A 467,757-nucleotide genomic window follows, 5' to 3' on the forward strand; every position below is an offset into this window, starting at 1 on the left:
TACCTGCCCTCGGCCCCCAGCTTGTCACAATGGGCCAACACGCGCTTATCTTGCACGGGTAATTTGCTTCGCTAATGGAGGGGGGTTAGATGCTTGTGCGCAAGCGGTTATCCTTTGGTGGGGAGAATCGTGTGCCTTCGGCTTTCACTGGAACGATTGCGTTAGTTGCCGGGCCCACGAAGGTCACTTTGCTTGCTGCACAAGCCCCGTTTGCAAAATGAGTGCGCTTTTCATACACAGCGAAGTGAAGTATATAACAACTGGGACACTTGTTAGTTTGCACTCATCTGTACTTGTGATTACGTTTTGTGTCTTGTTTTTGTTTAAACAGCACGTTAAGAGTTGGGCGGTAAACATTGTTAGTTCGCTTTCGTCCTGTGTATGTTGTTTTCGTGCACCATTTGTGCGTGAATACCGTGCTGCATGTTTCAATCTTCTTGCCTTATTCAGCATTACATTCTAAGTCCTTGGTATGCATTCATTGCTTCACCCTAGCAGCAAAACTGTGACTTTTTTTCATCACATGACTGGGAATGCATCTGTTTGTTGAAATTAGCTTTAATCAATGTATGGGTGCAGCACTGTCTAGGCAGTTTAGTTTTTTCCACGCATGTACACATATACTGATGCGATACACTTACAGACAAAATAACAGGGCCAGACATAAGCCGCTGTGAAGTTATACTGCTAATAACACGAGCTACAAAAGGGCTCACATGTGAGCAAAATATAGTAAAAAAAAGTTACTACTCTGTTTTCTGCATTCAGTATGCAAGGAGAAACAGAAGCAAAGAAAACTGAAAGGTGTGTTTGAAAGCACAAGTGGAGATATGACAGCACTTTTTTTCGCACTCAGTGGCAATACAGCATCAAGAACAATAGGAAACACCTCTGCAATTCTAAAACAGAGCAATCAGTCACAGGTGTCAATAATGCACTCGAAAAAGAGTTTCTGAGCATAAACACCTCAGTTGACTTAGAGGCACACTTTGGATCTAGGCAGACATTATCACAGTCAAAGTTTCCACCACCACCTCACTGTCAAGAGGCCACGTCACAATTCATCCTTCTGCTTCTTCTGTAAAGTGTCCAGGAGTTGTGACACAGAGTGAAGCAGTCCCTCATAGTAGTCAGCTGCTTGGTCTGTATCCTCTGTTGAGTGTTCTCGGTGTGCTTGCCTCTGATAGTTACTGAGTAGTTCTTGCAGTGCCGGCCCGTGTTTCTGGAACTCTTCTAGACACACCTCTGCAAGGGCTGCCATGGCCTGCACCACCTTCTCCTGGGCATCAACATCTGAGCTATGTAAAAGCTGCGGCACCAAACTGCAAAACCCATGTAGTTGGATGCTCTGCGTCAGCCTGCAAGTAAATGTACAAAGGCTCAGCAGGAGAATGCCACTACGGCAGATTTTTCAACTACATGAGAACACTGGACACTGTGTCTTCCAAGTTATCCTTAATGCTATGTTGGGGTATATTATATCTTCGTCTAAACAGGGGCAAGACCAGCAGGCAGCACACAGTGGTTAAGTGCAACACATGTTTATTCGGTCACACAACCAACTGTCTAACACCCCGGAAGGAAAAGGGGCGATTGCTTATATACATGCTCGAGCCACTATCACACCGAGCATTGACGTCACTAAGCCCAACAGTCCGAGTCCGGGTCACCGCTGATATCGAAGCACGTCTGCGTCAGCGCCACGATGCACAAACACGATAACACAACAGGGTAGATAAAATGCTCTTTAACTCGAGAATTAGCCATCTAAATTTTGACTTCAGTAGAGTATAGCAAGATATGTTACATCACTCATCAGAAGAAAATAAATCTAGAGCAAAAGTATTCGTGAGTTTTATCACGAAAACTGACCAGACGACTAGGTTAACTGGAAAATAACTGGACTGTCTTCTGCCTTGCACCGAGGATGGGGTAAGAGGACACAGATAGGTAAGCTGACGAAAATCCTACCAACAACCACATAATTCTCGGATGTTTTATGAAATAAGGTTCAAACTTATCAGCAGCAATAAGTTCTCAGAAGACTGATTGTGGTTTGCAAAGCATATGGCAAGTGTTATAAAATGTGAGCTAGGCTGGAACAGATCATAAACTTCTTGCCATAGTTGTCACAATTAATGAAGACAAAGAAAGTGATCAGCAGGGCAGAATACTTGGACCTAAAAAAACTGGTATCTATGTAGTTCAATGCATAGCTTCGAGCACAATGCGATGTGTAGTGTAGAGATTCTGGGAAAAAGAAGGAAAGTCTGCTTTTCACTCTAGTAAATACAGAAAGCGGTGTAGTTGACACGAGATACCTAAAGGCTGGTTTTAGTCACAAGATTCCCAGTAAATGAACATGCCTCTCTCGTTGATTGCCTCCATTTCTGAAACTGTGCAAGCAAAAAGTTGTTGATGAAGAAACTTCCACAAAAGTACATCGTTACTCTATTAAATAATGTTGCCCAGCTTGAAAACAAACATTGTCCAAGTGCTCACTTCCACCTGCCTTCCATAAACAGATGCATGCCATGGTAACAGTTATGTGTAAAGCGCACCAATAATTTGCAATGGCGGTGGTACCACTACTACAGTTTGTCCTGCAAGCAATGTCACATAAAAATGAGGTAGATTTCTCAGCATGTGAAACTAGTATGCATTTGCACAAAACTGATTTGCTCAATCAATGCTTCTGCAGTTATTCACTACCATCTGCTGCGAGATCGAGTGAAGTTACTGCCAGGTGGCTGTGCCTGAACCTCACTGAACCTACTAGCTGAACCTCAAATGTTTTTGGCTCAAAAGGTGATTTTCTAGAGGCCCAAGGTTGCCAAAGCATTTTTCTGTGAGGCATTCCATGCTGTACGAAAACATAACCATGGAACAAACTCTATACTTCCGAATCAGCATCCTAACTCTAAATTCCCTTTAGAAATAATCCATATATGAGATACTGGAATAACAAGAGCTTTCTTCAAATCAAATGGCAACATTAGTGAATTTCTATTCAAACTTGCTCCCCCTCCACCCCTCGCTGCCAGCTGCTTCCCTGTCCTGTACCATGTGGGTGAAATTTTGTGACTGCGGCACACAAGCTGAGGCGAGTTTAAGACCCCTGGCTTAAATTAATGATACTGTATGCAATCAATCTTAGAATAGCAGGAGTTCCACTTGGAACATAAACTTTTATGTGATAGCAATAATATCAACACTCTTGACACGTTTTTGCCGCCATCATTGCTTTGCCACTGCCATCACCTTCTGTATAACATCCTAATCGAGAAGATTGATAGCATGTTCTACCAGCTAGTAAAAAGCAAACGAGTGCTGGTGACAAACATGACTGAAACAGTGGTTAAACAAGCTGTCCATCGCACAGAGGACCCATGAGATAACATCACCCGTATGCTAAGCCTGCCGTTGATGGCTCCTGAAGCAGAATAAAAAGGCTCTGCACTAGTCTTTCATTGGGTACAGTAGCAAGAGTGGACGACAGAGGGAAGGCTGCATCGCTCAAGCAGTGACTGCATACTTTGGTCATGAAGACACAGTAACTAGCGCCACCTCGGCAGACGCCAGTGAATGGTCGCTTACTTTGTGTTGAGGTGACAGACAGAAAGAAACCTGTTTCGCTTCGTGGAGCAGTTGTATTTCCTTACACCACTATTTTGTAGGATTATGCAAAATCGGATCCAAAATAGTTAGCTGCTAGCCTTACTTCATGTAACATTACAATTTGTTGCTATAAGATTCACTGATTATTCCTTGCAACGAAACTGTCACTTTTTATTGTGGAACTTTGTGATAATAATGAGAAAACTTACTCTGAGTCAGTTGGCTGGCCAGATTCATGTCTCAAGTGCTGGAAAAGATTAAAAAAGAAAGACAGCAACAAAACATGTCAGCTAAAATAACAAGGGTCAACAAACCTTCCTTTTTTTTTCCCTCATAAACAAAACTTTCTTAGCTAAATAAAACAAAACTATAGTCACAAACAGACTCTGCCTACTCAAGAGGTTTGGGAATGGTTTGGTAACTGCAAACAAACAAGCATAGCACATCGATCACATATTGTTGATCATGTGTGCAAAGTATAAAATGTCTATGGCTACTTGGAATGAAAACGTTTGAAATTTTAATAGAAAGCAGTGCACCCATTCTCTCGAGAAAGTTATAATCCAAGTGAGCCAAGTCTGCACACACTAATGCCTCTGTTCAAATAAAAAAGAGAATGAAAAAAAAGCCGTGAGGCTCATTATGTGAACACAATGTGAACCATCAGTTTCAGTGTGATAGAGAACGCAGGAATAAAACACCACTGCAGACACTAGCCAAGATAAATAGGGTAAGAGTCTGTATTCACAGTGAAACTCAACTTCAGATTGCCCTTATAGTTCAATTTTTCTAAGTCATTCATTAATAGGCCAATTTGAAAAAATGTCGTCTAAAGTGTTTTCTAGATGGTGCCTTGCAACTTTAACATACAGCCGAAACTCATCATGGGGCCTGGTGACGAGAAAGAATGCTTTGTCTATCTGCACTTGTGTACATAGCATTGCCCTAGAGTATTTTTACAGTCATCCACCATTTACGGATTAAGCATTAGCCTTGTGTTGCAATGACAGTGACTCTGTTTATGAGAATTATATACTGCATTTTTAACAGCTCTTTGCCACATGCTTTCTGCATAGAGATGTTTTATGAAACTTATGACTAATGAGCAACCATGCACAATGTATCAGTTTCATGTCATTAATGTGATGGAAAATTTATGGCACATGGAGCTTTGAATGCTCATTCGTACTTGCATGCTCTTTCTAATTTTTCCCACCAAGAGAGTAGTCTCCTTTGTAAATGATGTTTTGCTCTCCAAAGGCCCTCCATATTAACTCCTAAATTTGGCACAACACCTTTAAGTGCCTAAAATTTGCTAAAACCTGGTTTGTGGTGAAAGTTTTTTACATTTCAGAGCAGCCATTAATGGCAATGCTGAAAAAGGCAGGAAAAAAGAAAGATAGATATTGCTGTCGAATGTGATCCACAAACACGAAGCTGTCAATGGCATTTGAGATGGAGGCCACTGCGTGAGCTGTCATGTTGGCTGAGAAGTGTGGCATCATTCATGGACAAACACTCGTGAAGATATGTTCATATTCACAACACTTCATTCTACTAGCAGTGGGCAGATCACGGTCTAAAACCGGCAACATTCGTTGGCAATGCCAAGTACAATGCCTTGAAGCGAAAGCACAGCAGAATCACGATCACTCAGAATGTCTTAACTGAAACCGATGAATAATTTAAACGGTTTCGCTTGGCTGAGCAATGCTATATATTATGTAGTACTTGAACAAGAGAAAACTCCTTTGAGTATGAATGGAGTATGAATTATAAAAACTGAAACTTTGGAAAAAAAAATTGGTACATTTTTGGTGCATTTTTGATGTTAAGACATTCATAAACTGTGTGAAATGACCAGGACATGAGTAAGAAAACACACAGAACAGCACGAGCACAGACTTCGATATCTTGACTATCCTTCTGACGTGGCCCAAATATGGAACCAGACGGCCAAAGAGTACTTGAACTTGTGGAGAAACTATCCTGCCCTAGTCATTTTATTCAGTTTAATAAGGACTTTTAACAGCAATAAACCAATTAACCCACCAAAATGTTTTACTGCCTTTTCAGAAAAAAAGATAAAGCTGCATCACGTTGCTTCTTGCACTGCTGTATCTCTGAGACTATGAAATAATTCAACTTCTTACACTACAAACGCAGGCAGTCAGTGCACAGACAGCTATCAGACAGTTCGGCTAGCCTGACTTTTGTACCAACTGTGCATTTCTCTCTGTCCTCCTTGTTGTTAAGGTCGACGTTTGAGCCAAGCAGAAGGGGGTGTTTGAGGTTCTCCAAGGAAGTTGCCCAAAGGATGCGGGCCTACTGATAGCCATTCAAATTTGGGTAATGTCCTTTTAGCAGGGAAGCCAGGTGCATGCAGTCACGCCACAAAGTGTACAACAAGATGGCTGAAATGATTTCAGTCGCAACAGCATTCTTGAAGAAATGGCGGCATCAGCATGGATGACGATGATCCCCATGAAATCAGTATGGCGAGCGCAGGTCCTTTGATGCTCCCAGTGGTACGGCGGTAGTACGAGCGAGGGACCCAGCACCCAGCAGTATTCTCACCACAAGGAAGAGACAACTTGGCGCAGGAGGGAAAGTGTGATGGCCACGTCCCCGTGAAATACGTAGACCAAGACGGGTGTAGGCGGCACCATCGAAAGTGGTGTCACTGATGTGTGTCCGGAGGTTGGACAGAGAAGTTTAAAGCCATTCGGCCATTTAAGGGGGAATGAAAAAAGGACTCTTGATAACCAGCCGCAGTAGGCTCCTGAGAGAGCCTTCGACGAGATTGTCACGATTTAGGACGACATCTTCGTCTAGATGTTCGTCATGTGGCAAGAAATGCTCGCTTGTAAATAATGTAAAATAAACCTCTGTACAGTTTTCCTCATCAGTCTCTTCAAGCTCAGTGTCTTCACCCCGAGCCCCCAGTGCTGGTAATGGCAGAATTCCAACAACTCAACAACGAATAGCAGCGTTGGGATCCTGACAACCCCCAACTCAACAACTGGATGGCAGCGGTGGGATGCTGCTGACAATCGGGACTAACAAATGGTGATCAGGAGCTGGATTGAACCTGGCGATATGACACTGCAGTTGCGGGTGACCATTTGGTTATTGCATTGAGATTTGCCAGGCTTTTCAAATTTCGGGTTAACAATTTGAATTCCTTGGAAGTAAGAAATGTTTTGATGCAAAGTTCAGTTTTTTTTTAGCATCATTTAGAGGACAAAGCCAAAATTAAAAGCAGTAACCATGGACCTAATGAAGTTTTGGAAGGCAGAATTTTTTCTGTTTTGTGAGGAATTGGAACTGGAGTGCGAGAAAAAATTGAAAAAGCGTGATCTAACGGAAAATGAAATTGAAGTGGTAGTAGTGCAAAAGGCATTGCAATTGCCTGGCAACTTGTTCAGAAGACTGCGAAAGAAGAGAAAAGTAAGTGAGTTTACGAAAAAGAGAAAGAGTAAATGGAAATCAAGACGTTAGAGCTCGAAATTGAGCAACTGCGTATAGCAGTTCAAGGGGGAGTAAATGGCACTCATGATGACAGTGAGATACCTGTAAAATTTCCTCTAGAAACAAAGGAGCAATAGGCTGCGAGTTATGAGAACTTGTTAGAAAAAGAAGCATGTCTCTACAAGCAGATTAATACAGTCAAACACGGATATATCGAACTCGAAGGGGATCCCGAATTAGTTCGATATATGAAAAATTCGATATAAAAAAAAGTTGAGGCCCCGAGAGCTTACCTGTAGCGGATCATCATCTACAATAGGCGCATTCAAGAATGACAACTGATTCCGCACACACACCGTAACAGAATGATTTATTTGCGTGAAAACAATTGCTAATCTTGGCCTGCTTCTTCGTTTTTTAAATGTTGAAGACTCTAGTCTCGATCTAATCACGGCTGTCCAGGTGTGACAGCCCGGTTTCCTCTAGGGGGACGATACAACGGCGATTGATGCCGAACGCTACCGCCACTTCAGCAGACAAGTATGTGCGTGTAACCCGCACCTCGTCCGGACGATCCTCCTCATTACATGAGATGTCAGCCTCTGTCGACCGCTGTTGTCGGTGAAGTTGTTTCACAGAGTGCAGCGGCAAACCATTTGGCCTTGGCAATCAGCATCGGTCTATCCACCGGAATATACTTCGCGTGCCGTTCTAAAACCAGGTAAGAGTGCCTTTTCTACATTTCCATGGGCAGAAGCGCGCACATGACAGGCTCTCAACATTCGCTGCTCCGCCTCCTTTGGCTTGATATCTGCCTTGCTTTTTAACAAGAGACTCGGAGTGCTCCGTGGTATTCCGAAGTCGCCCGCGACGGTCGAACATTTGTCATTCGTATCAACATGCTGAATAGCCTTTAACTTCGACGCAAAGTTGATCGATTGATATGTGGGGTTTAACGTCCCAAAACCACTAATGATTATTAAAGTCAAGGGTTTTGCGCTTCTTGACGCTCGCCATGGCTACACGAGACGTTGACAATTCAAGGAGTCTGCAGCGGCTTTGCACACTACCCATGCAAAAGAGAAATGCTGCACATGCGGTGGTACGTAGGCGACGCGACATCGTTACAGAAGCAACAAAGCACTCGCAAAGCAATGGCTACCTGCGAGTGCAACAGCAAAAAACGCTAGCCAAGCTGTGGTTGGCGGATCAAATCTCGTAAAACAAAAGAAAAGGCAAAAAGAGGAGGATGTCGGCTTCTTTGTTCCTGCTCTCCGAGTCAACGGGTACACAGAGAAAGCATGAAAGAGAGAAAAATTTTTAAAAAGCCGTTCCGTAAGTCGGAGATTGTGCAGTCTGAGCCCACTAGCCCTTACCTTTTTTAGAGCGTTTCGGGTTTTGGCGGAGGCATGGTGCCACGCGGAGGTCGCTGGGCGCTACGAGTGGCAAAGCGCGCCTTCCAACGCGAGCCACAGAGATGGTGGGGGGGGGGGGGGCGAGGGTCGAAGCACACCTTCCAGCTTTCGCGGCGTTCGATAGATCCGAAGGTGGGTAAAAATACCATTCGATATAAACGTGCGAATTTCTATACATTTACAAAGAAATTTTAAAGGGATAACTTCCGAATTTGATATATGTGGGTTCAATATAACCATGTTCGACTGTATAGAGCATGTTGATTGATTGATTGATTTGTGGGGTTTAACGTCCCAAAACTACCATATGATTATGAGAGACGCCGTAGTGGAGGGCTCCGGAAATTTTGACCACCTGGGGTTCTTTAACGTGCACTCAAATCTGAGCACACGGGCCTACGACACTTCCGCCTCCATTGGAAATGCAGCCGCCGCAGTCGGGATTTGAACCCTGTATAGAGCATGTACAGGATGAGGCCGTCACCAGTCTAGAGCCAGAGACATTTCAGTAGAGTGTTTCTTGCGGGGCCGAGGCTTGTTTCAGCAACTCGAAAAGGGTTAATGTGGAGCTCAAAATATTCCTCGTGCCTGAGCACTAAAACTATTGTCAGAAAGTGGAGAGAAAAGGCAAAGTTTCCCTTGAGGATAACGAGAATGTGAGGCTTCAAAAGTTGAGCTATACCATCGAGGAGCACCCACTTTTGGATGACAGCAGTCTTAGTGCAGATAAGGGGGTCCGACAGTACAAAAAAGCAGAGAGAGTTGAGAAAGGACTAGTGCTGGCTAGGAGTTCGTGTGCTTGTGAGAGGCTTTTGCGAGTGAACAGATTCACATAGTGAGCAAAAGAAAGACACCAGCCTGGTGCATTTGCCAAATGCAACCGAGGAAGTAGTGGCTAGATGCAACGTCACTGTGCACGAAGAATGTTCAGAGAAAAGCCCAGAGCGGGGTCTTTGCGAAGGCGGAGACGAGGCCGTTTCCAGCAGTCATAAAGAGGTCAGAAGCGAGGCGGAAGTGCCTCGAAAATTGACCAGCTCACTGGTATCCCCTACAGATGCAAATGGGATGGAATCCAAGCCTGATAAGTGCCTGTTGAGCAATAGATCAGAGCTTACTATCGCAAAACTTGCAACTAAGAAGGATGGTGGCAGAAACCTCAGAAAAAAAGAAGAGTATGATGCAGTCGGCGCAGCAGAGACTTGCAAAAAATTTCTCCCCGCAGCCAATAGGACCAAGAAATAGGACAGCTACAGGGCGTAGCTTGAGAGAACATCCATTGATGCGTACGATCAGGTGCAAGCGGCAGAAGAGGTACAGAGTTGAGAAAGAATCATCTCGATGACGAAAAGACAGAGAACAGAGGAGCAGCGCGCATGCAAGTAAAGAGAGAGGGGTAAGACTCATTCTTGCCCCATGTTTCTGGCTTTCTTTTCGTGGAACAAAGAGAACATGGCCTAACCGGCGAACAAAGCGTGGCAATGATGAGCGAGCAAGGTTGAGCCTCATCTGTAGCTGCGAGTGAACTCGAAAGTAGCCTGGACCAAGACCCCATCGGGTGCGATTCAAAAGCATTAGCAAGTTAAGAAGTCGGGCAGGGTCCAGCAGCTTGTTTAGCACAAGTGCGTAAAGGAACCTTTGTACGATTAGATTGAGCTCAAATTCAGCAAGTTTGTTGTTTTCTTTAAATGTGGAGCGTGGTTTTAAGAACAGAAGCCGCATGACACTTAAGTCTGATGAGAGCATTGCAGTCGTGCTAATCACTAAGATTAGTTTTTTCAGAAAGTTTGATAGCGCAAACCCTGTGTGTTTTTCTGGTACGTTAAGTGCTCATCAAAAGCTCAATTTAATAGGGTTGTGTTGTCACTGGCACGTCAATGCGATGTAATGAGCATTTCGAGGAAAGTTTCAGAATAAAACCAATTGGTGCGAAATGAGTAACAGCCGTAATCTTTTGAAATATGGTTGCCACTGGACTTCTTTGTTCTATGTTAAAGATTTGATTATTTTAGTTTTAGAATGCTTTCTTTCGGTATCTCGGCTACCGGATATGGCTTGGGTAAACTGTTTTAGGTTTTGTTCATTTTTTAAGCGTTATGTATGCTTTTTCTTTAAAGATAAGCATTGTGCATTTTCAAGGTGACATACACCAGGGTGTGCATCAGAGTATGTCCTACAAGTAGGTTGATAAAGACGACGTTAGTTGGTTTTGAGTGAGTGTAAAGAAGCAAGGGTATTGCTTGTGAGTTTTCTTCTTGTACATTCGGAAGTTTTTTTAGTAGTTTTTTCACATGTGTCCTTTGTGAATGTGAGTAGTTTAAAAATTAAAAGTTAAAGCACCCAGAAGATCATTGTGCATGTGTTATTAAGAGCGGTAGGTTATAAGATTAACGAGACGGGCATGTACGCAGGCAGATTAATCCCTTTTGTTTTCGTATCGATGTTTGACGATTATGTGATTACATAAGCTGGGAACTCCAACAACCCAACATGTGGCAGTTCATGGAGGTGGAGTTACGTACAAAGAACGTTACTGGCAATGGTATCATTTTCTTTATCAGTCTGTGTTTGTCACTGTACTCCTATAGATAGCCTGAATGTAATGGCTTTCTGAGAAAAAAGAACGCTTGCTCCAAGGGTGTCTTGTCCTCCAAAGGTACAACTTTTTCATCCGGAACAAGAAAGGAAAAAAACCTTCTCAGCCTTTTCCGTGATAGGTGGACTAAATAGCTCCCAAGTGTTGTTGACCTATTGTTGTGTGTCATTATAATTGCTGTCTTGCGTAGAGCTTTACTGGGGTAGATGGTCACTAGTTTTGTTTGGAGTGCCTCTTAGGCGTCAAAATTTAAAGGGGTTCTAAATTTTGAGTTGTATTATGAACATCCTCTTTTGACAGTCCTGGCAAGTTGAAGGCAGATTCTGAACACTTGTGCGCGGTGTAGTGTTGTGGCACCTATATTGTTCTGTCTGCTGTTTCCCTTTGTTTGTGTGAGGTTCTATTGGCATGACTACCACCATCGTAGACTCCGAGACCCCTCGTCTTCAGTATGAGGCCTGGTAGACTCGCAGCAGATTCCTGGCGCTTGAACAGGGGAAGAAATGAACGACGAGCGAGCTGGAATGATTTCCTTGGGAGTCATCAGCAGTGACCTGGAGGACTCCCACAAACACAGATGCTTCAGGCGACCTGTGCAGCTGGCCACCCTCAGGTCGGGTCTCCCGCCAGCGGACGAACTGTTAAGATTGGTGCTTGAGCCAAGCAGAAAGGGATGTTCGCGGTTCTGCGAACAAGTTGCTGAAAGTATGCGAGCCTACTGACAGCTGTTTAAACTTAGGTATAGTCCTCCCAGCCGGGAAGCTGCAAAGTGTACAAAGACACTGCAAAGTGTACGAAGAAATGGCTGAAATGGTTTTGGTCGCGATAGCATTCTTGAAGAAATGACGGCGTCAGCATGAATGACGATTAGCCCTGTAAAATCAGCATGTCTGGTGCGGGTCCTTTGATGCTCCCGGTGGTGCGGCGGTAGTACGAGCGCGGAATGCAGCACTCAGCAGGATTCTCATCATCATCATCATCATCAGCCTGACTACGTCCACTGCACGACAAAGGTCTCTCCCATGTTTCGCCAGTTAACCCGGTCCTGTGCTCGCTGCTGCCAATTTATACCCGCAAACTTCTTAATCTCACCTGCCCACCTAACCTTCGGTCTCCCTCTAACCCGCTTGCCTTCTCTGGGAATCCAGTTAGTTACCCTTAATGACCAGCGGTTATCCTGTCTATGCGCTACACTGCCCGACCCATGTCCATTTCCTCATCTTGATTTCAACTATGACATCCTTAGCCCCTGTTTGTTCCCTAATCCACTCTGCTCTCTTCTTGTCTCTTAAGGTTAAACCTACCATTTTTTTTTCCATTGCTCGCTGCGTCGTCCTCAATTTAAGTGAACCCTCTTTGTAAGTCTCCAGGTTTCTGCCGGCAAGATACAGCTGATATACCTTCCTCTTGAGGGATAGTGGCAATCTACCTGTCATAATTTGAAAGTGCTTGCCAAATGTGCTCCACCGCATTCTCATTCTACTTACTTCAATCTCTTGGTTCGGCTCCGCGGTTATTATCTGCCCTAAGTAGACATAGTCTTTTACAATTTGAAGTGCACTATTACCTACCTCGAAGCGCTGGTCTTTCAAGGTTGTTGTACATTACTTTCGTTTTCTGCAGATTAATTTTAAGACCCACCTTTCTGCTCTCCTTGTCTAACTCCGTAATCATGAGTTGCAGTTCGTCCCCTGACTTACTCAGCAATGCAATGTCACCTGCAAAGCGCAAGTTACTCTTATCCCCAACTGTTCCCATTCTAGGCTTCTGAAAACCTCCTGTAAACATGCGGTGAATAGCATTGGGGAGATTGTGTCCCCCTGCCTTACACCCTTCTTTATTGGTATTCTGTTGCTTTCTTTATGAAGCACTATGGTAGCAGTTGATCTCCTGTAGATTTCTTGCAGGATCTTTATATATACTTCATCGATGCCCTGATTCCGCAGTGTCTGCATGACGGCTGCTATTTCTACTAAATCAAACACCTTCTCGTAATCTATGAAGGCTATGTATAGTGGTTAGTTATATTCTGAGCATTTCTCTATTACCTGATTGACAGTATGAATCTGGTCGATTGTTGAGTAGCTTGTTCGAAATCCTGCTTGTTCCTTTGGTTGATTAAATTGTAATGTTTTCTTTACTCTGTTAGCAATTACCTTTGTAAATAGCTTGTATACTACAGAGAGCAAGCTGATCGGCTTGTAATTCTTCAATTCCTTGTCATCTCCTTTCTTTTGTATTAAGATGATGTTAGCATTCTTCCAAGAATCTGGTACTTTTCCCGTCAGGAGACACCTCGTAAACAGGGTGGCTCGTTTTTCTAACACAATCTGTCCTCCATCTTTCAGCAGACCTGTTGTTACCTGATCCTCAGCAGCAGCTTTGCCTTTATGCATGCTCTCCAAGGCTTTTCTGACTTCTATCATTACTGGTGGGGTGTCATCTGGGTTACTGCTAGTTCTTAGATTATTAAGGCCGTGGTTGTCCCGGCTACTGTACAGATCTCTGTAAAACTCCTGTGCTATTTTAACAATCCTATTCATATTAGTAGTTATTTCGCCTTCTTTGTCCCTTAGCGCAAACATCCGATTTTTCCCTATCTCAAGTTTCCTCTTCACTGCTTTGATGCTTCCTCCGTTTTTCAGAGCGTGTTCAATTCTCTCCATGTTATACCTTCTTACATCGCATACCATACGCCCATTAATCAACTTCGAAAGCTCTGCAAGTTCTATTTTGTCTGTTGTACTTGAGATTTTCACTATTTTACGCTTCTTAATGAGATTCTTCGTTTCCTGGGAAAGCTTGCCAGTGTCCTGTCTAAATACTCTGCCTCCAACTTCCACTGAACACTCGGTAATGAAACTCGTCAGATTATCATTCATTGTATCTACGCTGAGGTTGGTTTCCTCACTAAGAGCCGAGTACCTGTTTTGAAGCGAAACTCTGAATTTCTGTACTTTCCCTCTCAGTGCTAGCTCATTGATTGGCTTCTTGCGTATCAGTTTCTGTCGTTCCTTCTTCAGGTCTAGAATTCGAGACCGTACCATCTTATGGTCACTGCATCGTACCTTGCCAACCACTTCCACATCCTGCACGATGCCTGGGTGTGCACTCATTATAAAGTCTATTTCGTTCTTATTTTCTCCATTAGGGCTCCTCCATGTCCACTTGCAGTTTCCTCATTTTCGGTAGAAGGTATTCAAAATACATAAATTATTGCGTTCTGCGAATTCTAATAGTAGCTCTCCTCTGGCGTTTCTAGTACCGATGCCATAATCTCCTACTGCCTGGTCTCCAGCCTGCTTCTTCCCTACCTTTGCATCAAAGTCTCCCATCAGTATAGTATACTGTGTTTTCACCTTACTCATTGCCGATTCTACATCTTCATACAAGCTTTCAACTGAAGAGTCATCATGGCTGGATGTAGGCGCGTAAGCCTGTAACACCTTCATCTTGTATCTTTTATTCAGTTTAATTACAATACCTACCACCCTTTCATTAATGCTATAGTATTCCTCTATGTTGCCAGCTATGTTTCTGTGAATTAGGAACCCCACTCCCAGTTCTCTTCTATCAGCCAAGCCCCAATAGCAAAGGACGTGCCCATTCTGTAGCACCGTATAGGCCTTATCTGTCCTCCTAACCTCCCTGAGCCCTATTATATCCCAGTTAACACCCTCGGCATTCTCACCTCAAGGAAAAGACAACTTGGCACAAGAGGGAGAGTATGATGGCCACGTCCTGGTCAATGACGTAGACCAGGGTGGGTGTGGATCGCACCGCCGAAAGTGATGTCACTGATGTGTGTCCGGTGGTTTGACAGAGAAGTTTAAAGTGATTCCCCCATCTAAGGGTGAGTGGAAAAAGAACTCTTGATAACCAGCCGCAGTGGGCTCCTGAGAGAGCCTTCGACAAGATTGTCACGGTGTAGGACGACATCTTCGTCTAGATGTTCGTCATGTGGCGAGAAAGGCTCCTTGTAAATAATGTAAAATAAACCTCTGTACAGTATTCCTCATCAGTTTCTTCATTCTCGGCATCTTCCTCTCGAGTCCCCGTTGCCGGTAACGGCAAAGTCCCAACAACTTAACAACGATTAGAAGCAGTGGGATCCTGACAACCCCCAACTTAACAACTGAATGGCAGAGGTAGCATGCTAGTGACCATTGCAACTGAACAATGTGCATGCCCTCCCCCAATTTCTATGCCCCTTTCGTGATAGCACATCCTACTATGGCTGGGAAATGGATCAAGAAAGTGCCATGGCAGTTATCAAAAGAGGACACGGCATTCACCACTTGGTTTACAAAGATCACACTACAACCCCAACCCCCCCAGTTTCGCTGTCATGGGGCTCAGCTGTACACTCATCCGAACAAAAGCACCAACGTAGCGTAACCAACAAACGGGCACGGAGGGATGAGACTGTTCCTCTCAGTTTATATTAAGTGCTTTTGGGACTACATACCAAGCTGACCATACCATAGTCTTGGTCACTGATAAGAAACTCGAGCATTGAAGCATCAACACACACAAACACCTAAGAGTCATAGCCACACATATATGGACTAACATGCAATGAATGCTCCATCTGAGTGCATATAAAATAATGGCGTAAGAAAAAAGTTCCCAAATCTCTCACCTGCTCAACAACCAGGTCATGCAAGAGCGTAAGTGCTTTCAGCTGCAACTTGATCGAACTGTCTGGCACAGTGAAGAGGCCTGCAAGCACTGTCAGCCCACCATGGTGAAGCAGTGCTTCTTGAGCCTCTGGGAGTTGGCGCACCAGGCATGACAGTGCAAAAAGGCAACGCAGCCTCACTCGTTCTGATGAGTCTAGAACAATGAGGCGCAGCAGCTGTGGCAAAAGCCCTTGGCTCAGCACGTTCCTTTGCACTGTTGGATTCCTATGTGACGTGAAAATACAGGAAAATTACAATCAACCAAAACACTGGCGAATACATAGCATAGGGATTCACAGTTACACTCACAGTGAATGCCTAATATGAGCACTGTTTGATCAACAAAACAAAATTTGCAAGAACATATTGAGAGCATTCCACTTTAGACATCAAGTGAAAATTGAAGCAAAAAAAAACTACAGCACAGCAGCACAACAGTCACCCACAAAGAAAGTGAGATGGATGACAAGCTTTGCCAATGTTCATGCCTAGAAAAAGCACACAACGTTTTTGGTGGTAGGTGACAGGACAACCTCCAAAGCAGTTTCAAAGGACCAATGTGGTTAAGTGCTTCAGGTTTGTTGATGACTATCTCGTGAGCTTAGACCAACCAAAGACAAATTCAGCATCGACAAAAATAGTCAAAGCATTTGAGAATGCACACAAGGGTTTGCATTTAACCCACAAAGTTCCCGCCAAAAACGAAAACACTCTGCAATACTTAGACCTTGACATAAACCAAAAAAGAAGTCACATGAGCTACAAATATCAAACGAGAGGAGAAAAGGGCCTACTTCACTTTGATTCTGCAAACACAGATAAGTGAATAATGAGATAGTAACACATGCATGACAAAAGCAATCAGACAGATCTTGTGCGCACAGATGCACTGAAAGCTTTAACCTGCAGATATGGCACCTACAAAAAAGTGGCTACCTAGACAGCGTGGTGGTATCAGTTGAATAAAATATGCTAAAAGAGATGAAACAAAATGAAAGCACAGAATCCACAAAGCATAACAAAAAGTCAGTAGTGGTCTCATATTTTCAGAAAGCATGCCATAAATTGAAGAAGATAGGAGCCAGGCATAGGCGTGCGCAGTGTTCCCCTTCCTATCAAGTCAAAGTATATGCCAGACATTGCCTCCAACCTTGTCTCTTTAGGTCAATGTATGAGGCAGAAACTACGCCCCCCCACCTCTGAGGTGGCTTTGGGGGGTGGTAGCTCTCTTGCCCCCCTTGTGTGCATGCTTATGGAAATATAACTTAGCAGCGTTGCTTGTTGGGCGAGTTCGAACAAGTCAATCAAAATATAATGCAGAGCAAAAAACAGACAACAAATGAGCGAGAGAACGAGAACACAGTGCATTTTTCCAACTAAAGTTGATTAGATTAAAATGCATGTATATATAGACAGGCAAAGCAAGAAAAGATAAAAAACAGGAAGAAAAATCAAAAGGTGAAAACTGAAGAAGTGCCAATAAGTCACAGACGAGCACTAATACGGCCCTTTCCATGACTCGCCAAAAAAAAAAGCTTTTTGTCAGAAAGGTGCAAGCAAGGCATGCTTACGCAGGCATCTCCAGACCGTTTAATTTCCTTGGCCTCAATGATTTCCCTCACCCTTTGGTCCCGACTGCGTGTAAGGGCCGCGGTTTTTTCAAAGGCAGGGCTACACTTGTAGTCTTACACATGGATGCCGAGGTGCCTTAATACTGTGGTGTAAACGCTATAATAGTGTTCACGAAGTCTCTCTATCAGATAGCGTCCCGTCTAACTCATGTACTTTCTACTACACATCAGAGCAATGACGTACACGATGCCTTGAATGCATAGAACAAACTTTCACTTATGGTCTGTGGTGCAGACTCTTTTCTCTCTTATTGAAGAGGTTGAGCTGCACAGGCCAGAAAGCTTCCCAGGGTCTGAGAAAACCACACGCACCCCTGCGCCCACTCCAATTTTTTTAAGCCTGTGTGAAACATCATGCATGTAGGGTACTACAGCTGTCTTCTTATCCTGCACCCTCGATCTCACGTTGCACTCTTCTTTTCTCCTGGAATCCCTGACGTCTCTAAGCAAGCCTTCAGTCACAAACAATACCACATCCGACGTGAACCCTGCGACTTTAAGGCGAGTCACCTGCTCCAAAAAGGCATCATCCACCTTGGGGTGACACGACTTGTACAGGGCTGTCAAGAATGACAAAATGAAGAAAAGAGGAAGAGAAAGAAGTTACCTTGAATAGGTAATTTAAAATGCTGGAATGAGGGGGAAGAAAACGAAAAAGAAGAGGGAGCGGGGCGAGGGAGGAACGTGAGGGCCGGGACGTGGCGTTCGAGGGGCCAAGAGCTGCGGAAGTTCGGACTGGGTCTAGCCCCAAGCTCCCGCCCGAGCATTTGACTCGGCGAGCAGCGCAAGGAAGTACCGCAGCCCCTGGACGGCAATGGTTCCCGCCCGAGCACCTGACTCGGCGAGCAGCTCACAGAGCAACCGCTGATCCTGGGCTGCAGTTTCCCGCCCGATCACCTGACTCGGCGAGCAGCTCACAGAGCAACCGCGGATCCTAGGCTGCAGTTTCCCACCCGAGCACCGATCTCGGCGAGCAGCCCCGGAACCACCGCCGATCCTGGGCTGCAGTTTCTCACACGAGCACCGACCTCGGCGAGCAGCCCCGGAACCACCGCCGACCCTGATCTGCAGTGTATCCCACCCGAGCACCTGCCTCGGCGAGAAACCACTGAAGCTACCGCTGTAGTGGTTCTTCAACATCGTCGCCACCGTTGAGCATCGTTATAATGTGTCATCACGCCTGAGAGGGACTCCCAGCGGACCGGAGGCCACGCCACAACTGTAAGCGAGAGAACTCTCTAGAACGCAAACGGAATTGGACGGTGAAACGCGCGTCATTAGGACATCTTCTTTTCTTTGTTTTTCAACGTGTGCGTGTTTTTGTTGTTGTTTCGTTTTGTGATTTTTATGATAATGAAGTGGGAGTTTTCCTTTGGTACCGTCAGCCTCGATGATTCATTTCGCAATGCCTGACGAGCGAACCAGGCCTCAGCATATACGCGTGACAATGGCGAGCCTGCCAGGATCCATGTAACTTTGTCACATGCCTAGGTCTGTCGGGGGCCGTGAAATGGATCTGGAACGCTTGATGGCAGCCGGTAGTGCTGCGGGATTATCGGCTGAGGCTATAATGACGCCCTATCATGAGGAACAGAAAAGATTACGTGAAGAGCGTGAGGAGGCACGAGAGGCCGCGAAAGAAGATGAAGAGCGAGCGAAAGCCGCTGAAGAGCGAGCGAAAGCCACTGAAGAGAGAGCGAGAGCCGCAGACGAACGAACTTATAAAAACTTAATGCTGGAAAAAGAGCTCACTGAAAAAAAATTGCAGTTGCGCGAAACACTTGTGTGGAAGTACCAGATAGGTCAGAGATGGTACCCCAGCCACCAAAAGTGAGCCCGCGTAAGTTAATCGCACCTTTTGACGAAAGATGAGATGACCTCCAAGCTTATATACTGCGGTTCGAGAGAATTGCGATAGGACAAAGCTGGCAGAGGAGTGATTAGGCGACTGAATTGAGCATGTGCCTTGCGGGAGAGGCATTGGCTGTTTTTAGCCGGATGCCAGCAGCGGATGCACTAGATTACGACAAGGTCAAAAGGGCTCAGCTCCAACGCTTCAGATTAAGTGCCGAGGGTTTACGAAAGAAATTCCGGAGCTTGAAACCACAGGAAAATGAGACAGGCCAGCAGTTCGCTGCTCGAATCACCAACTACTTCGACCGGTGGTTGGAGATGACTAACGTAGAGAGATCATTCGAGGATCTAAGAGATAACATGATTGCGGAACAATTCCTGGCATTATGTCACAAGGGAGTGGCAATATTCCTGATGAAGCGGAACTTGAAGACGGTGGCTGAGCTGTCCGAACACGCCGACCGTTATTTGGAAGCTCAAGGTCAAAGGAAGCTAGGGAAAGCCCAAGATGAGAAAGGTTTGGAGAAGAAAGAGCAAACCCAGAGTGCAATCAAATGCTACCTCTGTGACAAGATTGGGCATAGAGCAGCAAATTGTGCTGCAGGTCGCACTCACAGTTCATCGTCGAAATGCGATCGGTGCGGAAAGCGTGGGCACACAACATAAACCTGTCGTGATCGGTCAGGAAATAAAACGGCTTGCATGGTTGCAGATAAAAGCTCTGCTGATGCTGACAGGGAAAAGCAACGTGACCAGGAGGACAAGGATAAGACAAGTGCTGTTACGACTTCTGTCAATGCGGGAGAAGCCGAAGATACTATGCCAGTGGTCGTGGGGATGTTGCACGGACGTAAAGTGTCGGTACTTCGAGACACGGGCTCCAACATTGTACTTGTAAGAGAATCCATGGTACCAGAAACACATATCACGGGTACAGAAAAGCCGGTTCGGTTGGCTGATGGAACGGTACGGCGGATGCCAGTTGCTAGGGTACTGATTTTGTCGCCGTATTACTGCAGTTGGATTGAAGCCCGATGTGTCAAAGACCCTCTATATGACGTAATTCTCGGTAATATGCCATGGGTCAGAGGAGTTGACGATCCGGATCCCCTCTGGAGATTGCCTACTGCAACGCGCGCTGAGGGTACGGAGTTCCAACCTCATAAGGTTATGGATAAACGTGACATGTGTTGATCAGCATACGAGGGAAGATTCCGCCTATGCCGTGGAGAAAGCTACGAGGAACAAGAGTGAAAAGGAAAAGGAGGGCATCAAGGAGAACAACTCAGGAGCAGCCATAGACATAACTGCAGCAGAAATGGGGAGAATGCAGGAAGCGGACAGTACGCTGCGAGGGTGTTTTGAGATTCAGGGCAAATGGATCTATTGTAAGAAGAGTCAGGTCGTGCATAAGTTTGAGAAGCTTTCAGGGCTGCTGTACAGAATAGTCAAGACCCATGAGGGAGGGGAAAAGACACAGTTAGCAGTGCCGGTGAGTTTACGAAGGGCTGTTCTAGACTTCGCACATGACACTATTATGGCTGGCCATCAGGGATTAAGAAAGACAACTAGCAGGGTCGCTGAAGAGTTTTTTTGCCATGCATGCAAAGCGACACTAAAAGGTTTGTGCAATCTTGTGACACATGTCAGAGAACCACACCAAAAGATTTGGTCTCGAAGGTACCTTTGAGGACTACGCCTATTATTGAGCAACATTTTCAAAGAGTCGCAGTGGACATTGTAGGACCTATAAAACCAGTGTCCCACAGAGGAAACTCCGTGCGGACACATACCTAGTATCATTGTTTCATTGCTGATGTAGGGTGACAGTGAAATGTGACTGTGACTCACAAAGATGGATGTGCGTGTTAGTGTAGGCAAGTCTAGTGGTGCCACTGTGGATTTAAGTATGCCGTGCAGTGACGTGATGTGCCGTGAAGTGAAGTGTTGTGCAGTGAAGGGAAGTGCCGAGATGTGCCATGAAGTGAAGTGTTGTGTGGTACAGGGAAGTGTATGGTGCTAGTGGGGACGACAGTTTTCGTGGAGCGAAAACTAAAAAAATTGGGGGCCATTGTCAAGAATGACAAGATGAAGAAAAGAGGAAGAGAAAGAAGTTGTCTTGAATAGGTAATTTAAAATGCTGGAATGAGGGGGAAGAAAAGGAAAAAGTAGAGGGCGCAGGGCGAGGGAGGAACGTGAGGGCCGAGACGCGGCGTTCGAAGGGCCAAGGGCTGCGGAAGTTCGGACTGGGTCTCGCCCAAAGCTCCCGGCCGAGCACCTGACTCGGCGAGCAGCGCAAGGGAGTACCGCTGCCCCTGGACGGCAATGGTTCCCGCCCGAGCACCTGACTCTGCGAGCAGCTCACAGAGCAACCGCTGATCCTGGGCTGCAGTTTCCCACCCGAGCACCTGACTCGGCGAGCAGCTCACAGAGCAACCGTGAATCCTGGGCTGCAGTTTTCCGCCCGAGCACCGACCTCGGCGAGCAGCCCCGGAACCACCGCCAATCCTGGGCTGCAGTTTCCCGCCCGAGCACCGACCTCGATGAGCAGCCCCGGAATTACCGCCGACCCTGGTCTGCAGTGTAGCCCGCCCGAGCACCTGCCTCGGCGAGAAATCACTGGAGCTACCGCTGTAGTGGTTCTTCAACATCGTCGCCACCGTTGAGCATCGATATGGTGTGTCATCACGCCTGAGAGAGACTCCCAGCGGACCGGAGGCCACGCCACAACTGTAAGCGAGAGAACTAGAGAACGAAAACGGAATCGGACGGTGAAATGCGCGTCATTAGGACATCTCCTTTTCTTTGTTTTTCAATGTGTGCATGTTTTTGTTGTTTCGTTTTGTGATTTTTATGGTAATGAAGTGGGAGTTTTCGTTTGGTACCATCAGCCTCCATGGTTCATTTCGCAACGCCCGACGAGCGAACCAAGCCTCAGCACATATGCACATCACAAGGGCCTTATGCAAGGCCGAGTGTGCGATTGCCTTCTCACTAGCTTGAAGTGCTACATCGAGAAAGGCAGCAACAGCTTCTGCGCTCGGGGCTCATACTGCCAACAGGTGTGCTGTCTCGAAAAAAAACAGCCTCAAGTCTTGAAACTTGATGGAGTCACCTTCAGGGAGCTCGTATGTAGCCTCAAGAGGTTAAAGCTCATCGTGGAAGATCTATAAGATTGACATAGCATCTTGTTTGTGACCTGCCGAATCTACCATGTAACATACAAAAAAGACGCCCACCGACAGAAAAACTTTCACACTTTTACACCCTTGTAACTGGTGATCTAGTTTTCTATCAATGTGGGACAAGTACAGATCACTGAAAATTGGGGCAGTACAAGAACCCATGCAAATGCCCTGACGTTGCAGAAACTTATCACCACCCCAGGCGGAAAAGGATTATTTAAGGGACAAAGTATAGAGATCCAAAAAAAACATCACAAAAATGCCCAGCTTTCCGAAAAAAGAAACGGCACCAAATTCATCTATGGCATCTTTGACACAATGTAACAGATCACTGTGAGGAATTGAATAAAACAAATCCTTGACATCAATAGAAAACATAGCAAGGGGCATTCTGAGATGAGCTTTCAAAATTCAATGACATCATCAGAATTTTTCACCTAGAAAGGATCACACATTTCCAGAAAATGCAGCTCTTCTCTAGAAAAAAATGATGCTACATGGTGAAGGAGGGGGTGGTCGTAAATTAACACAAAATGCAATATGAAACAGGTGCCTTTTGTTTCTCCCTAGAAAAGAATGATCAAACTAATGTCATGCTCATTCGATCGCAACTACTTGGCAATAACTTGTGCAGTCTGTAGCCACATTCAAGAAATTCTGATGTTTTTTCTTCAAGTATGCAAGCCTGAAAAAAGCATGGTCACGTGCATACATTGTAACGAAGGTGTTACCACAAGCGCATAAAAAAAGAATTGTAAGTCAGCTCTGCCGCAATGCGAAAGCATTATGCAGTGAAGCATAAAAAAAACCAGAAGGAACTGCAGTTTTAGGACATAGCGAGCCTTCTAAAATGCGCATTCTTTGTATGTTCTCGCACCCCCCCAAAATTGCTTCGTAGACCCCTGTGTTCGACGACACCCCATTTGAGAACCACTGGTATATACACCATCCCACTGACATGTGGCAAGGCATATGTAGGGCATTCGGGAAGGTGCTTCCATGAACAGATCAAAGAGCATTGTTATTTATGCCAGAAAATGGCAATTTCAGACAATCTTTCTATGCACTGCAGGAATTGTATGTGTAGCCCATTGTTTAAAAAACACATCACTATTCTGGCAAACTGAATGAATAGGACTACAGGCAATATGCGGGAAGCCTTCCACATATGAAACCAGCTAAGCGCATGTGTAAGTTCAAGTTACATTCTGCTAACCCCGACAGAAATTAAATTTATCAGAAGCAACATGTAGCAAATAAGCCAGCCGATTCGGGAAAAGAACTTCGAGCCATCACTGTATTCTATCATCACTTCACGTGCATAGCAACAGAAGACAGTTTGGCTAGACTGCTGTCACCCTCCCATTGTAAACTATTCGTTCGCATTTCTCGAGTTTTTTTTACAGTGAAAGATGTTATGAGATCAAAACTAGGGCCAATTCTGGTGCCGTAATTGTCTACTGCCACCACCGGTGTCCGTAACTACAAGTGCAAAATAAAAAAACTAAATAAACAGAAATACCGAGGACAGAATCTGAAACGAACCCGATCCTTCTGCATGGCAGCCAATTATTCTACCACTGAGCTACGTCGGTGCTTGGAACTCTGTTGCAAACTGACCCAACGTAGGCTTTATGTCAAGTTAAGAATCTCATTAACATGTGAAATAAAATGTTTTAGTACAATAAAGTAACAACCAGGTGTCACACAATGCGAAATGTATTACAAGTGGGTCACTGAATGCTCCAACCCATTACAAAAGCCTCAGGCATAATTCTTCACCATCGTCAGCCACAGCGTCTACAGTATGCACATAATGCCTTACGAGTGTATATGGGCTACCATGCTTTTCAGAAGAATGACAAATAATAGAATAGTTGGCGCTTCCCCATTACACGAAAATTATTACGACTTATGGCGTAGAGGGTACCATGAAAGTGTGCTTGTAGAAGTGGGCCCAAGAATGTTTAAAAAGGCTCTAGAAAGGCCATTTTTCTATTTATCGTTGTGACTGTACTGCACATTCTGTGCAGCAGGTTTTTTTTTTTAATGTTTTTTCAATAAACTCCACTGATAGTTTGCATTTTTCTTGTACACTTCGTAACACGTGGCCTCTCTAACTTATTTTGTTCTAGTAGCACAGTATTTTAATCATGCAAAACCAACTACCCCAATGCTTCCTTTTGCTAACAAGAGACATAGTGCTGAGCGATAAAGTGCTGCATCTGTTATTTCTCTTGTATTTCTGATGCTTGTCTACTGTGCTGGTATCAAGATTTGGCCATCAGTAATCATTGATAAATGCATTTGCACAAGCACTTTACTGCACATTTCTGTGCTTTGTGATTGATTGACTCTATATCATATTTATTTAAACACAGCTCATCTCACAACTGAAGCGTGTGCTTCAGTATGATTATTCATCGCACAGAAAACCTGGCTGCACACACAAAGAAGTCTAGTACCTTTCAACTATTCTAGAAAGCATTCCAACGTATGCCATGCCAGGCTCCACTTGTCTTTTCCATTATTTTCAAATACAGACAACACATAGTTTGCCGCGCTTTCAGATGAAATACACATTTTAAGAAGACCATCATAGCTGTAAATGGTGCTGGCCACCACTCCTGGGGCCACATCAAGCTGGAGCAAGTATACATATACAAAAAAATCAAGACAATGCATTGTAAAAGGGCTGTTTCAGTAGCTTAAATGACAGAGCTTTGCACATTCAGTACAGATTATTTGGACTCAGCTCCCATTTATAGAAAATAGCCTTTTTTTTTGTCTACATCCTGCTCCACTTCAATTAAAAGTACAGTTCTTTCCACATCGCTCCACTTATTGTCAACCTGGTCTAATTGGTTGTAAGCTGTACCTACCCAATATCTGACCAATCATATTTGTACCACAAGGGCACAAGAAATTACATTCAGTTGTTAAGGACTTAAGTTCGTAAACGCACTTTTTTTTTTTCAGTAGCCTCGTCCTTGACAGCAGTGACTTCTAAAGTGAGCAATTTTTGCGTAATGTTAAAAATTAACACCCATTTAAACAGGCTGAATCTGCTTTCAAGGCTACCAAAATGTGAAAATTGGCATACTATGGTGCCATCAGCTTGAGTTTGTAGCTGCATTATATTGTTGCAACTACTCCTACCAACTGCGGCCATTGTGTGTTGAATGAAGCCCAGAAGCCAAACGGCACCCATCAGGTCGAAGCCGCTAAATTGTGAATAGAATTTCACTATAGGAATAACAGAGCGGGCTAGGGAGTAATGTCAGAATTGATAAATGTCATATATCAAATATATTTGTGAGATAAATGCCATTCCAAATGTTTTATGTATACTGAACTGTGCAAGCTGCACTCAGTAAGTGCATACTATATATACTGGACTGGCATTGAGAATACATATTCTACAGTCAAATGAATGGAGACAAAGCATTAAGTGACAAACGGCCCATGTGAATTCTGCAGTCACTCAAGAAAAGTCTTGTTCCTGGACCATGGCTTCCAACACCTGTCCCCAGCGTGCGTACTGGCTGCCGACAGTCTTCATCCGAGTTGTGAAGGTGTCGCTCTGATCGCCAGCCACATTCGTGAACTTACTGCAAACGCAACAACAAAGTGTCACTGTGGTGTGAATTCGCACCGTGTTACCCTTCACATGGTGCTACGCAGACTTCTCCAAGGGTGTGCTACCCTCAACCCTCCCCAGACGCCGAAATCAACTCTCCAGTTCTGAGCCGCCAGAACTTTAGTGAGGAAAGTGCACAGACCACTCCGTTCTTGGGCCGCCGCTACCCTTCCCGGAAGAACCCCGCTCGCGACAACGCTACCAAATGACTGCCAGTTCCTGGTAAATCTGTTATGCATGTGCCTTCTAGAACATTTCTGAAAGCTAGGAAGATTGCCAAGAAAAGCATTCGTTCAGAGCTGCATGTCACTACATTGTCGGCATACTTGAGTGCTTCTAAAGTTCCTAAATATTTACAGCTAAGATTGCAACCGGCCACTTATGATCTATCTTCTTTGCACAAAGCCAAGTGGCAACAAGTATTGAGTGACGCCTCACTAGAACTACTACGTATAGTTATTGATCACTACAAATCGCGTGCGCTTAGCCTCCATAGCGAAGAAGCCTGCCTTACTGCTCAATTAGGGTTTCGTGAGTCGGAGTCTTTAGAAGCCTATAAAGATAAGAAAAATAATAACTTAATTACGCTTAAATGCAATAAATTAATTCGCGACGGCATAGACCCGTCTGTATATACCACTAATACGAATAATGCTCCTGTTAGATCGTCGGTCAGAAGCATGCCCACTGAACCCAGCGATAATGTCGTAAACCTATCGGCCATCACTCTCTCTTGTGCTCAAATAGCTGCATTGTCGAAAGGTCTTACTTTTTGCCCAGCCTCAGGTGGATTTAGTGAATTCCAGCTTTTAAAAGATTTGTATAACTTTGTGCGTAACATGCGTCTTAGAGAATACTTTCATGACTGTGAAAATTTTAATAACAATACAATACCAGTGCAGTCGCACAAGAGGTGGACACCACCACCACAACGCAATCAATGCTTCGATATGTACATCAGTGCTGTACAGCATGACGTCCTTGAGGCGTACAAGACCCGTGTTCATTACTGATAAAATTTAACAAAGACGAAAAAAGCAGCGCTCAAAGAACTATCCAATAACCCTGACATTGTCATCAAACCTGCCGATAAGGGAGGAGCAATCGTCATTCTTGATAGGAAGGATTACATAGCGGAAGCTACCCGACAACTCTCCGACGACAGTTTTTATAGAGCCCTCCCAACCGACCCAACAGATAGTTTTAAGTCCATCTTGCAAGATAAACTAATGACTTTATCAAGAGGAAAAAAAACTAGAGGAAATAATTGTTCGGTCACTTATTCCACTCAGCCCTGTAGCTGGCAGATTTTACATACTCCCGAAGATTCATAAACAATGTAATGTAATGATCTCCGGTATAAACACTACAACCGAGAACTTGTCGCGCTATGTTGATTCCGTTATTAAACATATTCCCGAGACATTTCCATCATTCGTCAAGGACACCAATAATTTTCTTCAAGACATATTAAGTCTTAACATTCCCCAAAATGCAATACTTGTAACAATGCATGTCGCTCCACTCTATCCTAACATACCGGATGCTGATAGAATTGCTGCAGTGCTTAATGCATACAAGGATTCTAGCCTCGATAAACCAATCGATAAAGAAGCCCTACAATTGCTATTGAAGCTTATCCTTGAACTCAATAACTTTGAATTTAATAATTGTCATTACGTTCAGATCAGTGGCACGTCAATGGGAACCCGAATAGGCCCTATTTATGCTAACATTTTCATGGGCATTCTAGAGAATAATTATCTGCCCAGCACTGACCTACAGCCTTTGTTTTATGGACGGTTTATAGATGATATATTCTTAATTTGGACACATGGGGAGGACACGCTCTTAAAGTTTATAGATGGATTTAATAATTTCCATCCGTCAATCAAGCTTTCACACAGCTGTTCGACAAATTCTGTCAACTTTATGGATGTCACCGTTGCGCTTTCCGAAGGAAAATTGCTCACAAAATTATACCGCAAACCAACTGATAGAAACCAGCTTCTCCATTTTCAGAGCAGTCATGTGCGACATTGTAAGACAGGTATACCTTATAGTCAGACTCACCGTTTTAAGCGATTGTGTTCCGATCGTGAAGACTTCCTACCTAACTGCAAGCAATTTAAAAGCGCTCTCATTAAACGACGGTATCCAGCGGACTTGGTCGATGACGCTATAGACCAAGCAGACCAATTGAATAGAGCCGACATTCTTAGCGCAATCAGTTTGCCTGAACGACGTGCTGGCACTAATCTCGTATTAACTTACTCGGCATCAGTGCCAAAGGTTCTTTCTATACTCAAACGCCACCACAACATCCTTACCCAAAGTGAGCATCTGAAAAATATATTTCCTGAACCACCTTGCGTAGTTTACCGGCGCTCTAAGAATCTCTGCGATATGCTAACATCGTCAAAATTAAACGAACCCACAACATATGGCTGTGCACCTTGCAACAAACCACGCTGCAAGGTTTGCCTACTTATGCAAATCACCCAGGAAGCCGTTAGTATGTCGTCTAATTTCACCCTTAAAATTCGCCGCCTCTTTAATTGCGATAGCTCTAACATCATATACATGCTCGAGTGCGCCGTCTGCCAAGAACAGTATATTGGCCATACAGAAACATCGTTCCGAATACGCTTCAACAACCATAAATCGCATACCAATACGCAACCTAACCTCCCGCTCTCAAAACATATTCGCTTACCAGGGCACTCGATCGAAAAAAATTAGGGTCACTATACTTGAATCGGGCTTTCATTCTCACCACGATCGGGAAATCCGCGAATCGTACCTCATCTACAAATTCAACACTGTGTCATCAGGCATAAACGAAAGTACAGGCACGCTTTCTAGTGTGCCCACCAAGCATTATCAGCCTTAACCCATGGCCCGTAGCGTGGTCGGTTAAGCTTGTTGGATACCGTCTTTAATGCTTCTGTTATTGTGTATATTTGTGTATCCAATGTTTACAGTCACTTGAGTTTATTAATCGCCGCCGCTATCACGAATGTGGATGCAAGACTGTATTTGAACGCGCACGTGCAATAAAAGCATCAACTACTCATCTTATTCATATCACAATGACTGAGCTGTGTATATGACATGCAATCTGACTGTAATATCATGCGGTTTTTTTTTTATATTTTGATATCCATGCTTTCATTCTTGTTTTACCATTATCTATCTCAGGTTCTTACACAGTTATGCTGTGTGCACGAAGAAGTGATTTCTGTTCTTTGGTGTTCTACATTTTTATATATGTATATATATTTATTTATATTTTTGCATGATATCTAACTGTACCGTCATGAACACTTCACGCTATGAATTGTCTAATCGCTGATATATGTTGCCGATCTTTATTATCCCATGTGAATCATATAAGCAAGCGCGTTGACATGTACTTGTTACTTTGACAAAGACTGGTCCACCAGCCGAAACGTCAGTCAGAATATACCGTGCAAAACCAACGAGCGTCGTACTCTATTTTTCCTTATATATATATATATATATATATATATATATATATATATATATATAGGTTGCTTGTCAATTGCAATTCTTTATGTTACGGGGTTGTGATGTGGATGAAAGGAGCAGACTGCAGGTCGAATAATGAATAATTTATTTGAACCAAACTTGTGGCCCCGTAAAAGGAATGTAAGATTACAGCAAAGACACTGCCACTGATAACGACGAGCAGAGCGTCGGCTGTTGATCAACTGACTCACAGTGAAGCGCGTCGGCATTTATATACATGCTGTCCAATATTCTAGCATTATCGCTAGCAGCCACATAGGTTCCACAGCAATCTCTAATGTTCGCAAAGTGAGCGTAATCTTAACAAAATGACTTACAACAGCCTCGAAGCTTCCCGAACACCGTAGGCGCGGTTTGTGCAGAACATAGTGTAACGGGGCGATAACAAAACTTGAGTAAAGAAACATGGCACTGCCCCGCTCTAAAAAAAGCCATCGCCCCAAAGTCTGTTAACAGAACTGAAAGTACAAAAATAATGCAAGAAAATACAAGTGTAAGGAGGAAGAAGAGCAATATGCCGTAGTGGGCCACAATTTTAGCCTGATGAGCCGAGCGCGGGCTGTTGTGATCAATGCTATGATTCTTGTGCTGGTTGTAGCCGCTGCACTCAGCGTTTGTAAGCTTCCTGTTCAAGTCCTGTACTTGAACCAATAAACCCCCTTTCAGAGTGGTGGATGTGTGGGTATACAACCTGGAACTCCGTAACAGGAGACTGCCCGCTCCCCAACAAATGGCCAACGAAAACACTCAGCAAGAAGGCACGACCCAGGCTCAGCCTCCGGCGGTCATCGTGCCCACCACGTTACACATGGGCGACCCACCTTTCTTCAACGGCACAGATGAACAAGAAGTCGAAGATTGGCTGTCCAGCTTTGAAAAGGTGGGCGCCAGCAACACGTGGGACAACCCTTCGAAGCTGCAATAAGTTACCTTCTATCTGAAAGAGGTCGTCAGCCTCTGGTTCAACAATCACCAGTACAAATTTGGCACTTAGAGTGCTTTTAAGCAACGAATTGTCGATGTCTTCGGTCACCTCGAGTACGCAAGCTCTGTGCTGAACAGCGCCTGCAGGGGCGTGCGCAGCTGCAGGGAGAAGGCTTCACGAGCTACATCGAAGACGTGCTCGACTTGTGCAAGCGCATTAACCCTTCAATGGCCGAGGCAGACAAAATTCGAAACATCTTGAAGGGCATAGACGATGACGCCTTCCAGATGGTGCTGGCCAAGCACCCACGAACTGTGTCTGAACTATCCACTCTGCCAGAGCTTCAAGGAGCTGCGAGAACAACAAGTCTTGACAGGGCGGCCAGTGGCTACAGATAAAAATCTCACGGCGTTGACCCTCGGTGGTGAGCAAAAAACAATGGTAGTGTCAGAAATAAAGCGATTTGTTCGCGAGGAAGTGGCTCGACAGCTTTCACGCCTGTCATATTTATCGACAGCGAATTCCACTACTTCTGCTTGATTCAATATGTGTATCGTACATCATAAGAAACAATGTATTTAGTCTTATTATTATCGCATGCGAACTTAAATGCGGGTTGAGGACGCCATAGCAGTCATCACGTAGACAAACTTTCATGCGCCACCCTAGACACTCGTCAAGAAGCGGTGCACCACATTGCTCAGATTTCTCGAACGTACACATCAAGCTAGCCGTGCCCCTCTGTATATGTTGGGAGAAAACGCGTGCCATTGTGCCTAATGTACCGAAACCTGCTTGGCCAGCAGCGTACACTGATGGAAAAAGTACGAGAAAGGAGGGTGTTCGTGTCGTGTCGCATGTTTGTACGCTGAGCCAGTCTCCGAGGCTCCAAGCAACAGAAGGCAGATTTTTTTTTCAAGTGCGCCCATGTGGACATTAACAGCAACATGTGAAGTTATGAAGGATGAATTTTCTACAAGAAACACCCTAACGTGGCACGAGCGCACTACTGTTTTCAGCAGAGATTACCGCGGCAAGCAGCAGCAACCCCGCTCACTCGCACGGCACAGATAAGGCCACGTGTTACATATCTGTTCTTTACGTCTCATACAGGACATTTATCTATTGTTATCACGAGTTAACTATTGTCCAGAATTTATATAGTCCTTGCTAATACGTGGCATGCTTCCAGTTCTTCATTTGCTCGAATATTCCTTGCTAACTGGTTTAAGACGAGCATGTGGTCAGTGCCTGTGCACCATCTTTGGAAGCATGTGCAGCACGCATTAGTTTTTCTCTTAGCTGTGCTTGTCTGTATGTACATGTTGTAGTTACTAGAATAACATTGCCATAAACACGCGCAAGTTGGGTTTGTTGCTAACAATTTAATAAACCCGCAAAGAAGCAATTGCTGCTGCCTAAGAAGTCATTGCACTTGAAGGGGGAGGGCATTAAACACTGAAATCTTCTAAGACTACGTACGCACTTTTACAATCGCATCTGCAGACAGTGAGTTATGCGCTTCTAAGCCTTGATAGATATTGATAATAAATGTTCAATTGTTCTTGCAAGCCCGCCTGGACTTCTTTTTTTTTTTAGAATTCATTTGCAGCAGAAAAGCTCCCAAAGAAAAAAGACTGGCTTCCGAGAAGGTTGTGTGGGTACGTTGTTCACATGAAAGGTTTTTTTTTTTAGTGAATATAGATTGTGACAGAGCGAGATATAGGTGTATAGTGTAGCGCCAACAAGTACAGAATTGGTAGCCGAACAAGATGGCTGAATTGCCTCAGCCGAAAAGAGGTGGGTGTCAAATGGTAACGCAGGATGTCGGCTAAATAGCAAATAAAACGGTGAATAACTACCAGTGTCATGCCGTGAAGATTTGTACGCAAAGGTGACAAAGGGGAGTGCTTTGTCCCTGTCACGGTGATCTGGTGAAGCATACATTGACAGCATTTGCATTAACGTTCAGGTCAGATGCTCGGTCAATCCATTCGTCTGTGGATGATAAGCGGTGGTAAGCTTGTGCTCAGTGGAGCAGGCACGGCGGATGTCATCCACAACACGTGAAAGGAAGTACCTTCCTCAATCAGTTAGCAGCTGCTGCTGTTATGCCTGAGAGACAAGACCGAACATCATTGCCTCTGCAAAGGCAATCTGTGTCAAGGCCCGTGAGTGAGCCCACCTGACGCCATCATCTTAACGACGTCACCTAACCCGACACGCCGGTGTGTCTTACGCAATGCACAATAAGCTCCCTCAACCCACGCGCCTGATAGCAGCCCGATGATGCAAGCGGCATTATTCAGTCTAGCGAGTCTTACGCAATGCGTGACATCACTCGTCCTTGGGTGCAACCCAGCGCAGTGGCTCCGGATTCGAGGATCATGACGTCACCTAGCGGCGGGTACCGATTTGAGGAAGCTGACCCTACGAGTGGCGGCACCGATTGGACGTTGGTGACGCAGTGGATAACCAGGAGCCTATAAAAAAACCAAGCGGCGTGTCGACAAGCAGTTTACCTGTGCGTAAGAGAGAAGCCGACCTATGCGTCAGAGAGAAGACATCTCGGCTCTTCGAGTCCCTAAGCTGTCGGCCCCAGTGCCGAATATGTAATGCCTCTATTTCTATGCTGTACATAAACCTTGCCTCAACTCCCCGTTGTCTTGTCCGCTCGTCTATCAGCTCTGCGCAGAAGCAGTCGCGAGCTGAGAAACATACGCTACCAAACGGTTGGTGACCTTGGCGGCCCGTGACCTCGGCGCACTTCGCAACAGTGTCGACGACGGTGCGAGTCGTAACACCGCAGAGCGCCATGATGAAGAATGACTTCATGCAAGAGAAAGTCAGCGACGTCGGTAGAACAGCTTGTTGGCAGTACGCGAGTGATGGCAAAGCGTGTGGGGTAATCTGTGGCAATTGCAACCCATTTATTTCCAGAGGTGGACGTAGGAAACGGGCCCAACAAGTCAAGGCTAACACGAAAGAATGGTTACGTCAGTATGTCGATGGGTTGTAAAAGGCCAGACGGTGGCACAGAGGGGCGCTTGCAGCGTTGACAGCGTTCACAAGCAGTGACAAAGGGAACCACAAAACGATACAGGCCGGGCCAGAAAAAGCAATGTTGCACACGATCGTAGGTACGAGAGACGCCTAGGTGACCGGCTGTAGGTACATCGTAGAGTTGTTCAAGAACGCTAGCACGCAGATAATGGGGAAGCACAAGTAGTAACTGTGGGCCATCGGCGTTGAAGCTGCGATGGTTCAGAATGTTGTCATGCAGTTCGAACAGGCGAATGGAAGAGTCTGTTGAAGCAGAGGTCAGACGCTCGATAATGGAGAGTAACGATGAGTCATGTCGTTGTTCGGTGGAGATATCACCCAAAGCGTGGATGTAGAGCACGCAGGGGTCTGAATCAAGGTCTGTCAAGTCTGGCGTTTCCACCGGATGACGTGACAAACAGTCTGCGTCTGTGTGCAGGCGTCCCGACTTGTAGTGGACCACGAACAAGTATTCTTGCAGATGCAGCGTTCAGCGACCGAGACGTCCGGATGGGTCCTTTAGCGATGAGAGCCATCAGAGAGCGTGATGGTCAGTAACAACGGAAAAAGCACGGACATACAGGTAAGGCCTGAATTTTGTGACTGCCCACACTAAAGCTAGACATTTATCTTCAGTGATAGAGAACTTCCTTTCAACAGGTGAAAGAAGACGATTGGTGAGAGCAATTAAGCGGTCCTTTCCATGCTATCGTTGGCCGAGGACCGCCCCAATTCCATAGCCACTAGCATTGGTCATAAGATTTGTAGGTGAGGCAGGGTCGAAATGGGCCAGTATTGGTGGTGTAGTCAGCAGAAGGATAAGAGTCGAAAAGGCGTCCGCTTGCTCAACGCCTCATGCGAAGGGAACGTCCTTCTTAAGGAGATCAGTAAACAGTCGGGGGATGTCGGCGAAGTTGCAGACAAATCGATGAAAATAAAAACATAGCCCTACAAAACTTCGGATGTCCTTGGTTGAACATGGTGCAGGAAATTCTTGTACAGCTTGCACCTTGTCGGGATCTGGTTGAACACCAGCGGCACTGACAAGGTGGCCGAGTATCGTGATTTAGAGACGTCCAAAATGGAATTTTGCAGAATTGAGCTAGAGGGCACCTCTTCGAAAAACATCCAAAACGGCCGACAGACATGTGAGATGGCTGTCAAAGGTAGGTGATAATACGATCATATCGTCTAAGTAGCATAAGCAGATGGACCACTTATATCCTCAGAAAAGGGAGACCATCATGCGCTCAAAAATTGCCAGTGCATTACATAGTCTGAACGGCATGACAGGCTGTCGGACAACACAAAAGTGTTTTTTTTTTTTGTTTTTTTTCCCCACGGTTCATAGGGTTGACGAAAATTCGCCAATAGCAAGACCGAAGGCCGATAGAAGAAAAGTATTGAGCACCATGGAGGCGATCGAGGGCGTCATCAATCCGAGGCAAAGGGTAGACATCTTTATGAGTGACTTTGTTTAAATAGCGATAGGCCACGCAAAATTGCCAGCTGCCATCCTTCTTCTCAACGAGCATGACTGGGGAGGGAGGCCCAGGGGCTAGATGATGGTTCTATGACATCTTTAGTAATCATTTTGTCCACTTCATTCTGAATTACTTGGCGTTCCTTGTGAGATACGCTATATGAACACCACCGTTTAGGACTGGCATCACCAGTGTTGACCTGATGAGTTACGGCAGTTGTTTGGTTGAGAGGGCAGTGATCAAAGTAAAAAATGTCTCGATAAGATGTTAGCAGACAACGGAGGCCGGTAGCTTACACTTGGGTGAGATCGCGAGCAATCACCTTGCTAATATCATCGGCAGGCAAAGTGTAATTGCAGCTGGGACAGGGGGATGTAGCATTGGTGTTCAAACCAGTAACATTGCAGCTGTCAAGCACAGATAGGGTGGCCAAAGACGTATCTTGTGGAATAACTTGAGTCAAGAGACTGACGTTGAGTAGGGGTATGACCACTGTATTATCAGCAACCGAGACAACAGTGTGAGCAAGGGCAACGTCTCGGGCCATCAGTGTGTCGACAATAGTGACGAGGTAGTCACCATCGGACACATCACGTGAGGATGACAAAGTGACGTGACGTATGTAGCAGCTGGCAGAGGCAAGCGAGCATGGTGGTGAGAGCATATATGTGGATAATGGTCAGCTGGAAAATCGGCAAACTGCGGCAGCTCAAGCTGAAGAGCATTAGTGGCACAATCAATGAGCGCAGAATGACGTGACAGAAAGTCCAAGCCAAATTTTACGTCGTGAGGACACATTTCAATGACGGCAAACTGAACTGATGTAGGACGACCGGTAATGCATGGACACACGGGCCGCGCACATCCGTTGAACGGCAGGGGTCCTCCCATCAGCAACTCGGAGCGTGCGGGAAGCGCCAGGCGTGAGTACTTTATGTAGGCATCGGCGAAGGTTCACGCTCATTATAGAAACGTGCGCTCCGGTATTAATAAGGGCAGAAATAGTCACACCATCAACTTCAACGTCTAACGAACTATGTTTTGTCGGAAGCGTCAAGAGAGGATTTGTGGAGAAAGTCGACAATGCAGCGTTACCTCCAGGCGCTGCACCGTTTAGTTTTCCAGATAGGCAGGAGCGGGGTGGAATGGGGACGACAGCCTGCGAGTCTGCGGTGAGCGAAACGACTGGCGACGTCCTGGAGCAGATTGCAACTGGCGACCATTCAGCGAGAAAGATCGGCTGTTGAACCTTCTGTAGTTGTTTAGCAAAGAAGACTGCGTGGTAGATGCAAAGCGGGTGCTGTCCTGTCGGTAGTAAGGTTTAGACGACACCCGAGGTGGCGAAGACCAGCAGAAATTGCAGTAACAGACGACATGACTGATACGGTGGCAATGAAAACAAATTGGTCTATTGTCGGCGGTTCTCCACACAGCAGGGTCGCGACATCAGGCCATAAACTGCTGCTCGTGATAGGAAGAGGGTGGACGCAATGGAGCTCGCTGCGGACTGGGCACAGTGCACACCGAGGGAATACCTACACTGGCGAGTTCTTGGCGGATGATAGCTTGAACCATGTTAGCAGTGAGTGGGGTCGTCTCACTTTCAGCAGTGCGAGCCGGAGTAGGGACGACGGCTTCAAGTTTGCACTATACAATTCGGGTCACCTGATTCGATGAAACTGGAGGTGGCAACGGTGGTCTTGCACGGTCTTCACAAGATAATGCTGCAGCCATATTTGGAAGGCGGGCAAACACGCTGTCAATCCGCTGGCTCTTCCCTTGCTAAAGGAGCCAGCATTCCTTGATAATGACGTCCACTGTAGAATAATTTTTGCAGACGAGATCGAATGCGTCGTCTGCAATCCCCTTAAATAATATGTTCGACCTTGTCAGCCTCTGGCATCTCAGCATTGACTTTGCGACACAATGCTAACACATCTTCTATATAGGAGACGTACGACTCCGTCGAGGTCTGTGCCCTAGATGTGAGCATTTTTTTCGCGGCCATCTTTCTTCCAACGGGCTTCCTGAACAAGTCCAACGTTTTCTCCTTGCACGTTGCCCAACTCCCAAGTTCTGCTTAATGGTTCTCATACCACACTTTGGCGGTTTCCCTAAGATAGAACAACAGGTTGGCCAGCATAAGAGTTGGGCCCCATCGGTATCGAGTATTCATACCTTCGTACTCTTCGAGCCAGTCCTCAACGTCCATTTCGCCGCTAAACGTGCCAAAGTCACGCGGGGGTTCAAGCACGAAGGTTGCAGTCGCAGGAGCAGATGTAGTCACCGCATCATCTTTAGCCGCAGGAGCACCGGGAACTGATGCAGATGCCGTATTTTCTATCATCATTGCAGAATGACCTTTCAAACGACAGCTCCTGTGAAGTTCTGTTGCGAGGCAGTTACCCAGCCCCTCCACAAAATATGTGACGGGGCGAGATATAAGTGTATAGTGTAGCGTCAACACAGAATTGGCAGCCGAACAAGATGGCTGAGTTGCCTCTCGCACAAGCACTTAACGAATAGGCGTCTTCATCATCTTCGTCAAGTACCACGCTTGCTTATATCGATCATGCAGCATAATACACACACACATATATATATATATATCCTCTGAACGGCCTGTCAATGTCTATGTTAGCTGTCCTAGAGGTATGTCGAGTGAACGTGCAATTTTGTTACCTTTACACATCCGATGTATGACCATCGGACGTACTACAGTGTACATTCGTGGACATTTGATGAATGTCCGGAATACCCAAAATGTATGTCCCGTCGTATGCCTATCAGATATCTGTGGTTACTTGGGCTCTTATCTGGCACAGTAACAAGACGCTTGGCCACGTCCAGCCTGTCATTGAAAACGCCATTGTGCCAATTCAATCCAGCAAGACTGGTCCGAAATTCCAGGTGAATGCTGTGGCTCCTTGTTTTACTACGTATGATGACTACTCATAGCTATTCGATCGCTTCATCAACAGCGCGCTTCCTGAGGATCAACGGGCAGAGCTGATTGCGCTTTTTTTCAAAGGTTTCGACATTCATTCGACTTTCCGCAAAAGTCACTGAGCCAAATGAACACATTTGCTCATAGTATGACACTGGAAGTCGCACTCTCTTGCGACAACACCCCTACCGCGTCTCGGCAGCGGAACGTGACATTAGTGCAACGCAAGTGAATGACATGCTTCAGCATGGTGTCATCATGCCTTGATTAATATGTGGGGTTTAACGTCCCAAAACCACCATATGATTATGAGAGATGCCGTAGTAAAGGACTCCTGAAATTTCGGCCACCTGGGGTTCTTTAACGTGCACCCAAATCTGAGCACACAGGCCTACAGCATTTCCGCCTCCATTGGAAATGCAGCCGCCACAGCCCGGATTCTATTCTGTGACCTGCGAGTGAGCAGTTGAGTACCTTAGCCACTAGACCACCGCCGCGGGGCAGTCATCACGCCTTTCTCGAGTCCGTGGTCTTCACCTGCCGAGCTCGTGAGGAAAAAAAAAGACGGTTCCATTAGATCTTGCGTGAATTACTGGCGTCTCCACAAAATGACACGAAAAGACGTCTACCTTCTTCCCCGAATCGATGACGCCATGGACTGCCTGAAAGGAGCTGAATACTTTTCATCATTGGGCTTGTGTTCAGGTTATTGGTAGGTGCCCATGGCAGAATGTGACCGTCCTAAAACAGCGTTCATTACGCCAGATGGCTTATACGGATTCACAGTAATGCCATTTGGTCTGTGCAATGCACCTGCAACATTCGAGCGAATGATGAACAGCATTTTACTTGGCTTAAAAGTGGTACATATGTTTGTGTTACCTTAATGACGTCTTCGTCTTCTCCCCAGACTTTCCCACCCACGTCGACCATTTGCACAAGATTCTTCAGTGCCTTACCAAGGCAAACCTTCAGCTTAACCTGAAGAAGTGTCGCTTCGGAGCTCGCCAACTCGCTATACTTGGCCATGTGGTATCAAAGGATGGAATACTTTCAGACCCAGACAAACTTCGTGTGGTCACTGAGTTTCCCAAACTGACAACACTCAAAGAACTGAGGAGCTTTGTGGGCTTGTGCTCTTATTTTCGTCGCTTCAGCATAACTTTGCATCAATAATAGCACCACTTACGAAACTACTTTCTGGCTCTGCTAACCTTTCCAAATGGACCCAAGTATGTGATGACGCCTTCAACACACTGGACCGCCTGCTTGTGTCACCACCAATTTCGCACCACTACGACCCATCTGCTCTGACTGAAGTTCACACTAACGCTAGCGCACAGTACTCCCGCAGCATAAGCCCGGGATTTCGGAATAGGCTATTGCATATGCTAGCTGCGCCCTCACAAAAGCAGAAACTAATTACTCAGTCAACGAGAAAGAGTGCCTCACCATTGTTTTGGCATTAAGCAAGTTTCGTCCTTACTTGTACAGACAAATTTTCGACGTGGTAACCGACCATTATGCCCTACGTTGGTTAGCATCTCTGAAAAATTCTACCGGTCGCTTTAGACGTTGGGCTCTACACCTTCAAGAATTTGACATTCGCGTCATCTACCGATCTGGCCGAAAACATGCCGACGCAGACATGCTCTCTCGATCACCAGTGCCGTCTAATGAAGACTCCCAGTCAGAAGCAGACTTCCCTATCACTGCCCCTTCCGTCGCAAGCATGTCATCCAAGCAGCGAAAGGACCCGTGGATTGCCTCTCTCTTAGACCTCCTTTCTGACACTTCAACGCTTGCGTACCCACGTGCTCTTCGTTGCCAAGCAGCAGATTTTGTGATAAGAGAAGATGTGTTATTATACAGAAGAAACTATCCCGCAGATGGTCGCAAATGGCTCTTGGTGATACCAAAACGCATGCGATCTGACATATGTGCGTATTTTCATGCTGATCCGTAATATGCTTACGCTGGAGTGTTGAAGACTCGCCAACGGCTCCGCCAAAGCTACTGCTGATGTGGCATGTACACCTTCGTACAGAAATATATTCAATCCTGTCCGTTTTGCCAACAACACAAGTCATTTGCCCATTCACCTGGATTGCTTCAGCCTCTACCATGCCCTGCACGCCCTTTTGACCGTGTTGGCATCGATCTATATGAACCACTCCCTTACAACACAGCTGGTAATCAATGGGTAATCGTCACCGTGGACCATTGTACAAGATACACAGAAACAGCTTCGCTACCTTCTGCTGGTGCTCAAGACGTCGCCAATTTCATGTTACGACGATTCGTACTGCGTCATGGTGCACCACGCAAACTACTCAGCGATAGAAGGCCTGTGTTTCTATTTGAAGTTCTTCAAGAAATCCTCCGCGCGTGCCGCAAAGTTCACCGCACCTCTACAGCCTAGCACGCGCAGACCAACAGTCTAACTGTGCGCTTCAACCGAACCCTGGGGGACATGCTCGCGATCTACGTTGATTCTGACCAGTCAAACTGGTATGTGGTGCTCCCGTTTGTAACTAATGCGTATAATACTATGATCCAGTCAACAACTGGCTTTTCACCTTTCTTTCTTCTATATGGCTGCGAACCATGCGCCACCGTTGACTCCATTTTGCCGTCTTGGCCGGACGCTTCCGAATTCAGCCCTATTTCAGAAATTGTACGATACACTGAAGAGTGCCGTCAGTTGGCCCGTGTATTCACCTTGAACAAACATGCCCTCGAAAAAAAACCACCAGGCCTGCGCGGAAAGCGCAGCACAGTTACAGCGAAAGCTAGAAGAACGGCCTTTCAGAGCCTTAAAAAACACCCATTAAGTAACTACTGCCGGCACACTTGCTTGATGCCCACTAGGGCATTAATAATAAAATTTTTTGGGTAGTGGGCCGGCATTCGCTATGCCATTTTTCATCATTCTTCTGAGAAGTGTCATATCCCCTAAACACTTGTAAGGAATTTTGCACCAATCGTTCAAGCAGTGACTGACGACGATGAGGAATTATGGTTGAAGTGGGTATGCGCCACAGTTAAAGGGGCCCTGAAACACATTTTTGAGTAACCATGGAATCAATTCACTGGAAAAGCTTATTATCTCACAAATTGAACGCCGCAAAAATTTTAAGAATCCGTCCAGTACGAGCGGAGTTACAAAGATTTGTCACACGCTGCAATCACAATCTCTCTTCTCTCGTCCCGACAAAAGCACTGGAAGCTGAGCAGGGAGGGATGGGAGGGGCAAACAAAAAACGTCACTCGCGACTCCTGACTTTGAGCATTTTTTTTTCTTTGAATATGCGGCTTTTTCAGTGCAATCGTACGCGCATGCGAGAACAAGTGGCGGCCTCTCGCGGCGACCTCTGTAACAACCGAGCGCGCTATGTTCAAATCAGCCAATGGTTGATAGATGGACTTACTGGGCTTAATTCCGTGATCTGCTGAGAGAAGAGAAAGGTATTTTTCGCTGATTTTGATGATTTATTGTGAATTACAGGCGGTGTGCTGCACTATAATATTTGGCTCGCGTGTTGTCGAGAGCCTCTACTACCGATCAGCAGCGTTTTCTGACCATGCTCAAAAAGTGTTACAGGGCCCCTTTGATAGGAGAACAAGAACAAGCTTTTGTAATGGGTTGGAGCATTGGACGACCCACTTATTATGCTATGCGCATTGTGAGACGACTGGTTGTTCTTTCACTGTTTTAAAACGCTTGTTGCTTTTGCATTAACGCGATTCTTTCCCAACATCAAGCCTGCCTATGGCAAGTTTGCCAACAAGTCCCAAGCACCAATGTGGCTCAGTGGTAGAATACTGGGCTGGCACCCAGCGGACCAGGGTTCGAGCCCCACTGTGTCACTGGTGCTAGGTTTTTTTTTTTCTAATTTCGCACGAGATGTGGTTACGGACACCGACGGCGGCGGAAGACAACTGCGCGTGACCCGAGTTGTGATCTCATAACAGCTTTTGCTGTAAAAGAACGCCGCGACCAGCAAGTCCCAACTTTCGCCGTGGGTTCGCTGGTCTTGCTCCAGGTGCCCTTCCACTCTCCTGGCCTGTCGTCTAAGTTTGCTTTAAAGTATCACGGTCCTTACCATGTCGTGAAACGCCACTCACTCATAATATATGTTAATGAGCCCGTTAAGCCATCAACACACAGGCGCTGCATTGGTCACGAGACAGCGCAAGTCAGCCGCTTCAAGCCGTATCATGACCAATTTCTTCTCTCGTCACCATGACTAGCCAGAATGGCTCTCCTTTGTCACCGGGTATTGTAAGGAGGAAGAAGAGCGATATGCCATAGTGGGCGACGACCTTAGCCTGAAGAGCCCAGCGCGAGCTGTTGTGATCAACGCTGTGATTCGTGTGCCGGTTGTCGCCGCCACTCTCAGCGTCTGTAAGCTTCCTGTTCAAGTGCTGTACTTGAACCAATAAAACCCATTTTACAAGCAATAAATTAGGCTACAGCAATAACAACAACAATAAAATACACTGTTTGAGTCCGTTGTAATCTGACATTCTTTTTACGTGGCCACAAGTTCGGTCCAAATAAACCGTTTATTATTCGACCTGCAGTCTACCCAGCACGTCCACCAGATGTCACTGGGTTGTGACGTGAATGGAGGAAGCATAGTGCAGATCGAATAATAAACGGTTTATTCGGACCAAACTTGTGGCCTTGTAGAGGGAACGTCAGATTACAGCAAGACACTGGCACTGATAGCGGCGAGCAGAGCGTCGGCCGTCGATCAACTGACTAGTGATGAAACGCGCCGGCATTTATACATGTGCCATCGAATACTCTAGCGCTATCGCTAGCAGCCACGTAGGTTCCAGAGTGATCTCTAATACTTGCGAAGTGGGCGTAATCTCAACAAAATGATCTACTACAGCCTCGAAGGTTCTCGAACACCATAGGCGCCGTTCGTACAGAACACGGTGTAACGGGGGGATAACAAAACTTGAATAAAGGAAGGAATGTGGCAATATGTGTGTGTGTGTGTGTGTGTGTGTGTGTGTGTGTGTGTGTGTGTGTGTGTGTGTGTGTGTGTGTGCGTGCGTGCGTGCGTGTGTGTGTGTGTGTGTGTGTGTGTGTGATGATTTTCCAATGGGTCAAACATACTTGGGAAGAGAAGAAACACAACTTAGCGGTTGTCTTAATTTTATTACCAACGGCTTTGACCAGTCGATACCGTTGGTAATAAAATTAGGTAAGTTATGTTTCTTCTCATATATATTTTTCAATCCATTTATTTCACGTTTTCTGTCCTGTTTTATCTCTCTTTCAGTATTTGTCGCTTTTATTCCTTTCTATTGCTTTTTTTTATTCCCTTCTTCTTTTTCATTCTCTTTTCAATTCTTTCTATATCTCTCTTTCTCCTTCTTACTGCACTGTGCTTTACTCTCTCCCCTCCTACCATTACTTCCCCTTCCTACCCTTTTGCTATACTCTATATCTCTTTCTACAACATTTTTTTCTTTCTTTACTTGTTGTCTCACCCATCAGAGTTATTACATCTCATACTGGAGCAGTCAACGCATGCATTATGATAGCAAAGCAGAAGACGACGAAGAAGAGACTGAAGAGAGCACATGTGTCAGGGAGCAGGCAGGTGCTGCACAGCTTGGGCTTTGGTGGTTGCTAGTCACTCCGAGAAATTTTTTGTATGTGCCAAAGTTTTTAAAGCCAGCTCTAGCTTTGCTTTTTTAAAAAAAATGCTAAAGATACCTGGGCACTGAAACTTTACATTGAGGATTTTTCCTTAGAGGGCTGATTTTTTTTTTCATGAAATGCTTCCAAAAACGTACACTTTTTTATCACTGAACTGAATTCTTAGACTAATCTGTTACAGAAAAAAAATTATCTAAATTTTTTTGGGGGTGACCGTAAAGTGATTAAAAATCATTTGCGTTGTTACATACACATGGATTCTTTGTGAGTACCACCAAGATCAATTCTAAAGAAGAAAAAAAAAGCCCTATACAACTTTTAAAAAACTATGGCTCAGATAAATGTCTCTGTAGTTCAGACATACAAAAAGTGCACGAAGTGGCATTAAGTGGAAACATAAAGTAAGAAAAGCCATTTTTGATCCTATCAGCATCGTCTCGGCGGGCACAATTTTCAGGCCTAACTCCTCATTTGACGCACTGACACTTTCCGAGTCAAATGCTGATTCAGTGGTCAAGCAGTAATTTAGAGGAATCGCCCCTTCACTCACTTGAGGCAAGGAATTGAACAAGCATGCCCTTCCTTAGCTAAACCAAACTGTGCAGGTGATCGCATTGAAGAAAACTGTGTAGTTGTGAGCATGTCCAGAAACCAAAATTAATCCTGAAACATTGAATAAGCAATTGTATTATCACCAACAAGAAAGAACTGGATTTTGTGAGTACCCGAAACAGGGAACCCTGCCGCAGTACCATTGTTTGTGCCAGTCAGCGCCTGCATGGAAACAGTAGTAATCGCAAATCCGGAGAACGATAAGTGAGAAAGAAACAAATCGGTCACCTTTCAAAAAAAAAAAACTAAACTGAAAAACAATTACTTTTGTTGGCACAACAAGCGGAAAGCGGCCCAAAAACTAAACCGAAACTAGCCGGCACACCACTGCAGTAAAGCAATAAAAAAAGAGAGAGAGAGACATCGATGCAACAAAAAATTTTCACGCATTTCCACCGTGTGGCAGCGCATGCCAAGCAAAAGAAATGATCGAAAAAGGCGCTCAATCTAAACACTCAGGCAATGGCATACATGTACATCTTTTACTGTCTCGTGACTGTTAGGAGATGATTTAACATGTAAGTCTTTCACACTCAAAGGATTGATCATACAATAGACCGACTCAATTATTGAATGTAAAAGAGAAATTACACCTTATAGTTAGTACTTTATTTTGCCACATTACAGTTGGATGTCACACATTCAACTTTCAAAGAGAAAAAAACACTTACCCCTGTAATGCTGAGCCAAGCGTGTGCGCAACCAGTTCGCGAATGGCGTCAGATGTGGAGTTCAGATCAGGTGAAATAGCAAGCAGGCCACCCATTGCCACAAAGTCCACGGCTGTGTCATACTAAATAAAGGAGAAATATATTGTGTCATATAATTAGAAATATAAAGTTCGAATTTCATGGTATTATTATTATTATTATTATTATTATTATTATTATTATTATTATTATTATTATTATTATTATTATTATTATTATTATTATAAATTCACATTACAATATATTGGCTAATGTAAATGCCAGAAATTAGCGATCTTGGAAGATTTAAATTCATATTTTTTGTGCCTTTTTTATACCAGCATAATTTCCTCAATTTTTTTACTGTGTCATTGCCAACAGCTTTTGTTAAACTTTGAATCACTGACTCATAGTGCCACCACATCTGATTGAGACTCTCTGATTTTTAAAACTCTTTTCAAGGAATTCTTTGCCTCCTCATAAACACCAGTTGCCACAAGGCTGCAGTGAAACATAAATGAATCAATAGTGGCTGGGTCTGGCATCCACATAGAGCTATTTTTTTTTCTTCCTGGGATGAGTGACACACATTCTTTCCACATGTGGGGGTGCGAGGTGTTTATTGAAAATCTTCTCTGCATCTGTGCCTGCTGATGCCCAATGCCTGGTACTGCATCAGATCAGTTGTATTCAAGAACATTCATGGAGACGAGAGTACTTGAAGCATAGACACATGCTTTAAAAGCCCGAAAACGTATGCATTACTGTAGCCACAGAAATTGACTGACTTTTGTGAGTAAGTTCTGGACAAAGCAAAATCCACAGTGTTCTCTCTCTGTCATTTCTTGTTCATCTCCTCAGCCCCTTTCAACAAGATCAGATAGAAAACCGTACATTCATGTGTTGACCCTCTTTTCTTTCCTTCACATCTATTTGGTGCATGTTTTGAGCTATTCACACTCGAAAGAAGTATAGTTTACGACTTATTGCATATTTGAAGAATCCAGGCTTCATACCATAATTACAGAGTCAGCAGCAATTTGAGAAAGCAAACAAGCAAAGAAGGGACAATCTTGAGGTAGCACTTTTTAAAAATCAAGGCTTCATCTCCTCTTCTTTTATAGCTCGCCCATGCAACACTATTCTCTCTCCTATCAGTTCAAACCAGCATGACCCGCACAAAGCTGCAAGCCCACATAGACTGGAAAGCAACTTAACTTTACTTATGAACCTAATTTTTGGAAGCAGCTTCTAGGGGCCCAGAAACACTTTTTTGAGTAACCATGTAATTCATTCACTCGAAGAGCTCAATTCCTCACAAATTCAACACCACAAAAATTTTAAGAATTCGTCCAGTACGAGCGGAGTTACAAAGATTTGTCACATGCTGCAATCGCATTTTCTCTTCTCTCATCCCGCAAAAGCGCTGGAAGCTGAGCAGAGGGATGGGAGGGGCAAACAAAAAACGTCACATGCGCCTCGAAACTTTGAGCACTTTTTCTTTCTTTTTTTTTTCTTCGAATATGCGACTTTTTCAGTGTAATTGCGTGCGCACGCGTGCACAAGTGATGGCCTCTTGCGGCAATCTCTGCAACGATCGAGCACGCCATGTTCAAATCAGCCCATGGCTGATTAATGGGCATTCTACAAGTGATTTTCGAGCGTCTTCTGTGATTTGTTGAGAGAAGAGAAAGCAGTTTTTAGCTGGCTTTGATATATTATTGTGAATTCCAGGCCGCGTACTGCGCTATAACATTTGGCTAGCGTGTTCTCTGGAGCCTCTACTACCGATCAGCAGCGTTTTCTGACCATACTCAAAAAGTGTTGCAAGGCCCTTTTCAGATTTGCAAAAAAACTTCTCTTGCATGCAATAACCGTCATCACACGCAAGCATATCAATAACAAACACATGACAGGGATCAAAGTGTGTGAAACGTAACCGTGTAAGACAAATATGCAATGCCATGCTTGCAAACCACCATATACACAGGTCCTTTTGGTAACACAGAACTTGACCAACCTGGTGAACAAGAAACTCCATATCTCTCAACAGAGCTTCCTTCCCAGCTTCAGTGGCATTGCGGTAGTTCTCCAACAGGTAATAAAGAATTTGTGACTCTGATTTAGCTTCCTTCTTTAAGCTCGACATCTTTTTCTTAAGCTCATCCATGTTCCATGGCAGATCCTTCTTTTCCTGTGGAAAGATAACATGTTGAATTTAGTTTTCAATACTACATACTACATTATTCCCATATAAAAGGTAACACAAAACACTTGATAGCAGACTTTATTTCCTGGAGAGTCAACCATTCTCTAACTACTTGAAACCCGAATGCAGAATATCATGTAGATAGTGCACAACACCGCATTGCTTGTAGAAAGCTGTAGTGCTAAGAATCAGCTGTTTTCCTTTATCGTATTTACTCAATTGTAATGCAAATATGGTTGTAACACAAGAGGTGACTTTTCATTGCATTCAGGAAGAAAAAATATAACTTTGGTATTTGAGCGTGGTGCGAGAGTTGACTTTAGATAGCCCAAATCTGGAAAACTCAGTTAGATTTGGGTAAATACAGCATTTCCTCTCATCGCTGTTATTGTCACTGTGCTGGAAGTCATGACAGTACGGAGCAACACTCACAGAACGGCACTCGAATATGTTAAGTCTAGATTTTGTATCCACACAACTGCAGTCCCTCATCAATAAACGGCACTGCAGACACACATGACAAACTTTCTCCTTCTTATTTTATTGCACTGCCACAGTTGGTGATGCGTTTCAGGAGACACTGAATGAGGCACACGACCACTACTGCTAAATTTTGCTAAAACCGCATTCTCAATCATGCGCCTAGTTTACTTGAGTTCCAAGCAAAAATACAATGATGTACACATTCCAAGTAACACATCAGTCCAACCTATGTGGTACCATGGTGCTGTCCCAGCATTAAACAATCAAAAGTTTACAAAGCATACACACATGCAAGATACACAGAAAGCAAAGTTATGGTGGTGACATTTTGCTACAGATAAGGTCTTTACCTCGGTCATGGAAAAAAAACAACTGGCAGCAATTTATTATAACGAGAATTTTTTGTGGGCCTTTTTCTTTAAAGTATAGCATACAAAAATACAAAACATTCATACCAAAAAATGACAATATGCCGAGAGCAAATTTTGCATGACTGAAGTTTATATGTTTAAGGAGAGATGCGAGTGGAAAAAAAACAGTTTTGTTTCAAAATTAGATATATTTTAGGTTTACTTGCTTTCACGTGTTTAGTTTTTAAACTTTCACAACAACAAAAAATTGAAGATTGTAAATAAACTCGAAGTATGTTAAGATTGGTTTTAAAGAGCACAAGGTGCCTACTAAAACTAAATAGATTTCATTGTCTTGAGTACCCTGGAAATTGTCACCTGGCTGCTAGCCAAAGCATTTCGCATGAGGACTTCGCAAAAGCCACATACTTAAAATAGCAACGACTGCCAAGCTCTCATGATTGAAAAAATCATTTAAAAAACATACCTTTGTCGCATAGATGAACTTTGACTTGCACCTTTAAAATGAGTTTTTCTCAAGACCCATTTTTTGGTGACTTCTTGAGTTTAGACTTCATTTTGTTAGTACTTCTTATAGCCAAATTAGAAGGAAATTGTGCCTACATATTTCTTCGCATGTGAAGGGTGCAAGTATCTTCTTTAAAATTTTATATTGCCTGCATAATTAATATAAACCTAAAGCAAGCAATCAGTGTTGGCTGAGGATTCTAAGACTTCTCACATTGAAATTTTTCTTGTCCATTAAAATGTCTTATGTGAACTTTCTTGACAGTTATTTACATTATACAGTTATTGTGGAGCAATATGACCCATTAATAGCTCATAACCATAAAAGTTTAGTAGCATAAAAGACCTGTAAAAAAACTATACATGTCTTCTTGAAACAAAACAAAAGCTGTTGACATATTGGCAATCAGCATAAAAACCTGTATATACAGCAAAATTTTCAGTACCTTGGGCTACAGATCAACTGAATTTTTTATCATATCTCCATTTCATATGAAACTCAGTTCACATAAACATAAAACAAACCAACCAGTGAGCCAATAGCCAGCTGAGCCTAATATCACAGCCCAGGTTTTTGGGGTCCAGCACAAACAACAGTGTTCATTCATTTCACTCGCCCTAACTTTCACTCACTCACTCACTGGCCCTAACTGCCAAGTGACGTGACAGGCTCCAAAAGTGGGTGACCCTCGTAGAGAAGCATGATTTGCTCTCGGATTTACATCAGAAACACCAGAAAAAAAATTAAGGTAAAGGCACATCATTGGCTGCAGCTTTGCTATGAAAATACTGTCATAAAGGAGAAATTTAGTCACGTGTAGTCATGGCACTGCCCGTTGACAAAAGACTGTGGTTGCGCAGGTACCAAACCTAGACATGACATGTTAGGGTGCCATATCGTGAACGTTGCTTTGACATGTAATTTCTTCTCAAGTAGTAAGGATGAGAAGAATGGTATGAAATAAACGCATACAGAGAAACAGTTGGTTCTTAATTCTATAGATTTATGCAAGCAATGTGCTGTTATGCACTATCTGCACTATCTGCTCCATGCACTTGCACGTAGCAATATACTACATTCTGGTTCGGAGTTGTCAGTGAATGGACAACTCCCGACTTAAAACCTGCTTTCAAGCACATCTACAAACAGATGATTCAAAATAAAAAGAACTACTCAGTCTGGGAATATTGTACAATATAAATCTGAGCATGATAATTAAAAATGTTTCAGTTATCAAATCTGTGCAAGAGAATCCATTTATCGCAAGCATATTGTCTAGAGGTGTGCTTGAGTTAGATGTGCAGATTTATAAAATACAGAAAAATTGGAGTGTGCCACACTGTGGATAGTCAAACCACCAGCCAGCACCAAAGGGAAAATAATGGCTGTACCAGCGAAAAACGAGAAAAGTGACAGCTCTGGCTATAGACAATCTTGCACAATTCAAGCAGATGAATGTATCCCTTTATTGTACTTTTCAAATTTATTTACCGCAAAGTGACAAAAAACCATACTAGTACTACTGAGGACATTTCTAGTCTTGTTACAAACACTCGACTGAATAAACACCTTAAAGGGGTATTGACAGCAATATTCAAAGCTGACTTTACTCTGCCATACAAATCTCCTGTATACAGCGATGGCCCTGAGCAAGCATGAAGCTCAGGAAATGCTGATAAGATATTTTACTTTGGCATATAAAGTGAATTTTTGCATGGCACACCAACTGACATCGACACTCATGACTTTTAGATACAGTATTAATTCTTTTGACTTCAAGCACGTGGTATGGCTAGTTGTTATGACGTCAGGTGCTAAAAAAGCACAATATGAATGCTTGTTCACCATTACAGCGTGACAGGGCAGAGCAGCCGTGGAAACATCATGATGTTCTGTGTGAGCACATGACAAGAGGCTCACACCATTTTTGGCCAGTAGAACCTCTCACGTAGTCGATGCAGCGTACGTGTGAAACCGAGATGACCGGATGTTATGTCATCGTGCGCAGAACGAAGGACGACCTGGCACAGGCTTTCCGGCACCACTAGAAGCAACGGGAGGCCATCGGCTGAATAGTTTCTTCTTTACAGCAAGCCATTTGAAATTTTAAAGTGCTTGTCGACGGAGTTATGTGCAGCTTCGAGCAAAGGTTTCAGAGTAGGGTCGCGCTGCTGCTCACGTTTGAAGCTGCTGGTATCTGGGAAGTCGGACGAGACAGAAACTAAATAGTCATCAATGTCATTGTCGTCAGCATTGGTGTGTACTGAAGGAAGGTGGGATAAGCAGTCGGCATCTGTGTGACATCGTCCGCTCTTATAGGTAACAGAAAAGCTGTACTCTTGGAGGCGCAACGCCCAACGAGCCAGCCGGCCAGACGGGTCTAGAAGTCCCACAAGCCAGCATAGTGAGTGGTGATCGGTCACTATTGTGAACTCGCGGCCATGTAGATACGGTCGGAACTTCTGAATGGCGGAGACGACTGCTAAGCACTCGAGCTCGGTGACGGTGTAGTTCGTCTCTGCTCTGGTCAGTGTCCGACTGGCATATGCTACGACGTGCTGGCGACTGTTGCAGAGTTGGACCAGCAGAGCACCAACACCTAGCCCACTAGCATCAGTATGAAGTTCAGTCAAAGCATCAGGATCAAAATGCTTTAGGATGGGTCCTGAAGTCAATAAAAACTTCAGCTGTTGAAATGCAGCCTCACATTTATCATCCCACAAGTACGGTGTGTCTTTATGAAGAAGGGACGTCGGTGGGGAGGCAAGTTGTGCGAAGTTCTTAATAAATCGGCGGAAATATTAGCACAGACCCAGAAAGCTTCGCAGGTCCTTCACTGTTCGTGGTGGTTCAAAGTTGCGAACCACTGCAGTCTTCTGTGGGTATGGTCGCACGCCTTCTTTATCCACGAGAAAGCCTAATACGAGGGCTTGACGTTCTCCAAAATGACACTTCTTTGAGTTTAAAACAAGGCCAGCTTCGTGTAACCATTCAAACACAAGCGACAAGCGGTGGTTATGCTCTTGAAAAGTTTTGCCGTAGATAATCACGTCATCTAGATAGCACATGCAAATTTCCCATTTTAATCCACGGAGTACTGTATCCATAAATCTCTCGAATGTCGCTGGAGCATTGCACAAACCAAAGGGCATAACGTTAAACTCAAAGAGACCGTCTGGTGTTACGAAGGCTGTCTTCTCTTTATCTGAGGGATGCATAGAAACTTGCCAATACCTAGAACGCAAGTCAACAGAAAAAAAATAGGAGGCAGAGTGCAGGCAGTCCACGGCGTCATCTATACGTGGCAAAGGATAGACGTCTTTTTTTGTGATGGCATTTAGGCGACGATAGTCTATGCAGAATCTCCATGAATTATCCTTTTTCCTGACTAGAATGACAGGAGCTGCCCATGGACTACACGATTCTTGTATGACGCCCTTCTTTAGCATGTTTTCAACTTGCTCAGCGATGACTTTCCTTTCGGAAGGCGATACACGATAGGGCTTCTGGCGTATTGGTGGTGCTTGGCCTGTATAGATGCGGTGTTGCGTACGTGAAGACGGTGGCGTAACAGTAGACGTCTCGTCTTGGGCAAAGTCAAAGACTGAGGCGTAGCGTGCGATCATCCCCGGCTGCAGCGACCGTTCAGTTGATGGAAGTGACTTGTTAATCATACGGTTAATGCTGGCAGAATAGTCGGGGTACGAGTTGGCGTGGGGTTTCTTTACATCCACCGAGAGTTGGAGTGACCGTATGGTAACAGTACTTTGCTCTTGAAAGCTTGCCAATTTAAGTCCAGCAGGCAGATATATGGGCTGCGCGGAAACGTTCACAGTCCACAAATCGGCACAACCATCGACGGTGAGCACGAGGCACAATAACGTTTTTCTTAAGTGCGTTTTTGAAGTTCGGCTCGGCTAAACCGCAGTAAGAACCCGCACAAGAACGCGAAGAGTTTACACGCACAAACATTGCGGTATGCAGGGCCAAGCAGACGTCTTCAGACACGGAAAACACTTCCAAGCAGTCATCAACGGTATCTTTCGTCAATGGAAACGCAACACGGGACGAAAAATAATCCCACCACTACGACAATCTAGAGTTGCACCACATTCCCGCGAAAAATCTATATCTAGAATGATATAGATTTTGATATAGAATGAATGACGTCGTGGGTCGCTCGTGCAAGCACCGTTAGTTCTGCTTGAAACGTTTGATTTCCTACAGAAAGTAAAACAGAACAAACTCCAACCAGGCTCAACGTTTCTCCCCCTGTGCCGCGGAACGTAGCACTCCGATTCCAAGCAAACATTACTTTTCTCCAAGGCGATTTTTAAAAGACATGCTCATTATGGAAACGGCAGCACCGGTATCAACTAGTGCAACAGTACTCACATTGTCTACAAAAACACTCACTTTGTCCTCAACCATTACAACACAAGGGGGTCTTGCAGAAAATGATTTTGCGGCCTCGCCCCCATTGGTAGCACCAGTTAGTTTCCCAGAGGTGGTGGCGTCCCCGAGCGGCGACGCGGAAACGGGGATCGCTGTTGGCGTGCGGGTGGTGGGGTAACGCTGCGGTCGGAGCAAGGCGAGTCAGCACGTGCTGTGTGTTGCCGTTGGAAAGAGCTTTGAAATGGTCGAGACTCGCCAGCAGGTACATAGGGCGTGTACACGTTGAATCGTGGAGCTCGCTGCTGGCGACGGTAGCAGTACCTAGCGATGTGTCCAGGTAGCCTGCAGTTGTAGCAAGTACGGTGTCGGGTCTAGTCATCCCCGGCGAAGTAGACCTCGTCGGTTGATAAAAGCCGGGCGATGGTGGCCGAGGAGTAAATCGCTGTGATGCAGCTTGCCTGCGTTCCTGGTTTTCGAGTGGTCGTTCACTCCTTCGTTCGAACTGATCGGTATAATTCGGGCGAGGCTGAAAGTAGCTCTGTCGTATCCGAGGTACCAGTGGTTTACGGGGCCGTTGGTCGAATGCACACTGATGGCAGACACCAGTGGTGTCCACGGCTTGCAGTTGAGCAAGTTCTTCCTTAACCACACGTTTTATAAGAGAAGATATGTCGTCCTGCGGTGGAAGGTTGACACTTGCAATCGTGGGCACATTCTCAAGACGTCCAAATTTCGGTAGGACTCTCCTCCTTTTTAGCGCTTCAAATGCTCAGCAGTGCCTCCTTAGGTCGGAAGGTGTGTGTAAGTCTTCCTTAGTTACAAGAAAATTGTACACGTCTTCCGCGATTCCCTTGAGCAGATGACCTACCTTATCTTCGTCACACATGGTCGCATTCACGATTCCGCAAAGCTTCAAGACGGCCTCGATGTAGGTGGTGCATGTTTCGCCAGGTAACTGAGCTCTGCGTGAAAGCGTTTGCTCCGCCTGCTTGACCTTAGCTGTTGAGTCACCAAAACACCTCTTCAGCTCGTCCACGAAAATGTCCCATGTGGTCAATGCACTTTCATGATTGTCGAACCAAAGAGACGCGGTGCCGACGAGAAAAAACACCACGTTCTCGAGCTGCTTAGCAGTGCTCCAGCGGTTGCTGCGACTCACTCTTTGGTAGTGCTTGAGCCAGTCATCAACATCGTCATCCGGCTGCCCCGAAAAGGTCCTCGGCTGACGTTCCGGCATGCCGCAGCGAGCTTGTCCTGGCAGGTGAGCGTGTTGCTCACCAGCAACGAGGTTTTTATGACCTGCTCCCGCGTCCTCCATGTTTGGTAGCTGCGGTGGCAAGCCTGCCAAGCGTCTGCTCCGTCGCGAAATCGGTAGAGCTGGGTCATCCAGATCGATGTACCCGGCACCTTCCACCAAACTGTTAGGAGTGTTGCCACCGTTGCCAAACTGTCACAAGTGTTGAGTTATGAGGCTTGCCACCGCAGCTACCAAACATGGAGGACGCGGGAGCAGGCCATAACAACCTCGTTGCTGATGAGCAACACGCTTGATTGATTGATATGTGGGGTTTAACGTCCCAAAACCACCATATGATTATGAGAGATGAGAGACGCCGTAGTGGAGGGCTCCGGAAATTTCGACCACCTGGGGTTCTTTAACGTGCACCCAAATCTGAGCACACGGGCCTACACCATTTCCACCTCCATCGGAAATGCAGCCGCCGCAGCCGGGATTCGAACCCGCGACCTGCGGGTCAGCAGCCGAGTAGCAGCCTAGCCACTAGACCACCGCGGCGGGGCTGAGGAGCAACACGCTCACCCGCCAGGACAAGCTCGCTGCGGCATGCCGGAACGTCACCCGAGGATCTTTTCAGGGCAGCCGGATGACGATGTTGACGACTTCTTCAGTGATTTGCGTGCCCGAATCACCATTTCCAGGAATTTCCAGTGCCGCCATCTCAAGAGCACACATCCCAAACGAGTATATGTCAGCGGCAGGTGTTACGACAGACGCAGTTCCGTACTCGGGTGCCACGAAATGAACATTCTTGATGTTTTCCCGAAATGTTTTGACATGGTGGTTGATGGCATCGGGTGCCAGTGATCCAATCTTTACAAGGCCATTGTGCTGGATGAAAATGGTGTCGCACGTCATGTTTCCGTGCAGGATGGGTGGCAGACACGAGTGGAGGTAACTTAGTGCTGAGAGAATCTGGTTGCACCATCTCTTCCAGGCCTGCAGGGGAAGCTTGATGACATTGCGTTTAGTTTTCTTTAGGAACTGCTTTATTATCAAATGGACGTCCATATAAATAAGGCCGAAATTTTCCGATTGCCCAAATAATGGCGAGGCACTCCTTTTCAGTTACACTGTAATTCTTCTCGGCTTTACTGAGGGTGCGGCTGGCATAGGAAACGACGTACTTGTCAAAGCCATCCTTGCGTTGGGCTAGTATGGCCCCTAGCTCGACACCACTAGCGTCCGTATAAAGCTCCGTTGGAGCAGACGGATCGAAATGTCGGAGTATGGGAGGCGTAGTGAGGAGCCGTCAGAAATCCTGAAATGCATCATCACACGCCTGCGACCACGCTGACAAATCAGAACTCCCGGCAAGAAGATTGGTCAAGGGGGCAATAATGGAGGCGAAATTGCGGACGTAGCGCCGAAAGTACGAACATAGGCCGATGAAGCTTCGAAGCTCTTTGATGGTGGTTGGCTTTGGGAACGCTGCGACTGCCTTAAGTTTTGTAGGGTCCGGGAGAATGCCGTCCTTATAAACCACATGGCCAAGAATTACAAGCTTGCGAGCGCCGAAGTGGCATTTCTGTAAGTTAAGTTGAAGTCCCGCCGTGGAAAGGCACGTAAGAACTTGCTCGAGGCGGCTGAGGTGGGTTGCAAAGTCGCTTGAAAATACCACAATGTCGTCCAAATAACAGAGGCACGTTTTCCATTTCAGACCTCGCAAGATGTTATCCATCATCCTTTCGAAAGTGGCAGGCACATTGCAGAGGCTAAAGTGCATAACGGTGAATTCATATGGTCCATCCGGTGTTACAAAGGCTGTCTTCGGGCGATCACCCTCTGCCATGGGCTACTGCCAGTATCCGGAGCGTAAGTCTAACGAAGAAAAGAACTCTGCTCCTTGTAGGCAGTCCAAAGCATCATCGATGCGCGGCAGAGGGTATACGTCTTCGCACCTTATCTTGTTGAGTCGGCGGTAGTCAACGCAGAACGGGATGAATCCAACAACCGGTGAAGCCCAGGGACTGTTGAAGGGTTCGATGATGCCACGTTTCAACATGTCGTCCACTTGTTCAACGATGACACGGCGTTCAGCAGATGACACACGGTACGGACGCTGTATTAGCGGGGCTTGTTGACCGGTGTCAATACGGTGAACGACCGCAGAGGTTCGGCCTAAGCATGACTGGTCACGATCGAATGAAGAGCGAAAGCGGAGTAGAAGATTTATAATCTCTTCGCACTGAGTTGGTGCGAGCTCAGAGTCGATGGCATCCGAGAAGACGTCCAGAACATCATTAGGCGCGTTAGTAGGAGTGACAGCACAAATTGGGTGCGAAACCGTAGAATCGGGTATAGTAGCCGGAAGAATGCACTCGTAAGGTTCGTAGCTTCCCAGGCATTCTCCACGTAGTAGGGATGACGGGCTGTCCGAGAGATTGCACACATAAATGGCAGCGTGACCGTTGGGAAAAACAACGACGGCAAACGGAAGCATGATATTTCGACGGCACGCAGATGTGACCGATGGCGTAAACAACACAGGCGATTTCGGAAGGGAGGCACACGACACCGAGACAACAACAGCTGAGAAAGGCGCAATCTCAACGTCAGAAGCAGCAAACACTCTACACGAAGCGCCATCGCCGGGGTCATAGCACGACACAGATAACGCGAGTTCGGAACGAGCACAGTCGACCAAAGCAGAATTTGACAAAAGAAAGTCCCACCCAAGGATTGCGTGATGCGAAGAACGGAATGAAACTACAAATGCGACGACGTACGTCGCACCTTGAATGACGACTCATGCAGTGCACAAAGCTGAAGGCTGACTATGATGGGACGTAGCTGTCTGCAAAGATAGGACAGTAAGTTGCGTGGTCCCTTTCTTCAAATTTCAGCACAGTTTCTTGCTAATTACAGATACGGTAGGTCCAGTGTCAACAAGTTTGTGCACCTTAATGCCATCAATATAGAGTTCGATTTCGTTCGGGGGACAGCCGATAGGTCTTGAAATTTTCGCTGCCAACGCAGTTCTTGCCTCCAGAACTGCGCCCGTCAGTTTTCTCCTCGCAGTGGGCTGTTGCGACGTAACATTGGAGAAATTGATCTACGGCGAAGAGAAGGTGAATGGCTTGAGCCAGATGGTCAGCGACCGGGACGTACGTCTAGAGGTGGATCGGCAGGAACGGGATATCGCGGCTGAGTGGGCATGGTGGACAAGTAATGTGAGGCCCCTGCAATGTTATGAGAAGGGAAGCTGCGACGACGGCAGTGACGAGCTACGTGGCCTGAGATGCCACATGAAAAACATATCGGCTGATTATCCGGAGTGCGCCATTGGCTGACGGTAGGGGCACTGTTCGCTGAATAAAGTACCGTAAATGGTCGTGCAGGCGGCGGCGTCATATAAACAAACGTTCTGACCTGTTTCGTATGCAGCCGGAGGCGGGACGGTCAGCGAGCGGGAAGGTGGCGTCGACGAATAAACGTGGCGAGTAGCTTTGTAGATGGCCGGAGACGCTGGCGCACGTGGCCGAGCAACTGCGGCTGCATACGTTAGTGGTGCGGTAACAGTTGGTGGAGCCTGAGCTAGCGGCAATGCTTCGGCAACTTGCGATTGAATGACCTCGTGAAGCGAAGGCGACAAGGGTGCCATCAGCTCGGTAGTTCTTATGATTATAGATAGCTGCCGGGCGACCTCCTCGCGTATGAATTGCTTTATGAGTGGCATCAACGCAGAGTGGTCGGCGGTGTCATGGTGATAGTCGAGGGATGAGATGTCCGCGGTGTCTTGAGCAGCACAACGTGTAGAAGCTCGCTGCCTACGCAGCTCATCATAGTTTTGGCAGAGCTGAATCACCTCGGCGACCGTCTGGGGACTCTTCGCAGCAAGCATTTGGAATGCACCGTCGTCGATTCCTTTCATGATGTTCTTGATCTTGCCTGCCTCGTCCAGAGTCGAGTCGACGAGCTTGCAAAGAAAGAGCACATCTTCAATATAGCTCGTGAAAGTTTCATCTGCTCTCTGTACTCTGCCCCGCAAGCGCTGTTCAGCACGAAGGTGGCGGACAGCAGGACGGCCAAAGACTTCCGAGAGGGTTTTTGCCAATTCCGACCAGGTACTGTAATCACTTTGATGATTCCTGTACCATAGTTTTGCCACGTCGGTCAGGTAAAAACTCACATTTGTGAGCTTATCGGCTGCGTTCCACTTATTGTATGCGCTCACCAGTTCATACTTGGCAATCCAGTTGTCCACATCTTGGTCCTCTGTGCCACCAAATATGGGGGGGTCGCGCTGCCGGAGAGCGCCAGCGCAGAAGACCGCCAAAGGTGCGAGATCTGGAGTAACAGCCTAAGATGGCCCCGGATCAGTCATTGTAGACGGTCGTTGGAGTGTGCAGCTGCGAAGTTCCAGGGTGAGGACTAGATGTACCCAGCATTTCCACCACTTGAAACGGGTTGTTGAACAAGCAGTAGTTGACTCGGCGAACGAGAGCTTTATTTAGCGCAAGGACTAATTGAACGCAAGCCTGTGGTCACAGCAAGTCTTCTTCCTTTTCTATACTCGAGCTTCATGCCCACTACCCTCATTACAATTTATTTGTTTATTTATAAAATACTGCAGGGCCATTCAGGGCCCAAGCCAGAGTGGATACATACATAGGTAATAATAATAAACCTCATGCATTGGAACGAGAAAATGTACATGCATGCATATATACATATGCTTAATTGTCAACCACTGTAATAGCAACAAAAACAAAGAAAACAAAAACAAAGAACAAAAAAGGAAAAAACAAAAAGTTAAACGACTGATTTATTTATAAAATACTGTAGGGCCATTCAGGGCCCAAGCCAGAGTGGATACATACATAGGTAATAATAATAAACCTCATGCATTGGAACAACGAGAAAATGTACATGCATGCATATATATATGCTTAATTGTCAACCACTGTAATAGCAACAAAAACAAAGAACAAAAAAGGAAAAAACAAAAAGTTAAACGACTGATAGGTAGAACAACTACAACAATATGCTCTGTGCCTATCAGCAATAAAGTAAGTGCCGACAGAAAATACTGCAGTTCTCAGTATACCACAAAAAAAGAAGATTGATTGCCTATGCACAACAAGGTGCGCCACAAATTATGAAAATAAAAAAAGAGGATACTTTTATGTCTTATTTAACCATTTGTTTTATGAGTTCAGTGCTATGTAGCCATGTCGATGATTCCACTCATCCATCGAGCGTGGAAAAAATGAAAATTTGAAAACATTAGCTTTAGTGCTTACGGGGTTAGGCATTCAGCATAATAGTGCCTAGTTTGTCCAGCTGAAAGGGGCGATACGTAATTTTCTGGTTTTAACACTAGTTTTCTATGCTTAAGCTGAAAAAGAAACTTTAATCTCTGTATCTTTCGAAGTTGCAATGTATGATTACCGTGTCGACTCATTAAGGTGGTAGGGGAGTCAGTATGCCGATACATTGAATAGATAAATCATATAGCTTTCCGCTCAATCTTTTCGAGTGCACCGATGTTTTTTTTTTCTTTTTTTTTTCATGTGTGGATCCCAAATAATAGCAGCGTATTCAAGCTTCGGTCTAATAAGTGATTAATATGTTAATTGCTTTGCCTCAGTTGGTGCTTGCTTTAACTCATGTCTGAGAAAACATGAGTTTTCTGAAGGAGGATGCACAAATATTCGATATGTGTGAGTTCCATTTCAGTGTATATGTCATAGTTATCCCTAGATGTTTGCAGTCTGTAACTTCGAGTGAAATGGGTTGAAGCGAGTACGGAAAGATAAGACACTGGCTTTTTTAGATTACTTTCATGAACACAGTTTTCTGGGCGTTAAAAACCGTGTCCCATCGCTCACACCATTTATGAATTTTTTGCAAGATTAAGGAGTACTTGGTCCTCGGAACACTTCACTTCATTAAAGAGCACACAATCATCAGCAAAAAGTCGAATACTAAATGGTTCACAAATTTCATCAACAATATCATTTACGTATATAGAAAACAACAAGGAACCAAGCACACTTCCTCGTGGTACACCCAATGTCACTAGTAACTGCCATGAGCAATGGCCATCGATACTTACAAATTGTACTTTGTCACTTAAATATGCTACAATCCAAGAAACTAAAATCTGGTAAGCCTAGAGCCTGAAGTTTTAAAATTACTTTTACATGGCATACAAGATCAAAAACCTTTTTAATGTCAAAGAAAACAATGTCAACCTGTCCTGACTTGTCTGGACATGAGGCGAAGCTATGTATGATTGTGGTCAACTGGGTCACTGTAGACAGCCCCTTTCTAAAACCATGCTGAAACGGGATTACTGTATTATTGTCAGTCAAGTGTTTATGCAATTAGCAATGATATGCTCCAGCAGTTTGCAACTCGACGATGTCGGTGATATTGGTCGATAGTTTTTAATAACATGCCATCTCCTTTAACCCTTTTAGACGCTATCTATGAAGAACTGTTTGTACATGTGTCAAATCGCTTCTGCGTTACTTCAAGGCATTCAGTATTCTATTGTAACAAGAATAATGGGATCATTCTTGAATTTATGAGTTTTATAGCAACTCACCGCAATTAAATTGAAATTAAATACCCCTCTACCCTGAAGTCATAGATGCCCACTTTTTTCATAGATAGAATAATATCTCAGGCTAGGAATACAGTGCAAACTCATTTTCGGTGATGTTCATGTTGAGGAAAGAAAAATTCTTCTTTTCACATTGCTCGTACGAAGCGGCACGTCACCCCACTCATCAAGCGGGGTAGTGTCTTCAAAAAAGTGACCATATGTACCAGTACACTGCAAAATGAGATTGAATTAAAACAAATTTATTATGAAAGAGGTTCCGTAGTAGGATATACTTTGCTCTTTCATTGCCTATACTTGATGAAAATTGGAAAAACGAGTGTTGTACACAATTGTGCACTTTACGTCTCAAAGGGTTAAGACAGGAATGATTCGAGCTGTTTTCCAATCAATAAGAATCTTAGCTGATGACAGGGCAACAGGGAAAATAACAACTAGGAATTTTGCAAGCACTTCAGCATACCGACGAAGAAAGGGGTTCCGTATATTATTAGGCCCAGGCCCAGCCTCTGAAATAGCGGTGGAATTTCCATGCTCATGGTTATGGCTGTGACGTAACTGTTCAGTTTGACTGGAAAAAACGCTATGAAAGTAATCATTGAACCTTTTAGCTATGCTACCTTATCATCGATTGGTACGCCATCGCACATGATACAATCAACTGCCTTTTTTTGTGAAGAAAGATATCGCCAAAACTTCTCAGGAGAGTTTTTAATAAAATTGAGAAGCCTGTAACTGAAATAATGTTGCTTAGTATTATAGATTGCCTTGTTCAACCTTGATAGGTTTACTTGCACTGCATATTTCCTTTGACTCCCTTTAATCTTTTGTACTTTCGTTTGAGATGTAAAATATCTCTTGTTATCCAAGGGAGGTCTAATTGTTTTTTGTACCTTGAAGGAACACGTAAGACACACCATGTCAGAGATACCTTACCTTTTACAGATATATTGTAATTTTCAACCAATATATTGTAATATATCTGCTGCTTCGTGTCGGCCTCGAGGAAATCTATCCTAAGTATATAACAAGAAGGCTTGTTTCCTGGGAACCTTCAACCCCATTTTTCTCAATCTTTGCAATGTGGCACACAGAAATATGTTGGCCTTGCCGTTTCTATCAGCCGCCACCCGCTTCGATGTGCATCGCATCGCACTTAGCCTTACACGCGGACTTAGCCTTACACACCTTACATCGCACTTAGCCTTACATTGCACTTAGCCTTACACTTAGCTCAACACGCGGATTTTTTTTTAATCCGATTGGGAACTGCGCGGCACCGGGATTTGAGCCTCGGACCTCTTGCATGCGAGGCGGATGCTCTAACCACTATGCCATCGCCGCACCACCAGTGGATTAGGGGACAAACGGGGGTTAAGGATATCATAGTTGAAATAAAGAAGAGGAAATGGACATGGGCCGGGCATGTAGCGCATAGACAGGATAACCGATGGTCATTAAGGGTAACTAACTGGATTCCCAGAGAAGGGAAGTGGGTTAGGGGGAGACAGAAGGTTAGGTGGGCAGATGAGATTAAGAAGTTTGCGGGTATAAATTGGCAGCAGCAAGCACAGGACCGGGTTAACTGGCGGAACATGGGAGAGGCCTTTGTCCTGCAGTGGACGTAGTCAGGATGATGATGATGATGATTATGATGATGATGATGATGGTGGTGGTGGTGATGATGATGATGATGATGTGCACGTTGAGAAAAAGTGGCCATTGTAGTTATGTTGCACCAAAGCTGTGAAAGTGGCACACTTGAAAACAGGTCTGCGTCGACGTAAATCAAATACATAAAGCCTGACAGTGCACCAAAGTGCTCACCCGAAAAAATTCAAAACTGCGACATGTATGATTGGGATGATGAACAGGGATCAAGTCCCAATCTCTTTAACCTGCCTTCTGAAATCAAGAAGATATTGAGGCAAACGAACTTTGGGACCATTAGCAAGACTCTCATAGTGTGCCACTACCTGAACAATACAGTGTCTGAGTTTGTGCGGCTGCGGTGTTCCATGCAAGAGCACCTCCTGGCTATCAAGGCACAGATGCCTCGATGGCAGTCAAGGCGCCACACTCACCCGCTCTCAATATCATCGAAAACATGCAACTGACTATGCTGAAGATGACTTTGGGGAAACATATAAAGTGAAACTACTGCTGTTTCTTTCCAGAGGAGATCTTGGACGAAGTGCACCGCATCCTGTGACGCCTAAGATAAGCCCTGCCAACAAAGTGACAGATGAGCTCTTTGACCTGATGTCCTTGGCCATGGAGTATTTCAAGGAACACATTCCGCCTACGCTGCCCGAGGTCGACTACTGCATGGTCGACTACCTCGACCACACTTCTTACCTTCATTGCTTGAAACACGAGATATCGCTGACGGGGGCCCCGCCATGTACAAGTACAAGCACACAGGGCTTATTGTCCAGAGCACCCCGGTCTTCTCAGCCGCCCCAGTCTTCCCTCCTTTCTTCAGTCAATGCAATAGTGAACATACGAAATCTCAACGCACGCATGAAGAAGAACCATGGGGCGCTGCGTCGAAATCTGAAGCTGGCTCTCCGGCGGTTCACCAACCAGCAGCGACAAATGGTAGAAATAAAGGCACGCCAGGACCACTGCGAGCAGAAGCTGCAGACGATGTCGTGCGAGCTAGACGTAGTGCTGAAGAAGCTGAAGTACTGGCACTCCAAGTCGTCCACCATGCCGGCCTGCACTTACAGCAAGACCACTCTGCGTCTTGCCCAGGAGCTCATGACACAGTTACTTTAAAAACCAAGCAGGTTTTAGTACCATGTTTTACATTCGAAATGCTTCACTGTGCACCCTTTTTAGTTAGCACATTTGGAGATTCATATCTTCCATTTTTTCTTTATTTCTCAATGCTCACCCAAATTGTGTGGAATTAAGGAAGGCAAGCTGCCAAAGTTGACTGAAGCAAAGCTTCATAAATAAAGTTTTTTTATTGTCTGGTGATGCTCCTTTCAAGGCACTCTCTGGTCTACATACAACATTATGGCTGACCAACAGATAAGGCAGGTTGGTTCTGTTACTGTCCCAGGTCCAAAGATCTATGTGATCAGGGGCAGCACCAGGATTTTCTTTTTTTCTTTTTTTTTTTTCTTGTGGAGCACCGGTGACAAGTCTGTTTCTGTTCTTCCAGGGGGGCATGGAGGCATATTGAGCTCACGGGTAGTGCTTCGACTATGCTTGCTCTTGGGGGGGGGGGGGGGGGGGGGGGCAGGCAAGAATTTTTGGGGGCTCCAGATCACCCGTGCCAACCCCTGGTGCTGCCCCTGCATGTAATGGGCAGTCATGTGCCAGACCCATGGATTTCATTTCTAGGGACAACGAGATACGTACCTTGATCATATGTTGTGATAGTCAGCTAATGCGACATCGGCTTTCCTAGGCACATGTAGCAGAACATAGCTGGGCTTCTTTGACTCACGAATGTGGCACAGAAAACTGAAGGTACTCAAAAGTAAAATTTCAACCAAGCTTACTCACCTTGATACACACACACACAAAGCATCACAACACAACATATTCATAACTGTTGAAGGTCTCACCAGGCTGTTATGAACAACTTGAGACATCTGAAGAAGGCTGACTGAGCACAGCTTCAATAACCATAAAAAGTAATGGGAGTGAAGTTCAGCAGCAAACCCAACAATTTCCTTTATAGCACCACATCACAGGTGGACGTGAACTTTAACTGTTACGAAATCTTTTTCTGCCTCACAGCTTTCCACAGTACTATTCAGACAGGGCAACTTGAAGGCAGCACCGGTCTTTGCAGTACAGAATTCTAAAGATGACAATATACTTACAGAAAGTATTATTGAAGGTCGACTTTTAGCTTGCTCCAGCAGCAAATGGCTATCATGGCTGCCAGGCCTGTCGGATTGTTGAGCATTGTTTGTGTCATCGTCATCCATCAATTTAGCTTCAGTGTGGCCTGTCGCTAAATTCATTCGCACATGTAGGCCAGCCGGTATGGCTTCTCCTAAAAAAACAGGCAACTTTACTCAGAGGGAACAAGACGCACATAAGCATGTTGTGAAACCATTGCCTGTTATGCAGTACAGACAACAAAACACCTAACACAGTGGTACACACATGTCTCAGCATTTATCTCTAAAATATTTAAAGAATGAGGTGGTATCAATAAATATTAGAGGTCAATTGCTATGATGTCTGACATCTTAACTTTGTAATGGTGTAAGCCAAGCAAGGCATTTTGATGGCAGCAGTATGTTGTTGAATGATATCCCTCAATTTCTCTAAACAACATGTAGCCTGAGAGACAAAATGGGGAGCTGAATATTAGTAATTACATAATTCTTTTAGTGAGCATCCAAGTGTTTTACCCAGTCAATATGTGACTAATAATGGCCAGGGAAAAGGTTTGTCACCTTGTGCTCCCTAGTGAATGACCATGCTGAGCAACCATCTGCTGTACTGTCACAATGAAAAGACTAATGTCACAGCACAAGCCCTATTGACACAAAATAGGTGGTCTCAGCAGTTGCATACATTTACCTGGCTTAACGTTTTTCCATTCCTTTTGGGCTTGAAAATGTTTTGTAGGGTTTTCTTCAGGTTTGCTATTTTCTTCCTCACTCTTCTTCTGAGATGCTTTCTGTTCAACAACTACAGAGACTGCCTGTTGTTGGCAGTGTGCACTCACTGCCAAGACAACTATAGCTGCAGCAAAACATAGTGGTCTTCCATGGAGCATACTGGTTCTCTCTTGGTGCCTCCGTTGTAGTAGTGCTGTCCCTGAAGAAACATTTATGTAAATGACGTCATGAGCACAATGTTCTTCTCAGTTGGCATATTTCAGGGCTCAAATGGGCCATTCAATGCTTAACGTGGCCAATCGGTAGCCAAGGATTCAAAGAACATGTGAGCCAAATATTACAGGGCAGCACACAGCCTCGAATTTGCAATTCTCAAAGTCAGCTAGAAATTGCTCTTCCTTCTTTTGACAAATGATGCCATCAACCCAAATGACTGCATCAAAAACCCAAATCGCACGGCCATTGTCTGATTTGAGCATTGTGCACTGCATAGTTACCGCAACCATTGCAAGATGGCACGACATGTCCAAGCATGTGCTCGCAATCACACTGAAAATAACTCATGTATTCAAAAGAAAAAAGAGAGAGAAATGGAAGCACTCAAGGTCGTGACATATGCGTGACGACTCTTTTTTTCTTTGTGCCATCCCACCCTGCTTAGCTTCCAGCACGCTTATCAGGACAAAAGACGAGAGAAAGCGCTTGCAGCGTGGCGACAAATCTTTCACTCCGTTCATACTTGACGGATTCGAAAAATTTTCACAGCAGTCAATTGACAAGGCATAAAACTTCTTTAATGAAATAATTTGATAAATACTTGGAAAAGTGTTGCAGGGTACCTATGAAGTTGGTAGGGTGTAATTGTCATGTAAAATAGTCGCATGTGCTACAAGTAGTGCAGCCAGTAATTTCTTGTCAGTGGGGCATGCTCTTGGTGCAGCTGAGGGGGCTGAGCAGACAAATTTTTCTGATTGTTGATCTATCTAAGGAGTGTAAATATAGACTGAAATTTGCAAAGGGGTATATGCCATCCCCTGGCTAGGCCACCAACTACCATGATTATGTGCTATAGAGATAAGTATAAACATTAAAGTTCAAGGAACATGAAGAACACTTGAATTTGAATCAAACTAAATCTACAGATTTACTTGCAGAAGCCCCACAGCCAAAATAATGTGAAGAATCACAGCATAAGATGCACAGGACATAATATGAAACCACAACATATGTTTGATATTTCATTTTATCAGTGGAGAAGAGCTCACACACTTCAGGATAAGAGTTTTATGTTTTGTGATTTAAACATACTATATAACAATTAAAATCATTTGGACTTAATACAGAAAACGGCCTTAAATTCTAGCAGGGCTCGAAGTGTGCCCAATAAAACTACTCACTTCCTATTTTTGTCAAAAGTATCGACTCTCTTTGGTTGGAGACAAGTTCACAGATAATAAGTTGGATTTGCAGTACTGACGCAAGCAATGAAGCAGGTAAATAATTAAGCAAATATATGGATGGCCATTGAACACTAATTAAGATTAACTATAATCTAAAATACTATTACTTGTAGCAAACAATATATAGAAATGTTAAAGCTGAGCTCCAAAATCTATTCTGAGCTCCAAAATCTATTTCTAACCATAATCACATATAACTGTTGCCAAAGCAGCAGTTTACAATTGGTACGAGATAAAGCAATTTATCATTTTCATATTATACCAAAATAGCCTGCATAGAAAAAAAAAGTAAAGCACAGCTAAATGAGTTATCAACTTAAAATGCCAGTCTTGTAGCATAAGAAGTCAAAGCTGAAAAAGCAAGAAATGTAATCCGTCACACACCCCAGCAGTAGCTAACAATTAGTAAGCATTGAACTACAAATTAATCTCTCACACATTTCTCAAAAATAATCGGCTTATCAGGTATAAATATACAGCTAAATTGGGTGTTTCTTATGCAAGTGTAATTGTAGGGGTTTAATGTGCCAAAAGCATCATATGATTATGAGATGCTGTAGTGGAGGGCTCGGGCAATTCCGACCACCTGAGGTTCTTTAACATGCACCTAAGTCTAAGCACATGAGCCTCAAGCATTTTCACCTCACCAAAAGTGGTCGCAGCGGCCAGTATTGGATCCCGCAACCTGCGGGCCAGCAGCCGAGTGCCTTAGCCACTAGACCACCACGGCAGGTTTTTCATGCAAGTACTTGTGTCATAGTCAATATGCTATTATACAGCTATTATACAAATTATACTATCATCCTAGTATACTAGGATGATAGTACACAGCTTGTTTTTGTTTTCACTGCGGCTCACTGTATGTTCACACTGTTAAAGATCATTGTTCCCAGTTTCCCAGAGCACCTTCAGAGCAGTTACTAACAAATATTACACTTTGGAGCAGCATTTCTCTTTTGGAGCAGTTTGAAGCAATTGGAGCAGCAGTTCCATCACTGGGCCCACCGTACTGGAACTTCAGCGTGGTGGCTAAAGAATGTTATAAAATTGTATTCAATGCCTCGGAATACTCCTGGCATGTGTAAGAAACCATTTACCAAAACCACCATGCATGGCCACAAGTCTCACAACAGATGTAACTTTTGTGTGACTTTTGGTCCTCCAAAAAGGTGGCTAAGATGATGTCAGTGCAAACCACATACCTTTGTCAAGTGACAAGCCCTACATAGGAAAAACCAGCCGTGGCATTAATGACTGCGCATGGAACATGTCAGGAACACAGGAATAAAAAAGGTGGACCCTTGCAAACACATTACAGTTCCATCAGGTCTGACCCAGACTTCTCATATATATAAATCATAGAAAAAAAATAATACCATATCTTGGGCAAAGCGTTTGGAGGGCTTCTACATCAACAAATATGGTGCCAGTTGAAGCAGTGACACAATTTTAGGCCAGTACACATAAGAAGCCTGTTGGTGAAGCTAGTCGCATCAAATTCAAAACCATAATGTTTTGTTTTTTATTTATGGCAGTGGTTCTGCACACGTCCTTTTTGTGATGTGATGCACATAGGCAAAAGTGTGATGGCTTAACAAGAGAGTTGGTAGAGGCCATAGGTCAACAACAACGAAAAAAAAGACGAACACTAACTCATTAGATATATCTTGGGCTTTGGCCTCACTCGGATTCAGACCTACCAAAATAATTTTCCTCAGCCAGACTCGTACGCATGGAAATTTTTTTCAAGCACACTCACTCTGACTCAAACTCACCAAAACATTACTTACCCAGACTCTCTCAGACTCATGACTTGATCTGAATGAGTCAACTCATGAATCTGTTAGCCTAAAATTAGCTTTTCCGACCAAAATGTCAATGCTCTTTAACCCCAATATATCACATAATCAGTGTTCTAAGCGCCTTTTGATATATTTCCTCCAAGTATTTGTTATGTGTGGTTTCAAACCAGTAAGGTCCTTTTTGTTGAAAGAGATGACAACACAAGATATATTTATCAAGAACTTCCCTGGAAGAGTTGGCAGTGGGGAGGTCAAGGCACCTCCCTACGTGTTTCTCGCCTTTGATCAGTACACATTGAAATCGTGTGCGAACGATACTGCTTTGGAATACGCGTCAGTACAGCTGACTATAAAGGTAAATTCAGGTAAGGCTGACAGTAATGCTGAAGATGAGTTGATAGGAGAGGCACGTCACCCGTATTTTTTGTTATGTATCCCGCCTTATTTCGCGCCCCTCAGTTTAGTGTCCTAGCATGTGTTCACAAACCTCATCATGCATGTATTGCCTGACAATATTTACGAATTTTTCACGTCGGCTTTTAAAAAAATATAAAAATATATCGAAATGTGTTGTACCGTTTCAAATGCACTAGGCAACTAAAACCGCGACCTCGTACTGATACATATAACGCAGGATTTCTAAATCTTGAGCTGGAGAGCGACATTGGGCTCGCTTTTTAACCTAGCACGAACACATTTCAGATCCCGTAATATTATATATATATATATATATATATATATATATATATATATATATATATATATATATATATATATATATATATATATAATGCAACAACAAGGCACTCATTATGTCGAAGGCCCCAACACCTTTTCGATATTCTATTCCCCTGAACGTTAGAAACGATGACACAAAGCTATTATTTTTAACGTCTGCTTTATGGCGTGTCACAATCGCGCACGAAATAATGCATTACACACAACTGGCACTTTTCGCGCTGATGCGAAGCCGGCGACACAACTCGGTAGCTACACGTGTCAGCCATGTGATGTCTACATAGTTTAGATGGGTGAACTACTGGCTTATACGCCCCACGACTCCAAAACGTGTGAAGACTTTACTGCAAAACTTACACAGCAGGCACGGCCACAGCTTTATCAAACAGTCTTCTCGAATTTAGACGGCAGAAACTACAGTGTACCATAGGTGTTCTGTGAGTGTACTGCAGGAGAAACTATCAAAACACAGAACCGACGTCCACAACGTGACGTCACAGAACACCTACATGTGACGTACTGCACCAGAACACCTCGATATGCATGCCCCCGCTAGAGTGGTGTAAGCTTTTGAAAGGGTGCAGGTGCCTTGGAAGCAGCTTGGTCGCCATTTTGACTCCTCAAACCGACTACTCGTGCGTGGTTTTTTTTTTTTTTTTTTGTCAGTGCTCGTGTTTTTTGCCATCACCATGGCCGGGCGTTGCATGCTGCAGTGCAGCAATTATTCTAAAAGTGGCTGGAAGTTGTACCGATTTCTAAGAGGTCCTAAACGACGACTTCTTTGGACGGTACAAGTCAAGCGTGACAAGTGGCATCTGACAAACGCATCATACATTTGCATCGTAAGTAAACACTTGCTGCTGTTTTTTTTTTTATGTAAGAATGCATAATAATTTGATGAGCCAATATTATATGGCGCTGTAATATTTCTTTGTTGGGAGCGTAGGCAAACGTCGGGTAGCTAAACATTGCGCAGCGTACTGTTAATCCACGGCATTCTGAGAGTACACGAATCATTCGGTTGAGTGACTCCGCTCTAAGAAAAGAAAAAGGCGTCGGATAGAAGGCTGGTGTTCTTATGGAATATAAAAGCACCGGCATCTGCATTTCATATTGGTCAAAGAGCTTCAAGTAGACTTATACATTCCGAAATATTGCTACGTGTCGTTTGGTGGAGAAGTTTTACCTTGACTGCTGCGCTTATTTATTTGTGCACATGTTCCCCCGAATCGACCGACATTTGAGAGTCTCTACTGAGATCAATGCGTTTGAATACAAAATATACGCCGTTTCTGCAAAAAATGAGATGCGCGTAATGTTGTGAGACCGTTACCGCACACGCTTTTATTGTAGTGCTGGCTGCTGGCTAACAAAGAAAGTGCTATGTTGTATTATATTCTTACACGAGAAAGAAACTCTATCGCATTAGGAATTTGGAGCCTCGGGTACGAAGCTTTTGATGGAAAAATTTGCAACTACCACCTTATAATCGTCTTTCATAAACCCAGTCCTTCGTCCGATATCTTTTTATTTACACGAATTTTCATTGCAAAACTTCGAAGCGTTACCATAGCATCAGGCTATATAGGTTAATGACTTCGTGAAAGCATACGTGAGCCAAGCCCACAAACTGGAAGGAGGGGAGAGGGAGGTGCTAAAAGCCCTGGTCCTTTGTCCCCTGCCGATATTTTGATGGAGGGGGCGGTTTACCGAAAATGAACAACAAGAATGGCCTGACGTGAACTTAGCTCTTTTCAATTCTTTTGTCCAAGTCACTGCTGTAGCTTTTGCCATGAACCACACTGCATACATGCCCTAGTACAGGTTAAGTCACAATGACAGGCAGCCGTTTTCATCGAACCAGACTGTCAACATATCCATTCAAATTTTCTTTGCGCGCTCCTTTCAAACCGGACAACTACGAGAAAAAATGCGTAGATTACTGAAAAAATTTGAAACCGAATGCAGTCCCAACTTTGTTCACGTTCAAACGCAAGTCAAAGCTCAAGACGCAAGTGAAGTTAGGTTTTGGGTGATATAAAGCAGTATTCATTGCAGTCATTGTATGAATCTGGCACTTCTATAAGGTTGAAACCAGTGCAACTTTAGGGTGTGCACAAATTAATTCAGACATCTAAAATGTACAGGCTTACACCTACAACACTCGACTTCACTGCTCGGAGCGAGTCGGTCATTTTTATGAGCCATGGTCAGGCCTTGTTCAGCCGCCCCTCGTCGGACATACGAGTTTCTTCCTTCGCAATGGTTATACGTGCAGTTGTAGGCTGCTCTAATCGTAGCGACAGCTGCGGAAGAAAGAAGCCGCCCACTAATACGAGCTTCTTTCGAATACCGACGAAGGTTATTGTAGACCAGTGCGAGCGGACGAACATGTTGATTGATATGTGGGGTTTAACGTCCCAAAGCCACCATATGATTATGAGAGACGCCGTATAGGGGTCCGGAAATTTCTACCCCCTGGGGTTCTTTAACGTGCACCCAAATCTGAACACAGGGGCCTACAACATTTCCGCCTCCATCGGAAATGCAGCCGCCGCATCAGGGATTTGATCCCACGACTTGCGGGTCAGCAGCCGAGTACCTTAGCCACTAGACCACCACGGCGGGGCCGTACGAAAATGTTCTGCGCGAACCGTCGGAGGACCTGGCTGGCAGTGGCTTAGCCGGGGGGGGGGGGGGTCAAATTTTTCCCGAAAATTTTTGTCCAACGCACCCCCCTTGCCACTTACCCAACTCATTTTTTTCTTTACTTCGCGCTGACATGATTTAGAAACTAAGCACTGCTACTATCACAATATCATTCCTGGGCGCTTTAACAATGAATAATGGCTGCATACGGAAAAACGTGTCGCGGTGTATCTGTGAGATTTTGGGCAGGAATCTCGGCCACGAGTTTTAAAGTTGGCTCGGCAATGGGACTAATGCTTAAGCGGTGGTCGTACTTGTACCCGCTGGAACATATCTCGCCATAGTCGATCACTACGATAATTGTCAATTAGCAGAGGTTCGTTATAATTGAACAAGCCAGACACAGTTCCAAGGTTTGGTAAACCACGTTACAGAATATTACTAACTATTCGTACGTGTGCTAAGATAAACTCAGGCCAGAGAATAACATTTCTATTGAACTTTCGCACGTTCTGCTAACATCTAAACACACACACACATGCGTGCGACAATATATTTGGCTCATACACCTAACTTGGCTTGTATGCGCATGTACAATATATTTATACATATCTTTACTCTGCCCTAACGGCTAAAGGCACTCCGAAGTGTTGTATAGTGACGAAGGTGCGTGCAGGCCAATCACAGCCTTAGAAAGGCCTATTTAAATACTCATCATGTAATTTAGGCTGATAATTAAAAATATGGTCGTCATAAACCTAAAGCAGCGTAATAAGAAATGCAGTGTGGGCAGCTGTAGTGAGCACAAGCTTTATTGTTAAGAACTGTGGCAAACAGCGCAAGAATAAGGAACATAAAGCTGAAATAATATACGAAAATATAAATATATATATATTGATTCACTTTATCTGTTCGTCCCTTCATATTGACATGACTAGGAGGACACATCGAGCAATTTCTGCAAAAAGCCACATATCGCTCAACAATCGCGTTCGATAACGATAGTCGTAGGTTCGATTCCTGCTTACGGCAAGTTATTTTTTCACCCACGTCTCTTCCTTTTTATTTACTTTACATTGGTTCTAATAACTTCCCCTATACATTCCTTGGCATTATTGTCTGATATATATATATATATATATATATATATATATATATATATATATATATATATATATATATATATATATATATATATATATATATATATATATATATATAAGGGCTTGTGGGTCCGGTTCAATATTCACGGAAAAGTCGGAACAGACGCCCGTGCGAAGCAGTTTTATTGACGTTTCGCTCGGGGTCCGAGCTTCATCAGAAATTCTTCAGAAAAAAAAACAAGTTATACAAAAATGTTTATGTTCAGAACACCTTGGCTTCTTCCAAGTTTGGCACCTCGTCTTCTTCTTTTATCCCGCGCAGCTCGCTCGTGCCTGAGATTTCAGCGTCGATCCTGGCAGTACTGTACTGGTAGTCCCCACTGGTGCTTCGCTTGTTCTGTTTCGCATGCACACCACAGGCAAGATTGAGAGCGTAGCAAACAACTGACACGTGAACCTTAAATGTATCTTGCGTCAATATAAATATGACTCGGAGAAAACATACTATGAGTCATAAAATTATTGAAAAAAAAGCTCAAAATGCCTCTATTACACAGAAGAACCATAACCACTCTTGGGTAGCTTCACCGCACAAAAACTATACACATATACCGCTGCTGCTGACATATAAATAACTCTTGGCGTGTGTAGACTGCAGAATTCACGAATAAAAAAAACTAAACGTTTCGGTTTATCGAAACCCTCGTTTGCGGCCGAAGGAAGAAGATTCGTTTTAAATACAAGGCATAACCAGAGGCATAACCGTTAGTTTAATTAGAAGTATATCGTTCTCTAACAAGAATTGAGGCAACATCAGCACTAGGGTCTGTCCAAGCTACAAAAAAAAATAGAAAAGCACACTTGCGCACACTTAGCTAACGCAAGCGCGTTCTGTGGTACGCTTTGCATGCTACCCAACAGCGGCGGGAGGCAAAATGGCAACCGTCATAGCAGACGACTCCGCGCGACGCGCCTGTCCTCACCCTGAGCGTAGCGCACGGGCATCGGGGCACCTACACACTACAGCAGCGCCAACAGTCGGGGCAGATGTGGAGAAGAAAGAGAGTAAATACAAAGAGGGCGAGGCGCAGAATTTTTTACAAAGGCGGAAAGCATGCGGCAAGCGCGTGACGCGGCGGACACACGGTGGCGAGGGAGCTGGCTGTACTGAGGCCGGCCGCGTTGGCTGCTGAGTGAGTCGTCGCACTGCGCCGCCACCTCTTGGAGTGCGTCAGAAGCGCAGTGCACGAGTAGTACGGGGTGTAGAGTTCTGTGTTCCCGTCAAAGGCGAAAGCACGTGCTTCAACCTCTCCAAATTTTTCCTAATGCCAAAATCCCGAAGCTGACGCCGACTTTGCCAAAATGTGAGTACCACAGTGCGGCGCGTTTTTCCTACTGGCCGATATCATTTTTTTGTGTACTATGCTGTAGCCCTGCGTTTCGTTTTTATTCTGCCGGAACACGTGTAACGCTTTAGGCTTATTCGGTACTTTCATCTCTTGAAATACGAATGAGTCATTTAACTTTTCTCCGTTGCCGAAGATAGCAACGATAGCTAGAATCACTGGTTGATGCAGGTGTGTATATCTCAAAGGAGTGTGCGAATCGCGACGTGTTCACACGTGGAGCCGGTCCGCCTGATGCCATATTGTTGATTAGGAAGCAGATTTGTAATAGCCCCAAAAGCCATGGCAGCTCGGCATCGCGTAGCTTGGTAGTTCAAGATCATCATTTTATTGTTTGAAAGATGTTCATGATGCTGTTAACGCTTTAATTCTTGAGTCATCGCCGAGTGCGCCAACTATGCATGGCACTCTCGGGAATTGCCGCGTGCGCAGCAGTCATGCCGGCATACCGGTATCCCGGCAGCCACGTGGATGTCCTCAATTGCAGGAATCGGTGGACGGTAGTCTCAAGTGGGCCGGCTGTTTGCTGACGTTGTGACGAAAGTCTTGTGAAAATAGTTCGCGTGCAGTTCAATCTACGCGTGCGGTCGCTATCGCCCCCCTTCTCTCTTTCCCCCCTTGGTGGCGTTCCCGCAGCATGAGGCGGAGGAGCTGACACTCGCACGCGCGTCGACATGTTCGTTATCATAGTCGGAGAAAGTCAGTTGGTGCGTTAATCTTTGAATAACTTGCATTATTTTGTGCTGTTTGGTACTTTGCTGCTCTTTTATACAGCTAGCTGTCCCTGCTTCTTTCTCTTTTCAGAAGCCGGCGTCAAATGTATTCAGTGGAGATGAACAACTTTATCGACTGTAGAAATATGGAGCATGTCTATTTCGACCTACTATCAGGACCCCTTCTAGAAGATGATGATAAGGATATGATTGAGGCAGACTTGCCATTTGAACTCCCAGACTTATCTGATGATTTTGGATCTGAAGATTCGTGCTGGGTGCAGCAGAGTCCCATTTGGGGCAAAAATGTGCCTGATAATAATTCAGTAGAGGAAGAGGATGAAAGAAACATAAACTGGGTAAGTGATGTGCCTGGTTGGATCAAAGAAGTGCCAAAGATACTAGAGTCTTCGGAGGAAGATGAGGTGGATGTTGTGTCTGTTGACGACGACACAAAGTCTTTTCGAAGTGCGGAGCCCAGCACACCTGTCAAGCCGAACACTCAACCATTGCCAGACAAGAGCCCTAAGAATGCAACAGAAGGAGCACTTGTTGGTAGGTGCATTACAAAATGCTTCATGTTCGTAGAGATGGCTGCACTGACGTGTTGGAGCATCAGCATATGGGTATGCGACCTTTGTGATGTCGCATTAATGCTATCAAAACATCCTGTGTACGTTCTTTATTTATTCATGCTCAGGGATGATCCTGCCACATCGTTTATCACATTGATGCAACTTGTCATCAAAACCACCATCGGGGAGTGCCAGTACATCCTGAAGTTGCGTCCATAATGTCGTGCAGGCTAGATATTCTACGCTGTGTACCTGAATGTCATTCCCCTTTAACAGGTCCAGAAGACACTCAACATAATGTGACAAACTTGTTATTTCAGCACCGATGCCAAATTATGTATTGGCTCTCAATGGTTTATATTACAATCCCCCGCCCCCTTATTTTCAAAATAAAGTGCAGTTGCACACACGGAAACAGTAATAAAATTCAATTTATGCAGCTAGGGACCGATTGAAACCTATACTAAACATAATTTTTTTGTATGTATGTTTAATATATTTGTATAAGCATGCACACCATGCTCCCCTTGAAACTGGAATTCTAGCTAAGCTTGCCCTGTCTGTACATCTGTACATTAGGTTAAACTTTTTTTGTTACATGTAAATTACAATTAATTTCAACAGCAGTTTGGTTGTGAAAAGTTCTTTGTTTTGAAACACTGCTCAGCAGTTATTTTCAGTGCGTTCATCCTTACTGGAGCATGCGCATTGCTAAGCAATATTATTATTGGTTTAGTTTGAAAACTAACTTGTCATCGGCAATACATTTTGTAGATCACTATGTGAGTGCTTGCCAGATGCTGTTAAGTGCTGATAGTGCAGGGCAGTAGTCATGGTTAAAAAGGATGCTTTATTTAATTTTTCAACATTCAGGATGCTGAGGGTTCTGGTCAAAAAGCTTCTAAATAGGCTTGACTGGGATCACGACCCCGTACAAATAGGGGGCGTAGATAACATTTTTATTATAATAAAATGTACAAACTTATGGAGACTTTATACATTCAATAAAGCCTAAATATAGAAAATAATGAACTCAAAAAGTGATACTGAAAAAAAAGTTACTATTGATTGTAATTTCTTTATACATACAAAATCAAAAATAGTGTGTAACAATGCAAGAAATACAAGATTAGTACTAAAGTCGGATCCACTAGCAATCGGAACATGCACAGGCAAATGGAAAGGAGAAAAATAAATGCTTGCAAAAGAAATAAAACTTGTAAACAAATTAAGCCTAAATATAGAAAATAATGAACTCAAAAAGTGATACTGAAAAAAAAGTTACTATTGATTGTAATTTCTTTATACATACAAAATCAAAAATAGTGTGTAACAATGCAAGAAATACAAGATTAGTACTAAAGTCGGATCCACTAGCAATCGGAACATGCACAGGCAAATGGAAAGGAGAAAAATAAATGCTTGCAAAAGAAATAAAACTTGTAAACAAATTAAAGTTATGAGTCGAAGTAACAGCACAATTAAGTATAGTCGAGCAGTAAAAAAAAAAAAAAAGGAGAGAGATACCATATAGCAGCTGAAATGGCATTCAAGTGATACGGCATGAGAAAGCGCTGCATTTCTTTGCTATAGTTGGTGCGTGTGTGTGCATGGAATAAACTGTGTGAATGAAACGAGTGTTATAAAGAACTTAGGTCGGCAATAGTTCCTAAAGTTGTCACCTTTCGATCCTGCTAGGTAGCGTTAGAATTCCGATAGATTCATGTCACTAAGAATGGGGGTGGTGGAACTGTGATAATCATACATTCCTTCTTTTTTTTCTCTCAGTTTCCACTTCCCTGCTGGACAGTATGAAAGCAGCCACTGTGAAAAAGCGGAGCCCCATCTTAATCCAGCCTCCTGAACGAGGCCGCCCATCAAAGAATGATGCAGCTACCAACACCACACCATGTCCTGCCGCTACTCCTGATCATGATTATTGCACAGTGGCCAAGGGGGGCTCCAGGGCTGAAAACAATGCAGGAAAACAAAATCGTGCTGTGGTGCAACCTGTGTCCAGATCACCGTCTGTATCTAGGAGCTACCGCCTACAGAAATCCAGAGTGTCAAGACGGCCTTCACGATCGCCTAGGCGGCGGCGTTCTCGTTCCAGTTCCATTTCTTCTGGAAGTTCTTGTGAATCGTCCGATGATTCAGTGCGGCGGCGCTCTAAGTCATCTCGCCGTTCTCGTGACTGCCATACTACCTGGCCATCACAGCACTGCCAGAAGACTCCACGAAGGTTCATGCCTACCCCACCGCGTCGACGAATTCCAGATCACAAGGTGCATGGTTTATCTACAAGTTGTATCACATCATGTTTACAAAACAGATAAAGTTTAAGCACAAACATTTTGGTTAGCATTCTGGATCTATTCAATAGCAACTTAATGTTTATTTAAATGTACTGCAGCACTGTAGGAGCACTAATCCACGAGTCAGTTAAGTAGTGAATGAGATAACAAAAATAACAGCAATATTCATACTGAGTATAGGTAATAGAAAAGAATAATTAGCTGTTGAACACTGAAGCAGTGGAAAAGAATAAATAGCACTGAAACACTGGAGTAATACAGTATTCAAAGAGTGATTCTGAGCACTTTAAAGGGTCCCTGAATCATTTTTTTTACATTCCATTTTTGATTAGACCACTACTAGTGCCGTGTTATACAGTTTAGTTGATGTGTCTTCATTGTTTTTTCCTTCATTGTTTTGTGTTACACTGCCAACTACTAAGCTCCTCATCAGCTGAAGTGTCTCTCCCTCATTCATGCCCTTATTCTGTTTTTCTCTCGCTGTCACATGGGTGACTTTAGTCATTTTGATGAGTGTAGCAAAAAAAAATTGGCCCGTATCTGCAAATGCCGTCGAAAGAAGATAGTCTTGCGTATGGAGAGAGTGCACAAGACATTTACTTGATGTTCTGCGCAAGAAAATCTGTGTATGGTATTCTGGAGGCGCTGCATTAGAGTGCCTTGAGCGTGCAGCAGAGGCGAACAAGCGCATCAAGTCACGTCGCACGTAAGACATGAACGCCATCTAGCAGTTTTCTAAGAAAACAAAGTGCATGGCTCTGAGACTGGTGTACACGCCCATCTCAGAGGTGATAAGGTGTAGAACGCAAGGCGACGGGTAGGTGCCACCACCGTCTCGTCTTAGCACAGCATTGGAAACACTCGCTTTTCCGTGCAAGCGTTGCATGGTCAGCGCAGCGTGATAAGCGCTACGGTATGCCTATGTATGCCTTTTGTAGTAAAAGACGCACATGCAGAATATATACATGTTATGGTGCCCTAGACATGTGCAATAAGTGATTTTTAATTGACAATTTCACAAGCATGAACGCTCAACCTTGAGCAACATTGGTGGCCACTGCGGATGGGGTTAGCCGTTTCAAGTACCAGATGCTGTTAAAAGTGGACAAACAGACAAATGTACAGACAGACAAAAATTTTTGCGTAGAAGGCCCCAAGAAAAACTATCATCTTGAAAAAACTGTGCTATTACAGCAATTCAGCAGTTTATATGTGGTAAAATGACCTCTGTAATAGCCGTTAACTAAAGCCTCACATTTCATGCATTTCAAGCACAAATGCGGAAATATTGTATTTTCTTATATTATTGCTCGGAATCACGATTAGCAGCACCTCCTATACTGCATTCAATGTTTTACTCGTTCAGCCAGAAGTGGTTTTCATATGCAGCCAGTAATTGTACCTTGAGTCGTTGAATTAGAGTACTGGGAAGTGGCAGGAGAGCAAAGGAGCATGGTGTTGTTTGTTATTGTGGCAGATATCGTGGCCACAAGGCATGAGCATAGTCGCATTATGAAATTATTGCAGAGGTCATGTTGATAAGCCTTGTCACCTAGCTAAAACACCACAGTGTATTGCAGGAAACGTGGAACAGTATCACATTTTGTTTAACGCAGCTTTAGTTTGCTTTGGTAACTGTCCACGACTTCATTCAACAGTGCTTCACCACGTGATGTGGAGACAGGGGGTTATTGTTTAGAGGAACATTATGGAACCTGGCCAATATTCAGTAATTATTTTTGTTCAGGGTATGGTTGCAGTATCAATGAAAAAAAAAAAATTGCCTGATGATGTGAGAGCAGATGTCATTGGCAAAGGCTTGTGAAAAGGCTGCAGGTAGGCACTACAGTAGAAGTGTTCTATTGAGATTACAACATTTGTAAGATGTAATAAACTTCTTGTTGCAGCTTGCTTTAGTGAGAGTAAGTGGATGTGTTCTCCATTAAGAGAGTTACACAGATGATTGTCTTTTACGCTATATGAATTATTGTGGGAGAACAACCCACCTTGTTCTATTATCCATGCTGAACATAGAGGAAGCAACAAATGCACACAGTGATGAAAGTGGTGCTCCAAACTGCTCTAAGGGAGAAATGTTGCTCCGAACAGTAATTTTTGCTGGTAATTGCTCCAAACCTGCTCCGAAATGACAGCGAGAGAAAGAGAATGACTAACTTTTACTCTTTGACTGACTCATAAGTCCTAGAGAAACTGAAAAGTCTGTGTACTGTCATGCTAGTGTACAACTAGTGTGCAGCATTATTGGTTCTGATCTCATTTGTGTTACAAAAACTGGCATATTAAGCATATAGCTCATTTCCTTATTTTTTTTTTCTCAGCTAAACATACAGGCTGGTGTGGTGAAAATGTGCAAATAAACAGGATTGCTTTCATGTCATACCGACGATTTACTGCTTATGTGGTAACAGTTATATGGGACTGTGGTTACTTCTAAAATGTGGCGCTCAGCCTTTCCGGTTTGATTTGATTTCTCCCACAAGTACTAGTATTTTAAAAGAGCACAGATATCAAATTTCAAAATATAGATGTGCCCTTCATTCGATTGCTTGGTGTGCGTAGGTCCTCTTGGCCAAACTTGAATCACATCCGTCACGTGGAAGTTATTGTATTTCAACGGCAAACAGCGAACGAGAGCTTAATGGAAAATGGAGTGCCCCTGCGACATCGACACTAGCGCTACATGTTCGGTGTGATACATTGCACACATGCCATCTTGAGTGACTATGTGCTACTAACGATGACATCAAAATTCACGTGTTCTTATTGTGGCACCCACTGGCGCCGTAGCCTGGAAGCGCTCACTCTCGTCAATCCTGATCTTTGCTGCACTGCATTGAATAATTTCATGAAGTTACCAAGATACAAACCACCCATAAAAGATTGGTGAAAGAAGAGAGCGCGATTCAACATGTGCTCATCAGTCAACATGTCGAGGAATCGTTGAGTTGCAGTCGACCGGTTAGAAGCGTGGAAAAAGCGCAATGGGGGTATCTTTTCATTACATGTATGTTACACGCCAACACGACCACAAGCTATCAAAGTGGAGTAGCTTATAGATAGACATTATCACTAACAAGTAACACAAAGGTATCCTAAATAGTGAATTTAAGTTTGTCCGTAGACTTTCTTGCATCCGTGTAATACCGGATTGCTGCCGCTGGATAGGCGAGGTCAGATAGGTAGGGCCATCTGGAGATGCCAAGAATAATCTGGCAAACAGGGAACGGTATTCTATTTCTCCGCTGGTGCGTATTCTTTATACCTATACAGTCGAGCCCACATATAACGGCCCCACTTAAAATGAACTTTCGCCTAAAATGAAGATCTGCATGACCGTGAAAATATACGTTATTTCAATGACACAAAATCGCATTTACAACGAACGTCTCCGAGCGCCGCCGATCGGTTACAGCGAACAAAGTCGGCACTCTGCCGACTTCCAGGGAAACCACTTTCAACCACGGATGAGGCATCGGCAAGGTGCCCATAGATTCTTATTGTTAAACGCCGACCCTGCCTCCGCGCCTCTGTAGTTGCCGCTCTCCCCACATCGCCAAGCGCCGCCCGTGCTTTCACACTGCCACCCATCTTTCGAAGATCAGTCGGCAGTCTCCCCTGGTTTTGATAGCTGGTACTGTCGTTCACGTCGCCAGCCTGGAGTGACCAGACCATTTGCCAGCATCCTCTGTATCTGATCGTCTGCGTCTTATCGTATCGTTCTAGTGCACACGCGTACGCTACCCCACCCGCTCTGATAATTCGCGATTCTTTTCGTGTTTAGGACCTGTTCTCGCTCACTTCGCACTCGGCTCAGCATGCCCTCCGCACACGCGCGGAAGCGTAAAAACGTCTGTTAATTTGCGCGGAACGAATCGCGAAATATCGAAGTCGGTGAGGCCACACCAACTAGCCGGCGCAACACAACGATTCTTTGACGGCGGCTGCCAATTTTTTTAATACTACCGCGTGCGCCGATCCAGGCGGTCGTGCTGAGACCTCTGCATGCGCAAACACTTTTTGAATTTTTTCTACGCGCGAGTTGTGCGTGGACCTTTCAAGCAAGCTGCCTGACCTGCCTCCTCCCGTTTGTTTTGGTTTTCAAGGTCGCCTTCCCGCCGTATTCTTCCCTCCCTTCACTCTATCGCAACTCCTTGTACTCTCGCAAATCGGCTCTTCTCTCTCGACACAACTCCTTTGCCCGTCTCCACCGCTCCGCGACGCCAGCCACGCTGACTCGAATTCAGAAGTTTTTTTTTCTGACTAGAAACGGGTCCAGAGCTGTACCACGCGTTCTGGCATGTGTGTTGCATGTGCGCGTCTTGCTCGCTCTCGGTGTGCGTGTGTGGTCAGGATCGCGGACGGGAGGCCTTGGATGCTTTTTCCTGCCGCTCAACAAAATGTCGAAAGTGTGACCGCTTGGCTTTGGCGAAATCTGCGTATTAGGTGCCGCATTGCGGAGCGCTTGCTCATAGCTGTTGACCACCTGGCAGCCAACTTGCCGCTTCGGGTGTCCCGGTGTTCAGCTGTGGAGATGGTGAATATTGCGTGGGCGGCGGTGACGGCTACATACGCGTGAAATTGTTTTCGCGAGGGTGACTTCGTCGACGTCGGGCACGATGCCGAGTGTGAAGCTTCCGAACAGGACGACTGCGGCGGCAATTTATGGCAAGGCGTCGTCGACTCCGACGTGGCAGTGCGGGTGGGACATCTTTTGCGATGCTTTAATTACGGCCAATGCTAATGCCGACACCACAGAACCGTGCACGAATTAGGGCATTGTGAATTAAGTATGCGGCAAGAGCAATTTGGAGGAATCCGATTGCGAGAACAACGAAACTTTGGAGCCAGTGCCTCATGCAGCTTATGCCACGGGCCTCGGCGAAGAGCACGCTGCTGTTTGAAATAAACTGAAGACCGCCCTTATCGCTTCTGCTCTTCGAAACACTAGCATCACGGACTTTTTTGGGCAAAAAATTTTGTGTTCTCACTCACAAGTTTTTTAAAAGCTGTGTTTCATTTACTACGAACTTTGGGATACAGCGAACGGATGCCGCCTCAGGATCAGGTTCGTTATAAGTGGGCTCGACTGTATTTTATTGACGCCCTTGCATATACCTGAATGCTGTACACGTCAAAACATACGAATATAGTTAATTGAGACACACGAGGGAGCATGGTTGAAGCATGCATCTTCGGGCACCTCCTCATTGCTGCTTGGAACTTGGAACGACGTCCATTTTAGAATGGCTATTCTGCAAGGGGTCAATCGAAGCAAACATTATTCACGACTTCGCGAATCACGGCAATTCCAAGCTCCAGACTGTTGTATTCAACCTTAGTTGGCACTTTGTACGGCGAAGACGACAATGCGGGTGACAAGGCATGACTGAATGTGTGGACCCAGCAGACGAAATGTTTGCGGAGCAGCTGATCCTCATGTCATTCTTTTCTGTGGAGAAGTAGTAAGCTGTGGCGCAATTAAAAGTGACCGCGAGGTAGTGCCACTGGTAGCGCTCCCATGACACATACCAGTGATACCACGATAAATACCAGTAATATAAATCAATAAAAGTGATAGTTATTCGTCCCTGAGTTGCATTATAGGTCGCAAATCGCTACTAGGGGGTTGATAGCTACTCGATGCAAAAATCATGACATAAGTAAATTTGATGTCAGTGCTCCTTTAAATTGCAGGTCATTTAGTAGCACATTTTTGGCAACCTGCCATTGTTTGCTTCATGAAGTTTACATTGTTGTATGTTACATATATTTCATGATAAATATTGATTATGTGATGCTTTGACAATGCTCTGAACTACAGTTAATGTATAGCAAATTTAGTGTATGCTCCTGAAACACCGGTAGCTGCTCTAAACTAGCATTTTTTCTTGCTCCGAAAACATTTATGGCTGCTCCAAAGTAGTACGTTTCCTGCTCAAAGTATGCTCAAAGAAGTAAAAAGTCACTTCCATCACTGTGCACATTCTAGCAGCTTTCTTTTGGAACTTTCAGGTATACTGCATGGCAAATTGCACTCCTGTGTGTGCTAGCGCGTGGTCTTGTATGGGATCCTTTGACACACAGTGGTGATATTGCTCTCTACCAGTGCAGCGTAAATGGAGACAGTGAAGGCTGTGTGCTTATTATTATATGTCGTCCTTCAACTCGTCCTTAGTGGTGTGCACCGAATTGGGACAATATCTGTATATAGAATAGGCATTGTAGAAGCAGTAAAAGTTTTGGTATGCAACTACTCTCGCAAAAAAAACTGATGTCTACCATCTGTCCTTTTCTTTCAGGAAGAGAGACGTGTGATATATGTTGGAAACATCCCAGAAGGGACTACTCGACTTGCACTGCGAGAAAGATTTGCTCGATTTGGTCACATAGAGGAAGTCAGTGTGCACTTCCGAGACCATGGGTTAGTTTTAGTTTTTTGATTGCTTGCTGCCTTCTGTTGTGCAAGGATATTTCTAAGCACAAAGTTTGTCTGTTTTGAATGCAGGGATAACTACGGGTTTGTAACATTTCTGCGAGGCTCTGATGCTTATGAGGCTGTTGAACGTAAGTCTTCTTTTGAGTGGTTATCTTGTGCAGTTAACTAAATGCACATGTATTCACCACAGACGGCAACGATGATCCCAAGCTTCCTCGCTTTGACCTCTGCTTTGGTGGGCGCCGACAGTTCTGTCGAACCAACTGGGCCGACCTAGGTCAGTTACAGCCATTCCTTATGCCGTGCATTCTTGTCTAGCATGATGTACCTGTTTAATTGAGTTGATAAATCTTTTTGAAAGGTAGGACAGCCTTTGGGTAGTTGTGGATTGATGATGGGCTGGCTTGATGGCGGGAGTACAAGGCGATCTTGAAAAACAGGCACAGACAAGCTATACAGCGACGTGACGAAAGAGTAGCGAGGTTAGCACAAATTTGGTCACACTTGACTGATATAAATAATCCCAGAAGATGAATCTTGTTGCCTGGCTTTGCACTGTTTCATGTGTTTTAGTATTGTTACTCTGGTGCTTACACTGATGTATGTTAACAGCCACATATGTTTCACATAAGCAGTTGTTAACAGTTGAGTAACATGCAATGCCAGGAGCGGTAAGCTGATATGAAGTGCTCGTGAGGATGGTATTCCTGGACACTGCTACATAAATCAAATTCAGCAGATGGTGGCTGTATCATAGGGGCACATATGTAATCTTTATAAAGTTCGCCAGCACTGTAACCGCAATTGACGTTTCATTAGCATTAGGGCCTATTCGTTACAAAACGTGGCGTGGCTTTGTGGTAGAACACCTGAATGCCACACAAAATGCTGGGGTACGATTCTTGCTGGGACCCTGATATTTATTCTTAGCATTCGTAGGGTCTACACTGCTGTGCCAGTGCTTTTTTTTTTTTAATGCTCACGCGTTAAAATTACCCTTGTCTCTTTTCACCGTTCCTGGGTAGATATAAACTGTCAATTACCTGTGGAACATACCCGTGCCACGTTTGGTGGAAAGGGTTTGATGACGTACGCAACAGAATTGTGACATTATGCAGCGAGTCATATTTGTGAAACCATCTTTTTTTCCCCTTCCCTACTAATTTTGGTTTAATTACCTGTGGAACATACCCGTGCCACGTTTGGTGGAAAGGGTTTGATGACGTAAGCAACAGAATTGGGACATTATGCAGCGAGTCATATTTGTGAAACCATCTTTTTTCCCCTTCCCTACTAATTTTGGTTTAATTACCTGTGGAACATACCCGTGCCACGTTTGGTGGAAAGGGTTTGATGACGTATGCAACAGAATTGTGACATTATGCAGCGAGTCATATTTGTGAAACCATCTTTTTTCCCCTTCCCTACTAATTTTGGTTTAATTACCTGTGGAACATACCCGTGCCACGTTTGGTGGAAAGGGCTTGATGACGTATGCAACAGAATTGTGACATTATGCAGCGAGTCATATTTGTGAAACCATCTTTTTTCCCCTTCCCTACTAATTTTGGTTTAATTACCTGTGGAACATACCCGTGCCACGTTTGGTGGAAAGGGTTTGATGACGTATGCAACAGAATTGTGACATTATGCAGCGAGTCATATTTGTGAAACCATCTTTTTTCCCCTTCCCTACAAATTTTGGTTTACCCAAAGTTGAGGGGGTGATCACGAGAGCATGCAGGCATAGGCAGCTAGAAAGATAGATAGATAGGCATATAAATAGACGCTCATAGTGCCTGCAATATGAAAAAAAAATTTCGCATTTGAAGACTTTTTGCTTAACGGTACTCTGCTAAAGCAAAGCCCCTAGCTCCATTGCACCGCAGTGATTCCTGATGGGCAGTAAAGCGAGTAAATGGCAAGCATGGCTATATCAGAAAGCCATTTTGAGAGGTGACCGGTTTGATTTGCGACAACCGTATGCCAACCACGTAAGCGTGATTTTTCTTTAAACTGGTTTCCTTGGCGGGAAGGAAACAAGCAATACAAGTTTTCTGGGAAGGTTCATAATCAATCCATGTGAGCTTATTATGTGTTGCCTTTAGTATCCTTTTTTAAGAGACAAAAATTGGAGCTGGGCAGGTTACAGAATTTATACCAAGGAACGGGAAATGCTGCTAAGAGCAGCAGAGAGTGAGTTGGGGTTATCAAATTTAGTTTGCATATGTAATTCTAGTCCTGATGAGTGCGTAATCTTAAACAGGAAAAAAAAAAACTTTCCATTCATTAATAGCCTGAACTTTTTATGCAGACTCACAGTACGAGAGGTATTACTACATTCAGCGAGAGCCACACCATAGCAACCTCGACTTCGACAGCTTGCTGCAAGCAGCAAAGTCCAAAGTTCAAGGTTCCCAACGCTACTGACATCTGTGGACCTTATGGTGTTTTTCTTTTAATGGCACCATACCCTTAGAGGTTTGGTTTGTGCCTGGACTGCTATTAACTTATTCTTCGGACGTGAGGTGCTATATAGGAATGATATTTAATGTGTACAGAATCCTAAGTGGGCTAGGAAAGTGTAGATATGTGCAAGGTTCCATTTTAATTATTTGTGATCTTCGTATATTGAATTGTGCTGAAGATGATGGTCAAGCTTGGAAATCCTTTCATATCCTTGCTAGTTACTATTTCTATGCTTTGTTATTTCATGCAACACATGTTTCCTTCTTGTTTAGCGCTGTAGCATATTTGTGGCCATCGTTGAGAGATTGGAGTGTTATGTTTTACAACTTGTGTAAAGTGCAGTGTTTTTGCTTACTTGTGTTTTATTGTTTCACCGTGCAAACATGGAACATTGTACCTTTACAATGTGGGGCAGGCTTAAGTGGGCAGTTTTTTGTTCATGTACATATCCATGTATTATAACGCGAATGACTGATTTTATGTTAAAACCTTTTAGCATGCAGGATGACTGTGTTTTAGCTAGTAGATATTCGTTTTATTTGAACATTTATGTACACCACTGCATGTCCCTTCGTGTTCAACACGAGCTGTTTAAATTGGTCTTGATAATTAACCATTCAACATCTGCTCAGGTAAACTCTGGCGATTTTTCATGTTCACTGGATTTCGGTGAAGTTCAAAAAGTACAGTACCCTGCACACTTCCCTCATTTTGTTTGAAACAGGCATGAGAGTTGCACAGATTTTTACAAATGACTTTTATCAATCGCATTGAACAACACCCTTGATTCCTCCGTGTTAATGGCTGCGCTTTGCTGTGATACATGGTGAACTCTCTTCAACTCATTGCTGTTCTAAGCTGTCGCCTCCATTTTTGCCATTCAGGTCGGAAAATATTTTGCCACTGCAAAATATTTGTGCTGCAGGAAAAAAATGACTTTGCAATGTAAGCACGGATGATATCTTTGCTTTTCAAGCCCAAGTCGGTCATTGATATTTGGGCAACGTGTGTAAGAGCTCAAAACACTCTCCTGGATGCAGGGTTGGATTTTGGTCTGCAAGTTTGGCAGACGAGCGCTTTTTTTTTCTTTGCTGCTTTGGTTGGGGGGCTTGTCAATAAAGTGAGGCTTCTCATCCAGCCTATCTTCACAATCCAAGCATGCAAGTGGGCGAGCAGTCTCGTCCACCAGCCGCTTGATCAGATTCCTACTGTATGTACTGCAGGTGTTGCTGCTCTTTATGTCCCTGCTTCAGCTGTTGCATTTATAGCTCAAAAAGGCAAAGTCTCTTGATTAATCCATGTAGGTTCTCCTGTTCATAGCATATGGTCGCATGTTGTTGCTTTGTGTGTCACCAGAGATGCTGTCTTCACCATCATCATAATCTTTGTGACTTTAGTGGAATCACCATCTCTGTCATGCCGTGTTGGAATTACTGTGCCAAGACCTGCTGCCTCAAAATTTTCTTTTTTTTCCTTCTCTAATTGCTTCATATCTGCCCTAAAAACACCACCAGTGAAAAAAAAGCAAGTGAAGGCAACTTATCCTGTTAACAATGAGGAAGTGGTGTTTAGCATTGCCGATATTTAATTTGCTGTATAGGGAACTACGAGCACGAAGACATTCACCTGCAGCCATTTTCTAGATTCTAAGACCAGAAGTTTACTGGTTCGAAAGTGGTCTCTACAACTGTAAGCCCGCACAGTGGCTGAAATGTCATCTAAACTGAACAATCGCAAGTTTTTTAGTGTGTTTTTTGTCTCTAGTGGCAACAGTACACATACTGTCATAATTTTAAATAACTCAGTATTGTGTCTGCTTCGAAGTTTATGAGGGAATTGACTGTGTGCATACACTAGCATGTTGGGAATGAATAACAGCCGGCAGCATCGAAGAGTCTACATTCGTGTTCAGTGCAGTGTGTTGCTAAGAATGGTGTTTGACAACCACCTGTTTGTAGCTGGAAGCCACAAGGAAACTCATACATACAAATTCTTTAGAAGTATAGCTTCTTAGTTGCTAAAGAATTGTCATAGGTTACGGATAAACTTTGGGAGCACCTTTCTGGTAGCTCTACCAATCGAGCTAATTAGAGAGCTTGCAGTTAGCAGTGTTGAGGCAGAGTAATCAAGAACGCAAAGTACATACGTAGATTTCTGTAGAAATTTAGCTCAATTGTAGCTTGTATTATGATTTTTAAGGGACACTATAAGGAAATAACAAATTATGTTAAGGTGAAAGATCTGTGTTTGAGAATGTCTAATATGTCAATATTATCAACAGCAGTTCTCTACTAATCAAGAAATTCAGGTAAATATACGACATTATATGCGCCACGAGTGCGACAGTTTGAAATGATGCCAATGACGTCAAGAGTCCCGTGATTAAACAGGTTGCAATAAAAATAAAAGCACATTTCGTGCATTACAATAAGTAATACAATTCGGCTCGTTGATTCATGAAAAGAAAGGACTGCTTGGTCTTACCATGGAGAACACCACGAGTAGTTCAAAAGTTCTGTTTACACAAAACTGCACTTCACTCATGCACCTCAGTGGTTATCGCATACTGCTGAGTGCTTTTCGCGATTGTGAAAATCACTGACTGAAATTTCAACAAAATACTACAGTCATGCGATGTTTCTGGATGCCCAAACGGTGTAGTTGCTTGTGCTGTGCTTAAGAAACAGACGTGACTTTCTACAGGGTGCTGCAAAACAAACCCCTACGCTGGAACCGGCTTAGTACCATGCCTCTGTGCCAGTATACAAAATGGTAAAAAAAAAAAAAAAACTGCGTGTGTGCTTGCCACACCCACAACTTGGGCAACGCTCGCAATGTGCCCTTGCAACCAGTGCTACACTGCTACTAGTGTTGGTGGTCATGCAGTGAAGGCTGGCAACATTAGGCATTCAGGGGGCGATTTGAAGTTCTGTGTGGACCACAAGTAATCTTATTTCATAATAAGCATTTTTTGGCATAAAAGTAGTGCTATGTGGTTTCTGGGTCGTCATTTCAATAACCAACATTGACTTAATATTTGCCTTTAGTGTTCCTTTAAGCAAATCATGACCATTTGCTGTATGTGTTGACACGAACAAATGTGCGGGTTGGCCTGAACTGTCGCTATTCAGGGTAAATTTTGCAATGGGTAACAAAGTAAAAAACTGCATAACGCAGGACAGCGACAGAGACAGACAAAGTGCTGATGTCAGTCACTGTCCTGTGTTACGCGCTATTTTTTCACTTCGTTGATCATGTACCAACCGGCCCAAATAAGGACTTTATTGCAATGGGTAGAAAGCAGCACTGAGAGATGTTACTGTGAGTATACCGTGGTTAGGGTTATTCTTGGTCTTCATTTAAAACGTGATGTTTTGCGTTGGCTTACTGGTGTTCTCAGCACCTGGCTTACACTGCGGCAGATTGAATGCTAGTGGCAGTTATTGCCTCTTGAATTATCGAAATCACTGCTACTACATTGCTCAAACAGTTGCATACACATGGTCCCCTTATTTGTCATATGCACAAATAGCCTAAGCATCTGCTAGCTCTTCACATCGGCCGCGTCACATTTGTTCTTCATAATGGTGGAACTGGCATGCCTGACCAGTTTTTAAACTCGCAAATGTGTCACACAAATGGAGTATTGCTCATTAAGGTGTTGGTTTCATTTATCTTGCTTCTCTTGAGTATTTTACATTACTTTGGGACTGAGCATTTCCACACATGGCGGGAGCATCGCAGGAATTATGGTGACATGGTGAAAAAATCGCTAGAGTTACTTTTGGTAGGGTAGCTGTGGTAATATTTTCAGTTTAGTCATTGCATCTTGAAATTTTTGTTCCATGCAGTGCATAAACATTTAAAACTCAATGTGGTTGAAATTGTTTCAATATGTTGCTTGTAGCACTGATGTTGCCATTGCAGTGTACTCTCTGGGCTTCGTCTTGTTCTAGTTTTAATTAGTTGTTTTCTCCTTAGTTGAAGAATATATTGTCAATCCTCGACATATCGTATTCATTATGCAACAAGTTTCATTATCTGTTCTACAGACAGCCATGCTTTTTGCTTGTGTATGTGTGATTAACCTTCTGCAATTCCGATTTAATGAAATTTTTATACATCTGTGTGCACTGGGTCAGTCTGTGACAACGAAAGATGGGTAAACATCATGTGAGCCAGAATAAATTTTTTGCGGTTCTTTCGCACGGGAACATTTGCCTGCGAACATCAATAAACACCACCAGGCAAATAGAACGAAACACATCTATGCTATGAATGGAACACATCTCTGCATTAAACCTTCGAGGTGCAAAATTTTCTCACAAAGTGTATCCCCAGTGACAATATATTTTTATTTCATATTTATATCTTGAGAGTGACCTTTTTTCTAATACTTTCACAAATATCTTTAGTGGCTATAATCCAACATAAGTGTTTTCCTTGGGTATGGATACATTGTTTATTAATGAATAAAAATAAAGAAACTTTATTGTTTACACAATGTATGCTACTAGAATAAATCTTTCACAGGCACAGGAAATGTGGATATCAGGGAAAAAAATGTGCTGACGTGGTAGCATTATCCATATATGCTGGTGTCATTTCTATACAACAGCATCTGCAGGAAAACAGTTAAAACTGCACCCCTTTGGCCACCAGCAAATGAGCTAGTATCAAACAGTTACCCTTTGAGAGGTTAGAAGTCAGATAGATATCAGTTTTTATAAGTGCAACAATTAGAAACTACCTTCAAGACAAAAAAAAATCGCAGCATATCCACGAAATGAATGATGGTGAGTGGGCAAAGCTCCCGAGTTCGTTAACCCCCTATGTTCTTTCACAACTAAGTGCACTTCATGACCATAAGAGAGAGAGAGAAAGCCGGAAGCCAGCGTGTTCTATAGCTTTTGGGCCACTGCAGCGAAAGAAACGGCATGCCACGCTCGCGGCTGGCGCTCCCAGTGCGTACAAGCCAGGACAATGGACATAGTGTGTCACGCCGACGAAGAGATAAGGCTCGACCCTAAGGAGCTTCGCTCTTAAAATGAGTTTACTGCTGTGCACATGTAAATGTTCGTGCGACGGTCAACGTACCAGCTTAAGCGAGCCTTGGAGTGCAAACAATCTGCAGCAACGAAAGCGGTGCAGCATTGTGTGCATACTAGACATACCACACCTGTTCATGGCCAGGAGTGATGCAGGCATGACAAAAACGTGTCCCTTTCTTTCTCTTGCAGATATGTGTATGGTGCTGCAAGTTTATTATGAACGAGCGTGATAAGCAATGACGATGCCATCAGTTGGTTGGTTGGTTGCAAAACTTTATTGAGGTCCTGCTAGGCGCGCGCAGCGGGCGACTCCCCCGTCGGGACCGTTAGGTCATCAGTGACACCACATTATTTGTCATGTCATAAAATTAGGTGTGATATGTAGCATCATGACTTTTTGCATCACTAGTGTTGATGCCAAGGGTCCCTTCTCACATTCGATAAGACATCTGAGGCCTGTGTCTTGATGAAGTGGCGCCTGATTTCGCTCAGTGGCAGATCTCTGTAAATATGCTGCCATGCATATGGGAAAGGTGGGTGAATCATCTGGTCTACTGGCATGTTTGCTTTAATAGTTTAAAAGCACTCCTTAGTATTGCCACTGTGCCTTATCCTACAATTGTACAACTGGCTTGCTGTGTGTCCCATGGGAAGCAGTCTCTACTCTTTGAAATGCAACCCTTCAGTGCACTTACTGATGAGATGTACATCAAAATTGTTTGGGTAATTTGAGAATATATTTGCTGTTTAAACATAGGAACCTTGACTTCATGAAATTTGTGATATAGTGGTTATGCTGCAAGTATGACTTCGTTATATCGAGGGGGAAATTTCATGTGCGTTACCAAACTTGCGAACCCACTGGTCTTAGGTTTGATTCCTGGGCCAAGACAAACTTTTCTTTACTGTGAAGCTTTGTTTTTTGAAAACTTCTAGGGATTTTGTTTGCTTTGAGCTGATAACAGTTGTCTTTTGAAATTCTCTCACGTGGTGGTCTTTTTCTATATGTGGTTACAAAGAATAACTAGAGTTGCCCTTCGATGTTTGCAGAGTTCATTTGGATTAACCCATGTGTCGGTGTGAAAAGCAAACCTTGCTATTTTAGCGTATAAAACATCTTGCTACTTGGGCTGCTGTGTGAGCTGCTAACACTTAGTGCCATTTTCATCTGGTTTGCTTGGGCAACTGCTTATGCCGCCTGTTAAAGTAAATTTGCAACATATGTTATAGTCACTGTTTAAGCAATAAATTACTTTATATACCTCGCTACCTGCATGGTGCTCGTCATTCCTATATTCTGCAAAGTAGTTATTGCAATAAAGATGGACATTGAGTCTCACCCACTTTATACGCCATCTCTGGTTTTTGGTAAATGTCACATTCTTAGCACCATTTGCTGCACCACTGTTGATCTAACGAGACAGCATATTTCAGTCAAACATGAGGTGGTATTTCATGGTCTCCAAGTGTGACCCATAGCGACAGTGTGAACAGTGCTACACAATCTGTATTACTCTCATGCGACTAGTCCATACCTGGAGGTTACAGTAGGAAGGACAACCGAAATTTTAAATGCACATCTTTATACGCCAAGGCTGCACTGTGCAGCAGATTCCCCACCTGCAAGGACGGCAGTTGAAGGGCCACTCACCAGGCCCCATACTGAATTTTAGTTGGACAGTGGAAGTTGTTGGGTGTCCGATGAAGAACCTTTTGCCACAAAAATTTTTCGAATCGGTTCCTCACGAGCGGAAAAAACAGATTTTTTGAAGCGGCGCGAAATGATGATGAAAGGAGGCGAGCTCGATACCCTTGCCGCTCCTCCACGTAGCCTTCGCAAGCCAAATCTCTTCCCCACCCTCTCCGGCATCCGACAATGAGGTGACGTGCGTATTACGTGACCAAGCAAGTCTAACCCCCGAGCACGCGAGCTGTGTTGCTTTGTTGACCAGCGTTTTGTGGTCTTCTGTCTGTTTCTGCGAGATGGTTTGGAAACGCTGTCTTAGACGCGGTGGGATAGATGAGCACAATGAGTGCGCGAACGCATAGGAGTGTTCCACGGCGGTCGTCTGCTCAATGCGCTGACCGGGGGGACACGAACGCATGCGAAACGCTGTCACATTAGCTGTGCTTCTCGTAGCATTTCACAGGCAAAAATGAAAGAAAAACGCGCACAATTTTTTATTGCATCTCATTATTGATTTCAAGTTTTATTAATTGCTTAAAGCAACAAATACATAAACTATGCATGTTGTGTTAAATAATTTTTGCCATGTCACGTGGTATACTGTTGACGTCAGAGCAGAGTCGTCTACGTAGAGGGCCTACGCCATTGCATTGCCGTGTACGTAGGCATTCATACGTCCACGTCATGCCCTCATTCTCTAGGCGTGCGCCGGCAGAGGGGAGGGGCAGCAGCGTTCATCTTGAAATTTGACCTGTTTCTGCGGTGCGTAGTGTTGCAAATTTTGGCAGACGGGGCCATGGACGTTTTGTCTACACATTGTGCTTGTCAGCTCAAAATTGTCAAACCTGGTGAGTGGCCCTTTAAGAAGCATTCAAAACATTAATTGCGTCGGTGCATTGCTAGATGTTATCTAGAAGATATAAGTTAAGACTTGTGAAGAATCATTATTCCTGCAGGCAAGGACTAAAGCACTAGATGGGTTTAAACAGAACCCTTGACCAATACAAGTGAAGGTTCTATGGTCAGCCACTAAGGAAATTCTCATGCATGATTAGGACGGAGGTCAAAAAAAGAGGTTACGAGAGGACTGCGCTGAGTTGCAGATTCCATTTTGAAAAAAACCAAGTATAAATTCATACGGTGCGATCTGGCAGACAAAACAAATGTCTGCCGTGGCGTGCTAAACTGGTAGCGTAGCCATGGGTGCGCTCCCCCTCCGGGAAGATTTCTGGCAACGCACCACCTCTATATATAATTGTTATTGACACGTCTTCACATTTATGCCTTCGGAAGGCTGCAGTGAATGTGTGTGTGGGGGGGGGGGGGGGTACAGGAATACAGGAAGACGCAAGCATCGCATTTTGTGCTCTAAATAATGGTGACATTTACCCACGGACTAAGATAAGAGAGGCGCACCGACTCCGCTCATCTGGAAGGTACACATCTTGCAACGCCGCTTCATGTTTCGCAGTTGGTCTGCCAGGTGCCGCTACGAATGGAGGAAAGCAGTGGAACCATCTAAACTGCCTAAGAAATGAGACAAGCCTAGAGAAGAGGTTTATAACTCGAGCTCAAGGAGTTAGGCTAGAAGGGGATGAAGATATTGAATATATAAGAACAAACGTGACAGAAACATTTCAACAAAAAAGTGCCCTATACACCTTAGTAGACAAGGATAGATTAAGTGGCGCAGAGGCTCCATTTTCACAATGAGAGGGGGAAAGGGCTGAGAAGAGGGTTCCTAGTAGTACATCAACAGACTTGGATGGCATCCCAATTAAGCTGATAAAGGCACTGGGATCCAAGTCTAAGCAGACTTTGAGAGAGGCAGCGATCAAAACAATAATCGATGGTGAAGTCACAGAGGGATGGAAACTTAGCAGGATGAGCATGATCTATAAAGGAAAGGGGTAGAAAGCTGGCATAAACAACTACTGTCCTATAACAGGGACATCAGTGGTCTACAGGCTGGCGATGCAGATTATAAAGAAAAGACAACAGGCATGGATTGAGGATGAAAGGATGCTGGAGGAACTCCAGAATGGATTTCGGAAACACAGGAGGTTAAAAGACAATCTGTTTTCTCTGACGCAGTGCATCGAAATAGCAGAAAAGAAACACGGGCCCCTGTGGCTAGCATTTTTGGATATCATGGGAGCGTACGATAGCGTGGTTCAAGAGGACTTGTGGGGAATACTGAACACACTAAGTGTGGAAGATGGAGTAACTAATCTTTCAAAGGATATCTATAAAAAAAAAAAAGGTAGTTATAAAATGGGAAAAACAGGTATCCAAGTCAACAGAGATAAAATGGGTGCTTAGGCAGGGGTGTCCTCTATTACCCTTGTTAATTATTATGTACCTACAAGGATTAGAGGCCAAGTTAGAGGGGGAGTAGACTTGGCTTCAACCTCTCTTTTATCAAACAAGGAAAACTCATTGAACAGGCACACCAGCATTGATGTACACAGATGATATACTAGTGCTAATGTACGACAACAAGGAAGATTTGCAGAGATTGGACATCTGCGGTAATGAGAGAGATAGGTTAGATTTCAGATTCAGTAAGAAAAAATCAGCAGTCACGATTTTTAGTGATAATGAAGATAGTGAGCTTAGGATACAGGAGGTCACGCTAGAAATAACAGATAAATACAAGTATCTGGGTGTATAGATAAGCAATGAACCCGAGTACCTAAGGGAACATGAAATATACGTAACGACTAAAGGTAACAGGAATGCAGCGGTGATGAAAAATAGGGCACTGTGGAATTACAATAGGTATGATGTTGCGAGAGGAATATGGAAAGGGGTCATGGTTCCTGGTCCGACTTTCGGCAATGCGGTCTTGTGCATGAGATCAGAGGTTCAAGCAAGATTAAAAATTAAGCAACGTAGAATAGATAGGCTTGCCTTGGGAGCTGTTGGGAATACACCAAATCAGGGAGTATAAGGTGATATAGGATGGACATCATTTGAGGGCAGGGAAGCTAGTAGCATGATAAAATTTTAGAAGCAATGGAGAGAAATAGGGGAGGAGCGTTGGGCTAGGAAGGTTTCCAGCTACTTGTACATGAGGAATGTCGATACAAAATGGAGGAACCGAACCAGAAAATTGACGGGTAAGTACTTAGAAATGAGCAGGGGGCCAAACCAAAAAGAACTATCTGTTAAGCAAGGTGAAGGAAACGGAGATCGATATGTGAAAAATTGGCATGATTAAAAAGTCCACAATAGAGATCTATCGAACTTTTAAGTAGGAAATTGCCAAGGAAAGGATCTATGATAATACTCGGGGTAGATCTCCACTGTTTGAGGCTAGGATGGGAATATTGTGAACCAAGACTTATCGGGCCAAATACAAAGGGGTAGACACAGTATGCAGTGCGTGTGGAGAGGAGGAAACTGCAAACACCTGATAATGTTATGTAAAGGGCTTTACCCTATATAGTTCAGGATGATGGCGCAGAGTTTTTCAAAGCACTGGGATTTAAGGACAGCGAGGGCAAAATAGACTTTAAGTGGGTAGAAATAACTAGAAGGAGGTTATCTGATTGGTGGCTGAAATCAAGGCACGAGTGAAAATTAAATCCTTCACTGCAAAGTACCAGTCCTCAACTTCACCATTTAAAGGAAAAAAAAGATAAATCTGGTTGTTGGTTCACTAAGCAATACAGATAGGTGGCGTTAGCCGCCGCCCAATCTAAAGGGTACAGCCATATCAATCCATCCATCCAGCACTGGAGGAGAGCTGCTGCCATGGAGGAAGGAAGGAAAGTTGTTTCCTTCCTCCATGGTTCAGCGAGTTCAGTGACCATGGGAATGATGGGTAGTACACGAGGAGATGATTTAGACTCCAACCAAAAGTTTTCAAGAAACGTGATGTTTTGAAACTTGCTTCCTTCCTCAGGGTTGATTGTGAGGACTACGTAGCAGCGGCGTCTTCAAAGCACTCGCGGGGCGGATAATGACCCCCCTCTTTCTCTTGTTTTGCTGTGGAGCGCAGTTCATGTGTATACACCGGGGGAAGGGTTCCGAGAGAACAGTTGATATTATGGGCTGTCCTCTGTATAGGCCACGACTCGAGTAATAACCTTCTCCAGTTCGGCTCGCTTTCAAGGATGGCCGTCGTTTCAAAATTTATTCGGTAATCCAACGTTTCAGCATGTTCAGCGACTGCGCTGCACTCTTTGTAGAGCTTCCACACATCGTTGGTGTGTTGCTTCAGTCGTTCCGGTAGGTTTTTTGTCTCCCCGATATACGAAGGGGGGCACTCGGCGCACGGAATTTTGTAAACAGGAGTCCTGTGCCCGTTGCACAGGACCAGGGGTCCTGTCGATTGTTGGACTGTCTTTCGGGTGGGGGAGGAGGCGGCCCAGCGTACACAAAGGCATGTGCGCGATGCGAACCCCTTCCTTCTTCAAGATCCGCACCAACATCTCACTGGTTCCCTGAACATATGAAACTGGTACGCGTTTCGGGGGGCTGCCTATTAAGGTTGGTTGGGGTTTTCGTATCTTCTGTCGGTCTGCGCGGCGACTCAAATGAAGTTTTTTGGGTATCCGTTTTTTCTGAGGTACGCAATTACGCGGGCCTCTTCTTTCTTTCGCTTCGTGTCATTGAAGCGTAAGTTCTTAGCTCTTTGGAGTAGCGTGGTCACAACTGAGGCCTTGTGGCAGGCAGGGTGGGAAGAATCAAATTGAAGGTAGCGGCCAGTGTGCGTTGGCTTCCTGTGAACGGAGAACTCCAGGCCATTGCTGTTTCTTGCCACCTGGACGTCAAGAAAGGGCAGACAGTGGTCTCTTTCACACTCGGTCATGAATTGTATGGCTGGGTGCACAGAATTTAGGTGCCGTATGATGTTTTCAACTTCAGACGTCTTCATGACGCAAAAGCAATCGTCCAGATAACGAAGAAAAAGCTTGGGTCGCGGCGAGAAGGAGCTGATTGCTTTCTCTTTTATGTACTCTATGGTCAAGTTTGCCATCGTGACGGAGATGGAAGCTCCTATCGCGGTTCCACTGTTCTGTCTGAAAATGGTTTTTTTGTAGGAGAAGTACGTACTGGACAGGCAGAACTCCAGTAGATGGTAGAGCTCGTCAACCGCCAAAGAAGTCCTTTCACTTAGGCTTGCGTCCCCATTAAGCACAGAACGGGCAGAGGAGACAGCTAAGGGAACTGGCACATTGGTGAACAATGAAACGACGTCAAATGAGACCAGGCCCTCGTCATCGTCAATGCTCACATCTGACGCTAGCTGCACGAAGTGGCTGGAGTCATGGACATAAGTTGGTGTCTTCCGGGTTAGGGGGGCGAAGATTCGGTATAGAAAATTTGAAAGGGCTCTGCATGGGGAGGAAGTGAAGTGTACAATCGGTCGGAGGGGGACGTCAGGCTTGTGAATTTTTGGTAGTCCATAGAAACTCGGTGCGGATCCATTACGGCAGATTAGTCGCAAGTAAAGTGTTTTGAGATCTGGGTAATGCTTCAAGATTTCCGCGAGTAGCTTGTTTAGCTGTATCTGTGTTCGCTTCGTTGGGTCCTTTACTAGCTGCGTGTATGCGTCCCCTTCTATAAGAGCTGAAACCTTCCGATTGTAGTCCCCGCTGTCCAACACCACCGTCGAATCGCCCTTGTCGGCGGCCAAGATTACAAAGCTCCGATCCCGTCGGAGTAGCCGAAATGCCTGGTTCTCCTCTGTGGTCAAGCTCTTTTCTTTTGTAACGGTAATTTCGAAAGGATCCCAATTGATTTCAGCCTAATTTCTTCTCTGGCACCCGGCCTCACGCTCTGGACGGCTTCCTCTACAGCCACGACAAGTTTCGGTAGACGGGGCGTCGTTGACATGTTATAGCCGTGCCCCTTTGCCAGAACAGAAGTTTCCCGATCAGTGAGTGGACGAGATGAAAGATTGGTGACAAACCTGGAATTTCGGATGCTTTGGGTGGAACTCCGGTCCAACAGGTAGGAGAGTTTCTTATCCTGAGAGGTCCGATGCTTTTTTGCCGTCGATGCCACAACGGAGTCAGCGAACGCGTCAACCGCATACATCAACTCGGGGATGCGTTGCTCAAGTATACGCTTGGCGAAGAACAGGACCAATTCTTTTTTCCATAGAGGCGTTAATTTCATGAAGGCGGGCGCTGATCAGTCGCTGTTCGGCTCTCGTGACGACTTCGAAGCCTTCAGGGGCCGAAACAGGTCGTTTTAGGCGCAGACTTTGAGGAACGACTTTCTTTGCAGGTGCGGCTGAAGTCGAGATGAGTCTTGCAAGACTAAGATGCCTTCCTTGACGAGCTGCATAATATCGTGTCCGAAGTCTTGGCTGATTGACTTGAATGTAAACATTCGACAGAAGTATGTATGGTTGGGTATGAAACTGGGAGATGATTTAGACTCCAACCAAAAGTTTTGAAGAAACCCGACGTTTCGAAACCAACTCGATTCCTTCCATTTGCCTGGTCTTCGTACTTGCGGGCGGCGAATCGTACTTGCGGCTTTGTTTATTGCAGTGTTTCGGTTTTCTTTTAAAAAAAATTGAACACTTTTGAATTTTGTGGCCCAATTTAAAAAGATGAGTATAAAAAAATAAGGTGTTAAATTGTAACCGCTGAACATTTGCTGATTTTTGTTTCGTGAGAAAACAGCTCCAAGCCCCACGAACACACACGGAGCCAAAAGCAGGCCAGAAGTACGAAAATTAGACAAATGTGTGTACTACTATAGTGCCTAGAATATATTCTAGGCACTATAGTACTACCCTGGCTAGTGGCTACCACGGTCGTGGTACTACCTCAACGCCTCCTGGTAGTGTATAGGTGTGCTGTGGAAAAACTATGCCTGGAACGTGGCTAGGGTGGCTAGAATGGGGAGGTGTGATGAGCGGGGCGCCTTTCGCTTGGCGGAGAGGGTCCTTCGGCGCGCCGATGCCGCTAGGGGCGCTGATGGCAGCGGCGCGGGTAGTGAGCGGCGCACTTCGCTGGGTTTGCTTCAGTCGCGCCATAATTTTTTTCGTTAGCAGTCGCACTGTCTTACAAGTATGTCGTCGATCGGTGATTGCGTTGAGTCTCTCTGAAATGTCCGAAGATGTCAACGACAAAAAAGAAGACGCAACGTTGGTGCTTTGTGCCTGGCTGCAACACTGGATATTATAATTCTTCAGGAGAGAAAGTTTCCCTTTTCCGAGCTCCCACGTGTAGTGTGCTGTTCGACAAATGGATTCGTGCTATTCCAAGAGCGGACAAACAGCTTGACGAGAACTCCGCAGTGTGCGAGAAGCACTTCGACCCAAGGTATGTACAAAAAATAGAAGGCACGGTGTTCGCACACCCGAGCAAGAGACCAATTTTGCTTACTTGCGTTCCACGTGTCACATGCTGCATTGCAACATAACCAATTGGCTGTCCTTTTCTCTTTTCTTTTTCACAGATTTGTCGTGCGTACGTTCAAACATAGGATTAATGGTGAAGATGTATACATGCCGCGCGCTGTGCCGACCTTAACAAATGACGCCGTGCCGACGATTTTTCCTAATTTGCCTAAATACTTGACGAAAGCTCTGCCCAAGGAGAGAAAGAGACGGAAAAGCGTGGCTGAAAGTGCTGTTTCGAGTAAAAGAATTAGTGTGAACCACGACAATGTCGAAGAAGGCTCAGCGATTGACCATGACGTGATCGTTTCAGAACAGAACGTCATGTTGACCGAACAGCTGCATTCCTTAAGTGCTATGCTTCACCGTCCTAGCGAGTTGTGGTCGATGCAGAAGTTCGAGCAAACGAATGCATTATGCTACCAGACCGCTAAATTGGACAGAGATTTAACACCTCCTGTTATTCACAACAAGATAGTGTTGTTTGAAGCTGAGGAAGGAGCAGCTGCTCAGTGCAGCATCTTTCTGAACGGGTTCCTATTCAAAAAAAGTGGCTGTCAGACAGTGAGCCAAGCACAGGATCTTCTCAAGTATGCAGACACATTGACACCCTGCGTAGGAATTGGGACAATGGAAGAGTTCCAACCACTGAATTTGGAAAGCAAGGCGAAGCTATCTCAAAATCGTGTCTTCTCCCTTTCTTGCGATGGTTCCTCATCGATTTCGCTACAAGGTATTATGAGATATCGCAGTTGCGCAAACCCTGCCTAAAATATTTTATTTGAGCCTGTAGATACCTGTCCCTGCTTTGGTTAGACTTATCCACCGATTATGGTACACTTTACAGATGGCTCATCTGGACGTTGTACTGCCTGCAGAAAATGCAGAAACCTTCTGAAGGCTCGTCTGCTCCGTCTAAAAAAAAAAAAGACTAAGCGGCCACTTGCAAGAACAGCTGCACAACGACTGAAATGGGCTGTTCGTACGTTGAAGAAAAAGAAAATGAAGCTGCTTACCTTGCAGGATGCCCTGAAGAAGATGCGAGAAAAGACTTCACAAATCATTGCATCTGTGTTAGAGGAAAAGGTACACTGTCCCATTAAGTTGTTATAGATTCATTACTAATAGCTTCTTAATTATTTCAGCTGAAACTTCTTCCAAAAAAGCAACGGGCTGCGGTGCAGGCTTGTTTTGACGCTGCCAAACGAAGGTCCTTGCGCGGATATAACTACAATAAAGAATGGCTCCTTGAGTGCATCATCCTCAGAATGAAAAGTGCACGACTGTATGAGCATCTTAGAGCACACAGAATTCTTGTCCTGCCAAGCCGTGCTTGCCTTCAAAAATACATCAAGGTATGTGATTGCATATGGTGTGCAGTATAGAGATGGTTCCTAATGTTTTTATCTACAGGGATTCGCTGCTGCTTATGGGTTTAATACCAAACTCCTGAGCTGTCTGAAGAAAAAAGTTAAAGACATGGATGAAATGGAGAGGCATGGGGGCATAGTAGTGGATGAAATGAAACTCTCTGCTCATCTGGACTTGCAGTCGTCCAGCAATATTGAAGGCTTTGTCGACCTCGGCAAGTTTACCGATGCCAATGAAAGACACCGCAAAGCTGACCATGGGCTTGTCATAATGTTCCAACCATTTGTGGGGAAATGGACACAAATCATTGGTAATATATTTTTTGCACTGTTAAGGCACATATGCCGAAGCGTTTTGTAATGCTCTATTTCTCTTCAGGTGTGTTTTCATCCAGCGGGAACGTAAAAGCCAGGCTGTTGACAAAACTTTTGGTAGAAGCTACAATTTTGTGTGAGCAAGCCGGCCTCTACGTGGATTACATTTGCTGTGATGGTGCGCCCTGGAACAGATCTATGTGGAACATCCTGGGGATACGCGCCACCCTCAATGACATTCAGTGCAGAGTTGTTCATCCGTGCAACAAACACCGATTTTTGTACTTTATATCGGACTTCCCTCACCTCATGAAGTGCGTGAGAAACACAATGATGAAGCAGGGCTTCAACACCCACAACGGAAGGGCAAGTTGGCTCTAATATTTCTGTGGAATTTTTATGCATAATGCGTACTTCTCAATGCTAATTTGAATCCTTAACAGTTCCTGATGCAATGTGGAAATTTTACAGGCCCACTGGGATCATGTGTCAACCATGTGGAAACTTGACAGCAGTGCCATCACCTTGAAAGTGGCACCAAAGCTGACTCGATCACATATCTTTCCAAATGGATTCGAGAAAATGCGTGTGGACTTAACATTTCATGTTTTCAGTGCCCAAGTGACTCGGTGCTTAGATTTTTACAAAGATCAGATCGAGGAGCAATACACAAATGTTGAGCCAACAAGACTCGTTATTGGTCTCATGGCGGAACTAATCGAGGTGATGACATCCAGGTTTCCAGCAGAAGCTTTACGGTAAGAGTGAAATATTTACCCTGTCGATAATTAGTCCAGACAAAGTTTCTACGCTTCATACATAAACATTATTTCAGGCTTCACAGCCGAAAGGAAGCTGTGCTTGACCAGGCACTAAAGTTCCTCGATTTGTGGGAAGCTCACGCAAGAGGACTTGGCTTTCTAAGCAAAAGTACCGCAGTGGGTTTGCGTGTGACGTTGAAAAGTACGAAGCACCTCCTGGAGTACCTGTGTGAGGAAGTACATTTCAAGTATCTCATGACGGCTCGCCTAAGCCAAGACTGCCTTGAGCGCTGTTTCGGAATCGTGCGGCAGGCAGGTGGTGGCAATGATCACCCAACCCCTGCACAGTTTGTTGTTATCACGAGGTATTTTATTATCAAATTTTACGCCTTATGTTGCATGTCGTATAAACTTGTTACGCATCTGATTATGTTTGACTGCTGTTGTGAGTAAAATATGCATTGTTTATTTATAGATGCCTCAGCTTCTATAGCCTGGCAAAGAGTCCGAAGGGTGGCAATGTAGCTGACGGAGTGGTGGAATCTCTTCTCTCTCTGGAAGAAATGCTGCACGAGGTGGAAGATCACAACGAAGACAACGAAAGACTTTCATCTGACGTGCTAGAAGTGTCTGTAGATCATGCGTCATACACTGTTGAGCGAAGTGACGCCCGCCTTGTGTATTATGTCGCAGGTTATGTCGCAAGAAAGCGTGTACTTCGTAGTAATTGTGATGATTGCAAGAACGCCTGCCTTGCTTCTAAAGAAAATGTGCCAGGAAATCTCCCAGCCCAGGCAAGCAAGCTGTGGGATCTCGGAGGACTTTTGTATCCGTCGAATTCCTTCTATAACCTGATATTATCCCTTGAGAACAAAATCACTCGCTTCTTGAGCACATCACGTCTTCATGCCAAATCGGCCGTTGAGATGATGAAGGGGATAGGCGAGACGCAACAAATTGGTTGCGCAAAGCATGCTGCTTTTTTGACGAAAAGTGTGGTGCGATTTTATTGCCTCACTCGTGTCCACTTTTTTTTGAAAGGGATGAACCAAAAGGAAGACGAAAAGAAAGGGCGGAGAGTAAAGCCATGCGTACTCTAGTGGCAGTGCATGAATGGCATGCGTGGAAATAAAGTTGTGTTTTTGTGAAAAAGTGTCTGCTAAATTTATGCTGCTGGGAACAATTCTCAAGTCACACGCTTAGCGGTATAGGTAAATTTTGGCGCTCTTAATGCGTGACTCATCTGAGTTAATGTATACATTAACTCAGATGAGTTTTAGCTGCCTATAGGCAGCTAAAACTGCTTCGTTTTTCTGCGGCGAGCAGCGCGCTGCGGCGAGCAGCGCGCGCTCATTCGTACATCGCCTGCGAAAGGCTACCCGCGCCGGTGCGTGCAGCGCCCCAAGCGGCATCGGCGCGCCTTGGGGACCGGTTTCTGCGGCCGCTTTTCACACCTCATATTCTAGCCACCCTAACGTGGCTCTCTTTTGATTTGATTGATATGTAGGGTTTAACGTCCCAAAACCACTATATGATTATGAGAGACGCCGTAGTGGAGGGCTCCGGAAATTTAGACCACCTGGGGTTCTTTAACGTGCACCCAAATCTGAGCACACGGGCCTACAACATTTCCGCCTCCATCGGAAATGCAGCCGCCGCAGCCGGGATTCGAACCCGCGCCCTGCGGGTCAGCAGCCGAGTACCTTAGCCACTAGACCACCGCGGCGGGGCAGTGGCTCTTTTTTTCAATTGAGAGCGATGAAGATTGTAAAGGAAAGACTGCAGGCATGGATAGAGAATGATGGGGTGCTGGGGGAACTGCAGAATGGGTTTCGGAAACACAGGATGTTGGAAGACAATCTGTTCTCACTGACGCAGTGCAATGAAATAGCAGAAAAGAAACACAGGCCCCTGTGGCTGGCATTTTTGGATATCAAGGGAGCGTACGATAGCGTGGTTAAAGAGGACTTGTGGGGAATACTGGACACACTAGGTGTGGAAGATGGAGTCAGTAATCTTTTAAAGGATATCTATAAAGGTAACAAGGCAGTTATAAAGTGGGAAAAACCGGTATCGAGGACTGCAGAGGTAAAACGGGGGCTTAGGCAGGAGTGTCATCTGTCACCCCTGTTATTCATGATGTACCTGCAAGGATTAGAGGCCGAATTAGAGGGAAGCGGACTGGGCTTCAACCTCTCTTTCGCCAAACAAGGGAAACTCATTGAGCAGGCACTACCAGCATTGATGTACGCAGATGACATAGTGCTAATGTACGACAACAAGGAAGATTTGCAGAGATTGATGGAGATCTGCGCTAATGAGGGAGATAGGTTAGATTCCAGATTTAGTAAGGAAAAATCAGCAGTCATGATTTTTAATGATAATGAAGGTAGTGAGCTTAATTAGAATACAGGAGCTCATGCTAGAGATAACAGGTAAATACAATTAAATATCTGGGCTTATTGATAAGCAATGAGACCGAGTACCTAAGGGAACACGAAATATACGTGACGACTAATTGTAACTAATGCAGCGGCGATGAAAAGCAGGGCACTGTGGAATTACAATAGGTATGATGTTGTGAAGTTGGTGAACAATAGGTGAAGTTGTAAAAGACTATGTCTACTTTGTTGGGTTAGTCACACGTTGTTGGGTTAGTCCGGCGCCGAGTCACGGAAAAAGCGGTGACCCCTTTTCTCTTCCTCCTAATACAAGGAACAGGTCGCCGGAGGGCTGTGCACCTGCTGATGGCTGTCCAAATATGTGCTCTCGACATGGGATGTGGGGCACCATGCAGCCCTACGAGGCAAGGAATTGAACGAAAACTAATGCAATGGTTCCCGGCTTTCTGGTCACAACGCCCTGCTTGACGAGAGCGGTGTCACGGCGGATGACAACCAGCCTCGATAATTGATTGTGGCGAGCGGTGGTCCTTTTTTTTTGCTCCATTGCACGCCTTCTCACATCAAGAAAGGGACACGTTAAAATGTGGTGACAATGCCTATTTAAAAGTGTCGACCTGCAGGCGGGAGTGGGCGCGAGACGATAAATGCAGGAGAACGATCCTCAGGTCATGTGGGCATAAATTCATGTGATCAAAGCGATAGCTCATCTAAGTACTTCTTCACCTAGGAGCAGAGAGTGTGTCTAGGGATGGTAAAGTTGCTAGTAAGCTAGTAAAGTTGCGTTAATTTGTTACCACTTAAAGCGTGGGAGGCTGTTTCAACCACACGTCCTCATTAGCACTGAAACCGACTCTTGGGAAAAGAAATACAGGCAAGTGAGATATGAAAACGCAATGTGAAGTGCTAATTGCTGAGAAAGCACCTATGAACCAAATGCACTGGCAACAGCTAGGTTGAGGCATTTTAATTGGTCTCTCTATTGATGTGTGTCATGTGGGCTGACTCTACATAGTTTCCGTGAATGGTTTGAGTAGTGTTTTGCATTTTTTTCTCTTCATGTATTGCATGCAGCTGCATATATTTTAAGTGTCCCGTAGAAATACTTGCACGCAAGAAGAGTAGCTTGGGCTTGTTCGTGTACATACATAACGCAAGCGGGATAGCTCACACCGAGGCAGGGAAGGTGTAAGCAAGTTGACGCGAGAGCATGTGGTGTTTCGCTTGCTCCGTCGCTGTCTCAGTATGTGCTATTCCGCTTGCTTGTGCTAGGTCTAAGTTATTGGCAGATGCGAACATGTACGGTATATGTATTTTGCAGACATGAGTACCAGTAGCGCTGTGCAGTAGAAAATGTCCAAGGTAGTGCATCTGGTGATGCACAGACATAACAAGTGCTTCATGACCAGCTTACTTTGAAGGACTTCATACGTTACGCCTTGCTTCCGATACAGTTTAACCGGTCGTTTACTGAGAAGCTTTATATGGGCACTTAATTAAATGCTTACAATAAGCGACACTGCAAATCCAAAGCATACAATAAAAAATGTCACTTGAGTTGGTACAATCAGCGAGTGCAATGCTTCCAAGCAGTAAATAATCCATGTGGAATGTCAGTAGTATACTTTCAAAATCCCACTCTCTTTCACAGTGTAGTAATTAATGGAGCATGGGGTAAAAAAATCTTGATTATTATAAAGCTTCGAAAAACTAATGGTGCAAAGAATGGGCTGATTTTGGGCTAATGCGGGTCGACGTGCCATAGCATTCCCCGAACTTTCATAATTAATGTTGGCTTTGCAACGCTGATTGGCCTTTTCTATGCTGAGAATTGTAAAAATTTGAAAAACTAATGGTGCAAAGAATGGGTTGATTTAGAGCTAATGCTGGTCAGCGTGCCATATAGAATTCTTTCATAATCAATGCTGGCCTCGCAACACATCTTGGCCTTTTTGCGTTGAGAAGTGCCAATGAACCAAATGTACTGGCAACAGCTAGGTTGAGGCATTTTTATTGGTCTCTCTATTGATGTGTGCCAGCAGTGTCATGTGTGCTGAGTACAGCAACAGCTCATTTTTGCAAACCTAAGGCGTGTATATTCTCCTGTTGCTGTTTTTGTTGCAATCTGAGATACAGATGCATATTGTGCTGGTTAGCGCACATGTTGAGAAGCGTATGAATTGCACAGGTGGTGAAATGAACCTCATAGCTCAGCCCAACTAGTGCTTATGTGAGTTAGGCTCCAGCCAACAAGGCCACTCTTGCTTAGAATCATAGGTGTCCGGAAAAAGATGCAAGGGGCGAAGGGTGCATGCACCCTTTCTGAAATTTTATATATATATACTTTTGTAAAGTAGCTAAACTACACAGCTTTATTAGTGCACTCAGGTCTTGGCCTTCATGATTTCTATTCAATTTCGCACTATCGACTAATCTTGCCTATCATGTGTCTGCAGTGAAAGAAATGCTGCAGTGCTGGATGCCCCTCCCCTTGTGGATGCACCACCCTAATTAAGTTCCGCAGATGCCCCTACTTAGAATGGAAGAAAGAAACTTGAGCTAATTGGTAGGTATTTGTCACAAAAGAAAGTGGGGGCAGAAAAGCATGAGACCTCACAAGTGGTGTTTGTGTAGTGTAGTTCTTTCACTGTGTCCGTGTTTGCATGCCAACCGCTATTAGTAAAGCACTCTGGCTTTTCTATTGATTGTAGCCTTCCCTCTGTCAAAAAATGTGCATATATATATATATATATATATATATATATATATATATATATATATATATATATATATATATATATATATATATATATATATATACATATATATATATATATATATATATATATATATATATATATATATATATATACATACATATATACATATATATATATATATATATATATATATATATATATATATATATATATATATATATATATATATATATATATATATATATATATATATGTGTGTGTGTGTGTGTGTGTTAGCAGTGTTTTGTAATGTAATTAATTTAATGCAGTGTGATTAAACTACTGTTAGGGCAGTTCGATTTCCTGTTATATACACATGAAGATAATATACATTTACACTGATGAGGCTAATGAATAAAGTGGCATTTTAACCAGTTCCATGGTGCTCAACAGTATCTAATCGAGGCTTAGCTCTAAGGATAGGTCCCAAAAGTAATGTCAACAAGTTGATTAAAAAATATATATTCATTATATCATATAACACAAAGGTTCTCTTGTGCCAATACATGGGTTCCAGGGAGATTTCCAGGCACCGAAGGCATCACGGCAGGCCTCCTACAGAATGTCCATGAGAGCCTTGGTGCAAGCCTCTGATTTTATCAACTGTCCCAAAATTATGCCGTTTCATTGGAGTTTTCAAGGGTGAAATAAATAGAAGGCAGGGTGAAGTCATGCCAGAACTGTTGGACGCTTGTGAACCTTTGGCACCTTTGAATAGACCAGGAAGTGGGTGACGACATGGGTGGTGCGGGCCAAAACGTTTTTGTTGCCGATGGTTGTTGACGGCTGTCCACCGTGGGCTCATCGCTGAGTTTTTTGTGTTCTTAAAAAGGCCTTGTGCTACTGGTGCACTTGACGCTCTAACAATTATCACTAAATGCTGTCTTTATTGCTGGACATGTTTACACTTTCGACTTGCCTAGTTTCACACTACTTTGTCAATCCTTTCTCCCACTGAAAGGATTATCCATTTTTGATGCTCATCTTTTCTCCAAATGAGTGCTTCATTGTGGTTTGCTTGAGAAATGAAAAAGCGTTTCAGGTAAAAGTCTGTACTCATTTTCTATATGGTAGCAGACAACAGTGTGACCATGACTGCTGTGGTGGAGCAGTGCTTATAATGCCTAACTGCTGACCCGAAGGTTGTGTGCTCAATCCGGGCCGCAGTGGTTGCGTTTCGGTGGCAGCAAAACGGTAGTGGTCTCTGTACTGTGTGATGTGAGTGCACGTTAAAGAACCCGAGATGGTCGAAATTTCCGGAGCCCTCCTCTACGGCTTCTCTCCTCATCATATCATGTTTTAGGGACATAAAACTACAGTTATGTATGTCAACAGGTTTTGTGCGTTGTGAGGTATAGACAGACACTTTACAACATAATAATTGACATTAATTTTTAAACAGTCCCTGTATAACAACTATCATCATGGTTATAATGGTAGCTCATCATACAACGGCCCCTAAACCACCTCCGATTTTTTTTTTACCATTTTAGGTGAACATGTACATCTTCAGAATGATGTCGCAATCAACAGTGCCAAGCATGGCATTGCTGTTAGCCCTAGGCGCACCGCCTAAACTAAACAGTCCTGTGCTTTTCTTTGGAACCAGCAACTTTATTGAGTAAAAGAGTGCATACAGTAATGTCATGGTATGCAAGATAAGTGAAGTGCTCAGTTTTATTTGGCAATTATAGTATCATAGATAAATAATTTAAGGACACGGTAGATTAAAATTGTTAATAATCTAAATTTGTTTTTATGTTTGTTTGGAATAAGACATTCTCTAACAATATCCAGTGCCCCACTTATTTTTGTGCACTTTGATTCAGCCATAAGGATCAGGTTTTCGAGACCAACTGACGGGCAGCCAAGCCCCCTTATCTCAGACCATGCACAACCAGAGCTTTCTGCCTCAAGTAAACATTTGAAAATCGAAACCAGTAGTTTATCTGAGCTTAGCAGGTTTATATGAAAGCATTCTGGCTACCTAAAGGCACATGGTGGAGTTTTTTTTTAACATGTGTGGCCTTTACAGAGTCCACTTGCTTTGTGTGTGAGACGCACATGGGGACAGGGTTCTGTGCATTTATTTTGAGTTTAGTTGTGCCTTTCTTGAATTGGTTGTGGCCACAATATGTATTCTTTTGTTCCTAAATCAATGAAACTGTTTAGAAAGTACACTATGATCAGAAATCGATACGCTTCAGCTACTAACAAATACGAGACAGGGAGGACTTGTGTGAATACTTCAGCAAATAAAGTTTGTCATCCCTCATTCTGTGTTGTTGCCAGGACAAAACGTTACCTGTAGAGGAATTTAAATGCTTGCATTGATGTGGATCTTCTACAAACCATGATTATGGGAAATTGTGTCTGCACAGTATATGGAGGAACTGTGGGACTTGTAGAGAACACAATAGATAATGTTCCTTGGAATGTAAACCCTCAGAACTGCCACCTTTGAACTCGTTCTAAATTTTAAAAAGGCATGCATGGCTTGAGTGCACTTTCTCGATGCCATTAGGCATATCACTGAGGGTCAACACTGCGCTATGGTTGGGTGAGATCAACAGCATTTAGCTAACAAAGACACACAAGATATGACAAAACGAGCCAATAAAGTAAGAGAACAGAAAAGCATCATCTGACATAAATGCCTGGCACTGCATGACACCAACCTTTTTTTCGAATGGCTTCAAAAAATGTTGCCATAGTTTCTGTGTTCACCCTCTTAGATATGAGGCAAGCACATGGGATTCCAGATCCATCTTCAGCTATGGTGATCAAGGTTGTTAATTGAAAGTGATATCTGTTTGTTCCATGTGTGGAATTAATGCACAGTTTTTGTGTGCCTAGCTTGCGCAGGAGTTGCATCTGTAGGAAGGTCATTAAAGCAAGCTCTAAGTTTCTGTCATTCACCCTTGGGTCACCTACCTTCTTGTAGTAAAAAAGAGGACAGTGTCTATCTTCCTGACTGGCTTCATCTAAGTCTACTAAGTCATTATTTGCCCCCTTTGCCCCAATATTTTCAGTCATTTCAGCTATCCACATTTCAACACTTATAAGGTCATCTGGATGTCGCTGCTCTTGCTTTGTGTTCTTGAATTTTTCGCTGATGTTCCGGAGGTCCTCTCTTGTGACTAGATTCATCCAGTCACTGTTTGTGGATGAAGACGCCTGGATTTTCTGCAGAATGATTTTGGGAGGCACTCCTTGTCCAAGTTTTCCTGTGAATTTGAAAAAAGTTTGAATAACCTCATGAGAAACCATGTGTGCTTCAAGTTTATTTGGATTTAGCCATATGTGCTTTATGAAGGGTCATTGCAAAATGAAAGTGATCATGAAAGCAGACATGCCATGCATTTCAAATGATTCCATCTATAAAATGCTTTAAAAGTGCATATTATTGCACGTGTGATAAGAGCAAGTTGTCATACAAATTTGAACATTCATGCTAAGATATTTTGATTATTTGGAATGTGAAAGCAGTAAAATCTTGTTTTATAAAGATGAGAAATAACTTTTGTTCTATCCGAATGGCCACTTTAATTGTAACTATAGTAATCTATTTTTCCCTCTAGGTCAAATTTTCCTAAATGCAAGTGTCCTTTTTTTTTATTTACATAAGCTCAAAGAAGTCCAGGCATTATTTTCTTCTGTGTCTGTCGGAACATTTTGAAAGCAGGCGAATTCTTTGTAGTGATCTTTTCTCCCATTAGTGCACTAGTAGTTAAGTGAAGTTGAGCCATCACATGACGAACTGGTATTTGGGACAAAATATTTCTCTTTCCACATTCTACATTCTCTATAAATGAATAACTGAAAATTGCAATTAAGAATTCTACACTTTTGTCGGTGCATTGCAAATATGAGCATAAACAATTATGATATAACGCAATGGAGTACTACAAAAACTGCAAAGAGAGTGTGCATAGTGCCCATAAGCCAAGTTCCGCTAAAGGAGCTTGCTCCTTGTGCTCATGGCAATATTCCCAACATGACCCCAATTTTTTCTTTTTGCTGGACTTCACAGATTGTCACACGACACTCAGTCCTAGTTCCTTTTTCTCATCCTCCCTGATAGACATACAGTTCATACAAACATTTTCATTGAGCTATGAATCATAGATCATGCCAGGTCAAGACAAGCTTTTGACCATATGCAGGGCCATTCAAAACATTTGAGAGAAGCCAGCCGAAGAAGTTCCTGATATCGTAAAATATTCAAAAAATTAATAAATATCAAAAAATAAAGTCAAAACCTCTGGACTAGCTTTGTGCCTTCAGCAAAGGCAACTGTAAAGTTACACGGAGTTTATTTTTAAAGGGACACTAAGAGATGTTGACTTTGGCTAAATCCACAGACAAATGCTCAACAGCTTCAACGATCAAGATCACTGAAAACAGTGCTCTGATAAGTGATAAAGTAAGGTGAACATAAGCGAAAAATGAGCCCTTACCAGTAAATTTCACCACCATGCACAATGTGCTACGCTATCCTTGTTCAAATAGTCATTGGTAGTCAACCACTGGTAGTCAATGGAGGAGCTGCTATCTCATCATCTAAAAGCATATCACTTGTGGCACACTTTAAAATTTCACCACTTTCGCAGTGGTACATGGTACAGACTAGATGGTACATGGACTGTGTTAATATGATTCTCCTTTTGGTCTCGAAGACATTTCTACTAATTTCAGGAGGTGCAACACAATATTTTCTGTAAATACTGCTTAGCTGAACTTGAAGCATATGCCTTGTCAGTGAAGACAATGAGATAGCCCTGGAGAGTCTCTGTGCCCTCTCATGTCCTTTTCCTTCTGACACATTGGTACTCTTCAAATACTTTCAATAGCCCATTGATGCCATTTTCCGATGTCATGATTCTCTGTGGGGCAAACCAAATGCTTGCTACTAACCAACCGACGTACCCTATGACTTTGTGCCATGGTGTCTTGATTGCAAACACTGAGTGTGTGCATACCATTTTTTTTGCAGAGCCTCGTGGCAGTAGTGGTTCCAAGATGGGCGGCCTAGTTACCAGTCCAACCTTGGCCACTCTCCCAATTCCTGCACTTAGTTTAGCCATTAGTGTCCCACCTATGTTAACTGAATACGACCGGCTTCTCAGACTTCTCTAAAAGTGCATATCAGCTTCTATTTGACTGGTTGCAATAATTTTCAGGACTGACTACACACACATCAATTGTGTGTGTGTGGTGATTTTTATTAAAGCACACACTCTTATTCTAAAAGCAGCATTAGTTGCTGTCTGCTTTAGGTGTAGCTAATTACTCCTATTATGAGGTCACCTTAGCCAATGTATATCTGTCGCAGGTCCCCTTCACGTGGGCTAGGCATAATTGTACAGCAGCTAGCTGTGCAGCAAATGCCAAGTTCATCTTGCATTGAATGCTTGAAACAATCTAAATGTAAACAGCCTCCTTGAATTAAAAAATAATTTTCATGGACATTAAGTTTTTCATTTGACTATGCCCGAGAACAACAGTACAGATTCGTACTGCTTTTCATGCCCGCAAATAAAGACAGTGGTATGTACCACTTCTTTCTCAGGATCTATTCTGCTGAGTTTCTTGAGAATAATGTAAAACATTTTCTTAATTCATTCTAGATGTGGTTCTGCAGATTTTAAGAAAAAACTCAACTTGAAGGTAGAGCCTCATAAAGAGTTAATCAAGCATTGTCGTTTGCACTTTGAAATAACTGCGCCTCTCCAAACACACTTTTTAGCTTCTACTTTTGTCACCAAAGGCTTTTAAAAGCATTTCCGGTATATCAGGTACTGTTTTCCCCCAACTGCTTCATTTATGCTGTTCAAAAAATTTCAAACCAGTCAATGCTTTGTTTATTCAGTGACTGTAGCTTTTTTATTAGCAGTGATTAGTGATGCAGCTAGAAGCATTGTGCGACTGAATTTTACTATTGTTTACTGCCTCAACTCTCATTGTGTTCCACTCAGGTTTAGGCACTGCTTGTTTTCAGTGTGTTTTTGATCATGCTTCATAATATGCAGTGGAATGCTCAAGCCCCCTTCCCACTTCAGCCTCTGGGCCACCCCAAATCGTGAAGAAAAATGGTGCATTATCTGCAAGCACTGTAGTTTCAGCAACGGAGAGCCTCTGGTGTGAGACATACATCAAATGGCTGTAGTGCTGCCTCTGAAATTCTGCGAAGACTTGGTTGCCTTTATCTGTGACATCAAGTGTTACAAAACAATGCTTGTCTATGTTGCAGCTGCCATGCTGTTTCTTTTGCCGTTGACGCTTTTCTGTTGGAACTTCTGCATATATCCCTGAACGATGACATCGGAGGTAGTGCTTAAAGACGCCGGGTGAATTTTTTTTCGTTCCTGTGGAGGCAACAAAATGGCTGCAAGTTTCTCTTTCCATTTATTCCTTCCAGGATAGGAACTCTGAAAATAAAAGGTCAAAGAAATATCATGTTATTGTGCCTTCAATTTCATCTTGCAGGTTTCTTTGCTAAATGATTACAATCTTTGTCTGTTTACATGTAGAACGCTTGCTGTCCAAGATCAGCAGTTTCGTTTTTTTAATTGAAATAAAAAATAAACGAAGGAGTTGTTGTCACCGAGACTTGGTGATGGCTACCCCTTTACACTTGATTTACAAATAAAGAATTAAAAACAAAATACCATATATGCATATAAACAGTCCCATATAGGTGAGTCCAAAACTTCGCATTCGGGCGGTACAAACACGTAGCCGCCACGCTCACTTTTAACGTAGCCTGCGCGGTAGTAATCACAAATTCTTGTCTTCAAGAAAAAAAAAAAAACGTTGCAGCACCTTCATTGCTTTGTGATTTGTTCTAGATGGTTACGGGCCTAGTATTTTTTCCAATGTAAACGTTCCCTGCGAATGTAGAGTATGGAATTCCTGTTCGAGTCGCCGTCGGTGTGTGTCGTGTTTCGGACAGTCGAGCAATATGCGATAGATATCGTCGTAGCCGCACAAACGTGCTAACAATGTTGCACGCTGAATCCGAAGTAGAAAGTGCTTTGTGTAAGCAGTTCAGAGTCTCGGGCGATGTAAGAGAGTGTGGATACACCTTGGGAGATGAAGATCTAATTGGCCCTCAAAATTAGGATCAACAGCATATAGGATTGATTCCTTTGTTTTGTTTGTGAACCAGGTAGACAAGCAGAGTTCACGTTTCACTGTTCTTAAAGTTCTGTTTATATAACACTGAGATACAGGAATGAAGTGGCCCCACCGTGGTGCGCTAGTGGCTAAGGTACTCTGCTCCTGACCCGCAGGTCGGGGGATCGAATCCCGGCTGCGGCGGCTGCATTTCTGATCAAGGCAGAAATTTTGTAGGCCCGTGTGCTCAGATTTGAGTGCACGTTAAAGAACTCCAGGTGGTCGAAATTTCCGGAGCCCTCCACTGCGGCATCTCTCATAATCATTTGGTGGTTTGGGGATGTTAAACCCCACATATCAATCAAGGAATGAGGCAAATTTGCATATGATGAGCAGTTTTTTCCAACTTGGCTACCATTTCATTTGCCTTGATGACTGGGGACTCACTGATATGCCACTCCATGATTCGACTTTGTAGCTCTAAAAGCTTTTTTAATATCACGTATACTGTATGCACATTGTAGCGATCGGGCTATGCCTTGACCCAGCGAGTCATTTGCCACGCCGGATTAGTGCAAAAAGGACAGTCTCGCCACGTCTGGACGGAGGAAGCAACAGAGGCCGGCCCCACGACACGTCGCCTGCTGATTGACAGCGGCGCCAACGGGATGGAATGTCGCCAAAGAGGGTTTTGGAGCCGCCACTCTATCTCCGGCCTGGGCCAGTCACGCATCGTTAGCGCGTTAACCGGCAGACGACGACGGCGCTGGTCAAAGGGCTCTACCCAGAGAATTCCACGAACCTGGCACCTCTCAAAAGGCCGCTCTAAGATCTCCTCGTGGGAACGCAGCCCGCGGCCGGCATCAAAGGGGTCGAGGCGCCCGTGCGTCTTCCGCCCTCCCCCTCCCTGTTCTACGGCAGCGCTGCGACTAGTGGCAAGAGTGTGTGTGTATGTGCAAGCCTGTGTTGTGCCTCTATGAACAGACATGATGGGCGGTACTTCAATGAGAGGAACTGCCACATCACCATTGGTCCGCATTGTTTTATATAGTGATCCCCAACCTAAGGACCTAGGGAACGGGGGTCAACAAAAAGGGCGTGGAGTGCCTCGCCCAACGTTCTTCTCTTCTCTTCTGTCATCTCGACAACTCCCTGTAAAGATGTAAATAAATCCGTTAAGTTTGCTCAAAGCTCTCCCCTAGTCCTTGGCTCGACGGAGCGACGGCGATCGGCCCCGCTACCCGCAGACTGCGGTCGCCGCGACTCGCAACAACTGGATGGCAAGCGGTTGGATATCTGGAGGACGGAGAATGAACAACACGCCGAGATCATGGAGACTGGCAGCTGTGGACTGGTGAGTGCTGGCTTTGGTTTTTTGGTTGCCAGGCTGATAAGATAGAAGTGCAATCTTTTCGCTGGTAGATGCTACCACAGAAGCAGTTGTTTACGGAACTTCTGGGTAGAGAGTGAGCTGCACCACACTAGTTCTCTGTCATGGATTTGAAGCGTTTGTTGAAGAATCAGCTCCTGATTCTGGGGGAGGAGCTGGGAGCAGAAGTAAATGCGGGGATGAAGAAAGACGCAATTGTTAGCGCTATCGATGGCTTGAATCTGAGCAGTGAAGATATTAAAGAAATGTGGAGCGAGATTCAAAAGCGTGAGGAACAGGAACGCCAAGAAAGGCGTGAGGAACAGGAGCGTCAGCTAAGGCAAAAAGAAATGGAGATAGAACAGTTGCGACTCGAAGTGGAAATGAGGAAGATGGCAGGGGTCCAAGGAGTGGAGGTAGAAGGCAGACAAAATCTTTGTGATTTATCTAAACAAATGCAACCCTTCAAAATAGGGCAAGATGTGGGCCTCTTTCTTGTGAACTTTGAGAGAACCTGTGAAAAATCGAAGCTTGGTCGTAGCACATGGGCTCGACATTTGTTAAGTTTGCTGCCATGTGAAGCAGCGGATGTAATCGCGCGGCTTCCGGTGGAGGATGCGGACAACTATGACAAAGTGAAGGATAGCATTCTAAAGAGGTTCCGACTTTCGCCAGACGCGTTCCGCCAGCGGTTTCGCAATCTGACAAAGAAGCAGGGCAGCACGTATTCTGAGTTTGCCTACGAGTTGAAGGTCAACTTAATAGAATGGATGCAAGGAGCCAACGCTTTTGGGAACTTCGAAATGGCTCTTGAAGTAGTGGCTCTCGAACAGTTTTTTTTCAAAACTTTCCGAGCCAATGAAGCTCTGGATCCAAGATAGAACCGGCGTAAAAACAATACAGGCAGCGGCCGACTTTGCTGACGAGTACGCGTCACGCCGGGGAGAAAGAGACGAGGTTCCTCCAACAAAAGCGGGAGATAAAGGGAAACCTTGGACGGCGAAGCAGGGAGCTGGCGCAGGTACGACTGCACAGAAAAAGACAGACTTCGCTGCAAGTGGTCAAGGATCACAAAACAAACAGGAGTGAAAGGTTTCGGGGGATTCTTCCAAAAAGAGTCCTTTTGAGGCTCGGAAACCACCTACTTGCTACAAATGTATGGAGGAAGGGCATATTGCCGTAGGCTGTCGTAGGCCCAGGACAGCCCTTTCGTACACTTCTGACTCAGCCACTAGCGAGGAGCTTCTTAGTCCGTACCTTTTTAACCTAACAGTGAACGGAAAGCCGTGCCGCGTCTTACGAGACAGTGGGGCAACCATGGATCTGGTGCACCCGGACTATGTGGCACAAGCAGACTACAATGGCAAGTGCGCATGGATTAAACCAGTTTTGGAAGATGGAAGCATTTGTCTTCCGGTAGCTCGAGTAATTCTGACAGGGCCGTTCGGAGAAGTGGAGACGGAAGCGGCGGTGTCAGACAAGCTGCAGAAGCGTACGCATTTGGGCTGGTTGGTTCATGTTCACAGAAGTTAAAAAACAGCGCTAAAAAGACATCGCCCCCATTCTGAGTGACCTTTTATTGGCTAGCTTTGACCGCAATCTAGAGAGCAAGCTAGATCAGACGAGCACGGTAAAAGTGATGCGCTACGTGGATGATTTTTTAATTTTTTACCGCACTAACCCACCTGACGCGCAGCCTGCTGCTTCTAAAATAATTGACGTGTTCCGCGCAGAATTAAGTTCTTTTGAATTGAAGACTGAGCATCCTTCAAATAACAAACTACGCTTTTTAGACTTAGAACTGTCGTTCTCAAACAGCCACGTGTGTTGGGGTTACGCACCCAGGTCAAAAAAGGCCCTTCTTCCCTTTTCTTCGGCGCACTCAAAAATTGTTAAACGTGGCATTGCAAGAGCTTGCATGAAGGCGGCGCTCTACAGGTCCTGTGACCACCAAGTTGAAAAGTGTTTCTTTTCGCAAGTTGACCGCCTGAAGCTTGCAGGTTTTCCTGCAACGCTTTTGACTAGTATTGCTGAAAGCCTAGTAGCAGTCTGTAAGGACAAGCGCCTGGCCACTGTGCAGTCTGAAAATAGCCGGCTAAAAAGCGTAGCAGTTATCCCCTATGTGCACAAGGTAGCGCACAATTTAAAAAAAGTTGTCGCCAGGGCAGGCATTAAGCTGCTATTTTCTGCCCAAAATAAGCTAGGCAGCTTATGCCAGCATGTTAATCGTGAGGCACCGTACAAAAAAGGATGTACTAAGAAGCACAGGCACAAGTTTGTGAAATGTCGTCATGGCGTTGTCTACAAGATTCCTCTTTCCTGTGGTCGGTGTTATATAGGGCAAACGGGCCGTTGTGCTAATGACCGCTTGCGCGAGCATTCAAACAAAGTTCATAATCGCGCTACAGATAGTCAGCTTTCCCTTCACTGTAACAACTGCGGTTGCCACCCATCTTTTAAAGATACCATTTTCTTATCATACTACCACGATGAACGTGCACGTCTCATTTCGGAAGCTTTTCACATTCATAACAGTGGTGAGGCATGTGTTAGCCTCCCTTCCATTTCCCTCCTTCCGAAGGAAATCAATTTTCTGTCAAACTAATTTTTTGGAATGCCTCTGCGCAGGCTCACTTGCCGCTGCGTAGGCTGTTTTTTGCGATAGTGCGGTGGTATATATGTATGCTGACTGAAGAAATAAACATATTTGGTTGCTAGTCAGCGCCCTGTCCTGTTGTCCTTTCTTTTCTTGTCCCGTCTTTTTAGCGCTGTTTTTTAACTTCTGTGAGACAAGCTGCCCCCGCAGTACCCCTATTTGTTCTCGAATCGGACCGACCGTCTGCTGAGAGAACAAGGGAAAAGTTTTCACGAGGGAACAGTACAAGCCTTGACACGAGCTAAAGCACGATCGTTAGCAGCCGAACTAGAGCGGCAAGAACCGAGTTTTACCGAAAGTCCCGCAACACCAGCTAGAGTCAGCGCAGTTGAGCCTGTTATCCCGTCGCCTACTGAAAAAGAAAGAGAGGGGCCAGAGAAGCAGACTAGCACTGATACAACGGAAAGGGAATCGAAGGAGGGGCTGCTCGCGTTGCCGGTATCAAAAGCACTAAGCAATGTACTGGGGAAAGTGACAAGAGACGAGCTCATCGAGCAGCAAAAAAGCGATCCCAGCCTTAAAGAAATTTGGAACATCGTCAGGGAAGGGGTGGCGAGGAAGAATGTCAGTTTTCCTGTAAAAAATGGCATCTTGTACCGCCACTACCGGACTGCAAAAGGTCGCACGTTTGACCAGATTGTAGTGCCGGCTAAGTATCGGTCTGACATTTTGGATCTCTGTCACGGAGTTGGTTTGTCGGGGCATTTAGGAGCTCGGAAGACCAAAAATAGGCTCCTCACGGAGTTTTATTGGCCAGGATGCTTCAAAGAAGTTGAGAACCACGTAAGAGCGTGTGACACCTGCCAGAGAGTGGGAAAACCGCACGAGAAGGAAAAGGCACCACATAAGCTTGTTCCGCTCATTTCGGAGCCATTTCGCCGGCTGGTAATAGACGTTGTGGGACCACTCCCAGTGACAAAGTCAGGATACCGGTATTCGCTTACCGCCGTTTGTCCAGCAACCAAATTTCCTGAGACAATCCCAATGAAGGAGCAAAGCTCCGTAGAGGTAGTCAACGCACTACTGTCTATTTTTTGAGAGTGGGCTTTCCTCAGGAGATACAGTGAGACCAGGGCTCAGTATTCACCAGCGTTCTCACTACGGGATTCCTGGAAAAGTGTGAAATGAAAATAATCCACAGTTCCGTGTACCACCCGCAGTCCAATAGTGTAGAGCGGTGTCATTCCGTGATGAAACGAGTTCTGCGAGCCCTTATATTTGAAAGGAAGTGCCAGTGGGATGCTTGTTTTCCGGCAATGCTGTTTGCGCTGAGATCGATCACTCATGAAGTGACGGGTTTCAGCCTCGCGGAGCTGGTTTACGGACGGACGCTCAGGTCTCCATTGCGACTTTTGCGCGAAACCTGGGAGTCGAAGAGTACCGACCCTACGGTGGTCGAGTACATTCTGGAATTACTGGAAAGGCTGTGGTGTGCTCGCGACATTGCTGAGGCGAACATGGGAGAGGCGCAAAGTAGAGCCAAGAGCTACTGCGATGGAAACACGAAACTGAGAGCTAATCAGGAAGGCGATCAGGTAATGGTCTTGCACCCCTCGCGAGCAAATAAGCTGGAGATTCAATGGGAGGGGCCCTTTCGGGTTGTGAAAAAGCTCTCGGACACAAATTACGCACTGGAACGTAAAGGAAGACGCCGAGAGGTTGTCATTTACCACCACAATTTAATGAAGAGTTATGTGGGAGAAGTGCAGAAAGTGAACTTGGCTCTTAACAGCACGGAGGAGCTTGCACCTGAAATTCCAGGCTTGGTGGGGGTTGAAAGATCAATGGATGTTACCGATGTCATGAAAGCCGTAGCACCGGCCGAGGGCTTGACTGAGAGGCAGAAAGTCGACTTACGCAACTTATTGTCAGAACACATCACTGTTTTCTCGGAAAGGCCAGGGCGAACTGAGGTTATCACTCATGACATTGAGCTAACTTCTGACACCACTGTGAAGTCGAGGCCGTATAGACTAGCCCCGCGACAGCAGGAGATCTTGAAAAAAGAAGTAGATCGAATGCTCGAGCTTAAGCTTATCGAACCTTGCGAAAGCACCTGCACGTCCCCTATGATTCTCGTTGAGGTTCCGGGAAAGGATCCACGGCCTTGCGTGGATTACCGCAAACTTAACGCGATCACGAAGGACCAAACCTATCCTATACCCAACGTAGAGGAGCTGGTGGAAAAAGTGAGCGCCGCTAAATACGTCTCGACTTTGAACTTAGTAAGAGGCTATTGGCAAGTTCCAATGACTAAACGAGCTAGTGAATATGCGGCCTTTGTGGCGCCGACGGGCACATTTAGGCCCCTAGTTCTGAGCTTTGGCCTTAAGAACGCCCCCTTTTGCTTTTCAAGGCTAATGAACCGAGTTCTGCAGGGGGCTGAAGGCTACGCTGATCCCTACTTAGACGACATCGCTATTTATTCCAATACATGGGAAGATCACCTGTACCATCTTAGCGATGTCCTTAGACGTTTGACGCACGCTGGACTGACAGTGAAGCCTGCTAAGTGCCAGCTAGCTCGCGCCGAAGTACGGTACCTAGGGCACGTGGTAGGGCAGGGCAGGAGGCGACCTGATGAGTTGAAAGTAGAGGCGGTTAGCGAGTTCCCGCAACCAGAAAGCAAGACGGCTATCCGCTCCTTTTTAGGCCTCACAGGGTATTATCAGCGCTACATCCCTCAGTACTCGGAGGTAGCCGCTCCGTTAACGGATGCACTGCGCAAGAATGCTCCAGAAAAGGTAGTTTGGAGTGCGGAAATGGAGGGCGCCTTCCAGGGGCTCAAAGCGGCTCTTGTTAGCTCACCCGTACTGCATGCACCGAACTATGATCGTCCCTTTATTGTGCAGTGCGATGCCAGCAACAGAGGCTTAGGAGTAATACTGTGCCAGGAGGATGAGAACGGGAACGAGCACCCTGTGTTGTACGCCAGCAGGAAACTCTCTGTTCGTGAGGAGGCCTACAGTGCTTCGGAAAAAGAATGTGCCTGCATTGTGTGGGCTACCCAAAAATTAGCCTGCTACCTCTACGGAACTTCTTTTGTATTCGTCACTGACCACTGCCCACTGACATGGCTATCGCAAATGTCGGGAAAGAATCCACGACTACTACGTTGGAGCCTTGCGCTTCAGGAGCTTAACTTCACTGTGAAGTATAAGAAGGGTTTCGCAAACGCCAATGTTGACACATTAAGCAGAGCTTTTTAGCTTTTCTTTTGCTTTTGCTTTCTTTTGTGTTCAGTTGAGGGGCGTTTTTCCGTAATGAATTAAGGGGTAATTGGAGTAATCGAAATTTTTTAGCTATGGGCAAGAGTATTAGTGTGGTTGCCATTAAAAAAAAAGCGTAGGTGCATTGTGGCACATTTGAAAGACCGGCCTGGTTGCCGAAAACTCATTGCCGGCGCTTGCTGGTTCTAGCGGTGGGTCTTTGTGGTTTAAATGGTGTTGGGAGACTGCGGTTACTGTGATCTCTCCCGTCGAGCAGCTGATACTACCCGACGTCCGAGATCTTCCCGTCGGCGGAGGAGCTGTAGCGATCGGGCTATGCCTTGACCCAGCGAGTCATTTGCCACGCCGGATTAGTGCAAAAAGGACAGTCTCGCCACGTCTGGACGGAGGAAGCAACAGAGGCCGGCCCCACGACACGTCGCCTGCTGATTGACAGCGGCGCCAACGGGATGGAATGTCGCCAAAGAGGGTTTTGGAGCCGCCACTCTATCTCCGGCCTGGGCCAGTCACGCATCGTTAGCGCGTTAACCGGCAGACGACGACGGCGCTGGTCAAAGGGCTCTCCCCAGAGAATTCCACGAACCTGGCACCTCTCAAAAGGCCGCTCTAAGATCTCCTCGTGGGAACGCAGCCCGCGGCCGGCATCAAAGGGGTCGAGGCGCCCGTGCGTCTTCCGCCCTCCCCCTCCCTGTTCTACGGCAGCGCTGCGACTAGTGGCAAGAGTGTGTGTGTATGTGCAAGCCTGTGTTGTGCCTCTATGAACAGACATGATGGGCGGTACTTCAATGAGAGGAACTGCCACATCACCATTGGTCCGCATTGTTTTATATAGTGATCCCCAACCTAAGGACCTAGGGAACGGGGGTCAACAAAAAGGGCGTGGAGTGCCTCGCCCAACGTTCTTCTCTTCTCTTCTGTCATCTCGACAACTCCCTGTAAAGATGTAAATAAATCCATTAAGTTTGCTCAAAGCTCTCCCCTAGTCCTTGGCTCGACGGAGCGACGGCGATCGGCCCCGCTACCCCCAGACTGCGGTCGCCGCGACTCGCAACAACATTACGTCTTGAAAGTGGAAATTTCCACACATGCAAGTGCCACCAGAGAATCTGTAATTATGACCTACTTTTTTGGTGTCATTGATATAATAAAGCTTATGGCTAACAAAGTTGCTATGAGCTTCAGTGTTGTTGAAGAGGAGAAATGCATATTCTTCACGTAACTCCGGAATATTAAATGCTGATGTCCCAGTCTTTTTGGCGACGGGGCCGTCGGTGTACACATGATGTGATGTCAACTGCTGTGCGGCAATGATTGGCACTTCATGCTTGCTGCGAAGTCCTTTTGTTGACGTTTCAATAGTTGGAAGCTCAAGCAGCCATGGCGGGTAATTTAGGTCTATTTGCCAATGTGCTCACACAGAAAGTCGTGAAATGTAGTGTTGGTACCATAGTATATCTGCACTCCGGCGCAGTTCTCAATATTTCGTATGAGTGGATGTGAAGGGTGTTGCGTGTCTAGGCAAAACAGGTTCCGACAGGTCTCCACATTTCGAATTGCTATAAAGTTGGCTTCTCATGCCTCTGCCCATGTCATAGAACTTGATGTTGCCTGTGAAACCCCCAGACATATGCGTAAGCTTCGTGCTTGTAACAGCTGAAGTCGGTGTAGAGACGTCTGAGAGATGTTGTGGAGAACTGGCATGACGTAGGAAATCTTCAGTCAGATGACTGCAGAATGGATGTGGAATAGAAACGCAGATGTACCACCCCATTTTGTTCCCGCTATGCGATGAATAACATTTATGGTAGAGTTCACTTGATTTGCTAGATCAGCAACATGCAGACTCCATCTGAGTAGGTGGTCTAAGATAGCACCAAGGAAGCAGTCTCAATGCCCTTATGTTTCTAAATTTAATACGTTCTCAGGCAAGCGGTACGACAGCCACCATCTGCAATTCCTGCCATGAGTGATATCAGAATCTTGTAATACCTCTGGGAATATTCCCAAGCGAAGTTTTGTTATATGTTTGAAGCAATTAAAGTGGATGAAAAATCGCTGCTATTTTTCGTCCACTTTAATTCCTTTCAATTTAAGAAAATTATTGTACTCTGGTTAAAAAAACAAACAAATAATGCCCCGTATGCATTCCTTAGGTAATTTGTTTCTTTAATAATGCAAAACAGTGGTGGCAATAGGACTAAATACGATTGTTCTTGAACACCCTTATTTTAAGTGGTTGGGAGGTTGGACAAGAATGACAGCTGTTTACAAATTTTACATAATTGAGAGACTTCTACTCTAGCCAGAACAATTTTGCGTCAATATCGCGTGCCAGCTTGCAGTGCATTTTCATGGGATTAGGTCCGAACGTCCAGGCCACACTGTCAATTTTTTAACGTGCTCCGTCAAAACAGTATCTGTCAGGTCGTAAATGCGGTGTACATGGCAACTACGTATGTGGAAATAGAAGTTATGGCGAGTAACAGAAAAGTGTCGGTGCAGCTAAAACTCCTAGCAAGCTCACCGAGCCCCTTATTTAAATAGTTACGCAACAATGCTCATAAAGGCACCATTATTTGGTGTGCACCACTTGGCAGAATCAGTGCGTCATTATTAATTTAAAAAACTTACAATAATCATTTTTGCACTTAGAGTTACTGTATATGCTACCTTTAAAGTAACATATACAGTAACTCTATTTGCGTCACGGTGTAGGAAGGAGAGCTGACTCAACGCGGCGGGCAAGCGCGGCAAAACTTGGTTCGGCCGGACGTGTGCGCTCGTAGGTGGCGCATCGCGAACAGGGGCCATGTACTGCGGGTCTTCAGTTGCCACGGGCATGAAATGCGCCTCGCACTGTTCCGTACACAGTGCGTGCTTGAATTTTGGTAGCATAAATTCAGGGTCGCTTCAAATGAAAATACCATTTCAAAAGAACTGAGGTTCTTTGGGACGTCTCGAGTTGGTATGTGAATTTTAAGGCCGAAGCGCATGCACGCAATTTGGGACGCGACAGCGACTGTAGCTTCAACAATTTTTCGCGAAGAGGCAACCACCTCTGCGAGTAACTTAAACAGCAATAGGGGCAATTAAATGTTGCGGTGCACCAGTGCTATCTACCACGGTCACGGTGACTTCGGCATACGAAGAAAATTTTAATTTCGCTGAACTAGGGCACACACATGAATCGGATATCTACTTCAGTTTTGCGTTGTTACTTTTTAAACATGTTTTTACAGTTATTCATGCCCAATAAGCTTGTTCGCACATATACATGTTTATTGCACTGTTTTACAGAAAAATGTACGCAACAAGAAAGGTTGAGGAAATCACACACATTCAAACACCAAGCCAAATACTCTGTTTAGGACGCTTGTGCAGTCACAAGTGTTGACAGTTTTCTGAGCTTGTGTATCTTGTTTTCCTTTTCTTTTCTCTGCTAACAATACTGCCTCATCCGAAGACCCACATAATAATGCAAGATTTTAGCAATTACTTCATCTCTGTGGGTGATGCAAGGAAATGAGAGCCAGTTGTTATCTAATATATGATCAATGGTGAGCTCGTAAGCATTCCTTTGCGTGCAACTTCTTTGAAACTCTACTTCTACGCATGTCTTGATCAATGTCAAGCAGTTTCCACGGCACTATGTGGCTTGTGTCAGCAGCGCACTGCGGTTCTCGAACACGCCGAAATTCTGAGAACACAACATTGCGAAGCTCGTCAACCTGCAGTCGGTGAAAACCCCAAGTTGTGGACGGAAGCTCAACACATGCTGGCCTTCTAAACAGTTCATCAAAAGTCGACAGCACTGCGAGGGGTGCCGAGGTACAATCATGCAAGAGCATGTCCGAAGCAGTAGCACCACTTTCGGGGGGATCCGTAATAAAAAGCACTGAGAAAGCGAGCCACAGAGTTCCTGGCTTTGCTTTCAGTGCTTCTTGAAAGTCTCGTTAACGTGGTCTCTCGGCTGGCCTCTTGCGTTGTTTTTCCTCTTTCGAGAGATAGCTTGGGCAGTCCGGAGAAATACTGGGCACTGCATCTTCGGAGAGGGACGCTTTCCGGGGCGCAAGCTACGCGGCGCAAGCGTCAAACTGTTTCAGAACACGCGGAGAAGCGTTATATGTATTGTGCTGACACAGCTAGGGGAATCGTAGCGTCCCCGTCGTGGCACGCGGTTGACGCGGCACGATCAGCTGTGAAAAAAAAAGGGGGGGGGGGGCAGCGCACCGCCTGCTGCGACTCTATTCAGTTTTCCCCATCGTCCCTAATACTGAGCCGCAATCGCTCAATTGCACAGCTGCGCACATAGCAAGAGAACTGGCCCCGACTTCTGTAACGCGCGGTTCATTACGTTAATTACGTCGCACACACACTCGCGAAAAAGTTCATCGCACTCGCGAAATGCACGGCGGACGACGCGTCGTTGATTCCCTAACTCTGAGACACGATCTCTTAATTGCACAACAGCGCACACAGCTAGAGAACGCGCCCCGACTTCTGGAACACTCGTTTTACGTTCATTTTGTTAATTAAAACGGCCAACGTAGCTCACGCACTTGCAAAATGCACCGCGGACGACACCAAACCCTCACGGAGAAGCCACAACTACAGAAGCAAATTTATTCACTAAATTTGGTGGCAGTCTGGCAACAACCACCCCAAAGTCTGGCATTATGCAACAACCTTGCCTTAAAAGATTAAACAAAAGTTTTTTTTTCTTGTAAATTTGTTGCTTTGGCACTTATAATAGGGCATTAGGTGACGTGAGCTACCGTCTAATCAAAGCCTTATCCATCCATACGTTCAATAACGAAGAGAGAAAAGCGCGCGAAGCTAAAGTAGCGAAACCGTCTAAATTTGACACCTTTTTATTACTACCTATATTACCTAAGTAATACAACCCTCTCTTTCAAGAAGTGAAATAATTTGAAAAGCAAGGCACCGTCCCATTCATGGCCTATCCCCCTAGGTGGGTTGCGCCAAGGTGTTGAGGAACCAACCAACCAACCAACCGTCTGTTGCGCAAATATGCCCAACGAAAGTTCCAAGACGCGTTTCGATGCTTTGTGCCCTTGCTCTGACATCACGTTGTCATCAGAATGTCACAACATAATGGATCTTCGACGCGCCAACGAGTATAACATGACAACTAAGCTAGTAAGTACAAACATGTGATTTGATGAACCTCGTCCGACTTGGATGCGTTTAATGTTGATTTTCTCAGGGACGTGATTCTCGCAAACTCTGCGAACTATTTGTACTCTCAATGTAAGTGCTCAATGTATGCTCGACTGCATTAACGCGTTCGTTTAGAAAGGTGGCGATTAGTTTGAGTGAATGGCTAACAGAAAGCGACGACCTGCCGATCAGACGACAGCATGCATACAACATGCAAACACACTGTTCGCGGCTGAGGTCGTTGGCAGCGTCCGCAGCTGCCACCTCGCATAAAGCTTCCTCTCATGCTTGATGTATTGCACAACGTCCTAGCTTGGCGTATGATTATTTTTTATATAATAACGGAGTCGGTGTTCACACAATTGTGGCTTAAGCGGCCGACTGGTTGCCCTAGACAAGTGTGATTTGGACTGTATACAGTCGTCAGCAAGTTTAACATGAATGCTTCTCCGCGTGTTCTGAAACAGTTTGACGCTTGCGCCGCGTAGCTTTTGGTTCTGCTGCCGATACTTTACCAATTAATGCCGAAATACATTCCAAGCATACCTCGCTAATACCTCGGCAACAGCGCTTCGCGGCTGGCATTAGTCAAAGTAGTCCAGGTAACGGATCTGAGCGTTCGTGATAAGCTTGCTGACGACTGTACATTGATGCTTTGGTCACAGCCGTGGTTGGTTGAAGACGCAGACAGCATGGCTGTAGTATATTCTCGTCTGCGTGTCTTTAAAAAAAACAGTGTGAGAGAGAAAAAACATTTATTTGGTCCAGAGTGAACAGTACGAGGCATTTATACATCTAAAATTCGGCTGATTCCATGTGAGAACGGGAATGCCGAGCCGCTCTGCCATGTCCGGTCCTTCACAACACAACAGCCAGGATCTAGTTGCAATAGCTGGTGTCGTTGATTGCAGCAGTCCACCAGTCTCCATGACTGCAGACCTGCAATGCAAGGCATTGCCAGAGCATGTGTTTGAATGAGCTACCACTCTGCAATCTGTTGAGTCTATGTTGAGTTCATCTCCATATGTATCATACTCGGGAAGCTCCTTCAAGGATATCAACCGGTTTGCAGCATTTCGAATTTAACTGGATAGTGGTCTGCTAAGCTCATGGTGAAGAGATGGAACACCCAGCTAGTCTCCCTGTAGTGCAAGGTAATCTCATGAAAGTAAACTAGCGGATCGCCTAACTCTGGCTGTTTTCGAACCATTACCGGGCCCCACGCTGCCGCAGCACGATTATGAATCCTCATGCTCGATTATGAGCGATCTAATAGGGGTTCAGTTCAATTGGCATTACGTCCAGACACTAGTAAGCTGAGAACTAGAGAATTTAATGAATTTCATCCTGTAAAGGCCTGCATTAAGGACCCTCATGTCATTTTTGAGATGACCTGATTGAATGCCCTGATGGCAGCTCGTGATCCAGTGTAATGAGGCAGTGTAAACAGTGGTGTGTTCATAGTCTAGTAGTGCTATAGAGATTTGTTTACTTTCCGACGCCAGAGTTCTATTATGCTTACATATTTGCAATGTTCACTTTTTGTTTACAAACTCACCACAATGGTCTACTGGTTATGGTACTTGACTGCTAACCCGCAGGTCACAGGATCGAGTCATGGCTGCAGCAGCCTCATTTTTTATAGAGGTAAAAATGCTTGAGGCCCGTGTACTTAGATTTAAGTGCATTTTAAAGAACCTCAGGTGGCCGAAATTTACAGAGCCCTCGACTACGGCCTCTCTAATAATCATATTGCGGTTTTGGAACATCAAACCCCAATAATTAATACTGTTTGTTTACAGCACACATGGACATTACTCATATACCTGAATAACAGTGTGGACAATGTATCGATCAATGTTCAGCTAGTTCCAGAACTCCGGTGGAATGGAGGGACCTTGTCATGAATACCGATGGTCTGAAGCAGGCCGAGACATTTCATATGTTACTGACAGGACTATCCACCTGAAGGTACAGTCTGATGATAAACACTTGGTATTTTGAGAAATCTGTTGGTTCTGACGAAGCAGGGGTAATTCTTGCACAAGTGGTGTCAAAAAGAATGTCTCCGAAAAACTGGTCTAATAGCGATCTAATACAAGAGTGCCTTTGAGGGAAATTCCTTTTGATACTGTGCATGCAGCCACACTCATTGCAACAGAATTGAAAGTTGGGCTAGTTGGATATGCATGGTGTAACTGTGGGTTAAGCGCACGAAGAAACACAAAGCGCTTGTTCCGTGTTCTTTTATGTTCCTTCGTGCTCTAAAACCACAGTTACACCACTATCATTGATTTAAATTCAGTGTCTCTGCAGATGTCAACTTTTAAGCAACAAACAGGATTGCTAAAGTGCTCGGCACTGACTTTTGGAATGACATACTGCTCTGGAAACCTTTCATTCACTTTCTATCACAATAGCAGCACCAAAGGCACATGGTTTTTACACAGACCTCGAGAAGTTCAGCTCAAGCTCATTTTCCCAAGCTTGGTGCTTATCTAACTGGCTGCAAACATAATTGATCATAATTCATCCTCTGGAATGTACTGAACATGATTTTACCAATTGTAACAAAGCTTCAAAAATGAGATAAAAAAGCTGATGCATACAATATCATTCACACAATCATCACTTATCTCAAGTCCGTGCACAAACTTATCGACATGGAGTTCTGCAAGTGATTTCAGATGGCTGATGTACTAACTCTGCCAACACAGGCTTCACAACGCTACAAGTTGGCTTTTCATCATAATGTGTGAACGTGTCATTTTGGGATGCAAGCCTTTCTCAATAATGTGATCTAAGAGACAAACTCGTTTCACCAAAAGTACTTAGAGAGGAGTGCACCGCTGTGAATGTTGTTGTCTGTTATTAGCTCTGTTGATCTAGAGAAGCTAAGGCAGCACTTGCTCATTAAGGAAATAGACCTGCCGTCACTCAATATAGGGTTGTAAAAATGGTACCACTATTTAATGCAAGAGGAATGCACAGACAGCAAAACATTGGCATTTTGATCAGCAATACTGATAAAGATGTTTCTGAACTGTAAGACCGCCTTGTGCAGTGGAGGGATTGTACTATGTATAGGTGTTGAGATAGAGACGAGCTTTTCCTCCTTGCATCACACTATAACTTTCCCACCATTGACACAGACAGGTGAAAGTCTGGTGGGGATCCTTCCGCTTTGTATCTACTGAAGCATGGGCACTGATTCAGAAGTCTTGAGCTAGTTTACTAAGAGACATTGCTGCAGTATGTTTGAAAGGTATCTCTCTTACAATTAAGATCTGATGGAGACTCTAGCATTGTCAGTGACCCACCTTTGTAGCTGTGTGAAAGTGGTGAAACTGAAGAAAGCGCCCCAAAAGATGACTCCTTCATCTCTTTGTGTCAGTGTTTTGCACTGCTTCGCTTGTTGGCTTAATTGGGCTGGAAGATTCTGAGAACTGCTGAAGTCTTGTCATTACATTATTGTGATACAGGCATGCCTTCACTGGCATGTATATGTTTCATGAGTTAACATTTCAACAATATTTTTCAAATGTCATATGGTAAATTTCTCATGCCAATAAAGTGATGATCTTCTGGACCTGTACTGTTTGGTATTAAAACACCGCAAAAGCTTTGAGACTTGAACTTCTTGACATTGTGTTATCAGTGCCACATTTCAACTCTGAAAACGCAAAGCATTTTGATAGGTATGTCTGCTAGTAAACGTAGTGAACTGTGTGTTTTCCTGTAGCACAATCCATAGAATGTCTGTCGAAGCCTCATTTAATCTACAGGGACAGTAAGGAGCTCTATAAAAATGTCTATTTAGCTATGTTACCCACACGCATTACGATCCACGGCCTTTATTGCCATAACATGTTATCTAATTTAGAGAATCAAACACAGTTTTTTTGTACTTCAAAAGAAGACCCTTGTTTACTTTTGAAATATCACTATTTCGATGGCGTGAGGACATACACATAATTGGTTTTAAGAAGCTTTTTATAGTCTTCTATAAGTAGGGCTACTTTCTCCTTTTTGAGGGAAGTGATGTTTAATGCAATTTTTTTTTCAATTCATGTTGATCTAGCTGAAACAAGCCATCCCTATGCTCTGCCTAGTTGCTTTGCGGCACCTAACGTAAAATAGTTCACAGTGAAAACAAGCGTCGGCACTTCTCGTGTATGAAATATTCGCGACATAAAAACAATCGTAGCTTTTCTGAACAGTCTCGGTGGTCTGCTGAGACAGACATCAGCATGAGGTTCAAGGTGCAAGGAGGCACGTGCAGAGCAGCCAAAAGTTTCCAGATGGTGCTCTCGTACAAAGTATCAGCGCCCATCTCATAGCGCGAGATATATCGTGCAGGCCGCCCTCAACACCGAGTAATGACGAACAAAACACGCGCATATTTATGAGCCAAGCCTAAATGACATTGTTGCATGCCATGCATGGCCCCCTGTATATTTTACGAGCGCAATTTACATTTTGCCAACGCAAACCCTACATTCTTGCACAGGGGGTCCCACATTTCTTGTCCCTACTGCAGTAGGGACATTTCTTGTCCCTACTGCAGAGGGGTCAGAGACGTACCCTCCTAATATGCTAAAGAAAAAGGAAGTGCGTTTAGCTGATGCATGCACATGTGGCTCGACATTCACGGTGTGGGTTTCTTACCTTTATACGAGTCAAACGTGAAGTTCTGTACTTCTTCTTTAAATCGATGTTCGTGAACATGGTGCTGCCGAAGATCTAGAAGCTTCAAAAAAAACTTTGGACACAAGTCGCACGCGATAGTCCTTCCTTCACCGCACTCCTTTGTTTTTGCTGTTGCCAAGGCCTCTTCTCCGTGGACATTTTTTTATGTGCCTTTTTAAATTGCTTGCAGTTGAAAAAGCCTTGTCGCAGAAAGTGCAGATCTTGTCAAGTCTCGTGGAGGTGCTAGCGCGCGCCCCGGCGCTTTCACTGCCGTCCATCGAGAGCGTTCGACAGAAAACAACTCGGGAGATGGGAACGCGAAGCTCACTTGTTGCGAGATCGGCAGGAACTGTAGGTAAACTGGGAAAACTTGGCATCGCCTCATAGGGAATAATCGAGCTCATGATTTCTCGTGGTTGACGCTGCACCGTCCCTAGAATTCCCCAGAAAGCGATGTTGTACGGAGCGTTGACGTGTGCATCAAAGTAGTCAATGTGAGCGAGAATCACCCTCCTGGAGTTATTGCTTCGCGGCGAGGGCTCAGTGGAGACATCTTCGTCTGGTTTCACGATATGTCCGTCATGTAGCAAAATGCTTGTCTTGTAATTATTCTAAATAAACATCAAGTTTCCTTCTACTGAAGGAAATTCAGTATCTTCAAGCTGCCTCGACCCCATCTTTACGAATCTCCTGTGCCAGAACAACAGACACAACACTTCAACAACCTCTAGAACCGCTGATATATCTCTACAGAGTTTAATGCCGTTTCGTAATCTGTCATATAGGGGGTTCTTTTTTTATTTGGCATTTTTATCAACTCTTTGATTACTCGCGTAACTATGATCTACGGTAAAACACTATGCACAATTCAGATTATCTTTCTGAATATTTCGTACAAATTCTGAAAGGAGGTCGATCGGTCTGTATAGTTTGTGGAAGAATGGTGAAACAGATCACGTTGTGCATTAATGAAGTCAATTCGTATATTCGCATGATAGGAAGTTATCGGGAGAAGAGGAAGGGTGTGAGGACAGTTGTTACGTCACTCGCATGACGATAGAAGTGATGGTCTTTAGCGAACTATGCTTTATAAGAAACCATCCAAAAGCACGAAAACAGCGAAGGAACCAGACAGGACAAGTGCTGGACTGACAACTAAATATTTAATAAAGAAATCCCCCACACCCATGAACCATCAGCACATGCATAAATGGGCTACCTGAGCCTAGTATATGTGTTGCACATTTAATAATACAAACCAAGAATTAAGCATGTCAAGGTGTCGCAAACAGCGCATTTACACAAAGCCAAAATATCAACGCAACGTGCGCTCGTTGACTAAAAGCTGGGGGGCTCGCATCACATATGTCACATTGCCTTTTTATTATATTGATACGCTTTGCAACTTTCATAGTAATTGTTATTTCTCAATTTCTCTTTTTTGACACCCTGATTTGAAATCAGGGGCGCGCAGCTACAGCCTTTGCAGCGCAGACGTACGTGAGTTTCAAAATTTCCTTGTCATGCGGCTGTGTCTACAAAGGTTAGAAGAGCCGATCAGCTTCAATGACAGACTGCGTGAACACCGCATTATACTCCCTACAAGTACTTGTGGAAACTCACCTCTGCACTGCAATGGCTCTACATTCCTGATTTCAAATCAATAAGTGTGAAACACTTATTGATTTGTTGAGTCGTTGGCAAAGGAATAAAAAATAAGCATGAATGTAAAGTATTTAAAACCTTCAAAATAAAACAAAACATTGCAAAGCGTCATGTGTAAATCATCCATCAGTTTTCCTTACAAATAGAGAATTTGCGTTGCTACATAGTTATTGCACAGTAGCGTCGATACTCCTGCGTTTCATGATAATGTGCTATTTGTTACACCTTAACACTTGTGCACTGTTAGGTGTGCAACTGTGAAATCACTCAGATAGCCCATTTATGCATGCATTGCTGGGTTCTGTGTGAGGGGGCTTTCTGCAATAAACATTGTGTTCGAAGTCCAGCGCTTGTTCTCTGTGGTTGTTCTCCTTTGCTGTATTCGTGTCTTTCGTTGGATTCCTCTTCTGAATACCATGAAGGAACTCGCACAGCAAGCTGCCTTAGTGGTGTACTGTTTCAAACACTGTTCTGAAAAATCGGCATCTAGATCTAGTTTGTTGAATTTAGTCGAAGATAGAAAACGGGCAAAGTAAGGCGCAGATTACTCGGTTTGATTGTCTGGCGAGTGCATGACAAAGCGGAGGAAATACAAGACATTACGTACTTAGCATTTTATCCGCATGCTGCATTCATGTTCTGTGCAGTACTTTACACGTAGTTGATGATGATCCTAATCTCGCCCAATGGTCGACCTTGCTGAACCTGCCAACTGGATCAATCGTTTGATAGAGCATACTTCATCTGTTGTGTTGATCGTCTCTTTCTCTGGCTGTGTTACAATTCCTTAATGGATTATTTCAAAATATGCATGTCACAAACAGCTGGCTCCTGCGTGTTTATAAGCAACTATAAGGAACTGCTTTCATACGCATTCAGTTCAGTTCACTTTATTACCCTAATGGTCCCCCTTTTCTTGGATGGGCATTACATAAGGGGCCTTCTACATTAACTAGCACCGATCTTCTCCTTTGAACTGTAAATGTTCCTTCACTCGCTTTCACAGTCGTATTGATTGTTATTTCAGTACCAACTTTCCACACCTTTATTCATACATATTGTGTGGAAGGGAGTACGTAGACTCGATCGTCATCCAGAATATGTTGGCATATAGTACTCTCGAAACACCGTCGTCGGCACTGTCACCGACCTGTATTCGCTTAATCAAAGTGAGCTTGAAAATAGCTTAAAATTACCGTTTATTTTGAGTCCAACACAACCTTCCTACATTATTAGCAGTACTGAACAAGTTTTACAGTGAAAGTTGTTATTAGATCACAACTTGGGTCACGTGAGTACAGTTGTCCGTTGCTACCGCTGTCCGTAACCACATCGCACGAAATTAGAAAGCACCAATGACACAATGGGGCTAGAACCTGAGTCCGCTGGGTGCCTTCCCAGTATTTTACCACTGAGCCACACCGGTGCTTGGGACTTGTTGGCAAAATTGTCTTAGGCACGGTTGATGTCGGGAAAGCAATCGCGTTAATACAACTTATAAATCGTTTTAAAACAGCGAAAGAACAACCAGTCGTCGCACAATGCAAATAGCGTAATGAGTTGGTCATCCAATGCTCCAACCTACTACAAAAGATTGTTCTTGTTCAGCTATGATGATGATGACGATGATGATGGTCCTTGTTATTCTGGTGCACACCCACAAAGAGGGATCGGCCAAGAACTGGGCGGCAGGATCTTTAAGTAAAAGGCTTATGGTTTTACAAACACAAAGTAATTTTGGACTGAAAAAAATATATATATATAGAAAGAAAAGCCAAGAGTTGAAAAAGGAGTATATTTGAGCAGGGATCGCTGCAGGCTATCAGATGTGATTTGAGACAGAGGTAATGGTGGGTCTAAAACAAATGATATATATATAAAAAGGCACTTCAACATGGCAATCGCTTTGTTTTAATTATGTAGTCAAATATGTACTGCAAAGCAGACGTCCCTGTGGCTATAACCAAATTTAATGCGGCCAAACGATAAAATTACTGCCACATTCAATTCTAATCCTAATTTTTCAAGTGGAGTAACCAGGTATCTTTTCCGCTGATGAGAATATCGGCGACAGAATAAAAAAGAATGATCTATTGTTTCCATTTCTTTGCAAACCTGACATAAAGGTGACGCCTTTAGACCAACTTTATGCAAATAATAATTTGGTTGCGAAATTCTACAACACAATCTGGTATATAAGTAACTTCCCATTGTCGTATTGCACACCACTGTCTATTCCAGCAGCATCTTAGATGTGCAAAATATCGAAATTTATCCAATAAGTAGGAGTTGAATTCATGCAAACAGAGGTTTCTGAATCTTATTACTATCGCATGAGCCGTATCAGGCAAAATCGGGATATGGGGACCGCTAAGAGATACTGTGGCTAGTGCATCCGCCATCTCATTGAGATATATGCCACGATGGCCTGGTACCCATAACAGCTGCAGTTTTTGCAAGTTAGTCGGTATGAGTTGTCGAAACATGTGCATATTATAAGTGTTAAGTTGGCTCCCGAAGACAGAGGAGCAAATACCGAAAAAGAATATGTAATTACGACTGCTTCTGATTTGCCCAAAAGAAGTTTCCGTTGTGCCAGTACAATAGCAAATAATTCTGCTATAAATATTGATGAATGTGGAAGTCTACCGAAAAGGACCAGTCAAGGGAACGTGAGAAGATTACTGCCCCAGCCTTTTCATTTGATACGGATGCATCAGTCATAATTATGTTGTTCATGTTCACGTGTGCCAAGTAATCCTGAAGCCGATCATTTAAATATTAAAATGGCATTTGCTTCGCGTTAGGGGGCTAAATATTCTCAGATTCTATCTGAAGATCTAAAAGTTGCTTGTTGAGAAAATATGTTTGATTTTGACGTTCAGTGGTTCTAGCAACGCTTGAACAAACATGATCTGTGGGTAGTAAAATTGCGACCACCGAGTTTCAAAAAAAATAAGCTTGGCTCTTCAATAAAAACATAGAACGATTCTCTCTGGGGCAAAGTGTATAGTTTTAAAAATGTTTGGATATTAAGTATTTTGAACCTATTCAACAATGAAGGCAGACGCGCTTTTATGTATAGCACATTGTTCGCAACAAACTTGGGCAGTCCAAGGCACAATCGTAAAGCTTCCCTTTCTAATAGTATTAGCGGTCTCATTTTATATGTGGCACTGCCCGAAAATAAGACACAGCCGAATTCCATGATAGGACGAATGTACATTTTATAGACCATCACCAGTGTATTTCTTCGCAACCCCCTTTTTATGTTGCTGAGCTTGTGTAACCACCCCATGGCTCGTGTTGCTTTGGACCCAATGTGATCGATGTGACTTTTCCAATTTAACGAGCTGTTATATACAATGCCTAAGTATTTGAGTGAATCGACCTGGGGAATGAGCTCTGTGCCATACATCAAGGAGATGTTGACAGGATCCATGAACGAGAACGCTAGAAACGCACTTTTGTTTATGTTTAAAGACATTCGAATTTTTTCAAGCCATTCCTCTATCATATTTAGGTAATTCTGTAATGTCTGATAAAGTAATTGCAGATCACTGTTTGTCGCAAAGAAAGCAATGTCATCTGCATACACATATAAATGAATATCGCTATGTGTTGGAAGCGAACTGAGGAAGATGTTAAACAACAACGGTGAGAGCACTGCCCCCTGTGGTACGCCACGGTATTGCCGATATCTGTTAGAAAAAGTGCTTTTCGGTTGTTTGACTTTGAAAGATAGCTGGATTTATTAGTGTCATAGTCATCTTTTGCTTTTTGTATTGTACATTTAAAATCTGCTGCCACGTATTTATAGTCACACCAGTTTTTTGGGCATTGGTTGTAAATAAGTTGCTTCCATGCCGCTTTTCGTTTTCTATACCCCCTCATACAATCAGCGTTCCACCATGGGCTAAACGATCCTCCTGTGCCTGAGGTTATTGTAAAAGTTGACTTTTTTATTGCTCTTTTCAATACCGCACGCAGACTCATAGCCCGAATGTCTTCCTGCATGTCCTTGGAAAGAATCAAAAGTAGACTTTAAGTCTTTTTGTAAACGCTCATGATTTACAAACAAGCCAATTTTATCAATTAAAAATATCCTGGGAAAGTTGAAATCAAAGCTAATAGGAAGGTGGTCACTGTTTGTTGCGCAATCTAAAGTTTTCCATGACGAAATGCTTAGTGAGGAGCTGGAGAAGGTCAGATCTATAGCTGACTTTGATTGTCTCCTAACAAACGTGACAGTGGGGAAATTTACACAAGATAATTGATCATCAACAGTCCATTCCCACAAGCGCCTTCCACTTACATCAATCTTGAGACCACAAGACACGTGGTGTGAATTGAAGTCACCAGTTAATATTACATCCTTCCTGCAGGAAGCTAACATCGCATCTAAGCATCATGTGTCCTGCAGTCCTGCCGGAAAGTATGCGTTAACAAAAGAAAAAGGGGAACAGCCTGGCAGAGTGATGTCTAATATCATAACTTCATAGTTAGTATCCATGCACAGGTAGTTAAATCTTAGCTCTATGACTAAATTTAGTTGATATAAAAACAGCAAGTCCACCACCGCTGCTAGGTCTGTCTAAACGAAATCAGCGATAATTTTTTGGGTAACATTTTTGTCCATTTGTAAGCCAGGTTTCTTGTAAAGTGATAATATCTGGGAAATTTGCAAAGAAATATACGATAAATCTGTGTTAGCTGACCCTATTTATCGACAATTCTACTGTAATACTTTTAGGGAGCCTATTTTGACACTATAAACCCGTCGCAGAGACTGCTTGATCCAAAAGATCTTTCTTCAAAAAGTCTTTTTTGGAGAGGTTCTCAAAAAAGTCTTTCTTTGACAGGTATTTTTTAGATTTTGTTTTCTGTGAAGACTTTTTCGGTAGGGGAGATCTGGCACGCTTCAAGGAATTTTGAGATTCCGCATCCATATTTGTGAATTCATCGGAGTCATCTGATATAGGTTCTGGATCTGTCCGCAGTATCTTATTGGAGTATCCTGCTTGAGGAGATGCGCATTGTGTAGGAAATATCGGGTTTTCTGTCCCTGCACACCTTGAAACTTCCAAATCTTGGAAAGTTTGATTTTTCATAGACACTGAAGCAAGGATTTGGGTCAACTGAGATGTTAACAATTCAGCCACGACTCCAATAATATTGCTGGAAAGAAGCTCTGCTCCATTGCCTGTTTCGTTGCATTCTCTATGGTCTCTGCTATAGATTTTGCTAATGATGCATTCGCAGAAGCGGTATGTCATGCTGTTACGCTTGCGTAGCCTTTTGAGCGTTCTTGAAATTCCTTGAGCTTTCGAGCGTTCTTGAAATTCCCTGAGCTTCCCTTCGGGAGCGACACCTGCGTTCCACAATTTCCAGTAGCCTAGCTTCTCGCTCTATCGCCTCGCAATCTAAAGGGTCTGCAGGATGCGCTTCATGACATAAACAGCACTTCGCTTCCGCCGAATTGCACTTACGGCTGTCATGATTTTCTCCACATATTCGACATCTGGCAGTTGATCTGCACACTTTTGCGTTGGGGCCATATCTCCAACAATTCGAGCACTGCAGTGGCTTAGAGGATAGAGGCTCTACCCTATAGATAAGAGGCCAAGCAATAATTTCAGATGGCCTTATCATTCCCGCAAAGGTTACTATCACCGATTCGGTAGGTGATTTTTTTTTGTCAACCAGGCCTGTATTACTGACACTGCACCTGCTACCGAAAATAAATCCATAATTTCTGCAGGGGTCAGGCTCGTATCTACACCACGGACTATGCTTTCGAACATGCAAGATGTGCTGGAATAAACGGGCTCACTGGCTGCGCTGCAAATTCGGAACAATTGAGAAGCTCTTGGACACACTCCTGATCGGCAGGGCAGCAGAAAATACCATCATGCCCGAAATGCTGAATCTCGGTGATCTTTTCAGAGTGTGATGTGGCTTTCCGAAGCTCCATTTGAATCACCTTCGGATTCTTCATAGGTATCGTACCTCCATTGGTCGGTACCAGAGCCACGGGGACGTTGGTGACCCCACTGCAAAGAACAGAATCAATTGGCCAATTTTCGGCCCGTATAGATGCTAGCTAAGGGGAAGGTCCTTGACCAGGTGAAGAAACCGACATCGAGATAGCCTGAGTCGCTTGAACTCAGAAAATAAAATGGCACAAACCACAAACCAAAGTGCCAAAATAGCACTAAAAACCACAAAGAATCAAACGTTAAACTCAAGTGCAATCCTGCCGCCCGTTGTTACAGCCGTTTCAACAGCTTCCAACAGGACCGGAAGACAACCGTGACGCTGAAGCTTTGCTTTGCTTTGCTATCGTAGATACATGGCACATAGCCATCTTGGGGGATTGGCCAAGAATGCAACGTAGAGACTGGTAAATGTTATTTTAGATAAGCTATGAAATTTAAAACCAAAAATAAAGAAACGAAATGGCAAATATATGAAAAATATTAAATTTAACTACAAGTAATATGCTTTTGAGCTTGTATTCCAGACTGCCGCAATAACCTGATGGGAATAATTTTGAAAACTTAAGTTTTAACCTAACGAAATGACGAATAATTTTAAATACCAGGTTAAAACGGTACTCGTTGAGTATTTATAATGAAATTACACACGGCATCAAAGGCATCCTTCTGGTAGTATCCCAAGCCCGAGGCACCGAAGCTTAAAATATTTTCTCCGATAACGTCAAGCCTATTTTTGTAAAAGGAGCAATTAGAAATCGAGTTCTGATACGAAAATATCTTGCACATGTCGAAAAGTAATGTGCGATATTTTCCAGTTCTCCGCAGAATTGGCAGACGGGTGATATCGTCAGACCAGCCTGTACCGATAAAAGTTTAATGGGGGGACATGACATCGAAATCTGGGGATCATCACTTCTGATTGTCGAGAATGGCTGCACTGTGATTTCCATGGATATTTTAGGTAATTATATTCCATCCACGTGGTTATTGCTTCCATCCTATCTGTGTGGATAGCTGATCTTCTAAACCTGATTGCGGTGAAGTATTCAACCACCGGGAGAACCTGAATTATTGGGAGATCTAGTTATGAGCGGGCTAAGGCGTCGGCCATTTCATTTAATGTTAACCCACAGTGACCTGGTACCCATACTAATTTTATGTACTTCAGCTGTGACGGAACTAAGGATCGTAGCGTCGTAATGGCACGAGAGGTATGAGAAGTTGTAAGAGCTGTGCATACCGAGAGCGAATCAGTAATTACTATTGCTCTGTTCTCATTCCACGCAAGTTTTCGCAGTGCCATGATGACTATCATTAACTCCGCCTCAAAAACAGGAGTGAAATCGGGTAGCCTCGCAGCAAATGACCAGCCAAGTGATTGGGAGACTATTCCTACGCCTGCCCTTTCCTTATTGACCGAAGCATCTGTGGCTATTACGTTACATGTCTGTGTACGCCTTAGGAAATCTGCTAGCCTGTTCTCTAAGAATTTGCGGGATTTAAATTTAGATTCTGGAGGAAAGATCTCATCATATTCTATGTTAAGAATATGGCTTGAGATATCAGATGCAATTACGTCACTAATGTTGACATTTATACTTGTCAGTTTCTTTTGTACATAGATTATCTGCGGTGTATGAAAACGAGGCCAATGAGCGAGAAAGAACAAATCTGGGTCACTGGTGAAAACGTATTCAGGTATTCTCACTGGTAAGCTGTAATATTTTAGAAATATCTGTACCGCTAACAAGCGGAATTGACAGAGCAATGTAGGAAGACCCGCTTCCTAATAAATAACATTGATTGCTGTAAACCTAGGGAGCCCCATACACAAGCGCAGAGCTTCCCGCTTCAAGAGAACCAACAGCTTAGTTTTGTACGCAGGTCCTCCTGAAAACAAGACACATCCGAATTCTAATATTGGGCGCATATACATTTTGTATATCATTAACATGGTGTTTCTACGTACGCCAAATTTGCGATTACTCATTCTTCGCAGTGAGCCTAAAGCCCGTTGAGCCTTAGCCGCAATGTACTCTATATGTGGACTCCAGTTAAGTTTTTCATTGTACAAAACACCCAAATATTCAAGGGAGTCTACTTACGGAATGGGTCCCTGATTATATACAATGCCGATTGAAATAGAATCGGCTATGGGAAATGCCAAGAGAGCGCTCTTTCTTACATTTAAAGCCATTGAAATTGACTGCACCCATCTTTCTAGCATGTTCAAGTATATTTGTAATTTTTGCTGTAGAGCATAAATATCATTGTCAGCAGAAAAGAAGGCTATATCATCAGCATACACATAGACATAGATATCCTGGCAGTTCGGTATGGAACTCATCCATATAATAAATAGAAGAGGTGAAAGAAGTGCTCCTTGGGGAACTCCACGGTTCTGTTTGTATCTAGATGACGAGCATCCATCCTTGACTCAATAAAATTCCCGTGAGGTCAAAAACTCTGCTAACCACACCGTCATGTACTGTGGGAAGTTTAAAGTCATTAGTGTATTCAGGAAAATCGAATGTTCAACACTATCATAGGTTTTTGCAATGTCAAAAGTCACTAGTGCCGCGTATTGTCTTCCTTTTTTTTAGCAAGCTGTATTCGGCTCTCTAAGTCCGCATGGGCACACCAGATTGAACAATCGGATCTAAAGCCAATTTGTTGAGGTTTTAGTATTGACTTGCCTTCTATCCAACTAGTGATACTGCCATGCAGAACCCACTCTATGAGTTTGACCATGTCAGAAGTTAAGGATATAGTTCTTATATTTTCTATGTTGAATCCTGATGCCTGTTTCTCATTTTTTTCCTAGTTTTTCATAGTTTATCATTTACAACAGAAATGCTTACATCAAGAAAAAAAGCGTTATGTGGAATAGGTGTGAGAAAATGATATTGATGGATGGGCATCATTAAAGTCAGATATGAAGGAAAGCAACTCCTGTTCACCATGCAGCCAAATAAGGAAAAATGTCATCGATATAACATTTATAATAAAAATGTTTCTGTGCGCGGGTTCGCAAAAATTCACTTTCAAGCTGGCCCATGAATATATTGGCGTAGTTGGGTCCGATACGCGTACCCATTGACGTGCCGCTAGCTTGGACATGGTGTTGCCCTTCAAATTGAAAGTTATTTAGCTCTAAAATGAGCCTGAGCAAAACTGCTAATGTGTTGCTGTCGATAAATTTACCCGGTGTTGCTGCTTCTTAGGACGTGGCAACTGCCGCTATTCTGTCTGCATGCGGAATGTTGGTGTGTAAAGACACTACGTCTAGCGTAACAAAAAAGAACCCTGAGGAATAATCAGATCAATTATACCAGAAACAAAGTCAGTAGTGTCCCTTACGTAAGACGGAAGTTATGCTGGGATACTACTGATCACATAATCGACATAGCTGGACAATTTTTCTGTGACAGTACCTATAGAAGGGCCTTTTAGACTGCGTTTTTAACAACCATAAATCTCATGCTAACACCTTGCCCCACTTGCTCATTTCAAGACACGTGCACCTCCCCGACCACTCTTTTGAAAACATACAGGTCACATTACTCGAATCAGGTTTCCGCACAAATTATGATAGAGAAGCCTGTGAATCATTCCTCATCTATAAGTTCGATGCCGTCGCGTCTGTTCTAAATGAAAACGTAGAAAAGCTTAGTTGCCTATCTGTATAGCCTGTATCACCCTGTCCACCTGTTCTCTACCTTGCTCAGCAAGTCGCGTTACATTGTCTGTATCGGTTGATTAAGTAGCAGCTTTGTAACGTCTTTTATATAGCTCTTTGTTATTTTTTATTATTTTATTATTTTTTCTTCTTTTTTCACCTTGCTATTACTACTCTTCATGTCATGCGCTTTATCTTTTATCTGTTTTATCTTTAATTTGTAAACAACGTGCTCGCGTATGGAAACGATATCTTTTTACTCGTGTATCAGGTGCCCTTCATATTGTGTGATTCACATTTATATATGCCCATATATCGCCTTTCATGTCAGTTCTTATATTTTTATCTTATTGATATGCATATGTATATAAACAGCACTCATGCCATAAACTGTATTTTGATGAAGGCCGGACTCGCAGCCGAAACGTCAATAAAATGCGTCTTCCTCACTGCGGATATATAAATATATATATATAATGAGATCTAACAGACAATAATGTCAAGGAATGTATAGGGGAAGTTATTAGACCCAGTGTTCTAATAACTTCACATAGCATCGAACGCGTTATTCGGAGGTCGTAGGTGCGATTCCTGCTCACGGCAAGTTATTTTTTCACCCACTTTTCTTTCTTCTTATTTACTTTACATTGGTTTTAATAACTTCCCGTATTCATTCCTTGGCATTATTGTCTGTTAGATCTCAATATATTGTGTCAAAACAAGGAAAATCGAGCCCTTAGGTATACACTTCTTTCACAGACACACACGCACACACACGCACGCACGCGCGATTCAAAAAAGAAATTCTGCGGGTCCGGTGCAAATATAATTGGGAATAAAGAAGCACACTTCCGAAAATTTGATAGTTGTTTACTCTACGTTTCGGCCAAGGCACGGCCTTCATTGGGATCATCCTGACGTAGGCCGTGCCTGGAGCATCCTGACGAAGGCCGTGCCACGGCCGAAATGTAGAGTAAACAACTATCAAATTTTTGGAAGTGTGCTCCTTTATTCCTAATTATATATATATATATATATGTATATATAGTGAGCATTTGTTATGCGCTTTTTCTCATATATGCATTATCATAATCATCATCATCCGTCTGGGTCTCTATCCTCATCTTCATTGGGTGTCACCACAATCATCATCGTATGTGTGCACGCTCTGTCTCCGACTGCCCGTTCGCTGCTGAGCCCTTGGGCTGAATAAACGCTGTCTCAACCCAGATGTCATACCTAGTGGAGGTGGATTTTCCGTCCTCGGTCCTCTCCCACCTCGCTCGACTCCCTGGAGCTTCGTTCAGGTCACTGTCCGGTAGCATGTCACATAACGAGCCTGCCGGCGCTGCTGCCATCTCTCTCCCGCCGTCTTCTGCAGCGACTCCTGTTTACGTACACAGCCACCAGCGTGATCCCCCTCTCTTCGCCGGTCTTCGCAGGGAAGACGTGGAGGACTGGCTCGATGAGTACAGCCGTGTGAGTGATGCTAATCGCTGGGACGATAGCACCAAGCTTCATCACGTCTCTTTCTACTTGACCAGTGTGGCGAAGACATGGTATTTCAACCACGTCATTGACTCACCCGACTAGGCGACCTTCCAGCACCACCTGCGACATGTTTTTGGGACACCAGCCATTCGTTCTGCCGTCGCGAAGACGACCCTCGATACTCGCCGACAACATCCCGGCGAATCTTACACTTCCTACATTAAGGACCTCCTTTCACTGTGCCGGCGTGCCAATTCATCTATGCCGGAATCGCACAAAGTACGCCACATCTTGAAATGCATTAGACCTGTTGCTTTTAATGGCCTCGCTTTGCAAAATCCAGCTACCATCGCTGATATCGTCGCGACATGCCAGCACCTTGATTTGCATAGACTCCGTTCGTCTCCAACCGGACATTCGCGACCAACGCTCCACGTCTCATGGGCATCTGTGTAACCTCATCTGGGACATTATACGCGAAGAATTGTGGTCTATGGGCTTCACACCTCCTTCACCGCGTTCAACACAGTCTTCGGGAGTTCCTTTGCGTGACCTCATTAGGGATGAACTTACATCCTGGACTGGCCCTGATCTCATACAGCCACCTGTTTCTCGCCCCATATCAACCTATTCTCAAGTCGCTGCCGCGCCTCCGAGTAACATACATGTGACATAGCCGCAACCATCCTACGCGCCGGTTGCTGCCGCTCCCCGGTCAACTACTGTTCGATGCCACCTGACCCTTCATCGGCCCACCTGACCGCGCTATCTCCAGGTGCCCCTAACGCCTTCTACTCCCCACCCTGGCGCTCGTCCCACACTGTCTGCTATTACTGCGGATATCGCGGCCTCATGTCTCGTTTCTGCCGAAAGCGCCAGCAAGATAAGCATCGGGGTTACGACATGCATGAACGAGATTGGTCCACTGAGACCTCTTATCAAGTTCAGCGTTATTTGTCTCCTCCGCACCGGTCTCCATCTCCACCGGCATCGAATGCACCGCGGAACAGCCGAAACACGAGATGCCGCTCACCTTCGCCTTTCCGCCGTTCCTCCTCTCCACTTCAGCCCGCCTCATTCTCCTCTAATAGTCATTCGGAAAACTAAATGATGCAGTTTGTGGAAGAGAAACTGCATTCGATATAGAACTGAAATTCCTCCATCAGGCCCGTGTAACATGGTTTCTGTGGAAATGGAAGGAGTGCGTGTCGATGCTCTGGTGGACACGGGTGCATTTTCTGTTATGCGTACTGTAGGCATTCATTAAGCACATCTACTATCTTTACACATATTCATCATCATGAGTGGTCATCATCTTCTTCTGCTGTGGGGACTTGGCTTGTCTGAGTTCTATGCCTTGGGCGTGGTCGCTTCATCGTGTCTTCTGGGCCTAATAAAGGTTGCCTTCACCAATACATCACAAGTGGTGGAGTGTGCTCTACGATCTTCCGTCCTCTCCCAGCCCGATCTGCCTCCTGGAGCTCCGCTCAGGTCGTCGTTTGTGCCAGGTGTCCGGTAACATGCCTCAGGACGAGCCAACTGGCGCTTCTGCGTCTACCTCCACGGCCCCGGCTACCACGGCCTATCCATCGTGGATCATCACCGCGCACCAGCGTGAGCCGCCCACGTTCGCCGGACTTCGAAGTGAAGGTGTGGAGGATTGGTTGGACCAGTTCAATCGAGCGAGTTCCACTAACAACTGGGATGATCCTACCAAGCTTCGCCGTGTTTCTTTCTATCTCACAGGCGTAGCGAAAACATGGTTTTTCAATCATGAAACGGACATTACGGACTGGACACGTTTCAAGCAACAGCTGCGCCAAATTTTCGGCACCCCGGTGATTCGTTCAGCTCTCGCGAAGAAGACACTGGATTCTAGCAAGCAACAATGCGGTGAGTCCTACACATCGTACATAGAGGATGTGCTTGCTCTCTGTCACTGTTTCAGCGCGTCCATGTCTGAATCAGAGAGAGTTCGTCATCTATTGAAAGGGATAGGCACGGTCGCGTTCAATGCCTTGGTCATTCAAAACCCGACTACAGTCGCTGAAGTTGTTGCCATGTGCCAACGCCTAGAGGAACATGAATCCCAACGGTTACCGCCGGACAGCGCTGAAAACACTACCACGACTGATGCCTCATTGCGTGCCATGATCCGTGCGATTATACGGGAAGAGCTGCAATCTTTCGGCCTCTTAATGACACCGAGTCCACCTCCCCCCTCCAACACTGTTTTGCGCGATGTTATCAAAGAGGAGTTGGCGTCCATGACCGGGCCAGCATATGTAGACTCTCCAGTACCTCGACTCCAGCCGACGTACGCACAAGTCCTCGGTGGCTCACCACCCGTCGTACAACCGATGCCCGCACACTCGACGCCTGTCCCGCTGGCTTCGTTGACTCCGAGTGTGACTAGCCAGCCCTTTCACCCACCGTGGCGGCCGCATCGTCCGATCTGTTATTACTGCGGCTATCAGGGCCACATTGCACCCGTCTGTCGGAAGCATCAGCAGGATGAGCGTCGTGGATTCGACACCTACGGACGGGATGATGGGACAAGCTGGTACGCTTTCCAACGACGTCCTTATGATCCGCCGCTACGCCGCTCACCGTCTCCAACTGCTACATCTGAGCCAACCAGTTCTTACCGCTCTACTAGACGCCGCTCACCCTCACCCCTCCGCCGTTCCACGTCTCCATTGCGACCTGTCTCGCAATTCACCAACCAACGCCCGGAAAACTAACCTCTGCAGCTTTTGGAGGAAAAGCTGCATCGAACGAAAAGACAAATTCCTCCAGTGCGTCCATATAATACGATATCTGTTTTAATAGAAGGTGTGTACGTGGACGCTTTAATAGACACTGGTGCTTGTTTGTCTGTGATTGATCGTTCTTTGTGCTCACGTCTGCGAAAAGTCACCACCCCTTATGATGGACCTACACTGCACGCTGCTCAAGGGGATGCCATTAGACCTGCCACTATGTGCACCGCTCGTGTTTTCATAGCTGGTCTTCTTCATTTTGTACAATTTGCTGTGGTGAGTTCGTGTGCCCACCAGATTATATTAGGCTGGGATTTTCTGTCTACGGCGAACGCTTCCATGTTCTGTCGAGAAAATGTTGTTCATATGATGGAAACTGACTATGCCCTGTATGCGGATGACAAGCCCGTTCACTTGCTCGCTACTGAAGAGACCAAGCTACCACCTGGTCGTCAGCGGATAGTTGCAATCACTTCTAATGTGATCGACTCTGGTGACGTGTTTGTCCAACCATCTGCACGCTGTCTCGCAAGAGGTATAGCCCTTGCTTCAGGTCTAGCGCGGTTCCACAATGGCTCCGGACTTCTCTACGCTACAAACCAGACTTCTGAGAAAATTCTCATTCCTAAAGGCACCACAATGGCTTGCGTTTCTGAATCTCAACCTGTCTCTGTTGTCCCGCTTATGCCAGCGTGTTCTGACCTTCCTTATATTGGATGTTCATCAAGCGTTTCTGTTGCTGCAACTATCAGTCCAGAACTGACCTCTTCACAGACAGATGAGTTGCTTGCCTTGCTACAAAAGCATAAGAGATTGCTTGATGCCCATTCCTCATCTCTGGGACAGACGTCCATTATTAGGCATCGTATCCAGACCGATGGCACTTCCATCGTACGCCGTCGACCATATCGCGTCTCTTCGTCCGAGCGTGAGATCATTGAACAAAATGTAGCCGATATGCTGCAACGGAACATTATACGTCCCTCCGCGAGTTCTTGGTCATCGCCTGTTGTTTTAGTCAGGAAAAAAGATGGCTCCGTGCGATTTTGCGTGGACTACAGAGCACTTAATAAGATTACCCACAAGGATGTTTACCCCATGCCGCGCATAGACGATGCTTTGGATTCACTGCAAGGTGCTGAGTACTTCTCAAGCCTAGACCTGCGTTCAGGTCACTGGCAAATACCCATGCACGAGGATGACAAAGAAAAGACAGCGTTTTCAACACCAGATGGGCTGTATGAATTCAACGTAATGCCATTCGGCCTTTGCAATGCTCCAGCAACATTCGAGCGGATGATCGATACAGTTTTACGAAGCTTGAAGTGGAAAACTTGCTTGTGCTATTTAGACGATATCGTTATTTTCTCGTCAACCTTCCCTCAGCACTTGCAATGACTGGAGGAAGTTCTTACGTGCCTTGCAAACGCAGGCCTTCAGCTGAACACCAAGAAGTGCCATTTTGCGAGCAAGACGATTAAAGTGTTAGGCCACATCGTAAGCAAGGACGGTATTCGTCCTGATCCCGACAAGATTTCCGCTGTCCAACACTTCCCGCGTCCTGAAAAAGCCAAAGATTTTCGCAGTTTCCTCGGCCTCGCTTCTTATTTTTGCCAATTTATTCGAGACTTCGCCTCAATAGCTTCACCATTGCACAAGTTGCTCGGATCAGGCGTCGCATTTGTGTGGTCTCCTGAATGTGAAGCGGCGTTTGCCCAACTGAAGTGTGCACTCACATCTGAACCAGTCCTCTGCCATTTCGACGAAACCGCGCCTACGCTCCTGCATACAGACGCTAGTGGTCGAGGCATTGGTGGAATTCTCCTACAGCGAGACAAATCTTCACGTGAGAAAGTCATCGCATACGCAAGCCGTGCACTGACCCCTGCCGAAAAGAATTATACCATCACCAAACAGGAGTGCCTAGCGGTCGTATGGTCGATACAAAAGTTTCGACCTTATCTCCATGGCCGCCACTTTACTGTGGTTACGGACTATCACGCCTTGTGCTGACTCTCGACAATCAAGAACTTGTCCGGCCGCCTTGGTCGCTGGATTCTTCGCTTACAAGAATATGACTTCACGATCACATACAAGTCGGGAAACAAGCATCAAGACGCCGACGCACTTTCGCGTTGCCCGCTCTCTTCGGAGCCGCTTAACAAACCCGCCACTGCCGCACTCGAGAAGCTTTCGGCCGTCTCTTCCCTACATGTTTCATCATTAACTTCTGTGGACCCAACTTCTCCAAGCGAGTGTGGTTTGTTCTTATCTCACCAACGTGCTGACCCTTACTGTCGCCGCATCATGGACCGTCTTGACGGGACTTGCCGGCCCCCCAACGCCCGTCTTCGCCGACAGCTGACGCAATTCAAGCTCAACAACCACGTCCTATACCGTCATATCTACCACCCTGATGGTCAACGCTGGGTGCCCGTTCTACCTCGCTCTCTTCGGGCTCAAGTCCTCAAGACATATCACGACGGCATGTCTGCTGGACACATGGGCTTCCAGAAAACGTATGACCGCATAAGATGTCACTACTACTGGCCGGGCTTGTTCACCTGTGTCGCGAAGTACGTTGCCTCATGCGCCCTTTGTCAGCGTCGCAAGCTACCTACATCAACTCGAAGTGGACAATGACAACCGCTCCCGTGTCCCCTGCAACCATTCGAGGTAGTTGGCATTGGCCTGTATGGTCCGCTTCCTATGACTGTCACGGGCAATCGATGGATAGTTACAGCTGTCGACCACCTGACCCACTACGCTGAAACGGCTCTCGTACCTTCTGCATCAGCTTCGGAAGTGGCCGACTTCATCCTCCGAGCAATAATCCTTCGACACGGAGCTCCTCGTGTAATCCTGAACCACCGTGGAAGAGTATTTCTTTCAGAACTCGTCGAAGAAGTGCTCAAGGCAGCCGGCACTACACACAAAACAAGCTCCAGTTACCATCCTCAGACGAACGGCCTGACTGAGCGCTTTCATCGTACACTGTCAGATATGATAGCGATGTATATTGAACCCGACCACAGAAACCGGGACACCATTTTGCCATTTGTCACTTGCGTATAATACCTCTGTACAGCACACAACCGGTTACTCGCCGTTCTACCTCGTCCACAGTCGCTTCCCCTCTTCTTTCCTCGATGTTTCGTTCTTCTCTGCACCTGTCAAACCATGTTCAAGCGAAGAATACGTGTCTCGTCGACTTCATTGCCGCCAGCTGGCTCGCGTCAACACTGAAGCCAAGCAACAGGATCGCAAGCTTGAATATGATGCCTCTCATCGTGCTGTGTCTTTCAGCCCTGGCGATGAAGTCCTCCTTCTTACACCCATTCGCACTCCCGGACTGTGCGAGAAGTTTCAATTACGTTTTATTGGCCCCTACACTGTCTTGGAGCAAACGTCTCCTGTGAATTATCGCGTGGCACCCGTTCTTCTTCCGACAGACCGCCGCTACAGGGCAGCAGAAATAGTCCACGTATCCCGCATGAAGCCTTTCATACGGCGTTCATCTTCGCTTTAAAATGCGGCCAAGAACGGCGGTCAGGATGACCGCTTTCACCTGGGGGGGGGGGGGGGAAGTTAGTGTAGGCATTCATTAAGCACATCTACTATCTTTACACATATTCATCATCATGAGTGGTCGTCATCTTCTTCTGCTGTGGGGACTTGGCTTGTCTGAGTTCTGTGCCTTGGGCGTGGTCGCTTCATCGTGTCTTCTGGGCCTAATAAAGGTTGCCTTCACCGTTACATCACAGTACTGATTTAGGTCAACGTCTGAAGAAAGTGATGACCCCTTACGATGGACCCACGTTGGTTGCTTCCCAGGAGTATAACATTTGCCCTTCCGCTTTCAGTACAGCCCGTGTTGTTATTGATGGTATCATTCAGTTTGCCGTCCTGACTGACTTCTCTCACCAAATAATTTTTGGATGGGATTTTCTTTCATCTGCCTCTGCGGCTATTTCCTGTGGCCAACGCGTCATCCACCTCACCGACACGGACTGCACGCTCAACTAAGACATCCAGAGGCCACTTCGTTTGACAGCTGCGGAGGATACCGAATTACCACCAGGTCAAGAGCGAATTGTAATGATTACTTCCAGAGACATCGACCATGGTGACGTCTTAGTCTCACCATCATTTAGTTGCGTCGGTAAAGCCATCGTTCTCGCTTCCGGTGTATTTCGTTTTCTCAATGGTTCCGCACTTCTCACCACCGTGAATACAGCATCTGAAAAAATTCTTCTTCTTCAGAACACCACGGTGGCCTGCGTGACCGTTCTCGAGCCGGCGTGCGTTGTACCACTTCATGCCATCTCCTCCAACGATCGCCCTAGCCAGTGGTGAGCCTGCATCTTCTTCCACATTTGCTGCAGCCATTAGTGATGACTTGACACCTTCACAAAAGCAACAGCTGCTCGCTTTGTTAAAGAAACACGCAAGTTATTTTGATGTTTACTCCTCGACATTGGGCCGCACTTTGCTACAACGCATTGAATCCACACAGTCGGAACATCTGTTGTACGCCGCCGGCCCTACCGCGTGTCTCCTGCTGAGAAAAAAATTATCGAAGAAAACGTAGCTGACATGCTCAAACGAGAGGTAATTCGCCCCCAATCTAGCCCTTGGTCATCGCCTGTGGTTCCGGTTCGTAAGAAGAATGGCTCCGTGCTCTTTTGCGTCAATTACAGTGCATTCAACAAGATCACTCGCAAGGATCTGTACCCAATGCCACGCATTGACGACGGCCTTGATTCTCTACAAGGCGTGAAATAATTTTCCAGCCTCGGCCTGCGTTCCGTATACTGGTAAATTCCTATGCATGAAGAGGATGAAGAGAAAATGGCATTCGCAACCCCCGACGGGCTATACGAATTCAACGTTATGCCTTTCGGGCTGTACGACGCGCCTGCTACTTTTGAGCGCATGATTGATACCGTGCTGCGCGCGGCCTCAAATGGAAGATCTGCCTCTGCTACTTGGACAACATCGTTATTTTTTCGACTACGTTGCCTCAGCACCTGCAACGTTTGGACAACGTTCTGACGCGCCTTGCCGCCACTGGTCTCCAACTCAACACCAAAAAATGCTGTTTCGCTACAAAAGCTATCAAGGTTTTGGGCCACGTCATCACCAAAGACAGGATTCGGATTCGGACAAAATTGCTGCGGTGCTTCACTTTCCGTGCCCCGAAAGGCTTAAGGAGTTGCGGAGTTTTCTTGTTCTTGCCTCTTATTTTCGCCGTTTTATACGGAACTTCGCATCAATATCAGCTACACTGCACCAACTTTTTGCTGCTGACATGCCCTTTCTGTGGTTGTAAGAATGTCAAACGGCATTCGACCTGTTAAAGTGTGCCCTCACGTCCGAACCTGTACTCTGCCACTTTGATGAGGCCTCACCGACCATCCTACATACAGACGCTAGCGGCCGCGGTATATGCCGCTCTGCTCCAACGCGACACCTTTTGACAAGAGAGAGTAGTTGCATATGCCAGTAGAAAATTAACCGCCACCTAGAAGAACTATACCATAACTGAGCAGGAGTGCTTGGCGGTGGTGTTGTCAGTGCAAAAGTTCTGTCCCTATCTCCACGGCCTTCATTTCGCGATCGTTACGGACCACCACGCCTTATGCTGGCTTTCCATGCTGAAGAACACCTCTGGACGCTTGGGTTGGTGGATTCTACATTTACAGGTGTATGACTTCGATATCATTTATAAGCTTGGTAGAAAACACCAAGACGCCGACGCTCTTTCGCGCTGCCCGCTACCACATACCCAGCTCAGCAATCGCTCAAAGTTCGGCCGTCACTTCAACCGCAGCATCTGTGCTCGCCTCAATAGACCAGCTATTCTCGGACAACAAGCGCACACTTCACTCCTGCCAGTTGTCTGATCCATATACTGTAGGCGTATTATGGACCGCCTCTCAGGAGCTTCTCATCCACCTAACGCTCGGCATCGTCACCAACTGTTGCGATTTAAGCTGGAAAATGGAGCTCTCTACCATCACATCTACCACCCTGATGGTCAACGTTGGGTTCCCGTGCTACCACGCTCTCTTCGACTTGACGTGCTTAAAGGCTTCTACAACGACTTGATTGCCGGCCATCTTTGTTTTCAAAAAACTCACAACCGCATTCGATGTCGTTTCTACTGGCCTGGTATTTCTACTAGCATCGAGCGCTACATCGTTTCTTGTGTCTCAAGCCAGCGTCGTAAAATCCAAACATCTGCACCGGCCGGGCCTCTGCAGCCAATTCCGTGCCCCACAACGCCATTTGAGGTTGTAGGTATCGTCCTTTACGACCCTCTTTCTGCCACATCTACTGGCAAATGATGGTAGTGACCACTGTATACCACCTGACACACTACGCAGAGACATCTGTGTCAACTGCCTCTGCTTCGGAAATTGCCATCTTCGTTCTGCACGCCATCATTCTGCACCACGGTGCCCCTCGTATATTGCTGAGTGACCGTGGAAGGGTGTTCCTGTTAGAAGTACTAAATGAAGTATTGCGTGCTTCTGGAATAACACATAAGACAGCTTCAAGCTATATATATATATATATATATATATATATATATATATATATATATATATATATATATATATATATATATATATTGCCACCATTGATGAACGAGCCGCTGTGGCTCATACCCGTTTTGGGCTACGAAGAGGAAGAGAACGTTTTCGTTGCTCTGGTTCGGGTGAACTCCTGGCTGCAGGTCTTGTTTTTGCTCGCGACATTACTGGTGGAGACGCTGGGTACGTGTACTTCGGCTGTGTCGGCCATCGTGGAGACAGCTACATCTCCCAGAGAAAGAAGCAGCCGCCGCCTGCGTGGGTTACCCCCTAAATTTGGTCCCTTGATATCGACAACCAGAAAGATGGCAACTATGATGACAAGCCAGGCGGTCCAAACCAGCGATGCCCATGGTTCTCTTCTCGCCCATGTTTTTCATGCGCCACAGACACCAAAGCCGTTCCATGGAGATATCTTCGAGGATGTTGATGACTGGCTCGACCACTTTAATCGGGTTGCCAGTATCAACGAATGGGACGATGTTCGCAAGCTGCGCCGAGTTTACTTTTACTTGGAGGATTCTGCGAAGACGTGGTACGAGAACCACGAGGGCTCCTTTGCAACCTGGCAAAAGTTTAGCCGTCAGCTCCGTGACGCCTTTCGGAACACTGAGAGGAAGGAGAGTGCTGAACAAGCCATATCCTGCAGAAACCAGCGGCCGAACGAACGAGTATCCATGTTTGTCGAGGACATGCTTCGGCTCTTCAAGCGCGCGGACCCTGCCATGCCCGAGGAAAAGAAGGTGAGGCATTTGATGCGCGGAGTAAAAGAACAGCTTTTCGCTGGGCTCGTGCGCAATCTACCAACGACAGTCGCCCAGTTCATCACCGCCCAGTTCAAAATGGCAGTCCTGCCTTGTTTATCTCGATGACGTCGTGATCTTTTCGGCCACCTTCGATCAGCATGTGGAACGACTACGGACTGTGCTCGAAGCGATCAGTTCAGCAGGGCTGTCGATAAAACCCAAAAAGTGCCATTTTGGTTTTTATGAACTGCTTTTCCTCGGTCATGTGGTTAGCTCTGAAGGCATTCGACCTGACTCCGAAAAAACGGCAGCTATAGAAAAGTTTCTTAGACCGACGGATAAAAGGGCTGTGAGACGATTCTTAGGACTTTGTGCCTATTACAGAAGATTCATCAAAGATTTTTCGAAGATTGCGGAATCACTAACCCGACTGACGAAAGAAGACACGCCTTTGACCTGGACAAGCGAGCACGAAAACGTGTTCAATGAGCTACGACAGCGACTCCTAAACCACCTTGTCCTTGCACATTTCTATGAAGAAGGCGAAACAGAGATTCACACGGACACAAAAAAATTAGGGACTAGGCGGCGTCCTCGTGCAACTGCAAAACGGAGAGGAACGAGTGGTCGCATATGCTAGTCGCACTCTTTCGAGAGCTGAAATAAATTATTCGGCGACGGAAAAAGAATATCTGGCGGTAATATGGGCCATACAGAAATTCCGACCGCACTTATATGGTAGACGATTTCGAGCAGTGAGCGACCATCACTCGCTGTGCTGGCTCGCAGGCCTGAAGGACCCTCCTGGGCGACTTACTAGATGGAGCCTCAGGTTGCAAGAATACGACATAACAGTCGTATACAAGTCGGGTCGCAAGCACAGCCATGCTGATTGCCTGTCACGTGCACCAGTGGAATCTGCACCGGTGGAAGATGGAGACGACTTTCCGTTTTTCAGAGCCGTCAGCACCGCAGACATGACTGAATATAAACGATCTGACGTGGAGTTGCTTCAACTGATCAAGCATCTGGAAGGGCAACCCGTGCGAGTTTTTCGAGTTTTCATCCGAGGATTGTCCTCGTACCTGATGAGAAACAACGTTTTATACAAGGGAAACTTCGAGCACAGCAGGGAAAAATTCCTAATTGTCATTCCTTCGGTCTTGCGACCAGAAATCCTGGAAGCCTGCCACGATGACCCAGCAGCAGGACACCTCGGAGTGAGTAGAACATTGGCTCGCATCCGCACCAAGTACTACTGGCTAAAGGTACTAGATGCTGTACAGCATTATGTCAAGACATGTAGAGATTGCCAGAGACGCAAAACTGATTGATTGATTGATATGTGGGGTTTAACGTCCCAAAACCACCATATGATTATGAGAGACGCCGTAGTGGAGGGCTCCGGAAATTTATACCACCTGGGGTTCTTTAACGTGCACCCAAATCTGAGCACACTGGCCTACAACATTTCCGCCTCCATTGGAAATGCAGCCGCGGCAGCCGGGATTCGAACCCGCGGCCTGCGGGTCAGCAGCCGAGTACCTTAGCCACTAGACCACCACGGCGGGGCATGAGAGACGCAAAACGCCTTCATTGAAACCTGCGGGATTTCTCCAACCAATAGAACCCCCTAAATTTCCATTTGAACAAGTAGGAATGGATCTACTTGGTCCATTTCCTACTTCATCAATGGGCAACCGATGGATAGTGGTGGCGACAGACTACTTAACCCGGTATGCCGAGAGAGCCTTTCTCACCAGGGGCACAGCTACAGAAGTCGCTGAATTTTTCGTCACTAACATTGTACTATGGCATGGTGCCCCAAAGGTGGTTATCACGGATCGAGGAACGGCACTCACAGTTGATCTGACATAGTCCATTATGAAACTTATCCACACATGTCATAAGAAAACAACGGCTTACCACCCCCAAACGAATGGGCTAACCGAGCGACTCAACAGAACTCTAACCGATATGTTGTCCATTTACAATGACTTGGAGCACCATACGTGGGACAAGATACTGCCGTACGCCACTTTCGCTTATAATACTGCTGCGCAAGGACTACTAAAGTGATGCCATTCCAGCTAGTCTATGGTCGAATGGTTACCACACCATTAGATGCAATACTGCCTGTAAGCGACAATACAGAGCACAAGCCTGACATCAGCGAATTCATTCAGCGAGCCGAGGAAGCACGGCAGTTGGCGCGACATCACATAAAACAATAACGCGTGGATGCAAACCGTTACAACCTTCGGCGGAGAGGAGTTGACTAAGCACCAGGCAACCGAGTTTGGATTTGGACTGCCGCGCAAACGCCTGGCCTCTCCAAAAAGCTTCTGCGCCGCTATTTCGGTCCTTACCGAGTCCTTCGTCGCATCAGCTCCTTGAACTATGAGGTGTCACCGGAAGGACAAGTGAGCTCATCAAGATGCCGAAGGAGCACAGAAATCGTGCATGTAGTCAGAATGAAGCCATACTATAACAGGCAATGAACATCGAACTATACACACGCGATCGCAAGGAATACCTGTTTCTCCAATAGAAACCATGCATTCAGACCATCTCAGCAACACTGCTTTTACGCATCGGGGCGATGTGTTTTTGGAGGAGGGATAATGACGTAAGACATACGCAGTATTCAAACTATGCGCGCTAGTTCATGGGCCCCCCAAGAGACCAGCGGCCCGATGATGAGACAAGAAAAGGCCGTGACGGCGCGCGCCTCCTCAGCACGGGATTTTGACGAAAAAGATGTGGGGCACCGCTCGAGGGCTTCTCGGAGATTGATTCCTTTTGCTGATCGCCTGTTGGAAACGCTTCTACATTTTCCTTTATTTTTCGGGCACAAGTTAGACCCATTAAACAGTTATTTTTACACCATTTGGATTGTGCGTAACAATATATATATATATATATATATATATATATATATATATATATATATATATATATATATATATATAAATATATATATATATATATATATATATATATATATATGAGATCTAACAGACAGTAGATCTCATTAATATTGTGTTAAAACACGGAAAAACGAGCCCTTAAATATACACTTCTTTCCCTTATATATATATATATATATATATATATATATAAATATATATATATATATATATATATATATATATATATATATATATATATATATATATATATATATATATATATATATATATATAGTGCGCTGCCGCGAACGACCATCGCTCACCTCTTGTAAATAAAACCATTTCATCACAGCTCGCTGTAACAGTTGTGGTGGGCGTGCTAGGTAATCAACACCCGAAGACGGAGGTTAAACCGCAAGTTCTTCGACAGAGCCGTCGCCTTGCTGAACTTCCACCAAATCCATCTGGGCTGGACATGTCGCACAACGCAGATGAACACCGACTCCTCTCGACTTCTGCGCCGACCAGTTCGGCTCCACAACTGAGAGATGCTCATCCCTTCGCCGGCAGACCAGATGAAGACGTCGAGGCTTGGCTCATCCATTACAAACGGTTGAGCGCCGCCAACAAATGGCATGCCACATCTCAGCTTTTGTACGTCGCGTTCTTTCTGACGGATACTGCATTAATGTGGTACGAGAATCGGGAGGAAACGCTAACGACGTTGGACAGATTTGTTTTTGAGATCAGAGAGCGTTTCGGCGACCCAACAACGAAAAAGAAAATGGCAGAACAGACGCTAATGCAACGCGCTCAAATGCCAAGTGAAACTTGCACGACCTACATTGAGGAAGTCATAAAGATATGTAGGATCATTGACTCCGGAATGCCTGGAAAGACAAAGTCGGGCACATTCTAAAAAAAATCGTCGTGGATGTTTAGTTTCCTCATCGCAAAAGACACCTTGACATCTGTGGCCGATGTCATTCGCCATTGTCGCACTTTTGAGCAACTAAAGATGAGGCGCATCACGCCGAAGTTCGGCAGGCTAGCCAATGTGACGACTATCGCGAGTAAGACAGCAACCAGGTGCTTGATCTTGCATCAAGGATCCGGCAAGTAGTATGTGAAGAACTCGGCCTGTACACGCAAGTGGCACACCATCCAAGCACTCATCCCCCCACCTGCACCGAGTGGCGGAGGGCATTGAGGATTCTGATGCCACACCTCAGTATCAGCCACGCCTCTACGATAGAAGCCCTGCCCATGACGCTCGATCACGACGAGGACAGCCGCGTTCTTATACTCAGGACTCTCAGCCGGACTACGTCCCGCTGTGTAGATGCAACTTATGATGAATATAATGAATTCCAGAGAGTGGCAGAAACTTGTTCTTCACGTGATAACGAACTTCCTCGCCGACAGCAGCGGCCCAGGATTCGTTCCGATGAATATAGTATATACCGTGACCCTCCCGTGTGCTACAACTGTGGTTTCACTGGGCATATCGCTCGGTATTGCAGCCAACAACGCCGCCAATCACGAAAGACACCAGCCATGTTTTCGCCGCCAAGACCCGGTGCTTCATATGACCTGCGGATAACAGACTTGTTTCCAAGGGACCTTTTTTCGCGCGAGACTAGACGCAGCGATTCGCCAGCATCCGAGCAGAGTTTGACACCACCATCTAACCGTTCTCGTCGCTCACCGTCTCCTCTGCGTCGTTCTTTTTCTCCGCTGCCAGGAAAGTAGCATCCGCGGCCAATGGAGGTAAGGTCGCTGGACGGTCTTTTCAAGATATACCTCTGCCTATTCTTACGCTCTCAAAAACAAAGTGAATGTGTTGATTGATGGAATACCGACGATGGCGTTAGCTGACACTGGGGCGACTGTGTCTGTGATGAGCCTCGCCTTCAGAAACCGCTTAGGTCGCAAAGTTATGTTTTCGTGGGTCGATGCAATCACCTTTCGTGGTGTAGGTGGCGAGTGGCTTAACCCTCTTCGTGTATATGTTGTTAGTGTTTCATTGGCTGGAAAAGTATTTGTATCCGAATTGCTGGTTCTATCTCGTTCGCACGATGTCATTCTTGGTATCAATTTTCTAGAGCAATGCGGTGCTTCCGTCGACTCTGGAAGTGGGGAAATAGCATTAAACAATTTGTTTGTAGCGTCACTTTCCGATGAAGATTACCGTGGCGAAGACAGGAACAAACTTTGTGTGATTGATGAAGTGATAGAACCATCTTGGTGCCTGACACCCGTTCGAGTCTCTTCCACAGCGGTTGATCCTGCTTGTGTTGACCTCCTAGTGGGGCCTCTATGCAAGAACTGTTCTAAGAAGGATATACTTGTGCCCTGTTCTGTTGTGTGCATGACAAAAGGAGTAGCAACATTGTGGGTGCTGAACTGTTCTGCCACGCCGGTTGTGCTTCCTCGCAAGATGAAGATAGCTTTCTTCGATGAAGCCTCATGCAGCTTGATAGCAGCACTAGTTACGGATCTCACCACCTCTTCCTCTCCTTGTGATATTCGCCATAATGAAGACCTAATACTCGGTATGATCAGCAAGACTCTCAGTACAACGGAATGACAAGCGCTGGTGCAGGTCCTTTCCCGGCATGTTACTGCTTTCGACTTCAAACATAGAGATGCACCCGTTCATTTACCCTTGTCCCGCGCTCGTCACAGATTATACACCGGCTCTGCACATCCCATCCGCCAAAAGCCCTACTGAGTTTCATTCTCTGAGCGCAAAGTTATCGCCGAACAAGTAAAGGACATGCTGAACAAAGGTGTCGTGCAAGAGTCGTCCAGCCCGTGGACAGCCCCGGTAATTCTTGTCGGGAAAAAGGATGGTTCCTGGAGATTCTGCGTAGATTACAGGCGTCTAAACACTGTGACAAAGAATGATGTATATCCCTTACCGCAGATTGATGACGTCATAGATTGCTTGCATGCCGCTTCCTATTTTTCAACGCTTGATTTGCGGTCTGATTATTGGCAAATACCTATAAAACCCGGCGACAAAGAAAAGATTGCTTTCGCAACTCCGGATGGCCTATTTGAATTTAATGTCATGCCTTTTTGCCTTTGTAATGCTCCGGCCACCTTTGAAATATTTGTGGACACAGTATTATGTGGTCTAAAATGGGAGATATGCATGTGCTACCTTGACGATGTTGTGATCTTTGGCCGTACGTTTGAGGAACATAATAACCGTCTCAGTCTTGTTCTCGACTGCATCGAAAAGGCAGGGCTGGTTCTGAATTTTAAAAAAATGTCGCTTTGGCGAACGTCAAACTCTGGCATTTGGTTGACAAGAATGGCGTCATAACCGACCCTCGCAAGATAGAAGCAATGAGCTGTTTTACCACCGCAGTCTGCACGAGAACTTCGCTCATTTGTCGGCCTATACTCATATTTTCGTCGTTTTATTCCATGATTTGGGGAGATCGTGTACCCGCTGACAAGTATCTTGCAACATGATGCAACCTTCAACTAGACATTAGAGTGTGACGCCGCATTCTCACAACTTAAGTTTGTACTAACGTCAGCTCCACTGTTGCGTCACTTCAATCCATCTTGCCCAACTGAGGTCACAATGGCACAGAGACTGTCGTGCCATATGCCAGCCGTTGCATGAGCGAATCTGAACGCAATTACACACTTACGGAACAGGAATGTGTGGCAGCTGTTTTTGCCGTACAGAAGTTGTATTGTTATCTTCACGGGAGGCCATTTAAGATAATTAACGATCACCATTCGTTATGTTGGCTGGTTGGTTTGCATGATCCTTCTGGCCGCTTCGCACATTGGGCGCTGCGACTTCAGGAATACGACTTAACGGTGTCGTACTAGAGTGGCCGTCGTCACGCTGACGCAAACTGCCTCTCCCAGATTCCTCTCGCGACTACCGACTGCGATGCAGAGAATTTTGACGACTGCCTTGCTGCTGTTACAAGCACGTTCCCCAACGCGGCTGACTTCCAGAGAGAACAACGCAATGATCTCAACCTAGATCCTCTCTTTGCCGTCGCACGTGCCTCCCAACACAGTGGTCGCTTTACGGTGCGAGACCAGTTGCTTCATAAAACTAACTACTCCAGACCTGGAGCATGGTTTCTTCTAGTTGTCCCCGAGAGCCTTCGCTCCGATGTTTTACATGCTATGCATGACGATGCGACATCTGGCCATTTCGGCTTCATACGAACGCTGAACCGCACGCAGGAAGGCTTTTACTAGCCCAAGATGTGCGAAACGAGGCGTTATGTCGCTAGCTGCGAGACGTGCCAACGTCGCAAGCGCCCGGCCACCGCTACACCTGGTCCCCTTCAGCCATTAACACCACCCAGCATGCCTTTTGAACAAGTAGGAATTGACATTATGGGTCCTTTTTCGTTTATCCAACGGTTCTAACAATAAAAACCGTTGGATAATTGTCTGCGTAGATCATTCTACGCGGTATGCCGAAACCGCAGCCATTCCCTCTTATACCGCAGCATCCATGGCAGTCTTCCTGCTTCACTCCGTGGTCCTTTGCCATGGCCCACCGCGTGTTATTATCAGTGACCGTGGCCGTCGGTTCACTGCTGATGCCGTTGAAGAATTACTACGCATGTGCACGACACAGTTCTGTCATTCCACACCGTATCATCCGCAGACGAATGGCCTCGTAGAACGGACAATCAGAACGCCGACAAACATGCTTGCCATGTACGTTTCTTCCAATCACAAGAATGGGATGAAGTGCTGCCTTTTATCATGTACGCGTACAACACGGCGAAACATGAAACAACAAACTTCAGCCCATTTTATCTGTTGTACGCCAGGTTGTCACTAAGCCCTTTAGACACTTTCTTACCCTTCATTCTACACAATGACGACTCTGTATCGAACACCCTGCGCCTCGCGTAAGAAGCCCGTTGAATCGCTCATCTTCGGACTCTGGCTTCTCAATGTCGTTCGAAGAAACGATACGACGAATGTCACGAACCGGTATTATTCGAAAAGGTGACTTGGTGTTACTTAGGACACCGCAACGCAAGCATGGATTGTGTCAAAAGCTTTTGTCGCGATATTCAGGCCCATTTGTAGTTTTGGAGCGTCTCAGCCAGCTCACTTACGTAATAGCTCGTCTTTTGTCCAATGGTCGATGATCGAGCAGAACGCAGCTCACTCGCATTGCTTGCCTGAAACCTTTCTACCCTCCCACCTTCCTTGTGCATCATAACTCACCCTACTGGCTTCGTCTGCTTGCGGGGGAATGTAACGGACTAGTAAAAGGCAGAGAAGAGAAGGAGAGAAAGACGAAGAGTCTTGGCACGAATCAGCTCGCTGTAATATATATATATATATATATATATATATATATATATATATATATATATATATATATATATATATATATATATATATATATATATATATATATATATATATATATATATATATATATATATATATATATATATATATATATATAGGGGGAGTAATAATTCAATGGGCCAGTTAGTCTTCGTGAATGTATGGGATATAGCACAACGGGAACGTTGTCAACAAGGATAAATACATTTATTTCCCAACAGTTTCGGGAGGGGTCCTCCCTTCATCAGGGATAGATATTATATATATATATATATATATATATATATATATATATATATATATATATATATATATATATATATATATATATATATATATATATATATATATATATATATATATATATATATATATATATATATATATATATATTGTGGGCATTCATTATGAACTTCTCATATATGAATTATCATAATCCTCATCATCATTGGGTGTCACCGCAATCATCATAGTGTGTGTGTGCGCACTGTCTCAGACTGCCCGTTCGCTGCTGAGCCCTTGGGCTGAATAAACGCTGTCTCAATCCAGACGTCATTATATATATATATATATATATATATATATATATATATATATATATATATATATATATATTCCGGCTGACGAGTGAAGTAGGTGTGCCTCCCTCCCTCCCCACTCGCGAGAGTTGATATGCTACTGCATACTTAGTAGGAATACATGGGATAGTGGCCTGGGAACTTTTGACCACCCCTGTACATACAATAAAACAGGTTAATTTTACAGCAAAAGCTGTTATGAGACCACAACTCAGGTCAAGAGCAGTTGTTTGCCACCGGTGCCCGTAACCACATCACGCAAAATTAAAAAAACAAAAAAACTAGCACTAATGACACAGTCAATTAAGTTCTCCATACCATACCAATGACACAGTGGGGCTCAAACCCGGAGACACTGGGTGCCAGCCCAGTGTTCTACCACTCAGCTACGCCGGTGCTTGCGACTTGTTGGCAAACTTGCCTTAAGCAGGCTTGATGTCGGGAAAGCAATCTCGTTAATACAACTTATAAAGCGTTTTAAAACAGCGAAAAAACGCTATCAAACGCTCCAACCCATTACATAAGCTTGTTCTTGTTCCCCTGTGGCGCATACCCACTTCAGCCATAATTCTTCATCGGCAGCCACAGCATGAACAATTGGCACAAAATTCCTTGCAAGTGTTTAGCGAATACCAGGCTTCTCAGAAGAATGTCGAAAAAACGCCAGGCCTGCGCGGTAGGCGCTGCACTGTCACAGCGAAAGCTAGAAAAGCAACATTTCAGATCCTTTTCAAAACACTCATTGGGTAACTACTTCAAGCATACTTGCTTGGTTTCCACTAGGGCATTAATAATAAAATTTTGGGTAGTAGGCCGTTATTCGCTATGCTACCTTTCGTCATTCTTCTGAGAAGCGTGGTATCCGCTAAACACCTGCAAGGAATTCATCTTGTACCAGTTGTCGACTCAGTGGCTGACGACGATGAGGAATTATGGCTGAAGTGGGTATGCACCACAGTTAAAGGAGAACAAGAACAAGCTTTTGTGATGGTTTGAATCATTGGACGACCCACTCGTTACACTATTCACATTGTGCGATGACTGGTTGTTCTTTCGCTGTTGTAAAACGCTTTATAAGTCGTATTAATGCGATTGCTTTCCCGACATCAAGCCTGCCTAAGGCAAGTTACAAATATATACACTACAAAATATACACTGGAACAGAGCTACAGTACGTTATCTTGGTGTGCCTCTTGATAACCACAGTAATAGTGGCCCTCATTAGCCACTATTACTGTGGCCAATGAAATTGAAGAACAAAATATATGCTCAACACTTCAACACCTCTTGTTTGATAGGTACTTCAGCGAAAACAAAGGAAACACTCTGCTGGACGTAAAGTACCTTGATTTCGAAAGGAAGCAATTCGTTCCATCTTTGGGGTAACCGCGGTTCAACCCAATGACGCTGAATACAAGGAGGAACCAACACACACCGGTGCTGCAGAGCAAGAAGACCTCAATTTGTCTACAACCCCATAAAGAGCGGGCGTGCTTCATTGCCTACAAAATGAAAATTCTCTGCCTTTCCTAAGAGAGGACTCCTTCAGTTGGTCGCCTGGCAAGTATCCAAGAAAAGACAACAGCTTGAGTGCGCCTTCTGACGAACAATGTGCGGCAGAAAGCGGCGCAAGTAGCTTTACTGCTATAAGCGACAACAGAGACCATGCTGCCACAAAGACTCTGTGCCCAGATCGAAGTTCACTTTCTCCATTGTTACCTCATGTATTGAGTTTATGTATATACTATGTTTATGTATATTGTTGTGGCATTGTATAATTATGTGTCAAAACGGATAGGCGAGCAGACCCATGAACGCGGCCAAGTGTGAGTTCGTGCTGTTGCTATAGCAACGACGAACGGAACCCCCACCCATAGCTCTACTCGAGGCCAGCGCCCACGGAGGAAGGAAAAAACCTAGGAGAGGCTCTGACGTCACTCGTTAAGCCATGGTGAAGCCGGAAGTCAGCCATATTTACTGGGCAAGTTCTCCTCTCTTGTTTACATCCGAATCACGGTGTAAGAAAGCTATTCTTAGACCGCGATCTGAATGTAAAACAGAAACCGCGACTCTCTTTCCAGCTCCGAGAGCAGGTCGGCTCCACAGCGCGCATGTTGTGTCGATCCGAAAATAATGGAATGGGGCTCAACCATGGGGGAAAGGAAAAGTTTTCCTTCTTTGATGGGCTCAACATTCTGGGCCAGAGCGACAGCTTCGGCGAAATAATTTAGTCCAAGTATTAACAGCGAGCTCGCCGACAATGAAGCAAGTACAAGAGAACGCGCACTAGATGCACTGACATCGACGAGTGTTTTCACGTCATTAATTCAGCAACTGTACAGACATCACGATCGGTCGTGTGCCTTCTTTTACGGTTGCATTCCGACATGAGGCCGACGCAGCGCCCGACCACTGTGCCCGTGTTCCGCGTGAAACTCATCGGCGTCAGCATTCTGCGACCGTGGTGACTTTGAGCACGGTGCAAGTGACACTTGAACGCGGTTGCTCTAACGCTGAGATTAGAATGCTGGGGGCGAGTATAACAAGTGGAACAAAAAAGGTGTTTTATTACGCACATGCAAGTTGTTACTGTACACATACCGAACACGAAACTACGTATGTGCACATGGTCCTCATTGCGTCTTGCTGAGCACAATAGTTTCGTCCGTTGCCACAAGCAAGAGCACTGCTCAACCGTCACTGACCTGAGAGGCGTTCGTCGTCAATCCGCTTCGTCATACCGCCATAACACTTTTCCTCACAGGAAACAGACGCAGTACCAACGAGGCTAACGTAAGCCTAAATTGTTGAGAGCGAAATTCAACGCAGCTACCACCTCAGATACAGCAGCGATGACCGACGATTCGTGTTTAATACGTTTTCGTCTTCAACTTTTCATTTAGAATGTTTGACAAAAACCATTTCTTGACATGCTTGAATTCCATAGTCATCATCATCAGTAAGCTCGTCAAAATTGAACACGGAACTTCAAAGCACCCAACAATGCCATTTCTTGCAAGGCTTCTCTCAAAATGGAGCAAAGGCACAGTCACGCGCATTCTCAGCACCGCCTTAGGACACTCGTATGCGAGGCCTGAGAACAAGAAAAAAATTGTGACATAGAGGAAATGAACAAAAACATAACTACATTGATTCCTAAAACACAACTGCAGTTAGGTAAAAGCACTAGGGCAAGAAGTAAGCAAACTCTCCCAAATCACAAAAACAAAACAAAAAAGGTAACAATCTACAAAAGCTACCCACTCAAGATCTAAAATTGAATTAACTGAGCTAAAGGGGCTGATTAACAAAAAAGAAAATTGCCGACATGGGGATTTATAGCACCAAAAAAATAGATGAAGAATTTAAAGATAGGACAGAGTATGACAGGAGGAAACTACTAACGAATGCACACTCCACCAGATAGAGTAACATAATCAGCAGTCTCAACATCTATAATAAGGTGGCAGAAGACATTTACTAGAGCTAACGAATAAGCCACCTAACAGAGAAAGAAGCCAAAGTTTAACAAAACACTTGAACTCTATGAGTGAGTATAAACAAAGTTATAGAGAAACATGAAATCAGAAGCCTAACCAGGAACGAATCTAGTTGGATACCCTACCCTGAGAGAATGGAATAGAGCCCTACAAAACATGACCCACGAAAAATCATGCAGCGAAATTGTTGACTGGATCAAAGATGAAGGAGATCTCGTTTTTGACAAGCTTGTGACACTTTCTGCACAATGCCTCACGTACAGGCGAATCAAATGTACCACCGAACTGTAAAAAATGTGAATACGAAACAAATATAAAAAAAAACGAGATATGAAAGATTTTAAGAATCATACACAGATCAACAGATGTCCCAATGTGGATCATAGCCATGGCTTTCAAATGAAAAATCTGCGGAACGTAACACATCCATTTAATTAGCTTGCAGAGACTACAAAAAGGCATTCGACTCAGTAGAGATACCAGCAGTCTTAGAGTAGCTAGTGCATAATGCGTACATAAATACCCTAGCCCATATCTACAGGAGTCCACAGCAGACAGACAGTGAACTTTATTAAGGTCCTGAGGGGCGACTAGAAAAGTCCCTTTATGGGGGAGGAGCCATCGCAGAGCAGAAAAATTTTATATGCGAAATGGATCTGGCAAAGAGACGAAATATGAGCAATATTTACAGCATGCTTAGCAGAAGTATTTGAGTCACCATGTTGATAAGAAACAAGAATAAACATTGACAAAGAATATCTCGGTACTTACACTTTGAAAATCACGTTTTGCTTTTCAGCAGTAGTGCCGATGAACTACAATGAACTGAGGTTCTAAACCGAGAAAGTGTTCAAGTAGGGTTCAAGTGTTCAAGCAGATAAGTAAAATACAAGGATATAATGTTAGGAGACCAAACAAAGGAGCGAGAGTTGGCAACGGCACACTAGAATCCTTACAATATAAATGTATTTAGGTCAGATATTCACAGGACACTATTCAAGAAAAGAAAATTCACCAAACAATATGGATGGGCTAGAGCTTTAATGACAGACATTCCCAAATCATAAAACGCAATTTACAACAGCCCCTAAAGCAGAAAGTGGTCAACTATTGTATGCTGCGAGTACTAACAAATTGTTACACGTAACTTATTTATTAAACTATATGCGATGCACAAAGCTCGGCGAACGACAGTCACCTGACAAACGACACGGTGCTGGCCAGTGTAACGTGACAGCAGTTTTTCAGAAAGGCCTACACGCTGAATGGGGGATCAGAGAAGGACAAGGGAAACCAGTGAAAAGTGCACGTTCCGATTATGGAAATCGTAGAGCTGTCTTTGGTGCTCCTGTGAGGCCTGTAGACGGCTGCGGGTGAGTTGGCATGCATGGTCGGCTCGTGCGATGGCTTCGCCGGCATATTCAGTGACCGAGGGCAGCAAGGTGTTAAAGGGTAGGGCGGGTTCTCGGCCGTATAGAAGATAGTATGGCGAATAGCCAGCAGTGTCATGATGCGACGAATTATATGCGAATGTCACAAATGGCAAATGGACGTCCCAGTCCTGGTGGTCGGCCGCTACGTATTCAGAAAGCATGTCAGTGTAAGACCATTCGTTTGCGGATGATACAAAAGGGCAAACTTGTGCTTGGCAGAGCAAGAGCGCAGGATTTCATCAACGACAGCTGACAGGAAGGTCCGGCCCCGGTCAGTGAGGAGTTGGCGGGGAGCTCCGTGTACTAAAATAATATTGTATATCAGAAAGTCCGCCACATCGGTTGCGCAACTCGTCAGAAGTGCTCATGTGATAGCGTACCGTGTCGCATAGTCAGTGGCGACAGCAATACATTTGTTGCCTGAGCTGGAGATCGGGAATGGGCCAAGTAGGTCGAGGCCAACTCGAAAAAAAAAAGGTTCAGTGGGAATGTCGATCGGCTGAAGGAATGCAGCTAGTAGAGAAGATCACTTTTTACGGCGCTGGCAGGACTCACAAGTGGCGACAAAGGGCCGAACAGAACGGGCAAGACCAGGCCAAAAGAAACGACAACGTACACGGTCGTATGTGCGAGAGACGCCCAAGTGGCCCGCCAAAGGAGCGTCATGAAGTTGGTTGAGGACAGTCGCACGAAGATGTGCTGGTATGACGGGGAGTAAGTCATGGCCATATGGATCGAGGTTATGGCGATAAAGGATCCAGTCTTTGAATAGGAACATTTGTAGAGATGCGTCGTGAGGCATTAATTCAAGCTTTTCAATGATGGCTCGCAGAGAAGCATCCCAGTGTTGTTCGTGGCCAAGGTTGAGTAGCTGCGTCACCGACAGGAGGACTGGAAAAGTGTCAGTATGGGCGGCATCTTCCACAGGGTAGCGGGATACACAATCCGCATCTTGATGCAACCGCCCTGCTTTGTACGTTACGGAGAAAGTGTATTCTTGCAAACGTTGGGCCCAACGAGCGAGACGTCCTGTGGGATCCCTGAATGAGGCCAGCCAGCAAAGCACGTGGTGATCGGTGACTGCTCGGAATGGACGCCCGTATAAGTATGGGCGAAACTTGGCGGCTGCCAAAACAAGAGAGAGGCATTCACGCTTCGTGATTGAATGGTTGCGCTCGACGGTAGATAGCAGTCGGCTTGCATGTGCTATAACACGGTTATGTCCGCGTTGGTGCTGCAATAGCATTGCTCCTATGCCGTGCCCACTAGCGTCAGTGCGAACCTCGGTTGAAGCTGATGGATCGAAATGAGCTAAAATTGAAGTTGTTGTAAGGAGGGTCGTGAGCTGGGAAAAAAATGAGGCTTGATCAGCGCCCCAGAAAAACGGGGCGTCCTTCTTCAGGAGGTTTGTGAGTGGGCGTGCAATGATCGCGAAGTCCTTAACAAAGCGTCGGAAATAGGAGCACAATCCCACAAAACCACGAACATCCTTTGTCATACTGCTTTGTCAGCTTTTATGTCACCACTTTATGTCACCACTTTATGTCACCACTTTTATGTCATACTGGGTAGCTAGGTCTGTAATAACGGGACGTCTGTAAATTAGCACATGTACATGGAAGGACTGAAATCTGGGCCGGTTGGCTACCCAGTATGATGCACCTTTTAGATGGGAGCTGCTGCAAAGCGCAGCAGCTCCCATCTAAAACAAGTCGTGCAGAGCTAGGTAAGTTTACGAGAGATATAATAATAATATTAATGTATTGCTGCGGCCCACGCCACCAATGTAGCAGCACTTCCCCCCCCCCCCCCCATGTTTTAAACAGTGCTGATGTTGAGCCTCTTTGATTGAAGTTTGTGGAAACAGCCGAGGAAAATATTAAGCGAGGCAGATAGAGACTTCGCGTGGTGCGTGCCGCGGTAATGCCGGTCATCACTTTTTTTTTTCGCATATGGTTTGACATCTTTTTCACCTTGTATTTTACTTTTTTTTTGTACGCAGAGTCCCTGAAAATGATGGAGACCGTGCTATGGAATTAATTGACCAACTTTTCAAAATCCCGACCCCCAAACTTGAAGCGATCGGCTATACTTCAAATGGAACTAATATTGTTTCGCATCCATTTTCACAGTTTGTTTCAATGCAATACTCTCCGCGATCGCCATCACGATTTTAACCGCCTCCCTGACAAGCTGATTGTGCACGCAGTGGTCGCGGACAAGTTTGTATGTACAGTATCTTGGTAAGCTATCTCTGTTTACAGCTAAGTGCTTGGCTATGGCACTTACCCGGAATGAAGTTACACCTCAAGACGCAAATATCACCGAGTTTCTTCTAGTAGTTTTTTTTTTGTTAATCCGTGCCAGCCAAACATACCGGTACTTTTCGGAAAATCCAAATGTGCATTCTCAATTTTAGGTAATAACTTTCGGCGAAGAAACAGCCCGAGGCTCCGCTCTCTCTTCGGGGACTACTAAATCAACTTGCCTCACCAGCAGCTGATAATTTCTCCAACTTGCATCGTGAGGCAAAACTAAACGGGCGCAAGCACGAGAAGACAACACGGCCGCGGTAGGCGACGGAGTCAGTAGGTACCCGGGCATGTCGGTGGCGCATTTCTGAAGTGACGAATCCGCGCTGCGTGACGCATGTGCACACTATGTATATGCTACCTTTAGGTGCCTATACAGTAACTCTATGCACGTGCGTCACGCAGCGCCCCTTCGTCACTTACGAAATGCGCCACCGACATGCCCGGGTACCTACCGACTCCGTGGCTGACCACTGCCATTTGTTTCCTCGTGCATGCGCCCGTTCAGTTTTGCCTAAGGATGCAGGTTGGAGAAATTATCAGCTGCTGGTGAGGCAAGTTGGTATAGCAGTCCACAAAGAGCGAGTAGAGCGTTGGGGTGTTCTCTTTGCCGAAAGTTATTACGTAAAATTGAGAACGCACATTGCACTTTTCCGAAAAGCACTGACATGTTTGGCTGGCGCAGATTAACAAAAACGACTTGAAGAACCGGTGATATTTGCGTCTTTAGGTGTAACTTCATTACGGGTAACTGCTATGTCCAAGCACGTACCTGCAAACAGAGATAGGTACTGTATATACAAACTTGTCCGCGACCGCTGCGTGCACAATCAGCGTGTCAGGGAGGCAGTTAAAATTGTGAAGGCGATCGCGGGAATTCGGATATTGCATTCAAACAAATTGTGAAATGTATGTGTGGTATTCGTTCACTTGCGATTTGAACTACAGCCGATCGGTTAGAGTTGGGGGCTCACGTTTTTTGAAAATTGGTCGATTGATTCCATAAAATGGTCTCTATCATTTTCAGGGACTCTACTGTACATTAGCTCACAACAACAAAAGTATTATACAAGGTAAAAAATGAGTCAAAACATACACGAAAAAAAAAAAAAAGTGACCGGCATCAGCGCGGCACGCACCACGCGAAGTGTCTACCTTGCATAATATATTCCTCGGCTGTTTCCACAAATTCCAATCAAAGACGCTCAACATCAGCACTGTTTCAAACACTCATAAAGCCGCACTGCTACTTTAGTGGTGTGGGCCACAGCAATATATTAAAATTGTTATTAATAATAAATCTCCTGTAAACTTGCCTCTGCACGATGACTCGTTTTTGATGGAAGCTGTGCGCTTCGCTCATCCACTTTTAAAATTGCGGCTCGAGTGACTTTGAGCTTTCCCTTGTTCTTAGACCACGCAATTTGTAGTGACAGTGAGATAATGGGCCCTCGTAGATCGTGGCGGGCAGCCGGTGTACGCGGTGGCTTCACACGTTTTGATTTTCTGATCTTGTATCGAGTGAACAAGCGAGGCCTTCCTGACCCGATGAGCTCGTTAAAGCATGGCAACGAAAAACCACACGGCTTTTCTTATAACATCGCGCACAGCAACAAATGGCGAGCTCCCGTGAGACAGTGGTGTTGTCAGTACAGTGCGTCAGACCCTAAATCTCATTCAGAAGTATGTCTGCACAAAACACCCGGCACCAAGTGCGTAATCACGCCTACGCGGGAGTAATTCAACGCTATGGCTCACACTAACCAGCCAAACTAACGTATCATCAAATGTTCAGGGAATTAAATTTGTCAAACAAACCACCGCACAGCACACACAAGACAGCCAGCACTTGAGCATATCACATCGACGCGGGATGTTGGTCATTTAACGCTACCGCTGGCACCCACGGCGCTCGATCTCCCCTTTGAAGGGTCGGTCGGCTGAAAATCACTACCGCATCACCAGATTCGCAAGCAATAATACCGCAATCCATACACACCGCCGCACCGGCGGCGCACCGCCAGTGGAGTGACATATCCATAGACCTAATGGGGATAAAAATGAGAAGCGTTGATAGCGCCGTCTGGATCGCGGCGGCAGTTGTACACACAGTAGAAATTTACTATTTTACTGACAACTGAACAAGTTTTGATTATATTCTTCTCTCAAATAGTTTTTTGAACAAATATTACCTAAAATATTGATTATATAATTTATAAATGCGTGTAAAACGAGATGGGTTTCAAAGCACCAGGGCGTTTAGACAGCGCCTCCTAGATAGGTGGCTTTAGTTTAGATAAGGCGGCTGGCTGTTCCCATAGCAGACGACACCGTCGTCACCATCGTCGTCTGCTTCTGATTCATGGCTGTCCCCCGATCGTTGGAGCAGCTCCCTGTCTCAATTTCTCTCGTTTCCACATAGTAGAATGCAGTAAACTACTTACCAGACGCTCACAAGTATCTTGCATGCTTACTTTAGTAAGTGAGTGATGCCGCATACAGGCCGAGCCAAATGACAACGCTGATCACACAAACTTGTGGCAATAAATTGTTTTATTGCAAGCCAATTGACGTTTACATGAAATAAAGGTCACGTATTAACGTTTTAGAATGTACAGCAGTGAACAATATGCGGGCATCAGCGTTCATGTGCAAACAAGGTACGTACTACGCATAGCTCCAACGCAGATGCCTGGGGCACAGAAGCTGTCCAGCGCTGGCTGATATATCCATCGCACTCCACGAAACGTTCGCTGCAGTAAATGTATACTGATAACATTCCAGCACTTCTGTAGGTGAAGGTGTCGTAACACCTCGTTGACAGTATTCGCAAGCTTTCTGTAATTAATATCAACGTATCCGCGTGCCTTTCATGAGCAGTGCGGCACGACTGTTTGCACGGAAGAAGGAAAGGTATTGTCACAGAACACCTGGTACTGTTTGTTTTGTGGTCCACGCTGCCATCTAAATTGCCTGACTTTCCAATTTTCCAGGCGTTAGCAGCATGCATGCTTCTGAATGCCTAAAATTAAATGAGAGACGGTTTTTTATGCTTGAACATTTTCAAATCTTACAAATAAAATTGTCAAAAAGAAAAGGCTTATGGCGTTTGTTTGTTGCCGCCGACGGTGCGCTGTCGTCGTTTCGATGGTGATGACGTCTCATGACGTGGACGCGAAGCTCCCACCAAGCCATGGGCCTGGCACCACTAAGGACTAAAGCGCCCAGAGATATTCGCGCGATTTGGTGCCTAGGCAGCGCGCGGTCGCCAGAAAAGCACCTAGCGCGCGGCTACAGTGTACTAGAATACTTTCCAGTGGCGCGTCCGCACCGCGCTTCCTGACGCACGTGGTGGTAGCTGCAGCGGCGGCGCTGCCATCGATTACTCTTGAAAACTCGCCCTGGCTCTGCTTGGCAGCGTACGTGGAACACGAGAGTGTAACGCTTGTTGGGTTACGCGCCGCCGCTGTTTTAACACTATTGTGGCTGGGTTTTCAATTATTCTTCGTGTATTTCATAACCGCATTGGTATGTTATGCTGTAAGTATGATTTCGCGTCCCTCAGCCAAGAAAAGCTGGTAGCTGTAGAAGGCTAGACGATGCTCTGTATTTTTTCCCCCGTAGTGCAGCATTCATGCAATGTGGCTATTTGGCGAGCATTAAAATTTTTGAAGCAAATGTTATCCGTGAAACCAAATATCCGCGTGATAATCGTCATAATGAAAAACGTAGAGAATGTCAACTATAAGGGGCACGTGCACTAAACTCGGGCACGATAATTTTTAAAACCCATGATACGCACGAAAACAAAAAAAAACGACCTCGAAAGCACTCTAACTGTCCCACTCGATTTTATGGCACGTGTTTTTCACTTGCACAAAAGTTTTTCGTGCACCTTGAATGCACAAAATTAACGGTGTAGAAGTACAGCTAAGTTATTAGCTTCAGGTGTTGCGCTGCCTTTCTCTTTGACAGCACGTTTGCCTTGCTCAAGCCGTTGATAAAAAAAATTAAGCCAAGTGGTGACATAAAAGCTGACTATGCGAGGAGTGAGACTGTCGGCGTGAGCGCTGCATCCCACCTTCAAAGGAGCGGCAGAATGAATCATGTGCAGAATGTCCATTGCGCTTTCCCGGTGAACTTTTCGTGCACTAAAGCAACTTGTGAAATATCTTCAAGTCTTGACATAAAGCGGAGGAGTTCGACCGATGGGTAGAGCAAACCACCTTGATCATTGTGGCGCACAAATTTTGCCGCATGCAAGCGGCGCCCTTCTTCTGTAGGGAGAAGGAGGCTGTCATTACATGCAGAACACTTGGTGGGAAGCACGCACTTTCTCGCCACATATCCGGAAATGTAATATGTCAGCCTTGAGTCGCTTCTCTGGATGTGGTACTCATGTTCCACAGCTTCACTTTCACATGAGCCTGAAAGTCCCGCTTGCTTTTCCGCGCAAAGCTTCATTTGGTCAATCAGCTGTTGCTTTGGAGTTTCTTCCCTGTCCCCAACATCAAGAAGAGAACTGATGACATCGCCCTCTGCATTCCCGCCTGCAACACTGTGTGCCAAATTATAGAAAGAGAGACAGTGAACAGTGAGCTGCTGTGGCGTCGGGTGTGAGTTGCAGCCGGAAAAAAGTCTGGCGATTCCGAAAAAGTTTTCCACTTTATCTTGGCTCAGCCTGGATGTCAACAAGTAGCGAAACCCATATTTCTCACGCAAATAGCGGAGGAGCTCTAGAGTACTTGTTAAAGTGACTTCTAAGCCCTCAGCACTTGACTCGCTGAGGAACTTCTTATCAGCATGACGCTCCCAGGCGTCCAGGAAACTGAGCATTTCCTTAATGCTTTTTTCACTTGCAGAGTTGGGTCTGAGAGCTTCGGCTGTGTGCCTTGCTGTCACCACAGCAATCAGTGACTTCATTCTCATGAGGAATTTCTCTGTCGCATCAATTTTACCGCAGATGCTTTCCAACTGAGTACGGTAAAGAAAAAATGCTCGCAAAGGACCATGCCCAAATAACTGGAACGCATAACTTGCCCGCATTTTTTCGAAATTGTTGGGGTTTATGGGGACGCTGGTAATCCCGGGCATTGCCTTCATTGTGACTGCATTACTGCCCAATTTGAGAGCTTCTCTTGCAAATTGCATCGAAACTTCGCCATCTGGGGTGTCAAAAGTTGTAGTAAGGAGCCTGTTTCGAACGTTCTTGACTACCGTAAAATGGGGTTACTTTGTGACTGCAGGGGTTACTTTGTGACACGCGCTCGGTTTTCTTTATTTTATATCTCGCGCCACAACCAGGCGCCGCCGAAAAGCTATGAGCCACTCAACAAGCTCGCCTGACATGCTGTGCCACCTAGCGCCAGCCGGCGGAAGTTCCCGCGCTCTGGAGCCACTCTAGACGCCCACGTGGTTAATGGTGTTTTAGCGCGCATTGTTGAAGCACCGTAAACTTTGTGTTCTCGACCCGTCCGCACGAGAAAAACAGCGATAACAGGTATGCACTTCTGATTGTTAATATGTAGGCTAAAATAAACTGTAATCAAAATTTATTCACGTCATCTTTGTTTAAGGTTATAGAAAGAAAACTGAAATGTTGATACTTCGCGGGGTAACTTTGTGACACGCCAACTGTCACAAAGTTACCCCACTCTTCCTCCGGTATCAGAGCTAGACGACCTAGGAAGAGGTCTTCTCTTGAGGATGACAGCGCAGAAGAAAGCAGTGACAGAGAATCGTCCTCAGATGGTCAGTACGGCGACAACAAAAGGTGGTCAGAACAAGGTACAAGTGATTCCGAGGTACTCTCCGGAAGTCTTGACAACCTATCGGACACAGACACTTCTAGCACTTCCGCGATTTCAAATACTAGCAACGTCCCAAAGGTCCGCTGTACGGGTTCCGGAGAAAGCACTTTCAAGAAGGATGACTTTGTCGTAGTTAACTTCGAAGGACAAGTTTTCCCTGGAAGAGTGACGGAAGTCAAACCTGAGGGGTACATCGTCAGCACTATAGAGAGGACCAAAAAGAATTGGAGATGGCCGGACCGCGAAGACGCTATTTTGTACTCAAAAGAAGAAATTTTGTACACAATTGAATCCCCAAGGCCGGTAGGCAAGTGAGGCATCTTTGAGGTAAAAGATCTTGATTGAGGTTGGACACGTATGAACAATTTGTAATACAATGTAACGTTTCCAGAGCAGAAACCAGTTGTAGATAACGCAAATAAACGTTTGATGGGGTAACTTCGTGCCAGACCTTTTTTCCCTATCATAATCAGCCACAAACAACGTTGTCACAAAGTTGCCCTACACGACGGGGCAACTTTGTGACAACTTTTATTCTAAATATAGCCGTTTGTGTTAAAGATGCGGATTTGTAGAACATACCGTCGTGTGAGGGGAGGTTTTAGCAACGTTATGCCACTATTCATTCGCGTTTATGTGGATAATTGTTCAGCGAGTGAATGAAAACGTACGAAATTTGTCACAACGTAACCCCATTTTACGGTAAATGAGGAAAATAAGAAAAAAAGTGTAGGAACCGATTGCTGTCAACAGGATGTGGTTTTTTGCACACCACTTCCTTTAAAGAAGCTTTAATGTTAAAGATGCGCCACATTTTCCGGTTCCAAACTGCTGCATCACATGTTATGTAGTCCACAAAGAGGCCGGCTCTTTCTGCTAGAACAATGGATTCCAGAATGATTTCGGCCAACAGGTTCCCTTTCACGTTCTCGCTGATCCCGAAAACACCAATTACTTGTGTCCAGCTGCCAACCAACGGCACAAACATTACGACGAGGCCATGATTGCATGGCAATGTTTTTGTCTTTTTCGGGCGTATACGGTCCGAGGTCCACAAAGCCTTCAATTTTCGCACCTGTGGTAACAGATAAATGTTCAGCTAGTTTCATTTCATCGATTATTAATCCACCATGTCGGTGGAACGCATCCAGGTGGGCAACTTTTTTTTGCAACACACTCAGCATCTTTTCATTGAACCCATTGCCGCTTCTGTGCTGAGCGGTATACTTAAGGAGGGTTGTGTCACTTGGGAGTGCCAAAATGTTCTGTCTTCGCATATACTGGTACAGCTTCAGGCTTCTCATTTTGAGTAAAATGCATTCAAGCATCCATTCTTTGTCGTACTTCATGCCCCGCAAGCTCTTCCTTTTGGATGCCTCAAAGCACTGCCTGACAGCCAGCTGCTGCTTTGGCGACAACAAACTTATCTTTTAGCGAGTACTTTACCAGCTGTCGCAGTGCACTCGCTTTTGATTTTCTTGATGTGTAAGGTTAGCTTGTCTACCTTCAATAAAAGTCGTTGATTTCTTCGGGTACAAGCTTGCAGCTTCTTCGAAACACGGCTACGGCACAGCGAGCTAACATTATGACTGTTCAGGCTCCCTCCTTGACGCCTTTTGAGGCGCCACTGCCGCCTAACAAGGGCTTTTCTTACGTATTTGCAAACGACGCAAGCCATTCCTTCTTTCGTTTCCCTGCCTTGGCAGTTAGTACTGTGAACTGCTCTGCCCTCGCACTTAATTTGGCCTTGCAATTTTATTGTTAAGTTGGTTGTGAGACTGCTTTCAGCTCGCAATGCTGCGCCTTTGCACATATGCATGTCATGGGCTTCCTGCAGAGTGGTTATAGCATCTTGAATTGTTGTCACTGACGCGCCAGCCACCTGTTTACCACACACGAACGTCTTCGAGTCCAAAGCACCGACACTGTTTGCAGAGAAGAATACGGCTTTTTCCACAGTGAATTCGCCTGAAAGCGAGTCGAGGGAACATGAGGTAAAGCACACTCCGTCGGCGTCGTAAAGTTCATGCAGCGCCCAGCGCTTCCCGGGCATTTCGATTTCCATCACCGCAGCGACAGTCGCGGCCGCAAAGACTTCACTGCCATTCGAAGGTTCGTCGACATCTGTCACCTCCGCAATCTCCCCACGCATCTTTTTCTGTTGTGGGACATCGTCATCGCACTTACTTTTTCGCTCATTTCTCTTCATAGTGGGCTGCTTGCTCAGGTAAGCTGGTAGGTTTGGCAAAATTGTGGGGACTGCGTCCGAAGTGAGCGTAGGCGTCCCACGTAGAATGCAAACTTCCTCACCATCTATTCGGTGTACGTAGTCCCTCACAATAAAAAGCTGCTCAAAATGGAGCTCACATACCGCGCAGTCCACGGTCAGCGCCTTGTCTGCTCTATGAAGGTTTCTTTCCCACGTGGATCTTCGTTCCGGGTCTGCAGGTGCCTTGAATAGCGACAGCTTCTTCGTGCTGTTAGTTCGCGCGTACCCTGTGCTGTACCCTGGAGCGTAGCAGTGATTGAAGCGTTTCTTTCCACTCATTGCCGCACGTGGCCACGTTCACATGAGAGTACACGCGTGGAACACAACCACACAGAACGAGAAGCCACCAAGAACACCACTGAAATAAGACGGTCGTGCGTATGCACGTGTGCACAAAACCGGTAGCTTTCAAGAGTGGCCGACGACAGCGCCGCCGCTTCGGGTGCCATTCAATGTGACGCGAGAAGCAAGGCGGCGCTCCCTCCGCTCATCGCACTAAATTCTTCTAGTAAACTGTAGCGCGGCTATAGTGGCTAGCCATAGCCACCATAGCACGGCTACTTCATGCCACAATAGCGCAGCCACTCGTATTAGTGCCATCACGGAGGAAGGCCATAGTTAGTGAGTGCCATAGTTATTGCCGTTGTCAGATAGGAAGGAACGTAGCCTCCTAGATTTCTCTTGCCTGCCGGATAAGCGCGAAACACCGGTCATCTACCGCAGCGCTGCCTACGTAGGGGTAAGGGTCTCTGTACTTAGCCTTTGAGACCGGCAATTTTGGCGTTTGCTACTAATTTTAAAGGCTGTGCCTTGTATTAAAAAAGTTGCTTGTTGATTGACGGCGTCACTACCGTAGGGTTAACTATAATTACGTTTACGCCTTTTTGATTTTTTTACGTTATTTTTGTTGCATATCAGTTCCAAAAACACAAAAACTTATTTGAAGATACCCCTACTTAGGTAGCGCCACCACCATAGTTCCGACGATGGCCGCTGTCCACGTGACCGCCAATAATCCGGCAGGCAAGGGAAATCTAGGAGGCTGTGGAAGGAGACACGGCGAGAAGCGCTTTGTCCCAAAATCTCACGTAACTCATCAGCCCATCATCATACGTACGTCTGTCCCGGCACTTCCTCTCCCCCAGGGTCGTGTGAGGGGAAAGTTTTGTTTCGGGCAGACGGCCATACCCTGGCAAGGGGGCCGCCCCGCCACGGTGGTCTAGTGGCTATGGTACTCGGCTGCTGACCCGTAGGTCGCGGGGTCAAATCCCGGCTGTGGCGGCTGCATTTCCGATGGAGGCGGAAATGTTGCAGGCCTGTGTACTCAGATTTGGGTGCACGTTAAAGAACCCCAGGTGGTCAAAATTTCCGGAGTCCTCCACTACGGCGTCTCCCATAATCAAATAGTGGTTTTGGGACGTTAAACCCCACCAATCATCATCATCTGGCAAGGGGGCCACCGCTAGGCTCGGCGCCAAACAGACGCGGCCTGCCTCCGGCATACAAGCATGGGAGACCCAACAAAGGGACTACCCTTCGGCGAAGAAACTTCGGTCGCGACGCACAAAGCGAACGTACCCTCTGGCAAGGTAGGTTATCGCAGCGCGCCAAGCCGCGGTCATGACCCGTCTCTTGACCGCTAGGGCCCAGCGAGAATCGACAGAGGGCTACCCTTCGGCACGGCGACTCTCGGCACCGCACGCGAAGCGGACGTACCCAAACAAGTGACAACGGGACTGCCCTTCGGCGCGGTAACTTCAGTCACCGCAACCGAAGTGCACATGCCCTCACACTGTCGCGCGGCTGAGAGCCTGCGACGTCCCCTCCGGACGGATGGGCTGTCGCTCGGCGCAAGGCGCTTTGCGGTCACGGCTCGTCTCCTTACAATTAGGGCGCAGTGAGACACAATCCGTCCCTTGGGGTCTACTGTTTGGTGCAGGGGCCAATGTCGCTGCACGCAAACCAAACGTACCCTGCGAAACGAGCACGGCTGAAAGCCGGCTTAGTCATTCGCGAAGAAGGGCACCACCCTCCGCCTCGGCGAGTAGGGTCCCCGGGCACAGAGGAGGGTTCGCGCCATGACTCGCCGTGGCGCTGCAGTCACCGGCTGGAACGGTGCTGGAATGTAAATTAGAAGTGTGGCAGCTTGGGCCAGTTCGTATGACATTCCGATAGTTATAGCGCGAGAACAGAACGACGACAAAGAGACAATTAAGAAGGACACGAAGGACCTTCGTTTGTTTGTAGCCTAGAATCCATGGCTCATACCCGTTCTAGGGGATACCACTCTAGACAAGAAGGACCTTCGTGTTCTTCTTGTCTCTTTGTCGTCCTGTTCTCGCGCTATTGTAAAGGCACGGCATGGGCGGCGCGTGACGTAACAGGGAATACGGAATAGAAGTACGTTATCCTAGGTGTTCTGTGGTTATACGGCCACTGCACATGAATTTCACTTGGTTATTGCTAGCTATCGCCAATCACCACACCACGCAATTAAGGCATAGCTACGTCCAACGAATGGCCGGCGAGGATAGCGAGTTTGCTGGCTGGCAGTTTGCTGAAATGGCGGGGCTGGCTGGGGACAAGGCCGAGAAATCTTCGGATGGTTCCCTAGCTAGAGTAGTACCTGTCTAGGGGCAGGGAGTACCTCCCTAAGAAATCGTTACATACCTCACCGATTGTTCGCAGAGGGATCCAGACTACCGCAATATGCTTATTGCGAGATGCTGATATTTTTACCTGTGTGGTTATTTCTCCTTGGCGAGCTGTTGAAGTTCTGTGCAAAGTGCCACGTTTTTTTAGGCGGCACGACCGAGAGGAAAAGTAGTTGAGGGTGCCCACAAGATTGCGTTGCGACTACAGTGTACTAGAATAGGGGCAGTGTGCTCACTGCCCTATCCTTGCGGCGCTCTGCCGTAGCGCACTCTGTGTCGACTTCCACGATGCCCACCAGGGGCGCTGACGCTTGACGCACAAGCGCGGTTCGGGCTGTCACGGTGGATGGACGTGTTTTTCGAGCGCTCCGGATCGACTGCGCAGATAAGTGTTTTTGCATGTTTTGAGCTTGTCTTTATAGTTATAAGGCAGCGGTTGAAATCTTCGTAGCACTAATTTTATGGTACGGCTTTTTCGGGGGCCAGTCACCAGGTATTTATTAGTTAGTGCGGGTGTGGGTGTTTGAAATTTTTTTGTTGTTTTTTTCTTTTGCCACCCCGTGGGGGAGGTGCGCGTACATTGAACATGCAAATTTTTGTAGTAGAGCTTACACTTTCTTTTTTTTTCGTAGTGCACGGCTCGAGTTTAGTAATTATCGAGTATAGGGACAATTGGTGTCAGAAAGACATGGTTAAAGAGACTGTAAAGTGTTCAGGGTTCAGGATGTGGAGTGGGTTCGAAAGTGGACTCAAGCGTAGATGCGAATGGAGAAGAGGCTGACGCGAAGTGTAGGCAATGTGAGGTCGAGGAAAAAATGGAGAAAATGATGGTTGCCCAAAGTGAACTGCTGGTGAGAATCGATGAGCTCGAGACTGCGTTGGCGACAGAGCAAGAGAAAACGAGGGCAATGGGAGAAAGACTGAAGTCCACCGAGGAAGCACTAGCGAAGCTGAACAAAGAAGCGGCCTACGGAGAGAACAGTAGAGAACCGGCAACCAGAACGGTGGAGAAGGAAGAACAAGCAAGTTTGGAAAAAACAGGTTTAGCCGGTTCAACTGTCGCAAGGCCCAGCTTCAGCGAGGTAGTGGTGGGGCAGGAAGGGGGAAAAGCAGCCGGCGTCACAGGTGCAAGTAGACCCCAGGTGCAGGACGCTCCAGCTGAAAAGTCACAGCATGTGATAATTGCCGGGGAATCGAATTTAAATCGATGCACAGAAGCCATCAAAGAGAGGGTAAGAGGTGACAAGAGGGTTGCAGTAGGGGCGTTCCCAGGACGCAAGCTTGAAGCAGTCATGAGGCAAGCGAGCGCAAAACTCAAAACTACAGCTGATAGACGAAACCTCGTGATAATTTCAGGCGGTTTAAACGATGTCTTAAATGAAGATACAGCAGGGATAGCAGCCACACTGGCGAAAAGCGTCGATGACATGCGTGCCACTTCTCCTAAGGTACAGGTAGTGATATGCACGATACCAGAGGTACCGGTGCGTGATAGCAACCTGCAAAGAGCGGTTGTCAACGCAAACCAAGAGATATGGCGGATGAGTCGAGAGAAAGGCTTTGAGGTGGTGGAAATAAACAGAGAGGTGCATAGGTGGGGTGGTTTTCAACGAGACGGAATTCCTTTCGACGGGCAGCTAGGTCATGAGGTGGGTTGGAGACTTGCAACACGCGCAGTAGCTTTTTTGGGGGGCAAGCGGGCCCTTCGGGGTGCAGGTTAGCTAGTAACGAGGAAAACAACCAGGGAGACTCTTCGACAGGTGTTATGGACAGATACGATTCCAAAGTGGCACCAATGTCTAAGATAGGTAGAGTCCGGGGCATAAATAGACGTAGCCACGAGCGCCGAGCCCATTCAGACATAGGGTATATTAACATGCAGGGTGGTAGGAACAGGCTGAAGTGGGAAGAGATAGAAGAACAGCTAAGGGAAGAGAGGCCGATGGTATACGGTTTTGTAGAAACACATCTCAGGGACATGGAACAACCTCCGAACAATCCGGACTACGCGTGGGAATATTGTAACAGAACAGAAAGCAGCAGAAAGGGGGGTGGTATTGGGGCATTCATTCATAAAAGTACAGACTGGCAAAGGGTCAAGCAGGAGTGCAAGGAACATTTATGGCTAAAAGGGAAAGTGGCAGGTCAAATGACACTCCTTGGTTTCGTGTACTTGTGGACGGGAGCAAAGGCCAGAGAGGAAAACCAGGCAATGGTAGAGTGTATATCAAAGGACATTCAGGAGTTAGGAAGAGAGTGCGAGATAATTATACTAGGAGATATGAATGCGCACATAGAAGATATAGATAGGTATACCGACTCGACAGGCAAAATGATCATGGATATGTGTGAAAGGCTTGATTTGATCATTTGCAACAGTACCGAGAAGTGTGAAGGGCAAATAACATCCATGGGAGGTAGGAAGGCTGCAGTCGACGATAGATTATGCACTGATGTCACATAGGATGTATGATAAGCTCAGGGGAATGCACATAGATGAAGGTGGCTCCAGAAGTCTGGGTAGTGATCACAAACGTATCAAGCTAAGTTTTGGAAGAGCAGTGAAAGTGGGAAGGAGACAAGATGAGCAACTACAGGAAAATTTTTATTCAGAAAGGCAAATTGAAATAGTCACTAAACAAATTGAGAAAGTAATCACGGAGGATAATAAGACAGTGTGGATGTTACAAGCTGCCACTCTAGCGTCGCCAGCGCGAAGTCGGCGACGGGAATGACAGCGGGTTGGTTCGTTCCGTACGCAAGCAGAGACAGTGAAGAGATCAGAGACGTGAGAAAACAAAACAACTTTACTCTAGTGATATGGCAGCACACGGGATCTAATACAACACTTCTATACAACTAACAAAATACATCAACACTGGATACAACTAAAGAAATATATAACAGAAACAATAAATCAGCTTACGAGAGAGAACTATTACAAACTACACAACTAACAAGAATAGAACGACGGAGGAGAAAGTTCGAAGATATAAACAGGTGAAGGCATACGTGTGATGACCGGCAGCGTTGTGTCCCCGACGATCGGATGCGAGAAGTCGAAGAGAGTTCTGGCACGACTGCGATGTCGGCGGTGTTGCAACGCTGGTGGCTCCGGGAGGCTAGTGCTTGCAGGTGACTTCGAGCAGGTTGAGCTAACTCGAGGCGAAGTCCCGATGTCTACGTTGCAGACGTTAATATCGCGTCACAGCTAGACGAACGGCTAAGTTTAGGTGGCCAGCCGATACAGAGCCACACTAAAAACTTCTAGAAGAGATGCTTGTTGATCTGTTTCTACACCATCTTGGTCAGCGACTAGTCTGTCAAGCAGGGCAAACTCCTGCGCTTAAATCCCCCTCGCGCCTCCTCGCTCTCTTCCTTGGAGACAAGAGACCTCTACCTGGGTCCAATCATGCGCGTTTAATTGAGGGGAAACTCCGCCCCAAAAATATTTCGACCCCACCCCTTTTTAATAGGGAGAGGGCCCGCAACTAGCGAGAGTGACAACCTGTCGGGTTGTTGTCATACGGCTTGGCCACCAGAGCGTTTCCCACGCTTTTCTCCGTGGGAACGGTCAACCACTTAGCTCTCAGCCGGCGTCTTGTAGTCTAATCCTTGTACGAGGTATACCACGGCCTTCTACGTCCTTGCAGACGTCGCCACGGTTATAAAAGGATTAACTGTCGGCGGCGACGTTCTAAGGAGAGCACCCCCATTTTGCACTTATTGGTTCCCTTTCATGTGCCGCCGTTTCTCACGGTCAGTCGGGGAGTACGGCGCCCGTTAATTGCCGTGACGCGGTGTCGCCGAAAATAGCCGTCCGTGACATTGCCCCCCACTTTCAGAATGTTATTCATAACATTTGTTCGCACGGAGGGGAATTTTTCCGACAACAAGGAACAAAACACCACCAACAAGGGAAGCATAAGGACTGTCCCTCTCATACACAACATAACTAGGCAGAGTGCATCAAAGTAACAACCAAAAGAAAAAAAACAAATTGTTAGAGTACCAGCTTCAGTTACACGCAACAATACCAAGGCGCAATACAAACAAGAAGAGGAAATAGCCGTGTACGGCAGCCATCAATACAGAATACACTGCACGAATGTATACTACAAAATAAAACGGAACAGGTGCGCTCCTCAACTGTAGTGCAATCCTTCAATGTGCATTACAGCAAGTAAAAACAACCAATGCACCAAGCAACAAAAAAGTAACTCAAAATACACTTCTTATACAATGAAATACGTACATACAAACAGAAAACAACCGATGGAAGTAAAAAGAAAACATGCTCATAGACCTCAAGTCTCAATGCGCGCAACGACAACTGTACTGGGTCACGCCAATCTTAATCAATTTACGAAATCATTCGGTTTATGCTAATATCTTCCTCCTTAAATGCCAATTCACGCCACATCCACATCACAGTAAAGGCATACGGTATCAAACTAAACCTTTGAAACACTAAAAAAAAACAGAATGATTTTTTTAGTTTTTTACCTTCTCGGTATATTCGTACAAATGATTACCGGACTTCAATTTTCAGCCTTTAGTTCGGCGGTTTTCCTTTTCAAAAATTTACTCCGCATCATGTAACTTACAAAATTAAAATGACTCAAATTTGCATCTCCAATGCAACACTCAGTAACAATATTTAACATGCCTGTGCAAAAGTTACTCATACTGAACGTGAACCCTCTTCTCATCGTGCTTTTAATCGCACACGATGGGGTCGCGGTCCCGGCGGTTTTCCATCAGGCCTGAGGCTACTAAACACACGAACGTTAGGCTGTGTTTTGCCGTCACGCCTCATTCTGCACTTCGGCCGGCTTTCTTCGGTAATGTGAAAGGGGTACGAGAAGCAGGGGGGAAGCCTGTGCCATTTTTCTTTTGTGTTCTCCCCTATGCGGTATTTAGCCACTCTGCCCTTTCGACTCTGACTCTTCGGCACAGGCCGCTTTCCCGAATTTGTCGAACTGAACCGCACGCTGCGTTGGGGTGGCGTACCTCGTTTCCTCCCTCTACACCTGGCTCGCCGCTTGTGCTTCCCTGAACGCCACCATTGACGTTCCTTGAAACGGACTAATGGCCTACCCTCTCGTCTTTCTTGCGACTGAGTGGGGCCTGACCTAGGCTTGCGCAGCGCAGTGCGCTTCCGCTTCTTTCGTTTCCGGCGATGTTTCCTTGCCCCCTTTCTCTCGATGCCATCATCAAGTCGCGTCGGGAACTGAGAAGTCGGGAAGCTCGTTGGAGCTTGTGTTACATTTTGCCCCACGCTCAAACATTTTGAACTCGGTGTCACGACGGACTGCCGGGCCAAATTATCTTTGTTAATGCTGATGAAACCATTAACTGGGCTCTCTCCGATGGCATCGCTGCACTCCTGAAGCGTCGCGTTCTCGCTGTGTTTCGCCACTGTGCTAACCCTATCTGCATGTGACGATCTCGAGACGTCCTCTCGAGGCATGAGGATGGTTTCCAGCTTTTTACTGAGTCCATTAGGGCTGCTGGCACACCCCTCATCCTCGCTAGGACCGTTTTTTGATACTGTCTCTACCTCGAGACCGGCCAAGGCCTCCTTCTCTACATCATTTATATGGATGCATTCGAGAATATGCGGGCCCTTTTCTAGCGCGATTTCTGGTTCTGGCGTTTCATGACGCGCTTCAATGTCCAACGCTTTCCGACGCGCCTCGCTTTCAGACTGCTGTCTTTCTGTTTCGCGCTTTCTTTCAGACTCTTGTCTGAGCTGCTCTTCTTTTGTCGAGACCGAAGTTCCGAACGTCCGGAACATCTCTGCCTTGACTACCTCGTAGTTGTTCGCGTTCTGCTGACTGAGTTCCGCAACAGCTTCATTTGCCTCGCAAGGCAGAACCGTGAGTAGCCCTTGACACCATGTGTCTCGCTCAAATGACAGTTTCTCGCCGGCATCGCCGTGCTCACTGCTGGATCGGCTAACCCTGCTACCCTCACTGAGGCGAATCTTTAATAGCAGTAACTGCACTTCCCGTTCTCCGGCTTCCCTTGCCGCTTTCCTTGCCTCTTCTCGTTCTTTCGCCCTTTCTTCGCGCGCTCTCTCCCTTTCTTCGCGCTCTCTCTCCCTTTCTTTTTCCCTTTTTTCCCGGGCCCGTGCCCGCTCTTCTCTGGCTAACGCCAGCGCCTGTTCCTGCTGCTCCTTAACACATTGTCTCAGTTCGGCGCCCTCGAGGCCTAACTGTTTACCGTACGCGAGCCACTTATCAAAATCCATACACTCCATGCTGCAGCTGTCACTATAATGCCACTATAAAAATAGCGCAATCATATGCAGGATGCAACCGCTTCAACTGTGCAGCCCTATCACCACGCTGTCCGCACGGTTCTCGTTCACCCCTCACTGTCTTACTCTTGTACGGAACGTCCTGTCTCGCGGACGCCAGTTTTGTTACAAGCTGCCACTCTAGCGTCGCCAGCGCGAAGTCGGCGACGGGAATGACAGCGGGTTGGTTCGTTCCGTACGCAAGCAGAGACAGTGAAGAGATCAGAGACGTGAGAAAACAAAACAACTTTACTCTAGTGATATGGCAGCACACGGGATCTAATACAACACTTCTATACAACTAACAAAATACATCAACACTGGATACAACTAAAGAAATATATAACAGAAACAATAAATCAGCTTACGAGAGAGAACTATTACAAACTACACAACTAACAAGAATAGAACGACGGAGGAGAAAGTTCGAAGATATAAACAGGTGAAGGCATACGTGTGATGACCGGCAGCGTTGTGTCCCCGACGATCGGATGCGAGAAGTCGAAGAGAGTTCTGGCACGACTGCGATGTCGGCGGTGTTGCAACGCTGGTGGCTCCGGGAGGCTAGTGCTTGCAGGTGACTTCGAGCAGGTTGAGCTAACTCGAGGCGAAGTCCCGATGTCTACGTTGCAGACGTTAATATCGCGTCACAGCTAGACGAACGGCTAAGTTTAGGTGGCCAGCCGATACAGAGCCACACTAAAAACTTCTAGAAGAGATGCTTGTTGATCTGTTTCTACACCATCTTGATCAGCGACTAGTCTGTCTAGCAGGGCAAACTCCTGCGCTTAAATCCCCCTCGCGCCTCCTCGCTCTCTTCCTTGGAGACAAGAGACCTCTACCTGGGTCCAATCATGCGCGTTTAATTGAGGGGAAACTCCGCCCCAAAAATATTTCGACCCCACCCCTTTTTAATAGGGAGAGGGCCCGCAACTAGCGAGAGTGACAACCTGTCGGGTTGTTGTCATACGGCTTGGCCACCAGAGCGTTTCCCACGCTTTTCTCCGTGGGAACGGTCAACCACTTAGCTCTCAGCCGGCGTCTTGTAGTCTAATCCTTGTACGAGGTATACCACGGCCTTCTACGTCCTTGCAGACGTCGCCACGGTTATAAAAGGATTAACTGTCGGCGGCGACGTTCTAAGGAGAGCACCCCCATTTTGCACTTATCGGTTCCCTTTCATGTGCCGCCGTTTCTCACGGTCAGTCGGGGAGTACGGCGCCCGTTAATTGCCGTGACGCGGTGTCGCCGAAAATAGCCGTCCGTGACAGTGGACATACATGAATCTAATTAGACTCTTTGAGCTAGAGCTTGCTAAGACGCGTAACAAGTCACCCTGGAAAAGAAGACACAAACCCAAAAGTTGGTGGGATGAGGAAGTTAAGAGAGCCATAGCAAAACGTCAGGAAGCCTCTAGGGAACACAGACATGCTAAGCAGCGGGGTGAACCGACAGATGATGTTGAAAGAAAATGGCAAACCTTTCTAAGCTGTAGAAGGGCTGCATCTCTTCTGATCAATGAAAAGATTAGAAGAAAGGGAGCTCAGTGGCTGGCAGAAGTACATAAAAAAGATAGAAAGGCAGCTGCGAAATTTTGGAACCATCTAAACTCCCTAAGAAATGAGACGAGCCTAGAGCAGAGTTTTATAACTACAGCCCAAGGTGCCAGGCTAGAAGGGGACGAAGCTATTGAATATATAAGAGCAAGGGTGACAGAAAAATTTCAACAAAGAAGTACTTTATGCACCACAATAGACAAGGACGAATCAAGTGGTGCAATGGCTCCATTTTCACAACGAGAGTGGGAAAGGGCTGAGAAAAGGGTTCCTAGTAGTACATCAAGAGGCCCAGATGGCATTCCAATTAGGCTGATAAAGACATTAGGTCCGAAGTCTAAGTAGGCTTTGAGAGAGGCAGTGAGCAAAATGATAATCGATGGTGAAGTTCCCGATGGATGGAAACTTAGCAGGATGAGCATGATCTATAAAGGGGGACAAAGCTGACATAAACAACTACCGTCCTATAACAGTGACATCAGTGGTCTACAGGCTGGCGATGCAGATTATAAAGGAAAGACTGCAGGCATGGATAGAAGATGAGGGGGTGCTGGGGGAACTGCAGAATGGGTTTCGGAAACACAGGAGGTTGGAAGACAATCTGTTCTCACTGACGCAGTGCATCGAAATAGCAGAAAAGGAACACAGGCCCCTGTGGCTAGCATTCTTGGATATCAAGGGAGCGTACGATAGCGTGGTTCAAGAGGAATTGTGGGGAATACTGGACACACTAGGCGTGGAACATGTAGTCACTAATCTTTTAAAGGGTATCTATAAAGGTAACAAGGTAGTTATAAAGTGGGAAAAACAGGTATCCAAGCCTGCAGAGGTAAAATGGGGGCTTAGGCAGGGGTGCCCCCTGTCACGCTTATTATTCATGATGTACCTACAAGGATTAGAGGCAAAATTAGAGAGAAGTGGGCTGGGCTTCAACCTCTTTTTAGTCAAACAAGGAAAGCTTATTGATCAGGCACTACCAGCATTAATGTACGCAGATGATATAGTGCTAATGGCCAACAACAAGGAAGATTTGCAGAGATTGATGGACATCTGTGGTAATGAGGGCGATAGGTTAGATTTTAGATTCAGTAAGGAAAAATCAGCAGTCATGAATTTCAATGACAACGAAGGTAGTGAGCTTAGGATACAGGACGGCACGCTAGAGATAACAGATAAATACAAATATCTGGGCGTATGGATAAGCAATGGGACCGAGTACCTGAGGGAACACGAAATATACGTGACGACTAAAGGTAACAGGAATGCAGCAGTGATGAAAAATAGGGCACTGTGGAATTAAAATAGGTATGATGTTGTGAGAGGAATATGGAAAGGGGTCATTGTTCCTGGGCTGACGTTCGGCAATGCGGTCTTGTGCATGAGATCAGAAGTTCAAGCAAGATTAGAAATTAAGCAACGTGGAATAGGTAGGCTTGCTTTAGGAGCTCACGGGAATACACCAAATCAGGAAGTACAAGGTGATATGGGATGGACATCATTTGAGGGCAGGGAAGCTAGCAGCAAGATAAAATTTGAGAAGCGATTGAGAGAAATGAAGGAGGAGCGTTAGGCTAGGAAGGTTTTCAGCTACTTGTACATGAAGAATGTCGATACAAAATGGAGGAAGCGAACCAGGAAGTTGACTGGTAAATACTTAGAAAACAGCAGGTGGCCAAACCAAAAAGAACTATCGGTTAAGAAGAAAGTGAAGAAAACGGAGACTGACATGTGGAAAATGGGCATGATTAAGAAGTCCGCACTAGAGATCTATCGAACTTTTAAGCAGGAAATTGCCAAGGAAAGGATCTATGATAATACTCGGGGTAGTTCTCTACTGTTTGAGGCAAGGACGGGAGTACTGCGAACCAAGACATATCGGGCCAAATACGAAGGGGTAGACACAGTATGCAGTGCGTGTGGAGAGTAAGAAGAAACTGCCGAACACTTGATAATGTTCTGTAAAGGGCTTCACCCTATAGTTCAGGATGATGGCCCAGAGTTTTTCAAAGCACTGGGGTTTAGAGACCGGGAGGGCAAAATAGACTTTAAGCAAGTAGACTTAACTAGAAGGAGGTTATCTGATTGGTGGCTAAAGTCAAGGCACGAGTGAAAATTAAACTCTTCACTGCAAAGTACGAATCCTCAAACTCACTTTTTAAGGAAAAAATAAATAAATATAGTTTTGAGTTCATCAAGTGTTACGGCTTGGTGGCGCTAGCCACCGCCCGATCTAAAGGGTACAGCCATATCCATCCATCCATCCATCCATCCATCCATCCATCCATCCATCCATCCATCCATCCATCCATCCATCCATCCATCCATCCATCCATCCATCCATCCATCGATCCATCCATCCTGAAAAACTTCTCTTGGTTCGTGTTGGCCGTGTTGGCGGACGGGGCTGGTTCGCTCAGTTCAGTTCGATCGGTTCGATTGGATCAACGTGGGTACCCCGTGTGCGTGTTCTGTGCTTTATGCTTGGATCATTGTGTAGTATGTGTTCGTGAAGATGCCTAACCGCCGTCGAAATTACTGTTTTGCGCCCGGTTGTCGAACTGGGTACAGTCGTGTGCAGGATGCACCACAGGCGTCTTTGTTCAGCGTCCCGCGTGATGAAGAACGGCGGAAGGAGTGGGAAAGAAATCTCCACCGTGCAGATAAGAAACTGGATGAGTTTTCTGTGGTCTGCGAACTGCATTTCGAACCGAGGTTCGTTATCAAGGAGTTCGTGCACCATATAGATGGCAAAGAGGTACGCATTCCTCGTGATAAACCGATGCTGTCGGAAAACGCCGTCCCCCCGATTCTTCCAAATTTGCCGCAGTACCTCACGAAGAAGATGCCAAAACCGAGAGCTAAAAGGAAGATGTGCGAAAATGACCATGCAGCCGCAAAGAAAAAGAGCCGAAGTGCTCTCGAGACTGACTGCACTGAATTTCTACGGGCTGCTGTTGGTGATTCAGGGGAGGACTGCGACTTGACACACGATGACGTTCCAGTGGAGCCCGAATTGCTTGTCGTTTTGTTATTGTTTAAAGACTCCTTCCAAGTACTGGAGTATGCATCACCATCCTGACCTTAACGGAGTGATGTATTGCTCGTCGACTTACCTTGAAGAAGGCGTTATCACGCCCGAAAAAAGTTGTGTTGTTCCTCCGCGATAAACCGCCCGATGGCTACTGCAAGGTGTTTTTGAGGAGGCGGCTGATTGAGGAGCGCATCATTAAATGTCAGGAAGAAGCGGAAAGCGTGCTGGAAAGCGTGGAAGCTACCGAACTCTGTATAGGTGCTCTGAATGCCAAAGATTATGACACCTGCTTTTTAACAGCAGCACTCCAGAAGCAGCTCAAAATCAAGCATGCGACGTATTTCAGCATCAACTGCAGCGGCAAAGTTACAACCAAAGGTGGGTAACGAGTCACCCGATTTTCACTTGACTGAAGTAGTGCAGTTCTTTGTTACATAATTTATTACTTGCTGGCGCATTCTGGCGCCTATAAGTACTGGCAGTGCTTTCTTGTTCACGTCCCAGTCAGAATTTGCTACAATTTCCGCACATTTCTATTTTCAGGTGGACAGTGCATGAGCTGCAAATACTTCAGGAAGGCTCTCTTGACTAGGAGGTCAAGAGTACAACGAACACCTTCCAGGGCTTCCAAAAGTGTTGCCCAAAGGCTGAGGTTTCTTGCACGTAAAAACAAGCGCTTCGCTTCACGGATTTCCACAATGAGGGAAGATGTTGAAAAGATGCGGGCATCCAATGCAGCAGTAGCCGAAGAGACTCTAAGTGAGCAGATTTCGAAGCTTCCCCAGAAGCAACAAGAATGTGTCAGACAATGCTTTGCCGCAGCAGCAGCAAAAAAGAAAGGTTTCCGCTATAGCAAGCTGTGGATCCTGGAATGCATCATAATGAAAATGAAGAGTTCCCGCCTTTATGACCACATCAGAGACAATGAGATACTCTCCCTTCCGAGCAAATCAACACTGAAACGATATATGGCTCTGTACAAATCAGCATTTGGCTTTAGCAAAAAAGTGTTGGAAGAATTGAAGAACAAGACGCAAGACATGGACCCATTCAAAAAGCACGGCGGACTTCTTGTAGATGAGCTCAAGCTTGCAGAGCATATATCTGTGAAGAAGTCAGGTCAAATCGAAGGGTTTGTAGATTTAAGACCGTTCACTTCTGCAGCAGACAGGACCACGCATTCGGATCACGGCATGGTGATTCTATTTGTTCCGTTCGTCGGTGGATGGACGCAAGTGATCGGGACATTTGCAACCAGAGGCAACATCAAAGGCGATTTGCTAACTCAAATAATGGTAGAGGCCACAGTGCTTACTGAGAAGAGCGAGCTTTTTGTTGACATTATAACGTGTGACGGCGCCACTTGGAACCGTCGGATGTGGACATTGCTCGGTGTAAAGGGAACGCGTGGCAGCGTGAAGTGCAAAGTGAAACATCCAGTTGATGAAAGCCGTTATTTGCACTTTGTATCGGACTTTCCCCACCTCATAAAGTGCTTGCGGAACGGACTTTTGAAGTGCTCATTTAACACAGCAGACGGGGACGTAAGTCATTTTCTTTTGCCATTTATGAAAAAGGGCACATGTTTACGAAATTCGACATCTTTCAAACCACCTGGTGAAAGAAAAAGTGCTGTTTGCTTTGTTTCCCAGCTTTACTAAGCATTTTTTTCCTCAGGTGTCGTGGCATGTCAAGAAAGCCTACGATCTTGACTTCAAGAGCCTTACGTTAAAGGCAATGCCAGGAATAATCAAGTGCCACGTGCAGCCAACTTCATTCGAGCAGCAGAGAGACAGAGAAACAACATTTTTCGCGCATCCGCCGTGCGGGAAGTCACCGGCCGCGCAGGGCGCGGGTATTCCCTATCTTAAGACTATGGCTAATAGTCCTATAGTCCCAGGCCCTAGATCTTGAGGACGTTGGGCTCTGGCTAGGCGTTGGATACTCGGGCTCCTCCGCTCCCGTTGTCTGGGGCGTCGGTTCCCTTTCTCGTCTGCTTTGCCAGGGCCTCCTCAAACCGCTGGATGGCCCTTCGTTGTGTGGTTGGGTCTTGGGAGCGTATCCATGCTCCCACCTCTTCGGGATACGTGGCTTCCTGGCACTGCCCATTCCCATTGTTCACACCACTGTTACACCCGCCCCACATGATGTGGCGGAGGGAGGCTAGTTCACGTTCGCACACGCTACACTTAGCGTCCACAAACATGTCGGGGCATACGTGCCGGGCCAATGCTGGCGTTAGCACGCATTCCGTTTGCAGTTGTCGGAGCTTCACCGCTTCCGCACGTGACAGTTTACGATGCGGGGGCGGAAAGGCTCTCCTGGCCTCTCTGTAGGCTGCCAGGATCCCTCCGTAGTCGGTGAGGGGATCGAGGTGTTCTCGTTCTTCACCGCTGGTTTCAGGAAGACGGGCTGCCGCGGTCCGGCACGTGATGAGATCACGGGCCACAGCGTCCACCTCCTCGTTGCAGTTCTCAATGTCGATAGCCAGTTGTCCCATGTGGGCTGGGAAGCATTTGAGGGCGATGGTTGGCCCTGTAGCGGCGCCGCGAGCAGCCCGCGAAGCCGCGATGGACGTCATTAGCCGCTCCGTGTCCCGCCAGACCATGCCTCGGGCAAAATTCCCGATTGCCTGCTTTGAGTCGCTTAGCACCGTGCGCGTGCCCGGCCTACCTGTGGCCAGGGCTATCGCCGCCTCCTATGCCTGGCCGGCTGTTCAGGCGCGCATGGTGCTTGCTGTCAGTAGTTTACCAGTAGTAGCGCTGACCACCACTGCTGCGAAGCGTCTTCCCGGATATCTTGCGGCGTCCACGTAGACTGCGCCCTCGTCTCCCTGATGTTGACGGGCCAGCGCCGCTGCTCTCGCCGCTCGCCAGCCCGCATCCCTTTCTGGGTCCATGTTCTTTGGCAGCGGGTAGACAATGATCTTCCTCGCTGCCTCATCGCTCAGGGGGACTTGTTCTTCTAGCTCCCCGTCCGGTCCTGCTCCCGGGCGTTCTCCAGGAGGTAATAATCCCACCCGATCGAGTAATACTCTGCCCGCGGCTGTGTCGCTCAGGCGGCTCAGCTGCGAGCAGCATAGAGTTTCCTACGCATTCCAACTCTTTGGGGAGAGAGTTCTTCAAGGGCTCCACCTTTACAAGGATGAAATTGAGGCGAAGACAGGACCCATAAATGGCACACAGGAGTTTTTCAAGTAAGAATGTTGGAGATGTTATTTGGATGTGAGGAAGTTAGTATGCATGCTTATTCATAGATAGTTCCTTAGTCATAGGACCTTCACGTATTGTACAGAAGTGCCACTACATATATAGATTAGAACTAAACCAACAAAGACAGTACAAAGTGCAAAGTTAAGGTGCGGCTGCTATGCAAGCCATAATATAACATGTATACGAAGGAACTTAAACTCATAATGATTCGAATTTTTTTTTGACAGGAGGATCAACCGCCTGATCACCATTATGACGTCTCGGCACCCAAGAGAAGCCCTGAAACCCAACTCCTCTTCAGCAACAGCTCTTTCGGATTTTCTGGAGTACCTGGATTCTTGGGAGCAGCACACAGAAAAAAAAGGGGGTTCTTGAGCCAGTCAACTGCGATTGGCCTGCGTGTCACGATATCAAGCACTCTTGAGCTTCTTTCCTACCTTGCAAGTTTAGGTTAGTCGTACCTTATGACATCCAGACTTTGTCAGGACCCCCTTGAGAATATGTTTGGGATAGTCAGGCAAGCCTCTGGCTGTAACGATCATCCGACAGCCACTCAGTTTTTCTCATAACCATGAACTGCAGTTTCATAACCATCTTTCTACAGTTTAGTGAAAACCGTTAGATACGGTAATGCAGATCCATGTGCACTAAGTGCCTTGCTAGACACACAGCAGAGCCGCACAAGTTGCCCTCCCAGCAACAATTTGTGGGAACAGGTAGATGTTTTGATGGCTTTGGGGAATTTACCTGAAGCCGAAGTGGTGTTGTCTTCGATGGAGCATGACGAGCACATACAGAGGAGCGACTCTCGCCTAATTTACTATGTGGCAGGATACGTTGCAGGAAAGTGCGTAATGAAAACTAACTGCCAAGACTGCATGGATGCTCTCACCGGGCCATCTGAAGATGAGAATCCTGGGCTTGCTGCGCTGACGCTGCACAAGGACCGAGGTGGACTTTTCTATCCACGCGGCACACTCTTTTCGTTTGTAAAAACGCTTGAAGACATGTTTACAGAACACTTCAGCAAGAAAGAACTGCATGCTGATAGCATATTGGATGTGCTGAGTCTGGTGAAGGCAAAGTGCACACGCCAAATAGGCTGCAGTGAGTATTCAGCTCGGCTCACCAAGGATGTAATCAGCTTTTACATCACAACACGACTTCATTTCTTTGCAAAGGGCATTAATTCTGAGAAATTGGATAAGAGGAAGAGCGTGACACACCGGAAGATTGCGAAAACTTAATGAGGCAAACCTGCATGGTGCATGTTCACTGGTGCATATCAATGTGTAAATGTCTCGATTTGCCATTATTCAGCCATTTTTTTGCAAACCTGCATGGTGCATGTTCAATGGTGCATATCAATGTGTAAATGTCTCGATTTGCCATTATTCAGCCTTTTTTTTTACCCTAATATTTCTTGTGCAAATTATTTCATCACTTATTTGTAAATAAACATTATTTCATAAATTTACATGGATTTTTATCATTTATTTTTTATTTGATACGTCATTAACTTGATGGATACACGAAATATGAAAATTCATAGGCAATGAATGGAATGGACTCTGGCAAAGAAGCACAGGAGCGGGTGTAAATCAATGAAAGAGGTCTCCGTCCTGCAGGACCTAACAGGCTGTTGATGATAATGATGCTGCGTCTTGTTTACAGCAAGAATCACGCCACACACCAATCATCACCTAAAGTCTCGAAGCAGCGATGCTAGAATGTTAAACGTCGTGCGTGGTTGTCATGGTGGTTAAAGTTTGGGTTTAGGGTGCGCATTCTTGCAGCAGGCACGTAATCAAGAAAAACCCGGCGTGGAGGCTATCTAAGGCGTTGTACTGTTGAACCCAAGGACGTGTGTTCGATCCTAGCCGCGGTGGCTGTTCTCCTGACGGAGGAGAAAAACGAAACAAGCCGTGTGCCGGCATTTCGGCTGACGTTAAAAATTCTAAAGGGATCTAAATTAACCTGCAGCCCTCCGCTATGGCGCACCTCATAGCGGAAGTGTGGCTTCGGCCCGTTAAACTCCAAAATTTTAATTCTGACATTGCGAAAAAAAAAAGTGCGTAGTGTTTTTCGCACCTCGGAACCGCAGTCGACATGACCGCTGCATTAGCGAAACCATTTTGAACATTTAAACGGCAGGAAAATAATACGATGTCAGTTGCTTCACGCCCTGCACACTGATAAGATACCCCAAAAGAAGTGTCGTGCATTGCATGTCGCGAACGTTGCATAATTTCTGGCATTTCAACAATTGCGCTGTGGCTCTCTACTTCGGCGCGCAAAGGAGTTTCAGGTGACACTGTGAACCGCGCCGCCTCTCGGCGTCGACACGAAGTGAGTCACCCACCGCCGCCTGTGAGCACACTGCCCCTTTTCTAGTACACTGTAGTTGCGACCGTGTTTGCATCCCATCGCCGGCCGCCGTTCCTGTGTGGTGTTACGTCTGTTCTTTGGGTGCATCAATGTGAGTAAAAGTAGCCGGTCCGAATGAATAATGGATCCATACCTATCCGTCCTCCTACAAACAATACCGGATATGACAATAACAAAAGAAGAGGCCCTACGAATCTTGGAACTTGATGGCACGAGTGAGTTGCACTTTTGAAGCACCTATAGATAGGCCTCTTAATTTTTTATCTGTACTCGTGTTATGGTGATGACCACATGTGACAACCGAAATGCGTTGAACTGTTCCTTGTGAGCGTCGTAAAGACGAATATTGGTCTAATGCATAGTTCTGCTTCTAAGCATATTGACCGTCCCGCTGCACGACGGTCTTGAGCTGTCAGGTCGTGGTGTACGTTCGAGCACATTTTGTGCGTCGCGGTGTGTTAAACTTGAGGTCTATTCGATTAGAAGAAAGTGCACGGCGCCTCGTACAAAAAGGTGCCGACACCTGGAGCAGCAAGTGTAGCTAGGTGTCTCGGCGCCATTTTGGGGTGCAAATGAACGGATTGATGTGGCATACCCTTTAGATGGATGGATGAATTGATATGGATGTACCCTTTATATCGGGCGGTGGCTAACCACATCTAGCCGTAATACTTAGTGAACCAAACATTAGATTGATCTTTTTTCCCCCTTTAAATAGTGAAGTTGAGGACTGGTACTTTGCAATGAAGGGTTTAATTTTCACTCGCGCCTTGTCTTTAGCCACCAATCAGATAACCTCCTTCTAATTAATTCTACCCGATTAGTCTATTTTGCCCTCGCTGTCCCTAAACCCCAGTGCTTTGAAGAACTCTGCGTCATCATCCTGAACTAGCCCTTTACAGAACATGATACATCAAATGTTCGACAGTTTCCTCCTCCTCTCCACATGCACTGCATACCGTGTCTATCCCTTCGTATTTGGCCCTATATGTCTTGGTTCGCAATACTCCCGTCTTGGCCTCAAACAGTCGAATTACACCGAGTATTATCATAGGTTCTTGGCAATTTCCTGCTTAAAAGTTCGATAGATGTCTAGTGCGGACTTCTTAATCATGCTGCTTCTCTACATATTGGTCTCCGTTTCCATCACCTTCTTCTTAACCGATAATTCTTTATGGTTTGGCCCCTGCTCTTTTCCAAGTATTTGCTCCTCAATTTTCTAGTTCACTTCCTCTATTTTGTATCGACACTCTTCATGTACAAGTAGCTGAAAACCTTCCTAGCCCAACACACCTCCCCCATTTCTCTCAATCGCTTCTCAAATTGTATCTTGCTGCTAGCTTCCCTGCCCTTTAAGAGATTAGTGACTCCATCTTCCACACCTAGTGTGTCGGGTGGCGGCTAACGCTACCTAGCCGTAGTACTTAGTCAACCAACAACTAGATTTATCTTTTTTCCCTTTAAATATTGAGGTTGAGGACTGGTACTTTGCAGTGAAGGATTTAATTTTCACTCGTGCCTTGATTCTGTTAGACGTTGCATAAGCTGTTGCCAGACTGCTGCCACATTTGGCACATATTTTTGTCCCTGTAGTAGTGACTTTTTCGGGAGGGTTTTGTGTCATCCGCGATGCATTTCTCGAGTGCATGGTTAACGTTGGCCGTTTTAATTAACACAATGAACCACGTGTTGCAGAAGTCGGGGCGCATTCTCGTGGTGTGTGCGCAGCTATGCAATCAAGAGATCGTGTCTCGATCAGTATTAGAGACGATGCGTATGAATGCGGGAAGGGAATTTGTGAGTCGCCGGAGCATGGAATATCTCCGTAGTTGTGCGTACCTTGTCGACTGCGCACAACGACGCGTTTTCTGGGGAAACTGAATAGAGTCCGAATGATATGTCTTGTGCTGACACAGCTAGGGGAAGTGTAGCATCGTCGCTGCGCGTGGTTGACGCAGCAGGATCAACTGTGCAGAGAGCCTATTTCAGAGATATGATCGTTGGACACGAGCAGAAAAGGGAAGCGCACCACCTGCTGCGACTCTATTCAGTTTCCCCAGAAGATGCGTCGTTGTGCGCATTCGCCTAGTTATGCACCGCTACGGACGTATTCCGTGCTTTGGCGACACGAGTGTGATGTATACTGAAGCGCGGCTCACAAATTCGCTTCCCCTTAAGCATTCATACGCGTCGTCCCTAATACTGAGACACGATCTCCTATTTGCACAGCTGCACACACAGCAAGAGAACGCGCCCCGAATTCTGCAACACGCGATTCATTCCATTAATTAATACGGCCAACGTTGCATTCGCGAAATGCACGGCAGGCGACATGCACCACGGACGACATAAAGCCCTCACGGGGAAGTCGCAACTACAGGGGCAAATTTCTCTGCAAAATCTGGTGGCAGTCTGGCAACTGAGATATGCAACGCCAAACAGAACCTTGCCGATTTCGGCCACCAATCAGATCTAACGTCCTTGTTCTACCCGCTTAAAGTCTATTTTGCTCTCGCTTTCCCTAAACCCCAGTGCTTTGAAAAACTCTGCGCCATCATCCTGAACTATAGGGTGAAGCCCTTTACATAACATTATCAGGTGTTCGGTAGTTTTCTCCTCTCCACACGCACTGCATACCGTGTAGACCCCTTCATTTTTGGCCCGATAAGTCTTGGTTCACAATACTCCCGTCTTGGCCTCAAACAGTAGAGATAATCCCACAGTATTATCATAGATCCTTTCCTTGGTGATTTCCTGCTTAAAAGTTCGATAGATCTCTAGTGCTGACTTCTTAATCATGCCAATTCTCCACATATCAGTATCCACTTCTTTCACCTTGTTCTTAACCGACAGTTCTTTTTGGTTTGGCCCCCTGCTTTTTTCTAAGTACTTACCCGTCAATTTTCTGGTTTGCTTCCTCCATTTTTATCGACATTCCTCATGTACAAGTAGTTGAAAACCGTTCTAGCCCAATGCTCCTCTCCCATTTCTCTCAATCACTTCTCAAATTTTATCTTGCTGCTAGCTTCCCTGCCCTCAAATAATGTCCATCCCATATCACCTTGTACGGACTCTTATTTGGTGTATTCCCGTGAGCTCCTAAAGGAAGCTTACCCTATTCCATGTTGCTTAATTTCTAATCTTGCTTGAACTTCTGATCTCATGCACAAGACCGCATTGTTGAACGTCAGCCCAGGAACCATTACCCCTTTCCATATTCCTCTCACAACATCATACCTATTGTAATTCCACAGTGCCCTATTTTTCATCACTGCTGCATTCCTGTTACCTTTAGTCGTCACGTATATTTCGTGTTCCCTCAGGTACTCGGTCCCATTGCTTATCCATACGTCCAGATATTTGTATTTATCTGTTATTTCTAGCGTGACCTCCTGTATCCTAAGCTCACCACCTTCATTATCATTAAAAATCATGACTGCGGAATTTTCCTTACTGAATCTGAAATCTAACCTATCTCCTTCATTACCGCAGATGTCCATCAATCTCTGCAAATCTTCCTTGTTGTCGGCCATTAGCACTATATCATCTGTGTACATCAATGCTGGTAGTACCTGTTCAATGAGTTTTCCTTGTTTGACAAAAGAGACGTTGAAGCCAAGTCCACTCTCCTCTAATTTTGCCTCTAATCCTTGTAGGTACATCATGAATAACAAGGGTGACATGGGGCACCCCTGCCTAAGCCCACGTTTTACCTCTGCAGGCTTGGATACCTGTTTTTCCCACTTTATAACTACCTTGTTACCTTTATAGATACTCTTTAAAAGATTAGTGACTACATGTTCCATGCCTAGTGTGTCCAGTATTCCCCACAATTCCTCTTGAACCACGCTATCATACGCTCCCTTGATATCCGAAAATGCTAGCCACAGGGGCCTGTGTTCCTTTTCTGCTATTTCGATGCACTGCACCAGTGAGAACAGATTATCTTCCAACCTCCTGTGTTTCCGAAACCCATTCTGCAGTTCTCCCAGCACCCTCTCACCGTCTATTCATGCCTGCAGTCTTTCCTTTATAATCTGCATTGCCAGCCTGTAGACCGCTGATGTCACTGTTATAGGACGGTAGGTGTTTATGTCAGTTTTGTCCCTCTTTCCTTTATAGATAATGCTCATCCTGCTAAGTTTCCATTCTTTGGGGACTTCATTATCGATTATTGTTTTGCTCGCTGCCTCTCTCAAAGTCTGCTAAGACATGGGACCCAATGTTTTATTCAGCATAATTGGGATGCCATCCAGGCCTGTTGATGTACCACTAGGAACCCTCTTCTCAGCTTTTTCCCACTCGTGTTGTTAAAATGGAGCCACTGTGCCACTTGATTCATCCTTGTCTATTAAGGTGCATAGGGCACCTTTTTGTTGAAATTTTTCTGTCAACCTTGTTCTTATATATTCAATAGCTTCGTCCCCTTCTAGCCTAACACCTTGAGCTGTAGGTATAAACTTCTGCTCTAGGCTTGTCTCATTTCTTAGGGAGTTTAGATCATTCCAAAATTTTGCAGAGTCCTTTCTATCCTTTTTATGTACTTCTGCCAGCCATTGAGCCCCCTTTCTTCTAATTTTTTCATTGATTAGAAGGGATGCTTCCCTTTTACAGCTTAGAAAGATGTCCCATTTTCTTTCAAGATCATTTGTTGATTCACCACGCTGCTTAGCGTCTGTGTTCCCTAGAGGCTTCCTGTCGTTTTGCTATGGCTCTCGTAACTTCATCCCACCAACTCTTGGGTTTGTGTCTCCTTTATTGGGGTGACTTGTCATGCACCTTAGCAAGCTCTAGTTCAAACAGTCTAATTATAGTCGTGGACGTCCACACTGTTTTAATATTCTCAGCGATTACTTTCTCAATTTGTTTATTAGCAATGCATCAGCAGTGCCAGTTCACCAGTAGAGGCACCGCTTAGTGTCAGTTGAATGTTGAGGTGCAAGCAGAGAACATTTGTCGTCTGCTGCTCGGCTATGTAAGTCGTCTTTTGTATTGTGCACCCACGGATTCGCAGCTCCGGATTTCTCAGCATGGAGGAATTGCACATTGCGATGGAAATGGCTAAATCCGACAACGAATAGGAAGAACTGGACACAGTGTTGTGTTAAAGAGATGCTCAACTGGTGCGCAGCGATTATAACCGCACACCTAGGTACTACGAGGAAGTTGTGGTCCGTTATTTTGACTACGAGTTCAAGTGCCTTTTTGGCAATGTTGCTGAAATTGTTTTTATATTTATCAATAAGGAAACTTGTCTTTCTCACGCTCCACAGCACTTTGTCAGGATCGTTGCGACGTGCTGGACTTTGATAAGCGCTCTGATGTAGCAAGGCAGCTGCTGCAGTGGCTGCGTGGTCTTGCGACGTTGTAGGCGTAGCACGCTCATTTTTCGAGTCAGTGATGGGAAGTTGGCCCGACGCGCATACAACCCGCAGTGTTCTTCATCTGAAAAAAAAAAAAAGAAAGAAAAACAATGGATGACGAAGAAATGTCGCCGTCTTGCATCTGAGTGGACTTCTCAAGAATGCAATCCCACTGCACAATTACCTGCAGTAGTGTAGAGTCCGGCGTCGCCTTCTAGGAGTATCACGCCAAGATCGTCCACAATCGAAAAAATTTCCGTCATGATGTGAGTGCAGTAATGACAGTTTAAGTTATAGACAGTTTGTGGCAGCTTCAAAGAAGTTTGCACAGCTATACAATTGAAGTTGTGAGGCCCCTAAGAACTTGAGTATTCTGGCTTTCTCAGTAGGGAACTGGGACAACACTGAAGTATTTGCAATGTCCATTTGTTCTGGTAACCAAACCTGTTCTGGTAACCAAACCAAACCTGTTTGTTCTGGTAACCAATGCTAAAAGCATCAAGTACAAAGTACTGATGCTAAAAGTATCACTGATACTAAAAACATAAAGTACAAAGCAATGCACAATATGAAAAAAAAAAAATTACACCATCTCCCAATAAAGAGAACCATCAACATGCGAAACAGTGCATCAGTCTATTTTGCCTGTTTGGTTCCACACTTGCTGCAATGGCAACAGATGGCGCTCATGCACCCACATTTAAATGCAAAAGTATACCCTATAAAGTGCACGGGGGGGATGACCACCATCATAGCTCAATGATGGAGCACTGGACCCGTTATTCGAAAGTTGCTGGTTCGGTCCTTGCCGGTGGCAAGTTCTCTTTTTGTCCACTTATTTTTCTTTACATTTAAATTATAATTCCTTCTTACGTTTCCTATACTTTTCTTTGCATTATTGTCTGTTAGTTCTCATTAATATTGTCGTTGGAAAAAACAGAGAATTTCAATAGACACTTTTCTTCTTAACACTCATTATTACAATACACAGGCTGTCTCTAGTCATTCAATACTTTTTTAATTTTTTCTAGGTCCATCAGCAGAAGATATACAGATGCATTACCAGAAACTGGCTCTCAAGTTTCACCCGACCAAGCGGGGAACCAACTTGCAGTCTATTTTGGTGTGCCTATTTTTAAATTCACATTCTCATCTGCATAAGTCACTGCTTGTAGTCACTTTGCATCTCATATGCAACATTTGCAACATGTGTCATGCTGCTAATATCAAGGATGCAAGTTCAATTCTGGGTCACGACAGCCACGTTTCGACGGGTGTGTTATTTAACAATATTCATGTGCTCAAATGGAAGTGCGCATGAAAGAACAAATGAAGGGAGGATTGCCACCTGTCTGATTCTAGACTGGCAATTCTTGGGCCGATTGCTGCTCCGCACCCGCCGCCATTGACCTTTTTTTTTCTTCCTCATATCCCATTCATTTATTTTCTGGGACAATTCATATGCACCGATTGAACAACTACGATGGTAAATAGTTATCGTCAACCACCAAAACACTTAGGCCTTTAGACAACCATATTTAGGAGCCCTTAAATTGTAGCAATCATTGAAATGGAGCATATTATAGCGCGGGTATGATACGTGAGTATCCAATATTTTTGGGGCATATCAATTTTTTACATTTTAACATTGATTTGTATCTGTGATGCCTCTGGCTTTGTTTTTAATGCATCAGGCCTGCTGGACTCATACACATACGCAAGGAAGAGCATTTTTTCAACGAAGTAATGTGGTTCCTTTAAAGCACACCACATTCAGAGTAATAAGCAGTGCATCATTCCAAGCATCGGTAATTTTATGACAGCAGTGAGACTAGTTTGTCAGCCAAGCGCGCTGTTTTTGTTTGTACATCAGGCTTATTCTGCCCAACAAAAGTAATGTTACATTATTACATTAAAAGGCACTGCATGCTGAAGACTTGACATAGCATCTATTGTCAACATTTCTCCTGGCCTTTCACCAAAACTTTCTCTATCTTAAGCTTTGTGTTACCCCCGTGCCCCCCTTGACCTTCATTGAAGGGCTGAATTTTTTTGTCTAAAAAAGGTGGCACCTAACAGAAGATGAAAATTAATGTGGAGTTTCCTACTGCAGCGTCTCTCGTAATCATATCATAGTTCTGTCGCTTTGAAATCGGAAATTATTATTATGTAGATGAAATTGTCTCCAATGTAATTGCTGTCGATCTGTTTTTTGATTGTGCAGTTGCAAGAGTAAGATGTTTACACTCTTCAATACAGTGTTAATTGCTGTGTATGTTTTCTGATTGCATGATCGCAAGAGTAAAATGCTTACACTTTTCAATAAAACTTGCTGTTGGGCGAGTTGGTTCATGCTTGGAAGGTATAAATATGGTTGTGCCAAAGAAAATAGAGACTCAAGAGATATTGACATGCGCAAACTTCCAACTAATTTCATTTTCCTGGGTAGTAAAAAAATTGGCCTATTCCTCACATGTTAGGTATCCCAATCATCGCATTATCACACTCTGTAGATTACAGAACGCCACGCAAAAACTTCATTTCATCATCCAATAAAGAAACGAAGGTCTGGCTAACACAGGCATCATTTCTTGTCTCAATATAAAAGGCTTCCATCTCTTCCCTGGCCGTGCTATCATGGCTTTTGCCCAAAATTTTTTTTAATCTACCGAGTGGGATAATTGTGGTACATACTACGTGAAGGAGAGGCGTATTTTTCTACTACGAAGAAAAGAAACTTGCTTGTAAGTTTGCAATCATCTGTGTCTCTCCTGTCCTTGTTTTATTTGTGGGCAACCATAGTTATACTTTCCACGTTTACACTTTTTTCTTCTGCATTGTTTCATTTCACATTTAAGGTTCAAGATGTGTTCCTTTCCTTGCAGAGATTTGAGAGTTTATGCAGGTCATATTTAATACTCACTGAAGGACGAGAATCGATGACCGAATTATTGTCACAAGTGAGTATTGCCACACTTCTTTCTTTCCCACATTGGTCATTTTGTTGAGAATCGATGACCGAATTATTGTCACAAGTGAGTATTGCCACACTTCTTTCTTTCCCACATTGGTCATTTTGTTAACTTATAAAGAACTTTAATTGTATTGCTACTACTCTAACAGTACTGGCCCACTTTGTAATCCTTTTTTTTATTTAGTAGCCACCACTTCCTCTGAAAGCTTTGCCTTTTTTCTCCCGTTTTGTCTAGGTATTTAAGAGAAATTTCCTAGAGAGCAGTGTAAAATAGTTACCATACATTCGTGTTCTTTTGTTCTCTTTATTTATGTAGGATGAAATGTTGGATGTGTTTGTCAAGGCATTTGAGCTGGAAGGTGGGTTGTACTCAGTTTAATGTGTAGAACAGGATTGGCCAAGGGTGCTGGTTCAGAGCATATAATGCTAGGTGCTTTTTCAGGTTTGCGCAAAGAACTCGCTGCTGAGGATGCATCTACTCAGTGGGATGAAAAGCCAAGATCAAGCGAAAGCGTAAGACTACGAAAATCCTCAAGAAAAAGCACTGCTTCTACTGCTTCGGTTGAAACTACCACATCTAATGGAGCCACCACCTCTGTTGGAACTTCTATGGGGGGAGATTGTGCTCGTGCTAGAGCTGCCACTCCTATGGGGGCTACAGCCTCTACTGATGCTACCACTTCTACGGGTGCTACAGCTTCTACTAGATCTACTGCTTCTGCTGGAACTACTGCTTGTAATGGAACTACTTCTGCTGCAGCAACATCTTCTACAAAAGAAAAACCAGTCATTCCAGAAAAAGCAAAACAGAATGTAGAAGCTATTGCTCCTATCTCCATTGAAGAAAAACTACAAGAGAAAAAGAAGAAAAAAAATGCATCCAAAAAAAGCAGAAAGGTAAGGGAGGTGCATCTGTCAACCTTATTCTAGTTAGGTGTTCAAAAGGGGGACAGTGCTGAGAATAGTAGTGTAAGCATACGACTGTGTTGTGCATAGGAAACGGAGCATTGTCGTTGGTTTAAACTTCGTCAATGTATTACACTTCTTTCCGCAGCATCTTTGACATACAGTTAAACCTGCTTATAAAGAACCTCCATATTATGAATTCCTTGATTTAACAAAGTTTTCTATTTTCCGTCGTTGCTCCATAGAAGCACATGTATTTGCGTCCTCTATGTAACAATGTAACAGTGGGAGACAATGTTGATATAATGAAGTTTCCCCACAGACAATTTAGGAATTTTGTCCTTCTTCGATTTTGCCATTCTAGTATGAGTGTATCTTTCGTGGGTGCCCCGCTGCCTACAAAGTGTGAAGCGGCAGTGGCGCGCTCGTGGCCCCAGCGACAACCAGGCGAAAGCGAGCGGGCAGGCAGGCCTGCGTCCCACGAGCCAGTGTTGCCGCTGGGGGCGCATGCACGAATGTGACCCCGCCCTCACACCAAAAACAAAAGAAGAGAAGTACTTTTGCGTTGGCAGTGCCACACTTTTAGTTAGTGTCACATATGTGGGGCCGCGCTGCATATAGAGGGCCTTTTACCGAATGTATCCGTGTCATTCGCTCTTAGTTTTCAACGCCATGCTTACGCGGATAGCTTCACTGCACTCGCACAATGAGGCCTCCTGTAACTTTTGGCTTTACTTTTCTTTCTTTATTTATTTTTCAAGCAAACAACGGTGACGTCACTACCAAGGAGGGGATGTCAGACTAGCTGCTGGTGGAAACTCTCAGAGACAATGGTGACGGCACATGATCGGAGGTTGCCTCGTGATGCCCTTTCGTCTTTTGCCGTGAGTTTGCAGGCTAGTAGCCTTCGCGATTAGCCGATTAGCTCTTGCAACAACAGGACAGTAAGTTAATGCAATGCAGTAATTGGGATAGCGAAAAACTTCAATGTTATACGAAGTAAAGCTGGCCCTCAACTCTTTTGGATCTTATATTGCGAAACTCCTTCAAAACACTGGTGTAAGCATATGTGGCTGCTCCAAGGAGAAACAGTCTCTTCGCATTGAAAGCGCACTGATATACTTGCCGAGATAGCATGCACACCTGCGATCGTGGCTGCTCTCAAAATAGTTTAGTGTTGCTACTTGAGGAACGGCTTTATTGAAAGGCGAGATTGTTGAATTAGTTCAGCCTGCCGGTAGTGTGAAGGATGCTGGTCAGTAGCTTGCCAAGACTGTTTCGACCCAGTAAACCACTCCTGCCTGAACATGGTAGCCAGTCAATGATAGGAGTGACGTCCACTCCTCAAGTGTCTATATCGTAATAATAATGCAGCTTTTACCGCTAAATGGGTGTTTTGGTCAACGTTTTGTTTAATTTGTGCATTTATTTTCCGAAATTTCGTACCAAGCCTGTATTCAATGAAATCCTCTTTATAACGATGTTTTCCGATAATTTATCAATTTCTTTATATTCAGGTTTTTGTCCATGTTTGGATTGAGTCTTTCTAATTTGCGTGTTGAGGCAAAGTTCATTGACTATAAAAATTGTATGACTTGTGAGACATTAGTTATCTTTGAGAAAACGATAATAGAGATTTTTCACGCTTTGTTTGCTATAGTATATTTTTTCCCGTTTGTGTTGCATTTATTCATTCACTTAGGTAGGGATGACACATTAAATCATAAATTTCATGTTACCAGGTAAAGGTATTTTTTGTTACATGCCAGCAAGTTAGATTTATATTGTTCTCTGAGCTCCTCAGAAATTTTTTCAATTGATCACAGCATGTTTGGGCACAGATTGTTCCAGCTGTCGGCTGTGTTTAACCCTTTCAGGGTGAAGTTTTTTTGCCAAGTGCGACGCACCAGGGTCAGTTTTTTTTTTGCTGATCTAAATTTTTGGGAAAATTTGTTTCAGAAAGCAATTATCATAATTCTTTTAGGTTTACCATAACGTGACGACAAGACAAATAATAAACAACTATATTACAGCTAAAAAATTCTGCTTTACAATATACGTCTGTGTAATTCTCAAATTTACAAAAATAAGTGCTTGAAATGGTGTCCGGTGGAAGATGGAGGGAGAATTGTTACTTGTGAAATGGTCAGCATTGTCCTACTAAGCATGCTTTTGAGATATCGCTTACTCATCAACATCCAAGTCTTAACTTGCAAGTAACTGCATGTATGACCGGCTGACATTTACTGATTTATATCCTGACACGGCAGTCATGCGGGGAAAGAATCGCTGAAAGGCTCACTTGAGACCGCCGTATACTTCCATAATGCAAGCAAACTGCATGGGTGAGTGCATTGAAGAAAGCTATGTGGTTGTGAATGCGTCTGGAAAGCAAAAGCGATTTTGAAACCTACAATAATGAGGCTTGTGTTAACATTCGAACGAATATTTCATTGGAAATTTCGAAGTATTGGAAATGGCCTAATAAGCATACATAAACCTAATGTAGTATCTGTAAAGGTGGTTTCACTGCAGCAGTGCAGTGCTGTTTTGTGAGCGTAGCTATCTAGGAGAAATCCGCACTGCGACGAAGCCCCACGGCATATTTTAATGAACATGTTACTCTCACTTTGATTCATCAGTTTTTATATTTAAAAAAAGCTCGTTATACCAGCTGAAATACTCCAAGTATAGTAAATTTGGAAACGTAACATATTTTACCGATTATCATTTGCATTCACTCGAAAGTCGAAGTCCTACTACTATTCGCAGTAGCTTTCACTTCCTATAAACAGCAACAACAACAACAACAAAACAAGCGCGCTTATAGTTTCAAGTCAAATATATATAATATTGTGCAGGTTAGTTGGGTTGGGACAGATATGGTCATTTTTAATTATAATGTAATAAATATAATTTATATTCAATTTGAAGTTATTGACCAAATTACTGTTCACTTCAAACCTAAATGTACTATTTGGACAAGCCTAATAATAATCATTCAGGGGTGCAACAGCTGCCCCAATGGTGACAAATTGATAGAATTCCCGATTTTAGCGTCGAGCTGTGCCAAGGTCATGAAATTTGCCGAAATTGCACCACCCTGTGCCAAAATGCCCGACCAGCCTCAATATTTTCTCATATGTGCTAACTTCAGTGAGAAGTAGAGCACACATTGGCCACCTGTGGCTTGTATCATCAATCAATCAATCAATCCAGGGATCCAGACTCGCAGACCCTAAACCACGCTTAGGCCAGGAAATTTGGGAAATGTGATCGCTAAGACAAAGTCAGAACGCTGTGCCATGCGCCCAGCGCTCCGCTTACCGCAACGGCTATCTCTCGGCGGGATGAGACAACTTTTAGATAATGCGTTGCCGTATCCAGCAATACTTTGTGGAAAATGAGTTTCATAGTCGGAAAACCCTGCTTTAGCATGCTAGGAACTAAAGCTCGAAATGTATGCCGCTTTACTGTGCACTAACAAACTCGGCATGTTACGAACGACAGCGTTGCCGTCGACTACCTAGTTGCCATAGCAGCGGCTTATGCGATGAAGATCGGGTGCCGTCACTTTGCCAACGGGCGTGTGCTGTCCCTACTTTATTTAGTCAAACGTGCCTTGCAAGCGAGTCAAGAAGTTTCGCCCTAAATTTAACCCCATTGTGAAAAAAAAAGGGTGGGGGGAGACGGGAGTGTTGCAATTCGAAAATTTCATGGCCTTGTTTTAACCCATGCAGAATGCCATTCAAGGTATCTAACTGCAGTGCACTGGTGTCATGTGGAATAGCGTTTTAAGATTTGGAAGGGGCTGTTAGCATTAATCCCGGGACATAACACAGTTTGTTCAATTACTCGTGCTTGTCTAAACCACACCATTGGGAGGAAAAATATGATTTCTGAAATCTAAAATCATTACTGGCAATTATTTGAAGCACTGTATGATATTTCTGTAGCCCTACTAATCAAACTGAGCTGAGAATCACATTTTTTTTTTTGCCACCTTTGCTCGTTAGTTTTACGAATCTCGCAAATCTCAGTCGTCAGCTTGACAAATCCAAATTTCAATATTCAGACTCTGTGAAAGGATTTGAAAGGCATGGCAAATGCCATTGTGCACTTCATCATTGTTAGCTGAGTGGGTTGGTCAAAGATACTTCTATTGAAATAGCAGTGGTCATATTTACTGCACATGATTTAGGCGATGTTGAATGGTTTGTACATATTTTTGGCTCTGTACATACTTCCTTTTCATACTGTACCAAATCTGGTCCTTCGTGATGAAAAAATAATGTTCTTTCCGTGTAACCTTCTCGAAATTCGGGTTTTAGAGCTTCAAGAGTAACGTTTTTCTGCTAAAAAAATTGATTGCTCCAAATTTTATTTCGGCTGTTGCATCCCTGGTCATTTGTCCAGTTGCCAACGACATGAAAGTGGTTTTTTCAAGGGGCAAAAAAAAAAAAAAAATGCGCCATTCGTCAGCGTATATCATGACCTTTAGAGCTTTCCTTTCTTCCTTTTTATTTATTTATTTATTTATTTATTTATTTATTTATTTATATTTTTCAAATGCAAGGTTTCCTTTCAGCGTCATCACAAGCATGTTGGGGCACATGATGGCATCCCGTTGCAGCTGTGGTGATGCAGCTCATGGTGTAATGGGCTGGTGGTCATGGACTTTAGGTTTATGGCATCAATTGTAGAGAGAAGGGAGTGGTTTCTGGCTGATTTTAAGAATTAATTGTGAATTTCAGGCCATATGCTGTCTTATGGGAGAACCTCAGTGGTACATTTGTCACGGGACTGAAAAAAAAAAGAGAGAGAGAGAGAGAAAAATGTAAGAGCAGGGAAATGTAAAAACTGAGAAAAAACAAGATTAAAATGAAAAATTGGAGTAGGGGCAGGAAGCACACAATTTTATTTTGAACAATTCACTTGAATAAATCATGCAGCACTGATGATGCATTTAATCATGCCCTCTTAGTAGAAGGCATCTCTCAAGCACTTGCAGTACCATAGGGTTTTTCGGCAACCACACACATGCGGCTATAAAATAGTCATAAAATGCATGATGACCACGAAAAGCATGTCCTACAGTAACAATAGGGAAAAGTCCACCCTGATAGCTATCTCATGCAAACAGGATTAGTCTAGGCAACAAAAGCAAGATTTGAAGTATATGTCCTTTTGTTGAATGCATAAAAACCAATTCTAGCACCCCAAAACGTCGTAGACAACATGTTTAACCATGTTTAGATGAAAAATGCAAATTTTTGTGGTAATGTTTGTTATGTTGGGACGTTGAAATGCATTATAGACCTTGACGTCAGCACTTTTAGCGGCCAAACTGATCATCAAAGCACCAAGTAAACCAAGCCAAGCTTCGGGAAAAGCCGATGTGACCCGCTGGGCCTTCTCTGAGGGCTGGATCATGACGTGCAATGAAGGAATTTCTGAACAATTTAAGACTTAACAGCAGGGTTTCCAATGCATTGGATCATATACTCTGCTACGGATGGTTGAAATTAATGTCAACAGCCAAGAAAACTTAGCTCCCTGGAAGTTACGTAGCGGCGGGGTTAGGCTGTGTAGTGTTTGGCTGATGTGTTTTCTGAAGCCTCGACTACGGATTTCGAGCTTTTTCTGGCCATGCTGAAGAATTGTTGCAAAGCCCCTTTGAAGTATGGATTAAGGTGGCCCTTTCTTGCTTATTACGTCCAATCTGCTTGTCAGAGTTAATTGATATGCTTTGCTGAAGCTATTTCAGAATTCTTTATCGATATCAGTACAAGAAGTTTACTTGTGTTTAGTATACATAAGGAAGTCCCAAGTCGAAGACTGTATCGGGACCTCCTGTTAGGGCAGATTGTGGTTAAACATAATGTTTGTAGCGATATAAGCACTAATCAAAATAACAGAACACGTTTGCACCAGAACAGTAAAGAAATATACAAAATGAAAACAATATATACATAATGAAAAAAAATGAAGGGATGAATAATGCAATGCAGTAGAACTGAAAAGAAAAATGCAATAAGATATAATGCATACAATGTAGAAATAGAAACAAAATGAAGCTATAGAAGGAAGAGTATTACTAAGCAGGTATTAAGTGTGATTTGAGTTCTCTTTTAGAGTGATCTAAGTGTCATGCCATTTTTTTTTTATATAGAAGGCAGTAGCGCATTCCATGAATATATCAATGAAAATTCAGCAGTCATTTTATCTTAATCAGTGCGTAGCTTAGGCAAAAGAATTTTATTGTATGACTAAATCTAGTAATATTGTGGGCAATCAGGTCAGTAGATGAGAAGCAGATTGGAGGTAGTGCCTTGGTTATGTATTTATAAAATATGATACCTAAGTTGTAATTGAGAAGCTCTGTGATTGTTAAGAAGTTATCATGAAGTAAGCATTTACCATTAGAAAAATGTGAACTGTTAGTAATGATTCTGATTGATCGGGTTCTGTAATACTTGAAGGGAAGCCAAATAAGTGTTATAAGTATTACTATGAATAAAACCTTTAACAGTGTTGTTAGAACACCTATAGCACTGTTATAAGTGTAATATGTGTTATGCCAGCACATTAAGTCATAATTAATATGACAATGAATGAATGAGTAGTAGAGTGACAGTAATGTAGTACATGTGAAGTATGAATGAGTTTTAGTTAGAGCGCAGATACTGTATGTTAGTTTCTTTCTGATGTAAGCAGTGTGATCTATGTATTTCAAGTTATAGTCAAGAGAAATTCCAAGAAAATATGAGCAGGGACTGGGAGAATTGGAGTGCAAGCGATAAGTTAATACAACAAATGTAGTCTTGGTTGTCTTAATAGTTAACAAGTTGGAACTGTACCATTTTGAAACATTTTTCAAGTCTGTGCTTAGCTTGTGAACGCGAAGTGAAATGCTTTTGTCAGATGTAAATATGGTAGTGTCATCAGCATTGAGAATGTAATTAGTGGAGGATAGACAGTTGGGAAGATCATTAATACAAATAAAAAATAGACGCGGTCCCAAAACGGGTCCGTGAGGGACACCAATGTTAGTAGTATAACGTGACACCAGCAGGCAGAAAACAACCATATGAAACTCGCCGTCATGGCTGCGAGCAGTGTTGGACACTCTCGCGTTTAAATGCACGTGTATACCCCATGAAGTGGACGGGGAGATGACCACTAATGTAGCTCAGTTGGTAGAACAACGGACACGTTATTTGAAGGTCGCTGGGTTGGTCCCTGCCAGTGGCAGGTTACCTCTTTGTCCACATTACTTTACATTTACTTCGTAATTATTGACATTTCTTTTACCTTTTCTGGCTTCATTGTCCCTTAGTTTTTATTATTATTGTGCCTAACCTAGAGATGTTTTTATTGCACGTAGATTTGTCATGTCAGCTCGTCTAGTAGATGCAGACGGCTCTTAGATAGGTAATATGTCGTGCTCAGTTTTAAAGCAAATATATTGTTGCTCGCTCTTCTTGCGGAGAGAAAGCATTAACTGCTTGCATGTCGCCCTTGCCCAGGCACACAAAAAAATGAGAATAATTTTTGCATAATTATGTAAAGGGTATGTTTTAGGGCAGTGATTCTTAGCTACAAATGTTTCGGGGACGTCTTGTTGACTGGTGGAACGCATGGGGGACCCCGTTCCTGTAAGAGGAAAGGGGAGGGCCCCTCATTGATTAACACAAGATTCAGCATAAACCAGGTGTCTTTTATTTCTCTCTGGCAAAGAGTTGTGAGAGTAAAGTGCTATACCAATAAGATCTGAACAGTTTTTCAATAAGTTGTGCAGCCTGCAAGCACATTCAATCAGTTTCTAGCTAAGCTTGGTCTGCAACAATGCAAGTCTAAGAGAGAGTACTCGCATGCACGTGTTCTAGAAAACTGCCACAAAGGCTTTACAGCCATTTCATGGATTAGCTCCACCACAAAAAGGTAATGTTACATAGTAATGCATACTGACAAACAAAAGGTGCTGCTGTTGCGTGACACGATGCACCTCTAGACACCTAGCTTGGAAAAAACATAAAAAAAACAACAAAGAAGCACAGTTAAAATACGAGCGCTGAACTTGCGAATGAAGTCTTTATTACATCGACTGCTTTTTATAGATTGCACCAAACTGCAAACATAATTCCTATTAACCGACCAAATAAAAGCATCAAGTAGGCATACTGCTTGATCACTGGAATTTGATTAGGTGTACATGAATTGCATAACGCACACGCAATTTGCGCTCGCATTGTGCGCAGTTTAGTGCGATTTAAAAAGAACGGAAGGTATACTAAACACTTCATTTGTAAGTTCAGCACTTGTATGTGTACTGCGTTTTTGTGTCCTCGTCTTTTTCGCTCGGTTTTTCCTAGCTAACAATGTACCAACCCGCTCAAATCCAAGTCCTGCGACTTAAAACAATGCATTTTGGCCCCCCTTTTTAGAAAATGCCTTTCAAAGAACCCCCCTCCACCCCCACCCCCAAAATGGCTTCACGGACCCCCCCCCCCCCCCATCTGAGAATCACTGCTGTAGGGTCTGAAGTTTTTGTTTGAGCTGCCTCTTTTGTATAAAATTTCACTTGTAGTTCAGTATTTTCGGTGATTGCAGGGTATGTTTGAAAAGTTGGCAGAATTCTTTTTTTATAAATAATTTATTCACTAGCAGTTTACAATCTCTTCAGTGCTTTCAAAGTGGTTTTATGCATCATAGACAATGCCTGAAGATATTATTGATAGCATCCTGGAACTCAATAATGGGAACTTCTTTGAGTAAGGTCTTGGTAGGTGCTTTAACAGTTTTTTCACTGTTATTTTGATCACTTGGAACAGAAAGAAGTCTGGTAGTGCTAGATTGAGGATGTACGGGGGCCAGGGCAACTTTCCCACACCTATTTTCCAGCAACTCGGAGACAGTGAGCGCACTGTGACTCCTCCTTCTTCTCACTCGTCAGGACTTTTACGACTATACTTTCCTCATTTGAAGATGGGAATTCAAAGCACGATGAATAATTGTTTCGGGTATTCCACACTTCCCTGTGATCATCTGTACACTTAATCACCGGTTTTCGTCCAAAACTTGATGCCCTCTTTGAATTGAGTCGTCCATTTGGGATATACATGGGCGTGGTACGGGGTCATATTTGTTGACCGACTCCCGACCTTCCAAGAACCACTGGCAACTTGATACTATGGCTTTGTTTCATTGTGTCATCACCTAGGCTGTTTAAAGCATTTCCAGCATGTCTGCTACATTTTTACCCAGTTTCACACAAAACTTTATTGTATATCATTGATTCAGAAGTTCTTATTTTTGTTTCTCAACGATGTCGCGGTAGTATACATCTGCTTAAAGTGTGACTTACCTCAGCTGGAAACCGAAACTGGACTAGTTTTGAAGCCTATAGCCTCCGTAAACTTGTCCACCAAAACCACTGCCATACCAGGCAGCATTGCCAAATACCAAATAAATTTCAAGAATTTAAGGACAGACCCTGTATGTGTAGCATTTCCTCACTGATATCATCATTGTCTTATCAATAACGCAATGTTTTGTGTTCCCTTCAGTACATATCTAGTTTTGCTGAATGTCTCTGTGGACCTTCTGCAACTACCCACTGTTAAAGAAAACTGTCAAGACTGACAAAGTCAGTGGAACCGGTAGCGAAGCTTCCATAGAAGTCCTTATATTCAGTAAATGGTAGCTTGAGATGTTCATGGGGCTTAGCGCCATGTTTGCGACGAAGGAACAGTTTAGGCTAAACAAAAAATAAATCGGATTGGACGAAATATTTGGTAAACAAGTGATGTCATTTTGTTAGCACTAGCTCCAACTTTGATCTCTAAATTCGCTTTCGTAGGCTCCTGATCGCTAAATACTTGCACTAAGGCGAGCTGGCGAGTCCGCCACTAGTGCGCTTGACGTCAATGCCAGCTAAACTAATATAATAACTTGTGATTATAGAGAGGTGTACTACCATATAATTCAGCTTGGTTTTAGTCGGATACTTGTTTTGGAACTTTCATTCGGCGTTCGTGTCATCTTCACAGATGCATTAAAGCAAGCAGTAGCATGCCTCTTATATTCGCAGCCTTGCTTATTTACTTGGAACATACGCAGGTTCTTTAGTGGTCGCATGGCTTGTGTTCAGTTCTGACAAGAAGTGATGCCTAGTCATGGCAAGATAATGAAATATCAGTTTTAATAAATGGTCGCAATAACTGAATGTTGTTATACTGCACACAATGGGCACTAAGTGTGCACAATAAGGAAGAACCTAAATATTATTGCTGCAACTCTAACAGTACTGGCCCCCTTTTTAATCTTTTTTTTTTAGTAGCCACCACTTTCGGTGAAAGCTTTGCCTTTTTTCTACCATTTTGTCTAGGTACCTAAGAGAAATTCTTAGAGAGCAGTGTAAAATATTCACCACATATTTGTGTTCTTTTTTTCTCATTATTTATGTAGGGTGGACCATTGGGTGCGTTTCTTGAGGAATTGGTGCGTGAAGGTGGGTTGTACTCAGTTTATTGTGTAGATTAGGGCCGGCCAAGGGTGTTAGTTCAGTGCATGTAGTGCTTAATTGCTTTTTCAGGTATACTATATATCAGCGAAGAACTCACAGCTGAGGATGCATCTACTGAGTGGGATGAGAAGCCAAGCACAAGCAAAGGCATAAGCATACAAACATCCTCAAGCAAAAGCACTGCTTCTACTGCTTCGGTTGAAACTACCACATCTAATGGAGCCACCACCTCTGTTGGAACTTCTATATGGGGAGATTGTGCTGCTTGTGCTAGAGCTGCCACTTTTATGGGGGCTACAACCTCTACTGATGCTACCACTTCTATGGGTGCTACAGCTTCTACTAGATCTGCTTCTGCTGGAACTACTGCTTGTAATGGAACTACTTCTGCTGCAGCAACATCTTCTACAAAAGAAAAACCAGTCATTCCAGAAAAAGCAAAGCAGGATGTAAAAGCTATTGCTCCTGTTTCCATTGAAGAAAAGTCACAAGAGAAGAAGAAGAAGAAAAAAAAGGCATCCAAAAAAAGCAGAAAGGTAAGGGAGGTGCATCTGTCAACCTTGTTCTAGTTAAGTGTTCAAAAGGGGGACAGTGCTGAGAATAGTAGTGTAAGCATTCGACTGTGTTGGGCATACGAAACGGAGCATTGTCGTTGGTTTAAACTTCGCCAATGCATTTCACTGCTTTCTGCAGCATCTTTCACATACAGTTAAACCTGCTTATAACGAACCTCCATATTATGAATTCTTTGATATAACAAAGTTTTCTACCGTGTACTCAGATTTGGGTGCACGTTAAAGAACCCCAGGTGGTCTAAATTTCCGGAGCCCTCCACTACGGCGTCTCTCGTAATCATATAGTGGTTTTGGGACGTTAAACCCCACATATCAATCAACAAAGTTTTCTATTTTCCGTCGTTGCTTCATAGTAGCACATGTATTTGCAACCTCTGTGTAACAATGTAACAGTAGAAAACAATGTGATATAACGAAATTTCCCCCCAGACAATCTAGGAATTTCGTCCTTGGATATTGCCATTCTGGTATGATTATGCATCTTTCGCAGGCGCCCCGCTGCCTACAAAGTGTGAAGCGGCAGTGGCGCGCTCGTGGCCCCAGCGACAACCAGGCAAAAGCAATCGCTCGTTATTGGGTGTGGCTGAGCGCATGGCGGGCAGTCGGGCCTGCTCCCCACGAACCAGCTTTGCCGCCGTTCTTGCTGCTGGGGGCGCATGCATGAAAGTGCTCCCCGCCCCCCACACCAAAAACAAAAGAAAGAAAACTATTTTTGTGTTGGCAGTGCCACGCTTTTAGTTAGTGTCACATATGTGGGGCCACGCTGCGTATAGAGGGCCTTTTACTGAACGTATCCGTGTCATTCGCTTTTCCTTTTCAACGCCGTGCTTACGTGCCTAGCTTAACTGTGCACGCACAATGTGGCTTCCTACAACTTTTGGCTTTACTTTTCTTTATGTATTTTTTAAGCTCATACGGTGACGTCACTACCGAAGAGGGGATGTCAGATTAGATGCTGGTGGAAACTCTCAGAGACAACGGTGATGACACATCTTTGGAGATTGACTCGTCACGCTCATTCGTCTTGCGCCGTGAGGTTGAGTAGCCTTCGCGATTAGCTGGTTAGCTCTTGCAACAGCACGACAGTAAGTTGATGCAATGCAGCAAATGGGATAGTGAAAAATTTTAATGTTATACGAAGTAAGGCTGGCCCTCAACCCTTTTTGATCCTATATATCAGAACTTCTACAAAACGCTGGTGTACGCATATGTGGCTGCTCCAAGGAGAAACAGTCTCATCGCATTGAAAGCGCACTGATATACTTGCCGAGATAGCATGCACACCTGCGATGCCTGCTCTTAAAATAATTTAGTGTTGCTACTTGAGGAACGACTTGATCGAAAGGCGAGATTGTTGAATTAGTTCTGCCTGCCGGTAGTGTGAAGGGTGCTGGTCAGTAGCTTGCCAAGACTGTTTCGATCCAGTTAACCACTCCTGCCTGAACACGGTAGCCATTCGATGATAGGAGTGACGTCCACGCCTCGAGTGTCTATATCGCAATAATAAGGCAGTATTTTACTGCTAAATAGTTGTTTTGGTCAATCTTTTGTTTAATTTGTGCATTTATTTTCTAAAATTTCGTACCAAGTCTGCATACAACGAAATCCTTTTCATAACGATGTTTTCTAGGAATTCATCAATTTATTTATATTCAGGTTTTTGTCCACGTTTGGATTGAGTTTTTCTAATGAGCATGTTGAGGCAAAGTTCATTGACTAGACAAAATAGTTGCCTTGTGAGACATTAGTAATCTTTGACAAAAAAATGATAGAGATCCTTTATACTTTGTTTGCTATAGTATATTTTTTTTCTGTTTGTGTTGCATTTATTCATTTACTTAGGTAGGGATGACACATTCAATCATGAATTTTGTGTTACCGGGTAATGGCATTTTTTGTTACAATCTAGCAAGTTAGATTTATATTGTTCTCTAAGCTACTCAAAAATTTTTTTTTTGGTCAGCGCATGTTTGGGTACAGATTGTTCCAGCTTTCGGCTGTGTTTATCCCTTTCAGGATCAAGTTTTTTTGCCAAATGCGACACACCAGGTTAAGTTTTTTTTTTGCTGATGTAAATTGTTCGGGAAAATCTGTTTCAGAAAGCAATTGTCATAGTTCTTTTAGGTGTATCATAACGTGACAAGACAAATAATAAACAACTTTATTACTGCTAAAAAATTCTGCTTTACAATATACGTCTGTGTAATTCACAAATTTACAAAAATAAGTGCTTGAAACGGCGTCCAGTAGAAATATGGAGGGAGAATGGGTACTTATGAAATGGTCAGCATTGTCCTATTAAGCATGCTTTTGAGATATCGCTTACTCATCAACATCCAAGTCTTAACTTGCAAGTAACTGCATGTATGACCGGCTGACATTTACTGATTTATATCCTGACTTGGCAGTCATGCGGGGAAAGAATCGCTGAAAGGCTCACTTGAGACCGCCGTATACTTCCATAATGCAAGCAAACTGCATGGGTGAGTGCATTGAAGAAAGCTATGTGGTTGTGAATGCGTCTGGAAAGCAAAAGTGATTTTGAAACCTACAATAATGAGGCTTGTGTAAACATTCGAACGAATATTTCATTGGAAATTTCGAAGTATTGGAAATGGCCTAATAAGCATACATAAACATGATGTAGTATCTGTAAAGGTGGTTTCACTGCAGCAGAGCAGTGCTGTTTTGTGAGCGCAGCTATCTAGGAGAAATCCACACTGCGACAAAGCCCCACGTCATGGTTTAATGAACATGTTGCTCTCACATTGATTCATCAGTTTTTATATATAAAGAAAGCTCGTTATACCAGCTGAAATACTCCAAGTATAGTAAATTTGGAAACGTAACATATTTTACCGATTATCACTTGCATTCACTCGAAAGTCGAAGTCCTACTACTATTCGCAGTAGCTTTCACTTCCTATAAACAGCAACAACAACAACAAAACAAGCGCGCTTATTGTTTCAAGTCAAATATATATAATATTGTGCAGGTTAGTTGGGTTGGGACAGATATGGTTATTTTTATTTATAATGTAATAAATATAATTTATATTCAATTTGAAATTATTGGACCAAATGACTGTTCACTTCAAACCTAAATGTACTATTTGGACAAGCCTAATAATAATCATTCAGGGGTGCAACAGCTGCCCTAATGGTGACAAATTGATAGAATCCCCGATTTTAGCGTCGAGCTGTGCCAAGGTCATGAAATTTGCCGAATTTGCGCCACCCTGTGCCAAAATGCCCGACCAGCCTCAATATTTTCTCATATGCGCTAACTTCAGTGAGAAGTAGAGCACACATTGGCCACCTGTGGCTTGTATCATCAATCAATAAATCCAGGGATTCAGACTCGCAGACCCTAAACCACGCTTAGGCCAGGAAATTTGGGAAATGTGATCGCTAAGACAAAGTAACAACGCTGCGCCATGCGCCCAGCGCTCTGTTTACCTCAACAGCTATCTGTCGGCGGGATGACACAACATTTACATAATGCGTTGCCGTATCCAGCAATACTTTGTGGAAAATGAGTTTCATAGTCGGGAAACCCTGCTTTGGCATGTTAGGAACTAAAGCTCGAAATGTATGCCGCTTTACTGTGTACTAACGAACTCGGCATGTTACGAACGACAGCTTTGCCGGCGACTACCGAGTTGCCATAGCAGCGGCCTATGCGATGAATATCCGGTGGCGTCGCTTTGCCAACGGGCGTGTGCTGTCGCTACTTTATTTAGTCAAACGTGCCTTGCTAGCGAGTCAAGAAGTTTCGCCCTAAATTTAACCCCATTGTGAAAAAAAAAAGGGTGGGGGGAGACGGGAGTGTTGCAATTCGAAAATTTCATGGCCTTGTTTTAACCTGTGCAGAATGCCATTCAAGGTATCTTAACTGCAGCACACTGGTGTTTTGTGGAAAAGCGTTTTAAGATTTGGAAGGGGCTGTTAGCATTAATGACGGGACATAACACAGTTTGTTCAATTACTCGTGCTTGTCTACACAATAGCATTGGGAGGAAAAATATGATTTCTGAAGTCTAAAATTATTACTGGCAATTATTTGAAGCACTGTATGATATTTGTCTAGCCCTACTAATCAAACTGAACTGAGAACCACATTTTTTTTTTTTGCCACCTCTGCTCGTCAGTTTTACGAATCTCTCAAATCTCAATTGTCAGCTTGGCAAATCCATATTTCAATATTCAGAGTCTGTGAAAGGATTTGACAGGCGTGGCAAATGCCATTGTCCACTTTATTATTGTTTTCTGAGTGGAGTGGTTAAAAATACGACTTCAATTGAAATAGCAGTGATCATATTTACTGTGCATGATTTAGGGGATGTTTGTACATATTTTTGGCTCTGTACATACTTCTTTTTCATACTGCTCCAAATCTGGTCCTTCGTGATGAAAAAATAATGAATGTTCTTTCCCCTTAACCTACTCGAAATTCGAACTTTAGAGCTTCAAAAGTAACATTTTTCTGCTAAAAAATATGATTCCTCCAAATTTTATTTGGGCTGTGGCACCCCAGGTCATTCGTCCAGTCGCCAACGAACATGGAGGTGGTTTTTTCAAGGGGCTAAAAGGTTTCCTTTCAGTGTCATCAAGAGCATGTGGGGGCACATGATGGCATCCCGTTGCACCTGTGGTGATGCAGCTCATGGTGTCAAATGAGCTGGTGGCCATGGACTTTAGGTTTATGGCATCAATTGTAGAGAGAAGGGAGTGGTTTCTGGCTGATTTTAACAATTGTGAATTTCAGGCCATATGCTGTGTTACGGGAGAACCTCACTGGTACATTTGTCACGAGACTGAAAAAAAAAAAAAAAGAGAGAGAGAGAGAGAGAAAAATGTAAGAGCAGGGAAATGTAAAAACTGAGGAAAAACAAGATTAAAATGAAAAATTGGAGTAGGGGCAGGAAGCAAACAATTTTTTTTTAAACAGTTCAGTTGAATAAATCATGCAGTGCCGATGACGAATTTAATGATGCGTTCTTAGTAGAAGGCATCTCCCAACCACACACGTTCGGCTATAAAATAGTCATAAAATGCATGAAGACCACGAAAAGCATGTCCTACAGCAACGATAGGGAAAAGTCCACCCTGGTACCTATCTCACGCAAACAGGATTAGTCTAGGCAACAAAAGCAATATTTGAAGTATATGTCCTTTTGTGTTTGTTTTGTTTGCATAAAAACCCATTCTAGCACCCCAAAACGTCGTTGACAACATGTTTAACAATGTTTAGATGAAAAATGCAGATTTTTGTGGTAATGTTTGTTATGATGGGACTTTAAAATGCATTATAGATGTTGACGTCAACACTTTTAGCGGTCAAACTGATCATCAAACCACCAAGTAAACCAAGCCAAGCTTCGGGAAAAGCCGATGTGACCCCCTGGGCCTTCTCTGAGGGCTGGATCATGATGTACAATGCAGAAATTATATAACATTTAAGACTTAACAGCATGGTTTCCAATGCATTGGATCATATAAAAGCTCTGCTACGGATGGTTGAAATTAATTTCAACAGCCAGCAAAACTTAGCTCCCTGGAAGTTACGTAGCAGCGGGGTTAGGCTGTGTAATGTTTGGCTGATGTGTTTTCAGAAGCCTCGACTACTGATTTCGAGCTTTTTCTGGCCATGCTGAAGAATTGTTGCAAAGCCCCTTTGAAGTATGGATTAAGGTGGCCCTTTCTTGCTTATTACGTCCAATCTGCTTGTCAGAGTTAATTGATATGCTTTGCTGAAGCTATTTCAGAATTTTTTATCGATATCAGTACAAGAAGTTTACTTGTGTTTAGTATACATAAGGAAGTCCCAAGTCGAAGACTGTATCGGGACCTCCTGTTAGGGCAGATTGTGGTTAAACATAGTGTTTGTAGCGATATAAGCACTAATCAAAATAACAGAACACGTTTGCACCAGAACAATAAAGAAATATACAAAATGAAAACAATATATACATAATGAAAGAAAATGAAGGGATGAATAATGCAATGCAGTAGAACTGAAAAGAAAAATGCAATAAGATATAATGCATACAATGTAGAAATAGAAACAAAATGAAGCTATAGAAGGAAGAGTATTACTAAGCAGGTATAAAGTGTGATTTGAGTTCTCTTTTAGAGTGATCTAAGTGTCATGCATTTTTTTTATATAGAAGCCAGTAGCGCATTCTATGAATATATCAATGAAAATTCAGCAGTCATTTTATCATAATCGGTGCGTACCTTAGGCAAAAGAATGCTATTGTATGACTAAATCTAGTAATATTGTGGGTAATCAGGTCAGTAGATGAGAAGCAGATTGGAGATAGTGCCTTGGTTATGTATTTATAAAATATGATACCTAAGTTGTAATTGAGAAGCTCTGTGATTGTTAAGAAGTTATCATGAAGTAAGCATTTACCATTAGAAAAATGTGAACTGTTAGTAATGATTCTGATTGATCGGGTTCTGTAATACTTGAAGGGAAGCCAAATAAGTGTTATAAGTATTACTATGAGTAAAACCTTTAACAGTGTTGTTAGAACACCTATAGCACTGTTATAAGTGTAATATGTGTTATGCCAGCACATTAAGTCATAATTAATATGACAATGAATGAATGAGTAGTAGAGTGACAGTAATGTAGTACATGTGAAGTATGAATGAGTTTCAGTTAGAGCGCAGATACTGTATGTTAGTTTCTTTCTGATGTAAGCAGTGTGATCTATGTATTTCAAGTTATAGTCAAGAGAAATTCCAAGAAAATATGAGCAGGGACTGGGAGAATTAGAGTGCAAGCGATAAGTTAATACAACAAATGTAGTCTTGGTTGTCTTAATAGTTAACAAGTTGGAACTGTACCATTTTGAAACATTTTTCAAGTCTGTGCTTAGCGTGTGAACGCGAAGTGAAATGCTTTTGTCAGATGTAAATATGGTAGTGTCATCAGCATTGAGAATGTAATTAGTGGAGGAGAGACAGTTGGGAAGATCATTAATACAAATAAAAAATAGACGCGGTCCCAAAACGGGTCCGTGAGGGACACCAATGTTAGTAGTATAACGTGACACCAGCAGGCAGAAAACAACCATATGAAACTCGCCGTCATGGCTGCGAGCAGTGTTGGACACTCTCGCGTTTAAATGCACGTGTATACCCCATGAAGTGGACGGGGAGATGACCACTAATGTAGCTCAGTTGGTAGAACAACGGACACGTTATTTGAAGGTTGCTGGGTTGGTCCCTGCCAGTGGCAGGTTACCTCTTGTCCACATTACTTTACATTTACTTCGTAATTATTGACATTTCTTTTACCTCTTCTGGCTTCATTGTCGCTTAGTTTTTATATTATTGTGCCTAACCTAGAGGTGTTTTTATTGCACGTAGATTTGTCATGTCAGCTCGTCTAGCAGATGCAGGCGGCTCTTAGATAGGTAATATGTCGTGCTCAGTTTTAAAGCAAATATATTGTTGATTAGTATTTCAGGCGCTCGCTCTTCTTGCGGAGAGAAAGCATTAACTGCTTGCATGTCGCCCTTGCCCAGGCACACAAAAAAATGAGAATAATTTTTGCATAATTATGCAAAGGGTATGTTTTAGGGCAGTGATTCTTAGCTACGAATGTTTCGGGGACGTCTTGTTGACTGGTGGAACGCATGGGGGACCCCGTTCCTGTAAGAGGAAAGGGGAGGGCCCCTCATTGATTAACACAAGATTCAGCATAAACCAGGTGTCTTTTATTTCTCTCTGGCAAAGAGTTGTGAGAGTAAAGTGCTATACCAATAAGATCTGAACAGTTTTTCAATAAGTTGTGCAGCCTGCAAGCACATTCAATCAGTTTCTAGCTAAGCTTGGTCTGCAACAATGCAAGTCTAAGAAAGAGTACTCGCATGCACGTGTTCTAGAAAACTGCCACAAAGGCTTTACAGCCATTTCATGGATTAGCTCCACCACAAAAAGGTAATGTTACATAGTAATGCACACCGACAAACAAAAGGTGCTGCTGTTGCGTGACACGATGCACCTCTAGACACCTAGCTGGGAAAAACATAAAAAACAACAACAAAGAAGCACAGTTAAAATACGAGCGCTGAACTTGCGAATGAAGTCTTTATTAGATCGACTGCTTTTTATAGATTGCACCAAACTGCAAATATAATTCCTATCAACAGACCAAATTAAAGTATCAAGTAGGCATACTGCATGATCACTGGAATTTGATCAGGTGTACATGAATTGCATAACGCACACGCAATTTGCGCTCGCATTGTGTGCAGTTTAGTGCGATTTAAAAAGAACGGTTGGTATACTAAACACTTCAGTTGTAAGTTCAGCACTTGTATGTGTACTGTGTTTTTGTGTCCTCATCTTTTTCGCTCGGTTTTTCCTAGCTAACAATGTACCAACGCGCTCAAATCCAAGTCCTGCGGCTTGAAACAATGCATTTTGGCCCCCCTTTTTGGAAAATGCCTTTCGAAACCCCCCCCCCCCCTCCCCATCTTAGAATCACTGCTGTAGGGTCTGAAGTTTTTGTTTGAGCTGCCTCTTTTGTAGAAAATTTCACTTGTAGTTCAGTATTTTTGGTGATTGCAGGGTATGTCTGAAAAGTTGGCAGAATTCTTGTTTTGTAAATAATCTATTCAATATCAGTTTACAATCTCTTCAGTGCTTTCAAAGTGGTTTTATGTATCATAGACAATGCCTGAAGATATTATTGATAGCATCCTGGAACTCAATAATGGGAACTTCTTTCATTAAGGTCTTGGTAGGTGCTTTAATAGTTTTTTTCACTGTTATTTTGATCACTTGGAACAGAAAGAAGTCTGGTAGTGCCAGATTGACGATGTACGGGGGCTGGGGCAACTTTCCCACACCTATTTTTGCCAGCAACTTGGAGACAGTGAGCGCACTGTGACTCCTCCTTCATCTCTCTCGTCAGAACTTTTGCCACTATACTCTCTCATTTGAAGATGTGAATTCAAAGCACGATGAATAATTGTTTCGGGTATTTCACACTTCCCTGTGGTCATCTGTACACTTAATCACTGGTTTTTGTCCAAAACTTGATGCTCTCTTTGAATTGAGTCGTTCATTTGGGATATATATGGTCGTAATACGGGGTCATATTTGTTGGCCGACTCCCGACCTTCCAAGAACCACTGGCAACTTGATACTATGGGTTTGTTTCATTGTGTCATCACCGTAGGCTCTTTAAAGCATTTCCAGCACGTCTGCTGCTTTTTTGCCTAGTTTCACACAAAACTTTATTGCATAACATTGATTCAGAAGATCTTATTTTTTTTTCTCAACGATGTCGCGGTAGTATTCATCTGCTTAAAGTGTGACTTACCTCAGCTGGAAACTGAAACTGGACTAGTTTTGAAGCCTTTAGCCTCCATAAGCTTATCCACCAAAACCACTGCCATACCAGGCAGCATTGCCAAATACCAAATAAATTCCAAAAATTTTAGGACAGACCCTGTATGTGTAGCATTTCCTCACTGATATCATCATTGTCTTATCAATAACGCAAGGTTTTGTGTTCCCTTCAATACATATCTAGTTTTGCTGAATGTCTCTGTAGACCTTCTGCAACTACTCATTGTTAAAGAAAACTGTCAAGACTGACAATGTCAGTGGAACCGATAGCGAAGCTGAAGCCCTTATATTCAGTAAATGGTAGCTCGAGATGTTCATGGGGCTTAGCACCATGTTTGCGACGAAGGAACAGTTTAGGCTAAACAAAAAATAAATCGGATTGGACGAAATATTTGGTAAACAGGTGATGTCATTTTGTTAGCACTAGCTGCAACTTTGATCTCTAAATTCGATTTCGTAGGCTTCTGATCGCTAAATACTCGCACTAAGGTGAGCTGGCGAGTCCGTCACTAGTGCGCTTGAAGTCAATGCCAGCTAAACTAATATAATCACTTGCGATTATAGGGAGGTGTACTACCATTCAATTCAGCTTGGTCGGATACTTGTTTTGGAACTTTCATTCGGCGTTCGTGTTATCTTCACAGATGCATTAAAGTAAGCAGCAGCGCGCCTCTTATATTCGCAGCCTTGCTTATTTACTTGGAACATATGCAGGTTCTTAAGTGGTCGCATGGCTTGTGTTCAGTTCTGACAAGAAGTGATGCCTAGTCATGGCAAGATAATGAAATATCAGTTTTATTCAATGGTCGCAATAACTGAATGTTGTTATACTGCACACAATGGGCACTATGTGTGCACAATAAGGAAGAACATAGATTGTATTGCTGCAACCCTAACAGTACTGGCCCCCTTTTTAATCTTTTTTTTTTTTAGTAGTCACCACTTTCGGTGAAAGCTTTGCCTTTTTCTTCCATTTTGTCTAGGTATCTAAGAGAAATTCTTAGAGAGCAGTGTGAAATATTCACCGCTCATTTGTGTTCCTTTTTTCTCTTTATTTATTTAGGGTGGATCATTGGGTGCGTTTATTGAAGAATTGGAGCGTGAAGGTGGGTTGCACTCGGTTTAATGTGTGGAATAGGGCCGGTCAAGGGTGTTGGTTCACTGCATGCAATGCTTAATTGCTTTTTCAGCTATATTATACATGAAAGAACGCGCAGCTGAGGATGCATCTACTGAGTGGGATGAGAAGCCAAGCACAAGCAAAAACATAAGCATACAAACATCCTCAAGCAAAAGCACTGCTTCTACTGCTTCGGTTGAAACTACCTCATCTAATGGAGCCACCACCTCTGTTGGAACTTCTATGGGGGGAGATTGTGCTCGTGCTAGAGCTGCCACTCCTATGGGGGCTAGAACCTCTACTGATGCTACCACTTCTACGGCTGCTACAGCTTCTACTAGATCTACTGCTTCTGCTGGAACTACTGCTTGTAATGCAACTACTTCTGCTGCAGCAACATCTTCTACAAAAGAAAAACCAGTCATTCCAGAAAAAGCAAAACAGAATGTAGAAGCTATTGCTCCTGTTTCCATTGAAGAAAAGTCACAAGAGAAGAAGAAGAAAAAGGCATCCAAAAAAAGCAGAAAGGTAAGGGAGGTGCATCTGTCAACCTTGTTCTAGTTAGGTGTTCAAAAGGGGGACAGTGCTGAGAATAGTAGTGTAAGCATACGACTGTGTTGTGCATAGGAAACGGAGCATTGTGGTTGGTCTAAACTTCGTCAATGTATTACACTGTTTTCTGCAGCATCTTTGACATACCGGTAAACCTGCTTATAACGAACCTCCATATTATAAATTACTTGATATAACAAAGTTTTCTATTCTCCGTCGTTGCTCCATAGAAGCACATGTATTTGCGACCTCTATGTAACATTGTAACAGTGAAAGACAATGTGATATAGAGAAGTTTTTCCCCAGGCAATCTAGGAATTTTGTCCTTGGAGTTTGCCATTCTGGTATGATTATGCATCTTTCGCAGGCGCCCCGCTGCTTATAAAGCGTGAAGTGGCAGTGGCGCGCTCGTGGCCCCAGCGACAACCAGGCGAAAGCGATCGCTCGTTATTGAGCGCGGCTGAGCGCGAGGCGGGCCTTCTCCCCACGAACGAGCTTTGCCGCCGTTCTTGCTGCTAGGGGCGCATGCACAAAAGTGCTCCCCGCACAGACACCAAAAACAAAAGAAAGAAAACTATTTTTGCATTGGCAGTGCCACGGTTTTAGTTAGTGTCACATATGTGGGGCCACGCTGCATATAGAGGGCCTTTTACTGAACGTATCCGTGTCATTCACTCTTCCTTTTCAACGCCGTGCTTACGTGCCTAGCTTAACTATGCACGCACAATGTAGCTTCCTACAACTTTCGGCTTTACTTTTCTTTATTTATTTTTTAAGCTCACATCGGTGACGTCACTACCGAGAAGGGGATGTCAGATTAGATGCTGGTGGAAACTCTCCGAGACAATGGTCAGGACACATCTTTGGAGATTGACTCGTCACGCTCATTCGTCTTGCGCCCTGAGTTTGTAGGCTAGTAGCCTTCGCGATTAGCCGATTAGCTCTTGCAACAACATGACAGTAAGTTAATGCAATGCAGCAAATGGGATAGCGAAAAATATTTATGTTATACGAAGTAAGGCTGGCCCTCACCCCTTTTTGATCCTATATTGCAGAACTCCTACAAAACGCTGGTGTACGCATATGTGGCTGCTCCAACGAGAAACAGTCTCATCGCATTGAAAGCGCACTGATATACTTGCCGAGAAAGCATGCACACCTGTGATCGTGGCTGCTTTTAAAATAATTTAGTGTTGCTACTTGAGGAACGACTTTAGATTGTTAAATTAGTTCTGCCTGCCGGTAGTGTGAAGGGTGCTGGTCAGTAGCTTGCCAAGACTGTTTCGATCCAGTTAACCACTCCTGCCTGAACACGGTAGCCAGTCGATGATAGGAGTGATGTCCACGCCTCGAGCGTCTGTATCGCAATAATAATGCAGTTTTTTACCGCTAAATGGGTGTTTTGGTCAATATTTTGTTTAAATTGTGCGTTTATTTTCTGAAATTTCGTACCAAGCCTGTATACAACGAAATCCTCTTTATAATGATGTTTTCTGGGAATTTATCAATTTCTTTATATTCAGGTTTTTGTCCACGTTTGGATTGAGTCTTTCTAATGAGCATGTTGAGGCAAAGTGCATTGACTAGACAAAATGGATGTCTTGTGAGACATTGGTAATCTTTGACAAAAAGATGATAGATATCCTTTATACTTTGTTTGCTATAGCATATATTTTTTTCTGTTTGTGTTGCATTTATTCAATTACTTAGGTAGGGATGACACATTAAATCATGAATTTCGTGTTACCAGGTAAAGGCATTTTTTGTTACAAGCCAGCAAGTTGGATTTATATTGTTCCCTGAGCTCCTCAGAAATTTTTTTTATTTGATCAGAGCATCTTTGGGCACAGATTGTTCCAGCTGTCGGCTGTGTTCATCACTTTCAGGGTCAAGTTTTTTTGCCAAATGCGACCCACCAGTTGCAGTTTTTTTTTTGCTGATGTAAATTCTTTGGGAAAATTTTTTTCAGAAAGCAATTGTCATTATTATTTTAGGTTTACCATAATGTGACGACAAGACAAATAAAAAAAAACTACATTACTGCTAAAAAATTCTGCTTTTCAGTATACGTCTGTGTAATTCACAAATTTACAAAAATAAGTGCTTGAAATGGTGTCCGGTGGAAATATGGAGGGAGAATTGTTACTTATGAAATGGTCAGCATTGTCCTACTAAGCATGCTTTTGAGATATCGCGTACTCATCAACATCCAAGTCTTAACTCGCATGTAACTGCATGTATGACGACCGGCTGACATTTACTGATTTATATCCTGACACGGCAGTCATGCGGGGAAAGAATCGCTGAAAGGCTCACTTGAGACCGCCGTATACTTCCATAATGCAAGCAAACTGCATGGGTGAGTGCATTGAAGAAAGCTATGTAGTTGTGAATGTGCCTGGAAAGCAAAAGCGAGTTTGAAACCTACAATAATGAGGCTTGTGTAAACATTCGAACGGATATTACATTGGCAATTTCGAAGTATTGGAAGTGGCCTAATAAGCATACATAAACCTGATGTATCTGTAAAAGTGGTTTCACTGCAGCAGAGCAGTGCTGTTTTGTGAGCGCAGCTATCTAGGAGAAATCCACACTGCGACAAAGCCCCACGTCATGGTTTAATGAACATGTTGCTCTCACATTGATTCATCAGTTTTTATATTTAAAGAAAGCTCGTTATAACAGGTGAAATACTCCAAGCATAGTAAATTTGGAAACGTAACATATTTTACCGATTATCACTTGCATTCATTTGAAAGCCGAAGTCTTGCTACTGTTAGCAGTAGCTTCCACTTCCTTTAAACAGCAACAGCAACAACAGCAACAAAAAAGCACACTTATTGTTTCAAGTCAAAATATATATATATTGTGTAGGTTAGTTGGGTTGGGACAGATATGGTTATTTTTATTTATAATGTAATAAATATAATTTGTATTTAATTTGAAATTATTCGACCAAATGACTGTTCACTTCAAACCTAAACGTACTATTTGGACAAGCCTAATAATAATCATTCAGGGGTGCAACAGCTGCCCCAATGGTGACAAATTGATAGAATTCCCGATTTTTGCGTCGAGCTGCGCCAAGGTCATGAAATATACCGAAATTGCGCCACCTTGTGCCAAAATGCCCGACGAGCGTCAATATTTTCTCATATGTACTAATGTCAGTGAGAAGTAGAGCACACATTGGCCACCTGTGGCTTGTATCATCAATCAATAAATCCAGGGATCCAGAGTTGCAGACCCTAAACCACGCTTAGGCCTGGAAATTTGGGAAATGTGATCGCTAAGACAAAGTAAGAACGCTGCGCCATGCGCCCAGCGCTCTGCTTACCTCAACAGCTATCTCTCGGCGGGATGACACAACTTTTAGATAATGCGTTGCCGAATCCAGCAATACTTTGTGGAGAATGAGTTTCATAGTCGAGAAACCCTGCTTTGGCATGTTAGGAACTAAAGCTCGAAATGTATGCCGCTTTACTTTGCACTAACAAACTCGGCATGTTACGAACGACAGCGTTGCCGGCCACTACGTAGTTGCCATAGCACCGGCCTATGCGACGAATATCCGGTGCCGTCGCTTTGCCAACGGGCATGTGCTGTCGCTACTTTATCTAGTTAAACGCGCCTTTCAAGCGAGTCAAGAAGTTTTGCCCTAAATTTAACCCCATTGTGAAAAAAAAAGGGGGGGGGGGGAGACAGGAGTGTTGCAATTCGAAAATTTCATAACCTTGTTTTAACCTGTGCAGAATGCCATTCAAGGTATCTTAACTGCAGCGCACTGGTGTCTTGTGGAAAGGCGTTATAAGATTTGAAAGGGGCTGTTAGCATTAATCACGGGACATAAGACAGTTTTTTCAATTACCGTAATCACTCGAATCTAATTCGCACTTTTTTTCCGGTTAAGCGAGTTCATAAATCGCATGCGCGTTAGAATCGAGTACGAAAAAAAATGAATTCAGTCATTCCATTGCCATCGGCATTTTCAAAATGGCTGCCCCCTACGTGCGTCGCCATGGCGCGGCGGCCATTTCTGCCTATGGGTTTGCCATGTGCGGCACTTTGTACGTGTACTGAGGAGTTCGTCATCTTGTAGTGCATTAGCATCGACGGCATGGAAGGGCCGACTCCAAAAACTCGAGTGCACCAAGATGCCGCTTTTGAAACAGGAGTCATCGCATGTGCAGAAACGGACGGAAATGGGGCCGCATCGCGGTCGTTCGGAGTTCCGAAAACGTGCGTGCGGGACTGGCGGAAACAAAAGCAGGAGATTGTGTAGGTGTCCTGTGAGATTGTCAACAGCAAACATTCACGCAAAGGCTTCAGTGGACCACAGCAGAGTCGGTTTCCACAAATTGAAGAGCTGCTCGACGAGTATGTGCTTGAGCAGTGAGCGGCCCGTGAAGACAGAACTGCTCCAAGTGCGGGCTATGCAGTTAGTCCTAGAAAAAGGTCTAATGCGGAGCTAGTTTAAAGCGAGCAGGTGCTGGCTAACTAACTTTATGAAGAGGAAATGTTTTTCTCTCCGAAAGCGAACGGGCATATACGAAAAGTTTCTGGAAGAGTATGATGAAAAGCTTCACAGTTTTCAGAGGTTCGTTCTGAACTTGCGGCACAACAACGGCTACCTGCTTGGGCAAATCGGGAATGCCGATCAGACGCCTCTTTACTTCAACATGCCTGGCACCACAACCGTGAAGAAGGGGGCGAAGCAAGTTCGCGTGCTGACATCGATCCACGGTAAAACTACAGTGACGGCAATGCTCTGTTACACGTCAGATGAACACAAGCTTCCGCCGTACCTCATATTTTAATGGAAGACGCTCCCGAAAGGAGTCATTTTTTCGAGTGCTGTGATCGTGCGGGCCAACGAGAAAGATGAGTGCGCGTTGTAATCGATGTCTTACTTTTCTGTTTTTTTTTTTTTTTGTCGTGGAAACCGGGTGCGCGTTATAACCGAGGGCGCGGTAGAATCGAGTAAATACGGTACTTGTGCTTGTCTACACCATAGCATTGGGAGGAAAAATATGATTTCTGAAGTCTAAAATCATTACTGGCAATTATTAGAAGCACTGTATGATATTTGTGTAGCCCTGCTAATCAAACTGAACTGAGAACCACATTTTTTTTTTTTGCCACCTCTGCTCGTCAGTTTTACGAATCTCGCAAATCTCAATTGTCAGCTTGGCAAACCCACATTTCAATATTCAGAGTCTGTGAAAGGATTTGACAGGCGTGGCAAATGCCATTGTCCACTTTATCATTGTTTTCTGAGTGGGGTGGTTAAAAATACGACTTCAATTGAAATAGCAGTGATCATATTTACTGTGCATGATTTAGGGGATGTTGAATGGTTTGTACATATTTTTGGCTCTGTACATACTTCTTTTTCATACTGCACCAAATCTGGTCCTTCGTGATGAAAAAATAATCTTCTTTCCCCGTAACCTACTCGAAATTCGTGTTTTAGAGCTTAGAGCTTCAAAAGTAACATTTTTCTGCTAAAAAAATTGATTCCTTCAAATTTTATTTGGGCTGTTGCACCCCTGGTCATTCGTCCAGTCGCCAACGACATGGAAGTGGTTTTTTCAAGGGGCTAAAAGGTTTCCTTTCAGTGTCATCAGGAGCATGTGGGTGCACATGATGGCTTCTCATTGCAGCTGTGGTGATGCAGCTCATGGTGTCAAATGAGCCAGTGGCAGTGGAGTTAAGGTTTATGGCATCATTTGTAGAGAGAAGGGAGTGGTTTCTGGCTGATTTTAAGAATTAATTGTAAATTTCAGGCCATATGCTGTGCTACAGGAGAACCTCACTGGTACATTTGTCACGGGACGGAAAAAAAAAAAGTGAGAGAGATAATGTAAGAGCAGGGAAATGTAAAAGCTGAGGAAAAACAAGATTAAAATGAAAAATTGGAGTAGGGGCAGGAAGCACTCAATTTTATTATGAACATTTCACTTGAATAAATCATGCAGCACTGCCTGACACATTTAATCATGCCCTCTTTGTAAAAAGCATCTCTCAAGCGCTTTCAGTATCATTGTGTTTTTTGGCAACCACACACGTCCGGCTATAAAAAAGTCATGAAATGCATGAAGACCACGAAAAGCATGTCCTACAATAACGATGGCGAAAATTCCATCCTGACAGCTATTTCACGCAAACAGGATTAGTCTAGGCAACAAAAGCAAGATTTGAAGTATATGTCCTTTTGTTGAATGCATAAAAACCAATTCTAGCACCCCAAAACGTCGTAGACAACATGTTTAACCATGTTTAGATGAAAAATGCAGATTTTTGTGGTAATGTTTGTTATGATGGGACTTTAAAATGCATTATAGATGTTGACGTCAGCACTTTTAGCGGTCAAACTAATGCATTATAGATGTTGACGTCAGCACTTTTAGCGGTCAAACTGATCATCAAACCACCAAGTAAACAAAGCCAAGCATCGGGAAAAGTCGACGTGACCCTCTGGGCCTTCTCTGAGGGCTGGATCATGACGTACAATGGAGGAATTGTTGAACACTTAAGACTTAACAGCAGGGTTTCCAATGCATTGGATCATATAAAAGCTCTGCTACTGATGGTTGAAATTAATGTTAACAGCCAGGAAAACTCGGCTCCCTGGAAGTTACCTAGCGGCAAGGTTAGGCTGTGTAATGTTTGGCTGATCTGTTTTCAGAAGCCTCGACTACTGATTTCGAGCTTTTTCTGGCCATGCTGAAGAATTGTTGCAAAGCCCCTTTGAAGTAAGGATTAAGGTGGCCCTTTCTTGCTTATTACGTCCAATCAACTTGTCAGAGTTAACTGATATGCTTTGCTAAAGTTATTTCAGAATTTTTTTTCGATATCAGTACAAGAATTTTACTTGTGTTTAGTACACATAAGGAAGTCCCAAGTCGAAGACTGTATCGGGACCTCCTGTTAGGACAGATATTGGTTAAACATAGTGTTTGTAGCGATATAAGCACTAATAAAAATAACTGAACACGTTTGCACCAGAACAATAAAGAAATATACAAAATGAAAACAAAATATACACAATGAAAGAAAATGAAGGGATGAATAGTGCTATGCAGTAGAACTGAAAAGAAAAATTCAAAAAGATATAATACATACAATGTAGAAATTGAAACAAAATGAAGCTATAGAAGGAAGAGTATTACTAAGCAGGTATAAAGTGTGATTTGAGTTCTCTTTTAAAGTGATCTAAGTGTCCTGCATTTTTTTTTCATCTAGAAGCCAGTAGCACATTCCATGAATATACCAATGAAAATTCAGCAGTCATTTTATCATAACCAGTGCGTACCTTAGGCAAAAGAATGCTATTGTATGACTAAATCTAGCAATATTGTGGGCAATGAGGTCAGTAGATAAGAAGCAGATTGGAGGTAGTGCCGTGGTTATGTATTTATAAAATATGATAAAGTTGTAATTGAGAAGCTCTGTGATGGTTAAGAAGTTATCATGAAGTAAGCATTTACCTTTAGAAAAATGTGAACTGTTAGTAATGATTCTGATTGATCGCGTTCTGTAATACTTGAAGGGAAGCCAAATAAGTGTTATAAGTATTACTATAAGTAAAACCTTTAACAGTGTTGTTAGAACACCTATAGCACTGTTATAAGTGTAATATGTGTTATGCCAGCACATTAAGTCATAATTAATATGACAATGAATGAATGAGTAGTAGAGTGACAGTAATGTAGTACATGTGAAGTATGAATGAGTTAGCGCAGATACTGTATGTTAGTTTCTTTCTGATGTAAGCAGTGTGATCTATGTATTTCAAGTTATATTCAAGAGAAATTTCAAGAAAAGATTAGCAGGGACTAGGAGAATTAGAGTGCAAGTGATAAGTTAATACATTAAATTTAGTCTTGGTTACGTTAATAGTAAACAAGTTGGAACTGTACCAACTTGAAGCATTTTTCAAGTCTGTACTTAGCTTGTGAACGAGAAGTGAAATGCTTTTGCCAGATTTAAATATGGTAGTGTCATCAGCATAGAGAATGTAATTAGTGGAGGAGAGACAGAAAGATCATTAATACAGATCAAAAATAGAAGCGGTTCCAAAATGGGTCCGTGAGGGACACCAATGTTAGTAGCACAACGTGACACCAGCAGGCAGGAAATAATCTTACGATACTTGCCGCCATGGCTGCGAGTGGTGTTGATGAAAACTTTCGCGTTTAAATGCACGCGTATACCCCATGAAGTGAACGGGGAGATGACCACCAATGTAGCTCAGTTGGTAGATCAACGAACACGGTATTTGAAAGTCGTGTGGTTGGTCCCTGCCAGTGGCAGGTTACCTCTTTGTCCACTTTACATTTACTTTGTATATATTAACATTCCCTTTGCCTTTTCTGGCTTCATTGTCCCTTAGTTCTAATTATTGTTGTGCCTAACATAGAGATGTTTTTATTGCGCGTAGATTTGTCATGTCAGCTCGTCTAGCAGATGCAGGCGGCTCTTAGATAGGTAATATGTCATGCTCAGTATTAAAGCAAATATATTGTTGATTAGAATTTCAGGGGCTCGCTCTTCTTGCGGAGAGAAAGCATTAACTGCTTGCATGTCGCCCTGGCCCAGGCACACAAAGAAATAGAACAATTTTTGCATAAATATGCAAAGGGTATGCTATAGGGCAGTGTTTCTTAGCTACGAATGTTTTGGGGACGTCTTGTGGACTGGCTCAAGGCATGGGTGGACCCCGTTCAGTAAGAGGAAAGGGGAGGGCCCCTCATTGATTAACACAAGATGGAGCATGAACCAGGTGTCTTTTATTTCTTTCTGGCAAAGAGTGGTGAGAGTAAAGTGCTATACCAATAAAATCTGAACAGTTTTTCAATAAGTTGTGCAGCCTGCAAGCACATTCAGTTTCTTGCTAAGCTTGGTCTTCGACAATGCAAGTCTAAAAAAAAGTACTCGCACGCACGTGTTCTAGAGAACTGCCACAAAGGCTTTACAGCCATCTCGTAGATTAGCTCCACCACAAAAAAGTAATGTTACGTGGTAATGCATACTGAGAATCAAAAGTTTCCGCTGTTGCGTGACACGTTGCGCAAGGTTTTGGGTGCCCTTCAATACATATCCAGTTTTGGTGAATGTTTCTTTCGGCCCTCTGCAACTACTTACTACTCACTGTTAAAAAAGAAACTGTCAAGACTGACAAAGTCAGTGGAACTGGTAGCGAGGCCTCCATAGAAGCCCATGTATTCAGTAAATGGCAGCTTGAGATGTTCATGGGGCTTAGCACCATCTGTGTGAGGAGGAAACCGTTTAGGCAGAACAAAAAATAAATTGGATTGGATGAAATATTTGGTAAACAAGTGATGTCATTTTGTTCGTACTAGCTCTAACTTTGATCTCGAAATTCGCTTCCGTAGGCTCCTGATCGCTAAATACTCGCACTAAGGCGAGATGGCGAGTCCGCCACTAGTGCGCTTGAAGTCAATGCCAGCTAAACTAGTGTAATCACTTGTGATTATAGAGAGGTGTACTACCATTTAATTCAGCTTGGTTTTAGTGGCATACTTGTTTTTGTAACTTCATTTGCATTTGTGTCATCTTCACAGATAGATTAAAGCAAGCAGCAGCGTACCTCTTATATTCACAGCCTTGCTTATTTACTTGGAACATACGCAGGTTCTTCAGTGGTCGCATTGCTTGTGTTCAGTTCTGAGAAGTTGCCTAGTCATGGCAAGATTATGATATATCAGTTTTATTTAATGGTCAGAATAACTGAATTTTGTTATAGTGTACAGAAGGGGCACCAAGTGTGCACAATACGCTAAGAAATTGTGTAGGTACTGTGTACGCTTTGTTTTGCCTTATATCCGCGCCGGTGGAACAGTGGCTACGGTGTTCATCTGCTAACCCAAAGGTTGCGGGTTCGATCCCTGCTATAGTAGTTGCATTGCGATGGAGGCAGAAAGGGAGAGGTCTCTGCACTGTGCGATGTCAGTGCACGGACGTCTACACCAGATGGTCAACATTTCTGGAACTCTATATTATGGCATTTCTCATGATATCTTGGTTTTGGGATGTAAAACCCCAAATACTGTTTTTATGAATAATATAATTATTATGATGCTTTGCCTTATGCTGCGATAAGTTACCAATAGATATACAGTCCACTATCAATACAATGAACCATCATAATTTGGCAAAATGAGTGCATTTTATCTGAAGTCTGGGGGGGGGGGTTCTCTGCTGTGTGACAATCGTTCCAATTTCGCTCAGCAGTATGGGTAGGTGAGTTCTACTGGTGAACGCTGAATGCATTGGCCAGTATGTTTACAAAAGACTTAACCACATTAACAAAATTGCAGCGCAGTGCCGTTACAGTAGATGTATGGATGCAAAGCTTAGCCCGATAATAAAACATTTTTGGTTGGTTTTCTCATATGCTATTTTTAATCTGTTTCGAATCAATTCTTATTTGTGAGAATGAGAAAGCATATCTGCTGTAGTGGGGCCACCCATTGCCAGGAGCGCAGCCCCCCCCCCCCCCCTCTCCACGTTCCAAGGATCGCCGGACAGCTCCAAGTTCGTCTGAGAGTTCTGAACTTAGCAGCACCAAGGCACCTCTCGCATGAGTATTCCAATTTACAGCAGAACTCACCTGCTCGGAGCTCCAGAACGTTTTGCTTTCAAAGCATAGGTCGTGATGGCTAACAATGTTAATGTGATGAGTGACGAGCATCTAATTCAAAGCACAAACTTTTTATTTATTGTTACTTTGAAAAGAAAATAGTGATTAACAATTGGGGAGCAGCCTTGAGCGATGCTGTTATCACTTTGCGCCGCATTACCATCAGCTGCAACACTTCAACACTGCAGGTGTCTTGCTTTAGCTGGAAGTATTCCTTCACATCAACAATGCGATCAATCACCAGCTGCGAAGTCAGCCTGACTGCAGGGGACTCGTCTTCGTGCTTGCTGTCATTGTCTGATGACAGCTCAGAGCGCCCTTCGATCGTACCTTTGACCTTCATATTTCATTTCATTTATTTCGCCCTTAAAGGCCCGAAGGCATTACATAAGGGGGGACAAGTAACAAGATAGGGTACAATGTTCAACAGGAAAAAAAAAGTAAATAAAAGTAAATAAATAAATAAATGAATAAAAGCAAATAAGTTTACACAGGAGTCAGGAATCGGAAATCACATGAACGAGCTAGAACAAGATAAAAAAGAATACACAATGCTTTACATATGTTAAACAATTGCAGAGCAAAACTGAGTACAATTCTAAAACGATTGGCGATAAACACGAAGTTGTTGAGATTATCAGGAGAGAGGCTTGAAAAAATGTTCGTTCAGTTTTGCACGGAACGTTTACCTATCGGCGCATGAAGCGGAGTCATCCGGTAAGGCATTCCAGATGGCTATTGCATTAGGAAAAAATGAGGTGATAAATGCTGTCGTCCGGCCATTTATGCGTGCAATGGGCCTGCTGTGATTTATGCGCGATGAAGTTCTGTGAGCAGGTTAGAGCAACTGATGTCTTGAGCGTGGATGATAGTAGAAGCGGTGTAGAAGGCATAGACGGGTGATCAAGCGGCGGGATTTAAGAATTGGAAGGGAAAGAGAGTGTTTTAGCTCGGTAACGCTGGTTTTGTGTGAGTTTTGTGAAGATATGAAGCGAGACCTCCTCATCTGTCAGCTCCTCATTATGGACATCGTCATTGTCAAATGTGAAGAAGTCCGTTAAGCTGTCTACCCCGAAAGCCTCCCCAACTTGTGGCCACAGAGACAGGTGTGATGTTTTGTCGTCAGGGACGGACGACCCTTTGTCAGAACTGGCATCATTTTGCTGAAAATCAGCTTTCCTGAAGCAATTTTCAATTACTTCTCCATTCACTTGCTGCGAAATGCTTGCAAACACTTTGACAGAAAATCTGTCGTCCATATTTGACGCCCGATTACTTTGCATTTCGAAGAGCAGGCATTCAACAAGGCAAGTACAGTTGGTACCCTTCACGGAATGTACAACTCCTTGGTCAATCGGCTGCAGTACCGAGCTCGCATTTGGCGGAAAGTAGGCCAGCTCAAATGCTGCGAGCTGGGGTGGCTTCATGTGGCTGGAGCAGTTATCCAGGAAGACTAGCACCTTCCTCATCTGATTTGTCATCTCCTGGTCGAACTGCTGTAACCAGGGGTGGAAGATGTCTTTCGCCATCCATGCCTTTGTATTCGCAGTCCATTCGACTGGCATGTTCTTTACGTACTGCAAGGCGCGACTCTGTTTGGCTTTCCCAATATCCAACAGTTTTTGTTTCTCGGTGCTGCTCATGTTGCAACAAAATAACACGGACAAACGCTTCTTGCCGCTCATGTTGCAACAAAATAACACGGACAAACGCTTCTTACCATCATAACACTGGCTGCTCGAAACCTTGTACGTCCTATTCGGCTTGGCCTTATAAAATAAACCACTTTCGTCAGCATTAAATACACTTTTCTCTTTGTACCTTGCAAAAAGCGCTGTTGCGTTCACCGCAAACTTGTGTGAATGTGACGCCATGCTTTGCCTTGTGCTCCAGCCTTCCGTCGCTGAAAGTGGTGCCGTCATTTTGTCTGAGGACCACAGCTAGCTGCTCGGCTCGCTTCCTCAGCAATAGTCTGTTGACCGGAATATCATGAGATCGGGCATCAGGCAGCCACATTTTAAGTGCGGGCTCAACGTCTGGGTACGTTGCCTCGGGGAGTCTGAAGCACTTTGGATTTATTTCTCCTGCAACTTGCTTGCCAGTGACATTCCTGTTGTTCACAATTGAACTTGTGGTCTGCTTGGGCAGTCCCATTGCTTTTGCGATGTTCGCCTGCTTCTCACCGTGCATGACCGCGTTCACTATCTGGAGGCCATTACCTCGAAATTTGCGAACAGTCAGAATAGTCAAGCACGTGAATACAATGACAAATGGTCATCAACTATCTACGCCTGTGCATGACGAACGTCGCTATGGTAGCTAGAATATACTGGCTAGTTTGCCGTCTCCACACCGTCCCTATGCAAGGCTGTGTCCGCACCACTGATGCATGCGAAGGGGGCGCTGCAGTCTATCGTAGTGTGTTCGTGGCGCATTCGAGTAGGTTGCGCAGGCGGTTATTGGTGGCACATTGTGCCTTATCTTTTATTATTGTACTCCCGGATGAACTGCTCATTCAGAAATGAAACTGTCTTTAACCAACCAAATGTTACATCCAAGGTCATTTCTCTTTGGGGCACTGACGTGATCACAGTGGTGGAAGCAGCCACTCATTGAACAGGACGCGGTTGCTTGAAGAAAAACTAAAGGGTGAAATATTTAATTTTTCATGTATTTAGAAAGGCTTCCATTACAGTATAAATACTGTTAGCTTGTTGTCGCAAACGTATTAACTATTTGTAAGCTCAGTTTTTTTGCCTGTATGTAAACATTTATGAGGATGAAAACATTATATCATGTTTACTGCGCTAAGTTTCTGAATAATACAGATTTGTTCTCCGTGTGTCACAGAGAAAAGGAACCACAATAATATTTTAAGAATGAGAGGGGAAAAATCACACACTTCAGTATGCGTCAGTTAAGGTTTTTTTTCATTTTTTATGCACAGTTAACAAAGTTCATAATATTTCATTCAAAGGACAATATTTAAGGCCAGGCATTATAATGACACGAGAAATAAGTCGTTCCTCAAACTTTAACAGCAGATCATTCACACAAAATGCCAGCAGAAGCATATGTGTATCAGCCTCTCATATGCCATCAGAAATTACTTTTCTCGTGATTCGTGTCGTCCATATTTTCTGCCTTCTTCCCCATATGTGTTCGTTCTTTAAAACTGTCGAAGGCTGCAGAAACGAAGGCGAAATAGGTGTGAAGTGGGCATTATTAGTGCAAAGGATGTATTATTTTATCATTTATTTATTTATACATACTGCTGTCTCGATTTCGAGACATAGCAGGAGTGGGTACATATTTTAGTACAAACAACAAAAGAAATAAACCCTAAATATATATAGAATTGTTCATTTTCGGGTAAAACCCGATTTTACCCGATTCTTGCACCCCGAACAAGTTTCAGGAGAATCGGGCTGAACCCGATTTCTCCCCGAATAAACCTCCCTGTAAGCGATCTGCACAATCGTGAGTTGCTGCTAACTCGTGTTGATGCTCTTCCCCTTCTCTTCTCACCACTACCTGTCTCCTTTGTCACCCCTTTCTCCTCTCTAATCTTTACATCCCCTCTCTCCTCTGCACGCACATGCGTGAGAGCGTACATACACCCCCCCCCCCCAAAAAAAGATGCTTGCAGAAGAAAGTGGGAAACACGTTTGAGGCCGGCCACGCTTCGAGTACATTGTGAACAAATTTAGGGTGAAAGAAAAGCAAAGAAATCTGCCCCTTTGCCCACTGCAGATTAGTCTCGGGTATGTGCACCTGCTTCCAAGAATTTCACGCGGAAGGGATGGGTGACCAGTCGGTGGGGGAGAGATTGAGCGACGAAGAAGCCAGCCATACCCTCCCCTAGCGTCAGAAGCGTCTGCTGGGGCAGTCATTTGAGGACTACCGACCTCTGTTCATGTCCGTAACCGACAATGTAGATTCCCTTAATGACGAGTTCAACCAGTATTTGCTGGAAGCGAGCCCCACAAACCCAGCTGTCGAACTAATCGAGTATTGGCGTGACTCTACTTCTCGCTACCCAAGGCTTGCAAAAGCTGCACTGACATTGTTGTGCCTAGCTAATGGTAGCTGTGATGTGGAGAGAACTTTCTCCCAGCTGAGATATGTTCAACGACCGGACAGATCTCGAATGGAGACTGACATGTTGCGCATGCAGATGATAATGTATGTCAACAAGGACGTGTAAAAAATCGATGACCAGATTTTCGAGAATAAAATGTATAATTTCTAAGAGTCAATGTTTACTGATTCATTCATTTTCAAACACCACTGATTCATTTTCAAACAAACACAAAATTTTGGGTAGTATACTGTATTTGCTATAGTACTCTGGTGTCTGTCCCAATTACCAGCTTGAAACACCAAATTTAATGTGTTATACTTAAAAAGCCCGTCTTGATAAGCTCAGTGTAAGTTCTTATAAGTACAACTGTATATTTAACCGGAAAAAACCCGAAGTAAGGAATGGTTTCGCAAAAAAAATGATTTTTCCCCGAATATCAGTTTGAAAAATACTGCCCGATTTTTACCCCCCGAATTTGAAAAAATATAAAACCCGAAAACGAACAACCCTAAATATATACAAACAGATGAAGATATGATGTGCTTACATAGCTGTACAACAAAATCATTCATCAGGTGCGAGTACAGATGTTGATAAAAATACAGAAAAAAGACAACTGCTAAGAAAATGCAAACAGATTAAAACAAGATGGGTATTCGTAGTTTCTCAACGAACTCATCATGAGACAATGCGCAAGGTGAACCATCCAAGTCGTTCCAGGTTTCAATAGTGAGCGGAAAAAACAAAAATTTAAAACAGTCAATATGTGTCCTGAAAGGAATAATGTTCAGTCTGTGGGTTTTTCTAGTTACATGTGTATTAGCGGGTACAAAAAAGAAGGGCGCCTGAATACCGGATGGGGTGTGGACGATCTTGTGCAGCAGAATTACGCGTTCGCAATTGCGCCTATGCTCCAAAATTTGCAACGATAGGATGTGAGCATGTGATGAAGGTGAGAAGCTGCAATCATAACGACCGAAGATGAATCTAATAGCTTTTTTCTGGATTGATTCTAGCTGCATTATGTCGCACGTGAGGTGAGGAGACCATACAGTTGAAGCGTAATCTAGTATCGGACGAACTAGTGATTTGTAGGCAGTCAGCTTACATTCCAACGTTGCATTTTTTAAAGTTCGCATTATGTAACCAAGTTTTCGAAGCGATTTTGCAGAGATATGGTTGATATGGGCATGCCATTTTAGGTTATGTGAAAAAATGACACCCAGATATTTGAAATCACTAACTTGGGACAAGTAACTACCATTGGCATTGTAAGAGTATTTCAGCGGTTTCTTTTTGTTAACGAAAGTCATGGCAACTGTTTTGGTAAAATTTATTTTCATTTGCCACCTATCACTCCATTTGGAGAACATTGAAAAATACCTTGTTTACTTTTTGTTGATCACTAGCATCAGTAACAGTGCGGTATAGGACACAGTCATCTGCATATAGGCGCAACTTGACGTTGGTGTTATTAATAACACTTACTACGTCATTAATGAAAATGACAAATAACAGAGGTCCGAGCGCTGAACCCTGAGGTACTCCAGATGTGACTGTTACCGATGAAGAATGCGTACGATTAAAAGTAATGAACTGAGATCTTAAGTGTAGATAGTCAGTAATCCAGTCTATTAATTTAGAGCTTTTTAATATTGCTCGCAGTTTACATAGAAGCTTTTCGTGGCAGACCATGTCAAAAGCTTTCGAATAATTAATGAAAATTGCGTCTAGTTGATCGTGACTATTGAGTGCAGAAGCTATGTCGTGTGTAAACTCAATGAGTTGTGTGACGGTGGAGAAACCAGAGCGAAAGCCGTGTTGGCTTTGTGAGAGAAGATTGTGGAAAGTTAAATGCTGTACAATATGCTTGTGAATAATGTGCTCAAGAAGCTTACAGCAAGTCGAAATAAGAGGTATTGGTCTGTAATTTACTATAAGCTGCTTGTCACCAGGTTTAAATACTGGAACGACGCTGGCAATTTTCCAATCTTTGGGAACAGTTGAAGTGTCCAAAGATTTATTGAAGATCACTGTAAGGTAATGGGCATTCCATTCTGAGTAGCTCTTCAAAAACATGTTGGGTATGGCATCAGGTCCCGCGCTTTTAGTCGTGTCAACTTTTAGCAACAGGTTAGAAACCACAGGGTGAGTTACCTCGAGACCCGGCAACGCATGTTCCGAGTTATGTATGAAAGGAGGACGAGAACCATCATCTTGGCTGAAGACAGAGTGAAAGTATCTATTGAAGCCTTCAGAAATGGCGACAGGATCAGTGCAAGTTTGATCGTTGATAATGAATGCTGTAGAGTCATAAGAAGAGGGAAGTATTGTTTCCCAAAATTTTCATGGGTTATCCTTCATGAATGCTGTTAACGTTGTGTTGTAATAAACGTTTTTCGCTTCTGTCATTTTTGTCTTTAGCTCAGACTTTAGCGGAAGAAGAGATGCATCAAGGCGGTTTCACTTGCGTATGCGCTTAATGCGTCGTATAAAATGGATTATGTTACGTGTGTACCAAGGATGCTTCGGGTTATGTTTTACACATTTATGAGGGACGAACTGTGTCACACAGGTGCACACCAAATTATAAAACTGCTCTAACAATGCGTCAACACTGCATGATTCACTGCTTGCCACAAAACTACCCAAAGAGCTTTCCAACAATTCTACAATTGCACGATCGTTAGCATGTGCGAAATCAGTAACGGTGCTGAATCTCGGGTTACAAGGTACATGACTAACGTTAAGTTACAATAACACACCCTTGTGATCAGATAAACCATCTATTACATCACACTCAAAGCCATGTTGCAGCAGTTCTTCGTTAATGAACACAAGATCCAGAAGAGAGTCATCTCTGGTTGGGCGTTCAACCACTTGCGTTAAGTCAAAAGAAGTAGCCATGTTAATCGGGGATTTGCATATTGTCTTTTCACAACCTGTTGAAGTTAGCAAATCCCAATCAATACAAGGAGCATTTAAATCGCTTGTGATGATCATTTTGTAACTATTAATTCGGTTACGCGCTATATATTCTGTAATGTGGAAAAATACATCTTCAGAACTGGGTGGACGATAAACAGCACCAATTACCGTCACAAAACCAGAAAGTATTATACGACATCAAACAGACTCAGTATTCGGAAGTTCAGGTAGTACTGAAAATTCGATGCTTTTCCTAATAAAGACAGCAACACCACCACCTTTGCTAAATTGTCTGTCATTTCTTATGACCGAATAGGCTGGCGGCAAAAATTCAGAATCCGATATTGCGCTGTTCAGCCATATCTCCATAACACAAATAACTGATGGGTGGTGAAACTCTACTAGCCAGTTGAAATTCTGAACCTTGTTAAGCAGATTGCGAGCAGTTATGTTCAAAAGGGTTAGTTTCCGCTCACTGCTGAGTCACTCTGTGTCCCTAGAAATGGTGGCACGAGGAGCCTGAACAATTGTTTTGCGAACACTGTCCCACGTGTAGCGAACGTTGTCTACTATCAAGGAATCGTATTGTAATCTATATTTAGATGCCTGTTTACGGATATCAACCGAATGATCCCACAAGTTTTTGAGAATTTGCCGTACGCGTGTAGAAAAATCTTCATTAATGTATATGTTGGTTCCTTTCAGCTTTCTGGCATTCTTAAGAATTTCAAGCTTGGTTCTGAAATCCAGCAACTTAAAGATTACAGGGAGCCTCTTTTCACTTCCTCGCGTGCCGAGTCCCCGCAGGGGCGCCTGCGCAAGTAGGCGTTTGGTGTGTAGCGACACCACGGACCCGAGCTAACGAGGGAGTTTCTACTCCCTCCCACGCCTAGCCGTGCGTGGCTTTGCCGTGTTCGGGGAAAAGGGGATCCTGGGGGTTGAGCCGACGCTGGGCGATTGGACCTTTAAGGCCCCCCGGCAGAGGCAACACACCCCTTTGGCCCCGGCTTCACGTAGACGGCATTTCTGGGCTGACCCACCCAGGGGAAATCGGCAGTCGCCTTTTCCTATCTCTCTCTCCCTATATCTTCGTCTTTTGTTCTCACTTTACATCTTTCCTGTCTTCTCCTCACTTCATTTTACTTCCAATTTTTCCTGGCGGCAAGGGTTAACCTTGTGTGGCTATCCAAACTAGGGTAAACCATATTGGGTTATAGTAACTGCGTACTGCTGGCGTTGCGCAGACATGCCCACATGCTCTGCCACGTCCCCTCGTTGGACTCCGTGGTGGGTGGTAGGCGCCGTTACCGAAAAATACACATTTTCTCATGGGATTCCCGACCCCCTCTTTAACTGATCGTGCTTCGAAAAGGGTACGCACCGACGCAACTTTCCTACTTTGGCCCAAAAACAGAGAAACTTTCCCAAAATACCATGTCCTCCACTGCGAACAATCATCTACAAAAGCTAGAGCAATCTCACCCTTCCTTGTAGCCAAGTGCTTGAGAGAGACCATTGGAACCGGTTATAAGACCACGAAGATGGCAAGTGGTGATCTGCTTCTCGAATTAAAAGACAAAGAACAGTACAATAAACTCTCGCACCTTGTAGCCTTTGGTAACATCCCCGTCTCTGTGAGTGCACATCGTACCATGAATACAGTGAAGGGCGTGGTATCGGACGAAGATTTGATGACACTGTGTGAAGAAGAGCTTCTTGATGGATGGAAGGACCAAGGTGTGATACATGTCCAGCGCATCAAGACCAGACGTAACAACAATGAAATAGCAACAAAGCACTTGATACTCACCTTCAATTCAACCACTTTACCTGAGACTCTCGAAACTGGTTATGTAAAACTCCATGTCCGACCTTTAATTCCAAACCCGAGGCGTTGTTTCAAATGCCAGCGATTTGGTCATGCATCCCAGAGCTGCCGAGGACAGCTGATCTGTGCTAAGTGTGGCACAACCGGCCACAGTGCTGATGAATGTAGTCATGACGAGATCCTCTGTGCAAACTGCGAAGGTAGCCACCCCGCATACTCCAGAGCGTGCCCTGCCTGGAAAAGAGAAAAAGAAATAATAACTATAAAAGTTAAGGAAAATATCACATTCAGGGAAGCAAGACAACGAGTCTCGTTATCATTAGCACTAAAAACACCTTTTGCCGAAGTGGTGCAACGAGGGGCGGCACCACAAAGGCCCTTGGCAGTTGCCCGGACCACGCCTAGCGTGCCGAGGCCAATGCCACAAGCCCCTGCGGCGGGAGCAGCCAGCGCTGCCCTGCCCACATACAGCCTGTCCACACCAGTGACCTCTACAAGCTCTGGCAGCAGCCAGGGCAATCACGAGGCCAAGGGGGCTCCATCAACCCCCAGCTCGGTGGGGACAAAGACTTCGCCGATCAAGGCGAAATCTAAGCGACGCACAGATCGCTCTTTAGAGCGGGTGTCCAGTGCCTCGCAAGAGGCTATGGACACCAGTTCAAGCCAAACGGCGCAGGAAGCGCCGAAGGAGCGGCGAGCTTCGCTCGACCGCCCCAAAAAGGACAGAACGCCGATTACAGGGCCTGACAAAGGCCCTGTAAAATGAGTTAATCCCCGTCTTCTTTGCACACAGCACTTTTTTCCATTTTTTTTTCCACTATGGACAAAATCATACAGTGGAACGTAAGGGGAATACTTAGAAATTTAGATGACGTCCAAGAACTTCTGTGTAAGTTTAACGCGAAAGTGCTATGTGTGCAAGAAACGCACTTAACTCCTAAGCACAAGGACTTCCTACGACAATATATTATTTTCCGAAAAGACCGGGAGGATCCTGTTGTACCATCTGGCGGTGTAGCCATTATAGTCGATCGTAGTATAGCATGCCAGCATTTGAAGCTCCAAACGGCCCTGGAGGCAGTGGCCATTCGAGCTGTACTTTTTAATAAACTCATTACCATATGTTCTGTGTACATACCACCGCATCAACAGCTACACAGACGTGATCTGGAATCATTAATAGATGAACTCCCAGAGCCATTTCTGGTTCTAGGTGATTTTAATGCACACAATGTCCTGTGGGGCGATGCTCACTGTGATGCGCGAGGACGTCTCATTGAGCAGCTCCTTTTCTCTTCTAGTTTATGTCTTTTAAATATGAAGGAGCCTACGTATTTTAGCCTTGCAAACAACACATACTCCTCCATAGATCTTAGCATTTCATCACGGTCCCTTTTACCTGTTTTTAAGTGGAACGTTTTTAAAAACCCTTATGGGAGTGATCACTTCCCAATCATCCTGAGTGCGCCGAACAAAGATCAACTACCCCTGCAGGTTCCTCGATGGAAGATTGACTCGGCTGATTGGGGAGGGTATAGAACTCTTACACACATGACATGGACTGAGCTGTCTGCCCTGATCATAGATGACGCTGTCACGTATTTTACAGCTGTTATACTTGATGCCGCATCTAAATGTATTGCAAAAACGAGTTGCATGTGTTCTAAACGGCGAGTCCCATGGTGGAACGACGCATGCAGGAAAGCACGGACCACTCAGAACAAAGCATGGCCGTTGCTTCGCGATTCCCCTACAGCAGAAAACCTGGAAAATTTCAAGCGGGTCAAATCGCAGGCAAGGAGAACGCGCCGACAAGCTAGACGAGAGAGCTGGACAAAGTTTATATCGAGTATCAACTCGTACACAGACGAGGGAAAAGTCTGGAATAAGATAAAGAAAATTAAGGGCCAACAAACGTATTCTCTTCCACTAGTTAATAGCCTTGGGGAAAGCTTGGAGGATCAAGCCAACTTTCTTGGCACACATTTCGAACACATATCGAGCTCCTCACACTACTCCGAATCCTTCCAGAATTACAAGGCACGAATAGAAAAACAAAAGTTAGAAAGAAAATCCCCAAGAAATGAGGCATATAATGCACCATTCTGCTTAGCAGAACTGCGAACAGCACTCAGCTGCTGTAATACATCTACCCCAGGTTCTGACAACGTAATGTACGCGATGCTGAAGGAACTACCTTCCGAAACTAAAGAAACCCTCCTCTCTCTTTATAATCGCATATGGTTTTCGGGTGTGATTCCCTCCTCCTGGAAGGAGGCTGTTATAATTCCAATTTTGAAGCAGGGAAAAGATCCCTCTATTGTATCAAGTTACAGACCTATAGCGTTAACAAGCTGCCTCTGCAAGCTATTTGAAAAAATGATTAATTGCCGCTTACTCCACTACTTAGAAACAAATTGCTCGACCCATACCAATGTGGGTTTCGAGAGGGTAGATCCACCACCGACCATCTGGTGCGTATCGAGGCACAGATCCGAGACGCTTTCACCCACAAACAATACTTCCTCTCTGTGTTTCTCGATATCGAGAAGGCCTACGACACAACATGGCGTTTCGGCATATTAAGAGACTTGTCTCACCTGGGTGTACGCGGTAGAATGCTTTCTATAATCGAGAGTTACTTGTCCAATCGGAAATTCCGTGTCCGTGTGGGCAGTATTCTCTCCCAAACATTTGTGCAAGAAACGGGAGTACCGCAAGGTGGTGTACTTAGTTGTACACTTTTTATTATCAAAATGAATTCCTTGCACCTGTCCATCCCCCGCAACATGTTTTATTCCACATATGTAGATGACGTCCAGATTGGCCTTAAGTCATGCAACCTAGCTATGTGTGAGCGGCAGGTTCAGTTAGGTTTAAACAAGGTGTCCAAATGGGCAGAGGAAAACGGATTCCGGCTGAACCCAGAAAAAAGCACCTGTGTCTTGTTCTCCCGAAAGAGAGGCGTGCACTCAGAACCTGACATTGAACTGAACGGTCAACGTCTGTCTGTCAATGCAGAGCATAAATTCTTAGCCTTAATCTTGGACAACAAGTTGACCTTCGTACCGCACATCAAGTATTTAAAAACAAAATGTTTAAAAGCCATGAATGTTATAAAAGTGTTGTCACGTACTACGTGGGGTAGTGACAGGCAATGTCTCATGAACCTGTATAGAAGCCTCATTCGCACCCGCTTAGATTATGGGGCCATTGTTTATCACTCTGCGACTCAAAGTGCGTTGAAGATGCTGGACCCTGTGCACCATTTGGGCATCCGCCTTTCTACGGGTGCTTTTCGTACCAGCCCCGTAGAAAGCCTTTACGTTTAGTCAAATGAGTGGTCGCTTCATCTGCAGAGAAGTTACATGTCCTTTGTTTATTTTCTTAAGGTGAAAGCAGACAAAAATCACCCCTCATACTCTATCATTATTGATTTGTCGAGCTCCATTCTGTTTCAAAGCAGGCCTTCGATGAGGCGGCCCTTCTCAGTTCGCCTGAAGGGTCTAGCTGAGGACACTGGAGTGTCACTTGAACACAATTTAATGGCTCCTGTAGCATACCCGCCACCATCGCAGTGGCAGACTATAGATTGCGATGTGTCTTTCCTAGAAGTTACTAAACATGCGCCTATTTCCCATATTCGAACATACTTCCTGGAACTTCAACACAAATACACACGTCCTGAGTTCTTTACAGATGCCTCTAAGTCCAACTCCTCTGTGTCCTACGCTGTCGTTGGCCCTTCCTTTTCGGATGCTGGCCCTCTACATCCAGGCACAAGTATTTTCACAGCGAAAGCCTATGCGATACTTGTGGCAGCTAAGCACATCAAAGAACTACAAATACAAAAAGCAGTAATTTATACAGACTCCCTCAGTGTTGTAACGGCTCTGCACAGTCTTAAAAAACAAAAAAACCCTGTCTTCGTCTCACTTTACTCTATTTTATGCACACTCTACACACTCAACCAACGTGTTGTAGTGTGCTGGGTGCCAGGGCACCGAGAGATTCAAGGCAACGTGATGGCGGATCAGCTTGCTGCATCCGCCCACGAAATCAGTGCCACTACACCCATATCGATCCCGCCCCTTGATCTTAAGCTGTCTCTCAAACGAAAGCTCAGGGACTACTGGCAGAGAAAGTGGGATAGACACACACAAAACAAGCTACACGTTATCAAGCCACACCTTGGCCATTGGCCACCAGTATCAAAATCGTGTCTAACAGAGGTAACACTAACAAGACTCAGGATAGGACACACATACACGACACACACACATCTTTTGTCCGGTGGCGATCCACCATTGTGTGATAAATGTGGTGAGACATTAACAGTTCTTCACGTTTTAATCCAATGTAAACAATTAGACACTCTAAGAAGACAACACTTTCCATTACCCTACCGACAACATATACCATTACACCCCGCAATGTTTGTCGGTAGGGAACCACTTTTTACCCATAAATCATTGCTAGCTTTTTTAAGAGATATCGGTTTTTATCATGTAATATACCCAGGCATTGTGTAGCGTGACCTCTCAAAAGAGGTTGCTGCTGCAGTGACTATATTTAAAAGCACTTGCCTTGCAGCCCTTGGACACAAGGGCGCTGATGAGGCACTTGTGCTAGCGCCAAATATTTTTACATGCTTTTATTATCAAAACCTTTGTCATCCTTTTTACTATGCATATCACGCCACTGCCATGATCTTAATACTTATGTTTTTACCCGCATTATCGCGAGGAATTTTAAGGCCCCTATACAGCCACGCAACATATCATTGTCCGCATCTCTACTCATCGAAATGGCGCTCTTTGGCCATCAATTGGCCCTTGCGCCACAAAGCACCACACATCATCATCATCATCATCGCATGCCGAGTCTGTGGCAGTGGTCGATTCCATCGCATTGAATTGAATGGAATTGAATGGTAATTTTAATCTTTTCAGTTGCACACAACGCAGAAAAGTTAAATGTACAACTGCATGCACATGCTTTCTTTTAAGCACTGTTTCACGTGCCCACGAAAGGCACATTCGTGGCATAACTAAAAAACGTTTAACAAAATGTGCCACTCAATGTCATCGATCGACCGCTCGCTCACCTCAATCACTTCTCTTGCACTGCAATTATTTCTTTGCTTTGCTACGTTTGTTTTTATTTACGTATAGGGACCACCTAATTTATGCTGTGTTGGTCCAACAAGATACTCGACATTGTTTTCGTTTCTTGAACAGTGAACATACATGACAGACTCCCACTGCGTTTCGTCTGTCTTTTAGTTCGGCTTATACCATTTAAGTTCTGGTATGAGTTTCCATTTCGCAAGCACATATGTCATCAGTAAATAATTAAAGAAGGTAGATATGCATCATAAAAAAATACGAGAGCTAAATGATCGAGAAAGAATTTAAGGTGTTTCTCCAACAAGCGACAGCAACAGCAGTTTTGTGTGAGAAAGCAGAAATAAATTGGTTTATTTACTATTAGTCAAGCTTGGAAGCCGACTAAGAAGTGAAAAGGTGGGCACACAAGGCACAAACACCACCTCTAATTTGTGCCCAATGTCACCATTTGTAATAAGAAACACCGCAGAACCTGGAAAGGCACGTGAACGCCGACGGGCAAACGGCTGCGCCAGCCCATCCGTAGGCGCGAGTCGCAGGAGGGGCGTCTGCTCAAAGAACTCCGATAGCGTACAGCGCCACCACCTCATGCATCACCGAGTGGCCGGGGCGGAGGGCGGAGACGACAGACTAGCCAGTATAGACGGTTTCGCCAGAGCCTGCGGGTCTCTAGCAACATTGTGCGGTCACCGGAAAACCACCCCTGGAAACTTCCGGTTTCGCTTGTTTTTGTGTGGTTTTAGCATTTGTTGTTGGCCGCGGCTGCTTGTGTTCCGATGTTTTATGCGGATAAAATTATTCCGATGAAGCGCTGGCAACTCAAGCACAGCTGTGTCAATCTAGAATGCAGTCTACATGCCTAAATTAATTTTATATGCTACTCAAAACGTTCTGTTTTCCGACTGATGACAATAGAAAGAACGCCCGAATTGTACCGATCACTCGAGAAAACTGGATTCCCACTAAGAGCGTGTAGGTTTGTTCTGCACTTCATCAAAGGCAATGCAAAGCTCGGCGCAAACTGATGGCACAGAGGCGATACTCACCCATTAGACTAGTTGAAGGCGCCGGGTTACTGGGAACACATCATGCAGTCACTGTCGTGTTCCACCCGTGGCACATAAATGTACTGACGCCTGAAATGGGCAGCAAAACGTGAAAGCTAACGCTGAAAATTCATCACAAAGGTGTTTAATTTATAGTTTGAGCGATATGAATTGTCTGCACTGCTCGAAACAACGCGACATGCAAAGTACCCGCGCCTAACATGAATCACCGCACAGTGTGCATCGTGGTGTGCACGTTTTGTTGTCGTTGTATTTGATTTTTTTTTAAAGCAATGCCGGCGAGTGGGCTCTCAACTGTGTGAGCAAATGGTTCATCGCCTGCCTTTCTGCCACTAATGAGCCTCGCTGCATTCTCGTTAATGTATCTTTTGGGTGTGAACATGGACTGTAAATTTAGGTAGGTTCAACTTGAAAGTTTCTTTCATGAATAGCTTACTCTTGAGTAAACCATAATAGTTCATGTGACCCTGCAGCCGGAGTTGACGTCATCACATCAGCACATTTTATAATTTCTCAGTCACATGCCGCTGATCTCTTTAAAAAGTGCCCGGTGTCACACAGGCGCAAAAATAAGCGTTTTATCCTGAAGTTGTATGCTTAGACGAAAACACAAATATGTTCGGGGTTCAACAGGAGGAACGTTTCCAGTTCTAGTCGAAAAGCTGAATTGAACAACTTCACAATGAATCGAGCGACTCTTCTTCTGCACGTTGACGTTGTGGGTACGCTTTGAAGACGCGGACAGGGAAAAGACAGGTGTGCGCTGTCAATTCCCGGTCCGCGTCTTCAAAGCGCATTCACATTGTTGCCATGCAGAACCAACTGGCCCAATTAAGTTCACTGACAAACTTCTTCTGCAGTTTATGCATTTTCTGTTTGTATAGGCGCGACCACTATCAGAGTTAACACGGAGAAGGGGGCTGCGCTCATCGGAACACCACGACGGATATTTTGCGCGGCGCCCATCGACCATGCGAGCAGTGAGCCCCTTCATGTAGCCACTAGACGTTGCTGCAAACACATCCTAAGGAATGCGCCAGAAATAACAGAGCAGCAAACTGAAACACACCACGAAAACACCGCCGGAACCATTGAAAACATTTCCAGAAGTGCCGCACCGGAAGTCTGTTGGGGTAGGCCATTCGACTCGAGCCAGTTTGTTTACAAACACTGGAACTGTCTATATTCTAGGAACCATAACATCGCCAACGTGCTTTCAGACTGGCTTGGCTGGAGCCTTGGCTTGACTGGAAGCCACCAATGTTGCCAGCTGCCATTTAAAATTACTGCAGCTTAAGCTCTGAGAGAGCGGCATGGTGAAGTCTGTTATCAGACCGTGTGTACACATCAAAAGTCTGCTTTATGCACCCAATATCGACAAAAAGTGTTGCTAATTTCCTCTACTGTAGCCGATGGTTCGTTGTATCGTGGTTTGCTAAAAGCGAACTTCACTCCATCCATTTAATACACCGACCAAACTTAGGCTCAATAATGGTCTGTTGTATCCGAAAGTTTGTTGTATGCGGGTCTGTTATAATGAGCTTTTACTGTAGCATGCACAGGCATGCGAATTATAACGTGATAGATCAACGATATGCCATAGATAATGTGAAAAATAGTAGGCACTACTTATTCAAGAAGTCGCAGGAATACTGATGCATGAAAGTCCCGCGAGCACATTTCTCTGAACCGTTGCCTTTGTTTCTTATCTGGAAGACATAGGTCAACAGACATATGTATGTTGCTATTGCATCCTTGCATAGCACATATTTTCTGCAGGTACAGAGACAAGTGCTCGACGTTATGTTATCCACATTGTTCCGTTGCCTGTTGGACACTGTACTCGAAACATTCACCAATGATGAAACACACCTCGCGACTTTGCGCCCAACAAAAATTAAATTTTCACCATAAAAAATGAGAACGCATGCAGGTGTGGAACACCAAAACACATAAGGGGGTGTGTCGTCGGAGACAAATTTTATGTGCTCGCCTTTCTATGCGCCGTAAGTGCTGAACTGAGTAGTCGTAGCATGTGCAGGGGGCTCTTAGAAAAAAGTATTTTGAAATAATAACTGCTGTCACAAATTCTTTGTTCATTCCATCTATGTAATATTTTCGGAGAACTAAAAATGTTATTAAAGCATAACGATTGCATATCCTTTGAATAAAACTTGGTTTTTATTTGTTAGTGTTCTTTACCTCCTCACATAGTCGGGCTTTAGTCGCTGCACCCATAGCTCCTTTTGCTGATGTCGCTGGCAGTAGATTCTGAACTGCTTTTCACATGAAGCTGCGCGACCTATTTGGTTAGACCTTAAATCTGATGTGTGTGTTAGGCTCAACATACATGACTCATGAAAGGTTCCAGAGTAAATGCATGACTTCTAGAAAGTACTACACAATTTGCATTGCGTATACAATCAGATTACAAATACATGGTGCCACCCTGTTGTCTTGTACGGCTGTTTGCTTTTCTCCTCAACCTCTCATCTTTCGCTGTGCTTGTTCACTCGAATGTGGCAAGGGATAGTTAGGGACACTTCATGCCAATGCTCAACACTGGAATCAGCAGCCTTAAAGCTGCACTCTTAAAATGATGTGGGATCCTCAAAATTAATCAGCCTGTCATATAGTACCACCCACTGCTGAGTGAATAGATCTCTGCTCTGTGCCTCAGACCATAGGCGTAGCCAGGAATTTGTTTTGTAGAGGGCACGCTTTTGACTCAAAGGTGGGGGGGGGTTGCCTCATTTGATGCTTGATATCCAATACAGATAAATTTTGGGAGCGCATAGATATTCTGCCCGCCCAGGTGACATGATTTGCGTGTCACTAGGCCTCTAGCAGTGCCATATGCCATTTGTACACAGGTGAAGAGGTGATACCATGAATTTGTACAGCAGCAACATTGTGTACAAAGAATTTCAGCTTGTGAGATAAAATTTAAGGCCTTGGAATACATGTATTCATTTACAAACATTGCATTTACTTCATTGAAAAGAAGTGTATTTTTTTATGGCATAACACTGGGTCACATTTACAGCAAACACTTCACAAGTCATTAGATCACTATATGATGCTCAGTTTCACGTAGCATGTGCTCAAAGGAAGGTCTCTGTATAGAGAGCCACGGTGTAGCTTTCTTGAACATGAGGCTGCTCTTGTGTACTTTACACAAAATGCTGTTACGAATGGTGGTTTGTGTGCCGGTAGACATGTGAGCTAAGGTAGCCAAATATTGTACTTTTCTTCCAAATGCTGATTGGGCAATTAACATTTTTAAAACAGTAACAACATTTATCACAGGTATAGCAGGTCATAGCAGTACAGAGCCGACCAGCATAATCAAGTCTGCTGGGGCAGCTTCTCTAATAACGCACTGGCACTGTCTTGGAGGAGCACTGGCAAAAAATTTCGAAGGTGGGATAATGAGCGAGATTTATGTGGATACATACACAAATTTTTTTAACTATCAAGGACAAAGTAGCATAGAACACTTTTAAAGTGTCTGCCGTGCGACTGAGTGAGATGTGGAGCCCCTCGCGATGCCAACATCAACGCGGTGGGAATGTAAACAAACCTGTGTCACGAGTGTGTGTTGGCTTTTCGCTTGGCAGATGCCTTGCTCTTTCGCTACCTGCGATTTCTTTTTTCATGCCTGCGGATTCGCAGGCATGAAGGATTGCAGGATTTGCAGGCCCATTGCAAAACAATGCATCCAGATTATGAGCTGTCAAGCGCAGCTGGGATGATGGGATGCTAGTTGACTGTTGTCAATTGTGTCTGTTGTGCTTTTTTCACCTGTAGTGGCCATTACAGCTCTGCAGCGGTTAACTGGAAAGACCGAGAATCAACACGTCATGCCACTCAGGTGGAAGCAAGCACCCTGTGAGTGTCCCTCATATCGCCAGACCAAGGCAGCAAAGAGATTGACTCTCTGCTGCTATATGTTACAGCACCAGAGACATTAGATAGCTCAAAACACTGGTCCTCACATGTTCCGCAAAGATGCTGTACCTCTATGACGCCAAGAAAGCATGCACAACGTAGCCTAGTAGCATGACACTACACTCAAATGTCATATGAGCAGACTAGAACCTGTTGAGACTGCTGAAGAAAGCTATTCATGCCCATCTGCCACTCATGCTCAACTGCCACTCATGCCCATCTATATCCTCTTGGCATAAAACTACTCCTAGGTCATGGTCACTGGCATCACAATGAATAAGAAAACCCTTAGAAGAGTTTGGCGCTGCTAGCACCGGTAGTTTTGCGAGAGCGCTCTTCAAGCACTGAAAAGCCTTAGCTTTTCTGGCATCCCACGAAATAATGGTGGGCTCTGTTTTGTAGAGAGAATCAGTCAATGGTCTAGCGATGTTCAAGTAACCCATTATGTAGTTTTGGTAATATCCAGTTAGTCCCAAAATTTTCCTTAATTTTGATTTTGAGGTGGGACGTCGATATTCTAAACCAGCAGCAACCTTTAGCTCACAGGCTATGCTGGCTGCGACCTGCGATGTGCTCAAGGTAGCTTACGCTAGCACATCCCGAGTGGCATGTCTGTGCTCTTATGGCGAGGTTTGCATTGCATAGTCAAGCCAGAACAGTCCTCAAGAGAATCACATACTCAGCCCACGTGTCAGAAAAAATTGACACGTTGTTTAGATATGGGAAGGTAAAATCTCCCAAACCCTGCAACATTCGATCAAGAGGATAGAGATGCAATATGTAGCGTACTTTAAACCAAAAGCAAGCTTTAGAGGACGACATGTTTCTAGTGGGGAAATGAATGCAGCATAACGAAAAGTTCGCTACATCAGTGGTACTTGCCTGTAACCCTGCACCAAATCTAAGGTGGTGGTACATTTGGATCTCGCCCCCCATCTCTACTCTCCCCTCGATATTGGGTATCGAATATGTCTGATCTAAAGTGACTTTATTTATTCGTCAATAGTCTACACATGGCCTAAGGCTTTTTCGTGGAACCTCAAATAGAATGATTGGGTAGGTGTGATCGCTTTAACCTGGAACAATAACTCACACATGCGATAAAGTCGCACACAGATCTTGGCTTTCATGATCTCCCTCTGCCTCAGTGATACAGGGTATGTCTTGCTAAAGATTGGCTCTTGGCTTGGTAATTGAATATCATGCTCTATCAGGGAGGGAGATTTTTTCGGCTTTGTCGGAAAACATATCTTTAGTGTCTCCAATGACTCTTTTCAGATCGTAACACTGACTCTTTGTGAGAGTTTGTTATTCGGCGGTAAGCTGCAGGATCTTGCTAGCTGCCGCATCGCTTCTGTGTGGAGAACTCAAGGCGTTGGTCTCAAGGCGTTGGTCTCTACTTCCATCGGTGCATTCAGCGTCATGTTAACTACTGCATGACATTGAATGTAAGGCTTCATTAAGTTACTGTGGTAAGCATTACATTGCTTTCGGCCCAGTTTTACCTCAGTTTGTATCTGAAAGCTTGGATATCACTTTAGCTGGCCCTTCTTACGGCATGTCCATTATGTTCTTTTTACAAAACACATTATCACGTTCCAGTCAAAGAAACCAACTGATCTTGTTGACAGCAACAGGCGATGAAACATAATTATTCGTGACATTTCTGAATGCCCCAAGGAAACAGAAGCATTTCTCAAAGGAAAAGTTCTAACAACGGTAATGCAGGATAAGATGAATGTACAGTGTGACTCTATCGGCCGCATTCACAAGCTTGGACGCCAAGGCAGCAAACACCCGGTCATTGTCCACCTAAAAAATTTTAACGAAAAGAATCCGATACTTGATAGCTGTCGCAAACTTAAAGGGGCCCTACAACACTTTTTGAGCATGTTCAGAAAACGCTGCCGATCTGTAGTAGAGGCTGCCAACAAAGCGTGAGCCCAATATAGCATCGCACGCGGACTGGAATTCACAATAAATTATCAAAGTCGGCTAAAAATTGCTTTCTCTTCTCTCTACAAATGATAGAATATGCTCAACAATTACTCGTAGCAAGCCCATTTATCACCCTATAGCTGGTTTAAACATGGCGCGCTCGGTTGTTGCAGTGATCGCCGCGGGAGGCCGCGACTTGTCCACGCATATGCACGTGCGATCACACTGAAAAAGCCGCGCATTCGAAGAAAAAAAGTGCTCAAGGTCACGATGCGCGGGTGATGTGTTTTCTTTGCCCCTGCCCACCACTGCCATCCCTCCCTGCATAGCTTGCAGCGCTTTTGTTGGGACGAGAGAAGAGACAAGGGGATTGCAGGGTGCGACAAATCTTTATAACTCTGCTCGCACAGGACGAATTCTTAAAATTTTTGCGTCATTGAATTGATAAGGCAATAAGCTCTTCCAGTGAACTCATTTCATGGTTACTTGAAAAAGTGTTTCAGGGCCCCTTTAAAGGATCAAACAGATCTTTTCGAAATGACTATTCGCAAGCGACTCTGACGAAACAGAAGTTTCTGTGGGAAAGTGCAAAAGTGGAGAGACTACAAGGTAAAAAAGTGCCCTTTCTTCATGACAAACTAAAAGTTGATAAGGAGCTATTCTTTTGGGATGAGACAAAAAAGATGCGCGTCAGGATAATGAACGAGTGATTCCAGCGGTCCAACAAAATGACCTATTTTCAATGAATATGACAAGCATTTACGTATAATCAACCTAAACGCTCAAAGCGTAATGAATGTTTTTAAAACAGTGCCTTTGGAACGTGGCTGCGGACAAAAAGAAGTGACGAGGATGTTTTTCACCTTGTTATCATGTTTTCCGGAAGGATATGGCTTCTAGAGGAGGCGGCGTGGCTGTCCTCATTAAAAACCCGATAGATGCGGTTCTCTTGGAAGACATCCCTAGCCTAGAATGTTTATGCATAAAAATCGCATCATGGGGCCATAACTTTTTGCTGTGTGCCATTTGTAGGCCTTCTGATGCCACCCCTGAGTATCTGGATAAACTAGAAAAACACGTGTCTCAATTACACAGTCATAAAGTGCTGCTTAACTTACCAGGCATGAATTGGGAGCAATTGCATTTGCTTCCCAAAAACAGCAATCATTTAAATAGTACGCTGAACGTAATGTTAACTCGTTACCTAATCCAAATTGTGCGGGAACCAACACACTTTCAAGAAACTTTGAAATCTGTACTAAATTTGCTTTTTACCCAGACTGTTATCAGAGTGTACAGTTGAAGTTGTGGAAGGTATTTATGATTGTTTCATGTCAGCGTTTGCTTACGTATTCTTGCTGCTATGAAATCGAATAATTCTGTGAAGTGCCCTTTTAAAGACTACTCACGTGCCGACGATGCATCCATAATAAAACATTTGAAAACTTGCCTAAGTATATAAATATATGTGCCATTACGTTATAGATGCATTTGTACCAACCAAACAAAAACTAGTTTGTAGGCAGACACCATGGATGATGCATGAAATCACCCACTTAAAGCGAAAAATAAAGAGAGAAAAAAAATGGCACATGCCTATCGGTGATCTAAAGGAACTAAAAGAAAACCTTGCACGTGGGGTGCGCTCTTCGAAAGATCACTATTTTAATACAGTGCTGCTGAACTTTATTTGAGAAGATTCTAAAGAGTTTTGGAATTATTATAAGCGAAAAAAAGAAGCCAGTCTCTCAAATTTCTATTAATGGTTCAGTTGTTAGTGATCCTGATCACACTTCATGTAATTTGAATGAGTACTTTCAGTGTGTTTTTTCTAAGTCTTGTATTTGTCTAGTCAGTGACACATTTCGTTTCTCTGATGTCTGTTTTATTCCTTACCAGGGTGTGGTTTCTATATACTAATAAATTTGAAAACTAAATCTTCATGTGGTCCTGACAAGCTTCCTAATATGTTCCTAAAGCGATATTCTTAGTCTATTGCAAAGTTTCTTGTTATTATTTATCGTAATTTTTTACTTCGTGGTAAACTACCGGATGATTGAAGGGTAGCCAGAGTCTTGTCCTTACACAAGAAAGGTGGTCAGTCTTTATTAGAAAATTAGCCACCGATATCGCTTACATCATCCTGTTGTAAACTTATTGAGCACATTATCACCAATCATGTAAATGTACTTTTAGATGAACATTGAGTACTCTCTAATTACCAACATGGGTTTAGAAAAGGCTACCCAATAGTTACACAATTAGTTAGTTATCCGCTCACTTGCTTCATGTTTTGCTAAAAATGGTCAAATTGACGCAATATTTCTAGACTTTAGCAAAGCCTTTGATAGGGTTTTATATCACAAACTAATCCTAAAACTCGGAAAAATTCACTTCCAGAAATTTTGATCACATGAGTTAGGAGCTATTTGACTAATCGATTCCAGTGTGGGGCAGTTAACGAGTCTTGTATTTGTCCAGCCTGGCTATCTTCCTGTTGGCTCGGAGGTCCCTCAAGGGAGTGTATTAGGACCATTGCTGTTTCTGCTGTACGTTAACAATATAGTTACTGTCATTCATCCTAGTTATTCAAATAAGATTGTTTGCAAATGACTGCACATTGTTCCATAAAATTACTTCACCTAACGATCAGCACCACCTTAACTCTGCTCTTGCTAACAATTCCGAGTGGTGATACACATGGGATATGAACTTAATATTGATAAGAAGTCCATCTTCATTTCTTTCGCTGGAAAGCCCTCTTTTTCTTTACATATAAGCTAGGCTCATTACCATTGCATGAGGAAACGCTATACAAGTACTTAGGTGTCGCTCTTACTAATACCTTATCGTGGAATGCACATATTAGCCCTGAGAACGAATAATGCCGTCACTGCGGTCGCGGCAATGTGACATCACGGCAAGGACACGCCTTCTCCGCCGCCGCTTGTCTCCTTTTTCTGCACCTGCCGCATACCCACTCTTGAGTGATGCGTTGGTGATTACTCCTAAATTGTGCGACGTGAATTTTTCAAAATACAAAGTGAAAGATTTCATAACTAGTGAAACTTACCAAGGCTGTAAAATGTTGCATAATTTAGCTTAGGATAGACAGACTCTCATCTGAACGACAGATTTACTACGAAAATTGTTGTTTTCGTTGCATAGAAATGGGTGCTATGGGAAAATATGCTGAATGGTGCAGACATGTTTACAACTAGACATAGACACCGGGAGGAGAACATATGTATGCCGAAATATCACAAATGAAATTAGGATGTTTTTAATTCTCTCTATACATTGCGCTTTACTGTAGTTGCGCCTGCATCTGTCAATAATCTAAGTGATTTGAAAGAATTGAGTTTTCTCCAATGGGAGACTTTACATGAATCTGACTGTCATAAGCATAAACTTCACATATTCAGAAAATAAACGAAATTGTTCTGCCACACAAAACTTCAGAAGCTTTTGGATATGTCCGTTTACTCGGATCATATATACATGTTTCTTCTCAACAGTTGCCAGGCATTGTGTAGTCTTATACCCTGGTTTGCATCAAATGGTGGGGTGATCTACCGCCGTGTTATAAGCAGGAATGTTCACTTCACATGTGAGCACCCCTGATAGCAACGATTTCAACGCAAATGACAAGAAGTTGAAATGAACATTTTCGATGGTGCAGTCAGCAACGTGGCCCAAGTAACAAACAACCTTTGCCTCGATGAGGCGACAACTTGTCTTTGTCATGCCCATGTATAGGTAATCCGCTGCAAGAAAAATTAATTAATGACGTGGCTATCTAAACTGGTAGTTCCGAGTGCAACAGCACTATTGCTATGATTCTGTTCGAAAATAAAATCTTACAGCTATGAGAATTTCTGCACATAACCTCAACCGCACTTAACCTCAATAATTTCGGTGAAATGAAGCTCTGAAATTATTGCGAGAGAAACTTGAAACTGAACAATGTGTTGAGTGAGCAAGTGCATGAGAAAAACAGACACAACAGTGGCGGTGGTATTCTAGGGCGAGCGCATACGATATATTTTGCGAGACTCGATAATGCAAGCCTGTGCAGGTCTTGGCACACCAGCAAAAGCAGTGTCCATAGATACGTGTATTTTTCCAATACAAATAACCCTAGACGAGGGTAAACCCTCATATTTTCTATAGGAATCGCCCATGAACACCTCAACTTAATGATGTAAATATTGTGTCTTGCGTCTCAAGATCACATGATTATGCATCAATGAGTGTTTTATCCAAGGAGATAAGTGTTTTTGGTTTTCACACCTGTCGGGATGAGGCTGCCATGGCCAGGAATGTAATCCATCATCAGCATTAGCAGCGTGACACAGACCTTTTCACCCCTTTCATTGCCTACAATTGAGCTCGCAACTGTGCAGAAGCAAAAGTAAACATTTATTGTTTTACTAGGAACATTAAATTCTGTTTTAGTCATTGATGTGCAGCTTGAGACGAGCAGATAGGGAACACAAACAGCGGAACACTGCATGAAGTGAGCGCATCATTATGTAGGCGCGCTGCGGCGGGCATCGGAGAGTTCGTGACGTGACGTCACCTAGGCCTCCCACCAGGAGGTGCCACTCCTACTTCTCGAGGCTAATAGATATTTGTTCTTCTGCATACCAGAAGTTATACTTTTAAGACAAGCTCGAACAGTCTCCTCTAGCTGTAAAATTACTTGCTTATAATACACTAATTAGGCCAAAACTTTAATATGCATGTGTTGTTTGGGGCCCCTTCACCAAAACCAACATTACCTGCCTAGAAAATGTGGTATGACTCGCCCACTGAACTAATGCAGGCTAACAACATTCCTTGCCTTGCACTAAGATGGAAAGCGGCACGTTTACAATTTCTTTACCTGCTTTGGAATTGGAAACTAGCAATTAACCCCTCACCCTATTTTTCATCTTCAACATCAATACTTACTAGCCACTATCACTCTATTTCTTTGACACCATATATTACAAGAATAGAGTTATTCAAGTTTTCTTTTTTCCCATGCACTGTAACAAACTGGACTGATTCTTTGTACCCTTTAATCACATTGGGATCATAGCAAATTGTATTAAAATACTATATTTGTGTTCGCTTTGTTTTTTTCTCTCACCCTGCTTGGACCTGTGTAAGGTCTGTAGTGTAGAATAAAGAAAGCAAGAAATGTGTGTTTGAGTGAATCTATAATGCATCTACAATGCAGGGAGAAGTGGGCTCTTTCCGTGTAACTGCCTCTGGAAAGTTCGTTTCTACACTCAGTAAAATTATAATATATTGGCAACTAAAATGTGACTCTGGAAGCAGGCCAATAATACCTATGACTAACCTTCAGATTGGCTCAGTTGTAACAGGCAGCTCTTCCCACATGTGCATGCAGGACTACCGTATTTACTTGTGTAATGAACCCATGCACATAATGAACCAAAGTATATAATGAATCCACCCCAAATTTGGTTCTCGAAAAAAAAAAATTTTTTAATGTATTAGTGGTGGAAAACTCGGGCCATTTGCACCATCGTGCTCCAACTGGAAATTACTGTGCCATACTGCTCAAAAAGGGGTCTATTTTGTCTAATTTGTGTCATTGCTGCGCCACAACCTGGTTCTGGAACTGAAAGTGTAGTTAACAGCACGCATCGTGAGTGGATATTACGTGGTGATTGATTGATATGTGGGATAACGTCCCAAACACACCATATGATTATGAGAGATGCCGTAGTGGAGGGCTCTGGAAATTTTGACCACCTGGGGTTTTTTAATGTGCACCCAAATCTGAGCATATGGGCCTACAGCATTTCTGCCTCCATGGAAAATGCAGCCGCCGCAGCCGGGATTTGATCCCGCGACCTGCGGGTCAGCAGCCAAGTACCTTAGCCACTAGACCACCGCGGTGGGGCATATTTCGTAATGGTAGCCATCTTTTACACGTGTGCTGCTGTATTCAGGTTCTATAAACGTCGGCTGTATTTGCATGCAGTTGCGCTGCTGCAAAAGCACGGAATCAGCCGATCAATTATTCTGCTTCTGCGCGATTGCGGTGGTGCCTTTTCTGATAATCATTGGGAAAGAATGAAGGCGATGTGGCGACTATTTAGGTGCGTACCAGTATGACTTATCGCCGACGAGAAGCCTACATGAGTGGCATAGCGCGGCTTTAAACCTACTGCACGTTTCTAGTAGCCAGCGACTTCCTGAGAGTGCTGAGGCGCCAATCGCTGCTGCCTCAATCGTTGTTCGGAACCGTGTCGAAAGCAGCTCGTTGTTGTAGAGTTGAGCATGGATCGCAGGCATCGAGACGGCAATCGTAGCACACGCTTTCATGAGGCGACAGCCCGAATGCACTTCCGTTCGCTGCCAGGACCACTAGAGCATCGCTTGTGGAAAGCTCGCATAGTCGTGTTAACGCAACAGGCTTCTCGCCGCATTTGTGCAAGGTCTAAAGTGCAGCAGGCGCAAGCGGCTCGGTACGGTGTGTATGCCAAGTCTACAAAGTGCTGCACGCAACTAGGCAGTCGACGCCCCCTGCGACCGTACTGCGACTCAAAAAAACTGTCAGTTTTTGCTCAGTACACATTTATCGCACACAGCCAATTATTTCTGTTTCATTGCTATATTGGTCTCTGCGTTGGCTGTGTATCCCGGACCTCGCACTAGTTTTACTTTTTGGTGTCGCCACCGTGTGCCATCAGACAGTCGTGCGAGAATGCCAATCATTTCTGAACATTGGCAAAAAGAAAGTAATTGCTTCGTGGGGATCACTATAGGCAATATTTGCTATGGCATTATATTTATTCTTTCTTTGGTGGTTGTGGCGCACGTAAAGAAACGCAGATAGATACTTTGTCATAGGTGTGCGCAAGGAGGGTCACAGAGCCAGCCCTATACATTGATATATAAGTGAAGGCACTGCTATGACCCCCCCCCCCCCCTCCCGTAGGGGAACCCTGCGCACTCTTATGTACTTGGTGGTCAATGTATACTATGTTTGGTGCGTAGTTAGTCGCATCTGGGCAGATTCTTAGCATGTAAGTTATAATGAGGCTTTACTCTAACGAGCTTTGAATGTGTCTGTGTTTGTGTGTGTGCACTACAGCTAGCTTGTTAATGAAATATCATACACGATCTTATGTCACCACTTCTGTAGATAATCCTATTTTTTGTGCTTATTTTGTGGGCTTGCTGCTTCTGTATAAAGGATATTATGTAAACTGAGTGAAGGAAAGTGTAAGTTTGTGGGCTCGCTTCTTTTGTTAGGTACAATATCAGCAAACTAAAAGTAAAACTTGTGTTTGGGCAAGTTGGTGCTTCATTTTGCTGTACATTTCATAACTGGCACAATACTGGGAACATGTAAATAAGGGGAGGAAAGAGACAGATGGGCACCAGACTACGAACTGTTTATGTCCGGCACAGGCTGAAAAACAGCTAGTTTCACACATGCGCAGAGGCGTAGAAGAGTTACCACAGACATCTATGTCATATTGGATGACATTCTGTGGTTACTCTTCTAGAGAAAAATGCCAAGGAAAGTATACAGGTTGTTATTAGAAGTAATTGTAATGCAAATATGGAGAAAAAAAAAGGTGGATGAAAAAATAGCTTGTCACCAGCAGGATCTAAACCTGCGACCTTTGAATAACGTGTCCGATCCTCACCACTGAGCTACATTAAACTAAATTAAAGCTAAATTTTCTTTTTCTGCGTGTGTCAGGGAAAACCCGTGCGTGCTTCAAACACTGTGGTAGCTGCTCCAAAAGCACATTTTGCCTGCTCCAATGGCCGCTCTAAAATGCTGGAAGGCAATGCCACCACTGATGTTTGTTTTATTTTATTTCATGATAATAGCCAGTGCCGTTGATGATCGAAAAAATGTCAAGTCATACCATTATATCTAAAAAAAAACGACATAATAAATGTTAGAACATAGTTTTATAACCATGTTAAACAGTTGCGAGCAGCATAAGCACGGACGACATGGGTCGAAATTTAAGTCGCGCCTTCTGCGGTAGGGAGCCATCTGCCGAACACAGAAGAAACCTTTTTGCTTATATCGCTACAAAAGCTCAGCGGCATGAAAACAAAGCACAATTGTGTAACTGCGCCGACAGTGCAACATGCACCTGCAATGTGCATGCATGGCCGCATTAAGAGCATGGGACCCGGCTTCATGTCAGTTCTATGCCTGCGATGGGATATGCAAATGACTGCCACCCCTTTTTTTCATTTTGTTTCTTGTAAGGAGCGGCCTTAATTTGTTCGAAAGAAGGTATTTAAAATCTTGGACTTTAGGAAGGTATTTAAAATCTTGGCAGCAGGGCTCACTGCTGCTTCAGTGCACAATGTTCCAAAAGTTCTCTCTAGGACTACAGTAGCAATAGGTAAACACGCACTTTGCTCTTATGTGACCAATCTGATGCAGGGGCATTTGCCAGTATAGTCTTCAGGGGAGATGCAAAATGGGTGCACTACGACGAGTGCGCTACGTCTATTGCAACCGCTTAAACGTGGAGTGCCCGGCATTTCTTTCCGTTTAATTTCCTGCATGTAAGGCTCGAGTCTGGTTCATCAATGCTAGCAAAGGCAAATTCCTGCTTACAGCTTGATAGTATATGGCACTCCTTTTGACAAATGTAGCTTACAAGTTGCCATCTGGATTCAAAAGCTTGCATCTGTTGTCGACTCGGGTGTGTCTCCTAGCTTTCTCTTTTCCTCTCAGTGTAAGTTGCTTCTTCACTGAGTTCACCACATGGCAGAGCCATCTTTTGTGCTGTGTTTCAACAGAAAAATCACATTAAGGAATCCCCATTTTCCTTCTTATCCTTGTGACCCACCTGGAAAATCTTTCGTGTGTAATACTCGGCGTCAAGTTCAGCAACTTTGTCGATGTCTGTTCCTTTCATCCTGCCCTGAAGCCAGAGTCTGGCATCTATAGGTAGCACCTGATGAAATCGCTACAGTGCTATGGAATCAAGTATCTTGCCATGGCTACTGTGAGCCTTGGCATTACTCAGCCAGTCTTTCAAATTAGATTTAACTTGGTACATAAACTCTGTGCATGATTCACTGCCCCTTTTTGCTTGCCAAAACCGCTGCCGAAATGCCTGGGCAGACAAGCAGTACTTATGGAGGAGGGCAGCTTTGACCTTAGCATAGTCCTCTTTGTACAAGCGTGCAGTTACCTCTACAGCTACACTTGTAACATCTGAGAGAAGCTTCTGGGACCAGACCTTTTCATCCAGGCCGGTTTCGCATGTGCACTCAAAATTCACGAGAAGTGTGATGTCTTCACATGCCTTAAACAGCAGAATCAAATCTTCGATTCTCTGTTTGGGCATCTAAGCTCCTACTGATACTGGACTGGAGTGCACTGAGCACTTTCATTCTAAGAGCGCCTTGTAACTGTTCTTGCTTTTCACGCTCCTTGGCCTCTCTCTCTTAGCGTTTTTGTCGCTCCTCCCGCTGTTCGCATTTTATTTTTCTGTAACTGTTTCTATAGACTCTTCCACCTTCTCTTCAGTTAACCTTTCCGCTCTCATAGCATCAAGAACGTTGCTCTATGATTTGTCTCCACAACTGAAACATGGAGCTCCTCACAAACATGGAAATGGTCCTACATTTTTAAGCTTCTCCATTGAATCTCACCCCTGAAGGGGCGTCTACGCAGGCAGGCGTTTGTTGTGTAGCGACACCACGGACTCCAGCTAACAGAGGTGTTTCGACCTCCTTCCATGCCCAGCTGTGTGTGGCTGAGCCGAGCCGTATCCGGAGAAAAGGGGATCCTGGAGGTTGAGCCGATGCCGGGTGATTGAACTTTAAGGCCCCCCGACGGAGGCAAGGCTTTGGCCTCGGCTTTGCGTAGACAGCACCCCTTGAATGACCCACCCAGGGAAGAGGGGGAATCGGCAGTCGCCTTTTCTTATCTATATCTTCCTGCATCTTCGTCTTTCGCTCTCAATCTATATCTTTCCTGTTTGCTACTCTCTTCTGTTCACTGACAAATTTCTTGGCGGCAAGGGCTAACCTTGTGTAAAGACCTTTTTAACTGAGAGGAGGGTCCCCTTTTTTCTGGGCTGTTCCATGGGAGCGTAAAAGCTGACATCACAGCGTCGGCAGCACATTTTGGGGGGGTCATGCATGTTAGAAAATCGGTCCCGTATCTGCATGTTATACTGCAAGTGTCGTCGAAAGACGATAGTCTTGCATCTGGAGAGAGTGAACAAAACGTTTATTTGATGTTCTGTGCAAGAAAATTGGTGAATGGTATTCTCGAGGCGCTGTGTTAGAGTGCTTCGAGCGTGCAGGGGAGGCGAACGAGCGCATTAAGTCACGTCACACGGCAGACATGAGCGCTATCTGGCAGTTATCCTAGAAAACGAAGCGGCCGCGTGCGCACCCGCTTCTGAGGTGATAACGTGTAGAACGCAAGGTGACAAGTATGTGCCACCACTGTGTCATCTTAGTAAAGCGTTGGAAACAGTCGCCTTTTTGTGCAAGCGTTACATGGTCAGTGCAGCGTGATAAAGGCTACGGTCCTTAGAATTACTTATGTACGCCTTCTTTAGTAAAAAATAAACATACATAATATTGACATGTTGTTATGGTGCCTCAGATATGCACAATAATTGCTTTTTAATTGACAATCGTACAAGTAGTAGTAGTAGTAATTGACAATCGCACTGAACCTTGAGCAATATTGGTGGGCGCTGCGGTGTTTGGAATATCGTTTGGTCACTTAGGTGCCTTTTAAGGTATCGTTAAGAGCGGTCAAACAGACAAATGTACAGACAGACAGACCAAGATTTTTGCGTCGAAGGCCCCCCAAGAGACCAATGTCTTTAAAACAGCCCAGAAAGGGCTATGGCGGCACCCAGGGAGCCTTCAGTAAAAAGGTCTATATGTCCTTCATTGGTTATTATATTGTTACGTCTACGAGAGGGGTTTATTCAGAGCCGACGTAACGGTCGACTCGACGGTATACAGCAGTGAATGTGCAGCAGCGAGATCTTGCCACCAACCGAACGTCCTTCTGCCACCACCATGTTCCCCGCTACACAGGTGCACATACCTAAATTACACACGTGGTAACATTTCCCTCCGCGCAGACGAAGTCCACTGGGAAAGTCAAACAGTCTCTCGAGGAATAAAGCGCTTCAAACGTGCAACATGGACAAGTTCAGTTTTGCAGACCGTCGGCCGTTTGAATGGAGACGCGCTATGCGGTAAACTAAATCACTGATACGGTCTACAACAAGATAAGGTCCCGCATAGTGCGCTAGCAGTTTCTCGCTCAAACCGCATTTTCTTGTTGGTGTCCACAGAAACACTAGGTCGCCGCGATTGTACGTCACGTGTCGGCGTGGGCGGTCAAAATGTGCCTTCGAGCGGTCTTGCGAAGCAAGAGTGCGCAAATAAGCAAGGCGTCTAGCTTCTTCGGCCCGACAGATGATCTCGGATATGCAGGGATCATGGTGGTCCAAACACGGGAAGATGGTATTCAGGGTATGACGAGGTGGTCGAGCATATAGAAGAAAGAAAGGACTGTAGCCAGTAGTTTCATGCTGAGCGGTGTTGAATGCATATGTGATAAAGGGTAGAATACTGTCCCAGTCCTTGTGATCTGATGCAACATACATAGACAGCATGTTCGAGAGAGTTCTGTTCGTTCGTTCAGTTAGACCGTTCGTTTGCGGATGATATGGCGTAGAGCGCCGAAACCTTGAAGCACAGACACGAAGCATCTCTTCCATCAGGTCTGCTGTGAATTGTCGGCCACGGTCACTGATTACAATTTTGGGAGGCCCATGTCGAAGAATTACAAAACGTAGCATGAAGGAAGACACATCGGCTGCAGTTGCCGATGGTATGGCAGCTGTCTCGCAGTACTGTGTTAAATGGTCGGTGCAAACGACTATCCAACGATTTCCATCAGAAGACCGGGGAAAGGGTCCAAGGAGGTCAATCCCGACTTGCTCGAATGGAGTTCTAGGGGGCGGTACCGAATGTAATCGCCCTAAAGGAGCACTTATTGGGCACTTATGACGTTGGCACTCGTTACAGCTAGACACGTATTGTTCCGTCGTCTGGCGCGTTTTGGGCCAGCAGAATCTTTCTTCAAGACGGGAGAGTTCTCGCTGTGCCTAGATGACCGGATGTTGGGTCATCATGCATAGCCTGCAAGACATAAACGCGAAGACTCTTCGAAACCACCAGAAGATATCGTGAGCCGGTGTTGGTGTAGTTCTTTTTGTAAACTAGCCCGTCTCGGATACAGAAGCGCGTAGGCGATGATTTTGGTTTGGTAGCAAGAAGCTGTTGTATGGTGCTTTCCCTTTGTTGCTCATCTCTAAAGGTCTTGTAATCGGGAAATGGTTGGTCGAGTGATGCAATGTAGGTATCGAAGGTGTCCGCGTCACATTCCGTCGTTGGAAGCGGTAGTCGCAAAAGACAATCTGCGTCAGCGTGACGTCGGCCGCTTTTATAGGAAACCGTGAAGTCATATTCTTGTAGACGAAGTGCCCAGCGCGCCAGCCGACGAGATGGGTCACGCAGATTGACCAACCAGCAGAGAAAATGATGGTCTGTGACGACAGTAAAGGGGCGTCCGTACAGGTAGGACCGGAAGTGCTGCACTGCAAAGACTACTGCAAGGCATTCTTGCTCTGTGACAGTGTAGTTACGCTCGGACTTGCTGAGCGAGCGACTTGCATACGCTATGACGTGTTCTTGATTATCCAAGCGTTGAACCAGGACAGCACCTACACCAATACCGCTGGCGTCTGTGTGAATCTCAGTGGGCGCCAGAGGATTGAAGTGTCGAAGAATCGGATGAGACGTCCAAAGAAACTTCAACTCCGAAAAAGCAGACTCGCATTCCGGGGTCCAGTCAAACTGCGCACCTTTCTGAAGCAGACACGTGAGTGGGTATGCGATATTGGCAAAGCCAGGAATGAATCGGCAAAAGTATGAACAAAGCCCCAAAGCTGCGCAAATTCCGAAAAAGCAGACTCGCATTCCGGGGTCCAGTCAAACTGCGCACCTTTCTGAAGCAGACACGTGAGTGGGTATGCGATATTGGCAAAGCCAGGAATGAATCGGCAAAAGTATGAACAAAGCCCCAAAGCTGCGCAGTTCTTTCACCGAGTTTGGTTGCTTAAATGCCTCCACTGCGGCCGTCTTGGCGGGATCCGGTCGTATGCCTTCTTTGTTTACTAAGTGTCCAAGGACGAGTGTTTGGCACTCTCCAAAACGACATTTTTTGTAATTGAGCACCAAGCGTGCTTTGCTTAGGCAGTACAGTACAAGGCCAAGGCGTGTGTTCTGCTCACAAAAGGTGCGCCCAAAGATTACGTCGTCCAAGTAACACATACACACTTCCCACTTCAATCCACGCAGAATGTTGTCTATAAATCGCTCAAAAGTTGCGGGCGCGTTGCAGAGTCCGAACGGCATCACATTGAATTCAAATAGTTCATCTGTTGTAACAAATGCCGTTTTCTCCTTGTCTTCCTCGTGCATTGGAATCTGCCAGTAACCTGACCTCAGATCCACAGACGAAAAGTAAGAGGCCGATGATAGACAGTCGATAGCATCATCAATCCGCGGGAGTGGGTATACGTCTTTTTTAGTGATGGCGTTGAGACGGCGGTAGTCAACACAAAATCGCCTTGTCCCATCCTTCTTCTTCACTAGAATTACTGGAGCGGCCCACGGACTACATGATTCTTGAATTACATTTTGCTTGAGCATCTCGCAAACCTGTTCATTTATCACTGCGCGTTCCGAAGGCGATACACGATATGGTTTCTGTCGGAGAGGTCTGTGAGATGTCATGTCGATTCGGTGCTTTATACGAGAAACAGGGAATGACGGTGAATCATGCTGAGCGAAATCAAAAATACCGGCATGTTTGCGCAGAATACTTGCCAGTTCATTACGTTCCTTGGTACTGAGTGACTTATCAATCATAGCCATAATGGTGGTGTCCCTGGCGTGCAGATTGTCGCAACGGGTCTTATCCGGGGAATCATTGCTTTCTGCAAGGGTGGCAAGCGAGAATACTTGGTGTTCACGAATCTCTGCAAGTTTCAGACCCTACGGCAGCACTGTAGGTTCATTAGAGCAGTTAATCACCCATAAACCAGTATGCCCTTGCGCAACCGATAGCGTGCAGTAGGGTATTAAGACTGTCTTCTTTATGCAACTGAGATGCATGGGCTCCACAGTTGCGTCAAATGTTTTCTCACTTGCAGGTGAACAGACAACAGGGACACATTTTGCAGACAACGGCGGCACAGTTGTGTCCACAGACACGCAAAGAGCACTTTCTTGAGAGGGCAAGTTTTCCATAAACGCAACTGGGATATCGTAATCTACTGTAATTTGTCCTGTGCGGCAATCGACAGTAGCACCACATAGCTTCAAGAAATCGAGTCCCAGAATGACGTCATGCGTAGTATGAGGGAGAACAGCAAACTCTGCGGCAAAGTTCTGCCATGCCAAACAGTCACAGTGCAGACACCAACAGGTTGTAACACCTCTCCACTCACTCCACGAAACGTATCAGGACGGTCCCAACGAAACATAACCTTTCGTCCAAGAAGGCGGGTGAAAACTGAACTCATCACTGACACGGTTGCACCTGTGTCCACCAACGCCATCGTTGGTACACCATCGATAAGCACTCGAACCTTATTTCTAAGCATGAAAGCTAACGGAGGTATATCTGTTGAAATCGAAGACTGTCCGGCGACCTCACCTCCAACGGCCGCGCCAGCTAGTTTTCCGTAGGTAGGAGGCGAGGAGTGGCGGCACCGAGGAGATGGTGATCGGTTGGCGCGAGGGGCAGGTGGTGGTGTCACACTGCGATCAGAGGCCGGAGATTGGTTTCGTAGCGGTCCTGGGATCTCGTGAGACGCGCTTTCCGGGAATGTCGGTGCTCGGGTAACGCCGGAACGGTTAAATCTCGGTGATCGATCGTACCTTGGCGGCTGCCGGTAGTTGCAATACCTGGCAATGTGTCCTTCGAAGCCCACGGACTTCGAAGCCCACGGACAAAAGGGGTAGAGGACGCTCACCGAACCAATGCTGAGACCGCTCAGCTGTGAAGGGTCGGTGACGAGCTTGCTGAGCGGGGGCTGCCCACCTCTGTGTGGTGGGGCCGTGACGAAGGCGTTGGCCATATCGCTGGTCGCTCGCGAATGAGTCACGACGTGGCCGCAGATTTCCAGTTTTGCTAATGTCTGCCACACATACCGATGGTGGCAAAGGAGCTAATGGCGCCGCCGTGTAGTAGGGTGGATTGATAGGTGGATGCGGAATGGTTTCGTCAACCCTACCACCTTGTCGCTGCAGCTCTTCACGCATGATTGCCCGAATAGTAGCGGCAAGGTCGGTGGGTGGGCTCACATCAACGCTGGTGACCGTTGTCACATTTGCCAGCCTACCAAATTTCGGGGCGATGCGACGAGTCTTCAATTTTTCAAACGTGTGGCAGTGATGTTGGACGTCGGAGGCAGAGGTGAGGTCATTCCTGCCTATCAGAAAATTGTAGACGTCTTCCGCTATGCCTTTCAAGAGGTGTCCGACCCTGTCTTCTTCAGACATCTGCGGGCTTATAATCTTGCAAAGCTTAAGAACGTCCTCTATATAAGCAGTGCAGGTTTCTCCAGGAGTCTGGGCTCTTCCAGCAAGAGTCCGCTCCGCGCTTTTCTTTTTTGAGTCGGAGTCACCAAAACAGTTCTTCAGTTCTTTAGCAAAAAGAGCCCATGTTGTCAAGGACTCTTCGTGGTTTTCATACCACATCAGGGCAGTGTCCGTGAGAAACAGCGCGACATTTTCCAGCGGATCGATAGAGTTCCAGTGGTTGTACCGGCTCACCCTTTTGTAGTGCGTTAGCCACGCGTCCACATCTTCTCCTGCCATTCCCGCGAACCGGCGGGGTTCCATGTAGTGATGCCTAGGTCTAGTCAGTGTAGACCTGTGCGAAGTCGAGGCGGTTGATTCCTGACCTTCGCTTTGGGCCATGACAACTGTTGTCGGCGGTAGACCGGCAAGACGGCGGCTCCGGCGAACTCCGAACAGCTGTGGCTCCATGGTACGTCGACGTGCCGTACCCAGCACCTCCACCACTCTGTTACGTCTACGAGAGGGGTTTATTCAGAGCTGACTAACGTTCGACTCGAGGGTATAAGCAGTAAATGCTCAGCAGCGAGATCTTGCCACCAACCGAACGTCCTTTTCTTCTGCCACCACCATGTTCCCCGCTACACAGGTGCACATACCTAAATTACACATGTGGTAACAATATATTTGGTTATAGTGACAATGTACCCCACAGGGGCATCTGTGCAAGCAGGTGCGTAGTGACACCATGGACTCGAGCTAACGAGGGAGGGGGGGTTTCGATTCCCTCCCACGCCTAGCTGTGCGTGACTGAGCCGTGTCATGGGAAAAAGGGGATCCTGGGGGTTGAGACGATGCTGAGTGAAGTTTAAGGCCTCCCGGCGGAGGCGACACACCCCTATGGCCTCTGCTTCATGTAGACAGCACCCCTGGGATACCCCGCCCAGGGGAAATCGGTAGTCGCCTTTTCCTTTCTCTCTCTCCCTACATCTTCGTCTTTTTCTCCACTTTAAATCTATCTTGTCTTTTTTTCTATTTACTTCATTGTTTCCTGGCAGCTAGGGTTAAGCCTGTGTGACTGTTCTGCCTAGGATAAACCATATTTGGTTAAGGAACAGCCTACTGCAGGCGTAGTGCAGACTTGTCAACATGTTCTGGCACGTCCTCTTGTTGGGCTCCGAGGTGGGTGTTAGGCGCTGGGGCCAAAGAAAACAATTTTTCATGGGTCCTTTGAACCCCCCGTAACCAATCATGCTTCTAAAAAAGTAAACACTGATGTAGCATCTCTCTTTTTTCCTCAAAACATAGAAACCTTCCCTAAATATCATGTCCTTCATTGTGAACAACCGCACCGTCGCGGTGGTCTAGTGGCTAAGGTACTCGGCTGCTGACCCGCAGGTCGCGGGTTTGAATCCCGGCTGCGGCGGCTGCATTTCCGATGGAGGCGGAAATGTTGTAGGCCCGTGTGCTCAGATTTGGGTGCACGTTAAAGAACCCCAGGGGGTCGAAATTTCAGGAGCCCACCACTACGGCACCTCTCATAATCATATGGTGGTTTTGGACCGTTAAACCTGACATATCAATCATCATTGTGAACAACCCTCAATCAAAGCCAGAGCAATCTCACCTTTCTTTCTGGCCAAGTGCCTGAAAGACACCGTTGGAACTGGCTATAAGGCTACAAAGATGGCAAGTGGGATGTTCTACTTGAATTTTAAGACAATGAACAGTTCGACAAACTTAAAATTTTACACTTCATAGCTTTTGACAATATTCCTGTATCATTAAGTGCACACCGTACCATGAACACAGAGAAGGGCTTAGTATCCGATGAAGACTTGATGACATTAGGGGAAGACGAACTCATTGACGGATGGAAGGACCAAGGTATAACACATGTGCAGTGCACCCCAATCAGACGTAAGGACACTGAAATTGCAACAAAGCACTTAATATTCACTTTCAAGTCAACCACTCTACCTCAGGCAATTGAAATCGGCTATGTAAAACTTCCTGTGCAGGCTACGTCTTTAATCCTAGACGTTTCAAATGCCAGCGATTTGGACAGCGATCTCAGACCTGCCGAGGTCAGCTGACTTGCACTAAGTGCGGCACATTTGGTGGTGGTGCTGATGAAGGCAGACACAATAAGGTTCTCTGTGCAAACTGCGAAGGTAGTCATCCTGCATACTCCAGAGTGTGCCCAGCCTGGAAGAGAGGAAAGGAAATCATCACTCCAGAGCGTGCCCAGCCTGGATGGGAGAAAACGAAATCATCACTATAAAAGTTAAAGAAACTATCACATTCCATGAAGCACGATGAGTCCTACCATCCTTTGCACTAAGAACATCTTTCGTTGCAGTGGTGCAACGAGAGGCGGCACCACAACGGCCCTTGGTGGATACATGGACCACGCCTAGCGTGCCCAGGTTAAAGCCACTTGCCCCTATGGTGGGAGCAGCCAGTGCTGCCCCATCTACAATCAAACAGTCCACACCTGTGGCCTCTACAAGCACTGGCAGCAGCCAGGTCAATGAAGAGTCTAAGGGAGTCTCATCAACCCCTGGCGCAGTGGGGACAAAAAGTTCATCGGCTGAGTCAAAGTCTTAAACAACAAACAGATCACTCCGTGGAGCACGTGTCCAGTGCCTCGCAGAAGGCATTGGACACCACTTCCAAGCAAACGGTGCAGGTAGCGTCAAAAGAGGGGCAACTTTTTGCCAATCACTCCAAAAAAGACAAAAACACCAATTACAGGCCTCACAAAGGACCTGTAAAATAAATCTCCTCTTTTGCGACACACAGTTATTACTGTACGCATAGTAACGTTTCATGTCCGATATGGATCTGCAAATAATATAATGGAACATAAAAGGCCTTCTTAGGAACCTTGATGACATGCAAGAACTCCTCCATGAATTCGATCCAAAAGTGCTTTGTGTACAGACGACACATCTAAAGTCCAAACATACCAACTTTCTGCGTCTCTTTCCGAAAGCATTGTGATGATTCTGCGGCGTCATTAGGTGATATGGCTATTATGGTGAATAGACGTCTGGCGTGTTCTCATTTACCACTTCAAATGCCCTTTGAGACAGTTTCCATTCTAACGTTCTTTTAAATAGACTCGTTACAATTACACTGTACATACTGTCTCATCATGAGCTCTACAAACAGGACCTAGAATTAATAGATGAGCCCCCAGAGCCCTATCTGCTTCTTGGGGATATTAATGTACACGATGTTCTTTAGGGCGATTCTCGTAGCTACTTTTTTTTCTCTAAGCTATGACTTTTAATTATGAAGGAGCCCACATATTTTAGCCTCGCAAACAATTCATGCCCCTCCGTAGACTTTAGCATTCATCGCCATCGCTTTTCCCCTATTTTAAATGGAATGTTTGTAAAAAGCCTTACGGAAGTGACCATTTCCTGATAATCCTCACTATGCCAAACCAGAACAACCTTCTTCCCCAGACCCCTCGGTGGAAGCTCGACGCAGCCAATTGGGAATGGTTCCGAACTGTTGCTCACATGATGTGGGCTGAAATGTCTCGTCTGACAATAGAAGATGCCGTAAACTGTTTTACAGCTGTTCTGGTGGATGCTGCTTCTGAATGTATTTTAGAAGCGAGTAGCTCTGGTTCTAAACGACGTGTTTTCTGGTGGAACAAGGAATGTAGAAAGGTGTTGAACAAATAAAACAAAGTGTGGCAGCTTTACGGGATTCAGTTGAACAAATAAAACAAAGTGTGGCAGCTGTTACGGGATTCACCAACAGGAACCTCAGAAATTTTAAAAACATGAAATCTCAAGCAAGAAGGACACACCAGCAGGCTTGAAGAGAGAGCTGGCAAAAGTACTTGTCAGAAATGAACTTGTATACAGACGAAGGCAAAGCATGAAATAGAGTTAACAGGATACATGAAGAAGTAACGCACCCACTTCTTTTGACTGATATGCAGGGCAATACGTTGGAGGACCAAGCAAACTTCTTGGGCACCAATTTCGAACATGTGTCCAGCTCATTGCACTGCTCTAAATGTTTCCAGTGCTATAAAGCGAAATTAGAGGGGCAAACTAGAATGCAAGTGTACAAAATATGAAAAATACAATAAACCTTTCTCCATAGCTGAGTTTCAGGCATCACTAAACTGCTGCAACAAATCATCCCCAGGTTTCGACCATGTAGCATATGAAATATTGGTGCACCTGTCTCTTGAAACACAGAAAACTCTCCTCTACAATGCCATATGGTGTTCTTGTGTAATTCCCACCTCTTGGAAAGAGGCCATTGTAGTCGATATCTTGAAGCAGGGCAAGGACTCGTCCTCTGTTTTGAGCTACAGACCGATAGCTCTGACAAGCTGCCTCTGTAACCTTCTTGAGTAAACCGTCAAATAACACATTTCTTGGAATCAAATTGCCTGCTTGATCCACACCAGTGTGACTTTCGAGAGGGATGGTCCACTAATGACCATCTCGTACAGATTGAAACACACATTAGAGGCGCTTTCATTCACAACGAAGTCTTTCTCTCTGTGTTTTTGGACATGAAGAAAGTGTACGACACCACATGGCGATCCGGAATACTGAGAGACCTCTCAGAACTCTGTATTCGTGGCAAAATGCTGAACTTTAGAGAGCTACTTGTCGTACCGCACTTTCCGTGTTAAACTGGCAACATTTTGTCACCATCATTTGTCCAGGAAACTGGAGTATCACAGGGTGGTGTGCTTAGCTGCACGCTTTTTATAATAAAAATGAATTCCTTGGGTCTATGTATGCCATGGCCTATCTTTTACTCGACATATGTAGATGATATCCAGATAGGCTTTAAATCGTGCAAATTTGCAATATGTGAGAGGCATTTCTAAAAGTTAATTCGAGCGTGAAAACACGACACAATCACTCACACACGCACACACCCATGCATCAAACACACATAGCGCTCACTTCCAACTGATTTATTCATAGCTCGAAGGCTTGAATATATGCAGGACACATTGTGCATACACACACCATAGAAGGCCAACAGCATACATTATCAATACATACAGTTAATCAATGTCATAGCCTCAGAGCGGTAGACTGAAATTCGCTTGGTAACAACGATATTGAAGGGGCGCTTACACAGTGATCTTTATTTTTTTCCAATGAAAAAGGCCTCTAACACTTCACGTGCAGTGTTACTTGCGCTTCTGCCTACAATCTTCGTGTCAGAAAATCGTGCGTCACAACCACATGAGATGACATGTGCAAGCAGGTACGCATACTTGTCATCTCTTTTTGTTAATTTTTGGGTGTGTTCTCTTAATCGGTCATTAATACACTGTTCGGTTTGGCCAATGTTCACTTTTCCGCAGTATAAGGGTATGGAGTGCACAACCCCCATGGAACACTTAACAAAGGCCCTCTCATGTTTCTTCTCGCAGCCGCGCTTCTTCCTATCGCACACACGTTGGCACAGTCTTCCGATTTTTTTTTGGTGCGGGAAACACCATCGGTACGCCGCGCCTGGCCGCGACTTTCTTGAGATTGTGCGAGACCTTATGGATATATGGCACAACTTGTGGCCTAATCCTTAAGGGCTGGGTAGCAGTCATCGCTCCCGTGTTCCACGCTTAAACTTCTGCAGAAGTGATTCAGCAACGGCCGTAATGACCGATCAAGGGAACCCAGCAGCCTCTGGTCGGCAGGTTCAGCTTGGTCTGAATAAGGTGTCGAAATGGGCAGACGAAAATGGATTCGGCGTTTACCCACAAAAGAGCACCTGCGTCCTGTTTTCTAGGAGGAGAGGCATACATTCAGATCCAGATATTGACCTGCAGGGCCATCGTCTTTTGGTAAAAACAGAAAATAAATTCCTAGGAGTCATACTTGACATGAAACTAATATTTGTATCGCACATCAAATACATTAGAAGCAAGTGCATGTAAACAATCAACGTCCTATAGATTTTATTGCGCACAAATTGGGGCAGTGACAAAAATGCCTCATGAATTCATACAAGAGCCTTATACTCACGTGCACGGACTACGGGGCTATAGTCTATCAGTCCGCCACACCAAGTGCTTTGATGGTGTTGGATCCGGTGTACCATCTGGGCATCTGCCTTTTCACAGGCACCTTCAGGACAAGTCCAATACAAAGCATTTACGTAGAAGCAAATAATTGGTTGTTGTAGTTGCAAAGATCATATCTATTGTTCATATACTTCCTAAATGTTAAAGCTGACGACTAACATCCAGCGTGTTATGCTGTAAATGATCTGTCTAGCTCGTCTTTGTTCTATAACCGTCCTTCTATGAGAGAGCCATACTCTCTGCGTGTAAGAGCTCTGGCTGAGAAAATGAACGTCCCACTTTTTGAACATCAGCTGATGGCTCCTGTTGAACAGCTTCCACTGTGGGAATGGCAGCTCATAAACTATGATTTGTCTTTTATAGAATTTACGAAGCATTCGCCAGCTGCACATATCCACAGATACTTTCTTGAACTTCAGCACAAATATTCTTGTCCTGAATTCTTTACAGATGCATCGAAGTCTCATGATGGCATATCGTACGCAGCAGTCGGCCCATCCCTGTCTGAGGCTGGCATACTGCATTAAAATACAAGCATATTCATGGCAGAAGCATACGCGATAGTTGTGGCTGTTAAACACATTAAAGAATCAAACATACCTAAGGCAGTTATATACACGGACTCTTAAAAGCGTCGTGAAAGCACTGAAAACTTTGAAAAAACATTTAAATCCTGTAATAATGGGGCTCTATTCACTGCTATGCACTGTTTACTCACACCAGCAAAATGTTGTGGTGTGCTGGATGCCTGGGCACCGAGATTTTGAAGGCAATGAAATAACTGCCCAGCTAGCCACATCTGTCCATACAAATGGCTCTGAAACATCCAGGGAGATCCCTGCACTGGACCTGAAACCCTCTCTGAAGGCAACATCTATCAGAAAGTCGAACACTGGCAACATCTATCAGAAAGTCGAACACAAAATAAGCTGCACTTGGTCAAGCCAGAGCTAGGTAACTGGCCACTAACATCAAGAATGCGTCGTGCAGAAGTCACACTTTGTAGATTAAGAATAGGGCACACTTACAGTACTCACATACATCTTTTGTCCGAGGTTGACTCGCCTAGCTGCGACAGATGTGGTGAGCCCCTGATAATGTTGCATGTTCTCATACAATGCGCAGAACTAGAGCCGTATAGAACAAAGCATTTCCTATTACTTTACAAGCACCAAATTCCTTTCCATCTTTTAATGTTTTTAGGCAAAAAACCTCTTATTAAAAACGAGTCACTTTTAGAGTTTTTAAAACATGTGCATACTTTCAATGTCATCTGTCCTGGTATTTCATTGCACAGCCTCTCAACGTTGCGATACCTACTCTATAGAAAGCACCGGCCTCCCAGCTTTTAGTCTCAAGGGAATTGACGAGGAATTCGTGCTAATCGATTATTCTTAATGTGCTACTTATACGACCTCCTGCCACTCATTTTTATTGTACTCATATTGATCTCATGATTTTAAATACTATCTGTTTTAGACATCTTATTGTGCAGAATTTTGGGCCGCTCATCAGCCACTTAACGCCATCACCGTTCACACACCATATTGTGTTCTGGCACTCTTTGGCTTTCATTGGCCCTTGCACCATAAAGCACCATTCATCATCATCATCATAGTGACCATGCACAGCTGGGATCTGTGATTCCATAACATGTCACAGCGTCCTCATGTTGGGCTCAGTGGTGGATGGCTGGCATGGCCGCCGAATCTATTTCTACACTTATGACCTCCAATGACTTTCCCAATCTTCCTGAACGCCCTCTAGGAAAAAGAGGGTGCACCTAAGCACTACAAAGTTGGGAGCCTTCATACACACATGCCTCCCGCCCAGTTTTAGGGTGATGACATCTGCAACAATGCAACCACAAGTAGCTGCCAGATTTGGAGGCAACCAAGTTGCCATCCATAGTTGCCGCTAAATTTGGTGGGCCGCCATCTTGATTCTCACTTCGCACATGACGAAGTCGTGTTCCGTCATAAGCTCCTGGCCTTTGCCTTCATGCTCGTACCGCCTAAAAGGTTTGCAGATTTGTGGCCCACACTCGCCCTGGGGGACTGACGGAGAAATGGGTAGCTCAGAAAAAATATATATTTAAATTGTAGCGAAGAGAGTAATTTCTTGTTTTGTACAATAAAAATATTGTCTTTTTGTAAATTATTCTTGAGAAAAGAAGGTTAGATGAATTTAATCATACTAAAATATAAACAAATGATTAATATAGAAGAAAATTTTTTCTGTAGCCTGTACACAAGTTAACTAAGAACTTTTGGAATTGAGGTTGAGGTTATCGTGTAAGTCTCTTCTGGTCAATGAAATTTTTTGTAGCATTGCATGTGCCTGCATGCACATTACATGCATGATGTCGTCGCAGAACGTTTTGGTTTTTCCAGGTGCTTTTATATTATATGGTCGTGTAAAGGAATATTGCTTATGTCAAAGGCTCAAGATTGTATTGAGCAAACAGTTTCTCAATGAAAACCATGACTTTTGTTCCACGCAATCCAACTTCACAGATAATTTTAGTATTTCACTATTTCAAGGCATTGTTTCTACTTGTACAGCGCATTTTCGTGCATGCCAACCAGTGGCCAAATATGCCAGGGCTGTACACAGCCTTGATTACTATAGATTATTTTGAACATTGCGTGTAAACTTAGTGAATGAAAGAACTCTGAAATCTAAAGGCAAGGCATTTAATTCAGAAGTTTATTTGTTTAATTTATTTTCAATACTGTTCGCTCTATCAGGCTGTTACAGTGAGACAATTTACAATACAGAAAAGGTCAATGCAAACAGCATTAGAATATACAAATAGCATAGCACACACTGCACAATGCAAACTAAAAAAAACAAAACAAAAACACAGGTATACACGGCACGTAAAAAATTTATACAAAACAACAGCACTGCAGTTATTCATATTAAGAATTTCGATATTATACACCCAGTGACTGCAGTTTTCCCGATTGCTGAAATAATGTAAGGATACATGAACATACATGGCAGCTCTGAAATAGCATATTTACAATCCTTGAATTCATTTGTGATGCTTTTTTGAAGAGTAAACTAACAAGAGCCATGCATCATGCCTAGCGCTGTGGAACCACAGCAGGTGTAAGATGAAAATACAGATGCAGGCGCAATCTACCACGCCACTTGCAAGCGAATACTTGAAAGTACTCAATATTCACTTATGGTCAAATAAAGTGCATCTTCACAAAATTTGTCGCAGATGTATCAATCAATCTCTATGTTACGCAAAATTGTTTTACTCTGCTATTTGTCATGAATGACCAACAAGCCCCTTTAGCCACCTTCATGTTAATGCAGATGTATTGGAAAAAGCACAAGCTAAAATAAAGGCAAAAATGAATACACACTTACAGATGTCACCTCCTAATAAAAGTTTCATTTGTCCTCATTTCATGACTGAGAAACTCTTCAAGGAAAGCAAGTTGCATCACATGACCGCAGTCTGCATACAGAAAAAACACATTCGTACCATTTTTTTTTTGCATTTTTTTGCATACCTCATGATTAGCATCTGTGTTATAGAAGTTAATAGGTTCAGCACCAACACCATCTGCACTTAGTGGTTTAATGCTACTCTATCTCTTATCTCTATAATTAGAAAAAAACAAACACGGATAGCCCGGCATCTGAAACGCAAACTATGTAGAATAAGAAAAAAAGAAAAAAATGTGGGACCTGACACATTACAGTTTTTTTTTCGTTAGGTACGACTGTTTCACGACACACATCTTTTCTTTCGGTCCAACAGTTGCCTCGCGGTATCTGCATGCTTTATGCGTATTCCAATGTGAATAGTTAAGTTGGACAGAGGTAAAAGTTTCTCTGAAAATAGGATTACAGGTCAGGCGAGTTCGTACGAGTTCCCATTACGATTGCACTCGCTAAAGTCCACATTCATGTTCACCTACGCCTGCAGCAGCCCCTCGGCCCATTCTTTCTTTTTTTATTCTGTGTAATCGTAATCTACTCTGATCGATGCACAGCAGCTTGCAGTATGTCAATCATATAGTGTATAAATTATGTTCTGATGTAACTGCGGTACAGATAGCATTGCAAAACACAGTGCTCACCATGCATACATATGACGACGGCGTCACTACCGACTGGTCTCGCTTGATTAGGGCTTGCCAATGTTTCTTTCGTGTTGGGCTCGATGGGATGCGAAACATTTACACTCCGTTTCGAGTGTTGTTTGAATATTGTAAAATGCTGCAGTCTGTCAGGCTTTGTTTGTTGCGAGCAGCCAGTGACTCAGTGCTAGCGAATGTTAATGTGCACTACAGAAAACTATAGAAATTCACGGCGTCAAGTTCTACTCGCATGACACCTCGTCAAAATGCATAAATAGAGCACGTGTAACCACTGTTTTCAAGGTCATCGCAGTGCTACATAACCAACGCCGTGTGCGTGGAAACAACCTGCAGCCACCTGAACACTGACTGCACTGACGTTGACCACGTTGAGGTGGTTGAGCTGAGAAACCTGACGGACCAGCTAGCTGCATCTGCCGATGAAAGCACTGGCAATACATTAATAGCTGTCCCTGCGGTTGACTTAAAACCTTTACTCAAACGAAATCTCGGAGCACATTTGCAGAGCACATGGGATATACACACACAAAATAAATTACACAATATCAAGCTGCATATTGGTAACTGGCCACCAGTATCAAAGTCGCGTGGCACACAAGTCACATTTACAAGGCTAAGAATAGGACACACTTACAGTACACACTCGTATCTCTTGTGCGGTGGGAATCCACTCATATGTGACAAATGTGGTGAACCAGTCACCGTTGTCCACATTCTGATCTAATGTAGTGCATTAGACCCCGTAAGAAGAAAGCACTTTCCATCAATCTACAAAGAACAAATACCGCTTCACCTATCGATTCTCATAAACAGGGAACTGTTTTTAACTATCAGTCATTGTTTGCATTTTTAAAAGAAGTTAATAGTTTTCATGTCATATACCCAGGCCATCCATAGCATGACCTCTTAAGAGAGGTTGTTGATACAGTAAATACTTATAGAAAGCACCTGCCTTTTGGCCTCAAAAGCCGTGAGGAGGCATCCGTGCTTTTTTCCCCTCTTTCGCTTGTATATATTGATACAAAACAGCCGCTAAACACGGCTGCATGAAAGAGGAGGACGAAGTGAGTTTTCGTTGGATGCTGGTCTGGCGCCATCTTGCTCGTCGAGTTCTGTGCGCTGTAAATAGATCATTAAACAAGTTACTCGTAACATTATTGGTGGAGGTGGACGACCCCCGTACCTCAATGGAGACGCGCAGCAGTCGCATCATCGGCGACCTTTCGACTGCTTCGAGTGCTGATACTTCCTCTACGCCGCCCTCATCAGTCCAAGCCACCACCTACGTCACACTCCCGCACCTCCGGGATCCCGGCACTTTCTCCCGTGATGGTACGATCGATCTTGACACTTGGCTGAAGCGGTACGAGCGCGTCAGTGCTACTCACCGCTGGGATCCCATGCTCATGCTCGCCAACGTGCTTTTCTACCTGGACGGCACTCCTCGAACATGGTTTGAAAGCCACGAAGTCGACATAACGAGCTGGGATCTCTTCAAAAAAAAGATACGTGACCTGTTTGGCGATTGATCTGGTCGTCAGCTCGCTGCGAAGAAGACTCTTGCCACACGGGCCCAGTCTTCTACCGAATCATACGTCTCCTACATTCTTGACGTCTTGGCCCTTTGTTCCAAGGCCGACCAGTTCATGTCGGAAGACGAAAAGGTCAACCACGTCTTGAAAGGCATTGCTGACGATGCTTTCAACCTGCTGGTTTTTAACAACGTCTCGAGCATCGACACAATCCTTAAAGAATGCCGACGTCTCGAACAAGCTAAAGCCCGCCGTGTAGCCCAAAGCATCGTGCGCCTTCCGAACACAGCGGCCACTTCTTCGTGTGACGGCGCCTTCCACCAGGCCCCTTGATGGGACAACCTTACACGCATCATTCGTCGAGAGGTCGAGGCAGCACAACCGGTAGCCACGCCATTACCAACGCCTGCGCCTTTTCCGACCACGATCTCTTTAACACAAGCGGTCGTTTGTCAAGAGCTATCGAAGTTCCTACCGTATACTCTGCTGAGCCTTCTTATCGTACCCCTTCTGCGCCTCGCATACAGCGCAATCCGTCCGAATGGCGTACTCTTGATGACAGGCCCATATGTTTTAACTGTCGACGCGTTGGTCATATTGCTCGTCACTGCCGCAGCCGCTGGGCTCCACCGTCCCATGCACCTCAGTGTCACGCCACTTCTGCTCGCCAGTCGTCCCCATCACTTTCTCCATCAACGCCGACCACATTTTCCGCTCCTACAGCACCTCTGAGCAGACCTCGCTCCGACCGGTCACCGTCCCCTGCTCGTCGTCAGTCCCGGTCGCCCCCACCATGCCGTGCTGCCTCCCCGACCTATTCGCAGCATCTCCGACCGGAAAACTAGGCCGTGCAGCTTCTGGAGGTGGAGCTGTGTTGACGAACTTCGTAAGAAATCCTCGAATAACATTAACAAAGAACCGGAACCTTTTGGACGTTACTGTCGACAATGTTCGGGTCAGTGCATTGATAGATACTGGCGCGCATGTGTCCATTATGAGTGCTAACCTTCGCCGCCGACTTGGAAAAGTTGTCACGCCCGCCTTCAACCGAGCTGTACGAGTCGCCGATGGAGGAACTGCCGCAATTCTTGGCATGTGCTCTGCGCGAGTGTCTATTGGGGAGAGAAGCACTGTCGTTCTTTTTGCCGTTATCGAACATTGCCCTCATGAACTCATTCTCGGTATGGATTTTTTAGCCACGCACTCTGCCCTCATAGACTGTTCAGCTGGCTCTCTCCATCTCGATTTACCCCTCTTTTCCGACCCGCCTAGCCCACCGCAAACCAACCTCTGCTGCATTGATTTCACGCGCCTCCCTCCTAACTCTGTCACACATGTCGACTTATCCTGCACGCCGCCAGTACCTGATGGTGATTACATGGTGGCCCCGATTCCTGCCGTGATGCTTACGCATGGGGTTGCTGTGCCGCATATGATTCTGACGATTAAGAGAAACTGCACCTTCCTTCCACTGGTCGACTTTTCACTCACCACCCAAGTTCTGCCACAGGATATCTTCCTGGCCAAAATTACTGCTCTCCAAGATGACCATGTCGAGCCCTTCAGAGTTGACGATTGCTGCAGCTCAGTCAGTGGTTCCACTCCATCACGTTCTTGGGGCGCCGACATCGAGCGAATGGTGTCATCGGAACTCATGTCTGAGCAAGCTGCAGCGCTTTGCCACGTTCTTGAGGGCTATCGTAGCATTTTCGACTTTGCCAGCAACTCTTTAGGCCAAACGACCATTGTCACCCATCGCATAAATACTGGCCATGCAACCCCCATTCACCGACGTCCCTACCGTGTGTCTGCGTCGGAGCGTGCAATATTACAACACGAAGTCGGCAAAATGCTTGCGAAAAACATTATCGAGCCTTCATGCAGCCCCTGGGCTTCTCCAGTCGTCCTTGTAAAAAAAAAAAAAAGATGGAACATGGCGCTTTTGTGTCGATTACCGTCACCTTAACAAAATTACCAAAAAGGGCGTTTATCCTTTACCTCGCATCGACGACGCCCTCGACTGCCTGTACGGTGCCACTTATTTTTCAACTATTGACCTTCGGTCAGGGTACTGGCAGATAGCCGTCGACGAGATAGACAGCGAGAAGACCGCATTCATCACTCCTGATGGTCTTTATCAGTTTAAGGTGATGCCCTTTGGACTCTGCAATGCACCAGCCACATTTGAAAGAATGATGGACTCATTGCTCCAAGGGTTGAAATGGTCCACCTGCTTGTGTTACCTTGACAATGTTATTGTCTTTTCGCCCACATTCGACTCGCATATTGATCGTTTGTCAGCTATTCTGGACGTTTTTCGTCGAGCCGGACTCCAGCTTAACGCCTCCAAGTGCCGCTTCGCTCGTCGTCAAATTTCCGTGCTCGGTCACCTTGTCGATGCCCAAGGCGTGCGTCCAGACCCAGAAAAAATTCGCGCAGTCACGAACTTTCCCGTTCCGAAGACCACAAAGGATGTCTGCAGTTTTGTGGGGTTGTGCTCATATTTCAGACGCTTTGTTAAGGACTTTGCGACCATTGCACACACACTCACAGACCTCTTGAAGAAAGACGCCTCGTTTACCTGGGGCCATGACCAAGCGTCATTGTTTTCGCAACTTACGACACTGCTTACAACGCCACCAATCTTGACTCACTTCGATCTATTAGCCCCAACCGAGGTTCACACGGACGCCAGTGGACACGGCATAGGAGCTGTGCTATTGCAGCAACAACGCGGACACGACCGTGTTATAGCCTACGCAAGTCGACTGCTATCTCCAGCCGAGCGCAACTATTCCATCACGAAGCGCGAGTGCCTCACCCTTGTATGGGCAGTCGCCAAGTTTCGCCCGTACCTGTACGGGCGCTCATTTTGTGTTGTCACGGATCATCACGCGCTCTGCTGGCTAGTCTCCCTGAAGGACCCCACGGGACGTCTCGCTCGCTGGGCTATACGCCTTCAAGAGTACACGTTCTCTGTAATGTACAAAACAGGGCGATTACATCAGGATGCGGATTGTTTATCCTGCTACCCTGTTGACGAAGCAACCGATACTGACGCTATCACGGACGTTTTTTCCGTGTCGCAGCTGTTAAACATTGGCGAAGAGCAACGTCGGGATGCTTCTTTACGAGCCATCATTGACAAACTGGAGTCAACGCTTCGCGACCCGTCCCTACGAATGTTTTTGGTGAAAGACGAAATCCTATATCGCCGTAATCTTGATTCCTTCGGATCAGACTTACTTCCTGTCATCCCAGCGCACCTGCGTTCCACTGTCCTGCATCAACTTCATGACGCTCCCATGACGGGCCATTTGGGAGTTTCTCGCAGATACGATCGGGTACGACGTCGGTTTTTTTGGCCTGGGCTTGCCCGCTCTGTTCGACGCTATGTCGCCGCTTGTGAGCCCTGTCAGCGTCGCAAAACGCCGTCTGCCCTCCCAGCCGGCTACCTTCAGCCGATCGACGTTCCCAACGAGCCTTTCTTTCGAGTTGGTCTCGACCTGTTGGGCCCTTTTCCACTCTCCACAGCCGGAAATAAATGGATTGCTGTTGCCACGAACTACGCGATGCGGTACGCAATCACACGAGCACTCCCGACGAGTTGCGCAACCGATGTGACGGACTTTCTGGTATATGATATTATTTTAGTACACGGAGCTCCACGCCGACTTCTCACTGACCGGGGCCACACTTTCCTGTCAGCTGTCGTTGATGAAATCCTGCGCTCTTGCTCTGCCAAGCACAAGTTTGCCACTTCGTACCATCCGCAAACGAACGGTCTCACGGAGCACCTCAACCGCACCATAACCGACATGCTTTCTAAATACGTAGCGGCCGACCACCAGGACTGGGACGTTCATTTGCCATTTGTGACGTTCGCATATAATTCGTCACGTCACGACACTGCCGGCTATTCGCCCTTCTATCTACTATATGGCCGGGATCCAACTCTAATCTTAGACACTTTACTACCTGCGGCCACTGAATATGCTGGGGAAGCCATTGCTCACGCCGACCACGCGCGCCAAGTCGCCCGTAACCGTCTACAGGCTTCACAGGGGCGCCAACAACAGCTCTACAATTCTCACCATAGGGACGTGCACTTTTCTCCGGGTTTTCTCGTGCTCCTCTGGTCACCTACTCGGCGTGTGGGGCTCTCTGAAAAACTGTTGTCGCCATACACTGGATCATTCCGCATCGTTCGCCAAGTGACAGACGTCACGTACGAGATTGTTCCAACCGATAACAAAGTCATCGTCAGCTCCGAGCGACACCGTTCACGTGGCTCGGCTAAAGCCCTATTACCCCCCTTCGACATCATCTGCGTAAATTTAGCACCGGGACGGTGCTTCTACCGCCGGGAGTTATGATACAAAACAGCCGCTAAACACGGCTGCATGAAAGAGGAGGACGAAGTGAGTTTTCGTTGGATGCTGGTCTGGCGCCATCTTGCTCGTCGAGTTCTGTGCGCTGTAAATAGATCATTAAACAAGTTACTCGTAACAATATCATACTCACTGGAAATACATTGCCCATCCATACATCATATCGTAACAGCGTTTGTTGCTGGTATAGGAGGTTATAGCAGCACAGAGCCTGCCAGCACGATCAAGTCTGTGGGGGCAAATGTTCTAACGCACCGGCGCAGTCTTAAATTAGGTATGCTGGTGAGGTGCCGTGTGCATATCCTGGCAGGTGGGTGCGGTAACATGTGCATCTCTGTGCAGGTGGGTCCTTAAAGCAACACTAAAAAACTATTTTTCGCGTATTAGTGAAGTGCAATTTCACAATCCTGAAAACGCCACTCTTTCGACGAAAAAAAAAAAAAAAATTGCGGGTGGTGATGTTACCTTGAGATTCCCGCATCAAACACCATGACGTAAGAAATGTTGAAGGTGTTTACTGGGTCCTATGTAGCTTAAAATCAATAAAAATGAAGTACATGGTCATTTGTGGGTGCCATAGACTTTAGCATACGAAGTTTCAGAAAATTTCATCGAGCCAATGCCACTAACAACACCAGAAATACATTTTGAAATTTCTGATGTCGTGTAAAGATTTTGGCACCAAATTAGAAATGAATTTGAGCTTTGATTTTTTCTGCTTATAATAAACTTACGATAGTGAAACATAATATGGTGTTAGAGTTCTCAGAGTGCAGTTTGTCAATATAAACTAAATCACTGTTCTTTTTTAGTGTCCCTTTAATCGTTTGCAGGTGTTTGCAAGGGGGGGGGGGGAATTTCCCGGCAGGTGGGTGAGGTAACATGTGCAGTTCCATGCGGGTGGATCCTTAACCTTAAATGGCTTGACTGAGAGGGGGAAGCTCTGGCAGGCGGGAGGCCACATTTACTTCCCGGCAGGTGGGTGAGGTGCTGTGTGCAACTCCATACAGGCGGGTGAGGTGATGTGTGCAGCTCCATTCAGGCAGGCCCTTAACGGGTTTCACGTGTTTGTGAAGAGGAGGAGCTCTGGTGCAACAATGCGCATAAGAGGGTGTGACTGGAAGTGTGTCAGCCTCATGTCGTGGTCTATGTGTTGAGTATTTGAAAGCTGACAGAGCATGTGTAGCTTGCTTTTCTTTCCAGAAGTGTTTGTACAATTATGACAATAGAATTAGTGCCTGCCATGCTTTTTTTTTATTTTCAAAAGTCTGCCCTTAGGCATAATAACTTTTTATTGAAAAATACACATGCAAATTTGCTTCGTGTATAAAGTCGAGTAATGAGCAGTGGTGAGGTCAACGAATCCAGTTGTCAAATTCGGGTGGTCGGCCAGGCCTGAGGCCTATCACTCGTAGGTGACGATAATGGCTTAATTGTAGACTTGTGCAAGTCCATAACTAGTGTTCATCAGTTACATTGTGGATTGGGGCATCGTAAAATGAGCACGATGTACCATACAGACGTGGTACTTTTGCACCCAAAGAATAGTCACGGATAAAGTAAGTGCAACTCCATCCCAAAGCCTCTGAAGCGTAACCTCCTCATGGCGGGTTCAACCACCAGGGAGGTCTGATCCACACGGAAGTATAGAATCTCGTGTGGTACGACGAGGGCTTCCTTTTTCCCAGAGCATCTGTCTCGAAAATGCCCCATTTCTCAATGCTTGTGGCTACCATACATTGGCAGGCACAAAATGCAGTCGTGTGCCTTTTTTTTCTATTTTTTTGTAATGTGCTTTATTTGTGTTTCAGCGCCGCCAGCAGCAAGAGAAGCAGCAGTTGAGCAAGGCATACAAGTCAGAAAGGCAAGTGCCTTGGCCACGTCAACCCTTTAACTGGCAAAATATGAATCAGCAACAAAATAATTATTTCTGTGTTTTCAATCGATTTTCTCTCATTCAAAAGTGTTCCTAGAAAAGTTTAAGACGCTTTCAAACGCAAATGAGGAAAATGTGCAACTGCAACAATTTCTTTCATCTGCCAAATGAAGGTGCAGAAAGTCAGTCAACTGATACTGTTGATCCCAGCTTGATCAGATCTTATGTTTGGCGAAAACTGTTCAAAACAGTTTTTTCCACTTTTTAGGCACACCAGTTCATAGTTCATGTGCTCAAGAAGCCGTTTCTAAGTAATGACCGGAAGTAAGCTGGTAGGGAATGTGTTACTTCAGAAGCTCGTGTATCTTTTAAATTTACTTTTCAGAAATTTATATGTCTGCAATGTGTTTCTTTTCCGATGTTCTTATTTTTTTACACTGTTGGGATGCCTCTCTCCTTTAGAAACATCTGCATCATGTGCTCTATAGGTCACAGGAGCTTTTCTTGGCTTATTTTGGAGAAATGCCGGTGAATGCCTCTGAGGGTCTTCAGAGTCTATTACAGAAACTGATTAAATCCATCAAAACATCTGCAATCCTAGTTTACTTGTATTATTTGGCCAAAATATTTGAAAATAGTCTTCATCGAAATTTCATCACCCGAGAAGTGGAACTAGCGCAATGCCTGTTTCCCTGTCTCCGCTGTAGATGAGCACTGCATTCATGCCTTAAAAAAAAAAAAAAAAAAAGCAAGAGTGCTTGCTTGCCACCCTTTATAATGTACATGTTGCAGATTCTCTAAATATGCTGCATCAAAGTTCACAGAAATTCGGTAGATGGCAGCAAATCAGGTACAACAACAAGCATGTCATTTTTCCATGGTGTCCACATAGTGAACAAGCAGCAACACATACTTTTCATTTCGTGCTTCTATGGCGCCAATGAGAAATGTGCAACGAAACAGCCGGATCACTCAACGTACAGTGGACTCTTAAATGAAACTCGAAGGGGCAAGAAAATTTGTTTCATTTATGAGAAGTTCTATTAAATGAAGCCCACATAATTTATGAATATATGACTTTATTTCAAAAGCTCCAAGCTTTCCCGTTCACATGGTACGTGACAGGCAGCATATGCACACCTTTGAAGCAGCGGCGGGGTTCTTTTTATTTTTCCATAAATACTAACTTTTTACTGCTGTCCATATTGGCACCTCCTAGCACTGTAATATGATTTATGCTTCGCCTTTCTCCTGCACAGATTTTCTTCTTGTAGGCGAGACTCTTAACAAGGAGTGCCTTGTAAAACAACTATTTTATCAATGGTAAAGGGGCTTAGTGACACTTTTGCGACAGTCTTACTTAGCATCGGAACACATGAAGTAATGATTGGAGAGACGAATGCAACAACAATGATGTAAATTGGTGCACGGAAAGGGAAGTTATGAGTCCTCAAAGTTCAAAACTTGAACAGTCAATGACGAGAAATGTTCCTTTTCACGTTTAATTTGCCTACTGACATCTAAGACCGCTTGCAATCACAGCGTGCATCTCATTAAGACATACCAAAATGTCACCTCATGGTGGCCTTCACACGGTACCTCGCTACCGCTTTTTGACAGCGTCGTTAGCATGGTTACGACGAATCACTTGTGTCGGATAGCAGACGCTCTCACGGTGACACTGTGTAGGATACATACCTTTTAAATTGAGACACTTCTCTGCTTGCATGCAAGGTGCATTCTTCAATAACAGCAGTGTCAACCACATATCCCACTTTTGGCTCGCTAAAAACGTGGCATGCGTTTCCACCTTTACTTGCTGGCATACCAGAGCTGGATTTGCAGCCTAAGTGTCGTGTTCGTTTTTTTTAAATACATCATTTAGAAACAGAAATGATTTCTCTCTGAGAAAGTATAAAAAGGACTATTACTCCTTTTAGCATTCACTTGTATGGCCTAGTTATCACCACATTAATATTGCATGATACTTTCCATGTCAAGCCAGTCAAAAACGAATAGCCTTTGTCATCACATCACATCACTTCCCATAATAAAAATAGCCAATATGTGTCGCTGTAGTCCGAAAGCAAGGTAGTTTGTCCTGTGAAATAAAATTACAACATTTTCAATTTCGCCATTTCTACTTGCACAACGATATTGGCGCAATGCACAGGACCGGAAGAACCAATGAAAAAGACATGCTCAAATTGTGTTACAGGGCCCCCTTAAAACAGCTCTTTTTCTTGTAAGCTTCCAAAATTTCTTGTAGCCTCCCGTGTGGCCAGTGGCAACATACATCTTTTTTTTTTTGCAGACTCACTTTCTCCGGAAACTGTCTCAAAGACAAGACCATGCCACTTTTTAAAACGTCTCAGCAAGCTGTCGCTCACCCTAAAATCTTGGTGTTTATCTGAGAAGCAACTCGTAGGCCTTGTCTTCTAAAAAATGGTACTAATCAAGAAGTTCGCACTGTGCACACACTTGAACCAGAGGAAAAGCACATCTTTAATTTTTTTTTATATGCAGTCGTTCTCATCCTCAATCTTGCTTGCTTGCTTGCCCCTTTACATGTGGCTCGTACCCACTACATGGAATTGGCCAATAAACTAGCACTTAATAAGAGAAAATAATTAAAATTGAGATCAAAGAAAACAAGCTAATTGGTCATCAAAGGAATATATAAATATAGGACTATAATATGAAATAGTTCTATCAGATTAGTGAGAAAGTCAAGAAGTAAATTTTAATTAGGATTGACTTGTAAATGAATTTTTATTATGTGTCTAAGAAATTCACAGACCGCAATGCAGACATTCTTGTTGCTGTGACCCAGAGAATTCCCAAAGGAAAGAATATTTTCATACTTAAGAGTGATTCCTAATTTTCGGAATAAAATTTCTAAATTTTTTTCTTATGGCTAGTAAACGGCGACAAGTAAATGAGAAATCATTAATGTTTTCAGGCTCTTGACAGTAAAAGCGTAAAGGAGATGGCACCTGACCAGACCTCTATAAGTAAACATTAAGAGGAGGAGTCTGGAATTGAGATTTTGTGAAGGACACTTTTAAATTCTGAGTGGTTACTATTTATTATTTTAAGAAAAATAAAGATGACCATATTCTTAAACTACCAGGTAATCGTATTTTTATGGAATCTTGAAGTAACGTATTTTGCGAAATCTGCATTCAGTAATAAAAACAGTACCAGGTACAATGGACCTTACAGGACTATGTAAGGACTGTGTAAATCGAGCGCGCCCTCTCTTTAGGTGCCTTGTTCCTCCAGCTTGCTCGAGTGTTGATAACATGGCCACCGTGGTTTTGCCGCCAGGCCTTTTTGTCTTGCGTGAGCCATGCAGCTGTTTTCCCTGCATGGAGAGGCGTGGCGTTGGTTCCCCAGACAACATTCCTCCCCCTTACGTCATGTTAGCTCACGTCACAGTGCTCCGTCGATCCTGGTTGGCCACCCGTGAGCCCCCTCTTCCGGTACCTTGCCTTTCCCCGGTGCTCGCTCGCCGCTGGGTAGATTCACACAGGCCTGCATGAGAGGTAGACGCACTGCTTTAGCAAGCGGCTTCTCGTACACGTGCTTGGCAGCTGGCCTTTGTGTGATAGCCCTAGCACCTGCTCGCAAGCGTACACTCGGTCGGTCTTGCGGAGTTACCTGCCTGCCCGCAAGTCCGTGATTGTCACACTGTGCTATATTCTGGGTAAATAAACCTGTGTTTATTGACGACCTGTCTCAAGTGCCATCTCAGCACTGTGTCGGAGACTTGACGAACCCAGCTGTTGCTTCTTTGTGCGTGACTGCAGTGACGGCTCTCACGTTCCTTCCCGGTCACTTCGTAGGGTAAGCTGTTAGCAAATCTATCTCTAAAGGACCACTACACAAGTGGATTAGCCAGGTCTTATAATAATATGCAACGATGACATGGCACCCAATACAATCGCACTGTACGCAAGTTTTATGAGATAAATGAAGTAAATGCATTCTAAATTTAAGACTCGGAGGCATTCACTGAAGCCAGAAGTCTACATGTGGAGAGTGAATCAGTAACTACAACTACTGCCGAATCTTTTACTGAAGGTTTTTAGAGAACTAAAATAATTGCAAGGAGCTCTGCTTTAAATATGTGGTATAATCTAGGAGATGCTCTTAGAATGACCAAGATAAAGCTTCTGAGAAAATGCCTACACCCACTTTCTTTTCTCGCACGGATGCATCAGTGCAATTACATTAACAATTCCCAGTTGAAATTGGTGGTCTTCTAAGAACTTTATTATGTATTATAAGGTAGAAGTTTGGAATTAGAAGGAAACATGTCATCAAATTCAATTTTTGTTCTTGCAACTGAGTCATCATTTGGAACTATGCTACGTATGTTAACATATTAAAGTTCTATTTGGTCTTGCACAAAGTTTGAGGCCTATATATCCGAGTTCGAAGCTTGTAAAAAAGTCACAGCTTTGCTTCAAAGGCGAAGCAATGAACGTGATAGCAACAATTTGAAAGGTCACGCGCAGTATGGGAAGCAGATCGAAACGTGCCTTGCGTTTCTTGTGCACAAATTATGCACGAAACGTACTCGCAGGTACGGATGCACGCGAATAAGCATCGCATTCGTAACTTCACTGAGTCTGAAAAGCGCGCGCGCTTTTTGCAAACGGAGACTGCAATGATTGCAGTGACCTTTGTGAGCCTGGTAACTACAGCAGAATCGTTCCACTTAAAGCACGAAACCAGCCAAGGTGTACGATCCTACCCTCCTTGCCACCGCGAGATAAGGGCGCGTGAGGGAGTGTCGCTCCCCTTGTCTAAGCCGGGCAAAGTACGCGTAGGAAATTAGAATGGGCGCCGCTGCGTGATGTGGCGACGTGAGCTCATTGCACCACCTTTCTGGTAATGCCGAAAACACAGCAGTGGTATGTGGCAGATATAAATAGCTTGTTATTTAAACGGTGAAGAACGTTCTCTGGGGTGGCTCAGTGGTTAACGCCTCGCTTTCACAACGCAGAGGTCCCACGTTCGATTCCGCGCTAGAGTGCTTTTTGTTAATTTTTTTCTTTTTTGTGTTTTGATATATATAGATACGTATACACATACGGTGCATGACATCGACGCCGGCACCGGCGGCAATATGCAGCCGAGAGTGTCCATATAATTGCTATCGCAATAAAAAATGTTCTTTTGACAGAAATGAATATAAACTGTAATTGTCTCAGTGAAAATGCATAAGTTCATTCAAATGTTTTGACTGTGAGAGTGCGGAATCTGCAAGGTAGAGTTCAGATTCAGGCTTTTTTATTATAAAATGTTATTAAGGAGAGAGATGCAGGTTTCTTAGCATAACACACTGTTCTGTCTGTGGTGAAGTTCTCGAGCTTGACAGCTTCATCGTCCCTTTGTTCTTGAGTATCCATGACCGCGTGGACTGAGGTATGTTCAACTACTACGTAATTTCTGTTTTCAGTATGTGTTGCAGTCAGATTCCTAGATTCCTGGACAAATTTTACTTTCATTCCTTGTGAAGTGTATTCTGCTGCTCATTTGTTGTTTCCATCTGAATTTTGTGATGAGCCGTCAATTGTTGTGCAGCCCACCCGATGATGTGCAACCGCAGCATTGGCCTGGCTAGTTTCGTTGCTTGTTTTATAGTTGCTAGACAGGCATAGCCATTTCCAATGTTCATGGATTTTGCCCGTTTATTTTCATCTAAATGATGTAACCAAGAAGAATGTTCTGATTTCTGGAAACATTTTATAATTAAATATGTAAAAATGAATCAAGTATACCAGCAATAGGATGGAAAGGTGGGCTATTTGGTAATTCATGATTGTTCAGCGAACTGGTAGCGCGGGGGTAAACACAGACACAAAGCAAAGAGGAGGCACACAGCACGAGCGCTCGTGCTGTGTGCCTCCTCTTTGCTTTGTATTTATTAAATTATATACGATGGACCGTGCTCGGCGAACAAGATGGCGACAGTGCATCAACAACCAGCAACCGACATTGTCTTTCTCTTTCATGCAGCAAGGCTGTGGCGGCTGTTGTGTATCATAACCCCCCGGTGTTAGAAGCACCGTCTCGGTGCTGGTGCTTGAGCTACTCGGATACGTTAGAAGGAGGGTGATAAGGCTTGAGTCCAGCTATGTGCACGATGTCGCTCGAAGCTGACGATGGTGAAGTTGGATCGCCTGGAACGATCTCTTATGTAACGTCAGTGACCTTGCGAACGACGCGGTATGGTCCAGTATAGCATGACAGCAGTTTTTCAGAAAGACCTGCATGCCGAGTGTGGGACCAGAAAAAGACAAGGAAACCCAGTGAAAAGTGCACATTTCAATGATGGGAATCGTAGAGCTGTCTTTTGTGCTCCTATGAGGCCTGCAGACAGCTGCGGGCGAGTTGGCGTGTGTGGCCGGCTCGTGCCATGGCTTCGCCAGCATACTCAGTGACCGAGGGCAGCAAGGTGTCAAAGGGTAGGGCGGGTTCTCAACCGTATAGAAGATAGAATGGCGAATAGCCGCCAGTGTTGTTGTGTAACGAATTATATGCGAACATCACATATGGCAAATGAACGTCCCAGTCCTGGTGGTCGGCCGCTATGTATTTAGAAAGCATGTCGGTTATGGTGCGGTTGAGGCGCTCCATAAGACCGTTCGTTTGTGGATGGTACGAAGTAGTAAACTTGTGCTTGGCAGAGCAGGAGCGCAGAATTTCATCAATGACAGCTGATAGGAAGGTCCGGCCCCTGTAAGTGAGAAGTTGGTGTGGAGCTTCATGTACTAAAATAATATATACCAGATAGTCCACCACATCGGTTGCGCAACTCGTCGGAAGTGCTCGTGTGAGAGTGTACCGTGTCGCATAGTCAGTGGCGACAGCAATTTATTTGTTACCTGAGCTGGAGATCGGGAATGGGCCAAGAAGGTTGAGGCCAACTCGAAAGAAAGATTCAGTGGGAATGTCGATCGGCTGAAGGAATCCAGCTGGTAGGGAGGATGGCTTTTTGAGCCGCTGGCAGGGCTCACAAGCGGCGACGTAGTGTCGAACAAAACGGGCTAGACCAGGCCAAAAGAAACGACGACGTACACGGCCGTATGTGCGAGAGACGCCCAAGTGGCCCGCCAAAGGAGCGTCATGAAGTTGGTTGAGGACAGTCGCACGAAGATGTGCTCGTATGACGGGGAGTAAGTCATGGCCATATGGATCGAGGTTATGGCGATAAAGGATCCTGTCTTTGAATAGGAACATTTGTAGAGATGCGTCGTGAGGCATTAATTCAAGCTTTTCAATGATGGCTCGCAGAGAAGCATCCCAGCGTTGTTCGTGGCCAAGGTTGAGTAGCTGCGTCACAGACAGAAGGTCTGAAAAGGTGTCAGTATGGGCAGCTTCTTCCACAGGGTAGTGTGATAAACAATCCGGATCTTGATGCCACCGCCCTGTTTTGTACGTTACGGTGAACGTGTATTCTTGCAAACGTAGAGACCAACGAGCGAGGCGTCCTGTGGGATCCTTGAGTGAGGCCAGCCAGTAGAGCGCATGGTGATCGGTGACTACTCGGAATGGACGCCCGTATAAGTATGGGCGAAACTTGGTGACTGCCCACACAAGAGCGAGACAATCACGCTCCGTGTTTGAATAGTTGCGCTCTGCGGTAGATAGCAGTCGGCTTGCATATGCTATAACACGGTCATGTCCGCGTTAATGTTGCAATAGCATTGCTCCTATGCCATGCCCACTAGCGTCAGTGCGAACCTCGGTTGAAGCTGATGGATTGAAATTAGCTAAAATCGGCGGTGTTGTAAGGAGGGTTGTGAGCTGGGAAAAAGATGAGGCTTGATCAGCGCCCCAGAAAAACGGAGCGTCCTTCTTCAGGAAGTTTGTGAGTGGGCGTGCAATGATTGCGAAGTCCTTAATAAAGCGTCGAAAATAGAAGCACAAGCCCACAAAACTGCGAACGTCCTTTGTTGACTTTGGAACAGGAAAGTCCATGATGGCGCGAATTTTCTCGGTATCCGGGCGGACTCCTGCGGCATTGACAAGGTGGCCAAGTACGGTTATTTCACGACGAGCAAAGTGGTATTTTGGAGAGTTCAATTGAAGTTCAGCTCGACGAAAAACTTAAAGAATCGCCGATAAACGATCGAGATGGGAGTCGAATGTGGGCAAGAAAACGATAACGTTGTCTAAATAACATAAGCATGTTCACCATTTAAACCCTTGGAGCAATGAGTCCATCATTCTTTCGAATGTGGCCGGCACATTACACAGACCGAAGGGCATAACTTTGAAGTGATAAAGACCGTCAGGAGTGACGAATGCAGTCTTCTCACAATTCATCTCGTCTACAGCGATCTGCCAATAGCCAGATCGAAGGTCGATAGTGGAAAAATACGTAGCACCGTAAAGGCAGTCTAAGGCAATGTCGATTCTAAGCAACGGGTAAACATCTTTCTTCGTAATGTTGTTGAGATGCCGATAATCTATGCAAAAGTGTCATGTTACATCCTTCTTTCTGATCAGGACGACAGGAGAAGCCCAGGGGCTACACGAGGCCTTGATTATGTCTTTTGCAAGCATCTTTTCGACTTCCTGTTGTATGACTGTACACTCGGACGCGGAAACACGGTATGGACGTCGGTGAATGGGACTCGCGTGACTAGTATTGATGCGACGAGTAACAACACTCGTTCAGCTTAAGGCCGTGCTGGTGAAGTCGAAAATGTCACTATAGGACTGCAGGACGTGACGGAGGGCTTCCGCTTGATCAGGAGCGAGGTCTGATGGTACTATGCGGTCAACGTCGAAGCTCGATGAACGTGATAAAGTTGGGTCATGGTCTGAGGTGCAGCAATCATCCACTCTGAAGGGCTCGACTGTATGGTCTTGTAGGGCAGTAATTTCAGCCAGGGGGATACCTTGGGAAGAATTTGGGCAGTGAGGGCAAAATTGACTATAGGAAGGCATGTGCGGTTTTCAACAATTGTCAAAATGGTGTGCGGAACAGCGACGCCATGGGTAAGCATTACGGCATGAATCGGTGCCACCATGTAATAGCCGTCAGGTACAGGTAATGTAGAGAAGAGGTCGATGTGTGTAACACAGTCAGGTGGAAGGCGTACGAAATCAATGCAGCAAAGACGGCTTTGGGGTGGGTTGGTCGTATCGGAAAGGAGAGGCATCTCAAGGTCAAAACAGCCGGCTGAACAATCTATAAAGGCCGAGTGAGCGGTTAGAAAATCCATACCCAGAATTAGATAATGAGGCCACTTTTCTGTTACGGTGAAAAGAAGAGCAGTGCTTCTATAGGCAATAGTCACACGGGCAGAGCACAGGCCAATAGTGGCGGCAGTTTCCCCGTCGGCGATTCGAATGGCTCGGTTCAAGGTGGATGTGACAACTTTCTTTAGGCGGCGACGAAGGGCAGCACTTATTAGGGACACATGCGCGCCGGTATCGATCAACGCGCGCACAGGTACGTTGTCTAAAGTAACGTTCAACATATTTCGGGGGGTCGGTAATGTCGTACGAGGATTTCTTGCAGAGGTCGTCGTCAATGCAGCTCCACCTCCAGAAGCTGCACTGCCTAGTTTTTCGGTCGGGGGCGCTGCGAATAGGTCGGAGAGGCAGGACGGCGTTGTGCGGGCGAACGAAATCGACGGCGGGCAGGGGATGATGAGCGGGTGTAGCGAGGTCTCGCCAGAGGTGCAGCAGAATCAGAGGATGTGGTCGGCATAGGCTAATCAAAATCAAATGCTGAGGAAGACTGGTGAACAGAAGTCCCCTGGGTAAGAGGCCCATAGTGTGCCGGCGAAGCCCAGTCATTGCGGCAGTGGCAAGCAATATGGCCGACGCGTCGGCAGTTGAAGCATATAGGCTTGTCATCTAGTGTACGCCATTCGGACAAATTGCTCTGTCGAGAGTAGTTGGAACTATAACGAGGAGCGGAGAGACGGCGATAAAAAGGCTCGGCAGAGTAGGGTATAGGCTGACGTTCGATAATTCTTGATGAACGACGGCTTGTATCAGTGAGATCGTGGTCGGTGAAGGATCAGGCGTTGGAACTGGAGTGACTACTGGTTGAGCTGCCTCGACCTCGCGACGAATGATGCGGGTGAGTTTGTCACATCGGGGAACTTGGTGGACGGCGCCATCGCAAGTGGAAGTAGCAGCTGTGTTCAGCAGGCGCGTGATGTTGTGGGTGACGCGGCGGGCTTTAGCCTGTTCTAGACAGCGCATTCTGTCAGGATCATGTCGACGCTCGTGACATTATTAAAAACCAGCAGGTTGAAGGCATCGTCAGCAATCCCTTAGAAATCATGATTAACTTTTTCGTCTTCCAACATGCGCTGGTCGACCTTGCTACAAAGCGCCAAGACGTCAAGAATGTATGAGACGTACGATTTAGTAGACGTCTGGGCGCGAGTGGTGAGAGTCTTCTTGGCAGCGAGCTGGCGACCAGATGAATCGCCTAAAACATCACGGATCTTTGTTTTGAAGAGATCCCAGCTTGTGATTTCGACTTCATTGGTTTCGAACCATGTCCGCGGCGTGCCGTCAAGGTGGACTATAACATTGGCGAGCATGAGCGTGCCATCCCAGCGATGCGTAGGACTTACACGCTCGTACAGGTGCAGCCAGGAGTCAACGTCGATGGTACCGTCTGTGGAGAAACTGTCAGCATTCCGCAGGGGTGGCAGGGTGACGTAGGTTGTCGACTCGGCTGGAGAGGCCAGTGGTGATGAGGCACTGGCAGTTGAAGTCGAAGAGTTCCCGGCGTTGCGACCGCAGCGCGTCTCCATCCAGGTTCCGGAGTCGTCCACCTCCACCAATAATGTTACGAGTAACTTATTTATTAAATTATATACGATCGACCGTGCTCGGCGAACAAGATGGCGACAGTTCATCAACAACCAGCAACCGACGTCGTCTTTCTCTTTCATGCAGCAAGGCTGTGGCGGCTGTTGTATATCAATATAATAGGAAGCCACTGTACAGTTTTCTCATAGTGCTCTGCACCGCCACAGGGAATTTTAGGATTGCTTGAAAAAGATCTCTTATGAGTACTAGTGTGATCGAAGGTGTATGACATTTATGCGACCCTGAAAAACAATAACAGAAATGTAAGGAGTATTTATTATTTGCCATTTTTTTGTCATTGCTGCTTTACGAACCTCACAGATTTCGAGGTCGTTGGTTGGCAGGTCCATATCAGCATTTGCAGCTCCTGTCAAATTGTTTGGCAGGTTGTTTGCACTATGGGGTGGCTTAACACACTCGTTTTATTGAAATAGCAGTGCTCATGTGTACTGTGCAATGGTTAAATAATGTGTAATTGTGTGTGTGTGTGTGTATATATATATATATATTTTTTTTTTTCATGCTTTTTTTTTGTAAGAGCAAACCTCCAAACTTTGGATCTCGTGTTAAAAGATAGAGCTTCTTTCGGTAGCCTGCTGCAAATATGGATTTTCGTGCCCTAAAAGCAACATTTTGTTGCTCCAAAAATTACTTCACATCCTATTTCAGTTGTTGTACCCCTGCTGATGCTTAGTGGTTGGGTTCAATGCTATAATATATGTATTTTTTTTTCACTGGACCTTCCTTCTTTATGCAATTTTTTTTAGTGTACATATACAGTGGATATCACTGATCTTCTGGCTGCTTTTACATCAGTCCAATCTATGCTCAAAAAGAAGTAGTGTGAGTACTCAAGGTAGTCAAACAAGTCTTCGAGGATGAATTAGCAAATATGTGGAAAATGGAAAAGAATGTCAAGAAGTAAAACCAGCAGTAACTGTTTTAACAGATCACTATTCCTAAAAGTAGTAGAAATATAAGTCTCTGCCTTTATAGTGAAGTCAGACAGCTTGCGAAAGACTGTGGAAAGTAAAATAGGAGATGTATAGAGCAATAGCTAACTAACACTAGCACAGACCTAGCAACAGCACCAATCTTGGGAACATTCCTGCATGTTGCGAACTTGAAAAGAGATAAAGGCTGGAGACCTAAAATATATATTTTTTTATTGCTAGTGCAATAAAGCTATTCATAATGTTTTGCAAACATCACGAATAAAAAATTTCAACGTGGGATGCCTTTTTTACACCCTCAATGTTTGACATGAACTTGAAAGTCCTTGATCTCTTTAAATATGTGTTACAGTAAAAAAAAAATTGTATTGTCATAAAGCACACATTCATTTTTCTGAAAGCACACATTAATTTTTCTAAGGTAAACAGTGCACACTGTATGTTTTGCAATCGCTTCTGTGGATGACTGATCCAAACACCAGTTTTTACTGCTCTGAAAAACATTATGCCTGTTTTGGAAGCTGCTTCGAAATCGCATATGCCAGTGATTATTAGGCATATGTCACACACAAAAAAAAAAGCTTCATTACAATTTTGTGCTGCCCCATCTTCATAAGTGAGTGTTGTCTGTGCCTTCGCCTAATTTTTCTTTTTAATTTTTGTCATGTACTGGTCTAACAGTTCCAGCAGTTCAGAAGATGAGGAGAAGGAGACAGAGGAGGATGAAGATGTGAGTTTTTGCAATCGAAGTTCAGTTTACTTTCAGAAGAAATTGGAGAGATAGATACAGGTAATTTTATGTTATGTGGGCTACCACCACATCGCAGATGTTGCTGCTTTCACAGGTTGTTCATTTTGAGAAATTGTGGCCATTGTTGCTTACAACACATACATTAGTGTTCATCCTATAAATCGGCGGAAAAAACACAAAATGCTGTCTTTCCGAATTGGAGCGTTTCCTTGCAGTATAAGTGTACCACTTTTCCTGTAAAGGCAGAGTCCTCAAGACAAAACAACAAAAAAGAAAAGCAGCTGCATGGCATTGCTGTAATGAGTGTGAACCGAAGCTCCTGGGCCCTGCCGCGGTGATCTAGTGGTTAATGTACTCGGCGGCTGACCCGCAGGTAGCGGGATCGAATCCCGGCTGCGGCGGCTGCATTTTCAATCAAGGCGAAAATGCTGTAGGCACGTGTGCTCAGATTTGGGTGCACTTTAAAGAACTCCAGGTGGTGGAAATTTTCGGAGCCCTCCACTGCAGCGTATCTCATAATCATATGGTGGTTTTGAGATGTTAAACCCTACATATCAATCAATCAAGCGAAGCTACTGGGCCTGTTCTACCAACATGGTTTGTTATCAAAACCTTGCGTGTTTGCTAGAGTGGTGTGACACCGATGCCCTGAACCAAACCACTTGTTATCTACACAGTCTGGTGAATGCGCTACATCGCTAACCACAAAAACAGAAAAGCTGCTGTGTAAATTCACATGCAAGGCAACATATTGAATTACGGCACCTCCATTGATGGTGGCTTTATTTCTTTTTTTATGACATCATGTATCACATTAAAACCAAAAAGCTGGTTTACTGTGTCCCAAATTCAGTCACCACCAATGCATTGACTTGACAAAAATATTCTAAGTTGGCTTTTTAACAGAACAGCCACAACATTTTACTGAGCTGACCACAGCATGGTTGGTAACTGCTGGCAGGTCAGAAAAATATTGCTTGGCTACATAAAGCTTGTTGAAAACTTTTTGCAGCAATTCTCTTGCAAACTTATTTGTGGTTAATGCACCTGTTTCTAAGTTTCGATTGCTTTTGAGGGGAATGTACCTAATTTTTAACAGAATCTCCAATAGCTTTTTTCGAATTTACATACTAAAGAATGAACTCACAATATCATGTTTTATTTTATCACCCATTCAAATCTAAAATCATCTGCAAGATACCAGTGGTCAGTGATATGCATTTCCTGAACAATCATGATCGCTTCCATCATACTGAATATATGGTTACTATGGTTACTTATTCCTGTAGCTTGACTTGTGGCCATAACAATAATTCGAAATAGGGTGTCGAGTCTCGACACATGGCATGCTCGGCGTTGAATACATAGCTGCGTATTGCATTTGAAAAATGCAATAGTCTGCTGTACAAGTGATTTCTGCATGCTACATACCAATTGTGTTCTCTCCCTTTCTGTTCCTCCAAAGGCAAGAACAGCAATGCAATAAATCATTTTCCTACAACCACTGCAGGAAAAAAATGGCGCTCTGCATCTGTGGCCACACTGTGTTGCACCAAGCAAGACTTAAAAAATGTACTCATGAAAACCTTGTGCAAATGGCCACTGGCATTATCAGACGTTTCAATGTATTGTGTTGGATATCTTTGCAGTTCCAATGAAACTTATTTATATGAAAATGGTGGATAAACATTCATTATTATGAAAAAGAAATAGGTTGTGTTTCATGGATGTTAGGTTATGGAGTCGAAAACACTTTGTTACATAGAGAATTTTGCTATATTGAAGTTTGTTACATCAATATTTGAGGTATATCGCCACCTTTTTGAAAATCTCTTATGAGATTTCGATACTAAACTGATGGCTTTCTGTTTGTTTTTAAAAAGGGCTGTTTAAAAAGATACTTAAAAAACTTTTGGCAACAAAAGTGTAAGTAATTAATCACAATGTAGTTATGGGAAATACTCAAAATATACCCATCAAGCTAATGGTGACAACTGCAGATCCTCAGATATAAACGAAAAATTGCTTAGCAGCAATGTAGTTGTACATTCAGGCTGTGCAGTGAACTAGAAGCTTTGCATTGTCATCATTAAGCATAGTACGGGCAGAAAATCCAAAATTGTATGATTTCAGTTCATTTTATTTCAGTAGAAATCTTATAACATCAAAAGTTATTTGTTTAAGAAGCCTGGAAAGTTCTATTGAAAAATATTGGATCATTCAAAAGTTACCTTTCTTTATGCAAGAAAAAACAACTAAACTAAAAAAGAAGTTTTTAGAAAAACAAGTTTTTCAAATGTGTTATATACATCATTGGAATGTTGTGAGATGCTAAAAGCCACCAGGCTCATAGCTTGGACATTTCTCAGCTGTCAAAATTCATCAAAACAATTTAAACTGATATTTCTCATGTATGGACCGTTCGGCCACTATGTGCCCTAATCATGTCACGGGAATCACCGTTTTGGCATCACGAAGAGCGCCAAAAGAACGAGAAATGCCTAGAGAGAATAACACGCTCGATTGTGTATCTTCAGGAGCTGTTTTAGAATAGGGAATGGAACCATGTACATGAGAGCAGTCAAGACACCGCAAATGCTGCTCTAAAAATCTTAAAGCTGCAGAAAAGAAGGTGAATTGATGTATTTTATGCCTAGATTCTCTGCTTAGATTAAGATAGGGCAAGCAGTGGCACACTCCAACTATTGCGCAGCGGCGGCGCACTGCTCTAGTTGCCAGTCTACAGCTGATGCAAGACATGCTTAAAAAAACGCCTAGGAGCTGCTAAACCACCGAACGAAGAACTTGCAACAGCTGAGAAATGTCCAAGCTATGAGCCTAGTGGTTTTTAGCATCTCACTACCTTCCAGTGGATGTATATAACACATTTAGAAAACTTATTGTTTTTCTTAAAACTTCCTTTTTATTTTAGTTGTTTTTTCTTGTGTAAAAAGTCATAACTTTTGAACGATCCAATATTTTTCAATGACACTTTCCATGCTTCTTTTATGAAGTGATAATCTATGCAAAAAACAAGAATAATTGAAAATAACTCGTAACTTTTGATGGTTTGAGGTTTGGACTTAAATGCGACCAACTGAAATTATACAATTTGGGTTTTCTGCCTATACTATACTTAATATTGACAACGCAAAGATTCCAGCTCATTGCACAGCCTGAATGTACAACTACATTGCTGCTAGCCCTGCCGTGGTGGTCTAGTAACTAAGGTCTAGTGGCTAAGGTCTAGTGGCTAAGCTGCTGACCCGCAGGTCGTCGGATCGAATCTCAGCTGCGGAGGCTGCATTTCCGATAGAGGCAAAAATGCTGTAGGTTCGGGTGCTCAAATTTGGGCGCACGTTAAAGAACCCCAGGGGGTCAAAATTTCCGGACTCTCCACTACGGTGTCTTTCATTATCATAATGTGGTCTTGCGACGTTAAACCCGGCATATCAATCAACTACATTGCTGCTAAGCAATTTTCTCTTTGTATCAGAGATGAGCTTGCGCAGCGCTGTCGTGGTATTTTTTCTTCAATTATTCAATTATGCACAGTTGCAATTGCATTGCAATCGTGCAAATATGGCACAGAACTACTGATCACAACCAAGTTTGGGGTGCACCTATTATGTGCAAAATTTTTAAAAAATCTCATATCTTACGACCAAAATGGAGATGCACCTATTATGTTAGTAAATATGGCAGTTTTCATGAACTCTGCACTTATTCATTACATATTAAAAGTGATCCACCAAGGGTGTACTGAACAGGTTTAAAATTTCTAGAGACATTTTTTTGGAGCCACACACTTTAAATCCCAGTTACTAAGTTTGGTGTGCCTGAAACCGACTGAAAGCTCTGGGAACAGGACAAAACATACACATGGAGGTTTTTTCACAAATACATCTAGAACAAAGAGAAGGCTGTGTATGCAGACCTCTGTTTAAACGATATGTTTTGACCAAATGTGCCTGTGCGAAAACCCAAAATGTGAATAAATGCTTCAATAAGATAATTTCGCACCATGTCTGTAAAGATGTCCATGTAGACCCATGGACTGTTTTGATTGTACTGTAGGATGGACGTATGTTTTGACCAAATGTGCCTGTGCGAAAACCCAAAATGTGAATATATGCTTCAATAAGATAATTTCGCACCATGTCTGTAAAGATGTCCATGTAGACCCATGGACTGTTTTGATTGTACTGTAGGATGGAAATTGAAAATGTCAGCTCAGTAATGGAAATAGGGACGTGCTGGATATCTTGATCAAGGCAGACTGATGTCACGATCCTGGCTACTACAGAACAGTAGCTTACCTCTGCGAGTACTTGGCAGCAGTGCATCAATGTCGTGAGGTCCATCGGATCGACAGCAGCGCAATGCGTGGTGGGGGGAGGGCGTAGGATTAAAATTCAAAATAGTTTGATGGGATAGAAACGTGTCCCTTCAACTTTCAACAACAACAACAAAAAAAAACCTGTTTTCCCGAACCAGTTAACGCAATAGTAGCGTGTCTTAATGTTATTTATTTACAAACACAGCTGTCTTAGTTTTCAAGACGTAGCAGGTGTAAATACAAATGTTCAGCATTTCGAAAAAATACAATTTAACAAAACACTTGTTTACACAACTCTTTTTTTTTTTTTCAAACGCTCAACACAGAGTCTCATTGCAGATACCGATCAAGCTCATTCCAAAAATGCACATTCTGCAGAAAAGCAAAAACAAAGAAAATAAAACAAACAATTCTGAATTGATCTAATGGGTACAATATTTAGAGAATCAATTCACCGGGGAAGGTGTGCAGAAGATGCAACGAAGGATATGGGTGCTAGTACACTCAAACCAGTGTGAACTCTCTTATTTATGCCTGATGATGAGTCTGACACGATTGCAAGTGCGCCGATGTTCGAGAGGGGCTTAGGAATAAAACATGCACATACGAAGTAGACAGGAAATGCTGGCCATAGCGACGAAATATAAGCAGTACTGCTTTTCTTTTTAACAGATTTCAACATACTTATGTCATGTTTGCGATGAGGTGGCCAAACAAACAATGCATATTCGTATCTGGCCAAAGTCTTATGCACTGTCAGTCAGCATTCTTTTGTCGAGTAGTTTAACCAGTGTTGAAGACACCAATGTTTTCAAAGAGCTTATTGCAGATTGTTTCGATGTGTGTGTGTCATTTTAAGTTTGCTGTGAAAGATACACCAATGTATACAAACTACATCACACCTATTAGACTTACACCATCATTACTAAATATAAAAGGAAGAGGCTGTTTCGTATTTGAAAAGGTTGTGAATACAGTCTTTTTTAAGTCTGCCATATTTTCCTCTTGTTACAAAACGGCGATTTAAAAAAACACTATTCCGCACATCCTGATTTTGAGTATTAGAGATGGTTCTACAGATAATCGTCTGCATAAATTTGAAGTTTAGCTTGAGTATCACTGATAACTTTCTTCCCTCATTTATATAAATAATAGACAAAAGCACACCAAGCACCTAGCTTTGAACATCAACCTGTTTGTCGCCTACAAAAGAGCTGCGATCTACCGCGGCGCTTCGTGGGCTCGACAGCTGTGCTACAGCACAGAGCAGTAACCCGCTTACTTTTGCCATGCAGGTTAGTAAACCATACGCTCTGTTCTCAAAGAAATCAAGCAACTACTTTTTGCTACAGCTGCCGAGCCCACGGGGCTGCTTTTTAGTTGTTGTTGAGTGTGCTGACGTCATTCGTTCCTTGCTCATGTTATCGGGCGACGTCGAGTCAAATCGAAGTCCTAACACAACCGCTATACTTGACGAATTGCATAAAATATCAGCTGGTCAGTCCAAACTAATTTCAGAAGTAAGTGACCTGAAAGACCAACTTCTAACCACGAATCAAACTATCGTGCAGTTGAGTCAGCGGATAAATGATGTTGAAAAACATTGTCAGAGCCTTATTTTGCTTCGCATAGAAATAGACAACATAAAGTCCAACACTGCCCAGACAGCTGGCCAAGTATTCGAACACGAGACACGTCTTGACGATGCCGAAAATCGATCCCGGCGAAACAACTTGGTATTTTATGGCCTGCCCGAGCCTAGTAATTCAGAAAGTTACACCCAAACCAAAGAATTGGTCATACAGCACTGTCGTGACCACCTTGGCCTTAAAATAAATCCAAAAGAAATTGAAAGGGTTCATCGCCTAGGCCGTCACCCTATCGAGCGCAGTCGCCCCATAATCGTTAAGTTTAGCTTCTACAAAACGAAAGAAGCTGCTCTTTCTAATGCTCGAAAATTAAAAGGGACTAATTACAGTATCACACAGGACTTCTCCCGCTCGGCCAGAAACGCTCGTAAGCATTTGGTTGCGTTTGCCAAAACTAAATCTGATCGCTTTCAACTGTCTTACAAAACACTTTCTATTGGCTCAAAAAATATATTTATGACGAAATCTCGCAATCTGTCAGAGAATTCAAATAGCAATCAACGGGCTGTAAAAGAAAAAAAAACCCATCATAGCAAAGTTCCTCGGGCGAACCTTACATTGTCTGTAATATTTACTAATATTCGCAGCTTCTTGCCGAAACGTCAGCTTGTATCAAATGTTGTGTTATCATCTACCAGCAATGGGCTCATATTAACTGAAACGTGGCTACATAGCAACATCAGTGACGATGAAGTTCTAGCTGACCTGCCTAACTTCCATATTTATCGCAAAGATCGCACAGATGGACGTGGGGGTGGGGTCCTTGTGGCAGTGAATCAGCAGCTATCATCTTCAGTATTACACATCGATTCGGACATTGAAATATTATGGATCATCTGCCGCGCGGTACCGCGAACCGTACTTTTAGGCGTTTGCTATAGGCCGCCCCAAAGTAACCCCGATTTCTTGTGCAAACTGAATAGCATTCTAAACACTCTTACAAGAGTGCATCCAAACGCTGACATCATTCTCTTCGGAGATTTCAATTATCCTCGCATTGACTGGCTTAACTACACAACTTTTAGCCCAGAAGCAACTAACTTTGTTGATGTGTGTCTGAACTTCAACCTCTCGCAGTTGATAACTGAACCAACGTGTGTCGCACAGAGCTCGTCAAACACCCTAGATTTGACACTAACAAACAACCCCGACTCTATGACATCCATAACACACTTAAGGGAAATAAGAGACCACAAGGTTGTTCATGCAACCTTTAAATTTGCCCCGCTAGTATGTGAAACTTACAAAAAAACAACTCGACTTTATGATAAGGCCAATTATGAAGTTATCAACAGCGAGCTAACCCGCTTTTTCCCGGTATTTGAGACGCAATTTAGTAATCATCCAGTGCAAGAAAACTGGTTGCTTTTCAAGAGCAAAGTGCTAGAGCTAATTGAGAAGTATATTCCGGTATGTAGTTTCCGTGCTAACAAAAACAAACCATGGTTCAACAAATCACTGAAGCGACTAGAAAATAAGAAAAAAAAAAAAGATATTTCCGAGCTGCTAAACAGAGCAACAACCCACTTCTGTGGGATAAGTACTACTCAGCGGAAACCGAATACCTCACGGCAATACAAAACGCTAAGTACAAGTTTTTTCACAATGACCTTTCTTGTATGCTAACACAAAATCCTAAGCAATTTTGGCGGGTGATTAACCCAGAACAAAAACACACGATAACACTAGCTAATGAAAACAATGATGTTATAAGTAACGCAGAATGTGCGGACGTATTTAACACCGCCTTCGCAAGTGTATTTACTAATGACCATGCCATGCCTCCGATTGCACTAAGATCTCGGTGTATTACCAGCGAACTACCAATGCCTGACATTGTATTTTCCATTGATGGCATAATATCTTGCATAGAATGTCTCAAGTTAACATCATGAGCTGGTTTTGACGAAATTCGAAGTTTTTACTTAATACTAAGAACATTTCGGCTGCTTTCTTGTGTCTTTTGTTTTCTCAATCCCTTTCAACAGGTCACTTGCCCGATGACTGGAAAGTGGGAAAGGTCGTTCCCATCCATAAATCTGGCAGTAAGCAGTCACCATTGAATTATCGTCCAATCTCGTTAACAAGTATACCATGCAAAATCATCGAACATGTCATTTATTCACAAATCATGACCTTTCTAGACTTAAATGATTTTTTTAATCCTTCACAGCACGGTTTTCGCAAAGGTCTATCCTGTGAAACTCAGCTAGCTAACTTCCTTCATGATTTACAGTCGCCGACCGATTTTCCGGACTCCAAAAATTCGGACTTGTTGGATATTCCGGACTTCATAAATGCACCGTCAGGGATCCCATAGAGCTAATGCATTGTTTCAACCGATTTTTCGGGCGAATTTGCCCCTGAAAGTTCGATTTTTCGGACTAAATCGCTCGTTTTGTGCCACGCTAGGGTGGCTAAAATGAGGAGGTGTGAAAAGCGGCCGCTGAAACCGGTCCTCAAAGCGCGCCGATGCCGCTTGGAGCGCTGCACGCAGAGGCGCGGGTACCCTTGCGCAGGCGACATACGAATGAGCGCGCGCTGCTCTCCGCAGAAATCTCTCTCACGCAGTTAGACGCAGGCCCGTAGCCGAGGGGGGGGGGGGGGGAAGGGGCTAGGGGCTCATTCTCCCCTAATTTTTAACAAGTGCCCCCCCCCCCGAAAAAAATTTCTGGCTACGGGCCTGCTCTCACGCTATATGGCGGCCGCCTATTTTCGGTGATAACCTTTTTTTATTGAGCTAATATACGACAATACCTGGAGTTTAAGCCACGTCATGCCTTACGTGGCTTAAGTATCTCTATATTTTCTCGCCTCTGAAAACAATTCTCGAGAAGGCATATGAGCGAAACCCGACACCAACTTTTGTGGATTTCGTAATATTGCGGTTACTCACGGCAGAACTTCAGGGGTGTTACGAGACGTTGCGATTACTGGAAGGCTTCATATTACATAGAGCATGTTAAATTCCTTCATCCACGAGCAGAAACGTCGGTACAAGAGCCTCGTTTTGCTGTTCCGCCGCGAACGCATAATCTTGTGCGAGTCGCAGCTTAAATTCTCACTTGGCATTCAATTATCGGTTCCCGAACGTAGAAGTTTTAGCAGCCTACAATTGCTCATTAACTTAGACGAATAAAGCTATAACAGCGCTAAAACTTGCGTATGCCGCGAAGCCTGTGGCTCGAGAATTGTCCTCAGCAGCAGAAATAGAGGAGACACTTTTTTAACAAAAACATAACTTTATTTTCATGCATGCCAAGGTATTCATGCTCTGCCACTAGAGTACACATGGCTCAACTCTCTGCCCTTTGTTTTCGTCTTCTGTTTGGTTCATGCCTTTAAAAAAAAGTGGACACGAGTGAGGCAATAAAATCGCACCAAACTTTTGGTCAAGAGAGCACCATGCTTTGGGCAGCCAATTTGTTGTGTATCGCCAATCCCCTACAGCATCTCTATGGCTGACTTGGCGTGAAGACGTGCTGAGCTCAAGAAAAGAGTGATTTTGTCCTCAAGGTTCAGGATGAGGGTATAAAGGAAATTTGACGGATACAAAAGTCCGCCGAGATCCAACAGCTTGCTTGCCTGGGCTGGGAGATTTCCTGGCACATTTTCTCTCGAGACAAGACAGGCGTTCTTGCACTCATCACAATTATTGCTAAGTATACGCCTTCTCGCTACGTAACCTGCGACATATTATACAAGGCGGGAGTCACTTCGCTCAGCAGTGTACGGTGCATGGTCTATCGACACTTCTACAGCACCAGATGGACGTCTTTCGTTGTCTTCTTCGCCATCTTCCGTTTCATGCATCATTTCTTCTACGGACATAAGAGACTTCACCACTCCGTCAGCCACGTTGCCGTCCTTGGGACTCTTCACCACGCTACAGAAGCTTAGGCATCTATAAATAAAGAATGCATAACTTACCCACAACAGCAGTCAAATGTAGTGAGATATGTAACATGTTTATACGACAGGCAACATTACGTGTGAAAATTGATATCAATATACCGCATGATTACAACAAACTGTGCAGGGGAGGGGTGATCATTGCCACCACCTGCCTGCCGCACAATTCCAAAACAGCGCTCAAGGCAGTCTTGACTTAGGCGAGCAGTCATAATGTATTTGAAATGAACTTCCTCAGTCAGGTACTTCGGGAAGTGCTTCGTACTTTGCAAGGTCACACGCAATCCCACCGCGGTACTTTTGCTTAGAAAGCTAAGCCCTTTTGCATGAGCTTCCCACAAATCAAGGAACTTGAGTGCCTGGTCTAGCACAGCTCCCTTTCGGCTATGAAGCCTGAAACAAAGTGCATGAAGCGTAGAAAAATTGATGCCTGGCCAAATTATTGACAGGGCAAATATTTCACTCTTACCATAAAGCTTCTGCTGGGAACCTGGACGTCATAACCTCGTTTAATTCCGCCATGAGACCAATGACGAGTCTTGTTGGCCCAACATTTGCGTATCGAGCCTCGATTTGATATTTGTAGAAATCCATACATCGAGTAACTTGCGAACTGAAAACATGAAATGTCAAGTTCAATCGCATTTCCTCGAATCCATTTGGGAAGATATGCGATCGAGTCAGCTTTGCTGCCACTTTCAAGGTGATGGCACTGTTGTCACGCTTCCACATGGCTGACACATGCTCCCAGTGAGCCTTTAAAATTTGCACGTTGCATCAAGAACTGTTAAGCATTAACATTAGCGGTGAACAGTGCGTATCACGTATACAAATTCCACAGAATTATCAGAGGAAGCCTACCCGTCCGTTGTGGGTGCTGAAGCCGTGCTTCATCATTGTGTTTCTCACACATTTCATCAGGTTAGGGAAATCCGAAATAAAGTACAAAAATCTGTGTTTGTCGCACGGTTGAACGACTCTGCACTGAATGTTATTTAGGGTGGCGTGTATTCCAAGGATGTTCCACATGGATCTGTTCCAGGGTGCACCGTCACAGCAAATGTAATCCAAGTAGAGGCCAACTTGCCCACATATAATTGTTGCCTCTATTAAAATTTTTATCAGTAGCCTGGCTTTCACGTTCCTGCTTGACAAAATACACCCGAAGAGAAACAGAACATTACAAGATGTTTTGACAAATGTGCTTCGGCAGTACTAGAAATTATTACCAATGATCTGAGTCCGTTTCCCCACAAATAGCTGGAACATTATGACCAGCCCGTGGTCAGCCTTTTTCTGTCTTTCAGCGGCATCGGTGAACTCTCCAAGGTCTACGAAACCTTCAATATAGGTGGACGACTTCATGTCCAGATGCGCAGAGAGCTTCATCTCGTCCACTACTATGCCTCCATGCCTCTTAATTTCGTCCAGGTCTTTAACTTTAGCCTTCAGACAGCTGAAGAGTTTAATATCAAACCCATAAACAGCAGTAAATTTCTGTGAACAAAATAACATTAGGAACAATCTCTATTGCACACCATATACAGTCACATACCTTGATGTATTTTTGGAGGCAAGAATTTTTGGAGTACAAGAATTTTGTAGCACAAGTACAAAAAAATCCCAGTTCACCTGCAGCAAACACAGGGAAGTGCGGCGCTCCCTACCCGCGCCGCTGACATCAGCGCCCCTTGCGGCATCGGCGCGCCGAGTGACCCTCTCCCACAAGCGAAAACCGCCCTGCTCATCACACCTCCCCATTCCAGCCACCCTAGCCACGCTCCAAGCCATTGTGAACGCCGCCATGTTGGATTTTCTGTCGGCTTGGCTAAGCTTAGTCTTCAGATGCCTTTCCTGCCTCCGAGATTGGAATGCGCACGGTGATGGATGCCGTTTTTTCGTCTTCGGTCAGCACTATCGTCATCACATCGCACGGGGAGGAGGCGAAAGAAGGATTCTTTTATTGTCGTTGCAGCTTTTTTCAGTCGCCATTCTGCACGTGTTGTGTCGCGTAGCGTCGAGACGTTGTGTGCTTCGCAGCGGCTATCTGCGGCATCGAATTTTGTGTTCTCGGTGCCATGGCTCCGCTATCTGTGCCATCGCGGGAGCCAGGTGGCGTGAAGAAGCGTGGGAAGTATACGACCCTGACGATGGAGAAGAAAGCTGCCATAATCAAGCTAATAGAGAGTGGACGTTCGCAGCTAGATGTCGCCGGATGACGGTCGATGCCGGATGGCGGTCGTCGTTGTCGTCGGATGACAACGACGACCGCCCGCAGCCGTCGGAGATCGCCAACGCGGTGACAATTTTGTCGAGCGTTTACGGTGACGATGTCACCTTGGCGCAAATACAGGCAAACCAAATTGCCTCCAAGCGTAGTTTGAGGCAAGGCAGCATCAAGGACTTTTTTAAACCTGCCTGATGCAATAAACTTAAGATTTTTGGTGAAAACGAATTTTTCGGACTGTTCGATTTTTCGTACTTTTTTTCGGTCCCCGCCAGGTCCGAAAAATCGGTCGGCGACTGTACACTTAAACTTAGACTGTAACCAGCAAACTGATGCCATCTTTTTAGATTTCGCTAAAGCGTTCGATAAAGTGTCTCATCAGCTCCTTCTTTTTAAACTTTCTAGCTTAAACATTAACCCTAACGTTCTTAATTGGATTGCAGCATTTCTGAGGAATCGCTCCCAATCAGTTTTTGTTAATGAGTGTGTTTCTAACCCTCTTCCAGTTATGTCCGGTGTTCCCCAAGGTTCGGTGTTAGGTCCTCTACTGTTCCTGATATACATTAAATTAACGACTTACCTTTGCACGTTTCATGTCACATTCGCATGTTCGCCGATGATTGCGTCATTTATCGTACTATTACTAATCCAACTGAGCAGTAAGCACTTCAACATGATCTTAACTCTATTCAAGCATGGTGTGACCATTGGCTCATGACACTTAACCCAACTAAATGCAAATCATTATCTTTCTCACGTCGTCAAAACCCTTTAACTTTTCCTTACACACTCGGTAATGTTGACTTGGACAGAGTCGAATCTTATAAGTATCTAGGTGTAACATTGTCATATGATCTAACGTGGGGTGCGCATGTCACTAACATAATAGCGGGTGCTAACAAATCACTTGGATTTTTGAAACGTCATTTACGCCACGCTCCCAAACACCTGAAACTTCTAGCCTACAAATCTATTATCAGGCCAAAGCTTGAGTATGCGGCTGCCATTTGGAGCCCGCCTCAGGCTTGCTTAACAAATTCACTTGAGGCACTCCAGAACCGCGCGGTACGATTTATTCATTCATCATATTCATATCATGTCACTGTGTCATCATTGAAAGAAGAATCATCTCTATTAACTCTTGCACTTCGTCGTCGCATTGCCACCCTAGCTCTGTTCCATAAGTTCTATTACAGCTCACGTGACCGACCGGACTTTATCATCACTCCAGCCCGCATATCTCATCGCACCGGTCATGCCCTACTAGTCACCCGTCCACGCAGCCGCACCAAGACATTTTCTGCCTCCTTCTTTCCACGGGCATCATCTGAATGGAACGACCTTTCTCACAGCACTGCCGCCATTACCTGCCCGAGTTTATTTTTACAAAATGTAACACATTGTCTGTCTCGCAATTAACATACATGGTTAGCATTTTTTTTTGTATAATTTCTCTACATCCACCCCTTATGTAACACCCCCTAGTGGGGTCTTTAAGGTAATAAAATGAAATGAAATGAAATGAAAAGTGTTTATCTGCTTCTCCGCTAGGAGGTAGTGCGGGTGTTTGCGATGCGACGGCACGTCATGGCCTCTCCTATATTTTTTCTTCTTCCATGACTTGCACAGAACAGAGTTATTCATTGTATGAGTTGCGAAAATCCCCATAGGCTCCATGTATCAAAATCCAAACACGTTATTGGCCCCCTTGTCGGGAGTGAGCAGATTGTCGCGCCACCTGTTGATATTGCCGCATGAATTCGCGTGGTTTTCGTGTGGAAGAGGACGAAGAGGTTGGGTTGGAGCAGTTTTTCTTTTTGTCCTAGCTTGACGAGCAGTTCTGCGGAAGGTTTCCTTGAGTGAGACAAGATTGGTGACAAGATTGGTGGAGCTGCTGGGTACGACAACTGACGACGCACCCCATGCACAAGAGCCCATCCAGGAGCCGGAACACAAGCCCTGTGCCCGTGGACACGCCAGTTCACAGAACAAGCCGCCGCCAACGAGGCCTACCACCAGAGACACCGGCACAGCTTATCCATAGAGCGACTATGACTTCGCCTCAAGGCGTCATGGAAACTCCTACGTCGTCGGCACCAATTTATTGCACTGTCCAGAACCCGCTGATGCCTAGTCCCTTTCACGGAGAGCTGTTTGAGGATGTGGACGACTGGCTGAGCGAGTTCGAACACGTCGCAGCGATCAACTACTGGGACGAAGCCGCCAAACTCCGCAACGTCTACGCGTGTTTGAAAGACGGCGCCCGAACGTGGTTCATGAACAGAAGTGATGTCTTGACATCCTGGCGCGAGTTCCAGCATCGCCTCTTGGAGACCTACCGGAGCCCCGACCGCCGCGATCGTGCTGAACGTGCATTGCATTCACGCATCCAGATGCCTAATGAGACCGTCACCATGTACGTGGAGGACATGACGCAGCTTTTCAGGCGAGCGGATCCGGCAATGCCAGAAGAAAAAAAGCTACGCTATCTGATGCGAGGCGTGAAGGAGCAGCTTTTTGCTGGTCTAGTGCGGAGTCCTCCGAAGAGTGTAGCAGAATTCCTGACCGAAGCCACTACGATGGAGAGGGTACTTCATCAGCGGTCAGCCCTACTCAACCGGCAAGTGAATTCTGCATCACCTACTGAATTTTCCGCCAGCTTCGGGAGCAACAGCATTGAGTGGATTCGCGAAATCGTCCGCTCCGTCGTCCGCGAGGAAATCGCGAAACTACATGGGGCGAGACAGCCGGAGGTAAGCAGCATCACCAATATTATTCGGGACGAGGTCCAGCAGGTGCTTCACAGCCGTCGCCCTCAACCAACGGTTACAAATCTAGAACCACCTCCTGCGTCCACTGATGTTGGGAACCGCACATATGCCGAAGCTCTGCGCACTTCCATGCCGGTCTCAAGCCCTGCAGTCCCAATCCAGACGATGCCGCCAGTTTCAATTCAATCTGCGCATGCTGGTTTGGACATCGACGGTCGCCGTGCCCCTCCGCGGAAGTCCGATATTTGGCGTACGTCGGATAGAAGACCCCTCTGCTTCCATTGCGGTGAAGCCGGTCACATCTACCGGGAATGTCCATACCGACAACTTGGACTGCGCGGTTTCTCTATTCATTCGCCTCGTCCCCTAGTTGGTCAGAGGCCAAGAGAAATTGAGGACTACCTCGCGCAGCAACGTCTGCCTTTCCCACGGCGTCAATCGCGGTCTCCATCTCCACGACGACCCGCAGCTATTGGACCACGTCTCAGTACGATGGCACGGGGACGTTCCCCAAGCCCTCGTCGGGAAAACTGAAGGCAGCGACCTTCGGGGGCGAGGTCGCTGGGACTAAAAGTGCGGAAGACCTCCTATCGACGCTTCCACAAAACGCTGCAGACATTGAATTGACGTCTGAGTGCAGTGCGAGAGAAATGCCGGATTGTGCGTCTGAACCCAGTGGCCGAGTCTCACTCGACATTCCCGTGCTGATAGACGGTCTTCAGGTCAGCGCATTGGTGGACACAGGTGCAGATTATTCTATTATGAGCGGAAAATTGGCAACCAGTCTTAAGAAAGTGATGACACCTTGGAATGGGACGCGTATTCGCACTGCTGGAGGCCACGTTATTACTCCATTGGGTCGCTGTACCGCAAGAGTGGAAATACGCGAGTCAACGTTTGTGGTAACCTGCCTCGTACTACGCGACTGTTCTCGTCAGCTCATCCTTGGAATGGACTTCCTTCGAGAGAATGGCGCGATCATAAATCTCCGCGAGCGAATGGTGACTTTCTCGACGCAACTTGCAACCGATCGAGGCGCTGATAGCTGTCGTAGACCTGCGCTGCGTGTTGCCGACGAAAGCGTGACGTTGCCTCCCCGAGCGACTGCTTTCGTAGAAGTCACCTGTGAAGACCTCCAAGACGGTGACGTGGTCGCCGAGAGCAACGTATCCCTTTTACTGCTTCAAGGTGTGTGTGCAGTGCGAAGCATTCTGCGTGTGCGTGACGGACGGTCGCAGATACTCGTCACAAATTTTAACTTCGAGCACCGACATCTTTTCCGCGGCACCACCGTGGCCTTCGGAGACCGTGTAGCGGATGTCACCGAGTGCTTCGCATCCGAGGAAATGGTTGATGGAGATAAGTTTCTGGACCACATCGACGTCAGTTCGAAGCTTTCGGACGAGAAGAAGGCCGCACTGCATACCCTGCTGAAGGAATTTAAATCTTGCTTCGCCTCTTCATCTAGAGTCGGTCAAACACCCCTCATAAAGCACCGAATTATTACCGACGATGATGTTCGCCCAATCCGCCAGCAACCTTACCGTGTTTCGGCTAAAGAACGCGAGACTATACAGACGCAGGTAAAGGAGATGCTTGACGACGGGGTGATACAACCGTCGAGCAGCCCGTGGTCCTCGCCAGTCGTTCTAGTAAAGAAGAAAGACGGAACGCTGCGATTCTGTGTTGACTACAGGAAACTCAATAGCGTCACCAAAAAAGACGTCTACCCGCTTCCACGGGTTGATGATTCTCTCGACAGGCTACGACACGCGAAGTATTTTTCATCGATAGATTTGAAGAGCGGCTATTGGCAGATAGAGGTCGATGAGCGAGACAGAGAGAAGACAGCGTTTGTAACTCCCGATGGGCTTTATGAATTCAGAGTTCTTCCTTTCGGCCTCTGTTCGGCTCCCGCAACATTCCAGCGAATGATGGATACCGTCCTCGCTGGCTTGAAGTGGCAAAGCTGCCTTGTATACCTTGATGATGTGGTCATCTTTGCCGAGAGTTTCGAAGAACATCTGAAGCGTCTAAGAATGGTTCTGGAAGCTATTCGTTCGGCCGAACTCACGCTAAAACCCCAGAAGTGCCATTTCGGCTACGATGAGCTGAAATTTCTGGGACATGTTGTGAGTGCGGATGGAGTGCGGCCTGACCCAGAAAAAACTGCAGCAGTCGCCACCTTTCCTGTGCCGTCAGACAAAAAAGCGGTACGGCGTTTTCTCGGCTTGTGTGCTTATTATCGCCGATTCATTACCAACTTCTCGACGATAGCCGAACCGCTCACGCGACTCACCCGAGATGATGTACCGTTTGCCTGGACTACAGAGCAAGAAGCAGCTTTCACAGAGTTACGGCAGCGAATGCAAGAGGCACCTGTTCTTGCGCATTTTGATGAGGACGCTGATACCGAAGTTCACACGGATGCAAGCAACGTCGGACTTGGCGCTGTCCTTGTACAACGGCACAACGGCGTAGAACATGTCATAGCTTACGCCAGTCGTACTCTCTCTCGAGCCGAGGCCAACTACTCCACTTCAGAGAAGGAATGCCTCGCAGTCGTGTGGGCAACGGCAAAGTTTCGACCTTACCTCTACGGCCGTCCCTTCAAGGTGGTGACCGATCACCATTCGCTGTGTTGGCTGGCCAATCTCCGTGACCCGTCTGGTCGTCTCGCTCGGTGGAGTTTGCGCTTGCAAGAGTTTGACATCATGATTGTGTATAGGTCTGGGCGCAAGCACGAAGATGCCGACGCACTTTCTCGAGCACCCGTGGGACATCCTGATATGGACTCGGAATATGCTGATGGTTTTCTCGGAGCCCTCAGTGATTCTGACTTTATGTCTAGACAGAGAGCCGATCAGGAATTGCGCCCTATTATTGATTCCTTAGAAGGCCGAAATTCTCACACTCCTCGGCGCATCGCTCGCGAATTGTCATCCTTTTGTCTAAGGAGGGGCATTCTTTACAAGAAAAATGCTCGAGGTAGCAACAAAGCCTTCCTCCTCGTTGTACCAGCCGACATGCGGGATGACATCCTTCTCGCGTGCCATGACGAGCCCACGTCGGGACACTTGGGCTACTCGCGGACTCTCGCCAGAGTGCGCCAGCAGTACTATTGGCCACGACTTTCGACCAGTGTACACCGCTACGTGCAAGGCTGCCGCGAGTGCCAGCGTCGCAAGACGCCACCCGTGAAACCTGCGGGCCTTCTCCACCCTATTACACCACCACGGACACCTTTCGACCTCGTGGGAATGGACCTTCTAGGACCCTTCCCTTTGTCGGCCACTGGTAACAAATGGATTATAGTGGCAACCGATTACTTGACCCGGTATGCTGAGACAAAGGCATTACCCCGCGGCACGGCGTCTGAAGTGGCGAAGTTCTTCGTGCAGCACATCGTCCTCCGGCACGGCGCGCCGTCATGTGTGATTACGGATAGAGGAACATCATTTACGGCACAAATGCTAGAGGACATTTTCAGACTGAGCTGCACGAGTCACCGAAAAACAACGGCTTACCACCCACAAAGTAATGGACTGACGGAAAGGCTCAACAAGACCATAGCGGACATGCTGTCAATGTACGTGGACGTGCAGCACAAAACCTGGGACGATATCCTCCCATACGTCACGTTCGCATACAATACGGCAATGCAGGAAACAACCCGATTTTCACCTTTCCACCTTGTTTATGGACGCAACGTACAAACGATGCTTGACGCTATGCTGCCGTACGATAATAGCGATGCTCTTTCTCCAGAAGCCGAGCAATACACGCAGTACGCCGAAGAGGCTCGTCAACTGGCTCGCGTGAACATCGGTCACCAACAAGACGCAGATGCACGACGTTACAACCTTCGCCGTCGAAACGTCGCATACCACCCGGGTGAACGAGTGTGGGTGTGGACTCCTGTCCGACGACCAGGCTTGTCTGAAAAGCTTCTGAGCCGTTATTTCGGACCATACAAGGTTATCCGACGTGTGAGTGACCTTACATACGAAGTACTTCCGGACGGCACAGTGTCGTCACGTCGACAACATCGGCCCGAAACTGTGCATGTCGTACGACTCAAGCCGTACTACACACAATAGTCTCTGTGCTTGCGAGTTACTTCGCAAACGTGACAGTGATCTCATGTGGTGTTTTTTTTTCTTGACTCTTCCACTGGTGCTGTTGTGTTCGCGCATGGTCCAAGTGCTTGTGCGCCCTCTTTGTTTTCCCTGGCACTCACTTTGTCATTCTCTGCGTCAACGCGTGTTCTAATTATGGGTTTTTTTTTTTCTTCTTCTTTTTATTTAGAAGCATCGAGTCGATGCTTTTTAAAAGGGGGGACTAATGCCGCATGAATTCGCGTGGTTTTCGTGTGGAAGAGGACGAAGAGGTTGGGTTGGAGCAGTTTTTCTTTTTGTCCTAGCTTGACGAGCAGTTCTGCGGAAGGTTTCCTTGAGTGAGACAAGATTGGTGACAATATGTACGCCCATTATTAAACGCGTTATTTGTGTTTTGTGTTGTTGCTCCCAGATGGCACGAACATCAGCTAACATCAGTTAGCCCAAAAATCGGGCTAACTGCGGGTCCAGATTTTAGAACGCAGTTTCACAACTCATATAATTGATTAACTCTGGCATGAAATGCCATGCGCCAACGTGCCCGAACTCACGAGATTGCACGTTCGCAACCGAAAAAAAAAAGCCTGCCACATTGAAAAAAAAAATAATAATAGAGCGTGTGCAAACACACAAAAAGTACTTGCAAATCTTATGCTATGAAACCAGCAACAGCTTTACAATTACACGCTCGGTGCCGTCGATCTTGCTCCATAGCAGACGACGCACAGCGTTGTAGAAGGCATGGAGTTCTTTTTCTCTCGCGATCCAGCATTTGCTGTAGCATTTTCATCGAAAAATATGCATTTTAGAAGCAGTCACATTTTTTTGAGCGGTACTATTTCTTTAGTCGCGGAGCGAATTGGGTGCTGCACTTCGGTCATCTGGGCGGGGCCTTGCGTTCATGAAAAAGTGATAATACCGTGTTAGCCGCGAGAGGCTGGTTAGGTGGGGTCATCTGGAGGCGCAAAAAAGAACCTGGCAAGCAGAAAACGTATCCTATTTTTCCGCTGATGCTCATTTGAGAAAGGTATATTACATTGAGCCCTCTGCGTATACCTGAATGCTTTGCATGCCAGAAGACACCAATATATCTAAACGAGACACACGAGCGAACATGACTGAAGCGTGCATCCTTGGGCACCTCTGCAGTGCTGCTTGGAATGGCGTCCATTTTGGAATCACTGTTCTGCAAAAGGTCGATCGAAGCAAAAATTATTCGCGACAACGTGAATTGCGGGGATTCCAAGCTCCAGACTATCATATTGAACCCGAGATGACACTTTGTAGGGCGACGACAGCAATGCAGGTGACAAGGCATGACTGAATGTGTCCGCCTAGCAGGCGAAATGTTTGCGGAGCAGCTGAGCCTGACGTCACTCTTTTCTGTGGAGAAGTGGTCAGCTGTGGCATGATCTGGAGGCGACCGCGAGGTAGAGACACGGCTGGTGCTCCCAGCGCTAGAAATGGCGCGATTGTCGGCCTTTGTGAATAGTGCTAGATGCAGGTGATCTAAATTAATGAAAAGTGATAGTTATTCATACATCAGTTGCATTTTAGGTTATGGCGTCTATAGTTACTTGCTGACGCAAAAATCTTGGCACGAGTAAATTTGATGTCAGTGCTCCTTTAAAGCCTATCATAAACTGCCGTCAACTACCACTCATTTCTGAAGGAAATGAAAAAAAGAAAACAGCAGATTAACAGCAGATAACTTGGGCGAAATGGCATTGCTAAAACACTGTAGGCCTCGCCTAGCCTTTCTTAATGGCGCCGCTGCTGATGCTCACGATGGCAATGGAGGCTTTCGACTTCAGCTGCACGTTATAAGACTTCCACATTTTTTTTATGCCAATGATCGGTACATAAGACGGGGGTCGACTTTTCATTGCGTATTTTTGAAAAAGAATTCAACCTATATTTCGGTTTTTATGGTACTTAAATGGGCATCTATGTACGATGTCACAAAACTTGAGAAGGAGCGCATCTACATTGAAAAACTCACTACAACATTCAAATTCCTCAATATATAAGGCTAAAATCTCCAGTACAGAGGTGCCATCATCATTAAAAAAGTTTAAAACAGTTTTGATCTCGGGTTTTGATCACAGCTAAATTTGGGCGACTTCAGCAGTTTTATGGTCGGAAAACTCTTCACTGACTTAACGTTTTACACCGCCTGACAGCAGCACACAACCCCATAATGAACTGGGCTGCAGCTCTCTTTCATCTGATCTTGCGAAACTTCAAAACATGGGTGTATGGGAATACGGCCGCTTGCAGGAAAAAAGCAGTGTTTGTGAAGTGATATCATAACGCGTAGAAGGGTATGCGAGCCATTAGCTGATGCCTGCAGGAATAGCACGCACTAGCGCTCGCGGCTGCGCCCTTCATAATCAGTGTTCATAGTTCCTGATCCAGCCACTTCTACCTGATTATCTCTTCATACTCATTCGTCCAGCAAAAGACAAGCAGGGCTTCCTATCAAGTTAAGGGGCATTCGAAGGGCAGGCATCGCAAGCGGATTGATGTTATCGCATAAGCCCTCCGTGTGATGGAGAGGGGTAGCTTGTTTCATCTATGCTTCAACAGTGTTTCTTGCTAGCTCTCCCCTGATTTTATCCGCGGGAACAGCCTACTGAGTGCGTACAAAAGTTATTGATTTGGACTTGATAAGGTACATGACAGCAATGATGAAAACCTCTGGAGAATGCCCATATAGTTTTTCTCGCAATCGAAAAATATACAAAAACCGGCGAAGCGGGCTGGCCTTTTTATGTAGAGTTGCGTCGTCTATGTTGTAAAGAATTTGTCCGTTGAGAGAGTGAAAATATGTGAGCGCTAAGCATTGAGCCTATCAGGACTTAGAGCTTAAGTTGTAGGCTACACTTCATTATTTCCACTTGCACAATTGTAATCTCACAAAAAGCAGACGAATTGCAAGTTTATTTTTATTTATTTATTTATTTATTTATTATACCCTCAAGGCCATGGGCATTGAAGAGGGGAGTGGGAGTAACAAGATGTACAAAACATAGAAAAAACAGAGCATGTGTTTAAATAGAAAAAACATAGATTATCCTGATTATACAATATTAGCTAATGCTTGATGAAACAGGTGATTAACGCGTATGGAAACAACATCGGCGGGAAGATGGTTCCACTCTCGGGATGTTTTTGGAATGAAAGACTCAGCAAAATATTTAGTGTTAGATGAAACAACTCCAACTTTATGATTATGGTCAATTCGACATGATATGTACTGAGGTTGTGAAAGCAGTTCAGCATGGAGAGAAGCATGGTAATAAATCTTATGAAATAAAGTTAGGCGAAAAATTGTGCATGAGGAAGAATGTGAGGAAGAACAGGGGGAGGGTGCACGCAGGTATGCATGGAAAAGCAGGGTAACAAACAATTTACAACTGATATTTTTCACATATGGACCATTCGGCCAGTATGGGCCCTAATCATGTCACGTGAATCATCGTTCTGGCATCACGAAGAGTGCCAAAAGAACGAGATATGCCAAGAGAGAATAACACGCTTGATTGTGTATCTTCAGGAGCTGTTTTAGGGCATGCAAGCACTTACACAAGAGAGTAGTCAAGACACCGCAAAGGCTGCTCTGAAAATCTTAAAGCTGCAGAAAAAAAGGTGAATCGATGTATTTTATGCCTAAATTTCCCGTTTGGATTAAAATAAGACAAAGAGTGGTGCACCGCAAGTACTATGCGTGGGCGGCGCACTGCTTTAGGGAGTTTCTAGGAATTTTAAACCTGTTTAGTACAGCTTTAGTAGATCACTCTTAATACCTAATGGATTAGTGCAGAGGTAATGAAAACTGCCATATATACTTGCATAATAAGCGCACCCCCCATTTAGGTTGTGAGATATCAGAGTTGACAAAATTTTTGCGCTTAGTAGGTGCACCTCAAACTTGGTTGTGTAAAGTAGTTCTGTGCCATGTTTGTACGGTTGCAGTGCGACGCCCTCTTACTTAACTTCATTGAAGAATTGAAGAGAAAAGATCACGACAGTGCTGTGTGAGCTCACCAAGTTAGGGAATAAGAAGGGTGGTTGCCTGGGTTTCGGAGTACTAACCTTTGCACAGGCACCGGCATAGCTCCGGCCCCGTTCGCTCTTGATCACGTCCTTATCAAGTGCATTTTGAGTTTCCTGTTGGGAACAGTATCGTCATTATTGTGTTTACTATTTCGTCCGTAAATTTAAAAGCTATTTGGCTTTCCAACAGGAGCTTTCGCCTTTCCTGCCACAGCGTGGACTTGTGATAGCTCGGTAGACTTATGTCGTCATTTATTTCCTGGCTACAAACCTAAGCATGGTATCATGGGTGCTGCTTTTGGATCACTGCTCAATGGCGATCTCTTCGGTGCCCAATTTTCATGTTGTGTTCTACAAACTTCCTGCGACAACATGCAGAACCTTACCTAATCTGCATCGGTCATTTTTCGGTAGAGGTTGCAAGTGATCAGTTGCGGATTTGTATGGAATCAACGTTACTCATTGCGGTGGCTCTACTTGAAGTAAACGGGGTATGGGTGGCACTTCTAACACTCGAATGGTGGTTCACCATTCCTTTGCAGTGTTTTTGGATATGGGACACGAGCCCACGAATGAAATGAATTGGTACCATTCAGCGCAGAAAATTTCAGTCATGATAATGCGCATTACCTAAGTGGCCTTTCCGCAATGGTGGTTTCTTTTCGTAGTTCTTTTTTATTTTCATGTTTATTTTGTTAGCAATGCATGTGGCTCTCGATATTAATTTTCGGAAATTTGATTGATATGCAGGATTTAACGTCCCAAAACCATCGTATCACGATGAGAGTGGTCGTAGTGATGGGCTCCGAAAAGTAGGACCACCTGGGGTTCTTTAACTTGCACCAAAATTTGAGCACACGAGCCTGCAGCATTTTCACCTCCGTTGAAAATGCAGCCGTCCGAGAATCGCATGCCTCGATTCTCAGACATGCGAGACTGCGTGCTGAATATGTTATGTGTTAGTGTAGCCGAAGAAAACGGTTTCGGCTGTAGTGCAAGATATTAGTGACTTCAGTGACTTACAGTTTCAGTGGTCTATACTGTAGACTGAAATAAAATGTTCGGAAATTTTACCTTGCGTAACAGGTGCACGTCGAAATTGATGCCGAATTTTCTGGAAAAAACATGCGCCTAATATGTGAGTAAGTGCAGTCAATTATGGGCTTAGTAGGAATTGAGTTTTTTCTCAAATTACTTATCCTGACGCTTTCGTCCTTGGTAGTACATATGCAGGATGCTATATTGCCACTAGGTCTGCTACATTTGTTAATTTTAGAGTACTTTACATTCACTTAAGCCTGCACTGGGATTGCTGTCACCGGTTCCAAGTTAATGACTAGTCTTAAGGTTTCTAAAAACCATATCATCTTCCATAGTTTAATAGTTGTAACCTTCATTTCTTGTTTTCTTGTGTCACTAATGTAACTTAGGAGCATTGAGACGGCCAAGCTTGAGATTTGATTGTTCTGGTTTGTTTAATGATGTGAAAGTAGCCACCTAACTTTTGGGCACTAGTTTGATAGAATAGATGGGTCGCACAGTCCTGTCAAATTGTACTCGTATGCTGAGTTGTATTTGGTAATGATTGATTCTACTGATTAAATAGTCAACGCCGTGTCGAATGAACAACCACAGAGAGAAACACACATAGACACCACTGACACTGTAGACACCATTCTATGACTGCAGGAAACTGGAAAAAAGTTTCCTAATAATGGATGGGTGTCAAAGTGAAGTCTTTGTACACTTCTGCAGCATGGGAAAATGTATTCTGCAACCCGAGCTTCGAGATACAGGTTCATGTCATACAGTAAGCCGAGGAGGTGGCGGCCAGGCATGGCCTTACCGCCATTCCTGTGTGGAAATGCTCTTTTTAACATAGACTAAGTTGATTCTCTCTCTTACAGCAGTATGTGTTGTTTTCTGAAGTGTCCAGCTGTGCATGTATGCATTAGCATCCAGTTTTCACTAGAATGCTGGAAAGCCTCAATCAAATATAATCCATTCATAAGACTGTGTGAAAATTCGAATAAGGCATGTGGTGCGTTGCACTGTTGAAACTGATTGCAGGAGCTGGATCCAAACAGTGCTTTTGTGGCTATGGCACTTCGCCGAAAGACCAATGGAGCAGTACCGAAGCCCAGTGTCACCTCTCTTGGTGCCATTCCCAAGACACCAAAGATGTCAACAGTACACCTCATCATTCGGAGCCAAAGGCTTGCTTGTATGTTTGTGCCTTATGGCAGGTCTTATATGTGCACCATTTTCTTTGATAGTTTGCAATGGGAGTCCAGCTGTGCCATTTGTGTCATTTTGCGGCAGTTCTTTTTGTTTGTGCCTTGCTACACCCATCTGATAGCAAATTGCACCAACTGCACTTAAGTTTCCTAGATTCACATGCATGCAAGACATTAGAGCATTGACCTGAAAATGTTCTTGATCTAGCACCAAGCACCAGAACAGCTTTTTTAGATAGCCTCATAACCCTTCCATATCTCTTTCCACCAATGCACACATTATTAGCATTATTCATGATTGAGCTATACAGTAGACTCTCAGTAAATGGTACCTGAAGGGACCGGGAAAATATGTCCCATTTAACAGGAGTTCCGTTTATCGAGAGGTGAGCATGGGGGCAGAATACAAGCCCATAACCAAGTATTCAGAGGCAATAGTGCCGTTTAAGCAGTAGTTCCATTTAACAGATTTCTGTTTACTGAGAGTTTACTGTAGTTGTATTTAGCTTGCAAGGTCACCGTTTTTTCACGTGGAGCTTGCATCAATACATAGATCAGCCATTTCTTTCCTTGTGGTTATTGTTTTCTCTTAGCTCTATTGGTGATAGTAAAGTGCACTGGCCATATGCCTTACATTTTAAGCATTGCGTGCTGTGAGCAGTTACCTTAAAGTGGGATCTCAAGAACTGAAGGAACAAAGGACACTGCACAGTATAGTGCAGACCAACAAAAGAGCAATTATTTGCTTTTTTTTACTGCAGTGGGCAATACAACATAATTTAGAATCGACAATGTTCGACATACCATGCCAGAACAACGAGGCGAGTGCAGTTTGCCCCTGCCAAAACCTTAGCCTTTGTCGTCTGTGAGTCAGGTTTCTCAAATAGAGGTGTATTCTGGTGAATGAGGAGTAGTTCACAGGATAGTGCAGTGTCCCCATAATGCATATGCGACAGCCAATCATGTGCGACAACGTTCAAGGGGGGCCAGTGCTATTCCTCATGATCCCGTGTAACCGTGCAACACTTCTTCAAGCAATCATACAATGTCTTCAGTTAAGGAGTTGGTTGCCTCATGAATCTACTGCCACGAAAATTTTTAAAATCAGTCAAGTACGATCGGAGTTGGAGATTTGTCGGATGCTTCAACAGCTCCTTCTTATTTCATACCAGTCAGCTTGCTGAAAGCTATGCAGAGGAGGGATGACAAAGGGGCAAGAAGCCACATTTATTCATCGGCGTGTGTCATTACCTTGAGGATTTTCTTTTGTGGCATCGTGGAGTGGCCATGGTAACTATGCTGCTCGCGATACTCAAGGCGGCTAGTGGCCAGGAACTTTGTATTTATGGCAAAGTTATTTGGGTTTCACCAAGATAATTATCGTCAGCCTGATTGCGCACACTGCAATGCAAAGGCCTCTCCCATGTTCGGCCAATCAACCTCGTTTTGTGCTTCCTGTCGCCGTGTCATACCTACAAACTTCTTAATCTGACCCACTTTGCTCTCTTCTTTTCTTATCCATGTGGGATAGTTGTATCGATGAAAGGAGGAACCCCAACATAAAAACATAACAATAGTTTATTCTACTAGCAGAAGCATTGGGCAGCATTCCAACGCTATGTTCATCTGGGTAGCAGAGCAATGGTGATCTTGCAAACTTGGCAGCATAGTTTTAGAGCCACCTTCGGTGATGTACGCCTCAGCCAAGTCTGCGGTGATGCTACGGCTTATCAGGATGCTGTGCAGTGTGCAGTTGTGTCATGCCAAGCTGGATGATAGTGAGGTGGAGGCTGCACGGACTTATGCGCACATTGTGTTGCCACATTGGCCCCCTTTCACCGTGAAGTGGAGAACCATCAGGGTTTGTAAGAATCTGTTCATCGTGTGCGAAGTCCAGAGCACATACCTGCCAACTCTTCTGATTTTCTCGTAAAATGTACAAATTCCGACCCCATTAACGATTTTACGAATCTTGCCTGAAATTTGACGAAAAATATTTCATTTTTGATGAAAAATAAAATTAGTAAAATAGCGTGACCTCCGCGATTGGCTTTGGCTCATTCGCATAGCTAGTCACAGAGGCCACAAAAACCGCATTGTGCTATATTCCGCCACCAAGAGAGAACAATATGTATTGGTGTCATCATCACATACCTGCTAAGTCTCCCACAATGTCTGGGAGACTTCCGGATTTGGACTATTTCTTCTGTTTGTACGGTTGCCATGAAAATTTTGTGGAAATGTAAATTTGTGTGCGAGATCTGGTTGCATTGACAAAAATGCTGGTCAGTCCGTTCCAGGCTTTTTGTGAGCTCATTGCGTTTTATTATAAACGAATTTGAGAGGCGTTCATCCAAACGTACAGTAGAGTCTCAGTAATGCGAAACCCTGGCAGATACGAATTTGTGAAATTCTTCAGCCAAATTTATGTCTACATTTGGCCAAAATTTGAATGTTCCGAACACTTTTCCTAATCGCGGCGTGTGATACGAACTTTAGTACCGAAACCGTAGAATGAAGGCCGATCGAGAGCAGCGTGCTCGAAGCTTTGGAAGTACGTGTATGACCAGTGCATCCACTGTCTTCTACAGTGCGTGTGGTGCTTGTTGCCACACCCGCTGCAAATGAAACCACGGTCATTCGACACGATCATGTATGGCGATGACGTTGCTGACAGAACTCCGAAAGTGTGTGCACGGCCAACGCTCGACCAGTCAAAGCAACGCAGCTTTTCACAAATTCTGTGGACGAAAACCGCAGCAATTGCGATCATAGATAGCATAAAACAACTTAGATTTGAAGGCACTTAGATTGCAAACAAAACTACCGTTTGCCGCAACCGCCGTGCACAAAATTGTGGTCATGGCGATTGCAATCGCTATCTAAGTGCTCCGAGGGCACGTGGCTGACGTAGTGGTAAATTAAAGGCGGTAAAGACGTAGAAAACGCTAGAAGCATTTTGGCGATCCTGTCCAAAGAATCTAGAAGCAAGGAAAGCCAAAGCTGTGACCCGCGCTTTCGCGGCAGCCAGCTGCGCGGTCCCGTTCATTCACGTGGGAAGACATACGCGATTTGTTTTGAGGGAAATCGATTTTTTCGCTGGTTGTTTTAATGGCGCGAAATTTTGTGAGCATTTGTGCTCCCCCTTAGAGACACTCACCTCTGTGGGAAACCCTACCCTCGTGTGTTCAGCCACTCCAAGTCATTAGGAGACCGCAATGTCGATGTTTGCACTTGCATTTTGGGGACTCCCCCCCCTCCCCCTCCTCTTGTTTTTTATGAAGTTTTTTTTGTTTTGTTTTTTCTTTTGGTGCCGAAAATGGCGGTAAATAATTCAGCGCATCAATTTGACTTATGGCGGCAAAACACGATGATGCATATCGCTAAAGGCAAATTCATCACAGCTACAAATTAAGTGAAAAGTCGGTAGCCCCTCCCCCCCCCCCCCCCCTCTTCCCCGCTCTGGGGTTTTAAGAATTTTTCTGTTGCTACACAGGCAGGTATGAGAGCGTATGTGACAGAAGTAGGTGGCGATTTTGACGTTTACAGACAGGAAACTGTGGGAGCATTCGTGTTGCCTGTTTCACCAGAAGCGGTTTATGTTGGCCTCAGCTGGTTAATCAAAACCTGTACGTCATTCCCATTTATGGCCAGGTTGAACAACCAGGTAGTGTTTATGTTGGTTGGCTGGAAAAGCCGGCGAACGGAGTCGTCATAGAGGAAAGCGTGTGTGCACTTTGTTAGCTCCTTAAAGATGACTGGTGCAGGCTTATAGTGGTAAACTGTAGGTGACGGGAACACGGCGGCGATGGTGCGTTTGAGCCTGGCGACGAAGTCAGTAAGATGTTCCATTGTGCTGTTGGATGGCAGTGCAGCGAGAAATTCACCTAGAAGACTGAGTGGTTCCCTGTAAACAAGCCTTGTGGGTGTAGCCTGATTATCCGGCTTGAAAGGGGCGCAAAGACCTAGGATTATGGCTGGGATGGTTTTGAGCCAGGTCGAGTTTGGGTGGCACATGATGGCTGTTTGAACTGCTGGTGGAAGCTCTCTGTCATCTCGTTGGTGCAGGGGTAGTAGCTTATAGTCTGTAAGCACCCAAACCTGTTGGTCACTCTGAGTAACCTGAAAAAGATACAATTCGAACTGTCGTCCCTGGTCAGGGGTGGTGCAGTAAGGGGAGCTCAAGTGAGTGATCCACATGGGAAAAAAGGAAGAGGCAACTTCTTCTGTGGTGATTCTTTTGATGGGGCACGCCTCAGGCTGTCGAGTTTACCGATCGATGGTGGTGACGTAGTAGTAATAAGATCCGGCCAGGGAGAAAGGGGCCTATAATGTCACAATGGAGTGGCAGGGCTCATGGGTCGTCGCAGCGACGGGTGATGGGCTGTCATCCTGTTGTGTTGACAGAAGTACGAATTCCAACATAAAAACAAAAGAACGCTTTTTTAAGCTACCAGAAGCATTGTGGAGCATTGTAATGCTGTGCTCGCCTGGGTAGTGAAGCAACGGGGATCATGCAAGCTTGGCAGCCTGGTTTTAGAGCCACCTCACATGACATATGCCTCTGGCGAAGCTGTGGTGGCACTGGGACTTATTGGGATGCAGTGCAGCATTCAGTCGTGTCACTCCGAGCCTGATGATAGCGAGGTGGAGGCTTCATAAAATTATGTGCAAATTGTGTCACCACATCCTTTTAAAGGGCCACTCACCAGGCCCCATACCGAATTTTAGTTAGACAATGCAAGTTGTTGGGTGTCCAATGAGGAACATTTTGCCACAAAAATTTTTCGAGTCGGTTCATCGCGAGCGGAGAAAACAGGTTTTTTGAAGCGGTGTGAAACGAGGATGAGAGGAGGCGAGCTCAAAACCCTTGCCGCTCCTCCGCGTAGCCTTCGCAAGCCAAATCTCTTCCCCACCCTCTCCAGCATCAGACAATGAGGGGACGTGCGCATGACGTGCCCAAACAAGTCCAACCCCCGAACACGCGAGCAGCGTTGCTTTGTTGACCAGCGTTATTTTGTGGTCTTCTGTCTGTTTTTGTGGGATCGTTTGGAAATGCTGGCTTAGGCCCGGTAGAGTAGATGAGCACAATGAGTGCGCGAACGCGTAGGAGCGTTCCACGGCGGTCGTCTGCTTAATGCGCTGACAACAGAGACACGAACGCAAGTGAAACGCTGGCACATTAGCCCCGCATCTGGTAGCATTTCACGTAAAAAAATTAAAGAAAAATGCGCACAATTTTTTATTGCATCTCATTATTTATTTCAAGTTCTAATAATCTCTTAAAGCAAAAAATACATAAACTGCGCATGTTGTGTTAAATAATTTTTTCCATGTCACGTGGTATACTGCTGACAACTTCAGAGCAGAGTCGTCTACATAGAGGACCAACGTCACTGCATTGCCGTGTACATAGGGCCATTCATACACCCACGTCATGCCCTCATTTCTCTAGGCATGCGCCGGCAGAGGGGAGGGGGAGCAGCGTTCGTCTTGAAGTTTGACCCAATTATACCTGGCGCGTAGCTTTGCGAATTTTGGCAGATGTGGTCATGAACGCCTCGTCTTCGCATTGCGCTTGCCAGCTCGAAATTGTCAAACCTGGTGAGTGGCCTTTTAAGGTTACACCTATCATTTTTGTTCCAATTCCTCAATGCGTAGTCCTCAGCCTCATTTGAACCCTGCTTGTAAGCCCCCATGTTTTTGCTTAGTATGTGAATGCCGGTAAGATGCAGCTGTTATATCTTTCTTTTGAGGGATAGTGGTAAACTATCATTCATGATTATGAGAATGCCTGCCAAATGTGCTCCACTTCAATCTTATTTTTCTACTTCAGTTTAATGACTCAGCCCCGCAGTCACTACCTTTCCTAAGTAGGTGTATTCATTTACCACTTCCAGTACCACTTTCACTGTCTTGCTATCCATTACAAGGCACTGTTTTTTTAATTTTTTTTAGACTGTTGAGCATTGATTTTCTGCATATTAAATTTCAGGCCCACTATTCTGCTTTATTTGTCGATTTCAAAAGTTACTCAGACTTTGCTTCTTTGTCCAATTCAGTCAACATGAATTGCAATTTACTCTATATCAATGCAATGTCATCAGTGAATCTGAGTTTACAAAGGTAGTCTACTGTAACTGGTATTCCTAACTCTTCCCAATATAGGACTCTAAGGATCTTTTGTAAGCATGCTGTGAATAGCCCTGTGAAGGTGGTGTTTCACACTTTACACATTTCTTTAGTAGGATTTTTGTTTCATGGAGGACTGTCGTGGCTGCGAAGCTGCTGCAGATTTCTTCTAGTATTTTTATACATGGTTCATCGACATATTGATGCCACAGTGACTGTGTGGCGGCTGCAATCTTGACCAAATCAAATGCATTCTTGTAATTTATGAAGGCTATATAATAGGGGCTAGTCATATTCTGTGCATTTCTCCATCACTTGATTGGTAGTGTGAATATGGTCTATTGTTGAGCAAGCCTGTACTGAATCCTGCTGGGTCGTTTGGTAGATTCAATTCTAACGTGGTCACACTTCATTTAGCTATTATCTTTATCAGTAGCTTGTAAACAACGTGAGGTGGTTCTAATTCTGTTATTATTATCTTTATTAGGAGCTTGTAGACAACAACCAGTAAGCTGACCGGCCTGTAATTTTTCAAGTCCTTGGCATCCTCTTTCTTGTGAATGCAGACAATGTTAGCATTTTTCCAAGATTCTGGTACCGCCGCCATCAAAAGACACTTTTTATACAGGGTTGCCAGTTTTCTAACACAATCTCTTCGCCGTCTTTCTACAGATCTAATGTCACCTAATCCTCACCAGCGGCTTTGAATCTTTGCATTCCCTCCAGGGCTTTCTTTACATCTTCAGTTATTGCTGGTGGGATGTCCAATTCCTCTCGGCTATTTTCTATACATATCTCAGTAAAACTCCTTAGCTACCTTAACTATTCTACCCATATTGGTTGTAAGATTGCCTTCCTTGACTCAGAAAACTGGGCCTGTGTACAGTTTTCTTACCGCTTTAAGGCTTGGTTCATTCTTAAGAGCTTATTCAATTCTCTTCATATTATATCTTACGACAACTACTTTACGCCTATGGGGTACCAGCGCTGGATAGGTGGCGTGGTGAAAAACAGCACCTGGCGGAGAGTCGAAACACAACTCAGCCACTCGCGTCCAGACGACCGGTCGCAGTGTACCGTGGAGAGGGCACGTGCGTGTGCCACTGCAGCACTTCATTTTGGAATGGACAGCTTGAAAACTCAATGTACCTGTAATACTGCACTGTGGTTTAGAAAAAACAAAACAAAACAAACTTTGTCCAGAGGCTACTCTCACATAAAGAGCACTCGAAAACGGAGAGAAGCTATGCAGGGCGGACTGCGTCTATGCAAATGGCATAGAGCGGACAGTGCTGTGCAGTGATGGCGACTCTCTCATAATCATTTCTGGTTGCGTGCTGGATTTCGTGCTATGCTAGTGCCGGCTCATATGCCCCTATTCATAAGACTGTGCAGCCACGGTACCACACTGCCCACTTCTGTAGTAAAGATACAACAACAAGAAACAAAACAGACGACATATACTGTCGAATTCCGCTACAACAAACGCCGCCTAAACGAAATTTTCGCTTCAACAAAGTCTTTTTTTATCCCCCGTCAGCTTGTCATAGAAGTCAATGCATCAGAGTTCTTGCTATGTGTGTTCAATTCACATAGCAAGAATGGCTTGTGTTCGTTTCAACGAAACTTTCGCTTAGCCATGCTTGGATTGAAAATTTGTTCAATGATTAAGTCAACGCATCGCCAACTATGCAACTTTTAATACATTCATGACACTTTGTTTCACCGAAATTGTGCGACCATGGCACGCTACACCACTTGTAAACAAAGTTATGGAGAGCACCATTGATTGGTGGTGATGACGAGGCGACTGGCTGCCTTGCGACGTGGCGCTGTCTCGCTTTTGCCGAGCCGGAGCCACAGCCAACACGTATCCATGCCAAATCATGTGATTATCTATGACTGAAGCTGCCGAGGCGGTCATTGTGCTTCATTTGTGCTTGTGTGCTCTCGTGTGTAAGACTCAGCGCCATCATGGCAGCAAAGCGCAAGTTTCTTACTCTTGAGGTAAAGGTGCGAATCATCAGCGAAGCTTCAACCGGCAGAAAAAAAGGAGACATTGCTGAGGAATTCAGCATCTCTAACAGCACGCTGTCTACAATTTTGAAGGCGAAGGACGCGATCACGAGTGCTAATTCCGCAGGGACGTCCACAAAGTGCAAGAAGTTGACGCCGTCGGCACACGAGGATCTCGAAGAGGCACTGTACACTTGGTTCCTTGACATGCACGCCAGGAAGATGCCTATCAGCGGAAGTGTGTTACAGCAAAAAGCACTGAATTTTGCTTGCATTCTAGGCATTGAGGACTTTGTTGCAAGCAGAGGTTGGCTGACACGTTTCAAGGCCTGGCATGACATCGTGGGAAAAGTGTTGTGCGGCGAGTCTACAGCTTCAGACGCCAATGGTGCAGTGACTTGGGCATCGTCTGCTTTGCCGGACATACTGAAGACTATGCTTCGTCTGACATTTATAATGCGGACGAGACAGGACTTTTTTATGAACTGCTTCAGAAAAAGACTGAATATGAAGGGCCAGGCATGCAGCGGAGGGAAACACAGCGAGGAACGTGTGACTCTGCTTTTTCGCATTAACATGGATGGTTCAGATAAAGGCTGCCCGCTTGTCATCGGAAAGGGCTTGAGGCGTCGATGCTTCAAAGGCAGCAGAATCTTGCCAGTAAAATACGCGGCAAACAGAAAACCGTGAATGACACAGGCCATCCTCTGTAATTGGATAAAGGCGTTTGACCGTGACATGAAGGCCCAAAACCGCAAGGTGTGCTTGCTAATTGATAACTGCTAAGCTCATAACATTGACGACGTTGAGCTGGGCAATGTGGACGTGCGATTTTTCCCACCCAACTTTGATTTATCCCACCCACCCAACTTAAGCCATTAGATCAGGGCATAATTTGCAGCATTAAAAGCGTTTATTGGCAGCAGCTCATTCAGCGACTGTTGCTGAATATTGACACAGGGCGCCATACCAAAGTGGATTTATTCATGGCCCTACAAATGTTTGCCGCGTCGTGGACGGCGACCTGGCGAAGCATCATAGATGTTTCACTCACACCGGCTTTAAGCCTGATGTTGAAGTAACGGCCAACTCGTCAATTCAACTCAACGAAGACAACGATCTTGGTAGAGTGGAGCCACTTTCTAAAGAAGCAACTGCGGCCTGGGCAGCCCTTCGGCACACCAAAAATATACCAGAGGATGTGAGCATGGATCAGTTCCTCGCCATTGACGCAGACGTTATTTCTCACGAGGAGCTAACTGAGGAGGCAATTATTAATGAAGTTTGCCATGACGACACGTCATCGGACAATAAGTGTGGCGCTCAAGATGCTTCGGCGCCGCCTCCTGCGTTGACTGTTATTGACGCATTTGAGGTGCTTCGCAATTTCTTCCTCATCCATGATGACGACGTTCCGATGCAGCAGATCACTGACTGCGAACATCGTGCCACGGTGCTGATGTCGAAAAGAAGAGGGCAGACAAAGAGGACAGACTTCTTTTGCAAATAAATTTTTTGTGACGTTTCTAGTCAAATATGGCAGTGTTCTGGGGCAGATTTCGCCACAAAAAAATATTTCGCGCGTCCCTTCAGTTGTTCGACTGTAGTAGCTGCGGCATCAATTTTTTTTTCTGGCGCCACATGTACATCTTGTCCATGGTACTTAAGCACGTGGACATTGGTCAAGCAAACCACTGTGACAGCACAGCACAAGTGGTATCGCGCTTCTATGCTTGATGACGCCGGATAGACTTCCGACCACGGTGGTCGCATCTAGATGGGGGCAAAATACAAATAAACAACTGTGACCCAAGATGTATGAGCACATTGAAGAACCACAAGCCGTTACAATTAGTCCTGATAACCACACTACAGCGTGCCTCGATATCATATTGTTACTGCATCTATGATTTGGGTATGAGCCTCTGGGTAGCGGGGAACAGGCAGATTGGAGAAGAGGACGATCGGCTAGCGAGATAGGCCTCCGATGTACGACACCTTCTAGTCTACCGGTACGCCACAGCGTAATAAACACATTTCTAAACGTAACAGAGTGGTGGAGGTGCTGGGTAGAGCACGTCGACGAACCACGGAGCCACAGCTGTTTGAACTTCGCCGGAGCCGTCGTCTTGCCGGTCTGCCACCGACAACAACGGTCGTGGCCGAGAGCGAAGGTCACGGCTTCTCAACCACGCAAAGGTCTGTGCCGGCTGCACCTCAGTACCACTATATGGAACCCCGCCCGTTCGCGGGAAGAGCAGGGGAAGATGCGGATGTGTGGCTGACACATTATAATAGGGTGAGCCGGTACAACTGCTGGAATCCCACCGACCAACTGGGAAATGTTGCACTGTTTCTCACGGAGAGAGAGAGAATAAACTTTATTGGGTTCCAGCATGCGGGATTCCCTCCGGCCGCGCAGGGCGTGGGGTTCACCCTATCTCACGTTACACTAGAAGTCCTAATGTCACGGAAACCGCTTTTATGTGGTACGAAAACCACGAATATTCCTTAACAACCTGGGATCGTTTCGCTGAAGAACTCAAGAAATGCTTCTGCGACTCTGATTCGAAAAAGAAAAGTGCGGAGCGCACGTTCGCTCAAAGAGCCCAGACTCCTGGAGAAACGTGTACCACTTACATAGAGGAGGTTCTGATGCTCTGCAAGATCATAGACCCGTATATGTCTGAAAAGGACATGGTCAGACACCTTCTGAAGGGTATATCAGAGGACGTCTACAATTTTTTGATAGGCCGGGAAGACCTCACTTCCGTCTCCGCCATCCAACGTCACTGCCGTACTTTTGAGAAGCTCAAGACCCGTCATATTGACCCCAAATTTGTTAGGCTGGCAAATGTAACAACGGTCGCCAGCGTCGACGTGAGCCCACCTGTCGAACTAGTGCGTGAAGAGCTACAGCGACAAGACACACTGGTCGATGACACCATCCATCATCCACCTACCTGTTCATCCTACTACCCGGCGCCATTCGCTCCTCTGCCACCATTGGTATGTGTGACGGACTTTGGGGAAGCTGGAACTTCCTGGCCGTGCCAAAACTCATTCACGCCTGACCAGCGGTATGACCGACGCCTTTGTCCCGGCCCCGCTCCACAGAGGCGGGCAGTTCTCGTTCAGCAAGCTGCTCCACTCCTTTCGGGTAGGCGGCCTTACACAGCGGAGTGCTCTCAGCAGTGGTTCGGTGAATGACTCATACCCGTCTGCTACAACTGTGGCATCGAAGGGCACATTGCCAGGTACTGCAACTACCGGAAGCCGCCGAGGTACGACTGCTCACCGAGATCCCTTCTGTCCGGCTTTGCATGAGCACCAACATTCCCTGGAAGTGCATCTCACGAGATATCAAGGCCGCTGTGAAACTGTTCTCCGGCCTCTGACCGCAGTCTGACACCTCCGCCAGCCCCTCGCTCCAATCGGTCGCCATCTCCTAGGCGCCGCTACTCTTCGCCGCCTCCGGAAAACTTGTCAGCGCGACCATTGGAGGTGAGGTCTCAGGACAGTCTTCGATTTCCTCAGAAATGCCTCCTTTAATTTGCATGTTTAGAAATAAGGTTCGTGTGCTAATCGACGGTGTCTCAACAATGGCCTTAGTGGACACAGGTGCAGCCATATCAGTGATGTGTGTAGCATTCAAATTCCTTCTTGGACGAAAGGTTATGTTCCGTTGGGATCGTGCTGATTTGTTTCGTAGAGTGAGCAGGGATGTCTTACAATCTGTTGGTGTCTGCACAGTGACTGTTAGTTTGGGTGGCCAGAATTTTTTTTCTGATTTTGCTGTTCTCTTTCATTCAATGCATGATGTAATTCTAGGACTTGATTTCCTGAATCTTTGTGGTGCCATTGTCGATTGCCGCACAGGAGAGATTACAGCAGGTTCAAATGTCCCAGTAGCCTTTATGGAAAGCCCACTCTGCATGGAAAGCACCCTTTGCGTGTCCATGGACAAAACTGTACCACCCTTGTCTGCCAAGTGTTTTCCTGTCATCAGTTACCCTGCTACCAAGACGACATTTGATGCCACCGTAGAGCCCATTCACCTTAGCTGCATAAAAAAAAAATGTTCTATTACCCTATTGCACGTTGTCGGTTGTGCAAAGACTACTGGTTTGTGGGTGATCAACGGCTCCAAGGAACCTTCGATACTGCCAGAGGGTCTACAACTTGCTAAGATCTGTGAACATCAAGTGTTCTCCCTTGCCATCCTTACAGAGAGCAGTGATTCTCCAGATAAGCCCGATTCTGATCATCTGCACGCCAGGGACACCTCCATAATGTCAATGATTGACAAGTCTCTTAGCACCAACGGGCGTAATGACCTGGCGAGTATTCTGCGCAAACATGCTGGTCTTTTCGATTTCGCACAGCTACAGGCTCCACTGTCATTCCCTGCTTCTCGTGTAAAGCACCGCATAGATACGGCATGCCATAGACCTCTCCGACAAAAGCCATACCGGGTATCATCTTCGGAACGCGCAGTGATAAATGAACAGGTTGGCGAGATGCTAAAGAATAATGTGATTCAGGAATCATGCAGTCCGTTGGCCGCTCCCGTAATATTGGTCAAGAAGAAAGATGGAACATGGCGATTTTGCGTTGACTACCGCCGTCTCAACACCATCACAAAGAAGGACGTATACATACTACCACGTATTGATGATGCTATAGACTGTCTTTCATCAGCCTCCTACTTTTCGTCTGTTGATTTGAGGTCAGGGTATTGGCAAATTTCAATGCACGAGGAAGACAAAGAGAAAAAGGCATTTGTTACACCAGGTGGACTTTTTGAATTCAATGTGATTCAGACTATGCAATGCGCCTGCAACTTTTGAGCGCTTCATGGACAACATTCTGTGTGGTTTGAAGTGGGAAGTATGCATGTGTTATCTGGACGATGTTGTGATTTTTGGGTGCACTTTCTGTGAACACAACACATGCCTCGACCGCTTGCTGAACTGCCTAAGCAAAGCACGCTTGGGGCTCAACTCAAAGAAATGTCGTTTCGGAGAGCGTTAAATACTCGTCCTTGGACACTTGGTGAACAAAGAAAGCATACGGCCGGATCCTGCGAAGACGGCTGCAGTGGAAGCCTTCAAGCAACCTCACTCAGCGAAAGAACTACGCAGCTTTTTGGGCCTCTGCTCAAACTTACATCGATTCATCCGTGGATTTGCCAATATCGCGCACCCACTCACGTGCCTGCTTCAAAAAGATTTTACTGGCCCAAAATGCGCCAGACGATGGAACAGTACGTCTCCAGTTGCAACGAGTGCCAACGCCGCAAGCACCCTACCAGTGCTCCTCCATTCGGCTACATCCTATTCCACCCCCTAGAACTTTATTCGAGCAAGTTTGGATTGACCTTCTAGGCCCCTTTCCGAGGTCTTCTAATGGCAATAGCTGGATAGTCGTATGTACCGATCTCTTAACATGGTACCACGAGACAGCTGCTATACCATCGGCAACTGCAGCTGACGTGTTTATTCGTGCTGCGTTTTGTGGTTCTACGACATGGACCTCCTAAAACTGTTATCAGTGATCGTTGGCGACAATTCACTGCAGACGTGGTGGAAGAGATGCTTTGTCCATGTGCTTCGAGCTTTCGGCACTCTACGCCATATCATCCCCAAACAAATGGCCTGACGGAACGAACCAACAGGACTCTCACGAACAGGCTTTCTGTGTATGTCGCAGCAGATCACAAGAACTGGGACGGTGTCCTACCTTTCATCACTTACGCATTTAACACTGCACAGCATGAGACTACCAGCTACAGTTCATTCTTTATTCTGTATGCTCGGCCACTTCATCATACACTAGATACAGTTTTCCCGTTTTTGGACCACCATGATTGCGGTATATCCGAGATTGTCTGCTGTGCAGAAGAAGCCCGACGTCTTGTTTACCTGCGCACCCTCACTTCGCAAGATCGCTCGAAGACACGTTTTAACCACCAACGTCGACACGTGTCGTATAATCGCGGTGACCTCGTGTTGCTGTGGGCATCAAATAGGAAACATGGGTTGTGTGAAAAATTGCTGGCGCACTATGCAGGACCTTATGTTGTTCTAGATCACATAAGCGATTTAACTTACTGCGTAGCACGTCTTCATTCAAATGGCCGATGGTCTGCAAAGACTGAACTTGTTCATATAGCATGTTTGAAGCGCTGTATTCCCAAAGAGACTCTTTAACTCGCCCGGTGGGCTTCGTCTAAGCGGAGGGAAATGTTATTGCATATGTAATTTGGGTATGAGCCTCTGGGTAGCGGGGAACAGGCAGATCAGAGAAGAGGTCGTTCGGCTAGCGAGATAGGCCTCTGGTGCATGACACCTTCAAGTCTACCGGTATGCCACAGCGTAAGAAACACATTTCTAAACGTAACAATATTTTGTTTGGCACATGTTTGCCTAGCAATTGATGTTTAACAGACACGTTTATTTTAAACAGACAGAGGCAAGTGGAAAAACTAAAAAATATCGGACATTTGGTTCTTCTCTAGCAATTAAACTAAGCCATGGCGCACCGCAGCCAGTGAGAAAGAATTAAGCTTACCGCATCGGCTCACTCTATAAAGCTAAGATTCCAGTAGTCCTCTGCATTATTAGTAACAAGAACCTTAGCTGTCTTCAGCAGAAACTTAGTTTAACAGTGGCATCTTAGTGCCCCGCCGCGGTGGTCTAGTGGCTAAGGTACTCGGCTGCTGACCCGCAGGTCGCGGGTTCGAATCCCGGCTGCGGCGGCTACATTTCCAATGGAAGCAGGCCCGTGTGCTCAGATTTGGGTGCACGTTAAAGAACCCCAGGTGGTCGAAATTTCCGGAGCCCTCCACTATGGCGTCTCTCATAATCATATGGTGGTTTTGGGACGTTAAACCCCACATATCAATCAATCAATCAGTGACATCTTAGCATCGAGTATTCATCGCGAGCGTATCTTTTATGGTCTTAGGCGAACGTGCCCTCACATGAATCTTGTTGACAAGGCAGCTTTCCTTCAATGCAAAGTATGTGGACTACTTACTTGTGTCATTCACTTTACGTGGGAGCATCAGATGTAGTTTTGTTGTGGTGATCAGAAGAAACATTTTTTTTACATATGCCGTACATATTATGCATCATACGTTAGTATAATTTTTGGCAAAACACTGTATAAATTTGGCTGTTTTATGCCGTACGTATTATGCATCATATGCTAGTTTTATTTTTGGCAAAACACTGTATAAATTTGACTGTTTCGTCCTGGTTTCCACTGGTGGCTGTCTTCATTATCGAATGAATCTGGCAGACAGGCCCGATTCGGTTTAGAAACCAGCCCGACACTGCTATACTGTAGAGCGAGAGCAGAACATACTTTGCTCGTCTGACCGCTTGAATGCAACGCTGCCTCCTTTCTTATTGATATGATAAAAAAGAAAAAAAAAAACGTACAAGGATACATCCTCCCTCATTTCTATTGTCGTACTTGAATACCTGCAGCACCACCAGCGCCCTTTCGAATTGTTTCGGCGCTGCGCGCCCGCTCCTCCTCTACCAGCCGCCACTTTCGCCTGCGGGAGCGGCTGAGAAGTGCGTGCTTTGGCTGCCAGGGCACCCCGGAAACTCCAGCACTGGTTCCCTATTGATTAATTTTGAAAACTCTGCTACTTATATTTTGTCAGTGGTGTTTTCGGCTTTCATGCTTTTGACACTGAATGTAGTTTTTTTTTTTTTTTTGTCTCCTGGGAGAGCTTGCCGGTGTCCTAATTGACTGAACCTCTGATTTCTACTGTAAACTCTGTAATGATGTTTGTCAGATGATTATTGATTGCATCAGCACCAAGTTCAGTTTTCTTGGTTAGCGCCAAGTTTCTGTTCTCAATCGAGGTTCTGAATCTCCGAGTTTTTCCCCTCAGTGCTAACTCATTAATTGACTTCTTGTGTATCAGTTACTGCCATTCCTTCCTCAACTCTAAGCAAACTTGAGGCTGTATGTATCGTATTTACTCGCATAATGAACCCACCCCCCACCTTGGTCCTCGAAAAAAGAAAAAAAAAACACTTTTTTAATGTATCTGTTCATTTTATTTTAGTATGATAGCCAGTGCCGTTGACGATTGAAACAACATTAAATCAAGTCATTATATCTTAAAATAACGCAATAAAGGTCAAAATAGTTTTGCAACTTTGATAAACATTGCGAGCAGCCGGAGCACGGATGACCTCAATCGAAATTTGAGAGTAGCTCTTTGCTGATAGTGCCACGCAAGCACAGTGGCACAAAAAAAAAGCGCACGGCCTCCAAAACAGTACATGGCGCGTGCTCTTCATCTCGGAGGCCATGCAAAGCGCAACCGCACCCACCGCGCTGACGTCGCGTTGTGCACCCGCAACATCTACCACAACGTCTGTGTGCCGCCATCCGACGCTGTGTTTTTGTTGCTGGGTTTGTTGTTGTAAACTTAATTGAGACACTTGCTTCACAGGGCGCATTCGGCCGGTACGCTATCTACACGGCTAGTTACAAACAGCAGACGCTGGAGCATTGGAACTGAGTGGCTGGACGACACTTCGTCATCTATCCGTGCGCTTTTGTTACAGGAGAAAAAACGAAAAGAGCTTCGGGCTACAAATAGATTTCTCGTGCATTTCACGGGCCATAACAAGCAAAGCCGTCATGCGAAACTTTCGCCGTTATAACTCCCGTGGCTTTTTTCTCCCGCCTAATGAACCCTCGCCCCAGATTGGCATCAACTTTTCTGAAAAAAAAAAAAAGAGTGGGTTCATTACGTGAGTAAGCATGGTATATGTGTTTCGCTTTAGATTAAAAGTTTTAATTAACAGTCAGCGCTTGTCCCTGTCACTTCTTCCTCTTTGTCTGGTTTTTTGCGCAGCTTACTGCCATGGATTCTTACCAGCTGGCCTAGCTGTCCACACTTTTGCACTTCTACATTCTGCACGATGCCAGAATATGCACACAGTGCATATTAAGTCTATGTCATTCTTAGTTTTGCCATTAGGGCTCCTCCACGCCCACTTACAGTTTGGCTGTTTTTGGTATAAAGTGTCCAACTTTAAATTATTACATTCTATGAACTCTGCTAATAACTACCCTCTGGTATTTCAAGAACCAGTGCCATATTCCCCTCTGCATTGTCTCCAACCTGCTTCTTGCTTACCTTGGTATTAAAGTTGCAGACTCCATGTCCTCATGGAAGCTTTCAATTATAAATGATCATGTCTAAATGTAGGCATGTAGACTTGTATGACTTTCATCTTTCACCTCTTATTAAGCTTAATTTGGATACTTGCCACCCTCTCGCTAATGCTGTAGTATTCCTCTATGTCACCATATATTTTTATGAATAAGGAACCTTGCTTCCAGTTCTTTTCTGTCAACTAAGTCTAAGCCACGATAGCAAAGGATGTGCCCATTCTTTATCATTGTATAGGCCTCATCTGTCCTCCCAACATCACTTAGCCTGATTAAACCCCACTTAACACTTTTTAGTTTCTCAAATTCACACTGCTAGACACTCCTCACTAGATAACATTCTACTGTTAAAAATTGTAAAGTTCAGATTAGAATGGCAGTCTGTCCAGACACAGAGATTCGTAGCACCCCCACTGCATCACAGGTCTGACTGCCACTTTAGCCATTTGCTATGCAGCAGCTAGGTACTGAGGGACGAGGGTTCGTTGGTGTACTTATGTTGGAGGTAGGGGCCAAATACTCCGCCAGGGTGGCTAATCCTTCTCTTGTGACGGAGCGCATTACCAGTTGTGGTCACCAATGAGGCCACACTCCAGGCCTCTTTACGGAATTCAATCGTCACAGCGTTGTGTTTTTTTCTCTTTCTTTTTATCTTCTGCTTCTCTTCGATGAGTCCGGTGCAATTGTATTATACCAGTATTCAAACGACTCGCCTCTTGCAGCTGATGTTTTCTACGTCATCGCTGTCATTTGGGTTGTGGTATCATCTTTCAAGAGAAAAGCAAGTAATTTCTAGCTGACATAGAGAAATACGAAATACAGTACAATCTCGTTAATACAAATGAGAAGCGAGCACGTAAAATATTCGTATTATCCCAGATTCGTATGAACTAAAAACAAGTTAAAACTGATAATGAAGACTAACAAAAGTTTTATTAGCAACTACTTCTTTCTGAATAAATCTATAATGTTTCTTCAGACTTGGATGCCTTCACCATCTTTTCTGTAAAGTGCCGCGGTTTCCTAACTCATGTTGCTGGTGAAGTGCGTTCTCGCTTGACATCGAAGGGAGTGAAAGCGGCCAAACTCATTGGAAATTCACTCACTTCGCTGCGTTTAAGTGGCCAAAAAACCCTGCCGCCAAGTTGACACGAAAAAAAATCAGTCCTGGAGAATTGGCGCTGGGGATTTCAAGCGAAAATGCCAGAGCAGCCGGACAACCACGTCCACGCATGTCAAAAACGTTCACATTCGTTATGCCCCTCAAACATGCCACCGCCATCAGTGACATCGGCGCTTGATAATTAATTTCATTTTGCCCGTTTCCTGAGCATAAAGTTCGTACCAAGTTCTAGTTATGCATGCCAAGCAATGAAAAGAAGCAGTTTACATCTTTACAAACATTATCTTGGAAGTTACGCCAGCAGCAACGACACGAGCGGAGGCAGCGGCGGCGACGAATTCAGCTGGCAGTGCAAAAGCAAGACACGTAAGAACATGTCGATTCACTGCGGCACCTTCTTCCATTTTCAGTGTTCTCAGCGATCGTAATCCAAAGCAGGCTCTCTATGAACGCATCCTCATCAAGGCCGTGAGCTTTGACAGGTGCACGAGTAGTTCGCGATAGCGCCTACGCGATCCACCGCCACCACTTTTGCCGCCATGTTGAATTTTCTGCTGGTTGTTTACATCATGTGGTTTGAGAGCTAGAGCCGCCGGTGTCGGCAAAGCCGAAACTGATCTACTATCGTGAGAAAACTGGTCTCAGACGGATTTTTTCGCGCCAGCAAAAAAAATTCCACCGAGTTTTGTTGCATTCGCTCTCTTTGAAACCAAGAGTGAACGGGCCTTCCTTCCACAAACAAGCCACATTGCGTTCTAGCATGCTGCTCAGTGGTTAATCGCGAATTCGTATTATCTGCAGTGACTGGGGCAACCATTCGTATAACACCGAATCACAGCGTATTTTATACAGGGTACCCCAGCTATCTTTAGCCAGAGTTTAAGACTATGCCGACAAACGCAATTACGACACGATCAAATGCATGTTGTTGACCATTGCCTGAAGTGAGTCAGACTATCTTTTGTGTTCTAAAGTATTGTTTAATTAGATCTGTTTAATTAACTAACTTTTGAAAGAATGAAGATGTATAAAGAAAGTTCAATCAGAAAGTTGCAGATCGGTTTGCAGAATATTCGATTGGACAGTTCTGAACTTTATATTTGTTAATTATTAGTTTTATTCTGCCAACTACAAATGCCCACGAAATACCCCCAAAAAATACCACATGACAAACCCACTGGCGCGCCCACATGCGCCGTGATTCTCGTGCTTTCTAAAGTTCTGCCTACTAACGATACCTTCCCTCGCACCGGTTCATGGCAGCCATAAGCAGTCACAGCGGTTATCGCTTTTGTGGCCGATAGCAAAACGTGGTAATCGCAAAGCCACAGCCATCGTTGCAGCCCTCTGGAGACAGCACAATCGGGCAAATGCTATGGTCGTTTATACGCAGAACGTTAGGGAGCACTGAAATCATCGTGCGCACTTGCGCGTGAGCGGGTTTGTCTCGTGGTATTTTTTTTGTATTTGTATTTCGTGGGCATTTGTAGTTAGCAGAAAAACACTAATAGTTAACAGGTATAAAGTTCAAAACTATCTAATCACACCTTTTGCAAACCGATCTACAGCTCATTGAAATTTTCTATCCATCTTCGTTCCTTCAAAAGTTTGTAAATGAAACATGTCCAATTAAACAATATTCTAAAGCACAAAATATAGCGTAACTCCAGGAAATGGTCAGCAACATGTATTTGGTCGCATCGTAACTGCGTGTGTCGGCATATTTTTAAACTCTGGCTAAAGATAGCTGGGGCACCCTGTATATTATAGTCCCTCTAAAACAACCTTAAAATTCCTATCATCGCAATATTTGCATAAACCGTAATCGTATCAAGATTATACTGCAATATGAATTCCAGCTTTGTTTACAGCATTATGTTTGGCTTGCATGTTCTCAGGAGCTTGACTACAGGTCGGCAGCATTTTCTTACCATACCGAAAAAAAATTTTGCAAGGCCCTTTCAAAGGTGTCCTATGGCACTTTTTTGTTGAAACAGCCTATATGGAAGTGATTGTCATACCTTTTATTTAATATTTTTGGTGCAGTTCTTGAAAAAGATATAACATCACCTTTTATTTATTATTTTTGGTGCAGTTCTTGAAAAAGATATAACATCTGACGCACTCCCATTGTGATGCTTGACTAATGCTGCGTGTACCATGATACAGTGGACCCTCGTTGATTCAAACTCGAGGGGACCTCTGAATTTTGTTTGAATGATCAAGAAGTTTGAATTATCAGAAGTTAGATATATGACTCTGGCCAAGGTGACACATTTATCTTGTCACATTTACATTTTTCAAAAGTGTTTTTAAACCCTAACTGCACCCAATGAACAAAAGGCAGAGATTTAAGGTCTACCCTGCATGTGCCTCATTTGTAACATTCGTTTACGAGCAAAAACTTTTTATTTCAAGACCTGAGGTGCTTATTTTTATTTTTAGACTGTTAGGGTTGTAGCGCCTCAGAATGCAGCGCTCGTCAAGGAAGAAGAAGTGGGCATTGGGCCCTGCGGCTGGTGCAGCGCGATAATAAAAAATCAGTTCGAAAACTGAATGCTGTCAGGGCTAGATCTTTCTCGTGTTAGCTCCGACAGTTAATGGTGACCCGATAAAGAACACACAGCCGCGACCATCCCGCATGGATCCCGCCAGCTCTGCCACCAATCCTACCGGTCCTGACGCCCAAGAAGACGCCAGACCTAGTGGTGCTGCAGTTGCTGCGATTAACCATGTCAACCTGCCACAATTTCGGCCCAACAGCCCCAGCACATGGTTTCTGCAGGTCGAGGCGCACTTCTGTCTACGGTAAATCACCAGCCAACAGACCACAGGTACTGGCATCTGGTGTCCTGCTTACCTCCGGACGTAGCCGACGACTTAGCTGATATTTTAGCGTCGCCGCACCCGAGCCATTCCTACGACACTTTGAAGGCAGCTATCATTTCCCGCAAGCCTGAGTCCGAACACAGCTGACTCCAACAGCTCATCACGTCTACAGAGCTCGGTGACCGTCGCCCATCACAGCTCCTGCGACGCATGCGCCAGCTCCTTGGTGGCCCCTCCGTCCTTCCAAGAGGAGAAGCTGTTGCGTGAGTTGTTTCTCCCGCGCTTACCACAGAGCATGGTCCTGGTCCTCGCAGCTGCAGGAGATGTCCCAGTAGACACACTCGCTGAAATGGCTGACCGAGTGGCGGACTACTCGCGGGCACATAGCCTCAACGCCGTTACCACACTGCCACTGGCCACTGCGTCAGACCCGGCTCTCGCGAGCATCGAGAACCATTTGGACGCCCTTGTCATGCGCCTCGATGACTTTGTACCTGCGCATCGTCGGCTGTCATCCAGGTTCCAAATACACAGTCGCTCCTCGACGCCCCCACGTTCTCCGGAACTTCAGCCAACCGATGCACCGCGAGACGTCTCATCATCAACCTTGTGCTGGTACCTCCGCCGATTCGGTGCCCCTGCTTGCAAGTGCACTCGCCCATGCTCTTGGTCGGGAAATGCAACGACCGGCCACTGACAGCGGCAGGTAGTACTGGTCGAAAATCATGCTGCCTTTTCTATGTTTCTGATAAGATCACTGGCACTCGCTTCCTAGTCGACACAGGAGCCCAGGTTAGCATCATCCCGGCCACGTGTGCAGATCGCCGTTGCAACGAACAGACCTGCCCGCTTCAAGTGATTAACAATTCCGCCAGTCGCACATACGACCAACGCTCTATTACACTTGACCTTGGACTACGCCGTATGTTCTGCCCATATGACGAACTATGGGATGCCGTCCTACAGTTTCGCGGCGCTGAACACCACCTCTGACAAGGGACCGACCACACGGAAAGTGATTCTTCATCTACGCTGATGAAGCCTTCCTCACGGTTCCCCTCGACCTCATCCCGTCCAGCGCTACACCACAGCAACGAGGTAGGTGACCTTCCTACCACAACTGACTCCGCTGACGTATCGCAGCGCACACCGCCCAAAGATCGGCCTTTGGTTCACCGGTTGGCGCCTGTGGACACGTCGGTGAACACGACGACTTCAGCGCCTACTTACGCCGTGTGTGGCACCATAACCGAACCAGCTGCCGTCTCCCACGCAAGCAGTAAAGCTACCGCCAGCATGGCAACGACTGCGGATGACGCTCCAGTTATGCCCATGACGAAGTTACCTGATTGTGACTCCCCTGCTACGCAAACATGTGGCCAGCATGCCATCCCCATCCCAAGAGCTGCTTTGGCAGCTATCATAGGTGGTGACGTAGCCACATACGTGGCGTGCCATGGTCTGGTACAGTCCAAGTCTCCTGCGGATTCCGACTTGCTGCCGGCCATCTCAGGGGACAGCGCTGAAGAGCTTAAAACCAATCACCACTTTCCGCATGACATTCGATGACGCAGCGGTTCTGATCAGTGCTGCTTGAGTCCGGGGCCTTTTCCTTCAGCACACGCCAGAGATGTACCAGCGTCGCTGCCATCCATGTACACCTTGCGCTGGTGCCACCATCCTGTTGCTGTTCAGCGCACTTGTCTGCCAACGTGTCTACAGCTCGTCAGAAACCGCAGTGTGCAGCACAGAGCCTGTCTTCCAGCATGCCATTTCAAGGACCATCGACCAGCGTGCTCATTCCCGCACCTCACGCAGGCAGCGTCGAATTCTCAACAACGCTCGTGCCTACAACGTTCATGCAACATTTCCGACACCTGCCTTCACGAGGAATCATCACACTCCGCACCATCTTCACTAAAGCATTATCTGAAAGGCGACCGGTGGTGCCGCCGATGCGAGCGGCCACAAGAGTCTCGACATGTCGCGTCGATGCTGCCTACCAGATCTGTTCGGCATGCACCTCGCCCACTTAGTGGCTCCCAGTGTCGCCCACCGTAACTGTTAGACACCCAACGTTTTTCCCGTTGACAACCTGGACGTCCCAAACGGATACTGCGAACTGTTGTTCATGTATATAGTCTTGTAGGCTTATGCCACAGGAGCGAAAGAAAGACACGCCTGAACGATAACCGATGCCAGCCCGGAACGTGAGCCGTGGCTTCACGTGCCACGGCCTAGCGCCTTCTTTATTTTCTTCTGTCGTCATCGCGCGCTCTCCGGTTTGCGCGCCGCCCGAACGAGGGCGCTACAGGGCCCCCCGTGTAGACTGGAAGTTGGAATGTGACATGCCGTTTGTGGTATTCCAACGGAAGATCAGTCGTAGATGAGAGGCTTTCTAGGGCGGTCTCCAGGTACGCCGGCTTGAGTCGGTCCAAGCTGACTGTCTCTTCACGGCCGTTCTGAAGTAGAGTGGCAGTTTTGGGGGTGCGGTGAAGGACGCGGAATGGTCCGTCGTAGGCTGGTGTCAAAGGTGGTCTGACCGCGTCGTGGCGCACAAAAACATGTGTTGCAGTGGCCAGATCAGGGTGGACGAATATGGTCTTGTGTTCGGAAGGTCTGGGTGGAGTGGGCCGGAGGTCTTGAACGCAGTCGAGGAGGCGTTGTAGGAATTGCTGTGGCTGGTCTGGTAGCTTCGTTGACGTGAAGAAGTCTCCCGGAAGCCGTAAGAAGTGCCATACACCAGCTCTGCTGTTGAGCACTGCAGGTCTGCCCGGATGACAGCTCGTAAACCTAAGAGCACCAGTGGCAAGGCATCAACCCAGGTGGCTCTATTGAGGCGGGTAGTCAAGGCGGTCTTCAGTTGTCGGTGAAGGCGTTCCACCATGCCGTTGGCGCAGGGATATTAAGCCGTGGTACGGCAATGTCTGGCTCCGAGGATGCGATTAAGGCAAGTAAACAGCGAGGACTCAAACTGACGTCCACGGTCTGTTGTCACGGTGCCAGGACAGCCAAAACGGGATACCCACGTAGAAATGAAAACGCGGGCAACTGTCTCGGCTGTGATGTCTTGAATTGGAACAGCCTCTGGCCAGCGTGTGAAGCGATCGACCATGGTCAATATATAACGGTACCCCTGAGACACTGGTAGAGGGCCCACAATGTCTAGATGAACATGGTCGAAACGACGGCCGGGTGGAAGGAAAGGTTGGGGCGGCGTCTTAGTATGACGGGAGACCTTTGTCATCTGGCAGGGCAGGCACATGCGCGTCCAAGCGCGCACATCACTGTTGATTCCGGGCCAGACATAGCGCTGGGTGAGAAGACGCTGAGTAGCCCGAATGCCAGGGTGACAGATGTCGTGTAAGGAGTGGAAAACGGTGCGTCGTAATGAAGCGGGAACGAAAGGGCGGGGAAGGTCAGCTGAGACATCGCACCACAAGCGCTCAGATGATAATGGATGAGGCACCAGGCGTAGTCGGAGAGAACGGGGGTTCTCACGAAAAGCGGCAAGCTCTCTATCATCCTGCTGTGCCGAGGAGAATGAGGCCCAGTCGATGGTTGGCGGTGGAGAGTCAACCGCGGCTATACGAGAAAGGGCATCAGCGACGGTGTTGTCAGCTCCTTTCACGTGGCGGATGTCAGTCGTGAACTCCGATATATAAGCCAGATGGCGGAGTTCACGGGGCACGTACTTGGATGAGTTAGTGCGGAAAACATACGCCAGTGGCTTATGGTCAGTCAGCATGTAAAACGAGCATCCTTCCAGGAAATGCCGAAAGTGCTGTATTGCAGCGTAGATGGCTAGTAATTCCCGGCCAAAGACGCTGTAGCGGGTCTCAGCAGGAAGTAGCTTCCGAGAGTAAAACGACAAGGGTCTCCACTCGGAGTTAATGCACTGCTGTAAGACGGCTCCGACGGCCACGCTGGATGCGTCCACCATCAACCGAGTAGGGGCGTTGCTGCGTGGATGAATGAGAAGCACGGCGTTAGCGACCGCTTGCTTAGCAGCAGCAAAGGCGGCCTGGGCCTCTGACGACCAAGGAATGGCGGAGGACGGGCCAGCGGTCGACCGAAGGAGGTCGGTGAGCGGTCGTAGCAGTTCGGCACAGTGTGGTATGAAGCGCCTGGAAAAATTCACAAGCCCCAGGAATTGGCGTAATTGGCGCAGTGTTGTAGGCTGAGGATAATCCTGAATTGCTTTAACGTGGGACCGGAGAGGGCGTATTCCTTTGGATGATATGTGATGGCGCAAGAACTCGAGCTCAGATGCGTCGAAAGTACACTTAGAGGCGTTCACAACGAGGCCGTACTGCTGAAGACGTTGGAACAGAGTGCGTAGATGGTGCTCATGATCTTCAGGTGTGCGGCTGGCGATGAGGACATGGTCAAGGTACGCAAACACAGTAGGAAGACCACGTGTGACCTCAGAAATGAACCGCTGGAAAGTTTGAGCCGAATTGCGGAGTCCAAAAGGCATCCGCACGTATTCAAACAACCCAAAGGGCGTCGTGATGGCGGTCTTAGGTATGTCGGCGGGCTCGACAGGAATCTGGTGGAACGCCTTAACAAGGTCCACTTTGCTGAAAATTGTGCAGCCGTCGAGGCGCGATGTAAAATCCTGAATGTGAGGTAGAGGATAGCTGCCGTGGACAGTCTTGGCGTTCAACGCTTGATAGTCCCCACAAGGACGCCAGTCACCAGGATCACGCTTTGGCGCCAAATGCAGCGGGGAAGCCCAAGCTCTTGACGACAGGCGGATAATGCCGAGCTGCAGCATGTGGTCAAACTCCCGTTTAGCAATAGCTAGGCGGTCTCCGAACAGGCGGCGTGGTCGAGCGGCTGCCGGTGGACCCCGGGTGACGATGTGGTGTGTCACCGTATGTTTAGGCGGCTGAGTGAGGTTGCACGGTTTAGTTAACTCCGGGAAACTCGCCAAGATTTTTTCGAACGGTGAGGAAGGTATCAGCATGCGGATGGCCATTGGAGCGATGTCGGACAGGACTCCCGAGATGGAGAGACGAGTCTTACCATCTATGAGGCGGCGTCGCCGCACGCTGACGTCCAAATCGAAGTATGAGAGGACGTCCGAGCCGATGATCGGTTGAACCACGTCTGCGATGACGAAAACCCACCGGAAAATGCAGCGAAGGCCGAAGTCGAGGGTGAGAGATCGGAGCCCATACGTTGCTATAGACGAGGCGTTGGCAGCACGAAGCACTTGCCCCTGTGACTTTGAACGATCAGCCTTAGTCGGGGGCACAACGCTAGTTTCCGCGCCCGTATCTATAAGGAACCTGGCGCCCCATAGCTGGTCCGTGACCATGAAAAGGCGGCTGGGACGAGAAGGGAGATCACACGCCGCCGTCAGTGATCCCGGCAGGCGTTTCCCTGCCACGAACATGGGGGTGTACACTTCGTGGCTCGGTGTAGGAAACGCCGGTGGTACCAGCAAAGGGGTGGAGGGCTGGGACTCCGAGCATCTCGTGTGCGTGGAAGAGCTCGACGACCGGAACGAGGCGAACGAGTCTCCTGCAGGGGGCTCCGGAGTGCGGCAATGGAGGCGGCGAGTTCGTCGATGCGGGCCTCAAGGCGCGAAATCGCTGTGTCTGCTGGTGGTAAGACAGCGTTGACAGATGGGGAGGTCGCTTCATGAACCTGATCGGCGAGCTCCGCCAGGCAGTCGAGATTGACGTCGCCGGCCGCCGCGAGGACGAGGCGGATTGGCTGAGAAAGGCGTTGGAGGAAGAGCTCGCGAAGCAACGCTGAGTGGGCAGAGACGTCGTGTTTCCCAAGAAGCTGTCGCATTCGGCGCAGTAGTTGGGAGGGGCGCCTGTCACCAAGGTCCCCCTCTGCAAGGAGCTGCTGTAGGCGGACGCGTTCTGAAGGCATGAATCGTTCCAGCACCTTGGTTTTAAGGTGCTGATATGGCGTAGTGTCCGAGGGGTTGGAGAGGACGTCGGAGAGCTCGCTGGCAACGTCAGGAGGAAGGACGGAGGCTACGTGGTAGTAGTGTGTCGTTTCCGAGGTGATGCGGTACAGGGAGAATTGCGCTTCGACCTGATGAAACCAAACTTGCGAGTCCTGTGGCCAGAAAGATGGGAGACGCAGTTGCACGGCCGAGACGTCCTGCGGACGTGAGGCTTGTTCGGTTGAGGGTGCATTCGAGTCAGTCATTGTCTTCGTCCAAGGTCACAACTTGTAGGCTTATGCCACAGGAGCGAAAGAAAGACACGCCTGAACGATAACCGATGCCAGCCCGGAACGTGAGCTGTGGCTTCACGTGCCACGGCCTAGCGCCTTCTTTATTTTCTTCTGTCGCCATCGCGCGCTCTCCGGTTTGCGTGCCGCCCGAACGAGGGCGCTACAGTCTCTTTCCATCTTTTTTATTTGTACATATGATCTCGATCGCGCAAAGCGCTAGAGGGGGAGCCCTGTAGCACCTCAGAATGCGGCGCTCGTCAAGGAAGAAGGAAGTGGGCATTGGGCCGCCGGCGGGTGCAGCGCGATAATAAAAAATCAGTTCAAAAACTGAATGCTGTCAGGGCTGTATCTTTCTTGTGTTAGCTCCGACAGGATTATACAGGCACACAAATTTTTAAATAGCAGTAGGGCAGTTGCAGATATGTTCTGGTATAGAACTGCAAAATGTATGAATTAATTAATCGACTTACAGAGTTTGAATTAAGAGGCTTTTGAATACATTGATATAATAGAGAGCCAACCAAAAAACTAAATTTTGTTTGAATTAATCAATAGTATCAATTATCAGAGTTTGAATTATTGAGAGCCTACTGTAATTAATCAGGAGGTACAAAGAGCACAGCATTTACTTCAGCATATTTCCCCTTATTTGTGGTAGTTATATTTGCACTGCCCTTGTCTACTGCTCAATTATTTCTTTTAACAATGAATTTGCAATCCCGGCAGCGGAGGCTGCTTTGTCGATGGAGGCGGAGAGGCTGTAGGCCCGTGTTCTCAGATTTGGGTGCATGTTAAAAACTCCAGGTGATCGAAATTTGTGGAGCCCTCCACTACGGCGTCTCTTATAATCGTATGGTGGCTTTCAGACGTTAAACCTCACATAAATTCAGTGTCTCTTCAAAATCTGGCATCTGATAAAGGTTTCCAAGAAGGACAAAAGAGCAGTGACACGATAGATGAGGCTCGTGAGTGCTACTTATTGTCAGTGGGTTGAATTATTGGCACTTTTATTCAGGTGATCATAATTTGCAGAATAAAGGGGAACACTAAAGCCAGAAGAGAGAATGAAAGATCTTTTATGCTAATTTGGCATTTACCATATTTAGTAGCATAATGAACCCACCTTTTCTGGGGGGAGGAGAGTTCATGACGCGGAAGAAAAAAAAGTCGCGGGAGTTATAACAAAATTTTCGCATGACGGTATTGAGAAATCTGCTGTCCAGCAGCTAGCTGTTGGCCTTCAGTTTAGGGGCAGGAATACAAAGCCTCTATTCAATAACTTAGCTTTCTACAAAAAGAAACTGACCTTGTTTTGGCCCGCGGAATGTCCGAGGAATTTGTGGCTAGAAGCTCTTCTTGTTTTCTCCCGTAACGAATGCGGGTGGATCGACGCCAAAGTTTTGTCTAGCTGCTCAGTTCTCATGCTCCAGTGCATGCTCGACCAACTTTATGTTTAAAACCGGCTGTGTAGCTAGCCTACTGGCTGATTGTGCCCTGCGCAGCAGGTGACTAACAAAGTTCATTGCTACAAACGTGACAACAAAAATGCGTGTCTGATTAAAGTGCTTATTTGGGCCGGTTGGTACATGGTCAACGAAGTGAAAAAACAGCGCGTAACACAGGACACAGGACAGAGAAGAGACGGACGAGGCGCTGCGTCCGTCTCTTCTCTGTCCTGTGTCCTGTGTTACGCGCTGTTTTTTCACTGCGTGTCTGATGGTGGCACACGCACACTGCGAGTGCATGTCGCGCAGTTGTGCTTAGTTTTTTGCTTTGTTTTTGCGCCGCTGTGCTTCTGTGGCATTAATATAAGTAAAGTGGTTTCTTCTGTGTCTAACAGATGGTGCTTTGCGGCAAAAGGCACAACTTTCAAATTTTCATCGACGGCGTCCCTGTTGGCGCTGCTCGCATTTGTTTGGCATGGTTGTTGAACTGTATTTTTAGTTTAGTTGCATCGTTATTTTGGGATATAAGGGTGTGAATTAATGTTATTTTGATCCTCAATAGCTCTGGCTAGCTCACTGAAATAAGATGAACAGATACATTTAAAAAGTACATTTTTTTCCCAGGACAAAGGTGGGGGAGGATGGGTTCATTATGTGAGAGGGTTCATTACGTCAGTAAATGTGGTATGGTAATCACATTATTGTCTACAGATTTTTAATGTTTACATGTTGTGTTGTAAAATTTTCCAGTATGGGCAAGCTGCAAATTTATGACCAGGCATGTTTCAATGTGAGAGGGCACTATGAAGAAGTGTCCTTCCCTGCTCCTTTGATAAGCTTTGCTTTTTTTTTGCTTGTGTGCCTGTAATTTAATTGTAAATGTAAAAACTTTAGTATACATATTACCTAATGAACTTTGTGAAGTGCTGCATTCTGTAATTTAAGTGTAATTTTTTTGCATTGATTGACTAGGGTACTCCTTTTGAGGTACTTAGTATTTTTCATTTAAAAGCGGAATCAAGACAGGAAGTTTACAGTTGTAATATTCTTGTTTTAGACTTTTGTAAAGTCTGAATAATATTAGAACTGTGGCTGCAAAATTCTGATATGTTGAAATGATATCTCTGTACATGCATGGCACACCTTTCGGTGTTTTGGTGGTTTATTTCTATCCACTCAAAATGGGCAGATTTTGAGTACAGGTAAGATCGCTAGGCAATTTTTTCTGCCTTTCACATCAAGAGGTTTAAGTATATTACATATGCTAAATTTAGATAGCACATGTGCTTTTTCTAATTCTTTAGAGTCAACATTTAAAAAGCTCCATTGATTGCTTGAAGTAAAAATTTCAGTTATTGCACAGAGTGTAATACAATTACAATAAAGTTGAAAGGATGCACAAAATGATTTGTTGTCCCAGAATTTCATGTAGCGCAGTACAGACCACATGAATTAGGAAAATTCAATAAGGCTGACTTGTTCAATGAACCCAGCAAATGTATGCAATATTCATTGGCTCCGAGCACTGGCTAATTCGGAAGTACTATTTGGATGCACCTTAATTTAAGTTATTTGGATGACCATGGGGCATGCAAATTGTAAAAAATGTGTATTGCAAGCACTTTGCTAGCAGCCAATTAAAATGAAGTGCTAAAGTCTACACTCTTTTAATCATCACCATACAGCAAGTAAGCCGCTACGCTACAGCGTTTATTCCTTCTTATGTCTTTATCACCAGTAATCCACTACCACAGAATGCTGCCACAGTTCTGGCTGTGTGTTTTTGAAGCTGCAGGCTCACTATCGATGCTGTAATGCTAACGGTTTCAGCTGCAGTGGATGCAGGTACTGGTAGTTCCACTTGCAATGTGCCTTGGCCATGCTTGGCCAAGGTTTTGGTTTCAAAACTGAGTCGTGGCTGTCCGTGTCTATGACCAGTTGTTATCTACAATTGCAGTGAGTCATGATGAACAGAAGTTTTGCTGTGGTTCACTGTAATGTGCGTGCTGTGTCACAACACATGATTAAAGTTTTTGAAGTTGAAAAGCAATTCTTCTGCGGCCTGTATGCACACTAAACACACTAGATCCATCGTGATGGATGAACAATCTCTTGTTGACTATCCCAGTGCTAAAAATTTATTTTTATGGGCACAGGGCAGTGGAAAGGGTGCGTTGGATGATACAGGTCTTGCTGTGTTGCTGTACTGCAAAAGAACTCATGAGACTTAACAAAATTTTCTTGTTGCTATTGGTATTTCTGGTCACACCTAAGCAAGGCCCCTTCCATATTTGGTTACTTTCTCAAAAACTTCATTGGAGCAGAAGTACTGGAGATAATTGTTTGTTGTACTGAGCAACCCCCCTCCCTCTCTTTCATTTTTTTTGTGTGATATAGTTTTTATAGGCAAAGTATTTTTTACCACAACTTTCCTTGTACCGACATTCGATTGTATTAACTATTTTCATCTTGTGAAAGTCATTATTTATCTGATGACAGCTTTTTGTTGGCAGGAATTTAAAATGTGTTTGTTGGCATGTTGTAAATTGTTATCTATATTCAACTGTTATACTGTAAGATTAAGATTATGTATCGCCAAATAGCCCAACCAGCTTCCCTGTTAAAAACGTCCACAGTTTGCGCAAATGAGAATGTTCTGTAGGTTCCGCACATTTTAGTGATATGCTAACTGTGAATGTCTAAGTTAGAGCACAAATTGCTTTTCTTCAGCCCTCTCTAGTTCTTACCTAGTAGTTTTTACCTAGCTTCAAGCAGTTTTGAATGTTGAAACACATGTTGTCCAAATGCTTCATTTTTCTTTACCAGGGGAAGGATATGAATTGTGCGTTCAGGAGCGCCATAAGGAGGCTGTTGAACTATTCACCCAGGCCATAAAGTTGTATGCAGAAGATGACAGGTTAGTGATTTGACTTAAGGAAAATTTTGCTACTGTATGGATTTCTTGCAAGAAGTAAGCTGTTCTTATGCTGTCCTTTTCTAACTCTAGGCTGTACGGTGTCAAGTGAAATGTGATTCGATAAAGAAAAAGAAAAGCATCATTAATCTGTAACCTCTTGTAAAAGCTATAGATTAATGGCTTTACAAGATAAAGGCTTTACAAGAGCGTGCCTCTTGTAAAGGGGTTCAACTGTAGCAAGAAGTGTGTATAAAACATTTTAATGGAACAATAAAAATTTTAATGCGAGAATTTTTAGAATCCTCTGATCCTACTAATTGCTTACCTTTAGTTCATTATAATTATACAGGCCATATCAAATTTAAACAAGATATTTGCACTCTTCACATATTCGAGAAATATATTGGCGAAATTTCATCCCAAACAGGCTATCAGAAGCACCAGAAACAGGATGTTCAACTCGAGAAGTAGGGCGTCTCTCATAACTTTATGATGGCTTTGGGACGTTAAACCACACATATCAAACTCGAGAAGTTGCCCATGAATGGAGCTTGAGAAAAACGAATTTCAAAGGTATATGTGAAAGCTCATCAATGTGGAAAAAATAAAAAAGAGATTATTTCTTTTATCATGAGAGTTTGGCAATCATGGTTATTTTGAGCATGTGGCTTTAGTTAACTCCTCATGCAAAAGAAAAAGTCTGTGCACACATATTGTGAAAGGACAATGTACATGTAGTTATTCATCAGTGAGCATGAACAATATTTATTATTCGGGCTTAAAAGCAGGCATTTAGTTAATATTTCACTGGTACTCTCGATTCGAGACTTGTGAAGCTTGCTCCTTACCTTACTGACTCAGCCCTTTACAAAGGAAGGTTAAAGGAAACTTTTAAAATATGCAGGCTCCCTCGAGGAGCTTTGTAATATAAGGAGACATGAAGGGCTCCTCACGTAAAATAAGGAAATTGTCAGAGGTAAAGAGTGTTTTCTGAATACGGGTCTCATTTTACATTAGGACACTGTAAAAGCCACAATTCTCATCATTCGCGACTTCGTTCACAGTGTGACCACAGCTCAATACCTAACCTCAAACATGTTTCGAAACAATCCTTTCGATGATGCTCTTGACTGTTTACAAGGCGCCGAGTACTTTATATCCTTGGATCTGAATTCTGGGTATTGGCAGGTGCCCATGGCTGAATGTGATCGCCCTAAAACAGCCTTTGTAACGCCAGATGGCCTATATGAGTTCAAAGTCATGCCATTTGGGCTCTGCAACGCACCTGCCACATTTGAGCGCATGATCGATACCATCTTGCGTGCCCATAAGTGGAAAACTTGCTTGTGTTACCTGGACGACATCGTAGTCTTTTCATCTGATATCCCGACACGTCTTGTTCGCCTCCACGAGATTCTGACGTGTCTAACTTCTGCAGGCCTACAACTTAACTCCAAGAAGTGCCACTTCGCAGCACGAAAACTATCCATCTTGGGACATGTCATCACAAGAGACGATGTTCTTCCGGATCCCGATAAGCTTCGAGCTGTAGCTGACTTCCCGTCGCCCACATCACTGAAAGCCCTAAGAAGTTTCGTCGGTCTGTGCTCCTACTTTCGTCGCTTCGTGTGCAACTTCGCATCCATCATCGCACCTCTCACGAGTCTGCTTTCCAACAGCAAAAGTATATCTGCATGGTCACCTGCATGTGACGACGCATTTCGCCAGCTGCGCCACCTGCTGACCTCACCACCTATTCTTCGTCACTACCACCCCGCTGCTGCCACAGAAATTCACACCGATACAAGTGGCATCGGTCTTGGTGCAGTTTTGGCACAACGGAAAGGCACCCAAGCCGAATACGTAGTCGCCTATGCAAGTCGCACTCTCAAGAAGGCTGAATTGAATTACTCCGTGACAGAGGTGGAGTGTTTGGCCATAATCTGGGCCTTGACGAAGTTTCGCCCGTACCTTTATGGCCGTCTTTTCGACGTGGTCACAGACCACCACGCTCTATGTTGGCTGTCCACATTGAAAGACCCGTCCGGACACCTGGGACGTTGGGCACTTCGATTGCAAGAATACGACATCCGTGTAGTATATCGTTCCGGTCGCAAGCATGCAGATGCCGATGCACTTTCGCGATTGCCATTAACCCCAGATGTGGCTTCTCTGTCACCCCTTTTTACCACCTTGTCGCCAATAGACACCACTGACATGCTTTCGGAGCAGCGTAAAGATCCATACCTTGCATTGTTACTCGACTACCTTACCGATCCGTCTGCTGTCCCTTCCACGAGAGCGCTACGCCGACAAGCAGCCCACTCTCCGTGTGAGACAGCATTCTGTACCGCCGCAACTACATGCCTGGTGGTCGAAAGTGGCTCCTTTCTGTCCCAACTCATATGCGCTCTGACATTTGCATGAATTTCCATGCAGACCCCCAAAGCGCTCACGCAGGTGTCTTGAAAACCTACGAAAAGCTGCGCCAACGATATTACTGGCGAGGAATGTATCGCTTTGTGCAGAAATACGTTCAGTCTTGCACCACTTGCCAACAGAACAAGACAGCTCCGCGGCACCTTACTGGCATGTTACAGCCGCTCCCATGCCCGGCTCGCCCATTCGACCGCGTGGGTATCGATCTCTATGGCCCCCTCCCATATAGTCGATCTAGAAACCGGTGGATTATTGTCGGCGTCGATCATCTGACACGCTACGCTGAGACAGCAGCTCTACCTGCAGCGACCGCCCATGAAGTTGCACTCTTCATTCTGCGCAGCTTCATTCTCCGCCACGGGGCTCCACGGGAATTACTCAGTGACAGGGGTCGAGTGTTCCTGTCGGAGGTCATCCAAGCTATTCTCGCTGAATGCAACATCATCCACCGGAAATCTACCGCGTACCATCCACCGACGAATGGTCTCACTGAACGGTTCAACCGCACACTTGGCGACATGCTGAGGATGTACACCTCCTCCGACCACACTAACTGGGACGCTGTATTACCTTTTGTTACCTTCGCTTACAACACCGCAACGCAAGCGACTACCGGTTTTTCCCCGTTCTTTCTGTTGTACGGCCGGGAACCATCCCACCCACTCGACACCATACTCCTGTACCGCCCTGATGCATCAGAGTGCTCCCCGCTTTCGGAAGTCGTCAGATACGCTGAAGACTGCCGTCAGTTGGCTCAGTCTATGACAAGTGAGGCTCAAGGTCTACAAAAAACCCGACATGACGACGTTCATCACATAGCGCCTACGTTTCGTACTGGCTCCCTCGTGTGGCTTTGGGTGCCCCCGCACGTTCCTGGCCTGTCTTCTAAACTTCTGGCCCGTCTTCTAAACTTCTGGCCCGGTACCATGGTCCATACCGTGTCATTGACGCAACCTCCCCGGTGAATTACATCATCGAGCCCCTAACACAATCGCCAGATTTGTGCCGTCGAGGACGTGAGACAGTACACGTCGATCGTCTCAAGCCCTACTACGACCCCCTCATTGTGCCTACTCCCTGAGTCGCCAGGATGGCTACTCTTCACCCTGGGGGGGGGGGGGGTATTGTAGTGGAGCACACGCACTAACGCGTATGCGCCTTCCAAAGAGAACGAAAAACCCCGTGCTCTGATTGCACGAGAACCTGGGCCGCCTTTGCCAGACTTGTCGTACGGCCATTATTCGTTGCGACATCGTTGCGACTTCTCTGGTTCAATAAACGTCATCACAAGTGCATCGCTTATCATTTTTTGGAAAATAGCTGGCGCAGATGCCAGCCCGAAGCACACTCTGTGAAATCTGTAAAACTCTTGATGCATTACAAAAGTAGGAAGTTCACAACTCTCCTCCGCTAACTCAACTTGGTGGTATGCAGACACAAGATCAAGTTTAGAAAAAATTTTAGCACCTGTTAACTGTTGTAAAAGTTCCTCGATGTGAGGTAGAGAGAACCCGTCCACTACGATGGCCTTGTTTGGCTCACAGAGATTGACGCACTGTCGGATGGAATTGTCCTTCTTGCGGACGACGACCAAGGGAGACACCCGGTCCGAAGCACCTACCCTCTCAATGATGCCAGTCGACTCTAGTCGTTGCAGCTCGTCGGCAACTTGTTGCCTTAGCAAGAAGAGAAGACGATGCAGTTTGGCCGCCACTGGCTGCACACGAGGTCGAAGCTTGACACGGTGAACGTAATTACGGACGGTGCCGATGTCCGACGAAAATAAGTGGTGATACTCCTGTGGCGCATTTGAGGAGTCGACGAGAGAGCAAGTGAGGGTCTCATCTCTGATGGTTATTTTCAGAGCTCGAATGGCATCTAATCCCAGGAGCGAGGTGCCTTTGTCCGTGACGTAGTAGGGAATCGTGGCGCAGTTGCCGTTGTACGAGACTGTTGCCTTAAAATAGCCATGATTTTTTATGACTTGCTGCAAGTATTTCTGTAGAACGAGGTGCGAAGGTAGCAACTTGATATGCGAAAAGTTCCTCTTATAATCTTGGACATTCAGCAATGACACAGCTGCCCCAGTGTCGAGCATGTTGAAAGTGGATCCATTGATCCATACGGGAAGATGCAGAAGTCCATTGGGGGTGACCGTTTCGTCCACTTGCAGGACAGTAACTGTATTGGTCACCGTCGATGTGCCTTTGTGACCGGAAGACTCCGTAGTACTGTGGCAGACCCGCGCGAAGTGTCCACGACGTCCGCACCGCGAATACATTTGGCTCCTGGCAAGACATGTGGCGGAGTTGGCCCAATGCCGCGTCGACCCACAGCGGTGGCAGGCACCCGCGTGAGCCAGCGGCGAAACTGGAGAGGAGGTATCCGCAGTAGCAGAGGGCGAGGAGGTGCACGCAGGAGAAGTCCCACCGGCGCCATCTTGCGCCGAAGCTTGGGGAGGACGGCTGCCATTTGGCCTAGCATCTTGACTCGCTCGGCGAGCTGAGCCGCCATTTTGAATTTGACGCGACGACACTGCGTTGACTTTCGCTCCAGATAACTGTAGCAACGCGCGGTCGACGCGCTCCTCCTTTCTCGCTACATCGAGCGCCTTCTGTAGTGTGAAGTTCTTGCCCATCTTGAAGAAAGTTCTTTGTAGGTGCGGCGACGCGATGCCAGAGACGATCTGGTCGAAAGCGAGGATATCGCCCGCCACGCCGAATTCACAAAGCTTGGCTACTCGGCGTACTTCCTGTATAAATTCTACTGCCGACTGGTCTGGGCCCTGATGCAGGGCTTTGAAGTGGGCCCGCAGACACGTCGCGTCTGGTTTCGGGTCAAATATTTCGTTAAGCAGCGCAAGGGCTGCGTCGTACACGTCCGGCGTCGTCTTCCGAGTTTGTCGGTCAGCTCCCGGCGCATCTTCGGCGGCATGCAGGTAGGTGTTAAGTCTCTCGACAGCCAAGGTGTTCAGGAGCAGCGCCTTCTTGTGCTCCAGCGTGGCGTCCCTGGCAGCAGCGTCGATGTAAACCTGTAACACGGGACGCCCCTGCCTCCATGGAATAGGCGGTGCACCAGGGAACTGAAGGAATTAAGGTGGAGGGATAGCCGTGTTCATGCTTGCTGAAAAGAGCGTCGAGACGGCAGTTCAGGAGAGACGCGTACGAGGGCACGCCTCGTGACTGGAATCGCACAGAAAGTGTAGAAATGTAGAATAGACGCAAGAAATACAGCAGCGGTGGGACAGCTTGTACGGGTGCTGAGTCGACAGCACGATGAAGAAGGCTGGATGCCCACCTTGACACCTGATGCATATGGATTCAGATACTCGTCGCCAATATGTTTTATCTTGCGGCGGACGCACCGCACGGAGCACACAGGGCACGACACTGAAGCGCCAGCCGACACGAGGCATGCAGCAGCCGATAGCCAAGCAGGAACTCGTTTATTCTGTACAATGCCGCACATATACACACAGGGTAGCGCCCCCTGAGGGCGAAAACACTTCACATGAAACCGAATCTGGCAACCACAAAATCGGAACCGAAATACCACACTAGCGCTCACTTTTTCGGCAGCCAAAAACTTTTCCGGCTGCTGCACACAAAGAGGGCTTCCTTCTCTTTCCTTTCCTCTAACCATAAATGCTTGGCTCGTTCATGCCAAATTGCCAACCCCATTAATCAGTTGCCGACGGTTTCGGCAGCCGAGATGACCTTTCTTTAAAGACAGCCAAATACTGCTTACACAGTCCTGATATGCATAAAATCGTGGTAATCATGAGGTGTGCCAAATGGTCGCTGCGGCAGTGGTTTGCTTATAGAACTAATGCTATGTAACACGGAAGTGTGCAAAAACCTTATGATTAAGATAATGGCACCACGCAGTGTCGAAACAAAAACTGTAAAACCAAAACTGTGGATTTGGGTAGAAAATTTATGGGATTCACATATAGACGGTTTTGCCACAGCCTGCTGGTCACTGGCAACATTGTGCGTTCACCGAAAAATCACCCCTGGAAACTTCCAGTTTAGCTTGTTTTTGCGTGGTTTTAACCTTTTTTGTTGGCCGTGGCTGCTTTTGTTCCGATGTTTTATGCAGATAAAATTATTTCCACGAAGCGCTCTCAACTCGGGCACAGCTTTGTCAAGCCAGGATGCAGTCTGCAAGCCTGAACTAATTTTATATGCTAGTCAAAACATTCTGTTTTTATCACACGAGAGAACTGGATTCCCGTTAAGACCACGTAGGCTTCTCCTGCCCACTTCATTAAAGGCAATGTAAAGCTCAGCGCACACTAATGGTACAGAGGCGATACTCAGACTTTAGACTGGTCAAAAGTCCCGGTTACCGGGAACACATCAGTCGCTGTCGTCTCCCACCTGTGGCAAATAAGTGTACTGACGCCTAAAGTGGGTAACCAAACGTGAAAGATAACACTGAAATTGCATGGCAAAAGTGTTTCTCGTATAGTTCGAGCGATATAATGATGCGTACCGTTTGAAACAACATGGGACACAAAGTATCTGTGCTCTACATGAATCGCCGTACTGTGTACGTCGTGGTGTCCATGTTTCATTGTCAATGCTTTTGATTTTTTTTTTTAAGTGACGACGGCGAGTGGGCACTTATCTGTGCGAGCAAATGGCTTATCACCTGTCTTTCTGCCGCTAATGAATATTGTTGCATTCTAGCTCATTTATCTTTTGGTGCGAACATGGCTTAGGTGGGTTCAACTTCAATGTTTGATTCATGAATATCTTACTCTTGAGTAAACCATAATATATAGTCCGTGTGACCCAGTCACAGTTGACGTCATCTAGTAACCGAACACTTCAGATCCCGAGCAATTCCGAACGCCGCTGGTCTCTATAAAGAGTGTCTGGTGTGACACAGGTGCAAAAATAAGCATTTTATCCTGAGGTTGTGTGCTTAGACTAAAACACAAATATGTTCGGGGTTTGACAGGAGAAAGGTTTTCAGTTCTATAGTTGAAAAGCTGAATTGAACAACTTCACTATGGATCGGGCAACTCTTTTCCTGCATCTCGACGATGTGGGTATGCTTTGAAGACGCGGACAGAGAAAGACAGGTGTGCACTATCAGTTCCCTGTTGGCGTCTTCAAAGTGTATCCACATCGACATGCAGAACCAACATACCCAATTAACTTCGCTGACAAGCTTCTCCTGCAGGCGCAGCCACTGCCAGAGGTAACATGGAGCAGGGGGGCTGCGCTCACCGGAACCCCATGACGGATATATTGCGGGCACCCGTCGGCCACGCGAGCCGTGTTACCTGCAGCAGTGGCCATGCCTGTACCTGCCATGCACTACGTTAGCCCCTTCATGTAGCCGCTAGACATCGCACCAAATACATCCTAAAAAATGTGCCAGAAATAATAAAGCAGCAAACTCAAACACACCGCGAAAACAGTGCTGGGACCATTGAAAAAGCATTACTGAAAGTGGTGCACTGGAAGTCTGCTGGGGTATGCCGTTCGGCACGAGCCAGTTTGGTTACAAACACTGAAACCGTCTATAGCATCGGGCACAAATTTGTCATTATAAGGTCTGGAAAAACCCTAGTCTATGTGCAATTTTCACTATTATTTTGTTTGAAATACCTGAGGATCTCTTGTGCGCACTTCGCTAAAATGAAAGAACAAGTTCCTTATGAAATTTAAAATTTTATAACTGTGATATGTAAGAAAAAATTACACTGCCAGCTTCTTAAGATCAGAGCCTTGATCTGACATCACTTGAGACAGCACCACCGATGTGATATGTTTCTTGTAGTATTTATGCCAGTACCACTAGGATGTTGTTCCTAGATTCGTGCCTTATTGGATGGAAATTAGATATATTAGCTAGTTTGAAAGAATTGGAGAGAAAGTTGTAGTTAAATGTTTCTGAAAGCAGTATTCCAAACAATAACTACATAAAGGCAGTTTCAAAGTCCCTGAAATATGTTACAGAAGTCTGTCAGGGCCCCTTGTGCTATTGTTACAAAATGTGCAGGATTTACTGCTCACCCATTTCATAGTGTATTGCCTTTCATTACAAATTGTATTTCAGTTACTTTGGGAACCGGTCATACTGTTACAGCATTTTGGAAAAGTATGACAAGTAAGTGGTCTCTTTTTTTTTGCTTAGGCTGCATTGTTAAAGTTACCAGGTTATTAATGCTATGAATAAATTGCACATCCTAGTAATTTCATGCTAAAAGACAAGCTTTTCTTAACTTAATCCTGGAAAGCCCTTTTCAGTTTTACTTGCTCTGCTTACAAGTGCATTTTGAAGGTTGCCTACAATTCAGAACTATATAGATGGTCCTCAATTTATATCAAAGGGCTTTCTCTTTTTTTTTTGTTGTCCTCAAATTTTGTGCATTCATTTCTGAATAATAAAATGCTCTTATGTATATTTCTCTGGTGAGAAAACAGTTCTCATGGATTTTCTAGTAGGCACTTTACATAGTACCCACACTTTGATGCTAGTGGCAACAGTTCATTTTTTTTTTATGACAGTATTTTATTACTTTTAAAATAATTACCAGGAGCAAATACAGGAAAATTTGTATACTACACTCAAAGTATGGTGAGCTTCTGAGTAAACAATCATGTTCTGTACATATAAGAAAGGCTGCCATGTGGCTGAAAGGTTCTTAGTCTTATCTGCCATTTATATTCAAGTAGACATTTGATTACTCGGGTAAAGTGAAGCATTTACTTAGAAAAATAGTACATGTTTGTTCTCATTTTAGTGTTTGAATAGGGGGTGCACAAATTACACAAAAACTTTGTAAACACATTCTCAGTAATGTTCACTGAGGTCAGTCATGTTGAGCAAAATATCACCCTCAGTTCAAATTAAAAAAAAAAAATCGACTTAACAAAGGTCGCAGCAAGGAACTATAAGGACCGCTTAACTGACATGGCAATAAACCAATGATGAACTCCCAGCTTTCTCAGCATTTGTTCAGCACTTGAAAAGGGGTGATAGAGGAATGTATTCACATCATAGGACAGGCAGAAGAAAGCTAGGAAGAAATAATATGCAAGAAAAAGCACTCGTAATGCCTTGTATGTATCTGTGAGTAATTTTGTAATACCAAGGAGCATTTTGAAATTATTGTATCTATGTATATGCAAGCTAAATACCATACTACCCTTTCCGATGTCTGTTTGTCATTTTCTTTGTCTCTTCAACGTTTCGGCATTGTGCTAATTCATGAAAATGTGCCATGGCAATTGACTCAAACTGCCACATTTTTAACCAAGCCTACTCCATTCTTAACGGCTGCTTTTGCACTGCTCAAGTCTATGTTTATGATGCCGAGCCCAATAAACAATGAATTGCAGACATTCTACAAAATTCTGCTGATCACTTCTGCCCTTATTAAGTTGAGCCGATAACACACGAGACCAAAAGGTACTAACACGAAACTTTTCAGTTGTCTTTTTTTTTTTTGTAAAAGAAAGGCCAAGCCCTCGAGGACCTAGAAAATGTACTGCCTGTTTCACACTTGAGGGAAATCTCGGAGTGCATAGCATCACGATGGGACCAGCGCACATTGGCAGCATCCCGCCCATGCGCAGGCACTTGAGGAGCATGATGTTTAACCGCATCGCATGGCAGGCCAATATTCTGTACTAAACATTGAACGATGCCAATCTATCAGCCTTCATTCGTGATAATGGGCTTCTAGAAACAGTATTTTGTGTGTGCACTGCAGTACACTGCTACGAGGAGCACTATAATGAGCACATACAGTGCATGGTACTTATTTCACGCTAAGGAAAAACAAAGCACTCTACAACAACTGCCGTGCAGCTATGAGGGTTCAATAAAATTAAATAAATGAGAACGAGTTAAAAAATGCTGTAGGTCTGGATAACGACCTAAACATTCTTGTTATCAATAAAATTTATTACATGAGGCAGCACTCACTTGCTGGCACCGAAATGCTTGCGTGAAGTTTCCAACTTCGCTTAATACCTCGTCATGTCCCAAGCGGCAGTGATGACGGTGCTCATTTTGGACAGTAGAGTGAAGCGTACACGATAAGCGATATTGGCTCAGTTCCCACAGTAACAATTAAAATCGCTCGCTGCCTGACAATGCGGTCAGTGCGCAGCGCCATAGCTGACGACGTGGTTCAGCTGTTCAGCCCTACTATCTCTAAAGCCTTCGCGCATGCACCAGCTGCTGCCAGCGTGTGACTGCCGCGTTGGCCACATCGTGGTGCCACACGCTACGAAATTTCCCCTAAGTGTGAAACAGACTGTAGATACTGCCAAGCGTGAGTTTCGACTCCTACTGTACCCTGTCGTTGCAAGACTGCATAAGCTTCTCGTCATGTGCTTGTGCAAGTAATCGTGACATTTCTACGTCCGCTACTCACCATGGCTTTGTTGGTGATGCACGAGTGGCCATTTTGAATATTTTGATGGCACACAAGTGGTAATTTTGGAAGTTTTGGTACCTCACGTTCATTGCGTATAACAGGACTGCTGCGTCACTAAAATTAGTACTTTAACCTTACGTCAGTGTCGATGTCGGTAGGTGTGCCATGGAACATTCACTTTAATACCAAAATAAAATGTTTTCAGGATTTGTTGAGCTTAACATTTGCTCAGAACCATCTCTGTGTACAGGATATTTTGTATGGCGGAGTAAACACCCTCTGCGAAAAATGGTGTCAGTACCCCTTTTTGACTTGAATATTCTGCAGTTATCACATCTAGCAAGTGCAGATTCTGTTGAACCTATACCGTATTTACTCGCGTAACGAACGCAGTCGCATAATAAACGCACCCCCAACTTCAGCCATCAAAATTTGGATCCCCCCCCCCCGATTTACGCAACATGGTAGCACCCTCGATTCTTGCTTGCTTGTTATCCGCCCGTACAAGAACTTCTCACATGGAAGAGAGGTGGCGGCCTTATTTGTCAATAGTCTTGTTATTGACGGTTTGTTTTGATACTTCGTAGGTAGCTTGCTGCAATGTTGGTTGCTACAATGTTAACGGTGTCGTCACGGTCGTTGTGCGAGGTTGCAGCGAAGTTGCCAAAGTGCGTCGTAGTGCATGCTTCTGGGCGGCCCTTAAGATCGCAGTGGATACAACTGTTGCAGTTAAGCGATTGTGAGAAAAGATAGCCACAAGGCGCTATGTGGCGTGCGCGGTCAGCGCGGGGTCAGCTTGCAGAAGATAGTGCCATCAACCACCGAAGATCAGTAAAGTGCAACAAAGAAGCTGTTTTCAAACAGTGTATGCGTATGTCAATTGCGAAAGGCTAAGCGACCTAACTTTTTTTTTGTATTACTGTATTTTTAGCTTCTCCCGAAAGTTTTCATAAATTAGACCTCATAATAAACGCACCCCACAACTTTGCTCCGATTTTTTTTAGAAAAAAAGTGCGTTCTGTTGTGTTGTGCTGTTTCGGTAAGTTTTGGTTTCTGTTTCAAATGTTATCTGGCACCTCGTGTGGAAGTGTTATGTACTATATATATATATGTATGTGTAAATAAATCAATATGTGACTTGCTGTATGTGTATATATGTATAAATAAATCAATTGGTGACTTGCTGTTCTTGGAGGCGGACGCTCTTCTATCGGCGTGCGCAGTGCCGAAGTCGTGGGTGGCTGCTGCTGGCGGCGTCTATCTGCTATGGCTCATCGTTCCTTCTTTTTCGTCGGCGTCCCGGCCAGGCAGCCCTGACACAACAATGGCGACGAAGTGAAGTACAAACAGCTTCTTTCGTGGTCTATTTTCTTTCGTTCTTCTGCCCGCCTCGCTTTCCCGATTCTGCTCGACGTTACTTCGGCGCTTTTCTGCCATCGCTTTTTTGTTCTGGCGAACGGCCGTGTTGCCTCGTTCATTCCTGCCTTTGGCTCTGTGGGCTTTTCTTTTTCTTCTTTTCGGGTTGGTGTTTCTCTTTTTGTGTTCGATTTCTTTTTTCGGTCAGTCTAGAATTTTCTTGTTGCGATGGTGTCTCCGATACTTCCACAACTTTTTCTTTCCACGCCCGGAAATTCGCCGATTTCTTGAGCTGATTGGAAGCTCATTTTCGAAGCGTACGTGGATGCGGTCGGGAAAGACACCAGCAAACCGGAGCGGCAGAAGGCACTGCTGCTTAACGCATTGGGCCACGCCTGCCTGAAACACTATCTGACGTTAAGTTCTGCCAACGGGTTAAAGACACCTGCGTCGTCTGATGTATTCCAAGCTGCAGTCGCTTTGTTCGACAACCATTTCAGTGATGCATCCTGCGATTATAATGTCGCGCGCCTACGCTTCCAAGAGCGTTGTCAGCTCTCCGGTGAGCCCATTGTAGACTTCATAGCTAGTCTCCAGTCGCTCTCCGCGTCCTGCAGGTTCGGCGCGCTTGAAAACAGCATGAACAGGCGGCAGCAACTATTTATTGGCGTTGCAACCGATAATGTCCGTTGCCGGCTCCTTCAAAAAAGCTCGTCCATCACCCTCTCAGAAGCCCTCTCGATCGCACGAGAGGATGAACTTGTACGCGTGCAGTTAGAGCACTTCACCCCGCATTCGGTGCAACATTCTTCTGTGGGGCCTCACGGCGCCCATTCGTGTTGTGGGCACCGCCAACATGGCAGCCTTCTTTCTTCATTTCGGCGGGAAAACCAAGATGGCTCCCCTTCGTCGCAGCTTCAACGCGACGCGCAACATGGCCACCCTTCTGCCTCGTAGGCACGAGAAGGCCGCCACAAGGGTGCGTCCGTGCCTTCAATTTCGCCCTTTCAAGGCCAGCAGCGAGCTCTGAGCTCTTTCGAACATTCTTCTGCACAGTCATCGCCTTCTTTTTGCTTCCGTTGTGGATCACTTCATCACTTAGCGAATTTTGCTCGAGTGTCCGGCTCAGAACCGAATTTGTCTGGAATGCGATAGGCTCGGACATTATCAGGTAGTCTGCAATTCTGCTCCACTTCGAGATACAGCCACTTCGCCTACTTCGAGTAGCAACCAAACAAATACGGTCACCATTTTGAATGTGGATGGTTGCCACACAATGTCGGAACCTTCTCCTGCTCTGTCGCCCAGCTTCTGCTCCGTGAGCAAGTTTTTACAGAACTGTCCCGTGCTCCTGATGCGCCTACTCCTGCAGTTCTGCCTGTAGTTGAGCACACCCTGGCTCTGCCTTCTTCAACTGAGAGTGCTTCCGTTGCTAGAAGAGATGTTACCTCGTGAACCTTTCAGATTATTCTGGAATGTACGTAGCCGCTAGCGATAACACTAAAATGTTAAATGGCAAGTGTATAAATGCCGACATGCCTCGCCGCTTGTCAGTTGATCGAAGACCGACGCTCTGTTTGCCGCTTTCGTGTCAGTGTGTATCGCTTTAATCTTACTTTTCATTTGTTGGCCACAAGTTCAGCCCGAATAAAGAGTTTCATCTGATCATTAAGTCTGCTGCCTTGGTACACGTCACAACCTCGTGACATCTGGTGGAGGTGCTGCTGGGTTCATGTACCAGACGCCCCTGTCAAGCCGTGAACCCAGCCCACGTTGCGAAAAAGACACTGACATCACCAGCAACAATTGAGCCAGCCACAGACTGAAAGAACTAGCCCCCCCAATATGGACCCCTCCCAGCAACACAAAAGCCACGGCGATGACGGCAAGAGGCACAATGACAGCCGCAACATCTCGTGCAGGGGTAGTGATGCAGCAGCCAAAAGAACCCCTGACCTTCTGCAGATCGTCGTGTGAAGACCCGGAGACCTGGGTAGAGACCTACGACCGAGTGGTCACCCTCAACCGCTGGGATACGTAAGAGAAACTCCGTCGCGCCTACTTTTATCTGAAAGACGCGGCAAGAACCTGGTTCGAGAATCGACAGTCTGCCCTTCAGACCTGGGATCTCTTCCGCGGCACATTCCCGGACACATTCAGGAGCATTGCCCGCAAGGAAAGAGCCGCGACATTATTGGAGATGACAGCGCAACTCCCGAATGAAAATGTGACTATCTTCACGGAAAAAATGACGCGACTCTTCCGTCACACTGACCCCGAAATGCCTGAAGACAAGAAAGTTCGCCTCCTCATGCAAGAAGTGAAGCAAGAACTTTTCGCCCGGCTGATCAGGAACCCGCCAAGGATGGTCGCCGAATTAATTTGGGAGGCATCTACAATAGAGAAGACGCTCGATATGCGGACACGGCAGTACAACCGTAATTTCTCGTCTACAAGCTATGCGGACATTCACGATCGTGCAAGAAGAGCTGTGCAAATCGCTTCCTTCAGTGCAGCCTCATGTGGACTTCATCGCAGACGTCGTATGCCAGGAGATCCAGCAATCGCTAGGCGTTCAGGGCCGCAGCAACAAGTCATGAGCTATGCTGCTGCAGCCTGCCGTCACGCCCTTCCTCCACATCAATGCCATGACGCCGCCCCGTCGCACTTCCGTCGGTAGACACCACCGCCGCCACCACCAACACCGACGTCCTACTGTTCGCTTGCGGGACAGCGCAGAGTGCCGAGGAAAACAGATGTTTGGCGCGCACCTGAGAACCACCCGTTCTGCTACCACTGCGGAGAGGCCGGGCACACCTACCGCTGTTGCCCAATACGGACAGATGGGTCTCTGGGGTTCCGACATCAACGCACCGTGTCCACAATGGGGTGAACGACCGCATGACATTGCCGACTACCTTGCGGGAGCGCAGTTGACACTCCGACGTTATCGTTCGCCATCGCCAGGCCGCTACGCCTCACCACATCGTGGGCAGTACACCGGTCCTGCTCGGGGCTGATCTCCGACCCCTTACTCAGAAAACTAAGGGCAGCAACCGATGGAGGTGTGGTTGCTATACGACTAACTAACTAACGAATATCCTCTGCCGCCGCAACGTAATCGAAAGCACCTGCCGCAAGACGAAAAGGGTCTTGACGTCAAACCTTCGGAGCCAACAGAAGACGTCACGACGCAACGTGGAATCAGCGAAGCAAATAAACGTAGCCGTCATCCTATGCCACGACCCAACCGCAACGCACGACGACGAACCAGTGACCTCGACGTAATGTTCGACGGCCACAACGTCACCACTCTCGTCGACACTGGATCCGAGAGTGGTGACGTGTCAGTGGGCCTTTCACGACGAAGTTAAAGAAAGTGAAGACCGCTAGGTAAAGCCCTGAAATCAGGACCGCTGGGGGTCATGTAATTACGCCGACTGGTGTTTGTACAGCAAGAATCACCATCAATAACCAGACTTACCCCGCCAGCTTTCTAATTCTACAGCACTGCTCCAGGGATGTGATAATTGGGATAGACTTCTTAAGTCAACACGGCGCCGTCATCGACCTAAGGTCTGAGGCAATAACGCTATCCACAGAAAAAGCACTGCCGCCGCACTCGCCGTCAGGGAGGCACTTTTTGAATGTGCTAGAAAACCAAGTCACCGTTCCTCCTTGCTCCAGCGTCACTATTTCCATCGGCACTCAAGAATCAACAGACATGTAAGGCGTCGTTGAAAGCTACTAGCACCTGTTGATCAACCACAAAATTTGCATCGTCAGAGGAATATCAGAGCTGTAGGGAGGTAACCCAAGTGATGCTCATGAACTTCAGCAATGAGTACAAACACGTGAGCAAAAATACGACGGTTCCTTACACTGAAGAAATACTGGAAGCCAGGAATGTTTTCGCTGTCATTGATTCTGCCGAATGCACTACAACGACTTAAGCGCTTCAACCGGCCTTTGACGTTAATCCGAGCCTTGAGACGCAAAAACAAGAACAGCTCAAAAACTTGCTGCTGAAATACAACAAATGCTTTTCATCATCATCAAGAATTTGCCAGACTCCTGTGGTGAAACATTGAATCGTAACAGAGGAAAGTGCCAGGCCACTCCGTCAGAGCCCGTACAGAGTGTTGACGCGAGAATGCGAGGCCATAAAAAAACAAGTCAGCGAAATGCTACGCCACGACGTCATTCAGCCTTCAAAGAGTCCATGGGCATCACCGGTGGTGTTAGTGAAGAAGAAGGACGAAACTCGACGCTTCTGTGTCGACTATTGCCGCCTGAACAATATCATGAAAAAGGACGTGTACCCGCTGCCAAGGATAGACAACGCCCTGGATCGCCTTCACAATGCGAGGTACTTTTCTTCGATGGACCTGAAGACCCGCTATTGCAAATCGAAGTTGATGAGAGAGACCGAGAAAAGACTGCCTTCATAACACCGGACGGCCTCTTTAAGTTCAAGGTCATGCCCTTTTGTCTCTGCTCGGCACATGCGACTTTCCAACCAGTCATGGATACGGTCCTGGCTGGCTTTGAAGTGGCAGACTTGCCTCATTTACGTAGATGACGTCGTTGTGTTTTCGTCGAGCTTCGAAGAACACCTCCAGTGCCTCGAATCCGTAGTTCAAGCAATCAGGAGTTCTGGACTTACCCTAAGGCCAGAAAAATGCCCCTTCCCGTACAAGGAGCTCCTGTTTTTGGGTCACGTAATCAGCAAGACTGGAGTGCGCCCAGCCCCGCAGAAAACAGCTGCCATCGCCGCCTTCCTGCCACCCACTGACAAGAAGGCCACGCATTGATTTCTCGGCTTGTGCGCCTATTACAGACGCTTCGTCAAAAACTTTTTACAGATCGCCGAGCCGCTACTTGCACATTTCGACGAATACGCCGAAACAGAAGTACACACCGACGCAAGCAGTGTAGGACTTGGCACCATCCTTGTGCAAAAGAGCGACGGCCTGGAAAGGGTTATCAGTTATGCTAGCCGGTCGCTATCAAAGGCTGAGGTCAACTATTGCACAACACAAAAAAGGGTGCCTTGCCATCATCTGGGCAGCGTCGAAATTTCGCCCTTATCTCTACGGCAGGCCTTTCACAGTTGTGAGCGACCACCACGCCCTGTGTTGGCTAGGACCCTTCAGATCGCCTCGCACTGTGGAGCCTAAGACTCCAAGAATTTGAAATTATCGTCATGTACAAGTCTGGAAAATCTGGAAGGAAGCAATCCAATGCCGATTGGCTGTCTTGTGCCCCAATCGATCCACCACCGCGAGACGACCAGAATGATGAGTACTTGTTTAGAATCATAGGTGCCGACGACTTCACCGAGCGACAGTGAGGGGACCCGGAACTGAGAGGGCTAGTGAAATACCTCGAAGGCTGAACCAGTGTCATTTTAAAGGTCTGCAGGCGAAGACTGGCGTCATTGTTCTTTAAAAACAACATCCTCGTGAAGAACCTCTCTCCTGCCCGAGCCAGCTACCTTATCGTCGGGTCTTCGGCAATGCGACCGGAAATTATGCAGGCACTGCACGAAGACCGAATGGCTGGCCACTTCAGTTTTTCGCGCACACTCGCGAGAATACAAAAGAAATATTACTGCCACGCCTTGCCGCCGACGTCGCTCATTATGGGAGGACATGCTGGGACTGCCAGCGACGCAAGACACCGCCCACAAGGCCAGCAGGACTTCTGCAGCCCATCGAACCACCTCTCTGTCCGTTCCAGCAAATTGGTATGGACCTACTTGGGCCATTCCCGACGTCAGCTGTCGGAAACAAATGGATCGTTGTAGCTACTGACTACCTCACCCGCAACGCCGAGACGAAAGCCCTTCCAAAAGGTAGTGAATTGGAGGTAGCCAAATTCTTCATCGAAAACATCGTCCAGCGTCATGGCGCATCACCAACAGAGGTATGGTATTTACTGCTGAGCTTACCCAAGCAATTTCGGCATACAGCCAGACAAGTCACCACCGTACAACAGCATACCACCCACAGACTAATGGTCTCACTGAGCGCCTAAACAAGACCATCGCCGATATGCTGGCCATGTACACCGACCTCGAACTCAAAACGCGGGATGCCATCTTTCCGTACGTGACCTTTGCATACAACGCCGCACAAGAAACGACGCAGATGACACCGTACAAGTTGGTCTACGGAAGGACCCCGGCAACGACGCTCAGTGCCATGTTACCCAACTTCACCAACGAATAAAACCTCGATGTGAGCGGGTACCTTCAGTGCGCCGAAGAGGCCCGACAACTCGTGCATCTCCACAATCAAGAACCAACAGACAACAGATTGCCGCTGTTACAATCTTCGGCAACACTTCGTTGAATACCAGCCCGGTGAACGTGTTTGGGTATGGATGCCAATACGTCGACGTGGACTCAGTGAAAAACTTCTGCCACGGTATTTTGGACCGTACAGGGTAATTCGACGCCTCGACCCACTCGATTACGAGGTTGTCCCTGACGGCATTACAAACTTTCAACGACGCCGATAGCGACCTGAAGTCATTCATGTCGCACGCCCCAAGCCGTTTCATGGGCGTTAACGAACTGAAACAGTGTATTTTATTGTTGTTGTTGTTGTTATTGCTGTATCGTAATTTATTGCTTGTTCTTTGTTGCATTATTTTTTGTACTTTCATCTTCTGTTAAAGCATCAAGACGATGCCTTTTTCAGAGGGGGGCAATGCCACGTTCCTTTCCTCAAGTTTTGTTGTCGCCCCGTTACACTATGTTCAGAGCAATCCGTGCCTACGGTGTTAGAGAGTTTTCGAGGCTGTAGTAGATCGTTTTGTTCAGATTATGCCCACCCCGTGAACCTTTCAGATTATTCTGGAATGTACGTAGCTGCTAGTGATAACACTAGAATGTTCGATGGCAAGTGTATAAATGCCAACATGCTTCGCTGCTTGTCACTTGATCGATGGCCGATGCTCTGTTCGCCGCTATCGTGCCAGTGTGTATCGCTTTAATCTTACTTTTTGTTTGTTGGCCAATAAAGTTCAGCCCAAATAAAGAGTTTCATCTGATCATCGAGTCTGCTGCCTTGGTCCACGTCATGACCTCGTGATTATATTTAAACAAATTTGGTACCATTCTTTTCCACAGCACTTGAACTACAGGCTAAAGCTTTTTTTTTTCTCTCAATCTTGATAGAATTGTAATTATATTATAAATGCGAGCTAATTACTGGAAGCTCATTTTTACCTTCTAAGTTTGAAAATTATTTCTGATCAAAGAAATAGCTATTCTGACATCTATTTTGCCTTAGCCTGTGGGATGAACCTTTTAGAAGAAACATGTAGTTTTGAAAACTAACTTCTTTATTGCGAGTTGCCATAACAACCTGTAAAAAATTACCTAATTACAATGTGAAAATTTGTCATTACTTTCTTCTAAATTTCTATATATAAATCTTCTTGCAGATTTGATATCTCCATTTAATGAAGCACATGCACGGTAATTTTCATGACAGTCTAATAGTAAACAAAAAACTTTTTTTAAGGCCCTCATCCCCTCCTAGTAGAAGAGACCTGTTACGTGTTTCGTCTTCAGCAGCTTTTTTTTTGCATTGAGTCTATGCGAGACCAAACAAACACTCTTGTGTTGTTTGTTTTAAGCAAGAATTGGTTTTAACAAAGTTCGTTTTAACAGGAGTTTACTGTACTTAAAAAAATTTTTTAAATTTATTTTTTTTCATGGTCGTAAGGTGGCAGAAAAGTAACTGTGTTATATACACATGGCGTATTCATAGTAACATTAAGCTAATTCCTAAACAAGAACGCTTTTGCAATCATTTATAAATAAAAAGTATGCATTTTATTAATAAACATAGCTCATGGACATACAAAAATAAGTGCACCAGAGTACTTTTCCGACAGAAAATGTTTGTGCTTTAACACTGAACAGTGGGGTATAGTCACCTTTGATCCTATCTTAATTGCCTTGCTGTGCAAGCTTTTAAGATATCGCTCATTTATTATTGTCCAAGTCGTAAGTGAATCCTTGTCGGATGAACTGCAATCCAATGGAATCAGATTCGGCACTTGGGGGGGGGGGGGGTGGTAACAGTCAGCATTGGAAGAATCGCCGCTCGACTTGCTAGCAGCAGAGCAACTGGGGCGTACTTAAGTGAACTGCGCTTGGGAGTGCATGGAAGAAATCTCTATGGTGGTGCGCCCAACGAGGTAGCAAAACGAATGAAAAGGCTATAATGCGTTTTGTCACCACCCAGATGCACTTAGCTTTTTCAGAGTCCCGAAACGAAAAATGTAACCACACCAGTGTTGTTTGTGTAATTTGATGGTGCACGGAAACTTATGTAATCGCTTCCCGGGGAGCAATAAATGAGAAAGTGGCAAGCGCTCATCTTTGAGAAATTAGAAATGAAGCAGAAATTAGCTTTGCGGACACAAGAAGCGATATCCACCCGAAAGATACAACTGAAACCAGCTGCACTGCATGCGTGCGTTTGGATGCAAAAGTGAAAGCCACCATGCCACTTTAGAAAGCAAGAGCACATTTATGTACACAGTCACTCACAATAGAGATATATCGGTGGCTAAAAAAATTGAGTTTTTCTAAATGTGGCAGCACATTCCAGGCAAGAGGAATGAACGATCAGCCCTGCATTTTAAACCAGGTGCACTGCAGGCGCCCACAAATGCACATAAAAAAACGTAACAACAGAGAGATATCTGCACATGAAAAAAATTTCACAGTTCGCTGTAGCATGGCAGCACATGCCAGAAAAGGGTAGTGGTCAAAAAAGGCGCGCATTTTAGACATAAAAGCTGTGCCACACATGTACAACAAACTCTTTTTGGTCCATGATAACTGCTGTCTGAGAGGGTCAAGAGTTGATGCCATTAGTGTGAGACCACACGGGCGAAATCAAAAGGCATTCCCACCGATAGAGACCACCAATAACTGCTCAGAACACGAATGGACATTGCCCCACTAATTGAAAGATTGTCTGTTACAGGGCTAAAATGAGCCTCGCTTTTCTTGTTAGAAATAGATTTATACTTTTTATCTCTTCACTAAAGTCATGAGTAGCGACTTTTGATGTCCCATCATTGGAAAGGAGAACAATGAAAATGCAGAAAAGTTCAGTCATTTGGCGTTTTATTTATGCCTTATGCAGGTGGTTAGTGGTCTTTTTATTAGTATTAAAATGCTGTAACCTTTGTCTATTATTGTAATCTTTCCTAACTAAAAATGTGCAGATAAGTCTTCCGTTTGCAGTGTACAGAACAGTGGTGCAGCCTTCATTTGATGTATGATCTGATCATGATGAGCAGCAGCATGGAAGTTCTTGAATGAAGAACTAGGAGCACCTGCAAACGAGGTGAAGTGCCAAAAGCACCTCATTCAAAAGGCGGTAAAAGGAGTTTACATGATGATGAGCATTTGAAAAACTTATTCAACCAGCTTTTTATGTTCAATAACTGTTGAATATCTTAAAGTGAAAGTGCCCAACTGCAGTTGCACTCTTTCCTGAACATAAAGCATAATGAACAGTTCGTGCGGAGGACTGTTCATATCGCTATCACTTCTGAGCATTGCTGGAAGAAGGACTGTTCACTTTTTAAAAGGATTCTCGGATAAAAATCTTCTGCTTACATAATATTCACATACTTTTGGAATGAGCCGCTGCAGACTAGATCGCAACCAAGGGGCACCTTTTCATTGTGCAATAGAAAACTAAGTCCAGAAGAACCGGTTGTCAGTCACATTTATGCAATTTTCACCTAATGTCTTCTCAATTCATTCATTTGAAAAATGCTTGCTCTTGATGCCAAAGTTTTCTCACTGGTATACAATTGTAACACTTGAAATACTAGCATCTATCTCGTGAGAATATTTTACACTGACTTTTAACAAATCCCATGTTATTCCCTGATTTCACTATAGCAAAATTCAATTTAGAATAGGAGTGGCTTCTAGTTGACAGGTGCCACATTTGTTCTGGGCTTTGTAATCAACATGCAATGGCTGAAGTTGCTATCCTGGGTTGAAGCATTGTAAAAGACAGCAACAAACTCAAGATGATTGCACCATAATGGGCTTTTTTTTTATATTTTACTAACTTTGAATGTGGATTAGACTTGTTTTAATGTGTGCTTATTTTTTATTATATTAGCTTTAAATTACTCACTATAGAAGTCACTGCTGTAGGCATTATAAGGTCAGTGGTGGAGGAGTGGAAGTGCTGCACCAATTGTGCCATTCAGCGCCCATCTGACTTGCTGTGTAAGGCTGCGCATAAACTGCAATTTCTGTGATAATTGTTGATTGGAAGTGTAAACTGTCAAACCTAGCCTATTATTATTGTCAGCCGAGCAACAATGAGCACTGGCTACACCAATGACACGGTGGCATCCATATCACAGTGTACTAGAGTAGGGGTAGTGGGCTCAGACACATGTGTCGCCTGTGGCACCTCATGTTGCCGAGGGGTGGCGCCACCAGCATTTCCTCTTGAAAAGCGATAAAGAGTTTCGCTCTTTATCGGAGGAGGGTGCGCGTTATTTTAGCGGGGTGTGTAGATGTACGCAAGTTCTTGCTATCTATACGGCAGTATTTGTGCCAATACGCGTTTCTCGATAAGAAGTGCAAAGGGAGCACGCTGCCACTATGATGTCAGTGCTGGATCGAGAGATGTTGGCGGCTGCCTCCCGGAGAGCCGCTACTAACTGATGGCTCGTCACTAATGTAATCAGTCTATAGATTACAGGAACAGGATGTTTGCACCTGTTCGCACACAGCGATATCAGACATTTTCGAATGTTGTATGTTCCTTGAACACACACTCGACGCTTGCCAGGGGTTAGCGGTGAATGCAGGCCCAAGTTGACGGAACTCGCCAGTCAAGTTGCGAAAAAGCGATGCGCTTTTCTCGTGGGAAAATTCTTTACATGCACAAGAAAGTACGCATTTTCCAAAAGTAATGGGCATTCACAACGTCCGTTTTATTTGTGGGAAATTACTACCTTGAGATTTCAACCAGCAATATATTCCAGCTGTTTAAATAAAAATGAGTACATTCGAGCACAGCTTTCTTGTGACGGGTGCATTGCTTAATGTAAACTTAAAATCACTTTATTTTCAAACCTGACTTTTACATTGTGTACTTTGGGGCAGCACTGGCATAAAAATTACGCCCAAAACATCCACCAAACGAAATAAAACTCAAAGAACTGTTTAGTCCCCAGAAATATTATAAATTTATTTGTTCGAAAATGGTGAGGCATCAAATAATGTCAACTTTTGGTTCAACACATTCACATAATGGGAACCTTTCGTTCACCCATTCACATAACAAAAACATATCTATACATTTCGTTTGCAGTAGTCACATTTTACTAACCGAATACAAGGCACTTCAAAAGCATGAATAAGCATACACCGAGGCCAAATTCAAGAACATGAAATCCGTGTTTATGGTAATCAAGAAATACGTTTTTGAAAGTCACAAGTGTGATGCCTTCTGTTCTTTCATTCTCTTTACATATCAGTGCTGCATTGCAGCTGGGCCTGATTCAGGTCACACCTCTGGAGCTCTTTAGATCTGGCCCCACCTACTTAGTGGGGGAGGACAAGTACAGAGCTTGATTTGAGAGTACAACATTAGAGAGAACACTCTGCAGGCTGCATAATTGGCTCATACATTCTTGCTTATTTTTCTATGCTTAGCTGCTTCTCTTCGGCTTCGCTGTTCTGAGTTGATTCTCTTCACAAAAAAAATGCAGCTGTGTAGTAATATATAAGCCGACAACCTTAAGCCGACAACCTTCCTTGTAAGTTCAGCGGCATGTTCAGCGGCATGTTCAGGACGACCAATGGTGCTAGTGCACCTTGACCTCAGTAGGGCAAGTATATCCATTATACTGTCAGCATGCAGTTCTTGCCTGCTGAAACACTCCGTGAACAAGTTTTCAAGCATTTTCACAAAATTCAAGAACGTACTGGTAGGGTAAAGAAGCCCTCCCTTGTCTTTCTGTCGTGTATACGAGGCTACGTCAGAACTTTCTGCAGTGGACGACAATGTCAAGGCTTGCATGCAAAAGTTACAATTTGTCTTCTTTAGGCACTTACGAGCGGGATAGTCAGATACATAGTATATAAGTCGTGAATCACTCCTTACCACATTGTGGTTGTGATCGCGAGATGATGACAAGGCTGTCTCTGCTGCAGGCAAATCTCCTGCATCAATGAAGCTGTCAACTCTATCCCAAAGGGGGCTCACTGTATCCTGAGTAATGCAACATTCTTCAGTTTCCAGTAGTGCACTTAAGGCACATGGGTCTGCATTTGCATGCCTTACAGCCTTCACTCAGCTGTAAAATGACATACAATTCATGGTTATAAGAAACTAAGTTGGCATAGGGTTGTCGTTGCACCCAGAAGATTGGCGTACTGTGCTGAACAAGTTCTTGAGAGGGTCCTGACTAAGTCGCGACGTCATGATATATTTATATCTTATCTTGGTCAGGTATGACAAAAGTTTAAGTGTGCTCGACAGCGTCACCCGCAAACCTGTGGCTGTTGACTCGCTGATAAAACCTCCGGCTCCACCTGCATGCTGCTCCCAAGCGGTCAGATATTTCAAAAAGTCAGCAATAGTATCGCTGGAAGATGAGTCTGGCCGCAAAGCTTTAGACGGGAACCGCGAAGTCATGGCTGCTATCAAGTTGTTAATCCTCCTGCAAAAAAGAGAGAGAGACGTGTTAATGGCAACATTTACTTTGGGAGCATTTACTACAACAGATGTTTTGTCATAAAGTTTTAAACTGATGTGTGCATAATATTTGACAACATATATATTTTTTCCAGAAATTATTTGTCGAATACTGGCTAGCTTGTGCCCAATAGATCTCTGCATACCCGAAAAATTCTTGTGTAGCTGCGATGCTTCCAGTTCTTTCCTCAGTTTCTGCCTTGTAGAGTTGAAGAGCTTGCAGCACATTTCGCCCAAAGAGTTGAAATGCCAATGCAACTCTCATTTTTTCGAAAGCATTCGGTTGCAGATGGCATTTTGTAATGTCTGGCATGGCCTTAAGTGTCACACTACTGCAGTCAATACTAAAAGCCCGTCTGATGGGTTCAATTGAAACCTGAAAGAGAAAATGTGGACAAGCTAAGTAAACAAACATATGTGACTACAGCATCATAAAAAGTGATTGTAACTAAACTCACTGCCAGAATTTTTTCTGAAGGTGAACATAACACTCACTTACATGTCACAATTAAGTAGCGTGAAGGAAACATAGGGACAAAGACAAGATACAGGCAGGATGGGCGCTTTCTAACAACTATAGTGTAATTTATGAAAACTCAGACTTCTTATCCTAACAGAACTGAGCAAGGTACGTGAACAAATCACCTAGTGATACACGTGAAATGGCTAGACAGTGACAACATAGCAAATAATAGTGATATCTCTTTGTCTGATATGGAAATGGAAGAATGACTTATACAGATGTCAGTTTCCTTCGCACTTCTTAAGGATGAATTGTTTCCAACTAGGCCAAATAGCTGTGTTACTACTTACATGTCTATCTGGTGTATTGAATGGGCACTTCAGCAGACTGTTCCTCAAGCATTTGATCAGATGAGGAAAGTCGGATGTGAAGTGGAGGTTGCGACTGTCATCTACAGGATGTTTCACTTTGCACTTCACAGCGTTTGCCGTTCCATAAACACCTAACAGCCTCCACATGCGCCGATTCCATGCAGCACCGTCACAAGTAATGAAATCTACATAAAGTCCACTGTTGTCTGCCAGGATAGTAGCTTCTATCATAACCTGAGCCAACAAGTCACCCTTTATGTTTCCACGCATAGCAAACGTGCGAATCACTCGAGTCCACTTTCCTACAAATGGCACGAACAAAATGACCATGCCGTGGTCCGATTTCACACCCTTGTCTGCAGGCGAAGAAAATTCTCCTGAATCGACGAAGCCTTCAATGTGGCCGGATGCTTTCACACTAACGTGCTCTGAAAGCTTAAGCTCGTCTACGAGCAGGCCGCCGTGCCTTTTGAAAGCGTCCATATTCCGGGTCTTGTTCTTCAGCTGCTCCAACACCTTCTTGCTAAACCCGAATGCCGACCTGTAAGCAGCCATGTAGGGCTTTAAGGTGGAATTGCTTGGAAGTGCCAGTATGTCATTATCCCGGATATGGTTGTACAGTCGTTAGCTTTTCATCTTCATAATAATACAGTCTAAAATCCACATCTTGCTGTATCGAATGCCATTTTTCTTTACTCTTGCAGCTGCAAAGCATTACCTTACGGTTTCCTGCTGCTTTGGAGGTAGTTCTGAATGTGATCATTAACAATTTCTTCACTCAGTGAAGCATTTGCTGCTTTCATCTTGTCAATGTCTTTTGTCATTACAGCAATTTATGAGCGAAGACGTCTGTTGTGTTGCGCCACGCGTTTCAGCCTTTGAGCTACTGTTCGGAGTGGCCTGGAAGGTGCACATTCAATTCTCGATTTTCTGTTCAGCAGCACCTTGCGCAAGTATTTGCATTGGATGCACTGGTCTTCTACAAGCAAGAAAAAAGCACTTCAGTTAAAATGTCATTTTCAAAAAACCAGTTTAGATATAAATGTGGTTCCATCAAATCTCACGAAATAATGACATTCAGTTCTTACCTTTTTTCTCTACCTTGCCAAGACACTTGGAACTGAAGTACGTCCCTTGCCTAAGCGTCAGCTGACTCCTGATTTCTGTTGTCAAAAAAATATGAGGGTAATCTGCTCCATTCAGGGCTCCCACACAAAGTTCAAAGGCATCTGCTATTTGGACCAGGCTTTCTGCTTCATCCTGTGAACTCAAAGATTGTTCTGCAACAAGTCTTCCCCTCATGTACACTTTTGAGTGGGTAACATGAGGCGTGTTGCGGAAAAACATCACAACTTTTTTAGACACCACAGTTGCTTCTTCGCACAACGTCGAAGTGCAATAAAGTACCCAATCCAGGTTAGGGAAGCAATGTTTCGTCCAGCACTCAGGAGCTTTTAGGTGCAGTAAGAAGTTCAAATTCTCCCGTACCTCATCTGAGCTGGCTGTTCCTTGAATTCCTTCGCTAGCACAAAATGTTTCTGTGTCCTTAGGTCGTGACTGGCCGTTTGGTTCATTTTCGGCGGACGGCGCATCTGCCGTGGTTCGAATTTTTTTGCTGCTAGTCGTTTGGTCTTCCTGTTTTACCTTTCTTTTGTTCCTAGGTTTGGGAGTCCTTTTGCTTAGGTACGCAGGGAGGTTCGGAAGGATTGTGGGAATAGCGTCTTCCGACAACGTCAATCTCCCACGAGGAATACGTACTTCTTTGCCGTCAATGATATGGATGTATTCTCTGATGACGAAATGCGGCTCAAAATACAATTCGCAGTGTGCGCACTTGTCGTCAAGCTTCTTATTGTTGCAGTGCAGGTTTTCTCCCACTGTTTTTTTCTTGCTTCGTCTTGAGGGACGTTGAAAAGGAACGCCTTTGGCACGCCTTTCACGCGGCTGTAACCGGTCCGGCACCCCGGCGCGAAGCAGCGATTGTGCCGCACAGTAGGCATATTTGCTTAGCGTACTTTTAGCACAGGATAGCGGCGCAAAACGAATACTGCGGTTGTTGTTCACGACACATGCAATTCACGACAGATTTCGATATTACAACACGAAGAACCAGTCGACTTGAAGTCGCGATGAGCACGTGTGGAGCAAGACAGCGGCAGAAGAATCGGAGCGCACACACGAGACTGACGACCATGCACGCATGAGACCGGCGACGCTTCAAGAAGAAACTGCAGCAGCGCCCCTAGCGGCTCGTTTTCTCGGCAACATATCCGGCTTCAAAGTGCCACCTGCACAGCATAGGCAGAGAGCACACTACCCAGTTCTAGTACACTCTAATCCGTATCGAGTGGAGTTCGATCATGTAATTTGGTTCATTCGTGGGGCTCTCATTGCTGTTATTGCCGTAGTTTCTTCCCAAAATTAGTGGTACCAACATCAGTAACTGCTAATTATCTAGCAGTACCGTGATGATTTGTACAAGCCAGGAACGCTGCACAGTCATGCACAAAACGGCAGAGTTTGCAAGTTCAATAGTCCATCTACTGAGGCTACCCACCACCACCAACCAACAAATACTGTATCACAGCAGATGTTGCCCAAAGTATCTACCAGATAAACTACCAGAAAGTCTTTTCTTACTTTTTGCCAGAGTGCGTAAAAGATGATATGGGGCTGGCACTCTCGCATGTTTATTTTGTTGCACGTAGTGGCGACACCTATTAAGGAGCATTTCGAAACTATTCCAGTGTCCGGGATACACAGCGGCTGAAATAGCAACAAAACGAAGACTTTTTTTTTTTCTCTGATACAAATCTCCACTTCTCTACGACGATATGATAGTGAGTGATAACTCACAGTCATTGAAATACGGAGCAGTTGCGTACACTCGGATCATCTCCTGGTTAGTTGCATGCAGCACGGCACCTACGATGCCTAACCGTCACTGTCGGGCGCCTTGCTGTACTGTGCGCACGGATTCGCTGTGTAAATTGCTGGTCCCTGCTTTGCTTCAGACCGAGCACAGAGGAACAAAGTAGTGTGTTTAATTAGCATCGGGGTAACAAACTCTCGCCAAGTGAAGTGCGCCGCGATTATTTATATTCCATTTCACACATCAGGTACAACGCTGTGGAGGCTATAGCAAAAATTTTCATAGTATAAACATATGCGCAAAGAAATAATTTCGTGTTTTTACCCCGCAGAATATATTTTTCTTTTCGTTTCAGGCAGAGTATGAAATGGGCATGTTTTGTATCACACACAAACACACACATGCATGCACGTGCACACAGGTGGTAAGTTTGGTAAGCTCATTAGTACTGAATGCTTAATGAAAACCATTAGAATCTTTTTACCAGCAATAGTTTTTATTTACAATGGTGTTTGACTTTAGAAAGCTGCTTCAAAACTAACTTGCGTTGCCCCAAAACACACCTTTTAGTGCTCCGAACTTGCTCCAAAACTCTTCTTTTATCGCGCCAAAGCTGCTCTAAAACACCATTATACCTGCTCCCTGAGCTTCTCCAAAACACTGAAGTGCACTTCCACCCCTGGGGGTGGGAAACCTGCGCCAATTCCACCAACCTGCGCCAACTGAAAATGACTGTGCCATACTGCTCCAAAAGGGTCTTTTTGTCTAATTTGTGCCATTGCTACACCACAAGGTGGTTTTGAAACGTAAAGTAATGTTGACAGCACGCATTGTGAGCGGATATTATATGAAGGTCGTCATCTTGCGCACTTGTGCTGCTGTATAAGCATATCAGCCGGGGGGGGGGGGGGGGGCAAGGGGGGTGCCAGCCCCCCCAACTGAGAAAAGTTAGGGGGGGCTGAGCCCCCACATTTTCAAAAGTAGTCACTGCACGCTGAGGAAACCAAGAAGGTGAAGTTTTTCGTCACAACAGTAATCAATTAATTTTGTTCTTATGGGAGAATGAAAATGTTACGAGGTAATGTTACAACACAGTAAAATTTTGCCAACATTTCCACTGTGGTGAGTTTCCTTGTAGGGTCTTTGTGGTGCGGGTCACCTATGCGACGCTTTTGCGTCTTGTGCTGTATAGTATTGCAGAGCAGGCAAGGGCTAAACAGGGGCCCGATAATATTACATCTCTTGTTCATGTTTTTATTCTGCTGTGACTTGTTGGTGCAGTTACGGATGAGAATGAGCAAGCTTTTTATGGACTGGTAAAGCTTTTGCAGCCTCTAGAATCGAAAAGGATATATCCTCGCCGCTGCTCTGTCGAAGCTGTTGCGAGACGATGAGTGTGATGAAGTGTTTTTGATGTTTAAGTTTTTTCATACTGAAATGCCAAAAAATGTTTCCGCTTTTGTCTCTGATAAACCTGATCAGCCTTGCTTATGGTAACTTGGAGCTATAGCAGCAGCTTGCAAAGTGGCCAGGAATAAAGAAGTGGGCTCGAGCTCAGTGAGAAGCTCAGATTTTCAGAGATCCCAGCAACTTGACCCACCGGACCAGGGAGAAGGTGAAAGGCCGGGATTTTTAGCACTATGGAGGCTTAGTTGAGAGTCAGGCAAGTTGGTTTTAACTAAACTTGAATTGTCTTTGCAGCTCAAAATACATCTTGGACAGGCACACACGTGCAGTGCTGCTTATTTCCCTCTCTTCCTCTTTTTCTCAGCAAGTATGAGCTCACAGAGATGTATACGCGCACAAATTACTAAACACCGTTATGCTGCTAGTGGAAATATTTTATTGTACTCATAATCCATTTCTCCAGCTGCAATAAGTAGCCGCTGCTTATTTGATTGGCAGCTAGCCTTCTTGAATTACATTTAGAAGGAGATACTCTCCGGCTTTGTGTTGTCATGTAACAAGCGGACAATTTTGTGGCACACAGAACATTTTAAATGCCGAAAAACTAATGGCAAACAATATGCTGTATTGAAAATAGTTCATTCTTCAATTTTTTAGTGATTGTGCATAAGTGGTCACTACGCTATGGATCATTTTTGCGTCATTTGTTGCCTCTCGTAACAAGCTGGCGCTGTGTGCATGACAAAGACTGTTTACACCAATCATATACAGCTAGCGACCATTTCGAAAGGAAGTAACCAGGGATAGTTTAACATTATAATCGCCCACATTTTGTTCTTTCAAAGGAAAACTTCGTTCACACCGTTTGTATTGGCATATTTGTGCAGGTGCCAGGGGGCCTCTTAAAGAAGTGTTAATGCAAATACAGTGAGTGTAAACAATGTACTATGCCCCTAACACCCCAAATTATACATCTTTAAAGAAAAGGGTTGAGAAGTTGACAATAAGTTAGTAATAGTAATTCAGCAATAGAATAGTATTGATAATTGCATGCTCTAGAAACAGTGTTCAGACTATTAGAAAAGAATACAAATTATGATATACACAAGCCTGAATATATGCAAGAAAGTGTTAATAATTATTATGAAAAAAATATAACAGCAATCATTCGTTGAAAAGACATGGCTTATTTCTCCGTGAAAGGATTTGGCATATAACACAAAAGTAAAATGCATCTTCAGAGGGTAATTAAATGTTTACTGAACATTGATAAAGGAGGATTGGCTGAATGCATGTTTCGGTGTTTGGTAGCTGTAACCCCATTCAATGTGAATGTATCCTTGTTGACGCCTGGTACATCTCCGTCCCGAAAAATAACATCCTTGATAAATTTATCGAACAAACTTTTTTGGTATATGTAGATGTTAACCGCCAAAACATAATCACATGAAGAGACGTGATAACAAGATGAGCATCACATATTGGGTGCAGAAATCGGCCTAAGGGTGCTATTCCTCGGCCTGTTAAAGTGTGATTGAACTTCGTAGTATCTAAAAAAGTGAGTCACGTCACCTCTGTGTATGTATGCGAATTCATGTGAGCGTGTCGATGAAGTTTTCTTTCTTGATATATATATATATATATATATATGGGATATGGCACAACGGGAGCGTTGTCAACAAGAATAAATATATTTATTTCCCAATACTTTCGGGAGGGGTCCTCCCTTCATCAGGGGCGAGTTATACTAACACGAACTTCCACACTTCGTTGCTGCGGCGTCCCTCTCGCCTTGGAAGATGTTTGCAAGAGTGAGAGAGAACTAAAAAAAGAAAGAAAGAAAAAAAAGAAAAAAGAGAAGAAAAAAAGACGAAAAGAACATCTGCGGACAAGAATATATCAGCCAAACAGACACGCCATTTCGGCTGCGGTTCAATAATCACCGGTACCACGCCACTTCACTGCCGAAGCTACCTTTATCTAGACATCTGCGCCTGCCAAACCACAGTTTTGAAAATATCAGCGTAACTCTTTTGCTGTCCGGTTTCTCAAACAGACGCGAGCGCGAACAGCGTGAGGCGTATTTTATTTTCAAATTTAGAACATTAGTAGCCGGCATCAATGAGTACCGCGGAAGACTCTCCTGCCTCCGAGAAGTAAGCCTGGAGGAAATTGGTGACAAAGATTGATAGCTGGAGACCATGCTTGTTTTTTCTGACTGACTTGTACTTGTACACTGTCCTTTCTTGTTTGTTTTTCTCTTCTTTTTTTCCTTTTTTTTTTTTTCACATGCACATACAAAGTGGTTCTGTTCGCCTACCACTTGATGACCATTGAAGGGAAACGGACGAAGATGAAAGAGAGCCGACCGACCCATTAAGGGGAAACCCTTTCCTTACGCACGCCATCACGGACCCCTCCCGCTGCTGCGGCGACAATCTTGGGTGGCCCGACAGACGCCGAGAACTGACCAGCACGGAACAGGATGTGGACGTACATGGACATTTGGTTTTGTTCTAAGTGTTGACAGTGGTTCTTCCTCTTTTTTACTTTCTTTTTTTCTTTTCTTTTTTTTCTTTTTTCCCCTTTTATTCTTTTTGTCTTTTTCTTCTCTTTTTTCTTTTTTTCTTTCTTTCTTTCTTTTTTTAGTTCTCTCTCACTCTCGCAAACATCTTCCAAGGCCAGAGGGACGCGGCAGCAATGAAGTTTGGAAGTTCGTGTTAGTATAACTCATCCCCTGATAAAAGGAGGACCCCTCCCGAAACTGTTGGGAAATAAATATATTTATCCTTGTTGACAACTCTCCCGTTGTGCCACATCCCATACCTTCAAGAAGACTAACTGGCCCATTGAATTATTACTCCCACTGATATATATATATCTATATATATATATATATATATATATATATATATAGCTGACGAGTGAGGTAGGTATGCCCCACCACTCGTGAAAGAGTTGGTACGCCACTGTGCTGCTGTGTTTACGCCGCTGCATTTGTGTACACTGCGCCCCTGCAAAAGCATGGAATCGGCCAATCAATTGTTCCGACATCCGTGCGATTGTGGCGGTGCCTTTCTCGTAACTTTCGGCTAAAGACAAAGGCGATGTGGCGACTACCTAAAAGCGCGCCAGTATGACTTATCATCAATGAAAAGTCTATGTGTGTGGCGTAGTGCTGCTCTAAGCTTACTGCAAGCTTTTAATACCCGGTGACTAGCTGAGATCTCTGAGGCACCGATCGCTGCCGCATCAATCGTGCGGTACCATGTTCAGCGTACATAACTTTGTAGAAACGAAAGCAGCTTGCAGTTCAAAGTTGAGTGTTGTGGATCGCAGATAAAGACGGCAAGCATAGCTCACGCTTTCATGAGGCGACAGTCCAAATGCATCTCCGTCCGCCACCAGGACCTTTATAGCATAACTTCCTTGAAGTACGCATCATCGCGTTTAACGCAACAGGCTTCTCGCCGCACGTGTCCACGGCCTGAAGCGCAGTGGGCGCAAGCAGCTCAGCACGGTGTGTATGCCAAGTAGGCAAAGCACTGCATGCAACTAGCCAGTGGATGATCGGCTCCTTGCGACTGCACTGCGTCTCAAAAAAACAAAAAAAAAAAAAAGAGGCTAGTTTTTGTTTAGTAGCAGATCGCAGTACACGTTTGTCGTGGACAGCCGATTGTATCCGTTTCCTCGCTATGTCAGTCACTGCGTTGGCAGCATATCCTGGACTCTGCTGTAGTTTAAAAAGGCTCTTTGATGTCGCCACCACATGCCATCGAACAGTTGTCCGAAAATGCCAATCGTTTCTGAACATTGGCAAAAAGAGAGAAATGGCTTCGTGGCGACCACTTTAGGCAATGGGGAGTTTTCAAATAGCATACGTTAATTTAGCGGGTGTTGCATTTGCCTATGCGTGTTTTATGAGTTTTCGAATAATGTTTGTGCCCTGGCACCGCACAGGGCTTTGCTGGCCTTGTGCGTTGCCCGCACGCTATTTCGGATTTTTTTGCGGGCGGACCAGAAACGCTTACTGTGGTTAGCGTTATGACGCATGCGCAGTAGCAACGACCTTAACGCAAAGCTTTGCAGCATGCTATTCGAAAACTCCTAATATTTGCTGCGACACTGGATTTATTCCTTCTTTAGTGGTGATGGCGCACATAAAGAAATGCAAATTAGTACTTGGTCATTGACATGCACCCGGGGGCAGAGGGTGGTTGCGGGGTGCAAAGTCAGCCTCATAGATTTTTATGTTAGGGAGAGGGGGAGCTGCTACGAACCTTCGAGCCCGTCTCCCCCAAAGGGGATTCTGCGCACGGTTATGTACTTGGTGGTTAATGCAGACTGCGTTTAGTGCGTAGTTAGCCGTGTTCCTGGCAGGTTGTCAGCATGTAAGTACGTATAATGAGGTTTTACTGTAATGAGCTTGGACTGTTTGTGTGTGTGTATGTGTGTGGGTGCACACACACACACGCTGCTATGAACTTCATGTTGCAGCTAGCTTGGTGCAATATCTTTCACTATTTTATGTCACCGCTTCTGTATATAATCCTACCTTTGTTTATTTTGTGGGTGTACTGCTTCTGTAGAAGTGCTTATGGAAACTGAGGGAACATTAAACTAAATTAAAGCTAAAATGCCTTCCTCTGTGTGTGTCATGGAAAGCTTGTGTGTGCTTCGAACACAGAGGTAGCTGCTCCAAAATGCTTGAAGGCGTTCCCACCACTGTAGGGTCAAAAGCCATAGTTTGTATAGTACCAAATGAATTGACTGCAGATTACGCCAAAGAAAGCATGAGTTATATTAATTGTTGTCTTCAACTGCAGAGTACTAAATATGATGTAAAGTGGCGGAAGATAATCACCCTTTGTTGTCACATCTGGAACCTTTGCATTACGTGTCCAATGCCCTGCCAGTTGAGCTTTGACACAAGGCACTCTCCCGTCCACTCTGTTGGGTATTGCCGTGTGTGTAAATCCTGGGAATGTTTGCCAGTGCCACTTGTAGCCAAGGCAGCAGGTGTGGAACACTGTTTTTGCCAGACCGCGTCACATGGCACGTGAATTTTTGCTCGAGGCATAAGCTGACCACTGAACCCTGACATGCCAAACTAAGGTGTTAAATCTGCCGGTGCAAGGATCTTGTTACGAATGTACGAAAGAAGGGAAGCCTCTTTGTGGGGCATGTTTCAAAGATTGCATATGGGATGGTAGAAAATATGCACTCACAAGTTTCTGGTGTTCAGCATTGTAACCCGCTGCAGTAGTGTTGCAGGTAGTATCGAAGGGAATGCAGAGGCTTATTCTTTTGCCACTGCAGCTTTGTTTGAATTTACCATTAAAATTATGCCTGTTGGGTGCAGGGCCTTGATGGATGCTGAGAAAGCAATCAGCCTGCAGCCCCAGGTGGCCACGGGCTACTTTCGCCGTGCCAAGGCACAACTTGGCCTGCAGAAGTACAGTGAGGCTGCAGAATCGTTCAAAAAAGTGCTTGAAATTGACCCAACCTGCCTGGAGGCCCAAACTGAGCTGCGCAATGTGCACATTTTTGAGATCATGGTGAGGCACCTCCTATCCTCTCGTAACTCATTTGCAATTCACGTCTGTTTATTTGACCATTTTAGAACTGGAGGAATTTGTATATACAGTAGACTATGTAGACGGAGCCTGAAGGTACCAGGAAAAGGTGTTTAATTTAACAGGATTTCTATTTAAGCAACAGGCGTCTCTCATAATCTTATGGTGGTTTTTAGACGTTAAACTCTACATTCATTATCATTTAAGCAGCAGTTGCTTTAACAGATTTCCATTTACTGAGAGCCTACTATAGTTCAAAGTAAGATAGGCAGGATACACATAGACATTTAAGCTCATGGTGCTTCAAGTCAGAATTTATTCTAAGGTGTAGCCAACTTTAGTAGCTTTTTAGTTGAGGTGTGAAAAATATTTAAACTTCCAAATATTTTTCTGACAGCGTTTGCTATTCAATTTGCATCAGAACTTTACTATTTGAAGTATTCAAACTTTTGAAAAATATACTGGTCAATAATAACTGAAAACAAATATAAAGACAATAAATTGCCATGCAGCATGCCTCATCTTTTGTTTGGGGCTTTGACATGCGACATTGCTAGCCACTTCCACTGGTGCTCCCAACGGACGCTGCATGATGAGCTTGGTTGGGGGTTCCACTGCCGATGCATAAAATGCCCATCCACGGTTCCAAGCAGCCAGCAGGCGGTGCATTTTGCTAGTGATGGAGCATATTGCGACTTCCTTGTTATCGCTTGTCCACTAGCGGGATGTTCTAGCCAGCGAATCTCGGATTCATCTCGTACATTGCAGAGCCGTGAGTGGAGATTGGCCTAACCACGACTCCAGAGCAGTGAGCTAGCTCAATTACAGTATTCTTGGCCGCAGTGCCCGATGTTTCAAAGTATGTCATGCTCCGTAACGAGTACAAAGTGTCGTCCCTCGATGGTCTTTCGTCACGAGGGCCAAAGTGGTCATAAGCAGAACTGTTAGTGATGAGTTATTTTCAGAGGCATGTTTGCAATGTTCGTGATGTGCTCGGCTTCTTGTCATAATCATATGCGTTAGCTTTTGCCTGCAGCTGCCAAGTTAAAGCGGGATTATTTTTAAAGTGATCCCTGACCTGTGAACACAGACCGTGAGCGAACGTGTCATTAAGTAGTGCAATTTTATCAGCCATGACCGCACATTGTGCAAGCAGCAGACGACACTCGTCGAGAGGTGCTCCCGGGGCAAGGATAGGACCAGCTGCGAGGCATGCTGGAGCAACTTGGCGACTTCAAACATTTGTTTTTATACACTTGTTTCTGAGTTGAGGAGCTAGGCAAAGCGGGGAAGTTGAGCACAAAAAAACTCTCTTTCTGACTAGTGCAATATGACGGCGCTTGGTTACGCCATTGCAGAGCTATAATGTTTTTAAAAATGCCCTTATTTTCTTTTTCTTTTTTAGTTTTTGTGATTTTCAAGATTATTTTGCCGTATTGGCAGGTGAATTTTTAAACATGTCATGGAAGTTTTCAGTGAATATATTTTGGTATAGAAAAAGGGCTGCATAACTGAAAATTGGGTTTTGAGAAAAATCGATTTGGTATTTTTCATGCACTCACACTTCTCCAGCGTCTGCAGAAGCGGTGCGTGAAAAAACAAGTGCCCTCTCCTATCCGCACTGATGCTGTCGCCAATGTGCAAAGTATTGTGGACACCTTTTTGGTTACACCAAATCATGTAAATAAAATGCAATTTGGCCCCGCCGCGGTGGTCTAATGGCTAAGGTACTCGGCTGCTGACCCGCAGGTCGCGGATTCAAATCCTGGCTGTGGCGGCTGCATTTCCGATGGAGGTAGAAATGTTGTAGGCCTGTGTGCTCAGATTTGGGTGCACGTTAAAGAACCCCAGGTGGTCGAAATTTCCGGAGCCCTCCACTACGGCGTCTCTCATAATCATATGGTGGCTTTGGGACGTTAAACCCCACATATCAATCAATCAATTAAAATGCAATTTGGCTTCTACATTTTCTCATTTTTTAAAAAAACATGGGCTTACCAGCACATCTGTGTGCTTCATCAGTGCTTCTTCTATGACTTTCAGTGCCTGTTCGAACACCCTCTCGCGGCCCTCGGGCGCTTGCGTTTTTCACGCTCACCGCCACTGCGGGGGGATCCTATGTAACCCAGGGGGCTGTGGCGGGGTCGGGCGCGTGTCAGTGTGTTCTTGTTTTGCTGTGCCTTGACACTTGCGATAGATTTAGCGAGTTGAATGCGATCGAAGTTTTTTTTTATCCTTTGTCATGACTACTTAGCTTGCATAATCAGCGATGTCGTACTGTTGCGTGCCGCTGTGCAAGTCGGACAAAAAAGAGAAAGTGCCTGGACTGTCGTTGTACAAAAGTCCTGCTGCCACCAATGTACCAGAGAAATGGTTGGCCGCTATTGGACACTACGGCTGGTCGCCTAATGCAATATCCTGTTACACGAAGGTGCGCCGTTATCATTTTCACGTAGATGACATTTTTGAAGGAAAAGGCGACAGTTGAAAAAAAGTGCAGTGCCTTCAGTTTTTTATGAGTACCCCAAAGACTTTCAGCCAAAAGCAAGGTCTGAACAAAGTACAGCAAGCATTTAAAAGCAAGCTTGTGCTCCGTTGCGACTGGGGAGTAGTCATGCAACAAGCACTGCTTCTGGCCTGTTGCCATCTGCAGTGCCCGCACCACCAGAACCTGAATGGGAGGAACACCGCTGATTGTGGCAGCCAAACCAATCAGCACAATCAAGTTACGCATGGTAATGAAGTTGCGCTCAAGACTCCTGCATGTGACTGAAGTGTCCAAGTCAACAGCAGGCAAGCGTCAACTTTGTTGACCGTAGAAAAAGCCAAGTGGAAAAAAAAAAAAAAAAAGAACTGAGGAGCCAGGTGCTAAGATTGCAACAGACTTTAGAGAAGTACAGGTCGACCATTAAGGAATGGTTAAAATGTCCGGAAAATCGGGCAGCCGAGAAAAATGAACGCCAGCGAAAACACACTTTTAATAGGTATTTTATGCTGACGGATAGGGTCGCAGCAGGAGTACGTGGTACTCATTGTAATTCAGCAAATGCATCTTTTAGGTGGCTCTGAAAAAAGCTGAAAGGAAAAAAGAAAATAAAAAGAATCCGATGCGGCCGGCACTATCACATGTGTAAACACTTAGACACACACAAAAAAAATTTGCTTATTTTTGTTTGCACAGCGTTCCACTTGCCAGCAATGATGTCTGCCTCAATTTCATTTAACGTCATGCTGTCGCTATACATCGATGACAGTGTCAGTGCTCGCATCAACTCTGAGCTTGTTGGCTGTGTAGGCGCTCCCTCTTTGATCTCAGTGTCGGGGTCGTCGGAGTCCTCCGTAACCTTATGAATGATTTGGTCATCGGTCAATTCTGCACACACCTGAAGATCTTTGTCAGCGTAAGTGAAGCCCTCAAGGATTATCCCGGCTGAAATCGAAACGCCGCAGTGTGCAGATCGTCGAAGGCAACACGGGGCGGAAGTCATACACACTGTCCACTCCGGGCGACATGGCTGTCTCTGTGTCCAGCATAAAGCTCGTGTGGAGAAAACAGTTTCGGAGGGTCTGTTATGTAACCGCCTTCCACGAGTCAGCAAACATGGCTCAACCATTACTTTTATTAAGAACATTTATCGCTGGTTTGTACTGCACGACACGAGCAATACTATGCAGCACATATATCAGAATTTCAATGATGCTCGACACTATGAAGACTGAATATCCTAGGCTGGAGTGGCTTGAAGTCAGCTTTCCAATGTATTTGGATGGTTCGAAGAAGAGGTGCAATCATCCGCGACGATTTCTAACAAAGGAGACATGTGAAATAGTTCTCGTCACCTCTTACTCTACGTTGGCATGTATTAGACACCTGCTCACAGATGAGAGCTCCTTCTTCATTCTTACTTGCTGGTTCAACAGAGAGCCAATAGAGTCATTGTTTGGGATGCTGAGGATGTTGTCAGGTGCAAATGACACACTAGATGTTTGTGCTGCCCTTTCGGCTCTAGAAAAAGTCTTGAAAACTGAAATCGCTGCGGCTAATGTCACATCAAATGTTGCTCATGCTGAGAGTTCAATGTCAGTGCCCCTACATGCCAGTGGTTCAAGTTCTCAACCGTTGTAGACTTTGTTTGCACGGCTTCCCTCTACTGCAAACACAGATGTGCAAACATCATCTTCGATGGAAAAGGCAGTTGTGGTGTTTCAAGGGCTAAATAACCACTTCTGTGTTGCCTCAGTGCCCGCCATTCTTTCAAATATCGGCCACAGTGTATGTAGGGGCTATGTTGTCCGTGTAGTCAGTGCCTCTCTGTGTCTGTGCTCTTTGTGACTGTGCCTCTCTGTGTCTAAGCCAGCCAGCAAACAGCCGCTCTTTCAGCTGACACGCCACCAGGACTGTGGTGGTCTGCTGTATCCATCTAACTAGCTCCTGTTGTCCTCAACACTTGCCGAGGTTTTGCAGATGGTCCACTCGAAGACAACCAGACTTTAGAAAAGCCACTTAGCACTCGAAGACAACCAGACTTTGGCAAAGCCACTTAGCACTTTGACAGGGTTGCAGCGCTCTGTGCATCAAGGTTCCTTGAATGCAAGAGTAATAACAGCTATCACCACATGGTGCAACTCATGAACCTAATGTGCATTTACTTTCTCAGGCCACTCCTCTCGAACTATGCATTTAATGCGACTGACAAACAAGATGCTTGCAAATATATCGCAAGGAAGCGAATCACACAGTCGTGCCTTTTGTTCTCCTCCCTGTTCACCAGGCACTGAGTTATAGAGGAAGCATTGGTTTCATCAACCTAGCCTAAAGTAACACTTCGAGGTTCCTATCGCATAAGACTATGCACAGGGATTTTCTGCAACATTCTTATTTAACTTGGCTTTGAAGTATTAAAAAAATTTTTGATTCAGTTAGCTCACTGGTTTTATTATTCGAATTTACTTGGCACTGAAAAGTTTGCTATGCTCACATCTCTACTTTTTAGTAGAAAAGCATGTTCACCAAAGTGAAATGTGCACATAATTTTGTAGCATAAGAATTGCATCACACCTCTCTTTCTAGCAATTGCATGTAAGTAGCAACAGGTTTGCCTTCAGGGAATGAAAATTTACTTCCACTTAAACTTAAATCATCATCACTGTCAAGCTGTCTATTCTTTGATTGTACTCTGTGCCTTACTTTCTACATTTATTAAATGTCTTCCATAACTAATGTGATTTAGATGGTGGCTTATGCCCTACGTTACTCTTTTCCTCTGCCTGTAATGCAAAACTGTGACATGTCTGACTTTGTTAATACTGTCACAGCATGTGCAGCAGCTTTGTTTTTGATTGAGGTCTTATAGCAAGTGTAGCATGTCATCCTCACCAACACATCTTAATGGGGCTCTGCAGAACTTTTTGAGCATGGTCAGAAAGTGCTGCTGATCAGTAGTCAAGGCTTCCGAGAACATTCAAGCCAAATATTATACCGCAACATGGGGCCTAGCATTCGCAATAAATTCTCAGTTGCTTTCTCTTGACAAATGATGATACAAGCTCAAAAACTGCTTGTCACAGCCATTGTATAAGCCTTTGGCTGATTTGAGCATGGCGCGCTCGGTCGTTGCGGGAGCCGCCACTGGAGGTTGCCACTTGTCCACACATGAGCGCGTGATCACACTGAAAACCCGCGTATTCAAAGGGGAAAAATATAGAGAGAGAGATAGTGCTCAAGGTCACAAGGCGCGCGTGACTTGTGACCGAAGAGTATTTTCTTTCCCCGTGCCATTCCTCTCTGCTTCGCTTCCAGTGCTTTCGTCGGGACGACAAAAAAGAGAATGCGATTGCAGCGGGCAACAAATCTTTCTAACTCCGCTCGTACTGGACGAATTCCAAAAGTTTTTGGGGCGTGAACTTGTGGGGCAATAAGCTTCTTCAGTGAATTCATTCTTAGGCTACTTGAAAAACTGTTGCAAGCCCTATTAAGAGAAAATTGTGCGAACTAAATTAACGGCTGCCACCCTGCTCTCTGCACACTTTCTTCTGCTTTATATTTTATCTATGTTATCTGTCTCAAAAGAGTCCTGTAATGGCTTTTCTTTCTCCCCAGAGCATGGGTTTCTCCCAGGAGCAAGCTGAGTGGGCTTTGACCCTGGGCGATGAAGATTTCCAGAGAGCCATAGTCATACTTTGTGGGCCAGATGCAGTTGTTCCTGATGTTAAGATGAATCCTTGCAACATGGATGGCTATCGCTCTCTTTGGGTTGGCAACATTCAGCCTGAAGTCACTGAGAAGATGCTCATTGACCTGTTCAGGCGGTACAGTCTAATATTATTTTTTTGTGATTCATTATTTTTATTTTTTACTTAATATAATATGTGACAATGAGATTTGGCTTCTCTTTAGAATAAAGCTTATAAAGCTTGTTACCACTGCTGTGATACAGTGGTTATGGTGTTAAGCTGCTGACTGAAAAGACCCGAGTTCGGTCCCATTTACATTTTGATGGAAAGGAAATCCAACAGGTCAATGTTCTGTGAAATGTCACTGTCAGTACACATTAAAAAGCCTGGGTGGCAAATTTTCTGCAGCTGTCTGCTATGTTGTGCCTCATGATCATATTATTGCGAATATATTTATTTACAACTTATTTACAGAAGGAAATACTCCAGCAGTCAAGATTGGCAGCTGTGGTTTTTTCTGAACATCAGCACTTCGTTGTCCTCCTCTTTGCACATCACACCTTAGTCGTGGCTGTTACCTCGGGAAAAACAACAGCCGCCATCTAGACTGCTGGACTATTTTTTAATGTAAATAATTCGTAAGTATATTTGAAACATTTTGGTGGACATGCTGGGTACAACACACGATGGAACTCCATAGCGGATGTATCCTCGACTGCCTCGTAGCAATATCAAGGCTTTGGTGGATAAAATGACCGATACATTTGTTTGCAAGCAAGTTTCGCCACTAGCATGTCAAGTAGATCCTTTTACTTGCTCTAACTTGGCAATAAACACTATGCATGTATGACCGTTCATATGAGGTCAGCCTTGTGTTCTGAGAAAAAAATCTTAAAAATTGACTCAGTTGTGCATTGAAGTACAGCCTAGGATGCAAAAATTCAATTTTGGTAGCAATTTTTTGCCAAGATTATTTGCATATCACGAATTTTTGGGAACTAAGTTTATTTGAGTAGCATCTTAATCACTTAATGATCAAATGTTATAATGATAAGAAGGATTATCACAAAAAAGAGAAACAGGAAACACCAACCAAAAAAAGAGTTAATTTCGTCTTAATGTTTTTAATGTCTTAATGGAAAGGTTCAAACTTTTTTTATTTTGATTGTGATTTCTTGTTTCCTTTTTTTTTTTCATCATGCTGCTTCTCGACCACACAAATTATTATCGAACCACCTATTTCAGAATAATAGTTTCTGAGGGTGTATGAATAGTACAATAGAACCTCAATTATTTGTCCCCCCGTCATGCAACGACCATTATTTTACAACTAATTGGTTCGGTTCCTGCAAAACATTCATGGAATAAATGCTGATTGATTGATATGTGGGGTTTAACGTCCCAAAACCACCATATGATTATTAGAGATGCCTTAAAGGGGGGCTCCGAAAATTTCGACCACCTGGGGTTCTTTAACGTGCATCCAAATCTGAGCACACAAGCCTACATTTCCGCCTGCATTGGAAATGCAGCCGCCGCAGCCGGGATTCGATTCCGCGACTGGCGGGGCAGCAGCCGAGTACCTTGGCCACTAGACACTCGGGGCGGGGCGGGAATAATGTGTTGAAAACCTCGGTTTCATGGCAATTCACCTGACATTAGATTTCTTCGGTTATTCAGTTTTCTTTGCTCCAGAAACGCTTCTGGGTAGGCCTCGATCACATGCATGTTCCAGGACTGTTAGCAAGACGAGCTCGATCTACACGAAGTACCTCAAGCTGATTGGCAAGCTCAGTTCATATATATTCCCATTTTCGACCTATGGAAACTTTTCTTGGTCAACATGCAACTGAAGATCTCCCCCCCCCTCCCCTGGCCTTTATTTGCATTACACATGGCTGTAGGCCTCGAGTACGCAAGAAGGAGGTGACGCTGCTATTTTCAACATGCTAAATACCTCTTCCTTGATGCAAGCATTCACAATTAAGGAGGCACATCACCGATTGCACTTTGTTAGAAACAAATTGAGCACACACAGGTCTCAGTCACGTATGTAATCATCCTAGGTAAGTGAACTCTCTGCAAAATGTGCTCCATTACCATTTCCTTATGGTAGTAATACTGTATCTGACTGTTGTGACCAGAGCGTGTTGCTGATGTGGCTTCAGTTTTGCTTTCACGTGCACGCAAATTCTGGACACATTAGATTAGACTCCCGCCCCCCCCATTTTTATAGTTAGTATTTGCTTGCACCTCTTTCAATTAAATGAATGACGGTCATTTTTACTGCAGAGCTGTTCATGCCACCCGTCAGATGAAACAGAAACAAAGAGAAAACTGTCATCATAAACCGGGACGTACTATTTTCATCCTTTTCATCATCTGCTTTGCCCCCGGAACACATGCGCCAATTGTTCTAGTGTTGGCTGGAATAACTCTGATTGGTGAAAGAAAGAACAGAAGGAGAGAGAGAAAAAAAAAAGAAGTAGGAAGAGAAATTCTTAGCAAAAAAAAAAAAACCTTGATGAGGTGTCATATGAACGCACCATCTGAAGACGAGCATCTTAACCGCTTGGCCATCAAGGCATGCCAGCAGAGCATAAAATAGCCTAGTACAGTATAGTGTACCAAGGGGATAGAAAAGGGAAGTGTATGTGAGGAGGAGGGAAAAGAAAAGAGGATATAGCATTGCTTAAAGTAAGTGACGCCCCCTGCAGTGCTCTTGTGGTTAAGGTACTCGGCTGCTGACCCGCAGGTCGCGGGATGAAATCCCTGCTGCGGCGGCTGCATTTTCAATTGAGACGAGAACGCTGTAGGCCTGTGTGCTCAGATTTGGGTGCATGTTAAAGAACCCCAGATGGTAAAAATTTTCGGAGCCCTCCACTACGGCACCTCTTATAATCATAAGGTAGTTTTGGGACGTTAAGCCCCACATATCCATCAATCAGAAAAAGTAAGTGTTGTGAGATCGAGGCGCACAAAGAAGAAGCAACACTCCACATTTCTTGCTTTTGTTGGACAAGTCTCGATGCATAGCAGAAGTCGTCGAACTTGAGAATGTATGCAGGCCATTTGGAGGCTTAATCAAACATGAATGGCTTCGGAGGCTTGAGAGAGAAGCCTGTCGCCCCACTCATAGCTGTCGTAGCTGAATCTGTCATCGCGGTTGTTGAAGACCGTTGAGGACGACAAGAGCAGTGGCTAGAAGAAACTGCAGAAATATCCCACGTCTCAAACCATGTCATGAGCTCGAAAAGCGCAAAGAAGAAGTGACTCTCCACACGACTTACTGGTAACAAAAAGTCTTTATTTAACAGGTGCCGTGACGTGTTTGCCCTCGTAGTATTATCGGATTTGCGCACTCCCCCGAGAGGGCGCACTGGGCTGTCAGTCATTTACACTACGTGGCGCGTGCGTAGGTGAGGCGCCATGCCACAGTAAGGATTAGAAAGAAAGGGGGAAAAACAGACAGAAAGATGAGTAAATCAAACAAAGAAAGAGAAACATATAAAAAGTGAAAGGCAGCAGAAGCAAGGAATAGAGAGAGAAAAAGAAAAAATAGAAGAAAGAGAAACAAAAAAGTCTGCCAAGCTGTGCACTTTCTTGACACTCGGCACCACTAGTGTGAAGCTAACTTAAGTTTTTTAAAGCTGATTTAATCTACCCTCTTTTGAGAAAAGCAGGTTAGTGCCGTGGAGTTTTGTAAGGGGTCACTGCCCATTTTTTGTACAATACTGAGCGTCAGTGCATAAATTCATAGTCTTTTGATTATAAAACCTTTGCATGGCCCTTCGATACCATATGCGGAGGTAGCACAGAAGGTTTCGCAGAACTCATTCGCATTATTTGTGTCCATGTGCTTCAAGTTGTTGATGAACCCGCCCTCATGCTACCTACTGCTAGCTTTCTGGTTAGCTCAATTGGTAAATGAGTGGCCGCCCTGGAAAGGCGTTGGTCTCGGGTTCAATCCCTGAACTAGGAGGAATTTTTCGGCAACTATGAAGCTTTTCTTACTGTGATCCGTACGGATTTCCTTGTTGCTTCGGGCCACAAATGGGTGGTTGTCTATTTTCGCGTTCCCTTCTGCTGTATTAATATTTGCAGTCTAATACACATTGTTCACTCTCAGTATTAATTATATACTCATGTATTTCATTGCTAACTTGGCTGCAGCAGAATGTTTTGAGAGGTTTAGAATAAACTAATGAGCTATTATAATGAATGCCCATTTATATCACTTGTGTTCAATTGAAACATTGGATAGCTCGCACTGTCTGTCTGTTGTCACACACTTGTGCATTATTACCCAATGTCAAATGTCCCTTCGCCAATCCTCCTGTTTCACGGCGCAACGCACAATGTATAGACAAGCATTATCCAAACGAGCATTGTAGAAAGTTTTTGTTGTATTACATGCAGTTATGGAGATGTGCACAGCATTCGAATCCTGCGTGATCGATACTGTGCTTTCATAAACTATGGCAACAAGCTATCACCCGGAAGAGCCATGGAGGCATTACAAGGACATGTGCTGTGTGGAACAGCAATTACCATCCGGTTCCCGGACAACAACTACCTTGAAAATGGTTCCAAGAAAGGTCCAGTGACCGTGCTCCGAAAGTCCAGTCTGATGTGAGAAGCCCTACCTATTGCTTGATTTGATTGGTTGCTCGGTTGCCAGTGACAGCAACCTTGCAGTTATGATTCTAAAATTGTCTTGCTAAATGTTGCGTGGTATTTTCAGGACGTCAACAGTAGAGAACAAGGCTGCCAGCACCTCGAGTGGACCAAAGGCCAAGTTATCAGGGCCGGTAAATGGCAATGAGTGCTACTTCTGGAGAACTACTGGCTGTATTTTTGGTGATGACTGCTACTACGAGCACATTCCTTGTAACAGGGGTATTGACTGGAAGATGCAGCGTACCAAATAAAAGAAAGGCTACCATGATTGCCGTCAGACATTCGCCTTCACCGACTTCTGCCATCGCCTTGAGAGGCGCCCAGCCAGTGAACAGTCGGGAGGGAGGAGGGAGTGGACTGGAGAGTAGGGGGCCACCGTTCTCGGCTCACATTTCCGGATGTTCTTGAGAGGCGTCCAACCAGTGAATGGTCGAGAGTCAGGCGCGAGCGGATGGGAGAGTGGTGTGCAGAGAAGAGAGAGAGCGAACGGTGAGAGAAGGAGCGGCAAAGCACTGCACCTACCCTCTCTCACACCCTCTCGCACCACATGCTTCGGTTCGGTTGCTAGGGGCAAGGATAAGCGCATGTGCCTGCAGCTGTTGCTATGGGAGAAGGAGTGAGAGCGAAGACACATCTGCCAGCGCGCGGATGCTACGGACAACGCCGGATGCCTGGCATAGCCCAACTAGGAAATGCACTCGCATCTAAAAGAAAGTGGGGGGGGGGGGGGGGGGGGCATAGCAGTGTTAGAAATTTTATAGGCCTTATTCCAAACAAAGCAGAACACTGCAACCACCTTCATTGTAATACACTGGTGCCCTGCAGAAAAGGGTATCATGATTTCGAAGCGGCTGTTAGCACTACTCATGGGACAGCAAATTTTGTTCAATTAAACATGTGTATACTACCACATAATTGTGAGCACTAGTATGATAGCTGATGTCAGAAAAGGTTTCTGTAAATAATTCAAAACAGTGTATGACGCTTTTGCTGCCCTTAAAGAAAAAGAACTGCACAATTTTTGTTTTGTTTTTTGGCCACCCCTACTCCTCACTTTCACGAATCCGTTGAATTTCAAAGCTGCCAGCTTGGCAAATCCTCATTTTAATTCATGTATTCTGTCAAAGGATTTGACAGACGCAGCAAGTGCTAATGTGGACTTTATCATAGTTTCCTCAGTGGAGTGGATCAAACTACTTGTTTTATTGAAACAGCAGTGCTCATGTTTACTCTGGATGATTTAGATGATGTTGAAAGGCTTGAATATACTTTTTTTTTCTAAATGTCGGCCTTCTTTGCTCCGAATTCGGTATTTTGTGATTAAAAAAATTGATGTTTTATTTCCCATAACCTGCTTCAAATTTTCATTTTAGTGCTCCAAAAGTAAGATTCTGCTGCTTCAAAAATTGCTCCAAATCCTATTTTCGCTATTGTACTCCTGATCCACCAGTTATGCAACAACCCGAATCTTACAACGAATCTGTTTGGGCCCAGCAAAGCCCTCTAGAAATAATGTTAAAAAAAAAAACTACGTTGGGTTACACATTCCAATTTTGGGCTGGCACCATGTGTGGACAAAAAAATAAAAATACCGTCGTTGACTTGAATTAGATGCACAACGATTATGCTCAGGTTCAAAATGAAAATTGGCAATGATACTAGCAATGATACCAGCTTTTTAATATAAACTTTACTCACTGCAGTGATCTGGTAGTTAGGGTGCTCGACTGCTAAATGAAAGAATGGTCGCGGTATCGAATCCTGGCGGCAGTGGTTGCACTTCGATGGAGAGGATATGCTTGAGGCCGGTGCACATAAATTTGGAAGCTCGTTACAGAAACAACGAAATTTTTGGGGCACGTCACTACAGCGTTCTTCATAATCATAATATGATTTTATTATTTCTAAGGTCAAACTAACGTGCCTCTATTTTTTCAATTAGAAGAGAGATCTAGGCTAACAGAGTGTGCCTTCAGAGAATAAGAAATTCATTTTCCTGCAGTTAATTACTTCTGGATGCAAGTTGATCGTATGTGTATTCAAGGGCTGTTACGAGAACAAGCTTTATCTACACGGAGTCGCTTGAGATTTTTTGCGAGCTAGTCATTGAGCTCCGGGTATTGTCCTGTTTAGGCCCGTAAAAACCTTTCCCATTAGATGGGCATATGAATATCTCCTCTCTTTGTTCGAACTGCTTACAGTCACAAGCTTCAGGCATGCAAAAACAGCACGACGCAGCGATCTCCAGCATGCAAAAAAACTTTCCCTTATTTTGAGCTTTCATAATAAAGCATGTCACAATGGCACTGAATTGCAAACAGATACGATGCACACAGGTTGCAGTTGCACTTAAAATGAACCTCTGCAACCTTGTAACAAAATTTGCCGTCTTTTGATGGAGGCAACATGGTAGAACCCATGTAGTTTGCATTATCAGGGCATGTTAAAGAACATCACATAGCATGAATTCGTGGAGCCCTCTGCTACAATATCTCTCATAATTATATTATTTTGGGGTATAAAATCCTTCATAGTATTTGTATTGTGCTTAGTCTCTACTTTATGATGATGGTGACACTGTATTTGACCTCCGATAAGAGGCTGTTGTCAGTGTGACATGTGTTTCAATTTCGTACTTTATTCTGACACACAAGCAATTTTTAGACTTGTTTCATCAAAAACAAGGTGCGTATTAAGTTCCTTTTTTTTTCTAGGTAAGAATAAAAATTAGCTCACTATTGAAAACTTAAAAGAATATAGTGCAAGAAACGACATATAGAAAAGGAAACTTGGCAATAGACTGGCATAGTCTTCCTTTCTTTTCTGTGTTGGTAATTTTTTGTGCTGTATAATCTTTTAGCGTGCATAGACAGCCATCTAGCCCAACGTTCTGTTAAGCTCACACCTCGTCTATATAAATACTTGCCAGTCATCTTTCAAAATAATTCTATCTACCCACCTTGGAGCTGTGCAGGCTTGGGCCAGGGGCTTATTCAGGTGACTTGTAACCTTTTTTTTGTTTGGCAAGGCATTATTGCCTGAATTCTTCGTTTTTGAATTATACAGCACCCAAACTATACGACAGTTCTGCATAGTCCCCTAAATTTGTGTAGTTGGAGTTCCACTGTGTATTGCTTGGAACAGCAGCAGTGCATGCAGTATGTTCTGACTATCAGTAATGGTGAAAAGGAAATAACTGCAGTGATTTGATAGGTGAAAGCATATTGTTATTATTTTGAAAATTGGTGGATCACACAAGTGAATTTTAGGTCATGTTCTGCAAACTGATTAAACTATAGAGTCCTTAGCGTATTTCCCTCTAAGTTTTTTTATGTACGATAGTTTTCAGTCTTCTGAAATGTTTATCTTCAGAAGAGGTCATAAATGCATGTATAATTTTGTTCTGTGCTAAGTAAGTTACCTTTCGCAACTCACATATTCACCATCATTCAGAGGATCTTTTTGGCTCAGATGTTGAGTGCAACAGCAACCTTCCTTTGAGGCAGGCTTTCCCAGTATCTACTAAGCAGGGGCTCGAGAATTTCGGTTGGCTTTTTGGGTCTTGTGCTATTATATGCAGCTTTTCTTCAAAGATAACCTTAATTCATATCGATTCTCAAGCTGTCATTGTGGGAATAGTGGGGGTATTAAATGATACACAGATCTAACATTTTTCAATAAATTGTTGACCTGACTGGTTGATGAAGGCTAGAAGAATTGTGTAACGATGCAAGGATTGGGAGAAGCAGGCTGACACAGACGCCTGTCTTTGCTAGCTTGTCTTATTTGTTATTCTGCTACCCAGCTATTTTAGTATTTTTTATCATTATATTGAGCTGTTGTTTGCACTGTTAACTATGTAGTTGAAGGGACTGATTACTTTGTTATCATGTAGCATGGCAAATAGCTTAGTTGTCATTTCTTTTCTTTTTTTCTTTTCAGTGATGTGCCACTGCTTGTTTTGCAACTATGGTAAAGAAAAGCTCACCACATAACTGCCTTACATTGAAAACTGCTTTGTGACCATGGAAAATGGCTCCTCTGATCTTGGGACCAAGTCATTGTTATGGCCAGTCATTCCTTGTGTTTGCTCATTGTTCACATAGAAAGACTGCAGCATCTTTACTGTTTGAGTGTGTCTGCATGCGTGTGTGTATGTATTTGCGTGTTTATCTTTGTGAAGCCAACAGTTTGGCATTTGCCTTGGACTGCAACGAGTCTCTTTTGACTGCTGTGCCCCGACTTGCACACCAGGGCTGTGCTAACACAACTACAACAGTATAGTATTGTGTTTTGTTTTAGATTCCAGTCTCATGTATGTTGTAGCTCCTAGTCTCTCAGAATTTTTGTCATATAGTGCTCCTTTATCACTTTTGTTTCCTGCTCAACTTCACTGTTTAAATTTGGGATTGTGTGAAAGCCTAGAAAAGAGAGTCTTAAGAGTTGAAGTTCATAGGGTGTGCTCTGGTTGAGACAATCTAATAAACACTCGGGACCTTTGATAGTCGATGCCAACTTCAGAGCTGAATAGCGGTGTTCTATTTATGCAGTTTTAGTCAGCAGTTGGTGCTACTCTAGCGCCTGTGTATCTCGCTTGTATGAAGAAATGTAATGCGACACTGATTTTGAAATTCGTTATTATATTATTTTTGTTAAGTACACTGAAATTTCGACACATGAAGCCGATATCTTGTCCAAGTTTCGGTGTGCTCAACAGCAATCTTCAAAATGAATTTCAACTAACTGGCCCTGCTCGCCATCTTGCTGCTATGAGACACTGCTGTCTGTTAAGCTTATGTTCATTGACTCTTGCAAAAGTTGTTTTCAGGGTGAATGGTATTCATTAGGAGTGTCCCTATGTTTGTGCCTTGAAGTAAAGGTGTTGTTTGTGTCATGAGTCTTATTTTCACTATAAAATAAATGAAATTTAATTTTTACTGTGTCTTTCGAAGTGCCCGACTTGTTGTCAGAGTTCTTCAAAATCCAGCAGGGCAGTGAACATGTTTGTAGAAGTAATTTATTAGCAGTGTCGAAACTATGTGCAAAAGCACCAATTTCACTGTTCTCTTGCCCACCACCATGCACACACACCCACACTCACACTCGTTGAGCCATAAAACCATTCAGTCTTCTCAGCTTTCAGCAGTGCTCCATTTCTGATATGGCAGTACGTTTTGAGTAAGTAGGGCTCCGCAACCTGTTCCAAAGGCACACTGGAATGATAAAACTAATTCAAAACTCCTTGTGAGTTCAGTAATGCTGAATGTCTATTTACAACAAAGTGGTAATAAAACATGTCCACCGTCAGCTGCGGCAAGAGAGTGAACAGTAGACCAACAAGTCAATGTATGTCTTGACTAATGTCTGAGTGGGTCCTTTGCACAGAGGCAAATTTTTTCATCAGAGAGTGTACTTCCGATGTTGGTGGGGATGTGCACGAAAAGCTGGCAGCCTGAATTTGCACCGTGAGCATGTGTATGGCATTTCTGTCCCCTCATTTTTGTATTCTCTTACTGGGGACATTAAGAAACTTATGGTGCAATGCTCAGTAGTAGTTCTTGTACTCATTGACTGCTCTCGCCACTGAACCCAGCACCGTGTGCCAGTGGCTTGCTTCTCCATCGCCCACCAACATCGACACTAGTCATGCATTCAAACCAGTAGCTGATACTTCCTCAGGGCTGGATGGATCAGCTATAAGTGGCAGGTCCCTGTCAACCTTGCTTGGCTTTGCGCTGCTCTCTGGCTTCTTAATGGTGACTTCGTTATGTTCATCAGATTCTACTGGTGTCGTTTGTGTAGCTGTTGGTGTAGTGCTTGCAACTTCTGAACTGGTTTCATCTACTGTTGTGGTCTCAGCCTTGTTGCCATGGTCCCTTTTGTATGCTCTCTCATCATCAATAGTGTGAAACCTTGGATCAGTTGGTTTTTCTTGACCATTTTTGTTCTTGGGGTAGTCCTCATTGCTAGCTTCTGTTGTGGATGGGTCTCGTGACCTTTTTTCTGGAAGAATTTCAGGAGTCGCACCGTCACGTTCTTCATAAGGTTCTGTGTAGGAAGTGCTCATTGCAGTCGTCTCTGCTGTTGTCATTGATGTGGTTGTTTCATCAGTGCGATACGTGGAAGGATTCATGGTAATCTCATCAGGGCTTAACGTGCTCTTTTCTGTAGGTGACCCTGATGTGGGTGCTTCTCTTTCGAGGCCACCAGGGGTGGTGAGGTCCACTGAGGGGTCCACAGTGTAAAAAGTAGTTGTAGGGGGTGTTGGAGGCACTGTTTTTTCACTGTACGTTGTTGGTTCCACAGTTGTGGTGCTTGTCGTGGGTTCTGTCATAGTAGTGGACTCTGTAGTGGTGGTGATGGGCTCATTGGTAGTCGTGATCATCTCCGTTGTGGTTGACTCTGTTGTTGCAGCTGTGGTTGATTCTGTTGTTGTGGTGATGATGGCAGTTGTTGTATCCACTCTGTCTGCACGCTCCTCAGGTTTGGGGGGTTCGTTACGTAGGCTAGAGGATGTTGGAGCTTCTGTAGTAGTAGTAGTCGTTGATGGTGGAGGGTCAGTTACAATATGGGGATGAACCTTGATGCGAAATTTGGGGTCATAGCGTGGGTAGTCTGGAGGGTAATGCCTGTGATGGGGCTTGAAGTGCTTGTGGTGCGAGTCATCCCAGCCTGTTGCGAATTTGTCCCAAGCGCTTGTGTCCGGTTTCCAGCCGCCTGATGGTGACTGCCAGCTGCCACTAGAGCTGTAGTGTTCCCAGCCACTAGCCGCTGGCTTCTCCCAGCCCCCCGACTGTGATGATCGTTCCCAGCCTCCGGATGGTGGGCGCTCCCAGCCACGTGTAGGTTTCTCCCAACCACTGGATGGGTGTCTATCCCAACCACTGGAGGGATGCTTCTCCCAGCCACTAGAGGGATGTTTTTCCCAGCCGCTGGAATGGTGTTTGTCCCAACCACTCGAGTGGGGTCTGTCCCAGCCTGCGGAGTGCGGCTTTTCCCATCCACTGCTTGCGTATTTCTCCCATCCCGAAGGCGGCTTCCATGTGGGCTTCTCCCAACCAGTGCTAGGTTTCTCCCAAGGGAAGTGCTCCTCGGGTTCAGGTGGTGGTGGCCTTTCTAGCGGGTCCTTCGTGCCACTCACAATGCGTATCTTGGGGCTCACATGCAGGCGAAATTTTACTGGTGGGATGCGTATCTTCGCATCAACTGTCTTGTAGTGTGGTTTCTTTTTGATGTGCCAGCCGTGACCATGGCCGTGGTCGTGACTGTGGTCGTGGCTGTGGTCTTCCCATGAGTGATGGTGGTGGTGATCTTCCTCAGGCGCAGCAGGCCGGATCTTGATGGTCACAGCACCGTGCTTTGGTTTTGGTGGGTTCCACGGTTGTGGCTCCCAGTGACTGGGTGGAGGTACCCAGTGCTCTTCAGGTGGTGAGATCCAGGGCCCTGAGCGTGACTTACTTCGTGGGTAGCTGCTGACTGGAGCCCGGTAAGGCGACTCCGGCCGCCTGTACGAACGGGGCGGTGTCAGACTGTAGGTTGGCCTGCCGTACTCGGGCTCGTCGTGGTGCGCCGAACTTCTCAACGGCCGCGAAGCAGCCTCATAAAGTGGCGCCGATGCGGCAGCGGTGGCGCTCGGCTTGGAGCCGAACGGTGCGAACAGCATGCCCAGGAACTGCTTGGTCGCCTGGTCTGTGAAATCCGACTGGCCCCGCACGGCAGTGGCCGCTAGGGTCACTAGCACGAGGGCTTTCATCTGCACAACAATATACATTGCACCTATCACATGCATTGTACTGATAAGCAATACTAGAAATAGCATTCACACTGTGAACTTAATGAGCTCCCACTCCCTTTGCAAAAGCTCTCTTTAAAGACTTTAGTTGCTCATTCCCTTTTGCTGGTTTCTCAAACCGAAATTTATGGCTACACATTGATGTCTACTCGATGATCATTCATTTTTTGTGTGTGTGAGAGAGAGAGGAGCACTTAACTAACAAAGAACTCAGTAGCAATGCGAGGTACAACCAGCTTGCTCAGTAAGTCGATTTCGTTAGTCTAAGAGTCTGGACACCCTGACAGGCATGTTGCTTGTTTTTTGTCCAATCCTCACGAATACAAGCCTAGACACCCAGCTCCGGGCCATCAAACACACTGACGAGGTGGCGACCAGGCATGGCCTGACAGCCCTCGCCACTTAGGAAACCGTCAGCTGCCTTAATAAAGTTGTTTACTACTATTGTCCTAGTCTTGTGAAGTAGTAAGGTTCTCTTCTTCTGTTATTTTACTCTCTCCCTACTTTTTTTTTTCTGGGTTTGAAGTGATCAATCGCACAGAGCAGTAACAGTGGGAAAGAAAGATTCCATGAGTTTGTCTCGTGTCGCACGCTGGCGCTGTGCCCACAAACACACAAATTTCGACTGAGTGGGGGATGGGAGGGGATGCTGCCCCTCCCCCCGGTTATAGCGTGCATAGTTATGGAATCTTGTAGAGCATTGATATGACGAACTGACTTGAGTAAACAGATGTTGCGTTTCACCGGTATCTTGGACACTCGTTTTGCCATGTCAGCAATGGTTTCGATAAAGTGCCAACACGGCCCGTTCTAAATGAAATACCAGGGGAACGCGAAGGTCGATATATTGCGTGACTGCGGGGATATGAAGTCGCCACCTGGGGCTTGCTGCGTGAAGTCGTACTATGAAGCATGCGCTAGTGCACTTCGTGTATCGTTTGTTCCGTGGCGCGTGCTCTTGGTCGGACGTAAATAAATGAATAAAGCTCGCAAACGCAGTTTATCGGGGGCTATAGTTCGCTTTGCGTGAGGCAAGCTTACTTCGTGCGCTGCCTAAGCCGAAGTAAACTTCGAAAAAGAAAAGGAACTGCAGAGAGGCCGCTGTACCTCTCACCAAGGCTCTTCTGCGCCTTGGCGCGCAGGTCAGACGGCCACTCGGATCCGGGATTCGCTCGCGACAATGAAAAAGCGTGGCGCTTTTCGCTGTGCTGTTTGGGCCGTGTCCTTTCGCTCCGGCTGTCGCGCGTCAAGCTGACAGCGGCTCGTTTGCTGTGTTGCATGGTCTGCTGCGCTGTCACTTGCCCGCTTGTGACGTGGGAAGTTGGATCTGCGGAACGGCCCTGGCCGTGGAGGCTGTCGCGCAGCGAGCGTGAATGCGCCCAGGTTCACGGGCGTTCATGGGCCTCGGGACTAGCTCGTACCGTTCGGGGAGAGGCACATGCCAGCGCTGAATGAAGCAGCTGACAAAAAAAAAAGCGCGCCGTTTTTCATTTCTCGAATTTGTCCCGTGGTAATGTAGTTCAACGTCAAACACGTGCCTCCGAGCCTCGGCCTCATAATTTGTCCCGGCACCAATGCTGGTCAGAAGTCCCCATTTCGGCTGTGGGCAAGAAGAAAGCGGACGTTCCCAATGAGAGAGTTTTCTCATTGGAACGCTCGACTGTCCGCGCTCCCTCAGGGCGACCCCCTGTTGATACATTGGTGCAGGATGGTGGACGTATTTATTCGCGCACTTTTCCCCGCGAGGCCCAGTCGAAGGAGCGTCTTCGGGTACCGTACAGGATGGAGACGTGTTTATTATTTTCTTTCCTTTATTGCGGTGCGCTATCTTTGCGTCTTCACCTCGCTCAACTTTCCAAGTTTCTGTGCCCCGATTCCAGAAGGCGAGGGTGCCTTTCCTCGGCTATCAGAGGAAATTCCCGGCGTCGGACGTGCCATTGTTCTTATCAAAATGAAGAAGGAGACTGCGGCCGCCCCGTACAGCATAAGCTGGCCGCCCTGTCACCTCGCGTGTCCCGAAAAGACTACTATAACGTTCTCGCGACGACTCGATAATCGTCAGTTACCGAAGGGCGCAGCCCGACCTGTTTTGCGTCGGCCACCAGCCTAGGCCGCAAGCGTACGCGTTCAGGCGACGTCCCTGCAGGTGGCGCACCAACTGCAGTTCGTCATCTCCTTTTCGCCGATCCGTGCAGCTGCAGGGCTAAACTGCGCGCTGCAGTCTAGCCCGGCCGTGGTTTAGCTCGTACCATCTTCCGGCGTACTCTTCGAGGGACGAGCACGCGCCGGTCGTGCAAAGGCGCATGCGCGCTGTTGTGACTGCGCTGTGAATTAAACCCGCCATCGCATGCATGGGCGGCGCGTTGCTGCGTTACAGGCCACCATGGTTGCGTGCGAGACACGACAAATGTCTGGCAGCTGCGCCCCTGAATGTCCGAATAGCGCGTGCCTCATTAGCACCGCCCTACCTGCGCTTCTATAATCACGTACCAAAGGCTTTGGCGTCCAAGCTGTTGTTGTTTTGCGCTGGTGATCTTGAGGCGGAGTATCTGGCATTTCACAGAAGCCACACCGTTTCGATTACGGAGCAGCTTTGCCATTGCGGTTCGCACTCAACTGTTTTGGACACGACATGTGGGGCTTAAACCGGGAGAGAGGGAGGGAGGGAGAGAGGCGGCCATCGGCACCAATTTGACTAGTGCTGAAGTACTTTTATTTTTCTTTAAGTAGTGCTTTATGCTGAAGAATTATAGGTGTACAATTTTAATAATATTAATTAAATAACAATTATTCGGTCAATGTGGCATCAGCCAAAAAAGTTTCCACGGCCACGCTGGCGGTGAGAGCGCGCACTTCTCAGCTGCTCCCGCTGACGAGAGTGGCGGCTGGTAGAGGCGGTGCGGGCGCGCACTGCCGTTACAAATCCAAAGGCCGCTGGCGGTACTGCTGCGTATTCAAGTAAAACAATATATAAAAAGAGGCAGGACGCATAGCAAAAATAGGGGACGTATAAAGAGGAAGCGGCGTTACATCCAAGTGGTCAGGCGAGCAAAATTCTGCTCTCGCTCTCCTATCTAGTGCTGTCGGGCTCGTTTCAACACCCAGTGGCGCGTGTCTGCTATATTTATTCGATTGTGAAGACAGCCACCAGTAGGAACCAAGGCCAAGCAGTCGAGTTTAAACGGCGTTCTGCCGGAAATAAAACGAGCGTATTATGCAACATACGGCACATGTAAACTTTTTTTATCTGGCCCGCTGAGCGTTGAGTCGTACTCTTCAGGACTAACAAAATTTCCATGCGTCCATACATCTGACCACCACCACCAAACTCCATGTGATGCCACCGCGTGAAGGGAATGATACGTTATGCAGGTAGTCTTCTTTTTTTTTTTTTAGAAACAGTTGCGTGTAAAAGAAAGCTGCCTTGCCCACGAGTCTTGTGCTGGGCCGCGTTCACCTACGCCTCTGAGCTGTTATAAAAGATACTCTCTCGGTGAACTCTCGATGCCGAGATGCCTCTGTTTAAATTAATTTGTGCAAAAGACGGGGTCCTTGTTAGAAACAATCGAAGCTTAGCTTTCTGGAGTCGGCCGACGCGGTAAGCGTTTTTCTCACTGGCTGCTGTGGTAAGTAACATTGGAATTTCTGCCTTGCTAGAGAGGTATCAATTGTCTTCGATTTTTACTCGTTCTTTAGTTCGCCAAACCCACAGTTTCAGTTTTTACGCTTGCCTGTGTCGGCCTAAAACGGCGTCTGATGAACCTCGATAATTGCTAGGCTTTCATATGCCAAACAACATATCATTTTGAGGTACGCTGTAGTCTGCGTATCAAGATTGTAACCGCTTGGGGTTCTCCAATGCGAACATATATCTTGGTTCACGGGTGTTCTTTCACCCCTCATCGAACTGTGGCCGCCGTGGTCGCTAATCTTTCCTGCGCACTCAAGAATAGCAGCGCGACAGCACACGTGCTATGCTGCCACGGTGGTTTGCTTGATCAACGTCCCCGTGCATGCTTACAGCGGACAGGGCGTACAACCGATGCCCGAAAAAAAAAAAGGACGCAGCTACCACTGACTTTACTTTTGTTTTGTTTTACTGCGGATGTTGGCAACGTGGTATCGTTGCAGTACGGACTTATCAATGTGGGCATGTTATCCAGTACTAGCATTAGCCCAAAACCCAGCAAGCAACCAGAAAATGAAGACGAGGGAGCTGTCATCACGGCACAGCGCTGTCCCTTCGATACTACATATGCATGGACGCAGTCCGCTTTGTAGGGCTTCTCTCCATTTTTCATTGCTTTTTATTTGAGGTAGCCTTCGGACAAAGTTATTTTTTCTAAACCACAGTGCAGTATTACTGGCGCAATGGCTTTTCAAGCTGTTCGTTCCAAAATGAAGCACGGCAGTGGCGCACGCGCGTGCTCTCGGAGTAGTACACTGCGGACGGTCGTCTGGGCGCGAGCGGCTCTGTTGTGTCGTGACTCTCCGCCAGGTGGTCTTTTTCGGCGCGTCACATCATCGTGCGCTGGTCTCCCATACGATACTGCTGAATGCGATTCACCGAGACACTACGCGCCATGGATCGTCACTATGCTCGAGGAAGCTTTTTGGCAGAACACACTTCTTCATAAGGCAGCTGTGCGTGAGGCTACCTGCTTGTGAATGAGTGATTTTTCTTCGTCTACTTAGGTTAACAGTTAACTTGAGTTCCTTAAGTCGCATAAGAAGGCTGTGAAGGCGTCCATGCGCTTTCTGTGTACATGAATCACTTGTACACGAAGAATGTTAATACTAAATGGGGGAAGCGAACTCGAAAATTGTCAAGCAAGTATTTAGACAACAGCCAAAATACCAAGCCAAAAGAAAACATCGGACACGAAGAAAGTGAAGGAAACACATGTGGAGAATTGGAATGTTTACGAACTCATCACTGGAGACCTAGCGAACTTTGAAGCAGGCAATTGCAAAAGAAAATATCTACGATAATTCGTGGGTGAGTTCTCTGCTGTTCGAGGCCAGAACGGGAGTATTGCGGACCAAGACGTACCGAGCCAAATAGTCCGCGTGGAGGAGGAAACGGCTAAACATTTGATTATGTTCTGTAAAGGGCTCCACCCTATAGTCCAAGATAATGGCGCGGAATGGCTTTCCTAATGGCAGCTTGGCTTTCCAAGGACAAACCGAATTGCTCTATTCTGCACTTTTTCAAGTTTATCTGTAAGTCCCTTAGTATATGGGTCCCAGCAAACGCACGCATACTCCAGTATACTGCGGATGTGTGTAAAATAGAGCTGCTCTCTAAGTTTTTGTGGTAAACTACTGAAGTTACGTTTCAGAAAACTTAATGTTCCTACCGCCTTGTTCCTAACGTAAATGACATGTTTATTCTATCTCAAATCAGCAGTGAAAAATACGCCTAGGTATTTATATTCCGTGACATATTGAAGATTAGCGTTATTGATCGTGTAATGATTTCTGCAGTGCGAGAGTTCCCTGGTAAAGGTGACGTGGACGCTTTTTCTCACATTCAACGACATTTTTTATTTATCACACCATGTGGCAATTAAATCTAAATTGTTTTGCAGTGCTTGTTTGTCAAGGTCACTATTGATGGCCCTATATACTATACAGTCATCTGCAAACATTCTAAATGATGGTGTGATACCAAAGTGATGCCATTTATGAACAACAAAAATAAAAGCGGAGCTAAGACTGATCCCTGGGGTACACCAGAGGTCGCAGCAACATATCTAGAGGAACAACCGTTCAGAGCCACAGACATCTGCATTTAGCGAAGATACTCAGCTATTCAAACAATAACCCTATCATCCAATTTGTAATATCGAAGTTTAGCGATCAAGAGACTATGCGTAACGACGTCAAAAGCTTTTCTGAAATCCAGAAATATACAGTCAACACTTAGCTGCTTGTCGACAGCTGAGGCAACGTCATGAGTATATTCTACCAATTGCGTCATACAAGAAAAGCTTTGCCGGAAACTATGCTGACTAGGATGAAGAAGGATATTGACAACAAGGTGGGACATGATGCTGCTATAAATCACATGTTCCATAACGTTGCATGCTATACTAGTTCACGACACTGGCCTATAATTCTCAACTCTGTCTCTCTGTCCACTTTTATCTATTGGTACCATGTGTGCCAACTTCCAGTCCCCAGGAACAATGCCGTCATTTAAGGAATTTTGAAATAAGCGACAAAAATATACACACAGAGTGCCCGAACAGTTAATAAGAAACAATGCCGGGATATTAATTATCCGGACCACTCGCTTTCGTGTGTTTCAAGCCTTGCAATAATCTCTCGAGTCCCGTCGCACTAAACGCAACCTCACACATTTTGTCGACTAGGACAGAAAAATCAACAGTTGTAACTGCACTAGCACCTGAAAAATCAGACTGAAATACCGACGAAAAGTAATTAACAAAAATTTCGACCTTACTCAGATGATCATTAATAATTCTGACGGACCAGTGCAATGGTTGAATAGAAGTGTCCTCCTTGCCGTTTCTTTTAACGTATTTCCAAAATTCCTTCGGATCGTCTACCAGCCTCTGGCCTAAGTTAGCGAAGTATGCTTGTTTGGCTGACCCAGCGAGCTTTCTAAAACTACGTTTTAACTCTGCTAACTGTATGTAGCGACTATCCAATTTCTGAGTCTTGCTAAGCTGATAGATTCTTCTGTTTTTTCTTAATAAAGAACTGACTTGCCTGTTAAACCATGGTTTATATCTTGAACTTTTGGAAGAGAACGTTCGAACGGGAACAAATTTAGCACGTAGTTCAAAAAGCTTCTCTTTAAGTACTCCCCATAACTCTTCCCCGTTTAATTCATCTGCCAATGTATCAAAAGTGGGAAAGTAAGATTCAAGAGCTACGTTTAGTGCAGCGTAGTTAGCCATGTTGTATGCATACACTGTTCTAGGGGCTTTTTTCGCTACACACACATTTCGAAATGTAGCGTCCGCTACAATATTTTGATGATCAGTTATACCGTGCAAAGCACATGTGGCTGAAATAATCTTCGGTGCGTCACAAAGTAACAAATCAAGCACGTTACCAACGTCATCATTACGCGAAGGATCTCTTACCAACCGATGCAGACTGTTTTCGTGCTTAAATATCGGACCGCGAGCGCACTGCTATAGTGTTGCTTTAGGCTTTCTTTACAACGCGGAAAAAATAACAGTGCTAGACGTATTGTACGGAAAACAATTTTGTCGGTGGTTTCTGAAAGTGTTCTACATCTCAGGCTTCATATTTTGGGTTTCCAGCCCATAATTAAGGAATTGGTAAATAAAGATTAATAATGAATTAGTATGGGGAAAAATAAAAAGATTGCCTGAGTAACTATACAGGCTAGTGTGAGTAGTACGCGTTTAGGTCAATTCGCCACTGAAGTGTCTTTGATTTTAGAATTCTTGACTCAAGTTATGACCCGGTATATATATATATATATATATATATATATATATATATATATATATATATATATATATATATATATATATATACACACACACACACACACACACACACACACACACACACACACACACACACACACACACGCACACACGCACACACGCACGCACACACACACACACACACACACACACACACACACACACACACACACACACACACACACACACACACACACACACACGAGAACACCACCAGGTCGGTGCAGCACCCTATTCGTTTTCAAGCAGCTATAAAACGCAAAATCCCGTGCTCGTATCCTCGTAATACCAGCCGGTCTACTTTTAAAATCCCGGCGTTACACGGCTCGTCCCGTGTGCGGAAATCGCAATTCTTCCGCTTCCGTCTCGTGCACTTACTGCATGCGCATCTCTCTGTGCCGCCCTTCTGCGCGGCCCGAAAAGATGTATGCGCCCAAGTTGCGGCCAGATATTGAGAAGAAAAAAATATAATAAAAACGCATTTTCCGGTTTGCGCCGGTGTCTCGACATTTGCATTGATACGCTTCTGGACCACCGTGGTGGTGTGTTTTTTGCTGTGGTTTCGTTTTACACAACCTCCTTTGGCACCTCGTTGCCCCGCCGCGGTGGTCTAGTGGCTAAGGTACTCGGCTGATGACCCGCAGGTCGCGGGATCGAATCCCGGCTGCGGCAGGGCTGCATTTCCGATGGAGGCGGAAATGTTGTAGTCCCGCGTGCTCAGATTTGGGTGCACGTTAAAGAACTCCAGGTGGTCGAAATTTCCGGAGCCCCTCCACTAGGGCGTCTCTCATAATCATATGGTGGTTTTGGGACGTTAAACCCCACAAATCAATCAATCAATCCTTTGGCACCTCGCGTGGGTGGTTTGTGGCCGGCAATTCGTGATCGATCTTTTTGACAGGCGGAAGTCAGTGTGTGCTGGTTGGTCGGCCGCAGACGCGCCTCTTCCAGGGGAGAACGCGGGCAGTGCACACGACCAGTCGGACAGTGGGCAGGAGTGAATGCAGGGGCGGCGCGTGGGTGCGCAGGCGCGTTTTGCGTGATACGATCCGAACGATGGCGAACTGCCGTTTGCTGCATCAGCGTCGGAGAAAAAATGGCACGTGCCCGTTGTTCTGTCTGGCCCTATAGATGTTTCATAAGTGAACAAATCGTGCAGAAAATGGGAGCCAACCAAACTTGTACGATGAGCCGTATCCGGTGGGATGAAACCAAGCGGGAGATAAAAGAAAGAGAGGAAAAACACATACAACACAACCTTGCTCGAGAATGCAGACGCAATTGAATGACTATAGTTCGTGCGGATAAAACGGCACTCGGGGAAAATCTGACACCTCATCGGTACAATGAGACACTCTACCCACACTCGAACCTGTGCGCGCATAATGGTCGTGGATTCGTGAACAGCTGAAATTGAGTCAACACGCCAAGAACCATTGTGAGCAGTTGCGTAAAGGGGGGGGGGGGGAGATACATACGAAATACCTGCATCCAGAGCGCAGATTATTGAATTCGTCTGTACTACATTGTTACATCTGGGAACGGAGGACAAGAGGCAATAAAGCCTCACGTTGTGGGGTCCTATGGGGATGAGAACGCTCTTCACGCTATGTAGAAATGGTTTACTTCATATTGTTGATGTGATCGTCAATGACTCTGTTTTGTCTTACTGCGTTTATACGGAGCACCGACGATTGTGCGCTCACTAAGGCGCATTTGATGTGTTCGAAAAAAAAAAAAAAAAACCTTGACGCTTCGCCTTTGCCTTCAAAAGTATGGAGAAAACGATAGCGTGATCGCGCCCCGTTTGTCTTCTCATTCGCTCGCCTTGTGGCGGTGATTCTGCACGGCACGTTCGAGAACACTTTTTTTTTTGTGGATTAAGATCACCGGGACACTACAGTAAAACAGTAAACGAAAACGAAGTAAGACTGACTAATATATATATATATATATATATATATATATATATATATATATATATATATATATATATATATATATATATATATATATATATATATATATATATATATATATATATATATATATTTACTTCAGCACCTCAATGTCAGTGTGACTTTGCGGGTGTCAAAGCATGTATTAAACATTGCCCCCCTCCCCATATTTTTGTATTTCGGCTGTATTGACTAATGCTATAAATTTTGCTGAAAGATGCTGTGTTTATAGAGTTCGGCTGAACACGGCGTAATTCTTTTTTACCTATGAACAGTTACGCCGACCATTTATTATTTACGCGATGCCTAAGACAGAGGGGAAAGAAAGAAAAAAAAAGGTCTATTAAAAATGCCGATAAAAAAAAAGTCCGATATCATGGTGAGCTGGTGCGGTAGCCGGAATGCGTCGTCACCTCTTTCTTTTTTTTTTTTTGCCTGCATTCTGGCGGTGAAAGTCACGATTTATGTTTTGTTCTCTGGCGTCCCATCAAACGGTACCAAGCGTGCGGTGACGCTGAGATAACTCCTTCCAGCGCCAGGGGCTGCTCCTTCGCAAGAGTGGCGGACCTCAAGACACGGTCGCAAGACCATGTCTTGAGGTCCGCCGGTTTTGCGTATGAGCCACCTGTGCCTTGTCCGAAAAGTTGGCATCGTACTTGAAATTCGGGAAAATTCCGCTCGAAACTGCCAGGACTGGCATTTGTGAGCGGATTGCTGTGTGGACTTTTGCATGTAACGCGTCCCGTCCTTGCATCCCCAACCGGCGGTGCTCCTCGACTTTCACTTGCGTCCCCGGCGCTGCCCAAGACATGACCGCACCCTGGCGCAAGAGTTTGGGCATTTCAGACTATTGCGTTCATTCCATTCGATTGATTTATATGTGGAGTTTAACGTCCCAAAACCACTATATGAATATGAGAGACGCCGTAGTGGAGGGCTCCGGAAATTTAGACCACCTGGGGTTCTTTAACGTGCACCCAAATCTGAGCACACGGGCCTACAACATTTCCGCCTCCATCGGAAATGCAGCCGCCGCAGCCGGGATTCGAACCCGCGCCCTGCGGGTCAGCAGCCGAGTACCTTAGCCGCTAGACCACCGCGGCGGGGCCATTCCATTCCTTCCATAGTTTTTATTTCGCTCGAGTTGGCCTGGCTGGTCGCTGTCGCATTTCGTAGATGTTTCATTTATCGCACTATTTAGGCGTGTTCTCGCTTCGGCAGCACTGCAGGTGCAACATAGTCGCCGCAGATTGCTAGCTTAAATGGGCTAGCGCTTAATACAGCTGTTTCTAAACTGCCGCCACTGCACTGGCATCTTGAGGTGGAGCGCAGCGTAGGATACCTAAAGGGAATGCGGGCAGTGCGCCGCCGTGTTATGCATATGCGTCGCTTGCCTCGCTGAAACACGACCGGTGCGACAGTCTGCAAAACTGAGGGGAGAGGGGCGTGTACCATTCGGTGGTCGAAGTGAAGCAAGTGACTCCGTGGAAAATTAGAGCCGCATAGCGAAGTTCAAGTGGTTAACCATTGGCTAGCCAGAAGTGATGAAGGGGACTCAAGCGCCCTCGCAAATTTCCATTTCGCGCGGGTACACGCACACATAAACGCACGCACCCACGAACATGCTTAAAGCAATCCCCTCCCTGGTTACGCTACTGTCTTTTTGGCATTAAGGGTGCTGCGACACTTGCCGACTTCCTTCAGCAGTTGCGTCACATTAAGTGGCACATAGCTACCGCGCATTTACTAGACGCGCGCTTCACAACCTTTTTAACTATCCACAGGTGGATGATATTTTTGCGACGTGCACGTATGATCGAATTGGCAGTCACCGCCGGCTCTTGGTAACGCGCGTGAGCAGTGATGTTTTATTATTTGTTTACTCTAATATTTATTTGCTATCATTTTTTTCGGGCGTTCGTGCCGAGCTTTTCCCGAACCACCGATGCGACAGGGAGGCGAACTTGGTTTGTCGCCCTGTCAGTAAATACGGGTCACCCGAACGGCGGCGTTTCGGTTCCTCGACAGAGCAGGCAGATGTTACGTGCACGGCTCACGGCAGGGAAGAAGGCGAGTGAACGAAAGTAGCGAAATTTCTCCGCTCGGTTTCCCCCCACTGGAGGTGCGCGACAAGAAACTGGTTTCCCGCGTGACCTGGGGGGGGCAAAGCGTTTCGCGTGCCACGCGTCTCACAGCCCAGTGCCGCTTTTGTTTCTTCGCTCTCACATTTATCGTGACTGCACGCGATGCCACGGTCTTCCATTCTCGCTCGGGGACGCAAATCGGCTCCGCGCTCGTTGGTCGCAGGTGCTGGCGCCCCCGGCGCTTCGAATACACAGATGCCGTCATTGTCGCGCGCAATTAAGGCCGGCGCGCGACGCCTGTTCGACTTGGCATCTGTCGCGTGCGGTCGTCGTTCCAGACGACGCGACTCTGGTTGCGCTTCTGAGCAACGGCGCACGCCCGAGCGTCTGAATATTGTCATGCTCCAGAAAGCGTTGACGCCTTTTCCCCTCGCGTCGCTGATCGCTCGAAGCCCTTGCCCCTCTTTTCTGATCACTTCCGCGATGCTATCGCTGTTGCGCGCCCTGCGGTCCGTGTATCTGTTTCAATCATTTTGCTTCTTCTGTGCGCGCCTCCGGCGAAGCCGCAATGAGGCCGACAATCCGGAAGCGACGCGAGAGACGAGGAAACGTCTGTCGTCGGGGTCGTAGCGCACACGTGGGCCGGCGTTCTGACCACGGCCCCTCACGTGCGACCCTTACCACGACCCCGCGCAAGAGGCGACAGCGTCCTGCTCGGCGAGGCCGATCATTGGCGACGATTTCCTGGCGGGGAGCGGACATCGCCGCCGCATTGTTCCACGCGCCGGTCCTTGTGTCTGTCGACGTCCACCGCTCGACCGAGCGCATAGCTTGTGAGTCCTCCGGGCGGGCCCGTATATATCGCGCGTCCCCGCCAGAGGGGATTTCCGCGTGAGAGCGAGCCCACCCGGAAACCGTATAACCGCGCGTCTATATTGCGTTTAAGGATAAAGGTTCGTCAGAGGCGCAGTTGTTCGCGCGAGTTCCTCTTTCCCTTGGTCCGCGTCTTCCTCGGTTGCCCACTTTGTACCGTGTCCTTCGCAAGAGGGCCGTGTGCAGTAATACAGTATGCATTTTCGTGCGCCGTTACGACTGGCGACCACGCGTCTCCCATCCGTGAAACTGTCTGTGCACGGCCGCTGCGCTAATTGGCGCCTCGATCGGCCTCCGCTGAGCGAGAGTTGTCCGTTCGAGAGTTGTTGGCGTGCGTTACCGAGGTGTGCCGAGCGGATCGGTTTCGCATGGCTACGACTCCCCTGGCTCCAAAACTGCGTTTCAGGCCGCACACCGGGGCCCAGATTCGCGAGGGCGCGGCTGTCCCGACAGCGCTCGCGTGGGGAGCAATCAGTGTCGCACTATTTGGGCGTACTTTGGCCCTGAGACAGAAAAAGGCGGCTCTTAATGAATGGTCTTCTGAAATTTCGAGGGTGTAATTAATCCAGGACAGTGTAAACAGACCACTACGCATTCCGGACTAGTGAATTAAATTAAATGGGGTTGGGCAATTGAATGAAAAGGGGATGGGAGAGGAAATGGAAAACTATTACAAGTAAGGAGTTCAGCGGTATTATGTATACTAATCATCTATAACCATTACTGTCCTGTGGGAGATGCATGTGCAGGGTCACGAATACGTGGGTGGATAACAGCGGTACAGAAATCGCAAGTTCGTCTGCCTTCAGACTTTTGCAGAGCGCTCTTAGTCATCGTAAGCTTTCCGGAAGTCTTGTTCCAGCCCGCTTCAGAAGCTCTTGGAAAGACCTTATTTCCGCTGACTAAAAGACGATTCAGACTGTGCTGTCCGACATAAATTCAGTTACCGATAATCGGCATTGCTCTCAGTTGTCGCTATTTTGGAGCATTACGCAGCGCGTTTGCGCGCGATTTCCGCGAAGAAAGATATTCAGAAGGGAGTTTTAGAATACCGTTTGCAAGCGCTGCGGGCGTTGCGAACGAAGCGGGTGCCAAAAGAGTTTCAGAATAGCGTTTGCCCTGCTGCGAACCGCAACGTACGATCGCAGCGACACCGTAGCCTCGAAACCAGCGCTTGCGGGCCACATGCGGGCCGCCATCACCACACGCAATTTCGGATTTTCTGCGTGCGGTCCACGAACGCCGACTCGCGTTATGACGCATGCGCAGTGGCAGCGACTGTACCGTAAGGGCTCGCGGTGCGCTCTTCTGAAACTCCCTATTTTGGGCTGCGACACATGCGTACAAAGGCTGACGTCACTGCCTTGGCGGTGCATATTAGGGGAATTACCCCGGTAATTTCCCACAGCCCAGGATGCTCAGACAGCCTTCTGTGAAAATGTCTGTGGGCTGCTTGCGTTGGAAAAACAAATTTTGCTCAGACACAATCGGTTAACAACGATAGCGCTATTCGCCTCTACAAGTGCCCTCTCATTGATTAGAAGTCTAAAGAAGCACGTGATACCTGCGTATACGTTTGTTCCTTTTTAACAATATGTGGTTACGCGATAGAATCCACGTGAAAATCGAGAGCATTTAGGATCTTGCGCCAGTGGTCCACGTTGCTTGCATGGTCGCATGTTCTCTGTCTTCTCATGACCAAGAGGTCTTGTTGGCCCGCTTCTTCTACTTCGAAACAAAACCATATTGGTTGCATGTTTCCATTGTTATTTTTTATTTTAGTTGCTGCGCAGAGTCACACGTGGACGTACAGACTAAGCTGCTGTGTGGTCGGCCTTTCGCGATTGCGTTGTGATGATTCAGTCGATGTAAAGCGTGCAGGGGGCTTCTGGAGCGCTGCAGCACCTTGAGACAGATCCTTTCGTGTACGATTTGGCTTCGAAGCTTTTGACAGACAGTATAAATTAGATATACGTGCCAATAAAAGGTTGCTGTACGTATAAATATATTCATGCTCGATATCTATGCCGTCCCTGTAAATATTATTTCAGCTGATATAGCGATTCAGACGTCACCCAATTGTTTCTTGTCTGAGTACGAACTATGCAAGAGGTAGATTTGTGCTCGCTAATTAGGCGTGTTGAATGCCTTTTCAAAGAACCCTACCACATCATACCAGTCGATAAAGCAGAAGTAGCCTAGGAAAATAAAATTAGAAGTGGTAATTCTATTTGGAGATCCCACACCGGCTTACGTTCTTGCGCTGCAGGAGAAACCGGAAACGCGAACTTGTCTCGTCACAGGGTATGCTTGCGTTAATAGACGTGCCTGCTGCTTCGTTTGGTTCGTCGACGCAATAATCCGTGACTCTATTCACCGTCAATCTCCATCGACCCTGTGCAATTCGCGACGCACAGATAACGCCAATAGCGGGTGCACTCGGCGTGACACGCAAGGACGACTCTGTTCGCGGGGTTGTCGCGTCTTATCGCTTTGGCTGGCACTGCGGCGAGAGAGAGAGCGAGAGCGGAGCTCTTTCTACAAGGATAAACAGAAGCCGGTTGCATCCACGGCTACGCGGTCCCAACAATGGTTGCGCTTGTCGACCACTGTCTATTAGGAAGTTATCTCCCATTGTCGGCCCGACCCCTGCTGCCAGACAAGCCGTCATCAGTGTAGGAGGAGAAAAAAAAAAACACGGCATCATTGGCGATATGTGTGTACGCACACACCTTCTATAGGAGCACAACCGGACAACTGACCGCTGTCGCGTTCAGCTGGGCTCCACTGCATATGCATGAATACGCGCGGCCGGTCGACGGCTCTACGCGAAAGCGGCATAGGTCAGGCTCGGCTGGCCAGGATCAGCTGTGGAGGCGGGTGGTGTCTTGTAGTGAGGAAGGCGTGGGGTGGCGAAAGGAGGCTCCTTTCCGCTGATGGCCGCGTCGGCTTTATGTCGCGACTCCCACTGCGCGTGTGTGTTCAACGTCCCTTTCGCCGTCGGCGGTCCATTGTCCCCGGGGGACTCGGACGATGCTCGCGCTTGTCGCTCGACCAAGTGCAACGATGCCTGACGGCAGCGGTCGTGGACATGGCGGGGGCGGTAGGCTCGCGAGGATGGCATGCCTAGCGGCCCTTGAGGATTAATTGCTCCTTGTATACCTCGTTCTCCCCCTACTTTGTTGCGAAGAAAAGAATAAATTTACCGGTGTCGTTGGCCAAGCCTTCGTTAACGAGGACTGCTCAGCCGACTTTTGCGAGCTTCGGCCTATGCCTTCAGCCTATTCCTTAGTAGTATGCATTCGAGTCCTTCCCTTCGTTGGCAGTGCTTGCGCTAGAGGCATCAGTTGAGGTGTCCTCACATGAGAGACAGTTATTGTGCACTCCACACCCCATTTTCTTACCTGTCCGCCTTTTCCTTTAGAATCACCCCCCTCCCCCCGATGAATGGAAACGTGTGTTGCCCATGCTCGGTCTTGTGCTCCGCATTTTGAAAACTTGTTCATGCAGGTGAGTGGCAGAGGCAAGGTAGCAAACCAGATGCTTTTTTTCCGGTCAACTTCCCGTCTCTGAATATCAAATAGCGCCGTGGTAGACGGCTTTGGCGCTATCCCGAGAGATGACATTTGATCCAGTTAAAACGTGGGAGAAAACAGCGCGGATTTTACGTGGACGCTGCAAGAGATTAGTGCAGCAGTGCGTGCGTGATTTCTTTCTGCGTTCGTGCGGAACGTGCGCTGTCGTATGGAACGCTGTTCGATGTGGGACAGCGTTCTTGTGAACGATCGCGCGTTACCGCGATCGTTCAGCTGCTGTTCATCTATGCCATGCTTGCGGACGTGATCAGAAACGGAAGTATGGGGGATAACACTTTCGTCACCTTCTATTGTGATTCGCTGCTCGATGTCAATAAATCTATCGGCTGCTGCGTGACGGGACGACCACTTCGTTGTTAAGTCAACAAAGACGCGGCATGAATAGGGGACGCACACCGGTGGCGTCCGTTAGGTGAAAGAACCGGTCACGCGGAAAGATGTTCCGGGTGGTTATCCCTGCACGAGCGTGACTGCATGAGGGCGTAGTGAGCTTGTGTGTGAACACGCGTGGCCGTCAAAGATGTCTTTCTTATTCCAATGCACGCGGTGGAACATTCCATACCCGATCAATTTCGAATGCTGTGCGACTGCATGTTTTCATTCGCTTTGGCTGTGGGATTCTTATGGTACCGGGCCACCATGTAAAGAAGCCTTGTTGAGTAGGAAGTACATGAACGCCCACAGAGGTCCCACCAATTAATACCACAGAATTATTAGTTTGCTGCCCATTATCTCTGTAGTTGTTCGACCGCTCTATGCAGTGCGCCAGCGGTACTAATGCGGCGTGTGGACTGTTGCGTGACTTCCAACTATCATGTGTCTTTTGTGTGCAAATGCCTAGTTGAAAGTGTTACCTTCACCAGACGCCGTTTTTGGTCTATAAAGTTACTTTGTGAAAGTAAACGAGGTCATGTTGAAATGGATCACACACAATCTTGTCGCAGTGTGTCGCCTGTTGTCGTGTCAAGCAGTTGTGACGTTTATACCCGCTCAACCATGTTTCGATTTGAATCACAGGAACGCGTCTGATGCGGTCAGGGGCGCCGTGGAGCTCTCCAGATTCATTTAGATGACGCAGATGCCTTTGGCGTGCACCTGCAGTGCGATGCGCCAGCGTTTCTAAATTTCGCTTCCCATCAAAGCGCGCTCACCAGGACCGAAGACTGAACCGCTGACCTTGTGAGCAGTAGAGTTAATCGAGTGTAGTGACAATATGAAAAAAAAAAAACCGCGTCTGTCCGCGGGTCTTCTGCCCAGCGGTTGGCGCGCGTTCCCTTTTGCGGGTCGTAGGAACGGAAAGCCGGTGCGGCGGGTCTCTCCCCCACCAGCATCGTTGGCGAGAGAGGTGTGCGGATGCGGCCAGCGCCGGACCGGCGGACTTTTCCATGCGCTCGGCTGCCCCGAACGCGGAACTGCAGTGATCGCCGGCGGGAAGGGGGGAGAGCGGGGCCGCTGAAAGTGGCTGCAGAAATAAACGCGCGCCGCTGTCAGATGCTCGGGCCGGCGTCGCACTTCCTCCTGTTATTTCAACCCGTTTCTCTCTCATCGTTTTCGTTCTCTCCGTACGTCGGCTGCCGTTCGCGCGCCAGTTATGACGTTGCGGAATGCGGTTCCTCCTACAAGCAGGAAAGCGAAAGCTCCCTTGTCACTGGAAGCGGCTGCCCTGGCTCAGCCAGGGAGGGGCTGACCTGGCCTAATGAAGGCTGCCACCCTGACGTGACCTTCGCCTTCGACGTCCGTGCCCGTCAAATACTTCAAGGCCCTCTCCTTTCCCAATAGCCGTAACGAGCAAAGACGTCGATTTCCTTGCCGGTGACGCTTCCGCGGACCGCCGGGTTGCTTCGACAGTGCAGGGCCAGACGCACACGGGAGGGTTCCGGAGGGATAAAAGGATAAGATTAAAGGTATATATATATATATGATTAGTGGAGTTTATTGGCGCAAGGGCCAGATATGGCCAAAGTATATATATATATATATATATATATATATATATATATATATATATATATATATATATATATATATATATATATGAGAGATAGGAAAGATGGAATCACGGTCACAGGAGTGCGAGGACGGGCACCACTTGCGAGAGCTCTTGTCGGCGTCAGGAAATGGCGTAGGGTAAGTCCAGCAGGTCAGAGCTACGCTGACGTCGGAGATCGCGAGGACACAACCGGTCGGCACGAAATCCAGCGAGCGAGTGAGAGGTTCATAACGTATCGCTTAAGCCACGAGCGGTCAGGTTGTTTTCCGCGGGCCGGGTGCCTGCTCAAATGGCAGCTTTTTGCTTTAATTTCTAAGTGCATTTTGGAAATGTTACAGCGCACGCAGACGAGGACAAAAGAAGGAAAGGGAAGACACAAATACCAACTATCCCACCAAGGCATCCTCATGAAATTTGTTATTGTAATCTGCTTGTTTATTTTTTGAGTGCTTTTGAAAAAAAAAAGGGGGGGGGTAATTAGCTGCAGAGTGCGTGAAAAAAAAATTTGATGCAGGTTTGATGCAGGTAATACAACAGGTACTTGTAGGAGGCATCCAGCAGGTAATCTCGAACATTCGATATTAGTTTGGCCTCCCTGTGCCTGATGCCCTTGGTAACAGGATGCAGCTATAAGATGGGACTAACATTCGCCGCAGGCAAGAATTTGCTCTATACTTTGGGCCAGTCGAAGGCCCTCGCAGGTCGTCATGCACGCGTGATTTCAGCTATAGCGCGAAGCCTCTACTTCCTTGAGACCCGGCAAAGGTTATTTGCGGGGAAGGAAGCGGACATATGGGGGTAAAAGGGCATGCGTGTCCAGCCGGGAAAGGGGAGGAGAGAGAGACCTGTAGGAAGCGAGAGACGTGGGCTGTCAAGTAAAGATGGCCGTTCAGTCGGCCGGGTTGTTCAACGGACGCCCACTAAATGGGAATCCTAGTCATCGAATCCAATCCACGGTAACAGTGAATGAGTAGAACCCGTCTAGCCTGTTTATTTGTTGGCTATTTCGAGAACCGTGTGAATGCGCGATAAACGCTGTTACGTTTGCGCGTGGGTCACTTATTTGTTTCCTACTTGCTTTCCTCGTTCTTTTTATGTCTTCTTCCTCCTTCCACAGTGATTGGTCGAAAATCAGGTGCAACAAGGTTGAACCTTTGCGTTTCCGTTTTGCTGGTTCAATATTAACGTCGCCATAGCTGGTGATCTTTAGCGTGACGAAGTTCCCGGTATGCCGATTTGAAAATTCAAATTCGCAACACATGGCAACTCTAAAGTTGTATTTGCAAGTATAAATTATTATGATTGGTTTCCCATACTAATTCACAGTTATGTCGTTGCCGCTCGTGCCACTTTTGCATTGATGACTGTTTATGAGCCGCCACCGACGACTCTGTTGACAAATAGCATTGCTCTGGTGTGCGCTGACGTCTTTGTGGCTGGGGATTCAAATGCCTAGAGTCCGCTCTGGAGTGCTCAGCCTTCGATGCGCGACACTTGTTCAATTATTCTTTCGACATGGGTTGATAATTTTTAAACGACCCCTCTTATCCCCCAAAAGTGAAAACTTGTGAAGTTGGATAGATGTACGCCTGTGTTGTATTTCGGTGGTGGCTACAGTTCTCCGATCGAAGGTTTGATCCCGGCTATGGCGGTCGCATTTCTCTGAAGGCGAAATGCTAGTGGCCCATGTAATGCGTGATGAGTGACAATGCACGTTTAAGGATCATCAGGTGGTCGAAATTCCCGGAGCTCTCTACCATGGCGTGTCCCATAATACGTGCCAGTAGCATCAATTAATCATACATAATAATCAATTAATATGTATGATGATTGTATTTATTTAGCAGGCTTGTTTTCTCAAATGTTGGGCTGATCTAATCAATTAATATGTACACTGATTGTATTTACTTAGGTGGAAATCGAATGCTTTTTGGACATATATGTTCCCCTGTGAACTGTAATCGTGTAACCGCTTTTGTACTCGGCCTCTTCATCGTCGCCTGCTTGACACATTCCCAGAGCGTGAACACCGGAACCCCAGATGTATGTTATCAATTCCTTGTATGCTGTTAACTGTGCAACTTGAAACTTACTTTAGTTATCAATAATATATGTCTGGCTTCTGGAACGGAGTATTAAGGGGGAAAAGTTTCGCTACAGGTGCTTCGGAGTCGCTTTTCCTCTCGAAAAGCCTCGTGTCGACGAGGTTACTGGGTCAGCGCTGTCGCCTGATCTCAGACACTGTTAACAAGATCGAGTAACGGCTTCTGCTAGGCACGGTCTTCAGTGTGCTGCACTGTCTGCTTCTGCGATATACCGTCCAAAACTATTTTTGTGCTCTACTTCGCGAAATTCTGCATGCGACCGTAGTTAGTTCACCGGGCTTCGGTGCTTGAAGTGCAGCGTTGAATTCTTGCTATCGGACATTTTTGTTCATTTTCATCGGGTGTATACATCTGCGCTGCCTGTGCGTACGTGCGCGCGTGCTTGTGTGTAGTTCACATCGCTGGTCACATACGTCGAAGATGAAGCAATGCTATTCAAATTTAAGGAAGAAAAAGGGAAAAAAAAACGAGACAGGGAAAGGATCTTTAAAATTGGCGCACTTGTGTGCACACACGCGATTTTTGTGCAGTGCAGGACGACAATATGCCACGTGATCTGTGTCGGCCTACTCGTACCCTCGAGGTGGCGGGGGGGGGGGGGGGTGGCCAGCTGGAGGTATGATCGGTTGGAGCCCCCCCCCCCCTCCCAGAGCAAGCAGCAAGCATATTCAAAACACAACGCATATCTTCCTATCCTCCGTATACGCTCCTCAAGGAACTCCCTTGTCATGAGTGCCCCTTTATAGTAAAAAAAAATTCTGGCGCCTCCCTTGCCTTGAAAGCTCTGAAGCCATCCCCTGCGGATTGATTTGTGACGTCCCTGGACGTACTTCCATCGTGGGCGAAACGCTACACATCAAATTAGCCAGTGGCTGATAGATTGGCTTGCAACGTGCGATTTTCAGGCATATTCCGTTATTTGTCGAGAGAAGAGAAATCCATCTTTAGCTGACTTTGATAATGTATTGTGAATTCCCGGCCGCACGCTGCGCTATAATATTTGGCTCGCTTGTTGTCGGGAGCCTCTATACTACCGATCGGTAGCGTTTTCTGATCATGCTCAAAAAGTGTTGCAGAGCCCCTTTAACGTGAACCTAATACATGCATACTTACTCGAGTGTTTTGGCACGTCTTCCCCCTAGAAATGCAACGGCCGGATCCAGTAATCGAATCCTCGTGCTAGAAGCTACCATGGCGGGGAAAATGATAAATAAAATGTGAATGTGCCTGGCTTTTGACTCGATAACTCAGCAATAAATAACGTTACCACTGTTCTGTAATCGAAATAATAGGAAATTGATTCGTTACGCACCACTCTGAATTATATGTATACACCGATACTCCACTGTAAGGGAATTAACCGAAACTAGTGAAGCAAAATAGGGGCAAGGGCTCCTGAATTTTTTTTTGCTTTTTGTTTCGTGTGGATAAAGTGCGCAATGTGGATCGAATGCATATATAGAAGAAATTCTTTCAATAGTGCTTTGGTGGAGTGCTAAGTTCACAGCACGCCCTAAAGATTAACGCCATTTGCCTCTTTTGTCATGTGTAGATGACTTTAGAGGCAATATATAAAAAGGGGTGTGTAATAGCAATGTTTATGCATCATAGCGGTCAAAATTTCCGGAGGGCTTTGAACATTTTCGTCCTCCTCTTTCTTAATTTTCCGAAGGTGCTGAACATGTTTTAATTAAAAGCTCGTACGGTAATTATGACGCTCTTTTAATATTTTCAACACCCTAGCACATTTAAAGAAAACAAGATGGATAAAAAGTTTAATTGACAGCCCCAAACAGTCATTTATGGGCGTGATATCGAATCATCTCCAACGTGTACCGTGACCTGGGATACGCCACTTCACCATGTACACCAGTGGTAAGCGATCTCGCATCGGCCTATACCTGAAAGATAATAAAAACAGCTTAGGTAAACTATACTTTAATCAAGTCGTTAATTAATATTAGGACCATATGTATTGATTATCAGAAGCCAAACACAACACCCAAATACTGTATCGCAGGCCATCGACTGTATTATAATTATGGGCTTTGGGACTGCGATGAACCTGATAAATATAACCTGCCATTTGGTGGTTTCAGTTTCAGTTTATTGAGCGTATTTGGGGGGGGGGGGATACATATTGCGAGAGGTATACAGGAAGAGGTTTCATAGTGTAAACACTGCGGTGGGACCTCTTGTTTTAAAGTACACAAAAATAAAAACAGGAGCAGGATCGCGTAAAAGAAGCGTGATAGTGCGTACAAGATAACGGGGAAGATACCATTTTATAAAATTAGCACTATATATCCCTTTTTGACGTTCTGTACAGCAGTATTGCTGAAACAAGTGACAAGCAGTTGTATGGCACGCATTATTCGCTTCCGAAAAGCTCCTCGCGCTGACGTGCTATGCAGTGAACGTGATACCCTTGTCACACGGTCACCACCAAACTCCATTAAACACCGTCAACGTAAATCTCCCTCAGGGGGTTCAACGGAGAAGGAGTTGTGGCAGTGTCACACGGCAATGACAAGGTTGTAACAGTTGCCGCGAGGAGGCTCAGCTGGCGCTGTTTGACCTTCGGAAAAGTATTCTAATTTCATCTCTATTGATTTTTTGTGAATCCTCTTTATACGTTTTTTTTACAAAAAGCACTATTAAGTAGATATGCGACTAAAAAACATTAAAAATAATTTCATATAAAAATGCATTTGCTAAATGTAGCGATGCTGCGTGACGCTGGCTACATTGTGCTTTTAGTTGTTTTGCTGCTGTGTATATGCCCGGTACCGGTACGAAAGTTCTTATGCTTCCTTGCCTCGTGAGCGCACATTTTGTGTTCTTCAGCCATGAGTGACACAGCGAACGACGTGAGGAAGTGGTACAAAAATGCGCTGGTAATGACGTTGATCGGCTGGCGCCAACCGGCCCGACTCGCGGGGCATAGTGTGTAGGGCATCAGTGTTGAGATTAAGTGAACTCTGGCGGGCGTAAATGTATCCAAACAAACACCCGTTGTGAATGAGTACTACAACGAAAGAACGTTTAATATTGCCAAAATGTATTATTTTTTCACTGCGGCCACTTAGTGCTCGAAATTGTTCTTTGACCTCTAGACTGCTGCGGACGAGAGTACCTCGTTTCGCTGCGAAGGGAGATCGTTGAACGTCCTTTGCGAAATGCTCCGTTTATCTTCGTTTGCGTAAGGGTGGCCGTGTGACACGGACCGCATCTTCATTGTCGTAAGGACGAAGGAGTTAAATGGTCTTCGCAGGTGCCCGTGTGACAGGGGTATGAGACAAAGGCAGGCATCCTACTACCTTGTAGTTGTTTACGTGTAACTTTATTTTCCTTTAAAATAAAAGCTTCTCTCTTGAACCTTTCTGCGTGTCTTACTAACGAACTATACTTTGCAATAACATATAAGTCATATTTTTATTTGGACCGCTACATTGCGAAAATTAGGCCGCAATATTAGTCAATATGCTATTTCTCTCAACTTTGTCACAATATCCTCGCAAAGTATTTGTTTAATTTGCTCCCGAAGTATTTTAATCATTTACTATAGGAACATATAAAACAGGAGATGTTAATATATGACTATAAAAATAAAGTCCGCGCTTTCTATATAAAAAAAAGGCTAAACATGCAGCATGTCGCAATTTTCCACGAAAGTTAAAGTTAAAACAAAAATAAATAAAGTATCATCATGAAATATTGGTGGCTTGAAATTAGGGAAAAAATTGTTTCCGCGTAATTACTCAGACCAGTAATATTATGCAAATTATTTAGTGCGACACAATATTATTGATAACCAACAGACAATAATGTCATGGAAAGTTTAAGGGGTGTTATTAGATGTTATTTTAATTTAAATGATAAGAAAGAGAAGTTGACGAAAACATAACTTCGAATAGAAGGTCGCAGGTTCGGATCCTGCCAGTGGCAAGTTATCTCTACGTCCGCTTTTCTTTCTTCACATTTACATTACAACTACATCTAATAACACCACCTATATACTTTTCATGGTATTATTGTCTCTTGGTTCACATTAATATTTTAACAAAGAAAATGAGCCCTTAAATTTACACTTTCCTTCCTTTTTAGCGCTACACAGTTTCACTTGGTTGCCCAAAGTTTGAAGCGTCCTATAAGCAACACGTGTTTTTTTTCCCCGAGTAATAAAACGTGTCAATAACTACTTCTCGCATTCACATATACCTACACTACATATAGAGTGGCCATATAATTGAAATAAAACTGCATTTCATAATCCACGTCCAGATTTTATAGTAATTTTGGATATCAGTATCGATATGCTGTTGAAATCTTGTACCAAATTTTCAGAAATGACCAGTGTATAAGCTATGGGAAAGGTTTTCGTTTGAATGGTCACGTTTGCTAACAACCTGTTCAAACTACCAACCTTCCTTTCCGGCTTCTTTGGCCCTGTGGGACTAAGTTGCGTGAGTACGACCCACTGGTTGAGACCACTGCTCTAAAGTATAGCAGAGACTACGGCAATTATGATTCAGTGCGAACGACTGGAGATACACGCCTATACGCGTCATCGCTTGTCTTAATGTCACGTGACCTTCTTTGCCCCGCTTGCCAACATTACCTAGGTGGTGTTAACTTAGCACAACCTTGCTCATTCTTCTCATTTTTTTTTTCATAACGTTCCCGTTCGTGTAACCTTTAAAAGCTCTATTACAGCAGTCGTAGTTCCTCACTTTTGTTTATAAGTTTATGTGACCGTGTGTGCGTTTTGCATCTAGTGGTATACGTGAGTACAACCAATATATAGCCACCCAACTATGTGATATGTGGGGTTTAACGTCCCAAAACCACCATATGATTATGAGAGACACCGTGGTGGAGGGCTCCGGAAATTTCGACCACCTGGGGTTCTTTAACGTGCACCCAAATCTGAGCACACGGGCCTACAACATTTCCGCCACCATCGGAAATGCAGCCGCCGCCACCGGGATTTGATCCCGCGACCTGCGTGTCAGCAGCCGAGTACCTTAGCCATTAGACCACCGTGGCGGGGCACCCAACTGTGTGGACTAGATATGCATCACGCTAGCAGTGCGCTTCCGTATTTGAGCCGTAATCACGTAAAACACACGTAATCGGACATTTTCAGATCTCTGGCTCACAGCCCTCGTGATAAGCGATCGAAGGTGCCATGATGAAGGCGAATAACGTCCATTCCACTTTGCGTCCACCGCCGATGCGTTCTGCTAGCTCCGCCGTCGTGCGGATAGGCCTGGTCGGGCGGCACGAACGGCGAGGCGCGCTCGCTGTTATCGCGGCTTCCTGACGGGAGAGAAATAACGCGAGAGAAGGTGAGCGCCTCTTTCAGCGCATGCCGACACGCCCTGCGCCGGCGTATGCAAAGCGCCGTCCGTTAACCTCAAATTAGGCGATTGCAACCGGAACGCCCGGTCGCCGCGTGGCTCTCCCCGCATCCCTCTCGCATCGGTGTGTAGCGAATGCTGCGCGCGCTTTCTCTGCGCACGGCGCGGCACTCGCCGTGTTGCCCCAGCGGACGGGTCACTCAGTGCACGTCCCTCTTGCTCTTCGGGAGCACCTTGTTGTCACGCCGAGAAGAATACGCGCACTTTCGTTTCCCTCTTTAGGGGCTGCGATATCGTGAACGGCTTGCCGCGCTGCTCAGCGCTATCGCTGGGTCGAGACTGACCGTAAAAGCCGAAGAGCTGCAGTGCAGTGGCCCTTGTATGGTGGTGCGCTGGTCGGCAGCCATGGAGCTATCGGCTGAAAGCATCGGCGCGTATACACGAGCGACGAAGGCTCCTCCATGTCGATAGTTGTGATGCAAAATAAGGTCCGCAGAGGAGACTCTCCGAGGGTTTTCGCGGGCAACGTCGGCAAGCGTGAAAGCTTTCTTCAGCAAGCAAATCTACAGCGAAATATCGATGTTGTCTCTTTTCTCTTTCTGTCCAGCGCCATTTGTACGTCGGGGTTCTCTGTTGTATATATACGCTTCTTTGAGAGTTACACTCAGCCGTTACCTGATGAACACATAACAAAGAGTGAAGCAGTAAAATAGTCAATTATCTTTTAAATTGAGCATCTGAGCGATCATTTTGCAACTTATGAATCGTAGTCGGTTAGCTCGCATGGCCTGCCCACTCGATACAAATTTTCAGTTCAAGACATTTCCTCAATAATCATTATGAAGGAATGCGTTCCCATTACCCTCAGGACCCTAAGCGGCGTTTTGTTGAAAACAAATGAAGATTAAGAGAAACATTTTTACTGCAGCTTTGATGGCGCATATCTCGAGCCCATCGCGATATCCCTCGGAGACATTCTACGATACATCGTTAATCTAAGTTGAAAAGGGGTATTATACCAGGGGACTTTTTTGTACGCACAAACTTAACAGCGTCCGTCTCATTGTTTACGAGGCAGGCCTCCATGCCCGTAGAGGGCCGGACACAAACAAGAAAATTCTATCTACAGCTGCTCAAACAAAAGTGTGGCGTGCACGCACAACAACTTTCATTACTTGTAAAGGTCCTTGTATTATGTTTTGTTCTTAATCAAAATGATTTCCGAATAATGATCCTTGTTGGGTCTTTCCGTCTTAAAACCACGGTATGATAACGAGAGACACCGAAATATTTTCTGGTACAATCTGAACCGCCAAGTTGACCTGATCGTAGACCTGTTTATTCTATTTTTTCTAAATGAATATAACTTTTTCAGTACCTCTGCATTCCCGACATCACTCTCGTACGACGGTGGTTTTAAGATTCGATATGTTCACTTCTCGACTAAACCTAAATGTATACTGAGAGACCCCAGGCCAAGTGAAACTGCCCGATTCTGACGAGTGAGTTTGAGCAAACCTGATTTAGAAATATTGCGATTCTTAGTGGAAGTGCGCGCCTTAAGATAATCATAAGAGGTCAGTTTGTGAGTGAGTCAGAGGGAGTTCGGTTTGTTTTTTTGTCGACATGTGACCGGAGCACGTTCGACGAACAGCATCACGTGGAAGTCGTCCAGCTCTCGCACACTTTCGCCGAAGAGAGGAACGCTGTGCGAGGCGCGCCTCGTTTCCGTCTCGAAACGCTCTGCACTTCCTGCCCATAATCCCAACGCCGCCGGTCACGATCGGCTCGTTCCGACGCCGATCTAATGGCACACGGCGCAAGCTTGGTCGGCCATCAGGTGGAAACAGAGGAACGCGCCTCGGGCCTTTTGTTCTCGGGCAGAGCCGCCCAGTCACCGTACATATATGTAGCTCAGGAGCTGCTTTCCTGTGTCGCAGATCGCCCGTGACTGCAGATTACATGGAAGTATCGTTTGTGTATGTAAGAATGACCTACTCACGAAGCAGATTCGAGTGCAAGCCGTCGCTAGCCATCTGGGGAGAATTTACTCTCGTTCTTTGTTCTCCGAGAGGGCTTGAGGTTGGAAAGTTGGCCAATCGAGCGTTGTGTCCTCGGTGCACAGCGAGTCGTACACTTTATTCCATTAGGCCGCGCCTAAGAAACACAGAGTAGGCAGCAACACACTTGCTGGAGCAGTGTCTAGTTCGGACCTGGCTGACCAGCAATGGCTGATCGACCATATTGGGCTGGCATTTGAGACCAAATATGCTGCTTATTGGGCGAGTTGGTGCATCATGTACTTGTATTGCTTTGGCACAATGTTGTTATCAATATGGAGTAAAGGAGGAGGAGCTAGTGGTAAAGTGCTCATATGTAGTGTTGCCTGTCTTTTTCTGTTTTGGTTATGCCCCTTTTCCGAATTCTCAAACAGAGTTCCCTTAAAGCAATGCAGGCTCAAGCCAGTGCGGCCCTCGCCTAGCGTACCCCCCATGGTAAGAGTAGAGTAATCTAAATTTGAATAAATCATTTCTGGTCTGAAATCGTTTCCCTATTCTGTTCTGTTTCGTTCGCCAACAAAATAAAACACGCATACATAAGCAATATTATTTTAATATTAAAACACGCATTGCCGGCATTCCTTTTACACACACGTCTGCATGCCCTACAACATTGTCAACTTTCATTGTTCATGCATGGATGTTGCAGCGTGTATAGGGTAAAAAAAACCAACATTCTTATTTGGGCGTCACTCGTGCACAACATTGCACGTTTCCCGCCGCGTTGCCCGAGTCGGTCTTCTGCTCATCATCACGCGCGAGTATGTGTCTTAGCGAAGACATGTTCATTTGTTCCATTCATTGCGCACCGTTCATGGGTCAGCGGTTCCACACTTTGAAATGCTCGAGAGGCCACTTCCTTTTCTCTAAGGTTCACGTGAAGCCCGCCGTGGTGGTCTAGTGGCTCGGCTGCTGACCCGCAGGTCGCGGGATCGAATCCGAGTTGTGGCGGCTGCATTTTCAATGGAGGCGAAAATGCCGTAGGCCCATGTGCTCAGATTTGGGTGAACGTTAAAGAACCACAGGTGGTCGAAATTTCCGGAGCCCTCCACTGCGGCGCCTCTAGTAATCATATGGTGGTTCTGGGACGTCAAACCCCACAAATCAATCAATCAGTCAATCAAAATTCGCGTGAACTCTTTGAGTCAAGTTTCTGAAATCTATTGCCTGAAATTTCCTTCAGGACTTATACGAAATACGCATCCCTTTATCGTGATAATAGGGAGATTTAGAATACCGTTTGCAAGCGCTGCGGGCGTTGCGGGTGTAGCGGGCGCCATATGAGTTTTAGCATAGCGTTTGTTCTGCTGGGAACCGTAGCGCGCGATTGCAGCGACACCGTAGCCTCGAAACAAGCGCTTGCGGGCCACATGCGGGCCGCCATCCCCGCACGCAATTTCAGATTTTTTGCGTCTGGTCCGCGAACGCGAACGCTGACTCAGCGCGTTACGACGCATGCGCAGTGGCAGCGACTGCACCGCCGGGGCTCGCAGTGTGCTATTCTAAAGCTCCCTAATGTCGTAGCAACTTGCGCCCGGTGTCGGAGAAAGTGAAGGGCCCAACATGGTATGACATCTTTTTACTCTCGTACCCTCTTTTAGAAAAAAAAGCGCATATAATCTTAACCCCATCTATCACGTGTTGACGTGGCCAGCGCAGGGACTGTGGGTTTTATAATATACAATGGATGGCGATGCGAACTTCGTAGCAGCAGAAATGTTATATGCAGCAGTAGCGGTTCGGTTTTCGACGAGCTCTCTTTCTCTCTGGCCTGACCAGCGGTGGCAAAAGGTGGCTGCCCCCTACAAGCTTTGAAAAATTGAGCGATGCTCGCACGCCAGTTGGCCCACATACATATATACCACAATAACAGCACTAACATATCCTTTCGTGTTAGCGTCCAGAGGGAGTTCTTGCGAGACTTGCAGAGCGTGCATGCAGTGACAAAGGCCGAGACGTGCTCTCCTCGGTTGCAGTTGAAAAGAACCAGGAACGGAACGTAGGTCGAGTCGCACTTCCGTGGCGATTTTCGCCCGCCGGATCAGCGGCGCGGAACCTTGGACAACATGCGCTTGCGCGCGTATTGAAGTAACCACATGAGGTTTAGCCGAGAACGCCGTCGACGATATTCAGCGAGGTACCTCCTTTGCGAAGCGCGCCAAGGTAAGCAAAAAAAAAAAAGAAAAAAAAAGGCGATCCATCTCTGGAAACGCGGTCGTCGCGGCTCTCGTCGACGCACGCTCGGCCGCTGTCGCCCGCTCCAGATGTCGCCGAGAGGTGGGGCGCCCGACCTGGCGCGCTAAAGGCAGGCGACCGCGACGCCGCCGTCTCGTCGGGTTTCAGTGCCCTCGAGCGGGTTGCTGGCCCAATGAGACGTGCAGGAGTAAGTTAAAGAAAAAAGAACTCGCAACTTTCACGAAGGTCTCGTGCATGATGCAGTTTCCGGAGGCACCGAACAGCCGTCACTTGGCTTCCCGACTCCGGGGCCGCGCGCCAGACGAGACGTCAAGGAGGAACGAGGAGACATTCGTGTTTCGCTAATGGGCGACGGGGAAAGGGGCTCGCCACGAACATTCCTCCCGCGATTCGCCCATTCACCCCAGCATGTAAGGCACACTGCAGCTGGCTGAAACTCGCACACAGCGCGAGATTCGACCTCATCGCGCCCCTCGTCGTGTCTCATGGTTTTGTGGGTTCAGCAATTGGGTCCGCTTTATCGCGCTGCTAAATTTGTTCGACTTGCGAAATAGTGTCTCTACCGGGCTCAGATTTATCTCTTTAAGTCCAAGAGAAACTATATTATCTACACTTGCAAGTATATCTGGTCAGTTTATGATCATTTATGTCGTGAGAAACGCTGTATGTTAACCAGCTCAATCAGCCGGCGCGGAATTCGAGGTAAACACACCAACGCTATTAAATGAATCATGAGTATTAGGATATAAAGGGCGCGATACATCAGAAATGGCAGCAGATGGCTGATAAAACCATCATAATCAGATCTAATGACAAACAGATGAGAATGAGAGACGGCGCACAACGATTCCACAGAATCAATCAACGCCACAGGATCAATCTGTTCTTGTTCTTTCGCTTCCGTAGTTACGAAGTAACTACTTGTAGGTTGCGCTGTTCCTGAATTCAGTCGACACTATAGGCGTCGATGACACGGTGGTCTAGTGGCTAAGGTACTCGGCTGCTGACCCGCAGGTCGCGGGATCGAATCCAGGCTGCGGCGGCTTCATTTTTGATAAAGGCCAAAATGCTGTAAGCCCATGTGCTCAGATTTGGGAGCATGCATCCAAATCTGAGCACACAGGCCTACAGCATTTTAAAGAAACCCAGGTCGTCGAAATTTCCGGAGCCCTCCACTACGGCGTCTCTCATAATCATATGGTAGTTTTAGGACATTACACCCCACATATAAATCATCTACACTTTAGGCACCATCAAAAGTGCGTGCACCAGTATAATTTTTTTTCTCGCTGACTGACATAGTGGAGTGGCACGAGATCACTTCTTAAAAGGCGCTGATATGACATGACAGGAGCAGTGGAAGAGAGGAGTGGTCATGCTGGTTCACTATTTGGTCGCGCCAAAGGCTGTGCGAGAAGTCGCGGTGCACATGTCTTCCACCGTTACCTGAAGTGCATGGCGGTGTTTACACGCGATGCTCAGATCTCTGGGAATTACAATGATGTCAGTTCAAAGAAGCTGTTGGCTATTGACGAAGGGCCATGGTCGACCTTTCGCGCTCTCTACCTGCCACTCAGCGCTAACGTGGGAAGCATACTCGAATATGTCTACACAGTTCGTCTTCTTTATCGAGCCAGATCAGCGAAACAGATCAGTATATACACCCCTTCAGAGCACGCGCGCCCACTATGCAGTTGAGTATATTTGTGCCCGATTCTGCGGCAGGAGAAATTCTAGAATCCTTTACAGCGCTGGCATTCGAGAAACAGAGAGCAGCCTTTCGCAATCGGCGCACCGAAATGCGGCCGCCGCGTTCTTGCCAGGAATAGCAGCGGCTGCATGCACTAGCGATCGGTTTTGGCGCAGCGGCTGACGCTGTCCGCTCTTGGTTGTTGAGCATTATCTGTCAAATTGTCACTTGTATACTGTGCAGGAGCATGATCGGCGTCGCACATTGTGTGAGCGCAGCTACACCCGCTTCCTACCTATAGGGTCAATCTCGCATGGACTTGTCAGTCAAAAGTGTGCGCTTCCGCACCACCATAACAACCATGCACTGGCTTGCTTTTGTCCTCGTATTTTTCTTGAGTTCAGTCGCGTAAGCACGCGTTTCTATGAAAGTGACGTGAACACTTCTATCTTTATATACCGTCAATCGCAGCACAAAAGCGTTTCCCGTAACGTGGAATCGAAGCGATCGGCTTTGACAATAGTCATTTCTTCTCTCACTTCGCACTAATCCTATACACCGCGGTATACGTGCATCGAGGATATTCGATGTTTGGAGCTCCGTCCCCGCGGTGTGTCGCACTGGTTACATGAGTGGCGCCGCCGACGTACAGGCCGAACGGCGATGTATTCGGAGATCTGAGACAACGAAGAAGGCCTAGCGGGCTGATCAATGCGTGCGCGCCCGAAGCGGCGAGAGCTTGCCAATGCCGTGACGACACCTTATAGCCTAAAGGTCAAAGAGTTCATGTTCCGTGTAAAACAGGCTGAACCAGAAACGCGTTGCCCACAGCGTAAGCTCGACATCAGCGGCTTAACTCGATTACTGTGTTGCTGTTTACAATTCTAAATTAAGGGGAAGGAGAAGATACGGGCTTTTTACGTGCTGATGAAGATACGCACCATGATGAGGGCTTTGGACTAATTTTCGCTGTTGCTGTTTGCCCTCATTGAACTGCGGTAGCCTCGAGAGTTATCGAACACGCTTCCTCGCATGAGCGTAACGATATTTTTTTTCTTCGAGGTTAGGAAAAAAAAGGGGGTGGGGGGCTGTCCTACCGCGCTTTATGTATTTATAGGTCGGGCATCCGGTGTTTAACACTTGAAGCCAACCACTATGGTGCCACTGTTGCCGCGAGCTCTATCCACTTGGCTACAGCACTGTCCTTGCTAGAAAAACGCAACAATAACAATTATCTGCTCTTTACAAACTCATTGCCGAAAATTCTCTGTCTTTGTTCGTATTCATATAATTGAAGTGTCGGTCGTTCCCGGAATAAGTCTCGTTAACAGTTCGACAGGCGACATACTGGTCGGCTTGAATGAAACTTCACACTGCCTTCATTTTCGAAGCACAGAGTATAGCCATAGTCGCGTGACTTGTCTGTTGTGGCACTGTTTTAGGACATTAGCACATCCCTGTGAAGCTTCGTCCTGCCGTTCTCTCCGGTGCCGCCCATATGCGTGACGCAAAACATTTCCCCAAATACGTAAAGAAGAAAGAGGATTCGGGCGACAGCTGCCATCTGCGCATTGTCAGTTTCCCGGGTCAACCCTTCGCCTGAGTGGACATTCGGCTGGTACGGGGATTTACACATGTGCACGACGACCTTCTCGCGCTGTTCTGCGATTAACGGAAGCCGTTCGAAAGGCTTCGGTGAAAGTTCGGCCGCTTTGATGTCAAATTGCTGACCTGGTGACCCCAATGTTCGCAGGTGGCCTTCCGCTCTCGTTGCTGTAGCACAGGACATATGGGCATCGTGTAGAACATGCATGCATGCGTGGGAGACACAAAGTGGTGTCTTCTGACCGCATCCAAGCTGAGAGCAGGGGAAGCTCCGGTTTCTGTCGCCTGCAGCTAAACGTTCTCGAGCGTCGCCGCATCATCTCCTAAAGAACAAGTGGTCTTTGTATCTTCATGATCGTCTTTATCCTGGGCGCTGTTTTCAGCAAGAGCACCGTATCACTCGGGTTACGGCTGGGGCGACCATGCGCTCGCCATTTCCAAGCAGCTCTCCCGGTGACAGATTTGACGGCCGGGGATCAGCCCACCCTGCTTGGGCCGACAGCGTGCGTGTATACACGATCGTGAGGTGGCGCGCCGTCCCACTGACGACGACTGCTGCGCGCCACGCGCTTGCCGCTCCGCGGGGCGCCAACAATTTCGTGCGCTAGACGGGAAGCAGGGCGTGTGCAGCGCGTAATGACGCTCGGAGACCGACACATCCTGCAGCCGCCGCGTGCGATACGAAGCCGCAATTTGCTCCTGATCGCTGCTTCACTTGCCAGCACTGGTTCTTTCGGACGCCTCGGGCAGTCACATCGCACACCTCTTCGCAGTCCAGCCGTCTCGTTATTTTTGTGAACGTACAAAGTAACCTGCCCACTCACAGCAAGAGCTGGGCGGTAATTTTGAACTTGCCTTCGGAACGCGTTCACGCCTCGTGTACATGATAATGAAGTTTGGCACGTCGCGAATGTGTGTTAAATGGGCTGTGACGGATGAAGGATTACTTTTTTTTGGGAGGGGGGGGGGTCTCTGGAGAACACACCCATCGATTTGGTACCCCACGGGAACCACCCTTGAAATTCCTTGTTAAAAAAACGTGCGTCTGTTTGTGTTCCCTTAGCATGGCTACTTTTCTCTTCTCAATGGTCATTTGCATTCAATTACAAATCTCAAAGGGAGCTTTCTTTATTTCGTATATATCAAGTCAAGTCCGCTTTACCATGTGGACGTAATAAATGTCGCTATCGAGGCAAGCGTGGTCGTACGAACAACACAGCTATATACAGGTTTTGCAAGAGCTGAATTAAGCACGCGCTCCCTGTCTCACCATATTTGGTAATGATACACGCATCAGACTTCTCTTTCTCTCTATTTTTCTTGATAGAGACACCCAGATGAATTCGTGGTGTTTTCGGCAATTCATGAGTAGTCGGAAAACGAATGCGTCCACTCAGTTTCTTATGCACAGAAAAGTTTGCCTTACATTGAATTTCACCAGCTTGCATCTGGTATCTTCCATTGAACAGTGATAAACGGATTCCACGGACACACTACTTTTATATGAATACTCTCAACTGATTTCTGTGTATAGCTCAAGCTGCAAACGTACAGTGTCTTCATTATTTTTTAATGTAAAACCGCATGAACTTTCAGTACCAAATCAGTCCGAAGGGTAGGAAAGGAACTCCTCGCACGTGCCAAGCATTTTTTTAAACGAGCCTTTGAAGATATTTGTGAGCCATATCCATATCACTGCTCAGACTTCGGGCTTTAGTCGCACGTTAACGGACCCCGTGCGGTCAAAACTAACACACATGTCTCGTGTGTATGCGTTATCGTAACTCACTGGGCAGTTTCTGGACTTGAGCCCCACCATTTTCTGTTTAAATTAGTAACTGCTGATGTTCTACGTGTGAAATCCACAATGTAATAATGAGGCACGCCTTAGTGGGGGACGGATTAATTTTGACCACCCGGGGTTCTTGAGCGTAAACTTAAATCCAAACACACTGGTGATCTCTGCATTTCACCCCCAACAAAATGCGGCCACCGGTGTAGTGCGCCATGCCGCTTACTTCCTACAATTTCCGGCAAGATGACAATTATTATGACAGAAACTTGGGTAGCTTTTCGTTGGGGAGATGAGTGTTCTCTATGATTGTTCATGTAGATTATTATTTTTCATCGGTATTCTAACTGCAGCACCACCCACGCCTCGCATATGATGTTGCGCTCATATGGATGTCTCTATGTTATCTCCTGGTTCAAACAGCGTTGCCGACCATGCGCTGCCGCAAGTACATTGTTACGCTGCTCGTGTTACACGATTTTACTCCAAGTATCGCACGTTCTGTGTCACCATCGCAGTCCGGAACCTGCTACCCCCGCACTTTAGGCGAATAATAAAGATGAATTCTGCGGCACCGTATACATGCTTGACGAGATCACGGCATTTCGGGCATCAACATTGCGTAACGACGGCATGCATGCACACTCATCACGTCATTCATACACCGACTGACGGTGGCCTCACATCTGCAGAGCGTATGGCGGAACATTGGTGCCAGCGGTATCCAGTGGCGAAAGCACACACTTGGCTGGGGCAACACGAAAGCACAACACAAGGCATCACTTCAGCGACGATTTTCATGCTGTGCTCCTTCGCTCTTCTTGGAAGTTGACACTTGTCCAGGGCGAAGACGTCAAAGACAGATGCACCGCGTAGTTTCCGTTCGTGGCTGACTGAGCGCGGCCACCTCATGTCGCGAGAGTCCGTTTAGTATCAGCGGAAAACAAGAAATGATCATGTGGCGCACCCGTGAACCGGGATATACAGCATACGAAGATGTGATTCACAGCCATGGTGCTGCAAATTTCGGGGTATTTTATCGGCGGTAAACCCCCAAGCATAACATTATGAAGTGTGCTAGGACCGAACACACATGCAGCTCGTGCTGAGTCGTAGTGTTAAACTGGTTATTTCGGTTAACAGCGGACGTGCACGGAAGGCGTGAACTGAGCATGGACACTTGCGAAAACACGTGTGTGTTCACCGTGATAAGCACTAAGATGCCCCATTAACATTGGTGCGTGGAACAAGGTATATAGATAGTATATTAGTCGTAAATAGCCGACTTCATAGGTTTTCAAACTCCAGCGCAAATTCCACAAACCTGTTAACACCGTCTAATTGAGTGCTATTAAAACGAGAATCAACACAGATGAAGATTAAGACTGCCAGTTATGCAAGTGCTCATTATTATTTGTGACCCTTTTCACCCCTTTGCAATCGAGCAGCGCAAGTCGAGGAGCCGACTATTTCCGGAAAGTGATGTTTTCACGGGCATTACACGTGATTACGCACGTAAAGCTCCTGCTTTTCAAACTCCATCTTAATTCGGATAAGGGCAGCACCTCTTGTCTCCTCGGCTGCCTCAGTGTAATGCGACAGGTGAGAGTAGAAGTTATTTAGAAGTGAACTTGAGCGTGTCCAGTGAGCAGTATTCAGCCTGCGTTTGCGATGGTCGCGGGATCCGACGTGCGCGCTCTAGAGCCACAGTGAATCGCCCTTGGCCATGGCCGGTCAAGGTAATTCACTGTCCCACCTTCCCTCTCGAGGAGAGCACTCTTGTCTCGTCGCCAGTATTAAGCCGATGCGGGCTGTTTAAGGAGCATGGATGGCGTGCATTTTTCCACCGGCGTTATAACAGGTACAGCATAGCCGCCGATGCTGTTGCTTTTCAACTAAGCCGCCAAACGACGACTGTATGCCAGGAGGAACTATATTGCGGGCACAGGTAAAAGGGGCGCGCCCCAAGACGCGATTCTGCGCGAATGCCTGTGGCAGCCACTCCCAGCGTCTTGGGCAAATAGTCGGCAGGGCCGTTCCCCCTCGAGGTTGGCGGTCGCAGAATGCAGCCAAGCAGCACGGATTCACCAACACAGAACAGCACTGCTCCTCCACAGCATACTGCCGGGCTCAGCGGTCTTCGCCGCACTCGCGTCGTGTCGACATCGCCGCGCCAGGAAACGCGCACACCCGACGTGTAGTGCTCGGCGTTGGCGCAGTAAGCGCGCCCTCAGCTAAAAATACGGCACCCGGATGTTTCACTTTAAGCGCGCCGGTGGGCCCGATTCCGGGAGCGTTTTTCAATAATCAGCACTGTCGGAGGCGAGCATTTCCTGGAGCAAAGCGCGAACCGCGGTTCACGAGAGCGGGTTCGTGACACCGAGGTGGGCCGGCCAGGGGGCCCCGCTCGTGGTCACGGAGCCGCGCGGGCAGGGGGCACACTCACCGTGAGCGCAGCCATGGGGCGTCCGTCAGCACGCCGGCATCGCGGGCCAAAGACACGCTCGACTGGCGGCGCGCTTTCTTTTTCAGTGGGCTTCCCGAAACGTCACCGCGAAATGAGGCCAGCCAGAGGGCGCTCGATGGAGCTTACCCCCTCGCGCCCCCCCCCCCTCCCCGGCGCGCGCGTTCAGAGAGGCGACACTGGAAGCCGGCAATCTTTAATTAGCGGCGCTGCAAACCGCGCTTTTTGCGATGGTGGCCATTGTAAGTCCTGATGACATCTTGCCACCAGTCTGCGAGTTTCACAAAGTTGGCCTTGTCGCGTCCTGGCAGCCGCGACACCTCTCTGCCGGCCGGCGGCCAGCTGCTGAACCAATAGACCTGGTAGGGTGCCGCCGTAGACCCATTTGGCTGTTCCTCGCGCTTGACAAGCCGGGCCCCTGGCTCGACCGGTGGCACCACGAATGTGAGCCCAGGACGCGGTGGCTGCTGCTCGCGCTTGGCCATATGCCGGGCTGGTGGCACCACGAACGCCAGCCCTGGGTGTGCTGGCTGGCGCAGCCACGGTGGCATGATCACCACCACGTCGTTCCTCTTGGCCACGTCCCGGCGCCGTGGCGCGTGTGGACCGTTGACACCATGAAACTCCCGCCAGTGACTGGCGTTATGCGGGTCCAACGAGTTGTGGTGCTTGAAGTAACCCCACGCCGCCAAGAACTCGTCCACGGGCGGCCGCGTCTTGGGGGCTGGCGAAGTGGCTGCAGTGCGACGCGTTGACGTAGTCACTGGTTGTGGCATCAACTCGCACGCTTCGGGTGCATGCGGTGGGCTTATCTTGAGCAAATGCACAGGCGTGGTTACACGACCCTTTGTAGACTTACGCGTGGTAGCAATCCATCGTGTTGTGGGTGGTTTGTGCGTCGTCACATGCTTGTGCGGTGTCACATGCTTATGCGTTGTCGTCACGTACTTATGCGTTGTTTTGACGTTCGTTTTACTAGACGTAGCTTGTAATAAAACAGCACCGCACTCGTTCAATACGGGGATGGCAGTGGTATGCGCAACATGAGCGTGGCTTGCGATGTGAGTTGGGTGCTTGGTGCTAGTACTTGTGAGACGAGTTGTCGTCTTGGTGGTGGTCTTCTGGGTGGATGAACGCACCGTACTTGTCTTCGTGGTACTGGGATGCGCCGTCGTTGTGGTTCGGGTGCTGCTGGCGTGCCTGGTGGTGGACGGAATATTGTGTGCCTTCTCATGCTCTTCGGGGATGCACTCCACGGCTTCGGGGTGACCCTGGTGATGACGATTGGTCGTGCAGTTAGGGCGCCCGCTGTGGGTGTGCGGCCTCGCTGTTGTGGTGTTTGTTGGGCTGACTTTATGCGCGGGTGGCAGTGGTTCACCTTTCTCGCAGTTCCCGGCGGGCGCAGCCGTAGTGGTAGTCGTCCGGGTGGTGGTTCTGGTTCTCGGCCTGCGTGACGGAGGGAAGCAGATCACCTCGGGCGTGGTTGACTGCGTGGTATAAGGCTTGGGCGTGACTGTGATGCAGTACAGGGTGGTGGGCTCGTCATCATAGTAGTCGAGGTCAGCACTCTGGAACATGCGGCCCAGCAGGCTGCTCGCGGGGGCGGGCGCGTAGTCGGCGCCGTACTCGTACGCTCCTGCAGCCTGGCTGCCTTCGTAGTCGTCGGCGACCTTGGCTTTCAGCAGGCGCACATCCTTTTTCTGCAGCCGGCGGCGGCCGTAGAGCGCTTGGAGCCACGGGTCCAGCGCCGGCTCTGCTACAGCCAGCGCCACGGTCCACGCCGCCAGGAACAGCGCGCAGCGCATCGGGCCACCTGCGCAGCCGGCGTTCCAGAGCCGGGCAGCCGCGCTCGTGCTCCTCGCCTTCTTCTCTTCAGTCTTTGAAATCGGCGAACCCCGTTGCCACGATGATGATGATGGCCTCTATGTATGCCTCACACCCACTCCGGGGGATTCGCCAAGAAAGCACCTCATGCGTATACGCTGTAGTGTAAACAGTTTCGTTCAGCTATTTCTTGATCAACACACGATCAGTACAAAATCAACGTTTGTATAGGTGAATCGATTAAGACTACTTACCATTCAGACCTCAGATACATTTACATCTGCCTCAGGAGCACTCATTTATTTTGTGTGAATGGGTGCTTTCAGACCAAGCAATGCTAAACGAGATGTCTACTTAGTTGTTATGATTGCGCTGCATAGAAGTGCAATTTACTTAAATTCCTTTTTTTGTTTGCTTGTAATACTTGACTCACGGTGTTCGTTGCGTGTGCACTTATGATTGGCAACGCAATGTCTGCTTGTGCGAAGAAATTTCATTGCTCAATTCGAGAACAAAACAAAAGTATTTTTTTTACTTTCTCTTTGTGGCAAATATAGAGAACGAATTATTGCGGTGCACAAGATAGTACATATTCAACATTATGTACCTTGTTCGCTATCATACTACGCTGCTGTATTGTCGTTGGTTCCGGTGGAAACCTTCAATGCGCTGTAGAATGCAGTACACTGTCAACACATTCTAGTTTTAATTTATTTCGGGCGAAGAGGGGTGCGGACCGTGAATTGATGATTGGAAATATAATATAACCACACCGCTCTAAGTGTGTTCAGGGTTCTACCCACTACACAAAAAAGGTGGCGGACTACAGCTAGGTCAAGTCCGTGAAAGACACCGTAGGGGACGACTCAGCAAATGTTCGACCGACTGGGGTTTTCTCTTGTATTAGCCTCAATTGAAATGCGATCGCTTTTTTTAAACGTACTTGGGAAGAGTAGAGACACAACTTAGCCATTGTCTTAATTTTATTTCCAACGGTTTCAACCGGTGGACCGATCTTCGCCAGGGTTTGTGAATAAGTGCCTTCACAAAACAACTTATTCACAACTTATTCACAAACCCTGACGAAGACAGGTCCACCGATCAAAACCGTTGGAAATAAAATTAAGACAACCGCTAAGCTGTGTTTCCTCTCTCTCTCTCTCTCTCTCTCTCTCTCTCTCTCTCTCTCTATATATATATATATATATATATATATATATATATATATATATATATATATATATATATATATATATATATATATATATATATATATATATTTAACCAATTAACATTTTTTTACAAAATAACTATGAGACAAGGAACTCCACGTCGAGCCCGAAATACTTTGCTGCAGTTAACATGACACTGTTGCAACTAATTTACAAAAATGCATTCACTAACATTTTATTGTTGACTTGAGGGCAAGTGTTCTAATACAAAGTTGTAATGCCTGTCCATTCACTATGACAGACCATTTTTTTTACAGCGAAAGCTGTTATGAGATCACAACTTGGGTCATGCGCCACCGTAGTTGTTCACCGCTGCCACCGCCGCCGCTGTCCGTAACCACATCGCGCGAAATTAGAAAAAAAAAAAAAAGAAACCTAGCACCAATGACACAGTGGGCCTCAAAGCCGGGGACGCCATGGGTGCCAGCCCAGTATGCTACCACTGAGCAACGCCACTTTCTCTTCTTTATTACCGTGCTTCGGCACCGACACCTTAAAAGCACACAAAGTAAAATGTACACGTGGTGACTGTTAATTAAATCAGCGTTGTGCGAGAATTGTGGGGTTAAAATTTAAGTAAAACCGCAAGCAGGTTTACCCTTGAGAGCCGATCTGGTGGTTCTGGTGCAGCTTGGTGAATGTCTAGAAACCAATCAACGCTTTCGCGAAAATACGTTTTCGCAGGCTATGCATCTTTAAAGATGCACAACCTGCGCAGCCTTTAAACATGGCATCGGCTGAAAAAGATGCACAGCCTTTAAAAATGACAATCGTCACTGTGCAACGCCGGTGCTTGGGAGTTGTTGGCAAATTTGCCTTAGGCAAGCGGGATGTCAAGAAAACAATGGCTTTAATATGACTCATAAAGCGTTTTAGAACAGCGAAAGAACAACCAGTCGTCGCACAATACGAACAACGTAACGAGTGGGTCCTCTAATGCTCCAACCCATTACAAAAGCTTGTTCTTGTTCACCTATTAACTGTGGCGCATACCTGCTTCAAGCATAATTCCTCATCGTCGTCAGCCACTGCATGAACAATTGGCTCAGAATCTCTTGCAAGTGTTTAGGGGATACCACATTCCTCGGAAGAATGACGAAAAATGGCATAACGAATGCTGGTCTACTACCAAAATTTTTAAGTGTGAATACACTTTATAAGCGACCCCAAACCATCCACCGCCGTCAGCGGCGTCCGCAGTCTTCTCTCTATCTTTAAAAGAAAGAGGACTTGGCGGGCCGCAGCGTGACGCTCTACCGAATAAGCCACGGACGCGACGTAACGCGCCTTATACCACCTCCCCCTTCGCTTGCTCCTCCGCTCTCCTCGCTCGCTGCAGCTGCGCGCGCACCCCTCTCTCTCGCGCGCCCGCCTTCTCTCTCAGTCTCCCGTCGAGAGGGGGTCGTGAGGGGGAGTAAAGTTAAAATCCGTTGCCATTCGCCAGTGAGTTAACGTAAACTCCCCCGTGTGATCAAATTGCGATTCCCAGAAACCATTACACCATAAAGGCACCATAGTGTGATTAATAAATATAATAGTGCGAATTAATAAATACCCCTCATAGCATCACCCCGTGTATTCGCACTTAACCATGTTCACCCTCGGGGAAATGCTTGAGGTTTTTTATTATTAATGCCATGGTGGGTATCGCAAACGAAATCGTAAAAGTTGCACGTGTTTCGAGATATTAAACGAGAAGCACTTATTTGTGGACTGCATGTACTTTGAGCGTTTCTATCTATCTATCTATCTATCTATCTATCTATCTATCTATCTATCTATCTATCTATCTATCTATCTATCTATCTATCTATCTATCTATCTATCTATCTATCTATCTATCTATCTATCTATCTATCTATCTATCTATCTATCTATCTATCTATCTATCTATCTATCTATCTATCTATCTATCTATCTATCTATCTATCTATCTATCTATCTATCTATCTATCTATCTATCTATCTATCTATCTATCTATCTATCTATCTATCTATCTATCTATCTATCTATCTATCTATCTATCTATCTACGTGGTGTGGCAAGAAGACTCCATGTCAATAAACATTATTTTCATTCCACCTCTTATATCTAAAAAATAAAATTACTCAATATGGAGACACGCATGGCACATAAACGATATGGGCATAAACTTCTTGTTGGGTGATTGCAGTCCACCATATGTTAGTACTGCTACGAAGCTGCTAGTGCTGTTAATAACAACTTAGAAAGCAACAGTCTTGGTTGGCAGCATTCAATAGCTAAAGAAGTAGTGGATATCACTAAACTTCTTTTTACTACTTTCACTTACACAAAGTTACTTTTTGTGACTCTACTAGATGGTTCGTATTTCAGTGAATATGCCGCTTTTTTTTAAGGGTCACTCACCAGGCTCCCAAAATACAAAAAAAGAGCGCAATATCCTTTCCTGAGATCGGTCGTCGTTTTTGGAGCACTACTGTGACGTAAACAGTAGTTCCCGTGACGTCTACAGAATACATGCTCTCGATTCGTTGATATACGCGAAATATCACATGTGATTTGTCTCCTGCACTGCTTTGCCATGCAGCCGCCCGTCCGTTCTTCTTTGTATCGCATGAATATTGTGCATAGTTACCCGATCAAACTTTATTTTTGTACTTACAACTGCGCAAGCGGCGATAACACCGTGCAGCCGAGAAGCGCGAAGTGCTGATAGGCTCTAGCGCTTAGGGCTTTCAAGAACTAAGGGGCGAGGATCATGTGTATGAAGGAGAGGACAAAATCACCACCTCGTCTTTAAACGTGGGGTGGTGAGTGGCCCTTTAAAGCCTAACCAGTGTACGTGCACCGATCACAGTATCGCGATGTATCGTTTGCTTCGCTGGCGTTCGCTGTTACTATAAGCAGAAAAACACATTCAATATAGCACTCCACGTCGTTCAGGGCTTCGAAGCGCCCACGATGCACGATTTCCGCCTGCGTCCGTTGCCTTTACCTGCGAGAAAGTAGTCAGTCACAAACTCATGCTAACAGAACTTTCTATGTAGGCCTCATTGAAGTTTTTATTGGAATAATCCTAGTATATTCATAAATGCAGAAACATTTTGGGACTAACACGTGACGTCTGTGTAGCTAGACAGCGATTCTAATATTGTGCGATTAATTTTGCGCTATTGATCTATTGCCTGACGAGTAAGTCAAAGCTGTCTTCATAAGCCTCCGTGGACCCACTTTTTCCATTCTCGTGTGCTGCCCTCTGCCGTGGGAGTAGAGTATCGGTAGGTGCCGGGCCTCGGAGATAAGAAAGGCGTTTCAGGACTCTTCCGCTATTAGCACCGGATGGATGGATGGATGGATGGATGGATGGATGGATGGATGGATGTGGCTGTACCCTTTAGGTCGGGCGGCGGCTAACGCCACCTAGACGATATACTTAGTGAACTAACCACTACATTTATCTTTTTTCCCTTTAAATAGTGAGGTTGAGGATTCGTACTTTGCAGTGAAGGGTTTTGTACTTCGTACTTTTGCAGTGAAGTTGGAGTGGCGCCGCCTGGTGGGAGGCTTGCATGACGTCACGGCACGGACTCTCCGAATCTTGCTGTGGCACGCGTATACATAACACGCGCTCGCTTCGAAAGCCGTTGCACTGCCAGCGTTCACTTTTTGCTTGTCTCATGCTTAATATAAAGAATGAAAGCCGCATGAATGATGTTCCTGGTGAAACAATGAAAAGCTAAATATTTTTTTCGGTAGAATTGCCAACGGCGCTCCAGCGTACACGCTTTGATGAGGTTTGTTATGGTGTCCCGCTACTTACTTCGAAGATGGCTTCGATTCTCGGTCTCGGCAGCCGCACTCCGACGGGGAGTGAACAGCAAGACGATGCATGTGCGGCAAATAAAAAGAAATGCAAGGTGACCACAATTACTCTGCAGCGTGCCTCGCAAAAATTGTCGCGCTTCTGAAACGTATACGACAGCGTACTTGCATTTAAGGTTCTGATGTTCACGGGCGATACCTTTAAACAGATGTGATTGTTTCGCTTTCACTATTGGTATCTATATCTGACGCATCGAAATAACTGCTAGCAGCGTTTTTTTTTTTTGCGCTCCCCCGAGAATACCGCAGCTTTTCTTGTGTGTATTTCCTCATATCAGGTTATTTAGCTTCATGCTTTTTGGTAATAATTTCGGTGCTCCGTTTCACTAGACAAACAACGTGAGTTTAGTTGCAGAAACTGCTACTGATTTCAGTTAGTGTCTACGTGCAACATCCTAGCAACTGTGCTGTCATGCTTGTAAGTACCAGTTTAGACAGCCACCTGATAAATAAATTTTCCCCTCGGTTGATTGCCCTACTAAACGTTACCAAAAAGCTATTTGTCTATATTGAGATGGAAAGGGGAAATTACACGTTTTCTGCTAGTGCACGGATATTGCAAAATGCTAAACAAAAGGCAACGCAGCGCGACACAATTATCCGAGCAGTTTTGTGAATTCAACGCTGCGTGAAAGTATATGTGAGAAATCTTTCGATCATGGTATTTTCATTTTCTTCTCCTGAATAGCTTTTCTTTGTAACTTGTTGCCCCGCCGCGGTGGTCTAGTGGCTAAGGTACTCGGCTGCTGACCCGCAGGGCGCGGGTTCGAATCCCGGCTGCGGCGGCTGCATTTCCGATGGAGGCGGAAATGTTGTAGGCCCGTGTGCTCAGATTTGGGTGCACGTTAAAGAACCCCAGGTGGTCTAAATTTCCGGAGCCCTCCACTACGGCGTCTCTCATAATCATATAGTGGTTTTGGGACGTTAAACCCCACATATCAATCAATCTTTGTAACTTGTTACAGACATTCCTCTGTAGAAACTTTATAACGCTGCTGATTTATATCTGGTGTGTTGTACCCTTCATACTTGATTTTATTTTTGCGACACTTTTAAACAGAAGCTGTTGTGCACTTGCTCGTGCTTATCAGAGCTCTAGTGGCCGTATTCCACAGGCTTCCCCTCCAGAATGTCTGATGATCAAAGATTGCGGACGGTCGTTTAGGACCGGGCGGGGATAGTTACAGTGTTCCCTAAACGAAGAATGGGCACCGTCAAACTTCCACTAAATATGCGTTGTTGTTCCACTTGCTATTAAAAAAAAGCACTGCTTTTGTTTTTTGAAGCATACCAGTGACTGGAACACCTGCATTTAGTCGCACATTTTTAAACCACTGTTATTTCGCACCTAAAGTGAAACTGGTGTCATCCGGGTAGTTCATCCCAACTGTATAAGCTTCGCGAACCCACAGGCTATACAATTTGTGAAATGTGTTGGGACGTGAAGTAACTGATTGAAGACATAGCATTTCAAATTAGGTCAATTATTGTGTAACCAAATGAATTTCTCGTTAAAGTGTAATGCCGCCTTCTTCAATATGTCTAGGGAAGTATCGTAGCTTTTTGGGTGTCTTTGTTCATTGTAATTGGAAGAGCAAACCATCAAATGAACACACAAGGACAGCGAAGGAGAACAACCAGACAGGCCAAGTACTGCACTTGCAACTCCATATGAATTAAGATTGCGCTACGTGCTACAAGTAATTTCAACATTCCGGCACGCTTTAAATGAAAATCCGTGTTGGTCGCGTTCAATTGCATTACGTAATGCATTCGCGCGTGACCGGCATGACTTATTGTGGTAACATCTCTGTAGGGCCCTGAGGGGCAAGGACCATCGTGCTGCCAACCGAAAATATCTTTGTAAGGCGACAACTTGGAGTGGCTGCTGGCCGCACCCATATAACTGAAGTCTTTCGACCTATGTCTAACAATAATTCTTGTGTGCGTTTACGTCCCAAAATCATGATATGATTATGACACACGCCGTAGCAGAGAGCCCGGAAATTTCGGTCACCCGGGGTTCTTTGTCTATAGCAATAACGGCAGCGCTTGTTTTGCGCAGCCAGTGAGCAGTTAATCGGGAGCATCGGCGTTCACAAAACTGGTTGTCGCGTCTCGAACGAGTACAGGTTGTTCGTCTATTGAAGCCAACGGAAGAGGCTTCCTACACGCACTCCACTTGCTCCGCAGGTCGTAACCGCTGCGCATAGAGAGAGGCCGTCGTGCAGGGAGCTGTAAAAGCTGCGTGTGGTGCGGAGATCCATTGTGGTCTTGGGCGGATCCTGGAAAGCGCGGTGCCCCCAGCGAGGTGCCCCGTGAAGTGCGTCGGCCCGCAGCTGCACGCCTCGTTGTCGAAATGACCCGGAGGCTATCGCGAAGCGCTCGGTCCTCGTCGCGTTTTCGGTCGCCGCCGAGACCATGCATAGACGTCGGCTCCGTTGCGCGCGGCGACCTGCAGGGCCTTTCGTGGCCTTCTTGCTTTCCACGCGAGCGCAATTTCACCTCTGTATTCGGCCATAAATATATTAGTGATGCATATTAAGCTGAGGACGTACGTTGAGATATACTGTAATCTCTTTATGTATGAAAAATCACCAGGTAAGTAGTATATAATGTAACAATCCCTGTTATTTCGTGCACAAAACTTCATTTATGGCATTTATGACGAGGAAACGAAGCTCTTAAACCAACAGGTGAAAAATTAACTTGGAGAGGGTACAATGCTTAGGAACAAAAGGGGGGGAGGGAGGGTTCTTGCTTTTCCTCTCTTGAAATTGCGTCTAGACTTAACGCTCCCTTATAGACTCATTGGAGGTCACTACACTTTCCTGACAAGAGGGCGAAATCAGAAAAGACAACATGCCATTCGGGACCTGGGAGTACCGAATGGCATGTATATATATAAATATATATATATATATATATATATATATATATATATATATATATATATATATATATATATACTTCAAGAGGAGGAAGGTATATAACAGCTGTACCTTGCCGGTACTTAGCTATGGAGCAGAAACCTGGAGACTTACAAAGAGGGTTCAATTTAAATTGAGGACGACGCAGCGAGCAACGGAAAGACAAATGGTAGGTCTAACCTTAAGAGACAAGAAGAGAGGAGAGTGGATTAGGGAACAAACCAGGGTTAAGAATATCATAGCTGAAATCAAGAAGAGGAAATGGACATGGGCTGGGCATGTAATGCGTAGACAGGATAACCACTGGTCATTAAGGGTAACGAACTGGATTCCCAGAGAAGGTAAGCGGGTTAGGGAGAGACAGAAGGTTGGGTGGGCAGATGAGATTAAGAAGTTTGCGGGTATAAATTGGCAGCAGCAAGCACAGGACCGGGTTAACTGGCGGAACATGCGGGAGGCCTTTGTCCTGCAGTACACGTAGTCAGGCTGATGATATATATATATATATATATATATATATATATATATATATATATATATTTAAGGGAAAAAAGTGTATACCTAAGGG

The 467,757-nt window shown here is 45.3% G+C and overlaps 4 protein-coding genes, 1 long non-coding RNA gene and 1 pseudogene across 12 annotated transcripts; 3 read left to right on the forward strand and 3 right to left on the reverse strand.

Annotated features, from left to right (window-relative positions):
• Positions 1-540: 540 nt before the first annotated feature.
• Sil1 (Sil1 nucleotide exchange factor) lies at positions 541-69,970 on the reverse strand. The gene is made up of 8 exons (XM_037426992.2): positions 69,813-69,970; positions 65,415-65,654; positions 64,703-64,878; positions 47,044-47,217; positions 45,006-45,127; positions 15,740-16,004; positions 3,828-3,865; positions 541-1,358 (listed from the first exon to the last, which is right to left on the reverse strand). The coding sequence occupies exons 2-8, from the start codon at positions 65,611-65,613 to the stop codon at positions 1,055-1,057; spliced, it is 1,278 nt and encodes a 425-aa protein (XP_037282889.2). The 5' UTR covers positions 65,614-65,654; positions 69,813-69,970; the 3' UTR covers positions 541-1,054.
• Positions 62,711-63,641, forward strand: LOC142776870 (uncharacterized; annotated as a pseudogene).
• A 4,363-nt stretch (positions 69,971-74,333) lies between the features above and the next one.
• Positions 74,334-93,462, forward strand: LOC119175941 (uncharacterized). 3 transcript variants are annotated; one of them, XM_037426993.2, is made up of 7 exons: positions 74,337-74,571; positions 75,418-75,881; positions 77,690-78,186; positions 84,537-84,658; positions 84,743-84,801; positions 84,864-84,950; positions 86,988-93,462. In XM_037426993.2, exons 2-7 carry the CDS (start codon positions 75,431-75,433, stop codon positions 87,101-87,103), a joined length of 1,332 nt encoding a protein of 443 aa, XP_037282890.2. In that variant the 5' UTR covers positions 74,337-74,571; positions 75,418-75,430; the 3' UTR covers positions 87,104-93,462. The 3 variants fall into 3 exon arrangements, with proteins under 3 accessions (XP_075733250.1, XP_037282890.2, XP_075733249.1); XM_075877134.1 differs by lacking the exon at positions 74,337-74,571 and adding an exon at positions 74,644-74,784; XM_075877135.1 differs by lacking the exons at positions 84,743-84,801; positions 84,864-84,950 and having other exon boundaries at positions 74,334-74,571.
• Positions 93,463-129,149: 35,687 nt separating this feature from the next.
• LOC119177398 (uncharacterized) lies at positions 129,150-133,432 on the reverse strand. The gene is made up of 2 exons (XR_012887863.1): positions 133,080-133,432; positions 129,150-129,350 (listed from the first exon to the last, which is right to left on the reverse strand). It is a non-coding gene; the product is annotated as an uncharacterized LOC119177398 (long non-coding RNA).
• A 65,930-nt stretch (positions 133,433-199,362) lies between these two features.
• LOC119175942 (uncharacterized) lies at positions 199,363-417,214 on the forward strand. 6 transcript variants are annotated; one of them, XR_012886828.1, is made up of 20 exons: positions 199,363-199,579; positions 205,759-205,850; positions 207,613-207,687; positions 208,018-208,060; positions 208,144-208,598; positions 209,369-209,491; positions 219,078-219,120; positions 219,205-219,671; positions 230,149-230,191; positions 230,276-230,733; positions 295,940-295,992; positions 308,502-308,550; positions 333,717-333,870; positions 365,669-365,759; positions 374,274-374,324; positions 401,210-401,405; positions 407,524-407,732; positions 412,017-412,229; positions 412,342-412,766; positions 416,220-417,214. XR_012886828.1 is itself a non-coding variant. In XM_037426995.2 (20 exons), the coding sequence occupies exons 1-20, from the start codon at positions 199,486-199,488 to the stop codon at positions 416,220-416,222; spliced, it is 2,979 nt and encodes a 992-aa protein (XP_037282892.2). In that variant the 5' UTR covers positions 199,363-199,485; the 3' UTR covers positions 416,223-417,214. The 6 variants fall into 6 exon arrangements, 1 of the variants encoding a protein (XP_037282892.2); XM_037426995.2 differs by having other exon boundaries at positions 412,342-412,408; XR_012886829.1 differs by lacking the exon at positions 209,369-209,491.
• Positions 417,215-417,276: 62 nt separating this feature from the next.
• LOC119176670 (uncharacterized) lies at positions 417,277-457,410 on the reverse strand. Its single transcript, XM_037428028.2, has 2 exons — positions 457,321-457,410; positions 417,277-420,030 (listed from the first exon to the last, which is right to left on the reverse strand). The coding sequence occupies exons 1-2, from the start codon at positions 457,333-457,335 to the stop codon at positions 417,922-417,924; spliced, it is 2,124 nt and encodes a 707-aa protein (XP_037283925.2). The 5' UTR covers positions 457,336-457,410; the 3' UTR covers positions 417,277-417,921.
• Between the last annotated feature and the right edge of the window lie 10,347 nt (positions 457,411-467,757).

Source organism: Rhipicephalus microplus, chromosome X (assembly GCF_043290135.1).
Source record: "Rhipicephalus microplus isolate Deutch F79 chromosome X, USDA_Rmic, whole genome shotgun sequence".
Taxonomy (NCBI): domain Eukaryota; kingdom Metazoa; phylum Arthropoda; class Arachnida; order Ixodida; family Ixodidae; genus Rhipicephalus; species Rhipicephalus microplus.

What these genes read in the sequence shown, in the direction of transcription:
- Sil1 (XM_037426992.2), bottom strand. Translation starts at nt 65,613, where the DNA reads ATGCTCCATGGAAGACCACTATGTTTTGCTGCAGCTATAGTTGTCTTG. An exon ending in CTTGGCTCAGCATTACAGGG is followed by an intron (nt 16,005 to 45,005) that starts GTAAGTGTTTTT and finishes CACGTCACATAG; the next exon opens with GAATCCAACAGTGCAAAGGA. An exon ending in GGCCAGCCAACTGACTCAGA is followed by an intron (nt 1,359 to 3,827) that starts GTAAGTTTTCTC and finishes ATTTACTTGCAG; the next exon opens with GCTGACGCAGAGCATCCAAC.
- LOC119175941 (XM_037426993.2), top strand. Translation starts at nt 75,431, where the DNA reads ATGTATTCAGTGGAGATGAACAACTTTATCGACTGTAGAAATATGGAG. An exon ending in GTGCACTTCCGAGACCATGG is followed by an intron (nt 84,659 to 84,742) that starts GTTAGTTTTAGT and finishes TTTTGAATGCAG; the next exon opens with GGATAACTACGGGTTTGTAA. An exon ending in AACCAACTGGGCCGACCTAG is followed by an intron (nt 84,951 to 86,987) that starts GTCAGTTACAGC and finishes CTTTTTATGCAG; the next exon opens with ACTCACAGTACGAGAGGTAT.
- LOC119175942 (XM_037426995.2), top strand. Translation starts at nt 199,486, where the DNA reads ATGGATCCATACCTATCCGTCCTCCTACAAACAATACCGGATATGACA. An exon ending in TGACCGAATTATTGTCACAA is followed by an intron (nt 207,688 to 208,017) that starts GTGAGTATTGCC and finishes TTATTTATGTAG; the next exon opens with GATGAAATGTTGGATGTGTT. An exon ending in TGCACATTTTTGAGATCATG is followed by an intron (nt 401,406 to 407,523) that starts GTGAGGCACCTC and finishes CTTTCTCCCCAG; the next exon opens with AGCATGGGTTTCTCCCAGGA.